A 576716-nucleotide genomic window follows, 5' to 3' on the forward strand; every position below is an offset into this window, starting at 1 on the left:
ACATTGACAGCTCAGCGTAATGCAGAGGAAGTGCAGTCCTGTTGGAGCTGCCGGGTGGGAATTTCCGGCCTCAATCCCGCCCGAGGTCGACGGACATTTCTATGGCCCACCCCTCGCCCAAACTGATCCCCATGGCGGGGTGGTGAAATTCCAGCTGTTGTTTCTTGGACCAGAAATCAAAGCCTGAGTGCCCTCATAATTGGATGTAAACTCTCCCATGACACTCTAACAATGAAGAGTGACACAGTTCTCCCCCTGTGTCTTGGCCAACATCTATCCCTCAACAACTATCGTTACCAAATGCGTGAACTGACTATCGTCACATTACTGACACACTTTACACCCAAGATCTTTCTGTGCATGAAATGGTTCCCACTTTTCCCAACGTTGCAACAGCATTTGCACTACAAAAATACTTCACTGAAAGTAAAGTACTTTGAGATATCCTGTCTTTGTGAAAGACACTGAATAAATTTCTCCTTTTCTTACTACCATCTGGGCTGAAATTCGTTTTCACGTGTGCACGAGGTACTCGGTACTGCAGGGTGACTGGTGGGCATGTGGTCCTGTGACACCTCAATTCAAAAATTCTCATCCTCATTTTCAAATCACCCCCATTGCCTCACTTCTTCTTATCACTGTGAGCTCCTCCAGTCTTGAAATCTCCTGCGATCTCTACACTCCTCAAATTCTGGCCACAATTTCCGATTTTCACCAAATGATCATCGGTGGTTCTGTCTTAAGCTCCCTGAATCTAAGCTTCAGTATTTCCTCCTGAATCTTTGAGGTCTGTCTGTCTGCCTGCTCAAAACCCGCGGATGGAATTTTCCATCTGTGGGATTTTCCATTCCTGCCAAAATCAATGGACTTTTGAAGGGCTCTCCACATTTTCCAGCCCCACCCCTTCCATGATGGGGCTGTAAAATGCAGTCCGAACCTCTTTGCCCAGGTTTTTGATCCAAACTGTCCTGAAAACCCCTTGTGTAACTCAGTTTATTTATGAGCGTCAGAAGTAGGCTTACATTAGCATTGCAATGAAGTGACTGTGAAAATGCCTTAGTGGCCACACTTTAGCACCTGTTCGGGAACACTGAGGGGGAATTCAGCATGCTGATACACCAAACCAGCACGTCCTTGGAAAGGAATCGGAACACCCGGAGGAAACCCATGCAAACATGAGGAGAACGTGCAGACTCTGCAGAGATAGGGACCCAAGCATGGGAATCGAACCCGGGTCCCTGACGTTCAGAGGCAGTAGTGTTAACCACTGTGCCACCGTGCCGTCTTCTCTGTGTTATCTGTGTCAGTGATGAAGAGAAAACATGAATCACATCATATTCTGGGCGCCTGGTTCCGAATGCAAATCCTGTGCAGCAGCTCCGCTGGTGACTAAACTAGAAGGCTGTTGAAGGTGTCGCTGGTGGTATCTGCCGGTAGAAAAAAATTGGTTTTAGACATTTTGTCGCGTTGCGTGTCACTCAAAGGGTTAGGCGAGGCCAGCCATGAGCAGTCAGTTATCTTTGTGTCCCAGAGGTGATCGTTTGCGAGTTTCAGTGATAGAAACGTATGCGTACAAAACAGCTGGCCCCATTCGCCAGCAGAGTACTCTGACTGGCATAAAGAGCTGTGCAAAATAAAGTGCTACATAATAGAGACTGGTGGGCGATTCCCAGCAGTCTCCGTATATTAATGACATTATAAACGCAGTGGCAAGATTCCCTCTGCTTGCTACGTGCAGCTAGTGACACTAAATACAGCAGAAAGGGCTCCCCGTGGTTTCTGTATGTTAATGACATTATAAACACAGTAACAAGATTCCCTTTGCTCTCTGGGGAGATTCCCTCTGGTCTCTGTGTATGTCTGTCAATGACATTGTAAAAACATTGGGAAGCTTTCTCCGGTGTCTTTGTGTGTGTTTGTATGTGTGCGTGTTGATGACACTTGACACTGTAAACAGTGCAGAAGGTTTCCTTCTCACCTGTGTCTGATCAGTTAAGGAGCGATTGAATGGTTCCCCCCTTTTCTTTATTCTTGTTTGACCTCAATAGTTTTCTTTTATGCGGATATGATTGCTAGATTTTGAGTGATTAACTGTTGAGGTGCTGTGACCATAAAAAAAAGACACGATCAGACATATTTTCTTGAGTTCTTAAAAAAAAGAGAGCAATTTTTACTGTGCTTAAGCTGGTCTTAGAAACATAATAAAAATGCTCTGACTATTGCACACACACACTCACACATAGTTGCGCGCACACACAAACACAGACACACACATTCACACACAAACACACACACACTGACACACACTAACATACACTCATATACAAACAGACACACACTGACACACACACGCACTCGTACATTCACAAACACAGTCATACACACTGACACATACACAGAAACACACACTCACACACACACACGCACACACATACTCATGCACATACACACAGACACACACACACATGCACACACACAGATAATCACACACACACATACAGACACACACACGGACATGCACATACAAATATGCACACGCACACAGACACACACAGACACGCACTCACACACACATGCACATGCACACACACTCACACACACATTCACACACACACACGCATTCACACACACATGCACACACACACATATGCACATACACACACATGCAAACACACATACACATACACAATGGACACACACACACATGCATACATAGAAACACACACTCACACACACATATTGATTACTGAGTGAGGAGGATAGATTGAGCCATTTTGAGTCCAATGAAAGTTTCGGTATGTAATGGCTTTTGAAAATTGATGACTCGAACTTCAGGTTGAATTTTGCAGTGTATCTGCTTCCAGTGCCAGTGCGGTTTAAAGCTATAGATGAACAATTTATCTGTTCTTCTGTAGACAACAGCTCTGGATTGAATTATTTTAAAAACATCATTCTGCAGCGCCTATATTCACTGTGTTTCAGTTGCATGCCCAGTTCTGCAGAGAAAACCAATGCTTAAAACACACAAAGAGTTGAATTGCTGTATGACATTCTCACTCCAACTGCCCAGTGATCCAAATATGGACATGGCTAATGTATTCCAATTGTAACTTGAGTAGATGATAGCTGAGAATCCTTCTCTCAGCCATAGTCTCATTGTCCAAGAAATTATGTCTAATAGTTTGTCTTCACCCTGTTAAGTGCCAAGATGATTGTCTGGAAGCCTTGTTAATGGAATAAAAGATTTGATTTGATTTATTATTGTCACATGTATTAGCATGCAGTGAAAAGTATTGTTTCTTGCACACTATACAGTCAAAGCATACTGTTCAAAGAGAAGGCATGGAGAGGATACAGAATGTAATGTTACTGGAGGGAGTGCAGAGGAGGTTCACTAGGCTGATACCAGAGATGAGGGGTTGGACTATGAAGAGAGACTAAATAGACTGGGTCTGTACTCGTTGGAGTTTAGAAGGATGAGGGGGGATCTTATAGAGACTTATAAGATAATGAAGGGGATGGATAGGGTAGAGGTAGGGAGATTCTTCCCACTTAGAAAGGATAGCAGGACTCGAGGGCACAGCCTCAAGAAAAGGGGGGGGGGTTGCAGTTGAGATTGGAGTTGAGGAGGAACTTCTCTATTCAAAGGGTGGTGAATCTCTGGAATTCTCTGCCCGTTGAAGTGGTGGAGGCTACCTCACTAAATATATTTGAGTCATGGGTAGGTAGGCTTTTGATAGACAAGGGAATTAAGGGTTATGGGGAGAAAGCGGGAAAGTGGAACTGATCCACTTCAGATCAGCCATGATCTTATTGAATGGCGGGGCAGGCTCGAAGGGCTAGATGGCCTACTCCTGCTCCTATTTCTTATGTTCTTATGTCATTAAAGCATTGTTAGAGAATTTAAAAATGTTAAAGTAGAGTTCTGAAAGCATAGAACAAGAGTAAAAGGTTGAGCACGGCTCGCAAGTATGCACCATATTTCAGCACCATCTTGAAGTTACCAGCCATTCATCTCTTTTAAGACTATTGTTTCTGCTGGGGCTTTGTGTTTAGGTTTAATAGTTTTGGAATGGTGAAGGTACAGTGATTAAAATGTAAAGCCATCTTTAACAATGACCCCCATGTCATTGGAATGTGGATTTTTTTTTAATCAATTCGAAGTTTCTAGCCAATAGATTCATTTTTTTTTATCTGTAGCAAGTTTCCAACAGCATATCGGTGACATTATGCAAAGTGGGCGATGGTGAACTTTTTTTTCATTGTTGGAATGTGGGCATCGCCGGTGAGGCCAGCATTTATTGCCTATCCCTAATTGGGCCATTTCAGAGCCAACCACATTGCTGTGGCTCTGGAGGCATATGTAGGCCAGACCAAGTGAGGGCAGCAGATTTCCTTCTCTAAAGGACATTAATGAACCAGAGGGGCTTGTACAACAATCGACAATGATTTCATAGTAATAATTTAACTGAATTTAAATTTCACTATCTGCCATGATGGAACTTGAACCCGGGTCCCCAGAGCATTACCCTGGGTCTCTGGATTACTAGTCCAGTGAAAATAACACTATGCCACTGCCTCCTCTGCTTTGTATCTTATTCAATTCTCATTTCAGTTGAGCGTTCAAATGGACTGCCAATTCGTCATTTCTCTTTTTATCTCTGTGGCAAAGACAAATATCTCCTCTGAAAAAAACCAAACTCTGAACAGCTGCAGTCAGGTAGCTGAGTTTAATACAACCTCAGACAGGTTTACTTAACAGCACTTACATCTTTAGCCTTAAGAGAACAACCACCCACAGCCAGCAATTGAATAATATGTTCTGCTTTTCATATTATACAAAGACTCGTTCCTTGAAATGCAACAAATCTTCGTACCTTTGTACAAAATCAATCCTTCTGCGCAGTTTATGATCTCTCATTTCTATTTGAGGTGGAACGCAGTTAATGGGGAGGATATCAATAAATGAGGGAATAGAATAACAATATGGAACCATTCTCTGGGACTATATAATCGGACACACTGATAATGATTCTTAGAATCATGGAGGAGTTTTCTCAGCTAGACGTAGAGAAGCTGATTCCGTCGGAAGGAGACCAATCACAAACAAATCCAATGGGGGCGCGGTGGGGGAGGTTCTTTCGGGTCAAACCAAGTAAACAAACTCAAATTACATTAGGACAAAGAAAAAGGGGGCAGCTCCCCAAAAGGAGGGGGAACGGCCCGAATGGAAACAAAAAGTACAAAGGAAACTTAAGACGCGTCAAATCAATATGTGATTGCCGGGGTCTGTAACGCACCTCAGACCCTGCGGTGCCCAGCGGGCGCGGAAGGCATCGTGTGCTCCCTCTCCAGGGACACCCGGCCATGAACGTAGCCGCGGTAGAGGGGCAGACAGTCGGGATGGATGGCCCCCTGCAAACCCAATGGGGAATTCAGGAGAAACATCAGCTCCCAGAAAGTAATGAGAACATAGAGCTCTCTGTCGCTTGGGGTGGTGCAAGCGACGCTGTTGTTAGTGCTGCCACCTCACAGCTCCAGGGACCAGGATCAATTCTGGTTTTGGATCACTGTCTGTGTGGAGTTGGTACATTCTCCCTGTGTCTGTGTGTGTTTCCTTTGGGTGCACCATTTTCCTCCCACAGTCCAAAGCTATTCAGGTCAGGTGGAATGGCCGTGCTAAATTGCCCATTACTGTCAGGGGGATTAACAAGGTAAATACATGGGGTTACGGGGATAGGGTCTGGGTGGGATTGTTGTTGGTGCAGATTCAATGGGTCAAATTGCCTCCTTCTGCACTGTGGGGATTCTGTGATTCTGGGGGTGGCATAGAATCCTTTAAGGGAAAGTGGGGTTTAAATAAGAGGGAAAAAAAGAATACATATCAGAAACCTCTGACCTTGTCCACACTGGGATATCCTGGTATCGCAATAGTGAATGGAGTGTTGGCTGAGCTCCAAATTCTCCATCTGGCTGGCAGCGGGGTCGGGGTGATTGAGATTGGAGAATTCCATCCATAGCTTCCTATTGAGGTGACTGAGGGTAGGGCTGAGACTTGTGTGGAGCACGAATCCAGTGAGGACAGAATGGCCTCCAGTGTGTTATAACAATCTATGCAATTCCATGTAACAATGTCTACACTTCAAAAAGGACTTTATTGAGTGTAAAGAGCTCTGGAGAGTCCAGAGGTTATGAAAGGAGTTCCAAACAAGCAAGTCCTCCTTTCTCTCCTCCTTTCAATCAAAAACACCAGGAATGTTGTGGACTTGGCCAACGTTAATCTTTAACCTGCCTCCCCGCGTGCAAGGACTGCGAACAGACAAAAAATTCACTGGTAGCTCCCTGATGAATAGTAAACTAAGCTCGTCCATAGCAGAACCAAAGACTTTTAATCTTATATCAGTGTAGTCATTGTCACAGAGAACTGTGGAGGCCAAGTCCTTGAGTGTCTTTAAGACAAAGATAGATAGGTTCTTGATCAATAAGGGGATCGGGGTTATGGGGAAAAGGCAGGAGAACAAAAGAACAAAGAAAATGACAACTTCAGGGATGGTCGGTGGAGGCTTGGTGGACTGAAGGGCCTGTTCCTGGGCTGTAATTTTCTTTGTTCTTTTGTGGGGATGGGGATGGAAATAAGAATCATATCAGCCATGATTGAATGGCGGAGCAGACTCGATGGGCCGAATGGCGCCTGTATCTTGTGGTCTTGTGAATCCAACTCATGATCCCCACAAGAGAGACAAACAAGATCCAAGCCGAGTAGGCCACTCGATTTCAAGGACAACTCGGGATGAGCAATAAGTGTTAACCAGCCAGCAATGCCCATGTCTCATGAATGAATAAAAACAAAGCTTTGTGTCAAGTTCTAACCCTCCCTAATAGCTCCTTCTTTAGATTAATGTTAATTTCCATCTCGTTATGCTCCTTTAAAACATCCTGGGCCATGGAGAAACTGTAGAAATGGACGTTAGTGTTCTTTCCACTCTCAATTAATCCAATGCAAATTAAAATAGGGCAGCTGTATGATGGACAGCAGTGTCAAATTTACTCCTGATTGAGAAGTTAAAAATTTATCCTGAGGGCTGAATTCCTGCTCTCCTTTATGTGGCGTCTGATGAATCTTTTAAACACAAGGAAAATTAATTTTAATATTACAAGCTGGAAAGACACATGGAAAATATTTGAGCTGAAATTCTGAATTGTATTGCATCTCCATAGCTCTGGGACTATTATGTGCGACAATAATAATAGTTCAGCATCCGCAAACATTGAAATGATTTTAAAACTGCTTTCTGTTCTTTTTTTCTCAGGTCAGAGTATTGGTTATTGTGTTCCTTCAAAAGTAATGTGTCACATCGAATGCATGTCAGCACACAATAAAACCAGCAGCCGAAGTAAAAATATTTTCATTTTAAACCATGTGAGTGTGTGTGGTTTCTTCAAGCATAGGAGTAAAATCCCACTCAACGTACAAGACTAACGCACAGCGGCATTGCCTGAGAATGCAAATAGAATGATTATTCACCTTTCTGGGAAGGAGCTAGATCACAACAGAAGCAAAGTAAGATTTTGGGCAGTAAACACTTTGGCCTCAGTAGCCACACGGAGGCAGTGAGAGATTATGGGTGGCGGAAGTGGGGTGGAAAAAACTGGGAGATCAGTGCCCCACCAGGCTGCTTCTCAACCCACTGCTATGGTCCTTACACACTTGTGACTGTGTGGCCAAATTCCCCTCCAACTCGGTTTTCAAGTTTGCTGATGACACCACCGTAGTGGGTGGGATCTCAAACAATGGTGAGACAGAGTACAAGAATGAGATAGAGAATCTGGTGAACTGGTGTGATGACAATAATCTCTCTCTCAATGTCAACAAAATGAAGGAGATTGTCACTGACTTCAGGAAACGTAGAGGCGAACATATCCCGTCTGCATCAATGGGGACAAAGTAGAAAGCACTGAGAGCTTTAAAATTTTAGGTGTCCGGATCATCAACAACCTGTCCTGGTTGCCCATGCCGTAACTATAGTAAAGAAAGCCCATCAACACCTCTACTTTCTCAGAAGACTAAGGAAATTTGGCATGTCAGCTACATCTCTCATCAACTTTTACAGATGCACTATAGAAAGCATTCTTTCTGCTTGTATCACAGCTTGGTATGGCCCCTGCTCTGCACAAGACTGCAAGAAGCTACAAAAGGTCATGAACGTAGCCCAATCAATCACACAAACCAGCCTCTCATCAACTGACTCTGTTTACGCTTTGCACTGCCTTGGCAAAGCAGCCAACATAATGAAGGAGTCCACACATCCCAGACATTCTCTCTGCCACCTAAGGTACAGAAGTCTGAGGTCACATTCCAAACAACAGAAGAACCGTTTCTTCCCTGTTGCCATCAGATTTTTGAAGGGACCTACCTTGCATTAAGTTGATCTTTCTCTATACCCTAGCTATGACTGTAACACTACATTCTGCACTCTCTCATTTCCTTCTCTATGAACGATATGCTTTGTCTGTCTAGTGCCGAAGAAACAATACTTTTCACTCGAGGTTAACACATATCTCAATAATAAGTCAAATCAGAATCAAATCAAAACTCAGAAATGCAAGTTTCCCAGTGGTCCTGCCCAATTTTGTGGCAGGACCTCATTTAAGAGCGACATGGTAGCAGTGATTAGCACTGCAGCCTCACAGCTCCAGGGGCCTTGGGTCACTGTCTGTGTGGAGTTTGCATGTTCTCCCTGTGTCTGTGTGGGTTTCCTCTGGGTGCTCTGGTTTCCTCCCAGAGTCCAAAGATGCACGTGTTAGTTGCATTGGCCATGATAAATAGTTCCCTAGTGTCCTGGGATGCATAGGTTAGTGGGGTAAATATGTGAGGTTATAGGGGTAGGGCCGAGATGGGATTGTTGTCGGTGTAGACTCGATGGGCCAGTTGGCCTCCTTCTGCGCTGCAGGAATTCTATGATTCTAATAGTGTCGCTTCCTTTTCTTGCTGGGAAACAGATTGAGAGACTCGCTGGATCTCAGAAGGGAAAAGCTGCAGCACCATTCAGGGGTCAGAGAGGAAAGAGGGAGGGAGGGAAGCAAATTACTGCAGATGCTGGAATCTGAATCCGAATGGTGGAGCAGGCTTGATATTCGGGGCAGTGATCAGCGGAGCGGGGAGGGGGATGGGTGCAATGTCCACTGGTGGGAGGAAGTAACAGGAAATGTCCCAGTATGCTGTGAACACTGCACAGTGCACTGGGAGATCGCGGCGCAGGTGCAATGGCGCCACTAGACTTCAGCAGTCGACTTCCCGGTGAAAATAGGCTGTGTCCCACCTCCTACTGGTGAGAATAACATCTGGGCTCTTTTTCTGCTATGTGCTGTTCAATTGTGACTGGGAGCTCACCCAAAATATCTGGGCAACTCTCTCCTGTTTTTGCTCTCATTTGGCACTTTAATTAATTTTGGTGAGATCGCCCCTTGGGTATCTTGTTTTAAATGCATTGACTTACCCAGTATCTACTTGCTCTACACTGTAACCCTGGTGGAGAACAAAAGCACCTCCTTCTAATCTGAATCAGGTCCCCGTGTTGCATCTCGACAATCACTTCAGAAGTTGGCTAAGTGAACAACTGGTGGCGCAACACTTGACATGAATTTTTTTTTTAAGATGAGCACTCAAGGCAAAGGTTTTGATTTGATTGTCTCCATCAGTGCATTTCACCTTCGTGTAATAATATAAAAATAATGAAAGTGCTACATTACCCGAACCTCAATAGTCTAGCTGCCTCAACTGAAAGCTAACTCTGCTGCCCTATATTCCGCTGTCTGACTGTCTTTGCCAATGTCTTGGCTTTCCAGAACTCATTGTATCTTCTTTTGAAAAACTTTGTGGCAGTGATAGCTTTTACTTCAATCTGAATGTTCCTCTCCCTAAAGTAGAGTCCACCAGCTTAGTTTGCTGAGCTGCCGTGAATAGAGTTGGTGCTGCAACATTAAGTGGGGATGAACACTGGAATACCAAGTGTTCTTTCTTTATCTTGGGACACTATCTGAAATCTAATCAATAACTAACAACCATGAGGTGCGATCGCAACGAAATTCAGTTCCTTTTCAACATTTTGTCCATATTATATCAAGATTCTGCAATAAAATAACAATAAATTATTTCATGGAAAGTATGGCATGGTATACACAGCATAGAATTATATCGCACAGATGACCCATTTGGTCTATTGTGATTATGCCAGTGCTTTAGGTAGCTATCCATTCATCCCATTCCCCTGTGCTTGCCATGTAATGCTGCATTCCACTCCTCTCCAAGTATTTATTGAACTTGTTTTGTTTTAAGTTGCTGTTGAATCTGTTTCCACCACCCATTTTAGACAATACATTCCAGGTCGAAGCCACTTAAGTTTAAATTTATTTATTAGTGTCACAAGTCGGCTTACATTAACACTGCGCTGAATTTACTGTGAAAATCCCCTCTTCACCATACTCCAGCGCCTGTTCAGGTACACTGAGGCAGAATTTAGCATGGCCAGTGCACCTAACCAGCACGTCTTTCAGACTATGGGGGGAAACCGGAGCACCCGGAGCAAACCCATATCGTCACAGCAGAACGTGCAAACTCCACAGAGACAGTGACACAAGCCAGGAATTGAACCCGGTTCCCCGGCGCTGTGCTAAGCACTGTGCCATATTAAAAATAAAATCCTCATCTACCCTTTGGTCAACGCACCAGAATTTTTTTTTTAATTTGTGTCCTCTGTTTAATGATGCTTCTGCCATTAAAAGGTTCAACTTATTTACTATTGAAAAATCCTATGTAATTTTGAACACTTCTATCAAATCTCCCTCTCCTCCTCCTCTGCTCTAAGGAGAACAATCCTAACCTTTCAAGTCTATATAAAATACTGAAGTCCTTTATCTCTGTGGTAATTCCAGTAAATCTACTCTGTATCTAAGGCATTGGTATCCTTTCTAAAGGTTAGTCTTGCATTTTTCATTTTATCACTGACTTGATGTTTATGACTGGAATTTAGATCCATCAGCAGAAGCACTTAGTATCAAAAATTTTCAACCTGCGTCCCATGCCATATTGTTGATGGGGTGGCCTCTGATTTGCCTGCCCCACTAGTGTATGGAGTTAATGTCACTCATTGCAGTCATTGTCAGTATGTGCCCTCAGCATCTTTGAGGTACAGTTGCACCATCCCATCTGCCTCAGCCTCCAGTGTCACTCAGCCTCAAGCGTGCAGCTCATGAAGGATGCAGTAAGATCAGGAGAAGTGAAACATTCCCCGCTGTATCTCCATGATCTGACCCTGATCACTGAGATCAAGCGAGCTACCGTAGACAGTCACAGAAGCTGTGTGAGGATCGGTGCACTTTCCCCACTGCAAGTCATCATCTTCCTCCTGAATGGAGAGATGATGGGTAACTTCAGAAGCTGCTGACTGCGGCAAGCTTCTCGCCGACATAAAACGCGATTTTGGCCTTTTCCGCTCCTGTTGTTGAACCCACCTGACACTCACGGAAACGGAAAATCCCAGTTTGTGCCTCACTAAAAGATAAAATTACAAAGTTTATTAGTTACAAGTAGGTTCACATCAATACTGCAACAAAGTTACTGTGAAATTCCTCTGGTTGCCACAGTCCCTCGCCTGTTCGAGTCAATGTACCAAACACGCCTTTCAGAATGTGGGAGGAAACCGGAGCACCCAGAGAAAACCCACAGACACTGGGAGAACATACAAATGCCACACAGACAGTGACCCAATCCTGGAATCGAACACAGATCGCTGGCGCTGTGAAGCAGCAGTGCCAACCACCGTGCTACGTGCCGCCCTTTTATTTTTAAGAGAGAATGGAACAAAAATAAGTCACACAGAGAGAAAAAAAAAACTGATATATAACTCCCAGCATGGTTCGTCAAAGTTACTTCAACACTTTGGGCACATTTGCCTCAGGGATGTTACAGTCTTTGCCTGTTTAATAATGAATTTTTTGTCTCCACAGGCATTTAAGTCCACCTTGTTGACCAGCAAGGGGCATGCATGCGGCAGGTTGTAGTGGGCTGCTCTTGGATGTTGCTTCGGGAGTTGCCTATTGCTTCATGTCGTTAGTGTGCTTAAACTGGACCATCTCGAGGGCAACATGACAGCTCAGAGACTATCTCTGTTGCTGTGCGGACACATGGATTTGGGCCTGTGTCTGTGGGAGTTTGAGCGTTCTCCCCGTGGTTGCGTGGGTTTCCTCCGGGTGCTCCGGTTTCCTCCTACATCCCAAAGATGCGCTTTTAGGCTGATTGATTGGGTAACAAATTGTCCCTATATTGGACCTCCCTGATCCTCGCACATTAGGCGTAGACTAAAATCATGAATAGGTCACTGAGACAATGGGACGGCGGTGCGGGCTCGTTGGGCCGAAGGGCCTGTTTCCCGTGCTGTGTTGTTCTTTATTGTAAAAGCCACAGAAATTTTAGTCAGTTGGTGACAGCTGGAACGGGCTTCTTAGACGTTCCTTGATCAATGATTTCTATGGGCACACATCCAGGAACCAGCCAGAGTTGGTGCTGCCGTGGTTGGCTGGGCATTCCTTGTAGTTCTCAATGAAAAATGTGCCAGAGACTGAGCCGGTGGTGACTTCCCTCTTTCCTTTTTGATTGGCTATTAAAATGGCAGTTGCAACCAATCAAACGCCCACTTTCCAAGCTGGAGAGTCAGAGGAGGAAGGAAGGGAATAAAAGCAATTGAGACCATTGGGAACGGCAGAATAAAGCAAAACAAAAATAGTGTAAAACAGAAATAGCGCAGATGAAAAAACAGGGGGGATGAGGACAATGGGGAAGAGAATGACAGCTCTTGCAGAGTTTGTGCATTCGAAAACATTTTTTTACTTCAACCGAAATGACGATGTTGTCTCTGTAGAGAGCAGAAAGTAAGCAATCAGGCAATGGTACAATGTGACTTTGAAAATTAATAATCGTTAACCAAAGGCACCCCACCGAGAAGTTGTCATTTAATTGTACAGAGGGGCAATTTTTTCACCCAGAGGGTGGTGAGTGTCTGGAGCAAGCTGCCAGAGGTAGCAGTAGAGGCGGGTACAATTTTGTCTTTTAAGAAGCATTTAGACAGTTACATGGGATATGGGCCATATGCAGGCAATTGGGACAAGCTTAGGGGTTTAAAAAAAAGGGCAGCATGGACAAGTTGGGCCAAAGGACCTGTTTCCATAAAACTCTATCGCTCTATGACTAATTAGCGCTAATAGTGGGTCCCGTACAAGTAAATGCTGAGAGTAGTCACAAGAGGGCATAAACTGGAATTCTGTGGCCCATATCGGCAGAATGGACATCAAATCGGCCTTAGAAGCTGACTGATGTCCGGATGTTCACATGCTGCATATTTTCAGCGCATACATGGGCAGCACGGCAGAACACTGGTTAACATTGTTACCTCACAACACCAGGGGCCTGAGTTGAATTCCAGACTTAATTGACGGTGTGGAGTTTGCACGTTCTCCCCGTGTCTGTGTGGGTTTCCTCCGAGTGCTCTGGTTTCCTCTCACAGTCCAAAGATGTGCAGGTTAGGTGGATTAGCCGTGCTAAATTGCCCCTTCGTGTTCAAAGGTGTGTCAGTTAAATGTGTGAGTCTACAGGGATAATTTGGAGGGGTGGGCAGTTCTTTCAGAGAGTCAGTGCAGACTCGATGGGCTGAATGGCCTCTTTCTGCACTGTAAGGGTTCTATGATGCAGCCTTGCGACTGCCCTTCCAAGAGTGTGCCTCGAAGCAGTGCTCCTGATATTTTCAAACACTCTGCTCTGTAGCACAGACTCCAGCAGCTCTGGAGAGCTGACTTTTGCAGCCACAGAGTCTTAATCGAGGGGAGAACCATGGAGTTGTTTGGGGATAGACATAAGCACAACTGAAAAGAGGAAGAAATTGTCTTGCTCCTCAATTCTGATCCTTCTGCACACTGTCCTATCTACCCATCCCCGCCAGCATCATCAGCAGAATAGTAAATATCTATGTATCCACAGAGAATATTGTTTAATGGAAGAAAACATTCCAAGGCTCTAAAAATAACCCCCATTTTATCATCAGAAGCTAAAGGACTTCTCATCTGTACAACCCACACCAAACGATATTTCATCCTTGTAGCATCACAAGAACCATAGAATCCAGACAATCCTTACAGCACAGAAGGAGGCCATTCAGCCCATCAAATTTGTACAGGTTCTCCAAAATCTTACCCAATCCCTCCCCTGCACCCTATTTCTCCAACCTCAAGCATTTACCATTGTCAACCCATCTAAGTTGCACATTTTATGACACTAAGGGGTAAATTAGCATGGTCAAGCCACCGAACCTACACATCTTGAAACCATGGGAAGAAACCGGAGCACCCAGAGGAAATGCACAAAGACACGGGGAGAACGTGCAAACTCCACACAGTCACCAGAGGCCGGCGTGGAATCTGACTGCCTGGCGTTGTGAGGTAGCCATGCTCACTACTGTGCCACCATGCTGCCCATTTGGGTCGAAATTGGTGTGATAGAAACAAAAACTAGGGCAACAATGTCTGATTTGCCATTTTGGTCCATGCCTGAGGAGCAATTTCACTCCTAGTGTGTGACTGCGCCTCATGAAGTTGTTGATACAGCTGATAAAAATCTTCCATTTCATGACTCCCGACCTATGTTGTCCTCCATATTTACATGGCATCACATACCAACACGCATCACCCAGCTCACTATACACACAACTGTGTTGCTGTCACACGCATTGTGCTGCTCTCTGAGTTTGAACCATCTATTCCATTCTCTTCAATGTATTCCATGACAGATGATGAGAAGTAGGGTGAATATATATAAAAAAGTGTGGGAGCAGTAAGGACGTAATTAAATGAGATGGGATTACAGACAAGTGTGTCAGGTATTTTAAGCAGATGCCTTCGATGTTCTTTATACAATCCAGCATCAAGTTTCTTACTTTAAATGTCTTACTCCTTCTCCTGATGCAACTTTCACTCCAATGCCTGACTTCACTGATCGGTCATCTATTTTTTAATTTGATTTGATTTGTTATTGTCACATGTATTAACATGCAGTGAAAAGCACTGTTTCTTGGGCGCTGTACAGACAAAGCATACCATTCATAGAGAAGGAGATGAGAGAGTGCAGAATGTAGTGTGCTGCAGTCATAGCTGGGGTGTAGAGAAAGTAGGTCCATTCAAAAATCTGACGGCAGCAGGGAAGAAGCTGTTCTTGAGTCGGTTGATACGTAACCCTCAGACTTTTGTATCTTTTTCCCGGCGCAAGTAGGTGGAAGAGAGCAAACTATAAAAGACCAAACACTCTTCACTCAAGATGTGAAATGCGTTCCTATTGTAACAACTGGTTAATCAATCAACATTCTGCACTGCATTGCAAAGAATTGTGTGTCATTGCCGATTGATTAATACACTGAAAGAACACAAATACAGGCATCATCGAATTCATAGATTAGATACATGTGCAAAAGACGTGCCATTGCTTTATTGTTTTACTATTCATGGTTATTCAGGGTTATAAAGCAGAATCTAAACATGATCTTTCTTACGAGACTTTCAGGAGCAATTAACCACAATTTGAAATCTTACAGCACAGCCATAAGACAAAAAGTCACTTTAGCAGCTTTTAAATTTGTGAAAAGGGAATTCTATTGCAGGACCAAAAACTTTATGGCACTTGGTGTTATCATTTTATTTTCCAAACATTACCCTCTGCATTCCAATCTCCGCCACTGCAGCCCATGTATTTTTTAAATCGGTGCTATTCTGGCCATTGAGTGCTGGTTAGTTCAGTCAGTGTGAGTGCGATGAACAATAACATCACCAGTCTTAGTTCAATGCTTGAGATTGTTCTTGGAGCTCAAGTCCTCCCCTGGATACAGAGATCGGAACTCTACCACCACACCTGCCACGGTACCAGAGCAGGTGAGGGTCCGACAATGGAAATCTCTGTCGACCTTGGGCGGGAATTTGTAATCTCACCAGAGAAAGGCCATAAGATCCCTTTCATAGTGATGACTAACAGACCTCACAATGAACATGTTACATTGGCAGGGAAATTGTGGACAGTGGTCCTGTGAACTTTATTCTCTTCTAAGAATTGTAGAATCCCTACAGTGCAGAATGAGGCCATTGGCATCGAGGTTGCACCGAACACAATCCCACCCAGGCACTATCCCCTCCACTCCACTTATTTACTCTGCTAATCCCACTGACATTAAGAGTCAATTTAGCATGGCCAATCAGCCTAACCTGCACATCTTTGCACAGTGGGAGGAAACCGGAGCATGCAGACGAAACACACCAGAAGATGGGGAGAATGGGCAGACTCTGCACATGCGGTGACCCGAGCTGGGAATCGAACCCAGGTCCCTGGTGCTGTGAGGCAGCAGTGCTAACCACTGTGCCACTGTGCTGTCCTTGTTCCTTTTAATCTTCAAACCACTAGATCGTCACCCACTCCCTCCCAGTTTGGATGACTGACAGTGCAGAGACTGTATGTTCCCCTCATGCCTGCATGAGTTTCCTCTGGGTGCTCCCATTTCCTCCTACAGTCCGAAAGATGTACTAGTTAGGTGCATTGACCATGCTAAATTCTCTGTCAGTGTATCAGGACCAGCGTGGCGACAAGTGGATTTTCACAGTAACTTCACTGAAGTGTAAATGTGAGCCTATTTGTGACTAATAAATAAACTTTGAACTTTAAGCTTTCTGTATTAAATCAACACTTCTACCAGAACTGGAAGTATCAACACTTAGCCCCGAACTCAGAATTGTGGAATTTCTTTCCTCAATCTAACTCTTGATCTATCTCATTTCCTCTCCTGCTCTTGAAAGCATGTCTTTTTCTCCAGGTGTTTCAATAATTATGTTCCAGGAAGAATTTGAATTCAAACTTTTAATTTCACATCACCAACCTCGATAACACTTCTGACCATAAAGGAGTACTGCTAAAGGGCATCAAAAAGCATCAAACATATGTTCTCACCTGGAGAGCAATACATTCCCAAGACAACACTCCATCAATTCCAGCAATCAAGCGAATTAAATATTCTCAAGCTAATGAGTTTATTCAATTAAAGAATCTCAAGCCAATTGCGGAAATCTCAATAATTTCTAAAGCTGTAATCGCAGCACCTGGGGTTACCTTCGTGCTGAGTGTCTTTTCTCTTGAAAACATCCTTTCTGGTTAACACTAGACAACGGGGCAGAAAGGCACAGGAGGGCACTTTCACTGTGGATGTAAACACCTGCAGACGTTTTGTAAAATTAGTATCAATTCCAATGCTGCACATGTAAAACAGATTCATATCATAGAATCCCTTCAGTGCAGAAGGAAGCCAGTTGACCTGTTGAGCCTGCACGAATAACAATCCCACTCAGATCCCCTCCTCATAACCCCACATATTGACCCAGCTAATCTCCTGACACTAGGGTCAATTTAGCATGGCCAATCCACTTAACCCACACACGTTTGGACTGTGGGAGGAAACCGGAGCACCCGGAGGAAACCCACACAGACACGGGGAGAATGTGCATACTCCACACAGATAGTGACCCAAGGCCAGAATCGAACCCGGACCTTTGGCATTGTGAGGCAGCAGCGCTAACCATTGTGCCGCCTCATCATCTGCCCTGATGGGGTTTGAACCTGAGTCCCCACAGCATTACCCTGGGTCACTGGATTACAAATCCACTGCCAATACCATTATTCCACCGCCTCCCGTATTGCGGCCACAGAATTAATCTCTGATCCACATTAAGTTAGCCGACAGATCTCAGCCAGGCTGATAGAAGGAAGGCTCACTACGATTGATGCCAAAACCTCTTATCAAGGTGTTAGGAGTGAAGGAATTAGTAGCCAATGAAAGACCATGATCCATCAGGTTTGCTACCCAGCACTGTAGGTCCACATCCACTGGAATTGAGAAGAATGAGGAGGGACCTTATTGAAAGATAAATAATTCTGGCAGGATTGGACAGACTATGTTCAGAGGTGTTGTTTCCCCTGGCTGGGAGTTCAAGAACAAGAGAGGGGTTCACAGTCTCAAGCCATTTAGGACTGAGATGAGGAAAAACGTCTTCACTTAGAAGGTAACGAACATGTGGAATTCTCTATCACAGAAAGTCTGTGGAGGCCAAGTCACTGAATATATTTGGGAAGGAGATGGTTCGATTTCTTGACTCTAAAGGTGTCAAACGGTATGGAGAATGGTGTTGAGTTAGAGGATCAGTTATGATCAAATTGAATGGTGGGAGCAGGCTCGATGGGCCGAATGGTCAACTTCTGTTCTTATTTTATGTTTCATGCTGGTAATTGCATGATACAATAATGATGGAGGAAAACCAAATCATTGTAATCCATCTCAACTTTATGATGTACCCAGAAATGAGATGAGGGAAAAGCCTAGAGGTGGGCGGCTTTGAGAAACAAAAAAATTTTGTTTCTTCTAAACACTCATTAAATGGCAGGATTTAAAAGCTCCGATCTTGGATTCCAAACTTGCTTTTCTCTGAAATAAATCTGTCTGATCTTCAGCCTGTCCCACAGATTAGTCATTCATTCACTGACATATATTTCGAAAAAGCAGTTTTGAATTTACTTCCCTTTCAGACACCAACTTTGACCTCAAGATTCTACAGTCCCAGAGAGGATGAAACATCTCAACATGATCTACATAATTTGAAGAAAAGAGGTGGAATCATAGTTAGAATCATAGAATCCCTACAGTGCAGAATGAGGCCATCCGGTCCACTAACTGCAATCCCACACAGGTCCTATTTCCATAACACATCCATTTAACCTAGTTAGTCCCCCTGACTTTAAGGGGCAAGTTAGCATGGGCAATCCACCTAACCCCCACATCTTTGGAGTGTGGGGGGAAACTGGAGCACCTGGGGGAAACCCACGCAGGCATGGGAAGAATGTGCAAACTCAACACAGACAGTGACCCAAGCCGGGAATCAAACCCAGGACCCTGACGTTGTGAGGCAGCAGTGCTAACCCCTATGGGATTAGACTGTGTAACTCTACTTTGGCTGTTATGCTGACAATGGATTTAATGGCTTCCTGTGCTGTATATCTTTTCATGTCTCTACACCTCAGGGTTTCCCAAAGCAATGTGCAGCAAATGAAGCACTTTTGAAATCTAGCCACCTCCGCAATGCAGTAAGCCCCAGAATCTCAAAAACAGCAATGATATCACCTGTGAACCTTTGCTTCCCCAGTAAGAATATGAAATAGCTCCACAAGTGACCAGCTTCAGAAAGTTCACATTAATGGATGCCATGTGAAGGCTAGCGTTTGGTTGGTTGGTGATGAATGGTTCATGTGAAAGAGTTGGTGCTTTCAACAAAGAGCAAAAAACGGAAATAGGAGAAGAGAATAAATGCTGAGGCACCCCGCATTGCGCTGTTTGCGACAGTAGATATGCTACCCAATTACTTAACTGCAATCAAGGGCAGCACAGTAGCACAGTGGTTAACACTGCTGCCTCACAGCACAGAGACCTGGGTTCAATTCCGGCCCCGGCTGACTGTCTGTGTGGAGTTTGCACATTCTTCCTGTGTCTGCGTGGGTTTCCTCCGGGTGCACCGGTTTCCTCCCACAGTCCAAAGGTGTGCAGGTTAAGTTGATTGGCCGTGCTAAAATTGGCCCTTAGTGTCTCAAGATGTGTGGGCTAGGGAGTAAATACTTGGTGTTACGGAGGTAGGGTCCGTGAAGTTCAAGCACAGAATCAGTGAAGACTCAATGGGTCAGATGACTGTATGGTTTCTATGATTCTTCAGTTATTTACCATAAACCAGGTTTATCTATGACTATGCATCTCCATGCAAATGCAATGCTGCCAAAGGCTTCAATGTACTTACTCAGTTGACTCAGATCAAACTATTCCATATGGCTGGATCAAAGTACTTCATATACAATCCTCATGGCTTCATGATTAGCCCCATGGCACCCACCTTTCCATTGGTAATTGGAAAACAAATTATTATCACCCAATTACATTTGACATGAGATCATTATTTCTATTATTTGATGGGATGTGGACATCACTGGTCATATTCCAACATTCATTGCCCATCCTTATATTAGTAAGCCAACTAGTCTCTAACAATGTTTCTATTTTATCATAAGTGCGAAGATAGGATGCTTCACTCCAAACTATAGTAAAACAAACTTTATTTAATGACAGTTTAAGTATAACTTGAACAAAATGAAGAAGCTTAACCTTAAATGGATGAACAGTAGTTAAAAAAAGAAAGGAAATTATTTTAATTTCTAACTTATCACTGTTTCAGTTCCAAATAAGCAAATAAGCAACCTTCACTTACAGACCTAAAATTCCACTTTAAATACAGTTAGCAACCATAAATATACTTGTTATAAGAGGTATAGAAAGTTTTGAAGCAGTGAGACAGAGCTTTTGAATTTCAGAGCAGGTTGTAGATCTCTGTCTTTAAACAAGCACTAGCCAGCACTGAAAGTTGTTTCTCTGCTGTAAACCTAGCTCCTCCCATTAACTACATGATCCTGCCAATTAACCTAATCAAAAACTCCAGGGGAAAGCTTCATCTATAAATAAAACTCCTTTTGCTGAAGAGCTGTGTTTGTCTTATTTCTCCTTGAACTAAGTTTGTGAAAGTGCCACACTGCTGTCACTGGAGAGCATAGAACTTCATTATTGTTGAAAAGAGACATGTGTCGCCAAAGCTTTTCATCTTGTAACGCATCAGGACAAATGCAAGAATGCCAAACAATCCTAACAAGTTATACTACAGGGCAAGGTGGTGTTGATTGGTTGGCAGATTGACCCTAATTGGCTGAGGCAATGTCATGGAGAGAGGAAAAGGGAATGATAGGCTCTCCAGGCTATGTGGTAATTAAAAAAGATACAAAACTTGGACATATTCCTTCTGTTTATAGAGAATGGGTCCCCATGTATGAATATATGTTACTTCTAGCAAGGGCAAATGAGCCATATTGCAACTAAACTGATTATCTTAAATTGGTTGGGGCTGGCAGGGTAGCATAGTTAGCACTGCTGCCTCACAGCGCTAGGGATCTGGGTTCGATCCCCAGCTTGGGTCACTGTCTGTGTGGAGTCTGCACACTCTCCGCGTGCCTGTGTGGGTTTCCTCTGGGTGCTCCAGTTTCCTCATACAGTCTAAACGATGTGCTGGTCAGTTGCATTGACCATGCTAAATTCTCCCTCAGTGGACTCAAACAGGTGCCAGACTGTAGCAACAAGTGGAATTTCACAGTAACATCATTGCAGTGTTAGTGTTAGCCTTACTTGTGACTAATAAATAAATAAACTTAAAGGTTGTTAGTGTAGCTATTGGCGTGCACATAGAAACTAGAAGAGGGAGTGAACTATTCGGCCCTTCGAGCCTGCTCGGCCATCCATTTTGATCATAGCTGATCATCAAATTCAATATCCTGATCCCCCTTCCCCCCATATCTCTTGATCCCTTTAGCCCTGAGAGCTATATCTAATTTTGTTTTGGCCTCGGCTACATTCTACAGTAGTGAATTCCACCCATTCCCTCTCACACATTGAAACTCCAGTGGAAAAAATCCTTACCAATTTCATCTCTCCTCATACGCAAACCTGCTATCCAGGAAACAGTCTGGTAAACCTCACTGCACTCTCTCTATAGCAAAGGCATCTTTCCTCAGATAAGGACACCAAAACTGCACACAATACTGCAGGTGTGGCTTCATCAACGCCCTATACAATTGCAGAAAATATCCTTATCCCCATACTCAAATGCTCTCACTATGAAGGCCAAACAACCATTTGCCTTCTTTACTGCCTGCTGTACTTGTATGCTTACTTTCAGCGACTGATACACAAGGACACCAATGTCCTTGAATGTCCACCTCTCTCAAATTACACCCATTCAAATTCTTATTATTATTACCAAAGTGGATAACTTCACATTTATCCACATTATACTGCATCTGCTGTTCATATGTCCACACACTCAGCCTGTCCGAATCATGCTGAAGCACCTCTGCATCATCCTTCCAGGTAACCCTCCCACCCAACTTTGTAAATTGGGAGATGAGGGGGTTGGACTATGAAGAGAGACTAAATAGGCTGGGTCTGTACTCGTTGGAGTTTAGAAGGATGAGGGGGGATCTTATAGAGACGTATAAGATAATGAAGGGGATGGATAGGGTAGAGGTAGAGAGATTCTTCCCGCTCAGAAAGGATAGCAGGACTAGAGGGCACAGCCTCAAGATAAGGGGGGTGGCAGTTTAGAACGGAGTTGAGGAGGAACTTCTTCACTCAAAGGGTGGTGAATCTCTGGAATTCTCTGCCCGTTGAAGTGGTGGAGGCTATCTCGCTAAATATATTTAAGTCACGGATTGATAGGTTTTTGGTAGGCTAGGGAATTAAGGGTTATGGGGAGAAAGTGGGAAAGTGGAACTGAGCCACTTCAGATCAGCCATGATCTTTTTGAATGGTGGGACAGGCTCAAAGGGCTAGATGGCCTACTCCTGCTCCTACTACTTATGTTCTTACGTTCTTATGTTTATGTTTGAGTTATAAGGAAAGCTTGGATAGACTGGGACTTTTTTCCCTGGAGCGTAGGAGGCTTAGGGATGATCTTACGGAGGTTGATAAAGTAATGACGGGCACAGATCAGCAAGTTGGCTAACATCTTTTCCCAAAGGTAGGGGAGTCTAAAACTAGAGGGCATAGGTTTAAATGAGAGGAGGGAAATACAAAGGGGTTCAGAGGGACAATTTTTTTCATGCAGAGGGTGGTGAGTGTCTGGAGCAAGCTGCCAGAGGTAGTCGTAGAGGCAGGTATAATTTTATCTTTTAAAAAACATTTAGATAGTTACATGGGTAAGATGGGTATAGAGGGATATGGGCCAAATGTGGACAATTGGGACTAGCTAAGAGGTTTAAAAAAGGGGTGGCATGGACAAGTTGGGCTGAAGGGCCTGTTTCCATGCTGTAAACCTCAATGACTCCATGATACTGTTCCAACACAATTAATTAATTCAGCTTTTGGGGCCCCACAAAAGCAGGGGGAGTCGAACGGAGGCCTTACTGCGGTCTCTCTGTTGGGTGCCAGGGCCTCTGCACGTCTCCTGCATCTGGGTATCAGGCACGGAGCTGTATAATTTGTTTAAATGAGAATTTGAATACAATTTTAATTTCATCTGGGGGCCCATGACTAAAGTCTCTGAGCTGCTAGCCTCTTTCCACCTCGCCAGGAGTGTTTCACTCCAGTGGGGTTTAGTGTAGGTCCCCAGTGGTGGGGAACTGGAGGCCCGAGCCTGCTGGATTGAAGTGTGGGGGTGGGGGGCAATGGAGCCCCCCAGAAGTCGGGTGCTGGATGGTGTGCACACTTGGCATTTCCACCTTGGCAGTGCCAACCAGGGTCCCCCAGCACTGCCCAATGGGCAAAGTAGCAACGTCCAGCGGGGCACCTTGGCACTGTCCACAGGCACAGACTGTGCCAAGAGGTGGGGTCTCCAGGGGCAGGGCCTAATGTAGGCAGGGGCTCTGGGGGAGTGGATCAGTGGGTATGGGGAGTCCCGCTGCCACTCTGCATTTGGGCTGAGTGACAGAGGGAGGGAGGGCACCGATCGGGGCTGGCCATCGGGGTGCGAGGGTCCTGCCTGTTGGGGAGCAAGGCTGTGTGTGAGGGGAGGTTTTGTGCTGCGAAGGAGGAAGGGATTGCTGGTGAGGGGTGTGGGATTGGGGGTGAAATGATCGAGGCAGGCTCGGGCATGTTTGGGAGGGCCAACAATCGGGCCACGGGGGGGAGGGGGCGCTTGGCTGGTGATGCAGGGGTCAGGGGGCTGGCCAGTGATCGACTTGACCAGCGATTGGGAGGCTGGCAGTGTGAGGCCACTGCACACGCACTATCTCAGCGCTGACAGATCAGCACTTCCGCAGTGGCCTGCTCAGTGCTGTGCTGCTGGCCTCTCCAGCAAGGGTAGGCCTCGCCCTCTGATTGTTAGCATGGTACAGGATAGCGCACTCTGTAGTGCGCAGAGTGTGGGAGGTTCATTTTGGAAACCCTGCTGAAAGAAATAGTGTTTACCCGAGTTCGACACTTAGAATTTTTTTTGGTAGAATCCCCCAGTCGTCTCTGATGTTGTTTGCACTACTGCCCACTGTGTCGAGAAAGGTACTGACCTGTTCCTTGCTAGTTTTTTCTGTGAGTGCCAAATCTGTCAATTCTAAGTTTGATGTTCAAAGCACCCTAGAAAGCCTAAGATTTTCTTCACAGCTTTTCTTTACTCAAGCCTTCCTTTGGGTTCTTTTGGCATTTTTCCTCCAGAGGTGTCCTTTCTTTGCAATTGTTTCGCTTGCTGCTTTTTCAGCTAATGGGCTATTTATTCATAGAACCATAGAACTCAGTACTCTGTGACACAACCATCTGTTATCATCATTTTGGGTCTCTGCTCAGGTTGTTCTGGGTTGGGATGGGTAGGGACGAGGAGAGGCAAGCTGTTGGTGACCTTTAACTTCCATTAAACATTCTTCTAACTACGCACAGAGTAAGAATCAACATTGAACCTTCCCTCAGTGTCCTCTGTTGTCATGTGATCTTACATCACTGGGGATATGGTGGTGTGGTAATATCACTGGATTCATAATTCAGATGCCTAGTTAATGCTCTGGTGATATGGGTTCAAATCCTACCACTGTAACTGGTAACTTGGTCACTGTAAACTGGTGGAATTTTGGAGTGGCATGATGGCAAGTGGTTAGCACTGCTGCCTCACAGTGCCAGGGACCTGCATTCAAATCTGGTCTTGGTTGACAGTCTATGTGGAGTCTGCACATTCTCCACGTGCCTGCGTGGATTTCCTCCAGGTGCTCTGGTTTCCTTCCACAGTTCAAAGATGCGCAAGTTAGATTGATTGGCCATGCTACTTTGACCCCTAGTGTCAGGGGATTAGCAGGGTAAATATGTGGGGTCATTGGGATAGGGTCTGGGTGGGATGCAGGCTCGATGGGCTGAATGGCCTCCTTCTTCACTGGCAGGATTCTATGGTGATGCAGTTAGTCTATTTATATGAATCTTTCACACAGTGTTGAAGAGCAGCCCCCTATAAATCAGTATAGCTTCTCTTGAAGGTGGGCAGGCTGACTTTAAGAGCTGGAGGCTGCCTGGAACAGATGCTGGCCTTGCATGCTGTTGGGACCCCGTTGTGCATACAGACAGACAGTAGCATGGGTTGTGCTGGGCTGTCGCCGATAACATTCAATTAGGAGGCAGCACTAAGCTTGCTTTCCACAGCAAGAGTGAGAATATGTGCAAGTTGGTTGCAGATCACAGCGCTCATCCCGAAAATAGGTAGAACAATCTTTGTCGCCAGAGCTCTGATTTTTCCAATTATTTAACTGGAAATAACTTCTCTTCATCTGGTTCTTCATGTTAGTCAAACAGAGTGACATAATAAATGCAGAATAAGAGTTGAGAGAGACGCAGATTTGGGTAATGACAGTGTATGTAAGGAATTTGAAGTGCTGTCAGAAAAGGGGTGTCAAGTATGTGAGAGACGAGGTGCCATGGTACCAATCAACTCTTAGCATGTGATGGTCATTGGCCATTGGACCAATGGATTGCCAATATGTGGTGGCTGGTTGGTCATTATACTTTTTTTATTAAGCTTATTTATTGGTGTCACAAGTAGGCTTACATTAACATTGCAATGAGCTGACTGTGAAAATACCTCACTCCAGTGCCTGTTTGGGTATACTGATGGAGAATTTGGCATGGCCAATGCGCCTCATAGTGTCATGGAGTCATTGAGTCATAGAGGTTTATAGCATGAAAACAAGCCCTTCGGCCCAACTTGTCCATGCCACCTTTTTTTTAAACCCCTAACCTAATCCCAATTGCTTGCATTTGGCCCATATCCCTCTATACCCATCTTACCCATGTAACTGTCTAAACAATTTTTAAAAGACAAAATAGTACCCGCCTGTACTACTACATCTGGCAGCTTGTTCCAGTCACTCACCACCCTCTGTGTGAAAACATTGCCCCTCTGGACCCTTTTGTATCTCTTTTGGACTGTGGGAGGAAACCAGGGCACCTGGAGGAAACCCAGACAGACATGGGGATAATGTGCAGACCCACCACAGACAGACAGCCAAACCGGGAATCGAAGCCGGATCCCTGGCAGCGGCACTAATCACAGTGCCACCGTGCAGCCAACGGTCTGCCATTGTGTGATAATCACCAGTTATTGTACAAATGGGGTTGCCAACATGTAATGGCCAGTTGGCCATTATATCAATGGTCTGCCAGTCTGTAATGGTCAGCTGGTCATTAAGCCAGTTGGTTGCCTCGTACGAAGAAAAGCCTTGAGGACAAGTATGATGTTTTTTTTTTCTCTCTGAGACAGGATAATGATCGCACAGGGCAAAAAATTATTTCCATTGTTAAGAGCTTCAATGTCAGGTAATATTCTGCTGAAAAAAAAATTAAACACTTAAAAATTCAACCGGAATTTTTTTTTTGGAAAATGTAATGAGGCATAAATTAATACTGTGAGAAACCTAATGTTCAATCAGTATGTATTCTCTCATGCGTGTCCCCCTAGTATTGTGTTGGTACTGACAGCATTGTACTGCTTCAATTGCTGTGCTCACTTATAATAAAAGATTAATGTGGGAAGTATATTTTAGTTGGCCGAGATTAATTGCATCCCTTACTTTCTAACTGTAAAGATATTTGCAAAGAGTAATCCTGACGGCCGTTCCGTCAACAAGTACAGGGGAAAATTAATAGACATTCTTTTCCAGGGATCCTTGGAGGGTTTGCCAAAACAGTCCAAACATCTGGGGAACAACTGCCTGCGAGATACATGGTGGAGGAAAGGCTTTGACTGAGCTTCTGTTTTAATATAGTCTGATGACTCTTTAATTGCTATGTTTTTTTTTATTTTATCGACTGAGATAATAATCCAGCCCTAAAAATGTTCTCATTTTGTCAGTCAGCCCAGGCTGGTACATTTCTATTTTTTTATTCATTAGTGTCACAAGTAGGCTTATATTAACACTGCAATGAAGTTACTGTGAAAATTCCCCAGTTGCCACACTCCGGCGCCTGTTCGGGTACACTGAGGGAGAATTTAGCACGGCCAGTGCACCCTAACCAGCACGTCTTTCGGACTGTGGGAGGAAATTGGAGCACCCGGAGGAAACCCATACAGGCACGAGGAAAACGTGTAGACTTCGCACAGACAGTGACCCAAGCTGAGAATTGAACCCAGGTCCCTGGTGCTATGAGGCAGCAGCGCTAACCACTGTGCCACTGTGCTGCTCTGCTGTTGCCCTTGACACCTCTCATAGATCCATCTTTTGTCCATTTCCTTTTGCTTTGTCACATTATCCATTTTATGATTTAATCTCTCTCACTCTTCATCCCATCACAGATCTTCCTCCTTTGGCCCTCTTGGTTTGATTTATTATTGTCACTTGTAGTAACATACAGTGAAAAGTATTGTTTCTTGTGTACTGTACAGTTAAAGCATACTGTACACAGAGAAGGAAAGGGGAGAGTGCAGAATTTAGTGTTACAGTCCGAGCTAGGGTTTGGATAAAGATCAACTTAATGTGAAGTAGGCCCTTTCAAAAGTCTGATGGCAGCACAGAAGAAGCTGACCTTGAGTCAGTTGGTTTGCATTCCCTAGCCACTGCACTTCCTTAAAAGCTGTTGTATCTCCAATTTCTTGTGGTTGTGAAGAGAGGTCACTGAATTGAAAAACTGGACTGAAGTTTCCCTTGGCAGCAGAAACCCAACATTGGGACCATTCGCAAATCCTGATTCCGCATCTAGGTTAATACGAGCGGCAGTCGAACAGTGCACTTAAGTGACCACTAATTGCATACGTAAGGGCCTCTATTGGTGCTGAGGTGGAAAGGTCTGTCCATGGACCTTCTCATCAAATGTATCCACCCACCACGGTCCGAGCAAGTCAAATGTCTCCACCACAAAACATGCTGTGGGTGAGGGCACAGGATTCTGGCCTCTGAGAGGGAGACGTGAAGTGGGTAAAACTATAATCAAAACTGGAATGCATAAGGATGATTCATGCTGAAAATTGGTCAAACTGTACCATTGTTGATCAGTTCAAATTTAGTCCACTGCATCAGTCAATTGTCTGAGCACAAATCCAGCCTTCACATCGAGCTGATGTTACATATCTCCACATTAGAAACATAGAAATAGAGGAAGAGGAGGCCATTCAGCCCTTCAGGTCTATTCTGCCGTTCAGTTGGGTCATAATGATCTGCTTTAACTCTCCGTACCCTCTTGATTGCTTGATCTTTAATACCACTAGCTATCAAAAATCTACTGCCCTCACATGCAAATTTTTACCTGACCCCCAGACTGAGCATCTTATTGAAAGTTCCAGCTGAATGGGGGACATGAATGTAGCTGAGGAGAACATTGGGTTGCAGGGGTGTAAACTAGACAGTATTGCAGTTGATAAGGGGGATGTGCTGGATATTCTTGAGGGTTTGAAAATAGATAAGTCCCCTGGTCCAGACAGGATTTACCCTAGGATTCTCTGGGAGGCAAGAGAGGTGATTGCAGAGCCTCTGGCTCTGATCTTCAGGTCGTCGTTGGTCTCAGGTGTAGTACCGGAAGATTGGAGGATAGCGAATGTTGTCCCATTGTTTAAGAAGGGGAACAGAGACTTCCCCGGGAATTATAGACCGGTGAGTCTTACTTCTGTTGTGGGCAAGGTTTTAGAAAAAATTATTAGGGATAGGATTTATAGATATTTGGAGAGTAATGAATTGATTGGAGATAGTCAGCATGGTTTTGTAGCGGGTAGGTCGTGCCTTACTAACCTTATTGAGTGTTTTGAGAAAGTGACCAAAGAGGTGGATGGGGGTAAGGCAGTTGACGTGGTATATATGGATTTTAGTAAGGCGTTTGATAAGGTTCACCATGGTAGGCTTCTGCAGAAAATGCAGATGTATGGGATTGAGGGTAATCTAGGAAATTGGATCAGGAATTGGCTAGCAGATAGGAGACAGAGGGTGGTGGTTGATGGTAAATATTCGTCATGGAGTTCAGTTACGAGTGGTGTGCCTCAGGGATCTGTTTTGCGGCCACTGCTGTTTGTAATTTTTATTAATGATCTGGATGAGGGTATAGTTGGGTGGATTAGTAAATTTGCTGATGACACCAAAGTCGGAGTTGTGGTAGATTGTGAGGAAGGGTGTCATAGTTTGCAGGGAGACTTAGACACATTGCAGAGCTGGGCCGAGAGGTGGCGGATGGAGTTTAATGCGGAGAAGTGTGAGGTAATTCACTTTGGCAGGAATAACAGATGTGTCGAGTATAGGGCTAACGGGAGGACTCTGAATAGTGTGGATGAACAGAGGGATCTAGGTGTATGTGTACATAGATCCCTGAAAGTTGGGAATCAAGTAGATAAGGTTGTTAAGAAGGCATACGGTGTCTTGGCGTTTATTGGTAGGGGGATTGAATTTAGGAGTCGCAGCGTCATGTTGCAACTGTACACGACTCTGGTGCGGCCGCACTTGGAGTATTGTGTGCAGTTCTGGTCCCCACATTATAGGAAGGATGTGGAGGCTTTGGAGAGGGTGCAGAGGAGGTTTACTAGGATGTTGCCTGGTATGGAGGGGAGGTCCTATGAGGAGAGACTGAGGGATTTGGTGTTGTTTTCGCTAGAAAGAAGGCGGCTAAGAGGGGATCTTATTGAAACATATAAGATGATTAGAGTTTTAGATAGGGTGGATAATGATAGCCTTTTTCCTCGGATGGAGAAAGCTAGCACGCGGGGGCATGGCTTTAAATTAAGGGGGGGTAGTTATAGGACGGATGTCAGGGGTAGGTTCTTTACCCAGAGGGTGGTGAGGGATTGGAATGCCCTGCCTGCTGCAGTTGTAAATGCGCCTAGTTTGGGGGTGTTTAAGAGATCTGTGGATAGGTTTATGGACGAAAAGGGATTGGTTTAGGTTAGACGGTCATTGTTTTTTAACTGGTCGGTGCAACATCGTGGGCCGAAGGGCCTGTTCTACGCTGTAATGTTCTATGTTCTATGTTCTATATGTTTATGTTGAGAGAAACTGGAATGAATACAGCAAATCTAAAAATCTCAGTATGTGGTTTTAATATTTGCAAGAAATCCACTCCAGTTCAATGCTGGCATCTCCACATCTTTAATATTTGTGCCAGGAAGCATGTTGAGCACACATGCTGGACAACATCCTTTGGCTTAGTCAACATCCTTCATTTTAGCCAACATCCTCCAAGCAAACAGGATGGTGGTCACTTTCTTGCTGCACTCAGTTTCTAAGATTTGGTTGACAAGCAATTTTGGAGCATCCTCAAGGTGTTTGATTGTGGTATCTTAACATTTTTCCAAAACGTTGCTAACGTGATGCAGAGGCCAGTTCCTGCTTTTAAAAGTCTAACAGTTCCTACCTTGTTTTGGAGGATAGGTCATAATCTGTGCCACATGATGTTCATGTCCTTGGGCATACAATTCTGCCCCGGCCTGTTTATCACCTTCTGAACATTTGTCCAGCAGGCGATCTGTTTTCAATTTTTAATGCCTTGATTCATAGGAGACTCACGCTTTTTGAATGTATAAATGCCATATTTAAAGCTGGATTCTCTCATTACTCTGCATTAAAACTGTATTCCTTCATTGCATGTTTTTCAACTTCGCCCTTGAATGATTTTGCTCTAATATTTAATGATACATCTTGGAGGGAATGTTGTGGGTGGAAGAGAGATTCTGTAGAGTCCAAGTCAGTTGTGAATAACTAAAAATGAGGCAGACATGGATAGTGACAAAAAGGTCATTGAAGAGCCACAAGAACAAGCGACAAGAATATGACAAGTTGAACATTTACTAAACATTGAGACAACAACACGACAGAGCCTGCAGCAATGTTTTGAGAAAATATACAGTATCACAGAACTCACAAGTTCCCTTTGCTGGTTAGCTGAACTATCTTTCTAAAAAGAACATTCTGCTCTGCAAAATGGGCAGCACGGTGGCACAGTGGTTAGCGCTGCTGCCTCACAGTGCCAGGGGACCAGGTTCGATTCCGGCCTTGGGTGACTGTCTGGGTGAAGCTTGCACATTCTCCCCGTGTCTGTGTGGGTTTTCTCAGGGTGCTCTGGTTTTCTCCCACAATTCAAAGATGTGTGAGTTAGGTCCCCAGTCTCCAGCTAATTCGATTCACCCCACTTAATACCAAGAAACGGTTGGAGGCACTGGATACTGCAAAGGCAATGGGCCCTGATAACATTCCAGCAATTGTACTGGAGACTTGTGCTCCAGAACCTGCCAATCCCTAGCCAAGCTCTTCCAGTACAGTTACAACACTGGCTTCTACCTGACAATGTGAAATATTGCCCAGGTATGTCCTGCACACAAAAAGCAGGAAAATCCAACCCAGCCAATTACCACCCAATCAGTCTACTCTCGATCATCAGTAAAGTGATGGAAGGGGGTCATCAACAGTGCTATTAGGCAGCACCTGCTCAGCGATAACCTGCTCAGTGACGCCCAGTTTAGGTTCCACCAAGGTCACTCAGCTCCTGACCTCATTACAGCCTTGGTTCAAACATGGACATAAGAGCTGAATTGCAGAGGTGAGGTGAGAGTGACAGCCCTTGACATCAAAGCTGCGTTCGACCGAGTGTGGCACCAAGGAGCCCCAGCAGAACTAAAATCAATGAATATCGGGGGCAAACTCTCCACTGGTTGGAGTCATGCCTGGTACATAGGAAGAGGTTGTGGTTGTGGAGGGTCAGTCATCTCAGCTCCAGGGCATCGCTGAGGGAGTCCCTCAGTGTAGTGTCCTAGGCTCAACCATATTCAACTGCATCATCAATGACTTTTCCTCCCTCATAATGTCAGAAGTGGAGGTGTTCATCGATGATTGCACAATGTTCAGCACCATTTATAGCTCCTCAGATACTGAAGCAGTCCATGTTCAAATGCAACAAGATCTGGACAATATCCAGGCTTGGGCTAAAATGTAGCAAGTAACATTCACACCACACAAATGCCAGACAATGGCCATCACCAACAAGAGACACTCTAACCATCGTCGCCTGACAGTCAGTGGTGTTATCATCACTGAATCCCTCAACATTCTTGGGGTTACCATTGACCAGAAAATCAACTGGACTCACCACATAAACAGAGGCTATAAGGGCAGGTCAGAGACTTGGAATACTGTGGCGAGTAACTCACCTTCTAACTCCCCAAAGCCTTTCCACCATCTACAAAGCACAAGTCAGGAGTGTGATGGAACAGTCTCCACTTGCTTGGATGAGTGCAGCTCCAACAATACTCATGAAGCTTGAACCATCCAAGAACAAAGCAGCCCACTTGATTGGCACCACATCTACAAACAACCACTCCCACTACCATCAACACTCAGTAGCAGCAGTATGTACTATCTACAAGATGCACTGCAGCAATTCATCAAAGATCCTTAGGCAGCAACTTCCAAACCCACAACCACTTCCATCTCAAAGGACAAGGGCAGCAGATACATGGAATACCGCCGCCTGCAAGTTCCCTTTCAAGCCACACACATCCTATCTTGGGAATATATCGCCGTTCCTATGCAGTCGCTGGGTCAAAATCCTGGAATTCCCTCCCTAACAACTTAGTGGGTCAACCCACAGCACGTGGACTGCTACAATTCAAGAAGGCAGCTTATCACCACCTTCCCAAGGGCAACTAGGGATGGGCAATATATCCTGGGCAGCCAACAATGCCCATGTCCCACAAATGAATAAAGAAAAAAGCTAAGTTGATTGATCATGCTAAATTACCTCTTAGTATTAGGAGATTGGTAGGGTAAATACGTGGGGTTATGGAGATAGGGCTTGGGTGGGATTGTTGTGGTTCTAAAAAAGTTCCCAATTGAACTTACATCAGTAAAGCAAATTGTAAACTAGTGGTTATAAGATCCAAATAAAACAGCTGTTAGCATTTCCATTTTGCCCTCTGGTCCCCACAATTTATTTTCATAGTTCTGCTCTCTGCTCTTGAAAGAACTCCCTTCACTCGTGTCTGGTCCCATCATAGAATCGTAGAGTTGTGCAACACAGTAAGAGGCCCTTCAGCCCATTGTGTCTGTGCCAGCCACAGTCTATTCTAATCCTTTTTTGCAGCACTTGGTCTGTAGTCTTGCATGCCATAGAGTGTCAAGTGCATTCACAAGTGCCAACACTCCATCTTGTTCAACTTCAATGGTCAATCTTCAGGTGGGAGCCTAGACATTGAGGGTGGGATTTTATAGCCTCACTTGTCCCAAAACTATTCTGCTCAAGGTCAACAGACCTTCCCATGCTCTGCCCCTTGCCCGCTCCAACTCCCGTGGCACGCGGGCCGGTAAAATTCCGGCCTGAATATCAACATCATTTAATGAATCACTAAGGATCACACACAGTTGAGGGAAATTCTGAACTGTTTTGTTGTGTCCAAGTGCAAAGCCATCTATTTTGATCTAAAGAAGGGTAAGCCAAGCTATTTTTAAATGGTGAAAAGTTAAAGACAGTGATCCAAGGTTTAAACAGATCACACAAATTGTAATGGTCAGATACAAAAAATAACCCGAGAAGCCAACAGAACGCTTACCTTTACTTTTATTTAATTCTTCCATGATGGAATGTGAGCATCGCGACTAGATCAGCATATCTTGCCCAACATTAGCTATCCTTGAGAAGATGATGGTGAGCTGCCTTCTTGAAGCGCTGCAGCCCTGTGGCGTAGGCACACCCACCATGCAGTTAGGGAGAAGGTTCCAGGATTTTGACCTAGCAACAGTAAGGAACGGCGATATATTTTTAAGACAGGATTGTGTGTGTCTTGGATGGAAACCTGCAGGTGGTGGTGTTTACATATCAGACAGCTGGATTATAAAGGACAGGATATTTTATTGTATCTGTACAGTGTCTTCATCAGACAACATCTGAAACACTGTGTACAGTTCTGGGCACTCTACATTAGAAAGGATACATTGACTCTGGAGGAGTTGCAGCAAAGAGTGTCACCAAGGATCAAAGGCTTAAATAATCGGACGAGATTATAAAAAATTGGCTTGATTTCCTGGAATTTGACCACTAAGGGTAATGGGTGGTATGGTGGCACAATGGTTAGCACTATTGCCTCTCAGTGCCAGGGAGCTGGTTCAATTCCGGCCTCGGGTGACTGTCTGTGTGGAACTGCACGTTCTTCCCATGTCAAAGAAAGAACAAAGAACAAAGAAAGCTATAGGACAGGAACAGGTCCTTTGGCCCTCCAAGCCTGCACCGACCATGCTGCCCAACTTAACGAAAACCCCCTGCCCTTCAGGGGATCATATCCTTCTCTTTATGTATTTGCTTCCACTACCTCCTCCGGCAATGAGTTCCAGGCACCTACCACCCTCTGAGTAAAAAACTTGCCTTGTACATCTCCTTTAAACCTTGCCTGTCACACTTTAAACCTATGCCCCCTAGTAAATGACTCTTCCACCCTTGGAAAACGCTTGTGACTATCCACTCTGTCCATGCGCCTCATAATCTTGTAGACTTCTATCAGGTCTCTCCAGGTCTGTCGCTCCTATTAGAACAAACCAAGTTTCTCCAACCTCACCTCATAGCTATCGCTCTCCATACCAGGCAACATCCTGGTAAATCTTATCTGTACCTTCTCCAAAGCCTCCACATCCTTCTGGTAGTGTGGTGAGCAGAACTGAACACTATTTTTCAAGTGCAGCCTAACTTAGGTTCTATAAAGCTGCAACATGACATGCCAATTTTTAAACTCAATGCCCACTTCCATGAAGGCAATCCACCAATCCTTGTGTCTTCCTCAAACTTACTAATCAAACCAGTTTCATTTTCCTCCAAATTATTTTTATATATTACAAACAGCCAAGGTCCTAGCACTGATCCCTGAGGAACATCACTTGTCAAAGCCCTCCATTCAGAAATGTACCTTTCCACTGCTACCCTCTGTCTTCTATGACCGAGCCAGTTCTGTATGTACCTTGCCAGTTCACATCTGTTCCCAAGCAACTTCACCTTCTGCACCAGTCTGCCATGAGGGATTTTGTCAAAGGCCTTAATGAGGTCCATGTAGACATCGTCCACTGCCCTACCCTCATCAATCATCTTTGAAAAACTCAATAACGTTAGTGAGCACAACCACCTCTTCACAAAACCATGTTGCCTCTTGTTAATACATCCAGTTATTTCCAAGTGGAAGTAAATCCTCAAAGAATCTTCTCCAGCAATTTCCCTACCACTGACGTCAGGCTCACTGGCTTGTAATTAGCTGGATTATTCCTGCTTTCTTTCTTAAACAAAGGAACAACATTGGCTATTCTCCAATCCTCTGAGACCTCCCTTTAGTCAGTGAAGATGCACAGATTTCTCTCAAGGCCCCAGTAATTTCCTTGCGTGCTTTCAGTATTCTGTGGTGCATCTCATTAGGCTCTGGGGACTTGTCTACCTTAATGTTTCTCACGAAACCCAATACCTCCTCCTTTTTGATCTGCTTGGCATGTCTGCATGCGCTTCCTCTGGGTGCTCCAGTTTCCTCCCACAGTTCAAAGATGTGAGGGTTAAGCTGACTGGTCATGCTAAATAGACACTTAGTATCAGGGTAATAGGGTAAATACATGTCATGGTGGGGGAAGGGTTTGGGTGGGATTGTTATTGGTGCAGGGCCTATGGGCTGAATGGCCTCCTGCACTGTAGGGATTCTATGATTCTATTTGATCGATGTTTTTAGTATTTTGAAAATAATTGCTAAAGTAGATGGAGCCAATTATCTTCTGTGGGAGTCGGCAAGTCTAGGACAAGGGAACATGACCTTCAAGTCAGATTAAAACAGTTCAGGAAAGAAGTTACATTTCTCCATGAAAAACGTTGTAGATTTCCAGCAAGTTCACTGGATTGTTTCCAGAGATGAGGGGTTTGTCATATAAAGAAAGATTGAACAGTTTAGGCCGATACTCTCTGGAATTTAGAAGAATGAGGGGAGATCAAATTGAGGTAAATAAGATGATAAAAGATATGGAGAAAGTAGACGTGGGGCGGATGCTTCCTCTTGTGGGGCATTGTAAGACGAGAGGTCATAGATAAGGAGCAGCAAATTTAAAACAGAGTTGAGGAGAAACTGCTTCCCCCAAAGGGTTGTGAATCTGTGGACTTCACTACCCCAAAGTGTGCTGGATGCTGGGACAGAGTAAATTAAAGGAGGAGTTAGACAGATTTTTAATTAGTAATGGGTTGAAGGGTTATGGGGAGAAGGCAGGAAAATGGGATGAGGAGAATATCAGCCATGATCGATTGGCAGAGCGGATTTGATGGACTGAATGGCCTAATTCTGCTCCTATATCATATGAACTTATAAATGTGGCAGAAGTATAGTAATTACTAAAAAAAGCTTCCTATGAATCATTCAAAATGGTGTCCACTCATCCATCAAGCTGCCTCAAGATTTGAGTCCCAATATTTAAAGGATGAGGCAGAGTGGTGGTAGAGAAGGAAAGGGAAGGAAGCAGACCCTGTACTCTGGATCTCATTATCTTATTGACGTCCTACACCAGGTGACCAAACCTTTGCTGTTCGAGAATTGGAATGTTCAGACTCAGAGCAGAAACTCAGGACCTGGAGTAGATGTCACCTTAAATCAATGGACAGCTGATGGTGAGAGTAGAAATGTGGAACTCCCATCCATGACCGTGCTAAATTCTCCCTCAGCGTACCCGAACAGGCACCAGAATGTGGCAACTAGGGCATGGCAGCATGGACACGTTGGGCCGAAGGGCCTGTTTCCATGCTGTAAACATCTATGACTCTATTTCCACAGTCACTTCATTGCAATGTTAACGTAGGCTTACTTGTGACATTGACAAATAAACTTTAAAACTTGTTTTAACAAAAAGCAGTAAAAGTTAGTTCGATTAATAATTCTAAATCTGCGATTGATAGATCTCTGTCAATGAAAGTATATATTCAAGCCAGGGCAAATGGATGGTGTTAGGATTCACATCAGCCACGATTTCATTGAAAGGCAATGTGATGGTACTGTGCTATTAACATATTTTATGTCTGAGGAGGACTGTTTTAGGATTCATTGCTTTGTTACAAGCAGTCAGTTTGTCTGACAGGAATGCAGCAGATGCTGGAAAACAGGATAATTACTCATTTTAGCCATGCGAGTGTTTATTTAGCAGAAAGGCTTCAACTTACCAAAGAAGAGGATCTTTGGGCTGTTTCTTGATTAAAGTAGTGAAAAGGTGAGTTAGCTATATCATGTCAATAGTCATGTGATACTAGAAATGGGAGAAACTAGGTTTGCAGCTCAGAAAAACATCTTTCTGAGTTCAGTTGCTGGAGACGGCTGGATGGGATGCTCTTTTGGAGGGTAGGTGTAGTCTCAGTGGGCTGAATGGCCTCCTTGTTCAGCGTATGGAATTTAAAGTTCCGTGGACATGTACTCCATGGTGCAAGTGGGCATCCGCAAGTGCCAACATCAGAGGATGGCACCTCTTCTCAAGCCCACTCCAGCTGCCCCTCTCTCCCAAGGAGGAAGACAGGGGTCTTTGGACACCCATAGGAAGGAGGATCAGCTGGTGAAAAGCCGGGTCCATCACACGATTCCAGGGGAGTCTCATCCATCTTAATCTCCATGTCCTGTGACCACTTATGTTCCAGCTCCACAGGCCAAGAATGGTGGCATTGCCACAGGGTAGGACCCCAAAAGCAGGCCAGGGCCCTCTGACCCTACAGAGGACGCCCATCATCACAGACAACAGGGCATGGCAGGCAGCCTCCACCTCCACTGTGGGTGATGGGGATGCGCCAAGGTGTACTGGCAGGGTTAGGAAGACTAAGAATGTCTTGTTGCACAGAATAGGCACAGATGTTAGGCACCTGTAGATCGTGTCCACCTCAATAAGTAAACTCTCACTTATTGGACCCTCTATATGGCTCCTTGTTCTGAAGAGATGTCTTCCTATAATTGCTGCTTGGATTTCTGTACTAGAGAAAGGCTCGGTTCTCAGTGCAGAACCTCCTCCTCGTGCTCTCTGAAAGGTTGTCAGCGCATTGGTACTGACCCCTCATAGTGACTGAACACATCAGACATGTCTCTTTCTTATAGGGAATGAGAATATCTCCTTAATGGTGTTTAGAGCTAGCACCACTCATCCCAATCATTGTCAGTGTGAGTTCCCTGCACATATTGTCTTGCTGCTCATGCTCACAAAACCATCATCTCAGCCTCCTGTCACACTGAACCTCAAAGTCACAGATCACTAAGAAGCTTAGATGAAGAGAGGTGAAACTCTCTGCGTGACAGTGCCACTGATAGCAGGCGAGCTGCCATTAGTCAGACAGGAGTCAGGCAAGTGGAATGTCATGGAATCTCTGAGAATCTATGCGTTGTCCCCATAGAAAGTCATCATTGTCTTCCAAGTCACTCACCGTCCTATCTTGGAAATATATCGCCATTCCTTTACTATCATTGGATCCTGCAAATCCCTCCCGAACAGCACTGTGGGTGTAACTACACTACATGGACGGCAGCAGTTGAAGAAGGCAGCTCACAACCACCTTCTGAACGGCAGTTCAGGCTGTTCAATTGGTCGAGCCAGCAATGACCACAACCCAATAATAAATTTTAAAATTGTCTCACCATTGGATCTGCACTTGTCAGTGATTGGTTTGCAGAAACCCCATCACCTCTCTCCTTCAGTCCCTGTGCTTCAGTTCCTGTATCTTCAGCCCCTGTAACTGGGCAGCACAGTGGCACGTCATTAGCATATCTGCCTCATAGCATCAAGAACCCAAGTTCAATCCCTGGCTTGAGTCACTGTCTATGTAGAGTCTGCACGTTCTCCCCGTGTCTGTGTGGGTTTCCTCCGGGTGCTCGGGTTTCCTCCAACAGTCTGAAAGACGTGCTGGTTAGAAGCATTGGTCATGGTAAATTCTCTTGCAGTGTGCCCGAACAGGCGCTGGAGTGTGGCAACTAAGGGATTTTTAAAGGAAGGTCATTGCAGTGTTAATGTAAGGCTACTTGTGACAATAATAAATAGATTTTTAAAGAAACTTTAAATACCCATCCCTGTATCTTTAGCCCCAGTACCTTCAATCCCTGTACCTACAGCCCCTGTACCTTCAATCCCTGTACCTACAGCCTCTTTATCTTCAATCCCTGTACCTACAGCCCGTTTACCTTCAATCTCTGTACCTTCTGCCCCTGTGTCTTCACCCTTCAGCTCCGGTGCATTGGCCCATTCTGGCACCAGTGCCTTTGCCAGTCACCCCCCCTCACCTTTGCCAGTTGCCCAGGATTTTGAAAGTGGGGAATTCGGCTATGGCAATGCCATTGAATGTCAGGGGGGTGTGGAAATGGGTAGATTCTCTTTTATTTGGAGATGGTCATTGTCTGGCACGGGTAAGCCATGATTTTTACTTGTCATGCATTTGCCCAGACCTGAATGTTTTCCAGTTCTTACTGCAAGTAGGCAAGGACCACCTCATTCGCTAAAGAGTTGTGAATGGAACTGAACACTGTAGGGCAATCACATCTTAACTTCTGACCTTATGATGAAACAACTGATGATGGTTGGGCTGGGGACGTTACACCGAGCGGTGTTCTGGGATGATGAGCGTCCAATAATCACAACCATTTTCCTCTGTGGTCAGCCAGCAGAGATCGTTTCCCCTTGGGTCCAATTGGTTTGATTTTTGCCAGGGCTCCTTAAGGCTGAACTCAGGCAAATACTGCCTTGATGTCAAGGACAGTCACTCCCACATCATCTCTGGAACTGAGCTCTTTGTCTTCTTCCTGTAACATTGAGATAGAACATTATTAAAAGGTAACCTAATGTCGGCAAGAGCTATCCATTCTGATATCTCAATTGATATTGAGCCATGATTATTTCAATACTCACAGGAACACACTGCAGGTAATGCAATTAAATTTTCTAGTAAGAACTCTCACGGCATTGAATATTCATTCCCTTAGGACGCTTGTCTGCTCTCTTCCTGCTTTCTGCAGTGACAGAACAACATATTTTCTAATGAGTCTTTTAATAAACTTATAGGGTGTCAACAGTAGACACCAATTATTAATTAGGGAGAGACGGACTTACAAAGTTCTAGATTAGTAATAATTTGACAAAATGCCAGACTGTGATTCTGCTTACAGATAACAGATTGCAGCCCATTAGATTCACAGAACCGAACACAATGCACAGAAATATACACAGAGCGTGCTCCTTCATCACTTCAGTTCAAATTATAAATGCTTTGATTTACATAGTGCCTCTCATGTAATATTCCAGTCTGTTCCCCAGAGGGCCGAAGGAGCAAATCACCAACAATTGTTATCTTGATCTCACTGGGCAACATGGTAGCGCAGTGGTTAGCGCTACTGCTTCACAGCACCAGGGACCTGGGTTCGATTCCTGGCTTGGGTGACCGTCCATGTGGAGTCTGTACATCCTCCCCATGTCTGCGTGGGTTTCCTCTGGTGCTCCGGTTTCCCCCCACAGAGCTGGTTAGATGCATTGACAGTGCTAAATTCTCCCTCAGTATACCAAAACAGACGCCGGAGTGTGGTGACTCGGGGATTTTCACTGTAACTTCACTGCGGTGTTAATGTAAACTGACTTGTGACACTGATAAATAAACTTAAAAAAAACACCTTAAAACACTTTCAATCAGTATCAGTCCCAGAGGGGACGGAGAATCCAACAGGAGTCCCTAAAATGACATTGACGGGATTGAAGAGTTAGTCCCCACTTCCCCATCATGGGGTTCCTGCCATGAGAGGTCACCATGCCTGTCATTAGCGGGCTTCCACACTGCATCATCTCTCTTTCCCCAGGCCAATGTGATGTCACATTGACGGGTTCACAACAGGTCTGGAAAAACTGGGTCCTGGCAAAGAGAGCCCACTGGGGACGCACAGGTAAGTGCAGATGCCGGGACGGGACAGGACAGGGTTGGAGGGTGAGGTGGGGAGGTGCGCGGGCAGAACAGGGGGCAGTGGGGGGTGAGGGGGGGAGGTGGGGGGTGAGGGGGTGAGGGGGAGGGGGGATGGGGGTGAGGGGGAGGGGGGTGGGGGATTGGGGGGATGGAGGAGGGGGATAGGGGGGGTGAGGGGGGAGGGGGGGTGAGGGGGGAGGGGGGGTGGGGGGATGGGGGAGGGGGTGGGGGGGGCTTGGGGGGGTGTGGGATTAGGGGGGGTGTGGGATTGTGGGGGGGTGGGGGTGGGTTGGGGGAGGGGGGTGGGGGGGTTTGGGGCGGTGTGGGATTGGGGGGGGTGGGGGAGTGTGGGATTTGGGGGTGGGGGGGTTGGGGGGGTGTGGGATTGGGGGGTGGGGGGGTGTGGGATTGGGGGAGGGGGGTGGGGGGGTTGCGGGATGGGGGGAGGGCAAACAGCTTCCTTCTGCACTGTAGGGATTCTATGGCTCTAATAGAAAAAATGCTGAAAGTTCACGGACTCTGAAGTTAATGATGGACAATCATTAGGAGAGGCCTCACTCAGCACAATAACCATTACTTCAATTGCTGTTTGGCACTGCTCTGAACTTCCAATGTTCCTGCTTTCAGGCAAAGAAAATTAGTTGGTCCAAAGTTCCACATAAGCAAAGAAAAATGGATGCAAGCAATTGAAAGAGACAGCTTACTGCAAGTTATTAACTGGATATTGCCAATTCATAGAATCCCTTTAGTGCAGAAGAAGGCCATTCAGCCCATCAAGTTGGTACTGATCACAATTCCACCCAGGTCCCATTCACTTAACCCCACATACTAACCCAGTTTAATCCCCTTATACCAGGGTCAATTTAGCATGGCCAAACAATCTAACACACAATCTTTGGACAGTGGGGGTGAAACCAGCGCATCCACAGGAAACCCACACACATATGGGGAGAATGCGCAAACTCCTCACAGTGACCCGAGGCCGGAATTGAACTCAGGTCCCTGGCGCTGTGAGGCAGCAGTGCTAACCACTGTGCCACGTGCCGCCCAATTGTGAATAGGTTCGTTTCAAATTTCTTTCCACCCTTACATTAATGGAAAAATTAACCTATTTAAAATAAGACAGAGACCAGAGCAATATAATACAAATCCATCAAGCAACCTAATGTCACACATTTATAATAAAAGCAGAACTGTGTGGATGCTGGAAATCTGAAATAAAAAAACAGAAAATGCTGGAAATACCCAGCAGGTTTGCAGCATCTGGGGAGAGAATAACAGAGTTTACCCGGAATTCTCTGACCAAATCCGCAGCTGGGATTCCCGTTCAACTGCAGCGAATGGAGTTTTGACGGAGTTCCAGATTTTTGGTTCTCGCTGGCAGCAGTGGCAGGGTGTATGACATCGGAAACTTCCAGCTTTAATGTTTTGAATCTGTATGTCTCTTTGGAATTATCACACGTCACAATTTTAAGACGAGTATTTATTTTATCAATTTAGAAGCATCATAGAGGTTTACAGCATGGAAACGGGCCCTTTGGCCCAGCTCGTCCATACTGCCCTCTTTTTTTTAAAAATTCCCTAAACTTGTCCCAATTGCCCTCATTTGGCCGATATCCCTCTATACCCATCTTACCCATGCTTCTTCATGGAATAGAATCATAGAAACCCTGCAGTGCAGAAGGAGGCCATCCGGCCCATCAAGTCTGCACTGACCACAATCCCACCCAGGCCCTACTTCTACATCCTTACAGATTTACCCGCTAATCCCTCTAATTTACGCATCTCATGACACAAAGGATAGCATAGCCAATCAACCTAACCCGCACATCTTTTGACTGTGGGAGGAAACAGGGGCACCGGGAGGAAGCCCACGCAGACACAAGGAGAATGTGCAAACTCCACACAGACAATGACCCGAGCTGGGAATCAAACCCAGGTCCCTGGGGCTGTGAAGCAGCAGTGCTAACCACTGTGCTTCTTAAAAGACAAAAATGTATCTGTCTCTACTTCCACCTCTGGCAGCTTGTTCATGACACTCACCACCTTCCGTGTGAAAAAATTGCCCCTCTGGACCCTTTTGTATTTCTCCCCTCTCACCTTAAACCTATGCCCTCTAGTTTTAGACTCCCCTACCTTTGGGAGTACTTTTTACAAGGCGCACAATGATCCTCTTCTTTGCAACATGGGTGAAGGAGTTATCCTTTAATACCCAAGCAGTTATTTTCTCCTCTGTTGGAACCAGCCTCCATTCCTCAGCTATGCCTGTTAATGAACTCAGTGTACTCCACTGCTCTAATGTGCAACGGAAGAGTTTTACATCTGGGGCACATCTGTTGGAAGCAGGACTACATCTGGCTTAGCTCAAACTCTGTTCCTAATGTCTTTCCAGCGAGTAGGACAGCTGTCAAATCAGGAGAAAGCAAAATCTTACACGTGTACAGTTGAATTCATCCGGAGATCTCAGAGAACATTACACAATTGCTGGAGAAATTAGCTGAGAATAACTTGTTGGTCCTTGGTTTGCATTTTAAGTTCTAAAACCGCCCAGTATAATAGCGGATAATGTTCTAAGTGTCAAAATCACGGAATCGTACAGCTCAGATGCAGATCATTTGGCTCATTGAGCAGAATTTAATTGGAGAGAGGTGAGGGCCCCGCAACATCACTTTGTGGAGCATCGGCAGCATTAAGTTTCAACCAGGTAATTAATTGGGCAGTGGCGACCTTCCCTGGGATCAGGGACACGCCAGGGTGGAAGTCTCAGCAATCAGCGGCCAGTATCTCTTCAATCTCTCAGCAGCTCCAACAGGGAGGTGGTGGCTATTGCTGGCACTGCACCCAGCTGTCGGCCAGGATTGCCAAGGGGTCCAGGGCCACCAGTGAATGAGTGATGGGAATGGTATGGCAGACTGGGAGTCGCAGGAGAGGGGGGGAAGTCAGCAGAAAGGGCAAGGGCTGGTTCAAGGAGGGGGGGGGGGGTGGTAAGAGTGGGGGAGGGGGTGGCAGTGAAGGGGGGGAAGGGGGAAGAGGGTGGTGTGCTACCTTCCTGATGCCAGGTCCTTCAATCAGGCACAGAATGCCTTTGAATGAAGGGCTATCCCACCTCCCCTCCAACCCCACCAGCCACAAGAGACCAGGGTTCACTTATCAGATTTCGTATGTGGTGAGCTACTCCATCCACCGCTGGGTGAAAAACTACAGCAATAGGGTGAGGTATTTGAATGGACATTAATTGTCCACTTATGGGGCCTCAATTAGTAGCAGGATGAGATGGCCACCAGCAAGCCACTGACCTATTTGGGACAGAGGTGTGAATGGAACAATGTGCCACCCTCCCACCCAACCAAATGCCCATTCCGCCACAAGGTCCACCATTGAGGTGGGCAGTAAATTTTATCTGTGGCCATTAAATGTATGTCTGTGCCAGCTTTATGAAAGAAATACATAGTTAGTTCCACTATCGTGCTCTTTTCCTGTAGGAGAGGTGATGGATGGCCTAGTGGTGTTATCACTAGACTATTAATCTGGAAACTCAGTTAATGTTCTGGGGACCCGGGTTCCACCATGGCAGATGGTGGAATTTGAATTTAATTTAAAAATCTGGAATTAAGAATCTACTGATGACAATGAAACCATTGCTGATTGTCAGAAAACCTATCTTGTTCATTGATGTCCTTTAGGGAAGGAAATCTGCTGTGTTTACCTGGCCTAGGCCTATTTGTGACTCCAGCACTGTAGCAAATTTAATTGACTCTAAACTACCTCCAAGGACGGAATAAATACTGACAAGCCAGTGACACCCTTGCCCCACCGAATGAATAAAAAAAAGTCCTGCAAAATTTTCTACTTTTGCCATTGACCTTTGAAAGCTATTATTGAATCTGCTTCCACCAGCCAATAAGGCTATCCATTTCAGAGCACATCAATTCATTGCAAGAATCTCACCTTTGGCTCTTTTGCCAATGACCTTACGTTTGTGTCCTGTGATTACCAATCTTCCTGCCAGTAGGCATTATTTCTTCTTATTTACTCGATGAAAATCCTTTATGAGTTTGAACCCCGCTAATAAATTTCTGCCTAATTTTCTCTGTAAGAAAAAAATAAACATCATATTTTCTGTAATCTTTCCCCATACCGAATTTTTCATCCCAGGTAGCAGTCTAGAAAATCTCACCTGTACCTGAAGCAGATGTCACCTGCACCTACACCCCATTATAAAATGTTGAAATCATTTTTTCAGTGGTGGTTCCCAAAATTGGATATAAAAGTCCAGCTGGGATCTAAGTAGTGTTCTATTTAGTGTGATGATACTGTGCTATTTTGATATATTTTATGTTTAAGGTGGGGCTGCTTTAAGAGACAGTGTTTTGTTCCAAGAGTAGCAAAGAGCAGTTTCATTTTCATTTTGAAATGAAGAGTAGTCACTGCCTGTGCTGACAGAAGAAAAAAGTCTCTTCCCCTCTTGTTCTTCTGAGGCTTTCTGAAAGCTCCAAGATTTTTAACAAGTCACAAGCAAATATGCCTGTGCTTTGCGAACTAATTGTAAAAAGGACGTTAGATTCATAAGAGTAATATTGCTTGGTTGGAATTCATGGATATAGATTAGGAAGTAAGAATTGTATCTCGTCATGTTGATGTATTGTTCAGTTGTTAAACGTTAAGCTAATTCATTTGTTAAAGTTAAACTGAGTTATTAAGTAAAATTTATTTAGAAGTAAGCTCCCTGCTGTGTCAATATAATCGCGTCTGGAGTGAAACACCTTGGGGGCGATTCTCCCAGCCCACTGCACTGCTCTAGAAGTCCAATGGGCCGGGAGACATTAGCAGGGGCCATTTTGTGGGCTTCTTGCTGGGTGCCATAGCCACCGCCCATCTCCCAGCCCAGGATTTTCAGAGGAATCAGCTCCGCGCCGAAAATCGGCATTGAGCCAATTTTAATATGCTAATCAGCATTTCAATATCATTAGTGAGTCTGAGACTGAAATCTTTGGGCCCACTAGTGTCTACCCATACTCCCCTCTATCCTCCCCCCTCACTCCCCTCCCCCCAACACCAGGAGTGGTTCACTCCAGCAGGCTTTACTATTGCTCCCCACTAAAAGAGAATAGGTCGCCAATCCCGCTGAATTAAACGGGGGACTTTGAGGCCCCTGCAGGTGGTTGGAGGTAAGAAAGTTGCCCTTGGGCAGTGCCGGTCAGTCCCCCTGGCATTACCCAAATGGGCAAATGGGCAATGCCCAAGGGTTACCATGTCACTGCCTACTGGGTATTGAGTAGTGCCAAGGAGGCAGGGCCCCAGGGAGGAGTGGCCAATTGGGATGTGGCCTTTTGGGGTCATGATCAGTTGGGCTGGGGGAGTCCTACTGTCAATTTGTATTTGGGATCTTGGGCAGAGAGAGGGAGGATGGTGATCGGGCTGGCAATTGGGATGGCTGGGGTGGTTGGGACTGTTGGGGGGGGGGTGGGGGAGGGGCGGTCGGGGCTGCCAAGGGAGGAGTGATGTCGGTGGCGGGGGGGGAGGCGGTGGTGGAGAGGGGGTTGGAGCTACTGGAGGAGGGGATTGGGAGACCAGGGCTGGCCTGGGAATGGGGGGGACACTGGGGCTTGCCCAGTGAGGTTTGGCAAGCAGCAATCGGAGTGTGGGGATTGTCGGATTTGCAGTGATGGGGAGTTGCGGGGCTGGTCAGCGGTCAGGAGGCCAGCAATACACGGCCACTGTGCGTACACCAATCTCAGCGCTGACAGATTGGCGCGTGCGCAGTGGCCCTTGCAGCGCTATGCTGCCAGTCTCTCAGCTGGGAATCGGATCTGCCCACTGATTTTCAGAAGGAATCCCACTACAACACTCTGTGCTGCACAGAATGCGGGAGATTCAATCTGAAAATCACACTGAAAAAATCGACATATGTTAATCCAGTTTTTATGTGAATTAGGGACTTTGAATTTTTTTGGGAGAATCGCAGCTCACACTAATGCCCAAATAGAAAACATGTTGTGGTCTAGTCCGGCTTCGTAATATACCTTGGGGTTTCTAACCTGGTATTCTAACATTAGCATAACTTCTTTGTGTACTATATCCCTTTGAATCAGTTGGGAAGAAGAGTTTTCTTTAGCTTGGCCAGACTAAAGTGACATTTATTGCAAGTGTGGTCACTGATGTTTTATTAAGTTACAAAGTATTTCTAATGCAAAAGCTAGACTTTTTTACCTCAAAAAGAGAGAAATAAGTTGCATCCTGTTCAATCTTTCTTGACAGGTATAATCTCCTCAGTTTTGATTTAATTCTAGAAAGCCTGCTCCAAAGCATCTGTACGCTTTTCAGCTGGGACCAGTTTTGGTCCCACTATTTAAGGAAAGATATTATTTCATAGGAGGCAGTTCAGAGAAGGATCACTCAGGTGGTCACCAGTGTGGAGAGATTGTCCAATGAGGAAATGTTAAACAGGTCGGGGCTCTACTCTTTGGAATTTAGAAGAATGAGAGATGACCTCATTGAAAAATATAGGATTCCTCATGGGCTTGACAGAGTAAGTGCTGAGAGGATGTTTTCCCTCATGAGAGTGCCTAAGACCAGAGGGCACAGTCTCAGAATAAAGGGACATGTATTTAAAACAGATATGAGAAGGAAATTCCTCTCTCGGAGAGATGTGAGTCTTTGGAACTTGCCACAGAGCATTGTGGAGGCAGAATTCCTTGTGTCTACTTAAAGTTGATGGAGGTAGATTTTTGATCAGTAAGGGAATCAAGGGTTATGGAGCAAGGGCAGGAAAGTTGCGACGTTGGTGTACCTTTCAGAAATTTTTTTTACAATCATGCTCTCTGCAGTCGTAAGCAGACCTTTTCAGTTGCCAGGCCGTCTGCTAGAAATCATCTTATTGCCACTTCAATGGCTGAAATGGGTCTTGTTTATTTTAATTCTGGGACCTGTTATGACCTCGCATTGTGAAGGGGAAGACTGATTAACCAGTCAAAGTCAGGTGATTACTCCCCAGGAAAAAGGTCGAAGGATTCATTTTCAGTTTTAGTTTAGAACGGGATGGTCACTAAGCTGGAAAGCGATGTTCCTCTCTCTCTCTCCCTGGTTTAGGTAATTCTGCTGTTAGCTGGAAGCAATGTCCCTGGCTTATCTGTAGTAGAAAATCTGCTATTGATAGTTGGCTTGCTTAGAGCCTCTCTCTCTGATGTTTTGGGAAGCTGTTCTGACTCCAAGCTGGCTTGTATATATACCCAGAGGATTGCTAGAAGTGAACAAGGCTGGGAAGTCAGAGTTTCAATTCTCCACCCAAAGGAAAAACTTCCAGCATAACGTGAGCATTCATAACTTGCTTGTGTTAAATCTGTGGCAAGGGTTTTGTTAATGGGATTTGTTTGGTCGGAATGGTGGTTAGCTGTTAACATTTATACAACACTGTGATTTTTTTTCTTGTTTGTAAATTGGTAAAGGTTATCACTAATTTCCTTTTTATACATGTTAACTGTATTCTTAAATAAATCTTGTTTGATCAAAGTTCCTTAGTGGGTCACTGGAATCATACCTGAAACATCTCATGCTCACCCTAACCAAATTCAGATTGCAAAACTTATGATCCAGGTGGACTTTGGATTTTCTGACCTGAATTATAACAAAGTTATAGAGGTTTATAAAATGTTAAGAGGAATAGATAGGGTGGATTCTTAGAGGCTATTTCCCCGGGTTGAAATGGTCGCGACGAGAGGACACAGGTTTAAGGTGCGGGGAGGAAAGTACAGAAGTGATGTTAGGGGTAAGTTTTTCACTCAGAGGGTGGTGAGTGAATGGAATCGGCTGCCATCAGTGGTGATGGAGGCGAACTCGCTGGGGTCTTTTAAAAGACTTCTGGATGAGTATATGGGGTTTTATGGGATTGGGGGTTATAGATAGGTGTTGATGTGATCGGCGCAACTCGTGGGCCGAAGGGCCTGTTTGTGCTGTAGTGTTCTATGTTCTAAAGTGGGTGCAAGGAACATCAGATCAGCCATGATCCTATTGAATAGTGGAGCAGGCTCGAGGGGCTGAATGGCCCACTCCTGTTCCTATTTTGTATGGTCTTATGGTCTTAAAACACTGAGGGTGGGATTTTCTGGCTGCGCTCTCCTCAAGGATGGAAATTCCCACCTGAGGTCAATGGATCTTTGCGTGGTCTGGCCCCACCCATCCACTACAATTCCTATGGCAAGCGGGATGGGAAAAGTCTGCCCTGAGACAAGAATTGTGCAGTTTCCCATAAGTGTGTAACCAAAGTTCTTCTTCAGTTCTGAACTGGATCCAATCCAGTGGGAACAGGGATCAAACTCCATGCTGTTTGCATCAACATTATCCTCATAAGCTGTCCAGCCAACTAACTTTCCAAAGGAATAGACTTAATTGGCAGTAAAGTTATATTAAACATGTATAAAACTTTAGAAGTCTTTTGGCACAATGGATAGTGCTCCTACCTCTGAGCCCAATGCTCTGGGTTCAAGTCCCACTTTACAGTTACAGAAAACAATACAAATGTAATATAACTTTTCTGCTAATCAAGTCCATCAAGTTTTAAAAATGAACTTCAGCGCTTGGGCAATTTTTATAACCTTATTAAACCACATTATTATTTTTAGTGATTTATGTATCTGGGCAAATGCCCCAGTTAGCTAGGGAATTGAGTATTCATGTTGTGATAGAATTGAGGGTTAGTATAATAATGTTATTGCAGGCTTTTTTTTCAAAGGCTGATCCTGGGATCAGGGAGGTCACTGCAGGTCATAGTTTTACCAACAGTGAATCAAGAATCAAACAGTGAGAAAATGATTAATTCTACAAACTATTCAGCCATCCTTAATCGGTAAATATAAACTTGAGAGTAATATTAATAAAAGAGCGTTAATGCAGTGATGAATTTCATTTTTCATTCCTGCTGTGGGAAGCAAAGACAGACCCACAGCCCAATAACCAAAGGCAGAGATAGCAGCAAATAGCACACACTCAGGAAGATCCCAAAGTGTTTCAAGAGTCAATAAAATTACTTTTGAAGTATGTTCACTATCGTCATAAATTGTGCAAAGCCAGATCATTCATTTTTTCTGTGATATGGGTCGAGGAATAGATTTTGCAAGAACACTGGGGACAATGCTCCTGTTCTTTTTATTTCCTTTCATTGAAGATGGGCATTGCTGGTAAAGCCAGCATTTGCTACAGTCTCCAATTGTCTTTCAACTGAGTGGTCATTTCAAAGAGACAACCTGAAATGACCACTCTGTGGAACTCTTTGCCGCAAAAGGCTGTGGAGACCAGGTTATTGAGTGCCTTTAAGACAGAGATAGATAGGTTCTTGATTAATAAGGGGATCAGGGGTTATGGGGAAAAGGCAGGAGAATGGGGATGAGAAAAATATCAGCCGTGATTGAATGACAGAGTAGCCTTGATGGGCCGAGTGGCCTAATGCTGCTCCTTTGTCTGATAGTCTTATGTTCTTAACAATGTTGATGCCGATCTGGAGTCACATGTAGGTCAGACAAGAGAAGGGCAACAGATTTCCTGCCCTAAAGAAGTATGAGTGAACCAGATGGGCTTTTACAACATTTGCCAACAATTTCATGGTCACCATTACTAAGACCAGCTTTATAACGCAGACTGATTAATTGAATTTAAATTCCTCCAATTGCCATGGTGAGATCTGAACCCATGTCCTCAAAGTATTAGCCTGGGCCACTAGATTATTCACCTCATGCACTACGCCCTCCCCAGAAGTTTCATTTGAAATAATGTCATGGCATATTTTATAAAAGCAGGGTAAAGGGCTGTGGGGAAAAGGCAGGGAAGTGGCATTAGGATGGGATGGAAATTAGCCATGATCATATGGAATGGTGGTGCCTTCTCTTGCTCCTAATTCCTTTGTTCCAATGTTCCGATATCCACCCAATTGGACAGACATAACCCTGGTTCATAACGATGACACTTCCAACAGCACAGCACTCATCCTATACTGAGCTGGGATCCTCAATCCAGATTAGATGCTCAAATCTCATGAAATTAGACTCAATCCCAGAATCTTCTGATTTTGAGGTGAGAATACTACCCACTGAACGAAGGCTGTCACTGATCGGGTAGTATGATGGTACTGTTGCTACGTTTATCGTAGTGGGGACACATTTTCAATGAACAGTAAAGAATTATTGTGACAGCTCAAGGAAACATATGCAATATTCTACCCAGCATGGCCTGCAGCAGCCCAGAACATTTTGTGAAGTCATAACCTTTGTTTCAAATGTAAAAGGAGTTCAGATGGTGAACCTGAGTACTATTGACATTAACTTTACATTTTAAAATTTCAACTCTTGTGAACCCAGTGCAACAGGAAGGCAATGAGCCAACACAGTCCTTTAGCTTCATTCGGTATGGAGCGAAGACTATTACAAATCTGAACCCGCTTCCTAGTGGCATGAACATGCGCTCAAACTGGTTCATGGTTACGAATCAGAGTGTGCATTGCAGGAATAAGAACAAAGCTGAACTCCCAAGTCTATCATTTTCTTTTCCCAGTTCTCCCTCCTGTCCTGAGGGTGCTGGCCTGCAATTTCACGGTAACTTCATGACGCATTGGCACCTTGACCATTTATCATGCTCGGACCAAGGCTTGTGGGCACTTGGACCTTGGAAGGTATTGCAGCTGGGAGCCCAAATCCTGCTTTTGCCTCTCATCCATGCATGCATGCAATTTTTAAGCAAGGTCAGCAGATTCCTTCCTACCTGAGGGTGGGGGGAGCTTGCCCAATGATTCCTCCTAACCCAGTACAGAGCTGCAAAACATTATTGAGCTATTTAATGGATGCAGATATCCCCGTGCGGAGACTGAGAATTAAAGGCAAATCATAGAAACCTACAGTGTAGAAGAGGCCATTCAGACCATCAGATCTGCACCAAATCTTGACAGAATACATTACCCAAGCCCCCTCCTCATCTTATTCTCATAACCCCACACATTTCCCATGGCTAATCCATTTAGCCTACACATCTTGGGACACCGACAGGCAATTTAGAATCATAGAATCATACGGTGCAGCAGAGGCCCTTGGTCCATCCAATCTGCCCAACATGCGAGAAACACCTGAAATCCCACCTAATCCCCTCGACCAGCACTTGGCCCATAGCCTTGTTTTAACACGTAATTTAGCATGGCCAGTGCACCTGACCTGCACATCGTTGGACTGTGGGAGGAAACCGGAGCACCCAGAGGAAACCAGCCTCCCATCCGTTGATGCTCTCTACACTTCCCACTGCCTCAGCAAAACAGCCAGCATAATTAAGGACCCCACGTACCCTGGACATTCTCTCTTCCATCGGGAAAAAGATACAGAAGTCTGAGGTCATGTACCAACTGACTCAAGAGCAGCTTCTTCCCTGCCGCAGTCAGACTTTTGAAGACTTACCTTGCATTAAGTTGATCTTTCTCTACACCCTAGCTATGACTGTAATACTACATTCTGCACTCTCTCGTTTCCTTGTCTATGAATGGTATGCTTTGTCTCGCAAGGAACAATATTTTTCACTGTGTGTTAATACATGTGACAATAATAAATCAAATCAAAAACCTATGCACGGGGTGAAGGTGCGGACTCCACACAGATTGTGACTCAAGCCGGGATTCAAACCTGGGTCCCTGGTACTAACCACTGTGCCACCGTGCCACCCTCACCAATCTGTTTCAGTCACCAGTGTTTGTGGAGTTCCTTTACCCTCCAACTCAGCCAGGGGTGATCAATTCTCAGCTTAAATATATTCATGAGTCTCACTTGTTTCAATTCAGCAGTGGTATTTCCCTCAAGAACCATATTGTAATTTTCCACACCTCCTGACTGAATTCACAGTATCTAATATTGCATCCCCCAATCCACTCTTACTGATTTTAAATTCTCCCTGAATGCTAATTGTGTTTATAAATGGCCTATTAGAGCGAAATGGATCATTAGTGAAAAGTTCCCTCCCTCAGATATGAAATGATGCCTATTTGGATGATGACAGTGTATTTGGAAATAAACAAATAGCAATTGACTAACTCACTGGGAATATATATAATTTGCTTAGGCCTGAGGTTATACCCCAGACTCTGCTAATTGCCTTCCACTGACAAGAATTCAAATTAAAGTGGTGCGTTCTACATGACAAATGGTGTCAAGCAGTCTGTTTGTCTTTTGTCCGTTCCTGCAAGTTTATGTTATTAATCTAGCCAAGTTGCTGTTGGGTATATTTAGTTGTATTGGTAACGATTTGCATTCACGGAACACCAAGTTACATAGAGCCATCGATGTAGTGAATTGTCCCAAGGTGCTTCACAGGAGTGTTACCAGACAAAGAAAGCAACAGGGAACCTTGTAAGGAGATATTATGGCAGGTGATTGGATGTTTGGTCAGAGAGATGGGATTGAAAGAGCATAGCCAATGTTAATAGCGTCCAATCTGATTGGTGAAACCAAAACCAAAACCAAAACACAGAGCTTCCTTCATTGAGAAATTGATGTGTTCAGTCTCACAATTCTAATCTCGCTCCATCCAGTGACCCATATTTTCCCTATTTATATGTGTTTAAAGGCAATTAATATCCATTTCTTTTAACTTTAACAACATAATTGACTTCTCCATCATTAAGAGCATTTAAATCGTCATTGGGTAAACATATGGATGATACTGGAATAAAGTAGGTTAGATGGGTTTAGTAGGGCCGAAGGGCCAGTACTGCGCTGTAATGTTCTACGTTCTATGACGTTAACAAGCCTTAAAAATGTAATTGACAAGACATGGGCAGTATAATGGCACAGTGTTTAGCACTGTTGCCTCACATTGCCAGGGACCCAATTCGATTCCGGCCCTGGGTCATTGTCTGTGTGGAGTTTGCACGTTCTCCCTGCTTCTGCATGAGTTTCCTCCAGTGCTCCGTTTTCCTCCCACAGTCCAAAGATGTGCGAGTTAGATTGGTTGGCCATGCTAAATTGCCCCTTCGTGTCAGGGGGATTAGCAGAGTAGGGCCTGGGTGGGAATGTTGTTGGTGTTGACTTGATGGGCCGAATGGCCTTTTTCTGCATTGTAGGAATTCTATGACATTAAAAACCTATTTTGCAGCTACCTTCGGCTCATTGGAGGTGAGATGCCTGGAAAAACTCCAACCTGAGAGTTTCCTGTGGTCCTTTATCTCTTTTTTCCTATGAGCATCACACTGAGCAGGCACACTGTGTGGTCCTGAGAGACTGACAGGGTGGGTGTGGAGAGGATGTTTTCTCTTGTGGGAGAACTTAGTACTAGGGGCCACTGCTTAAAAATAAGGGGCCACCCACTTAGGACAGAAACAAGGAGATTTTTTTCTCTAAGAGGGTTGTGTGTCTTTGGAACTCCCCTCTTCAAAAGGCGATGGAAGCAAGGTCTTTGAGTATTTTTAAGACAGAGCTAGATAGATTCCTGGTAAGTAAAAGGGAGAGATGAAAGTTTATTAGGGGTGATCAGGAATGTGAAATTGAGATTACAAACAGATCAGCCATGATCTTATTGAATGGTGGAGCAGGAGCTGAGTAGCCTACTCCTGCTCCTAATTTGCATGTTCATTGGCCATCGGAGAGAGTCGGAGTGATTTTATGGGAAGTGTATATTAGTGAGTGGGCTAGCAGAGCAATAATATTATTCTAGCTCCACAGGGTACTTGGATAACTGTGTGGAGTTTGTACACCTTCCCTGTTTCCTCCAGGTGCTCCAGTTTCCTCCCACAGCCCAAAAATGTGCAGGTTACGTAGATTGGCCATGCTAAATTACCTCTAAATTCCCCAAGATATGTAGGTTAGGTGGATTGGCCATGGTTAGAGTGTGGGGTTACAGGGTTAGAGCGGGGGAGAGGACCTGGAGAAGGTATTCTGTCAAAGTCGGCACAGATTCGATGGGTCGACTGGTCTCCATTTACACTGTAGGAATTCTATGATGCTATGATGGTTGTATATTCTTATATTTACTATATCCAGCCATCTTCTGATTACCAGCAACCCCTCCAGTCCCACACCCACGCTCACCTGAACCCCTCCCCCCACCATTCCCATGGTCTAAGCATTTCTTATTTTATTTTCATTTTGGTCACCCTGTTGCCAAGTTTCCTGTTTTGGAGCACTTCCCAAATATTTCAAAGTGAAGAATTTAGGGGCGGCCTGTGATGTGGAAGGAACTCTTCCAACGCAAGATCTTCCTTTTAATTGGAGCTATTGAATTTCCTCCAGTACAGAAGGAGGCCATTCAGCCCATCGAGTCTACACTGATAACAAACCCTCCCAGGCCCTATCCCCATAACCCCACATATTTACCCTGCTAATGCCCCTGGCATTGAGGGGCAATTTAACATGGCCAATCAACTGACCTGCACATCCTTGGAACGTAGGAGGGGACTGGATACCCGGAGGAAACTCTCGCAGGCATGGGGAGAATGTACAAACTCCACATAGGCAGTGACCCGAGGGAACTGAACCCGGGTGCCTGGCGCTGTGGGGCAGCAGTGTCTCACTGTGCCGCCCTGAGATGGAGGGAATGGTTTGAAAATATCTGACGCAAACCACAAATATATATGTATTTTTTTAAATGTGGGTTGCAGGGGTGGTTAGCATTGCTGCCTCACAGTACCTGGGAGCTGGGTTTGATTCCTGGCTCGGGTCACTGTGTGGAGTTTGCACGTTCCCCCTGTGCCTGCAAGGGTTTCCTCCGATTACTCCAGTTTCCTCCCATCGTTCAAAGATGTGCGGGTTAGGTGGATTGGCCATGCTAAAATTGCCCCTTAGTGTCAGAGGGACTAGCTCGGGTAAATGTATGCGGTTGTGGGGTGAGGGTGGGATTGTTAATCGGTGCAGGCTCGATGAGCCGAATGGCCTCCTTCTGTACTGTGTGGGGTTCTATGAAATGCCATGAGTAGGTGTTGGGTGTTGTGAGAGTGTAGATCACAAAGGATGATCTGTCCGGGTGTATATAGGCCTGTACTGCGCTGTAATGGTCTATATGTTGGGGGGAAGTGGGTGCGGGGGGGGGGGGGGGAGAGATATGGATAAGAATAAGTGAAATAAATCGATGAGCTGGATGGCTGAAATAGGGCAGCGGTGACACCTCCTCCTCTGCAAAGCTCCACGTTTGGAAGAAGCAGGATTTTACTGGAGGTGAGGTCTGGGAGACAAAAGCCTGTGGAAGTCAGGGGGCGCCGTTGGATCATGTTTCCGCAGAGCTGCAACAGATTGCTGTCACAGTGCAGAGAATCCGCGTCTCACTGCCTTCCGTGCTGGTATCTGCGATCGGGATTTCTGCTTAAACAGAGACAGAGAGAGACAGAGATCACCTGCCATAAGCGACCCTGTTCAGTTCCATTCTCGATTCCAGCCAGTGGATTATTTCTCCCAAAGCCCTGACTATCTCCCTGTGAGAGGCTGGGGAGGATCTGGAGCGTCCAGGGTGCGATTTGTGAATGTTAAAAAAAACAATCATTGCGTTGTCGAAGCAAGCTGAAAATCCGATTGCTGCACTCGGGCACATTCTAAAATACTCACCCGCTCTTGTCCAATTATTAATTGCACTTAAAGAGGTGCTGGTGCCCTGAAATGTTGTTTCGGAGCTTGCTTCATAATTGTATTCAATTTTTCGTCGCAGAATCACTATAATGTAGAAGAGGCCATTCAGCCCATCGAGTTTGCACCCGCTCTGCCACTGAACATTTCACCCAAATCCACCACCCCAGCCTATCACCATGACCTTGCACAATTACCGTGCTAATCCCACTAACTAACATAACTTTGCGCACTAAGGAGCAATTTAGCACAGCCAATTCCCCTAACCTACAACCTCTGGGCACTAAGGGGCAATTTTAGCATGACCAATCCCTCTAACCTATCCTTGGGCACTAAGGGGTCATTTAGCATGGCCGATCCCCCTAACCCGTCCATCTTTGGAGTGTGGGAAGAAACCGGAGTAAACACAGTGAGAAGTCTCACAACACCAGGTTAAAGTCCAACCAGTTTATTTGATAGTAACCCCACAAGCTTCCGTCAGGCGTGACAAAGGAACACCGTTTCCGAAAGCTTGTGGGGTTACTATCAAATAAACCTGTTGGACTTTAACCTGGTGTTGTGAGACTTCTTACTGTGTTTACCCCAGTCCAACACCGGCATCTCCACATCATGGAAACAGGAGTGCCCAGAGGAAACCCATATAGACCCAGGGAAAATGTGCAAACTCCACACTGTCTGTGCTTTATATGCTCTGTCTGAGGCCAGAACTCTCCATTCACCTGACGAAGGGACTAACCCCGAAAGCTTGTGAGTATATTATCAAATAAATAGGTTGGACTAAAACCTGGTGTTGTCAGACTTTTTACTGTGTTTACGCCAGTCCAACGCCGGCATACCCACATCAAAACTCCACACAGACAGTGATCCAAGCTGGGAATCAAATCCCTGGTGCCATGAGGCAGCAGTGCTAACCACTGTGCCACCGTACCGCCTAGTAATTGGCACAGTTTTGTTTGAGTTGTACCTTCAGTAAACCCTTAGTCCTCCCTACCATTTCACATCCCTGCCATTGGTAACCTGTTTGATTGGTTTGACCACCTTTCCAAGTGGCAGTCCTTAAAATATTTCGAGGCTGGCAGGCAGGCAGGGGAGATTGGTGCGGAACCTGTTTTTAGTGTGAACATGTTGGGATTGAAAACAAGACAATTATCACTGGTGTACATAAGCAAACAGTCTTAATCAGAATGCACAGGGGTAGCCAGCCGCAAATGTTACACACGCACACACACACGTACCAAACACTGGCAACAATATACAAATCTACACAGGCATCCATGCGCTCACGCACACAGGAATGCAGATGACAAACTGCCAAGGTCCATCTCATCTGCCTTCAACCAATCCTGGTTATCACCCAATTATAATAGAATTGTCAACTAATGATTGCAGTCAATTTCCATCAATTAATCTCCAGACACGAGATGTGGAAAAACCCCCAGTGCTAGACGGCTTTGGGAACTGGAGTCATCTGTTCCTCACAACTCACTGTACGTAGCATATGCCACATCATAATTTATTCATATACAGATATAATCATCCTCACACAAGCAAAACACACATCACTGGCAGATAACCATGTACATCACACACACACACACACACATCTCACAAAAACAGTTGAGGGCATTCAACAATCCCATGCCAAACAGACACACAAAAATAGTCAATCTCCCCAACATTCAAACAGCAGATAGACAAACACTAGCTGGCAGTCATTCTTTAATAGTTGCAAATACTCACTCATTGATTTTGAAAATTGATATACATGCATTCATACACATGCACATTTAGAAAGATACAGACGGAGGAGTGAAGTCCCAGGAATTAATTTCAGCAGTATTGGTCAATGCATGTGTCATATTGATAAAGTTATACCAACAATTTCATATCAATTAGATTCATTCCAGAAGAAAAAGAAAGATTTGCATTTCTGCAGCAGGATCTCAGGATGTTCCAAAGCGCTTTCCAGCTGTAGGGAAGGCTTTTGAAGAGTAGTCGTCATTGCAATTTGAGGAACACTTCACCCAATTTGTACAGAGTAAGCTCTCACCAAGAGCATGATGGCACAATGGTTAGCACTGCTGTGTCACAGCACAAGAGTCCCAGGCTCAACTGTGGCCGCAGGTCAATGTCTGTGTGGAGTTTGCATGTTCTCCCTGTGTCTGCGTGGGTTTCCTTCGGGTGCTCCAGTTTCCTCCCAAAGTCCAAAGATGTGCGGGTTAGGTTGATTGGCCATGTTAAATTGATCCTAGTGTCAGGGGGATTAGCAAGGTAAATGTGTGGGGTTACGGAAGTAGGGCCTAGTTAGGAACTAGGGCAATTTGGGTGGGATTATGGTCAGTGCAGACTCATTGGGTTGAATGGCCTCCTTCTGTCCTGTAGGAATTTTATGTTTCTATGAGGTAATGACTAGATCATTGTTTTATAAACCTGTGATTTCATTGCCTGTCAATTTGTGTTATGGTCCTTGTGCTGCAGGATCTGTAGGAGCTCATGAGAATTTATCACCAGATGTCCAGCTGCACCTCAAACCATCTTATTCCCACTCCATTCATTTATCATTGAAGTTTCAGCTGCTTTTCACATTTTCACATTTTCTTACACCCACATAAGTGTGTAACCGCTCTGGAAAGCTAAAAACAAAACAGTCAACCTCCTTAACCTGCTTGCCTGCAGTTTTCCCCAATCCCCTTCACTCCACCACTAATTGTGATCCGCCTCTCTGGATCCCATTACTCAGTTCCCTCCTGCCTTGCCACATCTCTTCCTTTTCTTCAATAATGTTCTCAATTTCTCAATGGGAAATATCTTCACAGGAGCTATCCTGTCAAGCTCCTCAAGAATGATCCCCAATAAGAGATCCCCAATAAGAGGGGATCTCATTGGATCTCATCATTGATCTAATGAGATCCCCTCTTATTCTCCTCAACTCTCGGGGAACATGAGCCTCATCTTCTCAATCTCTCCTCACAGAACAATCCATTCATTCCAGGAACCAGTTCAGCAAACCACTTTGGATTGCCTCCAGAACAGTAACTGTCTGCAATATGCTAGGTGTGATCGCACCAAGGCCCTCTAATTGCAATAATACATCTTAATTCTTCCATTCCAACTTCTTCCTCATAAAACCTAACATACAATTTTCTTTCCAAATTGTTTTCTATAGCTGCATGTTAACTTTCTACATATCATGTACAAGGACACCCAGATCCCACTGAACACCAACAGTTTTCAGTCTCTCACCTTTTAAGAATTATTCTTACTAAAGTGGATAACTTCGCACTTTGTCACATTGTATTCCATCTGCCACATTCGTGCCCATTCATTGAATTTTCCTACATCAATTTGCAGCCTCTTTGCAGTGCTTCCCCAGCTAGCTTTGTGTCTTCGGCAAATTGGATACAAATTTTCATCCAGAATTGTTGGAATGGACTATGTTGCAGCAAGTGCCATGAGTTGGAATTTCTTTCTTTTCAATTCCAGTTGATTTTTTTTTGTGTTACAAATGACTGAAAATGAGAATCAATAATGAATAATGCAGTGAGGTGAACGCGTGACCTGGACAAATTTAGTTTGAGGGTAATTTACTTGGTCCCTTCACCTACGTCATTGATGAAGGCTATACACAGCTTAGGCCCAATTTGGTTTGATTTGATTTATTATTGTCACATGTATTAGCATACAGTGAAAAGTATTGTTTCTTGCGCGCTATAAGACAAAGCATATCATTCATAGAGAAGGAAATGAGAGAGTGCAGAATGCAGTGTTACAGTCATTGCTAGAGAAAGATCAACTTAATGTAAGGTAAGTCCATTCAAAATTCTGACAGCAGCGGGGAAGAAGATGTTCTTGAGTCAGTTGGTACATGACTTTTGCATCTTTTTCCCATTGGAAGAAGGTGGAAGAGAGAATGTCCGAGGAGTCTTCAATTGTGAGGTGCTTTGCCAAGGCAGTGGGAAGTGTAGACAGAGTCAAGGGATGGAAGGTTTGCGTGATGGATTGGGCTATAGTCATGACTTTTTGTAGTTCCTTGCAGTCTTGGGCACAGCAGGAGCCCATACCAAGTTGTGATACAACCAGGAAGAATATTTTTTATGGTGCATCTGTAAAAGTTGGTGAGAGTTGTAGCTGACATGCTAAATTTTCTTAGTCTTGTGTGAAAGTAGAGGTGTTGATGGGCTTTCTTAACTATAGTGTCGGCATGGGGGGGGACCAGGACATTGTTGATGATCTGGACACCTAGAAATTTGAAACTTTTGATCATTTGGTGCCCAAGCACTAATCCATGGTACCCCACTGGGCACAGAGTGTCAACCTGAAAATGGTGTGTTTCTTCCTAATCTCCAGTTTGTATCCATTAATCAGATTTCTATCCATGCTAATATATTATCCCCAAGCATCTTTCTGAATGCTTTTTGAAAATCCAAATGTACTGGTTGAACCACCCCCCACACCCCCAACCTACTCCTTCTCTAAACAACTAGTTACAACCTTTAAAAACTCATTACAGCTTTTTCAAACATGGTTTCCCTTTCATAAATCCATGCTTTTCCCTGCCATGCTCGGATTTTCCCACTATCCTGATACCACGTTATTTGAACTAAATCATAGTATTTTCCCTGCTATTAATTTCAGGTTAACTTGTCAACAGTTTACTGTTTTCTCCCCCTCTCTTTTACTGAACAGCAATGTTACATTTTCTACCTTCAAATCCAAAACGATTCTTTTAGAATCTAGGGAACTCTGGATGATTTTACTTGACAATACTTGTGTGAAACATCTTGTGCTTTTTAAATAGATTAACAGCGTTACATAATGCAAGTTACACAGAATTACATTGAACACACAGCAGAGAAACAGAGCATTTGGATCAATTATCTACACTACAGCTCCATGAGTTTATCCAGCTGCAGGTTGAACCAAATCTGGATGCCCCTCGTTCACGACCTAGTTAGCTGGCCTGAATTCTTCCTTCTCTGATGTGGATTCAATGGGCTGAATGGTTTTCTTCTGTGCAGTAATGGTGAGCTGATCTGCCTCAGTTGGTGTTGATATTGCATAACAAATCTCCTCCCATTCGCAAACAAAATCAGAAAATGCTTGAAAATCTCAGTAGGTCTGACAGCATCTGTCAGACAAAGGGTTCTGATGAAGGTCATCTAAACTTGAAACATTGGCTCTATTCTCTCCGTAAGAAGCCTCACCACACCAGGTTAAAGTCTATTCACTCCCCACAGGTGCTGTCAGACCTGCTGAGATTTTCCAGCATTTTCTGTTTTTGTTTCAGATTCCAGCATCCGCAGTGTTTTGCTTTTTTTTCTCCTCCCATTCTGTGTACCTCATCTCAGCCTTTCAGTCTATCTGTCTATTCCCTTTTCTTTCAAGTACTTATCTTTTGAAAGCACCTAAGCTATTTGCCTCAAACACTCCCTGTGACAGCATATTCCATATTCCAATGACTCTGTGCATGAAGAAATTGAGCTGTTGTGGCTGCTTCTCTGCTCTGTAGCAAATGACTTGTTTTGTTATATAAGGCTGCTCCATAAGTTCATTTGGTCTTGACAATTTGTGAACTGGATTGAACTGAGTTATGATAGTTTGTGAATGCTGCTGAAAGAGATACTGGCGCCAGATAATGGGGTGAATCTTACCAAAAAATGACTGTCTTATTTGTCTCCAGATTCTACCACAACTTCCCCAAAAATTCAATAATGTATGTTTCACACCATCTTGCAGTGTGTGTGTGTGTGTGTGTGTGTGTGGAGGTGGGGGGAGGCAGGCAGGGAGGGGGGCTCAATGCAGTGGCAAGGCCCAGTTGGGCAGAGATCAAGGCAGCATCTTAAAAAAGTGCCCCAATCATAACATACAGTGACCTCCCCCCATCCCACTACACAGGGATCTCAGAGGCTCCCCACCCTCCATTGAAGTTGCCATTGCTGGCATCCCCTGCTCCTCTGTCCTCCCCTGGCCCACAGACAAATGGAAGTGAATCCCCCACCTTTCCCATGTGGCTCCCGCTGGCGTCCACCCTTTGACACATGTTGACACTGCTAGCTTGAAATGGTGCCAACAGCGATTGCAATTCAATTCAACGCCAGATTAGGGCTGGTGCCAGTGATAATCTGGCAGTGCCAACTTGTACCAAAGGGTGGTGCCACTGTCTGGCCATATTCCTCTCCCTTGGGGCTATGCTTACCGTCAGGCCCTCAGGGGGAATCCCTATGACAGGTTCTTGTTGAAGTGAAGCGATTGTAAACCATTCCAACCTGACATCACACCTGTGCGCTGTCAGTATACGGTGAGATTGGGTGGGTGGAGGGTGGTGGCGGAATACGATGGGGAATGGATTAAGCATCTTCAAACCTATTAAAATGTATTGAAACCAGGTTCACACCATTTGTGGGCATAAACCTATTTACACAGCCTGAGAGGGGCAGCGAAAATCGGAAGTCATGATTTGTGACTTCCGGCATCCTCCAGATATTGACCTCCTGCCACCGATCCCACAGATGGTGAACACGAGCTCAAGATCTCTCCTGGTGAAGGTAACTCAGAAAGAAATCCCACAACACCAGCTTAAAGTTCAACAAGTTTATTTGTAGCAAATGCCGCAAGCTTTCGGAACAGGCTGACCCTTCGTCAGGTGGCTGGGAGTTCCTGACGATGGGACAACCTGTCCCGAAAGATTGTGGCATTTGCTACAAATAAACTTGTTGGACTTTAAGCTGATGTTGTGAGATTTCTTTCTGTTTTACCCCAGACCAATGCCGGCATCTCCACATCATGACTACCATTGAAGGTAACTTATTCATGTAACTTCTTCCGTTAAATGGGGAAGCTTGAATAGAAGTTGAATGTCAATAAATTAAAGTATTGATTATCTCCATGAATCAAGACTCCTGTCTCATAAAGAAAAAGAAATAACTTGCATTTACATAGTGCCTTCCCTGACTGCAAGATATCCCACAGCATGATTGAATATTTTTGAATTGTAATCGCTGTTGCTATAAAGGGAATGGTGTAGCCAATCTGCGTACAGCAAAGGCTCCACAAAGAACAATGTGATTGTGACCCGCTGTTTGTTTTTAATGAATGTACCCCATTAATCTTCTTCAAAATACATTGATTGTCATGGGAACTGCCTGCAAAGGCAGGTAGAGCCTTAGTTTACCATCGGATCTGAAGACCAGCCCCTCCAACATTGCAGCATTCCCTCAGTGGTGTTGCCATCCATGATGTTTCACTCAAGTATTCTAACAAGTGTTCAAAACCATTGTGTTGGGTGTGAGCTGTCAATCATACATAGTTCTAGGTATGCTTGTGTAAGCCCCCTGAGTAATACTGCAAGGTTTATGCTGGCATGTACTGAATGATCTGATTTTGAATTGATTTATTATTGTCACCTGTATTAGCACACAGTGAAAAATATTGTTTCCTGCGTGCTATACAAAAAAAGCATACCGTTCATAAAGATGGAGAGGAGATGGTGCAGAAAGTAGTGTTACAGTCATAGCTAGGATGTAAAGAAAGATCAACTTAATGCAAGGCAGGTCCATTTGAAAGTTTGATGGCATCAGGGAAGAAGCTGTTTTTAAGCCAGTTGGCATATGACCTCAGACTTCTGCATCTTTTTCTAAGGGAAGACGGTGGAAGAGAGTATGTCTGGGATGTGTGGGATCCTTGATTATGCTGGCTACTTTTCCAAGACAGTGAAAAATGTAGACAGAGTCAATGGATGGGAGGCTGGTTTACGTGATGGACTGGGCTTTGTTTATGATCCTTTGCAGTTTCTTATGGCATTGGTCAGAGCAGGAGCCATACCAAGCTGTGATCCATTCTGAAAGAATGCTTTCAATGATACATTGGTAAAGATTGGTAAGAATCGTAGCAGACATGCCAAAATTCCTTAGCCTCTTGAGAAATTAGAGGCATTGGTGGGCTTGCTTAAATAAGGTGTCAGCAAAGAGGGACCAGGACAAGTTGTTGGTGATCTGGACACCTAAAAACTTGAAGCTCTCGACCATTTCCACTTCATCCCCAATGATGTAGACAGAGGTATGTCCGCAACTGATTTTGCATCAGTATAAAAATAGCAGCATTGTTTACGCCAAAGGGGGCAAGAAGTCTAAAGTTATGGTGTGGTAGCCCCAGTGCCCCTGAATATCAGTCTGAGAATTGGAATAAGAAGTTGTTATCAGTGAAAATTATCTTGAATCTGTTGGAAACCAGCCATCTCTGAACCAAGGTCTTCCTACCTTGCTTATGTGTGACCCCAGTCACACACCAGCATGTTGGCTAACTATTCTTCACTATCAAAAGTGACCTAGCAATACACTCAGCCTGCCAGCGATTGAACACTAAAACCCATCACCTTCATCAACAGCCAACTACCGATGGGCAATAAATGCCATTCTTGCCAACAATACTCATGTCCCCAGATTGAATGAATTCAGAAAAAGAATAAAAGGAGTAGCTGTAGCTGGGGTTGCAGTTCATGATTGTGAGTCAGTGAGTCGGACTGATAAGTATGTGTAGGCTGTGCATTCCAGATCACAACAATATCAGTGAGGACAAAATTATTCTCGGTCTTAATGACAAGCCTCCTCCCCGTCAAAGTTAAATAGAATGTCAACTCCCACCACCTAGCCTCATACGTTAATCCCAGTTACCCAGGAAAGACCTCAAAAAAAAAGAGGGAAGGTTGGAAAAGGAAGAAATGGCCAAAATCAAATTGATGGGGAATGTTACCCCAGTACCCAGTGTCAACAATGCAAAGCTCCAAAACAAAGATCAGCTCTTGACAACTCAACAGGAAACTAAAATGTATCAATGTAAGTAAAACGTCAGCAAAACAAATGTAGAAGAAAGTGAAGGAGACTTTGTTAATACACAGCTTAGAGCAGCAAAGGTTAAGAGGAGATTAAATCATGAAAATCATGACTGGATTTGATAAAGTAAATAAAGACAAGCTACGTCCTGTAGCAGCGGTATCAGTAACTAAAGGACACAGATTTAAGGTGGTTGGAAGAACAAGACGGGAAATGAAGACAAAATGCTTATGCGGCAAGTTGTTGTGATTTGAGATGCAGTGTCTGGAAGAGCAGTGGAAGCAGATTCAGTAAACACTTTCTGATATAGTGCTTGCATGAAGAACATTTACAGAGCTATAAAGAAAAAGATAAGCAAGGGAATGGGGTTAATTAGATAGTTGGGCCAAAGAGTAAATACAGACACACTGAGCGGAACTCGCCCGCCACAGAATCGGAGTGGGCAAGGGTCCGACAATGGAAATCTCTGTTGTCCTCAGGCGTGAATTTCTGGTCTCGCCCAAGCAATGCTGTAAAATCCTGCCCAATGAACCAAATGATCTTCTTCTGTATTTAACGTCTCAGACAGTGTGATAAACAGCATGGGTTTTTTGTGATTTTTGAAAATCTTTGATTTGATTTATTATTGCCACATGTGTTAGCATACAGGGAAAAGTATTGTTTCATGCATGCTATACAGACAAAATATAGACAAGGAAAGGAGACAGTGCAGTATTACAGACATGGTTAGGGTGCAGAGAAAGATCAATTTGATGCGAGATAGATCCATACATGAGCTGCATGAGCTGAACAGTGAGGTTGTGATATTTGTTAGGATTCTGACGCACTTGGTGCTTTTTATTTCTTGAGAGTCTCTGTCAAGCTTCACTGTCTGCACTGTAGTGCCTGCAGCCTTTCCATCCTTGGTGATCTGTGGTTCCACAGGTCACTCTTTTACCTCTCAGTCAGCACCTTGTGGTGTCAAGCTCCCGGGGCCTGAGCACAAATGCTGCCCTGATGCTCCGCAGCAGTACCAAGGGGTCGCTGCACTGGTGGAGCTGCCATCTTCCAAATGAAATATCAAAGTGAGGCCACATCAGGCCTGTCAGCTGGAGTTAAAGATCCACTGTTTCGGAGAAGGGTGGGTGGGTTCTTTCTCATGTCCAAACCCAATATTTTCCCTCAGCCAACACCAGCAAAGGGAGACTGTGGTTGAGGGATCTTGCTGTGTAAATTGACTTCTGCCTTTCCTACATTTTAGTAGTGATTATACTTCAAAAGTATTTCATTGGCTTCAAAGCGATCTGGGATGCCCTGATGCCTATATAGTATATAAATGCAAAACCTTCTCCTTTTTTCCCTCCTAAGAGGTTCTACCAGAGTGAATGTTTGATTCGTTGGCCTCTGAGGAATTAACTAATCAATATTTAATCTGGGAAACCTCACTGATTGCCCCATTGTTAAATGGTTCAGCAGTGGTTGATTTCAATCGCACTCCCCTCTTAACTTTGAGAGAGCATTTTCTTCATTAGTTTTAGCTCAATTTTATGTATATAAAGTTTATTTCTAGGCTTATATTAACACTGCAATGAAGCTATTGCCAAAACCCCCTAGTAGCCACACTCCGGCGCCTGTTCGGGTACACCAAGGGAGAATTTAGCAAGGACAATACGCCTAACTGCCACGTCTTTCAGACTGTGGGAGGAAACCGGAACACCCGGAGGAAACCCAAGCAGACACAGAGAAAACATACAAACTTCCCATGGATAGTGACCCAAGCCAGGAATCAAACCTGGGCCCCTGGTGCTGTGAGGCAGCACTGTGCCACCGTGCCGCCATATATACCAGTGCTTCCTTCTTTCCAATTTGTTCCATTGCTGAACGTTTCGATTCTTTCTGGCAGAGTGATATGCATTGGGAAGCAGGAATTTTACTAGTGGGGGAGTTCAGATGTTAATTCCATTTCTAATTACATCTGGGGTCGGATTGGTTTGCAGTCTGTGGCAGGCACCTGGTCCCGAAGATGAACGTCATTGTAGCCACGAAGCGTAGAAATTTCATCTTTGTTCTTCAACCCTGAGAATTCCCAATTGTTTACTGTCTGCGCTACCGACCATGCATGTGCACTTGTGTGTGTGTGTGTTAGCGTGTTTGAAACAGTGCTTGTGCCTTCCCGCGTGTCTAGCCTCACGTCTCTTGACTGTGTAACACTGAGTGCGTTCACAAGTAAATTATATCTGTTACCATGTGTATGACTATGCTTCCATTGTACGTGTGTGTGTGTGTGCGTGTGAGATTGTGGGATTATACGGATAACCATCTGGGTGATTACACTTCTGTGTCGGTATGTTTGTGATTCCTTTTACTGTCACACAGATTGCATGTTTGTGTGACTGTTGTGTGTGTGTTCTTAAGCTTCTGTGTGACACACGTGTGAGTGACAGACTGTTGTGTGTCTGTGAGTTTGCTCGCTTATTACCTGTGGATATGAATAAATAAGTGGCTTTGTTTGTGTGTGTGTGAGAGAGAGAGAGAGAGAGAGAGCCTTTCGTTACACGGGTTGATGTGGATAAGCACTCTCTGTAAATGGTGCATATTAATCTTGACTTACTGCATCGAAGATGAGATCCTAGTCAACTTCGCACCAGAGTCTGCAATGACTAAACACAGCAAATGTTATTCTTTTACAAAAAAAAAATCGGTGTGGTTTTAAAACCCCACGCACGAATTATTATTACTAATCTGATCTGTCCTCCACCTTTTTTTAAGTGCTAGTGAATTCACTACTGACACGCCAAGGTAAATCGGCAGAGTGGTGAGACGGGAGCACCTGCTTTCAGAAGCGATTAATTTCATTGACAATTCCAAGGAATAACACAGCCGGCTGCGAAATTCCAGCCCCGGCTCCCTTGTATTAACTTTAATTACACTCACATCAGTGCCACGGAAATGCATCGAAATTGTTGTACCATCCTGAAAGCCTGCTCCCATAAAACATCGAGCCAGTCAAATGTGACTGCGGTATGTTAAAAAAACAGTTCGGAATTCGCTGCGAACAGTAAACTGTGAGTTTAAGGCAGTATTAGTCGGCAGGAGGGTGTTGCACAGAGCGGATTATTGTCCTTTAGCTAGAATGCTGTCCGCTGCCAGGATTGTAAAGTTGTTTCTGTGTGTGTGTGTGTGTGTGTGTCTCTCTCTCTCCCTCTTACACACTTCATGATAGAGCTCGCATTAATTACGGAGCCCTAGACCTTCCTACCAATAAGAGCTGTCAGGGGAGGCTCCTAGCTATGGAGCCTATACCAGCAGTTCAGGAGAGTCAGCCAGGCACACACTGTACGGCTGATACATTTTTATAACTGGAGTTATTTCGAGGATTCCTTCGACCAGACAGGAGAGGGGGGGAAAAAAAAACACTGAACATTTCTTTTTTTAAAAAAAAACACAAGAGGAGGAGGGAGGCAGTGCTAGAGCGAAAGGGGGAGGCGATGAATTGTGAAGATCTCCCCTCTGTATGTCTCACCTACCGGGAGATCGAGGCGAACACTTGGGAACGAGATGGTTGCGTTCTGTGTGTGAATGATGAGCGATAGAGAGAGGGGGGGAAAAAAAAACTGGACGTTGCATTGTGGCTGGGAGGAATCACATCAAGTCCACGCTGAGCCATAACAAGTAGGTGAACGGATCACCTTCGGCTGTGACTGCTGCATTCTTCCCACCAGCGAAATTTTGCTCCGATTTGCTCGGATGAGGTTGAAGACGCTCAGAGAGGGGGGAGAGAGAGAGACATTCTGAGGGACTCTGTGGAATCAGGTAAAGTCTAGTGTCTATGTGTGTGTGTGTGTGTGTGTGTGTATGGCGTTTTATTTTGGAATGTATGTAGAGTTTGCGTGCTGCGAATGTGAATTCTGATCTTGGCTTCTCTCTCTCTCTCAGTCAGGGTAGAATTGAAAGGGGGAGGAAGGGGCTGGCTGAAGAAGGGGGTTTAGGGGTTTTCGGATGGGGGTGGAGGGGCAAAGTTAAAGTCATGTTCCCCGGCTGTGATAATTGCACCCCCGCCCCCCCACACCCCGCAACCCCCCACCCTGCACAATAGACTTTCCATCAATGTATGGCAGACAGGTCTTGGGGACTGAACGTGTTCGCTGGTCAGGAACCCAAGGTTGTTCCAAAATCCCACTGGAATGTCTTCCCCACTCACTGATGCGGACACCGGGATTTTTCTTTTATTTTTTTGACATACCCGCTTTGCTGTCAATGTTCTGGCTTTTTTTATTCTGTTTAACGCGGGACCAGAGCTAGGGAACCGGGCCAACTTTCCAGTACCATTTTCACTCTCTCCAAACAGGCGCTTTGCTCTCTCGCAATCTTCCTCTTTTTTTTTCTCCCAATGTAAGAATATCTCCATCTTCCTCCTGTCCATCTGCCTTTGCAAGAGCGGCACTTCCTAATTTCTGAGGTCAGGCCGGACTGTGAGAAAGGAGGGGTGGTGTCCCGATGGCCGAATCCCCTCCCCAGTTCACAGGCTGGCCAGTTAGTGTCATTTCAGACAACCCAACTTGTGTCAAACCCAATCTGTGCAGAGCGATAGGAACACACTGATCTGGGCTCAGTGTAAATCACCCCAAACGTTTAAATATTGGCCACTCAAATGGCGCCATCAAGGGTTACAGGCAATCTGATAATAAATTACAACGATCATATTGTCTCAGGTTTATATATCTATAGAAATGAGAAGAGCAGAAAGTGTGGCTTCAGGGGGTCCCCCTTGTACATCGCTCAAGGAGCCGGCTTTTAATCATCCCCGCCAATGTGTTTATAAAAGGATATTGCATCGATTTTGTAAGAACTTGGAACGCTTTACTTCTGTAATAAAAAAAAACAGGTTTTAGATTTTAACAGCGTCAGATCTTCATAAAATCTCACACCGACACGCTGAGGGCGGCTAGTCCCGGAATCCCAGACCCGCATTCATCTACTCTCAAGAGCTTCTGCGGAACCCTTTTAATTAATAACATTTAGTCGCAATTAATACATGAGCATGGGACAGGAAAATGGTTTTAATCTCAGCCGGTTTAAGGATGGCGAATATCAACGTGCTCTCAGCAAGGGAAGGCAAGGGATTAAAATCACACCCAGCATTAGTATAACGGTGTGGTTTTTTATTTTGTAAATCTTCATTTCCTCGCACCAGCGCATCACCAAATTTAGTGGGACTATCTAGAACATGGGGTCCAAATCTTTTCTAATGTCCCAGCTTCACAGGTAGAAGCGTTCGGGTTCTCGGTAGCTGCAAAGTTGATAAACTCACCTTTTTAAGCTGGCGTGGGCAACTGCCCTAATATTCCCCTCGAAATTACTCAGCCAGCAACCCTTCACCCCCCTTCCCCACTCCCCCCCAAAAATACAAATGTCCCAGTGCCGAGGGGAGCAGAACAGCACCGCCGATGGTCAATAGTGTTGGTCTGTCCCTCCCTGCCTTCATCCACAAGACATTGGGGAAAGTGCACCTCATTCTCCGACTCACACTCACTCACCTCACATTTGTTCACTCACCGGCTCACACTCACTCACATTTACCGATTCACACTCACTCACTCACCGGCTCACACTTACTCATCCACCAACACACACTCACCACCTCGCACTCATTCAGCCACCAACTCACTCACCCATCGACTCACCCTCACACCAACTCACCCTCACTCACCCACCAACTCACACTCACTCATCCACTGACTCACCCTCACTCCCACCAACTCACACTCACTCACCTACCAACTCACACTCACACCCACCAACGCACATTCATTTACCCACCGACTCACCCTCACTCACCCACCAACTCACACTCACTCATCCACTGACTCACCCTCACTCACCCACCAATTCACACTCACACCCACCAATGTACACTCACTAATCCACTGACTCACCCTCACTCACCCGCCAACTCACACTCACTCATCCACAGACACCCTCACTCACCCACCAACTCACCTTCACTCACCCACCAATTCACTCACTCACCAACCAACTCACACTCACTCACCCACCGACTCACCTTCACTCACCTACCAACTCACTCACTCACCAACCAACTCACACTCACTAATCCACCGACTCACCCTCACTCACCCACCGACTCACCCTCACTCACCCACCAACTCATTCACTCACCCACCGACTCACCCTCACTCACCCACCAACTCACCCTCACTCACCCACCAACTCATTCACTCACCAGCCAACTCAGACTCACACCCACCTACTCACCGTCACTCACTCACTGACCCTCACCCCCTGGCCCACACTCTCACTCACTGAGCCTTGCCTTGTGTGTTGACTGTCCTACTCCTTGAGCTTTGCTCTCCAATGTTCCCAGGTCTGATTCCCCCCCCCCCCCCCCCCTTTAGCGGGTGCGAGAATGTCTGTGGCATTTTGACTTGTTCTGCGAGATGTTAAAACTTGCAGTCTTCAGTTTTCCCGAGAACCGTAGTGCTGCCATCCAAAACAAAATTCATTAAAAAAAAATCCCCCCATGATAAAAACAGGAAGTCTAAATGAAACTTAAAATAACAACCGTTCCCAAGAAGTCTGACAAGTAAAGGTTGTGTTGCTGGAATTCGCCGCGACATTCAGAGACATCAGTGAAAAGTTGTTCAATGTGTTTCCTTTCCCTTCGCTGATCATTAACAGGGAATACATTGAACGCTTGGCCCGGGGAAAGTTGAGTTGGGGCAAATGTTGTGAAAACAGCGCCCGGCAGTGACAAGTCACACGTTCAAATTCCTCTTGCCTCCTGCAGGAAAGCGTCCGAAAGCTTTTAAAAAAAAATAACGAGGACTCGGGGGGTCCCCTTCCAAAGCAAGCGTGATTAATTCCTCACCCTCATCCGAGGACCGTGAGCGAGGCAGTGAGCGGGTGCGTGAGACGAACAAGAGAAAAATGATGGATCAGGAGCCATCTATTAGGATCCCCGCAAGAAATAACTGTTGACAATGCGACGGGGATTTCAGAAATAGATATATAGTGAATGTACTTTATATATGTTAGCTTTATCGTGCTCTGTTCTGAAGCAAAAATACCAGTGACAGACAGAGAAACAAGGTCAGACATAACCAAAGAACGATTCCATTCCAATTGATTCAAAAAATGATCTTATCAGGGTTTTCCCCCTGTCTAAAAATGTTGGCTTCAAAAAATCATGAAGTGTGCTAAAACCCATTTAGTAGTGAATGCATTTGAATCTATTAAACCCCACTTTAATTAAGTATGTAGGAGTAAGAGTTACACAGTGTATAGCTGTCACGAATGAAAGGCTTCAGAATCCAACAATCAGCTTTGCCACTGGAAATTTAAATATTAGATCTGAACGGTGGGCAAACATAATAGAGTGCACAGAATGTAGTTTTAATCCCTGTTTTTTTTTCAATTATGCTTTTATTCCAGGGTAAGTATTACGGTGAAAACGCAGACAGTAAATAGTACTTCCTTTTAAACCTCGAGGCTGTATCTCAAGCAAATCGGTTGCATAGGGTCGGTCGTGGGTGGGTGGAATATGGGGGAGGAGGACAGGGCAAGTCTAACCTTTTTTCCGTGGGGTCCTCAAATATATCTGACAAGTCGGAAATCATTTCACTCCTGCATTCTTTGTGAACAGCAAGGGCAATATTGTGTCCTGAAATGCAAGCAAATTACTGTGGATGCTGGAAATTTGGAATTAAAAATAAACAGGAAAATGCTGGAAAAAATAAACTCAGTAGGAGTGGCAGCTTGTGTGGAGAGAGACACTCAGTTACCATTTCGAGTCCGTGTGACTCTTCAGTTGTGCACTTGGCTGGACGTTGCAATTTCCCCAACTCTTTCTGTTGCCTTGTCCCTTGTTGGGCCATGGCTTCCACTGCTACCTGCACTGAGTGAACACCCTTCCGGTGTGAGCCCACACAGTGGCTGATGGCAGGCTGTGTTTGATCAGCACGGGGTATACTGGGGGCATGGTGGGGGGGGGGGGAGAAAGGTGGATGGGTGATGGGATTGGTAGAATGGAGACAATCACAATGAAAATCGAATCCTGTCCTTGCCCACCGCCTAGGCAGGTTGGTTGGAGTTTTTGGGATTGAAATCAATGGCAGGAGTTGTGAAGGCTTTTACCCTCACTGAATCTGATTCCAGGCATGTGCTGAATCTCGCTGGGGGAAGGGCGTGCTGGAGAGGACACTGAAGGACACCAGTGACACGTGCAATTTTGCTGCATGTTTACCTCTTTTGCATGCCCACTGGGAGGGCTACACCCATGAAAATTGGGATAACTTTCTCATATGCCCTAATTAATTGTGCCCATCAGAAACAAACAGTTTCAAAGTCCAAAATGTCTTATCGCTTCTTAGGCTGTGTTTCATACATTTGTGACAATTACAGCTTATCTAGAACATTCCTTGCGCTTTCAATGTTGGAAGCTGGTGGTTGCAAGCATGCTGTTATAAGCAAATGCAAGTTTGTCAATGATATGACTGGTAGAAGGAAATTGCTAAGGACCAGAGTTAGAGGGTCGCAGCGAGTGATGAGATTTCCAGCCTAGGTTCTGACTGTTTGCCTGATGGATAAACTGTCTATACAGATTTGCAGGGGAATAACACAGACTTAGGCACCCGGAACAGTATCATCCCACTTCCCGTTCCTCCAAAAGCAAAATCCCAACCTTACTTCCTTCAAAAGTCTTTTGTTGTATTTGAGAAATTCTGCCTGATTTGGCTCAATCTTCAGAAAATTGAGATACAGACTAAAAGATGGATAATTTACATGTAGTAGGCTGATGAATATTTGTAGGCCACTAAATTGAGGCTAATGATTGAGGATTCTTACTGAAAAGTAATGCAATGGCTTACACTGTATGGTATATGTAATACTAGGATTTAACCTTCTTGAGTATATTACAATACACGATGCGTTGTGTGTTTGTAATAGCCCTGTTTGTGTTATTCAGTGCAGTTGTTGTTGCGAGACACATACATTTTGCATATACTTAATTTAAAATTATGCTTTATTATGCATTTGGAAGTATGAGTTAATAAGGTTTTAACTTGCCCACATGTAATGAATATACATTATGTCTTACATGGGTTTGATATTTACTGCATTTATTGTACATATTCAGTGGACCATAACAATACTCTAAGAGCAATATGAAGAAATATAAATAGAATGAGAGCGAGTAGGTATAACTGAGGAAGATAAATCACAAGAGCAAAGTTCAAGCAGTTTACCCAGCTTTATCTGCACCCCAAAATGAGAATGCAGCTTTTAAAGTGTTTCCATCATCTACTCTTTGCTACAATCTCTACTGAGCAATCAGGAAGGGTGGGGATTGGAGTATGTTCTCTCTGTTTTAACAGGCTGCAGCAATTCTCGATGGCTATTGTGTGATGTGGTCATCTCTGAGGGATTAATAATTACAATATGCTCACTACCACTGATAATTAATGGTTGATTACTGGGGATAAAACAGTCAATATATGCATCGAGTCATCTCACAAATGTTACAATTGCTGGCTAAAGCTCATTTTCAGCCAGATTACAACAATTATATCTGTGACATTTTGTGAAAATTTAGTTGGAAGGGTAAAGGATATAGTTCAAATTTTAAAAGAAGGCTTATGTGCAACAATATTTGTATTTAATAGCATTCTATCACCTCAAGATGTTGTAAAGCACAGTATCAGTGATATGAATGATGAGCTAATTATTACTGAGCATTTTTGTTGAGGCAAGAATGTTGCACAGGATGTTACTTGGATTGCCTGTACTTATTAGAATAGTTCTATTTATTTAGAACAGTTCGATATTTAACATCCACAAAAATCACCATGCAGGACAATGATCTAGCACTTTAACTGAAGGACGTGAGTCTCTGATAATGCAGCACTCCCTTACCACAGTTTTGGATTGTTAGCCTAGATTTGTATATTTATTGATACTGGCTTTGAATCCCCAGATTTCTAACACAGGGCACAAGGCAATCAGCTATAATCAGATTAATGGAGAGGATGTTCACCAATCCCTCCACCCCCTGGCCCCCACCACACCCCCCACCCCCAATAACCAGCGCCCCCCCCGCCCCACCCACCCCACCATTTTAAATTCAATACTTTGGTCAACTCATTATAGCAATGATGCCATTGATCCTTGAGAGGATGCAGAAGGGAAAGAGGTAATGGGTGCAGATTTAAGAAGTTGGGAATGTTTTGCTCCAACTGCTGGAAATTTCTGAGCAGCTTACTGAAATTTTCAGGATGAAGGAAATTTAAGGAATTATTGAAAGAAGCAGAGTTAGATTGTTTTTTTTTATGGAGTTACTTTTTTACAATCTGGAATACATCACCTGTAGGGATGACACAAGTAGGTTGAGTAGAACTTTCAAAATGAAATTGTATACATATTGAAAAAGGGAACAATCGCATTGAGGGAGAGAAAAGGGACGTGGAATGAATTGGATTGTCCTTTTTCAAATGCTGGCACAGAGGTAGTGGTTTTTATGATTCAATTATATTATAATTATCATGAAAAGAAATGATCTGAGAGAATTGTTTATGGTAGGAAACTTCCAGGTACCACACAAGACACACTGAAAAAGCAATTGTGATGTTTGACATCAGAAGGGACCGGGGAAGCAGAGACAAACCATTTGAATGGAGTAAAGGCATCAAAGTAACTTGACAACATTTATTGGAAAATTTCACCTGATGGTTGGGTTATTTAATAAAATTACACTTCCCTTCATATGTTACTGAAGAAAATAAGGGTTGAGACAAATGGTAAGAAAGTAGGTAAGTGAAGATAGGTGAGATCTGTCGAAGATAGGTGAGATTGTTGGATTGTATGCCTTTTTTTTCAGTTGGCAGAAGGGAATCCTATTTTGCGAGCTGCAATTCTGCAATTATGTTTTATTCAATTAGATACTTTTTTAACATTGCAAATATCATGAATGCGGTGGGGGGAGAAAATTGCCTGTTAGAAGTGCAGATAATTGTCAAGAACCACAGAGAACCTGCCAGTCACTGCTTCAGGTGCTACATTAACCTCCTGTATTATTCCCAACCAAACTATACTGTTGGACAAAATGTGCAAAAATGGAACTGCCAATTTGCTTTTGCAATTTTCTTTCTGCTAACACCTGACAAATGTTTACTCATTGATTTCACCACTTGGAGAGATATCAGTCACAGCTCCGTACCTCTCTGCAACTGAAGGCAGTTATGAAGCCATAGATTTTTATGTTCTTGCAAATACCCACCCCAGCCCAAACCTGGTGCTCCAACTCAGAACCTCATCCTCAGTTATGTAATGGAGACCTATATTCAATAATACCCACAGCGTGTATTTATGCAATAGCTTCAATGCAGTAAAATGTCCAATGTTATCAGAAATAATTTGACACTGAGCCATGTTGAGAAGATATTAGGTGACCAAAAAGGTTAGTCAAAGAGATCATTTTCAAAGAGCATCTATCGGGCAAGAGATCATGCAGATGACACCAAGGTTTGTGGTGTAGTGGACAGTAAAGAAGATTATCTAGGATTGTAACGGGGTTTTGATCAATTGGGCCAGTGGGCCGATGAACAGCAGATGGAGTTTCATTTAGATAAATATGAGGTGATGCATTTTGGTAGATCGAACTATGGCAGGACCTACCCAGTTAATGATGAGGTGTTGGGGAGAGTTATAGAACAAAGAGATCAAGGAGTACAGATTCATAGCTGCTTGAAAGTGGAATCACAGGTGGACAGGATGGTGAAGAGGCATTCGGCATGTGTAATTTCATTGGTCAGAACATCCAAGAGTTGGGACGTCTTGTTTAAGTTGTACAGGACATTGATAAGACCACAATCGGAATACTGTGTACAGTTCTGGTTAGCTTATTATAAAAAGGATATTATTAAACTAGAAAGAGTGCAAAAAAGATTTACTAGGATGCTTTTGGGACTTGATGGTTTGAGTTATAAGGAGAGGATGAATAGACTAGGACTTTTTTCTCTGGAGTGTAAGGGGCTTAGGGACGATCTTATAAAGGTCTGTATAATAATGAGGGGCATAGTTCAGCTAGATAGTCACCATCTTTTCCCAAAGGTAGGGGAGTCTAAAACTAGAGGGCGTAGGTTTAAGGGGCAACTTTTTCACTTAGAGGGTGATGAATGTCTGGAACAAGCTGCCAGAGGTAGTAGTAGAAACAGGTACAATGTTGTCTTTTAAAAAGCATTTAGACAATTACATAGGTAAGGTGGGTATGGAGGGATATGGGCCAAATGCTGGCAACTGGGCCTAGCTTTGTGGTAAAAGCTGGGCGGCATGGAAACATTAGGCTGGAGGTTGTGTTTCTATGCTGTAAATATCTACGATTATATGCTGAAGGAGTGGAACCTAACAGCTGAATGCACCAATGATGGAGCATGGAAATTAGGCATGCATGAGAGACTAGAATTGGAGAAAAGCTGAGACCTCATAGAATCATAGGCCTGGAGGAGTTTCCAGAAAGAGAAAAAGAGAGAGAAAGAGGCAATTGAAATTATGGAAAAAATCATATACAGGGATGAGAATTCCAAATTTTAAGTGTTTTTGTGTGATTTTGATTTGATTTGATTTATTATTATCACATGTATTTGTTTATAGGAAAAAGTATTGTCTCTTCTCACAGGCAAAACATACCATTCATAGAGTACATAAGGGAGAAGAAAAGGAAAGGATGCAGAATACAGTGTCAAACATTATCAGAGAATTTAAAAGAGTGTTAAAAAGCATAGAATGAGAGTAAAGGGTAGAATTTGAGGATATACTGGGGCAGATCACAAGAAGTCACCACTCCCCTGACTCCATTTGGACTGGGAGACGTGTAAGTGCTGTGTGCACACAGATAATTGGTGAATGGGACCTTGTGTGTGATGAAACAGCTGAAACAGCTTGCGCCATGCCAACAGTTCACTGTCCAGATCCAGTGATGCACATGCTAGCTTGTCACTAGCTGCTGAATCAAGGACCTCTTTGAGGGACCTTGGACAAGAGCTGTGCCCAGATTTCCCTCTCCAAGTGGGACTTAAGGATGGGCCACTGTCAGTTACAGCTGCCCTTGCCTTCAGTCGCTTCCTCTCCTCAACCACAGAGAGAATTATCAGTCGCCCCCGACGACTAAAATATTGATTAGACTATCACATTTGACATCTTGATGAATTATTGCAGGAAAAGGATACACTTAGAAAGTTTATGGGTCGGTGCAGCTAGTTGGAAAAGAACAAACCTGAATTTCAGGTAACGTTTAACCATATTCTTGCTGAGAGCCCACGGTGCCGGAATTATGAGCCTATCCTCCAAGCGCTAACATCATTATTAAAAAAAAATCATATGTGGCCAGCTTTTATCAATAATCACTTTGACTTTCACACGCTGCAATCACATTAATAGAGGAAGATTTCAACGTTCAGAACCAGAATTCTGCACCAGCCGTGACATAAATCTGTGGCAATTAATCTTCTGAGGAATATGGCCAGCAATTAATTGGAAATAAATGGAACTTGCCTTTCCCTGCTTAACATATTATTTGGGGTAAAAAAAAACTATCGCCCCTTCAATTAGTAATGAGTGCAAGGAATTAGTTCAAGGATGGAATTTGTGATCACAATTCCAACTCGCTCCTGAAACAGACTCAAATCTCGTTAAGTTTTGAGGTTTTTTTCATTCAGTTAAACTACACAAGCAAGTATTTCTTTAGGGTGGAATAGGGGGTTAAATTCAGCAAGACCCCTGGAACAGGCATGTGAGCAGCCAGTGACAATTTCAGAGCTGTCACTGCTATGAGTTTGTAACTATTCGGGGGTAAATAAGCTCCTGCCTGAAAATGTCCATGTGTTATCTGGTTAAGCGGTCAGCTCAGGAATCCTGAAAATTGATTCTCCCAGACCAGGTTATAGCAGAAACTCCTATTCCCAGTGTCTAAACCTGAATAGAAATAAGAGACTGTCCCTTTTTTCTCTCTTTGGTACTGCGGGACAATTCTCAGTATAGAGATATAGCCATTGAGTCACAGAGGTTTACAGCAAAGAAACAGGCCCTTCAGCCCAACTTGTCCATGCTATCCTTTTTTTTGACCATTGAGCTAGTCCCAATTGCCCACGTTTGGCCCATATCCCTCTATATCCATCTTACCCATGTAACTATCTAAATGCTTTTTAAAAGATAAAATTGTACCTGCCTCTACTACTAGCTCTGGCAGCTCGTTCCAGACACACAGCTTGTTCCAGACATCTGCCAAACTCTTCACTTTCATTCCCTTGAATCCTTCACTCCCAACATGAAGGCTCATTGGATAGGGGAAGCACATAGGCCGGAGATGGAGCTGCATTGTGCAATGCCAGTTCTCCCAGCCGCTAGTATTGGGTTCTGCATGGGGGAGTGCCAGATCACTGATTAAACCCTCATAATGTGATCCTGGGCAGTGGACAGTTGATCATGGAGGGGTGGGGGTATCGCAGCCAAACCCTCAGGTCAACATACACACACACACACACACACACACACACACATTTTATACATTGGAAGCAGGAAGAATTACACTGATATAGTGCCTTTCCCAACTTCAGCCAGCATCCAAAACACTTTACAAAGTAAGTTGGGGGGTGTATTCATTGTTGTAGGAAAATATGGCAGTCAATTTGTGCACAGCAAGCTCCCACAAACAGAAAAGTGGCGAATAGCCAGCTGATCAATTTCCATTCCCATCATTCATGGGAAATGGAGATTGCTGGTCAGCATTTATTACCCATTTCTCCCTGCCCTTGAGAAGGTGGTGGTGAGCTGCCTTCTTGAGCCGTTGTGGACCATGTGGTGTAGGCACACCCACAGTGCTGTCAGGAAATGAGATGGATTCTGGTGTTACAGGAAGATAGCAACACGTTGGATTTCAGCTTAACTGGGAAGAGCTCCCCAGCTCTTCTTTGAAGTAGTCCTCTGGGATCTTTATTGCTGCTTGAGAGGCCAGTTGAGAACTTGGAAGTTATGGTGAACGTTCATAAAACACTGGCTTGGTCTCAGCTGAGGTACCGAAATATATTCCGGGCGCCACATTTCAAGAAAAAATTGTGAAGGCAGGATATATGACAAAAGTTTTGGAAGTCAGAGATTTCAGTTACATGGATAGTCAAGTGAAAGGGACACTCAGCAAGCCAAGTATTGCCATCCCACAGTGTTAATGCACTGTTTTACAGCTCTGCAGCTCTCGCTGGAGCCTTTTCCATGCTTGGCTGATGCTCTGTAACTACAAACCTGAAAAAATAAATCCTTAGTAAGAACTTCCATCTTACCAAGGAGACATCAGGCAAATTGGCGTTCAACAACCTGCTCTGAAAACTCTGCTCATATTTTGACAGAGAACAAATTTCACTGTGTCAGCTGAGATGATCCAAGTAACACAACCCATGACATTTGTAAACACAGAGGTCAAATTGCCCTACCTCCTAATGATAACAGACTCTTAAAAGAATTCCAGGATCTGGATCCGAATCCATGACTGGAATTTCCCGGGCCGTTCACGCCAGCGGGATTCTCTGGTCCCACAGCAGAAGGACGGCACGATGGCACAGTGATTAACACTGCTCCCTCACAGCACCAGGGACCCAGGTTCGATTCCAGCCTCGGGTCACTGTTTATGTGGAGTTTGCATATTCTCCCCGTGTCTGCATAGGTTTCCTCTGGTGCTCCGGTTTCCTCCCCCAATCTGAAGATGTGTGGCTTTGATTGATTGGCTATGCTAAATTGAACCTATTGCCGGAGGATTAGTAGAGTAAATGTTTGGTGTTATGGGAACAGCGCCTGGGTGGGATTGTGGCTAGTACAGACTTGATAGGCTGAATGGCCTCCTTCTGTACTACAGGGATTCTATGAATTCCAGCCAATATCATTACCAAAAATGAATCGCTATTCCCTTTGGCCATGCTCTTTCTGTGTACTAAGCTTTCACTGAAAACCATTCCTTATATTCTGAGACATATTGTTTGGGATTCTTTGGCTGCGCTTGCCCCAAAACCGGAGCATCCATCCCACCCGAGGTCTATGGACCTTTGTATGGCCTGCTCCCCACCCACTACAATTCTCGTGGCAGGCAGGATGGGAGAATTTACAGACTGTTTACAGACAAACAGGCAAATAACAAGGACAAAATCACTACATCCTTCCTTCAGTGGCAGAGGTAATTAGCCAAGCTGAGTTTGTTCTCTTTAGAGAAGAGACGTGTGAGAGGATATTTAAAAAAAAGTGTGTGCAATCATGAACAAAAATACACACAGAAAGTGCTGGAGAAACTCAGCAGGTCTGGCAGCATCTGTGGAAAGAAAAACAGAGTTAACATTTTGAGTCCAATGTGACTCTTCTCCAGAAGGAATTGAAATGTTAACTCTGTTTCTTTCTGCATAGATCATCCCAGGCCTGTTGAATTTTTCCGTCACCTTCTAGCTTTTGTTCCAGATTTCCAGCATCCACATTATTTAGACTTTTTTGTTAAGGGTACGGGCAGGATAGATAAAGAGAAACTATTCCCATTAGCAGACGGATCGAGAACCAGCGGACACCAATTTAAGATGATTGACGAAGGGACCAGAGACGACAGGAGGAAAATCTTTTTTAAATGCAATTAATGATTTGGGTGTGGAATGCCCAGCCTGGGAGCGTGGCGGTGGCAGGTTCAATCATGGCTTTCAAAAGAAAATAGAATAATTATCTGAAGAGAGAGAAAAAAAATGCTGTAGGGCAACAGGGAGAACATGAAGGAATGGAACGAGCTGAGCTGTTCTCGTAGAGAGCCAGAAAGGGCTGGCCTCTGGCTGTACTGAAACCAGCCCATGGCTGGAATTTTACCACCCTGCCCACCATGGGGATCAGAGCAGGCGATGGTGGACAATGGGAAGGTGTGTTGACCTTTGGGTGGGATTTTTCGGTTTTGGGACAAGTGAGGCCGTAAAATCCCGCTGTATGATTCGATTTCTTTGGAGGGGTAGCAAGACTTTGGTTCTGCCATTGCAAGATGGCCACAGATTGGAATCAGCCGTGTAAGATGCCCTATTTTAAACTCTCTGATCGTTCAGTGTTCCCTCAATGCTGCAATATGTCAGCCTAGATTTTGTGCTCAAGTCTTTGGCCCGGAACATGAACCTGCAGCCAATCCAAGAACCGGAAAGCAAAAATGAAGCCTGTTTGGCCCATTATCATGTGGTGACACAGTGACACAGTGGTTAGCACTGCTGCCAGAGTCCTGGGTTCGATTCCCGGCTTGGGTCACTGTCTGTATGGAGTTTGCACATTCTCCCTGTGTCTGCATAGGTTTCTCTGGGTGTTCCAGTTTCCTCCCACAGTCTGAAACATGTGCTGGTTAGGTAAATTGACCCGAACAGGCTCCGGAGTATGGTGAATTTCACAGTAACCTCATTGCAGCATTAATGTAAGCCTTACTTGTGACTAATAAATGAACTTTAAACTTTATTATGATGCTGATTCTCTGAAGAAATGAGTCAATTAATTCCACTGCTTTTATACCTCATGGATCTTCAAATATTCCCTTCTCAAATATATATCAAGCTGAGAACTTTCATTGCATATAAACCATTTAATTTAGCGGGGGAGGTGGAACATTGGTAATGCCATCAGGCCATTAATCCCAAGGCCCAGGGTGTAGTTTTGGAGACAGTGTTTCAAATCTGATCACCACAGCTGATGGACTTCAAATTCAATTTAAAAAAATCTGGAATTGAAAACTCATCTGAGTGACCATGAAGCTAACATTGAATGTTGTAAAAAAGCCCATCTGATTCAGTAGCATCCATTAGGAAAGGAAATCTACCATATTTTGTTGGTCTGGCCTACATGTGACTCACTGCAATGGTTAACTGTCATAGAACATAGAACATTACATAGCAGTACAGGCCCTTCAGCCCTCAATGTTGTGCCGACCAGTGGAACCAATCTAATGACCCTCTAACCTAAACTATTCCAATGTTATCCAAATGCCTATCCACTGACCATTTGAATGCCCTTAAAGTTGGCAAGTCCACTACTGCTGCCGTCAGGGCGTTCCACGCCCTTACTACCCTAAGTCATGGAAATGGTTTAGCAACTCATTCTTCAAGGACGATTAGCGATATAAAAAAAATCATTCATGGGATATGTGCATTCCTGGCTCAATCTGCATTCATTTGTCCCTCCCTAATTGTCATTGCAAAAGTGGTGGTATGCCGTCTTCTTGAACCGTTGCAGTCCATGACGTGTAGTTAGTGCTGTTAGGGATGGACTTTAATCCAGCAGCAATGAAAAGAACAGTGCTTTATTTCCAAATCAGCACGGTGAGTGACTTGGAGGGGAACATCCAGGTAATGGTGATCCCATGTTTCTGCTGCTCTTGTCATTCTAGGTGGTATCAGTTGTGGTTTGCAAAGTGCTGTCTAAGGAGCCCTGGTGAGTTCCTGCAGTGCATGTTGCAGATAGTACACACTGCTGACACTGTGTGTCAGAAGTGGAGCTAGTGAATGTTTTGTGGAAGGGGTGCCAATCAGTGGGCTGCTTTGTCTTGGATGGTATCAACTTTCTTGAGTGTTGTTGGAGCTGCACTCATCCAGGCAAGTGGAGACCATTCCATCACACTCCCGGCTTGTGCCTTGTAAATGGTGGACAAGCTTTGAGGAGTCAGTGAGTTACTCACTGCAGGATTCCTAGCCTCTGGCCGGCTCTTGTAGCCACAGTATTTGTATGGCCAGTCCGGTTCTGTTCAGTTTCTGGACAACCACGAATCCCCCACACCCCTCAAATAATCATCAGCAAACATCCCCGCTTCTGACCTTAGAAAAGAAGGAATGTCATTGATAAAGGTAGCTAAAGATGAGCAACAAATGTTGGTCTTATCAGCAATCCCCATACCCCATGCAAGAATAAATATTTAACATGTTCATTGTGTTTGGTATATCGCTACTCAACACTTGATTTCATGTTAGGGGCTGGCATTATTGCTATAATCCAGTGATGGAGTTTGACAAGCCAGCCTCCCAGTACTACTGACATAACTCCAGTGTCCCTGTGTCTTGTGCTATCATGCCAACAGTTGCCCGATTAGATGTGAGGTGGAGGTCATTAAATTAAGCATGTGTTTTGCACAATCTCACTTCTGTGCTGCAATGATAAATTAAATGAATTATTGAATCAGGCTGAAGTCATTGCCCGTAGCAAAAAAAAAATGGCTTTAAGTAGATTTCATTGAGATAGTTAATGGATACTTGGAAATGCAAGAGCACTCTGTGCATGAGTACAGATGGTTCCAATGAGATAAGTATCCTCTGTGAATGATAGAATTATGAAGGCCTTGGAAAATTTCTTAGGAAAGTGTCGTTGTAGATTTTGTTCATTATTTCAGTTGAAGTGGCGAGCAGAGGAAAACATTGTCAGGTTATTTACCACGTTGTTGCACATAGAAGAGGGATTCTTATTTAGCATTTGCAGAGGTGGCTTCCAATTAAACAGGCAAAATACTGCAGATTTTTGCTTTGCTTTGATTTATTATTGTCGCATGTATTAACATACAGAGAAAAGTATTGTTTCTTGCGTGCTATACAGACAAAACATACCGTTCATAGAGAAGGAAGCAAGAGAGTGCAGAATGTAGTGTTACAGTCACAGCTAGGGTGTAGAGAAAGATCAAATTAATGCAAGTTAATCCATTCAAAAGTCTGACAGCAGTAGGGAAGAAGCTGTTTTTGACTCAGTTGGTATGTTACCTCAGAGCTTTTGTACCTTTTTTCCGAAGGAAGAAAGTGGAAGAGAGAATGTCCAGGTTGCGTGGGGTTCTTAATTATGCTGACTGCTTTGCCAAGGCAGTGGGAAGTGTAGACAGAGTCAGTGGATGGGAGGCTGGTTTGCGTGATGGATTGGGCTACATTCACTACCTTTTGTCGTTCTTTGCAGTCTTAGACAGAGCAGGAGCCCATACCAAGCTGTGATGTGACCAGAAAGAATGCTTCCTATGGTGCACCTGTAAAATATACTGGAAACCTGATATAAAAACAAAAAACAGTGGATATACTCAGTAGAGCAGGCATCATCTGTGGAGAGAGATAAACAAGAGGGTGAAATTTTATCTGGGAACAGGGATGCCCATATAATCGCCAGGGAGGTCTGTTGGGATGCCCCCCCCCCCCCCCACCCCCCCTCGCCCCCCCCCCCCCCCCCCAGTGCAATCAAGTTCCCAGGAGGAGCAGCGGAGGATAGCGACAGCCGGCAGGCTAAAGGCAGACAGCTAATTTAAATAATCAGCAAACCCGTAAAGGCCATTTTGAAGAGCTGTCAACTTTTGACCGGCTGCAGAGCATCTTCCAGCCAGCTGAGGGCACCATACAGAGGAGGTTCACAAGAATTATCCCAGCAATGAAGGGTTTGTCAGATGAGGAACAGTTGAAGACTCTGGGTCTGTACTTGATGGAGTTTAGAAGGATGAGGGGCGATCTAATTGAAACTTACAGAATACTGAGAGGCCTACACAGAATGGACGTGAACAGAATGTTTCCTTCAGTGGGAGAGACTAGAACTTGAGGACACAACTTCAGACTGAAAGATCGCTTCTTTAAAACTGAGATGTGGAGAATTTTCTTCAGTCAGAGGGTGGTGAATCTGTGGAACTCACTGCCACAGAGAGCTGTGGAGGCCAGATCATTGTGTGTCTTTAAGACAGAGATGGATAATGGTACAATATAAATCCCAGTTGCTGCTCTTGGGACTTGTGTATTCAGGGACATAGAGTAATCTGAATGTTTTGGGCTGAATTTCACAGGCGTTGGAGGCACTCTGTGGGAGTGGAAGCTAATGTGAAACCCATTACCACCCAACATTCTCAAAAAAAAAGCAACCTCATGCTGGAGGGCCAGTTAAGGGCCGTGTAGCATGGAGCGTTGGTTGGGTCAGCTCTGCAGGAGAGTTTGTTGGTCATCAGATCTGACTGTATCCTCCCCAGGACTTTGGTAACATCAGTCAAACTTCCAATGGAAAAACAGATAGGTCCCACAACACGGAAACAAAACAATACTGTGACCTTTCAGCTATGGACTGATCCTGAGTAAAACCTTCACTGATCCAATGGCTGGAATTCTCTGGCTGTTCACAGTGAGAATGAAAAATTTGATGTTCAGCCAAATCTCCGTTCACCGCAGCGGAACTGGCGAATCCCAGCTGCGAGCGAGGTCGGAGAGTCCGCCCCAACATATTTATAAGAAGATAAGAACATAAGAAATAGGAGCAGGAGTCGGCCATCTAGCCCTTCGAGCCTGCCCCGCCATTCAATAAGATCATGGCTGATCTGAAAGTGGTTCAGTTCCACTTACCGGCCTGCTCCCCACAACCCTTAATTCCCTTATTGGTCAGAAATCTATCTACCTGTGCCTTAACATATTCAACGAGGTAGCTTCCACCGCTTCAATGGGCAGAGAATTCCAGAGATTCACTACCCTCTGAGAGAAGAAGTTCTTCCTCAACTCTGTTCTAAACTGACCCCCCCCCGCCTTATTTTGAGGCTGTGTCCTTGAGTTCTTGTTTCCTTTCTAAGTGGAAAGAATCTCTCTGCCTCGACCCTATCTAGCCCCTTCATTATCTTATATGTCTCTGTAAGATCACCCCTGAGCCTTCTAAACTCCAATGTGTACAGGCCCGATCTACTCAATCTCTCCTCATAAGCTAACCCCTTCATCTCCAATATCAGCCTGGTGAACCTTCTCTGTACTCCCTCCAAGGCCAATATATCCTTTCACAAATAAGGGAACCAAAATTGCACACAGTACTCTTGTTGTGGCCTCACCAGTACCTTGTACAATTGCAGCAAGACCTCCCTGCTTTTATATTCCGTCCCCCTTGCGATAAAGGCCAACATTCTTGATTACCTGCTGCACATACAGACTGAGTTTTTGCGATTCATGCACAAGGACCCCCAGGTCCCTCTGCACAGTAGCATGTTGTAATTTTTCACCGTTTAAATAATATTCCATTTTATTATTATTCCTTCCAAAGTGGATAAACTCACACTTTGAGTGGATTTATATCTAAGCACTTATATCTAGTGGCTCTGAAATACGTCTTGACAATCTACAAGCACTGCACAGCATCATCCACTGATCCAAATGCATTTTGTGGCTGCGGTGAGGAGGCTGTGAATGGGGGTGGTGGGGGTGGTGTTTCCTTCATCGATTTACGTCTGTGAAGAAAGAAAGACTGGTCAATAAGCATTTTTCCCACAGCTTTCAGGATTTCAGGATGTCCCAGCATGCCTGGCTGTGTGGCCACCGCTATTATGTGGAAGAAATGGTGGCTGGCCAATTGACACACAGCAAGCTCCCTTGGACTGCAATGTTAGATCTTTTGCATTCACCTGAGAGGGAAGGTGTGGTCTCAGATTAACATCCCACCTGAACACTGGCACCACAGGCAATGCAGCACTCTCTCACTGTGACTATAAACCGACATGTTCAACTCTCTGGGGTGGGATTTGAATCTGTAATCTTAACTGAACTCCAGAGAGTAGAATGCTCCATTGGTCGGCACCAGTGCCATCATTGGTGAAGAGGTGGCGTGGTGGCATAGTGGTTAGCATTGCTGCCTCACAGCACCAGGGATCAGGGTTCAATTCCCAGCTTGGGTCACTGTCTGTGAGGAGTTTGCATGTTCTCCCCATGTCTGCATGGGTTTCCTCCGGGTGCTCTCCCACAGTCCAAAGATATGCGGGTTAGGTGGATTGGGCATGCTAAGTTGCCCCTCAGCATCAGGAGACTAGCTAGGTTGGATGCATAGGGTTATAGGAATAGGGCCTGGATGAGATTGTGGTCAGTGCAGACTGGATGGGCTGAATGGCCTCCTTCTGCTTCGTACGATTCTTTAATGCAACTATTCTATGGACTATTACGGCAGGTTTGGACTGCCTGCCTGAGGTGGTGCAGCTCGGGCTTGTGGCTGTTGTGGGGGCAAAATGAGGGAGGGGTTGCTAGGGTCTACGAACAAAGTATGGCTTTGCAGGGGAGTCACCTTTTATAGGGGGGTCATTTAAACAAAAGACTGCTTTTAATGATGCTGGAATCTGGTCTTACTCCATATCTCCTGCTGAGTCAGTTGGGACGAACCTGCAGGGTGGGATTTTTCAGTTGTGCACACTCCAAAATTAGAAATTCGCACCTGAGGTCAATGGGCTTTTAAGTGGTCCACTGAAATTTCTATCCTGTTCACTAGATTCCCATGGCAGGCGCTGCAGGAGAACTCCACCCGCAGTATCTGTGCCCTGGACACTGACAAAGACCTGGGTGACAGGGAGTATGATGTTCAGAGAGCCCCTTCCTCATCTCAAAACACCCCCCCCCAATCCACCCCCTCTCCCACCCCGCATCCCCCACCTCCCCATACACCAAAATGGCCATGGATTTTCAAGGCCATTTTACAAACGCCAATGCTTTCCATGGTTTGTACAGACAAATGGATTTTGTTCAAGCTTTGGCTCAGATGTGTAGGCGATGCAGCAAGCCTTAGGAAGCCAGCACAATGAGAAGGAAATCCGGCAAAACTCAGAAATAAGGCACCAGCAAAATCATAAACAAAAAGGGACGTGTTTGTGCTCCCTTGGGTGACAAATCGATAAAAATGAAACGCCTGCCTGCCCTTTTTTCTTCCCATGCAACAGTCGCAAAATTGCATGGACAGTATAAAATCTCAGCCAACGGACTTTTTAATGGCCTTAATTGGCCCTTTAATTGTCGCCAGGTGAGACTCTGACTCCGGCACCCTCTGACCTCGGTATTGCACGCACAGACTTTGCAATTGGGCGCACACCCGGTTTCATCTCACTCGGTTTGATGCGCGTTCAGGTCAGACATGTGCCCGGCAGAGCTTCGTAAAATTCTGGCCCTTTTGTCTCAAATAATGAACCGTTCAGTCAGAAGAGTGAACACTAAGCAGTACTGTTTTCATTCACTAGGTGCAGAATTACTGTTTGTTCAGCAGTGAAGGTTTTAATGGAACACCCACCTGCTTGCACTCTCCCCTCCACCCCCGCTCACCTCTATTATTCTGTAGCAGATCAGAAACAGGCGGACTGTACTTCAAATCATGAGGTGTAAAGATTTCCTCAAAGCTTCACTCAGTCCTCTTTAACCTTCATCAGAATATATCAAAACTCAAGCAAAATTACAATGAGATCTATCGCGTCATGTATTTTTCACACAGACGGATTGTCAACCATAAGGATTTAGAAACTAACCGGTGTTTTACTCTGGGCAAAATTAGGAGGTAAGAGGTCACCTTTGTCAGTTAGTTTCTGAATATGTTCTCATGCTAGGTTGTGTATGAGGTCTAATCATTGCTTACCCAGTTCCATTTCATAGTGCAATATAGTTCAGCAAAAAGCACGGAACCAAACATAACCTTATTAGGGTATTCTCAGAATTCTTCCTTGTTTAAGTACAAGTCCAATGGGAAACAGAGAGGGTGGTTTCGTTTTTACAGCGGAATTTTACAGCCTCGCTTGTCCCGAAACCATAAAATTCCACCAGTGATCAACAGACCTTTCCATGTTCCTCCTCTCGCCCGCTCCAATTCTCGTGGTGGGTGGGGTGTAAAATTTCAGTCTATGATTCTACACATGCAAAGATACTAATTGGGAGGGTAGGTCACTTGGCCCCACACGTCTGTGCCGCCATTTGGTAAGATCTTAGCTAACTTGATTGTAACTTCAACCCAACATTCCCACCTAGCCCCTATCACCTTTCATTCCCTTGCTTATCAAGAACTCATCCTTAAAAATATTCAAAGGCAGGATTTTCTGACTACGCTTGTCCCAAGACTGGAAAATCCTGCCCGAGGTCAATGGGCTTTTGCATGTTCTGCCCCCGCCTGCTATGATTCCTGTGGCGAGCGGGATGGGAAAATTCACCCCTCTGTTTCCATTGCCTTTTGGGGAAGAATTACAAAGACTTTCAACCCTCTGAGAAAAATAAATCACCTCATTTCCACCTGAAATGAGCGACCTCTTATTAATAAACAGTGATTTCTTCTCCCCCCCCACCGTTACAAATTATCCCACAAGAGGAAATATCCTCTCTACACAGACTCAATTAGAACCCTCAGAATCTTATGTTTCAGCCAAGTTGCCTCTTACTCTCCTAAATTCCAACAAGCCTGGTCAGTCCATCCTTTCCTCAAAGGACAACCTGGCCTTTCCAGGTATAAATCCAGTAAACCTTCACTGAATCACTTCCAATGCATTTACATCTTTCCTCATATAAGTTAAAGTTTTGAAGTTTATTTATTAGTGTCACAAGGGTGGCACAGTGGTCATCACTGCTACCTCATCGTGCCAGAGACCCAGGTTCACTTCCTGGTTTTGGTCCCTGTGTGGAGTCTGCATGTTCTCCCTATGCTGGTTAGGTGCATTGGCCATGCTAAATTCTCCCTCCGTGTACCCAAACAGGTACCGGTGTGTGGTGACTCGGGGATTTTCACAGTGATTTCATTGCAGTGTTAATGTAAGCCTACTTGTCACATGAATAAATCAACTTAACCTTAAACACTTTGTTAACTTTTCCTTTTTAAATATCCAGATAAACTCTATTCATCATCACAGAGGTGTCATCTGTTGCACGTGGGTTCCTTCCGATTTCTTCTCACAGTCCGAAAGATGTGCTGGTTCAGTGCATTGGCTGTGCTAAATTCTCCCTCAATGTACCCAAACAGATGCCAGAGTTTGGCACCTAGGGGATTTTCACAGTAACTTCACTGCAGTGTTAATATAAATCTACTTGTGACACTAAGAAACAAATGTTAAAATTTTAAATAAGGAGACCAACACATTACTCCAGATGAGATCTTTCCAATGCCCTACATAACTGAAGCATAGCCTCCCCACTTTTGTATCCAATTCCATTCACAATATATGATAACATTCTATTAGATTTCTGAATTACCTGCCTTACTTGCATACTAACCCTTTGCGATTTATGCATTAGGATACTTAGAATCTTCTGTATTTCAGAAATGAGCAATTTTTCACATTTAGGTGATATGTTATTATCCCTGCCAAAATGGGCAATTTCACACTTGCCCACATTATACACCACTTGCTAGATCATTGCCCACTCACGTAACCTATCCATATCCCCTTTTAGTCTTTTTATGTGCTCTTCATGCCTTTACTTTCATACCTATCTTTGTGTCACCAACAAATTTAACAAGCATATCTTTTCCAATTTAATGGAACCTTTCCCGAAGCTGGGGAGTGTTGGAAGACTGAAACCAATGCATCAACTATCTCATGAGACACTTCTTTGAAAAAGTAGACAGAAATCCATCAGGACCCAAGGACTTGTCAACTTCCAATTTTTGAAGCTCCACTTCTCTGTTAATTTTCTTGAGTTCGTCCCTCCTTTTCATTTCCCAATTTACAGAAATTCTTGGGATGTTATTTGTATCATATATAGTGAAGAGCCTGTTGAACTAATCAGTCATCTCCTTGTTTTCCATTACTAATTCCCTAGTCTCACTTTCTATTGGACCAACATTCGTTCATGAGTGGCACGGTGGCACAGTGGTTAACTTTGCTGCCTCCCAGTGCCAGGGACTCAGGTTTGATTCCTTGCTTGGGGTCATTGTCTGTGTGGAGTCTGTACATTTTTTCCATGTCTGCGTGGGTTCCTCTGGGTGCTCCGGTTTCCTCCCATAGTCCGAAAGATGTGCTGGTTAGGTGCATTGGCCGTACTAAATTTTCCTTCCATGTACCCAAACAGGTACCAGAGTGTGGCGACTCGGGGATTTTCACAGTGATTTCATTGCAGTGTTAATGTAAGCCTACTGATCACATGAATAAATCAACTTAAACTTAAACACTTTGTTAACTTTTCCTTTTTAAATATCCAGATAAACTCTATTTGTCATCATAGGGGTGTCATCTGTTGGATAATCTTGTAGAGGTCTATAAAATAATGAGAGTCTCAGATCAGCAAGATTGTCAGTATCTTTTCCCAGAAGTTGGGGAGTTTAAAACTATCATTTCAAATCAGTCCTTTCTGTCCACATTTACAGAAAATAAATCAGCCTGTTTCAGTCTAGTTTAAGGTGAAAGGGGAGAGATACAGAAGTGTCCAGAATGCCAGATGGTGTTGAGTGCCTCGAACAAGCTACCAGAGGTAGTAGTAGAGGCAGGTACAGTGTTGTCTTTTAAAAAGCATTTAGACTGTTACACGGGTAAGATGGGTATAGAGGGATATGGGCCAAATGCAGGCAATTGGGATTAGCTTAGAGGTTTCAAACAAAAGAGTGGCATGGGCAAGTTGGCCCTGTTTCCATGCTGTAAACCTCTACAACTCTGGCTAACACTCTCGTATTCTATTTTTCCTTTCCTTACCAACCTTTTAGTCATTCTTTGTTGTGTTTTTTATATTCTATCCAATCTTCTGACCTGCCATGCATCCATGCGCAATTATTTCCTTCTCCATCATCCAGCATGTTTTTATTCTTTTTCAATGTATCTCCCAATTCCCTTTCAAAAGTTAATATTGAATCTGCTTCCACCACCCTTTAAGGCAATGCATTCCAGATTGCTATGTGAAAAACAATTCCTCTCAACTGCCCCCAGTTCTTTTTGCCACTTATCTTTTTTAAAAAATGTGATCCCTCATTGCTGACCTGCAGTTTCCCCCTTTTTTCAGCCTGGTCTGACACAATTCATTGCTTTAGGCAGAAGACTATCACACCCCAGGATCCAAACCACAATGTAGTCGGAAACTCCAGGGTTGCATAGTCCTCTTGGTGAGTGAGGCATTAGCCCAAGTTGCCGGCTGCCTGTTCCAGTGCTGCAGAATAAGTGTAAAATTCCCTTGTACTTCTGCTGAGAACAGTAAGTTCACCTCGTAAGCAAGCAAGATCGATCCATTGAACAACATCCTCCAAAAATGATTGATTGGCTGTCCATCTCAACACTGTTCTTGCAGCTTCTGCTCAAAAATGGCTGCAAAGGAATCAATTCCTTAATATATGGTAGGTCCATTCAAAAGTCTGATGGCAGCAGGGAGGAAGCTGTAACTGAGTCAGTTGGTCTCTTCTCATCATCTCTTTTTTCATTCATTTGTAGGCTGTGGGTATTGCTGGCTGGCCAGCATTTATTGCCCGTCCCTAGTTGTCCCTGTTTCGGGAGCAGTTGAGAGTCAACCACGTTGCTGTGGCTCTGGGGTCATGTGTAGGCCAGACCAGGTAAGGACGGGAGATTTCCTACCCTCAAGCACATTAGTGAACTAAATGTTTTCTCTCCAACAATCAACCATGACTTCATGGTCATCAGTAGATTGCTAATTCCACATTTTCTCTGCCGTGATGGGATTCGAGCCTAGATCCCCAGAACATTAGCTAAGTTTCTGGGTTAATAGTCTGGTGATTATACCAATAGGCCATTACCTCCCAACCACTTCCTGACCATGCCCAATTTAGCTCTCATATTTTGGCTGGTGGGAAAGGCAGCAGGCAGCTTGTCCACCCTTGATCCTATTGAAGCCCTTCAGTGGTCAATTCATGGCTGAGACCAGACAGCTTGCTCAACTGCCTTCACTTCACAGGATACTGTCAAGCAAGAAGGAAATGTACCATCTTTGGTGGGTCCCCTGGAACTATTGTTATATGAGAACAAAAAGGTATCAGAAGTAGAAGCAGGAGTTGTCCATATAACCCCTCGAACCCGCTCCGCCTTTCAGTTAGATCACAGCCAATCTTTGGCCTCAACGATTTCCAGCCTGACATATGTCTCTTCGAATGAAGAACATCTACGGTATCGGGTCCATTCATTCTCCAGAATAGGCGTAGGCAGCACTTGGTATGATTTTTTAAAAAATGTTTTCTTCATAGAATAAAACGGAAAATTAACATTACAGAAAAAGAAAGAAAGAGAAAAATTAACTTGGAGAATCCGACTTTTTCACTACCAGCCCCCGTGCTAATCTTGAATACTCAATGAAGTCAAAAACAAGACTGAACACCGAAAACACGCACTGAAATGCACAATATATGTTAATTGTAATCTGTGTCATTGAAATTGCTGGTACAATCTTTGTCCCTAACAAGAATTGGCAGCAGTGTGGCTGTGAAAGCTTCTGTTTTGGCTTATGAGAAAACCTGTTTACCTTGCATTGTACTTTCAAAGAATGCTGTCAATTTCTAAACTAATGCCAGAATGTCTACTGAGTTTAAAATGCCGCCAAGTTAGCTTTGAAGCTTAGCATAGTCAGTTACATAGGCAGAAATATTTTTAAACTGAGTCTTTTAACTGAAGCAAACCAGACAAGGAATCCTAGACATGGATTTGAGCCTTGAGTTTACTCAACTCTTCTTGGGCCAGAATTTTACACTTGCACGCTGGTGGGTTCTGAGGTGCATTGGGATCCCACCTGCCCTGACCGAGTGGGCAAGCAGGAGCTCAGAGGGGAAGCTCACCGTTGCCCCAGTTATGGGGAGGCTATGGCCTAGTGGTATTGTCACTAAATTATTAATCCAAAAACTTACTAATGTTCTGGGGACCCGGGATCGAATCCAGTCACGGCAGATGGTGGAATTTGAGTTCAATAAAAAAAAATCTAGAATTAAGAATCCACTGACGACTATGAAACCATTGTCGATTGTCAAAAAAAAAACTAATGTCCTTTAGGGAAAGAAATCTGTCTTCCTTACCTGGTCTGACCTGCATGCAACATCAGAGCCACAGCAATGTGGTTGACTCTCAACTGCCCTCTGAACAAGGGCAACTAGGCAAGGGCAATAAATGCTGGCTAGCCAGTGATGTCCATGTCCCACAACTGAATAAGAAAAATGTTAAGGCCCCTAAGTGACCTTTCTCCCCACCCTCAATTTCTAGGCTGGTGGGCAGTTGATAGATCAGGGCTGGAAAGCTGAAATTGAACTAAGAATAAATAAATTTTAAACTTGAAACTTTAAATACTTTGAACGATCCATCCTCTACTTTCCTTTGGGGCACAGAAGTCTGCAGATTCACCACCCTCTGCGAGAACAAATTCCTACGCACCTCAGTTTTAAATGACTGGCCATTTATCTTGTAACCTTGTTTCAGAGTCTCCCACTTGTGAAAACATCTCACCATTGACTCTCTCAATCCCCCTCAGGATATAGAAATTGCAGAACCAGTTCAAAAGACAGTGAAATTTCCAAATGTCAGTGAGTTACAACCAAAGCTGTATAAATCGATGTTTCCTGTGATCTTGGGTGCTAGTTCAAGACTCAGCTTACCCACCTCAGGTGCACCACGCGAAACTGGCCAGAATCCCAGCTGGAAACTGGGAGAGATCCTGCCAATGAGGGGAAAGTCTTCAACTTGTGTCTGTTTTTGTAGATGCGCAGGGAATAGTCGACACAACTTAAATGCTTTTCATATTAAAAAAATGATTCAACTTATTAAGAAAGTGACTCGTGCGCACTCGTGAAACTATTAAATTGTTCGTAAGGTTTCTTTGAGTAATTTTCCATGATTTCACTTCAGCTTGCTCAGGGATGGAGAAGTCAAATACCGTTATTAGAAATGCTTATGTTTGGTGATAAATCACTTTCATCTTCCTTAATGAAGCTGCATTTGGTTCCCTTTCTTAAATACATCAAGGAATACTTTTTAATAGGAAAAATGGACATTATTGCATCTTATTACGTGACCTGAATCTATTGGTTCACAGAAGACTTTCTGTTTGCAATCATGCAAATTATTTTTACAGTTTAAAGTTTATTTATTTATTAGACACAAGTAAGCTTACATTCACACTGCAGTGAAGTTACTGTGAAAATCATTGTTTGGAAAATTCCTAGTCGCCACACTCTGGCGCCTGTTCGGGTACACTGAGGGAGAATTTAACAATGGCCACTGCACCTAACCTGCATGTCTTTGGTCTGTGGGAAGAAACTGGAGCATCCGGAGGAAACCCATGCAGACACGGGGAGAACTTTCAAATTCCACACAGACAGTGACCCAAGCCAGGATTCAAATCCAGGTCCCTGGCGCTTTATGGGAGCAGTTCTGATACCTGGCCAAATCTGCAACAGTCTCTGGCAGAAACTCTATTCCGTTATCTTTCTGGAAGTCCTTCAGGTCTTGCATCTTGATGAAACGAAACTCCTGATATGCCCGGGAAATATTAATGCACAGGTAATTCTGCACAGAGGTTTTCAAATAACTGTTTCAGGTCTTACAGCTGGAGAGTAGATTTCAAAATCAATGCTACTGTCTTGGAAAGAGATGAAATATCTGACCTGAAGTGTTGTTTGGGGGGGTGTCTAGAATCTATACTTAAATTGATTGCCTATACCCTTGGAATGAAGAAAGATTTTTTTAAATCCTTTTAATGAAAGCATACAATTAATCACTTTACGTGCGAGGAGTTGTTTGCAGAAATGTTGTTTTTTATGGAATGGGTACAACAGCAAACCATATCGCACCCTCACAATCATTGAATCATTGACATCCGACAGTACAGAGGAGGTCATTCGGCCCATCAAGCCTGCACCGACAACAGTCCCTTTCTCCAACACTAACCCCTCCTATTTACCCTCCTAATACCCCCGACACTCAGGGGCAATTTATCATGGCCAATCAACCTCGCCCGTGCATCTTTGGACTGTAGGAGGAAACCCATGCAGACAGGGGAGAACGTGCAAACTCTGCACAGACAGCGACCCAAACTGAGAACCGAACTCAGTTCCCTGGCACTGTGAGGCAGCAGTGCTAACCACTGTGCCACTGTGTCACCCCATCATTTAACAGCAATCCTCAGGAGCATTAATGGCTTCGGGTCTAGCAACACCTTGATAGTTCAAATTCCTTTCCTTGTTTTCAAATCCCTCCATAACGTGACATTTCCCTATCTCTGTAACCTCCTCCAGTTCGACAACCCACCAACACATCTACACTCCTCCGATTCTGGATTTTTGCAAAATCCAATTTTGCACATTCCCGATTTCTATCGCTCCATCACTGTTTTTGCCTGCAGCTGCTTGGGTCCTATGTTCTAGAAATCCTTTTGATTTCAATACCTCTATCTACATTTTTGGTTTCCTTCATGGCTCTCCTTAAGCACACTAGAATTGACCAAGCTTTTAGTTACAAAATAACTTTTCTTTGGCTCAGTGTCAAATTGCTTCAATAACATGTTTCAGAACCAAATTAGATGTGTCGACTTCTTTCAATACATTATGGGCTTCCTGTCTCAATGGCTAGCTGGGTGGGTGAGTGTGGTATTGAGTCATACAGACCAGAAACAGGTTTCTGTTGACTTAATGATGTCTTTCAGGCTCCATGTAGAAATTAACTACAATTGGTGAACTTGGGAGTGGCAAATACTCATCCAGTTTCCCTGCGTCTGACTATCAGCTAGCGGTCCTCCAAAATAATATCCTGTGTGAAACATCAGAAGAGGAGACAGATTGTTAAAGTTAAAAGTTTACTTATTAGTCGCAAGTAAGGCTTAACACTGCAATTAAGCTACTGTAAAATTCCCCTAGTTGCCACACGCCAGCGCCTGCTCGGGTCAATGCACCTGACCGGCACACTTTTCAGACTGTGGAAGGAAACTGGAACACCCAGAGGAAACCCACACAGACATGGGGAGAGTGTGCGAACTCCACACAGACAGTCACCCAAACCAAGAATTGAACCAGAGTCCCTGGCAGCAGTGCCAACCACTGTGCTACCGTGCCACCCACCAGATTGGGTATAGGAATGATGACGTTGATTATATTGCTAGGACTATGATTTGGGAAAATATGTTCAAATCCCAACATAGCAACTGGGGAATTTAATAACAGTTAAATAAATCTGGATTTTAAAAAAAACTGCTAGTATCAGTCATGGTCACCACATAGATGCTGACGTTGGACTGGGGTAAGCACAGTAAGAAGTCTCACAACCTGGTGTTGTGTGAGACTTCTTACATCACATAAATAGCAGATTGTTGTAAAAAAAAATCTACCTGGCTCATTAATGTCCTTTTGGGAAGGAGATCTGTCTGTATCTGTGAGTATGGACCCACATCACTATGGTGAATTCTGACTGGAAAGGAGATGAAGGAGATGGACTACTGAATATTCCACGTATCCCACAAAATCCAGGCATAACTGGGATCCATTCAGGTACCCACAGCAACACCTTTTCCTTCCTCCAAATAAAATGGATATCCACAAGAGCCTAAGGCTTTTTGTGGGAATATGTAGAATATTCATTATTCCAGTCCTAATAAGACCCCCTCCCTCATCTCTTTTTCCAGTACCTTTTCTCTGCTGGTGATATCTACCTTGAAGAAGAGCTGGTGAATTTCAAACAGACAAGCTGTAGCCAACTACCATGACAAAGTAACCTTCACAGCACAGACTGCAGTAATCAATGAAAGTGGCTCCAACCAACTTCTGAAGGGTAATTACATAGGAACATACAATTTCGGAGCAGGAGTAGCCCACTCAGCTCCTCGAGCCTGCTTCACCATTCAATAAGATCACGACTGATCTGATTGTAACCTCAACCCCACATTCCTACCCACTGCCGATAATCTCTCACCCTCTTGTTAATCAAGAATCAATCCAATCCACCTTAAAATATTCAATGACTCTGCTTCCACTGCCTTTTGAGGACGAATTCCGGAGACTCACTACATTTTGAGAGAAAAAATGCCTCTGTATCTCTGGGTTAAAAGAAAGAGCCCTTATTTTTAAACCGTGACCACTCGTTCCAGATTCCCCCACAAAGGAAACAACCTCTTCATGTCCACCCTGTCAATACCTCTCAGGAACACAGAAGGCCAACAGTGCAGAAGGAGGCCTTTGTCCCATCGGGTCTGTGCTGATCACAATCCCACCCAGGCCCTATTTCCGTAACCCCACTAATCCTCCTGACACTCGGGTCAATTTAGCATAGCCAATCAACCTGACTCACACATCTTTGGACGGTGGAAGGAAACCGGAGCACCTGGAGGAAACCCATGCAGACATGGGGAGAATGTGCAAACTCCACACAGTAAGAAGTCTGACAACACCAGGTTAATGTCCAGTGGGTTTATTTGGTAGCACAAGCTTTCAGAGCACTGCTCCTTCATCAGGTGAAGGAGCAGCACTCCGGAAGCTTGTGCTACCAAATAAACCTATTGGACTTTAACCTGGTGTTGTCAGACTTCTTACTGTGCCTACCCCAGTCCACTGCCGGCATTTTGACATCAAACTTCACACAGGTAGGAACTTGAGGCTGGAATTGAACCCATGTCCCTGGCACTGTGAGGCAGCAGTGATAATCATTGTGCCACTGTGCCGCCCCCAAAGGATCATTTAAAGATTTTAATCAAGTCGCTTCCTACTCTTCTAAACTCTGGTGGATTCAAACCTAAATGCTCCAACCTCTCCTTATAAGACAACCTTCCTATTCCTGATGTCCATCTGGTAAACCTCCTCTGAACTGCTTTCAAAATATTTACATTATTCCTCAAATAAGGAGACCAATGCTGTACACAATATTGCAGGAGTGGGATTGACAATAATTGCTGGTGTTGCCAGTGACACCCACATCCTAGGAATTTAAAAAAAATTGTGAAATGATTGGTGCTAATGATCCCCACGGGAATATAGCTGCCACTACTTACTGTCTTTTTCACATTGTAACACTTGACCACATCGTCAAGATATTGTGGATTGTGGAACCATGGCTCAGTATGAATTAGAATGAGATTGGTTAAAATGCTGTCTTCCTATATGGCTAAGTGTTATGTTGTATCGAATTTACAACACTGCATCAGGTCGTTCGACCCTTCTAGATGATCACTGACAAATAATTATCTTCCAATCCATTCCAGATTATCTATTAGGTTACCTACATTGGTATATGTTTATAAACATGGAGAAAAGTAGATTTTCCAATCACCTTTTTTGCTTGCAGAAGGTTGTCTTTGAAATGGAAGGTGCTGCATGAAAGGGTGATTGAAGCAGATTCAACTTTTGGAAGGGGATGTGATAATACTTGAAAATGGAATAAAAATTGCAGGGTCCGCGGAAAGAACAGCGGGTGTGCGTCTAATTGGAAAGCTCTTTCAAAGAGCCGGCACACACATGATAGGCCGAGTAGCCTCCTTCTGTAATCAGAGTGATTCTTAGAGATGTGAAATGGTAAAGGTTATGTTGCAGTGACTGAGAAGAACACTAATGACTCTCTCTTATGTTTCCAGACCATTCTCATGAAGAGAGCAAGCCATGAACTCCACTGATAGATTAAAGGCATTTCTATCCTTTACACTCAGTGTCCTATAAAGGCAGCAAAGGAGCTGTGCGGGAAGGCTGACTTATCACGTGACAAACTTTCAACCACAGAGGACCACAGTAATAAGGAAACATTTTCTGAGAAGGGCTTCAGTTTTTTTTTGTCATCCGACACCCCCGCCCACCCTCGCGTCCCCCAACCCCTCGAAAAAGCTCGGTGGAAAGTGACGGGATAGTGCCCGAGAGACCGGGAACAATGCTGCCGGATATCTGGATGCGATTGATACTGGCATGGATTAGTGTGCTTCCCTTCGTGCAGTCCATCACGTTGGATCCTCCACAGAACTCACAGGATGGAACTGTCTTATCGCTCGATGGGCTGAATGGCGATCCCGAGGCTCTCAGTCGCGCCAAGCGCGGCTGGGTCTGGAACCAAATGTTTGTGCTGGAAGAATTCTCGGGCCCCGAACCCATCCTCGTTGGCCGGGTATGTTATAACTTTTTATTTCAATTAATCTCTAAGCTCAGGAAATCACAGGGAAATATAATCCTCTGGTGGAGGAGGCCATCTTGTGATAGTTCTTTATTTTTTAACTCATCCTTTCGCTTCAGAAAACTTTGGGCTTGCATGTTGCTGGAGATGTAGGCTGATAACAGGGTACCTGGGGCCTTAGTGAATGATGGGACTTAAGAGCAGGATTGTTCAGACTCGCTGAAAGGCACTGGACTTCTGTCAGGCCCACTGCACCCCCTGGATCGCCCCCTCCCCAACAGACAGGAAAAGATGAAGAATGAAAGAGAAAAGGTGAAAGAAAAGCAAAAAAAAATCTTACAATCTCCAAGAAGTCTTCTTTAGATGACAAAGGGGTCGGCTAGACTCGAAACATTGGCCCTATTCCCTCCCCACAGATGCTGTCAGATCTGTTGAGATTTTCAAGCATTTTCTGAATTTAGCTGGCAAAAATAAAAATTAATGCCCTTTGTCACATTGTGTGGGCAATGAAACTGATGTAGTTAGCTGAGGGCTATAGCTTTCTGACAATAGGTGGAGAGGGTCAGTTCTATTTGTGGTGTTACCATATTATGCAATGGATGTATTTACGTGAAATTAACAAAGAATGTTTTCTCCCAATGGGCTGATAATAACAGTTCCTATATCTATCTTGTAGGTGAGAATGAATATTTTAATGAATATTTATCACCTCAAAGCTTATTCCCATACTTGTGATATAAATGATGTTTCTTTGCAGTTTAGTTTTCCCTGAAGCAATAGACTTACTCGCTATGATATGAAGTGTTCAAGGGCCACCATTTTAGAACAATACCCCAAACACTCGGTTGACAAGGTGCAATGCTCAATGTCAAACTGAGTTATATGGACCAGGGAGGTCCCAGGTTTTGTTAGCTTGTTTTCCTCAGTTAAGTATGGATTCACTGATGAGGTAACAGAGTGTTGAGTGATCCACCCCAATGGGGAATTCAGGAGAAGCTCCTTTACGCAGAGAGCAGCGAGAAATGTGCAATTCAGTACCGCCAATCGAAGGAAATAATGGGTGGGATCCTCGTTCATCCCCGCCAGTTGCCAGCGAGAACAAAGAATTTGGTGCTCAGCCAAAACCCCATTCATTGCAGCGGCACCAGAGAACCCCTGCCACGGCTGAGGTTGGAGGTTCCTGGTGAATGCAAGTACAATTAAAGAGAAGTGAGACTGGCAGGTAGAAAGGAATAGAAAAATATGTTTAGAGGTGAGATTAGGGGAGATGGGAGCAGATTCATTGGACCATAAATGCTACCAAGGACCTACTGGACTTAACAGCTTTTTGTTTGCCATGGCATGGTGGCCCAGTGGTTATCCATTGCTGCCTCACAGCACCAGGGACCCAGGTTCGATTCCCAGCTTGGATCACAGTCTGTGTGGAGGTTGCATGTCCCCCCGTGTCTGTGTGGGTTTCCTCCAAATACTCTGGTTTCCCCCCAAAGTTGGAAAGGCATGCCGGTTAGGTGGATTGGCCGTGCTAAATTCTCCCTCAGTGTACCTGAACAGGTGCTGGAGTGTGGTGACTCGGGGATTTTCATAGTAACTCCACTGCAGTGTTAATGTAAGCCAACTTGTGACACTAATAGATACACTTTAAACAAACACTTTAATTGGAAAAGAAACAGAAAATGCTGGAAAATCTCAGCAGGCCAACAAAGGGTCATCCAGACTTGAAACGTTGGCTCTATTTTCTCCCAACAGATGCTGTCAGACCTGTTAAGATTTTCCAGCATTTTCTGATTATGTTTCAGGTTCCAGCATCTGTAGCATTTTGCTTTTTATGTTAATTGTAAGGTTTTGTAATGCCAGGCTGAAATGACAGAGAGGGGAATGATAAAACAAGGGAATTATACATAATACATAAACACAACCAGCTGTTTAAGGAAAGGAGGAAACTTTATTGAAGAGACAAAAGAGAAATGTTTCTCTGCTGTGCAACTACTGAGAGACTAAAATGATGGATGAAGGCAGAGTGATTTCCAAGCAATGTTAAACACAAACTAATACTTGATTTGGCAAGGTTATTACAGCTCAGGTAACACATGTAACGGTGCAAAATGGTAACAAAAGTCATCCTGAATCATATTGGTCAAGATATGTCCCCATGGCTGCCCAACTATATTGAGAAAGGTGACAGATATTCTGGCCAACTGCACTGGAGATCAGGAAGGATCACTCTCCACTATAAACATAGGAAACAAAGAAAAAGGAACAACACAACTATTAATAAGTAGGTTATTTGAATCAAGAACGCAAAGCTGATTTGCAGTTGAACTATTGATAGCAATGAGTGGGAAAAATAGCAACAACACTAGAAATTCCTCCTTCAGCGTGACATCTGTCAAATTTACATGTTGGAGAAGTTTGATGCAGAGATGATCATGTGCCTAGCATTACATAGAAGATACATCACAGAGTCAGACCATTCAGCCCTGCCAGAGATGCTAGCATTTAGGCTCCACTCAACCTGTTTCATCTCACCCCATTACATATTCTTTCATTTCTTTCTCCCTTATCTGTTTACCTAGCTGCTCTGTGAATTCATCTATGTTATTTGTGTCAACTACTCCCTGAGGAAATAACTTCCATGTCCTTGACACGCCCTGGGTAAAGATGCTTTCGTGAATTCCCGGTTTGATTTCTTGGTGATTATCTCACGTTGATAGCTTCAGGTTTTGCTTGTCTTATTATTATTCTGACTGCTTGCAAATTGTGAAAGGATGGAGAATTATTATCCCTCACTTCACAGAATAGAAACACATATGCGAGTCCCGCAGAGATGCAGGGATCATAATATAGGAATGTCTCTTACGAATAGGAGTGAGGCTGGTTAAGCTCAGTGAGGCCTGGGGCCAGAGAGAATTCTCCCAAAATAATTTTACGGGTGGCACAGTGAGACAGTGGTTAGCACTGCTTCCTCACAGCGCCCAGGGACCTGGGCTCGATTCTCGCCTTGGGTCACCATCTGTGTGAGTTTGCACATTGTCCCCCTGTCTGCAAAGGTTTCCCCAGGTGCTCCGATTTCCTCCCACAGTCCAAAGATCTGTGGGTTAGCTGGACTTGCCATGCTAAATTGCCCCTTGTATCGGGGGTGGGGGGTGGGGTGCTAGCTCGGGTATGGGGTCATGGGGATAGGGCCTAAGTGAGATTGTAGTTGGTGCAGACTCAAGGGGCTGAATGGCCTCCTTCTGCACCTTAGGATTCTCTGATTCTATGAGTCCAGTCTTAAGAGAGAAAAGAAAATAATTTTGTATGGCCTGGTTTCATCAGCTTATCAATTTCAAGCCTGTACTTGCCATGATTAACCTCATAACAGTAGTCACAATGTGGAGATGCTGGTGTAACCTCACACTTGCTGGCAAGTGTGAGGTTATCCACTTTGGCAGGAATAATGATCGGAAGGACTACTACTTACAGGGCGAAAAGCTGCAGCATGCTACGGTGCAGAGGGACCTGGGGGTCCTTGTGCATGAGTCGCAAAAACCCAGCCTGCAGGTGCAGCAGGTGGTCAGGAAGGCGAATGGGATGCTGGCCTTCATAGCGAGGGGGATTGAATATAAAAGTAGGGAGGTCTTGTTGCAACTGTACAGGGCACTGGTGAGGCCGCAACTGGAGTACTGTGTGCAGTTTTGGTCGCCGCACTTGCGCAAGGATATTTTGGCCTTGGAGGGAGTGCAGAGGAGGTTCACTAGGCTGATACCGGAGTTGAGGGGGTTGAGCTATGAAGCGAGGCTGAATAGACTGGGCTTGTACTCGTTAGAGTTTAAAAGGATGAGGGGGGATCTTATTGAGATGTATAAGATGATGAAAGGGATGGATAAGGTAGAGGTGGAGAGGTTCTTCCCGCTCAGAAAGGACATAAGAACATAAGAAATAGGAGCAGGAGTAGGCCATCCAGCCCTTCGAGCCTGCCCCGCCATTCAATAAGATCATGGCTGATCTGTCGCTGCTCAGTTCCACTTTCCCGCCCTCTCCCCATAACCCTTAATCCCCTCTCCTATCAAAAACCCATCAACCCGCGTCTTAAAAATATTTAGCGAGGCAGCCTCCACCACTTCAACGGGCAGAGAATTCCAGAGATTCACCACCCTTTGAGTGAAGAAGTTCCTCCTCAACTCCGTTCTAAACCGCCCCCCTTTTATCTTGAGGCTGTGCCCCCTAGTCCTACTGTCTTTTTTGAGCGGGAAGAGTCTCTCCACCTCTATCCTATCCATCCCATTCATCATCTTATACGTCTCAATGAGATCTCCCCTCATTCTTCTAAACTCTAACGAGTACAAGCCCAGTTTATTCAGCCTCTCCTCATAGCTCAACCCCCTCAACTCCGGTATCAGCCTAGTAAACCTCCTCTGCACTCCCTCCAAGGCCAAAATATCTTTGCGCAGGTGCGGCGCCCAAGAGGGCATGGCCTCAAGATAAGGGGGGTGCAGATTAGAACAGAGTTGAGGAGGAACTTCTTCACTCAAAGGGTGGTGAATCTCTGGAATTCTCTGCCCGTTGAAGTGGTGGAGGCTGCCTTGCTAAATATATTTAAGACGCGGGTAGATAGGTTTTTGGTAGGCAAGGGTGTTAAGGTTTATGGGGAGAAAGCAGGAAAGTGGAACTGAGCCACTCCAGATCAGCCATGATCTTATTGAATGGTGGGGCAGGCTTGAAGGGCTAGATGGCCTACTTCTTATGTTCTATTTCTCCTATTTCTTATGTTCTTATGTTATGTGTTGGACTGGGGTAAACACAGGATGGACGAACACCGCTCGACAATTACCAGACAAGAGTGTTCTCTTTCTGTCGGGGGACACTTAAGCAGTCACGGTATTCGGCCTCTGATCTACGGGTCAGCGTTCTCCAAGGCAGCCTTCACTACACATGATAACACAGAGTCAATGAGCAGAGACTGATAGCCAAGTTCTGCACACATGAGGACGGCCTCAACTGGGATCTTTGGTTCATGTCACACTATCTGTAACACCTATGACTTGTCTGGGCTTGCAAAATCTCACTGACTGTCCTGGCTGCAGACAATACACATCTCTTTAACCTGTGCTTAACCCTCTCTCCACTCACATTGTCTATACCTTTAAGACTTGATTACCTGCAAAGACTCACATTCCAACCATTATTTTGTAAATTGAGTTTGTGTCTTTATACATCCTGCTTGTGAACAGAAATCCCACTCACCTAACAAAGAAGCAGTGCTCCGAAAGTGAGTGACTTTTGCTACCAAATAAACCTGTCGGACTTTAACCTGGTGTTGTGAGACTTCTTACTGTAATCTCACAAGTCCAGCCATTGTAGTTTGTCGTCTCTGCTATTCTTGTGACACCACTGTCTGGTATCAATAGCTGCCGTCTGCTTCTGAGTGAAGGATGCAAGACATTCTCAGGTCAGCCAAGGCATCATTTCACTAAAGGTATTCATAACCATCACCAAGGAAGGCAAAGGCAGCAGGGAGCAGCACTGCAAAAACAAAATAGACCTTTTCTTGATTGACGATCTCGTTCATGTGTGACTGGAGTGATATTTTCCATGACACAATTAGGTCTCTCCAAGGAGGAGATTAGTCAGATAGGATTGTTACATTTGGTGATACTCTATAGCCTGATGTTCCTCATGTGTGAGCAGAATTCAGCAGTGTTACGTAGGATCTCTGTAGCTTTCCAAATGTCACTGTGGAGAGGTCCGCAGTAAAGCAAGATGAAAACTAAACTGTTGAACCCAACCTTTCACAATAATTTTCACAGAGGCTAAGTTCTGAACTGACATTTTCTTTTGACATATGCATATGGAACAGCAGACTCAGATAGTTCTTACCTCTAGTGTTTCGGAGCTTACTTCGATAAGTCATTCACAATGGCTTACAGATAAATCTTCTTTTTTCATTTGAATCAGATTAATTACTTCTGGCAGGATTAAAACACTTCTCCATCTTTTTCTTTCTCAAGAATTCCTGAAGTAATTTCACCATGAAGATTGTATTATTCACACGCTTTCGTTATTTATAGATTGACAATTTAGAACTGACCGTTGGAGATTGAGCATAATACTTCAATAATTTGCCTCCTAGGCTCCAGTGCACTTTGCCACCCTCTTCCCCTCTCTGTATCCTCATGACTCTATCACCCATGTCAATTGTGGCTTTGCTGATTTTCATTCTTGCCTCTGAATCCAAAGGTTATTAGTTCAAGCCTCACTCTGGGAACATGATTGCAGGATTTCGGCTGACGTTCATGTATAGTACTGATGAAGTGCTGCGTGGTCAGAGGTGCTATCTTTCAGATGAGGTCAAAAATGGATATTCTAGAGATGCTATGGCACTGTTCTAAAGAGCAGGCAAATCTCCAAAGTATACTGGCTAACTTTAATCCATCAATTAACATGACTGAAACTGCTAATCTGGTCATTATCACAATATTATCTATAGGAATTGTTGGTTGGTTGTCACATCTGCATATCCTTTTGTGGACTCTTTCTATCTTCCAACTCTCTTTACTACCTTTCTTTGTATGATCACCAAATTTGGCAACAATAAATTCAGTCTCATTATTCAAGACATTCATATAAACCATCAATTGTTGAAACCTCAATCCTAGCCCCTCTGAACCTTTACAAATTTAAAATAACCATCTATCCCTACTCTCTGTTTTCTGTTAACGAGCCAATCCTCTACCCATGCTAATGTATCAGCCCAAAACTGTGACCTTTTATTTGGCATTTCCTATAGTGTCTTTTGGAAATTTAAGTATGCAACATCTAATGGTCCCCTTTTATTCATACTGCTTGTTACATCTTCAAAGACTTTTAATAAATTTGTCAAATATGATTTCTCTTCCACAGAACCATGTTGAGTCTGCCGGGGGTGTCCTTTTCTGAATGTTCTGCTCCTATCTCCTTAACAATGGTTTTCAGCATTTTCATGATTAACAAATCTTAGACTAATGGACCTATAGTTTACTGATTCCTATCTCACTCTGTCCCTGAATAGTGGAATGATATTTGTGATTTTCCAATCCACTGGAAGCTTTCCAGGATCTTGGGAATATTGCAAGATTACAACTGTTTCATTGACTATCCCTATAGCCACCTCCTTTGGGACACAAGGATGCAGATAGTCAGGTCCAGGGGAATTGTCAACCTTTGGTCCCATTTGTCTTCCCAGTATTTTTTCCCGGTGATAGCGATTGTTTTTAGTTCCTTCCTCCCTTTTGCCTCCTGCTTTTCTATTATTTGCAGGATGCTTTTTGTCTTTGACCGCAAAATACTTGTTCATAGTCTCTACCATTTGTTTGTTTTCCATTGTTAATTCCCGAGTCTCATGCTCTGAGCAACCTAGTTGTGAGATTTGTGATTTCCAGTGTTTACTGGATTTTGAGCTCCCTCCGACGATTTCCTGCATGTAGAGTGCAGACTCAAGTACTCGCCAAACATCTCACAATTATTTATCTCAACTTATGCTGTCAGTGTATCCATCTTGTATGAATGCTGAGTGCATTTCAGCCTTTAACTCTGTCTTTACACCAATTTACCTGCTTTGATTTTATTTGCTGGTGCCCCCTTATGTTCATATGTGCCATCTCCTCGTATTACACTCTGGTTGTATCACAATTGTCTTGTCCTTCCTCTTTAACTTTTCAAATGTCCCCTCATGTGAACATCCCCTCCCTCAAAATATAGTTCAAAGCTCTCCCTTCAGCCCCAGTTATATGATTCTCTGGGACTCTGATCCCAGCACAGTTGAGACCAAAGCTGTTCCTATTGTACAATTCCCTTTCCCCAATATTGGATCCAGTATCCCATGAATCAAAACTCATTTCTCCCACACCAGCCTTTGAGCCAACGCATTCAACATCCTAATCTTATTTACCTTCTGCAAATTTGCTCTTGGCTCAGACAGAGATCCAGAGATTATTACCTTTGAGGTTCTGATTTTTAATTTAGTCATTAATATCTCCTCAGCAGAGACTCTTCCTTGTCCTACTTGTACTGCTGTTACATATGTGGACCATGGCAACTGGATTTTTCTCTCCCATTCTCTCCAGCCTTGAGTAAGTGCACTTGACCCTGGAAACAGACAGACAATACGGCATTTAGGACTCACGCTCTGTGGCAGTAGAGGAGAACGTCCATTCCCCCAATCTCTACTGTTCCCTGCTATGAGTAGCGTGTTTCAAACTGGCAGCCTCGGATCGAGTCCAGGCAGATTTTGGATCCTCCCAACTTCCAGAAAATAAATCGGACCCTAATTCAATGATTAGAATTCACGTGAATGCAAGAGAATAAATTCCTTTAGAAGATTATTGAAATATTTTCTATCCAGCTGAGAGTTTTGAGCCTTTCCAGAACATCTTCCTGCCAAGTTGTCTGACTTGTAATTTTCCACTGATGCTCACAATGTTGAATCTGGCATATTGTATACCTGGGTGTCCACTAGCATTTTTAAAATTGCTTTCAATTTATTTCCCCGCACAGTGTACCCCTATGACTACCTGTATTTTACTTAACATACACAATTTGGAACCATCAGGACTTCTGCTTTTTGTAGGCTGCAGAGTTGTCCATTTTATTAGCTGATGGAGTTGGGGTGGGTGATCCCCCTTGGTTCAGGTGGTTGGGTTGGACGGATCAGGCCAGGCAGGGTTGGTGAGGTCAAGGTGGCTTTGACCATTTGGAATGTGGGAGATGTCAGTGTTCCCTCAGAAGAAACTCTTCAAAAATGCAGATACGAAAATACAACAAAACTTACTCCAACTTATAAATCAAAGAAAGGGTTTAATAAAAAAGCACCATTACTCCAAACTTGCAGCCTCACCCTGGGCCACTCCAAGCTCCTTACAATTCTACATGAGTTTTTATTTATAGTGCATCAGCTGGTCAGCTGATTACTACATCACTCTGCAATTGGTTCCATGGTTGGCTGGGTCAGCTGATCCTTTCATCTTGTTCCCATTGGTCACATTACAACCAATCTAAAGTTATCACCACTTACGCTATAACAATCAGGTGTACGAAACCATAGAGTCATACAACAGAGAAAGGATTCTTCTGATCTACTCTATCTATGTCTCTCATAATTTTGTGTACCTCTATCAGATCCTCCCTCAGCTCCAGGGAAAACAAGTCCAGCTTATCCAATCTCTCCTCACATCTGATTCCTGTCCCAGGCAACATCCTGGTCAATCTCCTTTGCACCCTCTCCCAGTGCAATCACACCTTCTGACGGTGTAGCAACCTGAATTACACGCACCATTCCATCTGTAACCTAACCAATGTCCTCACTGCAGTCCCTGCTCTCAAGCTGCAAGAACCTTGAATCCTTCGGACAGTTGCAATGGCTATGGCTCTTCCATGGTTACCTTCTGGACCCCCAAACTTGCCTCTTTTATGGACACACTGACCATGATCAAAATCTGAAGTGGCTAGCTTAAGGAGTATGACAGCCTCCTGGAGCAAAGTCATAGAATCATAGAACCCCTACAGTACACAAGGAGGCCATTTGGCCCATTGAGTCAGTACCGACCACAAGCTCTATTCCCATAACCCCACACATTTATCTGCTAATTGTCCTAACACTCGGATCAATTTAGCATGGCCAATCAATCTAACCAGCACATCTTTGAGACTGTGGGAGGAAACCCACGCAGAGAAAAGTGTGAACTCCGCACAGACAGTGACCTGAGGCTGGAATTGAACCCGGGTTCCTAGTGCTGTGAGGCAGCAGCGCTAACCACTGTGCCATTGTGCTGCCCTAAGTGTTGAGGTAACGTTCCTCCTTGTTGATGCATTGCTCAAACCCCGGCTCATCAATTTGGAGCCCAAGTTCCTTGAGCTGCAGACACTTACTGTAGGTATGGTTGCCATGTATCACACAGGAATCCATTAGATCCACATACTGCAGCTGCAACACATCACCAGCTCTGCCATATTTATGAACTCATTCAGCACAAATTTATAAATATCGTTCATTTATTCTTTGCTTTATTATTTCATGGGATATGCACAAAGCCACATTTGTTGTGCATCCCTAGTTGCCCTTGATTTGAGTGGTTTGCCACAGTTTTTTCAGGGGGGCAGTTAAGAGTCAATCACATTGCTGTGGGCCTGAAGTCAAATGTAGGTCAAGTTGGGTCAGGACAGCAGATTCCCTTCCCGAGAGGACATTAGCGAACCAGATGGTTTTTACAACAATCAGTGATAGTTTCTTTGTCACCATTAATATATATTCCAGATTTGTGATTTGAATTTAAATTGCAGTTGCTTTGTTTGGATTTGAACCCAAGTCCCCAGAATATTAACCTGGGCATTTGAATTACCACAGCATCACCATCTCCCCTAAAAATTATATTAATTCATAGTTATATTGTGGAGTTTAACTGCTTACGTTATCATTTTAAGACAACACTTGTATCTCCCTTGTACCAGTTTAAACTACTGCCCAAGGTTATGAGGAGAAAAATAACCTTAACTAACCAAATATTTACCTGCAAACCAAATTGATGCCTCTGGACCTAAGCTTTCAGGTTTAGTTTTTAACTCTCCCTTTTGGGCCATCCTTTTAATGAAGAACAGAATAACATCTCCTCCCTGAACATATTCATAGATTTAAGTATTCAGCCCCACTGCTCTTAACCGTCAGTTGCCACTTTTGTGTAACTTAAATTTTCCACAAGAAGAAAAAAAAATGATGTCAATGTAGATGTTGACAAAATATGGCAGTCACAAGAAAGGATAGAGGAATAGAAGTTGGAGACCTGGGGCGACAGATGGATCGTGTCTGTCACTACACTGGTGTCTTCTTGCTTTTTGCCTGGGAGTGTGTGTGAGAGCTGGATAAACTTCCCCAAATTAGGATGTGGAATTCGTCTCTCTGTCCTTTCCTTCTCCTTTAATCTGGATGATGTTATTGTAGGAAGTGCTTTGAAAAGTGCCAGTGATGAAAGGGAGCTGAGTTAACACATGCAGTTGAAATAATAAGACATCTGAACACTAATGAATACACATCCATTGATGTTGATTCAGCTCCCACACCCACTCAAAGCCCTTGCTGCCAGTCCTACCAATGTGCATTCAGCACTCACTGTTTAAGCGGCAGTATTCCAACAGGAAGATAGAATAAAGGTCAAGAGATGGGAAGGGAGACATGGTAGAAGGGCACTGTCTTTAGTGAATAAAAAGTGGATTGGGACACTGCTCTTTTTCCCTCTTGCTCCTATATTTTGTCTAGTCTGAACAGGTAGGAATTAATTTCTCGTCAATCTAATGGATAATAAGACACAAAATGCCATGTTAGCCACTGCTCAGTTTGCAGCACTCTTGCTGCTGGGTTAGCAAGTTGAGGGTTGAGGCCCCGTACCAGGTACTTGAGCACAAGATCTTACCTTTGAGTCATGTGACATGGTGGTGCAGTGGTTAGCACTTCTGCCTTGTAACACCAGAGACCCGGGTTCAATTCCAGCCTCAGGTCACTGTCTGTGTGGAGTTTGCACATTCTGCCTATGTCTGTGTGGGTTTCCTCCTGCACTCCAAAGATGAACAGGACATCAGATGAATCAAATGGCCTTCATCATCTAGTTATCAAGTGACACTGTTTCCCTGTTTTGGATGCTGCCGGTTTGCTTTGCATTTCAATTATATTTTGCTGCTATTTCAATAACTGTTGGAATAATATGGTGGAATCACTCTAAAGAATTAAGACTAAGCTCTTGGTTCTTGTGTTATTGCAGCTTCGTTATCTATCAGGCCCTTTGCAATCACCACTCCTTAAAACATGCACCTGGAGACTACTTTTCAACACTATTTAGAAAATGAAACAGGAAAAATATTGCCTCTCTTTATGCACCATCTCTATTCCCCGCTTAATATAAGTTTGCTCCAGAGATTTGGAATGGAGTCAATGTATTACCTGCACACAATCAAATCTTTGAAGCACAAGCATATTTTTCTTCATCACACTGGGACAAAAACCTTCCAGCATAACTGCAAGGGAAACAAAGATATAGACAGCTCTCACTTGGCAAAAAAACTCTCCGTGGGTTTCCATTTGTCAATAGCCACGAGAAGAACATGGCTCCCGAACTTTAGCAAGCTCCACCAGTTTAGTAAGATTGCTGACTCTGGGTATATTTCTGGGGGTTTCATCACATGGTCTCGTCCCTTCCCACATTTTTGCCATTGGTGACACTGTGTGCCATCTATTTGCGTACCTCGTGAATTAAAGTGTTGAAAGCAAATTTGAAAGAAACAACAAGTTTTATTTCCTCAATGACCTATTATTCCCCAGCCGTGTCCTGAAGGTTTTTAACTTCTGGAGAATCCAGAGTAATGTTGAAGACTTGGCATCTCTGACATATTAAGTTGAAACAATTGGGGGGGGGGGGGGTGGGGAAGGAATTTTCCCTTCCCGCCTGCCGTGAGAATTGTAGCAGGCAAAAGACAGACCAAGCAAAGGAATGTTGACCTCTGATGGGAATTTCTGGTTTTGAGGTGAAGCGTGGCCAGGAAATCCTGGAGCGTTTCGGCACAGGGGAGAAATGTATTTGTGCTGCAGTGTTTATAGCAGTACCATAAAAACCTGTCAATTCTCTGTGATCAGGAAGTGATGGGGACTGCGAACATAATTTCCCCCATAAAACCTTTTGGAGGACATGCTCTACCTCTGTGTGGGCACAGCTGACTTTGTCTTATTCATGAGGACCCTCGCCTTCGAGCCTTGATGGTCATGAGTTCAGATCTTCCTTCATTTAACTAAAACGCATAATTAACGCTGACACTCCCAGTTCAGCACCGAGAGGGTGCAGCACCATCAGGGGTGCTGTCTTTTAGCTCAGACAGTAAACCAAGGTTTAATATCGACTCACTTTTAATAGCTACCGAAATGAAACAGATCATTCAAAGAAGAACAGGAACATTCTCCTGACCAATATTTACTCATAAACCAACATCACAAAAACAGGTCTCGCAGCTAATTATGAGGATTTCGCTGTGCACAAATTGTTATTTACCTGCCTGACGGAAATGAATCCTGTGCTGTGCTGTAAGACATTTAGTTATGTGAAAATGCACCATATAAATGCAAATTTATTTATTAATAATTGGGACAGAGGCATCTATCCTTCCATCAGTACTCTCTCAGATCTCTGAATGCAACAGTGAATTTGTAAACATTTGAAATTATACCCTGCTGGTTATTTTTCATGAGAGTGGAGGCAAAATATGAAATCCCAAATTTAGATCCCCCCGGAATGCAGCCAAGTGGAGCATGTCAGTGGTTTCAGGAAGACTTGGATTGAAAATCCCATCCAACACATTTCTAACTTGTCTGCCCCACTGCCGTTCTGTTTGGCCTCCCACCACACTCATGGTAAAGACTTGCTGCCTGCCAGCGCTCACCAAGGCCTATCCATCCATCACCCCTCTGCTCAGTTTAGAGTTTATTTATCCGTGTCACAAGTAGGCTTACATTAACACTGCATTGAAGTTACTGTGAAAATTCTCTGATTGCCACACTCCGGCGCCTGTTCGGGTACACTGAGGGAGAATTTGACATGGCCCACATCTTTGGGATTGAGGGAGGAAATCGGAACAGCTGGAGGAAATCCACACAGAAGTGGGGAAAACATGCAAACTCTTGCGCAGGCAGTGACCCAAGCCAGGAATCGAACCCGGGTTCCTGGCATTGTGAGGCAGCAGTGCTAACCACTGTGCCACTGTGCCTCAGTGACCTCCATCAACACTGGCTCTGGCAAAGCCCCTCACCCTTTGTTTTCAAATCCCTCCATTGTTCCGGGCCCGTAAATCCTTCAACTCTTTAACCCTCTGAGATCTCTGAGCTTCTCATGTTTTGGCCTCCTTCACATTCCCGATTTTAATCACTCTACCAATGGTCACACTATGGATGGGATTTTCCAGCTGTTCCCACTGGCAACATTGTCCCATTCCAGCGGTGGTGACCCCTGTTGGTGACCCCCTACCATGGGTTCCTTGATGGGAGACCATGCAAACAGTGGGAAACACCATTGACAGTGGTGGGACTGAAAGATCCCACCACCAGCCTTTGGCAAGATGCCACCACAATACGTGTCGTGCAACCAAATAAACCTGTTGGACTTTAACCTGGTGTTGTGAGACTACTTACTATGCCATCATTAAGATTCTTAATGATGGGTGGGTGAGTTGGAAAATCCCACCCTATTTCTTCATCTGCCTAGACTTTTAAGTTCTGAAAAATCCTTGCTAAATCTCCCCTCCTCTCTAATTCTCTCCTGCTGCTGAAGATCGCTTTTTGTCACCTCTCCGAAGACTTTTTTTTAAAAAGTTCGGGGTCCAATTTTGTTTGGTATTTGTTGCTGTGAAGTACCTTAAGGGACACTTTCTTATGTTATGGTGCAATGGAAGATACTGGCCTTGATTCTAATTCCTGCACCCAACACCGCCCCCCCCCCCCCCCCCCCCACTCGTCCCCACCTCCCGTCCCCCCCAATACCTGTAGTGGGTTGTCTGTTTTTCTGGCACCAGTGACATCTCACCCAAGATGGTCTTCCAGTCCCGCTGAAGTCAATGACCATTTGTGTTGCCCGCAAGCCGCGCCATTGGGAAACGTACGGAGGAGATGGGAAAATCCTGCTGGTAGGAAAGGCTGGAAAATCCCGACCTTGGAATAGGATGGCCGATGAAAGCTAAGCTTCCCTCACTCTTCTTTTGAAAAGATGTGGATGAAGTATTGATTTACTGAACTGGCAAATATATCTCCATCCCTGATGTTTCTGTTTTCCCTGGCTCAGTTGGCTGGATGGCTGTTTCATGATGCAGAGCAAAACCAACAGCATGAGTTTAATTCCCATATCGGCTGAGGTTATCCATGAAAGCTCTGCCTTCTTAACCTTGCCCCATGCCTGAGGTGTGGTGACCCTCAGGTTAAATCACCACCAGTCATCCTGTGATCCTCTGGGACGTTGATGTTAATTTCGCAGTTTTCTGTACAATTCAACGCAAAGTGTACATTCATATTGTACTTCTTGTATTGGTCTCCTCAAAGCACTGTGCAGCTGATGAATTATTTTTTGAAGTGTAGTCACTGTTGTAACGGGTAGCCAATTTGCACATAGCAATTCCCACAAACAGCAATGCCATAATGACAAGCTCATGTTGATTAAGGAATAAATATTTGCCATGACATCAAAGATAGCTGCCAAGCTCTTCTTCAAAATAGCACCATGGGTTATTTCATGTCCACCTTTGCAAATAGATGGGGCCTTTGTTTCACTGAAATATGGCACCTCCAACAGTTCATCACTCCCTTGGTACTAGGCTGCAGTGTTTAGCCTTGATTTTGTGCTCTGGAGTGGGACTTGAAGATGGAACCTTGTGGCTTAAGAGTCTTAATGATGGCATTGTCAGTAGTCTCACAACACCAGGTTAAAGTCCAACAGGCTTATTTGGTTGCACGAATGCTATCAAGTAAACACCAGTCCAACACCAGCAACTCCACATTAACAATGGCGAATTGTGCAGTGGCATAAGAGAGATGTTTACATTGAGGGAAAATATAGCATACAAGGTGACTAAGGAATTACTTGCATTTCTACATCTCTTAACAATATCCAGTGATTCTTATGTGCGAAGAATTGCTGTAATATGCAATTACTGTTGTTACATAGATGAGTGTGGCAATAACTTTGAGTTATCAATGCCCCACCGGACACCTGAACACTAGCAGAACTAGGGGGCACAGCCTCAAAATAAGGCGGGGGGCAGTTTAGATCAGAGTTGAGGAGGAACTTCTTCACTCAAAGGGTGGTGAGTCTCTGGAATTCTCTGCCCATTCGTTGAATATATTTAAGTCACGGGTAGATAGGTTTCTGATAGACAAAGGAATTAAGGGTTATGGGGAGAAAGCGGGAAAGTGGAACTGATCCACTTCAGATCAGCCATAATCTTGTTCAATGGAGGGGCAGGCTCGAAGGGTTAGATGGCCTACTCCTGCTCCTATTTCTTATATTCTTATGTTCTTAGGTTATCCTGCACTTCTCCATGCAGTGCCTTGAGGTTTCTAACATCCTGCAGGCCAGACTTTGATTTAATGTCCATCCAAAAACAAAATGAATTCAGAAGGTAAAAGCAAAATACTGTACAGATACTGAAATCTGAAACAAAACCAGATCTGACTAAGGGTCATCCAGACTCGAAACGTTGGCTCTATTCAATCCCACAGATGCTGCCAGACTTGCTGAGATTTTCCAGCATTTTCCGCCTTTGTTATAAATTCAGAAGGACTGTCTCAGTAAACCACACAAATTAAAGTGTGAACGTAAATCCTGGGGCACGACTTGAATCCAAAGCTAACTCCCCGGGGGGGACTGAATTGCTGCAAACTCGTTTGTCAGAAACTATAATAGCTGATGTGTGTATTTGTAGTGTGTCAGGGACTTCTCGCGAAACCGCGTGATGATTTAGAAACTTTTTATTTTTGGGAATGTGCTGTGGCAGTGTGTTAAAATGAGTGGGTGGTGTGTATTGAAGAATGTTATATAGTAGCGGGTGAGAGTTCAGATTCCATTCAAGTGAGGAGAGATTTACCACGCTACTGTACAGTAGCATGCAAAAGTGTTGCAGCAAGCAGTGAGAGACCAATGGTAAGTAGGGGTATCTGTTACAATGCAAAAGGCTATTATAGAATGTTACCTGTAGAACACAATCTTACAGGCTTATTACTGGGTGTTCCGCTCTGCATTTCATTGCAGGGTTCATCGAATAATACTGCACAAAAGGAGTCTATTCAGCACACTGTGGAGATGCCGATTCTTTGAAAGAGATATCCAATTATTTCACTTCCACGCTATTCTTCAGAGCTCAGTAATTCTTTTAGTATCAATGATTTGTCCAGTTGCCTTTTGAATGTCACTATTGAATCGCTTCTCTCCGACCCTTTCAGGCTGCACACTGCACATAATAGCAACTCGCTACAGAAAGGTTTTTCTCCTCATTCCGTGCCGGCTCTTTTAGATCAGTGCCCTCTGTATCTGACCCTTCTGCCCCTGGGAATAGTCTCTGCCAATCCACGTTATCAAAAAACGCCCATTGTTGCGAACAATGTTGTGGCATGGTGGCACAGTGGTTAGTGCTTCTGCCTCACAGCGCCAGGGACACGGGTGCAATTCCAGCCTCAGGTGCCGGTTTGTGCAGAGTTTGCACATTATCCCCGTGCCTGCGTGGGTTTCCTCCAGGTGCTCCGGTTTCCTCCAAAGGTGTGCAGGTTAGGTTAATTGGCCATTCTAAATTGCCCTTTAGTGTCAGGGGACCTAGCAGGGTAAATATGTGGGGTTAGAGGGATAGGGCCTGGGTGGATTGCCGTAGGTGCAGACACGATGGACCAAATGGCCTCCTTCAGCACTGCAGGGATTCTATGATTCTGTGATATGTAACGTAGATGTTATAATGAGAACAATCACAGGCTGTGGAATATTAGAGAATGATATAGTGAAGGAGCAGCATGTGACTGTGAAGTTTAGAGGATGTAACCTGTAGAGTTGATGAGGAAAAGCCAGTGGATATGGTTTGTTTGGACTTACAGAAGGCTTTCCACAAAGTCCCTCATAAGAGATTAGCAGGTGAAATTAAAGTGCATGGGATGGGGTAATATGTTGAGATGGATAGAAAACTAATTGGCAGACAGGAAACAAAGATTAGGAATAAACCAGTATTTTTCCATATGGCAAGCAGTGATGAGTGGATTACTGCAGGAATCAGTGCTGGGACCCCAGCTATTCACTATATATAAAATATATATTAATAATTTAGATGAGGGAATCAGATGTAATATCTCCAAATCGCAGAAGACACGAAGCTGGGTGTGAGGGTGAGCTGTGAGGAAGATGAAGAGATCCTTCAGTGTGATTTGGACAAACTGAGTGTATCAGCAAATAATTGGCACGTGTAGTATAATTTGGATAAAAGTGAGGTTATCCACTTTGGGGGCAAAAATCGGAAGGCTGATCGCTATCTGAATGGGGATAAATTAGGAGAGGGGAATGTGCAATAAGACCTGGATGTCCTCTTGTACCAGTCACTGAAGGTAAGTGTGCAGGTGCAGTAGGCGGTAAAAAAGGCAAATGGTATGTTGGTCTTCATAACGAGAAGATTCAAGTAAAGTTGCTCCATTTATACAGACCATTGGTGAGGCCACAGAGGAGAGGCTGAATAAACTAGGCTTGTACTCGTTAGAGTTTAGAAGAATGAGGGGAGATCTCATTGAGACGTATAAGATGATGAATGGGATGGATAGGATAGAGGTGGAGAGACTCTTCCCGCTCAAAAAAGACAGTAGGACTAGGGGGCACAGCCTCAAGATAAAGGGGAGGCGGTTTAGAACGGAGTTGAGGAGGAACTTCTTCACTCAAAGGGTGGTGAATCTCTGGAATTCTCTGCCCGTTGAAGTGGTGGAGGCTGCCTCGCTAAATATTTTTAAGAAGCGGGTTGATGGGTTTTTGATAAGAGAAGGGATTAAGGGTTATGGGGAGAGGGCGGGAAAGTGGAACTGAGCCACGACAGATCAGCCATGATCTTATTGAATGGCGGGGCAGGCTCGAAGGGCTAGATGGCCTACTCCTGCTCCTATTTCTTATGTTCTTATGTTCTTATCTGGAACAATGTACGCTGTTTTGATCTTATTATCTGAGGAAGGATATTCATGCTCGAGGGGAGTACAGCAAAGGTTTACCAGACTAGTTATTGGGGTGGTAGAACTGATGTATGAGGAGATATTAAGTCCATGAGGATTGTATTCGCTGGAGTTCAGAAGAATCAGTGGGGATTTCATAGAAATCTATAAAATTCTAACAGGACTGTTCAGGGTAGAGACAGGAAGGATGTTCCTGATAGTGGGGTGTCCAGAACCAGGGGTCACAGTCTGAGAATACACAATAGGTGGTTTAGGGGAGAGATGAGGAGAAATTTCTTCACCCAGAGAGTCGTCAGCCTGTGGAATTTGCTACCACAGAAAGTAGTTGAGGCCAAAACATTACATGTTTTCAAGAGGCAGTGAGATATTACACTTGTGGTGAAGGGGATCAAGGGATATGGGGAAAAGTCAGGATCAGGCTATTGAGTTGGATGATCAGCCTTGATCGTAATGAATGGCACAGCAGGCTCAAAGGGCCAAATGGCCTCCTCCTGCCCCTATTTTCTATGATTCAATGGTATATTGCGTTCATGGGGCTGTCTATTTGAGAATGATAAAATGAAACCTTGCTACTAATACTGTGTGGGAAGCTTAAAGCCTTAGCAAGGACTGTGATATTTTCTGACTGATTTCTGAGGCTGTCACTGTGTGATTAATACCAAAGGTTATTAGCAGTTGAGCCATTCCATTTCACCCAAGGTTCATATCAATAGACATTAATAACATTTAATCATTTTTCACCAACAGCCAGCATTACTTCAGTCAACATGGATGATTGAATATTTCCGAGGAGGCTTTCCATAAAATCAAACCGTGATAATTTACCTTTTTTCTTTCCCCTTTGGTTTATGCGTGCATGTGTTTTCACCATGAAGTTAAGATGATAATAATGAATAAATAAGAATGGCTACATCACAAGGGGTGACTCTATGCTTGGAGTATGCCAGAGAAGGTAGAACAGGCTGATTATGCTGCTGTGCCCTACCTCTCGGACTAAAAAGAAAGATGAAAAAAGATTTGCATTTATGCAGCGCCTTAAATGCACAACCTCAAAATAAGGAGGGGGGGGTTGCAGTTTAGAACAGAGTTGAGGAGAAACTTCTTCACTCAAAGGGCGGTGAATCTCTGGAATTCCCTGCCCATTGAAGTGGTGGAGGCTACCTCGCTGAATATGTTTAAGTCACGGGTAGCTATGTTTCTGATAGACAAGGGAATTAAGGGTTATGGGGAGCAGGCAGGAAAGTGGAACTGATCCACTTCAGATCAGCCATGATCTTGTTGAATGGCGGGGCAGGCTCAAAGGCCGAGATGGCCTACTTCTGCTCCTATTTCTTACGTTCTTAAGTTATCCTGCACTTCCCCACGCAATGCCTTGAGGTTTCTAACATCCTGCAGGCCAGACTTTGATTTAATGTCCATCCAAAAACAAAATGAATTCAGAAGGTAAAAATTAAATACTGCACGGATATTGAAATCTGAAACAAAATCTGATCCGCTTCAGATCAGCCATGATCTTATTGAATGGCGGGGCAGGCTCGAAGGGCTAGATGGCCGACTCCTGCTCCTATTTCTTATGTTCTTTCAAGAGCTTCGGATGTCCTGAAGCAGTTCATAGCCAATCAAGTGTTTTTAAGGGCAATCGCTTTGGTAACGTAAGAAATTGAATTGTGGAAAGCAAGATTCCAGAAACAGCATTGTGATATTGTCCAAACTGCCCACCTCCACGATATTGGTGATGAACAAATTAATCTTAGGGTGATGCTGGCATAATGGATATATTGCTGGACTAGTAATCCAAAGGCCAGACTCATCATCGGGAGAGAAGAATTCAATTTTTGCCGTGACAGCTGGGAAATGTAAATTTTGTTATTATTTTGTTCATTGGGCATGGGTGTCACGGGCCTGGCCAACATTTATTGCCTGTCCCCTAGTTGCCCTTGAAACTAGTGGCTTGCGAGGCCATTCCAAAGGACAGTTGAGAGTCAACCACATTGCTGGGGCTCTGGAGTCACATGTAGACCAGACTGGGTAAGGACGGCAGATTTCCTTCCTTAAAGGACGTTAGTGAACCAGATGGGTTTTTCTGACAATCGACAATGGTTTCATGGTCATCAGTAGATTCATAATTCCAGGTATTTTTTATTGAATTCCACCAGCTGCCATGGCAGGATTCGAACCCAGATCCCCAGGATATTTTCTGAGTTTCTGGATTAATGAGTTGAATGAACAAGAAAATAAACACAGTTCATAAGAATAATCCCTGGAATGAAGAGCTTGTCGTATGAGGAACAGTTGAGGACTCTGGTCTGTACTCATTGGAGTTTAGAAGGAGGTTAGAAGGATGATTGAAACTGTGAGGCCTGGGTAGAATGAACTTGGAGACGATGTTTCCACTAGTAGAAAAAAAACTAGAACAAGAGAGCATAACCTCAGAGTTAAGGGACGACCCTTTAAAACGGAGATGAGAAGGAATTTCTTCAGCCAGAGAGTGATGAATCTGTGGAACTGTTTGCCGCAGAAGGCTGTAGAGGCCAGGTCAATGAGTGTTTTTAAGATAGAGATAGATAGGTCCTTGATTAATAAGGGGATCAGAGATTATGGGGAAAAGGCAGGAGAATGGGGATGAGAAAAATATTAGCCATGATTGAATGGCGAAGCAGACTCAGTGGGCCGAATGGCCTAATTCTACTCCAATGTCTTATGGCCTTATGGTCTAAACCTGAAACCATGAAACATTCAGATTGTCCTCACAACGCATTTAGTTCCCCACTGGGAAGGAAATCTACTGGCCTTATCTGTCCTGGCCTATATGGGATTCGCGAACCTATAGAGAAATGTTTGACTCTCAGCTGCCCTCTGAAATGGCCTCAAAAAAAAATTCAATTTTATTAAATTCTTTGCAAAAATTTATAAAAAGAATAAAACAGGAATAAAAAAGAATAAAACCTGGCATCACCCATAGACACTGGTCACAAAAAAGGCACACCCAATCCAATTAACTGTGTAAGGTCCTCCTCACGAACAAAGAGGTCTCGTGCAAGGATTGGGAGTGTGCTGTGCAGATTACAGATGCACCACAGAAAGCATTCTTTCTGGTTGTATAACAGCTTGTCATGGCTCTTGCTCTGTCCAAGAGTGCAAAAAATTACAAGGGGTTGTGGATGCAGCTCAGTCTATCATGCAAACCAGCCTCCCAGCCACTGACTCTGCGCAATCCTCTTGTATCCAGTCGTGAATAATGTGGACAATTAAATAATAAATGGGAGTTAGAGGCTCTATGAGTGTTTTTGTCCTCAATAATTGTCGAGCCCAGTGCAGCATTGGACAAGACAAAGCTTTGCAAACCTCTTCAGCCGGAAGTGTTGAGTCAGCCTCCTCCTGAGATGCCTAGCATCACAGAGACCAGTCTTCAGCTTACTTGATTCAATCCTCAGGATATCAAATAATGGGGGAAGGCACGAAAAATTCATGAGTATGAAAGTTTTTGTTCATGTTGCGATTGCTTCTTTTGTCAGTCACCTCAAACTCATGCAGCCTGTTTTGCAATCTTTTCACCAATGGGAACAGCTTCCAAAAAACAAAGAACAACACAGCACGGGAAACAGGCCCTTCGGCCCAACGAGCCTGCACCGCCATTTTAACATTGTGCTTTTCCTCTTCCACCCTTGACCCATGTCTATGCTTATGACACCCACATTGGAAACCAGATTGAGGGGAGAATAATTCAGGAACAATTTGTTACACCAATCAGCCTAAGAGCACATCTTTGGGGTGTGGGAGGAAACTGGAGCACCCGGAGGAAACCCACGCAACCACGGGGAGAATGCGCAAACTCCCACAGATACTGGCCCAAATCCATGTATCTGCACAACAAACAGTGATAGTCACTGAGCTGTCGTGTTGCCCAGCATCTGGTCCAGTTTAAGCGCACACAAACGATGCAAAGTACTGGGCTACTCTCGAAACATCCAAGAGCAGCCCATGCACGACCCACCGCGTGTATGCCCCTCGTTAGACAACAAGGTGGACTGACGCACCTGTGGAGTAGAAGAGAAAAACATCAACACATGTAACAGTTGATTTCCAGGAATGATCCTTATTTAAAACAGTCTCCGATAACCCTCCATCCCTATTTCGCTCATGTGTCTATCTAAGTAAACCTTAAACAAGTCCAGTGTGCCTGCCTCCACCACCTTACTTGGCAGTGCATTCCATACCCCCCACAACCATGATAAAAGCTGTCGAGTTCCCTTGTGGTTTTGGAAACGTTCTATCCAATTTCCCCGTAATCTTCTTTTGTTCAAGGAGAAACATCCTCAACTTCTTTCATTCTGTTATTTTAACTGGAGTTCCTGCCTCCGGAACCATTCTTGTGGATCTCTTCTGCATCCTCACTAACGCCTTCCCACCTTTCCCAAGTTGTCGTGCCCAGGATTGGACACAATGGGCAGGATTTTGCAGCCTCACTCAAGCAAGGCCAGAAAGTCCCACCCAGGGTCAACAGGCACTTCCATTGTCTGCCCCTCACCCACTCTGATTCCGTGATGACAAGGAGATAGAATTCCGATGAATATTCCAGCTGAGACTGAACCCTTGATTTATACAGATTTATTTTAACTTACCAGTTTTTGTATTCCATGGCACTATTTACAGAGCACAGGATCTGATATGCTTTATTAATCACTTCCTCAACATGTCCTCCTGCCTTCAACAATTAGTGCACATATAACCCCAGATCCCTCTGCTCCTGAACCCCCGTTAGAATTGTATTCTTTATATTGCCCCCCTTTGTTCTTCCTACCAAAATGAGTCATTTTTGATTTTATTTGTATTATTATTGTCACATGTATTAGTATACAGTGAAAAGTATTGTTTCTTGCGCACTACACAGACAAAGCATACCACTCATAGAGAACGAAAGGAGAGAGTGCACAATGTAGCGTTACAGTCATAGCTAGGGCGTAGAGAAAGATCAACTTAATACGAGGTCGGTCCATTCAAAAGTCCAATGGCAGCAGGGACAAAAACTGTTCTTGAGTCGGTTGGTACATGACCTCAGGCTTTTGTATATTTTTCCTGATGGAAGAAGGTGGAGAAGAATATGTCCAAGGTGTGTGGGGTCCTTACTTATGCTGGCTGCTTTTCTGAGGCAGCGGGAAGTGTAGGCAGTGAGTGGGAGGCTGATTTGAGTGACGGACTGGGCTTCGTTCATGACCCTTTGAAGTCTTGGACAGAGCAGGAGCCATACCAAGTAGTGATACAACCAGAATGGTGGGCACCTGTAAAAGTTGGTGAGAGTTATTTTGGACATACCAAATTCCCTTAGTCTTTATAACTCCATGCATTAAATTCTGCTATCATTAATATTCTGCCCATTATGCACTCTGCCTGAAATTCAGTTCCATCGCAGTCAGTTGGAACCCATTAGCAGACTAGGCAGAATGGGTGAGCGATTTGATACTACCTGTCACCGGTCAAGCCAAATTTCTACTCCAAGCTGCTTCAATGATGCCAGTGATGACTAACTTTATATATTTTTTTATTCATTCGTGGAACATGGGCATTGCTGACCGACCAGCATTTATTGCCCATCCCTAGTTGCCTGAGGGCAACTGAGAGTCAACCACACATTGCTGTAACTCTAGAGTCACACTTATGCTAGACTGAGTAAGGGTGACAGATTTCCTTCCCGAAAAGACATTGGTGAACCAGATGGGTTTTTCCGACAATCAACAATAGTTTCATGGTCATCAGCAGATTCTTAATTCCAGATATTTTTAATTGAAATCAAATTCCACTATCTGCCGTGGCAGGATTCGAACCTGGGTCCCCAGGACATTAACTGAGTTCCTGGGCAATAGCCTGGCGATAATACCACCAGTCCATCGCCTACCTGCTTGGACTATTGAGCAGGAACAAATGGATTTCAAGGTCCTTTTAAGTTTATGCCAAAAGCAGCAAGGTCTCAATCTGGGAGAAGCTAAGGAGATAGGAAGAGTGTGTCCAAACTGTTTCAAAACATGGGAAAGAACAGTGTCCAAGAAAACTCACTTGATGTTGGATGATTGAAACCACATTGACACCCTGCTTCAGACTCAGTAATCCAAAATACTTGAAGCAAATAGCTCCACATGACTCCAGAAAAATAATTGGTTGACCAGCCTTCCAGCTTCAGAGTAACCTCTGGAGCAGTTGAACTTCCAGTGAGAGCTGACATACTTTTCCCTCAGCTTAAGTCATTTCTAGAGCCCCATTGAAGAAGTGTTCCTAGCTGGAGATGCAGGGTAGAACTCTCTGGCCACGCTAGTTTAAAAGTTGGAAATTCCTGCATGACTGTCAATGGTGTTTCACATTCTCCGCAACCTGCCCGCTAAAATTTCAACAGTTGACGGGATGGGAGAATTCTGGACGCAGTGTTGATTTACTTGTGCTCTGCATTGTTTTGAGGATTAAACTCCTCCAGCACTCACATGCATTCTTTGTAGTACCAAAACAGTGATTCAAGCAACGTGTGTGTCAACACTGTAGATGCCTCATGCATACTCCACATTACACAAAGAAAACATTATGTTATATGGATATATCAGTAGTTTATCTGGATTCATTTTGTGATTGCTGTTAGGTTTCCATTTATTTCAGTCAGACATATAACCTTGTGTAAGATCTCAAAGCTACAGAACTTGATCGCTCTTCATCTTTCCTTCTTTTTCATTTTCATAGAATCCCTACAGTGCAGAAGGAGGCCACTTGGCCCATCGAGCCTGCGCTGACAACAATCCCACCCAGGCCCTATCCCATAACCCCAGGTATTTATCCTGCTTGTCCCCTGACACTAAGGGGCAATTTAGCATGGCCAATCCACCGAACCTGCACATTTTGGGCATGTGGGAGGAAACTGGAGCACCCAGTGGAAACTCACACAGCCTCGGGGAGAGCGGCAAGATTGGAAAACGGCGAATGTTACGCCATTGTTTAAGAAGGGTGGCAGGCAAAGGGCAGGGAATTATAGGCCGGTTAGTTTAATGTCTGTTGTAGGTAAAATGTTAGAATCCGTCATCAAGGAGGAAATAGCGAGGCATCTTGAGGGGAATTGCTTGATAGAGCAGACGCAGCACTGTTTCGTTAAGGGGAAGTCGTGTCTGACAAATTTATTGGAGTTCCATGAGGATGTGTCTAGGGCGGTGGATAGAGGAGAGCCGGTGGATGTGGTCTTTCTTGATTTTCAGAAGGCGTTTGACAAAGTGCCTCACAAGAGGTTATTGCAGAAGGTCGAGGGACATGGAGTTGGGGGTAGGGTGTTAGCGTGGATAGAGGATTGGTTGTCAAATAGGAGGCAGAGAGTGGGGGTCAATGGGTGCTATTCAGATTGGCGGTTGGTGACTAGTGGAGTGCCCCAGGGGTCGGTGCTGGGGCCTCAGCTATTTACCATTTATATAGATGATCTGGAGGAGGGAACCGAGTGTATGGTGTCGAAATTTGCTGATGACACCAAGATTGGTGGAACGGCAAATTGCGCGGAGGGTGTGGAGAGTCTGCAGAAGGATCTAGATAGGCTGGGCGAATGGGCCAGGAAATGGCAAATGGAATTTAATGTTGGCAAGTGTGAGGTGGTCCACTTTGGTAGGAAGAATGGTAGGAAGGACTATTACTTACGTGGCGAAAAACTGCAGCAGGCGACGGTGCAGAGGGACCTTGAGGTCCTTGTGCATGAGTCGCTAAAACCCAGCCTGCAGGTGCAGCAGGTGGTCAGGAAGGCTAATGGGATGCTGGCCTTCATAGCGAGGGGGATTGAATATAAAAGTAGGGAGGTCTTGCTGCAGCTGTATAGGGCATTGGTGAGACCGCAGCTGGAGTACTGTGTGCAGTTTTGGTCGCCGCACTTACACAAGGATATTTTGGCCTTGGAGGGAGTGCAGAGGGGGTTTACTAGGCTGATACCGGAGTTGAGGGGGTTGAGCTATGAGGAGAGGCTGAATAAATTAGGGTTGTACTCGTTAGAGTTTAGAAGAATGAGGGGAGATCTCATTGAGACGTATAAGATGATGAATGGGATGGATAGGATAGAGGTGGAGAGACTCTTCCCTCTCAGAAAGGATAGTAGGACTAGGAGGCACAGCCTTAAGATAAAGGGGGTGCGGTTTAGAACGGAGTTGAGGAGGAACTTCTTCACTCAAAGGGTGGTGAATCTCTGGAATTCTCTGCCCGTTGAGGTGGTGGAGGCTGCCTCGCTAAATATTTTTAAGACGCGGGTTGATGGGTTTTTGATAAGCGAGGGGATTAAGGGTTATGGGAAGAGGGCGGGAATGTGGAACTGAGCCACCACAGATCAGCCATGATCTTATTGAATGGCGGGGCAGGCTCGAAGGGCTGGATGGCCTACTCCTGCTGCTATTTCTTATGTTCCTATGTGGACTCTGCACAGCCACCCGAGGCTGGAATTGAACTTGGATCCTTGGTGCTGAGGCAGCAGTGCTAACCACTGTGCCGCCCTTTTACAGGCATTGAAAATGTGTCACTTTATCACTTTTCCTTGATCTTGTCTCTCTTCTGCCCTTTCCAATCTTTACTATGAGCCTGAATTGTTGACGCGCCTTCTCAGAAAATAATTCTGAAGGTTCCACTGAAAGAGACCCCTTCCTGTTGACCCTCAGTCGATACCATTGCAACATCGAAAGCGCGTTCATTCTCATCTGATACAATTCCAGTGCACCAAACCACAATGTAGGACGGGATGTGGAAAATGAAATGTTGGGAACCTGTGATAAAGGAATGGCTATAATCATTGGTGATTTTTATCGACACGCACACTGGAAAAATCAGACTAGCAATTGTCGCCAGGAGGAGGAGTTAATCAAATGATTTTAAGAAGGGTTCTGAGTGCAGCACATTCTGAAACCAACAAGAATATTAGACTTGGTATTATGTAATGTGACAGGGTTAATTTGTGACCTCAGAGTTAAGATATACCTAAGTCGCAGCAACCACAATATGATTAATATTGACCATAATATGACTTTGATGAGGGGATCAAAGAACTTAAAACTAAATTTACAGATGACGCAAATACAGCTACAAAAGTATGTTATGCAGAGGACATATGGGTCGGGATTTTCCCCAAAAAATTCTGTCTCCAATTCGCATAAAAACGGGAAAGTAACTCCCCCTGGTTTTTCCAAAGGGGAATTTTCAGAATGAATCTCCCACACTCTGAGCACTGCAGAGTGCCCAAGCAGAGCTCTCTCTGAAAATCAAGGGCCTATTCCCGCTGGAGAGGCTGGGAACATCACGCTGAGTGGGCCACTGCGCATGTGCTGATCTGTTAGCGCCGAGATAGCACATGCACAGTGGCCCTGCACTGCCAGCCTCCCGATCACTGGTCAGGCTGGCCAGCCCTGCAAACCTCCCATCACTGCCCCTCCAACCCCCTGATCCCTGGCTTCCCAGACCTGATGTGGGTATGCCGGCGTTGGACTGGTGTAAACACAGTAAAAAGTCTGACAACACCAGGTTTTAGTCCAACCTATTTATTTGATAATATACTCTGTGCTTTATATGCTCTGTCTGAGGCCAGAACTCTCCATTCACCTGACGAAGGGGCTAACCCGAAAGCTTGTGAGTATATTATCAAATAAATAGGTTGGACTAAAACCTGGTGTTGTCAGACTTTTTACTGTGTTCCCAGCCCTGGCCAACCCATATGTCCCCACTCCCCGACAGGGTTACCACCTGCTAGCGAGTGACTACCTGTCCTTCTCGAAAGCTCTGACTCAATATATGCCCTCCTAAGAGGAAACAACCAAGGGTATGCTGGAGGTACTTGCCGAGCTCAGGTTTTTGAGGGTGTGCACGGTTGACTGTAGTATTAGCATTTGATGAGCATGTTCTCTTACTCTAACTATTATCAAATCTCTTCATTTCCCCTGTGGTTCAAATTTCACCATAGCAGTCGGTGGAATGTAAATTCGATTCACAAAATCTGGCGTATAAAACTAACCTCAGTAACGGTGACCATACATTTAGTTTGTTAATACCCTTTATGGAGGAAAGTCTGGCCTGGCCTACATGAGACTCCAAACTCTACTGCAATATTGTTGGCTCTTAACCATCCTCCGAAATTACCTAGCCAGCCATTGGGCTGGAGGGCAATAAGTGATCCAAGGGCACAGCCTCAGAGTAAAGGGATGACCTTTTAGAACAGAGATGAGGAGGAATCTCTTCAGCCAGAGGGTGGTGAATCTTGTGGAGGCCAGGTCACTGAGTGTATAGGAGACAGAGCTGGATACGATCTCGATTGATAAAGGAATCAAAGATCAAAGGTACAGGGAAAAAGTGGGAGAATGGGGTTGAGAAAATTACCAGCCGTGATTGAATGGAGGAGCAAACCTGATGGGCCGAATGGCCTAATTCTGCTCCTATATCTTATATGATCTTATGGATGGGAAAGCAATGCTGGCCTTGCCAGAAATGTCCACATTCCACAAAAAAAATTAAGAAGAAAAAAGATGTGGCGACATTTCAAAATTACTTTGTTGATTAGGAAGTGTTTTGGAACATCCCGAGGTGGTAAAATGAACTCCAAAAAAGGGTAGCCTTTCTTTCCCCCTCTGAGAGCTCAGTAGATAAACACAGGTCGGAAAGTATTAAAATATCAGGGTAAGAAGAATTGATTTGAAAACAAGGCCCATAGTCTCTGATCATAGTTTTGAGCCTGGAATAATGTGAACTGAAATCCTCTCCATATCGCCGCATAACAAATAGGTTCTCAAAATTGACATAATTGGCTATAATCTCACTCTTAAATGAAGGACAGGTGAATTGGAGGCTGGAGTTGTTATAATCATGCAACAGAACATGTCCTTTGGAGTCTAAATTGAGGTGAATTACCTGTGTGAAGTAAGAGACAGTTCTGGATTAAAATGGTCCAGCATTACTTAACGTGGAAGTCTCAGAGGCTGTTGTGAAATCCCGGACTGTAAAAATCATCTCTCTTTCCTACATTGTTTTACCACAAAGGATTTGCCGATCACAGTTCACTGGCTGAGTGGGCAGCGCTCTCGCCTCTGAGTTAGAAGGTTGCAGGTTCCAGTCCTGCTCCTGGAAGCTCGGCTGACATTCCCGGGCTGCACAAAACAAGTGCCGCACTGTCAAGGATTCACAATAAATACTGTCCTTGTCAGTAACTCGGTCAATAACGTGCAGCTCAGTGCCTTAAACAATCTTACACCTTCTCGCTGCTCTTGTAATGAGAGCAGTCTGTGTCAGAAATGCAGCTCGTTTGTCTGCATAGAAGCCTGGTGCTTACATTATGGGACTAATAACATGGAGGTCATGGGTTCAAATCTCACCAAGGCCACTTGTTGAAGCTGCTTTCAGTGAATTGGTAATTTATGAGTTGCCAGCAGGAGAAAAACAACTGAGCACAGAAACTGATGAATTTCTGTAAAAATCCAACTCTCTCAATTGACTATCTTGCAGGGAATGGTACCTACCTAGATCAAGAGGCACAACTCATGCCATATACTTGTTCACTCTGAGATCTGACATGGTCCTGCACATTACTCAATTGGAGAGACAAAAGGCCATAAGAAATAGGCCACCAGGCCTATCAAGTCTGACCCCAGCATTTGATAAGATCCGGTTGAATTATTGCACAAAGTTCACTTTTCTGTCTGATCCACCATTTCCCTTGATTCCCTTTGTGTCCAAGAACCTATTAAGCTCAGTCTTGAATATCTTGCTCAAAGTTGACCAGGTTAATCACATGGAGCGTTTGGTCGGGTTCCAGTGGGTAGGTGAGTGAGTCCGAAGGCTGGCTTACACTCAGATGGTTCTGCTACAAACGAGGCAGGATACTGCACACAACTGATTTTTTGGATGAATTGCTGACTTGGGCTTCCGAGGGCAGCATTTTCCTATCTCGCCCACTATGGGTATCACACATGTCAAGGGGCGGACCTTGCAAAGGTCCATTGACCTTGGGTGGGATTTTCCAGTCTTGGGTGTGCATGACCAGAGACTCAGGCTGTATGTAAAAGATTTGGTCTAGTAAACAAATGTCAGGCATCATTTAGGTGCTTTTAGAAAATATATTTATATCATGTTACTTGCAAGTGGTATGTTTAGAATTGAGATCTATTTTGCAGGGTGCCAATTTGTCTAGGAAAATCTTTAAATTGATAGCTGGGCACATTTTAAAAACAGAGTGCTTGTTTAAGCAGAACTAATGCACTTGTGTTTACTTGGACTCCCCCTAGGGTTTCATAGTTGATTTTTGATTGGATTGATTGACAGGGACAGAATCATGTGCCTAATCGGACGAACTAAACTTGCAGGAAAAAAAACACTGGGGGTGATTCTCCCAAAAGTGCTGAATTGGCAAGAAAACTGTTCTAAACCCCAACTGCTTTCTCAGTTCAGATTCTCACCCGAATCTTCATATTCTGTGCACTGCAGAGGTCCCAGTTGTGAATATCATTAAAAACCCGGGGGGGGGGGGGGGGGGGGGGGGGGGGCTATTCACGCCAGAGTCTGACAGTTCTGGAACTCTGTGCATGCGCAGTGGTCCCAATCTGTCAGACTCACCATTTGCTGGCCAGCTCAATCACTGGGAACCACCCCCCCCCCAAGTGCTGCCCCTCTAGCACCCCCAATGGCACAATCGTGGGCCCCACAGCAATTCTTGGACCAGACCTGACCCCGCCCTCCCCCCCCGTCCTGGAGCGCCCCGATGTACAACCCACATCCCCAGCAGTGATGATCCCCCCAACCCATCTCACCCCAGCAAACTCCCCCCTTGCTGACCCCTCTCCAGGATGTAGGCCCCACCCTGACAGATCACCCTCCCCCCCTCTAGCCCGCCCCAATTGCTGCCCTCCCTCCATCATGTCTGCAGAGTGGCAGCAGGAGCCCCACCCCCACCGATTGCACCCCTCCCCATCATTCCGGTAGGGTCTCCCACTAGTTCCCCAAATGCGGGGAACTAGTGTAAATCCTGCCAGAATGAAATACTCCTGGCGGGGCTGGAAGATTTGATTGGGATCTGAAAGTCCCTGATAATGACCTGCTAAACATATTTAAAATATATTTTAAAAAGATTCAAATGACTTACCTGCTTTCCCATTGGTTTCCAGCGTGGTCTGACCAGCGACTGCTTGCCGGCTCTGGGAGATGTGCATGTATTCCCGGCACACGCGCAATCCCAGTACAAGACCGGCGGCGCGCTATCTCCCATCTCGACCTGCCAGAAAAGTTGTGGGTCGTGATGGGAGAATCACAGCCACTATTTCAGTTTAATTTCAAAATCATGGAGTTTGCTTGGACTGCCAGAAGAAAACAATGGCTCTTTCTCTCTCCCTCTCTGTAAAGGTCTTTCTGAGAGCTCCAGTGCTGTTAACCTAAGTCACAACAAGTATGCCTGTGTTTTGCCGCCTAGTTTTAAAGATGGGGCTTAAAGTCAGTGAGAGGAATATTGCTTGAATTGGAGCTCAAAGTGATGGGTCAACAGTTAAGACATGTATCTTGTTTAAGTTTGGTTCAATTGTTAGAAGTTAAGCTAATTCATTTGTTATAGTTGAACTGTGTTGTGAAATAAGGTTTGTGTTGATAAAGCTCCCCAATTTAGCAGTAAATGCGTCCCTGGATTAAAATATCCTATCACTACATTAATGCCAAAATAGAAAAAATGTTGTGATCTAGTCTGGCTCCACAGTATACCTTGGGGGTTTCTGATCTGGTACCCTAACAGGCTACATGACCAGCTCAACTCAGTTGTAACTGTCTCAGTGTGCCGTGAATGCTTGGCAATGACAGCTCAGCTGAACACCTTAGTGTCTGGTATTTGTTTCCTGCCTCCCAAACTTCAGAAACAACCAAAGACAACTCGCGTGAAAGCAATTGTGTTCCTTGGCATGACTTTGGTACACAGTCCAAATGTCACATGCAATGGCCATTCGATTCTTTCTTCTTGCATCCAAGACTGATGTACAAAGTCTCCCTTGGATACTGATGACTTGTCACCGAGATGCAGCCCTGTGGGGGCAATGTGTCCCCTTCAGTCATTTTTAGATTGTATCATTGTTTTCACTGAACCAATTTTGTTGATCATGAGAAGATGGGTTGAGACTATTTCCAGAAAAACAGTATGCTATATCCGCAGAGGTCAGCCAGTCTTCGTCAATGCAGTCAGTTTCCAATTTCTCTACACATACTTGAGAGAGATTCATTCATGACAGTCTGTTTGAACGATCAAAGATTGAGTTGTTTCTAGACCTTCAGGCCTGGGGGCACCTCAGAGGATAGATCTTGATGTTTAGTTTTGAAATGATAAGGTGGTGGTCAGTCCAGCAGTCAGTCCCACACATGGTTGGCGATGCACAACTCTCCCTCATTTTAATTCAATCCACAAAGCCTTGAATACGCTATTGGGAAATAGAGATTGTTTTGGTAATTTAAGTAATTTATATTTGTATTCTGTGTATTAGGAAAATGGTATAAGTTGAGGACGAGGTATTGAATGTTTTGAAAAGCATCAAAGTAGACAAGTCCCTGGGACCTGATGAAATCTATCCCGGAATACTGAGGGAGGTGAGGGAGGAAATTGCGAGAGCTTTTTAACCAAAGCTTTATTTCCTCTTTAGTCACAGGAAAAGTCCCAGAGGACTTGAGATTTTCCTTTGTTTCAAAAGGGTAACAGTGATAATTTGGGAAATTACAGGCCAGTGAGCCTTACATCAGGGGTCAGGAAATTAATGGAGAGGATTCTTAGCAACTGGATTTACTCACATTTGGGAAAATGTAGACTTATTGGCCATAGGCCGCATGGCTTTGCGCAGGGGCATCATAGAGGTTTACAGCATGGAGACTGACCCGTAGGTCCAACTTGCCTATGCCACCCAGTTTTTACCATTAAGTCAGTTCCAATTGCCCGTGTTTGGCCCATATCCCTCCAGACCTATCTTACCCATGTAACTGTCCAAACGCTTTTCAAAAGACAACATTGTACCCACTTCTGCAGCTACCTCTGGCAGCTTCTTCCAGGTACTCACCACCCTCTATGTGAAAGAAATGACCCTCTGGACCGTTTTATAACTTTCCCCTCTCATCTTAAACCTATGCCCTGTCGTTTTAGACTCCTCTATGTTTGGGAAAAGATACTTACTATCTAGCTGATCTATGCCCCTTGTTATTTTAGAACCTCTATAAGATCACTCCCAAGTCTCCAATGCTCAAGGGAAAAAAAAATCCCAGTCTCTCCAGCCTCTCCTTATAACTCAAACCATCAAGCCCCTGTAGCATTCTAACAAGTCCTTTCTGCGCACTTTCTAGTTTAATAATATCCTTTCTACAATAGGGTCACCAGAAATGTACACAGTTGCCAAGCGTGGCCTTATGATAGGGTGGCATGTGACACAATGGTTAACAGCGCTACCTCACAGTGCCAGAGCCCTGGGTTCCATTCCAGTTTTGGGTGACTGTGTAGATTTTGCACATTCTTCTTGTGTCTGTATGGGTTTCCTCCAGGTGCTCAGGTTTCCTTTCTCAGTCCAAAGATGTGCGGGTTAGGTTAATTGGCCATGCTAAATTGATCCTTAGTGTTGGGGAATTAGCAGTTTAAATACATGGGGTTACGGGGAGACGGCCTGGTGGGATTGGTGTTAGCACATGCTTGATATATCAAGTGGCCTCCTACTGCACTGTAGGCATTCTACAAATGTACAACTTCAACAAAATGTCCCCAATCTTGTATTCAATGTGCTGACCATTGGAACCAAGCATGCCAAATGATCTCCACCACCCTGACCACCTGTGACTCCACCTTCAAACAGCTATGAACATGTATCTCCGAATCTCTTTGTTCTATAACTGTCCACAATGCCAAACCATTGGCAGAGTGGCTCCTGCCCTGGTTTGATCTACCAAAATGCATCACCTCATATTTATCACCTCATGTCTCATAACATAATTGAGTTTTTGAGGTAGTGACAAAGACGATTGATGAGGCATCTACGGTGATCCTGAGGTTGGTGATATCTTAACTCAACCTGGGAATGTTCTGTTGGAATGGTTGGGTACCTGAGAGCTTGAATGAAGCCAGGGCAGAGGAAGTCCAAAAGGAGAGGTTGAAGTCCTGGAAGTGAATCCTTGATGAAAGCATCCAAAGAGAACATTGTTGAGGGAGGAGGTTGTGAGGCATGCTCTTTGAGAGTAAAGAGATCCTCCTGATGTGAAAGTTAGAGTTCCAATGAGACTACGTGCCTTACAGTGTGACAAGCATCTTGGGAGATTTGATGAGAAATCCAAGAAGTTGTTTTGGGTGTCTCCTGTCACTTGGTTTCAAATTGTGGTGTCTGGCTACAGTTTGTCCAGTTGTACCATAAGCTGGGCTTGTAACAATACAAAATGATTGAAAATCCACAGTCCACTGGGGTAAACAATTCCAAAGGTCCTCTAAGTAAAAACATTTCTCGTCACCTCAGCCCTTAATGGCCATCCGTCAGAATAATCCCTTTTTCTAGCCTCTTAGCATCTACTATATCAAACCATTGGAGAATTCTATCTATGTTTCAATGAGGCCATCTCTCATTCATCCAACCTACAGGGAATATCAGCCAATTCTAATCAATCTTTCCTCATTAGATAGTTGCCTCACGCAGGCAATAAAACCAGAAGACCATGAGATACCAGGGCAGGGTTGGACCATTCAGCCCATCAAGTCTGCTCCAACGTTTGATCAAGGCTGATATAGTTCTCAATCCCATTTTCCCACCTTTTCCCCTAACTTTTCATCCCCTTACCAATCAAGAACCTACCTATTTCTGTCTTAAATATACTCAATGACCTGGCCTTCACATCGTTCTGTGACAATGAATTCCAGAGATTCACCACTCTCTGGCTGAAAATATTCCTCCTCATTTTGCTTCTAAAGGGTTGTCCCTATACTCTGAGGCTGTGCTCTCAGATCCTAGTCTCTCCTACTAATGGAATCATCTTCCCCAAGTCCACTCTATCCAGGCTATTCAGTATTCTGTGAGTTTCAATGAGATCTCCAGCGAACATTTATTGTCTCCTTCCTAATCAGGTATATATCATCTTTAGATAGAGTCATAGAGTCACACAGTCAGAGAGGTTTACAGCATGGAAACAGGCCCTTCGGCCCAACTTGTCCATGCCACCCTTTTTTTTAAACCCCTAAGCTAATCCCAATTGCCCGCATTTGGTCCATATCCCTCTATACCCATTGCACCCATGTAACTATCTAAATGCTTTTTCAAAGATCAAATTGTACCCGTCTCTACTACTACCTCTGGCAGCTTGTTCCAGACACTCACCACCCTCTGTGTGAAAAAATTGCCCCTCTGGACACTTCTGTATCTCTCCCCTCTCACCTTAAACTCTGTAAACTTGAGTTCAATGCAGCTGGAGTACTGTGTGCAGTTTTGGGCACCGTACTTACGCAAGGATATTTTGGCCTTGGAGGGAGTGCAGAGGAGGTTTACTAGGCTGATGCCGGAGTTGAGGGGGTTGAGCTATGAGGAGAGGCTGAATAAACTAGGCTTGTACTCGTTAGAGTTTAGAAGAATGAGGGGAGATCTCATTGAGACGTATAAGATGATGAATGGGATGGATAGGATAGAGGTGGAGAGACTCTTCCCACTCAGAAAGGACAGTAGGACTAGGGGGCACAGCCTCAAGATAAAGGGGGGGCAGTTTAGAACGGAGCTGAGGAGGAACTTCTTCACTCAAAGGGTGGTGAATCTCTGGAATTCTCTGCCCGTTGAAGTGGTGGAGGCTACCTCGCTAAATATTTTTAAGACGCGGGTTGATGGGTTTTTGATAAGACAGGGGGTTAAGGGTTATGGGGAGAGGGCAGGAATGTGGAGCTGAGCCACAACAGATCAGCCATGATCTTATTGAATGGCGGGGCAGGCTCGAGGGGCCAGATGGCCTACTCCTGCTCCTATTTCTTATGTTCTTATGTTCTTAAACCTATGCCCTCTAGTTTTCGACTCTCCTACTTTTGGGAAACGATATTGACTATCTACCTTGTCTATACCCCTCATTATTTTATAGATCTCTGTAAGATCACCCCTCAGCCTCCTACGGTCCAGAGAAAAAAGTCCCAGTCTATTCAGCTTCTCCTTATAACTCAATCCATCAAGTACCAGTAGCATCCGAGTAAATCTTTTCTGCGCTCTTTCTAGTTTAGTAATATCCTTTCTATAATATGGAAGGTAAAATTGTATACAGGTGTGGTTTCATCTGTACAGATTTAGCAAGACTTCCTAGTTCATGTATCTCCCTTGCAATAAAAGCTAAAATACCATTTGCCTTTCTAACTGCTTGCTCACTAGTACTTTAACTCTCTGTGGCACATATATAAGAGACCCAATTCCATTTAATACCAATCAGATAAGATGAATCTTCGTGTCCCTGTTAAGGGAAGCTGTAGATATGCTACAAATCCAATTTCTTCCAGTGACATCTACACCCCAAGAATATGTGTCATTGCCCAAATGCTTTAACCGGAATGGGACTGGAAATTTCAGCGGATTCCTGAATAGTATCAATCATTTTAGTGTCAAAACCAATGTGAGGAAGGGAGGAAGGAAATAACATCAAAATGTTAAGAAAATAATTATCTTTTAACTCTTATTCTCCATTCCCTTTTCTAGTTGCATACAGATCTTGACCTAGCAAATAGAAATGTCAAGTACATCCTGTCGGGAGAGGGGGCTGGTACAATCTTCATGATCAATGACAAGACAGGGGACATTCATGCAATGAAGAGGCTTGATCGTGAGGAGAAAGCTGAGTACACATTGACCGCGCAGGCTATTGACCGGGAAACAGATAAGCCTTTGGAGCCTCCATCAGAGTTCATCATCAAGGTTCAGGACATCAACGACAATGCACCCGAATTTCCAGATGAACCTTATCACGCAACAGTCCCGGAGATGTCCTCTGTGGGTGAGTGTGCATACACATTTCCAATTCATGTTTGGCCAGGTGAAAACACCTCTACTTCCATCACGTGGTATTATTAACTCAGTCTTAAATGATGCTCTCTGTAAACTTGAGTTCATTAAAAAAAACACTGTTGCCCATCCCTAACTCGCACTAACTCCCATTTGTCTACTTCTCATCTTTTTATTAATTACTGCGGATGCTGTCATCTGAAACATAAACAGAAGATTCTGGAAAATCTCAGCAGGTCTGACAGTCTCTGTGGAGAGCCAACATTTTGAGTATGGATGACTCTTCATCAGAGCTTCTTCCTTTTGTGCTCACCTATCTACATGGTCCGATAACAGCTTGGTTTAAAATCATGGAATCATATAATCCCTATAGTATAGAAGGAAGCCATTTAACAACAATCCTACCCAGGCTCTATCGCTGTAACCTCACATATAGAATCGTGGAATCTACAGTGTAGAAGGAGACCATTTGACCCGTTGAACCTGACCCAAAACAATCCTGCCCAGTTCCTATCCCTGACACCCCACATATTTACCCTCCTGGTCCCCCGACAATTTACCATGGCCACTAACCTGCACATTTTTGGAGTGTGGGAGGAGTCTGGAGCCCCCAGTTTCTTCTATATTTTATTGCAAATCCCTGCAATGCCTTCCCCCACCCTCTGTATCCAAAACCTCCTCCAGTCCTGCAACCTCCAAGGAGATGCCTTCAATGTTGACCTTTTATGCATTCCCGATTTCCACTGCTCCGTTGGTATCCTTATCATCAGCTGTTTCAGCCGTTAGCTCTGGATTTCCCTCCCTGAATCTCTCTCTCTCTCTCTCTCTCGTGACCTCTTGCTCTTCTTTAGAACGTTCCTTAAAAATTTATCCCTTTGACCAAGTCTGTTGTCATCTGTTCCAGCATCTCCCCATGTGGCTTGGTGTCACACTTTGTGTGTCGATATTCTTGTCAAGTGTCTTGGGCAGGTTTTGCAACATTATAAAGGCGTCATATAAATGTACACCCTTGTTGTTAGAGGGTGGTGTAACTTCAGTGAGCATGCTCAGTTCCTTTTGCGAGAAAAAAATGTTTTACAAACCAAGTTGCAGAGGATGAGGACATTCACACTGCAGCGAATAATTAATAACACCTCAGTGTGAAGTCTGAGTTCTGATTTCACTGTTTAGTCATCAACAAAATTAAATAGAATGTATAGTAGCAGCCACAATTTTTTTAAAAATCAAGAAAATGATGACATTGGGGGAGGTGCCACTCTTTGAGTGAGGTGGTAACTTGTTTCCCGATGTGTACTATTTGGAAGAAGGCCAGGAGAGTTCTCTCCACTCTCCTGGACCGCAGTTATTGCTGAATCAACATCCTGAAGACAGATTATCGGGTCATTATCTCATTGCTGTTTTTGGATCATTTTAATGTAGAAATTACTTACAATGCAACAATGACTTTGCTTAAAAAAAATAATGCGTCGACTGCGAAATGTTTTCGGGTGTCCTGAGGTTATTTTAGGTATTATATATGAGCAAGCCTATTTTCACTGATGTTGTTAATGGTTCTCTTTCAAGTACTGTCCCTGCACCTTCACGTCTATAACCATCGCCTTTTCTTGAAGAAAAGAACAAACCTTGAACCCTTCACCATGCAAGCTACCATTCCATCTCCAACCATCACCCTCCCCAACTCCAAAATCCTTGAATATGTTGATAGCCCCCAAAAATTGTTCCTATCTTCCTATTTTTGAGTCCCTCTCATCAGGTTTCCACCTCTACTGGAGGCCCAGAACAACTCTTTTTAAAGTCACTAATGTGATTGTGACAAAAGGCAAATGTTTCCATCTCTGTTGCCTCATTGCCCAGAAGCCCCAATAGAAAGAGAGAGATGATGTGGAGATGCCGGCGTTGGACTGGGGTAAACACAGTAAGAAGTCTCACAACACCAGGTTAAAGTCCAACAGGTTTATTTGGTAGCAAACACCATTAGCTTTCGGGCTTTGCCCCTTCGTCAGGTGAGAGAGACCCAGACCCCGGCATGAGGCAAGGACCAATTTCGTCCGAATGCCTCCAGTACCCCCCTCTCAAAGAATACTGAAGTCAAGACAACGTGAGACCAGTGATTAGGGCCTATAGCTGACCTCAGATCTTGAAAACCGGGTATAATATGCCTTTTCAAATTTGAAAAGCTGAGCCTTCAAATTGACACCACAAAAGCCTTTTCTCAAATTTGGCTGGGAAGTTATCCTTAGTTCCTCTAGGAGATCAGGTGCACAGACATTCCTTCTCCGGCCCCATCTCTGCGAATTAGCCAGGATGTCTAAAATGTCATGCAGCAGGATTTCCAAGGACTGAAGGTGACCACCCTCTGAAGATACTGCCCACTTAAGTCATAGAGTCATAGAGGTTTACAGCATGGAAACAGGCCCTTCAGCCCAACTTGTCCATGCCACCCTTTATTTTAAATCTCTAGGCTAGTCCCAATTGCCTGCATTAAGCTCATATCCCTCTATACCTACCTTATCCATGTAACTGTCTAAATGTTTTTTAAAAGACAAATTTGTACCTGCCTCTACTATTACCTCTGGCAATTTGTTCCAGACATTCACCAAACTCTGTGTGAAAAAATTGTCCCTCTGGGCCTTTTTGTATTTCTCCCCTCTCACCTTAAACCTATGCCCTCTAGTTTTAGTCTCCCCTAAACAGATTTTCTTTTTGTTTATATATCCAATTCAATCCATTCAAAGTCCAATTCAAACTCTCAGCAAATGAGATATTCCCGATTCAAGCTGACAAGACAGGCCTCTTCCTACCTTGGGCTTGATCTACATGATCCAAGTTGATTGGAGCAGGCATTGCACCTTCTCCAAGCCTTGATCTCATTTGCATCTTAGCCTAAAAGCTGAGATGCTGCTTTAAAAAATTGCTTCAAATGAAGCCTCAGTGTAACCTCATGACTCCAACCAAGTGCAGGATGCCAAAGTTACTCTTGATCTTAGCCAAAAGGCCGAGAAGTGACTGACAGGATTCTTTCCTCTGGTATCTATTTTCCTTCGGGCATCAGTGTGAGCCAGGTAGCTGATTCCATCATCCACAATGGCAGCGATCATCGTGATGTCTACAACATCGCATGAGCGTGAGCCTGCTCACCAGCTAAACCATCACTGTGAACAAGACCCGACCCCCACTGCCTCTGACCAACTCGATCAACAAGGATTTTATTGATTTTGCCGGGCTCCCTACCAAACTTAACCGGGATCTTCTAGGAAAACAGCACAAAGTGTATACACATTGTGCTACTTACCAGAGTATTAGAGGCGGGTACAATTTTGTCTTCTAAAAAACATTTAGACAGTTACATGGGTAAGATGGGTATAGAGGGATATGGGCCAAACACAGGCAATTGGGACTAGCTTAGTGGTCAAAAACTGGGCAACATGGATAAGTTGGGCCAAAGAGCCTCTTTCCATGCTGTAAACCTCTGTGACTCTTTTGGATAATTATGGGTTGTGCATCAGGATAAGTAAAAGGATTAAAAGATAACTAGCGCCAGAGTAATCACAGCCATTTCTGCCCTATTGTGCATCTTGAAGGAGGTAACAATGGGTTGATTAGGATGGGGGCCTATGAGATTGGAGACCATGAAGGGAAGGTCTCCAGAGGAGATGATGTCAGCGGCCGTCCAGGAAATGATGGTTTGATGTTTGATGGCGAGGTCATGGTTCAGACAGAGGTAGGAAGAAGTGTCAGAGAGTTGATTCATGCCAGGGTAGAGGTCAGCATGCCAGCCAACTACAGGTTGTATGACAATGTTAGGGTTGGTCCTGAGGGAATGGGGTGCAGCGAGTTCAGACCGAGACAGGTTGGAGTCAGCGAGGGCAGCAGAGAAATTGAGACAGCTGATGACTCACAAACAATTCTTGAAGAAAGCATCTAGAAAGGGTACAGAGAGCTGAGGAAGCAAAGGAAAAGGCAATGAAAGAAGAGGCTTCAACAACTTGGGGGAATGGATATGGAGAGTGGTTAAAAAAGAAATGACAGTTTTGAGGTGATAGAAAAAAAATATTAGGGAAGGATGATTCAGGAGAGTGTGATCAGCTTAAACTGGGCGCGGGGAAGAATTCCAATTGGATAGGAGGCATAAAGGAGACAGTAATTAATCAGCCTGGTCAGTTTTCCTATCCATAGTTTTCAAAATTAATTTCATATAAGAGCCATACTACAGCAATCCTTCCTGCATCAGCCTGGGCTGGCTGTGAAAACATCTCACAAACCGAGGAGACAGCCATAGGTTTCCTGAGTAAGCTTTCAGCTCCTTTCCAGCGTACTATCAGAAATATGGTTAATCTAAGAAAAAAAGCGCCCCTCTTTTTGTAAAAATTACCATGAGTTTTGCAGTGATTACATCCGTCCGTCAAATGATTTATTTAATCTGGTGCGTGGCCTTTCCTCAGGATGAGTGTCTTGCTGTAAAAAAAAAATCACGTTTCTGCTGTGGAGTCAAGCATGTAATACTCTGAGGCTCTTCACTGTTTTAATTATCTGCACAAACTCTCTCCTGCCAGCCGTTCCCTGGACTGGAAGTTGTCCCCGAGCTGTAAATATTGACTGTAATTTCGCGATGGTTGTACAAATCACTGCGAGCAGAAATAATGCTTTTTAATCATTTCTAATCTTCCGCCAAAATGATTGCAGGCAGACATTTTAGCCTGTGGATTTCCCTTTTTCGAAGTATTTACTGAAATTGCAACCCACAGCTCCATGGCAAAGATTTCCAACAGTGCAGAAAGAAAATTATCTCAAGCACATACCGCATGAGCTGTAACAAACAACTACTGCAAATCTCATTTCGTTCTCTCGCCCGCTTTTTCCCTCAATTCCTGCCTTTCTTTCCTTCGTTTTTATCTTTTTCTCCTTTCCGCTCTTTCTCACTCCTGTTCTCCTCTCTGTGCTCTCCTTCCAGGTTCCCTTTCGTGTGGTCTCTTATGTTTTCTCTTTATTTGCCCCAATCGCTGTGCCCTCTGTCATCTCTGCCCCAGATTCTGGAATCCTCTCTTTAAACTTCTCTGTCTATCCCCTCTTTTGAGGTACTCTTAAAGCCCATCTCTTCTGAACAAGCTTTCTGTCGCTTGTCAGACTTTTTTCAAATCTAGGATCCCTACATTGCAGAAGAGACCATTCAACCGAATCTCTGACAAAGCAACTCTGAAGAAGACCATCAACCCACCCTGTAGCCCCACACATTTTCAATGGCCAATCCCCCGAACCTACACATCTTGTGACACTGAGGGTCAGCTTAGCATGGTCAATCCACATAACCTGTGCATCTTTTAACTGTGGGAGGAAACGGGAGCACCCGGAGGAAACCCATGCAGACCCGGAGAGAACATGCAAGCTCCACCCAGTGACCCAAGCTGGGAACCGAACCTGGGCCCCTGCCGATGTGAGGCAGCAATGTTAACCACTGTGTCACCGTGCCGTCCCTACTTGGTTTCCTTCTTTTGGTTTGTGTCAATCATTTTGCCTGGAACCCTCCTGTGAAACGCTTTGGAATATTTTGCTATGGTGAAGGTGCAGGGTGAATGCGAGTTGCTGTCGTTTCATGCCCACTCTTCTCCTTCCTTTGCTAATTTCTTTCTCAGTCCACGCTTCCATTTGTTCTTTCTCTCCATCCCTCTCCCCTTTCCCTCCTGCTTCCCGCAACCTCCGTTGAGCCTTTGAAACCATGGCAGTTTTACCAACTGCAATTCAAGCAAAAGTGACCTGAAGCCAGCTGCTGTTGCTTCAGTGCACTTCTGTTATGTAATTAATATGGAATCATCTGCACCCAGAATAACAGAGGGAAGCATCGACAAAGAAAACAGGCGAGAGAATGCTTAGGACCTAACCCTCAGAGAGGGCAAAGCCTGCCAACACATTCTCCGTGACTTTAGTGTCACTAGTGGATGCGAGCAAATTAAAATCATTAAATAGTCAATATTTAATTAAATTTCTATCCTTGCACTGGATATATTGTGTAGTACAAATCTTTATAGGTTTGTGAGTGTATTGCAGACAAAGCCCAGACCAATATTTTCACTGGCTGGGATGGAAAGAACACAATGCTCGCTTGAAAAGCATTTTGCCTCCACTTTTTAATTATATCAAAAACTGTTAGTTCCCAGGAGACCGTGAACACGCTACAGCTTTGAGCCGGGGTTATAGTGACGACACTCCAGTCAATTGATTCTGGTTGACAATCGAATGTCACAGCTTCAAGGGGATAAAGCAACAGCTTTCTCAATAAACGCTTGGGTGTTGAGCTTTCGGTGTCCGTTATTGCAAAGGAATTTGTTTCATTGTCAGCGGCTAGTTTTATCCGCCCTCCCTCGCCATCCCACTTTCTGGTGCCTTTCTCTTCTTTCCTGCTCCTTCTGTGTTCAGTGACTTCATGTCATTAAGGCTGTGATTGGAGGTGATGCATTCACCTCCATGTCTTTGAAAAATGGGATGGAAAATAATTCATGGTGCTACCCTCGAAAAGGACTTGCGCTTTGTCAGCACCAGGCCAGAGTAAAATCGCTCTTTGATAAACACAGGCTGGAAAAGTTTGTAATTGCTGAATAATCCAGCACTGCATATATAGAAACTTAGAAACTAGAAGAAGGAATGGGCCATTTGGCCCTTCGAGCTTGCTCCACATTCATTTTGATCACAACTGATTATCAAATTCAATACCCTGAGCTCGCCTTCCCTCCATATCCCTTGATCCTTTAGCCCCGAGAGCTATATTAATTTTTTCATGAAATCATTCAAAATTTTGCCCTCAAACTACTTTCTGTGGTAGTGAATTCCATACGTTCACTGTGTGGAATTCTTCACTCTCTGGGTGAAGACATTTCTCCTCACCTCCGCCCTAAAACGTTTACTCCTTATCCTCAAATTATGAGCCCTCCCGCCAGGTCTGGACTCTCCCACCATTGGGAACATTCTTTCTGAATCTATCCTGTCAAACTCTGTTAGACTTTTATAAGTTTCTATGAGATTCCTCTCACTTTTCTAAACTCCAGTGAATACAATCCTAGCCATCTGGACCTCATCTCATATGACAGACCTGCCATCCCAGGAATCAGCTTGGTAAACCTTCACTGTGCTCCCTCTATAGCAAGGACATACTTCCTCAGATAAGGACACCAAAAGTGCACACAATACCCCAGGCTCTCTCAAGATAGTTCTGCCATGATGCCTTAAAATTGAGAGACTATAAACATTCCGCCACAAAGGCAGCAAAACATTATAAAGTACCTCACAGTTCAGATTTGGACACAAAAATGGGAACAGGTTTCCCCTCCCACATGTTTTTCCAGCAACAGAGGCATCTCTCCATTGGCCGCTGTCCAGACCTTCAGGTCTTGCTGAAGCCAATGGCCATTTGCTTTGTTGGCTGGCCACTCAGCTAAGGGACCTGCATAGGTTTTAAGTTGACTGTTGAAGCTGGAAAAGGAAAAAAGCAAGAAGGGAAGGCTTGTAGAAAGCCCTGAGACATGGTAGCAAAATATCTGAAAGATCGACTGGCTGTGATACAGCAGAAAGTAGAAGGAGGAGGTCTCTCAGTGCCTCTAGCCTGTTAGCCCATTCAACCAGACCATGGCTGATCTCAAATTAACTTATGTACCTTTGCTTGGTATCATTATCTAACTAAAAATATGTTGAAAATGTAAATTGTCACAGCACTTCAGGGCTAAGGTTTTAGATTTCCTCCACCTGTAATTTATACATTGCGCTCCCTCGATCTGGATTTTCTCAAGAGAGGAAATTATTTCTTTGTGCCTATGCTACTGAATTCCTTCATCATTTTAAACATCTTGTTTAGCTCATCCCTCAGCCATCTAAATTCATGGGAATACAAGTAGAGAGAAATAAAATGGGGAGTGTTAATTAGATCCCAAACCAGATGGTGAGGCATGAAACTAGACACAAATCCTTTTCTTGATAATAGGTTTATTTACAGAATGCAGCATTACATAAGACAGCCGTCTATCCAGCACCCCAGTGTCCCAGCTGTCTGTCTTTACACTCTTTCATTCTAACAAAAGGAAGAGAAAACAATTAGCAAATTAGTTTAGGATGATGGGCCCTTATGGGGACACTGTAGCAAAAGAGCAAAATTCCAAAGGAAACTCAAAGAACAAAGAACAGTACAGTAAGAAGTCTCACAACACCAGGTTAAAGTCCAACAGATTTATTTGGTATCGTGGGCTTTCAGAACACTGTCCCTTCATCAGGTGAGTGACTCAAACTAGTCACTCACCTGATGAAGGAGCAGTACTCCGAAAGCTCATGATACCAAATAAACCTGTTGGACTTTAAACTGGTGTTGTGGGACTTCTTAACGTGCCCACCCTTGTCCAGTGCCGGCGTCCCCACATCAAAAAACAGCACAGCACAGGAACAGGCCCTTCGGCCCACCAAGTATGCGCTAACGCATATGCCTCTTTAATATTTTCTTGCCTCTACATGATCCAAATCCCTCTATTCCCGGTCTATCCATGTATCTATCCAGATGCCTCTTGAAGGTTGTTATAGAATCTGTTTCCACCACCTCCTCTGGCAGCACGTTCCAGGCATTCACCACCCTCGGTGTGAAAAACTTGCCCTTTACATCTCTTTTAAACTTTCCCCCTCTCACTTTCATGCCCCCAAGTAATTGACCCTTCAACCCTGGGAAAAAGACTTTGACTATCCACTCTATCCAAGCCCATCATAATCTTATAAATCTCTAGGACACAGATGTACGGTTACCATTAATCAACACAAAAAACATTTCTGCAGAACTTTCTTTGTTCCGAGGCTGGGTAGAATGTGAAACACATGACCCTGTTGAGCGGTCAGAGTGAATATCGTGGAAAGTTAAATAAGCACATGAAGAAGAAAGGAATGTGAATATTACGGAGAAGAGAGACAAATTGCTAAAACTTTTTTGTCTTGCACTCATCACGACAAACACTCCAAATTTCAACTGATTGCAACAATTTAGATAACAGCAGAGAAAAAATAATGACTGAAGACAAAAAGTCTCAGCAACTAGAATCTCTTTTCAGGAACGCTTGAGTTCTATACAAGAAATAGAAAGATATGCTGATATGGATATATGATGTAGGGTACCTCGTTGATCTCCCTCTACACCCTAAGTATGACTGTAACACCATATTCTGCAACTTCTTTCCTTCTCTATGAACAGCATTTTTTGTCTGTGTTGCACCACAAAACAATATTTTCACTGTATACTAATACATGTGACAATAATAATTCAAAGCAAATCACATCAAAATAGGATAGGAGAGGAGTCACGGGAGGCAGAAACCCCATTATAGCTGGACTAAATGGTTTGTTTTGGTGTTGTAAGCTTGGTGTAATATTACCATAAGTCTTGCGACCTGTTGTTGAATCTCTATTACAAAGTAAACCCATAGGGCATGATCTTACCAGCTGTTTATAGCCTGATGCTGCTGCAAATAGGAATGGAGAATATCGTGGTCAGCCAAATCTTTGTACGTAGGCTGTGAACAGAATGGGCTTGATGGACCCAGTGGCCACTTCCAATTCAATGTCCTTTTTTCTATTATGGAGCCATGGAGGTTTACAGCATGGAAGCAGGCCCTTCAGCCCAACTTGTCCATGCAGCCCCCTTTTTTTGAACCACTAAGCTCGCCCAACTGCCTGTCTTTGATTTATATCCCTATCTTCGCATCTGACCCATGTAACTGTCTAAATGCTTTTAAAAGACAAAATTGTACCTGCCTCTGCTACTGCCTCTGGCAGCTTGTTCCAGACACCCTCTGTGTGATAAAATTGCTTCTCTGGACCCTTTTCTATCTCTCCACTCTCACCTTAAAACTATGCTCTATAGTTTTAGACTCCACTATCTTTGGGAAAAGATACTGACTATCTAACTGATCTATGCCCCTCAATATTTTGTAGACCTCTATAAAATCACCCCTAAGTCTCCTACGCTCCCAGTCTATCCAGCCTCTCCTTATAACTCAAACCATCAAGTCCCAGTAGCATCCTAGCAAATATTTTCTGCACTCTTTCCAGTTTAATAATATCCTTTCTAAAAAAAAAGGGTGGCCAGTTGATTGAATGCCAATTTCTGCCAGCTACTTTTTTTTTTGTTCATTCATGGAATGTGGGTGGCGCTGATTGGCCTGCATTTACTACCTATCCCGAGTTGCCCTTGAACTGAATGGCTTGCTAGGCCATTTCAGAGGGCAGTTGAAAGTCAATTGCACCGTTGTGCCTCTGGAGCCACATGTCCGCGAGAGCAGGTAACGATGGCAGATTTTCCTTCCCTCAAGGACATTAGTGAACCGGGTGGGCTACTCCTCACAATCGACACTGGTTTCATGGTTATCAGTTGATCAAGATATTTTTGTGTTGAATTCAAATTTTGCCATCTACTGTGTTGGGATTCGAACCCAGGTCCTCAGAACATTAGCTGAATTTCTGGATCAGTAGGCGAGCAGTAATACCACTCAGCCACCCCCTCCCGATTTGTTCTCTGTTGAAGTTGCAGGTTTTGCTGGAAGAATTAATTAGGCGTGAAATAGAATTTTCAGCACAGAAACAAGCCATGTGACTCAACGAGTACTTATGCACAGAACCTTCTTCCCCTTCTGCTAACTTCATCTTGTCCTGTGAAATTCCCTTTCTCCCTCAGATTTATACCCAGCTGCCTCTTAAATGCATATTAAGAGGACTTTGTCCATATGTTATTTTTCTAAAAGAATTTGGGTGGCACTAGATGATTTGTTTTTGTAGCATTGATACAGACACGATAGGCTGAATGGCCTCCTGCTGTAATGTATCTACTTGTGTGTATGTGCAGTTTTGAGAGGACTTTGCAGATCTATTGTGTATCTGATGTTTCCTTCTGTCAAGCCCATTTAGATTTCCTCGCATCTAACCATTATTTTTGTGCACCTTTCAATAAATAATCCCAAATAATCGGGATTTCAGAGCCCTCTGCAGTTCTGCCAAATTTAGATGCTCGGGACATCTTGAAAACAAAGGCCCAGATTTTGCAGTTGGAAGCGCAATGCCAATGCTTGTCGTTGACAATGAGTAAATCTCTTCACGATCCTGCCATGATCCGGCTGGCGGGAATTCCAGCGGCTTTGATGGAATATCCCCTTCCAGCACGGGTTGCAATCAAACCCAGTAACAGATCACAATGGCAGGCAGTCGAGGCATTGATTACACTCACCTAACCAGACAAACTGGCAGCAAAAGGCTGCGGCAGTAAAAAAGATCCTGGAAAATGGTGTAACAAAAGGGAAAATCCCATTTTTCAGCATAATTAATTTTACAAAATTAAAAATATAAACTTCTAAAAAAGCTAATACAATATAAGAACATAAGAACATAAGAAATAGGAGCAGGAGTAGGCCATCTAGCCCTTCGAGCCTGCCCCGCCATTCAATAAGATCATGGCTGATCTGTCGTGGCTCAGTTCCACTTTCCCGCCCTCTCCCCATAACCCTTAATCCCCTCTCTTATCAAGAACCCATCAACCCGCGTCTTAAAAATATTTAGCGAGGCAGCCTCCACCACTTCAACGGGCAGAGAATTCCAGAGATTCACCACCCTTTGAGTGAAGAAGTTCCTCCTCAACTCCGTTCTAAACCGCCCCCCCCCTTTATCTTGAGGCTGTGCCCCCTAGTCCTACTGTCTTTTTTGAGTGGGAAGAGTCTCTCCACCTCTATCCTATCCATCCCATTCATCATCTTATACGTCTCAATGAGATCTCCCCTCATTCTTCTAAACTCTAACGAGTACAAGCCTAGTTTATTCAGCCTCTCCTCATAGCTCAAGCCCCTCAACTCCGGCATCAGCCTAGTAAACCTCCTCTGCACTCCCTCCAAGGCCAAAATATCTTTGCGCAGGTGCGGCGCCCGAAACTGCACACAGTACTCCAGCTGCGGCCTCACCAATGCCCTATACAGCTGCAGCAAGACCTCCCTACTTTTATATTCAATCCCCCTCGCTATGAAGGCCAGCACCCCATTCGCCTTCCTGACCACCTGCTGCACCTGCAAACTGGGTTTTTGCGACTCATGCACAAGGACCCCGAGGTCCCTCTGCACCGTCGCCTGCTGCAGTTTTTCGCCACGTAAGTAATAATCCTTCCTACCATTCTTCCTACCAAAGTGGACCACCTCACACTTGCCAACATTAAATTCCATTTGCCATTTCCTGGCCCATTCGCCCAGCCTATCTAGATCCTTCTGCAGACTCTCCACACCCTCCGCACAATTTGCCGTTCCCCCAGTCTTGGTGTCATCAGCAAATTTTTATCGGTCAGGTAAATCACTTTGAAAGTAATATTTAATGCGTTGAATCAATCATGTGAAAGACGGGCGCCAGAAACCTTTGACCTCTCCCCTGGCCGGGACCCTCAGGTGCCGCTGCTGTCAATGAAGTTTTGGCTGAGCGCCAAATTCTCTGTCCCGTCTAGCAGCAGAGATAGGGCAAAAGAAGTCAGAGAATTCGGCCCAGAAGTTTTACTTTTTCACAAAGCTGATCAGATTTATGAAAGGCTTTGTCTTGAGAAATGTTAAAAAAAATAGAAACATAGATCATAGATGCAGGAATAGGCCATTTGGCCCTTCAAGCCTGCACCACCATTCCATATGACCATGATTGATCATCTATTTTCAGTATTCCACTCCTGCTTTCTCTCCTTTCTCCTTTCTCCTTTCAGTCACAAGGGCCACGTCCAGCTCCCTCTTGAACATTTCGAACGACCCATGCCCCCAACAGCTTTTTGTGGTAGAGAATTCCACAGGTTCACAACTCAATTGGGCGACACGGTGGTACAGTGTTTTGCACTGCTGCCTCACAGCGCCGGGGGCTTGTGTTCAATTCTGGCATTGGGTCACTGTCTGTGTGGAGTCTGCACATTCTCCCCGTGTCTGCGTGCTTTTCCTCCTGGTGTTCCGGTTTCTCTCTACAGTCCAAAGATGTGTAGGTTAGGTTGATTGGCCATGCTAAATTGACCCTAGTGTCAGGGGGTTAGCAGGGTAGATATGTGGGATTGCAGGAGTAGGGCCTGGGTGGGATTGTGGTCGGTGCAGACTTGATGGGCCGAGTGGTCTCGTTCTGCGCCGTAGGGATTCTATGATTCTTTGAGTGAAGAAGTTCTTATTTTCCAGACGTCGCTGGATTCCGGGGAAGTGCCGGATGATTGGAAAACGGCTAATGTTACGCCGTTGTTTAAGAAGGGTGCCAGGCAAAAGGCGGGGAATTATAGGCCGGTTAGTTTAACGTCTGTGGTAGGTAAAATGTTAGAATCTGTCATTAAGGAGGAAATTGCGAGGCATCTTGAAGGGAATTGCTTGATAGGGCAGACGCAGCACGGTTTCATTCAAGGGAAGTCGTGTCTGACAAATTTACTGGAGTTCTATGAGGATGTGTCTAGGGCGGTGGATAGAGGAGAGCCGGTGGATGTGGTCTTTCTAGATTTTCAGAAGGCGTTTGACAAAGTACCTCACAAGAGGTTATTGCAGAAGGTCGAGGGTCATGGAGTTGGGGGTAGGGTGTTAGTGTGGATAGAGGATTGGTTGTCAAATAGGAGGCAGAGAGTGGGGGTCAACGGGTGCTATTCGGATTGGCGGATGGTGACTAGTGGAGTGCCCCAGGGGTCGGTGCTGGGGCCTCAGCTTTTTACCATTTATATAGATGATCTGGAGGAGGGAACCGAGTGTAGGGTGTCGAAATTTGCTGATGACACCAAGATAGGGGGAACGGCAAATTGTGCGGAGGGTGTGGAGAGTCTGCAGAAGGATCTAGATAGGCTGGGCGAATGGGCCAGGAAATGGCAAATGGAATTTAATGTTGGCAAGTGTGAGGTGGTCCACTTTGGTAGGAAGAATGGTAGGAAGGACTATTACTTACGGGGCGAAAAACTGCAGCAGGCGACGGTGCAGAGGGACCTCGGGGTCCTTGTGCATGAGTCGCAAAAACCCAGTTTGCAGGTGCAGCAGGTGGTCAGGAAGGCGAATGGGATTCTGGCCTTCATAGCGAGGGGGATTGAATATAAAAGTAGGGAGGTCTTGCTGCAGCTGTATAGGGCATTGGTGAGGCCGCAGCTGGAGTACTGTGTGCAGTTTTGGGCACCGCACCTGCGCAAAGATATTTTGGCCGTGGAGGGAGTGCAGAGGAGGTTTACTAGGCTGATACCGGAGTTGAGGGGCTTGAACTATGAGGAGAGGCTGAATAAACTGGGCTTGTACTCGTTAGAGTTTAGAAGAATGAGGGGAGATCTCATTGAGACTTATAAGATGATGAATGGGATGGATAGGATAGAGGTGGAGAGACTCTTCCCGCTCAAAAAAGACAGTAGGACTAGGGGGCACAGCCTCAAGATAAAAGGGGGGCGGTTTAGAACAGAGTTGAGGAGGAACTTCTTCACTCAAAGGGTGGTGAATCTCTGGAATTCTCTGCCCGTTGAAGTGGTGGAGGCTGCCTCGCTAAATATTTTTAAGACGCGGGTTGATGGGTTTTTGATAAGAGAGGGGATTAAGGGTTATGGGGAGAGGGCGGGAATGTGGAACTGAGCAGCGACAGATCAGCCATGATCTTATTGAATGGCGGGGCAGGCTCGAAGGGCTAGATGGCCTACTCCTGCTCCTATTTCTTATGTTCTTATGTTCTTCCAGTGCGTTTTAATTTTGAAAATGGTGTGGGCTTTCTTATTATCTAATCATGAGTTGAAAGGAGGCCTCTTGAGGCTGAAAATCTAAAATTTAAAAGTGTAATGAATGAATTTGCAATTCGCCCAAATTCACGTTGATTCCTTGCTTGGTGTTGCAAGCGTCAAATCCTTCAGAGCAGCACCATTAGGTTCTCTGCACCTTTACAATATACACAGTCTGGAAGTTGGGTGGTTTCTTCAGTCCCAGCGAAGGCTGACTGCGTCACCACTACTGTAAAATCTGGCCCCGAACGGCATCCAGTCAGATCACCTTGTTTGCTGGGAAACTGTTCTTGAACCTTCCACACACCTGACGAAGGAACACCGTTTCCGAAAGCTTGTGAGATTACTATCAAATAAACTGGTTGGACTCTAACCTGGTGTTGTGAGTCTTCTTACTGTGTTTACCTCAGTCCAACGCTGGCACCTCTACATCAAAACTGTTCTTGAACAGTGACCGAGTATTGTAACTATAAGTCAATATAATGAATAGTATTTCATCTTTCCCTGCCATTTTGTCCCTTCTTTCTATCTGATTTTCTTCAGCAGCTGGTACGACCTGAGCTCAGGGGCAGACTGGGATGGGGGGGTGTATTGTGCGGCTTGAGGAAACCCCCCAGACCAGGCCTAACCAACAGAAAGAAAGTGTTGTTGTGCTGCCCGGTGACCAGGGCAACTTGCCTCAGATGAGGACATGGGCATGAGAGCTCTGAGTTGGAGATGTTGTGTGTGCCAGAAGTCAGTGTGGGTCAGTGAGGGTTAGTAATGCTGGCATCTCAGCATCTGTATGCGCACGTTTGCAGTAGCTCTCGGGGATTAGCAATCAGGAGAGTAACTGTGGACAATCCTGCTGCCTCTGACCTGACTGAGATCAGTTAAGTCAGCACAAACAGGAGACTGAACTTGCGACCTGCCTTTACTTTATGGCTTAGCTACTGGGTTGATTAACTTGCTGAACTATTGGTGTCAGCAGACGTCTGCAGCCTTTAAAAGTGCACTTTTTTGTGCAATTATTTTTTTTCTAGATTTACCTCATCCCCTCTTTGCTTTTCAAACTTGCTTGTGGTTTGCACTGATACCTTTCCCACTCAGTTTCAGTACCTTATTAAAATATGATAACACACCGCAACAAAGTCGAGACAATATCCAAGATTGGGCTGACATGTTCATCCCTGGTACCCAGTTGGAAAACACACGGATTTGCTTCTTTGGCTCACAAGTCTTCTACACGCTTATAAATGAAGTCAGTTACTATAAGTAACTGACATTTACAAAGTCACTTACAGTCAGTCAATGATATTTCTGTAGCAGTGGTCTCGGATGTTTGGGCCTCTGGTGACGTGTTGGTGGTAACTTGATGAAAGGTCATGAATGTCCATCATGCAAACCAGCCTCCCATCCATTGACTCTGTCCACACTTCCCATTGCCTCAGCAAAGCAGACAGCATAATTAAGGACCCCACACAACCCGGGCATTCTCTCTTCCACCTTCTTCCGTTGGGAAAAATATACAAAAGTCTGAGGTTGCATACCAACCGACTCAAGAACAGTTTCTTCCCTGCTGCCGTCAGACTTTTGAATGAACTTACCATGCACTAGGTTGATCTTTCTGTACAGCCTAGCTATGATTATAACACTACATTCTGCATTTTCTCGTTTACTTCTCCATGAACGTTATGTTTTGTCTGTCTAGTGTGCAAGAAACAATACTTTTCACTGCATGTTAATACATGTGACAATAATAAATCAAATCAAATCGAACAAGGGGCAAATAACATTCGTGCCACACCAATGCCAGACAATGACCATCATCAATAAGAGACACCAATAAGGACGGCACAGTTGTTGCTACTGCTGCTCCACAGCACCAGTGACCCGGGTACAATTCCCGGCTTGGGTCACTGTCTGTATGGAGTTTGCATGTTCTCCCTGTGTCTGCGTGGGTTTCTTCCGTGTGCTCTGGTTTCCTCCCACAGTCTGAAAGATGTGCTGCTTAGGTACATTGATCCGAACAGGTGTCGCAGTGTGGCGGCTAAGGGAATTTCACAGTAACTTCAATGTAATGTTAATGTAACCCTTACTTGTGACTGATAAATGAACGTTAACTTTAAACTAACCACCACCCCTGGACATTCAATGATGTAACCATCACTGAATTCTACTGTCGTCATTCTTGGGGTTACCATTGACCAGAAACTCAACTGGACTCACCACATAAACACAGTGGCTACAAGAGCAGGTCAGGGGCTAGGAATACTGCAGTGAGTAACTCACCTTCTGACTACTGAAAGCCTATCCACCACTTACAACGCACAGGTCAGGAGTGTGATGGAATGCTCCCCACTTGCCTGGATGGGTGCAGCTCCAACAACACTCAAGAAGCTCGACACCATCCAGAACAAAGCAGCCCGCTTGATTGACACCACATCCGCTCCCTCCGCCACCAATGCTCAGTAGTAGCCGTGTGTACTATCTACAAGACGCACTGCAGCAATTCACCAAAGATCCTTAGACAGCGCTTTCCAAACCCACGACTACTTCCATCTAGAAGCTCAAGAGCAGCAGACACATGGGGAACACCACCACCTGCAAGTTCCCCTCCAAGCCACTCATCAAGCTGACTTGGAAATATGCCACCGTTCCTTCTCACTGGCTGGGTCAAAGTCCTGGAATTCCCTCCCTACGGCATTGTGGCTCGACCCACAGAACACGGGCTGCAGTGATTCAAGAAGGCAGCTCTCCACCACCTTCTCAAGGGCAACTAGAATTGGGTAATAAATGCTGGCCAGCCAGCGATGCCCATATCCCTTGAATGAATAAAAAAATACTCTGCATGAATCTGTACCTAGTCTCCCACAGAAATGAAACAAAGTTCCCATGTTGGAACATCAGACTTAGGAACAGGACATTCAGCTCCTCGAATCTGCTCTGCCATTTGATAAGATCATGGCTGATCTGATTGTTTTTGCCACGCCATTTTCCTGTCTTCCTCACCCATGAAAAGGTTATCAATTTCAATCTATTCAGTAACCCAGCCTCCACTGCATTCTGGAATAAAGATTTCCACAGTCTAATGAACGCTCTACAAGAAAAGAAAATCCTCATCATCTTTGTTTTAAAAGGGAGCCTTCTTATTTTTAAGTTCTAGTCTCACCCACAAGAGGAAATGTCCTCCCTTACATCCATCTCATCAAGTCCCCTCAGAATCTTACATGTTTCAATCAGACCACCTCTCATTCTTCTAAAGGCCACAGGGTGTCGGCCAAATCTGTTCAAATTTTCTTCATGAAGCAATGGGTGGCATGGTGGAAGAGTGGTTAGCACTGTTGCCTCATTGCGCAAGGGACCAAGGTTCGATTCCTAGCTTGGGTCACTGTCTGTACGGAGTTTGTACATTCTCCCCATGTCTGCGTGTGTTTCCTCAGGGTGCTCCGGTTTCCTCCCACAGTCCAAAGTTGTGCAGGTTAGGTGGATTGGCCATGATGAATTGTCCTTTAGTGTCAGGGGGATGAGCTAGGGTCAATGCATGGGGTTATGGGATAGGACCTGGGTAGAATTGTGATTGATGCAGACTCGATGGGCTGAATGGCCTCCATCGGCACTGTATGGCTGAATGATTCTAAGCGGTCCATCACAGGTCTCAGCGTAGGAACTTTCTCTGCACTGCTTCCAATGCATTTATATCCTTTCTTCAAGTAAGGAGACTAAAACATTACACAACATCCGAGATGTGAGCTCACCAAGGCCCTGAGCAGCTGCAGTAAATCCTCCCTATTTTTATAACACACATAAAAACAAAAAATGCTGGAAATCCTCAGCGGGTTTGACAGCATTGTGGAGACAGCAAACAACTAACATCTTGAGTTAGGATGACTGTTTGTCAGAGTTAAAGATTTAGGATCATAGGGTGATATTTATCCTGTCATGGGGTCAGAGGGGTGGGGAAGGGTGCTGGGTGCTGCTGTGGGGGCAAAAACGATCAAGTTAATTCATTAATTCATGTTGCCTCCCTTTGAAGTCACATTACATAGATGCTTATCCCCCTTTAATGTACCCACTGGTCATTCCTCTTCTTATGGTGGCTAATTACCTCAGAGCTTTACGTCCTGTGTTGTTACTAATCAGCGTACGTGCTTGAACGAGCTTCCACCAAGTTTCTTCTGAAGTTATGGTGATACAACAGGAGAAGCATTGAATTAATTCACTCCGTGTGATGCCACATCTTCCAAAGGCAGCCAATGACCTGATATCACGTGACAGCAATGTTGCTCTCCCATCATCGAGCCTTCAATTCACAATTCCTCAGCTTGTCCACGTGTGCCCAATACTCTACCCAATATTCTGCCCAACACTTTGCTGAGAACTTCTATACTCTGTAATAGGTGTTAAACCAAGAAGTTGTATCCACCTTGCTCATGATACAATCTTTCCAAAAATTGGGCAGTTTCCAAGCCAACATCTGATTTTGATTTGATTTATTATTGTCACTGGGATACAGTGAAAAGTATTTTTCTTGTGCACTATACAAACAAAGTGTACCATTCGTAGAGAAGGAAAGGAAAGGGTGCAGAATGTTGTGTTGTAGTCATAAATAGGGTGAAGATCAACTTTGTAAATGGTAGGTCCATACAAAAGTTTGTTGGCAGCAGGGAAGAAGCTGTTCTTGAGTCGGTTGTTACGTGACTTAGCCTTCTGTATCTTTTTCCCGATGGAAGAAGATGGAAGAGAGTATGTCTGGGGTGCGTAATGTCCTTAAATTATACTGGCTGCTTTTCTGAGCTAGTGTAGACAGTATTAGTAGATGGGAGGCTGGGTTTGAGTGATGGACTGGGCTTCAGTCATGACTCTTTGTAATTCCTTGCGATCTTAGTCAAAGCAGGAGCCAAATCAAGCTGTAATATATCTGGAAAGAATGCTTTCTATGGTGCATCTGTAAAGATGAGAGTTGTAGCAGACATGCCAAATTTCTTTAGCCTAATGAGAAAGTAAAGGCAGTGGTGGCTTTCTTAACTATAGCGTCAGCATGGAGGGCATTCCTCCCTTAAGTGACACCATCAGCAAACAGGGTTATTTATCTCATTATAATTATTTAAATTTAGCTGTGCACAAAATGGTCACCATCTTGTATAAAGAAAATAACAGCAGTGCAAATAATTGTTACATGAACGTAAGGGTGCACTTTCAAAGGTTTCACTAGTGAACAAAAAGGGATTTATTTAGTGGTTTTCAGGAGTAGTGGCTAATTTTAGATTACCTCTGCCACAGAATACACCTCCCCCTGGTGTGATTCTCCACTCTGAATCCTGAGTGGTCACCCAGGCCAGGTGACCCTTACTCTGCTGTGTTGCCCTTAAAGAGACAGTCACCGAACAGAAGCATTTTTAAGAAGTGTGATGCTAAAGGGAATGGTCCAAGGATGCAGTCGAGATTACCTACATGATATTGAGTTAGTTAAGATGTACAAAGGCAATGTCAGCAAAGGCTGTGGCCTCAACGCCCAATGGGAAAGCAACTCACGGACTAGCTCTTGTAACTTCAAGCATATATAGTGCAACCCTCCCCTCCAGTCAGAAACCAGACCAAGAATGCTTCACCACTTAATTTATTTCATTGGTACAGATCCAGCTAAAATCCTACTGCACTGGGAGCTGGTGGTTAAAAATAAAGGCAGACAAGTTAATCAAGAGGCTGCAATGTACACAGATCAATGCAGGAACTACGGCAGCATGTTCAGTCAACAAAGAAGTTAAAGAACAGGGTAAACCATGAATCTTCATGGTGGCAGAAACTTGCATTTATGTGGGCGGCATGGTGGTACAGTGGTTAGCACTGCTGCCTCTCAGTGTCAGGGACTCAGGTTCGATTCTTGGCTTGGGTCACTGTCTGTGTAGAGTCCCCGTGTCTGCGTGGGTTTCCTCCGGATGCTCTGGTCTCCTCCCACAGTCTGAAAGACGCACTGGTCAGGGTGCATTGGCCATGCTAAATTCTCCCTCCCTCGGTATACCCGAACAGGTGCTGGAGTGTGGCAACTAGGAGATTTTCACAGTAATTTCATTGCAGTGTTAATGTAAGCCTTCTTGTGACTATCATAGAATCAAAAAATCTTGCAGTGCAGAAGAAGGCCATTCGGCCCATCGAGTCTGCACTGACCACAGTCCTACCCAGGCCCAATCACCATAACTCCATGTATTTACCCTGCTTGTCCCCCTGACACTAAGGGGCAATTTATCATGAGCAATCCACCTTACACGCACATCTTTGGACCGTGGGAGGAAAACGGAGCACCCGGAGGAAACCCATGCAGACGCGGGGAGAACATGCAAATTCCACACAGACAGTGATCTAAGACCGGGAATCGAACCCAGGTCCCTGCCACTGTGGAGCAGCAGTGCTAACCACTGTGCCACCAATCCACCGCAATAAATAAATAAATAGTAAATAAACTTTATCTTTTACCTTTTAAGCAATGAAATATCTCAAAACATTTCACAGGTATGTTAACAAACAACATTTCACACTCAAACTTCACAAGGAGATAGTTTGGAATACCTGATCAAGGGAGTAACATCAAGGAGGAGGAGCAGAGAGCTTTAGCGAGGGAAATGCAGAGATTAGAGACTGAAGGCAGCTCCAGATTCTTATTAAAGTTTAAAGTTTATTTATTAGTCACAAGTAGGCTTACATTAACATTGCAATGAAGTTACCGTGAAAATCACCTTGTCACAACACTCTGATGCCTGTTTCGTACACTGAGGGAAAATTTAGCATGGCCAATACACCTAATCAGCATGATGTATATGTATATTATAAAACTAGGGAAGATTTACTGCAGCTGTACAGGGCCTTGGTGAGCTCACATCTTGGGCACTGTGTAAAGTTTTAGTTTCCTTATTTGAAGAAAGGATATAAATACATTGGAATCAGTGCGGAGAAAGTTCACTCAGCTCAGACATGTGACGAAGGGCTTTGTATCATAGAGTCCTACAGTGCAGAAGGAGGCCATTTAGTCCGTCAAATCTGCACTGACCATAATCCCAGCCAGGCCCTATCCCCCTAACCCAATGCATTTATTGGCTGGCACTACCTGATACTAAGGGACAATTTAGAATGGCTAATCCACCAAACTCGCACACCTTTGGAGTATGGGTGGAAACCAGAGCGTGCAGAGGAAACCCACGCAAGCACGGGGAGAACATGCAGACTCTGCACAGACAGTGACCCAAGCTGGGAATCAGATCCAGGTCCCGAGCGCTGTGAGGCAGCAGTGCTAACCACTGCGCCTCCCTTTTATGGGTATAGGAATAGGACCATGAAAATCGGGATGTCGGGAAAATCGGAATTGGAGGAGCGCAGAGATGTCATTGGATGGCAGGGCTGGACGAGGTTATGGTGATCGGGCGGGGAAAGGTCATGCAGCAATATGAAAACAGGAGTGAGAATTTTAAAGCTATGCAGACAGCCAATGACATAAGGCAGGATTCTGTCAAGCCGAAGGGTGTCTAGCAGACTGGTTGGAGAATCAATGTGAAGCACCCCCATCTGTACAATGGAGAAGGCTTCGGAATGCAATCCCCATCAAACTCTCTTTCTTTAGAGTACAGAAGTCTGAGGAGGCCCTAATTGAGGTATGCAAGATTACACAACGATGGCACATTGGTTAGTGCTGGGGTTTCACAGCGCCAGGGACCCAGGTTCAGTTCTGGCCCTGTGGGTTACCTCTGGGTGCCCCGGTTTCCTCCCACAGTGCAAGGATGTGTGGGTTAGGTCGATTGTCAAGCTGAGACGTACCTTCCTGTACACGGAATCGACAAGATAATTGGCCATGCTAAAGTGACCCTAGTGTCAGGGGGACTAGCAGGGTAAATACATGGTGTTACAGGGATGGGACCTGGGCGGGATCGTTGTCGGTGCAGGCTCAATGGGCCGAATGGCCTCCTTCTGCACTTTTGGGATTTAATGATTCAATGATTATGAGGGGGTTTGAACATAAGAACATAAGAAATAGGAGCAGGAGTAGGCCATCCAGCCCTTCGAGCCTGCCCCGCCATTCAATAAGATCATGGCTGATCTGAAGTGGATCAGTTCCACTTTCCCGCTTTCTCCCCATAACCCTTAATTCCCTTGTCTATTAGAAACCTACCTACCCGTGACTTAAATATATTCAGCGAGGTAGCCTCCACCACTTCAACGGGCAGAGAATTCCAGAGATTCACCACCCTTTGAGAGAAGAAGTTCCTCCTCAACTCCAATCTAAATTGCACCCCCCCCCCCCGCTCCTTATTTTGAGGCTGTGCCCTCTAGTCCTGCTATCCTTTCTAAGCGGGAAGAATCTCTCTACCTCCACCCTAACCATTCCCTTCGTTATCTTATACGCCCCTATAAGAGCCCCCCCTCATCTTCCTAAACTCCAATGAGTACAGACCCAGTCTATTTAGTCTCTCTTCATAGTCCAACCCCCTCATCTCCAGTATCAGCCTCCTCTGCACTCCCTCCAAGGCCAATATATCCTTCCTTGAACAGGGTGGGTAGGAAACACTGTTCCCTAAAGTTGGAGTGTCAATAACCAGGGGGCATCATTTTAAGGCGTGGAGCAGGAGAGTTAGAGGGAATCTGAGGAAAAATCACCCAGAGGGAAGCCCTGCACTGTGGAGCCCATGCCCTCAGCCACGGAGGTTAAGTGTTGTGAATCTATGAAGTGTCTGGTGGAGACATCAACACGGAGGCGTGAGAGGTGTGTTAAGCAATGCAGCAGAAGACATGAGAGGACAGACTTACCCTGGCCGCACGATGAAGATCATTCATCTTCTTCCTGCCCTTCCTCTCATGGAGCATGTTAGCACTCACCACCACGGCAACAGCCTCCCAGGCAGGGTTGGTGACCTTCCCTGCTGGAAGTCCTGTCGATTCCATGTACAGGAAGCCATGCCTCAGCTTGACATCACCCCGAAGTTTGGTGGCCTCGGTGAAAAATAGTGCTGTCCTCCCGGCAGCCATCTCCCTGACTGGGTTTTAGACAAGTGCAAGGGAGGTGCGCTTGTTCAAAAGGTGCACTTGTCAAAGGAGCGCCCCCACTGATTGCAAAGAACAAAGAACAAGAACAGCCCAGGAAACAGGCCCTTCGGCCCAACGAGCCCGTGCCGCCATTTTAACATATTACCAGCCCCCCCTCCACCCATGACCCTTATCTATGCTTATGGCGTTCCACATTGAGGGAAACTAATTTAGGGACAATTTATTACCTCCAATCAGCCTAATAGCACATCTTTGGGGTGTGGGAGGAAACCGGAGCACCTGGAGAAAACCCACGCAAGCACGGGGAGAATGCGCGAACTCCCACAGACACCGACCCAAATCCATGTGTCTGCACAGCAAACAGTGATAGTCACTGAGCTGTCGTGTTGCCCAGTATCTGGTCCAGTTTAAGCGCACACTAACGACATGAAGCACCAGGCTACTCTCGAACATCCAAGAGCAGCCCTAGTCCGACCCATCGCGTGCAGAGACAAAGTTTTCCTGGGGTGAGTGAATGAGAGGGAAGCCGCCAAGAGCGCGATGTGAATTTGATTTGATTTTTTGATTTTGATTTATTATTGTCACATGTATTCATGTACAGTGAAAAAGTATTGTTTCTTGAACGCTATACAGGGAGAACATACCGTTCATAGAGAAGGGAATGAGAGAGTTCAGATCGTAGTGTTACAGTCATAGCTAGGGTGTAGAGAAAGATCAACATAATGCAAGATAAATCCATTCAGAAGTCTGACGGCAGCAGAAAAAAGCTGTTCTTGAGTTGGTTGGTACGTGGCCTCAGACTTTTGTATCTTTTTCCTGACGGAAGAAGGTGGAAGAGAGAATGTCGGAGGCGCGTGGGGTCCTTAATTATGCTGGTTGCGGGAAGTGTAGACAGAGCCAATGGATGGGAGGCTGATTTGCGCGATGGATTGGGCTACATTCACGACCTTTTGTAGTTCATGTGGAAAAGAAAACTGTTCAGAAAGCTGAACATACGGCAGAGTTTTCCCACCTCCGGTATCAATGGTATTCTGCCCAGTTTTCTTACTGGGACTAACACTGAAAAGGCAGGGAAAATTCCACCCAACATATTGAGTCCGTAGTGTGCAAAGCTGGCTATAAATCTCCAGCGTTCTGAGGAAGCTAGCTCAGAGAATATGGGTTGCACAGTGGCAGAGATATGAATTTTTCCGTGTTTGAATTGGAAGATTCTGCAATCAAGAGGCTGATATTCTCTTTGTGAGTTATTAGTCCATGTCTGCAGGCATGAACTGTGAGATAGTGGGGTCACTTCGATCTACCTAAGTGGGTTAATTTAGTATTTGCAATGTACATTGTAATGTTTGACTCCAGCTATTGTAGCTTCCACTAACGTGAATATTTTTTTATCCAGTCCTGTTGGCATTGAAATTATCCCGTCTATCAGATCATCCCTGTTAAGTAAAACTTGCCAGTGCTGTGTTCGAGACACTGGTATTTAATTGGCACCTGAGGAAAATTTCCCAAATGAAAGAATGTCTCTTCTCACCACACGCTCATTAAATGACATTGGCAGCGTTGAGGTCACCGCACTCGAGTTCCGATCTCTCTCTCTTTCTCCTTCATGCTTCTATTAACATACTCTGAAGTGTTAAGGGGACATTGACAATGGAGCATGCAAATTCTCGGGCTGGTTTTAATTATCCTTCATCGATAATACTTCCTCTTGTAATTGAGGCACTGTGAGTTTGATTTTTATTGGAAACCAAGATGAAGGCGTCAACGCCTGTGTAGGAGGACAGCAAAGGTAAGAAGGTCAGAGGGAAAGAGATGAGGCCAGTGTGCAGTGTTGTTGAAGCTTGGGTTTCAACCCAGGGAGCGTAGAAGGATTGGAGTTGTGAGAGTGGATTGATTCTAGACACGTATACACACACACACACATACACACATACACAGGCACACACACACACACACACACACACACACACACACACACACACACAGGCACGCACACACACACACAGGCACGCACACATACACACGTGCACACACACACACGCACACATACACATGCGCACACACACATGCATGCACACACACACATACACACATACACATGCACACACACACAATACACACGGTCACACACGCACACACACACACACACACTTGCACTCACACACACATACACACTTGCACACACACACACATACATACATGCACACACACACAAACACACATACATACACACACACATACATACACACACACATGCACAAACATACATACACACACACATACATATTCACACACACACACACACAAAATATAAGAGCCATTAATGAAACACATCTGGGGATTCCCAACCTCATTCCTGGTCCATGCTATTTTTGGGAATGCCTTTAATGGATACAGGCTGCTTCCTGTCGGAAGCCCGTGTCTGGCACTGCCGACCTGGCCAACTCCATTACACAGATAGACATGAACTACTGCTGTGCAATTTTAATGGAGCTGTGGGAGTGTATTGATTCTAGACACAGATGCACTATAGAAAGCATTCTTTCTGGTTGTACCACAGCTTGGTATGGCCCCTGCTCTGCTCAAGGCTGCAAAAAACTACAAAAGGCTGTGAATGAAGCCCAGTCCATCACGCAAACCAGCCTCCCATCCATTGACTCTGTCTACACTTCCTCCTGCCTCGGGAAAGCAGCCAGTATAATCAAGGACCCCACTCACCCCGGACATTCTCTCTTCCACTTTCTTCTGTTGGGAAAAAAGATACAAAAACCTGAAGTCACATACCAACTGACTCAAGAACGGATTCTTCCCTGCTGCCATCAAACTTTTGAACGGGCTTACGTTGCATTAAGTTGATCTTTCTCTCCACTCTAGCTATGACTGTAGCACTACATTCTGCACTCTCTCGTTTCCTTCCCTATGAACGGTATGCTCTGTCTGTATAACATGCAAGAAACAAGACTTTTCACTGTTTCCTAATACATGTGACAATAGTAAAACAAAACACACACACACCCACACAAACACATACGTACACGTGGACACACACACACACACACACACACACACACACACAGAGCCAACCTAGCCAACTCCAACTTCATTACAGAGATAGACATGTCCTACTGCTTTGCAATTTTAATGGAGCTGTGGAAGTGTATTGGTTCTAGACACAGATGCACCATAGAAAGCATTATTTCTGGTTGTATCACATGTTGGTATGGATTTGGCCCAGGTTTTTAAGGACTCGCAGTTCACAGTTAGAGGAGGCGTAAATGCTTGTGTGCTTTAAGGACCTTAAAAGGTGTCCTCTTCATGTCCTCCAAGCCTGGCTCTGGCACTTCCATCCCATTGACTCACTGTACACGTTCTTGAACCAATCACACTTATAAAACTGCTTGAAAAAAATTGTGCTCCATTCGTGATTTTTCCCTATTAAATGAAGGGGCTGGATTACAAGCTGGTAAAAATGTCAATTATCCAGACGATTTGTAGTTTCAGAAAGCACAAACCACAAGTGCTTAAATTCACTTGACATATGTCAACAAACATTGTGAAATGATGTTCATTGGTTCTGGAAAATATACAGTGGGTTAATGGCCACGGAAGTAGAGCCTGGCATAGGTGGAGATAAGGGGACTTAGGGTACAGGTGATGGGCATGAGATGGCATGGATAAGACATGGGGAGTGTTTAGAGGATGAGGGGGGTGAGGGGTGAGGGCTGGAGGGCTTTTCTGTTCCTATTTTCAGTCGGACAAAGGTTCATGTCACTGAGTTGGATCTTTTAAACAGCCTGCATTTGAACCCGATAGCTCCTGTCACTGCCTCCGCACTTCCTCCAGGAGACCTTTCTAACCCATAACTAGCCCTCAATAGCAAAGATCCCAGTTTGGTAGAAACTTCCTCCTTAGATGGGTGGTCCAAGCCTGATATTTCCCAGCTCCCCCTCACTGCTGTGAGGGTCAAGGTCTAGGTTGACAGATCATCAAATCATAGAATCCCTACAGTGCACGAGGAGGCCATTTGGCCCATCGAGTCCATTGGCCCTTAGACAGAGCATATAACAGGCCAGAACTCTCCATTCACCTGACAAAGGGGCAAACCCCAAAAGCTTGTGAGTTTACTATCAAATAAATTGGTTGGACTTAAACCTGGTGTTGTTAGACTTCATACTGTGTTTGCCCCAGTCCAACACCGGCATCTCCACACCAACACCACAACTTCACAATCCTCGTCCTTCTTTTCAAATCCCCTCACAGCATAGCCCTTGTCTATTTCTCTAAACTTCTTTGCCCTACCACACTGTGAGGTCCCTGCACTCCTCCAATTATGGTCCCTTGTTTAAATTTAGTCATGGGACATAGTTGGCCAGCATTTATTGCCCATCCCAACGAGCTGTCCTTGAGAAGGTGGTGGTGAGCTGCCTTCTTGAATTGCTGCAGTATACAACTGAATGACTTGCAAGGCCATTTCAGAGGATGATTGAGGGTCAACCACATTGCTGTGGCTCTGGAGTCACATGTAGGCCAGACTTGGTAAGGGCAGCAGATTTCCTTCCCTCAAGAACATCAGCGAACCAGATGGGTTTTTCCAACAATCGACAATGGTAATCAATAGTTTCTTAATTCCGGATATTTTTCATTGAAGTCAAATTCCATCATCTGCTATGGCGGGATTCAAACCCAGATCCCCAAAGTTTCACAATTAGTAGTCTTGCGATGGTACCACTAGCCCAGCTCCTCCCCCTTGGACTTACTTATTCCTAAATTTTAATTTCCCCAGCATTATTAGCTACATCATTAGCTTCCTAACCACTATAGCTCTGAAGCTCCCTCCCTAAATCTCTCCACCTCTCTCTCTTTCTTCTATTCAGATGCCACTTGTGCTAATGTGCGGTTAGACATCTAATTGCATTTAGTATCATTGCACTTTAGGGCGTTTTACACTGTTAGAAATGTAAGTTGTTTTTGTTTTCAGCAAATATATATTCCTTGGACACAAAGAAAGAGGTTGAGAGGCATTGCGACAGTCTCGATTCTGCTTACATTAGTTCAGAACTTCAAGAGCATCATCTGAAGGGCCTGCAACAGAAAATTGGATATAAATGGGATTGAGTTGGTCAGGACTGTTCTGAGGCCTCAGGCCTCAAAAACAATTTGTGCCTTGTGCTTTCGTTTCCCTCAAACTCTCCTGTGACCTCTGGGTAGTTTTGTAAGACAAACAAGTCGTGAGTGATGAATGGCTTCCTTTTATTGGAATGTCCCTTATCTTTGGGCCTGAAGGTTTGTTGTCTGGCAGCAGCCTGAATACCAGAGGCCATGTCTGGTCACACTCCACATTCGGGCCTGGCAGACACCAAGAGGAAAACTGGGTCCGATATTTCTTGCTGCTATTTGCAAGATTTTCTTTTCCTGTTAGGAATTGGTTAGGGGATTGTTTTCATTGGCGATCAGATGAATAAGGAGTGGGGGGGGGACCTCATAGAGACTTATAAAATCCTAACAGGACTAGATGGGGTAGACGCAGGGAGAATATTCCCAATGGTGGGGGACTGCAGAACCAGGGGTCACAGTCTGAGCATTCAGGGTAGACCATTTAAGACGGAGGTGAGGAGACATTTCTTCACCTGGTGAGCCTGTGGAATTCATTACCACAGGAAGTTATCAAGGCTAAAACATTGAATGTATTCAAGAGATGGCTGGATATAGCACTTGAGACAAATGGGATCAAAAGTTATGGGGATAAAACAGGATTAGTCTATTGAGTTGGACGATTAGCCATGATCGTGATGAATGGTGGAGCAGGCTCGAAGGGCCGAATGGCCTCGTCCTGTTCCTATTTCTATGTTTCTATATTAATTGTTCTTGTGTGGCTGAAGCTTAATAAGATTCCCAAACCTACTTGATTGTCCTAGTGTCTCCAGGAATTATAAACTAACCTCTAAGGGACAGTTCCAAGCAACTGAGGGGGGATTACAAAAGAAATGTATCTTTCCAATTCTCCAATGAAGGTGCAAAAAATAAGGCTGCTTGTGTAGGTGGGACTGTTGAAGGCAGGAGGCTCAGTGATGCATCCAACAAGAATTGGCAACCTTTGCAGTGAGCACGAAGGCAATGGCTGAGCTGTGGCTCATTTGGATGCATTCTTGTCTCTAAATCACAAGGTTCTGGGTTCAAGTCCTATTCCAGAGCTTGGCTGCAAAAGAACAGGGTTTATGCTGCTGTGTAGTACTGAGGGAGCACTGCACTGTTGGAGGTTCTATCTCTCTGACAAGATATTAAACAGAAGTCTCACCTTTTATATCTCAGTGACACATAAAAGATCCAATGGCACTGTTTTGAAGAAGAGTAGGGGTGTCCTGGCCAATATTTACCCTTCAGTCAAAATCACAAAAAGAAATTATCAGCTCATTTTCACATGGTTAACCACATTCAGTGAGCGTCACGGTGGCACAGTGGTTAGCATCGCTGCCTCACAATGCCAGGGACCCACGTTCGGCTGACTATCCATTTGGAGTTGCATGCCCTCTCCATGTCTGCGTGGGTTTCCCCAGGTGTTCCAATTTCATCCCATGCTCCAGGGATGTGCAGGTTAGGTTAATTGACCATGGCAAATTACACCTTACTGTCAGGGAGATTAACAGGACAAATATGAGGGATATGGGGATAGGGCCTGGGTGGGATTGTTGTCGGTGTTGGCTCGATGGGCTGAATGGCAGCAGAAATGTCAGCAGAATATGGATGTTAGGCTGACACAACCAAGGCTGAAGCAGGACATTCTCATAGGTTTATACTTCCGCTGATTACTTTGACAAGAGACAAAACTATATCTAGCTGGTGTTACTGAGTAGGATAATCACATTTTCCATGGATAGTGCAGAACTCAAGTATTGCTGAGAAAGGAGATTAGTGAAAACTTTTTTGGGGTAAATTTTCTGATCATCACGGGCAGGACAGACAATTTGCAGAAACTACTGGAAGATCCCTTGACCTTGGGCATGATTTCCAGTTCTCACGCAGGCAGTCGGAACTGGAAGATCCTGGCCTAGGATGACACAGTAGCACAATGATTAGCATTGCTGCTTCACAGCACCAGGGACCTGAGTTTGATTCCCAGCTTGGGTCACTGGCTGTGTAGGGTCTGCACGTTCTCCCCGTGTCTGCATGAGTTTCCTCCCACATTCTAAAAGATGTGCTAGTTTGGTGCATTGCTCTGAACAGGTGATACACTGTGGCAATTAGGGGAATTTCACAGTAACTTCATTGCAGTGTTAATGTAAGCCTTACTAATGAGTAATAAATAAACTTTGTCTGACACTCAACAGGACACTTCCAAGGAATACCAAGGTAAGGGGGAACGCAACAATTTATGAGAAGAGAGTGCTGATTGGTTGGCAAGTGGACTCTGATTGGTAGAGGTGTTGCCATGGACAATGCACCACTTGATGGTAACTGATAGTTAACCGCTGACCATAGGTTGAAATTTAATACCCGGTTGGGCAAGGCATTGCCCTGAGGAATGAGTCAGAAAATGGCTGTCACTTATTTTCCTGAGCTGGAACAGGCACATTTTGTGAGCACATGCTCTTTCTGTCTGGAAAGAACAGGGCCCTGTTTAATTATATATGTAGCTTACAATACACACAAATACACTGTACTGCAAACCTGACTGGCAATCTTAAACTGGTTGTCAGAGTAGTTCTTGGCATACTGAGGATTATTTAGTAAATGTAGCCCAGTTACAGAATCATATCTATTGCACAGTGTGTTTTCAGTTTTGTAAGCCTGGGTTTATTGGTCATGATCTGTAGCTTGCTCGTTGCAATCAGTAGCTGGGACACACTGTTTGATATACCCCGTCAGTCTTTAGGACCTACAGCCAATAATGTCACACTGGCACTGAAATTCCACAGGGATGCAAGGGATATTTAAGGGATGTGGATGTTGTTGGCTCGACCAGCTAGGGGTTGTCCATCCCTAGTTGTCCTTGAGAAAGTGTTGGTGAGATGCCTTCTAGAATCACTGCAGTCCATGTGGTGTAGGTACATCCATAGTGCTGTTAGAGAGGGAGCTCCAGGATGTTGACCCAGTGACAGTGGAGGAGAAATGATATATTTCCAAGTCAGGATGGCGACTGGTTTGGAAGGTAACTTCCAGGTGAGTGTGTTCCCATGTGTCTCTGCCTCTGTTCTTCAAAGATGCAGTCTCAGGAGATGTGGAAACCTCCCCTCCCTTAACATACTATATGAAAAATCTGCCATTGTGTTCTGTACCAATGTCTAACACAAGCCTACCTTAACTAATCAATATACACTTTGGAATTTTTACTGTTCCATGCACTATAAAATTGATCCGATCAACACCCTCCTAAATAGGGCCTGAGCCATTTGCTCACTGTACGAGCTTGATGCTCAACTCAAATGAATCTTGCAGGATAATCGCTATCCTGGTCAGATCATTCCGCACTGTTTATCACACACACTCATGAATGAGCCTAAGTCCATTACTTTTTACCCTGAAAAGTGCCAGTCTGCCTTGGATTTGAGCAACAGAGAAAGCTAGCTGTTTCACACTGTTACAATGCAGTTGCAACACAAGTGGCATTCGTGACCCACAGGATGCTTCATCAAGCCAAAAAGACCACAAATGAGCAATGTGGTACATGAAATTCAGTGCCGGTGTGATGCTATGTATGTGGTCTGTATGTCACAAAGACTGGTGGATCATATCAAACAGCTACTCAGAAAAGGTAAAGCACAGACCATACCCAACCACCATGCGTGCAAAACTGAAAGCACGGAGTCCAACATGAGATGCGATGCTGCAATCGGGCACAATTTTCTCAATAATCCTCAGTGTGCTAAAAATTATGCTGACAACCAATTGAAAATTGCCGGTCAGGCTCACAGTGTAGTGCATTTGCCTGTACTGAAAGTTGAATATTTTAATGTATGGGGCCCAGAAAGAACAGGTACCCACATTGCGTCTGTTTCCACTGAACACAATGACTGAGAGCCATCCACTGACTCATCCCTCAGGGCAATTTCTTGACCAATTATTCTCAAACAATATTTGGCAGTTAACTATTAGTCACCATCAATTGGTGCATTCTCCACGGCAATGCCTCTACTAATCAAAGTCTATCTGCCATCAATCAGCACTCTCTGTTCATGGAGTATAAATTGTTGCTTTCACCTTATACAGGTACTCTTCCAAAATGTCTTGATGAGTGCGAGACAAAAAGCTTTGACATGACCTCTTTTTTCAGAAATTTTTCATAGAAATTAACGACAGCTTTTTCTCCTCCACCTAACCCCTGGTTAGATTGTTGTGTCAAGGGTGTTAAACCCCGATTCTATAACAGAGTCTGCTTCCTGAGAGAAAAGACTAGAGAGTCAGACATAGATTTCAATGAAATGGATTAGCATTGCTCCCCTAACATCATGATGTGGAGTTGGACTGGGGTAAACACAGTAAGAAGTCTCACAACACCAGGTTAAAGTCCAACAGGTTTATTTGGTAGCAAATATATCAAGCATTTGCCCTCAATAAGTGGGTTGCAAGACCATAAGGTGAACTTTGTCTGAGCTTTGCAGAACCAAATCCCTTGAGTTTTGAAACTAATGGAAGGAAGCTCATTGCCTGGGGCTGTGTGATTTCTCCAGATGACCCTTTTCTGGGTGACAGATGTTTGGGACTCGCACTGATCTATTCTTTACAGACACCTAGTCGACAGGGGCTAAACCTACAATAAAAGCTAGAAAGCCTTGTTGCTATTGTTGCTGGTATTGTTGCTCATGATAATAAGTTTAGCCAAATCAAAAAGTAATGGTTAGGTGATACTGAACACTTGTAGATTGTAAGAAGAAAGAAAAATTAATAGATAGATAAGGAATTTCACAGTTTTCAGCTCCTTGGAATGACAAATGCAAAAATTCATCACTTTTTTATTTTCTCTTGTGTACCTCTTTGTGTATGTGTGTATTTGTGCAATCATAGAATCCCTACAATGCTGAAGGAGGCCATTTGGTTCAAAGAGCCTGCACTGACAGACAGAACATCCTACCCATCCCCAAAGTCCCAAATATTTACCCTGCTAATACCCCTAATCTACAAATTTTGGGACACTAAGGGGAATTCAACTTGGCCAATCCATCTAAGCCACATCTTTGAAATGTGGGAGGAAACCAGAGCACAGGAGAAACACAACAAACATGGGGAGAATGTGTAGACTCCACATAGACAATCACCTAAGAGCGGAATTGAACTCAGGACCCTGGAGCTGTGAGGCAGCAGTGCTAAGCACTATGCCACTGAGCCTGCTAAGTGTTGCAGAGAAACTTAAGCCCATCTACTACAATTCTTTGTACAGGGCAGAGCAGTGGCTTGGTGGTTCGCACTGCTGTCTCGCAGTGCCAGGGACCCAGATTCGATTCTGGCCTTAGATGGCAGAGTTTGCACATTCTCCCCATGTCAGCGTGGATTTCCTCCCAAGTCTGAAAGATGTGCTGGTTAGGTGCATTGGCCATATTAAATTCTCCCTCAGTGCACCCGAACAGGTGCCAGAGCGTGGTGACTGGGGGATTTTCACAGTAACATTATTGCAGTGTTAATGTAAGCCCACTTGTGACACCGATAAATAAACAAAAAAAAATTATCCTTAACCAGGCTGGTTTATTATACAGCACTGCAAGAATAGTCTATTTACAATGTAAGAATGCAATTTCAGTGAATTAACCAATTACATGAAAAGTAAATGAATCTGAAGTTCTACCCTACGATTAGTCTGGTTAACAGCCTCACAAGGCCAAGTTCAGTCGCCTCTCCAGAGATCTGCACACATACTGGGGGAGTGCAACACAGTTGGAGATGCTGTAACTCATCTGCCAGATACAACATTGAACCCAGGCCCCATCCACCCTTCTTAGTGGATGCAAAGCACATCATGGCACAATGTCAAACCATGGCAGAAGAGTTCTCCCCAGTGTGCTGGCCAATATTTAACCCTCAGCCAACATCACACAACAGACCATCTGATCATGTCATGCCGCCTGTGGGAACTGGTCATGCACAAAATGACTGTTGCCAACTTCCACAGCAACAACAGTTCAAAGAAACCCAATTAGATGTGCAGATCCTTGGGATATCTTAAGGTTCTGAAATGTGCTATATAAATGCAAGTGTTGAGCCTTCATTTCAACAAAGGGAGAAATGATGTCGTAGGAACAGGTGAAAAGTTCAGTATATTGGACACCAATCATGTTAGTGCATTCATGTGCATGGACTGATCTGTGATTTTCCCTATTGGCAGCAATGCACAATGCACAGGAAGGAGTGCTGGCCAGAAGGATATGAACTCTGATATATTGGATGATCTGGATCTCTTTATTGATGTCAGGTGCTGCACTGAACAGAAGCTGTGTCTTTTCAAAACAAAAATGAAATGTTACAGAGCTGTTAGATAGGAAGCAGCTGGGGTTTCAAATCTGAGTGATAGATGATGGCAGGCGAATCATTATTCGGAACATTGCAACTAAAATTCTAATGCCGCCATTTGATGTGAAATTATTGGGCGTGCGATGGCCAATTGCAGGGCGGACATTGTTTTTCCCCACAAGTTAGCCACTTTAGCCTCTTGTCCTTCCTGTTACAGTAAGAAGCAAAGTGCTGAAGATAATGGGTCTTTCTTATAATATAACCAATGATAACGGGTGACACGGTGGCACAGTGGTTAGCACTGCTGCCTCACAGCGCCAGGGACCTGGGTTCAATTCTCGGCTTGGGTCACTGTCTGTGTGGAGTTTGCACAATCTCCCCGTGTCTGCATGGGTTTCCTCCAGGCACTCCGTTTCCCTCCCACAGTTCAAAAGATGTGCGGGTTAGGTACATTGGCCGTGCTAAATTCTCCCATAGTGTACCGAACAGGCACTGGGGGAGTGTGGCAACTAGGGGATTACAACTTTGTTGCAGTCTTAATGTAAACCTACTTTTGACACTAATAAATAAATAAAAAAAAACTGGGTGGTTAGCACTGTTGCCTCAGGGTGCGATGTTTAATTCCAGCCTCGGGTCACTGTCCGTGTGGAGTTTGCACACTCTCCCAGTTTCTGCGTGGGTTTGCTCTGGATGCTCCGGTTTCCCACCACAGCCCGAAGATGTGTGGGTTAGGTTGATTGGTCATGCCAATCCCCCTAGTGTCAGGGGGATTAGCAGGGTAAATGTGTGGGGTTAGGGGAATAGGGCCTGGATGGGATTGTGGTGGGTACAGACGCGATGGGCCAAATAGCCTCCTTCTGTACAGTAGAGATTTTATAACAGGCTGGCCAGAATATTACCATCCTGCCTGCCACGGAAATCGGACCTGACAAGAGGTGGACCATGGAAAGGTCTGTCGACATAAGAGGGATTTTATGGTTTCAGGACAAACAAGGCTGTAAAATCACACCCGCTGTGAGGGTCAGCTGACTCGGTAGACAATATAACCATTGGTCAAGTGGTGCGATGGTCAGCTGATGAGTTCACTTGAAGTTCCCGACCATTTCTACTTTGACCCCATTGATATAGACAGGGGCTTAATCTCCTTTATATTTCCCAATGTCGATGACTATCTCCTTTGTGAGGCAGAGATTATTGTCTTTGCACCAGTTCATCAGATTCTTTCTCATTCCTGTACTCCGTCTCATCATTGTTTGAGATCTGACCCACTATGGTGGTGTCATCAGCAAACTTGAAAATCCAATTGGAGGGGAATTTGGCCACACAGTCACAATGTATAAGGAGTATAGTAGGGATGTTGAGGACATAGCCTTGTAGGGCACCGATGCTGAGGATGATCACGGAAGAGGTGTTGTTTCCTATCCTTATTGATTGCGGTCTGTGGATCTCCCGAATCCCTGAAGCATTTTGCAGCTATTAATGTATTTCCAAAGGGGCACTCCTATTGAAATGTGGAGCATATGTTGCCATCAATTTGTATACAGCAAGCTCCCACAAACTGCAATCTGTTAATTACCAGAAAAATGTGGTTTTATTCATGTTGATTGGTGGGTGTGGAGGGGGGGATGGAGGTGATCAGTATTTGCCAGGCCACTGAGGAGAACTTTTATACTCTTCTTCGAATAACACCATGGGATGTTTTATGTCTACTGGAGAAGACAAAGAGGAAGAAGGCGTCTTGATTGAGGAGTATATATTACACACTACAATTAAAACAGAGAAGTTGTAATTTTCCAACACTGCTGGGCTAATGGTTTGGCTTCCATAGATTTCCTAATGTAGTGGCGTACTAATTAATGACTCAGTCTGCAGGTACCAGAACACAGTCCAACAATGACAGGCGGCCCAGTAATTGAGCATTTGACTTCAGTTTAATGCTGGACTTGGATTGGTTGCAAGCTTCTGTCCTTGAGTTGCCCGCTGCTTATCCTTTGCTTGTCTCGGTTGGGTGATTTCTGCCAAATTCACAGCTGGTCCCATTGGATTGAGTGCCCTTCATGCAGACCCTGGCATGCCACCTTAAACCCACACTTCCTGAAGACTGGTTCACATGGTGATGTATTCAGCATGCCAGCTGTTGTTCTGAACAAAGGGAAAAAAGAGAAAAGAATAGAGAAAGAAGGGAGCCATGGAAGATAAGGGAGCAAATGTTCCAGTTCCGCCCACCATGGGAATCTTTGTGGGCACAGGGCGGATCATGGATAGGTCAGTTGACCTCAGGCAGGATTTTCTGGATTTCGGATGAGGAAAATCCCACCTGAGGAATTTCTTTACTCACGGAGTTACGAATCTTTGGAATCCACTACTCCATAGGGGTGGGAACGTTCTATTGCTCGGAGAGGCAAATGTTTGGATTCTCAAGGAACCAAGGAATATGGAGTGTGGAGTTGAAGCTAATTATGCGTATGAAATGGTAGAACAGGAGGAGGTGGTGGTGTCATGATAATGCCTTTTATTTGATTTGATTTCTTATTGTCACATGTTTTAACGTACCGTGAAAAGTATTGCTTCTTGCGCATTAAACAGACAAAGCATACTGTTCATAGAGAAGGAAATGAGAGAGTGCAGAATATCGAGTTACAGTCATAGTTAGAGTGTAAAGGAAGATCAACTTAATGCAAGGTACGTCCATTCAAAAATCTGACAGCTACAGCGAAGAAATTGTTCTTGAGTCAGTTGGTACGTGACCTCAGACTTTTGTATTTTTTTCCTAACAGAAGAAGGTGGAAGAGAGAATGTCTAGGGTGCGTGGGGTTCTTAATTATGTTGGCTGCTTTGCCGAGGCAGTGGGAAGTGTAGACAGAGTCAATGGATGGGAGGCTGGTTTGCATGATGGATTGGACTACATTCACAATTTTTTGTAGTTCCTTGCGGCCTTGGGCAGAGCAGGAGCCATACCAAACTGTGATACAACCAGAAATAATGCTTCCTACGTGCATCTGTAAAAGTTGGTGAGAGTTATAGCTGACATGTCGAATTTCCTTAGTCTTCTGAGAAAGTAGAGGCTTTGATGGTCTTCTTTATTATAGTGTTGGCATGGGAGGGACCAGGACGGGTTGTTGGTGATCTGGACATCTAAAAACTTGAAGCTCTCGACCCTTTCTGCTTTTGGACTAGTAATTTAGAGGTCCGTGTTAATGCTCTCAGGACATGGGTTCAAATCCTGAAGAGGCAACTGATGGAATCCAAATTCATCAATCTGGAATTAAAAGCTAGTCTAATGATGATCACAAGACCATTGTCGATTGTCTTAATAATTCGTAATGTCCTTAGAGAAGGAAATCTTACCTGGCCTGGTCGACATATGACTCCAGACTGTGGTTGAAACTTAATTCCTTTCAGATAGAGATTCTCCTGAAGAGGTCGGAAAATCAGGCCCAAATTTCCAGAAGCCATTGTCACCCCTCCCAGGTATGTCCTGTCCCATCAGCAGGGCAGACCCAGCATAGGTGGCAGGCACAGTGGTATGCAGTCATGAGGGAGTTGCTCTGGGAGTTCTCACTAACAGTGCAATTCTCCCAAAAAACGACTACTTGTCATATGGCAAGAAAATAGGAGTGGTCTGCGTCAGTCCCTTTGGCATGTGCCACACCGCAATCATGGCACACTCATGGCTTTTTGGAGAGTCAAGAGCTGTGTGCTGATGCTCAGGGTTACATAGAACATAGAACATATAACATTACAGCGCAGTACAGGCCCTTCGGCCCTCGATGTTGCACCGACCGGTGGAACCAATTTAATGACCCTCTAACCGAAACTATTCCAATGTTATCCATATGCCTATCCACTGACCATTTGAGCGCCCTTAAAGTTGGCGAGTCCACAACTGCTGCAGGCAGGGCATTCCACGACCTTACTACCCTCTGAGAAAAGAACCTACCTCTGACATCCGTCCTATAATTACCACCCCTTAATTTAAAGCTATGTTCCCTTGTGTTAGCCATCACCATCTGAGGTAAAAGGCTGTCACTATCCACCCTATCCAATCCTTTGATCTTCTTGTACGCCTCAATCAGGTCAGTCAGGTTTGGTGGGGGGTGGGGCTAAACACACCAGTGTGCCCAGGCTTCAGAGCATTTGAATGTCATTTTGCAAGGGCAATGGCACAGTGCACAAGGTGAGGACCCCCTCCCCGCCTCTTCAGAGTCGGGACACCCCCATCCTCCCATCACCCCAATCGATGGCATGATTCCTCCAACTTCTCCCTGAAATGGATTGTTGGCATTGGGGCACTGGGGGCCTCTCTCTGTGTCCCCCTGCCTGACCACCAATGTGATCCACCCCTGCATGTCTCCCCAGCATGACCCATCCCCATTATAACCCCATCCCCTTAGCACTGCCCCATGCACACTTGTGGTGCCAAACTGGCACTGTTAGGTTATGTAGTGGCCAGTGCCAGGGTGCCTGGTGGTCACTGCTAGGTGGGTACAGCATGTTGGCCACTGCCCAGCCATATCACATCCACTCCAGGGCTTCCATGGCCTGAGAGCCCCCAGCTTGGACATGATGCTCGGTCTCCGCTGGTAGAGACTAGTAGTGATCGCTCCAGCGTGGTCTACTGCTGGAGAGGTGGGAGTATTCCGGGAGGGGGGATGGCTGCATGCCAAACTCACTAATGAGACTAGTAATTTAGGGGTCCATGTTAATGCTCTCAGGAGATGGGTTCAAATCCTGCAGGGGCAACTGATGGAATCCAAATTCAATTTATCAATCTGGAACTAAAAGCTAGTCTAATGATGATCACAAGACCATTGTTTATTATCTTAATAATTTGTAATGTCCTTAGAGAATGAAATCTTATACAAGCCAACCTCATGCGAATAAACCTCACAGCCTTCCTGGGCAATCAGGTTCATGCCATTGGAAAGGCCGTTTGGTGCCACATGTGAAAACCATTTTTAGGCCCATATGTTATTCTCCAGATGAGTGTGATCTACAGTGAGATTGGAGAATCACCCACATAGCCTCTGGACCCCACAAATTCTCATGGGTTTAGGTCAAACATGAGCAAGGAAACTTCCTCTTGGCTACCAATTACATTCCCCCTGAATTGATGAATGAGTACACCTCCATTTGTACAACACCACTTGGAGGAAACCGGGATGCTGGCAGTGGGGAGGAGGGCAAGGGAGCAAGAATGCACTCTGGGAAGGGAACCAATGGTAACACCACTGTTGAATCTTGAAGGATATAGCAGCAAGATTGGGTCCACCATTCAGGTGATGGTAGTGATGGAACCAACAAAAAGGAAAAAGCTACTTGACTTCATCCTCACCAATTTACCTGTGGCAGGAGCATCTGTCCATGACAGTGTTAGCAGATGTGACCACCGCACAATCCTTGTAAGGGCAAAGTTTCACCTTCACAGTGAGGACATTAAGTTATCTCATAACTACTGGAATATTTGGGAATTGAATTTCGATCTGCCTGGTATGTCTGGACAGTTTACACTGGGTAAAAAATGGTGTTAATTCGCCCGCCACTATTTTGACAGATTTGAGTCTCATTGGAGTAGTGTCTGGGAAGGGGAGGGATGGTATTGATACTTAGTTTTGGACATCCCACCATGTTAACTAGCACATGGAGGCAAGGGGCTCCACAAATATCCCCATCCTCACTGATGGAGGATCACAACACAGCAAGGCTGACGCATCTGCAGCCATTTTTGGCCGCAAATACCAAGCAGATGATCCATCTTGAACTTCTTCTGAGGTCCCCAGGGTCACAGGTGTCAGTCTTCAGCCAAGAAACAGCTGAAGTCACTGAATACTGCACAGACCATAGGCCCTGTGATGTAAGGGGCTGGAACATACAGGGTGAATGAGATACGCCCCACACAATGGTGTAAATAATGGGAAGAGAGCACCCACACCTGCACCCCAGTAAGTTTAGTGTTGGAGAGAGCTGTGTGTACAAAGCTGCACTTATCCAGCAATAACCTGCTCAAGTGCAGCAGATGCATGGGAACAGCAGCACCCGCACAAGGTAAAAGCAAAATACTGTGGATGCAGGAATCTGAAACATAAACAGAAAAATGCTGGAAAATCTCAGCAGGTCTGACAGCATCTGTAGCACAGTAAGAAGTCTCACCACATCAGGTTGAAATCCAACAGGATCATTTGGTAGCACAAGCTTTCGGGGTGTCGCTCCTTCATCAGGTGAGTGGAGCAGCACTCCGAAAGCTCGTGCTAACAAATAAACCTGTTGGATTTTAACCTGGCGTTGTGAGACTTCTTACTGTACCTACCCCAGTCCAGCGCCGGTGTCTCCGCATCTTAGCATCTGTGGAGAGAGAGGAGTGCCAACATTTCGAATCAAGATGACCCTTTGTCAGTGTTTCCTGGTGACAAGGAGTCACATTGAACGGGAAACCCCATTGACAAGGACAGCACCAGAAGATCCCGCTGCCTACTAATAGCAGGCCACCTCCCGCCACTGTGAACCGAGCGGTGGGATGGACAGTAAATCCCGCCCCTAAGGGACAGAACGTGGGAAACTCCTCTCTCTCCACCTTGTATAATAGAAATCTATCTGGGACATTATTCCAATCCTGATTGATGTCATACAGCACTGACCTTTCTGGTTGTACAAGGTAATATCCACTTCAACCAGCAACTCGTGCTTGAAGTAGTTAAGCCAATCAGTGTTCACTATATGTTCACTCTACCCTCAGAGAAGAACCACCTCCTGACATCTAACCTAATTCTCCATAACTTCTCACCTCTCATTCTCGCTAACCTATTTATTTAAAACAAACTGTTCATGTACAAGTGCTTTGTCATCACTTCTTAACTCTAAGCATGCACACAATTGACTGGAAGTAACTGATGTCCTTTTGTGCCATATTCTATCGTTGAGAATGTCGCTGAGATGTCTTCTGATTTGATTTGATTTGATTTATTATTGTCACATGTATTAACACGCAGTGAAAAGTATTGTTTCTCGCGTGTTATACAGACAAAGCATACCGCTCATAAAGAAGGAAAGAGTGCAGAATGTAGTGTTACACTCGTGGCTCGAGTGTAGAGAAAGATCACTAAATGCAAGATAGGTCCATTCAAAAGTCTGACAGCAACAGGTAAGAAACTGTACTTGAGTCAGTTGGTACGTGACCTCAGATTTTTGTATCTTTTCCCCGAAGGAAGAAGGTGAAAGAGAGAATGCCAAAGATGTGTGAGGTCCTTAATTCTGCTGGCTGCTTTGCCGAGGTAGCGGGAAGTGTAGACAGAATCAATGGATGGGAAGCTGGTTTGCGTGATGGATTGGGCTACATTCATGACCTTTGGCAGTTCCTTGCAGAATTGGGCAGAGCAGGAGCCATACTAAGCTGTGATACAACCGGAAAGAATGCTTTCTCTGGAGCATCTGGAAAAGTGCTGAGAGTCACAGAATCATACAGTGCAGAAAGAGGCCCTTTGGCCCATCGAGTCTGCACTGACCACAATCCCACCCAGGCCCCACCCCAATATCCCTACATATTTTACCCACTTTTCCCTCTAACCTACACATCTTAGGACACTAAGGGGCAATTTTAGCATGGCCAATCAACCTAACCTCTACAGCTTTGGACTGTGGGAGGAAACCGGAGCACCCAGAGGAAACCCACATAGACACGAGGAGAATGTGCAAACTCCACACAGACAGTGACCTGAGCCGGGAATCAAACCCAGGGCCCTGGAGCTGTGAAGCAGCAGTGCTAACCACTGTGCTACCGTGCCACCTGTAGCTGACGTGCCAAATTTCCTTCGTCTTCTGAGAAAGTAGAGGCATTGGTGCACTTTCTTAACTATAGTGTTGACATGGGGGGACCAGGACAAATTGTTAGTGATCTGGACACCTAAAAACTTGAAGCTCTTGACCCTTTCTACTTCATCCCCATTGATGTAATCAGGGCCATGTTCCCCTTTACGCTTCCTGAAGTCAGTGACAATCTCTTACGTTTTGCTGACATTGAGGGATAGATTATTGTCACTGCACCAGCTCACCAGATTCTCTACCTTATCCCTGTACTCTGTCTCGTCATTATTCGAGATTCGACCCACTACAGCGGTGTCATTAGCAAACTTGAAAATCGAATTGGAAGGGAATTTGTCATAGGTGTATGAGGAGTACAATAGGGGGCTGAGAACACTGCCTTGTGGGCTCTGGCAATGTAACACACATAGATTACTATCAGCAGAGATACAATGGCCACAACTCTACCATCTCGCTCGTCATGGAATCGGAGGGGGTGAGTGTCCGACAATGGAAATCTCCGTTGAGCTAGGGCAGAAATTTCCAGCCTTGCCCGAGCTAGGCCATAAAATCCCACCCAGTAAGTCTCACAGGGTGCTGTTTGGATAGGTAAATGGGTTGAATAAGTGCACACAATGGGCCACTGATGCAGAACCTCACGCTGGCAAAAGTTGTTTGACCTAACAATGCAAGGAGCTTAATTAATAGATACAGAACTTGAAAATCTAGCTGAAAGTGTTTTGTTTTATTCATCCTTTGGACCTGAGCATTGCTGGCAAGGCCAAAAAAAATTGCCCATCCCGAAATGCCCTTCAATAAGTCAGCCACCAACAACTGAGTGGATTGCTTGATCATTTTAGAGGGCAGTTAACCTATAAAGTAGGAGCAGGAAAGGGCAATCAGCTCTTTGAACCCATCTCTACCCCTAACGTCCAAGATCATAGGACTAACGCCTACCCCTAAGATCATGGCCGATCTGCTTGTAGCCTCAGCTCCATTTTCCAGCTTGTCCTCCTGGTCACTTTGAAGCCCTTTCAAATTAAGAATCTATCAAACTCTGTCTTAAAAATTTTCAATGATACCGCCTCCAGCATGCTCTGGGGAAGAGAATTCCCCACATTCATGACCCTCTGAGAGAGAAAAAAAATCCTCTTCATCCCTATTAAGAGTCAACCACACCATGGTGATCCTAAAGCCACATGCAAACCAGGCTACATAAAAACAGCAGATATTTCTTCGTAAAGAGCATTTGTGAGCCTGATGAGAATCCCATACTTTCCTGACCATTCTTAATGGAACTCACAACTTATAGCAGATGAATTAAACTGAATTTAAGTTCCTCGGGCAGTTGGGATGCGAGCTTATGTCTTGGGACAATTAGTCTGGGTCTCAGGATTATTAGCCCTACTTGTTTGATTTGATTTTGATTTGATTTATTATTGTCACATGTATTAGTATCCACTGAAAAGTATTGTTTCTCGCGCACTGTGCAGACAATGCATACCGTTCATAGAGAAGGAAGCCAGAGAGTGCAGAAGATGGCATTACAGCCATTGTTAGCGCGTAGAGAAAGATCAGCTGAATATAAGGTAGGTCCATTTCAAAAGTCTGATGGCAGCAGGGAATAAGTTTTTGAGTTGCTTGGTACATGACCTCAGACATTTGTATCTTTTTCCAAATGGATGAAGATGGAAGACAGAATGTCCAGTGTGCATGACGTCCTTAATTACTCTGGCTGCTTTTCCAAGATAGCAGGAAATGTAGACAGTGTCAGTGGATGGGAGGCTGGCTTGTGTGATGGACTGGGCTTCATTCACCACCCTTTGTAGCATCTTGCTGTCTTGGTCAGAGCAAGAGCCACACCAAGCTGTGATACATCTGGAAAGGATGCTTTCTATGGTGCATCTGTAAAAGTTGCTGAGAGTCGTAGCTGACATGCCAAATTTCCTTCACCTTCTGAGAAAGTAGAGGTATTGGTGGGCTTTCTTAACCATAGTGTCAGCATGGGGGGGACCAGCATAGGTTGTGGGTGATCTGGATATCTGAAAACTTGAAGCTTTCGACCATTTCAACTTTGTCATACCAATTGCTGTTGGTATGAGGCCCCTTTATTGGGCTTGTCTAATGTAACAGGATGAGGGGAATGTTCTTTCATTCTAATACTACTGGTCGATACCTGCCCCATTAGAGTATATCAAAGGCATCAGCCTTGTTTCACTGGCTACAAACTGCAGCTGAGATTGCTGGTTCCAGGGTTGCAGAGGGCCCACTTTGACCTTTTGAAGGCCTCGAACCGTACGTACCACGGCCAAACCTGAGTCTGAGCTCTTTGCAGCTTCTGGGACGTGGAAAATTCCAGTGTTGAGAGTTCCTGCCCTAACCTCCACCCCATTCCCCTCCCATGGCAGTGAACTCTTTGGCGTAGGTTCCACCTTCAACAGAGGCCTTGGGGACATGTTGACTTAAAGCCACAACTTGAACCAGCCAACTCTTTTGAAGTAAAAACCTACAAACGTAGATTGTGAGCTGGGACGATTTGCAATGAGGGGAGGCGAGAGGGATGAATACTTGAATGTGAGTCAGAACTGATCTATTTTCACAGTTTACTGACACTTTTTCTTCCTTGCTATTGCAGTGCCCTGCACGGAGCCCCTGACACAGTAACATATTCATTAAGTACTTCTGCAGCAGCAAGAGGGCATGGTGGTAGTGGCAGTCAGCCCAGCATCCAAACAATTGACATAATTACCAGTGTTGGATCTGAACAGTTTAGCAATTTTTGTTCTTAGAATTCTGAAAATTGAGCCCCAGTCCCCCTATTCTGGGGAAATATTGCCAATTCCTGGCTGGCCCTATTGGATAGAGTGCCCTTCATGGAATCGTTAGTGTTTCATCTCAGTCTGTAGGCTGGCGGCATTCTCTTCCATTTGGCACCAGGTCCACATGTAGGAGATGTTTCATCCATTTGAGCTGTGGGTGAGCAGAAACATAGGAACAAAGAAGACAGGAGCAGGAGGAGGCAACTTGGCCCTCCGAGCCTCCTTCACCATTTATTGCAAACATGGCTGTTCATTCAACTCAATAGCCTAATACTGCTTTATCCCCAAAACCTTTGATCCCATTCATGCCAAGTGCTAAATCCAGCCGCCTCTTGGATACATTCAATGTTTTGGCAACTACTTCCTGTGGTAATGAATTCCACATTTTTTTTTTGGGGTGAAGAAACGTCTCCTCAGCTCCATCCCACATGGTCTACCCTGAATCCTCAGAATGTGACCCCGGGTTCTGGACTCCCCCACCATCAGGAATATCCTCCCTGCATCTACCCTATCGAGTCCTGTTAGAATTTTATAAATCTCTACGAGACCCCCCCCCCCTCATTTGTCTGAACTCCAGTGAAAACAATCCAAACCTAGTCAATCTCTCCTCATACATCAGTCCTACCATCCCTGGAATCAGCCTGGTAAACTTTTGCTGCACTCCCTCGAGAGCAAGAACATCCTTCCTCAGAAAAGGAAACCAAAATTGCACACACTATTCTGCGTGTGACCTTACCGAGGTCCTGTACAATTGCAACAACACATCCCTGCTCCTGCACCCGAAACCTCTTGCAATGAAGGCCAACATACCACTTGTCTTCTTTATTGCCTGCTGCACCTGCATGCTTACCTTCAGCGAATGGTGCACAAGGACACCCACATTGCATTGCACACTCCCCTCTCCCAATTTATAGCCATTCAGGTAGTAATCTGCCTTCTGGTTTTTGCTTCCAAAGTGAATAACAGAAAGCAAAGGAAAATAAGAGTAGAGGAGGACACGGCAGTTATAAATATAAACATAGACCACAAATTACAGGTGTCTTTCCTCGCAGTTTCCACACAGTTTCCTTGTTTTGTATCTTCACACACACTGTTCACCCCTTTGTGGACTCGTGGGGAAGATTGGGAAGAAATAGCCAGTTATTTAAACTGTGTCATGAATGCTCCTTTTGTGGTCAACAAGTTCTGGAGCGTGTCTTGAAGCTGGAATGTCTGGCTCTCAGGCAGTCTTGCGACATTTTTCTCTATCCATTCGTGGAACGTGGGCATCACTGGCTGGCCAGCATTTATTGCCCATCGCTATTTGCCCTTGAGAAGGTGGTGGTGAGCTGCCTTCTGGAATCGCTGCAGTCCATGTGCTGTGGATTGACCCACAATGTGGATTGACTCCCGTTAGGGAGGGAATTCCAGGATTTTGACCCAGTGACTGCGAAGGAACGGTGATATATTTCCAAGTCAGGATGGTGAGTGGCTTAGAGGGGAACCTTCAGGTGGATGTGTTCCCATGTATCTGCTGCCCTTAGCCTTCTCGACGGAAGTGATCATGGGTTTGGAAGGTTCTGTCTAAGGATCTTTGGTGGATTGCTGCAGTGCTTCCTGCTTTATAGTTACCAAGATTTCAAATGAGTCATTTGACTCAAATGGACCACCCCAGGCTTTCTTGTTGAGTTTGGTCCATCTCAGTGACACCAAGAAACATGGAAAAATGAGCATTGGAGGTCATTTGGCCCTTTAAGCCTGCTCTGCCACTTATTGCGATCAAGGAAGCACAGGCCTTTCAATGAATGGGGATCCAAAAGGTGAGAAGTCATTTTGGCACAGCTCATGATGGAACAACACATCTCAAGCAGCAACTCCAGACTTGCATATTGAACTGTGCACTATGCTCATTTGTAGTTGCTGTCCAATTTGCACATAAATAATCATAAGCACTGCTAGCCTTTCTGTTACATAAGAACATAAGAACATGAGAAATAGGAGCAGGAGTAGGCCATCTAGCCCTTTGACCCTGCCCCGCCATTCAATAAGATCATGGCTGATCTGAAGTGGATCAGTTCCACTTTCCCGCTTTCTCCCCATAACCCTTAATTCCCTTGCCTACCAAAAACCTATCTACCCGTGTCTTAAATAAACTCAGCGAGGTAGCCTCCACCGCTTCAACGGGCAGAAAATTCCAGAGATTCACCACCCTTTGAGTGAAGAAGTTCCTCCTCAACTCCATTCAAAACTGCGCCCCCCCCTATCTTGAGGCTGTGCCCTCTAGTCCTGCTGTCCTTTCTGAGCGGGAAGAACCTCTCCACCTCTACCCTATCCATCCCCTTCATCATCTTATACATCTCAATAAGATCCCCCCTCATCCTTCTAAACTCCAACAAGTACAAGCCCAGTCTATTCAGCCTCTCTTCATAATTCAACTCCCTCAACTCCGGTATCAGCCTAGTGAACCTCCTCTGCACTCCCTCCAAGGCCAAAATATCCTTGCACAAGTGCGGCGACCAAAACTGCACACAGTACTCCAGCTGCGGCCTCACCAGTGCCCTGTACAGTTGCAGCAAGACCTCCCTACTTTTATATTCAATCCCCCTCGCTATGAAGGCCAGCATCCCATTCGCCTTCCTGACCACCTGCTGCACCTGCAAGCTGGGTTTTTGCGACTCATGCACAAGGACCCCCAGGTCCCTCTGCACCGTAGCATGCTGCAGCTTTTCGCCCTTTAAATAGTAATCCCTCCTACTATTATTCCTGCCAAAGTGGATAGCCTCACACTTGCCAACATTGTACTCCATCTGCCAGGTCCTCGCCCACTCGCTCAGCCTATCTAGATCCCTCTGCAGACTTTCCACACCCTCCGCACAATTTGCTTTTCCACTTATCTTTGTGTTGTAGGGCAAAGGATGAACTCATAGAAACACCGAAGCAGGAGGAGGCCATTCAGTCCTTCGAACCTCCTCCATCATTCACTTTGATCATGGCTGGTCATCAAATTCAATATCCTGATCCTGCCTTCCCCCCTTATCCCTTGATCCCTTTAGCCCTAAGAGCTAGATCTAATTCCTTCTTGAAATCAAACAATGTTTTGTCCTCAGCTCCTTTCTGTGTTTGTGAATTCCACGCATTCACCACTCTCTAGGTGAATAAATTTCTCTTCCCATCAATTCTAAAAGATTTACCCCTTATCCTGAAACTATGACCCCTAGTTCTGGACTCCCCCACCATCAGGAACATTCTTTCTGAATCTACCCTGCCTAATCCTGCTAGAATTTTATAAGTTTCTATGAGATTTTCTCTCAATTTTCTAAATTTATCCTTAATAATAGCTGTGGAGCATGTGCGTGAGGTGCTATGTCATGCTGATGTCACTCACCGAAAGAAAAGGACTGAAAAACACCTTAGGGAACAGCTCCAATGATGTCTTGGTCCTGGTTAACCTTAGTAAATATTCTGTGTGCAAATAATTGTGTTTTCAACAAAAGACCCCACTGCCTCTCGCAAGATCTCTTTTGGAGTCAGAAGTGAATGAATCCTGAGATAAAGCCATGATGGTGGCAGCAGTGATTACACCCTCAGTGAAACACCAGAAACTGGTGGGAGAAGCCTCAAGTGAACCAGTGACAATCGACTGGTGAAGGGTCTTGAGGCTGAAACTGCAACCACTTTGGAGACATCAGAATAGTCGTGGCTGATGAGACAAACAGCACGGGAAAAGACAAACCCAAATCAGGGCAAGAAAGGGTTATTATTTTGCCCTGACCAGAATCCTTTCAAAATATAGAGGAACCCAGGCAGGTCCAGCAATGGCAATATCAATTTACCCAGTGCGGCAATGCACCAGGTCAAGAGAGTATAGAGGAAATGATCAAGTTAACAATTTTGTAAACACTAATGTGAGAATAGCAGACAATAGCCCAAATTTCCCACCTACTGCAGGAATTATAATGGGCGAGACGGAAAATTATACAGACCGTTTAAAAGTCCGTTGACCTTGGGCAGCATTTCCGGTCTTGGAGCACTTATGGCCAGAAAATCCATCCAATGTGGACAAAGGACAAAGGGCAAAGTAAATTAGAGCACAGGAACAGGCCCTTTGGCCCTCCAAGTCTGCACCGACCATGCTGCCCGACTGAACTAAAACCCCCTACCCTTCCAGGGACCATATCCCTCTATTCCCATCCTATTCATGTATTTGTCCAGATGCCTCTTAAAACTCACTGTTGTGTCCGCTTCCATTACCTCCCCTGGCAGCAAGTTCCAGGCGCCCACCACCTCTGTGTAAAAAAACTTGCCTCCTACGTCTACATGTGCTGCCAGAAAGTGGGGTGAATGGGGGTGGTGTTGAAAGAAATGTAGCAAGGCAGCAGTCAGGGAAATACATAAACCACCATCCTCTGATTTCCCCGGTGAGGCGGGCAGGATGAATGCCTTGTGCAAATTGTGCAGTGCCAAGACTGTGACAAGTTAAGCCACGTTAAAGTGAGCCCAGCGATGGCAGATGTCAACAACCGCAAGCAGCCAGCAAAAAAGCTATCCAGTGAGAATGAGGCACTTAATTCCAAATTTGATCAAACCGATCGTTCAGGGGCCATACCAGCGTTAACTGGATCCCACACCTGGGTGTCATCAGCAGGGCATGAAAGAAGGGGAACTTTCTCTCAGTAAAGAACAGTTGCCCAAGTTACAAGGATTCTAAAGCTGAAGAGTGCCAAAGCCAAACTTAAAATTGAGCATCGAACGCAGCTTGATAACATTGAAATTAAACATATATTCAAGTCTAACTATCAAAAACAGAACTACAAACCCAGCTATTATAGAGTCATAGAGGTTTACAGCATGGAAACAGGCTCTTTGGCCCAACTTATCCATGCTGCCCTTTTTATTTAATCCCTAAACTAATCCCAATTGCCCGCATTTGGAACTAGCACTATTAGTAAATATATAGCGCGACATCCCTGGTCTTTGTAGTTATTATGATTTAATAATGGGTATTTTGACCGGAATGGCCCATCCCTAATTTTAAGTGCTGAGTTAAGTCCTTAGTCATGCAGTATAAATGATAAAGGAGTACAGGAGTGTGTCAGTGATGTACTGCTTCTAACAACCACTGCACCAGATGAAAGAGCTGGCCCCGGAACAACTATCTGAAGAAGTACTGAGACTAGCTATCTTGCCCATTAATGCTGAGACACTTGCAGTACAAAGGCCTGAAACTGATGCTGAACATTAAAACAAGCCTGCCGACCAGATCAATCAAACAGAAACTTCATATAGATCCCTGTTCTTAAATTTATTCCCTTGTTGCTGGTGGTGCAATCCTACTTCCTAAATCTGACCCTGAGATATGGTTGCCTGCAGTGCAGCAACCTCACACTGAAGCTAGCATGGAAGTGATAGCACTTCCCACAGAAAGATAATTCCCTCCCCAAAGAGTGGTAGGCTGGTTCTCCTTTGCTCATCTCCAACAGTATCTTCCGCACGTTCTTTGTTCTTCATTTTGTCCATCAGGTTCATTCCTCGCTCCGGTATTGAATGCTTCTCTTGTCAGCACAACAGTAGTAAGCTGCAACGTTTTGTATGAGGAGTGAAAGCTGGCAAGCTGGCCCTTTCGCTTTCCTCCAGTTGGCATTACAGAAGGTGTGAATTTCAATTTGCTCTATACTCTTTCAAGAGGTTGTGATTGTTTGAGTTCTGGAAGATTCTCTTTTGAATTTGTTTATTTCTTGATCCGTCGTCACTGCCTTTATATTCAGGTCATGGTAGGAGTCAAAGCCCCAGAGCCACCCGTCGTGAGAAGCTGCTATCCGGCTCCACCAATGTGTTTGCCTTCCAAGGGGATGATAAAGGCAAACATGCAATTTCCACATCCTCCAAGAGAGCCAAATGGATTGTTGAGGATTAATATCTTAGCTGAATGTGACTTGGGGGTGTGGAGGAGGGGTGGTGTTGGGGGGTGGTAGAAGGGTGGAGTTTTGCATTGTACATAAACTATAAATGGTAAGTGAGTGTAATGGTTTTTTGGAAAGTAGAGTAGATGGTTAACTCTAACAGTATTAACTGAGCAACTGAAATGATTGACCTCCAATAACCCCGTCACCTTCCTTTATGACCGATATGACTCTGTGTGACAATCTGCGGGAATTTTCCCTCCTCATTCCGATTGACTCCCGTTTTGCTGGCGCTCCTTGATGCCACATCCCACTTGATGGAAAGGGCTGTCGGTCTCACTCACCGTGAATAATGCAGTAGAAGAGAACTTGCAATACTGCTCCAGGCAAACCTGTGACAAGGTGTTCAAAGACTGGGGGTGGAGAGGGGGTGTGTGTGGGGGGATCACAGATAATTAAATAAGAACTGTAGAAACAGATTATTTGGCCCAACTAGTCTGTGATGGCATTAATGTTCCAATAAAAATCACCTCCACTTCCCTCCACCTTACCTCAGCTTCACAGCAAATCTTTCTATCCCTTTATCTCCCATGTACTGGTTTGCTTTTGAAAGCATCTAAGCTATTTGCTTCAACCGCTTCATGTGGTAGCAAGTTCCACATTCTAATAATCTCTGATTAAAGAAATTTCCCCTCATTTCCCTACTGGATTTGTCAGTATTTATCTTGCATTTACAGCCTCTAGCTTTGAATCAAAAGTGGATGCATTCCACATCGACCGTGCTCAGACCATTCTTAATTTTAAAGACCACATCCAGTCTCCTTCAGGTATTTTCTTTTTGAAGGAAACATAGCCCCAATCCTGTTTTTGAGTTGATTTTGATTTGATTTATTATTGCCACATGTATTAGTGTGCAGTGAAAAGTATTGTTTCTTGCGTGCTATGCAGATAAAGCATGCTGCTCATAGAGAAGGAAAGGAGAAAGTGCAGAATGTAGTGCTACAGTCATAGCTAGCTGGGGTGTAGAGAAAAATCAACTTAGTTTGAGGTAGGTCTATTCAAAAATCTGATGGCAGCAGGGAAGAAGCTGTCCTTGAACCCAAAAGACAAAATGCTGGAAAATCTCAGCAGGTCTGGCCGCATCTGTAAGGAGAGAAAACAGTTGAGTTTTCAAGTCCAGATGACCCCGTGTCAAAGGGTCTTGACAAACACTCTTGACAAAGGGTCTTGACAAATGGTCATCTGGACTCGAAACATCAGCTTTTCCCTCTCCTTACAGATGCTGCCAGACATACTAAGATTTTTTCTTTTTGTTTCAGATTTGCATCCGCAGTAATTTGTTTTTATTATGGAAGCTGTTCTTGAATTGATTGGTAGGTGATCTCAGGCTTTTGTGCCTTTTTCCTGATGGAAGAAAGTGGAAGAGTATGCCCAGGGTGTGTGGGATTAACCTTTCCTAAATGTTCCACTCTCTTAGTTCTCTCCAGTAGCATGCTTGTAAATATATTTTCCAGGACTTCTATATCCTTCAGAAAGTATGTGACCAGACTGTGTATAGCGCAGGGCTCAAAGCGTTTAATTTTCCTAAAACTGGAAATAAATCTCAGTTGCTTTGTTAGCACTTTAATTGACTTCAGTTTCTGCTCTGAAAAAAACGAGCAAAAGAGTAAGGGAAGTCAAGCAAAACTTTTTAATTCAATATGTAACCAAAGTGTGACATAAATTCTCCAGCAGTCCATTAATTTGGACAAATGGGCTGAGGAGATAATTAGAAGAGCAAAATGCAATGGATGCTAGCAACCTGAAATAAAAGCAGAAAATGCTGCCAGCGCTCAGCAAATCTGGCAGCTTTTGACTCTGATAACCTGAAACATTTACTCCCGTTCAGGTGTCAGCGCTCACAGCTTCATCAAGCTCCTAATCCCTCTGAACCCTTACTTTTTTTAATTCATTCATGGGCCCTGGGCGCCGCTGGCTGGCCAGCACCTATTGCCCATCCCTAGTTGCCCAAGGGCAGTTGAGAGTCAACCACATTGCTGTGGCTCTGAGGTCACATATCAGACAGACCAGGTAAGGATGCCAGATTTCCTTCCATAAAGGACATTAGTGAACCAGATGGGTTTTTCTGACAATCGGCAATGGTTTCATGGTCATCAGTAGATTCTCAATTCCAGATTTTTAAAAAAAATTGAACTCAAATTCCAACATCTGCCATCGTGGGATTCAAATCCATGTCCCAAGAACATTGGCTGAGCTTCTGGATTAATAGTCTAGTGATAATACCACAGGGCCATCACTTTATCGCTCCTCACCACCTTCCTTTGTCGCCATTCCTACTTCCAAATATCACTTTTTGTCTCGTTTTCACTATCCTCTCTGTCCCCTTGAGAGTTGCTGCCTGACTTGCCGAGTATTTCCAGCACCATCCGCTGGAAATCCACTTAGGAAACCAGAACTAGAGGGCACAGCCTCAAAATTGGTGGTGGTGGTGGTGATGGTGGGGTGGCGGCGGTGGGTGGGGGTGGGGGGGGTGGTGGGGGGGGGGGGGGGGCGGGATGCAGTTTAGAACAGAGTTGAGGAGGAACTTCTCTCAGAGGTTGGTGAATCTCTGGAATTCTCTGCCCATTGAAGGGGTGGAGGCTACCTCGTTGAATGTGCTTAAGTCACGGGTAGATAGATTTCTGATCAATAAGGGGATTAAGGGTTATGGGGAGCAGCCGGGTAAGTGGAACTGAACCACTTCAGATCAGCCATGATCTTATTGAATGGCGGGGCAGGCTCGAAGGGCTAGATGGCCTACTCCTGCTCCTAATTCTTATGTTCTTAAAAAAAATATTTTTGCTGCAGGAAAGGGAGTCATGGATATCAAGAATATGGTGGGAAATTCAAAAGGTGCAGTTCATCTATTAAGGAGATACAGGATTCCTGAGACTTTTTTTGTTCCCAGTGGAGCATATTTCTCAATTTTATCACCTCACCCCCCTGAATCTCCTATGATCCCACCCGAGGACAACAGAGAATGGCGTTCTGCAAACCTCTCCCGCCCCAGAATCGTGGCAGATGTGCTGGTAAAATTCTGGAAACAGGCCCTTCAGTCCAACTTGTTTATGCCGCCAAATTTTACAACAAAGCTAGTCCCAGTTGCTCGCATTTGGCACATATCCCCCTATACCCATCTTACACATTTATCTGTCAGAATGCTTTTTAGAAGACAGAATTGTATCCATGTCTACTACTGCCTCTGACGGCTCATGCCAGACATTCACCACCCTCTAAGTGAAAGAATTGCCCCTCTGGACCCTTGTGTGTCTCTCCCCTCTCACCCAAAACCTACACCCTCTAGTTTCACACAAAAACAGAAAATGCTGGAAAACCTCAGCAGGTCTGACAGCATCTCTGGGGAGAGACTAGTGCCAACATTTTGAGTTTAGATGACCCTTCTTCAGAACTAGATGAGGTTCTGACAAAGGGTCATCTAGACACAAAATGTTGGCTCTATGCTCGCCTCATGGATGCTTTCAGACCTGCAGAGATTTTCCAGCATTTTGTGTTTCTGTTTCAGATTCCAGCATTCGCAATATTTTGCTTCCCTCTAATCTTAGACTCCACGACCTTTGGGAAAAGATGTTGACTATTTACCTTATCTGTGCCCCTCACCATTTATAGACTTGTATAAGATCAGCTCTAAACCTTCTACTCTCCAGGGAAAGCAAGTCCCAGTCCATCCAACTTCTCCTTGTAACTCAAACTATCATATCCTGGTAGCATCCTCATAAATGCTTTCTTTCTATTTTAACAATATCCTTTCTGTAATAGGATGACCAGAATTGTACACAGTAAATATTAATCTTGATTTTAATTATTATGTTAATTTTTTTTGGTTTCCATGTTCCTAACAGGCACTTCAGTCATGGGAGTGACGGCAACAGACGCTGATGATCCAGTTTATGGCAACAGTGCAAAATTAGTCTACAGCATCCTAGAAGGACAGCCGTATTTTTCCATTGAGGCACACACTGGTAGGTGGTCATTCCCAAGTCTCCAATTCTCTCTTCCGGACTCCTTGCATGACCAAAAGTCAACCAAGTTGCTTTATGTCTAAGCACATACTACTAGAGGCCTAATTCCATTGAGCTGTTAAAGTTTTCAATCATGTTTTGTCTCAGTAACTGTAGAATTCCTTCTTTCTTCAAAATAGACCATGGACATCTGGTACGATTTTAAAACTTCTTCATTGAGCATCGTTTAAAATTAGCATTTACAGAAACCGAAATAAGGATTACTTGAGAGAGAGAGAGAGAGAGAGAGAGAGGGGAGAGAGTTGGGGGCTGGTTCCGCAGTCAGACCCTGATAAGACCTTGTAGGATTCAACTGAACGACAACAATCATCCCAGTTGTCCACATTTGACCCATATCCCTCCATACCCATCTTACCCATCTAACTGTCTAAATGCTTTTTGAAGACAAATTGCATCCTCCTCTACTACTGCCTTTGAGATCCCCGTCCAGACACTCACCACCCTGTGAATGAAATAATTGCCCCTCTGGACCCTGATATATCTTTCCCCTCTCACCTTAAACCTATACCCCCTCATTTTTCACAAAAACAGAAAATGCTGGAAAACCTCAGCAGGTCTGACAGCATCTATGGGGAGAGATTTACCAGGATGCTGCCTGGTTTGGAGGGTCGGTCTTATGAGGAAAGGTTGAGGGAGCTGGGGCTTTTCTCTTTAGAGCGGAGGAGGATGAGAGGCAATTTATTAGAGGTTTATAAGATGATGAGGGGGATTGATAGAGTGGACATGCAGAGACTATTTCCTCAAGTGGATATAGCTGTTACTAGGGGTATCACTATAAGGTTTACGGTGGGAGATATAGGAGGGATGTCCGCGGTAGATTCTTCACTCAAAGAGTGATTGGGGTGTGGAATGCACTGCCTGCTGTAATAGTGGAGTCGGACACTTTAGGAACTTTCAAGCTGTTATTGGATAGGCACATGGAGCACACCAGAATTATAGGGAGTGGGATAGCTTGATCTTGGGTTCGGACATAGCTCGGCACAACATTGAGGACCGAAGGGCCTGTACTGTGCTGTACTGTTCTACATAATAGAGCAAAGTTTCAATTCTAGATGACCCTTTGTCAGAACTGGATGAAGGTTCTGATGAAGAGTCATTTAGACACAAAACGTTGGCTCTACTCCCTCCCCACTGATGCTATAGGATCTCTTCATTCCTCCAACTGGATCATCAGACTCCACTCTGGGGCAGCAAGGTGGCACAGTGGTCAGCACTGCTGCCTTATAGAGCCAGGGACCTGGGTTCAATCCTCGGCTTAGGTCACCATCTGTGTGGAGTTTGCATGTTCTCTGCATGGCTCTCCGCCGGGTGCTCTGGTTTCCTCCCACAATCTGAAAAATTGGATGTGTTGACCCGAATAAGTGCCAAAGTAGGGGAATTTCACAGTAACTTCATTGCAGTGTTAATGTAAGTCTCACTTGTGACTAATAAATATAGTTTAAACAGAAGAAAAACAGACAGCTGCTACTAACAATATAAGAATTTGGTTATCTTTTGTTATTAAAATATGGGGTCCAAGCAAACTCCAGCTTTCAAAAACAATTCACAATTGTGTGACCTTGAAAGCTTCTGTTTGTGTAAAACTTTGCTTGCCTTGTACTTTCAAATGTAAGCAATTTTGAAGCTAAAGCCAGAATTCCAAACTGAGTTTTCAAATGCGGTCAAATTAGCTTAAATTACCTTTAAAGCACAGCACAGTCAGTTATGTTAGGCACAAATATCTTAACATGAAGCACTTCAACTAATGCGAACCATACAGAGGATCCCACAGAAACTAAGCACAATTAGATCGTGTTTGGCACCTGGGTGAGAGACGCTCAGGGAATTCTGGGTGCTATCTTTGGCCGTAGAATATGGAGGGAGAGTAATGGAGTTTTCTGGGATTGGTGGAGTGCTGGAAAGGGGGCTGTGTGGATGGGAGATGTTTGCGTGGAGGCAGTTAGGCCTAAGCCTGGGACTGGCCAAGGGGGCCATCTACATGTTGGTGAGAAGAGAGTTTGCTGCGGTTGCCAACCTTCTCTTCTGTCATCTTGTCTGCACCGGGGGGGATCCTGGAGAAGAAGCAGGTGGGAGGCAATTTTAACCCAAATGGGAAATGCACGGGATCTGGTGTATCATTGATCTTGCAGTCCACTCAATACTATGTGCTGACTTCAGTGAGAGTTAAATTGGGTGAACTGTAAATCCACCATTGCACCCAATCCCAACTGTATTCCAACTGGCCCGACAGATTAAAATTGTTCCGATAGTGTGCAAGTTTTCTTGAGATTTTCACGACCAGTGGATTCTTCAGGGACTGCAGGGGTACCAAAAAATGACATTTTTTCTTGAGTATCATTAAATAGAATAATAGAAACCCTACAGTACAGAAGGAGGCCATTCAGCCCATCGAGCCTGCAGTGACAACAATCCCACCCAAGCCCTATACCCGTAACCTCACACCTTTACACTGCTAGTCCCTCGACACTGAGGGGCGATTTAGTATGAACTGCCCACCTAACCAGCACATCATTTGGACTGTGGTAGGAAACCCGAGCACCCCGAGGAAACCCATGCGGACATGGGGAGAACATGCAGACTCCGCACAGTCACCCGAGGCCACAATTGAACACAGGTCTCTGGTGCTGTGAGACAGCACCGTGCTACCATGCTGCCCAATCTTCTTGTTAAATATTTAATTCCTTATGAGTTGTAACCCCCTGCCCTGCTTCTGCTTGTTTTTGTCTTGTTTACTGACACAGGGGCATCCAATCTTCCCTTATTGATTTATTTAGGTAGGGCCATCCCACATCGAGAAAGAGTCATGGGACAATTTATCAGGTCAGCCAACATTCTGTGCGTACGTCTCACAGAACATAATTCATTTTGTCCTCTTTAGATGACTTTTCTCTATATGGTTGGAGAGTAACGGTTCTGGCAGCTGGTCGGGAGAGATTATTACAAAGGCAAAGCAAACCATTCATTCCAATTTGTTGACTCATTTTCCCCCATCCTCTTTCTTTCCCATTCTCAAAAGGTGATATGTGTCGCTGTTCAGATTGAGGCAATTATTTTCTTTTTATGGAGGGCTGATGTGATTTACAAGCACGCCATAGTTCCCTTCTTTGCCTGTGCAAGTCTACAACCATGATATTTCTTGATAATACTGCCTCCACACTGGTGGAATTGAGCTATTAGGCAGTGGTTGACAAATAATAGCTTCAACTGCAATGTCAAAACGTATTCTGCCAGGCTGCAAATTGCCAGTCAGCCCCTCTGTGAGGACAACCTTGACATAGCTGAGAATTTGTGGGGCTGAGAGGAGAGAATGCCAGAGTAGCGTGTACTCGTCAACATGGGTTTATGCTGATGGTCCCTTGAAAAGCCGTAACCTTGTGATAATTTGACCTCGCAATGTGAACTTGACAGCAGACTTAATTTAAACTGCCTTGCATATCCAATCGTTGTTGGCACAACTCGGACAGAGAAAAAAATGATGGATTAAATGGTTAAGCGTCCTGTAAAATGTTCACCTCCACAACCTGTCAGAGGGTAAGCCAAAGGAGATCTCTCATAGCGTTGCAGAGCACACCCGATTGAGGCAGGAAAACCAGGCTCACTCATGTCAACTGCAACAACATATACAGCATCTTTGATATAGAAAAGAATCCCAAAATGCTTCACATGTGTGTAATCAAGCTAAATTTGACACTGACCCAGAGGAAAGGGATACTAAGGCAGATAACGCAAAGCTTGGTCAAAGGGTTTTAGGTCGTAAATGAACAACTATAGGTAGAAATGTGGAGAGGTTGAGCGCTCCCAGAAATGGGGATGTAGCCAACTGGAAATACGGCAGCCAATAGTGAAACAATTAAAACATCCTTTAAACTTCGCCAGGAGTGTATGGTGAAGCTGAGATCTGACTTACTTGTTATTCAGTCCATTATTAAGCAACTTGTTAACATTGATTAACAAGGTCCACACATGAAGAGTGTCTTCTTGAGTGAGGCACTGTTGGGCCATAGTGCTGATCTCCCAGAAAGCCATCAGTGTGTATAGGGGAGGTGATGGCTCGTGGCATTATCGCTAGACTATTAATACCCAAAACTCAGCTAAAGTTCTGGGGACTTGGGTTTGAATCCCGCCACGGCAGATGGTGGAATTAGGTTTAGGTTTATGTACTAGCGGCACAAGTAAGCGTACATTAACACCACAACAAAGTTACTGTGAAAAGCCCCCAGTTGCCACACTCTGGTGGGTACACTGAAGGAGAATTTATCATGGACAATGCACCAAACAAGCATGTCTTTTGGACTGTGGGAGGAAACCAGAACACCCAGAGGAAACCTGCACCAACACAGGGAGAACATGCAGACTCCACGTAGGCAGTGACCAGGAATTGAACCTGGGTCTCTAGTGCTGTGAGGCAGCCCTGCTAACCACTGTACCACCGTGTCGCCCAGGGATCTGAATTCAATAAAAAAGTCTGGAATTAAGAATCTACCAATGATCGTTAAGCTATTGTTGATTGTCAGGAAAAGCCATCTGGTTCACTAATGACCTTGAGGGAAGGAAATCTGCCATCTTTACCCAGTCTGGCCTACATGTGATTCCAGAGCCACAGCAATATGGCTGACTATCAAATATCCTCCAACAACTAGGGATGGGTAATAAATGCTGGCCAACCAGTGACAACCATGTCCCATGAACGAATAAAAAGATAGGAATTTGCAAATGAAATTCATGGCATTTATTCTTTGGAAAGGGGCAACATCCACATTTACATTATTTGTGTGATAAACTTAAATGGATTGTCAATTTTCTGATTCATAGACCATGCACCCGACTATGTTAAGAGCTGCATTTATACCATATTTCTGCTGTCACTGTGCAAACAGTTTCCGACCAGAATTTATCCTTTGAATGTTCAAGTAGTCTGATGTGAAGCATTGAGCTGAGAATCAGAAAGTCAAAGCTCTGATCTGCTTTCTTCCCATCTGAAAGTTAGGTTTTTTGTAATAGTTCCTATTTAAAGGTTTAGCAAAGTTAGAGGTTGTTTCAGATGAATATTAATGGGCAACAAAGATACAAGGAGGAGTCAAAAGAGTTTATAAGGTTATTATTTTATTGATCGTGGGATTCACTCCATGTTGAAGTTAGTAATGCAGACAAAATACAATATTTCTGTTGGATGGCAGAATGCAACAACATAGATAAGTTGGAAGAAAGTCTGGCTTGGGCCTTTATATCTTCCAGTTGGTGTGGAGATCTATCCTTCTGAGGGAAAATAAATTGGAAAGAATTATAAAGCATTCAGCAATTGACCCTGCATATTAATAGCAACATAGAAACACTGGGAATCTTCCATCATCCATCCCAGCTTCCCATCGAATGCCTCTGTGAATTAATACATTAGTGCTTCCTACATTAATGGGTTACTATTAGCTTGATGAGGCTAAGGAATGCAAGGCTAAAACACTCTTCACATGAGCTGTACTAATGCTGGGAAAAGACATTGCAATGAATTAACCAATGGAAACTTTACCCTTCTTTAGTACACAATTATTGCGTGAAAAATTAGACTCAGTAGCATCTGTTGCAATGGTGTCTGCTGATGCTATCTGGGGACCAAAATGGCATCAGCGTTGCACTGTGGTTAGCACTGCTGCCGCACAGTGCCAGGGGCCCAGGTTCGATTCCCGGCTTGGGTCACTGTCTGTGTAGAGTTTGCACGTTCTCCCCGTCTCTGCATGGGTTCCCTCCGAGTACTCCAGTTTCATTCCACAGTCTGAAAGCCGTGTTGGTTAGGTGCATCGACTTAAAAGATGCCAGAGTGTGGCAACTACGGAAATTTCACAGTAACTTCATTGCAGTGTGAATGTAAGCCTTAGTTGGGACTAATAAATTTACTTAACTTTAAGGCTTTTGATGTTTTTATTTGATGTGATGCACACATCTCAACTTCATAGAATCCCTGCAGTGTAAAAGGAGACCATTAGACCCATCGAGTCTACACCAATAACAATCCATTCAGGCCCTATTGCTATAATGCCATGTATTTACCCCACTAATCCCTCTGATACGAAGGGGCATCTGCCACAAATTAAGCCAGGCATATTGGTTGGATGGTAGCTGTGTGCACTGCCGTGCGTTGGAAGCATGTAGAGCAGACAGATCTTGATGTCAATCTGTGTACAATGCTAATATATGATGGCAGTGCTGCCATTTTGGAGCTTAATTCCCCATCTGATGGCCTCACTTCACCCCATAGAGCTGGACATGCATTAAACATCAGGAAACACCCACTCCCACCAGCACGATAAAGGATCATCAGTTACTCGCTGGTTAGTTGCTGAATGATTTCTTCTGGCAATCAACAAGCATTTGTTACTTTCTGCAGTTGCTTCAAGATGCAGGTGAATACAGGGATAGGTGTGGCAAACCCTGAAGGAACTTAATCTGACTTAAAAAGTGTTTACGCAAACCAGGCAGACATGTACACAAGTGTAAAATCATAGAATCCCTACAATGCAGAAGGAAGCCATTCAACCCATTGAGTCTGCACCAATTACAATCCCACCCAGGCCCCATTCCCTCAATCCCACATGTTTACCCTGCTAATCCCCTGACACTAGGGTCAATTGACCTAACCCACACATCTTTGGAGTGGTGGGAGGAAACAGGAAAAAACACACGCAGACACAGGGAGAACGTGCAAATTCCACACTGACAGTGACCCAAGCCAGGATTTGAACCTGGCCCCATGGCACTGTGAGGCAGCAGTGCTAACCACTGTGCCACCATGCGGCTTGTAGGCTTTCCCCTTGCATTAGAGCTTGAAAGGGAGAATGAGTACATGCAAAGAATGATTGGTGATAGAGCGATGAGGAGTAGGAAGACTGGTGGCAATCTATTTAAGCCCTTTCCACCCAGACTGTACAGGAAAAGAACAACTTGAATTGAGCTATCAGCAAGTCAACTCCAAGTCACCATTCTGGCCCTCATTTTACTTTCCCTCTATCACTATCACATCAGCATCTCAGCATCAATCGGAAAGTAAAAGGCAAATTGTCAGCATTATCTCAGCTGCCACACCAAATACATAGGCTGAACAAAACTGATTGCAATTAGCTTTCAATTTACCCTTTGCTTCTTGGCTGTTCATCCCATGGCAACCTCAGATCTCATGGAGTTTTCATGTCACCTAATGATGGCAAAGTTAGACAACCAATTAATTCTCTTTCTGTACATTTCTAACTCCTTTGCCACTAACCACTCCTTCTAGCCTGATAATTCTCATCCTGGTAAGTTTTACAAAAATAAACACCCAGTTATCATTTTCCATGCAAGTTAAGATCAGACAGCCTCCACAGTTTATGCACAATGCCAGTTTGTGGCAAGTTGGGATAATCCGTCCTTCCTCATTGGATCTCAGTTGGATATTTTGAGCTTGTTGGGAATGAACCCTATGGTATAGTTTATTTGTTTCCTTGCCGGTACACCCAGAGGTAGAGACAATGTGGGGAAACCACAAAATTGGCAAAAATAACTCAGAGTATGACTTGTGCTATAATGTTTGGGTATTAAACTCTCTGTGTTGTTTAAGATCAGCATCCTGAAAGACACAAGAAGTAGGATTTTATATTCTCGCTCGTGCAAGACTGGAAGTTTCTGCCCAAGGGCAATGGGCATTCTACTAAATAAATCTGTTTGATCAGAAAGAATTGTGGGTGGTAGAACTCCGGTGAATATTTCTGGCATATTTGTGAATGGCACTGGCCTCTTATGGACCATGTAATTGTGTTGTCCTGTTCTCCCCTTGACCTCATTAGTAAGTGGAATGACTTCAACCAGGCCATTGAGATTGACCTATTGGAATATGAACTCCCTGATTAAGGATCCAATTGATAGATCAATCAGGGAATCTTTTCCTTGTACTTATCTGGGAGTGCCAGTTCCTCTGACACCCCCCAGAAGTAGGATGCTTATTGCTAGCACTCTGTGTACTGCTGTTAGAGTTAGTAAATGAAGAGATTTTGGTGAGGGGACTTCTGCCCCCAAAGATTTATTACAGAAAGTAGAAAAGGAAGCCCTTTTTTTTTGGTCTTCATGCCCCGAACCAAACCTCCTGCGTTCAACAGGCAGGAAGCTCACCAAAGCATCCTACTCTGGCCACCAAAACAGCAATAGCATCCCCATCGTTAGATGAGTAAGTAACCTAAATGATTATGGCGTGGTTTTCTTCAGGAGAGTTGAGTTAGAAACTTCATTTTGCTCTTGAGACAACTCGGGCTCGAAGCCAATGAGAAAATCCAAGTCCTTTACGATATGTGTCAGTTTCACACCAAAAGAGAGAATGCTCCAAAATCTCAGCAGGTCTGGCATCATCTGTAAAGAGAGAAAGAACAGACATTTCGAGTCCAGATGACCCTTTGTCAGAGGGTCGTGATAAATGGGCAGCTGGACTCAAAACGTCAGCTCTTTTTTCTCCTTACAGATGCTTCCAGACCTGCTGAGATTTTCCAGCATTTCCTCTTTTGGTTCCAGATTCCGGCATCCGCAATAATTTGCTTTTATCCAGTGTGTCAGTTTCACGCCCTGTGTATTAAAAGGTGAGAGGCAAATTTCTTCATTTCTCACTTGGCCACAAATAAGTGCCCTGGGATACTTCAAATATCTGTCCAAGTTGGTGAGTCCTGCTTTCACCCTCACCTTCAAGCCGTGTGTCTCAGATTACAACTGTAAAATCATGCAACCCTGCAAATACATGAAAGTTTTAGGTCAGGTGAGGGAGGAGGAAAATTGAATCAAATAGCGTGTGACGAGCAGAGCTCACTCAAACCTTGCAGTTGACTCTGACATTTAGATTAATGTGTGGGAACTTCTCATATTATTTCTACTTTGCTCGTGCCTTGGCGTCAAAAGCATAGTATAATCTCTGTTAAATCTACTCACTGTCAAGCCTACTCCATGTTCAGTTGAGAATTGCTTGAATGGTTCAGATGGAGAACAGTCGAAATAAACAAGTTAACAGAGAGTAGGTGGACCTTTTCAATGGACTGTGTGTCTTGCTTCCTTAGCCAATAATACTTACAACATCAATGCTTTTTTTTTGTTGTTCTCGTCCAATTTGCTTCCTGCCTTGCTGAAAGTGCTGGAATCAATTCCATACAAACTACAGTCAACCAGGGGATTTTCTGAAGTGTGAACCAATATTTATCCTTCAACTAACAGCTTAAAACAGATTACCTGGTCATTCGCTATATTGTAGTTTGCGTGACCTTGCTGGTCAAATTAGATGCCACATTTCCTGCGTTACAGCAGTGAGTAAACTCAATTTCAATAGCCGTGAAGTGCTCTGGGGCAGGCTGAGGTCATTAAACACATTATATAAATGCAAGTTCTTTCTTCCCAAATTGCCATCTTTTTGTAAGCCAAGCTTGGCGGGTGAAGGTTGATGAGGTCACGTCAATTTGAAGCCTTCACTCAATATTCAGTATCCACCTTGGCTTTCGTGAATCTTTTTTTTATTATTCTTTCACGAGATGAGAGGGTCCAGTAGAGGGCAGTAGAGCGGCGATGCTGATTGGCTGTCGGGGGTGGGGGGGGGGGGGAAGATGTGCGTCAGAGCTGTCGTTGCTTCTGGAAGGAGCACCTCAACGAGACACCCTCCGTGTTCAAGTGAAGGCAAGCGTCCAACAGAGGGCAGCAAAGGGGTGACGCGGATTGGCTGTTCTGGGGAAGATTTGCATTGGCGCAGTAACTGCTTCCGGAAGGTGGTTTGTGGAGAAGTTGTTGTCAAGGGACATTATACTGCTGTCTATTGACTACAGGAAGAACTTCCCAGCTTACCAGCGTCACGGCAAAGCAACCTTTTGAAGTAGAGCATCCCACTTCCTGAACGCTCAACAATCGATTTATGGTTCGATGCCTTAATTGAGCAGAGTGTGAGCGGCCGGAGAATTCTTTTTCCTTTGTTCTTTTTAGTTCAATCGGGCGACATGTTCGGTGCAGGCTTGGAGGGCTGAAGGCCCTGTTACTGTGCTGTAATTTTCTTTGTTCTCTTTGTTCACATTTGGAAAATTCCAGCTGTTCTTATGTAGTCTGGTGTATTTTTTTCTCTCTGGTGTGCACTGGTGCGTGTGCTGATCTGCCATCAGTGTGACTGACAGCCTGACACTTTGCCAATTTCCAGAGGGGCTATGAGTTGCAGATGGCATTTAACCCCTCAGGCGCAAGTCCCAAGAAGTGCAGCATGGTGCGGAGACTGTGTCACCATGTTCTGAAAGGGCTAAGCGGCATCGAGTATTCAAGATAAATAGCAAGCGTCAGAGATGGACAGTGGTCAGCCAGTTGCTGAAGGAAGGCTTGCTGTTTACGGAGAGGTCCCTCGTCAGAAATGGACTCCATGGCATACCCTACAAATCAAACTCACATAGCTGCTATTGAGATAGAAAACTTAGAAAGAAACTTGCCAGTGAGGTATCTTCAAAATTTCTTCACTGTAAGTTGAGGTAAATGTGACTATCAGCTTGTGTACAGCAAGCTCCCACAAGCAACAGTCTGATAAGCAACCACATTATCTGCTTTAGCAATACCTTTGAAGTGTAATTATTATCCAGAACGCGAGGGAGAGAACTTCCCAGCTCTTCTACAAACAGCGTCACCATTGAGGGTAAACTGGGCCTCAGTTTAATAATGCATTCAAAAGCTAATACCACTGAGCATTTAGCACTGAGCAGAGTGAACACCTTTCACTTTCTGGGCCTTTGCCATCCATCTATCACTCTCTCCACCTTTTGTCCGATATAGGATGTTCCTTGAATCAGATGACAGTCCTGGTTCTGAAGAAAATGTTACTCTCTCTTTTTCTTTAAAGATTTCAATGTTGTCCATGACACAGCATTTTTAAAGAAGTCATATTTGTTGCATTCATGTCGTTTTGTTCTAATTTTAAACATTGGCAAAATAGGAGGGCAACTAGCAGGCAGGAATTTCAGTAGAATGAAGCCTTCACCAGCAAGGGCCAGAGTAAATCCTGAATCATTGCACATGATATTGGTTCAGGTTGGTTCTCAGGACCCTGAGAACAAATTCTCAGCTTGCATTCTGGTGCGTTACTGAGGGAGTTCAGCACTGTCAGCGAGGCTGTTGTTCATTCGTAATGTTAAACCGAGGTGCTGCCTGCCATTACAGTTGGACTTAAAGCATCACATCGCACTATTTCAAGGAAGAGTTTCCCTGAGTCTCCAGGCTAATGTTCATCTCTCAACCAACATCGTTGTGTTCACGATCTCGTTATTGTTTGTGGGATCTTGCTTTTTGCTGCCTATCCCCTACTTCACAACATGTTCAAAAGTGGCTGTAAAGCACGTCCTAGTGTCTTGGCATCTTGACAGGTGCTTTATAAATGCAAGTCTGGGATTTACTGACCCCACCCATCATCGGAACCTCTCAGTCGCAACCAAAGTCAATCGTCGGAATTCTACTGCCCGTCTTCCACAGGAATCGAAGCAGGCAAGTGGTGGATGGACAATGGGAAGGTCCATTGACCTCAGGTGGGATTTTCCAGTCTCGGGTCGAGCGAGGCTGTAAAATGTGTCACAGTGGGACAGGAAAATCTAGCCCTAAGTTTCTTTTAACAAGGCGTACACCTTGTCAAAAAGGTTGATATTGCAGCCATGTCATTGCACAGTCATGTCTTCCACATCCGAGAGGTGAATTTCTTCGGAGTTTCTCCCGTTCTGCCACTTCAGCATTCAGTGGGAATTTGGAAGGGAGCTCTGCAGAAGCGGAGTTCCCGACAGTCGCCTGAGGGAGGTACAGCAGTGGAGCCCGAGAAACTCCGAGCAAACGCAGCCATGATGCTGAGGAACGCAACTCCATTCAGTTCCCGGCTTGAGGGAAACTCTGTGGAAGCCTTTGCACCAGAGGGATTGTTATCGACAACATGGTTTCACTGTGGGCGTCTGCTAAGTGAAACTCAAGCCTTTCCCACCAGTGAGGGGAGGAACCAAACCTGCATGAAGTTGTGGACACTGCACCGCTATCCATTTTTTGATGTAAATCGAAGGAAAGAGTGGGAGCAACAATAAACCCCCGTGAGGCCAAAATGGCATCGGTTGGAGGCAATGAGCTGAGGCGAAGGAGGTTCCTCACTGGAATATAAGAAAGATGAATTTGAGCACTTTCTATATGGTGAAAAGTGCAGGACTACGGAAGGACGGAGTGATATTTGTGGGTCCAAGGACAGAATCAATGGAAGCTGGACGTGTAAAAATATAACTGAGAGGACCAATGGAATGTTGTTCTCTTATCGCACATTAACTGGTGCAAGTTATGTTATGGGTTGTATTAATGTCTGGTTCAGTCCCATTTGGAGGATTGCATGTCATGGGTAGGATATAGGAATTCTCTGCCCATTGAAGTGGTGGAGGCTACCTTGCTAAATATTTTTAAGACGCGGGTTGATGGGTTTTTGATAAGAGAGGGGATTAAGGGTTATGGGGAGAGGGCGGGAATGTGGAACTGAGCCACGACAGATCAGCCATGATCTTATTGAATGGCGGGGCAGGCTCGAGGGGCTTGATGGCCTACTCCTGCTCCTATTTCTTATGTTCTTATGTTCTTATCTTATGTTCTTATATCTGCCTCGGAGGAAGTTGAGCACAGTTTCACCAGAATGATGCCGGGGCTAAGAGAGAGAATTTGTGGATTAGGCTTTTTTTTTTAGATTCAGAGCAATGTAAATAGAAACCTAGAAACATAGAAATCCCCCAGAAGGAAGCCATTCGGACCTTTGAGCCTGCACTGACAACAATCCCACCCAGGCCTTGTCCTCGTAACTCACATATTTACCCTGTTAGTCTCCCTAACATGAAGGGGTAATTTATCATGGCAAATCCACCTAACCTGCACATCTTTGGACTATGGGAGGAAACCCACACAGACATGGGGAGAATGTGCAAACTCTACACAGACAGGCACCCAAGGCAGCAGTGCTAATCACTGTGTCACCGTTCTCCAATGTTGTAAGCCAAGTGTCCACTGGCAGAGAGAATGGAGAATTTGGTGCTCAACCAAAATCACCATTCACTGCAGCGGGACTGGAAAATCCCATCTGCGGGCGGGAGGTCGGAGAATTCTGAACCAGGTGATTATGATAATTAAAAGAATTTTGAAGGACGGAGAAAGAGAGAGAAACTATTTCCTGCAGTGGGGATAGTCCTGAGCAAAAGGAATAGCCATAAACTTGGAGCCAAATCATTCAGAGGTGATGTCGAGAAACACTTCTTCACACAAATTGCAGTGGAAATCTGGAACTCTGCCAAAAAGTTGCTGAGACTGAAGAGCAAATTTGAAAATTGAGATTTTTCTTGGGCAAGGTTACTGAATTTTAATGGGTAGGTGAAGTTAAAACAAAGATCAACCATAACATAATAGAATGATGAAAGAGGCTGTAGGAATTAAATTGACTTTTCCCATTTCTCTGCCAAACAAACCTGCTTAGCCAGTTGAGGGAAGATGAATCTCAAGTTATCTTCACACCTTTCTGGAAGGAAATCTGCTACCCTTACCCGGTCTGGCCTACAAGTGACTCCAGAGCCACAAGCAATGTGGTCGACTCTCAACTGCCCCAGGGCAACTAGGGATGAGCAATAAATGCTGGCCAGCCAGTGACCCCCATGTTCCACAAATGAATTTAAAAAAATAAAATCCACGGGCAGGATTTTTCTGTGGATTTCAGGACCCGACATTGGAGCAGAATGGGGTTCCGAAGATTGTACTCACCAGCGGCGGAACTGGTTTGGCAATATCCCCAGATTCAATCTCCCAGTTGATTTCCTCCATGCTTGTCCTTTTAAAGATGGCAACCAAATTAGGGCTGGCAGATCCAGAGTCTCAACAGCCCCACTGGGTTCAACGGCATCTCAACATGGAAGCCACCTTGAAGCAGTGAAAGCAGTGGATCACTCAGAAAGAGAAACCCTCATCCATGGACTTCTCTTTCTGGTATGGAATCAGCAGCTCAAATGATCCCCATGAAAGTGGTGATCACTGTATATATCAGGTGTCAACACTCACAATCTTCATCAATCTCTCTTATTCCTTGTCTTTTTATCCATTCGTGGGACATGGGCTTCACTGGCTGGCCAGCATTTATTGCCCATCCCTAGTTGACCTGGGGTAGTTGAGGGTCAACCATATTGCAGTGGCTCTGGAATCACATGTAGGTCAGGCCAGTTAAGGATGGCAGATTTCCTTCCCTAAAGGACATGAGTGAATCAGATGGATTTTTTCAACAATCAACAATGGTTTCATGGTTATCAGTAGATTCTTAATTCCAATATATGGCAGGAATGCTGCTATAACCACCAACAAAATGCTGGTGAACCCTCCGAACCTGCTCTAACTTACATGTGTAAGTTGGTTGTCCACCTCTGTAGTATGGGCAGCCAATCTGGGTCAGGGAGGAATAAGCCTTCTTGATGAAACTTCTCACTTTTCTTCCCCAGCCCAGCCCCTCACCATTTCCAAGCTTGCCACCAGAGCTTGACCATTTTTAGCATTCTGGTTTTGCTGTGGTGATGAACAAACCCAATTTACAGTACACGTGAGCAAGGCCGGGGACTGTGAGCTACGAAGCCAAGCCATAACAGATGGAAACCTATCAGGTCACTGTCTGTGTAGAGTTTGCACGTTCTCCCTGTGTTTGCATGGGTTTCCTCCAAGTGCTCCGGTTTCCTCCCACAGTACAAAGATGTGCGGGTTTGGTTAATTGGCCATACTAAATTATCCCTGGGGGATTAATGGGGTAAATATGTGGGGTCATGGGAATAGGCCTGGATGAGATTGTGGTCTGTGCAGACTCAATGGGCCAAATGACCTCCTTCTACACTGTAGAGATTGTATGATCTCCTGATTTTGAGTGTTGATTGAAAGCTGATTGCCTGGACAAGATTATCTGGGGAGAAGGCACAGCCCCTGAAATATTACCCCAGCAACAGCGAAGTTGCAACAATGGACAAGAATAGACATCTGAGAGAAAAAAATACTTTCATTTCATCCCTCAGGACCTCAGAATGTCCCAAGGTGCTTTGCAGCCAGTGAAGTTTTTTTGAAGTGTGGTCACTTAGTCAATATGAATGTCTTTAAGGCAGAGACAGATCGGTTTGTGATTAATAAGGGGAAAAGGCAGGAGAATGGGGATAAGAAAGATATCAGCCATGATTGAATGGCGGAACAAACTCGATGGGCTGAGGGCCCTAATTCTGCTCTTATGTCTGATGGAATTATCATCTAGAAAATCACTTAATCTTCCTGGGACCCAGGTTCAAATCTCGCCATGGCAATTGGTGAATTTAAATTCTATTTAAAAAATCTGGAATTAAGAATCTACTGATGACCATGAAACCATTGTCGATTGTTGGAAAAACCCATTTGGTTCATTAATGTCCTTTAGGGAAGGAAATCTGCCTTCCTTACCTGGCCCAGCCTACATGTGACTCCAGATCCACAGCAATGTAGTTGACTCTCAACTGTCCTCTGAAAGGGGTTGGGACATCTTGTTGAAGTTTTACAAGATATTGGTAAGGCCACACTTGGAATACTGTGTACAATTCTGGTCACCCTATTACAGAAAGGATATTATGACACTAGAAAGAGTGCAGAAAAGATTTACTCGGACACTACCGGGACTTGATGGGTTGAGTTATAAGGAGAGGCTGAATAGATTGGGACTTTTTCCTCTGGAGCGTAGGAGGCTGAGGGATGACCTTATAGAGGTCTATAAGATAATGAGGGGCATAGACAAGGTAGATAGTCAATATCTTTTCCCAAAAGTAGGGGAGTCTAAAGCTAGAGGGCATAGGTTTAAGGCGAGAGGGGAGAGATACAAAAGTGTCCAGAGGGGCAATTATTTCACACAGAGAGTGGTAAGTGTCCGGAACAAACTGCCAGAGATAGAAGTAGAGGCGGGTCCAATTTTATCTTTTAAAAAGCATTTAGACAGTTACATGGGTATGATGGGTATGGAGGGATATGGGCCAAATGCGGGCAACTGGGATTATCTTAGAGGTTTTAGCAAAAAGGGTGGCATGGACAAGTTGGGCCGAAGGGCCTGTTTCTACGCTGTAAACCTCTATGACTCTATGAAATGGCCGAGCAAACCATTCAATTTAAGGGCGACTAGGGATGGATCATAAATTCTGGCCAGCCAGCGGTGCCCCTGTCCCATGAATAAATAAAAAAAAAATGCCTGCAGGTGGGGGATAGATGCAAGAAATTTCTGTACAAATTTTGGCAGATTGCAGACTGAAAAAGAAAGGGTGAACACCAGGGCTAATCAAGTCTAAAACTGATACTACTGCCTGCATTATCTAACACCGACCTAACCAACCCTGCTTGCAAAGCACCCGTGCTACACCCTCAATGAGATTTAAGTAAACTTACGCATTACTTGGCGCAGATGCATCAGAACTAAATAATCAAACCTTCTTGATTTCTGTGGGGAGATTAGAGAGACCAGGATTGTTCTCCTTTGAGCAGAGGAGGTTAAGATGAGATTTGAGAGGGATTACGAGTGGTTTTGATATGAAGGAACTGTTTCCAATGGAGAGTGGGTGGGTAACTAGACTACATAGATTCAAGGTAACTGGCGAGATAATCAAACAGGAGATGAGGCCAGATATTCAATACGGCAAGTTGTGATAATCTGGCTACAAACCAGATTCAGCGGTGATTTTCTGAAGGTAAGTGGATACTGGGACAAGATAAACAGGAGACCGATGGGAAAAGAACAGAGGAAAGGGGTGAATTTAATGGGCGTGATCTTACTGGCCGTTCATGGCACGCTCCCGCTGCAGCAAAGTTGGAGCATTTGGCACCCAGCCAAATCTCCGTTCACTACAGTAGGATGGGAAAGTCCTGCTGGCATGAACGGCCGTAACATTCTGGCCAATCACTTTTCCAAATAGCCTGCACAGACATAGTGGGCTGAATGGCCTCCTCCTATACCACAGTGGTTAGCACTGCTGCCTCACAGCAGCAGGGACCTGGGTTCGATTCCTGGCTTGGGTGACTGTCTGCGCGGAGTCTGCATGTTCTCCCTGTGTCTGCATGGGTTTCCTCCGGGTGCTCCAGTTTCCTCCAAAAGACGTGCTGGTTAGGTGTATTGCCCGTGCTAAATTCTCCCACAGTGTACCCGAACAGGTGCCGGAGTGTGGCGACTAGGAGATTTTCACAGTAACTTCATTGCAGTGTTAATGCAAGCCAACTTGTGGCACTCATAAATCAACTTGAGCTTAAACTAAAGACCCTGAGCAGAATCATCTAATCTCCCTCGTTCACAAATAATCAGGCCCTTGGGTAAATTCCAGCAACTTTTGAATGTTTTACGGAGGGGGCTTTGTTTCCCTCTGGTCCCACCTGTCAGGTGAAGTCTTTCTCACGTCTGCCCAGCCATGATGGAGAGATCCAGGATCTGACATCACACGCTCAAGATCCGTTAGCTTGTGAAATTGCTTTCAGCTTCGAAAGTCAGATGAAATTTGCAGTGAAGGAAATGAATTACAAAACTCAACAGGGGTGGCGGGAGACTGGGGAAGGAAGGAGAGGGGGATGTGCTGGGTGGTGGTGGTGGAGGCGGGGGTGGGCGGTGGGGTAGTGGGGGGGATGTGCCATCGGCTGATTCCGCAGGCAGGGACGGAGATGAAACCTGTCGGAGTGTGGACGTAATCAATGAAGGGGAGTTAAATGGGCAAAGGAGCTTCTTCTCATTTCGTAGTTTTTTTTATCTACTTCAGTTACGTCTTCATGGCAAACAAATATCAGGAATGGTTCCGCTGATGAAACATCTGCAGGAAAAAAGAAAATGCCTATGAAAAGGAATGAGTTTTTTTGTTCAATAAATAAAGATATAAAGTGAAGTTATCTGCATGTTATGAACCATTTCCTAGGAAATTAGTGCTTGTGTTTACTACATCAGTGGACAAGATTGTTCGAGCATAGGTGCCATCAGTCTTTGATTTTTCTTTTCCGTGGTCATGCCTTGTGTATAAGATTAGAGATTGAACATTACCCAACCCAAGGGGGCATCTGACACCCATCCCTGTCCTCACTTCAGGGTAAATTCACTAATCGCACGCCCAGCACAGAACGAGGCATGGAAAGGGATATGGATCAGAGAATTGGTTCCACAAGGTTTTTAAGTTTATTTGTTAGTATCATAAGCAGGCTTACATTAACACTGCAATGGAGTTACTGTGAAAATCCCCACACTCACCACACTCAGGAGCCAGTTTGGGTACATTGAAGGAGAATTTATAGAATCTCACAGAATCCCTACAATGCAGAAGGAGTCCATTCAGCCCATTGAGTCTGCACTGACCATAATCCCAGCTGGGCCCTATTCACATAATCCCACATATTTACCCTGCTAATCCCCCCACCCCCCCCGACACTACGGTCAATTTAGCATGACCAATCAACCTCATGTGCTCACGTTTGGATTGTGGGAAGAAACTGGAGCACCCGGAGGAAACCCACACAGACACAGGGAGAACATGTAGACTCCACACAAACGGTGACCCAAGACAGGAATCGAACCCGGGTACTGTGAGGCAGCAGTGATAATCACTGTGCCACCATGCCGCCACTGTGCAGTCCATTTCCATCCAATTTCCCACTGTTAGGTGAGCCTAACTGAGTGACGTACAGAGATTTTCCAGCCACAGGGCTGTTCGGAGGAATTGGGATTGGAAACCGTGGCTGGTTTCAACCATCCCCAACGCCAACCCCCCTGTCCCCTCCCACGCCCCTCTAGCTTTACTCAGCTGAGATCAGCTAACCTGACGGTGGAATCTGGGAACTTGAAGTCTGCATGATTCAGCTAACCCACTAAACTGTGGCAGCTGCACTAGCAACTGCTACATACACCCGCGTCATTGTAATAAGAATTTATTGCATTCTGTATTATATATCGTTATAAATAAACCATTTTTGTAGATACACTGAAAAAAATACTTTGCAAAAAATAACTCTCCAGATGAAAACCTGTTATGTGATAGCACTGAATGAATTGCAGGCTCATTCTCACTAATAGATGTACAATTTGGTGTCATCAAAAATCCTCTGAGTTGCATAATTCCAGTGCTAAGAAATTTCGGAAGAGGTCAAGATTTGCATTCCATTCCCCGAAGAAATGTATCGCTTAAATTAAATAGAATCACCTTTGCAGCAGACAGTACAAAATGTATGTACCACAATCTACTTCACTTAATGTACCCCTGCTTAAGCGTATAAATAATTTAACTGTTAAGGTGCACCGTTTCTTCACACACCGCCTTCTGAAAGGTCAGCTTCTTCTCCAGTTCGAATCCAAGGAGGAAATGTGCTGAGGATCTGCGGCGTACCCATAGTTTGTTAACATGATACGGAACGATTGCTAAAAGTTGCGCTGATAGAAAAGCAATACTGCTGCAATTAAACAACCCAGAGGGCAGATGCAGAGGGCACGCGCCCCCCCCAGTTGCCAATTTGTTCCTCGATTCAGCCCTTGCTGTAATCAACTTGATCATTACTGGAAAGGTAACCAGTAGCAGTCTGTCAGCACTGATGCTGGAGTTCAAGTCCATTAACCTTTAAGACGTTGATTGTCTTGCTTATGAAAGGTTACACTAATGAGATTATGGGATGTTCTTCATTACCCTCTGCTGGGTCTCGGCAGCGACAGTCTTACTTTGTGCCATCCAATAACTATGCACATGCACACACATACACACACTCGCGCACACATGCGCACGCACACCCACACACATACACAAACCCACCCTCACATATGCTCACGCACACATCTACGCACAAACACTCTACATGTGCACACTCACGCACACACATACATACAAACACACACGCATGTTGTGAGACACAAGTCCATCAATGAATTGTACTCACCTAAGCTTCAAGGGCAGAGCATGATGGTCAGGATCTCTCCGTCACACCTCCCCCGAGGCAGGAAATTCCTGTCCAAGATCAATGGACTTTCGATTCCTGTGGCAATTGGAACAGGAACATTTACCTGATTGGCAAGAAGTAAGTGAGAAAACCCCAAAATCTCACTGGCCTTGCAGCAATTGATAAACTGAAAGGTGAGACATGAATTTTATGTTGGGATTCTGGTCTCTGCGTATTTTTGCCTTTGATAGAAAAAGAGAAAATGCTGGAAAATCTCAGCAGGTCTGACAGCATCTGTGGGGAGGGAACAGTGCTGGATTTTCCAGCATTCTGTTTTTGTTTTGGATTCCAACATCAGCAGTGTTTTGCTTTTATCTTTGCCTTAGATGCTTGGCTTAGTGGTAGCACTTCCCAACTCTGTTGTACTTTGGGTAAGATATTATTAACCTGAGGGTCCTTTTCTCTCCAAGGGATGTCACACAATTTGCCATATGGACCGTGGCAAGGGCTGTGAGAAACACCCAAATCCCACGAAAGAATAACATTTTGTTTTTTAAATCCACCCTTCAGAAATCATCAGTAAAATTACCTTAAGCATGGGGGAACCGTTACAATTGCTTGAAAATTATTAGACTTATAAGATCCTACAGTGCAGACGGAGGCCATTCGGCCCATCACATTGGTGAATCCTATGGCTATAATTGGCCCATTATCAAGAAAACAATGTTTGCCTATGATTTCACGACTGGCTGGCGTGAGTTGGGTGGAGAGTCATATTGGGCCGAAACAAACTCCCATTGGCTCACAAGTAAAAAATGGCCACTTGGCCAAGATATCTTGCCATTGGGTAGCACAGTGGTACAGTGGTTAGCACTGGTTTCATCCTACAGTCTGAAAGATGTGCTGGTAAGGTGCATTGGCCATGCTAAATTTTCCCTCAGTGTGCCCGAACAGGCATCGGAGTGCGGCAACGACTAGGTGATTCTCACAGTAACTTCATTGCAGTGTTAATGTAAGTCTACTTGTGACACTAATGAATAAGCTTAGAGACTTAGAAGTGAATTAGTCTCCGTCAAAAGTCACAGCCGTCAAGAAGGGAGAGAAGTTTATTTTTAAATGGCTTTCTTTTAGTAAGTATTGATTTATTTATGTAGCACTTTTTACAACCTCAAGCTATCCCAAAGCACTTTACAGACAAGGAATTAGTTTTTCTTTTAAAGCTCAATTGCTTATTGTAATGAAGGAAAGTTAGCAACCCATTTGGGCACAGCAAGATTCCATGAACAGACTTTATTTTGCGGGATGGGGATGTTGAAAGGTAGACATAAGTGAAAAGATAAAGCTACGAAATCCCAGGAGACATGAGGCAAAAATCTAGCATGTGGGTGTTGGGGAACATTTTGGGCAGATACTTTTTGACTGAAGGATAAATATGTGCAAAAACTCCAGACAGGACCCTTGCTTTGTGGGTAGTGCCATGAGATCTTTCATATCTGTCTGGGAAGGCAGGCAGGGGCCTCAGTTCAACATCCCATCTTTCAGATCCACCTCCCAGCACTGCAATTCCCCTTCGATGTGCACTTGGAGTGATTTCTCCGAGTGCTCCGGTTTCCTCCCACAGTCCAAAAGACGTGCTGGCTAGGGTGCATTGTCCGTGCTAAATTCTCCCTCAGTGTAGCTGGACAGTGTAGCAACTAAGGGATTTTCACAGTAACTTCATTGCAGTGTTAATGTGACACTCATAAATAAACTTACAAAAAACTTAAAAAACATCAAATGTTAGCCTCAAGCTGATGAAATGAGAGTTCTGACTCATGGGCAGCACAGTAGCACAGTGGTTAGCACTGCTGCTTCATAGCGCCAGGGTCCTGGGTTCAATTCCCAGCTTGGGTCACTGTCTGTGTGGAGTTTGCATGTTCTCCTCGTGTCTGCGTGGGTTTCCTCCAGGTACTCTGGTTTCCTCCCACAGTCCAAAGATGTGCGGATTAGGTTGATTGGCCGTGCTAAGAAATTGCCCCTTAGTGTCTAGGGATGCATAGGTTAGAGGGATTAGTGGGTAGAATATATGGTCCTTGTGCATGAGTCGCAAAAACCCAGCTTGCAGGTGCAGCAGGTGGTCAGGAAGGCGAATGGGATGCTGGCCTTCATAGCGAGGGGGATTGAATATAAAAGTAGGGAGGTCTTGCTGCAGCTGTATAGGGCATTGGTGAGGCCGCAGCTGGAGTACTGTGTGCAGTTTTGGGCGCCGCACCTGCGCAAGGATATTTTGGCCCTGGAGGGAGTGCAGAGGAGGTTTACTAGGCTGATACCGGAGTTGAGGGGATTGAGCTATGAGGAGAGGCTGAATAAACTAGGCTTGTACTCGTTAGAGTTTAGAAGAATGAGGGGAGATCTCATTGAGACGTATAAGATGATGAATGGGATGGATAGGATAGAGGTGGAGAGACTCTTCCCGCTCAAAAAAGACAGTAGGACTAGGGGGCACAGCCTCAAGATAAAGGGGAGGCGGTTTAGAACGGAGTTGAGGAGGAACTTCTTCACTCAAAGGGTGGTGAATCTCTGGAATTCTCTGCCCGTTGAAGTGGTGGAGGCTGCCTCGCTAAATATTTTTAAGAAGCGGGTTGATGGGTTCTTGATAAGAGAGGGGATTAAGGGTTATGGGGAGAGGGCGGGAAAGTGGAACTGAGCCACAACAGATCAGCCATGATCTTATTGAATGGCGGGGCAGGCTCGAAGGGCTAGATGGCCTACTCCTGCTCCTATTTCTTATGTTCTTATGTTCTTATATGGGGGTAGGGCTTGGGTGGGATTGTGTTTGGTGCAGACTCCATGGGCTAAAGGCCCTCTTTCTGCACTGTAGGGTTCTATGACTCAGGCAAGAATGCTTCCTACTAAGCTATAGCTGACAATCCTATTGGAATTATCCCCTGTTTAAAACAGTGCTCAGAAATGAATTTGTTGTCCAATTTGAAGTCCAGGTTGGATTACAAGGAGGGTCAAGTACTCCCTTACCTTATCTCAGTGCAACGCCTTGATGGAACCCCTCTGTCTCCTGCAGTCACCACCCAATTTGACCTTTTTCTGTATTTGCTCAGAAGGCAGCAAGTGCCATGCGACACACTGGAAAGTGAGCTGACACGGGGCTCAAATTCATTTCACACCAAACCTTGTGCAATCAGCAGTGAAAAGGACTCTCATTCCATCAATCTGGGCTGGAATGGAACTCTGAAACAGCAGGGGCAGAAGGCACAGAGTTGCCTCTCTCTCAGGTAGACATTTAATTAACTTAGCCGAGAATGTACTTAGCTGCTGCGATTAAACATGTACAAGGTAAAAGGAGGATAAAGAGAATTGCTGGCTCTTCAATTATTGAACTGTTTTCCAAAGAAGTAGTGTCCTCAAGGAAAGGACAATAAAAATCAAGATCAGGCGAAGTCAACCCTGAACATATTAAAGATCCCTTGAGTGTCATGGTTTTAGAAGACTAGACAGCAATGCTGGTAGATTAAATTTCCCCTGGCACTCTCAGTTGAATGGCAATGCACATGAGTGAATCCATATTCCTGTTCCAAAAATACATTTTCACAGAAAGAGATTTTAATAAAAATAGGATTCATCTAGCGAATTTTGGGTTTCTCCTTCCAAGGTTCGTGTTTCTTTTCAAACACTGTCTCTTTCTCTGCGCCAGGAATTATAAGGACCGCCCTCCCCAACATGGACCGGGAAGCCCGGGAGGAATATCTTGTGGTGATACAGGCAAAGGATATGGGCGGCCACATGGGAGGTCTCTCCGGAACGACAACCGTCACAGTCACACTGACCGACGTTAATGACAACCCACCCAAGTTCACGCAGAGTAAGTGTTATCAATCTCAGCCGTGCAATCGTAACGCTAACGTAAGAGTTTTCTGGTTATACATTGAAGGAGCGCAGGTTGTCAGAGAGACCAAAAAAAAACCTGTGGAACAGGTTTACGTTATATAAGCATCACTTGAGCAGCCACCCATACAGCCTCCATCTGCACATCCTGACATGGCTCACTGCCTCTTCTCCAAAGGCAAACTGTGCTCCTCGATCCTCCAATGAATAGGACTGCGATTGTTACACGCCCCGTGTAGCTTCTCTCTGAGCCGACTCTCTTACACTCCTATCATCTCCTGTCTCTCCGCGTCCCCTGCAGTTTTCACATAGTCGATATGGCCTGAGGCGTCAGCTCGCTGCATGGGCTCTCTCACCATTTGCATTCCTAATTGCTCATTCCACATTCTGTTTTCTCCACTTTTGGGTGAGGTGATAGACCCGAGTCTCCTCTCGATGTACGTGACCAATTCCACGACATGTTTGCGAAGGAAGGGTTTGTGGGGCTTTGGGGAGAGCAGTTGATTGAGATTAATTTGATGGCTCTTTCAGAGACAGTGCTGGCACACTCATCATGGCTTCTTCTGTGCCATGTAGAACATGATGTGGAGATGCCGGCGTTGGATTGGGGTAAAGACAGTGAGAAGTCTCACAACACCAGGTTAAAGTCCAACCCATTTATTTGATAGTAAACCCACAAGCTTTTGGGGTTTGCCCCTTTGTCAGGTGAATATAGAGGTCTGGCCTCAGACAGAGCATATAACAGTACACACAGTTTATAGATTACTGATTAGAATGCGAGTCTTTACAACTAAGCTGCTATTCAAGTCTTAAAGATGCAGACAATGTGAGTGGAAAGAGCATTAGGCGCAGGTTAAAGAGATGTGTATTGTCTCCAAACAGTACAGTAAGTGAGAGTTTGCAAACCCAGGCAAGTCATGGGGGTTACAGATAGCATGACATGAACCCAAGATCCTGGTTGAGACCGTCCTCATGTGTGCGGAACTTGGCTATCAGTCTCTGCTCAGCGACTGTGCACTGATCTTGAGTTCATGTCGCATGATCTATAACCCCCATGACTTGCCTGGGTTTGCAAAACCTCAGTTATTGTACTGTCTGGAGACAATACACATTTCTTTAACCTATGCCTAATGCTCTTTCCACACACACATTGTCTGCATCTTGAAGACTTGAATACCAGGTTAGTTGTAAAGACTCGCATTCTAATCAGTAATCTGTAAACTGTGTGTGCTGTTACATGCTCTGTCTGAGGCCAGAACTCTCCATTCACCTGACGAAGGGGCAAACCCCGAAAGCTTGTGAGTTTACTATTAAATAAATTGGTTGGACTTTAACCTGGTGTTGTGAGACTTCTTACCATATAGAACATGCAGGGCAAAAGGTGGCCATTCGGTCCATCAGGCCCACACTGACCTCCTGACAGAGCATCTTACTCAGACCCGATCTCCAAGTCCCCATGTATTTAAATAACTAACCCCCCCAACTTACGCATTGTGGGTGGCACGGTTTCACAGTGATTAACACTGCTGCCTCACAGCGCCAGGAACCTGGGTTCAATTCCTTGCTTGAGTCACTGTCTGTATAGAGTTTGCACATTCTCTGTGTCTGTGTGGGTTTCCTCCGAGTGCTCCGGTTTCCTCCCACAGTCTGAAAGAACATAAGAACATAAGAAATAGGAGCAGGAGTAGGCCATCCAGCCCTTCGAGCCTGCCCCGCCATTCAATAAGATCATGGCTGATCTGTCGCGGCTCAGTTCCACCTTCCCGCCCTCTCCCCATAACCCTTAATCCCCTCTCTTATCAAAAACCCATCAACCCGCGTCTTAAAAATATTTAGCGAGGCAGCCTCCACCACTTCAACGGGCAGAGAATTCCAGAGATTCGCCACCCTTTGAGTGAAGAAGTTCCTCCTCAACTCCGTTCTAAACCGCCCCCCCCTTTATCTTGAGGCTGGTTAAGTGCATTGGCCGTGCTAAATTCTCCCTCAGTGTACCCGAACAGGCACCAGAGTGTGGTGACTAGGGGATCTTTACAGTAACTTCATTGCAGTGTTAATGTAAGTCTACTTGTGACTAATAAATAAAGTTAAAATTAAACTTATCTTTGGATCCTAAGAGTTAATTTATTATGGCCAATCCATTGAATCTACATATCTTTGGAATGTGGGAGGAAACCGAGGCACCCGGAGGAAAGCCACGCGGACACGGGGAGAATGTGCAAACTCCACACAGACCCGAGGCTGGAATCGAACCTGGGCCCTAGGAGCTGTGAGGCAGTAGTGCTAACCACTGACCGCAATGACCTTATGGGCTGAAATGCAAATGAGATAATTTAGGACGCCGTGCCTTCGATCCTCCTAACCCCAACAGATTAATGGTCAGCCAGGGAGGCTTCAGGAGGGTCACCCCTGCTGTGGCTGAGTTAAAGTTTTGAAGTGGCTTCTCCTCCCAGTCTAACTGAATGTGAACTTCTAACGTGCTACAATTGCTGTCATCTTGAGACTCCTTTATCATGACAGTATAGATTAATCCTATCTCAGCGCATGTTACCAGGTCTGAAACAGCCTGCTCCCTCTGTGGCTTGGGAAGGTACTGCTCTGTGAAATTGCCCCAAATATAGCCTGTGATCATATTCATAGAGTCATAGAGGTATACAGTGCAGAAAAGGCACTTCAGCCCATTGATTCTGCACTGACAATAACTACCACTGAAGTTGCGCTAATCTCATTTTCCTGTACTTGTCCCATATCCTTGAATGTTATACTCTTTCAAGTGCTCATTCAACTTATTTTTAAATTTTGTGAGGCTTCTAGCCTGCACTACCTTCCCAGGCAGAGTGTTCCAGATTCCCATCACCCTCTGTGTGAAAAAATGTTTTCTAAACGGTTTTCTGAATCTCCTGCTCCTTACCTTCAAACTATGCCCCCTCATGGCTGACCCTTCCACATAGAGGAACTACTCCTTCATATTCATCCTGTCCATATCCCTCATAAGTCAAAACTCATTGCTTCCACCACCTCCTCTGGCAGCACACTCCAGGTATCCACCGCTCAGTGGGAAAAACTTCCCCGCACATCTCCCTTAAACTTTCCTCCTCTCACCTTGAACCCGTTTGTAATTGATTCCCCCATCCTGGGGAAAAATCCTCCTGTCTCTGCCTTTCATAATTTTGGAGACCTGTATCAGGTCACCCCACAGCCTCCATCCTTCCAGTGAAAACAATCCCAGCTTACTCAATCTCTTCTCAAAGCCAACATCCTCAAAACCAGGCAACATCCTGGTGAACCTTCTTTGTACTCTCTCCAAAGCTTCCAAATCCTTCTGGTATTGTGGTAACTAGAACTGCATGCAATACTCCAAATGTGGCCTAGCCAAGGTTTTGTATAGCAGTAACTTGATTTCCCAACTCCTGTACTCAATGCCACATTGATGAAGACAAGCAAGCCTTATGCCTTCTTAATCACTTTGGTCACCTGTGTTGCCACTTTGAGGGAACTGTGGATCTGCATGCCCAGATCTCTCTGTATGTTAATATTCTGAAGGGTTCTGTCATTTACAGTATAATTGACACCTATGTTTCATCCTTCAAAATGCACCACCTCGCATATATCCAGATTAAATTCCATCTGCCATTCCGTGCCCAAGTCTTCACACTATCTCTATCCTGTTGTATCCTCTGACAATCCCTAGCATTAAAAAACCCCACAACACCAGTTTGTGGGATTTCTTTGTATTTTACCCCAGTCCAACGCCAGCATCTCCACATCAATCCTTAGCATTATCAGCAACTCCACCAATTTTCATGTCATTTACAGACTTACTGATCAGATCACCCATGTTTTTCTCCAGATCATTTATCTATCCTACAAGTAACAGAGGTCCCAGCACTGATCCCTGCAGAACACTACTAGCTACACATTTCCATTCTAGAAAACTTGTTTCTGATGGACGGGGGAATTAAGGGTTATGGGAAGAAAGCGGGAAAGTGAAACTGATCCACTTCAGATCAGCCATGATCTTATTGAATGGCGGGGCAGGCTCGAAGGGCTGGATGGCCTACTCCTGCTCCTATTTCTTATGTTTTTATGTTCTTAGAAAACAGTCATCCACTTCTATCTTTTATAACCAAGCCTGTTCTGCATCCATCTCCCCAGCCCACCCTAAATCCCATGTGATGTTAGGTTTGTACCAGTCTGCTATGTGGGACCTTGTCAAGTGCCTTATAAAAGTCCACATAAACTACATCCACAGCCCTTCCCTCATCAACTATTTTGGTCATGTCTTCAAAAAACTGAATCAAGTTGGTGAGACATGACCTTCCCCATGCAAAACCATGCTGCCTGTCACTAACTAGTCCATTTTCTTCCAGATGTGCACATATCCTGTCCCTCAGTATCTTCTCCAAAAGCTTCCCCACCACTGATGTCAGGCTCACTGGCCTACAATTTGCTGGATTATTCCTGCTTCCTTTCTTAAACAACAGAACAACATTAGCTGGTATCCAGGCTTCTGGAACCTCACATGTGTTCAAAGAAGATGTGAAGATATCTGTTAAGTCCCTGGAATCGATCCCATTCAGCCCTGCGGACTTGACTACCTTAATGCAATTTAGTATATTCAGAGCTTCCTCCTTAACTGTGAAAGATAATTGTGGCTTTTGGAGGCCAATTATCTCAGTTCCGGGACATCACTGTGATCATTCTTCAGAGTAGTGTCCTTGGACCAAACACCTTAAGCTGCTTCATCAATGGCCCTCCCTCCATCATAAGGTCTGAAATTGAGATGTTCATTGATGACTGTGGTGTTGAGTTCCATTGTCAACTCTTCAGATAATGAGGTAGTCTGTACCTGCACACAAGTACTGGTCAGCATTCAGGCTTAAACTGATAAATGACAAGTGATATTTGTGTCAAACAAGTGCTAGTAATAAGCATCTCCAACAAGAGCCAATCCAATCACCTGCCTTTGATTTCAACAGCATGACTATCATTGAACCCCTCACCATTAATCTGAAATTGACCCATTCAGACACATAATATTGTGGTTACAGAATGGACCAGAGGCTAGGAATTCTGCAGTGAGTAACTCATCACCCCTGATTCTTCAAAAGCTGCCAGTCAAGGTGCCAGTTAGGATTCTGATATATATTAACGTAAGCAATAGGAACAAGCATAGGCCATTCAGCCCCTCAAGCCTGCTCCACCATTCAATAGGATTTTGGCTGACCCAACATTCCTCACATCCATTTTCCTGCCTTTCCCGGTAATCCTTACTGCTCAAAAATTGACCTACTTCAGCCTTAAATATACACATGGACTCTGCTCCCACAGCTCTCTGTGGCAGGGGGTTCCAAAGTCTCACAACCCTCTGAGAGAAGAAATTCCTCCTAATCTCAGTCCTAAATTGGCGCCCCTTTATTCTGAGACTATGCCTGCTGGTCCTAGACTTTCCTATAAGGTGATGCTTCAATGAGTGCAGCTCCACAAGACTGAAGAAACTGAAGACTCGGACAAAGTAGTCCACTTGACAGAGACCTGTTCACAACCTTAACATTCATTGGGTCAATGTGGCAGCTGTATCATTGGCAAAATGCCCTGCTTTTTGCACCGCGGACAAGGTTCCTTTCATAAAACCATCTAAATCTCCCACCCCTACCATCTGGAAGAACAGGACATCAGAGACATGGATAAACCACCATCTGAAATTTTCCCTCCAAGTTACACACATTCTGGTTGTGAATAAATCACCATGCTTTCAGTAAGGGCAAATCCTCAAATTCCCTGTCTAACAGCACTGTGACACACAAACAGCAAGCAGCAAAGTGGTTCACGATTGCATTGTTGTCTACAATGTTCGACCAATTTATATTGAAACCCATTTACCCAGTGCTCTCACTCATGAGACAAACAAAAGTCGAGTCCATTCGCAGTTCAACCTAATTTTATTAAAATAAGTTAAAGTTTAAAGTTTATTTATTAGTCACAAGTAAGGCTTACATTAACACTGCAATGAAGTTACTGTGAAATTCCCCTAGTCGCCACACTCCGGTGCATGTTCGCATCAATGCACCTAACCAGCAAGTCTTTCAGATGATGGGAGGAAATTGGAGCACCTGGAGGAAACCCATGCAGACATGGGGAGGATGTGCAAACTCCATTCATTCTGTGACCCAAGCCAGGAATTGAACCCAGGTCCCTGGCGCTGTGAGGCAGCAGTGCTAACCATGGTGCCATTGTGCCACCCCAAAAGAAACCTATTACCAAAACTATGTTAAAAACAACTCTTCTCTTAACCCTTAATAGAATAGTTCATTCCATATATGGAGGATGCCAGGAGTGTGTCTGGCCTAGCTGTTCAGGCGTTGGACCACTTGGCCATATCCTTCTTGAGGACAATTGTAAATATATGTTGGCCTTGCCAACATTATTTAAATTCTGTGAAAGAACTTGTAAAAAAATTACATTTCCAACTTAGGTTACCTTGGGGAGGCGATGGCCGAGTAATATTATTGCTGGACTATTAATCCATAAACTCAACAAATGTTCTGGGGGCCATGGTTCGAATCCCACCAAGACAAATGGTGGAATTTGAATTCCATTTAAAAAAGTATATGGAATTGAGAATCTACTGATGACCGTGAAGCAATTGTCAAAGTTGGAAAAATCCCATCTGGTTCACTGCTGTCCCTTAGGGAAGGAAATCTGCCATCCTTACCTGGTCCGGCTTATATGTGACTCCAGAGCCACAGAAATGTGGATGACTCTCAACTGCCCTCTGAAAAGGCCTTACAAGCTAATCAGTTTTCAAGAAGGCAGCTCACTTCTACCTTCCCAGGGTAACTGGGGAATAAATGCTGGCCAGCCAGAAGCACTCATGTCCCATGAATGTGTAAAAAAAAAAGCAGTGAACTGGTCAACTTTTTTTCCCCTTGTCCAATCAACGGAAATCAACATTGGATACCATATCCGTAAGTTCACATAGTTGAGATTGTCTGGCTGGGAATGAGTTTCTGGGTCTTTGCTGGTTTATCTGGAATCAATCACTGACTTTATGAACTCATGGAGATATTTACAAAGTTACTTCTAATCACCGTTTAATCAGAGAAAGAGGTATTTTACACAAGGTGCATCTGTTTGCTGATCACATGACAAAATAGAACAAATAATTCCCAGAGCCTAAAGTAAATACTTAAACATTCTGAGGCCACATACTCATGTCAAATATCTGATTAAAAAAATGATTGACCAGGGATTTCTGGGAATTCAATGTTTATTGGAAAGGCTATTTTGCAAATAGAACTCAAACCATCAAACTAAAACTGATGTGTCAGTGCAAATGACATGTATTTTCCAATTGGGGGAATTCAGGGCTAAATTTTATCATCGTCTAGTGAGTTCTGTTGGGTGTTATTTTTCAGTGTTGTTGACTTATTTAAAACTACCAGATCCAGAGCTTACCTGAAAGGAGGCAACTGAAGAATATTTCGCAGCTGTGCTAAGGCTTTGGGTGAGAACTTGGGTGGCACGGTGGTTAGCGCTGCTACCTCACAGCACCAGGGACCCGAGTGCGATTCCCGGCTTGGGTCACTTTGTACGTGGAGTTTGCAACTTCTCCCTATGTGGGCATGGGTTTCCTTTGGATGCTCTAATTTCCTCCCACAGTCCAAATGTTGTGCGGGTTAGGTGAATTGGCCATGGTAAATTGCTCTTTGGTGCCAGCAGGACTAGCGAGGCTAAATGCATGGGATTATGGGGTTAGGGCCTGGGTGGGATTTTGTTCTTGATGGCCTGAATGGCCTCCTTCTGCACTGCGGGATTCTGTGATCTCAAACTTTGTCAGTTGACAAATAAACCTTTAAGAATGATCACAACACCCAGTTCGAGTTTTCTAAAGATTGGCCTATTTGTTTTTGGGTCATGGACGTCACTGGTTGGTGAGCAGAGAACATACAAAACCATAGCTGGAGTTGGCTGTTTAAGCCTGCCCCATCATTGAATAGTGTCATAGTGGATCTTTTACCTCAGCTATACCTTCCTGCACTAGCCCCATATCCCTGAATTCCCTGAGCCCCCAATAGTATATCAACATCTCTCTTCAATTTGTTCAGTGACAGAGCAGCCACTGTTCTCTGGAGTAGAGAATTCCAACTTTCACAACCATTTGTGTGGGGAAATTTCTCCTCACCTGATTCCTAAATGGCTGATCCCTCACTCCTAGAACTTGTAACCCCCAATCTTACGCTATCTCATCGGGGGGGGGGAAACATCTTTCCAACAACTATTCCATCAAGCCTTTTCAAAATATCGCATATTTTAGTGGGATCAAATTCTCCCCAGAAAAGTTCTAAATGTTGAATTCAGGGGGAAAACTGGAGTGATTCACGCTGGTTTTTTCAGTGGGAGTTCACACTAAATGCACCGCAGAGGTCACTGGCATGAATGCCATTATAAATCAGTAGACGGGGCCCTGTACCCTCCCAGGAGGCTGAAACCAGCTCGCCTCCACGCTTGTGCAGTGACCCTGAACTGTCAGCCTCCCGTTTGCTGGCCAGGTCGATCGCTGGCCAGCCCGGGGACCCCCACAATGCTGCACCCCAACCCCTCTACACCACAATTCTAGGCCCTTCTGATCATTCTTCCCACTTAGAAAGGATAGCAGAACTAGAGGGCGCAGCCTCAAAATAAAGTTGGCGGGGGGGCGCAGTTTAGATCAGAGTTGAGGAGGAACTTCTTCACTCAAAGGGTGGTGAATCGCTGGAATTCTCTGCCCGTTGACGTGGTGGGGGCTACCTTGCTGAATCTATTTAAGACACAGGTGGATAGATTTCTGATAGACAGGGGAATTAAGGGTTATGGGGAGAAAGTGGGAAAGTGGAACTGATCCACTTCAGATCAGCCATGATCTTATTGAATGGCGGGGCAGGCTCGAAGGGCTAGATGGCCAACACCTGCTCCTATTTCTTATGTTCTTATTCCTGGCCTCACCCCGCATCCCAATCTCCAACCACCAACTCCCCCCTCCCGCAGTCCCAATCCCCCCCCCCCCATTCCCCCCTCCTCCACCAGCAACGCAGACATCCCTGTAGGCAGACCCTCCCCTGGCAGACATCCCCAGCAAAACCCCGTTCCAGCCCGCCAGATTGCTAGCTTCCCTGCTGCCCCCTTAAATCCCAATGCAGGGTGGCAACGGGACAGCCATCCCCCGCTGATAGGACTCTTGGCCCCATTCCCATCAGTCTCCACCCCTAGACATGTTCCCCAATGGGTCCCACCCCCTGGACACTACTCTATGCCCTGTGGGCAGTGCCAGGATGCTCCCGGAGCATGGGCACTTCGCTCCTTGGGAGGTGCCAGTGGGCGCAGGCTGGCACTGCCAGGGTGCCCATGTCCAGGGACACCACCCCTCTTCACTCGACCCCCCCTGGGGAATCCCCAATTACCCCCCCCCTTCACTCCAGCATGGGTCAGGCTGCTAGCTCCCCGAAAGTGAGGAATCCCCTCTTGGCGTATAACACTCCAGCAGGGTGGGAGAGGCTAGCAGGCCCAGAGAATTCAGTCCCACGCCTGCAATTCACATTTAAATGATGTTTAAATGATCATTTAAATGCTAGCTCCACCTCCCTGGTGCTGGGAGATGCTAGCGGAGCGCGCATGCTCGTGGAAACCCCATGAATGGCACCCCCCCTCTGCACAATTCCCACAATCAGCGAGATGGGAGGATCGCCCCCATCTTGTCTGCTCATTCTGTTCATAGGACATTCACTGATCACAGGAATCAGCCAAATGGACCATTGCTCTTAAGGTTAGTTCAGGTGTGGTCTCACCAAGGCCCTGTACAATTGCAGTGAGATTCCTTCACTTGACGATTCCTTCAGTCCTGCACTCCCTTTGTGATAAAGGTTAAGAGATCATTTGCTCTCCTAGCTGTTTGCTGTACCTGAATGTGAACTCCCTGTGATTTGTACACAAGTACATACACGTCCCTCTAAATATTTCTCAGCTTCTCACCATCAACTATTCTAGTTGTTTCCTTCCAAATTGAATCGCTTCACACTTCCCCCATATTATATTCCATCTTTCATGCCTTGCCCACTCACTCAATCTGTCTGTATCACTTTGCAGTCTCTGTCTCCTCCTCACAGCCTACTTTCCCACTTATCTTTGTATCATCAGCAAATTTAGATAGATTTCAGTCGGTCTCCTCCTATGTCATTGGTGTAGATTGTAAATAGTTGGGGCCTGTCATGTTGCTTGTGAGTCATGCTGATTGTTGGAAACTGGACATAAATATTCTACTCAAATGTGGGTGGCACTAGCCTGCATCTAAGCTAGTGAACACAACAAAACCCAAACTCTAATCCTTGTGGTACTCCCACCACTGTCCGACCCATTTATTCCTCGTCTGTTGCCAGGGTCCATTCTCAATTGGTGTTACAATATGACATTAAATCCCATGAGCGCTCCTTCTGTGTAATAGTCTCCTAATGACACTTGTGTCAAATTTCTTTCTGTTTCCTTCTGTTCTGAAATCCAAATACACAGTGGGCAGTGGTGGGATCTTCCAATCCTGCCAAATGCCATGGCGGAGGTGGTGGTCACCATCAGCTAGACGAGAGAAATCGCCCCTCGGGAAAGGCTAGAAAATTTCAGCCTCTATCTTCCAGCACGCAGACAGCAGTTGTTTAATATCTTGGTCATTTCTGTATTATCCCAATTATAATTTCTCCTGCTTTGGTCCATAAGAGGTTGCCTGTGAAGGTACCTATAGAAAATTGAGTCCATTTTTTATGTATCTTGCTAATTTGCTCTCATTTTCTTTTCTGTCTTTTTACAAACTTCTCGACCATCCCTTGTTAAATTGTGAAACCGTCGCAATATGTGTTAATGACCATTAATTTAACCCTCAGGTCAATGTCTGGACTGATCAACAAAATCCACTCTTACTGCAGTGGAATTGAGGTTAAACCTTAGCTTCATGTTTGACCTGTATTACAATAGCCTGTTCCCATCACTTTCTGGGCATGACTCCATTGTTGCTTAATTAAATATTTTCGAACGTCAAACATGCTTTGGCGATCTTGCACTCTTGTAGTGCAGTGGGAATAATACAAAACCACCATAATTCCACACGGAGCTTATCTTGTCGGGAATACAAAACATATTTCCACTCCTGAATTTTTAATTAATAATAGCACATAATTGCAACTAATTGTGAGCTTGAACATCCTTCTTCTTTATTTCTGTTAGTCCTCAAAATACAATTGTTTCCCTACTGACATCGTCAACACAACAACAGAAGCAGGTTCAAGAACCTGACCTTCATTAAATTAATAACTATTCAATTAATAACTATTCAATAACTATTCAATGTCAAAATTTGCTGCTTTATGTCAAACATCTCTTCGACTTGCCTCTTTTCTACTTTTAGCCCCTCTGCTGTGCCCTCCTCCATCTTTTTTCTCTCATTTCATCTCCTCCCTTCTCCTCTTGCCATGTCTTCTTTCCTCGCCATTGTCTCCTTCTCTCCCATCCCTTCCTCCTTCTCATCTACTCACATCCCCTCTTTGCTCCTTCCTATCCTCTACCCTCTTCTTCATCCGGTCCCCCTCCTCTTCTGCACTGCTCATCTCCTTTATTCCTCTCTGCTTCTCCCCTTGCCTCTCCGACCTCTCCCTTACCTGCTCCGACTCCTCCTTTACTTCTTGCCTCCCCTGCTTTTCTCCAATCACCTCAATTGACTTCTCAACTGCTCTTCTCCAATCCTGTCCTGTCTGCACCATTCTAGACATTGGGAAGGCCACATCTGGAATGCTGTACACAGTTCTGGTCACCCTATTAAAGAAAGGATATTACTTAAACTAGAAAGAATACAGAAATGATTTATTAGGATGCTGTCGGGACTTGATTGCTTGAGTTATAAGGAGAGGTTGGTTGGACCGGGACTTTTTTTTCTGAAGCGTTGCAGGCTTAACAGGTGATCATATAGATGTCTACGAAATAATGAGGGGCACAGATCAGCCACATCGTCAACATCTTTTCCCGAAGGTAGGGGAGTCTAAAACTAGACGGCATAGGTTTAAGGTGAGAGGGGAGAGATATAGAAGGGAGAGCCTTGGTGATTATTTTCCAAACGTTGCTGGATTCCGGGGAAGTGCCGGAAGATTGGAAAACGGCTAATGTTACGCCGTTGTTTAAGAAGGGTGCCAGGCAAAAGGCAGGGAATTATAGGCCGGTTAGTTTAACGTCTGTTGTAGGAAAAATCTTAGAATCTGTGATCAAGGAGAAAATAGCGAGGCATCTTGAGGGGAATTGCTTGGTAGAGCAGACGCAGCACGGTTTCGTTAAGGGGAAGTCGTGTCTGACGAATTTATTGGAGTTCTATGAGGATGTGTCTAGGGCGGTGGATAGAGGAGAGCCGGTGGATGTGGTGTTTCTTGATTTTCAGAAGGCTTTTGACAAGGTGCCTCACAAGAGGTTATTACAGAAGGTCAGGGGGCATGGAGTTAGGGGTAGGGTGTTAGTGTGGATAGAGAATTGGCTGTCAAATAGGAGGCAGAGAGTGGGGGTCAATGGGTGCTATTCGGATTGGCAGTTGGTGACTAGTGGAGTGCCCCAGGGGTCGGTGCTGGGGCCTCAGCTATTTAGCATTTATATAGATGATCTGGAGGAGGGAACCGAATGTAGGGTGTCGAAATTTGCTGATGACACCAAGATTGGTGGAACGGCAAATTGTGCGGAGGGTGTGGAGAGTCTGCAGAGGGATCTAGATAGGCTGGGCGAATGGGCCAGGAACTGGCAAATAGAATTTAATATTGGCAAATGTGAGGTCGTCCACTTTGGTAGGAATAATGGTAGGAAGGATTATCACTTACGTGGAGAAAAACTGCAGCATGCGACGGTGCAGAGGGACCTCGGGGTCCTTGTGCATGAGTAGCAAAAACCCAGCCTGCAGGTGCAGCAGGTGGTCAGGAAGGCTAATGGGATGCTGGCCTTCATAGCGAGGGGGATTGAATATAAAAGTAAGGAGGTCTTGCTGAAGCTGTATAGGGCACTGGTGAGGCTGCAGCTGGAGTACTGTGTGCAGTTTTGGTTGCCGCACTTACGCAAGGATATTTTGGCCTTGGAGGGAGTGCAGAGGAGGTTTACTAGGCTGATTCCGGAGTTGAGCGGGTTGAACTATGAGGAGAGGCTGAATAAACTAGGCTTGTACTCGTTAGAGTTTAGAAGAATGAGGGGAGATCTTATTGAGACATGTAAGATGTTGAATGGGATGGATAGGATAGAGGTGGAGAGCCTCTTCCTGCTCAGAAAGGACAGTAGGACTAGGGGCACAGCCTCAAGATAACGGGGGGGGGGGGGGGGGGGGGGGGGTTTAGAACGGAGTTGAGGAGGAACTTCTTCACTCAAAGGGTGGTGAATCTCTGGAATTCTCTGCCTGTTGAAGTGGTGGAGGCTGCCTCGCTCAATATTTTTAAGACGCGGGTTGATGGGTTTTTGATAAGAGAGGGGATTAAGGGTTATGGGGAGAGGGCAGGAATGTGGAACTGAGCCACGACAGATCAGCCATGATCTTATTGAATGGCGGGGCAGGCTCGAAGGGCGAGATGGCCTACTCCTGCTCCTACTTCTTATGTTCTTATAAAAGGGCCACAGAGGGTGGTGAGTGTCGGGAACGAGCTGCCAGAGGCAGTAGTAGAGGTGGGTACAATTTTATCTTTTAAAAAGCATTTAGATAGTTACTTGGGTAAGATGGGTATAGAGGGATATGGGCCAAATGTGGGCAATTGGGATTAGCTTAGGAGTTAAAAAAAATGGGCTGCATGGACAAGTTGGGCCAAAGGGCCTGTTTCCATGCTGTAAACCTCTCTGACTCTATTCTGCTTATTTTTCCTTCCCTCTCCTGTTTAAAGTAGAATTAGATAAATACTTGAAAGCGCCATCAATTCCATGTTGCTTTTGTTCTGCCTCGCTTATATTTCCCAGTCGGCGTCCCTCTTATTCGCTCTTGGAACATCCTTAGCACATACCTGACCCATTTTATCTGGCGTTTCTTGATTTTAAGGTTAATGCTGGAGCAGCCATCACTTTGTATAGGCTCTATCTCCTGCCCTACCCCTGTGACCCCACACATTTATCACGGCGAATCCTTCTCATCTATATGTCTTGCGACACTAATGGGCTTTTTAGCATGGCCTATCCACCTAACCTACACATCTTTGGACTGTGGGAGGAAACCAGAGCATCTGGAGGAAACACATGCAGACATGGCAAGAATGTGCAAACTCCACACAGACAGTCTCTCGAGGCTGGAATTGAACACATGTCCCTGGCAGTGTGAAGCAGCAGTGTTCAGCATTCTAACTAGTGCACATTCTCTGTTCTCAGTTCTATGTTCTGTTTCTCCAGTTTCTGCACATAATTGAAGTCTCTCATCCCTAGTATGATCCTCAATGTACTTTGGACTCTCTCTGAGCTCTTGCATCCTTATTAAAATCTCGTGAACTAAATTGGGCACAATACTCCAGTTGAGGCCTAGCCAGCCATCTTATAAAGATTTTGCACAATACTCTTGCTTTTAGAACACTACAGCACAGTACAGGCCCTTCGGCCCTCGATGTTGCGCCTACCAGTGGAATGAATCTAATGACCCTCTAACCTAAACTATTCCTATATTATCCATATGCCTACCCACTGACCATTTGAACGCCCTTAAAGTTGGTGAGTCCACAACTGCTGCAGGCAGGGCATTCCACGCCCTTACTACCCTCTGAGTAAAGAACCTACCTCTGACATCCGTCAGTTTGTATTCCATATCTCTGTGTGTTTTTTTTTCCATAACAGCTTTCTCAACTTACCCGCCTCCTCCAATTTATTGCAGAAACGATTAAGTCAGGGGTCACAACTGCCAAATTCAGTGCAATAGAACATTAACACACCTCATTACCATGCCTTACAGATTGGTAGAACATAGAATGAGGGCATTTGACCCCACATGACTATTGTAGGTCATTAATAAAGTTCTCCATTCACCAATACTCTTCGCTTCCTGACTTTGCCAATTTCATATCCATGCTGCTACTCGGAAAAGCTGCCTCATAAAAGCAGCCAGCATAAATAAGGACCCCATGCACCCCGGACATACTTTCTTCCACCTTCTTCCATCGCGAGAAAGATACAAAAGTCTGAGATCACATACTAACCAACTCAAGATCAGCTTCTTCCCTGCTGCCGTCAAACTTTTGAATGGTACTACCTCATATTAAATTGATCTTTCTCTACATTCTAGCTATGACTGTAACACTACATTCTGCACTCACTCCTTTCCTTCTCTATGAACAGTATGCTTTTTCCTGTATAGAGCAAGAAACAATACTTTTCACTGTATACATGTGACAATAATAAATCAAATCAAATCAAAATCAAATACTCTTCCATAATCCTACAAGAATCCTAATTTTTTTCAATTTATCCAACCTTACTCACTGTGCTGGACTCCGCAAACCATCTCCAGCTGGTAACCCAGGATCACAACATTCCAACCTCTCCCAGACTCCCCTTTTTCCTATACTCCACAAGCTTTTAAACTTCAAAACTGTGGTCCTGATTCACCTCATCTCCTCAGATCCTTTTCCAGGTTCAATGTGATATCAACCTTGAGACTTCAATAAATTATCCCAGTTTCAACACAAATATTTTGTTTTGGTCCAGCTATCTGCCGGTCGATGGCTTATTCAACCATGTGTCACCTGAACTTAAGGAGCCTACTTCAACTTTTAGACTAAGTGTTTGCGGTCAGATAGCAAGAAATAACTTTTTTGTTTCTGTCTTCACGGAGGAGGACGTGAATAATTTGCCGGGTGTTAGCGATGGAAAGGTGGTAGGACTGGAGGGTCTTAATGACATTACTGTTACTAGAGAGGCGGTGCTCGACAGACTGGAGGGGCTGATTGTGGACAAGTCCCCAGGACCGGATGGAATGCATCCGAGGGTTCTGAAAGAAATGGCGGAGGTGATAGTGGATGCCTTGGTGGTTATTTTCCAGACGTCGCTGGATTCCGGGGAAGTGCCGGATGATTGGAAAACGGCTAATGTTGCGTCGTTGTTTAAGAAGGGTGCCAGGCAAAAGGCGGGGAATTATAGGCCGGTTAGTTTAACGTCTGTGGTAGGTAAAATGTTAGAATCTGTCATTAAGGAGGAAATTGCGAGGCATCTTGAAGGGAAATGCTTGATAGAGCAGACGCAGCACGGTTTCCTTAAAGGGAAGTCGTGTCTGACAAATTTACTGGAGTTCTATGAGGATGTGTCTAGGGCGGTGGATAGAGGAGAGCCGGTGGATGTGGTCTTTCTAGATTTTCAGAAGGCGTTTGACAAGGTACCTCACAAGAGGTTATTGCAGAAGGCCGAGGGACATGGAGTTGGGGGTAGGGTGTTAGCGTGGATAGAGGATTGGTTGTCAAATAGGAGGCAGAGAGTGGGGGTCAATGGGTGCTATTCAGATTGGCGGATGGTGACTAGTGGAGTGCCCCAGGGGTCGGTGCTGGGGCCTCAGCTTTTTACCATTTATATAGATGATCTGGAGGAGGGAACCGAGTGTAGGGTGTCGAAATTTGCTGATGACACCAAGACTGGGGGAATGGCAAATTGTGCGGAGGGTGTGGAGAGTCTGCAGAAGGATCTAGATAGGCTGGGCGAATGGGCCAGGAAATGGCAAATGGAATTTAATGTTGGCAAGTGTGAGGTGGTCCACTTTGGTAGGAAGAATGGTAGGAAGGACTATTACTTATGGGGCGAAAAACTGCAGCAGGCGACGGTGCAGAGGGACCTCGGGGTCCTTGTGCATGAGTCGCAAAAACCCAGCTTGCAGGTGCAGCAGGTGGTCAGGAAGGCGAATGGGATGCTGGCCTTCATAGCGAGGGGGATTGAATATAAAAGTAGGGAGGACTTGCTGCAGCTGTATAGGGCATTAGTGAGGCCGCAGCTGGAGTACTGTGTGCAGTTTTGGGCGCCGCACCTGCGCAAAGATATTTTGGCCTTGGAGGGAGTGCAGAGGAGGTTTACTAGGCTGATACCAGAGTTGAGGGGGTTGAGCTATGAGGAGAGGCTGAATAAACTGGGCTTGTACTCGTTGGAGTTTAGAAGAATGAGGGGAGATCTCATTGAGGCATATAAGATGATGAATGGGATGGATAGGATAGAGGTGGAGAGACTCTTCCCGCTCAAAAAAGACAGTAGGACTAGGGGGCACAGCCTCAAGATAAAAGGGGGGCGGTTTAGAACGGAGTTGAGGAGGAACTTCTTCACTCAAAGGGTGGTGAATCTCTGGAATTCTCTGCCCGTTGAAGTGGTGGAGGCTGCCTCGCTAAATATTTTTAAGACGCGGGTTGATGGGTTTTTGATAAGAGAGGGGATTAAGGGTTATGGGGAGAGGGCGGGAAAGTGGAACTGAGCCACGGCAGATCAGCCATGATCTTATTGAATGGCGGGGCAGGCTTGAAGGGCTAGATGGCCTACTCCTGCTCCTATTTCTTATGTTCTTATGTTCTTATGTTCTTATGTTCACCCAAAGTAACAGAGGTTCAATTTTAGACCCAGCTTTACGTGCAGAAATATTTCTATTATAAAAATATTTCATTATAAAATGAAGTTTATTCTCAGAAAAGATAATGGATCCATGAAGCTTTTTTTTGTCTCAGAATGATTATGACCACTCAATTAAAGACCAGTGAGGAATAGAACATAGAACAAAGAACATAGAACATAGAACATTTCAGCGCAGAACAGGCCCTTCAGCCCACGATGTTGCGCCAACCAGTTACAAAAACAATGACCCACTAACCTAAACCAATCCCTTTTCGTCCATAAACCTATCCACGGATCTCTTAAACGCCCCCAAACTAGGCGCATTTACAACTGCAGCAGGCAGGGCATTCCAATCCCTCACCACCCGCTGAGTAAAGAACCTACCCCTGACATCCGTCCTGTAGCTACCCCCCCTTAATTTAAAGCCATGCCCCCTTGTGCTAGCTTCAAATGGGCAACAAATGCTTGCTTTGCCAATGAAGGAACATCCTATGAAAGAATTAAAAAAAATGAGATCTCAAACAGATGACTAAAATTTCTGAAAACCTTATTTAACAATATTGGCCAATTTTATCTTCAGTCAACATGAACAAAATGGCTACAAGAGTTGGTCAGAGGCTAGGAATAATGCGGCAAGTAACTCACCTCCTGATTCTCTAAAGCCCATCCACCATCTACAAGGCACAAGTCAGGAGTGTGATGGAATATTCCCCACTTGCCTGGATGGGTGCAGCTCCAATAACACTCAAAAAGTTTGACACTATCCAGGACAAAGCATCCCCACTTGATTGGCACCACAGCCACAAAGGTCCACTCGCATCACCACCGATGCTCAGTAGCAGCAGTGTGTACTATCTACAAACTGCACTGCAGATGTTCACCAAGATCCTTAGTCAGCACCTTCCAAGCCCACAACCACTTTCATCGAGAAGGACAAGGGCTGCAGATACTTGGGAACACCACCACCTGCAAGTTCCCCTCCAAGTCACTCACCACCCTGACTTGGAAATATATTGTTATTCCGATGCAATCACTCAGTCAAAACCCCAGTATTCCTTCCCTGGCGGTGTTGTGGATCAACCCACAGCACGTGGACTGTAACATTTTGAGAAGGCAGCTCACCACCACCTTCTCAAGGGCAACTAGAGACGGGCAATAAATGCTGGCCAACCAGCAGTGCCCATGTCCTATGAATGAATAAAAAAACCCCACAAAAATAGATCATCTGGCCCTTGTTGTCGTTTGTGAGATTGTGTTGTGGACAAATTGACTGCTGGAATTTCCTACATTACAACAGTGACTGCACTTCAGACGTACTTGCTTGGCTGCAAAGCATGTTCAGACGTCTAGTGTTCCTGAGTATGTTGATAGAAATGCAAATCTTTCTTTTTTTCCTACACGATCAATTAAAATCAGACTTCAATCTGGCTCTACTCCTGACTCCAGGGGAATATCTTGCTCTGTATTGTCATGGTTACAGCTTGCATTTCTTCTCTGTGAAAACCGCATCCAAATGGATCAAATTTTCTTCCCAGTTTGAGATTTCTTTCCCAAGGACAAAAAACTCACGATTGTCCTGAATCTTCTAGTGCCTTGATCAATCGGCTATCCTTTGTACATGAGCTTAGAGAGATGCGTGTCTATCTCACTGGAGAAGCATCACAGCCAAAAAGAAAGATACGAGTCATTCAAAATGCATTTTATGATCTCTGGGGTAATGTCACTGGCCTAACAATCCTGACCAATGCTCTGGGGCTATGGAAAGGGGAGGCATTGACATAGTGATCGTGGCAAAATACTGCGGATGCCAGAATCTGACCCAAAAACAGAAAATGCTGGAAGATGTCAGCTAGTCTGACTGCACCTGTGGAGAGAGAATAGAGCCAATGTTTCAAGTCAGGGTGAGCCTTTGTCAATGGCATAGTGGCATTGTCACTGGACTAGTAGTCTAGAGACCCATGGTAATCGTCTGGATTCGAATCCCACCAAGGCAGATGGTGAAATTTGAATTCAATAAAAATCTTGAATTAAAAGTCTAATGACAACCATGAAACAATTGTCGATTGTTGTGAAAACCCATCTGGTTCACTCGTGTTCTTTAGGGATGGAAATTTGCTGTCCCTACCTGGCCTGAACTACATGTGACTCCAGACCCACAGCAATGTGGATGAGTTTGAAGTGTCCTCTGAAATGTCCGAGTGGACACTCAGTTCGAGGGCACTAGGGGATGGGCAATAAATGCTGGACCAGTCAGTGACACCCACATCCCTGAATAAATAATAAAAAGCAGGCTAACGTAACTTTGACAAAGGGTCATCTGGACTCAAAACGTCAGCTCTTTTCTCTCCATACAGCTGCTGCCAGACCTGCTGAGATTTTCCAGCATTTTCTCTTTTTCTTTAATAAAAAGCAGGAGCTGGTAAAATTTAAAATCAATCAATAAAAACAAATCTGGAACGTAAAGCTAATCTCTGCAGTTGTGACCATGACAACTATCATCATTTGTTGCAAATGCATCCAGTTCACTGATGCACTTTGGGGAAGGAAATCTGCCTGCTCTGCCTTACACGTAACTCCAGACTCACTGCCCTCCGAAAGGGTCACTCAGTTCAAGGACAGTTGTGAATGGGCAAAAGACACTGACCTTGCCAGAGATGTGCATATCCCATGAAAAAAATTTTAAGAAGACAAGCCAATATACTTTGCAGTCAATGAAACTCCTCTTGGGTGTAATCAATGTTGGGATTTAGGAACCTGGCTTTCAAGTAGGAGGTTAGTGGATTGCAGCCAGGTGTTTAACCATTTCTTCTCTTCTTGGTTCAGGGTCAGATCCTGGAATAATAATTGCACGTGGGGATTTCTGAACAGTGTCAGTCAGTAACACTGTGGGGATGGAGTTGTGATAACTCCATGGAGGTGAAAGACCCAACTTACTTTATTTACACCATAGATCTGTACACAGCCAACTCTCCAGTTGCTCCCTGCTGAATGCAGGCTGGGAGTCTGACACACCTGCTTTAAATAAGGAGCATGAGGCTCCCTGATTTAACCATCAATGAGGACTCATCAGGTACTTCTTTTTGATCCAACTAAATAAACTAAATCAGATTAACAAAGGGACAAATTAAAAGGAGAGGGAACAGCCAGAACCAAAAATCAAAATAGAAAGGAAACTTAAACCATTAAATCAAAACGTGGTTATCGGGGTCTACAATACACCCCAAGATTCATCAGGTAATTCATTCTCCAGCAAGCCAACTTCATTAGCCTGGCTGAAGTCATCACAGGTGTACTCTTAAGACGTTGGAGGGAGACTACCTTTTTCTTTCTTCAAAGCCAAATTCTTTGGGAGCTTCCACCATTGACACCATTGACAAATGAATTCCTTCCTGGAGCAAGCGTCAGCTTTCCTGGGCTTGCCAATGTTCATTGATTTCCAGTAAGTGCACAACACTGAAGTCATCTGGCATCATTCCTGAATCGCTGCTTCACCTCCACTTTGACATTGATCTTTTTTAACTTTTTACTCAGGTCAGCCTACTTTTTTCCACTGTGCGATTCACAGGATAACTTTTTTTTAAATTCATTCATGGGACATGGGTGTCGCTGGCTGGGCCAGCATTTATTGCCCGTCCTTAATTGCCCTTGAGAAGGTGGTGGTGAGCTGCCTTCTCGAATCGCTGCAGCCCATGTGCTGGGGATTGGCCCACAATGTCATAAGGGAGGGAATTTCAGGATTTGACTCAGCGACTGCAAAGAAACGGCAATATATTCCCAAGTCAGGATGGTGAGTAACTTGGGCGGGAACTTGCAGATGGTGGTGTTTCCATACATCTGCTGCCCTTGTCCTTCTGGAAGGAAGTGCTCATGGGTTTGGAAGGTGCTGTCCAAGGGTCTTTGTCCTGGATTGTGTCGAGCTTCTCGAGTGTTGTTGGAGCTGCACCCATCCAGGCAAGTGGGGATTATTCCATCACACTCCTGACTTGTGCCTTGTAGATGGTGGATAGGCTTTAAGGGGGTCAGGAGTTACTCGCCACAGTATTCCTAGCCTCTGACCTGCTCTTGTAGCCACTGTGTACATGTTGTGAGTCTAGTTGAGTTTCTGGTCAATGCTAACCACAAGGATGTTGACAGTGCGGGATTCAGTGATGGATCACCATTGAATGTCAAGGAGCGGTGGTTAGAGTGTCCCTTATTGGTGATGGTCATTGCCAGGCATTTATGAATGTTACTTGCCACATGTCAGTCTAGGCCTGGGTATTGTCCAGATCTTGTTACCTCTGTACATCCTCCTGATATCCAACCTGAGCAAATCCCCTCAGGATCCTAAGTTGTTTAATCAGGTCACCTCTCAGTTATTTGAACTCCAATGTGCACAGGTCCAAACTCTCCAAGCTTTCTTCACAAGCTAAACCCTTCATCCCAGGAATGGGTTGAGTGAACCTTCTCTAAATTGCTTCTGATAAAGTTATTCAAATAAATAGACAAAAGCTGCACCCGATGCTCCAGATGTGGTCTCACCAAGGGCCTGTAAAGCTGCAATAAAACTTTCCTACTTGTATATTCCATTTCCCTTGCAATAAATGCCAATCTCCCATTTATCTTCTTGATACCGGGACACGGTGTGGTGGCACAGTGGTTGGCACTGTTGCCTCACGGCACCAGATACCCAGATTCAATTCCAGCCTTGAGTGACTGTCTTTATGGAATTTGCATGTTCCACTGGATACCCTGGTTTCCTCCTGGTCCAAAAACAGGTTAGTCGAATTGGCTATGCTGAAATCCGTGCGGACACGGGAGAACCTGCCTAAACTCCACACAGACAGTCAGCCAAGTCCGGGTCCCTGGCACTGTGAGGTAACAGTGCTAACCTCTGTGCCACTGTGCTGCCCTAAGGGTCAGGATACTGAGGAGTTTGAAGTGGTTCTAATCCTTCTGACTTTTCCTGGATAAATATTCTCCTTAAACAATTTGAAAGCCTTCGGTTTTGGATGGTTCCAGGCACAGGATAATTGCTTAACAGAAGTTTGAACTTCCTGGGATACTCCCGTGCTATTTTGCATAGGAACGTTTGAGGAGGGCCCTCTGCGCATATGCCGGCGTACAACATCCCCGGGAATGAAAGATCTGACCTCCATCTGACCTTTATGTCTTGGCGCTTTGCAGTTACTTGACTGGGATCGATGGAATCTGGGAAATAGCAGTTTTATCAGATGTTGGATGTGATTCTGCTTTGAGAATTTTCTGAAAAAAAAATATTGGTTATGATGAGAAAAAGAAATTGACGGCTGAATTCCTGGCAATGTTAATCAGCTGGCTATTTCGTGCTGTTAACCTATGGCCCATGTGAATTACTCCCAGTGGCATAGCCTGATAGATCTGGAGAGCTGTTGTTTAGATTTTGTAATGGGAGAGAAAGCTCAAAGCTTTAAGAAGTCTCACAACACCAGGTTAAATTGCAACAGGTTTATTTGGTGGCACGAGATTTCGGAGTGCTGCCCCTTTCATCAGGTGAGATCACCTGATGAAAGTGGCATTCACCTGAGGAAGGAGCAGCACTCTGAAAGCTCGTGCAATCTGTTGGATTTTAGCCTGGTATTGTCAGACTTCTTACTGTGTCCACTCCAGTCTAATGCCAGCATCTCCTCATCAAATCTTTAAATTCAGGCAGTAAATCCAAATGAAAATTGAGCAAGAAATCGAGGCTGCCGCTTCCTGGGTGTGTGGATGGTCATTAAATTCATCAGCTGGGACATCCTTTGCTTCCAACTACGGAAATCGCTGAAATCAATTATCAACAAACTCAAGTTGCTGGATCCTGGGCACACACTAGACAAAAGAGATGAGCCAAGGCCAATAACACTCAATATCAGTATGTCTCAGGGTAGTGTTGTGGACAATGTCTGTGGTTTGTTTTATTTACGTGATGACTTCATTTCAAGATATGTTTGCCTATGCAATTACATTTAAATACGACAGGGATGGTGGGTTTGGTTGAGAAATTGACGCATTCTTTGAAATAATCAGTGCGAGCAGAAACAGGCCTTTTTTCATTTGCCAAAACAAAGCTTTCATGGCCACAGCTGCAAATTGTTTATGAAAGTTGGAGACGGTCTGTACCAAGCAATTTCATAACACAGATAATGGAAAATTTATAATTCTATGTAAAGCCATATGGGTTGAGTGAGGTTTGGGTCATGCCTGCAACAGGAGTGGCTTTTGCAAGCACCTCTCTCTCTCTCTCCCCCAGTTTTTTTTGCCCTTCGTAATGTGTTTATGTTAAATTCTGCTCAATAAAAGAAAATCAAAGTATTAGTGTTGTCTCCGTCTATTCTGAGGAATGAATGGATCTGACAGGTAGGTAGAGCTCCCCAGTGTCCTGTTCCCCTGAGCCCAAAAATCTAAAGTGGGGGCATCGCTCACCAGCCATGATCTTGGCTGATTTCCCACCACAATCCACAGGAAAACTGTGGCAAGCCGGTTACAACTGTTTTTTGTTGTCGTCATCAGGTAGAACTCCTGTTCACCCATGAGTGATGGTGTCGGGATCTGGGCCAGGACATCTCTAAGATCCCAAGCGAGAAAGGGAATTGGCGCTGAGGTGCCAATCAGTATTTTCAGTGAGATTAGGACTCCCATCTTACACAATGGCCAATTATTCTGCCCTGCAAACCACACCCCACCTCCATTCCCACTGGTGAGGTTTGGGCCAGACAAGTGGGCTCCTGAAAAAAAAACTGCAGTCAGCTTGGCTTGCTCACTAATTTAGAGAATCGATCACTTGTGTATTGAGATCGAGGAAAATATTCTGCTGTGGAAGTTAGGTTACAACAATTGTGAAAATTAATGTTCCATTATTGCCAAAAAACTCTGCCCAAGTAACGCAAAATGCTTATCAGCATGCAAAACCTTCAATGAGGCCAACGCTTACATACACAGGGATAAGTGACTAAATCTAAACCTTGTGTTAATTCCATAAACACTGCCTCCAGCCTTGACCACAGGATGGAAAACAAAACAGTTCCATAACAAAATACCAAAGAGCATGATATGGGGGCATATTATGCTAATAAAGGATTAGCAGGGAATAGTTTTCTATTGGATAAGAAAGGGCAAAAAAGCTATGCTATGATTGGTGTATGTATCAACAAAATTGTTTGTATGTATCAACAGAGCACCCTGCAATGCATTGTACTGCACCATGTTCACACTTATACACAATTTATTAAAGCTTGGAAATTGAGTACTCTGGGTTGAAGGTGCTGTTTGTACCCAAAACAATGACACTGTCCTTTAGAACAGCAACAATTTTAATTGCTGACTCCAGATCATGGGTGGCAAACATATGTGATGAGGAACTGGTTGCTGAGGTGACCTTCTGACAAGCCCAATTGATTGGAGGTGGTGATCAAAACTACAGTATGGCTTTGTTGCATTAATTCTCTGTAGAAACTGCACTGACTTCATTTTCATAGGGTTACACAAAAATTACTGCACAGAACCAGCCCTTTCAGCCCAAATGGCCTGTGCTGGTATCCTCAAAACATTTAAGAAATATTTGCATGTGCCTTTGCAATGTCAAGGCATACAAGGCTACGGGCAAATGCTGGAAAATGGGATTGGTATAGTTGGGTTGGTTGTTTCTGATGGGCGCAGAAACAATGGGCCAAAAGGCCTTTTCTGTGTTGTAATCCTGTATGCTTGAGAACAAGAGGGCATAGATTTAAAAAGAATCAAAAGTAATATGAGAAAAGTGCATTTCCACACAGACAGTGGTGAGAGCGTTGAATTCACTGCCTGAGACTGTGGTGACGGTAGGTTCAATCGAGCATTCCAGATGGAAGATGGTTATTTGAAAAGAAACAACTTGCAGGGTATGGGAAGAATGCAAGAGAGTAATACTTGGTGAACTGCTCATCTGGAGACCAGTCCCACACACGATGGGCCGAATGACCTTTTTCTGTACTGCAAAGATTCTGAGATTCTGTGTTTCTGTAGCCCTTAAATCTTTGTTGGATTTTTTTGTAAGAAGTCTCACAACACCAGGTTAAAGTCCAACTGGTTTATTTGGAATCACAAGTCTTTGCAGCACTGCTACTTCATCAGATGTCTGAACACAAGGTGAATCCACTCACCTGATGAAGGAGGAGTGCTCCAAAAGTTCCAAATAAACCCATTGGACGTTAACCTGGTGTTGTGAGATTTCTTACTGTGCCCACCCTAGTCCAACGCCGGCATTTCCACATCATGGACTTTTTTGTGACTATCTTATGTTCATGCCCCTCACTTTGGATGCTCCCATAGTGGAGCTATCTTCTCTACATCTACCTTATTGAAATGCTTCAACATGTAAAATAGTGACGCTCAGGGAAAGACCCCTTTTCAAATGAATTAGCAACCACGGACAGCCCATTTACAGTATAATGCTCGATAGTACGTCCTGTAGGTCATGTGGCACAGTGGGTTGCGTCCCTGCCTCTGAGTCAGAAGCTCCAGTTTTGAGTCCCAGCCTAGGACTTGATGGCCAAGTAAGGTGTGTTCATAGTGTAACCAAACAGGTTGAGAATCAACCTGCAAATCCTTCCAACATGCCAAAGGCTGGTGATAAACCATAGAACCTCGACAGTGCAGAAAGAAGCAATTCAGCCCAATGAGCTGGAGAGGTTTCTGGTCAGCTACGTTGAATGCCTATGGCAACAGTCTAGTTATTTGTTCCAGGAATAACTAGCTATGGATACAGATAAAAGTGTACATTCGTACACCGCTAGGTGTGGGAAGACTATTGGAATTGAAATAGTACTTCTTAAAAGTGCTGCATTTAAAGTGTGTTTTAATAATACTTTTAAGAAAACAGGTATTCACTTGCAGGCATCAATGAGATGGATGTGTCTGTTTCTCACTGCACAGGATGCATTACCAAAATATTTTCAAAGCTCCCCCGTTCAACAAGGGTGAACTCAGTGGACCCATCACCAGCCTTGGTGACTGTGGCCTACTTTGTGCCACTCTCAATGCTCCTCCGTGAGTGTTTCTCTCTCTAGGGTAAGTTAGCTTCCACATTCTGCGCTGCACATTGTAGGCTGCACTTGATTTCTATTTGGAAGCTCACACCAAACCTGTCTCTGCCAACCACTCTGCTATTTTGCAAACCTCCTGGAAAGTCTTGAATGTCCTCCAGGGCCCATTTTAAACCAATGATGTAAAAGACCTCTATTATTGTCACCCCCTCTGGCTTCCCTTCCAGAAAAGAGATAATTATGGATATTTAGACATGCTAATGTGTAAATTTGATTGAAATAGAAGCGAACAAACGTATTTGCTCATGGGAGATCAGGAAGACAACAATTACTTGCGAACATTGTGACATCGGTTTCAGTGCACACTATCCCCCTTATCTCCTCCCCTTTCTGTCTGACTTTGGAACTCTCTGTCTCAGAAGGTTGTGGAAGCGAGGATTTATTTTTAAGGCAGCGATAGATAGACTCTTCTTAGGCAAGGGAATGAAAGATAGATGGGAATGTGGGACTCAAAGCACAAACAGATCAGCCGTGATCTTATTGTATGGCGGAGCAGGCTCGAGGGGCCCAGTTGCCTACTCTTGTTCCTAATTTTTGTGCTTGGAAAGGTTGACGTGTGATCGCTGATTGTCCTGGTTCCCTTCAAGGTCTCTACCATCTGTCTGTGCTTGAGGATATGGCAGTCGGTGAAGTTGCAGGAAGGGTGAAAGCCAATGACCGGGACGTGGGACAGAACGCAAGATCGCTGTATGAAATTATTGACGGAGACGGGATGGGTATGTTTGAGATCACAACTGACTCCCAAACCCAGGAGGGAGTCGTCACTCTGAAAAAAGTAAGCACAGTATTCTCTAATTCTTCAATACATTGTTTCTCCACGTGTTATTGAGCAGTTGGATATGAAATCAAAATCCTTTTCTGATAACTTCCCACTTTCTGAAAATTTTACTTCATAATTTTACAATAAAGGCCTCAATCATCCAGACCCTTAAAGTATCAATAGCTGAAACTGAAAGCATTTGAAACACTTTTATCTTATGTAAACAAATGTGAAATTAGCAGCACAGGTTAGATAGCCAAGGCTGTCAGTCAACCAACATTTTGTTTGGGTCAGGTGTTCTAGTACTCTGATGGATAGCTAGGCTCTTAGCTATGATTACATAGAAAGACTTGGCTGTGAGCCCAGAAATCCATTCGCCTATTGAAACATCATGGCTCCAGGGGCAACATTGCTTGCCTGACAACTCTGGCTCTCTGATCTCGGCTGTCCATTCCACAATGTTAACTTTCAGAACCTTTAAGGGGTTTCAAGTGCTTGCAGTTTCAGCTGTAGAAACCTCACAGGATCTGGCTAATTGACATTTTTACTGCCCTGTTGTAAAAAAGATCTATCTTTAAGAAAGTTGGCCATAACCAGCCCACGTCCCTTAAAAGCCCATGTAAAGATTGGAAACTCAGGCACTGGCATTAATAATTGGGTCACGGCCGCCATTTTTGTAGGGTTCCCAAGTCAGCTTGAGTCAGTAAAAACCAAAGCCACTATGGTCTTTCTGCAATGGCAGAAGTATCTTGATGGCAAAGGAAACATCACTGCAACTAATTCTGATTTATGCCATGCACCTCTAGTTCTGTTGGAGATTCTGACAACAACACTACTTATAATCTCTCAATTTGCATGTGATTCTTTGGGCTCATGAGCTGATGGCACAGTCAACTGTGCTGTGGGGGGAATTCTTTTCCCCAAAGGATTTTATGAGAACATGAAGCTTCAGGGAGAAGATTTGAGCATTAATCATAGTAATGGCCTCATCAACATTAATAAAATTAAACATTCCTCAGACCTGAATGTGTGGCGACGCGCTTATATTTTTGCGAAATCTCTACACAGCTGTGTAGATTTCAGTCGATGACTTTAGTTTTTGTAAAGCTCAGTTGAAGGTAAAACATGATGAAAGGAGTTACCAAAAACTAGTCTCCCCATTAGAGCTCCCTTTGAAGATGCAAGTTCACCATCGGGACCCCTTTCAAGAGACCTTGACATCCAGACTGTTTCTTTTGAATTAGAGATCGCATTTTTGGGACTAGTTTTAAAAGTAGAAGAAACAACATCAGATTCCTTTTTCCAAAGGAATTGGTATATTTCGGACCCTTTATATTTTCCTGCCAACTTGTTAGCCTGCTTTGAATATTTTAGTTTGCTTTAAGTACCAAAGGCATCAACAGGAAGAGACAGCTTGGAAGGATTGCTGATTCTGATACTGTGAGGAAGTTGGATTAACACCAGTAGTTATCCTGTCATTAGCACAGCAGTAAGTTGCTTCCAGCTGTGCCTGTTTGTCAATCCAGTTCTCTCACACTATCTAATCTCCCTAACTCTCTCAGTCAGTGCTCTGCGCAGACTGTGTTCCTATTGATGCTCAGCCAACTCCTCCTCATGTTATAGTTCTCCACGGTGCTCTCAATGTCGAACAGACTGTAAGGGCTCATTTAAGCTCACTCTGCCCAGTGTAAGTGGGATGGCCACGATTTAAAAGTAGCACTGTGGTTACTTATCACTCGTGGTTATGATGGTCCTTAATGGATGGGGATCTTGAGGCAGGGGATTGGAGTGATGCTCCAGGTAGAAGTAAACTAACTAGTGAACAGGCCATCCTAGAATGGGTGTTGAGAGAATCCAGCGAATGTTCACCAGGCTGATTCCTGGGATAGCAGGACCAACACGTGGAGAGAGATTGGATCGACTGGGCATGTACTCACTGGAATTTAGAAGAATTGTGCAGCGAGAGAGGATTAATTAGTAACCTTGTGGTGCAAGGTCGTTTGGGGAAGATTGACCATAGTATGGTACAATTCTTCATTAAGAGGGAGAGTGACACAGTTAAGTCTGAGACGAGGGTCCTGAACTTGAGGAAAGCTAACTTTGATGGAATGAGATGTGCACTGGCTGGGATAAACTGGCAAAGGATACTTGAGGGGTTGACAGTGGATGGACAATGGCAGGCATTTAAAGATGAACTTCAACAGCTGTACATCCCTGTCTGGCGTAAGAGTAAAATGGGCGAGGTGGCTCATCCATGGTTAACAAGGGAAATCAGTGATAGCATTAAAGCCAAAGAGGAGGCATATAAATTGGCACAAAAAAAGCAGCAAGCCTGAGGACTGAGAGGAATTTAAAATCCAACAAAGAAGGACAAAGTGTTTAATTTGGAAGGGGGAAACAGAATGCAAGAGTAGGCTTGAAGAAAACATAAAAACTGACTAAAAAAAGCTTCCAGAGATATATGAAGAGAAAAGGACAGGTGAAGACAAACGTAGGTCCCTTACAGTTGGAGTCGGGTGAATTCATAATGGGCGATAAAGAGATAGCAGACAAGCTGAACAAATACTTTGGACCTATCTTCACTAAGGAGGACACAAATAATCTTCCAGAAGTACTCAGGGGCAGAGGGTCTAGCATGAAAGAGGAACTAAAATAAATCCTTATTAGTCAGGAAATTGTGTTGGAGAAATTGCTGGGATTCAAACCCGATAAGTCCCCAGGACCTGATGCTCTGCATTCCAGAGTACTCGAGGAAGTGGCCCTAGAAATAGTGAATACATTGGTGATCATTTTCCAGTGAACATCATAGACTCTGGAAGATTTCCTGTCGATTGGGATGTTGCTAATGTAACCCTGCTTTTTGAAAAAAGGGAGAGAAAAATAGGGAATTATAGACCAGTTAGCCTGACATTGGAGGTGGGAAAAACACTGGAGTCAATTATTAAGGATGTAATAACTGAGCATTTGGAAAGTGTTGTCAGGATCGGTCCAACTCAGCGTGGATTCACTAAAGGGAAATTGTGCTTGACAAAATTTGTTTGGAGATGTGACCAATAGAATAGACAAGGGTGAACCAGTGAGTATTATGTATCTGGACTTTCAAAAAGGTTTTGACAGGCCCCACACAAGAGATCAGTGAAGAAAATTAAAGCTCATGGTACTGGAGGTAATGTATTGATGTGGATAAGAGCTGTTTGGCAGATAGGAAGCAGAGAGTAGGAATAAATGGGTCCTTTGCAGAATGACAGGCAGTGACGAGTCGGGTACTGCAGGGTTCAGTGCAGGGGCTCCGGCTGTTCACAATATACATTAATGATTTGGACGAAGCAATTGAATGCAATATTGCCAAATTTGCAGATGACACTAAGCTGGATGGCAGTGTGTGCTGTGAAGAGGATGTTAAGAGGCTGCAGGGTGACTTGGACAGTCTGGCTGAGTGGGCAAATACTTGGAAAATGCAATGTAAAGTGGATAAATCTGAGGTTATCCACTTTGGTCGCAAAAACAGGAAGGGAGATTATTTTCTGAATGGTGACAGTTTAGAAAAAGGGGAAGTGCAGTGTGACTTGAGTGTCATTTTGGAACAGTCGCTGAAGGTTGGCATGCAGGTACAGCAGGCAGCAAGGAAAGTTGGTGGCATGCTGGCCTTCATAGCACAAGGATTTGAGTTTTGGAATAAAGGTGTCTTGCTGCAGTTATACAGGGCCTTGGTGAGGCCACACCTTGAGTATTGTGTGCAGTCTTGGTCTTCCCATCTGAGGAAAGAATTCTTGCTAATGAGGGAGTCCAGCAAAGATTCACCAGACTGATTCCTGGAATGGCAGGACTGACATATGAAGAGAGACTGGATCAGCTGGGCTTGTACTCACTGGAATTTAGAAGACTGAGAGAGGATCTCAAAGAGACATAGAAAATTCTGATGGGATTGAACAGGCTAGATGTGGGAAAAAATGTTCCCGATGTTGGGGAAGTGCAGAACTAGGGGTCACAGTCTCAGAATAAGGGTTGAGCCATTCAGGACTAAGTTGAGGGAGAACTTCTTCACTCAGAGAGTTGTGAACCTGTGGAATTCTCTACCATTGAAAGCTGTCAGGGTCAGTTCATTAAATATGTTCAAGAGGGAGCTGGACGTAGCCCTTGTGGCTAAAGGAATCAAGGGGTATGGAGAGAAAGCAGAGGGCGATATTGGAAGTGCATGATCAACCATGATCATATTGAGTGGTGGTGCAGGCCCGAAGAGCTGAATGGCCTACTCCTGCATTTATTTTCTGTTTACTTCTGATATACAATTCCAGCTTAGACCATAAGATATAGGAGCAGAATTAGGCCACTCGGCCCATCGAGTCTGCTCCGCCATTCAATCGTGGCTGATAAGTTTCTCAATCCCATTCTCCGGCCTTCTTGCTTCAACCTTACCAACCAAGGACCTACCTGCACCTCAAATACGCTCAATGGCCTGGCCTCCACAGCCTTCTGTGGCAATGAATTCCATAGATTCACCACCCTCCGACTGAAGAAATTCCTCCGTGGGCAGCACGGTAGCACAATGGTTAGCACTGCTGCTTCACAGCTCCAGGGTCCTGGGTTCGATTCCTGGCTCAGGTCACTGTAGAGTTCGCATGTTCTCCTCGTGTCTGTGTGGGTTCCCTCTGGTGCTCCGGTCTCCTCCCACAGTCCAAAGATGTGCGGGTTAGGTTGATTGGCCATGCTAAGAAATTGCCCCTTAGTGTCTAGGGATGCGTAGGTTAGAGGGATTAGTGGGTAGAATATATATAGGGATATGGGGGTAGGGCCTGGGTGGGATTGTGGTCGGTGCAGACTCGATGAGCCGAAGGGCCTCTTTCTGCACTGTAGGATTCTATGATTCTCCTCATCTCGCTTCTCTTTACTCTGAGGCTGTGCCCTCAGATCCTTGTCTTGCCTACTAATGGAAAACAAGTTGCGGTAATTAGGTGAGGTGTGTTGCCCATCAGGGGGAAGGCTGGGAGCTTGTGAAACATGCAACCTTTAATATGGACAAACATGGCAGGAGTGCAGGCCTTAAATTAATCCCTCTGCCAGTGACCTCCTCAACACCACATCCAGGCTTTGCCTTGGCCATGTAACAGCCTCAGAAGATCTGCTGAGAAAGAAAGGAGCTCTCAACTCATGTAGATCTTTAATAATGAAGAAATAGCCAGGCCGGCTCCCTGTCTGTGTAATGACTGTTAAATTTTTAATGCCTTTGTCTTGATGAGTGAATGAGTGGAAAAAGAAAAAAGACCTGATGTGTTCTAATGTTGGAAAGAATTAATAGCATTCCCCCCCTCCCTCCCCCTCTGAATGAAATATTCTTAATAAACAGTCAGCTATGATTATTGTAGAGGGCTAATACTCATTGTCTAGGATGGCTCTGGTGAACTTACGGCAGATGTACTAATCCCACATAATGTCCATCCATCAGTGTTAAATTCATTTGTTCTCCTGCTGTTTGAAGCCATTAGTGAAAATCATTCATCTCTGTCACTTTCAACAGCCCCTGGACTTTGAAACCAAGAGATCCTATACCCTGAAAGTGGAGGCAGGTAATGCACATATTGATCCTCGCTACATCAGCAAGGGACCGTTCAAAGATACGGCAGCCGTGAAGATCACAGTGGAAGATGCTGATGAACCGCCAGTGTTCTCATCGCCTGCCTATTTCCTGGAAGTGAGGGAGAGTGTGGTTGTTGGCTCTGTCATTGGACAAATAATGGCTCGCGACCCTGACATTGTGCTGAGCCCTGTTAGGTATGGAAGCTCTCATTTTCTTTCGTTCTTCTTTTTAATCCTATTTCTTCTGTCTCAAGATCTTCAATCCCTAGCTCAGGGCACATCTTTCATCAAGTCCCAGTTTTCCTCCCTTATCATGCGTGACTGTGGAGCATGATCGTTAGAATCATATAATCCCTACAGTGCAGAAAGAGGCCACTCAGCCTATCGAGCCTGCACTGCCAACGATCCCACCCAGGCCCTGTGCCCACAACCCCACACATCCACTCTGCCGATCTCCTGGACACCATGGTGCAATCCGGCTTGGTCCGGCTTGGCCAATCAACACATCTTTGGTCCGTGGGAGGAAATCGGAGTACCCAGAAAAAAACCCAAGCAGACACGAGGATAATGTGTAAAATCCCCACAGGCAGTCACCCAAGGCCAGAATTGAACCCCTGCCTATGGCTCTGTGAGGCAGCAAAGTTGAACACTGTGCCGTCGTAATGCCCAATCTGTGAGGAAATTGGCCTCCCCTGGAATGGAACCATGTAACAATTACCTTCATGGAGTGAGACATGGTGGAGATGTAGTGGGAGTAGGCAGGATAAGGGAACATTGTGGTTAGGTCATTGAGCTAGTCACCAAGAATTCTGGGCTACTAATCTGGAGATATACTGTACCGTAACAGCTGAATCATTTCAATGAAATTAAATAGAATCTGAAATAATAAGCTGGTATCAGTATAGGTGACCAGATTTCCATAACTAACCAATTAGTTCTCAAATGCCCTTAAGAGGTGGCGGTCTGTCATCATTTTCCCTTTTGAGCTAGAATATCGTGACTGTATCTGAATGATCCCAGCTTTGAAGGTAATGAAAGTTCAGCTACACTTTTTCCCGTCAAATTTTGGATCCAGTTTATTCAGTCCAGATCTCATCTTTACCCCACTGAAGTTGTCTTCCCTTACCGAAATGTTATGATACAGTGGTCACAATCCCCTAAATGTTTCCTTATTTACACTTGATCCATTCGGCCCACTTCATTCCCAAGAGCCACGTCTCATAGTGTCTTCCTTCTCATTGGACTAGAGACATACTGCTGCAGCATATTTTCCTGAACACACTCCAAGTGCTCTTGACCCTCACTGCCCTTTACACAAGGACTATCTCACTCTATATTCAGGTCATTGAAGTCCCCCATTGTAACTACTCCAGAATGCTTGTACCTCTTTGTAAGTTCCTTGCAAAGTTGTTCTACATCCTTCCCATTGGTCGATGATCTGTAGACTACTCCAATCTAATCGCACCTTGTTTATCCTTTAGCTCTAGTCAAATAGATTCCATCCTTCACCACCTCTGGGACATCTTCTTTCTCCAGCACCGCAGTGCTCTTTTTAAACAGTATCACCACACCTCCCGCTTTCATTCCTTCCCCTCTTTCTGAAATGCAGTGGGGACAATTCTCCTAAAGTGTCGAATTTGTGTAGAAACTAAAGTAAATCACGCTGGTTGTCTTCAGTGGACGTTTCAGAATGAATGTCCCACACTCTGTGAACTGCAGAGTGCGCTAGTGTGAATCATGTTAAAAAGCTGGGGGCGGGACCCATTCCTGCTGGAGAGGTCAGCAGCATAGCGCTGAGAGGGCCATTGCGCGTGGACCGATCTGTCAGTGTGGAGATCAGCGCATGCGCAGTGACCCCTGTTGACCCCTGATTTGCTAAAATAACCATTACGACAATTTATACTTCTCCGCACCAATTTCCGGCACGGAGCTGAGAGCGCCGGAAATCTGGCATTGGGAGACACACAGAGGCCCGAGCGCCCGGGGGAAGCCCGCAAAATGGCCCCTGCTAGAGTCACCCGCTCCACTGTGCTAAAAAAACAGCACAGTGGGATGGGAGAATCGCCCCGAATGTGTCCAGGAATATTTAACACCCAGTCCTGCTCTCCCTTGGGAAAGGCCTTTGTTGCAGCCGCAACATCACATTCCCACATGTCGGTCTGTAATTCACCAATCTTATTAACCGTACTCCTTGCACCTTAACACTGATTTAGACTGTGATACTTTCTCACTTAGCCTGACCCAATCTAATAACTTACTATTCCCGGCTCTCATGATGTCCATCTCTCTCAGTATTCTGTGCACCTTAGTATCCCTCTCTTTCCAGTTCCCACCTCCCTGCCAAGTTAACCCTGCCAACGGGCTCCAGTCAAGATCACGAGGGACTGTGTGAGAGACAGTCATCCACCTCCGATTCTCTCAGGTGACCTGAGGCTATGTTCACTTTCCACAAGGAGCTGTTGAAGCTGGAGGGTCACTACTGGGGCTGGGGGGGATGCAGAGGAGATGGGCCACCAATCTGCACAGCACTGCCTGTAGCTATTAAACACAGTCAGGCAGAGAGAGCCTGTAAGCTGGCCTGGAGCATTCGACTGCCTCTGGGAGACACTCACCAGCTACCTAGAGACCAACTGGGAAATTTCAATCAAACTTCTTTCAAAGGCTTGAGTAGAACTGCACTTATCATCTTGAGGCAGATAATCCTGTGTGCCCCCAACAATCCACCCCACCCACCGCTGCCCCCCCCCCACTCGCCCCACCCACTCTCAACCCACCATTGGGAATTGTGCTGGGTGTGGGATGTAGTTCATAGAATCGTAGAATCCCTAAAGTGCAGGGGGAGGCCATTTGGCCCATCAAGCCTGCACCAACAACGATCCCACCCAAACTCTATCACTGTAACCCCAAATATTTTACCCACTAATCTCGCTGACACTGAGGGGCTATTTAGCATGGATAATCAACCTAACCCACACATCCTTGGACTGTGGGAGGAAACCAAAGACCCAGAGGAAATCCACACAGACATGGGGAGAATATGCAAACTCCACTCAGACAGTCACCCTAGGCCAGAATTGAACCCGGGTCCATGGTGCTTAGAGGCAGCAGTGCTAACCACTGTGCCACCGTGCTGCCCACAGTAGTGTTATCCTTTGCCACCACCTGCCTTCATTCCCAGCCCTGAAAGGTCCAAAAATCCTGTTCATTGTGTCCAGGATGGAACTCAGTGTACCCAGCTGGGAATCTAACTGGAAGATCTAAAGATGCATCAATTTTACGTTCCCAGATCCTTGCGAACTCTAAGCTGAGACACATAGGGCAGGATTTTCCAGCCGCGCTCACCCCAAGACTGGAAAATCCTACTTGAGGTCAATGGACCTTTGCATGGTCCGCCCCAGTCCACTACAATTCCCGTGGCGAGCAAGACAGGAAAATTCCATAAGATTGAAGTTAACGGCCGATGTTGCCCTATCAATTGTTTAGTGTTTAAGTACAGCCAACACTGTCACTGTCACAATGGGCCAAATGGCCTCTTTCTTTCTTGCATTATTCTACACTGCTCCTGGCCTGAATTGCCCCTTTCCAAACTCTCAGATGAGTGACAAGTGGTGGAAATCTCTGACCTCGCCCGGAGATGGGATTCTCCAGTCTCGCTGCAGTGAAAGCCGTTTTGGCTAAGCAGCAAATTTTCCAGTCTCTCTGGAATGAACGCAGTTGGAGAATTCTGTCCAAGTAATTCTGAAGGGAAATTGAATGGTGCCCTTTATTGCGTGGACTGTGGAGTATTAAAGAAATCATTCTACCACTGTACTGGACTTTGCAGGTGAAATCGCACCTTCAACATTGTATACGGTTTTGGTCTTGTTGTTTAAGAAGGGATATGATTGCACTGGAGGCAGTTTAGAAAACCTTCACTGGGCTGATTTCCAGGATGAAAGCTTTCTTCTATCAGGAAAGGGTCAGCAGGTTCGATCAATATTCAATGGATCTCAGAAGAGTGAACATTCCAGTTGCTTGCCATTTTAACGCATGATTCCGCTCCCATGCCCACATGTCTGCTCTTGGCCTGCTGCGATGTTCCAATGAAGCTCAACACAAACTGGAGGAACAGCATCTCATCTTCCAGCTAGGCACGTTACAGCCTTCCCGTCTCAAAATCAAATTCAACAACTTCAGATGATTCACTCTGCCCCACCTCGACCCCTTTGTTTTCATTTCATTTCATTTTTAGCTGTTCTCTGTCTTTTATTTGTTTATTGTCTTTGTTTTTCTTCCTGCCCCACTCTTTCCCCATATTTTATCCCCCATTTCCTTACCTTTTCCCCCTTTTTCTCAATTTCACCTCTCTCCCATCCATCTCCCCCGTTTCCCCAATATCTTCATCTGTCACAGCTTACCCTGATTTCAGCTCCTCTGCCGTTTGGCCATTCACACCTTCTATTCTCTCCTGGGACTGCCATAAGCAGCCTTATCTTTTGTTTCTGTGGCTTTGACTCATCCCTCACGCTGCAGTATAAATATCTCCCACTTTCTATGCCTTTTAGCTTTGACAAAGGGTCATCTGGATTCGAAACGTCAGCTCTTTTCTCTCCTTAGAGATGCTGCCAGACCTGCTGAGGTTTTCCAGTGTTTTCTCTTTTGCTATCAGGTGGTGATCTGTCTGCTTGCTTTAGAGGTCCTACGTGACTTTACTAACAAAATACTTAATTAGCTGTAAAATACTTTGGGCTGCCCTCAGTGTATGAATGATGCTATATAAATGCAAGTCTCTCTTTGTTTTAATGCAGAGGCATGTGCCCTTTATATAACCTGCGCTGCACAGAGCCTGGGAGTATTTGATTTATCTATTTATTCAATTGATTTATCCGTAGCTCAGCAAATAGCTTCACATAATAGGAGAGAGTAAAATGCTATATTGCTCTGACAGTGTGATACAGCTATGCAATTTACGGCAGAGTGATGCTCAAGTGGTCATTTTAAGATTTGAGTTGAGAAAGCCAATCAAACTTTAAAACCCAATTAAAATTTAAAACCCATTTCAAGATGGGATAGTGACAGATGTAACAAGACTTGTTAAAGTGATATTCAAACAGTGATAATGAACAGTCCATTTCATATTGATGTAACTTGCAGGGGTAAAAAATAAATTCATGTTAATTTTTCTGTTAGTGTCTCCTGAAGGTGATGGCCCCTTGGTGGCTGACAATTCTATCCTGCAGCAACTTCCAAAATAGTCATTACTTCTCTCTGAATCCAAGCAAATATTTTACCAATGGGGAATTACAGACAATTCTATCTTTACTGAATCACCACAACGTCAGTCTGTGCACTTGATTCACAACTACAGACATAAACGCACGTATACATAAATGTGCACATAGATGCAGATATACTACATACACACACACACATTCATAGATGTGCACGTGCAAAAACACATCAATGTCCACACACACACATATAAACTCACACATGTATGTGCACACATATACTTCTACAGATGCACCATAGAAAGCATTATTTCTGGTTGTATCACAGCTTGGTACGGCTCCTGCTCTGCCCAAGACTGCAAGAAACTACAAAAGTTTGTGAATGTAGCCCAATCCATCACGCAGACCAGCCTCCCATCCATTGACTCTGTCTACACTTCCCTCTGCCTCGGCAAAGCAGCCAGCACAATTAAGGACCCCAGCACACTGGACATTCTCCCTTCCGCTTTCTCCCGTCGGGAAAGAGACACAAAAATCTGAGGTCACGAAACATCCGACTCGAGAACAGCTTCTTCCCTGCTGCTGTCAGACTTTTGAATGGGCTTACCTTGCATTGAGTCGATCTTTCTCTACACCCTAGCAATGCCTGTAACACTACATTCTTCACTCTCTCATTTCCTTCTCTATGAAAGCATGCTTTGTCTGTATAGCATGCAAGAAACGATACTTTCCGTGTGTACCAATACATGTGGGCTGAGAAAACAGCCTTGTGGGACACTGGTGTTGAGGATGATCGTGGAGGAGGTGTTGTTGCCTATTCTTACTGATTGTGGTCTCTGAGTTAGGAAGTTCAGAATCCAGTCACAGAGAGAGGTACTGAGGCCGAGGCCACAGAGTTTGGAGATGAGTTTTGTGAGAATAATGGTGCTGAAGGCTGAGCTGTAGTCAATAAATAGGAGTCTGACATAGGTGCCTTTGTTATCAGGGTTGAGTGCAGGGCCAGTGAGATGGCTTCTGCTGTGGACCTGTTGTGACAGCAGGCAAACTGTAGTGGATCCAGGTACTTGGGGAGGCTGGAATTGATTCGTGCCATGCATAACCTTTCGAAGCGTTTCATAATGATGGATGTCAGAGCCACTGGCCGATAGTCAGTAAGGCATGCTACTTGACTTTTTTCTAGATATTGGGATGATAGTTGTCTTTTTGAAGCAGGTAAGGACCTCAGATTGTTGTAAAGAGAGGTTGAAGATGTCTATGAATACCCCACACCAGCTGATTCACGCAGGATCTGAGTGCCCGTCTGGGTACCCGATCCAGGCCAGTCACTTTCCTTGGGTTGACTTTGAGAAAACTGCTTTGACATCTTCAATGGTGACCCCAGATACAGGTTCACCCATGGTTTCCAGGGTAAAGGGCATGCTCTTGCTGACCTCTTGCTCAAAACGGGCGTTGAACCCATTGAGCTCATCAGGGAGGGGTGCGTTGGAGCCGGTGATTTTACATGTCTTCGTTTTGTAGCCTGTTATGTCTTGCAGACCTTGCCATTGTCGGTGGGGACATTTAAAGATATTGGGTCAGATTTTACAGCCCCGCTCATCCCAAAACTGTAAAATCCTGCCCATGTTAACAGACATTTCCATTGTCTGCCCCTCGCCCACTCCGATTTCTGTGGCAGGCGGTGCAGTAAAATTCCGGCAATTAATGAATGCAAGTTGTTCTTGTAGAGTTGGCAGAGGCAGTGGTGCTAAGCGTGAAACAATGTTTTATTAATATAATTTCCTTTGAGCAATTGGGTGGCACGGCGGCACAGTGGTTAGCACAGCTGCTTCACGGCTCCAGGGACCTGGGTTTGATTCCCGGTTCGGGTCACTGTCTGTGTAGAGTTTGCACATTCTCCTCGTGTCTGCATGGGTTTCCTCCGGGTACTCCGGTTTCCTCCCACTGTCCAAAGATGTGCAGGTTAGGTCAATTGGCCACGCTTAAAAAAATATTGTTCCTTAGTGTCCTGAGATGCGTAGGTTAGTGGGTAAAATATGTAGGGATATGGGGTAGGGCCTGGGTGGGATTGTGTTTGGTGCAGACTCGATGGGCCGAAGGGTCTCTTTCTGCACTGTAGGGTTTGATGATTCTATGATTCTAGTATCTCACTCTCAAGAATCATCTAATCAATTCATGAAAAGGCTGTTCACTTTTCAATTGACTATGGCCAAGTTAAGTGAAAATGGGACTCACAAGGAGCCAAGCACAGGGAGGCAGTGGCTAGGGGTATTGTCACTGGACGAGTAATCTCTGGGGACCAGAGATTGAACCCCACCACAGCAGATTTTTTTATTCATTCATGGGACATGGGTGTCGCTGGCTGGCCAGAACTTATTGCCCATCCCTTGGAGGACGGTTGGGAGTCAACCACATTGCTGTGCCTCTGGAGTCACATGTAGGCCAGGCCAGGTAAGAATGGCAGATTTCCTTCCTTAAAGGACAAGATGATGAAATTTGAATTCAATAAAAATCTGGTCTTAAAAGTCTAATGATAAAGTCCATTGCTGATTGTTGTAAAAACCCACCTGGTTCACTAATGTCCTTTAGGGAAGGAAATTTGTTGCTCTTTCGAAGTCTGGTCTACATGTGACTCCAGACCCACAGCGATGTAGTTGACTCTCAAATGCCGTCAGGGAGGGGCACTAACGCTCGCTCAACCAGTGATTACCACATCCCATGAAGAAATAAGGAAAAGTGGATCAAGACAGAGAAAGGCGATTTTTATTCCTTTAACAGTAACATTGCAATATTCAGGTCAATGCACCCAACTAGAATGTCTTCCAGACTGTGGGAGGAAATTGGAGCACCCAGAGGAATCCCACACAGACACGATGTGAATGTCCATTGACTATTGGAAAGAAAGGTTGAAGATGTCTGTGAATACCTCCGCCAGCTGATCCGCGCAGGATCTGAGTGCTCATTCGGGTGCCCCATCCGGGCCTGTTGCTTTACGTGGCTTGACCTTCAAGAAAGCTGCACTGACATCTGCAATGGTGACCCGAGACACAGGTTCATCCAGGGCTTTCAGAGTGGAAGGCATGCTCTCGCTGACCTCTTGCTCAAAACGAGCATAGAATGCATTGAGCTCATCAAGGAGGAGTGTGTTGGAGCCAGTTTGCAAGGTGCAAACTCCACACAGACAGTGACCCAAGCTGGGAATTGTATCTGGATCCCTGGCACCGTGAGATAGCAGTACTAACCATTGCGCCTCCCGGTGTAAGCTCATAACAGCTGTATGTCCCTCAAGGGATGAAGAGGATAAGTGGGTAACTAATGGCAGAGTTCTACTAGAATGGCCAATGACAAGAATACAAGGATTCGGCAGTTGTCAGTCAAAGGTTATTTAATACAACTTCCAGTTAATATGTCCAATTAGAGCTTGAAACCTTACAAATGCAAAAAGAAACTGCTAAAAAAGCCTCATGAAATTAAATTGATGTGAGGATTGGTAAAACATGTGTTCCTACATGTCTTCCATGATTGTTTTTATCCAAGTCAGTGAGTTGTATACCAGAATACATGTCGATGTGAAAAAATTGTCACTTATGTGCGGAGAGTATCTCCTCTGTAAGTAGACAGCTGAAGAATTGCTGAATTGTGTAAATGGGACTGACAATCCTTCTTGTTTCTACAGATGACTTACTGGATTTATTTCAAAGCGTTTGCCAATTTTTTCTGCTCCATGATAATATTTATACTTTGCACTAAACGAACACAGCCTAATATAAAACAAAATTATTCTTACAGCACGCTGAGCTTTGAAGGAGATTTGAAAGGTGCTAACTGCAGGTATCGAACTGGCTGTCACTCTAGTAGGAGGCACTTGAGTAACAATGAACATTTATTTAGCCATTTGTTGGCACGTGCATCTCTCCATAGCCCACTGTCAATCTGTTATCCCTGCACTCGTGGAGCTCCGTAAACTTCTCGCACTGAATTCAAATCTACCATCAGGTTTTAAAGGATTTTAACCTTTGAGTACGATGTTTGAAATGGTTTAGTAAGGAGAACGCTTACCTTTGTGTCAGAAAGTAATAGGTTCACTTCTGAGGTTTGATTACATGCTTTAGGTTGATGCCCCCCACCAGTGCAATACTGTGGGGGTACTGCATTGTCAGCGATGCTGTAGGAGAGATGTTAAAACATAGGTGCAAACGATCACGTGACACTATTTCAAAGAATGTCTGGTGATCTCACCCTGGCCAATACTGGCCTCTCATTCACCATCCCCAAAATCAGATTACTTTGATCAGTATCTTAATGTTCTCTGTGGGATTGTACATAAATTTACTCCTCTGCTTTCTCCATTACAACAGGGAATACAATTTAAAAAGGATTCAATCGAGTGTGAAGCTGTTTGTGAGACCATTAGTGCATGCCTATCTTGTCGAAAATGAATAATCTAGGATCACACTTTACCTGATTCCCTTTTCTAATGACCTTGATGGAAAGGAAGATTGAACAAAGTTTTAGGGCGGATGGTGAATCAAATATTGCCTGCTTTACAATATTTCCCAAGGTCAAAGTTAACCCCCAGTCTTGACCTTCTTTTGTTGTGAGTTTGTGTCTTCAACACGGGATGGTTATTGAACCAATCTCTTTTGCAGGTATTCAATTGACCGGCACACCGACCTTGAGAGATTGTTCAACGTTAATGCTGATGATGGAAAAATAACCCTGGCTAAACCTCTGGACAGAGAGACTGACATTTGGCACAACATCACTGTCATCGCCACGGAAACCAGTAAGTATCAGGGTGGCCAGTTGCATTGTTAGAAACGTCAGGGTGAGTGTTGTAGATGATTGTTGACGGGGGTTATCTCTTGCAGCTCTGCATTGCTAAACTTAAGCTAAATACAGAGACTCGTGAAATTCAGTGTACTGATTTTAAGATGTGACTTTATTGGTCAAACAATTGAATGGGAGAATGATAGCCCAGCACTCCAGGTAGAGAATGCAGACAGCCCAATATCGCTGTGAAATACAATGCCTCCGTGAGGACAACTTTACATTTTCAAAATCATATTTCCCATCCTTCTGGGGGCATAATCCAGCAAACATTAGTACAAAACAGTCAATATCATCACTGCCACTAACTCCATCCAATAACAATACACATCCTGACCTCATGGGATCTCATTTGTCATTAATTTCGGACATTACCTCCCTTCTGTTGCCCAGCTTCACGGGACGCTGGACAGTGAGATGGGAGAACGATTCCTACCGACTCAAACCCGCGTGACATTTGTCTGACCCTGAAAAAATCCTTATGTCTGCCTTGTATCTATGTCATCATCTAGGAGCTATTCATCAAATTAGCATCAGTAGCCACCTTGTTCCCAACAACTGCTGATAAAGTAGCCACATTCAGTAGAACCATTGTCCTCTGGAATGCAGGCACTGTCTCCTACCTCATCAAGACCTGCTGTTTCTTGCCATTGACTGAAGTTTCACAAAATGTATTCTAAAAGCAAACTGTGTCCATTTTATGAATTCAACATACATGTTATAAATGAGAAAGACTCGTTATTCATACAGAGCTGTCTTCTACAGCAACAACTCTTGTCAGCGCTCTCTGTAGTCTAAGATCATTCACTCTTGTTTTGTTAATGTTCTCAAACCCACGATTATGTGTTTTATTAGCTTATTCTAGCCCCTCTGTATCAGTGACTGTCTTTAATGTTATCCAAAATGGATAGGAATAGAATTGATACGGAACATGAGATGGGCCATGAAACAACTTAATTACACCTATCTGAAATATGTATAAAATATAAACTTATCTCAGCATAAACTTCCGATCAACCTGACAGATTTATGATGGAAATTCCCACGTACATTTGTCACATGGCAGCAGCTCCACTGGCCAGATTAATGTACAGTCTGATCAGTATACATTGGAATTTTCCATTATAAATATGGAGACCCAAAGTCATGGTGGGAAAATAATTCAAGACAGAGCACGACTTTTAAATGGTTATTGAAATATTCATTCATGGGACGTGGCTGTCACTGGCTGACCAGCATTTATTGCCCATCCTTAGTTGCCCGAGGCTATGGCGCTGGAGTCACATGTAGGCCAGACCAGGTAAAGAACAGCAGATTTCCTTCCCTAAAGTGAACCAGATGTGTTTTTCCCGACGATCGACGATGGTTTCATTGTCATCAGTAGATTCTTAATTCCACATTTTTTTTAAACTGAATTCAAATTCCACCATCATTGTGGTGGGAAACAGAAAACACTGGAAAAAACTTAGCAGGTCTGGCAGCATTTATGGAGAGAGAAGCAGAGTTAACGTTTCAAATCTGGCTGATTTTTCTTCAGAATGTAGAAGATCATCCAGACTCGAAACGTTGGTGCACTATTCCCTCTCCACAGATGCTGCCTAACCTGCTGAGCTTTTCCATCATTTTCCAATTTTATCTCAGGTTTCCAGCATCTGCAGCATTTTGCTTTTACTTTATTGAAATATATTTGTCCACTCCAATGAAATTAACTCCTGAGCTTTTGACTCTTAGACCAGGAGACATCCTTTGGCCCAGTAATGATATTCTTGCCTCAGGAGTTAGCAGGTTCATGGCTCAAATCCCATGCAGTAACAGGACAATGATGTGGAGATGTCAGCGTTGGACTGAGGTGGCCACAATATGAAGTCTGACAACACCAGATTAAAGTCCAACAGGTTTATTGGGAATCACGAGCTTTCGGAATGCTGTTCCTTCAGCTGGTGAGTCTCCACTCAGCAACTGAAAAGGGCAGTGCTCTGAAAGCTCGCGATTCCAAATAAACATGTTGGACTCTAACCTGGTGTTGTCAGACTTCTTACTGTAATAGGACTAGCAAGGAGAGATTGAAGCTCTACCTGTGTTCTCAAGGTTGATGCCCAATATGATACCTATGTCCAAATGATGGCCTCTGGTTTGTGTTGTGCAGGCTTAAATAATCCTCCCGCCATTAACCCCAACTATCTGCCATGAAGATGCAAGGATCATTCACACCTACTGCATTGTTAAACAGCCTGTGGACCTTTCCACCACTTCAGACTATTGTCCAGTGAAAGAGTTTGAAGATGTGAAAATACATCCTGGTGACTCTTTTGCAATCCCCAAGTGCAACACGAAGGGAGATTGACCAGTCAATAATTAATGTATTCATGTCATGAACATTTTGGATATATAAAGCCTTCTCTCTTCCTGCAAATCTTATGAACAGTGACAGCTCTCTCCCAGCTTATTCCCTTGGTTTCCAATTCTTGTGGTTTCAGCCTACTCCCTGCATCTCGGCGGGTTCAGTTATTGGCAGTCAGCTTTGTACAAACAACTCCCCCCTCTCTCAATTCTCTGAGCTCAGCCCTTGTAGCTCAGGTGTTTGTCAGCGTATTGGCTATGAGACAGGACAAGAAATTCAGAGGCCTGAGTTAAGGGGATAATGGGGGAAAGTCCAAAGATGTGTGGGTTAGGTTGATTGGCCATTCTAAATTGCTCCTTAATTGTCTGGGGGATTTGCAGGGAAAGTAGAAGTGGTTACTGGGTGGGAATGTTGTTGGTGCAGGCTTAATGGGCCAAATGGCCTATTTGATTTGATTTGATTTGCTTTATTACTGTCACATGTGTTAATATATAGTGAAAAGCATTGTTTCTTCTGTGCTATGCAAAGCATACCATTCATAGAGAAGGAAAAGAAGGAGTGCAGAATGTAATATTACAGTCATAGCTAGGGTGTAGCGAAAGATCAATGTAATACAAGGTAGGTCCATTCAAAAACCTGCTGGTAGCAGGGCATAACCTGACCTTGAGTCAGCTGTACATGTTTTCAGACTTTTTTCATATTTTTCCAATGGAAGAAGGTAGAAGAGAGTATGTCCTGGATGTGTGGGGTCCTTGAGAATGCTGGCTGCTTTCCTGAGGCAGTGGGAAGTGTAGATGGAGTCAGTGGGCGGGAAGCCAGTTCGTGTGATGGGACAGCACTATGTTCACAACCTTTTGTAGCTTCTTGCAGTCTTGGTCCAAGCAGGAGCCATATCAAGCTGTGATACATCCACTTCTACGCTGTAGGGATTCTGTATTTCTATGTATCAAAAGAGCATGAAGTCTACGAAAGTAGAATGAGAATTTTAATTCAACATTTTGTATTCAAAAATGAAACCGGGAATAAGAAGCTCGTACCTTCAAGTTTATTTATTAGTCACAAGTAAGGCTTACATTAAGAAACTGTGCAATGAAGTTACTGTGAAATTCCCCTAGTCCCCACAGTCCAGCACCTGTTTGAGTCGATGCACCTAACCAGCACGTCTTTCAGAATGTGGGAGGAAACCGGAGCACCCGGAGGAAACCCGCACCGACACAGGGAGAACGTGCAAGCTCCAATCAGATAGTGACCCAAACCGAGAATCGAACCCAGGTCCCTGGCACTGTGAAGCAGCAGTGCTAACCATTGCGTCACCCATACCTGTAGAAGGACCCATGAAATTATTGGATTGTTATAAAAACTCACCCTGTTCACTAATGCCTTTTAAGGAAGGAAATCATCCGTTCTTACTCAGTCTGCCCTAAGGTAACTGATTAAAGCAGCCATAGTGACATTGGGTGGGGGGATCATTCCGCTGTGTGTGGTTATGACGTGCAATGAACTGACAGAGGGTTTGGTGGAAAAAGTCTCAATTGTGGTTTCCAAAGGAGAGTTGGATAATTCTCTGAAGTAAGGAATAAGTGCAGGGCTACAGGGGAAAGACAGCATGATTGGGACTGGGTCGGTTGCTCATGTAGAGATCTGGCTTGGAAGCAATGAGCATTTGTGCTGTAACCATTTTCTAATTTGACATGTGGCTTTAGACTCACAGCAATGTGGTTGACTCTTAAATATCCTCTGAAGTGGCTTGGCAAGCCACCAGTTGTATCAAACTATCTATATGTGCACACTTCAAAATAAGTTAGGGGCAACGTTGTCAGGGATGCACACTGCCTGTGGATATTGTTTTTAATTCTATTAACTTAAAGAAAATTTTCTGTTAAATCGTTCCTTCACCAATCATCTCTGGAGACAAATGTTCTGTTCATTCCATTTGCCACACTCACACTAGGGTGGCATGATGGCACAGTGGTTAGCACTGATGCCTCACAGTGCCAGGGAACCGGATTTGATTCCCGGCTTGGGTCATTGTCTGTGTGAAGTCTGCACATTCTCCCCATGTCTGCGTGGGTTTCCTCCAGGTACTCCGGTTTCCTCTCACAGTCCGAAAGGCGTGCTGGTTAGATGCTAAATTCTTCCTCAGTGTACCCGAACAGACGCCAGAGTGTGGCGACTAGGGGGTTTTCACAGTAACTTCATTGCAGTGTTAGTGTAAGCTGACTTGTGACTAGTAAATAAATAAACTTCTTTAAAATTTTAAAAAGAAACACATTCCTATCAACTTCACTCTTTGTCCTTTCCCCTCAGTTGCTGAGTTCAACTGGCCAATTTGATTGGGTCTGATTTGAATATTTGTGCATTGCATTTCCCCACTTGCTACTGGTCAGTAATGAAAACCCTGAGAGCATATCTTACCCCTCAGCATAGAGCAAGTAACATGCATTAGAATGCTACCAACTTCTGGTCTACTTGAGTCCAAGTTCCTTAGCAGCGAAGAGACCACAAACTTGGCTTGCTATAATACAATGAAACACGCTCGCAGCTTGAGTATTCAAGCCGGCTAAAAATAATTCCCTTTTCTTCAACCTGTTTCAATGAACAATTAGAAGCTGCCTCAAATTAATGTTTGCATTTCAGATTGAAGTGAAATATTTGCCAGTTCATTTGGAGGAATTTACATCGATTTCTCTCGGTGCTTTCTCCCTGGGACTAAATGTAGCTATTGTTTGCTATTTGCTTTGTTCAACATTGATTTAAACATCCTGTATTTATGAAGTGACAGGTTTGCATTTTAATGAGTTGGGAAAATATTTGTGAAGGAAAATTTCACCTGCTAGAGTGAAAAAATATACCTTGAGCACAACCTGCTGTGCTTAATCTTTTGTAACAGAGTCATAGGGTGGATGAGATTGTAAAAGCCCACCCAAAGCCAATGGAGATTTCTGTTCTATGAACCTCGCATGCTCTGATTCTGTGGTGGTGAGGTGGTAGCGTTCCGGCCATAGAGTCATAGAGGTTTACAGCATGGATACAGGCCCTTCAGCCCAACTTGTCCATGCTGCTCAGTTTTTCCACTAAACTAACTCCAATTGCCCATGTTTGGCCCATACCGCTCTGTACCCATCTTACCCATGTAACTGTCTAAATGCTTATTAAAAGACAAAATTGTACCTGCTTCTACTACTACCTCTGGCAGCTTGTTCCAGACACTCACCACACTCTGTGTGAAAAAATTGCCCCTCTGGATCCTTTCATATGTCTCCTGTCTCACCTTAAACCTATGCCCTCTTGTTTTAGACCTTTGGGTTTAGACTCTCCTGTCTTTGGGTTTAGACTCTCTACCTTTGGGTTCAGACTCCGCTACCTTTTGGTTCAGACTTCCCTACCTTTGGGTTCAGACTTCCCTACCTTTGGGTTCAGACTTCCCTACCTTTGGGTTCAGACTTCCCTACCTTTGGGTTCAGACTCCCCTACCTTTGGGTTCAGACTCCGCTACCTTTGGGTTCAGACTCCCCTACCTTTGGGTTCAGACTCCGCTACCTTTGGGTTTAGACTCCCCTACCTTTGGGTTCAGACTCCCCTACCTTTGGGTTCAGACTCCCCTACCTTTGGGTTCAGACTCCCCTACCTTTGGGTTTAGGCTCTCCTACCTTTGGGTTTAGGCTCTCCTACCTTTGGGTTCAGACTCCCCTACCTTTGTGTTTAGACTCCCCTTCCTTTTAGTTCAGACTTCCCTACCTTTGGGTTTAGACTCCCCTACCTATGGCCTTATGTTTGGCCAATGTTTTTTTAGTTGGAGAATCCCAGTGACATCTATTAGCCTCAATGACAATACATCACAGGTTGACCAGAATGATACCAGGGATTAAAGAGTTAATTTGTATTCCTTTGCATTTAGAAAGTTGAGGAATAAACTCACTGAAGTGAGTGAGTTAATTATGCCATTGCTGAGTTTCTCTGTCCCAGTTATCCTCATTTGCTTCGTATCCCATTGACATGTTTGCCCAAAAATTACTGTCAGCCTGAGTCTTAAAAGTTTCAATTTTCTCAGTATCCCCTCACTTGCTTTGGGGGAAGAGGGTCCGAGATTCAGATTCAATACAGAAGGACAATTCCTGCTGGCAGCAGAATCCATGAAATAGGAGTATAATCTTCAAATTAGACCTGGACCATTCAGGAGCAAAATTAGGATGGACTGTTTTACCCAAAGGGCAGTGGGAATCTGGAATTCTCCTTTCCAAAAAGGCTGTGCATTCTTGGGAGTCAGTTGAAGCCTGCGAATGGCACGGTGGCATAGTGGGTAGCACTGCTGCCTCACAGCGCCAGATCACAGGTTTAATTCCAATCTTCAGTGTCTGTAAACATGTTCTTCCCGAGTCTGTGTGGGTTTCCTTCGGGTGCTCCAGTTTACTCCCACACTCCAAAGATGTGCAGCTTAGGTGGATTAGCCATGCTAAATGTGTAAGTTAGGGGGATGGTTACGGGGCTAGCCCTGGGTGGGATGCCCTGTCGGAGAGTTGGTGCAAACTCAATGGGCCAATAGGCCTGCTTCTGCACTATTGGCATTCTATGCGACTGAGATCAGCAATTTTTTGAAAACAAATTTATCAAGGGATTACGTAACAAAGACAGACAAATGGAGAAGAGATACTGATCGATCATGACCTAGTTGAATATATAAAAAGCTCAAGGGACTGAATGACCTACTGCTGTTCCATTATAATGGTGAAACACTGAGGCTGAGGGTGCAGGACAATGTCAAGGTTAAAAAGAAGAGGAGGGGAGACAAATTAAATCAAGAAGCAATGTTTAGGTAATGCAAGGTTTGGATTTTAAAGACCTGCAGATCTAAAAAACAAACTTCAGGGATGCAGGAACATTCATAACTCTGAACTCATTTCTGCTCTCACTTTTCCCTCCCAACCAAAGGATGAACTGAGTTGCAAATATTTGTGCTACTCAATATCACTGGGTAGCCCACAGCAGCAGCAGAGCAAAAACTCATAGGAAATGGAGATTGTCTGTTGACAACTGAATATTCTTTAACCAAAAGAGAAAACACTGAGATATCTCAGCAGGTCTGGCGGCATCTGTAAGGAGAGAAAAGAGCTGATGTTTCAAGTCCAGATGATAAAGGGTCATCTATACTCAAAACGTCAGCTCTTTCCTCTCCTTACACTTGCTGCCAAACCTGCTGAGATTTCCCAATGTTTTCTCTTTTGGTTTCAGATTCCAGCATCCTGAGTATTCTTTAACCCTCTCCACTTGTCTCCAGCTGTTGACACAGTTGATCATTCTGTCCACCAGCAAAGCCTCTCTGCTGTCATCCAACTGATTGGGATTGCTCTCACCATACACTATTCATGGCTATTTAATCTCAACCAGCGAGTCACCTGCAGTGGCTTATTTTCCAGCTCTCACATTCTTAATTCTCGTCTTGAGGGCAGCATAGTAACACAGTGGTTAGCACTGCTGCCTCACAGTGCCAGGGACCCGAGTTTGATTTCCGGCTTGGGTCACCGTCCTGTGTAAAGTTTGCACATTCTCCCCGTGTCTGCGTGGGTTTCCTCCGGGTGCTCCGTTTTCCTCCCATGCTCCAAAGATGTACGGGTTAGATGGATTGGCCATACTAAATTGTTCCTTAGGATCGGGGTACTAACTGGGGTAAATGTATGTGGATACCATGACGTGGAGTTGGACTAGGGTAGGCAGAGTAACTAGTCTCACAACACCAGGTTAAAGTCCAGGTTTACAGCTCACTCACCTGATGAAGGAGCAACACTCCGAAAGCTCATGCTACCAAATAAACCTGTTGGATTTTAACCTGGTGTTGTGAGACTACCTACTGTATGTGGATACGTCCTGAGTGGGATCGTGGTCAGTGCAGACTCAATGGACCAAATGGCCTCCTTCCACACTGTAGGATTCTATATTTCTGTAATATGCTGTGTACCTCTCAAAGATCTATCCAAGTCCCTCATTTCCTACCTACCTGCTGCCCACATTGACAACTTCCACATCTGTAGGTGACACCCAGTTTTATTTCTACCTTCAACTCCCCCGCTATCTGTAAACTGTTTGTCTGACACACCCAATACTGGCCGAGTGGAAACTTTGTCCAACCAAATCTTGGGGAGATATACCACCAATTCCATTCCTTAGCCTCCAACATCATCCCTCTCCCTGCCAGCTGTTTGAGGCTGAACTAGATGCTTCACAATCTTGGTGTCATATTTGACTCTGAACTGAATTTTCGACCACATGTACATTGGCACAGCCGTCAACACTGCTGCCTCACAGCGCCAGAGACCCAGGTTCAATTCTGGCCTTGGGTCTCTGTCTGTGTGGAGTCTGCACATTCTCCCCTTGTTTGCGTGGGTTTCTTCCAGATGCTCCGGTTTCATCCCATTGTCCAAAGATGTGCAAATTAGGTTGACTGACCATGTTAAATTAGTTTTGGGGGATTAGCAGGGTAAATATGAGGGGTTATGGGAAGCAGGCCTGGGTGGAATTGTGATCAGTGCAGACTCAATGGGCTGAATGGACTCCTTCTGCACTGGAGGGATTCTATAATATCAATGAAATCACAAAGCCTGCCCACCCCAATAGTGAGAAAATTATCTGATTCTGCCCCTCCTTTATCTTTGTTTACTGAAATCCATATCCATGCTGTTTATATCTTGAAATTTGGTTATTCTATCAGGTGCCAGGCTGATCTTCTACATTTGACCTTCCGTAAGCTTGCGGTCATTCAAAACTCAGCTGCCTACCTTCTTACTCGCACCAAATCCTTTTTCCTCCATGGCCTCTGTGCTTCCTCACCAAGGTCACCTCTTCATTAAGGAGAGTCTCAACTTTAAATTCCTCATCCCTTTTCTCAAAGCCTTCTATTGCCTCACTCTTCTCTAACTCTGCAATTGCCTTCAACCTTTTACCTTCGGAGATATATCCTCTCCTCCAGTTCTGACCTATTGAGAATCCAATTTTCAGTAACATCCATAGCCATGCCTTAAGCTGACTAGGCCTCAAGCTCTCACTAAACATCTCTGCCTCTCTAATTCTCTGTTCTCCTCTTCAGACCCTCCTTCTCTTTATATGGCTTAGAGTCAAATTTTGTTTGACAATATTCCGAAGAAAGAACCTTGCAGCACTTGACCAGGTTAAAGGCACTAAATAGATACAAGTTGTTGCTGTTCTTTTGAAGTGTTAACTCATTATACCTTGTTTTTTTTTTCTGTCTTCAGGGAATCATAGCCAGGTGTCCCGTGTGCTTGTGGCTGTTAAGGTGCTGGATGTCAATGACAATGCTCCGGAACTTGCCTCACAGCCTGAGGCCTACCTATGCGAAAATGGAAAATCAGGGCAGGTGGGTACATCAATGCGGATGTTTAACAGGTTTGATGCCTGCGAATGGCCCCCAAGGCACACAGTCTCCGAAGAAAACCCGATTTGAGGAATTTGCCCATTGGACAGGAAACTGATGGGAGATTGGGTGCAGGCCCCTTCCCCCGCCCCTTCCCATCAAGGCAATGGGGAAATGAAGTTGGGAGAGGTGGAAAGCCCCTATCCCACCCAATCCAGTGGTTTTCCCACTCAGTGAATTAGGTCAAATTTACCACCATGCTGTAGGCCATTAGTTACATAAGATGATGCCATCAATGCTTTTGTAAACACCACTGTTATATTGCCTGGACACCACACCAAGTACAGTACTGAATAGTCAGGCTCAGGTTTGCTCTGTGGCTTAGAATCCCTGTAGTGCAGATGTGGCCATTTGGCCCATCAAGTCTACATTGACTCTCTGACAGTGTACCTTACCCAGGCTCCCTCCCCCTCTTTATCCCTGTAACCGTACATATACCCCATTGCTAACCCATCTAACCTACACATCTTGGGACACTAAGGGGCAATTTAGAATGATTAATCTGCCTAACCTGCACATCCTTGGTGTGTGGGAGGAAACCCACTCAGATAAGGGGAGAACATGCAAACTCCAGACAGATAGCTGCCCAAGGCCAGACTTGAACCTGGGTCCCTGGAGTTGTGAGGTAGCAGTGCTAACGTTGTGCCACTGTGCCTGTGTTGGTTCGCTGAGGGCAGCAACAGCTATGGTACAACTGTCAACAATTCATGCATAGGAGAGGGAACCAGGCAAACCTGTTGTTAGGTCATTGCTCCTGACTGTTCTATATTTGGAGAAGTCATCCCTCAAGGATCAAATAGCCTGATGAGTACAAATGTTGGGCGTTGAATACTCAGTACAAGGATGTACTGAGAGAGTGCTGCACTGCCATAATCACTGTCTTTCAGGTCAGACCGTAAACCAAAGTCCCGCTTGCCATCTCAAGTAGATGCATAGCATCCAATGTGATTTCAAGGACTGGGCAGTCCTGCCAAGATCACTGAGCAATTTTTACCCCTCAACTAAAATCGTAAGGGAAATAAAAGATTATCCAGCCATTTGTTTAATTGCTACTTGTGGGAGCTTGCTGTGTGCAAATCAGCTGCCCTCTTCCTCCACCTTAGAACAGTGCAGACACTTCAAAATCCCTCACCTGGTCTCGCGCCACCCTGAAACAGATCCAACTGGCACCTCCTGTGTGTGGAAGGTCTGTTATAACATTCCCGAAAAGACAGCAGCCATTAAAACAGGAGCTCATCTGCGCCAGTGTGTCTGTCACACGGACAAAAAACGTGGCAAAGTTCTTCCTTACTCGCTCCCAGGAGGTGACATTGATTACCCACCTCTGTTTCCCCAGAGAAACCGGCTGCTTGTTGAAGTAGCTTGTTAGCCAGCTATCCTGGTGTGGGAAGGAGGTCACATGTCAGATGAGATTTTACCAGCAGGTCCCAGTGGTGGCACCAAATGCCAGCATCTTTGCTGCCTTGGCAACACCGCCACTTGTGGACTTCCACTGAGGTAGCAGGGAGCCCGAAAGGGAACCTCCATTTTGAGGCTGGAGGCGAAGGCAGTTAATTGTCCCGCTGGGTGCCAGGCAAGGAGGCCCCGGCATCCCTGCCTGGGAGGGAGGTGGTAGCCCCTCCAATAATGGCCACTTTGGCGAAGGTGATGTGGGCCACCAACCAAAGCAATCTTTATGTTTAAGTGTTTTGACTTTCCCGGCAGCCGGCTTTGCTCTCCTGAAGGCTGATTATGCCGGGCTATCATTCACACTGGCGGGATCTTTCTGTTCTGCAGACAACAGCCCCAACCCGTGTTGGAGGGCGTTAACAGTGAGAAAACACATTGACGAGGGTGGGACTAGAAGGTCCCACCACCAGCCGTTGGCAAACTGCTTCTGCCACTGCAAAACGTGCTGTAGGAGAGGGGCTCCCGTAGTCTCGACTGGGCTCAATTTTGATGACCACAGTTCAAAAGTAACTTGCTGTCACTGCCTGTCAAGCCAGGCATGTGATTGACAAATACGTACTTGGCATGAGGGACAAGGGGTGGCATGGTGGCACAGTGGTTAGCACTGGTGCCAAGGACCCAGGTTCAATTCCAGCCTTGGGTCACTGTCTGTGCGGAGTCTGCACGTTCTCCCCGTGTCTGTGTGGGTTTCCTCCCACACTCCAAAGATGTATGGGTTCGGTTGATTGACCATGCTAAATTGCCCCTTATTGTCAGGAGGATTAGTGGGTGAAATATTTGGGGTTACAGGGACAGGGTTTGGGTGGGATTGTGGTCAGGTCAGACTTGATGGGCTCCTTCTGCAGTGTAGGGATTCATCCCTGTGGAATGATAGCCCAGATAATCAGCCTTCAGGAGACCAAAACTGGCTGCTGAGAAAGTCAAAACGCTGAAGCATAAAAATTGCTTTGGTTGGTGTCTCTATAAGCAACATCATGAAAGCTCTCCTGTTAGAGAATTCCTCTGGCTCGTAGTTCATTTGAACTTACCCGCTCGGGCCAAAACTATGTTTGCATTTCGGCTGGAAAAACACTACCCTTGACCGAGTCCCGCACCTTTCTGTTGTGTTTAGATTCTATTGTCAATGCTTTACTGCTCATTTAATCATTAACAGGTCATTCAGACAGTGAGTGCCACAGACAAGGATGACCCAAAGGCTGGACAGTACTTCTTCTACAGCCTGGCACCGGAGATTTCCAGGAACCCTAACTTTACGATCAAGAACAACGCAGGTAAACATGTTTTGACAGCTAAGCGCTGAGAGCCGAGTCTCTATGTCAAATCGTCCCGCCAAACAGCAGTGACACAGCCAGCAAGCAATCAGGACTGCTCAGGTTCTGTGGCAGTGCCTTTCAATCTTAATTACAGCTCAGAGTAATTAGCTGAAGGACTGTTCTTTCAGAGGATAATTGTCACCCTGGCAGCACTTGAGGGATAAACCAACCCACCACATCTGAGCACTTTTCCTTTGGTCTTATTACCCCTTCTCTACATAGTGGGAAAAGTTGCATACGGGAGCATTGACATCAGCAAGGATAATGTACTTTGAAAGAATAAATATGACACCTCACATATTTTTAGTCTATGTTAACAAAGACCAAATAACAGTACAGTACAGGAACAGGCCCCCCGGCCCTCCAAGCCCTCGCCAATCACCGATCGAAACCAACTGCTTATATCCCTCTATCCTCTGTTTGTTCATATACCTATCAAGATAAGTCTTAAATGAGGCTAATGTATCTACCTCAACCACCTCACTTGGCAGCGCATTCCAGGCACCCACTACCCTCTCCCCCCATCCCCCCTCCACACCCTCTCCCCCCCATCCGTCCTCCACACCTCTCCCCCCATCCCCCCTCCTCTCCCCCCATCCGCCCTCCACACCCTCTCCCCCCATCCCCCTCCACACCCAGTCCCCCACACTCACCTTGACAACCTCTCCCCCAACCCCCCCGTCCACACCCTCTTCCGCCTCCACTCCCCATCCACACCCTCTCTGCCCATCCCCCCCCCCACACCCTCTCCCCCCCATCCGCCCTCCACACCTCTCCCCCCATCCCCCCTCCACACCCTCTCCCCCCATCCACCCTCTACACCCTCTACCCCCATCCCCCTCCACACCCTCTCTGCCCATCCCCCCCCCACACCCTCTCCCCCCCATCCGCCCTCCACACCCTCTCCCCCCATCCACCCTCCACACCCTCTACCCCCATCCCCCTCCACACCCTCTCCCCCCATCCCCCTCCACACCCAGTCCCCCCATCCCCCTCCACACCCTCTCCCCCCATCCCCCTCCACACCCAGTCCCCCACACTCCCCTTGACAACCTCTCCCCCAACCCCCCCGTCCACACCCTCTTCTGCCTCCACTCCCCATCCACACCCTCTTCTGCCTCCACTCCCCATCCACACCCTCTTCCGCACCCACTCCCCATCCACACCCTCTCTGCCCATCCCCCCCCCCACACCCTCTACCCCCCATTCCCCCTCCACATCCTCTCCCCATCCCCCCCTCCACATCGTCCCCCAGCCCCAACTCCTCCACAACCTCTGCTGTCCCCAACACCCCTCCACACCCTCGACCGCAGCGCCCTGCACACCTTGTCCTGCCGCCAAGCCCCTCCACACCCTTTCCCCCCACCTCCTCTCCACACCCTCTTCCCCCCAACCCCCACTCCACACCCTCTCCCACCCCCACACCCCTCAACACCCTCTCCCGCCCCCCAGATCCCTTCCCACACCCTCTCCTGCCCCCCACCTCCCTCTCCACACCCTCTCTTGCCCCCACCTCCCTCTCCACACCCTTTCCCGCCCCCACCCCCCCTTCCACATCATCTCCTGCTCCCCCTCCCAAACCCCCCCATTAAGGGGTGCCACATTCCTACACTGCGCACCTTTATTGTGCCATTTACACATTCCCATTTCTCAATGGCACTATTAGCACCTGACTGAAACCCGGCTCAGGATTGATATTGCGACAGAGAACTAACCACGGAGGCCGGTGACGTGGAGTTGGCAGCTGCCCACCTACAATAACCGTGACGGAGTGAAAATCCGGCCTGAAGCTTTGGTTTCAACTGCTTAAGGATTTTTAGTAAAGAAAGACTGGCAGAAGTGCAAAGGCCATCCCCATGGACCAAAGCGACAGCTCAACATTTTGAACTGGAATAAGAATTGTAAAGTCGGCTTTGGGAGTTGAGAGGTAGTGGAGTTGCCAACAAACTTTGCAAAATGTAGATAAATTGACAGTTTTCTAAAATCATGGGGGAAAAACTTTGCAATCCATTCCACCAAGTGACTCCCAACAAAATTGGCAGCAAAGGTCATTCATCCCCGCACATCAATCTACGATGGCAGTCTGATAATAATAACAGCTAATGAATTACTTTCAATTCCCCCCAGCAGTAACCTGCACTCCTCCACAGGATATTGGAGCCAGCATCAAACCTGGCCATCGATTGCCATCTGAGCGTGTGTAAGGGACCTGTGCAACAGGGTGTGGCATGGGTAGCAAAAAGACATCATGTAGAGTTGTGATTGCATCAGCAGCGCCATATTTGATCCTGGCAGCTGCCTACTCTGGCACTCGCTGCAAAACACTCGTGGGGTGATCTTACCAGCTCCTCCCACCAGTTGATTGTTGTGGTGTGCTGGTAAGATCACGAAAGAAGCAAAAAACTGGGTTTGTGACGGGCTTTTTTGCCTCTCACCATGATACTGGCACTGGATAGCCAGCATAATTAGCCTCACTAGGGAGGAACACAAGACTGATTTACATATTTATTTTCTAATTTTAATATTATTAGTGAGCCTGGGACACAATCATCCAGGATCACTTGCCTTAAGGGCCTCACCGGTGGAGATCTTTATCCACGAGAATCAAGTATGGTCCCCACCAATGGGAACCTGATGTGATGGCATCATCAGTGGGACTGGAGGCCATTCAACCCCTTCAGGTGGTTGGGGAAGGAGAGGTCATTGCCCATAGGGCATTTGGCAGCACCCAGCAGGTACCCTGGCACTGCCCACCAGGCACCAGGCCGTGCCAAGTTGTGGGACCGATAGGGAGGCCTGAAGGAGAGGCACAGCATGGGAGCTACACACTCTGCATCGGGGTTTGTCGGGGTAGCGAATGAACGGCGGGGGGTGTTAACGGGGGCGGCGATTGATAGGCGGGTGAGGAATGAAGTAAGAGTCTTCTTCAGAATTGAATATTAACAATGTTCCACACCCCCTCTCCCACATCCCCTCATACCACCCCCTTCCCCCAACGCACCTCCCCACCGCAGCATGTTGTTAAGGTGGCAGAGGTGGCCCCACCATTGGCCGGCAGTAGTATTGTCCAGTCCCACCACTGTCAGTGGGGTTTCTATCTGCTCACAGCATCCACTGCTGGAGTATCCATGGTGGCGGGTCACCGTCGGCAGGACTGGAAGATCCCTTTGGTGGGAGCAAGCTGGAAAATCCCACTCATTATCTCTGTTTCTCTTGCCACCGATGCCAGACCTGCTGAGCATTTCCCACAGTTTCTGTCTTTATTTCAGATCTCCAGCATCAGGGCTGTGCTTTTAATGCTGGGTGGATGTGGAGGCTTTGGAGAGAGTATAGGTTGGTTAGGCCATATTTGAATATTATGTCCAATTCTGGTCACCATATTATCAGAAGGATATGGAGGCTTTGGAAGGAGTACAGAAAAGGCTTACTAGAATGTTGCATGTTATGGAGGGTATTAGCTATGAGAAGAGATTGAATAAACTGGGATTGTTCTCCCTGGAAAGACGGAGGCTAAGGGGCGACCTGATAGAAGTTTATAAAATTATAAGGGGTATAGATAGATAGGATGAACACATGTAAGCTTTTCCCCAAGGCAGAAATGACAATTACAAGGGCCCTAGTTCAAGGTAAGATGGGATGGGTACAGAGGAGATGTGAACATAAGAACATAAGAACATAAGAAATAGGAGCAGGAGTAGGCCATCTGGCCCTTCGAGCCTGCCCCGCCATTCAATAAGATCATGGCTGATCTGTCGTGGCTCAGTTCCACTTTCCCGCCCTCTCCCCATAACCCTTAATCCCCTCTCTTATCAAAAACCCATCAACCCGCTTCTTAAAAATATTTAGCGAGGCAGCCTCCACCACTTCAACGGGCAGAGAATTCCAGAGAATCACCACCCTTTGAGTGAAGAAGTTCCTCCTCAACTCCGTTCTAAACCGCCCCCCCTTTATCTTGAGGCTGTGCCCCCTAGTCCTACTGTCTTTTTTGAGCGGGAAGAGTCTCTCCACCTCTATCCTATCCATCCCATTCATCATCTTATACGTCTCAATGAGATCTCCCCTCATTCTTCTAAACTTTAACGAGTACAAGCCTAGTTTATTCAGCCTCTCCTCATAGCTCAACCCCCTCAACTCCGGTATCAGCCTAGTAAACCTCCTCTGCACTCCCTCCAAGGCCAAAATATCCTTGCGCAGGTGCGGCGCCCAAAACTGCACACAGTACTCCATGTGCAGGGGTATGTGCAGGGGTAGTTTTTATACAGAGGGTGGTGGGAGCATGGGGTGCACTGCCAAGTGAGATGGTTGAAACAGGAAGTTAGCCGCATTTAATCTGGATAAACATATGAAGAGATGGGGAATAGAGGGATACAGACAGTTGGTCTAGATAGGACAATGCAATCGGCACAGGTTTGGAGGGCCGAAGGGCCTGTTCCTGTGCTATATTGTTCTTTGTTAGTTCTTGGGTTCCAAGCATTTCAAACTGCTATGGAAAACCACGTCACTCGTTGAAATAACTTGTTAAGCTGAAGTGATTTAAAACTGCAAGCTATTCAAATATATTTTGAAGAAAAAGAAAAGCACAATTAAACTGAAAATACTATGGCAAGATTCTTCTGCCGGATTGTACAATGGTCCCAACAGACCACTTCTTACCAGTTCCTATAAATAGGACTGTGAAGATGACTAATTATTAAACAAGTCAACCCAAAAATTATGTATTCAGTGAGTCCCTTCTATGCTGAAAGTCAAAGAATAAATTAAAGAGGATGGAAAGAGATACGGAATTGGAAAGAGAAAGTGGATGAGCAGAGATAGAAAGTGCACAAAAGGGCAAATGGGTGATCCAGAAGGATGGATTTTAGCTGCAAAGTCAGCAACAGTAATAACAAGGCAAGTGAAAGGAAGAGAGTGAGCAAATTAAAATTTTCAGGAAGAAGGAATTAAAGAGCCAGAAAATCAAAATTGACATGGAACTGAAGAGAGGAATCTGTGAAATGGAGCAGAAATGTCAAGTCAAGCAGGCAAATATCTAGAAATAAGAAAGATAATTCGACAGAGTTATACTCCCAGTGAGGATCCATGCACACGTCGCAATGTTCAGTTTGCACTGAAGTGTTGTGTATAAGAGAATCACAGGGAAGTGTTGAATTAAAACAGTTGAGTGAAATGCTAGTTATTAACTCTGGAACCTGAATCTAAATACAGTTCAGACTGAAGGGGGCATGGCCTCAAAATAAGGGGGGAGCAGATTTAAGACTGAGTTGAGAAGGAACTTCTTCACCCAAAGGGTTGTGAGCGGGTGGGTAGGTGGAGCTGAGTCCACGAAAAGATCAGCTGGCCTAACTCCTGCTCCTAGTTCTTATATTCTTATGACTGCAATGGAAGGAGGATGTAAGAAGAATGAGTGAGGGTCTAACATATGAATGCAACACCCACCAGGCCTAACAGACTATGCAAGAGTGTATTTTTCTTTATTATTCAATCCTGGGATGTGGGTGTCACTGGCTGGGCAGCATTTATTGCCCAGACCAGAGGGTATTTAAGAGTCAACCACATTGCTGTGGATCTGGAGTCACGTGTCAGCCAGACCGGATAAGAGTAAATTTCCTTCCCTAGTGAACCAGATTTTTTTTTACGACAATCGACAATGATTTCATGGTCATTGCAGACTGTTAATCCCATCTGGGATTTGAACCTGGGTCCCCAGAACATTTATTTGCAAGAACAGGCAGTTCCCCTGCTATTTCGGCTAACATTCCACAATTAACCTGGGTCTCTGGATTACTAGTCCAATGACTATGCTACTGAGCTACGGCCTCCCCTGTGGGCTCTAAGTCAAGTTTGTGAAAGCATGAGGGGCCTAATGTGAGCACATTGCACAGTCAGGCACGCCTAAGGACTTGCCATAGCCATTTTTCAACCATCCCTGCGCCCTCCCTGCCCCCCTCCACCCGAGTTGGACACCTCATTGTTGGGTAGGAGTTCTGCCAAGAGACCCCCTAAAGATCCTGAGCTCCAGAAAATCAGCCAGGAGTCACAATCGTCACTTTTTTTTTTAAAGAGAACAAGCTTCTTTCTGTAACCAATCTTCATAAATTTGAGTCATAACTTTCTTGGTTTGCTTCATTGAGTGAATACTTGCATTCCAGCTTCAGGTTAACACAGTTAATAGCTTTGGAGCCATCGAGTCCACAAATGTGAGTATTTTTTTTTAATTCATTCGTGGGACATGGGCGTCGCTGGCTGGCCAGCATGTATTACCCATCCCTAGTTGCTCTTGAGAAGCTGCCTTCTTGCAACTGAATGGTTGCTAGGCCATTTCAGAGGGCAGTTGAAAGTCAGCCACATTGCTCTGGAGTCACATGTAGGTCAGACCAGATAAGAACAGCAGAATTCCTTCCTTGATGGACATTAGTGAACCAGATGGGTTTTTCTGACAATCGACAATGCTTTCATGGGTCATCAGTAGATTCTTAATTCCAGATAATTTTATTGAATTCAAATTCTACCACCTGCCGTAGCGGAAATCGAAACCTGGTCCCCAGAACATTAACTGATTTGATTTGATTTGATTTATTATTGTCACATGTATTAACATACAGTGAAAAGTATTGTTTCTTGCATGCTATACAGACAAAACATACTATTCATAGAGAAGGAAACGAGAGGGTGAAAATGTAGTGTTACAGTCATAGCTAGGGTGGAGAGAAAAATTAACTTAATGCAAGGTAAGTCCATTCAAAAGTCTGACAGCAGCAGGGAAGAAGCTGTTCTTGAGTTGGTCGGTACATGACCTCAGACTTTTGTACCTTGTTCCTGATGGAAAAAGATGAAAGAGAGAATGTCAGGATTGCATGGGATCCTTAATTATGTTGGCTGCTTTGCCGAGGCAGTGGGAAGCGTAGACAGAATCAATGGATGGGAGGTTAGTTTGTGTGATGGATTGGGCTGCATTCACAACCTTTTGTAGTTCCTTGCTGTCTTGGGCAGAGCAGGAGCCATACCAAGCTGTGATACAACCAGAAAGAATGCTTTCTATTTTGCATCTATAACAGTTGGTGAGAGTCGCAGCTGTCATGCCAAATGTCCTTAGCCATCTGAGAAAGTAAAGGTGTTGGTGGGCTTTCTTAACTATAGTGTTGGCATGGGCGGACCAGGACAGGTTATTGGTGATCTGGATCCCTAAAAACTTGAAGCTCTTGACCCTTTGTACTCTGTCCCCGTTGATATAGACATGTGAATGTTCTTCATTATGCTTCCTGAAATTGATGACAATCTCCTTTGTTTTGTTGACACTGAGGGAGATGTTATTGTTGCCACACCATTTCACCAGATTCTCCAGTTTCTGGATTGATAGTCAAATGAAAGTACCATTAGGCCACCATTACCCTGCTCTTGGTCTCAGGTTTGAGTTTAAAGCAGTACTGAGTGAGTTCAGCATTCATTTGCAAGAACAGAAAATTCCTCTGCTAGTTTGGCTAACATTTAACAATTAACCAAAACCGCAAACTTGGCTTAGCCATTATATTTACTCTCAATTGGACTTAGCTTGGCACAAATTGTTTTTTTTATATGTTTCCCTACATAACAGCAGTTAATGCACTTCAATACTAATTTAGTTGGAGATGAAGAGTTTTGGAAATTTTAAGTCACTGAAAATTACTTTGTAAATACAGATTCTTTCCCTTCTTACTGCAATTGAAGAGGAGGCGATGGCCGAGTGGTATTATCGTGAGACTATTAATCCAGAAACTCAGCTAATGTTCTGGGGACCCAGGTTGGAGTCCCGCCCTGGTAGGTGGTAGAATTTGAATTCAATAATAAGTATCTACATTTAAGAATCTGATGATGACCATGAAACCATTGTCGATTGTCGGAAAAACCCATCTGGTTCACTAATGCCCTTTAGGGAAGGAAATATGCCATCCTCATCTACTCTGGCCTGCATGTGATGCCAGAGCCATTGCAATGTGGTTGACTCTCAACTGCCCTCCAAGGGTAACTAGGGATGGGCAATAAATGTTGGCTAGCCTCTGACATCCATGTCCTGGAAGTGAATTTAAAAAAAAACTCACCTTTCCCCAATTTTTTGTCATGGCCTCTGCTCCTGGGATGACTTCCCAATGTTGTGTATCCTTTCATCAGAACATAGAACATAGAAAAACTACAGCCCATCAGGCATTCATTAAATTCCATCCTCAAATTTTCTGCCATTAACTTCCCATCCTGAAAATTCCCGATCGCTACCTCTTATCCGCAAATATCCTGTGGATGTCTCCATCCCCAAATTTCCCGTCACTACCACCCATCTTGAGTGTCCCGTCCAAGATGCTGCAAGTTTCCCACGGCTATCCACAAGGCTCACATTTCTTTGTTGCAACTTCCCAATGGACAGCACGGTGGCACGGTGGTTAGCACTGTTAGGTGGGTGTAGGTTAGGTGGATTGGCCATGCTCAACTGCTTCATAGTGTGAGGGGGACTAGCTAGGGTAAATGCATGGCAATGTGGCCTGGGTGGGATTGTGGTCGGTGTAGACTTGATGGGCCGAATGGCCTCTTTCTGCACTGAAAGGATTCTGTGAACTTCCCAATCTCTATCAAGAAGTAAGAAAGTCCTTCAAACCCTCAGACATACCTTTAATGATCTTGGCATCCCGAACCAGATCAGTCTAGTCTCAGTGGAGCCTGAATGTATATGCCTGAGCTATGAGGGGCTCCGAGGTTTAATTCCTGCAGGAGCTTCAGATTCTGTTTGTGTACATCTCACTGAAAGAACAATGAAAATGGATGAGTTAGCTTGGAAAATTACAGAATTATGAACATCATGTTTTTAATTAATGGCTATTAGCAATCACCATCCTAAGCTTACACATGTAATTACACAGCGATTTGAAGGGAAAGAGATGGCATTTTTGTTCTCTCTGCATTAGTGAGTCCCTCCCTCCCAATGTTCTCACTGGAGAAATTACTAATTCATCATTTTTAATGATACATGGGTGGGTTCCCAATTAGTCAGAACGTAAGAAACACAGCCCCTTGGTAGCACGATTTCTAACAATGAGGTTATTTTTTTTTCCCTCATCCGTAGCTTCCCTGTGGGAGTCGCAGAGAAGAAAAATACTTGCCTGAGTGAATTCAAATCTGGAAGGAAACCCCAGGTTAATTCCAGACTTAGATACAAGTCCTGCATCCGAGGAGGAAGCACTTTACTTCAAGTGTTGGCCAAGGGCACACGTGTCACTGAATCAGAAGTCTGTGGGGTGGAGTCTCACCCCATAAAACCTGAGCTAAGAGGCTAGGCTGACACTGAGTGGGTGATGCATTGTCAGAGGTGCTTCCCTCCAATGAGGTGTTAAATCCAGCCTTCATTTGCCCTCTTAGGTGGAGGTAATCAATCACATGGCGCCATACCTCAGCTTCTCCCCCCACAGAAACCCAACGCAATGCCCAATCAACCACTGATACTGCTTTAATTTCGTTCTCTGGTAACATGTGCCACACCTTTCCAACCCTCTTGGCAATTAGAATCATAGAATCATAGAATCTCTACAGTACAGAAGAAGGCCATTTGGTCCAGCGAGCCTGTACTAACCACAATCCCACACAGGTCCTATTCTCCTAACCCCACACATTTAACCTGCTAATCCCCCTGACACTAAGGGGCAATTTAGCATGGCCAATCAACCTAACCCCCACATCTTTGGACTGTAGGAGGAAACCGGAGCACCAGGGGGAAACCCACGCAGACACGGGGAGAATGTGCAAACCCCTCACAGACAGTGACCTGAGGCCGGAATCAAACCCGAGTCCCTGGCACTGTGAGGCAGCAGTATTAACCACTGTGCCACCATGCCACCCAGTTAAAACTATGTTAACTGTTCTTTATTGTTCTTAACTTACCAATGTTGAATATGATTGCCGTCAAATTGTGGAGATGCCGACGTTGGACTGGGGTAAACACAGTAAGAAGTCTGCCAACACCAGGTTTAAGTCCAACCGTTTTGTTTGATGGTAAACTCACAAGCTTTTGGGGTTTGCCCCTTCGTCAGGTGAACGTAGAGGGGATTTACCAGGAAGCTGCCTGGGGTGGAGTGTCTGAGCGATGAGGAAAGATTGGATAGGTTAGGTCTGTTTTCCTTGGAGCACCAAATGTTGAGGGGGAGGAAGGGGCAGATAGAGGCGTGTAAGATTATCAAGGGCTTAGATGGGGTGGAGAGGAAGGCACTTTTTTCCATTAGTAGAGGGGTCAGTTATCAGGGGGTACAGACTTAAGATAAGAAATAGAAGGTTAAGAGGGGAGTTGAAGAGCAACATTTCACTTTGAGAATGGTGGGAGTCTGGGACTCACTGCCTTCAAGGGTGGTTGAGTCAGAAACTCATGTAACATTTAATCAGCATTTAGATATTCATTTGTGCTACCTTAATCTCCAGAGTCACAGACTGGCAAACGGTATTAGTGTGGTCAATTTTTGTTGACTGGCATGGATGCAATGGACTGAACGGCTGCCTTTTGTGCTGTAAACACCCATGAGTCTATAAACCTTTATTTGTGCCTGTTAGACTTCTATCATCAACATAGAATAACAGATGGGAGGGAAGGTTTGACAAGGCATTGCAGAAAGAAATGATAGGAATCAGATGTCATAACCTGCTGGGGCAGAACACAAATGTTTTGTCTGTGTTATCCCTTAACTTGCATGATGTTTTCTGCCTTGTATTCCCCACCCAGCCAGCTGCCTGTGCGCTAAATACACCGGCGCTGGTTAAATTATTGTCATCGCTGTGAGTTAAATAATCATCAAATAGCACAGTCTGGGTATTTTAGCACAGTTCAAATGGCTACACAGCTCCACAAATTGCTTCTTAATCCAAAAATGCTCCTTTCAAAAAAAAAACCTCCACTTTCTGATTGCGGAGAATGTAATTTTGATTTTGTAAAAGGCTTTGTAAAGACAGTGTCATTAAAGGGAGGAAAGGCGATGGCAAATTAATGCTGTGTTAAACAAGAAGTGAAAACCAACCTTCGAGCAATAACCGGACTGTTAATAAAAGTGGAAGAATTCATTCCTCCCTCGTCCGGAGTCAATTGCTGCTGATTGCTTTGAGCCGTTTAATTTCTCTGTCTCAATTGTTGACTCCAGTCTGACAAGTGCCGGGCTTGTTGAAGATCTACCCCACTTAGAAACATAGAAGCTGGAAGCAGGAGTAGGCTATTGGGCTCTTCGAGCCTGCCACTCCGCCATTCATTTTGATTACGGCTGGTCATCAAATTCAGTATCCTGATCCCCTCCTTCCGCCCATATCCCTTGAGTCCAAAGAGCCAGATCTAATTTATTCTTGAAATCAGAGAACATTTTGGCCTCAACTACTTTCTGTGGTAGTGAATTCCACACATTCACCACTCTCTGGGTAAAGAAATTTCTCCTCACCTCAGTTCTAAAAGGTTTACCCCTTAGCCTCAAACTATGACCCCTAGTTCTTAGGCAGCACGGTAGCACAGTGGTTAGCACTGCTGCTTCACAGCTCCAGGGACATGGGTTCAATTCCCGGCTTGGGTCGCTGTCTGTGTGGAGTTTGTAAATTCCCCTCGTGTCTGCGTGGGTTTCCTCTGGGTGCTCCAGTTTCCTCCCACAGTCCAAAGATGTGTGGGTTAGGTTGTTTGGCCATGGTAAAATTACCCCTTAGTGTTCTGAGGTGCTTAAGTTAGAGGGATTAGTGGGTAAAATATGTGGGGGTAGGGCCTGGGTGGGATTGTGGTTGGTGCAGACTCGATGGACCGAAGGGCCTCTTTCTGCACTGCAGGGTTTCTATGAGTTCTGGGTGCCCCCACTGCTTGATTTTTGCCAGGGCGAGATCTACAGACCTCAGCATTGTTAGACACAATCCTCAACGGGTTGCTCATGAGAGTCCAGACAGTGCGAGAGAGGAAGCAGTAGAGGGTTCGCTGGAGTGGGAATGGGTAGCATCACAGCCCAATCAGGTCTTCACCTGGTATACAGCTGGAGTTGTGATCAGGAGCATGAAGCCTTGCTGAGCACACACTGACTAAGTAAAAACTGAAAATGCTGGAAAGAACCAGCAGGCCAGAGAGTGAGCACTAAGTAAGGTTAATGGCTAGAATTTTACACAGCATTTGGAGGTGGGCTCTGAGGCAGGATGGCTGTCAGAAAGGTGTGTTAATGTCTCAGGTTGCAGTCCAACATGTTCCTGTGCCACAGCTTGTATCCAGCAGTAGGAAAGGTAGCAGATGGCCCATCTACCCAGAGTCTAATTGAACATAGAACATAGAACATTACAGCGCAGAACAGGCCCTTCGGCCCACGATGTTGCGCTGACCAGTTACAAAAACAATGACCCACTAGCCTATACCAATCCCTTTTCGTCCATAAACCTATCCAGAGATCTCTTAAACGCCCCCAAACTAGACGCATTTACAACTGCAGCAGGCAGGGCATTCCAATCCCTCACCACCCGCTGGGTAAAGAACCTACCCCTGACATCCGTCCTGTAGCTACCCCCCCTTAATTTAAAGCCATGCCCCCTCGTGCTAGCTTTCTCCACCCGAGGAAAAAGGCTATCACTATCCACCCTATCTAAACCTCTAATCATCTTATATGTTTCAATAAGATCCCCTCTTAGCCGCCTTCTTTCCAACGAAAACAACCCTAAATCCCTCAGTCTCTCCTCATAGGACCTCCCCACCATACCAGGCAACATCCTAGTAAACCTCCTCTGCACCCTCTCCAACGCCTCCACATCCTTCTTGTAATGCGGGGACCAGAACTGCACACAGTACTCCAAGTGCGGCCGCACTAGAATAGTGTACAGTTGCAACATTACACTGCGACTCCTAAATTCAATCCCCCTACCAATAAACGCCAAGACACCGTACGCCTTCTTAACAACCTTATCTACTTGATTCCCAACTTTCAGGGATCTATGTACACACACACCTAGATCCCTCTGTTCATCCACACTATTCAAAGTCCTCCCGTTAGCCCTATACTCGACACATCTGTTGCTCCTACCAAAGTGAATTACCTCACACTTCTCCGCATTAAATTCCATCCACCACCTCTCGGCCCAGCTCTGCAACCTATCTAAGTCTCCCTGCAGACTATGACACCCTTCCTCACAATCTACCACACCTCCAACTTTGGTGTCATCAGCAAATTTACTAATCCACCCAACTATACCCTCATCCAGATCATTAATAAAAATTACAAACAATTGAGTGTATTACAAAGAGCCTCCTGGCTCTGTTGATACTTTGAGTGCCGGGGTCCCTCTGCCTCATGTAAATCTTCCAGATCATCCTTGATGACCTCCCAACAGGCTCTGGAAGGGTGTCTCCTTTGTTAGTACTTTCTACCCTCAAAGAGGTCTCCGGGCAGCAATGGCCACTCCCGTGCCATTGGCATTGCCCACCCTTGATAGCCCTGCACCAGCTGACTGAGACTTGCCTCAGTGTTTCAGCCTCTATTTCTATTTTGCTTTTCTGCAGGGCACACATCATCCAGGGGCAGTCCCAGCAATGGCCACTGATAGTGGGGGCACCGCTGAGGCAGCTGAGCTCTCAGTCCTTTGATTGGACCAACAGCAATTAGGAATGGAATGGCATCCTTAACAGGCTCAGCAGTCCACATGGCAGCCATTTAATTGCCTACAACGGTAAAATGCGACCCACTGCCCATAGAATTAGCATCCCCTTGCATTTCTGGGCAGGACCTGCTGCCTCAGAAGAATTCTGGCCAATATTTCAGGTGTAAAGTCTTCCATCAGAACTGGGAGAAGTTTGAGCTGTAACTGGGTTTAACAAGCACAGAGAACCGGAAAGGGGAGGGAGCAATAAACAAAAGGAAAAGTCTGTGATGGAGTAATCGGCAGGAGTGATTAAATGACAAAATGGACGATGGTGCAAAGTAAAAAAGGGTGGGTGCAATAGTTTAGTTGATTTATTAGCGTCACAAGTTTTTTTACATTAACACTGCAATGAAGCTACTGTGAAAATTCCCTGGTTGCTAAACTCCAGCACCTGTTTGGGTACACTGAGGGAGAATTTAATATGGCCGATGCACCTAACCAGCACATCTTTCAGACTGGACTGTGGGAAGAGACCAAAGCACCCGGAGGGAACCCACACAGACACAAGGAGAAACTGCGGATTCCGCAGAAATGGTGACCCCAGCCAGGAATCAAACCAGGGTCCCTGGTTCTCTGAGTCTGTGGTGCTAACCACTGTGCCACCATGCCATGTTAGAAGTCTCACAACACCAGGTTAAAGTCCAAAAGGTTTGTTTGGAATCACGAGCTTTCGGAGTGCTGCTCCTTCATCGGGTGAATGAATGTTAAAATAAGTTCACCTGATCAAGGAGCTCATGATTCCAAATAAACTTGTTGGACTTTAACCCGGTGTTGTGAGACTTCTCACTGTGCCCACCCCAGCCCAACACCGGTTTCTCCACATAGAGGGTGATAATGGGACAAGTAAATGAATAAAAGATGGGTCCAGAGGGAAAGCAGCATCATTATCTCTAATTGCCGTAAAACAGTAAAAATACAAGGCAGCAATAGTTAGGATCCAAAATTGTTGAACTCAGTGTTGTACCTTGAAGGCTTTGAAGTGTCCGATCAAAAGATGAGGAGCTATTCCTTGAGCTTGCGTTGAACTCCATTGGAACGCTGCAACAAGCCAAGGATGGAGAGGTCAGTGTGAGAGTGGGGTGGAAAATTTAAATGAAGAAGGATAACTGGAGTTATGCTTACAAACTGGCTGCAAAGCTGCCACCATACCTGCGTTCAGTCTCCCAGATGTGGAGCAGACTGCATCGTAAACAGCAAATTTGATCTATTAAATTGAAAACGCAACTAAATCATTGACCTGAGGTTTTGTTTTAAGAACATAAGAACACAAGAAATAAGAGCAGGAGTAGGCCATCTAGCCCTTCGAGCCTGCCCCGCCATTCAATAAGATCATGGCTGATCTGTCGTGGCTCAGTTCCACTTTCCCGCCCTCTCCCCATAACCCTAAATCCCCTTGCCTATCAAAAACCTATCAACCCACGTCTTAAAAATATTGAGCGAGGCAGCCTCCACCACTTCAACGGGCAGAGAATTCCAGAGATTCACCACCCTTTGAGTGAAGAAGTTCCTCCTCAACTCCGTTCTAAACTGCCCCCCCCTTTGTCTTGAGGCTGTGCCCCCTAGTCCTACTGTCCTTTCTGAGCGGGAAGAGCCTCTCCATCTCTATCCTATCCATCCCATTCATCATCTTATATGTCTCAATGAGATCTCCCCTTATTCTTCTAAACTCTAACGAGTACAAGCCTAGTTCATTCAGCCTCTCCTCATAGCTCAACCCCCTCAACACCGGTATCAGCCTAGTAAACCTCCTCTTCACTCCCTCCAAGGCCAAAATATCCTTGCGTAAGTGCGGCGACCAAAACTGCACACAGTACTCCAGCTGCGGCCTCACCAGTGCCTTGTTTTCCATGTCAGGAGCAGAGAGGTGGGATAGTTCCCCTCTCCACAAACAGAAAGTGTGATAAAGAGCACCTCCCCCCTCACAAATGGATTTTTTTTGCCTGGAGGCTGGAGTGCAATAAGAGTTCAACCTGGAAAGAGTTTGGAATAGACAAAGGGGCTATCAGGTGTGGAGGCAGATGAGACTTGTCTCATCTCAGTGCACTGGCACCCTGAAACAAGGAATCAAACCAAGGTCTGCCCTTCAGCCATCGACTCTCACAGCCCCTTACACCTCACCACACATTCAAGGAAAGGCAATGGCTTTATGGTGTTATCTATTAATCCAGAAACTCTACTAATGTTCTGGGGATCCAGGTTTGAATTCTGCCACAGCAGATGGTGGAATTTGAATTCAATAAAAAAAATCTGGAATTAAGCATCTACTGATGACCATGAAACCATTGTTGATTGTCAGCAAAAACCCATCTGGTTCACTAATGTCCTTTAGGAAATCTGTGTCCTTACCTGACCTGGCCTAAATGTGACTCCAGGACCACAGCAATGTGTGGTTGATTCACAACTACCCTCCGACAACTAACAATGTGCGGTAAATTTTGGCCAAGCTCAGTAATGCTCATGTCCTATGAATGAATAAAATAAACCATGCCCCATGGCCCAGCCATGCCAACCTGTGCTATGTCATGACCCTACCTACCCCCTAGCTGCTCATAACATCCATGCTTATCTATGTCTTTCTATCCATCACCCATGTCTTTTTATAGCCTCTGCACTAGCTTTGAGCCAACCCATGCACCCACCCATTCTCCTTTGTCCTTACACCCTCCATGCCAATTTATCTAATACCCACTATGGACAGACCTCAAGGTCCACGTTGAGAATAAATAAACGTCTGAAGTGTCAATTGATTAATTCACTATTTAAAATAAACTCTCTTTAATAAACACTAATTCGCCACGTTTAAACTCCTTTAAATCCTTTTAAGAATAAGCAATTGTATTCATAGTCTCACTTAAAGGACTTTATAAGCATTAAGAGCTATTTGTCAAACTGTGAACTGATAAAAACCCCACTGTGATAATGATAGGTTGTGAAATCAGTCATGCAACACTAATCCAGTGATGGTAGCTCTCAGAATTAAGTGAGTACACAGGGTGAAGCTGATTTCTTTCAGCAAAGCAGAAAGCCTCTTTTCAAATATTTAATGGTCAAGAGATTTAAATGTCTTGATAGCTTGACAGATCCTTTTAACAGCCCTCTTTTATAGTTCCAATGTGTTTGTCCACTTTTTATGCATATTCACATCCAATTTTAACAATAAGAAGTCTCACAGTACCAGATTGAATTCTAACAGGTTTATTTGAAATCACGAGCTTTTGGAGCACTGCCCCTTCATTGGGTAGGTGGAGGTAGGTTCACAAACACAGCACATACTGATAAAGACACAATTACAAGATAATTACAGATTAGAGTGTGAAGAATGTTTCAAATGCAAGTCCAGGTAATCGAGTCTTTGCAGGTACAAACAATTGGAGAGAATGGTAATAACAGATTAAAGAGGTGTGAATTGCCTCAAGCTAGGAGAGTTAGGAGAAATTTGCAAACCCAGGAAATATGGTGCGGTCACAAGTAGTGTGACATGAACACAAGATCCAGTTGAAGCCATCCTCATGTGTGCAGAACTTGGCTATCAGTTTCTGCTCTGTGATCCTGTATTGTCGTGTGTCTTGAAGGCCACCTTGGAGAACGCTTACCCAAAGATCAGAGACTGAATGCCCTTGATTGCTGAAGTGTTCCCCGACAGGAAGGGAACACTCCTGCCTGGACAATTTTAACAATGTCAAAGGGCACCTTAACTCTCACAAAGTTGAAACTGGACCATATGCAAAAGAGTACTGAATCTCTCCAAAGAACTCTAACAAGTTTAGTCTTTCTCCTGCCCCCTCCTTGGGGAACTGAGATCAGACTGAGTGCAACTGAGTTTGAATATGTATTGCTGACTCACTGAACGAGAGATATGTTTGACTGTCCCCCACTCCCCCATCCCTTACAGAAATGATGGGATTAGATTTGGGAACTCGATTTGGGCCTCTTGTGCCATTTTTGCAAAGTCAGAGAGCATGTCCATCTGAACAAGATGTTACTAGGAGATTTTCACAGTAACTTCACTGCAGTGTTAATGTAAGCCTACTTGTGACAAATAAATAAACTTTACACTAAACCTAAAAGAGAGGTGAAATAGCTCCTCAGAGGCTAGTGTCCCTTCACCAGATTCCCTTTATTTATAAACTCAATTCCACTTTAAAGAGTGCTTCAAGTACAAAGTCAGAACCCAGAGCACCAGTAGTCCTGACACTCCTCAATATTTATACATAGGTGAGGCTCCTGATTGGACAGGCAATCATAAGAACATAAGAAATAGGAGCAGGAGTAGGCCATCTAGCCCTTCGAGCCTGCCCCGCCATTCAATAAGATCATGGCTGATCTGAAATGGATCAGTTCCACTTTCCCGCTTTCTCCCCATAACCCTTAATTCCCTTGTCTATCAAAAACCTATTTACCCGTGACTTAAATATATTCAGCGAGGTAGCCTCCACCACTTCAATGAGCAGAGAATTCCAGAGATTCACCACCCTTTGAGTGAAGAAGTTACTCCTCAATTCTAATCTAAACTACCCCCCCCCCCCCCCCCCCACCACCCCCCCCCCCCCCCCCCATCGTATCTTGAGGCTGTGCCCTCTGGTCCTGCTATCCTTTCTAAGCAGGAAGAATCTCTCTACCTCTACCCTATCCATCCCTTTCATTATTTTATACGTTTCTATAAGATCCCCCCTCAGCCTTCTAATCCCTAACGAGTAACGAATCATTACCTCAATCAGGGAGCTCATACTCCAAGAGGCTAGCCTTATGGACCTTGTTGAGGTCATTACTGGAAGACAGATTGTGCAGAGTGGACGCAGATGCTCTTACAAATTGACAACCAAGAAATAGAATTCTGGTCATTGCTTCCCCAAAAACCTTGTGCAGGCTGCGGTCAGTCACAGATTTCAAGTCTGAGATTGGTCAATCCTTGTAGATTTCTGTTGATGTATCAGATAGGTACATGGATTTATAAGCAGCATATCAACCATGATCTAATTGCAGAGCAGAACAGGCTGGAGGCTGAATGGTCTACTCCTGTTCTGATATTCCTATTGCCTGATCAAGGTCAAATAGACTCCCAACACCCTCTGTCTAGTTTAATGTATGAAAAATGGCCACATGGGAGAGACAGAAACTCTGTAAAATTACACTGGAAGAATCACTCCACAGCCAAAATGTTTCAATGTTTTAACTACTCAAATTAACCAACTATCATCACCATTGGGAGAGTTTTTTTGCTTTAAAAATGCAGCCATTGATTGTCAAAATGATGTGAAAATGCAAATCACAAAGTGTTGGACTGTGGAGATGTGTAGCACAAAGAGAGAGGGAGCAAGAATGAGTGAGTGAAAGGGAGAGAGAGAGACCAAGTGACTGAGAGAGAGAGAGAGAATTGGACTTAGCGAGCAGGTGAAGAGACACAGATAGATACAAGGGATAGACTCAGAGAGCATCAGACAAAGTGAGACAGAGAGAGAGCAACATGTAGACAGAAAACAGGATTGAGGGCAAAAAAAACAGTGACAAATTTGCAATACAGATAACATAATATTTGAAACGGAATGGTGGCATGGTGGTTAGCACTGTTGCTTCACCACGCCAGGGTCCCGGGTTCAATTCTGGACTTGGGCCATTGTCTGTGTGGAGTTTGCACATTCTGCCCATGTCTGTGTGGGTTTCCTCTAGGTTCTCCAGTTTCCTCCCACAGTCCAAAGATGTGTGGGTTAGGTGGATTGACCATGTTACATTGCCCCTTGCTGACAGGAGGATTAGCCAGATAAATGTGAGGGGTTACGGGAATGGGGACTGGGTGGGATTGCGGTTGGTGCAGACTCGATGGGCCACATGGCCTCCTTCTGTACTGTAGGGATTCTATGATTCTAATTTTGTTGCAGATGTTAATCTTTACTTAGTTAGTGGCACTATTGCCTCTGAGTCAGAAGGTTTCAATCTTGTTCCAGAGACTTGGGCTAGGAGTTTTTGGATGACAGAATTTTGCTTCACTGCCTGGGAAGGTACAGACTCGATGGGTTGAAGGACCTTTTCTGCGCTGTATGATTCTATGATTACGACTAGGTATGAATAGAAGAATGGAAAGGCAGGAGGAAGATGTCATGGTCAGCCAATGTTATCAAACCCTGCAGATAAGACAAGGAGCATAGGCAGGGACAAGGCAAAGGATGAGCCGAATGACCTCCTTCTGCACTGTAGGGATTCTATGATAACTAAGTGAAGCTTTGATGCTATGAGAAAGTAGTGTTTGAGAAGATTGACGTTGAGGTGCCTAATATCAACATGTGTGAGGACCATCAGAAGGAAAGGTAAGTTTGGAGATGTGTGGTTGGGGGCCGATTAATGCATTGAAAGTTTGATGAAAGTCAATGGAAAAGGAAACTAGACATGGTGTAAGATGAATTGTCAATTTGCCATCACCCATTAATGTGCTATTGTCAAAGACTAATTTCGCCTGCTATTAAGTTTGATATAGGCCAATAGTGATGTTTTTTCAAACAGCTGAGGTAACCAACCGTACCAGGGAAGTGTACACATTGGACAGAACCTTGTGGAGCTGATGGAGGTTAGGGGAGAGCAAAAAAGATGACCAGATGTCAAGCATTTATGATACGAACAAAAGTTAAGCGATCCTTCTTTGTACACAAATGTCAAGGTTGCAGAATGAAAATAAATCCAAATTGATGAGTTGATGCAGAGGAGTTGTTCCTTGTGGTTAAACATTTCAAATTCCAGAGGAGCAGGAGATTTTCTTTGAAAAATTAAGTACATACGAAGAATGAAAGGAAGTCAGAGAAATTTTTTTCGTCAAAAGGCTAATAGAGTTATCGAAGAATTTACCAGGAAAGCGTAATGAAGCAGACGGTATAAGTGGGTCAAGAGATAATTAGATGTAATCCAGAGAGGAAAGGCAGTGAGAGATACGGTGAGGATGGGAATTGGTAGGACTGATTTCTCAGTTGGGAATCGAGTTGGAGGTGAAAGTTACCTTGGGCATAGAGCAGAATCTGGCAATTGCAAAACAAATGCCTGATTAAGAACATAAGAACATAAGAAATAGGAGCAGGAGTAGGCCATCTAGCCCTTCGAGCCTGCCCCGCCATTCAATAAGATCATGGCTGAGGCTGATTGGAACTAAAAAAATGAACAAAGTGTCAAAGAAGGTTGTCAGTTTGCTGATGTCCATTTTTTGCACTACGATTCAGGATGAATTTACCTCTAAATCCTTCTTGGGAAATCCCTGTGTCTTTTCTTTCATTCATTCGTGGGACATGGGCGTCACTGGTTGGCCAGTATTTATTGCCCATCCTTTATTGCCTTTGGAGGGCAATTGAGAGTCAGCCACATAGCTGTGGCTTTGTAGTCGCATGTAGGCCAGACCAGGTAAGGCCAGCAGATTTCCTTCCCTAAAGGCCATTAGTGAATCACATGAGCTTTTCCGACAATGGTTTCATGGTCATCGGTAGATTCCACACACCTGACGAAGGAACACCGTTTCCGAAAGCTTGTGGATTTACTATCAGATAAACTGGTTGAGCTTAGAACATAAGAACATAAGAAATAGGAGTAGGAGTAGGCCATCTAGCCCCTCGAGCCTGCCCTGCCATTCAATAAGATCATGGCTGATCTGTCGTGGCTCAGTTCCACATTCCTGCCCTCTCCCCATAACCCTTAATCCCCTCTCTCATCAAAAACCCATCAACCCGCGTCTTAAAAATATTTAGCGAGGCAGCCTCCACCACTTCAACGGGCAGAGAATTCCAGAGATTCACCACCCTTTGAGTGAAGAAGTTCGTCCTCAACTCTGTTCTAAACCACCCCCCCCTTTATCCTGAGGCTGTGCCCTCTAGTCCTACTGTCCTTTCTGAGCGAGAAGAGCCTCTCCACCTCTATCCTATCCATCCCATTCAACATCTTATACGTCTCAATGAGATCTCCCCTCATTCTTCTAAACTCTAACGAGTGCAAGCCTAGTTTATTCAGCTTCTCCTCATAGTTCAACCTCCTCAACTCCGGAATCAGCCTAGTAAACCTCCTCTGCACTCCCTCCAAGGCCAAAATATCCTTGCGTAAGTGCGGCGACCAAATGACTTGAACCTGGTGTTGTGAGACTTCTTACTGTGTTTACCCCAGTCCAACGCCAGCATCTCCACATCTGTGGGAGGAAACCAGAGTACATGGAGGAAGCCCACACAGACACGGGAAAATATGCAAACTCTCCACAGACAGTGACCCGAGGCCAGAATTGAACCTGGGCCCCTGGCACCTTGAGGCAGCAGTGCTAACCACAGTGCCACTGTGCCACCTCACGACAATCTCTAGCCGTTTTCCCCCACTAAGTATATTTTCCTATTAGGAAATGAATGGTCTTGGACTGATTGTAAAGGTGAGTTGCTGGGTGACTTGTTCCACATGCCTGACTTTAAATCGAGTTAAAGGAGAGCTTGTTGGCCGTGTGTTTTAATTTAAAATACTTTACGCTGAGTAAAGCCAGGGTTTTAGAAAATTGTTTTACGGGTGAGTGGGATGTGTTTCAAGGGCACGCTTACATGTTGGAAATCTCCCTGGGGCAGTCTGTCGCTCCTAAAGTGGAGACCGTCCAATCCCCTTCAGGGTAATCACACTCACTGCTGGCAACAAACAAACTCAATTTATTTTTTTGAAAAACCAGCTGAAGGAATTGTTTCATCGGAACAATTTCATTGTTAATTTGATCACCCACTAATCAGATTTAGTCATAGAGGAATCGAATGTTTAACAGAAGGAAATGTGATCAGATTAGATACTCTCCAGCTGTAGGTTCCTGTGAAATGAGACCCAATAAAGAATTGTATGAATTTATTTTCCCGCCCGTTGTGTCTTCTGAAGGGAATGATCTAAGCCACACTTCGCTGGCGAGGTCCTTAACTCTGGAATTTGCTCCGTAAGTTTCTCCATTTCTTAGTCCTCTTTTACGATTTTAAAACCTGTCTTTTGTGTGTTTAAGTTTAAGCCACCCCGGTGACTTGAGCACAGAAATCGAAGCAGTACCGAGGAAATGCAGCCCTGTTGGAGGTGCAGATTTCTGGAATAAAACATTAAACTGAGACTGCAGAAGCCCTTGCAAGTAAATGTAACAGACCCCATGGACACTGCTTTGAAGATGAGCTCAGGAGTTACCTCCGCGTCTTAGCCTACACATATCTACCCATAAAAGCATAGAACCCCAACTGTGCAGAAGGAGGCCATTTGGCCCCTCTGGTCTCTGATAGAGCATCTTATCCAGGCCTATTGTCCCCCATATATTTGTCATAGCTTGGTGCCCCTGCCATGTTAAAGGTGCTATCTAAATACAGTTTGTTGTGAAAGGTTTTCGTCTGTCTCCATAGAAACCTGACGTCATTGGACTGCCTAGAGGAGAACTCACGGTGGCGATGGAAATCAGCGTGCTCTGGATTTTTATTTGTCCTTTTTCTTCTCCCCTCTAGATAACTCGGTCAGTATCTTGGCGAGACACAGTGGATTCAGTCGGCAGAAACAAGATGTTTACCTCCTGCCCATCATCATCTCAGACAGCGGGAACCCACCAATGAGCAGCACCAACACACTCACCATCCGGGTCTGTGGCTGCAGCTCTGATGGCAGCGTCCAGTCCTGCAACGTGGAAGCTTTTGTTTTGCCCATCGGATTAAGCATGGGGGCTTTAATAGCAATATTAGCTTGCATTATCCTCCTCCTGGGTACGTGTGTATTTTCAGCATGCCTGATATAGGTTAACAGCGGTATTGGAGTTCTCATCTGTCAGACAGTGATAGCACACTCACCTCTGACTGTACAGCCCACACTCCAAGGGAGTGCGGAACTGAAGGAATACTGCACTGTCAGAGCCTCGTTCTGAGGCCAGGCACCCCTCCACCACCCCCCCCATCCCATTTTAAGATCCAGTGGCCTCCAGAGCTCCCTCCTCTTTGGCCTCTCCCCCGAAACTCCAAATCCTCCCCTCACAACGGGATTAGCCGGCAGCCCTCTACGTTGGCACCTTTCCCACGGAAGGGCAGAAATCAAACCAGGAGCCAGTCAGCGCTCATTGGAGGGAAAATTGGATGCAGTGCAGTGAGAGTTGGCCCGGGTGTGTTCCCTGTCGACTCTTGGGATGGAGGGAAATAAGACCCTGCCATCTTAGTTGAAAGGTCACTCGGGGGGGGGTCATAGATGAGGGGCAGGAGGTTTAGGGTATTGTCTCGGTTGAACATGTAAGTTATGAAGAGAGGTTGGAAAAGTTGTTTACGTTGGAGCAGGAAAGACTGAAGAACGACCTGATCGAGGTGATCAGGGCATGGGCAGGGTGGATAGGGAGTAGCTGTTCCCCTTAGTTGAAGGTCAGACATGAGGGGACACAAATTCAAGCTGAGATGCAGGAGATTTGGGGAAATGTGAGGAAAAGCTTTAACCAGAGGGTGGTGATGGTCTGGAATGTGCTGCCTGGAAGGATGATAGAGGCAGGTTGCCTCACATCCTTTAGAAAGTAACTGAGGAGCACTTGGCACATCATAACATTCAAGGCTATGGGCCAAGTGCCGGTAAATGGGATTAGGTGGGAAGTCAAGTATTCTTTGCATATCAGTGCAGACCCAATGGGCTGAAGGGCTTCTCTTGCCCTGTAGTATTCAGTGATCCTATGAAGTATTCAGGCCAATGATGACTTGACTTGGGGTTCCAGGTCAATATCAGAACTACAGCCAACACCTATTGTCTCGGTTCCTACATGGAAGAATGGGCACTTGGACAAGGTAGCTGGGGGCTTCGAGCATCTGTGGAACTACCACATGGAAAATTAAATCATCACAGGTCCATTATAAGAACTTGCAAGCCCGACTGGCTTGTTCCATGAGTAATTGCATCTTATTTTGTCCACTCACTCACAATCCACCCAATTGCTTCTTAATCTTATCCGTGCTATCTACCTCCACTGTCTACTTGGGCAGTTCATCATCGAGCATCTCCAGGAGAGGAGGAGGGGAAAGGAAACAGAGGGTGGGATTTTATGTTGTGCTCACCCCCAAGACTGGAAAATCCCAGATAATTAATTAATGGGGGTGGGGTGGTGGGGGGAGCATGGTGGAAATAAAATGGAAACAACAAAGAGATTTAGTATGCACCCACATTCTGAGCATCTGATACTTATAAAATTCTAACAGCTCTAAACAGGGGAGATGCAGGGAGGATATTCCCAATGGCTCGGGGAGTCCAGAACCAGACGTCACAGTCTGAGGATTCAGGATAGACCATTTAGGATGTAAGGGAGGAGACATTTCTTTACCCAAAGAGTGGTGAGCCGATGGAATTCATTCCACTGGAAGAAGTTGCTGCCAAAACATTGAATGTATTCAAGAAGTGGCTGGATATAGCACTTGGGGCAAATGGGATCAAAGCTTATGAGGATTAGACTGTTGAGTTGGATGATCAGCCATGATCGTGATGAATAGTGGAGCAAGCTCGAAGGGCCAAATGGCCTCCTCCTGCTCCTATCTTCTGTTTCTGTGTAGCAAGTGGATTTGTGTGCAACAGTGTTGGATTAATTACTGCGTTCTGTTCTGTTCACAGTTATCGTGGTGCTCTTTGTAACTTTGAGACGGCACAAGAATGAGCCTCTTATCATTAAGGACGACGAAGATGTGCGGGAAAACATCATTCGCTACGACGATGAAGGCGGCGGAGAAGAGGACACCGAAGCATTCGATATCGCCACTTTACAAAACCCTGATGGATTCAACGGATTCCTGCCTCGGAAGGACATCAAACCTGACCTGCAGTACGTCCCCAGGCAAGGCCTCCCGCCCGTCCCTAACGGAGTCGACGTGGACGAATTCATCAACGTCAGGCTCCACGACGCTGACATCGACCCAACGGCACCCCCCTACGATTCCATCCAGATCTACGGCTACGAAGGGAGAGGCTCGATAGCCGGCTCACTGAGCTCACTAGAAACAACATCGACAGATTCGGAGCAGAACTTTGACTACCTCAAGGAGTGGGGCCCACGGTTTAAAAAACTCGGGGATATGTATGCAGTTGGAGAGAGTGACAGAGAAACCTGACTCCAACTTGGAATTAACAATTCCCCGACATTTTAAAGAACAATGGTGTATAATTATATGGTTGCCAATTATTAACAATGGATAAGCTGGGCCATCTTTTAGATGCAGTCAACATTAGCTCCTTTCATCCTTGAAGTCCAGCTTATTGTAATATTGAACTAAAAAAAAATGCAGATTGTATGAGTGTTTTACTCTTGTGGAGTGTGGATTATGTGGATTGTTTAGGCAGGTTTTGGTTTCCTGGTTCTTGTATAGACTAACGTTCAGGCAAAGGACACGTTGGGATCTTACAGTGCTTCCGACATGGTTCCGTAGACTCTGGCTTTTCTCTGATTGCAGACCCAAGATCTTGTGGAGCCAAAGTGAAGCAATATCAATGTCTTTATCACGGAACTAATGAAAGTAACCAAAGGAAATGAAGGGGACAGCTGTGTCAGGACATCATAAAGCTTTGAAACCAATACCAGCTCCTTCCCCCTGCAGTAATATTAGCTGAGGTGTAATCGAGTGTTTCTTTGTGATTGGTGGTCACACAAGTAGACACAGTGTACTCTAACAGAGTGCCCTTAGGCTTCATAATATACTCATGTTCCATGTCCATTCCGGTCAAAAGTGTGCATCGAAACATTGGTGGCAAGTAACGAAGGCAGAAGCTAAACATCAACTCAGGTGGGAGTACATCACAGACACACACACGCACACAAATTCTCATACAAGGACAGACAGACATACACACACACACGCATATATGCACGCACACACACATTCACAAACACACAAGCAATTAATACCCACACAAAGACAGAAAAATACATACACACAAATGCACACTCATACACACACACACACAAACACACACACATTCACAAACACACATGCACACAAATACTTATACAAGGACAGACAAACATACACACACATACGCACACACACAAAAACACATATACACACATTCACAAATACACATGCAATAAATACCCAAAGATAGACAAACACACACATGCACACACATTCACACAAAAACACATACACATTCACAAACACACAAACATACGTGCACACAAACATTCTCACACTCTCTAACATGCTCACATAAACCCAAACGAACACACACGCAAATACACACGCACACATGCACACAAAACACAGACAAAAGCACACGCACACAAATATCACACAAGTGCTCTATGATGCACAAATACACAAACACACACACACAAATGAACACACATGCATATGCAGTCACACAAACACACACACACACAAAACTATCAAATCTTTCTTGCGACTTAAAATAAAAAGCAATCTTCCATGCTATTGTACAAATATTAATTAAATACCTGAGAAACTCTTGATGTGAATTTTCCAGAAGAGCAGATGATTTGAAACGTTTGACAATGATGGTTTTAGGTTGTGTACCGTGCTTGCATGCACAGGTCTACTGGCCCTTTGCCAGTGAGCCAAGGAATAGAGCTGGAATGGAACTGAGATCATGTGAATATTTGAATTCCAAACCTTTAGATACACGCTCATTACACAGTACAGTAGCGGTGTCAAACATGTGCTTATTGTGCTTCACTGTGTAATTTGAACAAAAAAAAAGAAAATGATTTAAAAAATGTTTTTTGTTATGTATATATAGATCTACTGTTTACTTTGGTGGCTTTTTCTTTTTGAAAAATGTACTTTGGCCATGCACGATAGCTCTTGCACACAAATTTGATGATAACAGCACTGAAAGCTACGTGCATTGCCAATTTTTAATGGGAAATATTACATTTCAGAGTAGATATTGTATATTACAATAGTCTTACGCACACAGAAAAGAGCCCTTATTAATTTTATACGTTGCTTTAATGCTATTTACTTGTACGTTTTGATTATTTTACTCCATGTATTGTACATCAGAGGAACCCCTGTATTGTTTCCTACTTTGTGAAATATATTTTTATAAATATTGCAGATTATGTCTCCATTTGTTTTGCCAGTAAAGCCTCTGATTAGTTGTCACCGGCTTCACCGTTGCTTGAGGGGAGGCGATGGCCCAGCAGTGTTAGTGCTAGACTATTAATCTAAAGACTCAGCTAATGTTCTGGGAATCTCAGTTCAAACCTGCCACAGCAGATGGTGGAATTTGAATTCAATAAAAGAAAGCATTTGGAATTAAGAATTCACTGATGACCATGAAACTGTTGTCGGAAAAGCCCATCTGGTTCGCCAATGTTTTTTTTAGGGAAGGAAATCTGCCATCCTTACCTGGTCTCACCTACATGTGACCTCAGAGCAATGTGGTTGACTCCCAACTGCCCTTGGGCAATTAGGGATGGACAATAAATGTTGCGAGCCAGAGACGCCTATGTCATATGAATGAAATTGAAAAAAAATGTCATAGTGAGATGGTCTTTCCTGGATTACAGCCTGTTCTCTGATAGTCTTTTAAAAGCAAAATAGGAAGAGTTCAGGGCCAATGCGTTCCTTAAACAGTGAAGGACAAGGGCAGCACGTCCAGGGAACCCTGGATTTCAAGACAATATCGAGGGTTCGATAACGAATAGATAAGGAAGCGTATGGTCGGTATAAAGCACTAAAAACAAGGGAGACTCTTTAGAAGTATACAGAGTGTTGAGAGTGCTTAAAAAATAAATTAGGAGGATAAAAAGGAGCCACAAAATATCACTGGCAAATGAGATTAAGGAAAACCATAAGGCAATTCATAAGTAGACTAAGAGCAAGAGGGTAACTAGGGAAAGAATGGGGCCCATTAGAGACCCAAGGGAGTGTGTGTGGAGCCAGAGGATGTGGTTAAATAAATATGTTTCATCTGTATTCATGAAGGAGAAAGACATAGTAGCTGGAAATTTCAGTTGGGACAGTGAAGTTCTAGTGCATGTTAAGATTAATGCGGAGAAGTTATTAGAGGTTTTAGTGGGTATAAAGGTGCATAAATCCCCCAGGCCTAATCAAATGTATCCCCGGTTGCTATGGGAGGACTGGAAGGAGATTGCAGGGGCCCTGATGGAAATATTCAGAACTTCGCTGGCCAGTATCAGCTACCAGGCGGATAACTAATGGGGTAGCTTTATTCAAGAAGGGCAGTAGGGAAAACTTGGGTAATTACAGGCCAGTTAGTCTAACATCAATGGAGGGAAATTACTGGAAACATTTTTGAAGGAAAGGATGAATCAACCCTTGAAAAATCAAGGGTTAATCAGGGATAGTCAGCATGGATTTGCAGGTGAGTGATCCTGTCTATATAATTTAGTAGAGTTTTTTGAAAAAGTAATCAAATGTATTGATGAGGATAGCAGAGTTGAACTTTGGTAAGACCTTTGACAAGGTCCCATATGGTAGACCGGACCAGGAGGTTGGAACCCTTGGAACCCTAGGCAAGTTGGTAAATTGGATCCAAAATTAGTTTGTTAATAGGAGGCAGAGTGTGATGTTGAAGGGTTTCCTTGTAATTGGAAGCCTATGACCAGCAGTGTACCACAGTGATCAGTGCTGGGACCCTTGCTGTTTATTATATACATTAATAACTTGGATGTGATTGTAGAAGGTATCATTAGAAAGTTGCAGGTGGCACAAAGATTGGTTGTGATGATAATGAGGAGGATAATCTTAGACTGCAGATTGCTATTGATCAGTGGATGAAATTTAATCCTGATAAGTGTAAGGCAATGCAGTTTGGGAAGTCCAACAAGGGTATCATATAAACAACGAATGGTAGGTCCAGAGGGAGTATTGACAGACAAAGGGTCCTTGCTGTACAAGCCCATAGATCCCTGAACTTGGTAGCACAGCTAGACAGGGTGGTGAAGAAGGCATATGGAATGCTTGCCTTCATTTGCTGGGGCATGGAGTATAGGAGCATAGAGGTCTAGGTACAAGTTTATAAAACATCAGTTCAGTCACAGATGGAATATTTTGTGCAGTTCTGGTCACTACACTATCAGAAGGACGTGATTGCACAGGAAATGGTGAATAGGAGATTTGCCAGGATTTTGCTTGGGATGGAAAGTTTGAGCTATGAATAGAGACTGAATGGGTTGGGTTTATTTTCCCTGGAGCAGAGGAGGTTGAGGGGGTGAAATGATAGAGGTATATAACATTGAGAGGCATAAATAGGGTAGATCGTAAGAATCTTTTCCCAATGGCAGAGGTGTCTAAGACCAGAGGGCATGGGTTTAAAGTGAGGAGTGGTTTGAAGGGAATCTGAGGATAAGTTTTATCACCCAGACAGTGGCTGAAATCTGGAAGGTGCTGTCTGAGAGTGTGGTACTCTTGTAACATTTAAGAAGCATGTGGACGAGTATTTAAATCACCAAAGCTATATAGCAAGTTCTGGTAAATAGGATTAGTATAGATAGTATAGATACAAATTGTCCCTAAATTAGTCTTCCCTCAATCTTCCCCAATAGGCGTAGACAAAGGTCATAGGTAGGGAAGGACACTCACAATGTTAAAATGGCGGCAGGGGCTCGTTGGGCGGAAGGGCCTGTTTCCCATGCTGTGTTGTTCTTTGTTCTTTGTTTGTTCTTTTTAGATAGGCATTTAATGGTCAGCATAGACATGGTGGGCTGAAGGGCCTGTTTCTGTGCTGTATGACTCTGTGACTCAATGAGTTATTTATTACTTCCTCCCCGCCAGGTTTGAAATTCCCTCAGCTTTCTTGTCTCTGTATTATCATAATCAGAAATCTCACAACACCAGGTTAAAGTCCAACAGGTTTATTTGGAATCACGAGCTTTCAGAGCGCTGCCCCTTCCTCGGATGAGTGAAGGTGATCACCTGATGAAAGAGCAGTGCTTTGATTGCTTGTGATTCCAGATAAACCTGTTGGACTTTAACCAAAATTGTTGTGAGACTCCTTGCGGTGCCCACCCCAGCCCAACGCCGGCACCTCCACATCATGTATTGTAATCAGCTGTTCTCTCTATTTTCCTTTCAAAACGAACTTCTTTATAATGTAATATCAACATCATGATGCATCCGCTGCATAGTCACATCATCAAACAAAACTGGACACCCAGACAGGGAAGGAAATATTTGGCCAGGTGACTGAGGTTAGATTCTAAGGATGAAGTGAGGGAAATGCAGGAAGGTGAAGGGAGAGTCTTCCTGCTTTTGGAGCTTCGGTGGTTGAAGGAAACGGTTAGGTGATTAAAATTGAAAATTAATTAGATTCTCATAAAGAAGCGTAGACATCTTGGATGGGTTCCAGGCTGGAGAAGGAGCGAAGCCAGGAAGGGATTTGTCAACAAGGATGGGAATTTGTAAATTGAGATGTTGTCAAACTGGGGGAAACCACTATAAGTCAGAGAAATAGTATTGATGGAACAACAACATTTGATGTGAGCACTCCCATTATTGAATCTTACACACTGTTCCTCCTCTATAAATCCTCACTGTGTGAAAAGGAAGAGACGGCATCATCTTTTATTTCACCTCATTCAAATAAAGGAGTGCTTCTCACCTCCCCCAATTTTCTTTTCCTCCTCACTGTCTCACTCAGTTCCTATATTAAAGGGAAAATGCTGAATCATGCCAACATGGAATTAAAAATAACTGAATTGGATTTTATTGTTTATGACTAAGGTTTCACTTGCAATGCTGTTTACTTCTGGAGTTTACCTATAAAAATCAATTCAGTTCAAGGAATCGCCTCACTCAGTGAATGATGTGCATAAAATACAGGATTAAGAAGATGTGAACATATGGTTTTCACTCTAAGACCATAAAGCGACAGAGCAGAAGTGGTAATTTGGCCAGCAACCTGCTTGTCTTTCTGCTCATCAACTCTCCCGCTCATCAACCCTCCCTCTCTCCTGCTCGCACTTCCTTCCCCAAACCTCACACTTGCCGCCCCTCTCAACCCTTTTCTCCCACTTGCCACCCTTCTCCCAAGCCTTCCTCTCAAAGCAAGGGTTCGGGAGAGGGAAGTGGCAAGCGACAAGGTGTGCCACCAAGTAGGAGGATTGGGGAGGGAGCACATGAGTGAAAAGGAGAGGTGGCAAGCAGAATCTTGTGCTCAGCCCCTTGATGAGTGAGGCTGGGGGGGGTGGGGGGGTTGTAACCGGGGGGAATATTTAATTAGGTGGGATAGTGATGAGTGGGAATCATAAAATAGAATAGAATCAGAGAATTGATACTGTGCAGAAGTAGGCCATTCCGCCCATCGACTCTGCACTGACATCCCAACAGAGGATCTTACCCAGGCTAACTCCACCCTATTTCCACAATCCCATGTATTTACCTCACTTATCCCCTAACCTACACATATTGGGACACCAAGGGCAATTTATCATGACCAATCCACCTAACCCGCAAATCTTTGGACTGTGGAAGGAAACTGGAGCACCCGGGGGAAACCCACGTAGACATGGGGACAACATGCAAAACATCCATACAGACAGGATGATAACTTCTTCATGTTTCCAATCCAATTATATTGGGGATGGGAAGACTCATGGATGTCCTTCCCATCCTGCCACCTACTGAGGCTACAGAGAACCTCATTCTGCACAATTATTAATAGAAGTACGAGTGGGGGACTCCATGCGGAGAGAATGACATGCAAACGCTGTGCTTGTGGGCACCCAGGGATCAGTTCTTTATTCAAAGGTCAAATAACCCATCATCAGGAAGTGGCGAGGGGGTGGGGGAGGGGGGCGTGGTCTGCTTCTATTGATTTCCTGTTTGCTGTGCAGTTACAGGGACCCGGGTCGGATCTCCGGCTTGGGTCAGTGTCTGTGGGAGTTTGTACATTCTCCCCGTGCTTGCGTGGTTTTTTTTCCCGGTGCTCCGATTTCCCCAAAAACGTGCTTTTAGGCTGATTGGTGTTAATAAGTTGTCCCTAAATTGGATCTCCCTTAATCTGGCGCACATATAATTCCCTAAATTTGCACCCCTTTATAGTGGCATCCACGAGATGTAGACAAAAGTCATAGGTAGAAGAAGGATTGGAATGAGGCACTCACTGAGTGTTAAAATGGGTGGCGTGGGCTTGTAGGGCCAAAGGGCCTGTTTCTTATGCTGTGTTGTTCTTTGTTCTATGCTCCCCCTCACCACTCACTACTGACCTGGGATTCAGCGATGAATGATCCTCAGCCTTGGGTGGATATCACACCGGCAGCTGCCATTGACTCCCCAGGGATTCACCAGCAGCTGTTGGTGAATGGGACCTCCTGCTTCCGGGGTCCTTGTTCCTTGGGGAAAGGTCTGTGCAGGCCTGTCAAATAACTGATTGGGCTTTCCTGGAAAGAGAAAGATATGACTTGGGACTTCCCGCTGGCTCTCTGGGCGCTGACCCTGACCTCCAGCAAGGGGTAGGGTCTCCAAGAGGGAAGGGTGGTGAGCAGGCCAATGGGCAAATGGAAGAGTGGGCAAGCGGGAGGGAGGCATGAGTGGGAAGTTCTGTAACAGGTTTACATGCCATTCTTCCTGCATAGAATCACCCCATTCACATTTGGGTTAGGACGAGAGGAATGATATTCTCAAGTACTATCAATAGGCAGTCGGATGGAAAGCACACTCAGGAATCTTCCCATTCCCAGCCTAATTGCATTGGAAACAGGAAGAAGATATGATCCTGTCTGTGTGGGATTTGCATGCTCTCCTCTGTCTGGGTGGGTTTCCTCCCGGTTCTCCAGTTTCCTCCAACAGTTCAAAAATGTGCAGGTAAGGCGGATTGGTCATGGTAAATTGCTCTTGGTGTTCCAAAATGTGTCAGTTAGAGAATTAGTGGGTTAAATACTTGGGGATAGGGTGGGGTTAGACTGGGTAGGATGCTCTGTTGGGATGTCAGTGCAGACTCGATGGGCTGAATGGCCTGCTTCTGCACAGTAGCAATTCTATGATTCTATCCTATTCTATGATCTCCATTCATTACAATCCCACTGAAGTAAGTATCCCCTCCACCCCCCCCCAAACCACTTCATTCACCAAGGGGCTGGGCGCAAGGTTCTGCTTGCTACCTCTCCTTCTCACTCACCTGCTCCCAGCCCAACCCGCCCACTTGACGTCGGAGAGGTGGTGGGCAGAAGTGCCAATGAGTGGGAGGGGCACCAAGCAGGGAGTTTGGTGAGCTGGAGTGGTGACAGATCAGAGGGTCAGTGAGTGAGATGGATGGCGAGTAGGGGCAATGATTATTAGGACAGAAGGCGAGAGGGAGAAGCGGTGAGTGGGATAGAGATGGTGAGCAGGAGATCAGGATTGGAAGAGGTGAGTGGGAGTGTCCTGGAGCAGGACAGGTAGAGAGCGGGTTTAAAAAGTCCATTTATTTGTCAATCACAAGTAGGCTTATATTAACACTGCAAATAACTTACTGTTAAATTCCCCTAGTCATCACATTCCAGTGCCTGTTCGGGTACACGGAGGAAGAATTTAGCATGGTCGATGCACCTAACCAGCACGTCTTTCGGACAGTGGGAGGATATCAGAGCACCTACAGGAAACCCACACAGACACAGTGAGAACTTGCAAACACAGGCAGTGACCCAAGCTGGGAACCAAACCTGGGTCCCTGGCACTGTGAGGCAGCAGCACTGTGTTACTGTGCTGCCGTGGGAGGTAAGTGAAAGAATTAATAAATTATTTAAGAGCTAGTAAGTTGTTGAACCCATCAGTAACTCTACACTTGGTGCCTGTTTATTTCTTATAATCATTTTTGTGTTTTACTTACCAAAATATATTTTGAGAAGAAATAAATCTATAAGTATTTTTAAAGTTCAATTTGTGAGGCCCTATTAAAATTTTCCAAAATTTTAACTGGTCTTTGCTATTTTTGCAGAGAATTTCACTGTTATAAATTTTTAACATACTTTGAAAACTTGAATGACTAATCTAATATTAATTCACTTACTCACAACTAAAGGTTTCAGTTCTGGTTCACTGGTGATATCAACATTTCTGAGTGAAAAGGTTTGGGATCAAATGCCAATCCAGAGATTGGAGCACGAAATCCAAGCTGATGCTCCAATTGCAATGCAGAGGGAGTGCTGCTCTCAGTGCTGCCATCTTCAGATGGGGCATTAAACCAAGGCTTTGTCTGCACTCTCAGGTCAACAATAAATGTCCCCATGGCACTATTTCAAAGCAACAGAGAAATCTCCAGGTGAAATAAACTCTCAGAAAATATCAATAAGAACATATTATCTGGCTACAATTCTGAAGTTTTTTTTCAAAGTTTGTTTGCTGTGCAGATACATGGATTTGGGCCAGCGTCTGCGGGAGTTTGCGCATTCTCCCCGTGCTTGTGTGGGTTTTCTCCGGGTGCTCCGGTTTCCTCCCACACCCCAAAGATGTGCTCTTAGGCTAATTGGTGTAACAAATTGCCCCTAAATTAGTCTTCCCTCAACGTGGAATGCCATAAGCATAGACAGGGGTCATGGGTGGAGAGGGGACTCATAATGTTAAAATGGCGGCGCGGGCTCGTTGGGCCGAAGGGCCTGTTTCCCGGGCTGTTTTGTTCTTTGTTCTTTATTTATTAGTCACAAGTAAGGCTTGCATTAACACTGCAATGAAGTTACAGTCCGGTGCCTGTTCGGGTCAATGGACCCAACCAGCAGGCCTTTCAGAATATAGGGGGGAACCAGAGCACCCGGAGGAAACCCACACAGACAGGGAGAGAATGTGCAAACTCCACACAGACAGTGACCCAAGCCAGGAACCGAAACCTGACGCTGTGAAGCAGCAGTGCTAATCACTGTGCCACATTCATGGCATATTAGCATTACTGGTAAAGCTAGCATGTGTTGCCCATCCCTAATTTCCCTTTAACAGAATGGTTTTCGAGGCCATTTGCAGAGAACATTTAGGAGTCACGCACTTTACTGTTCATCTTGAGTCATGTGTAGTCCAGATCAGGTGAGGACAGCAGATTTCCTTCCCTAAACACAACGGTTAGTAATTGGTTCTCAGTGCCAGTGTACCCAAACAGGAATGGAATGGGGTGACTAGGGGGTTTCCACAGTAACTTCATTGAAGTGCTAATTTAACTCTTTTTGTGACTAATTAATAAACTTTACTTAAACTTAACTTAAAGTAAATAGTGAACGAGATGGGTATTTACCACAATTGACAATAGTTTCACAGGGCATGATCTTACGACCTCATCCCACCCATTATTCAGTGAGGCAGGGCAGTAAGCTTGCATGAGAGGAGAAAAATCAAGTTCGCACCCGTTTTTTCACACCTCATACAGTCTTACCAGCTTTGCGCCCTTTCTGGGTGTGAAGCCAATTTCAATTAACATGATTAACATCTCTCCCAGTTCACTAGGAGAGCAAGGCGCCTGCGCAATGGTGTCCCAAGCAGTCTGCTACCGGCTTCACTGGCGAGCTTAGGCTCTGCACCCCCTCGCCACTTGTGAGAAACACACTGCTGTCCAACGAATCAGCAGAATGTCATAAGATTACATTTTCAAATTTGCCCACATTGCAGGTCTGGTACTCTTCCATTTTCCTCCTCTTTTGGTACTTGGAAATCTTTCCTCAGATTGTGTCCACGTTTACCATTACTGAGGCTAGTTTTTATTCCAGATTTTATTAATTGCATTTAAATTGCACAGCTGTGGGATCCTGATGTGGATAAAAATGGTTGCTGTGACAGCTGTGACGTGTTTCCTTGGCTCATTGGACATCCTGATAATTTGCCAAATAAATACAACAAGTCCTTTCCTTTCTTTAACTCTGCAATACCGTGATTGGACTAATTATAGTTTTGAGTACTTGTGATCACAATAAAGGTAACTGATATTTGTTATTAATGGGCAGAATCTAAATCAATATAAGCGCAGTGATAAATTTGATGATAATAGCTTTGCATTTGGTAGATAAAACCCTTTGTAACAATAACAACATCCAATTATCAAGGTTACAGCATGTTCTTGGCAGGTCTGTTTCTGGTTAAGTCTTTAATGTGGACTTTCAATTACAGAGATACAACCTATTTTGTGTCACAATAGATTCATTGGAGTGTTGAGTGTTTGAGTCAGCTTCAATAATGCATTGATTCCATTGCAGCTTTTCCAATTCCCTTCCATTGTTTTCGATTCTGCCTCGTTCTCCTGGTTCTCTTTCCAGTGCCTTAAAACATTTAATCCCTGCTTATGACCTTCAAGCGCCTTTCGATTTAGATGAACTTTGAGAAACCTAAACTTAAACATGACAGGCAGGATGTTATGGTCTTGCTCAACACGAGACTGGGAAATCCCACCCGCTATCACCTCTGCAATCTGACCGATTGTAAGGAAGAAATGGTCTTTTTTGCAACCAGTGTCCGATCATTGTCCAAAGATGTGCAGATTAGGTTGATTGTTATGTTTGATTTATTCTTATGTTCTTATGTTCTTATGATTGGCCAGGCTGAATTGCCCCATGGTGTCAGGGGGATTAGGAGTATAAATATATGGCGTTATGGGGATAGGGCCAGCGTGGGATTGTTGTTAGTGCAGACACAATGGGCCAAATGGTCTCCTTCTACACTGTAGATCCTATGGTTACAGCAGAGATGATTCAGGTAGGCAAGACAACTAATAATTTATGATGAGCAAGCTCCCTTTATCTATATAAACGTACAAATTTTACTGCATGACATTAACGACCACGAGACCTGGCACTATAAATCCGTCTTGCCTTTTACTGGACTGGAAAATCATTGCCATTACATTCACTTTATCTACATACACTCTTCCAGGCATACAACGAGAGACAAGGTTTTCTGAATTACCATTCACTTAAAATAAACAGGTTTTATATGTGAACGTGACACCATTTCAGTTGAGCTTCCCAATGAGCAGAAATTCACAGCCTGAAAAGGTAGCGAAAGAATAAGATTCAAAAGTACAAATGCCTGAAGGGGAACAACTAATAGGACAGGGCTCTGGCAAAAAAGAAGGCAAAAGAAGAGGGGAGTGAGATTGCTTAACTAAGGGTGGCGCAGTGGCAAAATGGATAACATTGCTGCCTCACAGCACCAGGGACTTGTGTTCGATTCCTGCCTTGGGTCACTGCCTGTGAGGAGTCTGCACATTCTCCCCGTGTCTGCATGAGGGTGATCCGGTTCCCTCCTACAGTCTAAAGGTATGTGGGTTCGGCTTTGTTCACGACACTTTGTAGTTTCTTGCAATCTTGGACAGAGCAGAAGGCATTACAAGCTGTGATACAACCAGAAAGAATGCATCCCAAATTGCTCCATAGTTTCAAGGGAACTTGTGTACACAGGGTATCAGTGAGTCGGGTACGCAGGGTATCAGTGAGTCGGGCACACAGATTATCAGCAAGTCGGGTGCACAGGATAGCAGCGAGTCGGGCATACAGGATATCTGTGAGTCGGGTACACAAGTTGGGTACACGGGATATCAGTGAGTCGGGTACACACTGTATCAGCAAGTCAGGTACACAGGATATCAGTGAGTTGGGTACACAGGATATCAGTGAGTTGGGTACGCAGAGTATCAGCAAGTCGGGTACACAGGATATCAGTGAGTCAGGCACACAGGATATCAGTGAGTCGGGTACACAGGATATCAGTGAGTTGGGTACACAGGATATCAGTGAGTTGGGTACGCAGAGTATCAGCAAGTCGGGTACACAGGACATCAGTGAGTCGGGCACGCAGGATATCAGTGAGTTTGGTACGCAGAGTATCAACGAGTCAGGTACACGGGATATCAGTGAGTTTGGTATGCAGAATATCAGTGAGTCGGGTACACAGGATATCAGTGAGTTGGGTACACAGAGTATCAGCAAGTCGGGTATACGGGATATCAGTGAGTTGGGTATGCAGAGTATCAGTAAGTTGGCTACACGGGATAGCAGTGAGTCGGGCATACAGGATATCTGTGAGTTGGGTACGCAAGTTGAGTACATGGGATATCAGTGAGTCGGGTACACACTGTATCAGCAAGTAAATGTGTGGGGTTAGGGGGATAGGGCAGGGTTGTTGTTGGGCTGAACTGCACTGTAGGGATTCTATTGTTCTAACTGAACAATTCAACCAAAGTGGAACGATAGACTGAATGGCCTCCTTCTGTGCTGAATTAATCTTTTATTGTCTAACTCAGTCATCATTTTTGATGGTACAATTTCCATATTGTCACCACTCTGACATCAATATTAATTGAGGGAATGAAGCCTTCAGTTCAACCTATAATTTGCACCTCTCCTTTCAAATTCAAGTTCCTTTCTGACTTTGGCATGTTGGAAAACAAAATGATCCAAAAGTGGGAAAGCTTCACCATTGTTTTTTTCTGTCATTCTCTCCCATCCATCATTAATATTTTTCTCTATTTCCCTGCTGCCTGGTATTCTTTATCCGGCCTAGCTGTCACTCCATTCTTTGCAATGTCTCCCCCACACTTCATTCTTACTGAGCTTCATTTCCTTTTGTTAAAATACCAAGTGAAATTGTTACAAAACAGGGTGTATCTCTTCAAGTTGAACAGAAACAAAGAAGCTAGAAGCAGCAGTGGGCCATTCAGCTCTTCAAGCCTGCTCCACCATTCATTTTTATCATAGCAGATCATCAAATTCAATATCAGGTGAGGAAGGAGCAGCACTCCAAAAGCTCGTGATTCCAAATAAACGTGTTGGACTTTAACCTGTTGCAGTGAGACTTCTTGCTGTGCCCACCCCAGTCCAACACCGACACCTCACATTCTGGTTGTATCACAGCTTGATATGACTCCTGCTTTGTTCAACAGTGCAAGAAACTACAAAGGGTCATGAACGAAGCCCAGTCCTTCGCGCAAACCAGCCTCCCATCCATTGACTCTGTCTGCACTTCCCGCTATCTCGGCAAAGTAGCCAGCATAGTCAAGGACCCTGCACACCCCGGCCATACTTTCTTCCACCTTCTTCAGCCGGGAAAAGGTACAAAATCCTGAGATCACGCACCAATCGACTCAAGACCCAGAAGGCAGTGGAGTAGCAACATTGTTGCTGGACTAGCAAACCAGAAACCCAGCGTAATGCTCTGGGGACTTGGTTCAAATCCCACCATGGCGGAAGGTGAAATTTGAATTCAATAAAAATCTGGAATTAAAAGTCTAATGATGATCTCGAAACCATTGTCGATTGTTGGAAAAACCCATCTGGTTCACTAATGTCCTTTAGAGAAGGAAATCTGCCATCCTTACCTGGTCTGGCCGAGCTGTGACTCCAAAGTCACAACAATGTTGTTATCTTTCAAATGCTTCAGGGATGGGGAACTAATGCTGGCCCAGCCAGCAATGTCCACATCCCATGAATGAATAAATAAAAAAAAGAACAGCTTCTTCCCTGCTGGCATCAGGCTTTCAAATGGACCTATTAAGTTGACCTTTCTCTACACCCTCACTATTACTGCAATAACTGCATTCTGCACCCTCTCCTTCCACCCACCCCCCCCGTGAATGGTATGCTTTGCCTGTGTGGCACACAAGAAACAATTCTTTTCGTTGCAAACTAATGTGACAGTAATAAATCAAATCAAATTGAAAATCACAGTAATGCCACTTGGTGTCAGATTCACAAACAGAGGCTTTCACCCCCTCTATCTTTCAAAAACAAAATTAATTCAAAGACCGAGGTTCATAAGATTGGATAGCATCAAGATAAAAGATACTTAAGTCAAAAGGTACTGGTTGCATTCTAACTCCCGGATTGCAAGATGCTGTAAATTGCAGGAAGGCAATAAGTAGTTAGATCCTATTGACATACTCTTAAAGTATCAAGATGTCAGATTTAATTCAATGTATAGCGATTTAGGCTTTTGAGTTTGAAAATGCAGCATTTTAACTTCTGACACAACTCCTTTAAAAGTACTTTGCAAGAAACTGTTGAAATGAGATTAGTGCTTGCATGAATTCGGCTACTCGATATCTACCATTGACTCCGTCCTCTGAAGGAACCTGTTTTAATTTAGTGGTCTGTATGCAATAATATTCTCTTGCAAATATATGCATTGATTTTTTCTTGAGACATTTTTCAAATTTTACAGTGAAAATTGAACCATACTTCCAAATCGTATGAGCCTTAAGATTAGTAATGATTTTTTTTTTGCGTAATCTATTACACTGAACCCTTGAGGACTAGTCGCTTTCAGATTTGAAAGCAATCAAAAGCATGTTTAAAGGGATACTACTTTAACCTAAAAAAAATCGGTCGAGATGTATTCATTTGTTGCTGTAACTTGGCATGATGATATAAGCAGCATCGCAACTTGGCCATGGTTTTGTTTTGGTTTGACTTTAAATCCAATGCAAAATAACAGCACATACCTTCTTCCCCTCTGGAGATAGACAGGGTTACTTTTATAAGCATTCCACTCCCCACAGTCCTTACTAATTTAGAGAGGTGAGTTTTGAGTCATAGAGGTTTACAGCATGGAAACAGGCCCTTCGGCCCAACTTGTCCATGACACCTTTTTTTTAAACTCCTAAGCTTGTCCCAATTGCCCGCATTTGGCCCACATCCCTCCAAACCCATCTTACCCATGTAACTGTCTAAATGCTTTTTAAAGGACAAAATTGTATCCGCCTCTACCACTACCTCTGGCAGCTTGTTCCAGACACTCACCACCTTCTGAGCGAAACATTTGTGTCTCTGGATGCTTACATATCACTCCCCTCTCACCCAATTACGAGTTACCCAATCACTTACGAACAATTGCTGCCTTGTGTTTTGTTACAGTAAATAAGCCCAAAGTATTAAATCTTTATAATCACACAACAAAGTTCATGTATCATTCTGATGACAACAACAACTTACATTCAGATTGTGCCTTTAATGGAATAAAACATCCCAGTGGTCTTCACTGGAGCGTTATACAACAAAAGTTGCCACTGAACAACATAACAGGTATTGGGTGAGATTCTCCAGCCTCCCAGCTATGTGTTTCCCACCCATGGGAGGTGGTGTGTTGTTTGCTATCGGTGGGATTCTTTGGTCCCAACACTGTCAATGAGAATTTCCAGTGACATCACCCTTCGCCAGCGGGAAACCTACGAGTGGGGCAGGGGGCTGGCTGGGCTGGAGAATCCAGCTGGCGTGAACGGCCAGAGACTTCCGACCATGAGGTCAAATGGCCAATAGCTTGGTCAAGAAGAAACATTTTAAGGACCATCTTAAATGAATAGTCAAGGGGCAGAGAGGTATAGAGAGGAAACTCCGGAATTTAGATCTTGGCTGCTGAGGGCATGACTACTAATAATGAAGAGATTAAAATTGGGAATGTTCAAGGGGCCAGAATTGGAGAAAGAGAGAGAGAGGGATCTTGGGCTGGAAAAAAAAAATAAGGTGAGGTTAGGCCAAGGGCTGATTGGAAAATAAAGATAAGAATTTTAAAATTGATGGGTTGCTAGACTGGGAACTGATGTAGGCTAGTGCACACTGGGGCGATGATGAACTAGACTTGCTGCAAGTGAGGACGTGGTTATCTGTGCTCAGGATAACTTTAATTATACAGTGAGTAGATCTTCGGAAGCTGGACAAGACTGGGTATGAATAGTCAATTCTCGAGGTAATGAAGGCATGAACGAGGGTTTCAGAAACAGATGGGCTGAGGCCGGAATGGAGATGGGTGATGTTACAGCACAGGAAATAGGGGCTCTTACTAAGGGCACAGATATGTGGTTGCTCGCTCACATCAGGTCCAAATATGTCACCAAGGTTATGAACAGGCTGTCTCGATCTCACAGATTTGACAAGGAGAGGGATGTTGGGCTCAGCAATTGAACTTGTAGCCAGACAGTCAACCATGGTTTTGGTCTGCCTCAGGTTTAACTGGGGAAAATTTCTGCCCATCCTGGAACTAGATGTTGGAGAAGCAATCTGATAACAGTCGAGGGGGTTGAGAGAGCTCAAAAGTAATTTTTTAAAATCATTGATGGGAGACAATCATCGCTCTTAGCACTTTCAGTGGGCAGTTAAGTGTTGGTCTGGAGTCGCATGTTGGCCAGACCAGGGAAGGATGACATATTATCCTCAAGGAGAATAATGAGCTAGGTGCATTTTTATAAGACTCAACCATTACTGAGATTACCTTTCAATCATAGAGTCCCTGCAGTGCAACAAGATGCCATTTGGCTCATCGAGTCAGTACCGAGCACCATCCCACTGAGGCCCTATCCCTCTAACCCCACATAAATACCCTGTTAATCCCTCTGACACTAAGGGTCAATTTAGTATGGCTAATCCACCTAACTTGTACATCTTTGGATGTGGGAAGAAACCGGAGCACCCAGAGGAAACCCACGCAGACATGGGGAGAACATGCAAACTCCGCACAGACAGCCACCCAAGGCCGGAATCGAGCCCGGATCCCTGGCGCTGTGAGTCAGCAGTGCTATCCACGTTGCCGTCCTTGTGCATTGAAATTTAAATCATCCAGGTTGGCATTCAAACAAGAGTATTGTCTTGGTTACTAGCAACATTGTCACTGCACCATTGTCTCCCCTTGGTGCCAACACGGAAGCAGAATCTGAGATCTAGTGGCTGAGTGACTCACTGCCTGAAGCCCTGGGGAAAGACGATCATTAGTGTACTTATCAATGGCTATACTATGCGGCCACAGTTTCCACTCACCGACATCTTTCATTGCTGCTGATGGCCCCCACCCCCTCCTAGTTGGCAAACTGACACTTAATTCAGCTGAGGGCCTCATTTAATTACCTCAAAGAGAAAGCTCTTCATTCCAAATGAAAAAAAACTGGCTGCTTAAGGGAGGTGGCTATTCATCAGTGAGACAGGCTTCACTATATTTTATATTAGTCCCAAAATCTACTTCTAAGCAGAGCAGAGACAATGGAGAAATCCATAGGGCAACACTCACTGAAATTAATTTGAAAAATTCTGGCACAAAGTGCAGACAAAGGAAAGGAGGAAATGATATCGCTGGTTCTTTACAAAGCTGTCGGATGGGTATGGGAGATTGAACTTTCAATCAAAATTAAATTTGATTTGATTTAAAATACTACCTCTGACTTAATGGCAAAGAACAAAGCTGGTTCCCCTGTGAAAGATTCTCCGTGTGTGCTGAAGTGAGACTATAGAGAACGACTACGGTCGCAGAGATTTCAAGTTTGCTGATGACACGACCATAATGGGTCGGATCTCAAACAATGACGAGACAGAGTACAGGAAAGAGAAAGGGAATCTGGTGAACTGGTGCGACAGCAATAATCTCTCCCTCAATGTCAACAAAATGAAGGAGATAGTTATCGACTTCAGGAAGCTAGTGGAAAACATGCCTCTGTCTCCATCAGTGGGGACAAAGTAGAAATGGTAAAGAGCTTCAAGCTTTTCGGTGTCCAGATCATCAATAACCTGTCCTGGTCCCTCCATGATGAATCTATAGTTAAGAAAGATCACCAATGCCTTTGCTTTATCAAGAGGCTAAGGGAATTTGGCACGACCGCTACAGCTCTTAGCAATTTTTACAGATGTACCATAGAAAACATTGCTTCTGGCTGTATCACAGTTTGGTTTGGCTCCTGCTCTGTCCAAGACTGCAAGAAACTACAAAGGGTCATGTATGAAGCCCAGTCCATCACTCAAACCAACCTCCCATCCAAAGACACTGTTTACCCTTCCCACTGCCTCAGAAAAGCAGCCAGTATGGTCAATGACCCTATGTACCCCGGACATACTTTCTTCCACCTTCTTTCATCAAGAAAAAGATACAAAAGTCTGAGGGCACGCGCTAACCGACTCAAGAACAGCTTCTTCCCTGTTGTCATCAGACTTTTGAATGGACTTACCTCACACTAAGTTGAACTTTCTCCACACTCTTATTATAACTGTAACACTATATTCACACTCTCTTTTTTGTTTCTTGCATGCTATACAGACAAAACATACCATACATAGAGAAGGAAAGGAGACAGTGCAGAATGTAGTGTTACAGTCATAGTTAGTGTGTAGAAAAAGATAAACTTAGTATGAGGTAGATCCATTCAAAAGTCTGACAGCAGCAGGTTTTTGTATCTATTTTCCCAATGGAAGAAGGTTGAAAAGAGGGGTGCATAGGGTCCTTAATTATGATAGATGCTTTGCCAAGGCAGCGGGAACTGTAGACAGAGTCAAGGGATGGGAGGCTGATTTGCGTGATGGACTGGGCTACATTCACGACCTTTTGTAGTTTCTTGCCGTTATAACCTGTGGTAGCATGTTAACAGCATCTGTGTCGAATCTTTGCATGTGTGAGATGAGTGAGTGAAATCTTGCATCTTATTTGGGGTAAATTTGTGACAGTCAATAACCTTTTTTGTAAATTCACAAAAATGCTTTCTGCTGGAAATATTGGATTGAGACACTGGCTCTGAGGTAAAAAAAACATACATCTATCACATATCAACAAATGGTCAAGGGCAGAAAGATGCACATATTAATTTTGTCCCTGTCACCTGTCTTTTCCTCATTAAAGCTCCACTAACCTCAGGCCAGATAATTTATCTTGGATAGTGATGGTTTTATTTATTTATTAGGTGTCACAAGTAGGCTTACAATAACATTACAATGAAGTTACTGTGAAAATCCCCGAGTCGCCACACTCAGGTGCCTGTTCAGGTACATTGAGGGAAAATTTAGCATGGCCAATGCACCTAACCAGCACATCTTTTGGACCGTAGGAAGAAACTGGAGCACCCGGAGGAAGCCCGCACAGATATGGGGAAAAGGTGCAGGATCTGCACAGACACTGTCCCAAGCCAGGAATCGAACCTGGTTCCCTGGCATTGTGAAGCAGGAGTGCTAAAGGATTGACATCAGAAGTATACGTGATGCTGACTAGGCAATCCCGCGTCACACAATGAAAGACAAATGTTCGGTGAGACTTCCTCTTCCCTTTCAGAATGCAAGAAGTCAATGATTGAGTGAGACAACATTGTTAATTTCTAACTTTCAAAAATTTTATTTGATATAGAGATACAATACTTCTACAGAAAGAATGTAATAGATTCTGACACAATCCACTCAATAGTAACAACTCGAAACTAAAAGATTGATTAAGCCATTTGCCTTAAGAGAATAAGAAAATCCCTCATTTGTGTCAGGTATTGTATATAATACAGCTGCAGGTTCTTGCAGAATGTGTTGTTTTATATGTTTGCATTCAAATTTGTTGTTTAATTTAGTACCAAATTTGGGTGCTTTCGTTTCCAAAATTGCAGAGTTTTCTGTAAGTTCTTTGGCTTTGTTTGTGATTCCAGGTCTTGTAGATGACCAAAATCTACAATCAGATGTCTGGACACAGGATTTTTCCTTTCCAAACAGCCTGGACAATAAACAAAGGCCAACCATCAGCACTGGTTCTCTTCAAGATGTATGCCTGCGAGGTGTGCATGTGTAAAGTCCAAAATCACTCACTGGTAGAATTCCCTTGTTCGAAAGACAGCAGCTCCTACAATGTAGTACTCTATCAGCATTGTGCTATGGTTTAGTATGATATAGGATCGTGGATTCAAACAGCACAGTATGTTAGGGGTGGGCCTGGGTAAGATGCTCTTCCAAGAGTCAGTGCAGACTCGATGGGTCGAATGGCCTACTTCTGCTACCGAAAGAGAAAATGCTGGAAAATCTCAGCAGGCCTGGCAGCTTCTGTAAGGAGGGAAAAGAGTTGATGTTTCAAGTCCAGATGTCAAAGGATTTTCCAGTATTTTCTTGTTTTGGTTTCAGATTCCAGCATCTGCAGTAATTTGCTGATAAGTGGCCAGAAACATCTGATCCACACAAGCGCAGGGCAATGACCATCCCCAACAAGGCAGAATCTAATCACCTCCCCTTGACATTCGATGGCAATGTCACCATTGAATCCCTCTGCTAACAACATAGAACCATAGAATCCCAACAGCAGTACAGATAGTGCCACCATGCCATTCCCCCAGTGCCAGAATATTTGGTCTAAAACCTTCTGACCAACTAAATGGAAACCAAAGGTGAACAAGAATCTCAAAATGGTGTTACAAATTTCACTGTAGGACCCTTTAAGTGTACTCCCATATACATCACAGCCGATCCACACTGGCTGTCCACTTCATATTTCTATTAAATACTATTCTGTTGTAAATTTGGAAACTTCAAAAAGTGTAATCATGCTTGATATTAATATATCTGTACTACTGTTGGGATTCTATGGTTCTATGTTGTTTGCAGAGGGGTTTAGCTATGACATTGCCATTGAATGTCAAGGGGAGGTGATTAGATTCTCCCTTGTTGGAGATGGTCAGTGCCTGGCACTTGTGTGGATCAGATGTTCCTGGCCACTTATCAGCCCAGACCTAAGTTTTGTCCAGATCTTGTGGCATGCAGGCACAGACTGTTTCAGTGTCCGAGGCTTTTTCAATGGCACTCAACATGGTGGACTCATTAGCGAACACCTCTACTTCTGACCTTGTGTGAGAGGAACAGTCATTGATGAAGTAGCTGAAGGTGGTTGGGCCCAGGACACTACCCTATCCTGTGACAACACCCTGGGAATGAGATAATTGGCTGCCAACCATCTTCCTTTGTGCTCAGCATGAATCCAACCAGTGGAGAGTTTGGCTCTTGATACCTGTTGACTCTAGCCTTGCTTGGGTTCCTTGAAGCCACACTCAAATGCTGCCTTGATGACAAGTCCTGATCAATAGTGACTGCCAAAATATTAATCTATAAACATTCTTCATAGCCCTGAAACTTTTTTCCTTCAACTATTTCCTTCTAGAAGTTATTATTGAATCTGCTTCAAGCACTGTCCTGTCAAGAAGTACATTCCAGATAATAAAAAGTTGCTGAATAATTTTTCTTCTTATGACACTTCTGTTTCTTTTGCTAATTGCTACAGAATGTAACTTTCAGTGGAGGTGATAAATAACAGCCATGACCAACTTTCTAATTTGTCTCTCAATTTCCCCATCAATGCAACAACTTCTTCTGTGTTGTCACCAAAAGAGAAAATGCTGAAAATCTCAGCAGGTCTGGCAGCATCTCTGAGGATAGAAAAGAGCTGATGTTTTGAGTCCAGATGACCCTTTGTCAAAGATTTTTTTCCTTCTGTGTTGTGGCTGGAGGTCCCCTTCTGGGGGGATGTGGGCCAATCAATCAACGACAGCAATGGGTATAGAGCAGGTGTTATAATATTGACTGTGTGTGAAAAACCTCTCCTAATTTTCTTTTCCATTGGACACCAACTGCTCAATGAAATTCGGGACGATGCAAGAGGTGCCACCTACGGGCTGCTGGAAGTAAAGATGATGAATAATTTCAGGAGAATATTGGGTGGACACTTGACTGAATGAGGAGCCTTGAATAGGGCCTAAATTCTGGCATTGGCGGTTCGGGCTGAATGGCCTGTTTTGTATATTCCAGGTAACTCTACATAAATAAATGTGCAGAGTTACTAGGATAGAATGGGGAAAAGGTACTGATTGGATTCAGAGAGCTGGCGTGAACCAACAGGTCAAATGACTTTCTTCCCTCCCATGATGGCTTGTTCACTCGAAATGCCTGTCTTATCAGTGATGTCCATATCGTGAATGAAAAGTAATGAGCTCCAATCTTTGGAGGCTCGAGAGAGTGCTAACAATAATTTAAAGAGCCAAAAACTATACTTAGTATTTTCTCAGCTGTTCTCTTTTGCTTTTCCTTCTCAACATGCTGCCACGATTCATTGGGGGAACTTTCCCACCCAGCCATCATGGGAATCGTAGCAAAGATCCATTGACCTTGGGCGTAATTTTCTACTTTTGGGGCAAGCGCGGTTGAAAATCATGCCCATAGAATGATACAGCAGTGAAAATACAAACACACGAGTTAAGTTCAGGAATAAGCTTCTCAGCCTTTCGAGCCTGCTCTGTCATTCAATAAGTCACCTGATGAAGGAGCAGTGCGCCGAAAGCTAGTGGTACCAAATAAACCTGTTGGAGTGGAACCTGATGGGTGGCATGGTAGCACAGTGGTTAGCACTGCTGCTTCTCAGCTCTAGGGTCCTGGGTTCAATTCCTGGCTCGGGTCACTGAATGTGTGGAGTTTGCACATTCTCCTTGTGTCTGTGTGGGTTTCCTCCTGGTAGATGTAATAGAAGTATATAAGATTATGAAGGGTATAGATGGAGTAAATAGTGGTAAGCTTTTTCCTATGTTAGAAACGCACAGTACGAGGGGCCATGGGCTTAGGGTGAGGGGGGGCGAGGTAGAACACGGATGTTAGAGTGAGGTTTTTCACACAGAGGGTAGTGGGGGTATGGAATGCTCTGCCAAGCAAGGTGGTGGAGGCAGGTACGCTGGAGTTGTTTAAGAGTTACTTAGACAGGCACATGAGTGGGTTGGAGATGGGTGGATATAGGACATTGTTTTAAATAAGGTTCAGTAGCCTTGGGACGTTCCTGGTAATGTAAAAGTATGTGGAATGATACTAATGTTTTTCTCTTTCAATTCACAGGTTTTAAGTTGGTCCGCCTTGTTGTCCAAGGAGGGGCATACACGCGATGGGTCGTACAAGGGCTGCTCTTGGATGTTCGAGAGTAGCCTAGTGCTTCATGTCGTTAGTGTACGCTTAAACTGGACCAGATGCTGGGCAACACGACAGCTCAGTGACTATCACTGTTTGCTGTGCAGATACATGGATTTGGGCCGGTGTCTGTGGGAGTTTGCACATTCTCCCCGTGATTGCATGGGTTTTCTCTGGGTGCTCCAGTTTCCTCCCACACCCCAAAGATGTGCTATTAGGCTGATTGGAGGTAATAAATTGTCCCTAAATTAGTTTTCCCTCAATGTGGAATGCCATAAGCATAGATAAGGGTCACGGGTGGAGGGGGGACTCGTAATGTTAAAATGGCGGCGCGGGCTCGTTGGGCCGAAGGGCCTGTTTCCCGGGCTGTTTTTGTTCTTTGTACTCCAGTTTCCACCCACAGTCCAAAGATATGTAGGTTAGGTTGGTTGGCCATTCTAAGAAATTGTCCCTTAGTGTCCAGGGATGCATAGGTTAGAGGGATTAATGGGTACGATATATCGGGGTAGGGTCTGGGTGGGATTGTGTTCAGTGCAGACTTGATGGGCCGAAGGGCCTCTTTCTGCACTGTAGGGTTCTGTGATGATGTTGTGAGACTTCTTACTATGCCCACCGCAGTCCAACACCAGCATCTCCACATCATTCAATAAGATCATGGCTGATCTGACTGGAACCTCCCTCCCTGCCACTGATAATCTTTCACCTTCTTGTTTATCAAGAACCTTTCCACCTCTGCCTTGAAAATATTTGAAGACTCTTTTAAGTGTCCCAAATGCCTTTTTATCACCCTACTAGCATGCCCTTCCACCTTCAGAGATTGGTGGACAAACACAGCAAGGTCCCTTTGCTTCCTCTTGTCAACATAAGAACATAAGAAGTAGGAGCAGGAGTAGGCCATCTAGCCCTTCGAGCCTGCCCTGCCATTCAACAAGATCATGGCTGATCTGAAGTGGATCAGCTCCACTTTCCCGCTTTCTCCCCATAACCCTTAATTCCCTTGTCTGTCGGAAATCTATCTACCCGTGACTTAAATATATTCAGCGAGGTAGCCTCCAACACTTCAATGGGCAGAGAATTCCTGGGAAGAATCTCTCTACCTCTATCCTATCTAGCTGTTCATTGAATTCTTCCTTGACAAATTATTTTTTCCAAAGGATATCACCTCACTTTGTTCAGGTTTAATTCCATCTGCAACTTATCTGTCCATTTGACCATTCCGTCTGTATCTTCTTGGAGTCCAAGACACTCAGCCTCACTGTTAACCACCCATGCAACCATTGTGTCATTTGCAAACTTACTAATCCTGCCCGCACACAGTCATCTGTTATTTTAGTTTTATTTTGCACGTTTTCATGTGGATAGGATGTTGCTGACAAGACCAGTTTTTGTTGTCTGTCACTCACTGTCCTTGCAGATGATCAATGGTGCAGATCAACAATATTATAAATGGGGCAATTTTTACTCAGCTATTATACAGCATCCCTTAAACAGTCACCATTAATGATTACAGAGCATCAACTCTGGTAGTTTGTGGTTGGCAGAGCAAATTTTGATCATTAAATAAAGTCTGATCATTATGAACAGTGACTAGCATCATAGAATCCCTACAGTACAGAAGGAGGCCATTCTGCCCATCAAGTCGCAATCCCATTCAGGCCCTATTCCTGTATCCCCACATATTTACCCTACTAATCCCCTGACACTAGGGTCAATTTAGCACAATCAATCAACCTAAGCCGCACATCTATGGACTGTGGAAAGAAATCGGACCATCCAGAAGAAACCCGTGCAGATATGGGGAGAATGTGCAAACTCCACACAGGCAGTGACCCGAGGCCGGAATTGAACCCAGTGCTGTGAGGCAACAGTGTTAACTGCCGCTGTATAGCAGTTTTCCACTGGGTTATTGCAACCAAAGATTGCCAACGGTTCAGAAGGAGGCCATCCCACCCTTCGAGTCTGCACCGACTCTCTGAAAGAGAGTCCGACCCAAGCCCTCCTCTCCATCCTATCCCCATAACCCTGCACATTTTACCATGGCTAATTCATCTAACTTGCACATCTTTGGATACTAATGGCCAATCCACCTAACCTATAGATCAATAAAATTTAGTAGTATGTCTTCTCTGATCTCATTATGTAGCACATCTCTTTCAGTAATAAAACAAAAATAAAATCATACTTAGAGAGCACTTTTTAATGCCCCAAATCACTTTAGAGGCAATGGCCAAAATTTTCAGAGCCATTATGCCAACAGGATCTTCTGATTCCACTGATGGTGACTACCCACCCCACCCCCGCCACCCCACTCCCACCCCACCACACCCCATCCCCAATAGATTCCCCGGCAGCAGTGGGTGCGAGACATGGGTGAAGCCATTGATATCACAGGACTGGAGGTTCCCTCTGCCAGCCAATGGTGTGCCACCCTGGCTGCCGCAAAGCACACCGCGGGGTGGGTGGGAAATCCCACCCGACATGATCCGCTTGACATAGAAAATATGGGAAAAACTCTGGTTTTCACTCTTCGACATGGTGAGAATGTTTCTGAGGGGTTCTGTCAGTGCTCTTGGGAAGTCAAATAGGTTCCAAGTCCAGAAAGGTTTGGGAAATCTTGAGTTTAGCTAGTCTTAAGTATCTAACGTATGCTCTCAATGGCTCAGGGCAGCACAGTGGCACAATGTTAGCACTGCTGCTTCACAACGCTCAGGGACCCAGGTTTAATTCCAGCCTTGGGTCACCGTCTGTGTGAAGTTTGCACTTTCCCACTGTCTTTGCGTGGTTTTCCTCTGGGTGCTCCGGCTTCCTCCCACAGTCCAAAGATGTGCAGGTTAGGTTGATTGGCCATTCTAAATTGACCTGAGTGTCAGGTGGATTAGCAGGGTAAACGTGTTGTGTTACAGGAATAGGAGCTGGGTGGGATTGTGGTTGGTACAGCCTCAATGGGCCAAATGGCCTCCTTCTGTACTTAAGTATTCTGTTATTCTAATGTATGAATTTTTATAATGCCTTTTACAGTTGCATAACTAATTCCTTTCATTTAAAGATGTCAATTAATTATAATTAGGTTTAGTCCCGTTATGTTCCAAATAAGATTTGGAACACTGTTAACTCCTAAGTAGGTCTGGTTGTCTTTGATATCTAAGGGAGTTAATATAACTGTTAATATCGAATTAAGTTCTGGTCCTCATCAATTCTAGGGAAGTCAAGCTTTGAGGAGTTGTGATGGCCAACTAATGGCTCTGATCTTTTGTTCCCTGGGGCTGTTTTGGGAGACCACCTAAAGGTTCCCATGCATGAAGTGCTTGGGAATTGCCCAGGAAGTTACACCCTACACCAGAGATCATCGGATACCCTGCTTTACGTTGGAGACTTTGGAAGGCTACAAGTGCCTTAGCAGAACAGTTACTCAGGGAGATTAGAAAGATTAAGAACATAAGAACATAAGAAATAGGAGCAGGAGTAGGCCATCTAGCCCTTCGAGCCTGCCCCGCCATTCAATAAGATCATGGCTGATCTGTCGTGGCTCAGTTCCACTTTCCCGCCCTCTCCCCATAACCCTTAACCCCCTCTCTTATCAAGAACCCATCAACCCGCTTCTTAAAAATATTTAGCGAGGCAGCCTCCACCACTTCAACGGGCAGAGAATTCCAGAGATTCACCACCCTTTGAGTGAAGAAGTTCCTCCTCAACTCCGTTCTAAACCGCCTCCCCTTTATCTTGAGGCTGTGCCCCCTAGTCCTACTGTCTTTTTTGAGCGGGAAGAGTCTCTCCACCTCTATCCTATCCATCCCATTCATCATCTTATACGTCTCAATGAGATCTCCCCTCATTCTTCTAAACTCTAACGAGTACAAGCCTAGTTTATTCAGCCTCTCCTCATAGCTCAATCCCCTCAACTCCGGTATCAGCCTAGTAAACCTCCTCTGCACTCCCTCCAGGGCCAAAATATCCATTAAATCCACTTTTAATGCTTGGGTAGCTATACAGCACTGCTGCCTCACTGCGTCAGGGATCTGGGTTCGATTCCAACCTAGGTGACTGCTTATCTAGAGTTTGCGTGTTCTCCCCATGTCTGCGTGAATTTCCTCTGGTTGCTTTTGTTTCCTCCCACAATCCAAAGATGTGCAGGTTAGGTGCATGCTAAAAATGGTCCTTAGTATCAGGATTAGCAGGGTAAATATGTAGGATTAGGGAGTTAGGACCTGGATTCGATTGTTGCCAGTGTGCAGGCACAATGGACAGAATGGCCTCCTTCTGTACTGTGGGTATTTTGTGATTCTATAAACTCCAGTAATATCGGCACAATCTATCCTATCATGGAAATCCTAGGAATTAGGAAAGGGATGGAAAATCCACATTTTTTTTTCTAACGACTCTGAAACCAGCAGCAATTTAACAATCAAATAATAATTTAGCTTTAAATTATATTAGGCAAGGTGCAGGCATTCCCCCTTCTCAATGGTCTCTTGCTTCTGGGCCACCAAACTCTCCTGAGGTTTGAATCTGTTTCTTCAAATGCTGATGTTCAAACACTTGTTGATGGAATCTAAACTAATTCAACGCAGAGATGTGTGCGCCTTGGGAAGAGTCCAAATCCAGGGGTCTTAAATAGAACATAGTCATTAACAAATGGAATATGGAATTGAGGAGAAAAAAATATTTACTCAGCGAGCCCTTAGAATGTAGAACTCACTGTGACAAGAAACACAACTTTTATGTAACACCTTTCATGTCATAAAACCCACCAAGACGCTGTCATTGTGCTGTAGAAGTTTTTTTGTTATTAACCAAATTACACTTCAGGACTTACTGTAACAATTTTTCTTTCATCTTGAGATGTGGGCAATGCTAATAAAACCCTGTGTGCATTCCATCTCTGGTTACACTGAGAGGGTGGTGATAGTCCTTCTTCTTGAACTGTTGCAGTTCTTGGGCTAATGGCTCTGTGGTTAGGATATCAGATAGTACACTCTAGGACCTTGATTCAGTGATGAGGAAGGAACTGTGACAATTGTCCCAATGAGTGTTGTGTGAGACTTGGGATAGAAACCTTGAGGTGATGGTGTAGATATGGAAAATGAGGGTCACAGGGGAGAGAGGTGATTTGCTGCAGTGCATCTTGTAGCACGAAAATGTTCAAAGTTGCAAAGAGTCTAATGATGTGATGTGAGCAGGAATGGATAGATACCCTTGGATGGGGTAAGTCAAGACTAAACTGTTGATGTACTGAAGGAGCTACATTGATGGCTGAGGTGTTCTTTTATTCATTAATAAATGTGGATGTTGCTGACTGGGCCAGCATTTATTGTCCATCCCTAAATGACCTCCATTTGAGTTAGAGTCAACCACATTGCTGTGGGCCTGGAGTCACATGTAGGCCAGAACAGGTAAGGACACCAGATTTCCTTCCCTAAAGGGCATTTGTGAACCAGATGGGCTTTTAGAATAATTGACAGAGGTTTCAAAATCATCGTTGGATTTCTTAATTCTAGATTTTTATTGGATTCGAATATCACTATCTGTCGTTGTGGGATTTGAACCCGGTCCCATGGGTCTTGCCCGGGGGGGGGGGGGGGTGGTTTCTGCATTACTAATCCAGTGACAATACCAATACGCTACTGCCTCCCCTCAACTGTGCCAAGATGCTTGGGGAGGAGTGGGGAGAGTAGCAGGAGGACTGGCAGTGGGGGGAGGGAATGCGTTGTGTGGGGACAGGAGCAATGGGTCTCTTCTGTTTTATTTCAAACGATTTAAAGAGTTAACTATTCCTGAAGATCCTTGCACCAGGTTGCATTCGCAAAAGACATCTGAAATATTGATTGCTCCATTTCCTCCCTGAGTAACTGATTCAGGACAGATAAATGAAGTCTTTGGCAAGGAATTTTTAAAAATGCTTCCAACAAAAAGAAAAACGTATTAATATAAATGTGATTCTGTGGAAGCCGCAGTGCTTATTATGATGAAACATAATGTCAGCGAGCTGCCCCGCAGAATGGATAACTGCGATTGTCCCACTGCATGGAGTAGAAATCCGTGACCTCTAAGAGTCACGTTGTATCTGATAATAAATGGCAAGCAGCGAGTTACAAGGCCGTAATTCAATCAAGGAGATGTGGTGACGTCTTAAACCGCAAGAATGAAAGCTCCGTAGATTCTGTTTGTCAGCAGAAGTTAGTGATTGAATTACAGGCTTAAACCTCATCACCAGTCCACTGCTGTTATCAGGTAGAACAATAATGCAGAGTTATTGTCTATTTATGCTTAAATGTGCTGTTACATTACAGCGACCAGTCAAGGGATCAATAATTGCTTATAGCAACATGGTGCTAGCAGATTCAAGTTATACAAATGGGCCCTCATAGTCCTCTAACATGATAGAATGATGTGCCAGGATTACGTTTACAGAACGGAAACAGGCCATTTGTCCCACCTGCTCTATCTGGCATTTATTCTCCACCCAAGCCTCGTCCCACCCAATGTTGAGGCCACCTTGATGGATAGCCTGATCTTCTGCTGCCTGTCAAAGTTATATTTTCGTATACATGTCCACACTTAATTTTACACTATCAGCCTACCTTTCACACAGGTGGCACTGTGGTTAGCACTGCTGCCTCACAGCGCCAGGGACCAGGGCTCGAGTCCCGGCTTAGGTTGCTAACTGTGTGGAGTTTGCACGTTCTCCCCGTGTCTGCGTTACTTTCATCCAGATTCTCTGGTTTCCTCCCATTGTCCAAAAGATGCGCTGGTTAGGTGCATTGGCCATGCTAAATTGGGATGGGAATAGAAGGATGCAGACTCTGTAAGTGCATAAGGTTTTAGTTCAGGGAGGCACCATGTTTGGCGCAGGCTTGGAGGCCCTAAAGACCTTTCCTTGTGCTGTACTTTTCTTTGTTCTTAAATTCTTCCTCAGTGTACCTAGTATAATAACTGGAAATGAAAAAACATGGGTAAGGCATTGAACATGTATTTTGTGTTGGTCTTCACAGTGGAAGACACAAATAACGTGCCAAAAATTGATGACTGGAAGGCTATGAGAGGTGAGAACCTAGAAACTATCATTATCACGAAAGGCGTAATGTTGGGCAAGTTTAGTGGGGCTAAAGTAGACAAGTGTTCTGGTCCTGATGGAACGCATCCCAGGATACTAAAAGAACTGGCGGGAGAAATAGCATATGCACTAGTGGTAATTTACCAAAATTCGCTGGACTCTGGGGTGTCCCCGCAGATTGGAAAACAGCAAATGTGACGCCACTGTTTAAAAGAGGAGGTTGACTAAAGGTAGGTAACTATAGGTCAGTTAGATTAACTTCTGTAGTAGGGAAGATGCTTGAACCTATCTTCAAGGAGGAAATAGCGAGACATCTGGACATAAGTTGTCCCATTGGTAAAACACAGCAAGGGTTCATGAAGGACAGATCATGCTTCACTAATTTTATGGACTTCTTTGAGAACATTACATTGGCAGTGAACAATGGGGAACCTGTGAATGTAGTGCATCTCGATTTCCAGAAGGCATTTGACAAGGTGCTGCTCCAAAGACTGCTACATAAGATAAAGGGGCACAGTGTTACTGGTAATGTATTAGCGTGGATAGAGGATTGGTTCACTAACAGAAAGCAGAGAGTGTGTTTTTCTGGTTGGCGATCAGTGACTAGTGGTGTGCCTCAGGGATCAGTGTTTGGACCGCAATTGTTTACGATTTACATCGATGATTTGGAGTTGAGGACCAAGTGTAGTGTGTCAAAATTCGCAGATGACACTAACATGGGTAGAAGAGCAAAGTGTGCAGAGGGCGCTGAAAGTCTGCAAAGGGATATAGCTATTCTAAATGAGTGGGTGAGGGTCTGGCAGATGGAGCCCAATGTTGGTAAATGTGAGGTCATCCACTTTGGTAGAAATAACAGCAAAATGGGCTATTATTTAAATGATAAAATATTGCAGCATGCTGCTGTGCAGAGAAACCAGGGTGTCCTTGTGCAGGAATCTCAAGGAGTTGGTTTACAGGTGCAGCAGGTAATTAAAAAGGCAAATTGAATTTTGTCCTTTATTGTGAGAGAGATGGAGTTTAAAAACAGTGAGGTTATGTTGCAGCTGGAAATGGTGCTGGTAAGGCCACAGCTGGAGTACTGTGGACAATTTTGGTCTCCTTACATGAGAAAGGATATGCTGGCACTGGAGGGGGTACAGAGGAGAGTCACTAGGTTGATTCTGGAGTTGAGGGAGTTGTCTTGTGAAGAGGCACTGAATAGATTGGGGTTATACTCATTGGAATTCAGAAGAATGAGGGAGACCTTACAGAAACATATAAGAATATGAAGGGATTGGATAGATAGAAGCAGGGAAGTTGTTTCCACTGCTGGGCAAAACTAGAACTAGGGGGCATAGCCTCAAAATAAGGGGAAGCAGATTTAGACTGACTTGAGGAGGAGCCTCTTCACACAAAGGGTTGTGAATCTGTGGAATTTCCTGCCCAGTGAAGCAGTTGAGGCTGCCTCATTGAATGCTTTTAAGGAAAGGATGGATACATTTTTGAACAGGAAAGGAATTAAGGGTCATGGTGAGTGGCTGGGTAAGTGGAGCTGAGTCCACAAAAATATTAACCATGATCTTATTGAATGATGGAGCAAGCTTGAGGGGCCAGATGGCCTACTCCTGCTCCTAGTTCGTATGTTCTTATGTACCTGAACAGGTGCCAGAGTGAGGCGACAAGGGTGTTTTCACAGTAACTTAATTGAAGTGTTAATGTATGCCTTACTTGTGATACTAATAAATAAAATTAAACTCATTCACCTGAACCCCGCGGTGGCAAATTCCACTTTCCCCGCCATTCTCTGGGTAACGAAATCCCTCCTGAATTCCCCAACAGATGCTGTCAGTGATTTTGTGCTTTATTTTGCCATATTGCTCAGTGAGCAATTGAAGGATTTGGTGAAAAGCATTGACAGATTGTCTACACCATTTGAAAATAAAATTGTTGGCAGGAACCTTTGAGAAATAGAGCTTATGGTTCAGATTAAATAAAGTTGTTTGTGTACTATAGATTAAGAAGGGGTTACATAGCAGCTTCCATGACCTCAGGACATTTCAAAGTGTTTTGCAATTCATTTTGAGGCACAGGCATTATTGTAATGTAGGGAAACATGGAAGCCAGTGGAATTGATTGAATTGCTTTATTATTGTCACATGTATCAGGATGCAGTGAAAAGTGTTGTTTCTTGTGAGCACGTTCACAGAGTACATGAGGAGAAGGAAAGGATGGGGTGCAGAATATAGTTCTGCCTTTCTGGACAGGGTGCAAAGATCAGCTGACAGTTCCATTCAAATGTCTGATGCCAACAGGGAAGAAGCTGTTCTTGAGTTGGTTGGTATGTGATCTCAGACTTTTGTATCTTTTTCTCAACAAAAGAAGGTGGAAGAGAGTATGTCTGGGCTGTGCGAGGTCCTTGATTATACTGGCTGCCTTTTCAAGGCAGCAGGAAGTGTAGACAGAGTCAAAGGATGCGGGGCTGGTTTGTGTGATGGACTGGGCCACATTCACAATCCTTTGTAGTTTCTTGCGGTCTTGGGCACGGCTGGAGCCATGCCAAGCTGTGGTACATCCAGAAAGGATGCTTTCTCTGGTGCATGGCGCAATTTGCACACAGCAAGCTTACACAAGTAGCAGCGACTGGATATGTGCTTTTAAGTAATGTTGCGTGACGGATAAACATTGGCCAGAACCCTGGGGAGAACTTTCCTGATCCCCTTCAAAAAAGCGCCATGAGATCTTTTACATCTGACTAAGAAGGCTGAAGGAAAAACCTGGTTTAACACCTAAAGATGGCATTTTTGACAGTGCAGTGCAGTACCATTCCGGAGTTTCAGACTTGATTTGGTACGTAGAATGGAACTTGAACCCTCTAGCCTTAGAATCATAGAATCATAGAAAAACTACAACAGAAACAGGCCCTTCAGCCCACAAGTTGCACCAATCTTATGTCTACCTACTAGGCTTATCTATAACCTTCAATCCTATTAAGTCCCATGTACTCATCCAGAAGTCTATTAAAAGACCCTAACGATTTTGCCTCCACCACCACCGATGGCAGCCGATTCCACTCACCCACCACCCTCTGAGTGCAAACTTACCCCTGACATCTCCTCTGTACCTACTCCCCAGCACCTTAAACCTGTGTCCTCTTGTGGCAGCCATTTCAGCCCTGGGGAAAAGCCTCTGAGAGTCCACCCGATCAATACCTCTCATCATCTTATGCACCTCTATCAGGTCCCCTCTCATCCTTTGTCTCTCTAAGAAGAAAAGATTGGGCTCTCTCAACCTACCTTCTGACGGCTATTAAATACTGAACCATAGTCATCCTGTTCACTGGTGTTAAGAGTTACAGTACAGCAGGATGAGGGGGTGGGGGGGGGGGGGGCGGGTGCGGGGTGTGGTGGGGGGGGGAGGGAGGGGGGGGGGCGAGGCATGTCAACTCGGTCAGCTTTCACGTTGCTGACTAGCCAGAGGAATCAACTTTAATACTCACAGAGAGATGGCAAAGCAATCAGCTGACAGCATGAAGGCAGTTTCAAAATAATCCCAAGTCGGCCAATATAATTACAAGCACAGCCAAGCCAAGCTGCGTGCAACTATTTCCTCAGTGAGCCTTCACTTTTATTCAGGTGATTGCATACCTGAGTTACTCAACATGTAGCCTAAAAATTACGTTCGCTAACATTGGCAGGAGACCACCTAATATGCTGTCATCACAACCCTTGGACTGCAACTAAGCTGAGTGGAGGTGTTGACCCGTAGCGAATAGCTTACCGGGAGTGTGACAAGAGTATTTGAAAGGTTTATCCTGCAAAATTTTAATTTCCCAGTTAAGTGAGAGGGATGGTAAGTTGGAGAAGGGAATATTAAGGGGGGGGAATGTTCAGTGGAGATGTGAGGGCCAAGTTTTTTTTACATAGAGGCTGATGGGGGCCTGGAATGCACTGCCAAGTGAGGTAGTTGAGGCAGATACGTGAGGTGCAAAATGAAGACTTATCTTGATAGGCATATGATAGGGGAATGGAGGAGAGTAGAGGGAGAGAAGCAGTTGGTTAGATAGGTAAACATGATTGGCGCAGGCTTGGAGGGCTGAAGGGCCTGTTCCTGTGCTGTACTGTTCTTTGTTCTTTGTACTCTGGAAGATAGCGACATTCAAAGGTATTAAATTGTGAGCACAGAGTCCAGGAACTTGACTGGTGTCCCCACGACTTTAGGATGAACTAATTAATTTGAAATGATAAAGGGGCTTCAAATCAGAGTGGGGCCATTCAAGAGTAAAATCTAGAAACAGACTTTCAGGCAGAATGCAGTGAGAATGTGGAATTAGACTGTGAGTGATGTTGTAAAGTTTCATGGTGGAATTTCATGAGGTCTGGGTGCTGGTGTCTACAGATGAAAGGTGGGCGAATGGAGATAAGATCATCTAGTGTTCAGTTAAATTGAGATTTGAGAGGCTGGCCTCTCTTCCACTTGCCACATTACCTGTAAAAGTGTGCAGTGTAACTCACAAAATGTCTGTTTGCCAGGGATTCAGCAGCTCAGGGGTGGAGGGAAGTGGTAATCACCAGCTGTTGTCCTTGGCCATTGTTGATACCAAGAGAATTTATGTCAATGGTGAGGGCTCATAGGGCCAATTCCCTTCCAGAATGGCTAGAACTCTCCAACCGTACCAACGACTGGGATTCGCCGGTTCCACGGCAATGAATGGAGTTTTGGCTAAGCATCAGATTCTCCATTCTCACTGGAAGCAGTGAGGCGAAGGTGAGGGGGAGGGGGCGGGGTGGGCACGAATGAAATCGGAGAACCCCCGACCCACATCACTGTGTCACCAGCGGGACAGACACTTCAGGAATGTGGGACCGGCAGCATGGATGTGATGGTCTGAGTGTCTCCCTCCGTGCTGTAGTTTTTGTGATTTTTGTTATTCGTTCATGGGACATGGGCATCGCTGGCTGGCCAGCATTTATTGCCTGTCCCTAGCTAAGAGTCAAACACATTGCTGTGGCTCTGGAGTCATTTGCAGCCCCGACCACGTAAGGATGACAGGTTCCCTTCCGCAAAGGACAGATGGGTTTTTGGAGTCATAGTCATAGAGGTTTACAGCATGGAAATAGGCCCATTTTGTCCATGCTGCCCAGTTTTTAACCACTAAGCTATTCCCAATTTCCCAAATTTGGCTTGTATCTCTCTTTATCCATCTTACCCAAGCAACAGTCTAAATGCTTTTTAAAAGACAAAAATGTACCTGCCTCCACTACCACCTCCGGCAGCTTGTTCCAGACACGCACCACCTTCAGTGTGAAAGAATTGCCCCTCTGGGAAAAAAGTCCCAGTCTATCCAGCCTCTCCTTATAGCTCAAACCATCAAGTCCTGGGAGATCCTAGTAAATCTTTTCTGCACCCTTTCCAGTTTGTTAAATCTTTTCTATAATAGGGTGACCAGAACAGAACATAGTATTCAAAGTGGGGCTTTACCAATGTCTTGTACTACTTCAACAAGAAGTCGCAACTTTGCTCTATAACACTCGCCAACTCCCCACCATTAACTGAATAAAGTCTGCCCTGGTTCGATCTATCAAAATGCATTGCCTCAGTTTAAGTAAATTAAACTCTATCTGCCATTCCTCAGCCTACTGGCCCAATTGATCAAGACCCCATTGCAAAAACTCTGCCAGACCTAACATTCTCCATAGCTATCTTAAAACTAATGGAATTAATGTCACTAGTCCCAAAGTGATTCCTCACTAACACTTCTGGCACCTGCGCTTGCTTATTTCCCAAGAGGAGGTCAAGTTTTGCCCCCTCTCTAGTCAGGCCATCCACATACTGAATGAGAAATTCCTCCTGAATACACTCAACAAATTTCTCTCCATCCAAGCCCCTAACACTATGGCTGTCTCAGTCAATGTCAGGGAAGTTAAAATCTCAAACTGTTACCACCCTATTTTTTCTTGGAACTATCTGTATTCTCCTTACATATTTGCTCCTCAATTTCCCGCTGACTATTTAGGGGCCTGTAGTACAATCCAGAAAAGTGATCTTCCTCTTCTTATTTCTCAGTTCTATCCATATGGACTCTGGCAATTGACAACAGTTTCATGGTCATCAGTAGGTTCTTAATTCCAGATTTTTTTTATTGAATTCAGTTTCCACCATCGGCTGTGGCAGGATTCGAAACCCGGTCCCCAGAACAATAGTTGAGTTCCTTGACTAATAGTCCAGCGATAATATCACTTGGCCTCCCCAATAAACTATTGTTCCAGGAGTGTATGCCAGGCAACATGGAGAGAGGAGAGAGGAGGAAAAGTTAAGTACCTTTACAACTACATGTGTTCATCGCTAGGTCACAGTTCAGCCATGATTTCATTGCATGGTGGAATAGGCTCGAGGGGCTGTAAGTGACCTACTTGTTATCTTCCTAAGTAAATGATTTTATCTACATTAATTGACATCATTTTGTACTTTCTGAATTATTGCAATGTAAGTATTAAAAACAAGGCAAAGCAAGGTCTTCGTGCTTGAGTAATGGGACAGTTATTTGACATTTACCTCTCCATATTGAGAGTTGAAAGCTATACAAGGCCCTGAGCAAGCCTCCGGGTGAATTTTCAAAAAAAGAAATCATTTGATTTTCTTTTTTTTCATTCCCCTCAAAGCCTAATCCTCAGGAAGATCAATACCGATTCCCATTTAATTATTCTGCCTCTTCAGAATACGCGGTGATAATGGGTTTGACAGTCTATCTTCCTGTCATACAGATCTCTCCGAAATTACTGATGCTATCTACAAAAAAATTCCACCTTTCAGTTTGGCTTTTAGAAAACAAAATGATCAGATATGCATTTTATTCCAAAGAGCTGTCTCAGCCTCAGGATACATATTATATTTGCACCCTGGCTCCGCAGAATTTAATCGTACAGCCGCTTGCTTCTTTGCACAATCCCTAAATACTGTCTGCTCTCCTCCCTCCCTGTGTATTTGTGAAGATGAAGAATGGTAAGGAACCCTACTGCTGCAAAGCAAGTCTGTTTTGTTTTGGCTGAACTCAAATCGAGCGCTCTTCGGGGCTTGGAGGTAAAAGCAGAGGAAAAAAATGATTGCTCTGACACCACGCCTGTATTTTTTCGATTCGTTCGTGGGCTATGAGCACCCCTGCCTCATTCGGCACTCATTGTCTGTCCCTACTTTCTCTTGCAAAGGTAGTGGTACACTGCCTTCTTATTACTGTTCTTCTGGTATAGCTACACAGACAATGGTGTTAGGGAGGGTACTCCACAATTTTAACCCAGTGACAATGAAGGAGTGATGATATATCAGGATGGTGTGTGGTTTGAAGGGAAACCTGAAAATGGTGGTGTTCCTTGGCATCTGCTGCCCTTGTTCTTCTAGGAGGTAGAGTTCTTTTTTATTCATTCATGGGACATGGGCATCGTTGGCTGACCAACATTTATTGCCCAACCCTAGTTGCCCTTGGAGGGTATTTGAGAGTCAACGACATTGCTGGGATCTGGAGTCGCACGTAGGCCAGGTAAGGACAGCAGATTTCCTTAAAGGACATTCAGGTGTTTTTTTTTCCTAATAACTGGTAACGGTTACATGGTCATCAGTAGATTCTTAATGCTAGATATCGTTTTATTGAATTCAAATTCCACCATCTGCCATGGTGTGATTTGAACCCTGGTCCCCAGAACATTAGTTGAGTTTCTGGATTCATAGTCCAGCTATTCCAGCCTCGGGTGACTGTCTGTGGAATTTGCACGTTCTCCCTGTTTCTGCTTGGGTTTCATCAGGGTGTTTGGGTTTCATCTCCCACAGTCCAAAGATGTGTGAGTTTGGTTGATTAGCCATGCTAAATTGCCACATTGTGTCAGGGGGACTAACTAGAGTAAAAGCAAGGGGTTAGGAGGATGCAATTGTGGTCAGTGCAGAGTCAGTGGGCCAAACATCCACCTTCTGCACTGTAGGGATTCTATGATTCTATAATTCTAATACCTCTAGGCCATTGACTCCCCACAGGTCTTGACGGTGCTATCAAAGGGGTATTGGTGAGTTGCTGATACGCATGATACTGATACGCATAACCACTACACTGCACTACTATGCTATCTTACCCCTTATATGTGGGCACCACCTCTGACCACAGCAATGTATCATTTCTCTATCCCCAGTTGAAAGGGCAAAAATTGAAGGACTGCAAAAAAGAATGCATGCAATCATCTTCATGATTTTGCACAATGGTTAGTCAAATCTTTTATTACCATTCTTCTTTTTCAACTGAATAAAGTGAAGCCACGAACCAGCTTTGCTTTATGTGAGGAAACTCACTTCAGTTAAATGGATATGCACTCAAAGTGCTGGGTGCTGATTAAAAAGCAGTGTTGCAAGTACTTAAGAAATTGATCCCCAATAACACAACAGTTTGTGTGGCGTGCAGAACAGGATTGGTTAGATGTTAAATAGTGCTTAGTTAAAATTGCAGAGATTGGCTTTAATGGGCAATGCCTCAGCATTCACTACAGCAAGAACATTTAAACTGACACTACACACCCCACTGGCGTCAACGACTGGAAAAATTCTGGCCATGTGTTCATAAATTTATATAGGCGATAGAGATATAGGAGCAGAATAAGGCCATTCAGCCCATGGAGTCCGCTCCACCATTCAATCATGGCTGATTTGGGCAGTAAGAAGTCTGACAACACCAGGTTCTTTCCACATCAAGATTTGGGCAGCACGGTAGCACAGTGGTTAGCACAGCTCCAGGGGCCTGGGTTCAAATCCCAACTCGGATCACTGTCTGTGTGGTGAGGGGCACATTTGATCCCGATTCACTGTCTGTGTGGAGTTTGTACATTCTTCCTGTGTCCGAGTGGGTTTGCTCTGGTTTCCTCCCGCAGTACAAAGGTACGCGGGCTAGGCTGATTGGCCATTCTAAATTGCCCTTAGTGTCTCGGGTACATAGGTTAGAGGAATTACTGGGTAAGTATGTGGGGATAGGGCCTGGGTGGGATTGTGATTGGTGTAGACTTTGATGGGCCAAATGGCCTCTTTCTGCACTGTAAGATTCTATGACTTCTAAGTAGGGAGGTCTTGCTGCGGCTGTATAGGGCATTGGTGAGGCCGCAGCTGGAGTACTGTGTGCAGTTTTGGGCGCCGTACTTACGCAAGGATATTTTGGCCTTGGAGGGAGTGCAGAGGAGGTTTACTAGGATGATGCCGGAGTTGAGGGGGTTGAGCTATGAGGAGAGGCTGAATAAACTAGGCTTGTACTCGTTAGAGTTTAGAAGAATGAGGAGAGATCTCATTGAGACGTATAAGATGATGAATGGGATGGATAGGATAGAGGTGGAGAGACTCTTCCCGCTCAGAAAGGATAGTAGGACTAGAGGGCACAGCCTCAAGATAAAAGGGGGGCGGTTTAGAACGGAGTTGAGGAGGAACTTCTTCACTCAAAGGGTGGTGAATCTCTGGAATTCTCTGCCCGTTGAAGTGGTGGAGGCTACCTTGCTAAATATTTTTAAGACGCGGGTTGATGGGTTTTTGATGAGAGAGGGGATTAAGGGTTATGGGGAGAGGGCGGGAAAGTGGAACTGAGCCACGACAGATCAGCCATGATTTTAATGAATGGCGGGGCAGGCTCGAAGGGCTAGTTGGCCTACTCCTGCTCCTATTTCTTATGTTCTTATGTTCTTATGTTCTTATGTATCCCCATTTTCCTTCCTTCTCTCCATAACCCTCCAACTCATTAAAAATCTGTCTAACTCCTCCTTAAATTTACTCACTGTCCCAGCATCCACCGCACTTTGGGGTAGCAAATTCCTTCAGAAGCCTGTATCGGGATCAAATGTACCCCTCAGCACCTGCGCATGGCAGCAGACGTATGCACCAACTTCAAAATCCAGAAGCTAATCAGCTATCAGTTTACCTTCACTGTCGCTGTGAAAAGTCTGCTGGGTGTGCCCACACCAGGTGGACAGCAGCAGTTCAAGACCGGGGGGGGGGTTCGCCACTGCCTTCTCAAGGGGCAATTAGGGATGGGCACCACATGCTGGCCCAGCCAGTGGCACCCAAATCCCAAGTATGAATTAATGACCTAGGTACTGTATTACATATCAAATACATATCTCCAGAAATATTATATCTAGGGAATGAATTAGGGTGTCAACCAATGAGTCGGAGGCAGAGAAGGAACTGTCGTTTGAAAAACGTTATCCCTGAACCACAGCAAACAGAAGCTCCCAAGTAAAGCAGAATTATTTTTTCTTGCAATATGCAGTGGGTGGGGAATAGTTACATAATACAAATTATGTACGTCCATCAGTCACTTGTCACCTTACAGCAGTGCAGTGCCTGGTTGTGATTGATTGGCAAATTAGCCAATCGTCTCCATCCTGATCAGGAGTTGTGGTGTCACTGGATGTAGCCATGTAGATTTAAAACACTTATAAATATCTTTGAAGACGTATTTCTCCAAACAGCCACTAAAGCAAAAATGCGGCGTACATTTGTCAAAGCTGAGTTAACGTTTCCCATGGCTGTGCTATAAAATTCCACTTACTTTTTGTTTTCGTGAAGCTGTGGTGAACAAGAATGGATTGGTGGTGGCAGGCGGAGGAGGGGCACGGGAGGGAATAAATTTATTTGTTGTGTTCCTTCCCATGTTTTGTACTGCCTGGAACATTCCCTCTCACAGGTGCGTGAGCCCGGATTAGCATGCAGGTGATATTCACAAAGCTCCGTGAGGCAGTAAAATGACAATTAGGGGAAAATCGGATTACAGGAGCCCCTAGCACCTGAAGGGAATCTGTAAACATGGCAAAAACTGTTGACACTGATTATGTTTTTTTCCTTTATTTTGACAACGTGGCCCAGCATCAGCTAACACAGACAGAGCAACAGAGAAGCTCCAGGAATTCTTCGCCAAAGGGGCTTCACTCCACAGATGAGGGGCTTGTCACATGTCAACACCCCACGTCGACACTATAATTAGGAAAGCTCACCAACGCCTCGGTTTTCTCAGAAGACAAAGGAAATTTGGCATGTCAGCTACGACTCTCACCAACCTTTACAGAGGCACCATAGAAAGCATTCTTTTTGTTTGTATCACAGATTGATACCGCTCCTGCTCTGCCCAAGACCGCAAGAAACTACAAAAGGATTGTGAATGTAGGTCCATTCAAAAGTCTGATGGTGGCAGGGAAGGAGCTGCTCTTGAGTCGGTTGGTACCTGACCTCAGATTTTTGTATCCTTTGACCGATGGAAGAAGGTGGAAGAGGGAATGTTAATGATGCTGGCTGCTTTGCGGAGGCAGTGGGAAGTGTAGACAGAGTCAATGGATGGGAGGCTGGTTTGCCTGATGGATTGGGTTTTGTTCATGAATTTTTGTGGTTACTTGCAGTCTTGGGCAGAGCAGGAGCTCATACCAAGCTGTGATACAGCCAGAAAGAACACTTTCTATAGTGCATCTGTAAAAGTTGGTCAGAGTCGTAGCGTACAAATTTCCTTAGCCTCCTGAGAAAGGAACGGCGTTGGTGGGTATTTTTAACTATTGCATTGGCTCCAGTTGCACTGACTTCAGCAGATGAATGGTGTGTTTGGAGATCCCAACGTTCTGCAGTTTGGCGGAGAAACTTCCCTGTTGTGGTTTTGTGAAACCTGGTGTATTTCAACAGTCAGAGAGATGGAGATAGGTTACTGCCAGCTGGGTTTTTCTTTTGCATCACACATACTCTGACACCCCTATGCACATCCACATAAACACCCGCACATAACCCCCTTTCCCGGCAACAAAACTACTGTGTTTTTCTTTAACCTTATGACATTCCGCCAAAGAAAATCAAAAGAAATTGTGTTTCGCACAATCACATAGCGGAACGGTTCCGAAACATGCCCAGTTGCTCTGAGATCGTAGCGCCATCTTTAAAGGGTACCTGTTCATACCAGGAATAAATAAGCCTCCCCCCACACTCCCCTGCAGCCCAGCATGGAGGTCTCAGAGATTCTGCTCCCCAACCCTGAACAGAACCAGCACTTATCAGCACCCCCACCCTCAATCATCAGTTTCTTCTCCCCATTCTCCCCACTGATCATTGGCCCTCTTTCCCCCCCCCCACCCACTGATCATGGGCACCTCACCCCCACCCTCCCATAGTGAGCTGTCACCCAGCTCCACCAGCCACCCCCCCACCACCCTAATGACCATCGGCAGCATCAGCAGCATCCCCTGCTCCTCTGTCAGTTACCAGCCACCAAAACATCCAAATAAATCCAGCCCGCTCACTCCCCATGAGGCTTCCACTGGGGTCTGCCCTTTGACACAGGTTGGCACTGCCAGGTTGGTGCCATGCCCATGCCAAATTGGCAGTGCCAATCTGCACCAAGGATCATTGACAGGGTTCATTTCCAAGGCATTGCCTGGCCAAGGCCCTGTCCCGCGGGGGCTATACTTACATTTACGCCCCCGAGAAGACCCCCCCACAACAAATTCACACTTGGTGAGCTTGTAAACCATGCCGACGTCAGGCTGAAGCTATGGCAGAGACGTGGGGTTGGGGGGGTAGTGTTTAATAATGAGTTAATGAATGCAAGTGGATTTAAATCAGATTCCCGCCTGTCATGGGTGGGAAACAGAAGAAGTCACCAGTGAGGGTGGGAAAGATACAAGATTGTGTCCTCGCTGCCAAGAACTGCGACTTTTGGATCCTGTGCCCCCGCCAGCAAACTGGCAGACAGCAGATATGGGTCAAGATACCACCCAATGTTTCGAGTCAGTATGACCCTTCATCAGAGGTTGAAAAGGTTGGTCATTGGACATCGGTAATGATCTACTAGTGAGGTTTCTTGACTCCAGTCCAATTCTAGCACCATCAGAGAAGGGAGTCAAGTTTCTCCTGCAACCAAAAGAAAAAGTGCTGGAAAATCTCAGCAGGCCCAGAAGCATCTGTAAGGAGAGAAAAGAGCTGGCATTTCGAACCCAGATGACCCTTTGTCAAGGCATCCCCTGCTCTTCCGGCCGCCACCACCACACCCAAATAAATCTTGGAAAATCCTGGAAATGTTACCTGGCAAAGACTCTTGGCACAGGTTGGCACTGCCAGGCTCTGTCAAATGGTCACCTGGATTCGAAACGTCAGCTCTTTTCTCTCCCTGCAGATACTGCCAGACCTGCTGAGATTTTCCAATGTTTTCTCTTTTGGTTTCAGATTCCAGCATCCGCAGTCATTTGCTTTTATCCAAATTTCCCAGGTATTGCACACCAACAGCAATGCAGCAAACAAAACTTTAGGAAATTAAAATAAAGCTGATTCTCATATTGCAGGCCAGTTTATTGGAAATGTCTCAATCTCAGACATCAGAGTTCCTTCCTTACTGAACAACCGGTTTATTCATACACAGAATACAAAAGGAAGGAATCGAACGCAAGTCAATGCAAGACATTGACTGGACTGCAGCTGAGGTGTGGTGTGCGATTTTGGGTGCCCAACAATGGAAAAGAATACTAGAGTTGTGCAAAAGTTCCAATACAGATTTAATAGGTTGATACCTAGGAGAAAAGGTAGGGTTAGATGAGAGACTTAATAAACTAGGACTGCACTCAATGGAGCAAGGAAGGTTAAGGGGAATCTAATAGACGCATTCAACATTAGAAGAGTAAATAGGGAAAGATTATTTCCATCGGTGGATGAATCAGCGACAAGGGACATAAACTTGGAATTAGTACCAGCTGGGGGAGGTTAGGAGGAACCTTTTCGTGCGAACCCGTTTCTAAGATTTGCAACACATTTCCATAAGTGGCTATTGAAGACAAGTCAGTCGTGACATATAAGTGAAATACTCCAAGAAGAAAGATATTAAAGGGTATGGAGAGCGAGCGGGGTAATGGAATTAGAGCAGACAGTTCCACTGGGAGAGCCAGTATTCGCACAGGTACAATGGCCGAGTGATTTCCTTCCCTGCAAAATCTCTTATGATTATGAGGAATAGATTTTCATCAAAAATATTTCATAAGATCGAGCAAATTCAGTCAGGTTACACTTCTAGCCTGCAATCGTATATATTGGAGGAGCAGATTGAAAAATCGGTCATTTATTTCAATGGTGAGGACCAACAAGATGAGAAGATTTGCTCTTTTTTCAAAAGAGCATCCCTGAATCTTTTATATCCACCTGAGAAGACAGGCAAGGTCTTAGGTTTAGTGTCACCCAAAAGGTAGAAACATATGGTGACACAGTGGCACAATGATTAGCGCTGCTGCCTCACAGCGTCAGGGACCCGGGTTCGATTCCCAGCTTGGGTCACTGTCTGTGCGGAGTTTGCATATTCTCCCTGTGCCTGCGTGGGTTTCCTTCAGGTGCTCCGATTCCCTCCCACGCTCCAACGATGTGCGGATTAGGTGGATTGGCCATGATAAATTGTCCCTTAGTGTCAGGGGGACTAGCTAGGGTAATATGCATGGGGTTATGGGGATAGGTGGGATTGTGGTTGGTGCGGACTCGATGGGCCAAATGGCCTCATTCTGCACTTCCTCAGTACCGCATTGGGAGTGTCAGCCTGGCTTATTCCCTCAGGTCTATGGAGTGAAACATAAACCACAACCTCCCTCTCAAAGGCAAGACCCAACCATTTTAGGGCCCTTAGCAATTGTACAGAGTGCGCTGACAAAGTTCCACAACGCTCAGAGACAGCATGTCCTTCATTAGAGGGTAAACTTTCAAAATATATGAAATCTGACATCTGCAGCAGAATGTAATGTGTATGTCTATGTGTCTCCTTTTAAAAGGTTAAACTTTCAAGATGTAGATGTGCATCCAAATAAAACATGATTCCAGTATTTAACACTGGAAAAAAAAGTCTTAAATTATTTATCATTTGCCAAACTCTTAATTATTAATAATGGATGTGCCACTTTTTAGAGTTGGCTGCTTTTTCGGAGGGTGCAGGGACAGATGTTGTCTCAGCCTCTTTGAAGGTTTCCTGGCTTTATTTATTTGGCATGTAGGAGCTGTTGAGTCTGGCACCTGCAGACGTGTGATGTTTATTTGTCTCGCTCCCTGTTTTTGTGGTTGCTCTTCCCTTTTCCAGACGGCACTGCGGTTTTGCCGATTTTGATTTTGCCTCACTCCAGCAACCTAAGTACGTAACGCAGGCTGATACTTTGTTAGAGAGTGCCCAGCTGGCAAAGGTGGTGTTTTGGAGATGCGAAACTGAGGTCCTGTCCGCCACCTCAAGTTTATGGAACAGGTTCTAATGAAGAGCAGGGGAGATCCTTTCTATGTCCTGAGCAATATTTATTGCACAAAAGACTTCAAAACAGATTATCTGGTCATTCTGACAGTGTGGGAACTTACTGTGCGTAATTGACTGTCACAGTTGTAACAATTGCAACACTGCAACAATGACTTAATCGACTATTGAGCATTGAGGTTGTGATAGATATTCAATATGCAATAAAATGTTCTTGATTGGAACTCATAAATGATAGGTTTACAGTTAAAAATTGCATCTTGTCATGTTTATGTGTTCTTCAACAAGTTAAGCCATTTCATTTGTTATTTGTTATGGTTAAACTATGTTTTTAAATTAAATCTGTTTTGATAAATTTTTTATCAGTAGAATCGCACCTGGGGTGAAGCATCTTATCATCACATTAATACCAAGGTAGAAAAATTGTTGGGGTCTAGTCCGATTTCATAATATACCTTGGGGATTTTTATCTGGTACCCTAACATAACTCTCCTAATACTAGTGTGCTTTGATATTTCATTGAGAGCGTTGACAGTTCCTTAACAGCTTTGACAGTTCATTGCCAGTTGTTTGATAGCTGGACAATTCTTCGACATATACTGGATAGCTGGACAGTGCTTTGATGGTTGGACAGTTGTTTGACAGCTTGACAGTTTCAATAAGTTTATGTGAAGAAAGTACATTACTATAGTCTTTTTTTCTTTAACCTCGAAAGGCGTCGTCATATTTCTCAAAGGTGTCCCAGGACTATATCCAAAGGGGTACCTTATCTCTCCAAAGGCTGGCTGTCCAATGAATCTACCAAGTTCAGACATCTACTTCCCTGTTCTAATTAGCACATTCCAGTTTTCACATTCTTGGGCCGACCAGCATCCCATTTCAGTGGAGGTAGCTGGTGATTTAATTGGGCTGACTCTGGTCGCCCCTCCATGAAGATGGGAAATGCCAGGGTTTGGGGGCACGACTTAGAATTTTCAAGCAATTCCAGAAAATCTGGGCCTTTGTATACCAGACAACGCCAGTGAGGTGAGGCAATCACATGTGGAAAGTTTCTCTTCCAACGTGGAATCAATGTGAGCCGGAGATAGGTGAGAAATAAACTATACATGTCGATCAAGTTCTTTCACTGCTTATTATCTGGGATACTTTAGCAACAAAGGGAAGATGATTCCCAGTTTTGAACAATTCAGTCTTATCTAATTTAATTAACGGTGATAGTTCTGGATAATAACGAGATCACTCAATTATGTACACTTTCTACTTGTGGTTTCTTGGCTAACAGCGTTTAATTAAGATATAAAACATCATTGCAACCACTTTTTTTAAAGGAAATGGGCTGGGATTGGCTTTTGTAATTGCTTTTCACTTATTGTCCCTATCCTTAGTTTGAACATAGAACATAGAACATAGAACATTACAGCGCGGAACAGGCCCTTCGGCCCACAATGTTGCGCCGACCAGTCTTATTTTTAAAAAAAACATTGACCCTCTAATCTAAACCAATCCCTTTTCGTCCATAAACCTATCCACCAATCTCTTAAACGCCCCCAAACTAGGCGCATTTACAACTGCAGCAGGCAGGGCATTCCAGTCCCTCACCACCCTCTGGGTAAAGAACCTGCCCCTGACATCCGTCCTATAACTACCCCCCCTTAATTTAAAGCCATGCCCCCTCGTGCTAGATTTCTCCATCCGAGGAAACAGGCTATCACCATCCACCCTATCTAAACCTCTAATCATCTTATATGCTTCTATAAGATCCCCTCTTAGCCGCCTTCTTTCCAGTGAAAACAACCCCAAATCCCTCAGTCTCTCCTCATAGGACCTCCCCTGCATACCAGGCAACATCCTGGTAAACCTCCTCTGCACCCTCTCCAAAGCCTCCACATCCTTCCTGTAATGTGGGGACCAGAACTGCACACAGTACTCCAAGTGCGGCCGCACCAGAGTTGTGTACAGTTGCAACATGACGCTGCGACTCCTAAATTCAATCCCCCTACCAGTAAACGCCAAGACACCGTACGCCTTCTTAACAACCTTATCTACTTGATTCCCAACTTTCAGGGATCTATGTACACATACACCTAGATCCCTCTGCTCCTCCACTCTATTCAAAGTCCTCCCGTTAGCCCTATACTCAACACATCTGTTATTCCTACCGAAATGGATTACCTCACACTTCTCCGCATTAAACTCCATCCGCCACCTCGCGGCCCAGCTCTGCAACCTATCCAAGTCACCCTGCAAACTTCGACACCCTTCCTCACAATCTACCACACCTCCGACTTTGGTGTCATCAGCAAACTTACTAATCCACCCAACTATACCCTCATCCAGATCATTAATAAAGATTACAAACAGCAGTGGCCCCAAAACAGATCCCTGAGGCACACCACTTGTAACCGAACTCCATGACGAATAATTACCATCAACCACCACCCTCTGTCTCCTATCTGCTAACCAATTCCTGATCCAAGTACCTAAATTACCACCAATCCCATACATCTGCATTTTCTGCAGAAGCATACCATGGTGAACCTTATCAAATGCCTTACTAAAATCCATATATACCACATCTACTGCTTTACCCCTATCCACCTCTTTGGTCACCTTCTCAAAGAACTCAATAAGGTTAGTAAGGCACGACCTTCCCGCTACAAAACCATGCTGACTATCTCTAATCAATTCATTACTCTCCAAATAACTATAAATCCTATCCCTAATAATTCTTTCTAAAACCTTACCCACTACAGAAGTAAGACTCACTGGTCTGTAATTCCCAGGGAAGTCTCTGCTCCCCTTCTTAAACAATGGGACAACATTCGCTGTCCTCCAATCTTCCGGTACTATACCAGAGACCAACGACGACCTGAAGATCAGAGCCAGTGGCTCTGCAATCACCTCTCTTGCCTCCCATAGAATCCTAGGGTAAATCCCGTCCGGACCAGGGGACTTATCTATTTTCAACCCATCTAGAATATCCAACACATCCTCTGTATCAACTACAATACTTTCTATTTTACACCCCTTCACCCCAGTGACCTCCTCAGCTACATTCATATCATCCTGCGTGAACACCGAAGAGAAATAATGGTTCAATGCCTCTCCAATCTCTTCCGGTTCCACACACAACTTCCCCCTACTGTCTGTAACTGGCCCTAATCTTGCCCTAACCAACCTTCTGTTCTTGACATACCTATAGAACGCCTTAGGATTCTCCTTAATCCTATCAGCCAAAGTCATCTCATGCCCTCTTCTAGCCCTTCTTAACTCCCTCTTCAACTCCCTCCTAGCCAACCTAAAGCTTTCTACTGCACTACCCGAGCCCTCAAGCCTCATCCGAACATAAGCCTCCTTCTTCTTCCTAACCAACAAATCAACTTTTTTTGTGCACCACGGTTCCCTAGCCCTACCAATTCCTCCTTGCCTGACAGGGACATACCTATCACAGACCCACAGTAGCTGCTCCTTGAAAAAACTCCACATTTCAGACGTTCCTAGTCCCTGCAATCTCCTAGTCCAATCAATGCTTCCTAATTCTCTCCTAATGGCCTCATAATTACCCTTCCCCCAGCTAAAACTACTGACCCGAGGTTCATGCCTATCCCTTTCCATCACTAAGGTGAACGTAACCGAATTGTGGTCACTATCACCAAAAAGCACACCAACTTCCAAGTCTAGCACCTGGTCTGGCTCATTTCCCAGCACCAAGTCCAATATAGCCTCACCTCTAGTTGGCCTATCTACATATTGAGTCAAAAAACCATCCTGCACACTTTGAACAAAAACTGACCCCTCTAACGAGTTTGTGATCAGTTTTTAGGAGAAATTCAATGGGAACATTCAAAAGAAAACTAAAAGGAAAATAATACGCATGTCCATGGGGTGAAAAGGTCTATCAAAGAGCTATCACAGTCATGATGAGCTGAATGGCCTCACTCCATGCTGCATGACTTTAATGATTCAAACTTTAATGCATGTTGACTCTGATACAATGTGCTCAAGTGTACAAGGAGGTCTTGTGATGCAATGGGTCATATACTTACCTAGGGACCAGAAGCTTGTTTTCAAGTCCCCATCCAGAATTTGATGACCAAGGAAGGTGCATTCATATGGCAGCCAAGCAGGTTGAATATTAGCCTGAAAATCCTTCCAATGCATGCCAACATCCAGTCGTAAGAGGCATTGCCAGTCTTGTAGTAGGGGCGGCATGGTGGCACAATGGGGAGCACTGCAGCCTCACAGGACCAGGGACCTGGGTTCAATTCCCAGCTTGGGTCACAGTCTGTGCGAAGTCTGCATGCTCTCCCTGTGTCTGCTTGGGTTTCTTCCAGGTGTTCCAATTCCTTCTACACCCCGAAAGACATGCTGATTAGACACATTGCCCATGCTAAATTCTTCCTCAGTGTACCCAACAAGCACTGGAGTGTGGCGACGAGGGGAATTTCACAGTAAGTTCATTGCAGTGTTAGTGTAAGCCTACTTGTGACACAAATAAATAAACTTTACTTTACTTACATAGAGAAATTGGAGTGGAGACCACCATTGCCCACAGCTACAACATGAGTGTACAAGTGTACATTGACATAGTAGCTCAGACTCTTTGAGGACCAGTTGGTTGGATGGTGACTGTGGATCAGCAAAGGATTTGACCCCATGATTGTGGCTGGGATGGATTCAGGACCTGCCCCTTTGTCCTACCCAAGGTGGAGGTCATGACCGTGAGTTAAATCTGCCTTTGGGAAAAGGAGAAAGGAAGAAAGTGTATCAATTAAACATTGCCTGTTGATTCAACAGAGAAGATCTGGAATATTAATGCGAGCCTTGCAGTGGAATAGTAATACTTTTAAAGGTTTTGACGGAATTGATAAATTCCATTTCTGGGGCTCTTTCAAATAGCACTCTCCTTATTGCAACTCCAGCAGCCTTTGTACACCAAACTGAATGGGAGCCTTCTGAACTCAATCATCTTATGACTCCAGGAGATATTTCCTTTGTCTGCATATTGATGGCAATTCCACATAAACTGAATCTATTAACCATCTCATCATCACTGACAGGAGCACAGATCATAAAACTACTCACAGTTCAATAAAGTTTTAGTTTAAAGTTCAGGTTTATTTACTTGTGTCACAGGTAGGTTTACATTAACACCACAATGAAATTACTGTGAGAACCCTCCAGTCGCCCCCTCCAACACCTTTTCGGGTACACTGAGGGAGAATTTAGCACGGCCAATGCACCTCACCAGCACGTCTTTCGAACTGTGGGAGGAAACTGGAGTACCAGGAGGAAACCCACACAGACACAGGGAGAACGTGCAGACTCTGCACAGACAGTGGCCCAAGCCAGGAATCGAACCCAGGTCCATGGCACAGTGAGGCAGCAGTGCTAACTGCACCACAGTATAGCCCCAATGCTATCTACTGTAAACGATTGCCCATCTCTAATGCTTCCTTACCCCCTCCTTTCTTCACTGAAGTCCCTGGACGTGATGTGGTCTCCCAGATCCATGCCCATGTTTCTTGGAATTTTATATTTGAAACTCTCCAATCAGGTTTTGGCCTGTGCCGCAATGGCCAGAACTCTCCAGCTGTTCACACCCCCGCTGCTGCTGCCAGCAAGGATGAAATATCTGATGCACAGCCATTGCATGGTAGCCAACTCGGTTCCCTGGTGCTGTGAGGTAGCTGGAATCAATGGCTAACAACAAAAGCTTGAATCTTTCTTGATTGTTCCCCTTCAAGGTGTGGTTGTGCTGGTGCTAGATCCTGATTGCTCCCCCTAAGATCATCAACTAAGAACAGAGTGGGGACAATGTGCCCTGATGGCTATTAGTCAGTATTGGCAATAATGTTGGCCTAGTCAGCAACGCCCATACCCATTATAAAGAGGAGTGTATTTATTAGTCACAAGTAAAGCTTACATTAACACTGCAATGCAGCTACTGTGAAAATCTCCAAGTCGCCAGTCTCTGGCACCTGTCTGAGTCAATGCATCTAACCAGCATAGCTTTCAGTCTGTGGGAGGAAATTGGAGCATCTAGAGGAAACCCACACAGACACAAGGAGAACATGCAAACTCCACTCAGACAGTAACCTGAGCCAGGGATTGAACCCGGGTCCCTGGCGCTGTGGGGCAGCAGCGCTAACCGCTGTGCTACTGTACTGCACAGTGGAAGTGTGAAAGAAAACAATAACTCACCTGGTCAAAGGGGAGAATCTCAGGCAGCTTGATCATGTACCATGAAGAGGAGATGGTCTGTGAACAGATGATTGCAAAGAATCTAAGAATAGATTGACAATGAAAAATTTTAATTCCATGTTCAGTAATTGGTAACAGTCTTAGTTCATGGATTCCTGCATTTTCAGATTCATTTTTGGGGCACGGATATCACTGACTGGCCAGCATTTATTGTAAAAAGCCTGACAACACCAGGTTTTAGTCCAACCGATTTATTTGATGATACTCACAAGCTTTCGAGGTTTCCCTCTTCGTCAGGTGAATGGAGAGTTCTGGCCTCAGACAGAGCATATAAAGCACAGACAGTTTAGAGATTACTGATTAGAATGCGAATCCTTACACCTAACCTGCTGTTCAAGACCTGAAGTGGCTGACAATGTGAGTGGAAGGATCACTGATCACAGGTTACAGGCAAGACTGTTCCCTTCCTGTTGGCGAACACTTCAGTGGTCACGGGCATTCAGCCTCTGACCTTCGGGTAAGCATTCTCCAAGGCGGCCTTCACGACACACAACAGCGCAGAGTCGCTGAACAGAGACTGGTAGCCAAGTTCCGCACACATGAGGACGGTCTCAACAGGGATCTTGGGTTCATGTCGCACTATCTGTAACGCCCGTGACTTGCCTGGGTTTGCAAAACCTCACTTACTGTACTGTCTGGAGACAATACACGTCTCTGTAACCTGTGATCAGTGCTCCTTCCACTCACAGTGTCAGCCACTTCAGGTCTTGAACAGCAGGTTAGGTGTAAGGATTCGCATTCTAGTCAGTAATCTCTAAACTGTCTGTGCTTTATATGCTCTGTCTGAGGCCAGAACTCTCCATTCACCTGACGAAGAGGGAAACCTCGAAAGCTTGTGAGTACTATCAAATAAATCGGTTGGACTAAAACCTGGTGTTGTCAGGCTTTTTACTGTGTTTACGCCAGTCCAACGCCGGCATACCCACATCAGCATTTATTGTCCATCCCTAGTTGGCCTTGAGAAGGTGGTGGTGAACTGCCTTCTTGAGCAGCTGAGTGGCCATTTCAGAGGGCAGTTGAGAGTCAACCACATTGCTGTGGCTCTGGATACACATGTAGGCCAGACTAGGTAAGGACAGCAGATTTCCTTCCCTAATGGACATAAGTGAACAGGATGGGTTTTTCCAACAATCAACAATGATTTCATAGTCATCCATAGATTCTTAATTCCAGATTTTTTAATTGAATTCAAATTCCACCATCTGCTGTGGCGGGATTCAAACCCTGATCCCCGGAACATTAGTTGATTTTCCAGGTTAATAGTGGAGTGAATAATACCACTGGGCCATTGCTTGGCTTGGCTCACGAGTATTCAAATACACCCATTCAAACCATGGGCTACCTTGATGATTGCTTCAGCAGGAAATCTTTTAAAAGGTCGTGGGAAACCTCTAGATAAGGGTAAAGTAGACATGGAGTGGATGCTTCTGCTGGGTGGGCTTTCTCATATGAGAGGTCATTGTCTTTAGGATAAAGTTTATAGTCTTTAGGGTAATGTAAACCAACCTGTGACACTAGTAAACAAACCTGGACTTTAGGAGAGCAAATTTAAATCAGAGTTGAGGAGAAATTGCTTCTCCCGAAGGGTTGTGAATCTGTGGAATTCCCTACCGCAAAGTGCAGTGGATACTGGGACAGTGAGTAAATTTACAGAGGAGTTAGATTTTTAATGGGTAATGGGTTGAAGGGTTATGGGGAGAAGGCAGGAAAATGGGAATGAGGAGCATATCAGCCATGATCAAGTGGTGGAGCAGACTCGATGGGCTGAATGGCCTAACTCTGTTCCTGTATCTTATGAATTTATCAACTTCTGGCTGTATTTAAAAAAAAAATTCAAATCAGTGATTTAAACTGAATAAATGATGAAATCCCTGAATATACTCTCTGGAATTTAGAAGAGCGGAGATCAAATTGAGGTATACAAGACGATAGAAGGGATGAATGAAGTGGATATGGAGCAGATTAGGACAAGAGTTCATAGTCTTAGGATAAGGAGCAGCAAATTTAAAACAGAGTTGAGGAGAAACTATTTCTCTCAAAGGGTTGTGAATCTGTGGAATTCGCTACCCCACAGTATGGTAGATGCAGGGACAGTGAATAAATTTACGGAGGAGTTAGACAGATTTTTAATTGGTAAGGGGTTGAAGGATTATGGGGAGAAGGCAGGAAACTGGGGATGAGGAGCATATCAGGTATGGTCGAATGGCCGAGTGAATGTGATCGGCAGAAAGGTCTAATTCTTCTCCTATATCTTATGAACTTATAAACGGCAATACTTCAAGACTTTGGAGCCACAAGCAATAAAAAGTAATGTGATGAATAAACAGAGATTTTGAGTTAAACATGGCAAGGTCTCTGTAATTTGCAGAACATAGGTGATGGTGTGATTTTGCTTGTCTCTTGGAAGCAATGATTACTCCCGTCAAGCCACAGAAATGATTCATTAAGATAATGACTCAGCTAAGTGCAATATTATAATAATTGCAATATAAGAATCCGAAAGCACTGCTTAAAAGGTGGTGGAAGCAGATTCATCAGCAACTTTCAAAACAGAATTAGACACGCTGCATGCTTGAAAAGGAGAAATTTGTAGGGCTCAATGTCAGCGCAGTTAACTGAACAGTTCCTTCAAAGAGATGGCACAGAAATTAATGGGCCAAATGGCCTCTGTCTCTATTATACTCTTCCATAATTCTTTAAATGCCGGAAGGTTTTATCAAATCTGTAGGGTTGCTTTAGACATCCAAATATTGTAAGTTGTCATAAGCCTTTGAATCATTTATTCATTTTAATGCAAAAGGCAGTATAAGTCAAGGAAATGTGATACGAGTGTGTCATAAAGGTACTCGGAGATGCTCTGAAATGAGGGTGTCACTCAAAATGAGGGTAAAATTGGAAGTTCTGAGTCCCCTATCACTGTGACGAGTTTTGTGCAGATTTCTATTAGATTCTGTGATGGAAAATAGACATTTTATTTGAAGATTGTTGTGCTGTTTCCAGGCTGGAGCTCTCACCTTGAAAATTAAACCTGTACTTGAAAGGGTACAAAGAACATGATGGTGATACAGCAATGGACATGGTGATGAGGCTGCCATGGATATGGTGATCATGGAATCCCCACAGTGCAGAAGGAGGCCATTTGGCCCATCGAGCCTGCACCAACTCTCCGAAAGGGCATCCCAGCCAGGCTCTATCCCCTAACCCTGTGTATTTACCCCACCCAACCTAGACACCTTGAGATGCCAAGGGGTAGTTTAACATGGCCAATTCACCTCACCTGCACATCTTTGGGTTGTGGGAGGAAACTGGAGCACTCAGATGAAACTCACATGGACAGGGGGAGAGCATACAGACTCTGCACAGCCACCCAAGTTCAGAATTGAACCCGAGTCCCTGGTGCTGTGAGGCAGCAGTGCTAACCACTGTGCCACCGTGTCGGTCCTGTGACGGAGTTCCGCCCCTGATGAGGCTGCGTTATGCAATGTATCGGAAATGGTAATGATTCTGGAGTGAAGAAGCTGGAGCCTTCGAATAGTGAGCTGCAGCATGGTAGGAGCAAAAGCACGTACAGAGCAGCCAAATGGTGCCTGCAGAAGCAATCCGGGGAGTTAGGACAGGCATACACCACGTGGACTGCATCCCTGAATCCAAGAAGCCCTGAAGTGAGGAAGATACCAGCCATGATTTGCATGCATTTAAATTAAATGAATGAGCTCCCACCCAACTTTACCAGCATTTCCCTCTTTACCATCGCGTTCACCCGTCCAGATTGGGTGAGAAACAGACGTGCTTGGCAAAGGTCTGTTTCGACCGCTCCAGATTTTGAAGAGGTTAAGTTCAGGGCTTCTGGTGGTTCTCTGACTCAGGTTGGTGGTGGTGGGAGGAGGGTGGGTGGAGGTGGGGGGGTGGGGGGGTGGGGGGGCAGTGGCAAGGCGGGTCGGAGGGACCTCTGCTGTTCTGCGGGCGATTGGTTGGGGCCAAGGGGGGATCCACTACCACTCTACGGGTGGTCGACGGGGGGGGGGGGGGGGGGGGGTGGGGGGGGGCATCCGCTGCCACTCTGCGGGCGATCAGTGGAAGGGGAGGGGGCAGAACTTCACGATCGGTCTGGGTGGTGGGGGTGGGTGGGTGGATAAGTGGGGCAGTTATGTTGTGGGGATGGGGCGATGTCCGTGCGGGCTTTATTTGCTTTTTGTGGCTGGGGAGCGATGTGACAGAGGCGCATTTTTCAAACTTTTTCACCGCACGTACGCAGTTCAAAGCTCCGATTGGAGCTGCAGCGTTTCGAGTGCAATAAGCCCCGCCCATAGCGCGATTCAGGCTCAGGCGAAGTGCGAATGGGGGCGCCTGAGAACAGTTCTCCAAGTCGGATCTAAATTGCGCCCAGATTAGAATGCACTTCGAATGAAAATGTTAAAATCGGACCCATAGTGTCTCCACCAAGAGTGATTACTGGTACAATCCCAGAGCCTAACTCTCTCTCTGAAGCTCTGTATCTATCTCGCCTTCAGATATTTACCCATTTTTTTCCTTCAAAGCTACAATAATCTATCTCAGTGTCAGCTATGGCTCATTTGTTGACACTATTTAAGTCTTAAGTTTCTGGGTTCAAGTCACATCTCAGGGCTTGAGTACAAATATTAAGGCTGATGCTCCAAGTGCAGTGCTAAAGGAGTGCTGCACTTCTGCGAAAACTGTCTTTCAGACGAGGTTTAAAATTGAAGGCCCATCTTGGGTGAATGCAAAAGGTCCCATGATGCTAATTAGTAAAAGAGAAGGGGAGTTTAGCCCACTGTCCTTGTCAATATCCATCCTGCAATCAACAGAAACCGAAAATCACTCCATTGTCATATAGACGTTAAAGTTTATTTATTTGTCACAAGTAAGGCTCACATTAACACCACAATGAAATTACTGTGAAATTCCCCAAGTAACCACATTCCAGTGCCTGTTTGAGTCATTGCACCTTATCAGCACGTCTTTCAGTCCACGGGAGGAAACCGGAGGACCTGGAGGAAACCCATGCAGACACGGGGAGAATGTGCAAACTCCACACTGGGCAGTGACTCAAGCCAGGAATTGAACCCATGCCCCTGGCACTGTGAGGCAGCAGTACTGACCACTGCGCACGTTGAGGTTTGTGGGAGTTTGCTGCCTCATTTCCAACATTACAACACTGACTCAAGATCAAAAGGATTTGAAGAAACAAATGGTCTTGAAACATTAGCTCTAGGCGAGATTTCTCCGATCTCGGCCGCAGCTGGGATCCTCCGGTCCTGCTGCAGTGAACCGAGTTTTGGCTGACTGCCAAATTCCCCGTTTTCACTGGCAGCAGCAGCAGGGCATGAATGGCCAGAGAATTGTGGCCTCTGTTTCTTCGTTTGGGCAGCACAGTGGCACGGTGGCGAGCGTTGCTGTCTCACAGGGACCAGGGGTTCGATTCCCGGCTTGGGTCACTATCTGTGTGGAATCTGCACATTCTTCCCATGTCTGCGTGGGTTTCCTCTGGGTGCCCTGATTCCCTCCCACAGTCTGAAACATGTGCTGGATAGGTGCTTAGGCCATGCTAAATTCTCCCTCACTGTACACGAGCGGGTGCTGGAATGCAGCAACTAAGGGATTTTCACAGTAACTTCATTGCAGTGTTAATGTAAGCTTAGTTGTGACACTAACTCTCTCCACACATGCTGACAGACCTGCCGAGTCTTCTCTGCATTTTCTGTTTTCGTTTCAGATTCCCAGATCTGCAGAATTTTGCTTTTACTCGGAAGGGTTTCGTTGGCTGCAAAGTACTTTGAGATATGCGGACGTTGTGTAAAATGACTATAAATTCAAGTCTTTTTTCTGATCTATTCTCTTTGGCGAAACAGTTTATGCTCCAAACCCTCGTTGATAAAGTTTCCCCCTGACCACAGATTCTTAAAATGACTGCTTTAAATAAATGGCAGCTTGAGACTGTCTCCCTGATTGGTCCTAATCGGAAGTCAAGCACAGAGGCTTCATAGCCATTGGGCACCTTAATGATCACCAATTAACAGTGCCGGTTGTATTAGAGTAAGACAGTGGGACCCAAAACTTCATTAACAGTCAACCGTCCAAGTCAGCTGTTAATGGTTTCCAAAGATGGGAGCTACAGTGGAACTGGCAAATCACATTATCCAAAAGCTTTCAGGACTTAATCAAAATTTTCCTCAGGTGACGCAACAACAAAACCATTTTTATCATTTCATTCTACTTTGCCACTGCCGTGATTACAGAGCAAATGGATAATAATTACACCCTGCTATTTATTTGGGAAAAAAAAACAGACATCATTTTAAGTCGACAGTTCCACATGTACAGTCAGAATTAGCAGACTAATAATACTGATTTTCTTCCTGATATGCTAATTCATTACTACAAAAAGGAACTTGAGATCCTGCTCATTACTTTTTAAAGTACTTGTGAGGCAATCACAATAGGGTAATGAGGCATCGAATTCACGGTATGTTGTGCGTGCATTTTAAGACAATCATTCCTTGTCGCTGTGTTAATGATATATAATCAGAACTGAGATGAGGTGCTTATTGCCGGAGTTTTTTTTTTAATCTTCTTATCTTCTTGCTCCTGCTCAAATTTTACCTGCGCCACTTGAGGACGGAATCACTTCCAGCTGGTTAGTTTCCGTGGATGGAGACTCACCTGGCCACCCTTCACTCTTCATGATGTGGAGAAGCCAGCGTTGGACCGGGCTAGGCCTGTTAAGAAGTCTCACGACACCAGGTTAAAGTCCAACAGGTTTATTTGGAAACACGAGCTTTCAGAGCGCTGTTCCTTCATCACTAGCGTGATGCCACACTTCATTCTTTATGCCCTGTCACCTGAAGGATCATCTCACACACAGGCTAGAATTTCTAGTCAGATTTATTTTATGGGTTAAAAATTATACAGAAGCTGCAAACTGTGGCGCAAACGTGCCGACACTATAGTTAAGAAAGTCCGCCAAAGCCTCTACTTTCTTAAGAGACTATAGAAATTTAGCATGTCAGCTAGACTCTCACCAACTTTTACAGATGCACCATAGAAAGCATATTTTCTAGGTGTATCACACTTGGTATGTCTTTTGCTCTTCCAAGACGGCGAGGGACTACAAAAGGTGGTGAATGTAGCCCAATCCATCACACGAAACAGCCTCCCATCCATTGACTCTGTTTACACTTCCCGCTGCCTCGGCAAAGTAGTCAGCATTATTCAGGATCCCACGCACCCCGGACTTTCTCTCTTCCACTTTTTTTCCATCAGGAAAAGGGTACAAAAGTCTGAGATGCAGCAAAACTATTAGATTAAACAATCAGTTTTAATCTTTGGTAGTGTAGTGGGTGGCACAGCGGTTAGCATTGCTGCCTCACAGCGCCAGAGACCTGGATTTGATTCTGATGATGCCACTTTCCAAAATAGCACTGCCGATATCTCTTCCTTCTCCCTCAATCATGATTTTCCACCCACTGTGGTTGACAGGTCTCAACCACGTCCAATCCGTCTCCCAAGCCACTGCTCTCACCCCTTCCGCTCCCTCCCAGAACAAGGATAGGGAGCTCCTTGTCCTCGCTTTTCACCCCACCAGTCTCTACATTCAAAGGAACATCCTCCACCATTTCCACCCATTCCAGCATGGTGCCACTACTCAACACAACTTCCCCTCAACCGCCCCCCCTGCCAGCATTCCACAGGGACTGTTGTCTCCGGGACACCCTGGTCCTCTCCTCCATCACACCCTACATCTCACCCCCTGAACCTTCCCATGCAACTATAGAAGGGGCAAAACCTACTCCTTTACCTCCTCCCCACTCAACATCCCAGGCCCTAAGCACCCCTTTCAGGTGAACCAGCGCTTCACATGCACCTCCTTTCAAAGAACCATAAAATTATAAAACATAGGGGCAGAATGAGGCCACTCAGCCCCATCGAGTCTGTTCCACCATTCAATCGGAGCTGATATTTTTCTCATCTCCATTCTCCTGTCTTTTCTCCATAACCCCAGATCCTGGCTTGGGTCCCTGTCTGTGCAGAGTCTGCACGTTCTCCCCATGTCTGCATGAGTTTCCTCCGGGTGCTCCAGTTTCCTCCCACAGTCCGAAAGGCGTGCTGGTTAGGTGTACCGGCCATGCTAAATTCTCCCTCAGTGTACCCGAACAGGCACCGGAGTATGGTTATAAGGGGATTGTCACAGTAACTTTATTGTAGTGTTAATGAAAACTGACTTGTGACTAATAAATAAACTTCAGATAAATTAACCTTAAAGAGGACGATCCCTGAGGCTCATGTGGATCGGGCCAGACCGAATGGAGCGTCAAGGCAGAAAGCCAAGCCAATCGGGAGCAAGGGTGTGTATCCCGGTTTGGGGAGGATCCTCAGTTGAAGCCAGGGAGGGGTAGAGGATAAAGAACAAAGAACAAAGGAATGTACAGCATAGGGACAGGCCCTTCGGTCCTCCAAGCCCGTGGCGACCATGAAGCTAAAACTGTATGCGTATACGGAGCCTGTATCCTTCCATTCCCAACTTGTATACTTGACTTTACTACCCAAGGAAAGAGCATCTGACTACCCACTTTGTCCATGCCATTCATAATCTTGTAAACCTCTATCGGGTCGCCCCGCAACCCCTGTCATTCCAGTGAGATCAAACTAAGTTTATCCAACCTCTCCTCATATCTAATACCCTTCAGACCAGGCAACATCCTGATAAACCGCTTCTGTGCCCTCTCCAAAGCCTTCATATCCTTCTCGTACTGTGGTGATCAGAATTGTGTACAATATTCTAGATGAGGTCTAACTGAGGTTCTGTACAGCTGCAGCACGACCTGCCAATTTTTATACTCAGTGCCCCGACTGATGAGAGTAAGATTGCCATATGTTTTCCTGACTACCTTATCCGATTTGACTATTACCTTAATAGTCACATATTTAGTTCAATCGGATCCTTGCTTGTAAATAATTATTTCTCGTAGGTAATGAGTCAATTTATGCTTTGAGCCACAACAAGAGTCTTTCCAATTATTACATGCTCCTTTATGGTGTGGATTTTCTATTCATTAATTGGTTCATAAAACCATAAGGTATTAGGAGCAGGATTTAGTCGTAGAGTTCCTCAGGCTTACACCATTTAGTAAGATAACGGCTAACCTTCTCCTTCAATTCCTCTTCCATGTCATACCCCTTGATTCCCCAGCACCCAAATATCTATCGATCTCAGCCTTGAGTACACTAAATGGCTAAACATGCACTGTAATCTAGGCTAGCAAATTTCAAAGGTTATTAATCATCTGAATGAAGAAACCTCTCTTCATCTAACCCATTAGAATAGAATAGAATGGAATAGTATAGAATAGAATAGAATAGGATCCTTACAGTGCTGAAGGAGGCTAATTGATCCAATGCCCACACTGAAAACAACCCCACACAGGCCCTATCCCTGCAACCCCTGCTAATCCTCCTGACAGGGACAATTTACATGGCCAATCAACCTGAACCGCACACTTATGGGGCATAAGGGCAACACAATGGCACAATGGTTAGCACTGCTGCCTCACAACACCAGGGACCAGGGTTTGATGCCCGGCTTGGGTCACTGCCTGTATGGAGTTTGTACACTCTCCTCTTGTTTGCGTGGGTTTAAGAACATAAGAACATAAGACCATAAGAAATAGGAGCAGGAGTAGGCCATCTGGCTCTTCGAGCCTGCCCCGCCATTCAATAAGATCATGGCTGATCTGTCGTGGCTCAGTTCCACATTCCCGCCCTCTCCCCATATCCCTTAATCCCCTCTCTTATCAAAAACACATCAACCCGCGTCTTAAAAATATTTAGCGAGGTAGCCTCCACCACTTCAACGGGCAGAGAATTCCAGAGATTCACCACCCTTTGAGTGAAGAAGTTCTTCCTCAACTCCGTTCTAAACCGCCCCCCCTTTATCTTGAGGCTGTGCCCTCTAGTCCTACTGTCCTTCCTGAGCGGGAAGAGTCTCTCCACCTCTATCCTATCCATCCCATTCATCATCTTATACGTCTCAATGAGATCTCCCCTCATTCTTCTAAACTCTAACGAGTACAAGCCTAGTTTATTCAGCCTCTCCTCATAGCTCAACCCCCTCAACTCCGGCATCAGCCTAGTAAACCTCCTCTGCACTCCGTCCGAGGCCAAAATACCCTTGTGTAAGTACGGCGCCCAAAACTGCACACAGTACTCCAGCTGCGGCCTCACCAATGCCCTATACAGCTGCAGCAAGACCTCCCTACTTTTATATTCAATCCCCCTCGCTATGAAGGCCAGCATCCCATTCGCCTTCCTGACCACCTGCTGCACCTGCAGGCTGGGTTTTTGCGACTCATGCACAAGGACCCCGAGGTCCCTCTGCACCGTCGCCTGCTGCAGTTTTTCTCCACGTAAGTAATAATCCTTCCTACCATTATTCCTACTAAAGTGGACCACCTCACACTTACCAACATTAAATTCCATTTGCCAGTTCCTGGCCCATTCGCCCAGCCTATCTAGATCCTTCTGCAGACTCTCCACACCCTCGGCACAATTTGCCTTTCCACCAATCTTGGTGTCATCAGCAAATTTCGACACTCTACACTCGGCTCCCTCCTCCAGATCATCTATATAAATGGTAAATAGCTGAGGCCCCAGCACCGACCCTTGAGGCACTCCACTAGTTACCAACTGCCAATCCGAATAGCACCCATTGACCCCGCTCTCTGCCTCCTATTTGACAACCAGTCCTCTATCCACGCTAACACCCTACCCCCAACTCCATGTCCCCTGACCTTCTGCAATAACCTCTTGTGAGGTACCTTGTCAAACGCTTTCTGAAAATCAAGAAAGACCACATCCACCGGCTCTCCCCTATCCACCGCCCTAGACACATCCTCAAAGAACTCCAGTAAATTTGTCAGACACGACTTCCCCTTAACGAAACCATGCTGCGTCTGCTCTATCAAGCAATTCCCCTCAAGATGCCTCACTATTTCCTCCTTGATGACGGATTCTAACATTTTACCTACAACAGACGTTAAACTAACCGGCCTATAATTCCTTGCCTTTTGCCTGCCACCCTTCTTAAACAACGGCGTAACATTAGCCGCTTTCCAATCTTCCGGCACTTCCCCGGAATCCAGCGACGTCTGGAAAATAACCACCAAGGCATCCACTATCACCTCCGCCATTTCTTTCAGAACCCTCGGATGCATTCCATCCGGTCCTGGGGACTTGTCCACAATCAGCCCCTCCAGTCTGTCGAGCACCACCTCTCTAGTAACAGTAATGTCATCGAGACCCTCCAGTCCTACCACCTTTCCATCCCTAACACCCAGCAAATTATTCACGTCCTCCTCCATGAAGACCGAAACAAAAAAGTTATTCAAGACCTCAGCCATTTCCCCATCCCCTACCACTAAGTCCCCCTTCTCATCCTCTAAGGGTCCAACGTTCACCCTAGCCAGCCTCTTCCTTTTTATACACTTATAAAAACTCTTGCTATCCTTTTTTATATTAAGCGCTAGTCCAGCTTCATAGTTTATCCTACCCTTCTTTATCAATTTCTTTGTCAATCTTTGTTGACATTTAAACCTCTCCCAATCCTCTTCTCGCCCACTACTCTTAGCTACTCTAAACGCCTCCGCTTTTAATTTAACACTTTCCTTCACCTCCTTCGTTATCCACGGCTGATTACTTCTCCTCCTACGGTCCTTTTTGACCATCGGAATAAATTTCTGCTGAGCACCAAGAAAGATCTCCTTAAAGATCCTCCACTGTTCCTCAGCAGACCTACCTTCCAACGCGCTCCCCCAGTCCACATTCACCAATTCCTCTCTCATCCTACCGTACTCCCCTCTGTTCAAACAAAGGACGCGTGTCCGGGAGCCCACTTTGTCGTCCTCCATCTGCACCAGAAACTCCACCATACAATGATCACTCTCCCCAAGAGGATCCTTCACCGCAAGTTCCCTAATTCTACCCGCTTCATTACATAGCACCAGATCCAAGATAGCTCGCTCCCTCGTCGGCTCCAACACACACTGTTCAAGGAAACTATCCCGGCAGCATTCCAAGAACTCCTCCTTGAGCCCATCGCGTCCAACATGGGTCGACCAATCAATATGCAGATTGAAATCCCCCACAATTACGGCCGTCCCATTCCTGCACGCCGCACTTATTTGCGCGTTAACAGCCCACCCCACCTCCAGATCATTACTCGGGGGCCTATAGACGACACCCACCAGCGTCTTCCTCCCTTTGCTGTTCCTAATCTCCACCCACAACGATTCCACTTTCTGCTCTTTTTTCCAATATCATCCCTTGCTACCACCCTGATGCTATCCTTAATCAGCAGAGCTACGCCCCCCCCTTTTTCCTCCCGCCTATCCTTCCTAAACACTTGATACCCTTGGACATTCAGCTCCCAATCCCTGTCACCTTGCAGCCACGTCTCTGTAATGGCCACCAGATCATATCCATTTGTGTCGATCTGCGCCACCAGCTCATCCACTTTATTCCAAATGCTTCGTGCATTCAGATAAAGTGCCTTCATCCCAGCCTTCCCCTGGACCCTATTCATCCTCCGGGTGCTCCGGTTTCCCCCCACCATCCAAGGATGTGCTGGTTAGATTGATTGGCCATGCATAATTGCCCCTTCGTGCCTGGGATGTATAGGTTAGAGGAATTAGTGGAATGAATTTGTGGGGATATACTCAATGGGCTGAATGGCCTTCTGCCACTATAGGGTTTCTATGATTCTATGATTTTTGGACTGTGGGAGGAAACTGGAGTACACCCACGCAGACACGGGGAGAACATGCAGACTCCACACTGACAATCACCTGAGGGCGGAATTGAACCCGGGTCCCTAGTGCTGTGAAGAAGCAGTGCCAACCATTGTGCCACCCTGCTGACCCCATCCTGACACTATCCTGGGGTCTTCAATCAGGAGGAACAATCTCCCTGTATTTACCTCTAACAACGTAACACATTTCGATCAGACCACCTTCCAGCTTTCTAAACTGCATTGAATAAAGGCCATGGCTGGAATTTTCCAGCCTTATCAATTGGCCAGATCTTCCAGTCCTGCCAAAGTCAATGGACCTCCAGCTGGCTCATCAAGGCTTTGACTAAGACTGAAGCTGAGCAAGTATTGTTGTGATTTGCGCCACGAGATTTCTTTTAATTTTATTACAAGCAGCCCCTTCATAAAAACTGAGGCTGAGAATGTGACAGACTTCACATCTTGTGAATGAGATGTTAATGTCTCAGTGCACTTCCCTTTCCTTTTCTATTTCTATCAATGATTGAGCAATCAGAGATCATAAGCATCTGTTCCATTATCTGTCAAGCTGTATAGGTTAACATTTGACATACGTCTTTAAAACAATCGAGTAACTTTTTTTTCTGGTTTAATTTATTTCTGAACAAGGAAAACGAGACAAAGAGAACTCATTAAAGGCAGGCATCACCCCTGAAAATATTCTTCAAGCCTTGCAAACACTGACGTGTATTGACTTCAATTGGCACAGATCCTCCTTGATATTTAGCCAGATAAAGTCAGTTTTTAGAACATATTTACCCTAACTATCAGGCTTTACATAAAACTCAGAACTAGACCTATTTTTCCCAAGGCCAGGAAGATGACAAAAAAAAGGACTGGTGCTGACATAACTCCATTCACAACCTCAGAGTGTTCCAATATGTTTTATAACAAATTAAGTATTTTTAAAGGGGTGAAACGTCAAAGATTTGGCAGATAATTGGCAGACAACAAGGTCCCACAAATAGCAATGTGTTAAAAGATCAGATCATCTGTTTTAACACTTTTAGTTGAAAGATAAATATTGATCAAGGCACCGGGATGAACCTGACTCCTTTCCTTTGAAATAGTAGAAGTGTTAAAAGACAGCACTGCTGCCTATGCAGCACTCCCTCAGTGGGGTCTCAACATAAATTTTGTGTTCAAATCCCTGGAGTTCCAAATAAAACAGAGACACACACATCAACAAACCTGAATAAAAGAGGTTGAGGAATAGAGAGGTTGAGGAAAGGATTGCGGAGACAATCCTGGTTAGGAGTGAAAGTAATAGGGTAATTGTTATGGGGGACTTTAACTTTACGAATATTGATTGGAGTTGCTATAGTTCTAGCTCGCTAGAGGGGTCAGTGTTTGTACAAAGCGTGCAGGAAGGTTTTTTGTCTCAGTATGTAGACAGGCCAACTAGAGGTGAGGCTATATTGGATTTGGTGCTGGGAAATGAGCCAGACCAGGTGCTAGACTTGGAAGTTGGTGTGCATTTTGGTGATAGTGACCACAATTCGGTTACGTTCACCTTAGTGATGGGAAGAGATAGGCGTGAACCTCGGGTCAGCAATTTTAGCTGGGGTAAGGGCGATTATGAGGCTATCAGGAGTGAATTAGGAAGCATGGATTGGATTAGGGGATTACAGGGACTGGGAACGTCTGAAATGTGGAGTTTTTTCAAGGAGCAGCTACTGCGAGTCCTTGATAGGTATGTCCCTGTCAGGCATGGTGGATTTGGTAGATCTAGGGAACCGTGGTGCACTAAAAGAGTTGAGTCGATGGTTAAAAAGAAAAAGGAGGCTTATGTTCGGATGAGATTGGAGGGCTCAGATAGTGCACTAGAAAGCTTTAGATTGGCTAGGAGGGAGTTGAAGAGTGAGTTGAGAAGGGCTAAAAGAGGACATGAGAAGACTTTGGCTGATAGGATTAAGGAGAATCCTAAGGCGTTCTATAGGTATGTCAAGAACAGAAGGTTGGTCAGGGCAAGATTAGGGCCAGTTACAGACAGCAGGGGGAAGTTGTGTGTGGAACCGGAGGAGATTGGAGAAGTATTGAACCAATATTTCTCTTCGGTGTTCACGCAGGGGGACATGAATATAGCTGAGGAGGACATTGGGTTGCAGGGGTGTAAAATAGACAGTATTACGGTTGATAAAGAGGATGTGCTGGAAATTCTTGAGGGGCTGAAAATAGATAAGTCCCCTGGTCCGGATGGGATCTACCCTAGGATTCTCTGGGAGGCTAGAGAGGTGATTGCAGAGCCTCTGGCTCAGATCTTCAGGTCGTCATTGGTCTCTGGTGTAGTCCCGGAGGATTGGAGGATAGCGAATGTTGTTCCATTGTTTAAGAAGGGGAACAGAGACTTTGCCGGGAATTATAGACCGGTGAGTCTTACTTCTGTTGTGGGCAAGGTTTTAGAAAAAATTATTAGGGATAGGATTTATAGTTATTTGGAGTGTAATGAATTGATTAGAAATAGTCAGCATGGTTTTGTAGCGGGTAGGTCGTGCCTTACTAACCTTATTGAGTTTTTTGAGAAGGTGACCAAAGAGGTGGATGGGGGTAAGGCAGTTGACGTGGTATACATGGATTTTAGTAAGGCGTTCGATAAGGTTCACCATGGTAGGCTTCTGCAGAAAATGCAGATGTATGGGATTGTGGGTAATCTAGGAAGTTGGATCAGGAATTGGCTATCAGATAGGAGACAGAGGGTGGTGGTGGATGGTAAATATTCATCATGGAGTGCAGTTACGAGTGGTGTGCCTCAGGGATCTGTTTTGGGGCCACTGTTGTTTGTAATTTTTATTAGTGATCTGGATGAGGGTATAGTTGGGTGGATTAGTAAATTTGCTGATGACACCAAAATTGGAGGTGTGGTAGATTGTGAGGAAGGGTGTCATAGTCTGCAGGGAGACTTAGATAGGTTGCAGAGCTGGGCCGAGAGGTGGCGGATGGAATTTAATGCGGAGAAGTGTGAGGTAATTCACTTTGGTAGGAGCAACAGATGTGTCGAGTATAGGGCTAACGGGAGGACTTTGAATAGTGTGGATGAACAGAGGGATCTAGGTGTGTGTGTACATAGATCCCTGAAAGTTGGGAATCAAGTAGATAAGGTTGTCAAGAAGGCGTACGGTGTCTTGGCGTTTATTGGTAGGGGGATTGAATTTAGGAGTCGCAGTGTAATGTTGCAACTGTACACTACTCTAGTGCGGCCGCACTTGGAGTACTGTGTGCAGTTCTGGTCCCCGCATTACAAGAAGGATGTGGAGGCGTTGGAGAGGGTGCAGAGGAGGTTTACTAGGATGTTGCCTGGTATGGAGGGGAGGTCCTATGAGGAGAGACTGAGGGATCTAGGGTTGTTTTCGTTGGAAAGAAGGCGGCTAAGAGGGGATCTTATTGAAACATATAAGATGATTAGAGGTTTAGATAGGGTGGATAGTGATAGCCTTTTTCCTCGGATGGAGAAAGCTAGCACGAGGGGGCATGGCTTTAAATTAAGGGGGGGTAGCTACAGGACGGATGTCAGGGGTAGGTTCTTTACCCAGCGGGTGGTGAGGGATTGGAATGCCCTGCCTGCTGCAGTTGTAAATGCGTCTAGTTTGGGGGCGTTTAAGAGATCTCTGGATAGGTTTATGGACGAAATGGGATTGGTATAGGCTAGTGGGTCATTGTTTTTGTAACTGGTCGGCGCAACATCGTGGGCCGAAGGGCCTGTTCTGCGCTGTAATGTTCTATTCTATTCTATGAAAAAACATAATCCTTGTATGCATGAGAGTTTTTGTGACCTAATTATCTGTACTGCGAAGAATGTGGATGTGGATATAGAACTGAGCCAGGGAACACCCTCCATTATCAAATAGGCCACCAACACTCATAATCTGCATTGGAAGGAAGTTAAGAATGAAGCCATGTCTCTGTCAGACACAAAAGAGCATTGGCGATGCTAAATTGTCCCCGGGATGCGTAGGTTAGAGGGATTAGCAGGGTAAATATGTGGGGTCATGGCGGATAGGGCCTAGGTGGGATTGTTGTCAGTACAGACTCAATGGGCTGAATGGCCTCCTTCTGCACTGTAAGTTTTCTATGATTCTATTCCATGAAAGGAGAGTTGCAGACACAAAGCACAGTTACAAAGAGGCACTGTGCAAGCTGGTTAAAATGGTCTAAAGCCTGGGATAGCTGTGTGAATGGCTCGGAGATGCGAAAGAGCTGTGCGTTTTTCCAGGAGTGAACAATCGTGAATTGGGGTGTTGTTGGTTGAAAATGTGCCTGAAGATCCACATCAGTTGGGCGGTGAGGGAAGTAAGAGAGATCATAGAAGTGTGCCTGGATGATAATCATATCTGTGAAACTTGAAGGTGAAAGCTGGCCTAACCTGCATGAATAAACAATAGCGCATTGTGGAATAATGTAGCTACCCAATATAATACATTGAAATGGGGAATGATGTAAGACCTCACTTTATTGCACCGACTTTTAAAGTAAAACTTGCCTCTTTATTTGGAGTATTATTGACCTGCTGATTCATATGTAATTTGCATTGGTTCTGATTCATGTTAAAGTAAAAGCTTACAAAGACTGAGATTGTGATAGCAATTTCTTCATTTGGAGGTCACCCTGTAATTTTTTTCTTTCAGTTTCCCAAGGGGAAAATTTGAATTGGGTTGTTGAAATCTCCCACAGTAGAAATCAGACAAGATGAAGGGGAGCGGCGGGGGGCAGAATTGGAGGGAAAATACAATAAACAAAACCCATCTTAAAAACAGTGAAGGTCTTGTTTCCCATCTGCGAGTCACCTGGAGCTTGGTTACTGAGGGCTGTAAATATGGCACTGTTGGTTAATAAACCCAGGCGGTATGTGACTCTCTTGCACTTAGCTTGGAGCGAAAGCCAACACACAAACAGCGGCATTATTAACAGTCAGCTGACAAGCGGATCTGGCTATTTCCTTGTTTTATTGTGTGTCATCTTACTTTATTTGCCCATTTTTATCGTGTGTCTTATCCAGCGGAGTAGATAAATGAGTGTGTTCTTTATATCCAATGTGTTTTATTTTGCATCTAAGGACAGTTTTGTATTGATCTATGCAATCAAGCTCCTTGCTGGATACCGATCAAGGCTCCTTTATTTCTTTCTCACCTGCACAATGTTCTCCAAGTGGTCTTGTCTTTCCATAGCACTCCGTAATTCTGTGGATATTTTGCGCCACTTAAAGCATGAAAGCATTGATCTGCTGCAGCTCTGCCTGGATGGGAAGCACGTCAGCATTATAATTAATAATAATGCACAACGGTTATAGTATTGCCCTGTTATCAGTCAATGAAGCTAAGCCCCGTGTCAGTGCCTGTCAAATATCATTGATTTGATCATGCTAATGGAAGTTTCCATTTTCTCATAGTCCTGAGTAGCACACAACAGTCCACAGCAGCCCAGCATCTTGCTTCAAATGAAGAAAGTAACTTCAGCCCATCCATCTCTTAGGTACTTAATCTTTTCCCTCCTTGCAGGAGAGGGTGAGCACTCAAGGGAATGAGTTGGAGGCGAGCCTGTCTCAGCGCTGACAGCTCATGTGAATGAACAATATCATTTTAAAAGAGCATTTTCATTAGGATCTTACAACACAGAAGGAGACCATTTGGAAGATTGTGTCTGTGCCAGCTCTTTGAATGAGCTATCTGACTTTCCCTGCTCTCTCCATAGATCTGCAAATTATTCCATCTCAAGCATTTATCCAATTCCATTTTGAAATTGGCAATTGAATTTGTTTCCATCACCTTTTCAGGCATCCCACACAATACATATCCCTTGTGTAAAAAGAAACAATTCTTATCATCCCACTGGTTCTTTTGCCAAGTATTTCTAACATGAGTTCTCTGGAACTATGCCAGTACAATGAATTTCTTGTTACTTGCTCCAACACAAGTCCTTCATGATTCTGAACAACTCCATCAGATGTTCCCTATCGTTCTGTAATTCAAGATGAACAATCCAAGCTTCTCTCATCTCCCATTCCGCGAATACAGCAAGATATAAACAGATTGTAGATTTGGGCAGAGAAATAGCAGATGGAATTTAATCCGGACAAATGTGAGGTAATGCATTTTGGAAGGCCCATTTTATGTAGGCATTATACAGTAAATGGTAGCAATATTGACATGCAGAGAGATTTGGGCGTAACTGTCCACCTATCATTTAAAGTGGCAATGCAGTGGCAACATCTGGCATGTGGGAGGCTTCCAAGTCTAAGTTGATAGGGATTCAGGACCGGCACATTCCTGTAAAGATGAAGGATAAGCATGGCGAGTTTTGGGAACCTTGGATAATGAGAGATTCTGAGCCTAATCAAAGAGAAAAAGAAAGCATTTGTCAAGGCTAGCAGATTGGGAACACGAAAAAACAAGTGTGGAATACAAGGAAAGTAGAAAGAAACTTAAGAAAGGAGTAAGAAGAACTAAAAGGGGTCATGACAATCATTGGCCAGCAGGATTAAAGAAAATCTGAAGGTTTTTATACATTTATAAAGAGCGAGAGGATAGCCAGGGAGAGGGTTGGCCCACCCAAGGACAAGGGATAAAATCTATGTGTGGAGCCAGGTGAAATGGGCACGGTATTAAGTTAATACTTTGAGTTGGTATTCACAAAAGAGAAGGACTTGGTGAATGATGAATTTGGGAAAGAGTGTGTAGATAGTTTGAGTCATACTGAGATCAAAAAGGAGGAGGTATTGGGGCTCTTGAGAAACATTAAGGCAGTCAAGTCCTCAAGGTCTGATGGGATATTCCCCAGAATACTGAGAGAGGCAAGGGAGGAAATTGATGGGGCTCTGAGAGAAACCTTTATATCCTTATTGGGTTCAGGGGAGATCCCAGAGGATTGGAGAATAGCCAATGTTGTTCCATTGTTCAAGAAGGGTAGCAAGAATAATCCAGGTAATTATAGGCTGGTGAGCCTTACATTAGTGGTAGGGAAATTATTGGAGAAGATTCTTTGAGACAGGGTTTACTTCCACTTGGAAATAAGTGGATGTCTTAGCGAGAGGCAACATGGTTTCACTGAATTGATTGAGTTTTTTGAGGAAGTGATGAAGATGACTGATGAGGGTAGGGCAGTGAATGTTGTCTACATGGACTTCTATAAGGCCTTTGATAAAGTCCCTCATGGCAGACTGGTGCAGAAGGTAAAGTCGCATGGGATCAGAGGTGAGCTGGCAAGGTGGATACAAAACTGGCTCGGTCAAAGAGGACAGAGGAGAACAGTGGAAGGTTGTGTTTCTGAAGGGAGGGCTCTGCCAAGTGGTATTCCTCAGGGATCAGTGCTGGGACCTTTGCTGTTTGTAATATATATAAATGATTTGGAGGAAAATGTAACTGGTTTGATGAGCAAGTTTGCGGATGACACAAAGGTTGGTGGAATTGCAGATAGCGATGAGGACCATTAAAGGATACAGCAGGATATAGATCAGTTGGAGACGAGGACGGAGAGATGGCAGATGGAGTGAAATCTGGACAAGTATTGGGTAATACATTTTGGAAGGTCTAATACCGATAGGAAATATTCAGTAAATGACAGAACCCTTAAGAGTATTGATAGGCAGAGGGATCTGGGTGTACAGGTACATAGGTCACTGAAAGTGACAAAGCAGGTAGAGAAAGCAGTCAAGAAGGAATAAGGCATGTTTGCCTTCATCGGCTGAGGGACATTGAGGTTAAAAATTGGCAAGTCATTTTGCAGCTGTATAGAACCTTAGTTAGGCCACACGAGGAAGATAGTGTTCAATTCTGGCAGCCACACTACCAGAAGGATGGAGAGGGTACAAGTTTATGAGGGGATGGACAGAGTGGACAGTCAGAACTTATTCCCAGCGCAGAAGAAGGCATAGATTTAAAGTGCAAGGGGCAAGGTTTAAAGGAGATTTACAAGACAAGATTTTTACACAGAGGATGGTAGGTTCCTGGAACTCGCTGCCGGGAGAGGTAGTGGAAGCAGATACGATAGTGACATTTAAGGGCCGTCTTGACAAAGACACGAATAGGATGGGAATAGAGGGGTATAATCCCTGGTAAGGTAGGGAGTTTTAGTTCAGTGGGGCAGCGTGGTCGGTGCAGGGTTGGAGGGCCAAAGGGCTTGTTCCTGTGCTGTAATTTTCTTTGTTCTTTGCTTTTTGTTCTTTGCAGGTGGATAACATAGACAAGAAAGCATGTGGCATGATTGCCTTCGTCATTTGGATTATTGAGTATAAGAATTGGCAGGTCATGCTGCAGCTGTACGGAACCTTAGTTAGGCCTCATTTGTGTACAATCCTTCTACCAGAAGGATGTGGATGCTTTGGAGAGGGCACAGAGGAGGTTTATCAGGATGTTGCCTGGTCTGCAGGGTATTAGTTATGATAAGAGGTTGGATAAAGTCAATTTGTTCCCACTGGAATGATGGAGGTTGAGGGGTTGACCTGATTGAGGTTTACAAGATTATGAGTGGCGTGGACAGAATGGATAGTCAGATGCTCTTTCCTAGGGTAGAAAAGTCAAGTACTAGGGGACGTAGGTTTAAGGCGCATGGGGAAAAGTTTAGAGGAGATGTACGAGGCAAGTTTTTTACACAGAGAATGCTGAATGTCTGGAATGCACTGCCCAGGGAGGTGGTGGGAACAGGTACGATAGAGGTATTTAAGGGGCAATTAGACGAATACATGAATAGTTTGGGAATGGAAGGATGCTGACTCCATAAGTGCATGTGGTTTTAGTTTAGGCAGGCATCGCAATCGGCTCAGGCCTGGAGGGCTGAAGGGCCTGTTCCTGGACTGTACTTTTCTTTGCTTGTTCTTTGTTCTAATTGTGCTGTGGCGAGGATAGAGGATGAACCTTGTCACCTAATATTTAAGTCAGACAGCATCAAGCATTCCCTGATTGCAATTTGGCTGTCTGTAAGTCTTGCTAAAGGAAACACAAACACTGACAAAGATCTGATGTGAGGGATTTTTTTTTCATTAAGGTACCTGGTGATATTAAACTGTTTGAATCGTTGGGTTTAGAATAAATCATGTCGCCATTCCAGCAAAGGCAGCTGAGCAAATTACTGATTGCAGTCCTGATGTGATTGGCACAGATTTACATCCTATATTGCGGAAAAATATTGGATTCAACAAAGAATTTAATCTGACTGTGCTGCAACTAACCCTTGCTGGTTTGCATGTCCTGCGCTGAATATACGGGTGTCAGTTCTTTAAGCTTATTTTTCTTTGTTTTTATGCAATGTTTTTGTGTTTCATCTCTGTCAGTTGGAATATGTTTCCTGATCAAAAGAGATGCCAAACATCTTCATCTTCAAAAGCTTTCCCTGCCACAGTGAGTTTTTTTTTTAATACTAATATGTGCTTAGAAATGTTTCAGTCCTTGTTATTTTGAAAGCCCTCCCAGCATTCACACCCTCTCCTCCTTCGAGTAAGGGCAATGCTGCCACTGTTAACCATTGGATGCCAAGGACATAATAAAGCATTACCCTCCAGATAGGTAGATCCGGGAGTGACACATGAGGGGTGTGTGATAGACACATGAGCAGACAGGGAATAGAGGGATACCGGCAGTCGGTCTAGGTAGGACAATGTGATTGGCAGGGGCTTGGAGGGCTGAAGGGCCTTTTCCTGTGCTGTAATGTTATTTGTTCTTTTTGTTTGTTCATTCATTTGTGGAACATGGGCATCGCTGGCTGGGCCAGCATTTATTACCCATCGCGAATTGCCCTTGAGAAGGTGGTGGTGAGTCGCTTTCTTGAATCGCTGCAGTCCAAGTGCTGTGGGTTGACCCACAATGCCGTTTGGGAGGGAATTCCAGGATTTTGACCCAGCGACTGCGAAGGAACGGTGATATATTTCCAAGTCAGGATGGTGAGTAGCTTGGAGGGAAACTTGCAGGTGGTGGTGTCCCCGTGTATCTCTCTTTGTGAGCTCATGTTGCTCATTTGTGACTGTCACCCAAAGTCAGTTCATCCCTTAGAGTCTCACGGGGGAACTTTCCCATTCTACCCGCCATGGGAACTGGAGCAAGTGAGGGGCGGACCATGGGAAGTTCCGTTGATCTTGGGCAGGACTTTCCGGTTTTGGGTTTGAGCGCAGCCGAAAAATCCTGCCCTTAAGTGCCAGCAGCCATTTGGGCTCCAGCACTTTGCACTAGCTTTATGGTGCTATGCAAAGGTTAGTCGTTGTTGTAGTGTAGTACATCGATATTGCACCGAGGAAGTGCTGCGCTGTTGGAGACGTAGTCTGTCAGCTGAGATACAAAACCAAGGCCCTGTTTGGCAATTAAAGAGGCATGGAAGATCCCATGGATCCAAGAAAAGCAGCTGAGTTCTCTCAGATCCCTTAGCCAATATTCACCCCGTAATCTACATCACAAAGATCGGGAATCCGGTCATTGTTGTTTATGGAAGCTTGCAGGGTGCAAAATGGCTCCCGTGCTGCCTTCATTACAACAATGGTTCCTTCAGAAGGGCTTAAAGGGCTGTAAAGTGCTTTGACAGGCACTACATAAATGCAACTCTTTTCCCATTTTCACAAACTCTGAAAAAGAGGAGCACAGAATGGTGAGGGTCAGAGAGAGAGTGAGTAGGCAGTTTTTATTTAACTAGCTTTTTTTTATTCATTCATGGGATGTGGGCATCGCTGGCTGGGCTAGTATTTATTGACCATCCCTGAGGGCAATTAAGGGACAACCACATTGCTTGGCTCTGGAGTCACATGTAGGCCAGACTGGGTAAGGTCGGCAGATTTCCTTCTGTAAAAAATATGAGTGAACCAGATGGGATTTTATGATAATGTTTCATGGTCATCATTCAACAGTTAATTCCAGATTTCTATTGACTTCAAATTTTGCCATGGTGGGATTCGAATCCTGGTCACTAGAGCATTACCCTGGGTCTTTGTATTACTAGTCCAGTGACAATACCACTACACTATCTACTTTTCTAAACCTAGAGGTTGCTATTAAATCTTACAGAAAATGCAAGAGAAACTTCTTTACCCAGAGAGTGGTTAGAATGTGGAGGAGCAGATGAATCGTAGAATTCTTACAGTACATCAGGAGGCCATTTGGCCCATCAAGTCTGCACCGACCCCAGTCTCACCCAGCCTTATTCCCGTAACCCCAAGTATTTAGTCTGCTAATCCCCTTATTTTAGGGTCAATTTAACACGGCCACTCAACATAATCTGCACATCTTTGGAGGAAACCAGAGCACCCAGAAGAAACCCACTCAGAGAATGTATAAACTCCACACAGACAATCCCCCAAGGGCGGAACTGAACCCGGGTCCCTGGCGCTGTGAGGCAGCAGTGCTAACCATTGTGCCACCGTGACGTGAATAACATTGAAACTTTCAAAGGGGAGCTAGTTAAGGGCATGAGGGAAAAAAGAAATAGGAAGTTGATAGCGGTAGATATTGTAGGGTGGGAGGAGGATGCGTGGAGCATAAACACAGGCATGGATCAGCTGGGCCAAGTTACCTGGGTCTGTGCTGTTGACTTGATGTAATTCTATCTAATTACTTTGTACAGAGGGTGTGAGCATGCAGAGCTCAGGGAGGCTGGTTGCACCAGCAAATTAATGAATGTGTTGGGTATTTTCTTTTTAATAAGAGCATTTAAGGGGAGCGGAGTTCTTTTAAAATTTGGGGATGGGGGTTAATAAAATGTACACTGGATTCTAGTTGTATATGTTACTATTCTCACACATCAGGAGATTAAATAAATGCCTTCTAATACTTGCTTAATCAAGCAACTTTGTTTTTTTTGCAATAGAAGTTTTTTTTTGTTCTGGTGCCATGTGGTTTGTGAATTATTAATCATGGTACAGCAGGTGTTTACATATTGGTTGGGCTCCAGTTTTTTTTGTAAGACCTGCTCCCCACTCACTGCCGCGTTGCATTGTGCTGCATCTATTTTTTGATTGCATTTTGTCATGCTCTCAATGTTGAACTTGTTGTGTTGGATGAAAACTGTCTGATCTCATCTGTCACTGTTTTCAATTTTTCTGCATCTTTCCTTGACAGTCAAATAGATGACTGTCATCGCAAGATGTACAGGGCCATTGTGGGCCGGAGATTACATGTGTTGAGCTGTACACTGCATAAGAAATTCATAAAGCATTGTGCTGTTTTCATTTGTTTGTTTAAAGTGGCTCCTGTATTTGTCTTTCGCCATTTGGCTTTAGGGCATGGATTTTGGCATGCAAACCATAATGGAATGAAGCTCCTGCCTTCATCAGTTTTTGGGTGCCACGGTGGCACAGTGGTTAGCACTGCTGCCTCACAGCACCAGGGACCCGGGTTCAATTCTGGCCTCAGGTCACTGTCTATGTGGAGTTTCCAGGTTCTCCCCATGTCTGCATGGGTTTCCTCCAACTGCTCCAGTTCCATCCCACATTACAAAGATGTGTGAGTTAGGTTGATTGGCCATGACATGTTGCCCTTTAGTGTTGGGGGGATTAGGAGGGTAAATATGTGGTGTTGTGAGAATAGGACCTGGATGGGTTTGTTCTAGGAGTCATAGAATCGCTCATCGAAATTCCACTGACAACAATCCCACCCAGCCCCTGTCCCCATAACCCCAGGTATTTATCCTGCTACTCTCCCTGACACAAAGGTGCAATTTTGCATGGCCAATCCACCTAACACTTTGGGCTGTGGCAGGAAACCAGCTGACCTGAAGGAAACCCACGCAGACACAGGGAGAACGTGCAAACTCCATACAGAGTCGCCCAAGGCTGGAATTGGACCTGGCTCCCTGGCGCTGTGAGGCAACAGCGCTAACCAATGTGCCACCATGCCGTTCAGTTGTAATGAAGGCTGTGATCAGAGGGACAGGCACCAAGTTGGCAAAGTTACATCAAAAGATCAACAAGAATAGCAGGTGTGAGAAAGAAGAAGACTCGCGCAAGTGAAGCTCCCGTCAATATTAAGGCAAAATATTGAAGGTGCAGTAAATAGAGCTTGGCACTGCAATAGGCAGGTCTATACGCAGCATTGGTGGGTGGGGTGGAGGGGGGAGAGGGGGCTGGGGTGGGGGCTGTATGGTGGTTGTTGTTGCAGGGGGCGTGGGAAGGCTGGAGAATTCCACCCATTAAACCTGTTTCACTCGCTCCACAGATGCCGCCACTGCTGTTTCTTTTTTCTCCCAGAACTTTCAATTTTCAGAATTGGACTGTCAAGCTTCTAATGCAGATCATTTGGTTTGGAAAAATGTCATTTAGTTTGGTCAAATCAGCTCGTGACACCAGATTCATAACATTTACGGATCAGTTGGTACCACAGATACGGTGGAGACATAATTTAGTCACAAATCAATTGTCAGACTAGCGGCGGAGCACAATGAGAATCAATTCTTTTATCATTAAGATGCAAAAATATTTCATATTTCAATTTTGCACCATATTCATAAATATAAAATGTGTATTACTCATAAAATATATATGTATATATAAAATCACTTTGCCGTATGAGTTTTATCACTCTACATTTAGAAAAGACTAAATAAAATTTGGCCAAATATTAAAGCTCCTGGAAATGAATAATCCCCTTGTCGTAGTAACACAGGAGTTCACTTTCCCTTCATTAAGATGATGATGGGAGCTGAAACGATCCCCAGTTCAGTTCAGCGGAATTGAATTGCAACAGCTTTCAGACATAAGAAAATTCCACCCACTTTCATCCGATAACTCCATCAAAGGGAACAAACAGGTAGGAACTGAAATGTATGTGTATTCTACAGAAAAGTCTCGGTATCAATCACGCAGGGATTCATCTTGCTTCTGAAAGGTTTGTGAAGAGACAAAGCCAAGAGTCTATAGACTCGGGGGGGAAATATGCTGATCCTATAAACTGAGCACATTTTAATGGTTTTGGAAACAGAGTATATTTTTTCTTCCCCTTTTCATGAGAGGGAGGGGTTGGAAAGGCAAATGAGTCAAACCTTTGAAAATCCTTCAAAGTCAGTATTTTTTTCCTTCAGAGCTCTTTAGTGCAATATATTTTTTGAATTTTCTCACCGTTCCCCCATGATGGCACAGTAGCACAGCGGTTAGCACTGCTGCCTCACAGCACCAGGGTCACGGGTTCGATTCCCGTCTTGGGTGACTGTCTGTGTGGAGTCTGCACATTCTCCCTGTGTCTGCATGGGTTTCCTCCGGGTACTCCGGCTTCCTCCCACATTCTGAATAACGTGCTGGCGAGAGTGCATTGACCCAAACAGGCGATGGACGGTGGTGACTTGGGGAATTGCACAGTAACTTCATTGCAGTATTAATATAAACCTTACTTGCAATTAATGAATAAACTTGTAAACTTGACCGTTCCCTTAATCCCAGCCCATGCCTTCATCCTTTACCGAATTCTACAGGTGGACTCACAACTAAGTGGTGATCCTGCCTGCCCATTGGCAGTTGTCAGTAGCGCTGCCTCACTGCTGCAGGGACCCTGGTTCAATTCTGGCCTTGGGTCACTGCCTGTGTGGAGTTTGCACATTCTCCTCATGTCTGTGTGTACCTCCTCTGATTTCCTTCCATAGTCCAAAAGATCGGCAGGTTAGGTGGATTGGCCATGATAAATTGTCATTGGTGTACCAAAATGTGTGGGTAAGGTGGATGAGCATGGGGGAGAGCCTGAGTAAGATGCTCTGTTGGAGGGTCAGTGCTGACTCAATGGGCCAAATGGCCTCCTTCTACACTGTAGGGATTCTAAGTTGTTGACCATGGAGATCATCAGAAAAGAGTTGATATCCAACTCCCCCACCTCACTCAGCACTCTCTCATGCACCCACATATCTTCATACACCCTGAACCAGCTACGATCCAGCCTAATAGAACACAGAAACATAGAAGATAGGGGCAGGAGGAGGCCATTTGGCCCTTCGAGCCTGCTCCGCCATTCATCGCAATCATGGCTGATTGTCCAACTCAATAGCCTAATCTTGCCTTCCCCCAATAACCTTTGATCCTTCATGACCATTGACACAAAGGTTTTTCTTTCCAATTCTAAAAAACAGAAGGACTTAATAAGAGGGGGTATGTAGTTGCTGCACAGTTTGTTAATGGTAGGTAACAGATTGTGTCCTCACTGTCACCACTTTTTATCCCAGGCTCTGATGAGTTAATTTTCCTTCTTGTTACTGAGTTAAGTGCATTGTATTTTGTGATGCTCATAGAAGGAAAATCAAACCTGAATAATTAATCTCATTCATAGTTAATAACTGACTAATCCTGGAGGTGTCCCACCCTGAATTTCTGTATATGAACTCATCTAACATTCTGCTGCCTGTATCCTATCTCGTAACATGCCAGTGCTGGTCTGGCTGTCCTACTCGATCAGACAATGCCTCAATTTCAAAATCTGTGCTCCTGTTTCCAAATCAGTTCACGGCCATATCCCTTTGTATCTCAATAACCTCCTTCTGCCCTACAACTCTCTGAGATCTTTGCACCCAAACCCTCAACAATTCTGGCCCCTTAAACAAATGTGATTTTCATCACTCTGAAAGTGTCCCAATCTCTGAAATTTCATCCCCAAACCTCTGTTTCTCCCGACCTTTCTCATCTCCTTGAAACCCAAGTCATAGAGTCATAGAATCCCTACAGTGCAGAAGGAAGCCATTCGGCCCATCGAGTTTTCGCTGACCACAATCCCACCGAGGACCTATTTGTGTAACTCCACATATTTACCCTGCTAATCCCCTGACACAAGTTGCCATGGCCAATCAACCTAATCCGCAGATCTTTGGACCGTGGGAGGAAATCAGAGCACCCGGAGGAAACCCACGCAGACACGGGGAGAATGTGCAAACTCCACACAGACAGTGACCTGAAGCCAGAATTGAACCTGTGTTCCTGGCAGCATGCTAACTACTGTGCCACAGTGCCACCCCTCTTGGAATAAGCCCTGATGAAGGGTCATCCTGACTTGAAACATTGGCTCTATTCTCTCTCCATGGATGCTGTCAGACCTGCTGAGATTTTCCAGCACTTTCTGTTTTTGTATCAGATTCCACCACCCTCAGTATTTTGCCTTTGTCTTTGAAAAAGCTTTGGAGCTTCTGCCTATTTGTTCCTTTTATTTCCTCAGTCTCAAATCTTGTTTGATAGACATTCAATAGTACAAGGCAGGCTATGCAGCCCATTGAGTTTATGATGACCCTTGGCTCTTTTTCCATATCCGTGTAAATCTGCATCCAGTAAATATTTATCCAATTCTCCTTTCAAAGTCACTATTGAGTTTATGTCCACCACCCAAACAGGCAGCGATTCCAAATCCTAAGCAGTGACTGAATTTATAACAGAGAGAAGGAGATTGCTGGGCCCATAATTTCTCTGCATTACAAAGCTTCATTTCCACTCTTATTGCCCTGTAGAGTACAACCTGGAAATTGCAAAACCAAGTATTTCTGTTTAAATCCCAAGGGGTTTTCTGCCTTTGCACCCCTTTGAGTTAGTGAGTTCTAGTCCCCATCACTTTACTTGTTGGGAAGACAGTTGGCATTGTAGCAATATCACTGGACTCACAATCCAAGTGCTTAGACTAATGCTCAAAGGACATGAATCCAAATCTGCAACATGAAAATAGACACATTAATGGTGACCACAGCAACTATCATTGATTGTTACTCTGGATTCTCAGAGGCTATTTCCCCGGGTTGAAATGGTCGCTACGAGAGGACACAGATTTAAGGTGCAGGGAGGAAAGTACAGAAGTGATGTTAGGGGTAAGTTTTTCACTCAGAGGGTGGTGAGTGAATGGAATTGGCTGCCGTCAGTGGTGGTGGAGGCGAACTCGCTGGGGTCTTTTAAAAGACTTCTGGATGAGTATATGGGGTTTTATGGGATTGGGGGTTATAGATAGGTCTATAGATTGGTAGGTGTTGATGTGATCGGCGCAACTCGTGGGCCGAAGGGCCTGTTTGTGCTGTAGTGTTCTATGTTCTATGTTCTATGTTCTATGTTACAAACCCCCATCTGGTTCACTGATGTACTTCAGGGAAGGAAATCTGCCATCCTTACCGGGTCTGGCCCACACGAAATTCCAGACACACAGCAATGTGGTTGACCCTTCATTTTTTAAAATTTATTCCCTCATAGGATTTTGGCATCGCTGGCAAGGCCAGCTTTCATTGCCCAGCCCAAATTGTCCTTCATATGAAGGCAGGCTAGAAATGTTGCCCTTGCCAGCAATGTCTGCATCCCATGAAAGAATAAAGTAAAAAAAAGAGCCCCTCTGGCAGAAAATATTTCTCCTCATAACTATAGGTGCTTTGCTCTATTTGGTAGGAGTGTTTTCATAGAATCATAGAATCCCAACAGTGCAGAAAGAGGCCATTTGGCCCATCGAGCCTGTACTGACAACAATCCCATCCAGGCCCTGTCACCGAATTTCAAGTATTGACTCTGCTAATTCCCCTGACACTAAGGGGCAATTTAGCATGGCCAATCCACATAACCTGTACATCTTTGGACTGTGGGAGGAAACCAGAGCACACGGAGGAAACCCACACAGTCTTAGAAAGAGCGTGCAAGCTCCACACAGACAGGGGGAAGCAGTAGCCTAGTGGTATTATCGCTGGGCTATTTATCCAGAAACTCACCCATTGTTCAGGGAATCCAGGTTCGAATCCCACCACGGCAGATGGTAGAATTTGAATTCAATAAAAAATATCTGGAATTAAGAATCTACTGATGACTACAAGACTGTTGTTGATTGTCGGAAGAACCCATTTTGTTCACTAATGTCCTTTAGAGAAGGAAATCTACCGTCCTTACCTGGTCTGGCCTACATGTGACTCCAGAGCCACAGCAATGTGGTTGACTCTCAACTGCCCTCTGGCAGCAAGGGATGGGCACTAAGTGCTGGCCCAACCCGTGACGCCTATGTCCCATGAATGAATAAAGAAAATAGCCACCTAAGCTGGGAATCGAACCCGGGTCCCTGGCAGTGTGAGGCAGCAGTGCTAACAACTGCGCCACCATAACGCCATCTCCCTGAGCCGAGGAAGATACACCCACCTCATGGGGCTTGCGTTCCCTGCTGAATGTTCACCCAGAATTTAAAACTGGAACTCCAGTTACCCCTCAGACTGACTGGAGCAGAGAATTGGACCTTCCACCTACTGGTACAGAAGAGCAAGTGCTCACAGTAAGCCCAAGGCTGTGTCGTGGATGAGTTGAGTTACCTTGAACTGATCTCATTGAGACACCTTTTACACATAGGAATAAAAATTAGAGAGGATGATTACATTTGGATAATAGGCTACTTTGCAGCGAAATATGTAAAGATGCTGAGTAATTGCACTGGAGCAGAACAGTTTCCTGCTACACTGATTATATGTTCCCTCGTCGAGAAAAGGCTAAAAAAGAGTTTGCTCCTTCTAAATGATATTCTGCCAATGAATTTTAAATTCAAATGGTGGATTTAAATCGAGACCGCAGCTCAGGATGACTGACACAGCCGTGTGGGCTGGTGTATATCAAAAGAAATTATCACAAGTAATTTTAAAATTATTCTGACATTATTGCAGAGGATTTCTTGAAGTGCTTTTAAACAGGAGTGGCTATGCATTCTAACACTTTGCTCAGGGTGTCCTGGGGGTTTGCGGATCTCTGCTATTACCGTGCTATAAAGGGCCGGCATTCTTACACATTGCTCAAGAAGGAGGAATCAATTAACTCCAGCGGTATTGTGCACTGCGGAAAGACCTGCATTGTGCTTCAATGTGTCCAGTTCATGCAAACAAGCACGAAAACTCACTCATAAAATACTGCAGCTTTTAAAAAATCTTTAATAGGATTATCGATTTCATCTGTGAAGCTGCCCTTGCCTGCCACATTCTTTAGCCGGAGACGATTGGTTTGGACACACGGAATTGCTTTGAAGAGCTGCATGTTTCATGCAGTGTGTCTTTCATAAGCTGCGCTGGCTGCATTTATCTCACAACAAGGAGAGCGGGTGCCAATTTGGAGTCAAGTCCGCCTTCCTGTCCCCCACTCCCCCAAGGTTCTTTTGACCGCACCTTGCAAACCTGTGACACACGCCGTCCAGGTGGACAAAATACACCTGGGAGCGCCACCTCCTGCGCATTCCCTCCAAGCACCAAGCCATACCCAATCCTGATAGGGGGTGGGGGCGGGGAAGGTCAGGATCAGGGGTTGGGTGGGGGGGTGGGCGGATGTGAGGCGTGAACAGCCAAAGAATTCCATCCAGATTGATTTTACAAGAATGCATGCATTATCCACTGGGACTGGATGCTGTTCTTCCGACATTAAATTTAAGGTCTTTTGCTGGGGTTGAGGCAAGTTTTTTTTATTATCTAACCTGAATGATCAGAAATCGAGAGTGACAATGCTCGTAAAGAGTGCTCCTTTTTGCGCCTGTAGTACGGTGGCACAGTGGTTAGCGTTGCTGCCTCACGGCACCAGGGACCTGGGTTCGATTCCTGCCCTGCATCACTGTTTATGTGGAGTCTGCACATTCTCCCCATCTCTGCATGGGTTGCCTCTGGGTACTCCGGTTTCCTCCCACAGTCCGAAAGATGTGCTGGTTAGGTGCATTTGCTGTGCTGAATTCTCTCTCAGCGTATCTGAGGTGCTGGATTGCATTTATATGGAATTTTTAATAGCTAGGTATTAAAGTCTGCAAGTTCCATCTTCTCCAAGAGGGCTGGGAACCTGAGGGAGGACCATGCCTACAGGTTGTTTGCAGCACCGAATGTTGGGTTACAGAGCACAGAAGTGTGGCATGTGGGCTCTTTTGAATTCTTTTGCATGGGGGAGCTGGGAGGCTTCAGGACCTGGTGGGAAATTAAAGATATTTAAAGGAATGTCATAATTTACACAGAATTATATAGAAATTACAACCTAGAAACTGACCATTCAGTGCAACTAGCTTCACGAGTACTCTTCCTGATCTATCCATCCACATTGTTCTTAGACTGAGAAATTTCCTGCGTCCAGTGGCACATGAGACAGGCAGTGCAGGTGCTCATGTCTGTTTCCATTGTTCGTGCTCCTTGAAGCGAGTTGCTAGATTGCCTCCTACTCTTACCATCTGCCAGAGGTATATTGGAAGTATTTACAGGTTGAGAATCAACCTGTTTGGCCACATTGTGAGCACATCTTCCATGCTCTTCAAGTCCTGCAGTGAGATTGAAACACAGTAAGAAGTCTCACAACACCAGGTTAAAGTCTAACAGGTTTATTTGTTAGCAAACGCCACTAGCTTTTGGGGCCCTGCTCGTCCCCACTCACCTGACAAAGGGGCAGAGCCCCGAAAGCTCGTGGCTTGCGTTACCAAATAAACCTGTTGGACTTTAACCTTGTGTTGTGAGACTTTTTACTGTGTCTATCGCAGTCCAACAACAGCATCTCCACATCGTGAGATTGAAACCCAGGGTTCTGCCTCAGGAGTTGGGAGTGACACCACAAGATCGTCTCCCGTCTTTTACCCAAATACCCTTAATCCACCTTTCCTTTAGCCATCTATCTAATCAAATTTTAGGGGAGGCGATAGCCTCATGGCATTATCACTGGACTACTAATCCAGATATTCAGCTAATGTTCTGGGGACACGGGTTTAAATTCTGCACCGGCAGATGGTGGCATTTGAATTCCATTTAAAAAAAATCTGGAATTAAGAACCTACTGATAACCATGAAACCATAGTCAATTGTCAGAAAAAGCCAACTTGTTCACTAATGTCCTTTAGGGAAGGAAATCTGCCGTCCTGACCTGTTCTGGCCTATACATGACCCCAGAACCACAGCAATATGTTTGACTGAACTGCCCTCGGGAAACGAGGGATGGACAATAAATGCTGGGCCAACTAATGACGCCCATGTCCCACAAATGGATTTAAAAAATCTTAAAAATTGACACGGTCTTTGCTTGTGTTACTAACTCAAGTTGTGCTTTCCATTTCCTCCCAATTCCCTGGGCAAAAACAATTTTGTCTGTTCTCTACCAATTACATTTAACCTTACATCTGTGTCCACCCATGTCAAATCTTCCAAACACTGGAAACAAGGTGTCACTCTCTGCTGTGCTCCATAATGTCACGAGTTCCTCCATGTTAATCAGAGCAAGCTCAATTGTCAAAGTCTTCCTTTTTATAAGTATTTCCAGATACCAGGTAGAGATTCTAGGTGCATATTGCCTTAATACCCTTCCCACAATGTGGAACCCAATGCTGTATGCAGTACTCCAACTGTGATTTACTAAAGTTTTATATAAGTTCACCATTACATCTTGACCTTCTTGTTCTATGCTTCATGTCATTAAACCAAGCATTCCATTAGCTTTTTTATGGCTTTATCCACTTGAGATGCTGCTTGCAATGCCTTTTGATCTTATAATCCCCAAATTATTGTACTCTTTCACAGTAACTAACCTTTCCCCCACTCAACTTATAATTATTACGTTTAATTCTTTTTAACCGAAGTATTCCTGCCATACAGTTACTGACATTGAATACTATCTACAACTTTGTTGTCCATTCCACGATCAGATCAATATCCCCTTGTAGGCTCCTTAGGGCTTCAGAGTTATTCACACAGCAATTAGGTTGATTAAAGTGAAAGCTGATTATCTTGGATTTATTTTATGGAGAGCTTTAAGGCTTAACAATGGATTTACCATCCCAGGTTAATGGCCCAATTTTGAACAGAGGCGTAAAGAACAGGAAGATCCCAGGTTCAACTCTTAACCTGTGCTGAGCCAAGATCAATATGATTTCAACTGAAGTGCAGATGGCATGGTGGTTAGCACTGCTGCCTCACAGTGTCAGAGACCCGTGTTCAATTTCTAGCTTTGGGCACTGTCAGTGTGGAGTTTGCATGTTCTTCCGGTGTCTGCATGGGTTTCCTCCGGGTGCTCTGATTTCCTCCCATGGTCCAAAAGATGTGCTGGTTAGGTGCATTGGCCATGCTAAATTCTCCCTCAGTGTACCCGAAGAGGCGTGGAGTGTGGCAGCTTGGGGATTTTCACAGTAACTTCATTACAGTGTTAATGTAAGCCCACTTGTGACTAATAAACAAACTTGAAAAAGTTGCAGTGATGTTAGCTATCACTGCACAGTCAGAGATAAATCAGCCATCATACACACTGTTAGAGTGAGAACCTTCAGTCATTCTGGTGCAATATTGAATATTTTTTAGTGTATTTATTGGGAAAAAAATTAAATCATTTACTGAGTTACAAAGAGCAAAAGAAGAAAAAATCTTCCCTTTATCATTTTTCACAACACCAGAATGTACTAAGTGCTTTATGAAAAAAAAGTGGCAACATTTTCCAAGTGTAGTTGCTCTTGGAATAGAAGAAATGTGACAACCAATTTGCACACAATAAGTTCTCATAAGCAACAATGTGATAAGTGACTGAAGAATTTGTTTTAGTGATTTAGGCATTTTCCAGCATTTTCTGTTTTCGTTTCAGATTCCAGCATCCGTAGTATGTTGCTTTTATCCCAGAACATTAGCTGAGTTCCTGGATTAATAGTCTAGTGATAATACCACTCGTCCCTCGTCAGGGCAACTGCCTCCTTGACAAAGTACAGCCCATAATGTCTACCTCTGTCAATAGGAGCTTATAAGTACATAAAGATTAGACTCTAGTTCCATCCTTCTTGGCCTGGCTATCTGAGTTCCAGCAAGGACTTGGTTGAAAATGGGAGCGAAAAGAATGACGATTTGGGCCTAATATTCACGCTTTATAGAAACTCTGATGAAATAGTAAGAAGTAAGAACAGTAAAAGACAGGTTTTAGTTTATGTTCGCGACAAAAACAAAGAACAAAGATAATTACAGAACAGGAACAGGCTCTTCGGCCCTCCAAGCCTGCACCAGCCACGCTGCCCATCTGAACTAAAATCCCCTACCCTTCCCGGGGCCATATCCCTCTATTCCCATCCTATTCATGTACTTGTCAAGACGCCCCTTAAAAGCCACTACTGCATTTACTTCCACCACATCCCCCAGCAATAAGCTCCAGGCACTCACCAATCTCTGCGCAAAAGATCTGCCTCGTATATCTCATTTAAACCTTGCCCTTCACACCCTAAATCCATGTCCCCCACCTCCCCACTAATCGACTCAATGCAGATGCACTGCAGCAAACCACGAAAGTTAACGGGACAACACCTCTCTCCCCTGTGATCCTCATTACCATATTTACACCATCACCTCAATGTTTCTATCCCAAGTCTCAGACAACGCTCACTGGGACAATTGTCACAGTCCCTTTATCGTCACTGAATCAAGGTCCTAGAGTGTACTATCTGATATCCTAACCACAGAGCCATTAGCCCAAGAACTGCAACAGTTCAGGAAGAAGGACTATCACCACCCCCTCAGTGTAACCAGAGGTGGAATGCACACAGGGTTTTATTAACATTACCCACATCTCAAGATGAAAGAAAAATTGTTACAGTAAGTCCTGAAGTGTAATTTGGTTAATAACATAGAAACTTCCACAGCACAATAACAGCGTCTTGGTGGGTTTTATGACATGAAAAGTGTTATGTAAAAGTTGTGTTTCTTGTCACAGTGAGTTCTACATTCTAAGGGCTCTCTGAGTAAATATTTTTTTTCTCCTTAATTCCATATTCCATTTGTTAATGACTATGTTCTATTTAAGGCCCCTGGATTTGGACTCTTCCCAAGGCGCACACATCTCTGCGTTGAATTAGTTTAGATTCCATAGACAAGTGTTTGAACATCAGCATTTGAAGAAACAGATTCAAACCTCAGGAGAGTTTGGTGACCCAGAAGCAAGAGACCATTGAGAAGGGGGAATGCCTGCACCTTGCCTAATATAATTTAAAGCTAAATTATTATTTGATTATTAAATTGCTGCTAGTTTCAGAGTAGTTAGAAAAAATATGTGGACCTTCCATCCCTTTTCTAATTCCTAGGACTTCCATGACAGGACAATGGCTTATGCCATTAGCCGTACACTTTCTTGTCTACCTTATCCACCTGCAGGGAAGAAAGAATAAAGAACAAAGAAAATTACAACTCAGGAGCAGGCCCTTTGGCCCTCCAAGCCTGCATCAACCAAGCTGCCCCACTGAACTAAAACCCCCTACCCTTCCAGGGATCATATCCCTTTATTCCCATTCTATTCATCTATCTGTCAGTACGGCCCCTTAAAGTCATTATTGCATCTGCTTCCATTACCTCCTCTGGCAGCGAGTTCCAGGCACCCATCACCCTCGGCGTAAAAAAGCCTGCCTCATACATCTCCTTTAAACGTTGCCCTTCAGACCTTAATCTTATGCCCCCGAGTAATTGACTCTTCCACCCTGGGAAAAAGCTTCTGGCTATCCACTCCATGTCTCTCATAATCTTGAAGACTTCTATCAAATCGCCCCCTCAACTTCTGTCATTCCAGTGAGAACAAACCAAGCTTCTCCAACCTCTCCTCATTGCTGATCCCCTCCATACCAGGCAACATCCTGTTAGATCGTTTCTGTACCCTCTCCAAAGCCTCCACATCCTTCTGGTAGTGTGGCAATCAGAATTGAACACTATACAGTGAAAATAAATCTGAGCCAATTCTTCAGCAGACAGGTTATTTCAACATCACTATTTCAGCTATATGGACAGCCTCTGAGGCATAGGATAGGATCACACCTTTTCAAGCCTCATTAAAATAACAACACTTTGTATTGTGAGAAAGAGAATCGCAGTGGAGAATTCAGACAGCAGAGTGACAGGGAGACTCTGTAAAATAGAAAATTACTTAATAAACATTGCTCCACTTGAGACTGTTTCATTTGTACTCAAAGAGACTACAGATCTGACAGAATCACTGTGAAATAGCAGTATTGTACTTCTTGAGATCTAAATGCACTTCAGAAACAAAATCATTCATTTCATTTGCTACAGGACAGATTGGCAAGGCTGCAGAGTGCAGCACAGGAGTAGTTGCGAGAGCGAGCCAGAGAGTAGCGTAATTAAAGAATGCAAGTTTCTGATCATCTCCAGTTCAACAGATGCAGCGGGAGTGAGGAGATTTGGTTTTCTGTTCAGACAGTTGCCAGCAAATGGAATATATCAACATCAACACTGATGGCAGCACATCCAGCACAGCGTTTAAAAGTAAAAGGGGTAAATATCTGATAAAGAAAACAAACACATAAAAGCACCTGGGGAATATGAAGCAACACATGTTGGGGCGACATAGTGGCACAGTGGTTAGCACTGCTGTCTCACAGTACCAGGGACCCGGGTTCAAGTTCAGTCTCGGGTCACTGTCCGTGTGGAGTTTGCACGTTCTCCCCTTATCTGCACGGTTTTCCTCCGGGTGCTCCGGTTTCCTCCCACGGTCCAAAGATATGCAGGTAAAGTTGATTGGCCGTGCTAAATTCACCCTAGTGCCAGGAGGCTAAGAAGGGTAAATACTTGGGGCTATGGGGATAGGGCCTGAGTGGGATTGTTGTGGATGCAGACTTGATGGGCCAAATGGCTTCCTTCTGCACTGCAGGGATTCTATAAAAAAGGTAATCCAAGAACCACAAAAATGTCAAGACGTTCATGTTTGTTTATCTTTGTCCAGGCCAAGTTCAATCTACAAATCCTGATCACAATTCAATCGATGTCTGAGGCCATTTTCAATGGGCCCAGTAGAATCACAGGATTCCTGCAGTGCAGAAGGAGGTCTTTTGGTCCATCGGGTCCACACTGACCACAATCCCACCCAGATCCTATCCCCATAAGACCATGCATTTACCCAAGTAGACCCCCTGACACTAAGGGGCAATTTATCATGGCCAATCCACCTAACCCGCACACCTTTGGAGTGTGGGAGGAAACTGGAGCACCCGGAGGAAATGCGCGTAGACACAGGGAGAACGTGCAGACTCCACCCAGACAGTGACCCAGGCCAGGAATCGAACCCAAGCCCCTGGCACTGTGGGGCAGCAGTGCTAACCACTGTACCACCGTGCAGCCTGTAACTCTTGAAGGCATTCCAATCCCCCCTCGCCAACACCACCACCCCATTAGCAGGCCACTGCTGAACATTTCCATGACAAGAGGGCACTAGGGCATTGACCATCATTTTCATGGCACTACTGTACTATTTTCACTGTAAGAAGTCTCACAACACCAGATTAAAGTCCAGCAGGTTTATTTGGTCGTAAACACCACGAGCTTTCGGAACATTGTTCCTTCATCAGGTGAGTGGGGAGTGAGGAACTTTTTCGCTGGGCAGAAGAGCTGGAAATCCATGCCCGATTTCTTCGCGTAGAGAGGAAATCAATATTCAAATCCTTTGTGCTGAATCCAATCCCAGCCAAGTCAATATTACCCTACCATCAGACCTCTAACTTTAACTCTGGACTCTATCCTATTTGTGTGGAGTTAGTCCGTTCTCCCTTTGTCTGTGTGGGTTTCCTTCGGGTGCTCCGGTTTCCTCCCACAGTCAAAACATGTCCAAGTTAAGTGAATTGGCCATGCCAAGTTGTCTCTTAATATTCCAAGATGTGTAGGCAAGGGAAGTTAGTGGGATAAATGCATGGTGTTACAGGGTGAGGGTGGGGGAGGGCTGGGTGTGGGGTCTGTGTTGGTTTGTGTCCAATGCCCTGTCAGAGAGTCAGTGCAGACTCAATGGGCCAAATGTCAGATTTTTATCATCTTCCTTTTTATGTAACCACGTAACATGAGTTTCCTCTGAGGTCATTTGCAAACTCATTTTGAGTCCCACTGTGGGCCTGCTTTTTCCCACTCCCTCAGTCTCATTCATCTGATGGATGTAAGTTCTGCATCCTGCAATTCACACTGACCAACCCTGCTGTAAAAGGAGGAAATGAAACCACTTAACCCCTTTGAAGAAACCACAGCTGTCAATCAGGCTTAGAGTCTTTATAAACATTATGGTTAGGAACAATGGGGATAATTATTATGCATTCAAGCCTGAAAGGAAAAGATAAAGAAATAGAGGAGACAATAGTGGTATTATCATTGGACTATTAATCCAGAAATTTAGCTAATTTTCAGGGGACCTGGGTTCAAATCCGGACACGACAAATTTGAATTCAATAAAAAAAAGCTGGAATTAAGAATTTATTGATGACCATGAAATTATTGTCAATTGTCAGAAAAACCCATCTGGTTCACTAATGTCCTATAGGGAAGGAAATCTGGCATCCTTACCTGGTCTGGCCTGCATGTGACCCCAGGGCACATAGCAATGTGGTTAATTCTTAACTGCACTTCAAGGACAATTAGGGATGGGCAATAAATGCTGGCCAGGCATCGATGCCCATGCTTCAGAAATGAATAATAAAAAAGAAACAGAGCTGACTGGAGGCTGAGGAGAAAACCATTGAACTCTCAATCAAAGCCCATTCGAAAGCACTGTGCTATGAAATTGAAAGAGAACAAAGGTTTCAATGCAATAAAGAGTTCCAACTTTCTTGGAAGGCTCAGAAATTTCAAATCAAAGCTGTGTGGACCATGTGAACACTTGTGGAGAAGGGAACCCCCCCCCCACAAGTAAAATTGACATCTCCTCTCTGTCAGAGGATTTAAAAGGGGCCTGTTCACCCCTGCAGCTCCTGACTGAAAGGAAGGGAAACCCCTACAGCTGAATGGAGTGCTGTTGGGATTTAAAAGTCCGCCAGTTGTTCAGTGGGCCTAAGAGGTTAAATTGATGGTTCTACAATTATATATCGTTTCTTTCCCTTCGATTTGATCACTCTGCTGAATCAGCTTTTGGCAGATAAGCTACAATTTCGTTATATCTCCATCTTGAAGTTGCCTCTACGAAAGCCCCACTCTTCTCTCTAGTCACATTTGAAAAGTACTTGCTTTCCACTGACAGGCTAATTTATACCTCATCATTTCTCCAGCCGTCTGCCTCTAATCAACTCCCAGCATTTTTTTTTATCTTAATTTTCTCCAATTCTGAACAAAGTGACCCTTGCTTGGTATAGACAACGATGGTGTGAGAGTTAACTTCTGGACCCCTCTGAATTCCGAGGGAGATCAGGGTGAGACAGACAGCTTGTTCTTGTAACCATTGAGCTGAACCTGAGGACAATTTGATGCTGACACTTGGGTTGAGAAGAGGAATGATGTTGTCTTCTGTGGCAAGCATGTTTCTCACCTGGGTATGTGACTAAGAAAGACAGCAACACCATGATTGCTTTTTGATAAGTAAATCACTTCAGAACAAAAATAGTTTCATTCCACGAGACCTCTTGATGAATAGAGATGTTAGTATGCTCAGACTTTAGAAGATATTGCCTTATTTACTTCAGCAGTATGAGATTTATTGTGGTAATATGCTATTTTAACATTGTGCTTATTGCTATGGAGAAGAAAATAATTTTTACATTACAAAACCACGGAAAATTGTCCTATCCCGTTAAACATCAAGGTAAAATTCAGGAGCATAGAATCAAAAAAAACCCTCAGTTCTCGTGAACTGATCTCTTCATGGAACTGCAAATTGACGTATGAAAGGCTGTGAGAATATTTCACTGTGCTTGTATTTGTATAGCACTTTTAATAACCAAGATTTCTCACAAGAGTGTTTTCAACTGATTAAAGGAGCATCTTAAAGGACAGTGAATAGGTAAAGGGGCAGGGAGGTTTGAAGAGGATAGGACCTGTGGCCGCAAGGTAATTATTCACTGGAGTTAGCTCACAGAATCCCCACAGTGCAGTTGAAAGCCTTTTGGCCCATCGAGTCTGCACCGACAAATATCCCACTCCGGCCCCATCCCCACAACCCCATGTATTTACCCCAGCTAGTCCCCCTGACACTAAGGGGCAATTTCATGTGGCCAATCCACATAACCCGCACGCACATCTTTGGACTGAGGGGGGAAACCGGAGCTCCCAGAGGAAACCCACACAGACACGAAGTCTCATTCATCTGATGGATGCAAATTCTGCACCCTGCAATTCACACTGACCAACCCTGCTGTAAAAAGAGGAAAGGAAACCACTTAAACCCTTTGAAGAAACCACAACCGTCAGTCAGGCTTAGAGTCTTTATAAACATTATGGTTAGGAACAAAGGGGATAATTATTATGCATTCAAGCCTGAAAGAAAAAGGTAAAGAAACAGAGGAGACAATAGTGGTAGTATCATTGGACTATTAATCCAGAAATTTAGTTAATGTTCTGTGCAAACTCCACACAGGCCAAAATTGATGCCAGGAAGCAAAAGAGAAAATTCTGAAAATTCTCAGCGGGCCTGGCAGCATCTGTAAGGGGAGAAAAGAGCTGAGGTTTCGAGTCCAGATTATCTTCTTCAAAGCTCAGGAATCTGGTGCTGTGAGGCAGCAGTGCTAACCACTGTGCCACTGTGCCACCAGCAATACTTAATATTGGATGTTGTTTAGGAAAAGGGGTATCTCAGAGTTCAGGTGAAACATCTGGAGTTCTGGTGACCCAGGGATAGTTTCATTTTTTCTTCTTCATTCATAGGCTGTGGGAGTCACTGGCTGGGACAGCATCTATTGCCCATCCCTGAGGGCATTTAAGAGACAACTACATTGCAGTGGCTCTGGAATCACCTGTAGGCCAGACCAGGTAAAGACGGCAGATTTCCTTCCCTAAAGAATATTAGCGAACCAGATGAATTTTTACAACAGTAACAATGGTTTCATGGTCATCATTAGACTGCCGTGATGCGATTTGAACCCAGGTACCCAGAGCCTAACCTGGGTCTCTGGATTACTCGAGCAGCAACAATGCCACTTAGCCACCATCTCCCCAAATTTCATGTAAAATTATGTGTATAAAGTGATCAATATCATTTGGTGTCATCTAGTATTATCGTCTTTCTTGCTGTGTGTTTTTGTTTTTAAGTTAATAAATATTCTTTATTAATTGTCCACACAATTACTGGGCTATCTCCTAGCTGGGTTGTAGACCGTTACTAACATAATATATAGAAAAAAACACATTGGACAACTGGCAACATAGCCTCTAACGACAGAGCGATTAAAATTGGGGAAGTATAACTGAAAAAATGTCGAGATAGCACAGACATCTTGGAGATTTGCAGGGGTGGAGGAAATTATGAATGAAGGGCAGCAAGACATGGTCCATATTGAGATGGTGTGTGCCTTGGAGGGTGATCTGTTGGCCTATTGAGATGGTGACCTATTGGCCATGGTGTTCCCATGCTCCCACTGCTGTTGCCCATCTACAACAATAACTTACATTTAGGTAACAGCTTTGACATATCAAAAGATCCCGAGTTGTTCTATTCAGTGAAACATTCCAAGACGAAACTGGATGCCAAGTCATAGCTGCTGACATGAGGACAAATAACCAAAAAGCTTGGTTCAAAGAGGTAGGTGTTAATGGCCATGTTAAAGGTTGGAAGCGAGTTAGAGAGGAGAAGAGGTTTGAGAAGGAAAATACAGAGCTTATGGTCCAGACAGCTGTTAGCAACCACCAATAGTGGAATAATTAAAATCAGTGATGTCCAAGAGGCTAGGAGTAAATGAGCCCAGATCTTTTGGAGAGTTGAGAGGGTGGAGGAGAATCCTGGCCTTGGTCTCCAGAGTGAGAATTGAACCCCTGAGCTCTGCATTCAGAGGTGAGTGGGGGATCCAATAACTTATAGCTTGAGAAAACAATTTGAGATATGGCCTCCAGCAAAATTTATTATGTGGAATGTACTCCGCCGAGCTTTCCTCAATATAACTGTGTTTACACCCTAATGAATTGATCCCTGATGTAACCAATCCAAGTGGGATTATTATCCTTTACAGGTGTTCTGTTATGGACTTTAAAACAGTGTGAGCTTCATGGGTTTTTTTTTTGTTTGACATTTCTTCCTTGGGAGAAAGAACTTCTCAAATTTTCACTTTTCCCTTCCGAGTAAGTTAACAAAAAGCTATAATCATCTAATTATACAGTGCAGAAAAGGTCCTTTGGCCCTTCAAGTCTGCACTGACATGTAAAAAAACACCTAAACTCCCACCTAATCCCATTTATCGGCACTTGTCCCACAGCCTTGAATATTATGACGTGCCCAGCGCACGTCACTTTTTAAAGGATGTGAGGCAACGTGTCTCCAGCACCCTCCCAGGCAGCACATTCCAGACCATCACCACCTCCTGGGCAAAAAGGTTTGTCCTCACAATCCCCCCTAAAGTAGTTAAAGTTGATTCCCATCAGTAACAATTGGCATGAACTGTCATTAGTCAGAGCTGGAAAGATAGTGAAAGAAGTTGGAAAGGTTATTTTCTTGCGGAATGTTATTAAAGTGTGGAATGCATTTTCACAAGTGGACGCTGTGACAGTCAGGACATTAAACAAAGACTTGCAGATACATAATTCAGTCTAGCAATGATTCTGCTTTCTCCTCTCTCCTGGAAGGAAAATAAAACACAAAGCTCCTGTTCTTCCAAGCCTTTAAGAAATTACAAAGGGTCGTGAATGTAGCCTAGTCTATCACACAAACCAATCTCCCATCCGTCTATACTTCCCGCTGCCTCAGAAAAGCAGCCAGCATGATCAAAGACCCCACACACCCTGAATGTACTCTCTTCCACCATCTTCCATCTGGAAAAAGGTACAACAGTATAAGGGCACATACCAACAGACTCAAGAACAGCTTCTCCCTGTTGCAATCAGACTTGTGAATGAACCTATCATGTATTAAGCAAATCTTTATCTACACCCCAGCTATGTGTGCAACTTTATAGTCTGCACTCTCTCCTTTACTTCTCCCCTCTCTCATAAAAACATTGAACCCTACAGTGCAGAAGGAGGCCATTCTGCCCATTGTGCCTGCATCGGCAACAACCTCATTCAGGCCCTATCCTTGTAATCTCATGTATATACCCTACTAATCCCCCTGACACTAAGAAGCAATTTAGCACAGCTAATCAACCTGACCTGTACATCTTTGGACTGTGGTAGGAATCTGGAGCACCCAGATAAAACCCACGCAGACATGGGGAGAACGTACAGACTCTACACATTCACCTGAGGCCGGAATTGAACCCGGGTCCTTGGAGCTGGAAGGCAGCAGTGCTAACTACTGTGCCACCGTGCCGCCCCAAATATACTCGATGAATGGTATGTGTTTTCTGCATAGTACACAAGAAACAATACTTTTCACTGTATACCGATACATGTAACAATAATAAATCAAATCAAACAATAATTACGCTTACTCCTTTGACTATCCTGTGTAATTCTTTGCTCAAGATGCTGGGAGATTGAACTGTCAATGTAATGAAGGCAGCAAGTGAGCCAATGCTATTTTTAGCCTAAGTGTGGGGTACCTTAAAATTAATTTTCCAGCGTTTTATGGTTGCCAACGCTCCAGAATTGTCCTGAATCTTCAGAGATTGGATGTCAATTTCCTGGATGCTGTCAAGGGGACGAAACACACTGTGGTCCGAAAGTAATCCTCTGTGTTTTGATTTAATTCTTTGAATGCGTTTATATGCTCGCGCTTAAAGTGTTGGACAAAAGGCTGCTGGACTATTCGGGGCTGGGATGTTCTCTGTGAAAACTTCAGGAATACGTCCAAGCAGAATTGGCAACACTCGAGCATTCGCTGGCATGATTCAAGTGCCTCTAATCGACAACTTTGTTAAGCTGGGACACGTGATGGATATAACTTTAAATTTTAAATTTTGGCCTACAAAGTGCAGCTTGCTTGGCAGCCAGTTTGAGATATGGCCTCCAGCAAAATTTATTATGCGGAATGTACTCTGCCGAGCTTTCCTCAATATAACTGGGTTTACACCCTAAGGAATTGTATGCATTGTGAGTCTCTCTCTCTCTGTTGAGTGCTTGTGGTATGGGGAAGAGGGAAGGGCGTGTCCCAGGAGGTTCGGGGGACGTTCCAAAGTTCAGCACTGATCACCACTCTGCTAATAAGAAGCACATTTGCAGTGGGTTAATATGTTCCCTCGGATTCAGTTCCTACTGAAAAGGACTAACATAATCCCTGCCTCTATATAAACGTTTAGTGATGGAAAGTCAGGGCACAATTTTCCAGTCTCGCCCACCGACAGGGTTGTCCAGTCCCGCCAGCAGTCATTATGAAATTTTGACCAGCCTCCTGCATCCGCAACCACCTCCCCCGCCCGCAACAGGTCAGCACTGGAAAATTCCGAGCTCAGGTTTTTCCATCTGAATCCATGCAACTTTATGCCATCAGTTCCCGCGGCTGATCGTCATGAAGCATCTTTAGCAGAGTTAAAGCATCCTCAAGCTTTTACTGGCCACATCGTCGAACAAGATTTGAACTACCTAGAGGGGTTTTAGGGCAGGAGATCAAAAACGGTGTCAAAGTAGCAGGCTTTAAGGAGGAGAGTGAGAGAGGCCAACAGGTTTAGAGAGCAAATCCCAGCGATCAGAGTCTCAGGGCTACAGGAAAGGAATCTCTGTTATTGTTGCATTGTCTCGCAAAACATTGGGTATCTTACTCCATTGAGAGAGCCGGCTGGGTGTAAAGACCTTTCCTTAAAAGTGTTTTTATTTCCATAACTAACCATACACGATATTAGAGAACACCAGAACAGTGACATCATGGTGGTGTAGTTCCTAATGCACACACTCAGGAGCTATGATTAGAGTCATGTTAGAGTTAACCCTTTATCCTACACCTTCCTCTCCGTCTTTGCCCCTGCAAAATGACATACTCAGCCTCAGATAGTTCCCGCTATAGTCTCCATTTTTAAAGGGATAACTTCCCTGGTGGTTTCACCGACCTCCACAAACGGATGCCAAGTTCATTATAAGGCAATTGCTCCAAACTCGTTTCCTGGGAGTTCTCACTCATTCTTTCCTTTATTTGTGGTTTTGTGGATGTGATGTCCTCCTTAGGATCAGGGTTCATAGCCCATCCTGCTAATGCTTTCCTGTTTATCAAAATCAGGGCTCTCCTGTCTTTTCATATGACATCTGTTTCTGTCTGGATCATGTACGATCTTGGATGTTGTAACTTTTTCGATATGGTGCCTTCAAGTTGCTAGCCTCCAACCCACACCACCTTTCCCTTTTCGATATTGGGGAGATTGTGAGCCCACTGTCATTCATTGAAAGTGCGGACGTAACCTTGCTCTCTTAACTTTCTTCCCGTTTTGTTGCTTGGTCCTCCACTGTGACGTTTGGTATCAGTGTGTGGAGGAGGGAAGGAAGCTTGGTTCTTAATCTGCAGCTTAATCTGACATGGGGTCAAACCGTTCTGTAATGGTGTAGAGTGATACCTGCGCAGGGTTGGCTCAAAGGCTGCATGTTTGCTATTGCATGTTTGAGAGGTGGCGAGTTGTTTGCTCATGGCGGGATTCTCTGGTCCCGCCACCATCAATGGGAATCCCCATTGATGTCACCCCATGCCACCGGGCATTTCACAGGAGGGGTTGCGCTGCTGGCAAGACCAGAGAATCCCACATTGATTGGTTTCTGAGTAGATCTTTAGGGACCTACGCCTCTCTCTCAACTTCTCTGCTGGCCTGAGGGCAGCTCAAGAAACATGGATAAATCTGTATGATGCTACAAATGGATTGGAAACACTCATTGATGAATCGTAGAGGCACGCATGTCAGAGCAGTTCTAATTGTTATGGGTGTCCCTGTGGACCAAGGGTGCATAAAGAATCACAAGGAAGGCTTGATAACTGGAACACTGAGAGCTCGTTGTTGAAGGTGCACACTCATTTACAGTCAGGTCTAAAACTGCCCAAAAGGATCCCAAACTCTGAAGCCCTGGGGTTGGTCACTTGACCCAAATTCTTAAAAGAACAGCCCACACCCAAACCTCAACGTGCTTTCTATATACATACACCTATACGCACATCACAATAATGGTTTCAGAGGTGAAGCCATGTAACTTTTGCATTTTTATCCAGCGGAAATAATTATCCACAACAATGAAAAACACTTTTGCTTTGAATTCAAATAGATCCATATGAAGGAATTCCCTGGTCTGGATGGGAATAAGGGGTTAATGGAATAGTTATGGTGATAAGTGATGTAAATTGTGGTGTGACAGTCTTATCAACAATGCTAGACATTCGAGATGGAACAGCCTGCACTCATGAGAGACACACTCGAAAAACAATCACATGTATTTCTAGCTAATAAATCGGTGAGAGTGCAGAGGAGGTCATTTGGACCATTGAGCCTGCACCAACTCTGTGAAAGACCTGGTGTTGTGAGACTTGTTACCATGCAAACTCCGCCTTCCCATTTTGTGGCTTGGTCCTCTACTGTGACGTTTGGTATCAGTGTGTAGAGGAGGGAAGGAAGCTTGGTTCTTAATCTGCATCTTAACCTGACATGGGGTGAAACCATTCTGTAATGGTGTGGAGTGATATCTGCACAGGGTTGGCTCAGAGGCTTGGGGTGAGATTCCCTGGCCTCCTGGCTGCATGTTTGCTGTCGGTGAGAGGTGGCGAGTTGTTTGCTCATGGCGGGATTCCCTGGTCCCGCCACTATCAGTGGGAATCCCCATTGATGTCACCCCCATGCCACCGGGCATTTCACAGGAGGGGTTGCCTATTCCCTCCTTATTCTGCCCTATCCCTGTAACCCCATGCATTTACCATGGCCAATCTACCCAACCTACACATCTTTGGACTCTATGGGACAATAGAGCATGGCCAATCCATTTAACTTGCACATCTTTGGAGCGTGGAAGGAAACCGGATCACCCAGCGGAAACCCACAGACATGGGGAGAATGTGCAAACTCCACACAGACAGTCACTCAAGCCTGTAATCAAATCAAGGTCCTGCTGTGAGGCAGCAGTGCTAACCACTGTGCTATCAAGCGCTACCCTTGTGTGTTGGAAGGATTTGCAGGTTTATACTCAGCCTGTCTCATTGAGTTATAAACATATCTTCCTTGGCCCTCAAAGCCTGAGGTGGAGAACAACCCTAGAGCTTCTGGTTCTGAAAGGCAGGGATGCTACCTGTTATGTGAAAACACTTCTCCTATTTAACTGTAGAGATGGCTTAATGGGGCAGCTTGTCACTTAATGCCTGCCAGAACTCACAAAAGTCCACAGCTCATCATGTCTCATTCCTCATCATCACGGCTTTAATACAATATATCACCATGACAACTTAAATTGTGTGTGTCTGGCACATGGACATTTCTGTGCTCATCAGAAGAGTCGAATAGGTAACGATAAAATTGTCATTCAGAAACCTCAATGGAGGACTAAATGTTACAGAACGATACACCGGTTCATAGAATCATAGGACCCTACAGTGCAGAAAGAGGCCATTCCCACTCAGGCCCTATCCCCATATCCCTACATATTTTACCATTAATCCCTCTAACCTACGCATCTCAGGACACTAAGGGGCAATTTTAGCATGGCCAATCAATGTAACCCGCACATCTTTGGACTGTGGGAGGAAACCGGATCACCCGGGGGAAACCCACGCAGACACGAGGAGAACGTGCAGACTCCACACAGTCAACGACCCGAACCGGGAACCGAACCCAGGTCCCTGGAGCTGTGAGGCAGCATTGCTAACCCACTGTGCTATCGTGCTGCCCATTTATAGAGTCATATGCTGGAATTTTGCCGCTGTGCCCATTCTGGAATTGGGGCGGGTGCGGCTTGCAGAACGGAATTCTCCACTGGCCTCGGGCTGGATTTCACGAGCCTCGCCTGAGCAAAGTCATAAAATATCAGCCATGGTGCCATAGGGTGGAATTTTACCTGTACGTCTGTCCGAGGTTCATATGATACCGCCCCCCCCCCCCCCCCGAGGCCAATGGAGAATGCCATTCGCTGAACCTCGCCCGCCCCCGGAATCGGGGAGGGCGTGCCTACAGCACAGAGACAGACCCTTCGGCCCAAACTGGTCCATGGTGACCAAAATGTCCATCCTCACTCACTCCACTTTCCTGCATTTGGCCTATACACTTTCCTATCTATGTATTTGCCCAAAGACCTTTTGAATATTGTTACCCACTTCTGCTGGCACCTTATTCCACATGCGTACCACACTCTGTGTAAAAAAAAGCCCCTCATATGGAAAGAAACAGTTAGGACCTTGAAGGAGAGTCTATGAAGGAATATGGTTATAAATACGAAGTTATTAAATAATCCAAGAGTTTTCAAATAATTCAGCTTTTAACACTGAGTTATTAGATTAACAGAGTGTTTCTCCTTTGAATTCAGGATTAAAAATTAAAATTAAGATTTATCTGCAAAGCGAAGGTTTTGAAATTTATAAAATTGCCTGGGCATGAATGTGTGCCCAAGGGCATCAACAACCTATGGCATAGATTATGGTATATTCTCCAACACAAGGCAGTTCCTAAAAAAAAACTAAGAACTGAACATTACATCACCTCAGCAAGACATTGATAAACTGTATGATACCACAATCTAACAATGGATAACCTTATATTAGTTGTCAATTGAATCCTGAAGTCTAAATACAGCGACCACCATGTGCACCTCACAGTCTCCTGTTTGTTTGAAGGGGGTTGACCAAAGTGAAGGATGTCTACATCAATGGGGACGATGTAGAAAGGGTTGAGAGCTTCAAGTTTTTAGGTGTCCAGATCACCAACAATCTGTCCTTGTCCACCTCCCCCCCGCACCATGCTGACACTATCATTAAGAAAGTTTGCCAATGCTTCAACTTTCTCAGAAGACTAAAGAAATTTGGCATGTCAGCTCCAACTCTCACCAACTTTTACAAATGCACCATAGAAAACATTCTGTCTGGTTGTATGGCTCCTGCTCTGCCCAACACCGCAAGGAACTACAAAAGATTGTGAATGTCACCCAATCCATCATGCAAACCGGCCTCCCATCCATTGACTCTGTCTTCAGTTCCTGCCTGCCTCGGAAAAGCAGCCAGCATAATTAAGGACTCCACACACCCCGGACATTCTCTCTTCCACCTTCATCCATGGAAAAAGGTACAAAACTCTGAGTTCACATACCAACCAACTTAAGAACAGCTTCTTCCCTGCTGCTGTCAGATTTTTGAATGGACATACCTTGCATTAAGTTGATCTTTCTCTACACCCTAACTATGACTGTAACACTACATTCTACCTCCCTTGTTTCCTTCTCTATGAATGTTATGTTTGGTCTGTATCGCGTACAAGAAACAACACTTTTCACTGTACGTTAATACATGTAATGTTACTAAATCAAATCAAATCAACTCAAATCAAGGACATTGACTGAAACAAAGAATGTTGTCCAGCTTGTGTGCTCAAGATGCTTCCAGCTGGTACAGATCTTTTATGGTTCAAATATTGGAACCACACAGTCAAATTTTTGGATTCATTGGATTCACTTCAGTCTCTCTTACATTAAAGGTATCAGAGTGATAGTTCTCCCCTTAATTTGGATGGTGGTGTCTCACTCGACTTCATAGCTTTCTACCCAGGATCTACAGTAAATACTACTTTCAATATTGATGGATATCTTAAATATAATCTATTAATTAAACCTGGATTCTCTGGCAGAGACAGGATTATACTTACTTTTACTAGAACTGTCAATGTTACAATTGGTTTCCCATCAAAAGTGAATTACATATTTGGTTCTCTAACAACTTTTAGATCATTTAGAACATACATCAACTCATATAGTCCTCTGCACCCAAACATGAAAAACAATCTCCGGTTACTCATCGGTGAAGGAATACTTTGTTGAGAAGAAATGCCTGAATACTTATAATATCCAGATTGTTATAATTTGGCTAAAACTTGTGTAAGATACTGCCTGGAGAATGGTACCTTTCCATAACACAGCTGAAGGAGTGCCCATCCTTACTGGTGGCTGGCCAGAATGTGGGAGGGCTTGGAAACAAGAGGCTCCACTTGTTTGGGGGAGAGAGATGGTGGGGTGGGGGGGAACTATGCACTACCCAAGTTGGGTCCCATGAGAGCCTGGGTGTCAGGACAGTGTAGGGGAATCAGGAATGGGCTGCATCCTGGAACGGGGGTGAGAATGCATCCCGCCTCTGCTCCACTCCACCCAGCATCCTCGTGAGGGCCCGATCGGTAAAGCACAGTGCTGCCACCTCCTGCAGTCTCTGTGGCACAAGTGCCAGTGAGCCGTTTACATGGCTTGCAGCTGTTAGGTTGTTTCCGGGTGGGTGCACCACAGGAGTGGTGTGCTTCTGGTGGGCATAACAATTATGACTAATGAGGTATAAGATTGAGCCAGTGCTAACAATGGGAATCACTCCTGTTCTGACACTGGAACCAACGCTGACATTTTTTTGGTAAGATTTCACCCATTGTGCAGGACTGAAGATTCAATGCTTGGGCCAAGGGAGATAACTTTACAGAAACAATGATTGAAGCATAAGTTAACGTTTGTGATGGTAAGAAAAATTTCAAGACTAATGAGAGAATACATTTTCCCTTTTGATATTGCACTGTTTGTCGGAGCAGATTTTGACTGGTGTCGATGTGATATCCAAGTACTTGATGGACCTCAACTTTATTGAACATTAAGAGTTCCAGAGGAGAAATTAATTGTTTGACAAAGAAGATGTACTGGGAGATCCCTCACTCAATCCCTCAGTAGATTTGTATTGATTTACCTTTTCAACAATTTGACAGTTCTTTTTTTCCGAAAAAAACATTGGACTCTTTGTTTTGTCCCAACACAATAAAGAGCTCAGATTGCAGGTTTAATGCTGGAATCTGAGGATTCTAATGCCAGCCATCATTCTGGTACAAAGATACAAAGAACATCCCAGCACGGGAAACAGGCCCTTCGGCCCAACGAGCCCGTGCCGCCGCATCATCCCGCACCTACCATGCCCTGTGTGTATGTGAGTGGAACCCCTAATGTAGCCAGATTCAGGGGAGAATAGTGTCAATTTGGTACACCAATCAGCCTAAGAGCACATCTTTGGGGTGTGGGAGGAAACCGGAGTGCCCGGAGGAAACCCACACAACCACAGGGAGAATGCACAAACTCCCACAGACACAGGCCCAAATCCATGTATCTGCACAGCTAGCAGTGATAGTCACTGAGCTGTTGTGGTGCCCATCTGCTGGTCCAGGATTAAGCACACACAATGACACGAAGTACGAGGCCACTCCCGGAACCTCCAAGAGCAGCCCACGCACGACCCACCGTGTGCATGCCCCTTGTTTGACAACAAGGTGGACCGACCCTGTGGAATAAAAAGACAACACGTTAACATATAAAACTACATTTCCGGTGTCGTCCCGAGGCTCTGACCCTATTTAATACCCTCTACTATAACCCTCCATCCTTGCTTCGCTCATGTGTCTATCTAAGTAAACCTTAAACAAGTCCAACGTGCCTGCCTCCACCACCCTTCTCGGTAGCGCGTTCCATACCCCCAAGACCCTCTGCGTGAAAAACCTTCCTCTCATATCCAAATTATACTTCTCCCCCCTCATCCTTAGATCGTGACCTCTCGTAATTGTCCCCAATCTAGGGAAAAGCCTACCACTGTTGACTCTATCTATTCCCTTCAGTATTTTATATACCTCTATCATATCCCCCCTTAATCTCTGTCTTTCTAAGGAGAAGAGCCCCAGTTTCTCCAACCTTTCCTCGTAACTCAGTCCTTCCATGCCAGGCAACATCCTGGTAAACCTCCTCTGCACACTGCAAAATGTCACCAGGTGATTGAAGGAGTTAAGAACCAGTAGACGCAATCTTAGAGTAAAAGGTAGGCCACTTGGAGATGAGGAAAGGTTTCTTAACTCAAAGGGTGACAGATCTCTGGAACTCTCTGCCTCCGAGGGCAGTGGAAGTTCAGTAATTGAGCATATCTGAAGACATACAAAATAGGAGCAGGAGGTGGACCTTTGGCCCTTTGAGTCTGCCCCGCCATTCAAGGAACAAAGAACAAAGACAATTAGAGCGCAGGAACGAGAAAGATTTTTGCTTCCAGCCAGCTCTCTGATTGGAATAAGAGACCCATTGGACAGAACTCTTATCACCTTGCCCAACACCGAATCGGAACAGGTGAGGATCCGATGATGGAAACCTCTGTTGACCTCAGGGGAGAATTTCTGGTCTTGCTCGAGCAGGGTCGCAAAGCCCTGCTCATTGTCTTCTGAGGCAACCTAATGATAACCGATTAGGCACCGATGATGGAGGGAGTGAAGGTTTAAATTTATGGTCAGGATGCTCCAGAACCCGATCTATTTTAGGCCAGGGAATCCTCAACATTCATCTGAGTAGGCAGAATCACACCCTGTACATATCGCCGATGACAAAACTCTTTCACAACATACTAAAGGACTCATTCAGTTCTGGAGTGGTTCTTTAACCTCCAATCGTCAGAGCTAAAGGAGTGGCTTTTACAACAGAGTCAAAATATCCACGCACAAATGATTCTCAATCTGTAAAGTAGAATCCTATAGTGCAGAAGGAGGCCATTCAGCCCATCGAGTCTGCACTGACCACAATCTCACCCATCCCCTATCCCCATAATCCCATGCATTTACCCTAGCTTGTTCCTCTGGTACTTACTCAGAAATTTAGCATGGCCAACCTACCTAACCTGCACATCTTTGGATTGTGGGGGGAAACCAGAGCACCTGAGGAAACCCATGCAGACACGGGGAGAATGTGCAAACTCCACACAGACAGTGACCCAAGCCGGGGATCAAACCGGGTTCCACTGTGCCACCGTGCCACCCTCTACTGGCTTGCATGGTGGGCCAGGAGAGGTGTGGGGAGGGTACGGAGCTGGTGAAGACACTCCAGAATTGTTTTAAATGAATCTATAAATTTCAGTGGGATTGAATTTCAATGAAGATTAGTAGGTGGATCTGGTGAGGATGTTGTATGTCAATCAGGACATATATTGCTTTAGCCCTGTCAGGTATAAATTTGTCATTAACCACTTCAAGATTTTACATTTACAGCTGTGTCACGCAATGTTCAGATTTAAAAAAAAGACCTAAATGTGCTGTTGCCTGCCTAGACTGTGACAAAATAATCACTCCTAACACTATAGGTGGGTATTTAATGGGATTTCTCTCTGTTAATCTTCTGCTTCCAGTATAACCTCCTCATCATGTCTGTCCTTGTTTACACAGTCTCTAACATTAGCGAAAATGATCCCCTGCCAGCTCTTGTTAATCTGGTGTGAATTATGACAGCGTCCTGATCAATATTTACTCCTTCATCAAGATCGTTAAAAGTATCAGCTCATTTATTTCACGAATGATTGTGGGACACCGTCTGCAAAATGGCTGCCATAAGCTCTGCCATGACCGTGGTGACATTTTCTGACTCCCTCCTCGCTCGTCATCCCACGGTATGTTTCCCACAATAGCCCCTGGCAGGATTCTCTGCCCCTGCCACAGTCGATGGGATTTCCCATTGAATCCACCCTCCATGACTGGATGATGCCTGGCAGGGGTGCACCGTCAGTATGATTAGAGGATTCTGCTGGTGTGAGCACCGAAAAATCTCACCTGATGCTTCAATGTGCTTTGGGCCATCTTGATGTTTTTTGTATGAACTTTCCTTCTTCCTTGACTTCTCTCTTTCTCTCTCTCTCTTTCCCTCTCTTTCTTCCATCCTTTCTTTCTATCTTTTTTTCTTTTGTGCTTTCTTTCTCTTTCTTTCTCTCTTTCATTCTCTCTTCCGTTCTCTCTTTCCTTCTTGTTTTTTCTTGCTTTCTTTCTCTCTTTTTTCTTTCTTTTTTTTCTTTCTCTCTCTTTCTTTCCTTCTTTCTTTCTTTCTTTCTTTCTTTCTTTCTTTCTTTCTTTCTTTCTTTCTTTCTTTCTTTCTTTCTTTCTTTCTTTCTCGCTTTCTTTCTTCATTTCTTTCTTTCTTTCCTTCTCGCTTTCTTTCTCTCTTTCTTTCTCTCTGTTTTTTCTTTGTCTCTCACTTTCTCTCTCCCTTTCTTTTTTTCTTTCTTTCTTTCCCTCTTTCTCTCTCTCTTCCCTTCTCTTTTCCCTTCTCTGTCATCTGTCCTTGCCTATATTATGGAAATTGTTTGATTATGTATAGGCCTTGGTGAATTTTGTGCAGCCTGATATTTCTGCTCTTTGTTAATCTTTTTTTCCCTGGCCTGCCCAGATCTCAGGTGTTCACCAATTTGTCATAAACTGATGATAATGCTCTTCATGTTATCCAACAAGGAAGATAAGGAAATGTTATTAACAGCACACATTTCTGTTGATACTCTGCAACTATAACTTATGTTCATATTGCACCATTGACATGGCAAGTTTTATCAAAATCTCGTCACATTAGTGCTGGGTTTCCCTGGAGTTCCTTATGTTAACCTCTCCATCTCTCTATTTCTCATTCTCTCCTCCATTAAGATACACCTTAAAACCAAACTCTTTGAGCAAGCTATATGAAAGCAAATTACTGCAGATACTGGAATCTGAAAACAAAAGAGAAAATGCTAGAAAATCTCACAAGGTCTGGCATCATCTGTAAGGAGAGAAAAGAGCTGACGTTTTGAGTTCAGATGACCCTTTATAGATGCTGCCAGACCTGCTGAGATTTTCCAGCATTTTCTTTTTTGGTCTTTGAGCAAGTTATGGCCTCTTTTCATAATATAATTTTACATTGCTTGATGATGCATTTACCCAGGCCAAATGGTGCACTGAACTTCCAATCGGAGACTGATTACTCTGCATTTGCTGATAGGCTCAACAAATGCAAATGAACCTATCAGCAGGCAATGCAGAGTGAAATCAGACTCTGATTGGTGAGTCCATAACAGCAGAAAAATACTTGTCTGAACCATAAGAATGGTTAACTTGAGGCATGTGTGTGCGAGAAATGAAGAGAGGTGGAGAGGTGAGGAAGGAGAGGCAGGGGTTGTCGAGATTTTACGATATTTGTGAAAGATGCACAGATTTTCGAATCAGCCCAGAGCAGGCCAGCAACAATGAGGCTCGAGGCGCTGAAAACCACAGCAAGGTGAGGTCAGCTGCCAAGTGAGGGGAGCAGGTTGGGCGAGCAGGCAACTTGACCCAGGGCTGAGGGCAGACCAGCAACAGCGAGGTGAGAGGCACTGAAAGCAGTGTTCTTTTTGGAGGAAAGTGCTGAGATGCGTAGTTTCCACAGTTAGACTGCTGTTTTCCTTGAGACTACCTCTAAGAGGTCATGACAATCATCATTGCCAACTCTTATAGCCTACCTTCAATATCTTTGTCAATTTGATGAGTTTCACAAAGATCATTTGAAAAGTTCTCAATATTGTGGCTCCAGATGCCTCGGGCTATACTCGCCTGAAAATGCCTAAAACCAGGGAGGACCAGTTTATTAACACACAGAATCTACGATGGATGGCATGGTGGCACAGTGGTTAGCACTGCTGCCTTGCAGCACCAGGGACCTGAGTTCAATTCTAGCCTCAAGTGACTGTCTATGAGGAATTTGTACATTCTCTCCATGCCTGCTTGTGCTTCCTTGGGTGCTTTGGTTTTCTCCCATGATCCAAAGACATGTGCATTAGGCTGGTTGGCCATACTGAATTGCTCCTCAGTGGAAACAGATGCACTAACATTTACAAAAAACTCATAGGTCATTCTGGTGCTGAGAAGTGTACAAGATGGAGGAAGTTATTGTTTGATGAAACTAGACACAATTAAATTACTTTTAAAAGGGCAAGAGAAGATCATCATTGAGACTGTCAATGTTATTTGAGACACAATAATGGTGAGAGTGCAGAGTAGAGGTGAATCTCTGAAGAAAATTGTTTCTTTATTTTGCATTTTTTTTGACAAGTTTGGATGAAAATGCTAAAAACCAGCGCAGTAAAATTTAAATGAATTCTACTGAGAGGTCATGGAAACAAATCGTTACGAAAATGAAGCAAAACAATTCATTAATTTCATTGATAATGATGGGCTCCATGCTTTGAGATCACCAATTGATTTGTATATGATGGTTTGCAGTCAACTTTTCCAAATATAAAAACCATTCTGAAAATATTTTTAACAATACCTGTCAGTAGTGCTTGCAGTGAACATTCTTTCTCTGCTTTGAAAAGAGTTAAAAGACATTTGTGAAGTATGTTGAGTCGGGAACATTTAACAAATTCAACAATATTGATGATTGAAGGTGTATCATTACAAGATTTTACCAACAATGATGTAGTTGATGATGCTGTACAGAAAAAGTGCAAGAAGAAAGCATTCTAAGTTGCCATGCCAACAAGGGATGAAGCAAGAAAATCTTAAAAATCTGTCCCTTTTTCAAGTTGTCTTGTTTAAATTCTGTTCCTCAAAATGGACCATTGTTGGTCTGACATAATGGTTGATAGTTCTAACCACTATCGCTCTCGGGACTGGCCTTCAGAAAGTCTCTAGGGCAAAGAATGGAATCATGCCAGACAGAGCCACTGATATTGGACTTGGTCTCACTGCACAATCCACTCACGTGAACTTATGCCCATAACTTATTTGATTTTCTGAGAGGAAGTTAACTTCAATTTTTCAAATTGAATGAGACTTTGTAAAATATACTGAATTGCAGCAGATGCGTCTTGTTGATTGGACGACAGGGTGGCACAATGGTTAGCACTGCTGCCTCACAGCGCCAGGAACCTGGGTTCAATTCCCAGCTTGGGTCACTGTCTGTGTGGAGTCTGCACCTTCTCCCCGTGTCTGCATGGGTTTCCTCCGGGTGCTCTGGTTTCCTTCCACAGTCTCAAAGATGTGCTGGTTAGGTGCGTTGGCCATGCTAAATTCTCTCTCAGTGTACCCGAACAGACGCCGGAGTGTGGCAACAAGGGGATTTTCACAATAACCTCATTGCAGTACTGAGGTAAGCTAACTTATGACACAGATGATAAACTTTTTATTTAGACCTACACTGAGTGGCCTGTGCTACAGTGATGTCGTGAGCTGATTTTTCCACCTTGTTGCGCATTGGAAAAGTTCCATGTTTGTTAGCCTCAGGACTCACAGATCACAAAGCTGACCACCTTTCCCGTCACCCTGACAAGAGGTAAGCTTGGATTTCAATTCAGCAATTACTCATATGGGCGTTTTTCAGCAAGTTAAAGAGCAGTGATCAATTGGTAGCCACGAAGGGGGAAAATCAATCAGGGCCCTGGTTCCTGTAACCTCAGTAAGAAGTCTCACAACACCAGGTTAAAGTCCAACAGGTTTGTTTGGTAGTAAACACCACTAGCTTTTCGGAACAGTGTTTGCTAGTGGCGTTCGCTACCAAATAAACCGGTTGGACTTTAACCTGGAGTTGTGAGATTTCTTACTGTGTTTACCCCAGTCTAACGCAGGCATCTCCACATCCTGTAACATCTGCTAGATTGTGTGTGCAGAGGAGTCCACTGGGTTGGAAAACCCTAGCAAGAGTCTGATGCAATGGATTAAAATGCCTTTCCACTGCGTTCTCCATTATTTATTCAGAAGCAAATCCTCGATATTATTCTCACTGTACCAGGCTAGTTGGTCTTTTTTTTTGATGTTGTATATTCCCATTTGATACGGAAATGAATGTCAGATAGAGGTTGAATTGCTACAGATGGTGCTAACACTTTCAGTCCTGATTGTCCCCAGTGGGACTCTTTATCCTGTCCACTGCAGTTCAGATGCTCTTGGCTAGATTTGGAAGCCCTCCATACGTCTGGAGATTGACAGTTACTGACGGGGCTAGTGGTATGGATAAAGCCATTATTTGCTTGCAGCGTTCCCACTGGGAATGCCTGGAGCTTAACATCAAGTGAAAATTGCATCTTCACATTAGGCGAACCATTCACACTAACTACAAAGGACTACTGAATGTCATAATGCAAGCGTAGCTGCCTCAAACTATACTGTGATTGCACCATTCTCCAGACATAAAAGTCTTCCGGAAACCAGTCACTTTATTCCTTGGCTTGACTTGAATCTAAAGACCGATATAAACTGTGCCTGCTTCCATTAAAAGAATATTCACATTCCCTGAACTTAAAAAGAGGGCAGGTGTTTTTTTTTTCCCTTTGTACTTGTACTTGTAACAAGGAGAAAAACAGGGACTGCCAGGAGACAGAAAATTGACTCTGTTGTATGTATTGCCTGGGGCATTTCTGGAAAGACATTGTTTCCGTTTCCTGAAGGTATGAGTTTTTCGTTTGGCTTGTCTAGAAGAAGCATTGCAAAGACGGGAAGCCAAAGATGAAGCTACAGCTCAGTTATACTTGGGAACCACTGTTCGGCAATGGAAGCTACTGAACTATCAACTTCCTTTCGTAGAATTCTGGCAGTTCAGAAGGAGGTGATTCGGCCCATCGAATCTGCACTGACTCTCTAACAGAATATCTCATCCATGGTCCTTTCCTCCACCCTATCCCCGTAACACCACACATTTCCCATGGCTAATCCATCTGACCTACACATCTTGGGACACCAAGGGACAATTCAGCATGGCCAATCCACCCAACCTGCACAACTTTAGGCTGTGGGAGGAAACCGGAGTACCCGAAGGAAACCCATGCAGAGATGGGAAGAATGTGCAAACTCCACACAGGCAGCCACCCAAGACCAGAATTGAACCAGGGTCCCTAGCACTGTGAGGCAGCAGTGCTAAGAATTGTGCCACTGTGTAAGCCTTGGGCGCAATACTTCATTTTGCAAGAATCATGTTGCTTTGTGTTTAATTCACCAATATCTGCCCAGGTTGAGAGGCCGGTGGAAGAAAGAGGGAATAGCTCTGAGGAAGAGGTCGAGAGCAGGGCACGGGGGAAGGGCAATAGGACAAAAAGAAAATCAACAGGGGCATTTTCTCGTAATTAAAAAATAAAGAACAAGTGCATTTAGAAATCACCTTTTGTGAGTGGGCAGTGTAGATGCAGGAATGATGTTCCCTTTGGCTGGGGTGTCCAAAACCAAGGGCCACAGTCTGAGGATACAGGATAGACCTTTTAGGATAGAGTTGAGGAGAGCTTCCTTCACCCAGAAATAGTCAGTCTGTGAAATTCATCACCACAGAAAGTAGTTGAGGCCAAAACATTGAATGTTTTCAAGAAGCGGTTAGAGATAGCATTTGGGGAGAAGGGGATCAAAAAATATGGGGGAGGGGGTAAGGAAGGACCAGATTACAAAGAACAAAGAACAAAGAACAACCCAGCACGGGAAACAGGCCCTTCGGCCCAACAAGCCCATGCCGCCGCATCCTCCTACACCTTCCCCGCCCTATGTGTATGTGAATGGAACCCCTAATGTAGCCAGATTCAGGGAAGAATAGTGTCAATTTGTTACACCAATCAGCCTAAGAGCACATCTTTGGGGTGTGGGAGGAAACCGGAGCGCCCGGAGGAAACCTACGCAACCACAGGGAGAATGCACAAACTCCCACAGACACCGGCCCAAATCCATGTATCTGCACAGCCAGCAGTGCTAGTCACTGAGCTGTCGTGATGCCCATCTGCTGGTCCAGGATCAAGCACACACACCGACAGGAAGTACTAGGCCACTCTTGGAACCTCCAAGAGCAGCCCACGCACGACCCACTGTGTGCATGCCCCTCATTTGACAACAAGGTGGACCTTGTTGGGTTGGATAATCAGCCATGATCATAATGATTGGGGAAGCAGGCTCAAAAGGGCCGAATGGCCTCCTCCTGCCCCTATCTTTTATGTTTCAATGAGATATAAAATACACTTTACAGATATTTAAATTTATTTTAGTGTAGACACCTCTGTGATGTGGGAAACACGACAGCCAATTTGCATTCGGCAAGGTGCCAAAAGCAGTAACAATACGATTGGATTAGCTGCTTTAGTGATCAAAAGTGGCTCAGGGTGCCAGAAAGAACTCCCCTCTCCTGCTTTGAAATAGTAGCACTGGAATCTTTTCATCCACCTGAGACTGAAGCCGGAGCTTCAGTTTAACATCTCGTCCAAAAGACTCTAATACAGCGGCACGGTGACACCGCAGTTGGTACTGCTGCCTCGCAACGCCAGGGACCTGGGTTCAATTCCGACCTTGGCCGACTGTCTGTGTGGAGTTTGCACATTCTCTTTGTGTCTGTGTGGGTTTCCTCTGAGTGCTCCAGTTTCCTCCAGTACTCCAAAGGTTATGTTGATTGACCATACTAAACTGCTCATTGGCATCAGGTAGACTAGCAGCGTAAACACATGGAATAAGGGGGTTTACAGCATAGAAACAGGCCCTTCGGCCCAACTTGTCCCTGACACCCCTTCTTTTAACCACTAAGCTAGTCCCAGTTGCCCGCTTTTAGCCCATATCCCCCTACGCTCATCCTACCCATGTAGCTGTCTACATGCTTTTTAAAAGATAAAATGATAGGCCTGGATGGGATTGTTGTTGATGCAGGCTCGATGGGCTGAATAGCCTCCTTCTGCCCTGTCGGGACTGTACGAATAGACGCATTCCCTCAGTACTGCATCGGGAGTGACAGCCCAGATCTTGGAGCTGAGGGTCTCGGGAGTGGGACTGGAACTCACAACCTTCTGACTCAGGGGGTTAGAGTGCCACATGCTGAGCTGCAGCCGGCATTGGAAAGTGGTTCCCAGTGCCTGCCGTGCTCCAGGAAGTCAGGTGCCGACAGCATTGGGCTTTCTACTCATTAACTCACTGTCTAATATTCTCGGTGTCCTGGGACGGTTGGTGTGCTCCCCATTGATGAACATTTGCCCACGTTAAAGGGTGGCAACCTGTTGGTGGGCTTGTTGGCATTTGTGAAACCAATTACCAGCATGAGCTGGGTCCTCAGGGAAAAGCGGAAATAAATGGAGTGAAAATAGACTCAAATATGGAGAGGAGAAGGCAAGACACGTTCCTTTAAAAAAAAAGAAAAAGATATTTTTTCAATTCCTTACTTGCTACCAGTGCATGAAATAATATTTATCCCTGAAGGACTTATCATCAATAATCAGGAAAATAATAATGACATGGATCACCTTCTCTCCTTTCTGCAGTTTAGATTTTAATCTGATAAGCCATGCTGCATTACTGGTGACTCTTAATAGGAGTTGCATCTTAATAGGTGCTCACCTTTTATTTGACAGCCCAAAGGTCTGAAACCATATCAAGAACTGAACTGAAGTCAGAGGCCTTGCTCCGATGAATATAGAACAGTTCGCACAGTTTGATTTCTTGCACTTGTGTTTAATACAGTGTGTTCATTAATGTTTTCTTTGTGATCAATTTTAATTTGAAATTGTTATTGCGGACTGAGCTGCGGGACAGTTACTTAAAGCAATAGCTCATTGACTTGGTGCGGGGAATTCATATGTGAGGTGTGTCGTCCTCATTGAGTTCCTGTAATCAGTCTGCGGAGGGGCTGGGCAATCATCGAACAAAGAGCAAAGAAAATTACAGCACAGGAACAGGCCCTTCGGCCCTCCAAGCCTGCACCAACCATGCTGCCCGACTTAACTAAAACCCCCTCCCTACCCTTACGGGGACCGTTACCCCTCGATCCCCATTATGTTCAGGTATTTGTCCAGACGCCCCTTAAAAGTCACTATCGTAACTTAGAGTCTTATAGTGGCCCTTTGGCCCATCGAGTCTGCACCGACAATTACTACCGCTAAAGTCACAGTAATCCCATTTTCCTTGTCCCATGTCCTTGAATATTGTGATATTTCAAGTGCTCATCCAAAATGAGCATGTGTGCTCTTGGGCTTGGGGGGGCATGCTTTCATGTTTAAAGATATCCATCATCTGTTCGAGGGAGCCAATATTGCTGGGTGGAAGGCCTGCTGAAAGCCATTCTCCTGCCCCCTTGACCCAAGCCCTCAGGTGGGTGTCATGCCAGCAATTGGCACCACATGCCCAGTGGCATTGCTGAGCATGGAATGGCAGCGATTGGCTTGCTGGGCAGGATTCCCACTCCCAAGGTCTTTGATCCCGGGGGAAGGACTGCACTGTCCGGCTAAATGCTCAAGGGGCATTAGTCTGGTGGGCTTTCCCAAATTGAAGCAAGTCGGATTTCATCATGGGTTCATAGAATTCCTATAGTGCAGAAGAGGCCATTCGGCCCATTCAATCTGCACCAACTCTCTGACAGAGTGTCTTACCCAGGGCCACTAACTCGTCTTATTCCTGTTAACCCACACAAGTACCATGGTTAATCCACCTAACTTTGGGACACTAAAGGATGATTTAGCATGTCCAATCCACCTAACTTGCACATCTTTGGACTGTGGGAAGAAATCAGAGCACCCAGAGGAAACCCACGCAGGCACAGGAAGAATGTACAACCTCCACACAGAAAGCCCCACGAGGCAGGAATCGAACCCGAGTCCCTGGCACTGTGAGGCAGCAGTGCTAACCACTATGCCACCATATTGCCATAATTTGCCAGCTCTCCAGCCAGTGACCAAGATGCCATCGCCCTCCATAAAGTTTTGCACAGAATCTCCCTATTTGCACTATCAAAACACTTCATAATTTTGGATACCTTGATTAAATCTCCCTGCTGAAAAGAAAATAGCAAGCCCCATTTTCTTTCATATCTCTCTGTAAGAGGTTCCCCATACCAGATACCATTCTAGTTCATCTCCTCCACACTCACATCAAGATCTTGACAATCTTCCTGAAAAGAGATGCCCAGAATAGTCCACTGAAGCTTAATCAGTGATCTATAGAGGTTTAACATTTCATGTGGATTGAACTCTGCCGCTGTTTATTAGCTTAAAGATACACACATTTCCTGAAACCTTTATCAACTTATCCGTTATCTTCAAGAATTTATGTGCAATAATCTCCAGGACCCTTTAAGATTGTACCATTTTGCCTATACCACTTTCCCTCACTCTTTCTCCCAAAGCGAGTCACTTCACATCATCCATTTTGTGGTAACATTCCTTAACTTTGACAAAATAGGCAACATGGCATCGCAGTGGTAAGCACTGCTGCCTCATAGCTCTAGGACCTGGGTTCATATTCCGAGCTTAGGTCACTGTCTGTGCAGAGTCTGCACGTTCTTCCCGTGTCTGCGTGGGTTTCCTCCGGGCGCTCCGGTTTCCTCCCGCAGACCAAAAGACATGCTGGTTAGGTGCATTGGCTATGTTAAATTCTCCCTCAGTGTACCCGAACAGGCACCAGAGTGTGGCGACTAGGAGATTTTCATAGTAACTTGATTGCAGTGTGAATGTAATGTACTTGTGATTCTAATAAATAAAATTCAACTTAGGAGTTCTGCACCACTGAATAGTGCTGGAATATTGAGAGCTTTTGTGTGAGGTGGATTTGTAGTGAGTTTATATGGCAGTGGTCCACACTTGGAATCTGCATGAGAGCTTTGGCACACCAGTCTATCAGTGCAAATGGTATTCATGCAGAAAAAAGATGTTGAAACCTCCTTCTCTCAGTCTGCTCATATCAGCAGGTATTAAACTGTTATAACACTCCAGAATTAGCAGAGACACAGTGATCTGAGAGAATGTTTCTTTTTATTATAAATACAGAATCCATTCTTGCTTCCTGCTTCAAAGGCTCAATTGACAAGTAATTGGTGTTCAAAACTGAGGGTTGTTTGAACAGATTTTCTTCTCCAACTGCTTTAAACAATTTTCAGATGGTTGATGGAAACGCCTTCGATGTTCTCTGCACCCTACACTCCCACCTACAGAAAGAAATCCACAGGATTTGGAAGAGATTTAAACTCAGATGTTTAAGATTGTGTGTGTGTGGATTTTCCTTAATGATGTTTTGCAATCAAGGCCTCTTCTGTAGTTGTCAAGTTCCAGGTGAAAGAGCGCAACATGTCATTGGATCCTGGACAAAGAGGGCAATTCTATTGTTATGATCTTTTAGAAAAGATGTGCGGATCAGGTTGATTAACCAGGCTACATTGATCCTTAGTATCAGGGAAATTTGCAAGGCAAATGTGCGAGGTTACAGGGATAGGACCTGGGTGGAATTGTGGTTGGTGCAGACTCAATGAGCCAAATGGGCTCCTGCACTGTAAGGATTCTATGATTCTATTAAAAATAAACCCATATAAATTGGATCAAATCCATTTGCTGCATTAATGCATTTTTGAGATGTACAAAACAACTTGCATTGATATAACATTTGAAATAACCCCTCAGAGGCTGGTGTCCTTTCACCAGATTCCTTTATTTACAAACTCATCTCCACTCCTAAGGTATAAAGTCAGGATCCGGAATCTCAGCAGACCTGACACAGGTAAGACTCCCTGATAGAGCAGGTAATCATTACTCGGTCAGGGAGCTCATGTTCTCAAGAGGTCAACCTCATGGGCTCCATTGAGGTAATTATAACATTGTTCAATGTTTTATATCTCAGATCTATGCAGAGTTAAAGTGCCAGCTTACACATGTGTGGGAACATTATTTATTGTGCAATAAACTGTCTACTCCATGATTCTGACTCCAGCTTCCAGGTCTTTCTACAGCTTTGTTTACTTTTTCCAAGCCCACATCCAGGCTTAACTAATCAAAAAGAGTGAGGATCAATAGTAAACAGACTTGCATAATCAAACACAAAACAATTGAATACTATTTTAAAAATTAGCATAGTTAAAACATACAAGGCACGCTATCAAACAAAATAAGACACCAAGCTTGGTCAAAAAAATAGTTTTATGATGGGAATCATAAAGGAGAAGGGTGAGACACAATGGTTTAGAGACAATATTCCAGAGATTAGGGCTGAGATAAGTGAAGGCACAGCTGCCACTGGTGGGGAAGAAATAAGGGGATATATGAGAGAAAATGACAGTTCTAGCTGAGGGTTGAAGCAGCAGCCTGGGTTGAATTGTTCATTTATTTATTAGGGTCACAAGTAGGCTTACATTAACACTGCAATGAAGCTGCTGAGAAAATCCCCTGGTCACTGCTCTCCAGTGCCTGTTTGGGTACACTGAGGGAGAATTTAGTGTGGCCAATGCACCTAACCAGCACGCCTTTTGGACTATGGGAGGAGTATCCAGTGGAAATCCATGCAGACGCAGGGAGAACGTGCAGACTCCACACGGACAGTATCCAAAGCTGGGAATTGAACTGGGGATCCTGACACTGTGAGTCAGCAATGTTAACCACTGTACCACTGTGGCATCGGTCAGCAGGTCAGCATTTAAACAAAAGTGCTTACTTAGCTTATTTGTAATGTTGCAGCAGGAAGCCAGTGAGATACATCTCCTTGAATGTTTCTTGTAGTCCAATCTGGGATACCCTGCAGTGTCTTTTCTCCTCCGTAATGATAACAGGAAGGTCCAGAGGTGATACTTCTGAGAAACTCTCTTTGTGGGTCGAGGTAAATAAAAATTTCCCTATCCTGTCATTAACCTGGTGACCTCAGTGAGAAAAAAACACTTTCCAGAACACAGCTGAGAGAAACCAGGGAGAAAAGTCAGAGTAATTCAGAGCATTTCACTTTTTTTAAAATTATTTTCTTTGAACACTCTTGTTTACTAGTTACAAAAAGGAGGAGGGGGGAAAAAGATTGTCAATTGATATTCTATCAATTAGTTTGTGATGAGCCTGTTGGATTTCTTATATGCCTAAGAGGGTAGTTGCCATGGGAATGGATGTGTTGACCGACTAATGACTGGAATGTGAGGGCGGGGAATTTCGCTAAGGTAGGCACGTGATGGAACATCCAGGAATATGTCCAAGCAGAATTGGCAACTGTCGTATTTCATGACCTCATGGATATCCCAAAATGCTTTACAGCCAATGAAATACTTGTGGAGAATAGCCCCTATTGGACGGTATGACAGTGGTCCACACACTATTTCGGTTGAAAGGTCCTTTTTTAAATGTATTACTAATCATAAACTCCCTCCCTAAACGACAATACCATTGTCTGAATTTAATGGCTCCTGCTGCGACCCCATCCGCCTTCCAGCAACCCAAGCATGGCAACTTCCAGGAGCCCTGATGGGATTAGATCCCAACCAGGCACATGTCTCTCTGCCATCAGGGTTCCTGGGATCTTCATGAAGAGAATCCCACCTCTGATAGCTGCCAGCCAATCTAAGTCTAGAGGCCATTCACATCCAGTAGAACCATGCGGACTTGGACTGGGAATGAATTGAGTTAAGAGGGTAGGGGCATTGTGGGGGAGTGGGGAGGTGGGGGGGGGGCAGGGGACGGATTGTTCTCTGCAAGTTTGCTCTTAAATACATTTTGCTGAAGAAATAAGGTCATCATAATGCAGTGAATCATTTCCAGTCCATGTTTGCAATTGCCTTCATTGCTGGGGCATCGAATATAAAAGTTGGAAAATTAAATTACAGTTATATTAAACTTTGGTGAGGCCACATTTGGAATACTGTGTCCAATTCTGGCTGCCACACTATCAAAAGGACGTGGTCACTTTGGAGAGAGTGCAGAAAGGTTCACCAGGATGTTGCCTGGTACGGAGGGTATTAGCTACGAGGAGAGACTGAATAAACTGAGATTGTTCTCCCTGGAAAGAGGGAGGCTGAGGGGCGACCTGATAGAAGTTTATAAAATTATGAGGGGCATAAATGATGTGAACAGTTGGAAGCTTTTTCCCAGGGCAGAAAGGTCAATCACAAGGGGACACAAGTTCAAGGTAAGGTGGGGTGGGGAGGTTTAGTAGAAATATACGGGACAAGTTTTTTACACAGAGAGTGAGGGGGTGTGCCTAAAATGCACTGCCAAGTGAGGTGGATGAGGCAGACACATTAACAACATTTAAGACTTACCTGGACAGTCACATGAACAGGTGGTGTATACAGGGATGCAGGCAGTTGGTCTAGATAGGACAACGTGATCAGCGCAGGCTTGGTGGGCTGAAGAGACTGTTCCTGTGCTGCATTGTTCTTTGTTCTTCACCTTACACCTGTGATTAACTGGGTGCGAGAGTCCTGGTATAACTTTATGGGCAAATTCAGGGCCTTTAGCCGAAGCCTCCAATGTTCAGATCAAATGCAGTGTCGGAGGCATGCGTAAGATAGTCACATCAGCCTTTCTCTGCCCATTATAAGTTCAAGATTTCTATGGAAATGTGCATGTGGGGACTTCCATTTTCTTGATGCTCTTGATGCGGTGAATATCTGAATGTCACCCTGATTTCATTCTGAATTTCTGAGCTAATATTTCACTAATATTTCTTGTTGGGGAAGGCAGCAATTTTTCTTTTTCTAATCAATTCTGTGTTCATCACAACTACAAATGTTCAAAGCTGGGCAGGCATTTGTTCCTGAAACATCCAGTGAGTGTTCACAACACAGTTCCACCAGCTAGTGGCCTGTTTTTTTCACTCAAGCAACGAGCTGACATGGTAAATGCTGAAAATGAATCCAAACCCGAACTCAAAATAAATACTAAAGTATTCTGGCAATGTTGCAAGATGAACAATAATCCTTTCTTTCATACACTCAGCTGTCGCTGTGTGTACATCCAAGAACTCAGTCAGTAGCGGGAACAGATCTGAAACTCCATTGTGCGGCCAAATCTCTTCTTCCTAATTGTTTCAGTGTTGTCACTCAGTTTGTAAATGGTTACATTGCTTCCTTGTATTCACATGTATTTGAACAGTTTAAGAATGTCAGCAAGTTATGCAACTTTCATTATATATGATTGGACAGGGGCAATTTCAGCAGATACAGAATTGCATGCTAAAACGTAAGCTGTGTCTGCCATTAAGAACATCTGTGTGTGGAGATGCCAGCGTTGGACTGGGGTAAACACAGTAAGAAGTCTCACAACACCAGGTTAAAGTCCAGCAGGTTTATTTGGTAGCAAATGCCACTAGCTTTCGGAGCGCTGCTCCTTCGTCAGGTGAGTGGGAGTTCTGTTCACAAACAGGGCATATAAAGACACAGACTCAATTCACAAGATAATGATTGAAATGCGAGTCTTTACAGCTAATCAAGTCTTAAAGGTACAGACAATGTGAGTGGAGAGAGCATTAAGCACAGGTTAAAGAGATGTGTATTGTCTCCAGACAGGACAGTTAGTGAGATTTTGCAAGTCCAAGCAAGTCATGGGGGTTACAGATAGCGTGACATGAACCCAAGACCCCGGTTGAAGCCGTCCTCACACGTGCGGAACTTGGCTATCAGTCTCTGCTCAGCGACTCTGCACTATTGTGTGTCGTGAAGGCAGCCTTGGAGAACGCTTACCCGAAGATCGGTCACGGGCATTCAGCCTGTCTGGCCTGTCTATGTACTCTATCCTGTGTATGTACTCTGTCCTATGTGTGTACTCTATCCTATGTGTGTACTAAGTCCTGTGTGTGTACTCTGGCCTGTGTATATACTCTGGCCTGTGTATGTACCCTGGCCTGTGTATATACTCTGGCCTGTGTGTGTACGCTGGCCTGTGTGTATACTCTGGCCCGTGTGTGTACTCTGGCCTGTGTGTGTGTACTCTACTGATCTTGTGATTAAGACAGCATCGCTGAATTGCCAGAAATGTGTACAAACATTGTATGTGAGACACTAGAATGAAGTGTGATTCAATCAGTAGAGACCTGCTGTTGGTATGGTCCCTGCTGATTGTCAAGCACTGCTCCTGTTATATTTTTTAATAATTAATAATGGATGAGTAGAGTTACGGTAAATTGCGAGTGAAGACAGACAGGAAGGTTCAGCAAGGTTGAGCTCTTCAATCAAGTTATCGGACCTCAAATTATTTGCTGATTATCCGCGAGTTTAATGTTGCAGATTAAATAGTACTTCAAAATTAGAGATTGTTGATTTTTCGGAGTGTCTAAAAATAGAACTCATCTGCTGATATTCAGTGGGTGCAAGAGAAGTTGAAATAGGTTAGATCAGTGTGATCTGAAGGAGCTTGACAGGGTAGCAACTTGGAGTGGGGGTCACAAGGACGTTGGCAAGTCTGGGGGGGTTCACAAAACGCTGCCCGATTTCCTTTGGATTTTGAATTTTCTCCCTCTTCTCTCTCAATATCGTGTGCAGTAGGAGTCAGCAGTCGCACTCACTCTGAATTAACCTGGCCTCCCACAACCATAACCCACCATTGAACTTCTAGCCGGGTGGCAAGCTAGCACAGTGCTTAGCATTGGTGCCTCACAGCATCAGGGACCCGGGTTCAATTCCTGGCTTGGGTCACTGTCTGTGTGGAGTTTGCACATTCCCCCCACGTCAGCGTGGGTTTCCTCCAGGTGTTCCGGTTTCCTCCCACACTCCAAAGATAAGAATAAAGGACAAAGAAAATTACAGCACAGGAACAGACCCTTCAGCCCTCCAAGCCTGCACCGACCATGCTGCCTGTTTGAACTAAAACCCCCTACCCTTCTGGGGACCATATCCCTCTGTTCCCATCTTATTCATGCATTTGTCCAGATGCCACTTAAAACTCACTATCGTATCTGCTTCCACTACCTCACCCGGCAGCGAGTTCCAGGCACCCACCACCCTCTGTGTAAAAAACTTGACGTACTTGTTAGGTTTATTGGCCATACTAAATTGCCTCTTTGTGTCAAGGGGATTAGCAGGGTAAACACCTGGGGTTTTGGGAAGAGGGCAAGGGTTGGCTAGTTATTGGTGCAGATTCGATGGGCCAAATGGCCTCCTTCTGCACTGTAGGGATTCTTTGAGTGCTTTGATAGGAGGGATTCATGGGCTCCCACAATCCCATATCATTCTGAATGGGAAAGTTGGGCGGGGGGGGGATTTGAGAGATTGGTGGGGGGGGTGCAGCTATCACTACATTTATCTGGACTATTATAATTGGGTGTTGGTCAGAACTCAGAACACGGAACTCCAGTTAATAGTTAAAAGTAAGCTCAGTGGTATAATCAGATGTCCACTGTATTCTAAGACTGCATAAACCTGCCGCAAAACACTTAGCAAGGCTGGAGCATTACATAGAAAGTCTGTTGCATGTCATGGTGTAAAATCACATGAAAATAGTGTAAAACAGAACTTGTATTACTCTTGCCTTAACACTGGGAGAAGCAGAACTAAGTATTTAAGCTTTTTTTAAATTTTTATTAGTGTCACAAGTCGGCTTACATTAACACTGCAATGAAGTTACTGTGAAAATCCCCGAGTCGCCACACTCCAGCACCCATTCTGGTACACTGAGGGCAAGTTTATCTTGGTCAGTGCACCTAACCAGCACGTCTTTCAGGCTGTGGGAGGATTCCGGAGCACCCGGAGGAAACCCACACAAATATGGGGAGAACATGCAGACTCCACACAGTCACCAAGCCGGGAATCAAACTCAGGTCCCTGGCGCTGTGAGACAGCAGTGCCAACCATTCTTCCCAACTGTGCCCAAAACAATTTTTAGTGGTGATGATGGCATGATTTGATTTGATTCATTATTGTCACATGTATTAGCATACAGTGAAAAGTATTTTTCCTTGCGCGCTATAAAGACAAAGCACACTGTACGCAGAGAAGGAAAGGAGAAAGTGCAGAATGTAGTGATACAGTCATAGCTAGGGTGTAGAGAAAGATCAATTTAATACGAGATAGATCCATTCAAAAGTCTGACGGCAGCAGGGAAGAAGCTGTTCTTGAGTTGGTTGGCACATGTCCTCAGACTTTTGAATTCTTTTCCCAAAGGAGGAAGGTGAAAGAGAGTGTGTCCAAGATGCATGGGTTCCTTGATTATTTTAGCTGCTTTTCTGAGGCAGCGGGAAGTGTAGGCAGAACCAGTGGGTGGGAGGCTGATTTGTGTGTTGGACTGAACTTTGTTCGTGACCCCTTTTAATTTCTTGCGGTCTTGTGCAGAGCAGGAGGCATTTCAAACTGTGATACAACTGGAACAAATGCTTTCTGTGGTGCATCTGTAAAAGTTAGTGAGAGTCGTAGCAGACACGTCAAATTTCCTTAGCCTCCTGAAAACTTAGAGGTGTTGGTGGGATTTCTTAATTAGAATGTCTGTGGAGGGATCGGTACCAGTTGTTGGTGACCTGGCACCAAGAAACATGGAGCATTCGACCCTTTGGTTGTTGTAAAAGCCCATCTGTTTCAAGCATTCCCTTTTGGGAAGAAAATCTGCCACCTTTACCTGGTCTGGTCTGACATCTGGATCCAGACTCTCTGCAATGTGGCTGACACTTAACTGCCCCCTGTAATGGGGTGGCATGGTGGCACAGTGGTTAGCATTGCTGCCTTGTAGCACCAGGGATCCAGGTTCAATTCTGGCCTTGGGTAATTGACATTGGTGGAGTTTGCACATTCTCCACATGTCTGTGTGGATCTCCTTTGGGTGCTCGGGTTTCCTCCCACAGTCCAAAGATGTGTGGGTTAGGTTGATTGGCCAGTATAAAGTACCCCTTAGTGTCAGAAGAGTAAATATGTGGGGTTGCAGGCATAGGAACTGGGCGGGATTTTTGTCAGTGCAGGCTCGATGGGCCAAATGGTCTCCTTCTGCATTCTATGAATTTTATGAAATGGCCTAGCAGTGGCTTAGCTCAAGGGTGATAGGATGGGCAGCAAATACTGGCCTTGCCAATGATGCCTACGTTCTGAGAAATAATAAAAATCAATAAGTAATGGTTATATAGAGTTATATTGATGTGCGGTGAATCAATCGAGTTTTTACTCTTATGAAAGTATTTGCTTGAGTGGACATTGAGGAGGTTTTTCCACTTGTGGGCAAGATCGGAACTCAGCTTTATAAATATAAGATGGTCACTAATAAATCCACCAGCGAATTCAGAAGAAATGTCTTTCCCAAGAGAGTGATTAGAATGTTAAACATGTTATCGTAGGGAGATTTTTAAAAGTTTTTTAATAAGTTTATTTGTTAGTAGGGAGAATTTAGCATGGCCAATGCACCTAAGCAGCACACCTCGTGGATTGTGGGGGGGAAGCCGGGGCTCCCGGAGGAAACCCACTCAGACACAGGAAGAATGTGCAAACTCCACACAGTGACCCAAGCCGGGAATCGAACTTGGGTTCCTGGCATTGCGAAGCAACAATGCTAACCACTGTGCCACCGTGCCACCTTCCAGGTGGGGTGAAGAGCATCAATGCATTTAATGGGAGGCAAGATGAATTCACGAAGGAGAAATGAATGTTAGGATATGTTGATGGGGTTAAGATGACAAAGAGTGGGAGGCTCATGGGGAACATAAGTACTGCATAGATCTCTTAACCATGGAACCATTGAAATCCTGCAGTGCAGAAGTAGACCATTCAGCCCCTCGAGTCTGCACTGTTTCTCCAAAAGAGCATCTTACCCTCACTCACTTCCCTGCACTATCCCTGTGCATTTACAATGGCTAATCCACCTAATGTTCACATCTTTGGATAGTAATGGACAATTTAGCATGGTCAGTACTGGTGAGGGAACTTCAACTTTTTGACATCGTAATATTTTAATTAACGGCGACAGACAGATAACTCAAGTTAGCGACCAGGTTGGATCGACACTGCAAGATTCTTGGAAAAAAAATGATGGCCCAAGAAAAATTGGTGCAGGGCAAGGATCGGTTCACTGATATTTGGAAAAGTCGGACTCCCTGGAGGACAGAGATTGAGAGACCGTTGATAAGAACATAAGAAATAGGAGCAGGAGTAGGCCATCCAGCCCTTCGAGCCTGCCCTGCCATTCAATAAGATCATGGCTGATCTGTTGTGGCTCAGTTCCACATTCCCGCCCTCTCCCCATAACCCTAAATCCCCTCGCTTATCAAAAACCCATCAGCCCGCGTCTTAAAAATATTTAGCGAGGCAGCCTCCACCACTTCAACGGGCAGAGAATTCCAGAGATTCACCACCCTTTGAGTGAAGAAGTTCCTCCTCAACTCCATTCTAAACCGCCCCCACTTTATCTTGAGGCTGTGCCCCCTAGTCCTACTGTCCTTTCTGAGCGGGAAGAGTCTCTCCACCTCTATCCTATCCATCCCATTCATCATCTTATATGTCTCAATGAGATCTCCCCTCATTCTTCTAAACTCTAACGAGTACAAGCCTAGTTTATTCAACCTCTCCTCATAGCTCAACCCCCTCAACTCCGGCATCAGCCTAGTAAACCTCCTCTGCACTCCCTCCAAGGCGGAGCAAGATGGTAGATTCATGACTGGAGGCACCATGGCTCATAACCCTTCTGACAGAATTAGTCTTTGCCTCGGCAGCGATATTTCTGTATTCTGCTTTGAATTACTTCGGAATGAAATATGTTTGAAATGAACTTCAGATGACTGTATCTTTCAGAGAATTCTTTCGCCTTTTTGGGGTAGAGAGAAAAAAAAAGGTACACAAATCTCCCTAAGGGCCATCAAGATTCATTAGCTCCATGCTGAAAAATCTGTGTTCCACAAGCTATTCACGTTGGAAATTATCCGATGTCCTTGAAGTGTTGTAGTCCTTGAAGGTTACCAACTGAAGCAAACAGTTATCGTTATCTTTGATTGATGAACTATCAAAGGAGTTTCAAACCAGTCGAAATTCCAATTTGCCTTGTTTTGCTTCTTGGCTACGTGTCATGAGTAAGTGATTCTACAGCCAACTGAATGATGGAATTGATCATTATAATCAGTATTTGTCAATTTAAAAAGAACATTTTTGATCTTTCATGCTGCAGTCAGCCTTTGAACTTCCGGAGGAGAGTCACAATTCTCCCTCTATCTCTGGACGTTGGATTTAATTGCCTATTTCCATATCAAAGTAGAAAGAGGTGGCGATGCTGGCTTTGGACTGAAGTGGGCACAGTAAGTAGTCTCACAGCTCCGGGTTAAAGTCCAAAAAAGGCTTATTTGGAATCATGAGCTTTCGGAGTGCCGCCCCTTCATTACGTGACTCCCTCCATTGAAAGCTGAGTGATTCCAAATAAAGCTGTTGGACTTTAACCTGGTGTTGTGAGTTTTTTTTTTAACTGCGCCCACCTCAGTACAACACTTCATGGTTACCATCAACACCACAAAATGTTGGCTCAAAGTGGAGAGAATCTCCAAGAAGATCACACATGACGACACTTACCAGATGAAAGAACAGAGCTCCGAAGGTTCGTGATTCCAAATAAACCTGTTGGATTTTAACCTGGTGTTGTGAGACTTCTTAAAGAAGGAAATATGCAATTCCTTGACGGCTAGTGGACAGGTACAAGAACGATTAACAAGGTAAGCGTATGTTTGCCTTTATCTCAAGGGGGATGGAATACAATGTTATTATCATTGTTGCATGAAGTTCTGATTGAACTATATCATTGGTACTGCATTTAGTTCCAGGCCTCATACCTCATAAAGGAGATATTGATATGAAGGATTAAGGACTGAGCTATCTGAGGTGTTTATGATGGTGAAAAGAGTTTGTCAGACAACTAGAAAAAACTATTTGCTCTGATGGAGAAATCCAGAACCATGGGGATATCTGAACCTTAAACATAGAGCTCAGCCATTTCAGGGTACTATCAGGAAACACATCTCCACACAACGGGGAGCAGCGGTTTGGATCTCTCTCTCTGATGAAGGGAACACTGACTCGAAACACTGGCTCTATTCTCTCTCCCCAGATGCTGTCAGACCTGTTAAGTTTCTCCAGCAATTTCTGTTTTTGTTTCAGATTCCAGCATCTGCAGTATTTTGCATTTATCTCGGTGTGGAAATCTTTCTGCCCCTCCAAAAAAAACAGTCAATCGAAAGTTTCTGAACTAGGATGGGTAGATGTTTCTTCTTTCTCCTCCATTTGGACCTTTATTTTATACCCCAAACATATTTTTGTCACAATGCTTCCCCCTCCCTCACTGGGCCACCTTCACTTGTTCCTAAATTTCCCTTTCACCTCAGACTGATCTTTGACCTCCCGTTCTGATATCTTTGTTGCAATCTCTCCTAGTTTCCGTCAACCACTGACCTTCTACTCTGCTCCATCTGTTCCGCCCTCACTTATGCCGTATATCATCTAACACATTTCCCCCTTGCTTAAGCTCTGAGAAATAGTTATATGGAATCTGGAATAAGAATCAACTGATGAGGGAAAACCCATCTGGTTCACTAATGTCCTTTAGGAAAGGAAATCTGCTGTCCTTACCTCATCGGGCCTACATTTGACTCCAGAGCCACAGCAACATGGTTGATTATCAACTGCCCTCTGAAATGGCCCAGCGAGCCACTCAGTTCAAGGGCAAATAGGCAACAGGCAGTAAATGCTGGCCAGCCAGCAATGCCCATCCCCCACGAATGGAAAAGAATTATGAACTCAAAACATGAACTCTGTTTCTCTTCCTTCAGATGCTGCCAGAATGCTGAATTTTTCCAGCATTTTTTTTTTCAGATTCCAACATCTACAGTATCTTGCTTTTATTTGTGGATTTTTGTTAGCTAAGAGATATGGAACAAAGGCAGGTAACGAGAGTTGGACTTGGGTTGCAAACTTAGAGTCTGAAATTATTTAACTCAATTTTCAGTCCAACGGGCTGTAAAGTGCTGAATTGAATGAAGAAAGGTGACAACCCAAAACATTGGGCGGTATTTACCAGCCGTTCACGCCCCGTTTCACACCCCAACTTTGACAGACGCACCATAAAATGCATTCTTTCTGGTTGTATCGCAGCTTGGTATGGCTCCTCCTCTGCCCAAGACTGCAAGGAACAACAAAATTTCATGAATGTAGCCCAATCCATCACACAAACCAGCCTCCCATCCATTGACTTTGTCTATACTTGCTGCTGCCTCGGAAAAGCAGCCAACATGATTAAAGATCATAATTCACCCAGACATTCTCTCTTCCACCTTCTTCCATTGGGAATAAAATACAAAAGTCTAAGGCCACGTACCAATCGATTCAAGAGCAGCTTCTTCCCTGCTGCTGTCAGACTTTTGAATGGACCTACCCTCACACTAAGTTGATCTTTCTCTACGCCCTAGCTATAACGGTAACGTTACATTCTGCACGCTCTCGTCTCCTTCTCTGTGAATGGCATGCTTTGCTTGTACAGTGCGCAAGAAACAATACTTTTCACTGTATATTAATACATGTAATAATAATAAATCAAGTCAAATCAAATCAAATCATTGTCACTGCAGATGAGGACGGAAAACTTGGTGCTCAGCCATTCACAGCAGCGGGACTGGAGAATCCAATCCATGCGAATAGCTGGGACATACCACCCATTGAGCCTGCTTCTCTCTCCACTCATGTTGCTTATTTCCAGAACTTTCTGTTTTTACTTGAGATTTCCATTGTCTGCAGTACTTTAATTTTGCATGGCTATGTATATATATTATGCACATTTTCCTTCTGTGTAATCATAATGTCAATAAATCTGACGCTTTGTTCAGCCAGGATACTCTGGTTTAACATTGTAGTTTCTACATAGAGCTACAAGCTGCGCCAATGTTTCATGTTTTAATTAAAAGGAAACCATTAATCTGTGGCACGTTGTCCCGTTCACATTATAGCACATGTTTGATTTGGGACAGCCTACGCAATGTGCCTTTTGGGCCATAGACATGAGTAAAAAATAAAATGTAATATACTTGTGAGAAATTATTCAGCTTTTTTTTTCTGAGCTGTTCCCTCTCCTATCTTTTCACAATGTTGAAAATGTGACTTATCAGAATGTCTCTTATAGCCACTCATTCTGTTCCACAATTCAAACCTTCTGTCTCCTGTCAGTCTTTCCTCTTTCTTACTCAATTGTTATGAACAGCTCAATAGAAAGTGAAGTTAACTGGCCTTGCAGGTTCTTCATATCAATAGCACAAAGATGCAAGGTGTTTTGTATCCGTTGGAAATAGTTTCAATATGCAAGGACACAACATTGGTGGCACAGGGACAGTTTTACCAGTCCTTGCTTGCTGGAAATATAGACTGGGAATTTGGGTGTCAAAATTAGGTATCTTCAATGGATGGAAATTCCTGTGCAAAGTTTAAAGTTTATTTACTAGTGTCACAATAGGCTTAAATTAACACTGCAGTGAAGTTACTATGAAAATCTCCTAGTTGCCACAATCTGGTACCTGTACACTGGGGGAGAATTTAGCATGCACCTAGCCAGCATATCTTTTGGACCATGGGAGGAAACATAGAAACATAGCAGATAGGAGCAGGCGAAGGCCATTTCACTCTTCAAGCCTGCCCCGCCATTCATTATGATCATTGCTGATCATCCAACTCAATAATCTAACATAGGAGGAAAACCCATGCAAACAATTGGGTTTTAGTAAATCATAGAGTAGAATCATAGAACCTCTGCACTGCAGAAGGAGGCTGTTCAGCCCATCGAATCTGCACCAGCTAGGCCCTATCCCCATAATCTCACATATTTCCCCTAGCACAAAGGGGCATGGCCAATCAACCTAGCCCAAACCTCTCTGGAGTGTTAGAGGAAACCAAAGGATCCAGAGGGAACCCAAAAGATCATGGGAAAGAAAAGGTCAGCATGGTGGCAGTGGTTAGCATTGCTGCCTCACAGCTCCAGGGACCTGGATTTGATTCCCATTTTTTGTCACTGTCTGTGTGGAACAAAGAACAAAGAATAATCCAGCACGGGAAACAGGCCCTTCGGCCCAACGAGCCCACGCCGCCGTCTTAACAAAGCATTTTCCTACATCTACCTTGACCCATCTGTATGCGTATGGTACCCCCATTGGAAACCAGATTCAGGGGAGAATAGTTTAGCGACAATTTGTTACACCAATCAGCCTAAGAGCACATCTTTGGGGTGTGGGAGGAAACCGGAGCACCCGGAGGAAATCCAAGCAACCACAGGGAGAATGCGCAAACTCCCGCAGACACTGGCCCAAATCCATGTTTCTGCACAGCTAGCAGTGATAGTCACTGAGCTGCTGTGGTGCCCGTCTGCTGGTCCAGTTTTAAGCACACACAACGATGTGAAGTATTAGGCCACTCTCGAAACATCCAAGAGCAGCCTGCGTACGACCCACCATGTGGAGTTTGCACATTCTCCCTGTGTCTGCATGGGTTTCCTCTGGGTGCTCCGGTTTCCTTCACAGCTCAGGGATGCGCAGGTCAGATTGGTTGGCCATGTTAAATTGCCTGTAAGTGTCCCGGGATGCATACGTTAGAAGGATTAGTGGAGCAAATATGTGGAGTTATGGAGATAGGGCCGGGGTGGGACTGTTGTTGGTGCAAACTCAAGGAACCAAGTGACCTTCTTCTGCACTGTAGGGGTTCTATAAAATGTGCGAACTCCATACAGGCAGTCACCCGAGGCTGGAATTGAAGCTGAGTCTCTGGCGCTGTGAGGCAGCATTGCTAACACTGCACCACTATGCCGGTGGGAAGGAATGTGAAAGTTTTCGGGAGAATGTTGATAAGCCAGTGGAATGAAAAGAAAGTTGCCATGCTCTGAGGTCGTGTATTTTGAGAAGGATAAAGCAAGAAACTGGATTGACTGTTGAATCAAAAGCCATTGAAGACTCAAAGTGAACAAGGTGATTTTGAGGGCCCCAAAATCTTGATTGGCATGTAGATAGGCCTGAAGGATTTTGTGGTTTATAAATGGGGCTTAACATCCAAAGGAGAAAAAAGAGGCTTCTATTCATGTCGCATCTTTCCTGATCGCACAGCATCCCAAAGCGCTTTGCAACCAGTGAAATGCTTTTGAAGAGTAGTCACTGAGATATTCTTGGAGCCGTGGTGGGCAGTTTGCTCACAAGTCCCCACAAACAGCAACGCGATTGTGCCCACATAATGGGCGGGATTTTCCGGCCTCATTCATCCCGAAACCATAAAATCCCGCCTGAGGTCAAAGGACTTTTCCATTACCCATCTCTCGCCCATTCCGATTCCCATGGCAGGGGCGGTGGGGGGGTACACAGTAAAATTCCAGCCCAGCGTTCCTTTGGTTGATCGAGGAATGACAATGAGCCAAGATACCAGGGACAAATCCATTGCTCCTCTTTGGAATAGTACCACAGGATCTTGTAAACAAATCTGAGGGAGCAGCAGGGACCTCAATTTCACATCACATCCTTCTGTATTGCACTCAAGTATTGGCCTGGACGTCTGTGCTCAGTCTCTGGCGTGGGACTTCAATCCACAGCCCACAACCTCTGACTCAGATGTTGCTCACCGAATTACAGTTGACATGCAAGTCTAAAGGTAATAATAGATTCATGCAAAGCATTAGTTAGAGAATTTGATGTGCTGTTTAGAACCCCATTGTTATATTCTCTTCAAAGTAAACATGGCAATTACATGACAAGGATGAGTGAAATAATACTGTGGGATTTTTATTTGAAGATGAAACTATGTACAGCTAGAGTTATTTTGGAGGCTAAGTGTTTGCATTTGACTCCCACTGCTGCTGCTTGTAAACTGAACAAATATCATGGAATGACTAGGGTGACATGATGGTTAGCACTGCTGCATCAGGGTGTCAGGTTCAATTCCAGTCTCGGGTCACTGTCTATATGGAGTTTGCACATTCCTGTGTCTGCGTGGGTTCCCTCCAGATGCTCCTGTTTCCCCCCTACACTCTAAAGATGTTGGGGTTAGGATGATTGGCTGCGCTAAATTGTTCTTTAGTGTCAGAGGGACTTATAAGGTAAATACGTGGGATTGTGGGGAAAGGGCCTGGGTGCAATTGTTACAGATGCAGACTCAATGGGCTGAATGGCCTCCATCTGAGCTGTAAGGATTCCTGTTGAGATGGTCATGATTGACAGCAGTTTGAGACAAGCTCCCATAAAGGTACATGTCATCAAATCACAGCACCCATTCCAGAATAAATATTAAAGCCATTAAGAGTGTACAGCTCTCACTTATCAGGGTGGTATCAGAGTGAGAAACCATAATTCCGGGGACACACTTGAGATGCTGAACAGCTGGGATAAAAGAAGTAAAAGCAGAAAGTGTTGGAAAATGTTCAAAGGTCTGGCAGCACCTGCGGAGAGAGAAGCAGTTATTGGACAGGATTCTTTCTATTAGATTCTTTCTGATAGATTTCTGATAGACAAGGGAATTAAGGGTTATGGGGAGAAAGCGGGAAAGTGGAACTGATCCACTTCAGATCAGCCATGATCTTATTGAATGGCAGGGCAGGCTCGAAGGGCTAGATGACCTACTCCTGCTCCTGTTTCTCATGTTCTTATGTTCTTTGCATAACCCGCCTTGTGTTTGTCAGCAATATCCGCTGCCTTCTGATCCCGCTGTCATAACAGGATTTCCTGGTAAATGCACCCCTCACCGTAGGGAAACTTACGGTAGGGGTACACCATTGGCGGGAGCAGAAGATCCTGCTGGTGTGAATGGTCAGAAAATTCCAGCCAATGTTTTGAGTCCAATGTGATGCTTATTTGGAACTTGAAGGACAAAACAAGGTTTAATAGAGGCTTTTCAAGGATGACATATTTCAATAGGATGAATAAGGAAAGATGATTTCCTCTCGAGATGGAGTGACTACCGAGGAGTCAGGTCTTGCTACGGCTGTATAGGGCATTGGTGAGGCCGCAGCTGGAGTACTGTGTGCAGTTTTGGGCGCTGTACTTACGCAGAGATATTTTGGCCTTGGAGGGAGTGCAAAGGAGGTTTACTAGGCTGATGCCGGAATTGACGGGGTTGAGCTATGAGGAGAGGCTGAATAAACTAGGCTTGTACTCGTTAGAGTTTAGAAGAATGAGGGGAGATCTCATTGAGACGTATAAGATGATGAATGGGATGGATAGGATAGAAGTGGAGAGACTCTTCCCGCTCAAAAAGGACAATAGGTCTAGGGGGCACAGCCTCAAGATAAAGGGGAGGCGGTTTAGAACGGAGTTGAGGAGGAACTTCTTCACTCAAAGGGTGGTGAATCTCTGGAATTCTCTGCCCGTTGAAGTGGTGGAGGCTGCCTCGCTAAATATTTTTAAGACGCGGGTTGATGGGTTTTTGATAAGAGAGAGGATTAAGGGTTATGGGGAGAGGGCGGGAAAGTGGAACTGAGCCACGACAGATCAGCCATGATCTTATTGAATGGCGGGGAAGGCTCGAAGGGCTAGATGGCCTACTCCTGCTCCTATTTCTTATGTTCTTATGTTCTTAATTCAAAACTGTGGAGAAGGTAGTCAAGAAGATATATGGCATGCTTACCTTCATCGCATCGAGTTTAAAAATTAACAAATCATGTTGTAGCTTTATAGAATCTTAGGCCACCCTTGGAATATAGTGTTCAATTCTGGTCACTACACTACCAGAAGGATGTGGAGGCTTTGGACAGGGTACAGAAAAGAGTTACCAGGATGTTGCCTGGTATGGAGGGCATTAGCTATGAGGAGAGGTTGGAGAAACTCGGTTTGTTCCCATTGGAACGAGGGATGTTGAGGGGGTGACCTGTTAGGAATCTGCAAGATTATGAGAGGCATGGACAGCGTGGATAGTCAGAAGCATTTTCCCACATGGAAGAGTCAATTACTAGGGGGCATAGGTTTAGGTGCGAGGGGCAAGGTTTAAAGGAGATGTATGAGGCAGGCCTTTTACGCATAGGGTGGTGGGTGTCTGGAACTCGCTGCCGGGAGAGGTAGTGGAAGCAGATATGATAGTGAGTTTTAAGGGGCATCTGGACAAATGCATGAATAGGATGGGAGTAGAGGGATATGGCTGCCAGAAGGGTAAGGGATTACAGTTCAGTCGGGCAGCATGGTCGGTGCAGGCTTAGAGGGCCGAAGGCTTGTTCCTGTAGTGTAATTTTCTTTGTTCTTTGTTTTTTTTTTGTTGATGATGAAGTGTGAGGAGCGTGTTCTGGCGATGCTTCTTCTTAACGGAAGGCTGCTATTGCATGGAAAATGTTTCCAGTGTGGGGGGAGTCGAGGCAGAGGCCATTGTTTCTAGAAACTTCTGGGACTGCATAGCTCAGCAACTTGAAGACTGGCATGTCTATGGGGGAGGGGGGAATCTGCCTTCCCTCTAATGGCACTCCAGATACAGGCTACTTTATTCAACTAATTATCGTCGCCTTATTCTTAGTGGGTTTTTTGCGTACTGTCATTGAAATGCTATTAAGAAAAGGTTATAGAGTTAAGGTATTCCGCCAGTAATTGCTCAGATTTGTATAATCAAACACTTTAAAAGCCATGTGCTGTTTGCAGAATGGTTTCTTTTTTTTAATGTGATTAAGTGTGGCTCGTCCATTTTAATTAATCACACAGCACCCCTCACTGCTGTTGATTTTAATTTAAGTGAACTTGCAGTTAGGTCAAACTCCGCAAATGAGCCATTAATTTTCTAATCCATGTTATATTAACAACAGGTTACTGTTATCTGACAAACCTCTCCACCATGCGATTGCCTGCCTGATCGGTACTTCTTCGCTGTTTCTTTGTGGTTCTATTTAATGCAATGCTGTTTGTTTGAGGGAGTTATCGCTGCCTTAATTGCCTCCTACTGTGCTGTCACTAAATGTGCGACTCTATCACCAACTATCTGTCAACTTAAAAAATCTCAGCTCTATAAAGAAATAAATCATTTGCATTTATATAAATTCCTTCGTGTCACAGGACAATAAAGTACTCGTAAAGTTGCTGGGTTGTGTAAGAGTGATGACAGGAGAATGTCAGTGGTTTACAGGGAGATCTTCAGCAGTACCTCCACACCGTGCCTGCAGTCACACTGGTGAGAACTCCTGCCCTCTGGCACCTCACAGCCTGTGTACAGATCATGGCAATATACACAAGAATATACACCCTACATCTTCCCCATTTTTAAAGTTTTACAGTTTATTTATTAGAGTCACAAGTAGGTTTGCATTAACATTACAATGAAGTTACTGTGAAAATCCCTAGCCGCTATACCCGGCTCTTGTTCGGGTATGGACTTACCTTGAATGGACTTACCTTGCATTAAGTTGATCTTTCTCTACACCCTAGCTATGACTGTAACACTACATTCTGCACTCTCTCCTTTCCTTCTCTATGAATGGTATGCTTTGTCTGCATTGCACGCAAGAAGCAATACTTTTCACTCCATGTTAATACATGGGACAATAATAAATCAAATCAAATCTGAAGGAGAATTGAGCATGGCCAATGCACCTAACCAATCTCATCTTTGGGACTATGGGAGCACGCGGAGGAAACCTGCATAGACATGGGGAGAACGCGCAAACTCCACACAATCACCCAAGCCGGGAATCAAACCCAGATGCTGTGAGGCAGCAGTGCTAACCAATGTGCCAGTGTGTCAATCTATACTCACATGCCTGTTGAACATCGTAACAGAATATTGAATATTTAAATTGCACTGAGCATGAACTGGGGCCACAAAATGAGGTGCAAAGCCTAAGTGTTCCCTTTCCCTCTGCTTTTCTTAAAAAAAAGCACACCGAAGTCAGAACACAGTCATTGAGCTTCTTCTGCTCAACTGCCCTGAGTGGACTCCACATCGTTGGATTTTGGGAGGAATTTGGAGCAGCCAGAGGAAGCCAACGCAGATATTGGGAGAACGTGCAAACTCCACACGGACACTCACCCGAGGCCGGAATCAAACCCTGGTCCATGGCATTCTGAGGCAGCAATGCTAACACTGTGACACCCTGCCACCAGTGACCCGGAGAGCCAGCAGTGGTTTGATGACCTGGATCCCTACATGGGACTGGAGCTTGCCCTGAGTGCAGTGCAGGGTGACTGTGCTTTCTGTGCATGTGGTTAGTTTACCATGTGCAATGAGTTTTACTTTGTTAGCGGAATCTAGTGAACAAACATAATACATATTTTTTGGCCTGAATTTTCGAAGTTGAAGCATATGATTGTACTTACCAACTTTCTGGTGAGTGAGGTTGAATGGGACACGGGGAACAAGTAGGGAGGTGGATTTGAGACCAGGGAGAGATCTGTCATGATCTGATTGGATGGTGGAGCAGGCTTGAAGGGCTGAATGGCCTACTTCTACTTCAATTCCTATGTTCCCATGTTCCTGAAATGTATCTGTCCATGATGACATTTTTTACAGACACATGCATCCAAAGATGTGCAATTCGGTGCACTGACCATGTTAAATTTCCCCTTGGTGTCCCAGGATGCATAGGGTAGAGGGATTAAGCGGGGTAAATATGAGGGGTGATGGGGATATGGCCTCGGTAGGATTGTTGTTGGTGTAGACTCAATGGGCCGAATAGCCTCTTTCTGCACTGTAAGGATTCTATGATTCTACATCTGTTCAAATTTTTGAAAGGTTCCTCTGGGTCCTCTTGGTCTTTTTCCCCTTGGAAGGCAAAAAGGTTCAGAATTTTCAACTGCCTTGAGGATTGCTAAATTCAACAGTACGGACACTTGAACTTCCTTTGAGAGGCTGGCATGGCAATAGATGCTCCATTTCTGTTTGAATTTCTTCCGATTATCAACAATGTTATCATCAACGATCAGTGAGTTGAGGTGCCAAAGTCCTGATGCCACTTTGGCCAGCTTCTGACACCATGCAAAGTTGCCAGGTTGTGTAGGAATAATGACAAAAAGCTACAACTTGAATGGTTTACTGTGAGATCTTCAGCAAATTTTACACACCACATGTGTAGCCACACTGGTGAAGGCTCCTATGCTGCTGACACATCATGTACTGGTCAGGGAACATGTGCATGAATATACATTAGAAAGTACTGTACCACTCCAGAGACTTGAGCAGATGACATTTCCAGTGCAGTGCTGAGGGAATGCTGCATTGTCAAAGGTGCCATTCACTTGATGAGAACAAAGAACAAAGAAGAAAGAAAATTACAGCATAGGAACAGACCCTTCGGCCCTCCAAACCAAGGAGCCATCTTCCTCTCAAGTGAAAATGCCATTTGAGGAAAGGAGTCGATGGTTCTCCCTTTTGTGTGGACCATTACTTAACCTGCATCCAACGTCACTAAATACAGATTATTCAATCATTATCTCACTGCCATTTGTGGATAGCTGTTGTGCACAAATTGCAGTTGTGTTTCCCTGCTGCAGTTTCCCTGTACTTGCAAAATGAGGTGCGAACCCAACCTGAGGCATGATGATCTGCTGCGTTAGGTCAGTGTAAGCAAGAGACCAATCAAGGTTTCACTTTTGAACATTAGTGGCACTGGCACATTGATAAGCACGCCAAATCCCTCCTAACTTTGAGGTGAAAAGAAGCCCACACCCCCTCCACAAACCCACCGCCCCCTCCCTTAGCCAGCCCCAGCACCCCCGGCATCTCCCTCCCTTTGGAGATGGGGCCAGTGTGCCTGGTGGTATTGTCACTGGAATAGGAATCCATAGAGCCAAGGTAATGCTCTAGGGACCTAGGTTTGAACCTCACCATCATGGGTGAGTAAATTTGAACATAAGAACTAGGAGTAGGCGTAGGCCATTTGGCCCATGGAGCCTGCTCTGCCATTCAATATGATCATGGCTGATCTATTCGTGGACTCAACTCCACTTATCTGCCCGCTCGCCATAACCCTTAATTCCTTTACTGTTCAAAAGTGTATCCATCCTTGCCTTGAAGACATTCAATGAGGTAGCCTCAACTGTTTCACTGGGCACAGAATTCCACAGACTGACAACACTTTAGGTGAAGAAGTTTCTCTTCAACTCAGCCCCAAATCTGTTCTCCTTATTTTGAGGCCATGACCCCTAGTTCTAATTTCTTCTGCCAGTGAAAACAACCTCCGTGCTTCTATCTTATCTATTCTCTTCATAATCTTATGTCTTAATATTTGAATTCAATGAAGAATCTGGACTTAAAAGTTAAATAGTAACCATGAATCCATTGTCATAAAAACCCCACCTAGTTTACTAATGTCTTTTAAGGAAGGAAATTTGCTGTCCTTACCCGGTCTGGCCTACATGAGACTCCAAACCCACGGCAATGTGGTTGACTTTTAAATGCCTTCTGAAATGGCCTAGCAAGCCAGTCAGTTCAAGGGTGACTAAGAATGGGCAATAAATGCTTGTCCAACCAGCGAGGTCCTCATCGCATATAAATAAAATTAAAACAATCTGATGGCCATTGCTATCAGATCAATAATCATAGAATCATAGAATCCCTACAGTGCAGAAGGACGCCATTTGGCTCATCGAGGTTGCACTGACCACAATCCCTATTCCCATAACCCTGCATATTTATCCTGCTAATCCCCTGATACTCAGCTCCATTTATCATGGCCAATCCACCTAACCTGCACATCTTTGGAGTGTGGGAGGAAACCGGAGAGCCTGGAGGAAACTCACACAGACATGAGGAGAACGTGCAAACTCCACATAGACAGTCACCCAAGGCCAAAATTGAACCCAGGTCACTGTTGCTGTGAGGCAACGGTGCTAACCACTGTATCATCGTGTCGCCGCAGTAGTTGGAACTGTGGTAACCTAAATTTCAACAGAGCGACTTGTGTGAATTCCACTTGTGCACACAAGTGTTCAAATTCCAACAGTTTCCTCATCATACAATGCCACGTGATTGTCCACTCTTTAATAATGTTACAGGAAGTGGAATGAAAGATCCATTCAGTAACTTTGACCAGCGTGATAATCAGAATTGCGGTGATTCCGCATGAGACAGTGAACATTTTTTGTCACAGCGCGATAAGCATTAAACATCAGAGACACAGGCAAGAGGGCCCGGTATTAATCCTCGTCCACTGGTCTCTCTGTGCTAAAAGAGGGAAATCATCACACTGTCCCAGAGTGTGGCGATGTAACCGTGTACCTGCCATAGCTGTGAGAGGACAAAGCAATGCCCTCAAGCCCAGCTCTTGTGCAGCCGCATAAAGGTGGTCTATTACTGACTGATACAATCAATTCAATTAAAACTGTGAAGAGTGAGAAATGCAGCGCTCACTCATGGAAACCTAAATAGATCTGAAATTCCATGTAGCCAAAAAGCCATGAAATTAGTCAGAAATACAACAACTTCCCTGTAAGGTTTTCAAGGTTGACATTGGAGAGGTTCAGCAGTGTCTTCATTCTTTTAGGAGTGCTTTTATACCATTACAACCTGAGCATTCTCTTTCCCTGACCCTATCATCCCCGCACCCAGATCAGGCATGGAAGACACACAATAAACGCATGGATTTTTATAAAATTCGCGCACGCTGCCTGTGAAATGTTCTTGGTTTTCCTTTGCTTATTTTTGGCCCGTGGGATTCCTGTCACGATCGGCATTTATTTCACATTCTCGGTTGGCTCTTTGCAAAGGTGGTCAGTGTGGTGAAGGTGCTGTTGCAGTGCTGTTAGTTGTGAGGGTGAGGGGGCGGGATTCAGGACGGCAACCCAGCTTTGATGGAGGAGCAGCCAATATATATCCAAGTCAGTTTGATGCTTGACTTCAAGGAACGTGGAGGGGGTGTTGTTCCCATTTCCTCCCTGCCCTTAGATAAAGGCTGAATGCTGCAGGTGCAGCTCTGGTGAGTCATAGAATCATTGAATCCCTACAGAGCAGAAGGAAGCTATTTGGCCCATTGAGTCTGCACCAAAAACAAACCCACCCAGGCCCTATCCCACGTAGTTACCCTGCTGATCCCCCGAATATTAAAGGGTCAATTTAGCAATGGCCAATCAACCTGACCTACACATGTTTGGACTGTAGAAGGAAACTGGAGCACCCGGAGAAAACCTACGCAGACACGGGGAGAATGTATAACCTCCACACTGACAGTCACCCGAGGCCAGAATTGAACTTGGGTCCCTGGCGCTGCGAGGCAGCAGTGCTAACCACTCGTGCCACAGGTTATCCAGACTCAAAATGTCAGCTTTATTCTCCATCCACAGAAGCTGCCAGAGCTGCTGAGATTTCCCAGTATTACCTGTTCTTGTTTCTCCTTGTCCATATCCTTTTTCGGCAAGGGGAAAATGCCAATGTAAAAATTTCCCAAAGACGTCTACTGGAAAATGCCCAACCCAAATGATAAACAGGAGTGCCCTCTGTTCTCAAATATCCAGCAACAAGCACTGTCTTTTTCTCACAGATAAAGGTTTTCCAGCCTCCCATCCATTGACTGTGTCTACACTTCCCACTGCCTCAGCAAAGCAGCCAGTAGAACTAAGGACCACACGCACCTTGGACATTCTCTCTTTCACCTTTTTCCATCGGGGAAAAGATACAAAAGTCTGAGGTCACATACCAACTGACTCAAGAACAGCTTCTTCCCTGCTGCTGTCAGCCTTTTGAATGGACCTACCTTGCATTAAGTTGACCTTTCTCTACACCCTAGCAATGACTGTAACACTACATTCTGCACTCTCTCCTTTCCTCCTCTGTGAACGGTATGCTTTGTCTGTAGAGCGCGCAAGAAACAATACTTTTCACTGTATGTTAATGCATGTGGCAATAATAAATCAGATCAAATCAAATTTTCAGACATAAATGGTGAGAGATCAAATATTTAGGGCAGGAAAGGTGACAGTATGCAACTCTTTATTTGAAACCTCAGGTTTGAAAATCAAGCAATCTGAAAACAGAGTTCATTAAAACATCTTCACATTTTAATCGATTTTAGTTTCAGAGCTGAGATGACATCAGGAGGAACATGCAACTAGTTTTCCGTGATGTGTGAAATGGACAAAAGTGGGTGGAAAATCCATTTAATGCTGGTGTCGAGAACTAACCAGACAATGTACAATGAGTACTCAAAAACTACACCTTTATACCTTGTGCACAAGTAGAACAAACACAGTGGGTCTCCATACGTTGCTCTGACCAGGTTCTGTAAAACAGTTTCAATTATAGCATTTTACACCCAATATATGCCAGTTAAAACATTACAGTTTGGTGTGGGCCTTCAAACAATACAATTCAATGTCTTTTCAATTCTTAGTTTGCATATTTATTGCTATACACACAGATATACAGAGTCCTTGATATTTTAGCGCACAATGTTCAGTAAACATCCTCACACCTTAACAACAAAACACACCCAGGAGTGGGTCTCGATGCTTACTTTTGCTTGATCAAGCAGACCCACACCTTTTACCTGCTAACAACTGACTCCAACTCTCACACTAGACCAATTTCATAAGTTCATAAGATATCAGAGCAGAATTAGGCCACTCGGCCCATTGAGTCTGTTCCACCATTCGATCATGGCTGATATGCTCCTTATCCCCATTTTTGTGCCTTCTCCCCATAACCCTTCAACCCATTACCAATTAGAAATCTGACTAACTCCTCCTTAAGTGTACTCACTGTCCCAGCATCCACCGCACTTGGGGATGGCAAATTCCACAGATTCACAATCTATTGGGAGAAATAGTTTCTCCTCGACTCTGTTTTAAATTTCTACCCCTCTTCCTAAAACTATGACCTCTTGTCCTAGAATGTCCCACAAGAGGAAGCATCTGCTTCACGTCGACTTTATCGATACCTTTTATCATCTTGTACACCTCAATTTGATCTCCCCTCATTCTTCTAATTTTCATTCCTGTTGACTTCAATGGGACAAAATTAGAAGTTTCCTTACCCGAAAACTTTAACATATTTTTGTTTTTAAGTGCATTCAACGCTTTCAATTTTACATCAATGGTTCGAACCTGGGATGAATTTGATATCAGATTTTATAATGTGCTCTAAGATATCTCGTGCACTCACAGCTCAATACATGTACACTCAAAGCTCTCCAGAACGCTCAAATCTATCATATATGCTCAGCAACTTGCATTGTACAATACATGGAAATGATTTAATTGCATAACATTTGATTTATTCAGTTTTTCATTTAGACAGAAAAAGTTTTGCTGTACAGTACTATATGGACTTCAGCAAGGCGTTTGATAAGGTCCGCCATGCAAGACTTCTTGAGAAGGTGAGAGGGCATGAGATCCAAGGGGCTTTGGCCTTGTGGATCCAGAACTGGCTTGCCTGCAGAAGGCAGAGAGTGGTTGTGGATGGGTCTTTTTCTGCATGGAGGTCGGTCACCAGTGGAATGCCCCAGGGATCTGTTCTAGGACGCTTGCTGTTTGTCATTTTCATAAATGACCTGGATGAGGAAGTGGAGGGATGGGTTAGTAAGTTTGCCGATGATACTAAGGTTGGTGGTGTTGTGGATGGTCTGGAGGGATGTCAGAAGTTGCAGCGGGACATGGATAGGATGCAAGACTGGGCAGAGAAGTGGCAGATGGACTTCAAAGCAGATAAATGTGTAGTGGTCCATTTTAGCAGGACCAATGGGATGAAGGAATACAATATCAAGGTCTTAGCAGTGTTGAAGAGCAGAAGGATCTTGGGGTCCGGGTCCACAGGACTCTTAAATCGGCCTCGCAGGTGGAGGATGTGGTCAAGAAGGTGTAAGGTGCACTGGCCTTCATTAATCGAGGGATTGAGTTTAGGAGTCGGGAAGTAATGCTGCAACTTTATAAGACCCTTGTCAGACCCCACTTGGAGTACTGTGCGCAGCTCTGGCCGCCTCATTATAGGAAGGACGTGGAAGCTATTGAAAGGGTGCAGAGGAGATTTACAAGGATGTTGCCTGGATTGGGAGGCATGTCTTATGAAGATAGGTTGAGGGAGCTGGGACTCTTCTCCCTGGAGAGACGAAGGTTGAGAGGCGACCTGATAGAGGTTTATAAAATGTTGAGAGGAACAGATAGTGTGGATTCTCAGAGGCTATTTCCCAGGGCTGAAATGGTTGCTACGAAAGGACACAGATTTAAGGTGCAGGGAAGCAAGTACAGAGGAGGTGTTAGGGGTAAGTTTTTCACTCAGAGGGTGGTGGTGGAGGCGAACTTGCTGGGGTCTTTTAAAAGACTTCTGGATGAGTATATGGGATCTAATGGGATTGGGGGTTATAGATAGGTCTATGGCTTAGTAGGTATAGATGTGATCGGCACAACTTGTGGGCCGAAGGGCCTGTTTGTGCTGTAGTGTTCTATGTTCTATGTTCTATGTTCTATGTACATTCTTGAAAGCACTGCCTGATCCATATCAATTCATAATTTATTTTACTGTCAGAGTCTTTCCTTCCACTCACCCTGAAAGTCTCAGACTCTGCAGATTGAGTGGTAGGGAAGAACGCACAAGAGTCCCCAGTTATTATGGTTCAGGTTAGAAACTCCAAAGTGCTTTATGAAGCCCGCTTGAATCATAAGTTTTGCATCTTAAATTTGGCTAAGATAAGCATGATAGGTTTCACTTCAAGTATGATTCAAAAGACCCACTGGGGAGCTTTTATCAAACAAAGTTTATTAAAAATATATTTGACATGGAAAATAAGAAAATTAGCAAGAACTTTTATTGCAAGCAACAAACAAAACAACCATTATACTGTATAATGTATCTACAGAGTTGATAAGAGGCAGACTGATAATGCAGTATATTTGGACTTTCAGAAAACATTTGACAATATCCCTCACAAGAGATTATCTTGCAAGATTAAAGCATATGAGATTGCGGAAAGTGTATTGAGATGGATAGAAAACTGGTTGCCAGAGAAGAAGCAAAGAGTAGGAATTAATGGGAGTTTTCTAAATTGGCAGGCAGCAACTAGTGCGGTGCCACAGGGATCAGTTATTCACAGTATATATTAATGTATTGGATGAGGGAACAAAACATAGCATCTCAAAGACTGCAGATGATACCAAGTTGGGTGAGAGGTGAACTGTGACAAGAATGCAGATATCCTTCCGCATGATCTGGACAGATTGGGTAAGTGGGCGAATCAGTGGCAGATGCAGTGTAATTTGATAAATGTGAAGATCTTCATTTTGGAAGCTAAACCAAGAAGGTAAGTTACTACCTGAATGGCTGTAAATTGGGAAAGGGGAGTGTCCAGCGGGACCTGGGTGTCCTTGTGCACCACTCACTGAAGGTAAGCATGCAGGTGCAGCAGGTGGTAAAGAGGGCAAATGGTATGTTGGCCTTCATCGCGAGAGGTTTTGAGTAAAGGAGCAGTGACGAGTTGTTGCAATTACAGTAAAAAGTGTCACAACACCAGGTTAAGGTCTAATGTTCATCAGGGCCAGCACTCTGAAAGCTTGTGCTGCCAAATAAACCCGTTGGGCTCTAACCTGCTGTTGTGAGACTTCTTACTGTGCCCACTCCAGTCCAATGCCAGCATCTCCACATCATTGTTGCAATTGTACAGGGCCTTAGTAAGGCCACACCTGAGTATTGTGTGCAGTTTTGGCCTTCTTTTCTGAGGAGGAATGTTCTTGCTCTCTCTTGAGTGCAGCAAAGGTTTACCAGGCTGATTCTGGGGATGGCGGGACTGATGTATGACGGGAGATTGACTAAGTTAGGATTGTTTTCGCTGGAGTTTAGATAAATGTAGGGGGATCTCATAGAGACTTATAAAACCCAAACAGGAGTGAACAGAGTAGATGCAGGGAGGATGTTCCCGATGGTGGGGGAGTTCAGAACCAGGGGTCACAGTTTGAGGATTCGGGGTAGACCGTTTAGGACAGAGGTTAGGGGACATTTCTTCACCCAAAGAGTGGTGAGCCTGTGGAATTCAAGGTGAGCCTGTGAAACAGGAAACAGTTGATGCCAAAACATTGAATGTATTCAAGAGGCAGCTAGACATAGCACTTGGGGTGAATGGGATCAGAGGTTATGGGGAAAAAGCAGGATTAGGCTATTGAGTTGGACAATCAGCCATGATCATAATGAATGGCAAAGCAGGCTTGAAAGGCCAAATAGCCTCCTCTTGCTCCGATCTTCTATGTTTCTACAGCCCAGAACAAAGCTATCTGATGTGTTCCAATCAAACTTAAATCCTTGTCATGGACAAAACCCTTTAAACAGGTTCAATACAGCCTGCTGCTCATGTGATAATGAAAATTGAGTTCTTTGATTTAAGTCTGCAATTCTCTGGATTCACTCCAACAGCTTGAAGACAGGACAGCTTCCCAAAACCCCGAGAGATTCTGGTCCAGCCCCCAACAACAGCAGATTTTTACTCTTCAGAAAAACAAGATCTTGTTTTCAACGAACGAACAAAAATTTCAAAACAACAGGGAGAGAGGGAAAACACTTTGTTTTAGCTTGCTGACCCTTCTAAAACTAAAAACTCCAACCTGCAGCTTCAAGCTGGAACCGAAAATTAACCCCTATCTCCTGACCTGTCCACAATTTTTCTCTCCTCCCAACAATGACACCGCCTAAAACTGGAGCATGAATAAAAAAAAAACTCTTAAAGGTACACTAACATAGCAATAAAGTTACTGCGACAATCCCTTAGTTGCCACACTCTATTATGTGTTCAGGCACACTGAGGGAGAATTTAGCATGGCCAATTCACCTAACCAGCACATCTTTTGGGCTGTGGAAGGAAACTGGAGCACCCGGAGGAAACTCACGTGGACACGGGGAGAACATGCAGACTCCGCACAGACACTGACCCAAGCTGGAAATCGAACCCAGGTCCCTGGCACTGTGAGACAGCAGTGTGCTAACCACTGTACCACTGTCCCATCCTATACAGGACCTTTAAGGAAGAGCAGGGCTAATAAGATTATTTTAATTTGTTTGGCGAGTCAGCATGGACACAATGGACTGAAAGGCCTCCACTGTGTTCTAAGATTCTATGATTGCACTTTTTACTAGCCCATTCATGGATTATACCTTTCTGAAATTAGCAAGGCAATTTCATATGATAGAATGTCAATGAATCTCATGTTTCTCTTTCTTGAGAGTGGGATCCCTCCTTGGAATTAAAGGAGATAGCCATCCTCTTTAAAACTATCTCCACCGGGTTCAGCTTGTTAGAGAGAACCTTGCTTTCACTGCTGAGATCTAATCTACAGGCAGTGGTGATGTTTTTAAACAGGTTTTGTTTCTGTTGCAGGGGATTACGATGATATCTGAGCTCCTTCATTCGATTATCCCCCTGTAATCTGCTCTCCTTTTCCAATCATTTTGCGAGTAAATGTACTGCAGGAAAATACCAGAATTCTGTGATCCTATCTCAAGAAAATCACCAATCAAAAGCCATTAAAAATATATGTGTATGTTACAATCAGATGCTAAATAAAACATGAGGAATTAATACCATCAAATAATGGAAAAGCTTTTTCCGTTATTACTTAAAATATTGAGGTGAAATTCATCTATTTTCACATTTAGTGTTGGGAAATTATGTGAATCTTTTATTAAGCTTGTTATTCCATAATATGTGACAGAAATGCATTTTTAAAATAACAAGTGAGTGAAATCCTGTATTGATTATCATTATCAGTAGGTCAGATAGACAGTAGAGCAGGTAGGATTGCTTTGTGTGTTGATATCTGGCAACATTTTACAGGGAAAGTGCTGTTTGATAATGAAACTGCATATAACAAGAGGTAATGGGCTTTTTAAATGCCAGGATAATTTTAACTGGTGTGAGATCAATACTCATTCTTCTGCAGGTAAAATACTCCCTCATGTATTATTAAAAAGGCTTCTCTTTTTTAAAAAAATCTAGAATAATACCTGATGGCAATTCATAAAAACATATTTTTTTTCCCTTTCGTGTGTAACTACTTAGCAGCTCTGCTGGCATGGGTACACTTTATGTGTGCATTGATTCAGTAAAGGTTGTAAAATATTTCCATTTTTACCTCCAATGAGCTTAGATGCTGCCCTGACTGTGATATGGGGAGGAAAGGAGGTGTATCCACCAATCACACATGCATGCTTTGGTCTAAATTGGCCCTCCTCAGTCCAACAACGGGGCAATATGGAGGCATGGTCGTTAGCATTGCTGGCTCACAGTGCCAGGGGCCCCAGGTTTGATTCCTGCTTGGGTCACTGTCTGCGTGGGGTTTGCACATTCTCCCTGTGTCTGTGTGGATTTCCTCCGGGTGCTCCCACAGTCTGAAAGACGTGCTGGTTAGGTGCATTGGCCATGCTAAATTCTCCCTCAGTGTACCCAAACCGGTGCTAGAGTGTGGCAACTCGGGGATTTTCACAATAACTTCATTGCAGTGTTAATGTAAGCCGACTTGTGACACTAATAAATAAATTTAAACAATGCATTGATTTAAAATTATCATCCTCGTGTTCAAGTCATGATGCTCATCCTTTCTCTATCTCTGTAACATCCAGTAGGATACAGAGCAATGTAACGCTCAGCTAGAAGTTAGCGGGAAACAAAAACTGCCAACAACTTGCATTCATAAAGTCTCTTTTATGTCCTAAGATGATTCACAGGAACATAATCAAACTGACGGGTACATAAGTAGGTATCAGGAGGAGTGACCAAGAGCTTCATCAAAGAGATAGGTTTTCAGGAACACCTTAAATGTGGAGGTTGTGGTAGAGATGTGACAAAGCTTAAAGAAGGAATCCCACTGCTTAGCGCCTCAACATTAGAAGGAAATTGGGGATGCACAAAATGCCAGGAGTGTAGAGAGTTTGGAGGGTTGAAGGGCTAGAGAAGTTTTGATACAAAGGGAGGCTTGAGACATTGAAGGCTTTGTAAATTTTTAAACTGAGACGTTGCTTAACTGGAAGCCAGTGTAGGTCAGTGAGCACAGGAATGATAGGCTGTTAAGGGAGCCAATGGCCGAGTGGTATTATTACTGGACTATTAATCCAGAAACTCAGCTAATGTTCTGAGGACACAGGTTTGTACGTGAGATGGTGGAATTTGAATTCAATTAACATGCCTGAAGAACTACAAAACCATTGCCGGTTGTTGGAATAACCCATCTCATTCACTAATGTCCTTTAGGGATGGAAATCTGCTGTCCTTACCTGATCTGACCTGCATGTGACCTCTAGATCCACAGCAATGTGGTTGACTTTCAACTGTCCTCTGAGAGAACTAGGGATGGGCAATAAATGCTGGGGATCCAGCAATCTCCACATCCCATAAGTGAATGGAGAAAAAAACTGAGGGTGAGTTAGAATAAATGGCAGCAGCATTTTCAGCTTGCTGAAATATAAAGAGGCTGAGAGGATCAGAAAAAGATAAAAGTAAAGGGAAAAGGAACACTGTCAGCATCAACATAAGGCACTTCCACTGAAAAGAATGACAATCCTCTGATCCTTACCAATCATTTCTTTGTTTACTGATTGATCTGATTTGCTTTGATTTATTATTGTCACATGTATTAGTATGTAGTGAAAAATATTGTTTCTTGCGGGCTATACAGACAAAGCATACTGTTCATAGAGAAAGAAACGAGCGAGTGCAGAATGTTGTGTTACAGCCATAGCTGGAGTGTGAAGAAAAATCAACTTAATGCAAAGTAAGAACATTCAAAAGTCTGACAGCAGCAGGGAAGAAGCTGTCCTTCAGTCGGTTGGTACGTGACCTCAGATTTTTGTATTTTTTTCCTGAAGGAAGAAGGTAGAAGTGAGAATGTCCGGGCTGCGTGGTGTCCTTAATTGTGCTGGCTGCTTTGCTGGGGCAGCGGGAACTGTAGACAGAGTCAATGGATGGGAGGCTGGTTTGCACGATGGATTGGGCTGCATTCATGACCTTTTGTCATTTCTTGCGATCTTTGTCAGAGCAGGAGCCATACCAAGCTGTGATACGACTAAAAAGAATGCTTTCTATCGTGCATCTGTAAAAGTTGGTGAGCGTTGTAGCTGACATGCCAAACTTCCTTTGTCTTCTGAGGAAGTAGAGGCATTGGTGGCCTTTCTTAACTGTAGTGCTGGCATGTTGAGGGGGGGAGGGGGAGGTGGGGTGGCAGGGGAGACTGGGGGGGACCAGGACAGGTTGTTGGTGATCTGGACACCTAAAAACTTGAAGCTTTCTACATTGGTTTCTGGCATATCACGACCTTAATTTTAAAAGTCTGATCCTTGTTTTCAAATTCCTACATGGCTTTGCCCTTCCTTAATTAGTAACCTTCTCCAGATCTATAACTCCCTGAGATCTTAGCATTCCTCTAAACCTAAACCCGTGCACTTCCCCTTTTCCCTTTGTTCCACAATTGATAGCTGCACCTTCAACTAGCTCAGCCCTAAGCCCTGGAATTCCTGACCTAAACCTTTCCATCTCTCTCTCCATCTTTATGACACTCTACCTCAAGCTTTTATGTCCAAACATTTCCCTTCTGAGGTTGAGAGTTAAGTTTGTAATCTCTCCTGTTTTATTATGTCAATGATGCCAAGTTGTTGTTGAGAGTCATAGAGGTTTACAGCATAGAAACTAGCCCTTCTTGTCTATGCTGTCCAGTTTTTCCCACTAAGTTAATGTTACCCACAGTTTGCCCACATCCCTCCATATCCATCTTACTCATGTAACTGTTTAAATGCCTTTTAAAAGACAAAATTGTACCCACCCCTACTACTATCTCTGGCAGCTTGCTCCAGATACTCATCATCCTCTGTGTGAAAAAATTGCCCCTCTGGATGTTTTTGTATCTCTCCACTCCCACTTTAAACCTAAGTTCTCTCGTTTAAGACTCCCCTACCATTGAGAAAAAGATGTTAACTATCTAGCTGATCTATGCCCCTCATAGAAAAAAAAATAAGAAAAAGAGAAGAGTTGCAACTGGAAATGTTGAAGAAAAACATGGACATGGAAGTTACATTTTGAATTTTCAAAAATAACAAAGGCATAATGACCTTAGAAAGTCAACAGGGAAGTGAAATAGGGCCAGACTAATGTTAGGCCTCCTGTGTAAGTTCTAACTATATTGTAATGACTTTAAACAGCAATAAATAATGAAAGCAGGATATAATTGCTGCATTACTTTATTTGCTGTTTGCTGTCATCTCCTCAGTTACACAATACATCATAAAGTGATTAGGAACAGTGCATTTAACATTTAACAGGCAGCAAGAAATAAGGTTCTCTGATCATCATTTTGCATTATTTGATTTTATTTATTGCCATTCATAATTCCCAATGCCGAGCTGTCCATAATCAACAAATTTACATATGAGCTTTTAGGGACAGGAAGAAGCCATTCAGTGCAATAAAACTGTCTTGTGTTTGCAAACATACAGCCACACTCTTCTTGCTGGGCAGATTCCATTAAAATTGGACCTCACATCACCAAACTGAAGGCTACCAAACTTATTGCGTTGAAACTTTTTTCTGTCTATCTCATTGACACAGTGCTCTATTGAATGATCATATGAACTATCCTTTAATGTTATTTCTAAGTGACAATTACTCATTCTCTCTTTCACGGACCCTAGTGCAGCATGGTGGCACAGTGGTTAGCATTGCTGCCTCACAGTGCCAGGGACCCAATTTCAATTGAATTTCAATTGAATCAGTGGAACTGATTCACTTCAGATCAGCCATGATCTTATTGAATGGCGGGGCAGGCTCGAAGGGCTAGATGGCCTACTCCTGCTCCTATTTCTTATGTTCTTATGTTTATGTTCAATTCCGGATCTGGGTCACTGTCTGTGTAGAGTTTGCAAATTCTTCCCATGTTTGCGTGGGTTTCATTTGGGTGCTCTGGTTTCTTCCCACAGTTCAAAGATATGCGGGGCAGGTTGATTGGCTGTGCTAAATTGACCCTAATGTCAGGGGGATTAACAGAGCAAATATGTAGCATTACAAGAATAGGACCCAGGTGGGACTGTGGTCAGCACAGGCTCAAAGGACCGAATGGCCTCCTTCAGCTGTGTAGGGATTCTATGATTGTATGATAATGCCTTGAAAGCTTGACTAATTGCATCCCAGATTATGAGGCTGCATGAGATTTAGAAGTGCTGGGGATCAAAACCCGTCGGCCAAGAGTTTATAACAATCAATGGTTTATTCAAAGTCTGAGCAGTTCTTACGTACTTCTACTCTACCTGCGCTCTGGGGAGAACTCCCCAGACCACACGTGACCTCTTATCTAATTGCATCATCACGTCAGCACATGACCACCCGGTCCACATCTTCCCGGTTAAGTTGGGATGACTGGAGGTACTGAGATGTAACAGTATCCGTGAACAGTAACTGTGTATAAACCATTTTATGACACAGAGATTGAACCGGCCCACGATACATAACCATTTACATCGGGTGAAATACAGATTAAAGTGTAGCAGCTGGTGCACAGTCCATCGCGTCTCTCCACCACCCCCCCACCCCCCATCTTCCTAACCCCCGAGGTTTTATTTTGTAAAGAAGAAAGACAAGGGCCAGTTGTAAAGCAGTTTGTTACGTAGCCCAGGAGCCTGTATGTTTGGTCATACGTCCTGTGTTATTGTGCTAGTGATACTCTTGGGATGGTTTCTTCAGTATGAAAGACCGAGGGCATTTCATCAGTGTGCCCAGTGAGAGCAGGGCTTGTTGTGTAGGCCCCTGAAGTGCCTGCAATTCCATCAATGTAGGGGGCCTGTATTATAGGCTGAGTGGTTCAGGTGCTGTGACATCTGCAGATGCATCTGATACCTGCAGCGGGTGAAGCTGTTTTCTTACATAGTGAGTACTGTCCGAGGCTGTCGCATAACTGTCTGGCTGAGGGGCATGGTTGAGTACCACTTGTCAAGGCCACGTATGTTCTGGATCCTGACTATTTGACCAGGTTTTAGAGGTGAGAGTCTGTAAGCATTTTCCCTCTTAATCGAAGTTCCATGAGGGCACAGTCACAATGGCTTTGGGTTGGGGCTACAAAAATCCCTTGCCAGTTGGAATTGTGGTCCTGGTACGGTATTTCTCTACAGGAGGTTATGGAGGCCTGGCCATTGAGTGTCTTTAAGACAGAGTTAGATAGGTTCTTGATTAATAAGGGGATCAGGGGTTATGAGAAAAAGGCAGGAGAATGGGGATAAGAAAAGTACCAGCCATGATTAAATGGCATCGCAGGCTGTATGGCTGAATGAACTAATTCTGATCCTATGTCTGTTGGAGATTGTAGTGTTGCAGCTTTACATCATGCATTGCAGACACAGTGTGGACAGGCTGCCTTAAGATAGTTACAAGTGGCAGCTGCAGGATGACCATATAAGGAGGCATTAAATTTCTGACAGGCGAAGGCTAGGGCGAGGAGTTGATTTCTGATCTGAGCATAATGCATGTCTTAGTGTTGGTGAAGGCTCTTGAGGCAAAGTCTATTGGTCTGCCATTCTGAATGCAGAGTGCTCCAAGCTCACACTGGGAGGCATCTGCTGCTATAACGAGAAGAAGTCAAGGAGATGGTGGCGCAGTGGTATTGTCATTGGACTAGTAATCCAGAGACCCGAGATACTGCTTCGGGGACCTGGGTTCAAATCCCACCATGGTAGGTGGTGGAATTTGAATTCTATTAAAAACGTCTAATTAATAGTCTGATAATGAAATGATTGCTGTAAAAACCCATGTGTTTCACTAATGTCCTTTAGGGAACAAAGACTGCCAGCCTTACCAGGTTTGGCCTACTGGACAGCCTCAACTGGGATCTTGGGATCATGTCATATTATCTGTAACCCCTGCAACTTGCCTGGGCTTGCAAAAGCTCACTAACTGTCCTGTCTGGAGACAATACACATCTCTTTAACCTGTGCTTAACGCTCTCTCCACTCACACTGTCTGTATCTTTAAGACTTGATTACCTATAAAGATTCGCATTCCAACCATTACTTTGTAAATTGAGTTAGTGTCTTTATATGCCCTGTTTGTGAACAGAACACCCACTTACCTGACAATGGGGCAGCGCTCCGAAAGCTGGCGGATTTTGCTACCAAATAAACCTGTTGGACTTTAACCTGGTGCTGTGAGACTTCTTACTGTGTTTACCCAACGCCGGCATCTCCACATCATGACGACATGTGACTCCAAAGCCACAGCGATATGGTTGATTTTGAAATCACCCAGCAAGCCACTTTCCAAACATTGATTTCAGTCTACTTTGCTTTCCAAATGCAGATTTCAGGTCTAAAGGGCTGAATGGCCTAGGCCAGCTTTTAGTTTCTGTATCAATGTCTGTGTTTTGTGAAAAAAAAAGCCAAGATATTTGGCAATAGTGCTCTCTCCAACTGAGATAAATTGATTTAAATTTTCAATTTACCTGTTAGTCCTTGCAGTGGTGTTGCAGATTGGAAAATTCAACTCCAATTCCCTAACTTGCGATCTACAGAGGTCATGTTAAATGATCGGACCAAATTGCAGACAGTGTTTTTAAACAAATCCATTATTTTATTTCAAATGATAAGATAATTAAAAGGTTTAAAGACTCTGAAGCTAACCATAGACTATTACTGAACGGCGCAGCATGGTATTATCTTGGCAGGCTTTTCATTCTGTGAGTCTGTGATTTGCCTCTGAAAGTAGCTTGATCGCTGCATTGCCCTGCATTCTGCCAACAAATCCAATAGAGAACTGGGGATGGAAAAGGGCTCACACAATAGGGGTCCTTAAAACCGGGGCCAGATCCAAGAAGGAATGAATTAACACAGCTCCGAGCAGTTTTAGGTCAACAGAGTCAGAAGTATTCCAGAACTAAGGGTCACTGTTTGAAAAAATAAGGGGTCGTCCTTTTAAGACAGATACGAGGAAAAATAATTAAAACTGAAGTTTATTTGTCACAAGTAGGCTTACATTAACACTGCAATGAAATTACTCTGAAAACCCTCGAGTCGCCACACTCCGGTGCTGGTTTGGGGACACTGAGGGAGAATTTAGCATGGCCAATGCATCTAACCAGCACATTTTCTAGATTGTGGGAGGAAACCGGAGCCCCCGGGGGGAAACGCACGCAGACACGGGGAGAATGTGCGAACTCCGCACAGACAGTGATCCGAGCCGGGAATCGAAACTGGATCTCTGGCGCTGTGAGGCAGCAGCGCTAACCAGTGTGCTAGCAGTGCCAACCACCTCTCTCACAAGACTCTCTCAGGGGGCTGAGGCAGAGGGTGGGAGTTTCTGGTCGCGCTCACCCCAAAACTAAAAAATCCCATCCGAGGTCAACGGAGGCAGATAGATTATTGATAAGCAATGTGGGAAGGGTGGGTGAAAGGTTATCGAAGGTAGGCAGGAATGTGGGGTTAAGGTTGTAATTAGATCAGCCATGATCTTACTGAATGACAGAGCAGGCTTGAAGAGCCAAGTGGCTTGCTCCTGCTCCTAATTCCAGATGCTTGTACTTAAGTCACTTGGTTGAAAACCTGCCCTCCTCTGACTAAAGAGGTTGTAGCATGCAAGCCACAATCCAGATGTTGGAACACAAAAGCAAAACTGATGCTTCAGTGCATTACTGAGGAGTGCTACACTGTTGGTGGCCCAATCGTATCAAACTACCTCTCAAGTGGATTTTATAGGTCCTGTGCTGTTATTTTGAATAAGTATCCAAGGCCGACCTTTATCACTCAGGCAACATGTGAAAGGTGTTGCAGAAATCCTGGCTCTTAATTCAGCACAAAATTGCTTTTCACTTCACATTAATTGACAATCCCATTCCGAACTGCTACAATGATGACCTGATGCATCAGTTGTCAAGAGGAATTGTTTTCTGTGGTTAAGGTTCCAGAGCACAGGGATCTTTACTCTACATTAAATCTTTGCTGTGTCCCACCTGAAAACCTTTGACCAGAAATGTGGCGGGACCTTGCTCTGTCTCGATCCCATGATTTGACCATGGCCCACATGATGGGAAGAACAGAGGGAGCATTAATCTATATATCACATACCATAGCTGGCAGTGCTTGTTGATGACGCTGGAAGCTGAAATGAAAAACATTCTATATGTGTCCTTTTAAAAAAAAATGTATTTGGGTCATGTTTCTTGGGTAGGATTTGTTTTAGCTTTCTTTTATTATTGGTGCCATTTTTATCTGCATTCAGTAACCATATTGTTATTGCAGCAGCATAATTAGTCCCAATTGTTAGATTGTTTGTTTTAATCTAGACTAATGTGGCTCTGTTATTTTAATGTTTATCCTGGGGTTTTGCAGAACAGAATTTGGTTGACTGAACAGTCCTGTGACTGGGTGGAGCAAGGCTTACACGAAGAAATCAATCTCAGTTGCTGTTTGGCACCTTTAGAGAGTGGTCACTTTCTCTGCATCTTTTTCTCTCTCTAGATTTTGAGATTGAGATCTGCCAGGAAATGAGTCTCTTTCTTTGAGATTCTGCTGTTTGGCAGTAGGTTTTTCTCTGGAGTTTGTTGTTTGTAAGTTAGAAGACAGGTGTTTTTTTTTCTGTATCCATCCAAAAATGTTAAATGGATGGAAACATAGTGTCCAAATGAGTATATCTGTTTTGTGCTGATTCTGAAGAGGGATTTATGTCTATGAGGGAACTGCTTACATTGGAGCTGTAGAGGTCAACAACTATTAAGAATTATACTTTGCCATGTTTAATTATTTTAATTGGTAAAAAAAAACAATTCTTTCTGTTATTCCAACTCTGTTCTTAAATAATGTTAGTTTTAATAAAAAAGCTTCCTAGTGGGTCAATTGAATCATACCCGGAATGAAACACCTTCTGCTCACCCAAATGCCAAAATCAAAACATGTTGTGGCCTAGACTAACTTCATAATATAATAGCTTCCAGAACATCTCTGGAGAGACAGAAACTTATTTTCAAAGAACAAAGAACATTACAGCATAGGAGCAGACCCTTCGGCCCTCCAAGCCTTGACCAATCATATGTTTCTAACTAGACCATCCATTTGTATCCCTCTTATTGCCAGTCTACCAAAATGCATCATTTCACATTTATCTGGATGAAATCCCATCTGCCATTTCTCTGCCCAATTTTCCAGCCTATAAATGTCCTGCTCTATTCTCTGACAATGTTCATCATTATCTGCAACTCCAACCATGTTTATGTCGTCCACAAGCTTACTAATCAGACCAGCTAAGTCTTCTTCCAAATCAGCAGAGATCCCAGTACAGAGCCCGATAGAACATCATGAGTCACAGTTCCTAGCAGGTCCCAAACAGCAGACTCCAGAGAAAGAGGGAGATTTCTTGATTCTTTCAGAATCAAGCCAACAACTCACTTCTTCTCCCTGTAAGCCCAATTCCATCTATTAGCACATGACTCTGCCTTTTGTCAATCATGCCAATTGAAATTCTGTAATCTGAGCTGCCTGGTGTAGACAAATAGGCACCCTATAAACAGAGCTCAATTCTAAACATACCCCTTACAAGAAAAAATACCAAAAATGTCATAAAGGCACAGTATTGTCACAGAAATTGGTACCAAGATGGTATTTCCTGTCGCTATCAAGGCCTTTGTGACATCATTAAGGTTTGGTACATCTGAGTGGCTTGCTCAGCCATTTTGGAAGGCAGTCAAACACATTGTGTTGGGGGACTGAAGTCACATATTGGCCAGGTTATGCAAGGATTTCCCACACAAAGGAACATACATGAACCATATGGATTTTGATGACAATGATATTTGCAAGGCTATCGTATTAAGATAAGCTTTCAAATCCAAATGTGTTAATTAAATGAATTTATATTTGACCGGCTGCTGTGGTGGGATTTGAATCTTATCAGCAGAGAATCAGCCTGGGCATCTAGATTATTAGTCCACTGATATCGCCACTATACCATCAGTTCTAGCAGCTAAACACCATCCAGGGTAAAAGAGCCCCGTTGATTGATGCCCCCATTCACCACCTTAACATTCACTTACTTGACTACCAATGCACAGAGGCAGCAGTGTGAACCACTTATAAGATGTCCTGCTGTGATTTTCCAAGCCTTGCTTCACAGTTTTTTTGAAGAAAAGTCATATTTGAACTGAAAAGCTGCCACACCTGCTGAGCTTTTCTAGAACTTTCTGTTTTAACTCCTTTGACTTCACCTTCCAAGACTGCATCCTTTACCAGCAGGAAAATGAAAGACAGCCTTCTCAGGGGAACACCACCACTTGTAAATTCCTCTCAAACCCATACACTATTCTCACTTGGAAATATATCACCGTTCTTTCACTGTTTCTGGGTCAAGTTTCTAGAACTTGTTTCCTAACAACACTGTAGATGTACCTACACTGTATGGACTGAAGTGGTTCAAGGTGGTGGCTCACAAATGCTGATCCTGTTATTGGCACCCATTCCCTGAAAGCATGAGGTGTCACTCTTTACACATGCTTCTTGAGATTTGACTGTCAGAGAGCTGTTGGATTATGGAGGAACTTGCTCTCAACTAGGATCCAAGCTCCTTCCCCAACTCTATGCACATGTGCTTTGTATAAGGACATTTAAGTAAAAATCCATTGCTGGAATCCAGATTGATTTTCCTCTCCTTAACTCAGAGCGAGAGAGACCAATGGTATCAAACTCGATTTTCACTCTGTCAGGGTTTATTGTGGAGCAGCAAATCCAATGCCAATCTTTTCTTGATGTGGAGATGCCGGTGTTAGCCTGGGGTGGGCACAGTAAAAAGTCTCTCAACACCAGGTTAAAGTCCAACAGGTTTATTTGGTAACACAAGCTTTCAGAGCACTGCCCCTTCATCAAGTGAATAGAAAATTGGGTTCACAAAGAGGGCATGTATAGACGCAAATTCCATAACAAACAATGTAAGTGGAGAGATGGTTAAACACAGATTAAAGACATGTGAATTATCTCAAGCCAGGACAGTTAGTAAGATTTTGCAAGCCCAGGCAAGTCACGGGGGTTACAGGTAATGTGACATGAACCCAAGATCCCGGTTGAGGCCGTCCTCGTGTGTGGAACTTGGCTATCAGTTTCTGTTAGGTGACTCTGCGTTGCCCTGTGTCGTGGAGGCCGCCTTGGAGAACGCTTATCCTAAGATCAAAGGCTGAATGCCCATGACCGCTGAAATGTTCCCTGAAGGGAGCAGTCCTGCTTGGTGATTGTCGAGCAGTGTCCGTTCATCCGTTGTCGTAGCGCCTGCATGGTCTCCCCAATGTACCATGCCTTGGGACATCCTTTCCTGCAGCATATCAGGTAGACAACGTTGGCAACTCACAAGAGTCATAGAGTCATAGAGGTCTACATCATGGAAACAGGCCTTTTTTTGTAATCCCTAAGCTAATCCCAAGTGCCTATATTTGGCCCATATCCCTCTATACCCACCGTACCCATGTAATTATCTAAATGCTTTTTAAAAGATAAAATTATACCCGTCTCTACTACTACCTCTGGCAGTATGTTCCAGACACTCATCACCATCTGTGAGAAAAAATTGCCCCTCTGGACACTTTTATCTCTCTTCCCTCTCATCTTAGACCTATGCCCTCTTGTTTTAGGCTCTCTTACCTTTGGGAAAAGATATTGGCTATCTAGCTGATCTAAGCCCCTCATTATTTCATAAACCTATGTATCATGTACCTGGTGAATGGCATCCATGCCAATGATCCTGCACGTCTTGCAGAGGTTGCTGTGGCAGGGTTGTGTGGTGTCGTGGTCACTGTTCTCCTGAAGGCTGGGTAGTTTGCTATGAACAATGATCTGTTTGAGGTTGTGCAAGTTTGAGGTTGAAGGCAAGTAGTGGGGGTGCGGGGATGGCCTTGGAGGTGCTCATCTTCATCGATGACATGTTGAAGGCTCTGAAGAAGGTGTCGTAGGTTCTCCGCTCCGGGGAAGTACTGAACAATGCAGGGTACTCTGTCCTCGTGTCCCGTGTTTATCTTCTGAGGATATTGGCGTGCTTTTTAGCTGTGGTGTGTTGGAACTGTTATTACGAGGGCATCTTTCAGCGTCTGTAGGTGTAATTTTTTCTTGGTATAATCCAAGTGCTGGATGCTTCAGTTACAGGGTTGTGCCAGAGAAACTTGGGATGCTGTCCTGAGATTCAGGTGTGAGCTAATTGGCAAAGGAACCTGATAGAAGATGAGGAAAATTTCATTTTGTGCAGTGAGTTATAATAATCTGGTATGTGCTTTTGGAAAGTGTGGTGGAAGCAGATTCAATATTAAGATCATAGAATCCTTGAAAACCTATAGTGCAGAAGGAGGCCATTCGGCCCACTGTGTCAGCACTGACAACAATCTCTTCCAGACCATATCCTGCACATTTACCCTGCTAATCCCACTTCCGGGGACACTAAGGGACAATTTAGCACAGCCAATCAATCTAACCGTATATGTTTTCTTCTATTACTTTCAAAAAAATTGAATATATGATTCGAAAGGATAGTTTGCTGCCATATGGATAAAGAGCGGGGATATGGGAGTAATTGGATAACTCAACAAACAAGCATGGATATCATAGGCTGAATGGCCTCCTTCTTTGCTACAACATTCTTTACTTTGTGGTGGAACTTTCCGGCTGTTCATCCGGCCAGGATCTTCTGGCCCTGTCGATGGCGTACCCCCGGCACTCGTTTCGCAGTGGCGATGGGTGCATTCAGTAAGGAATCCCATTGACAACGGCAGAAGCAGAAGATCAGCCAATGTCGGAGCTACCTCCACCGCTGCGAATCACACCACAGGTTGCGTGGAAAATCCCACCCATCTCAACTCACTAAGACCAAAAAGTTCCCAATTGCCCACTGCAAAAACCTCACGTCAAATTATTTATTCCAGAGGAGGAATTAAGGTCTCCCACATTCTCGGTGCTATTTATTAAATCATTTTGAGACTTGCGCAGTAGAGTCAGGGTTCTCAGATTATAATGTTTCAGATAGAAATCCAGTAGACTAAACACTATCTATCAAAGCCTAAATCAATTATTGATGACTGGTGACAAAGATCTGTTACAGCAGAGAGACAGAGACGGCGATACAAGTAATATAGTAGTCCGAAAATAAGGACTGTTCACATTATACATTTTAGATTTGAAAGAGAAACTAAATGTGTTACCTCCAAATTTCATAGAATCGTAGAAACCCTACAGTGTAGGAAGAATCCATTCGGCCCATTGAGTCCACACCGACCACAATCCAACCCAAGCCCTATCCTCAAAACCCGACATATTTACCCCACTAATCCCTCTAACCTACACATCCCAGGAAACTAAGAGACAATTTTAGCATGGCAAATCAACCGAACTGCACATCTTTGGACTGTGGGAGGAAACCTGAGAACCCGAAGGAAACTCACGCGGGGAGAGTGTGCAAATTCCACACAGACAGTGATCCACGCCAGGAATCAAACCCAGGTCCCTGGAGTTGTGAGGCAGCAGTGCTAAGAACCGTGCCAATCCTCAAATTTGTAGATGATTCAAAGTTGAGTGGGAGGGTAAGCTGTGAGGAGGATGCAAAGATGCTTCAGTGTAATTTGGACAGGTTGAGTGTCTGGGCATATGCATGGCAGATGCAATACAATGTGGATAAACGTGAGGTTATCCATTTTGGTAGCAATAGTAGGAAGATGGATTGTTATTTGAATAGGTGCAAATTGAAAGAGGTGGGTAATCAGTGAGGCCTTGGTGTCCTCATGCATCAGTTACTGAAAGTAAGCACAGAAGTGTTGCAGGCAGTAAAGAAGGCAAATGGTATGTTGGCCTTCATAGCAAGAGGATTTGAGTATTGGGATAGGGATAGGGATGTTTAACTGCAATTGTATAGGGAGTTGGTGGGGCCACACCTGGAGTATTGTGTGCAGTTTTGGTTCCTTATCTGAAGAAATATGGTCTTGCTACAGAAGGGGATAAATTGAAGGTTTACCAGGCTGATTCCTGGTTGGCAGGTTTGTCATGAGGGGAGACTAAATCTGCTGGGACTGTATTCATAGGAGTTTAGAAGAATGGGAGGGGACCTCACCAAAACTTTAAAAATTCAAACATGATTAGAAGGGTACGTTCAGAAAGAATGTTCCTGATGGTGGGAGAGTCCAGAACTAGGGGGCCATAGTTTGAGGATAATCTTTCAGGACTGAGGTGAGGAGAAATTTCTTCACCCAGAGGGGGGTGAATGTATGGAATTCATTACCAAAGAATGTAGTTGAGGCCAAAACATTGTGTGGTTTCAAGAAGAAATTAGATATAGTTCTTGGGGGTAAAGGGATTGAGGGGGGAAGACGGGATCAGGATATTGAATTTGATGATCAGCCATGATCATGATGAATGGCGGAGCAGGTTTGAAGAACTGAATGGCCTATTCCTGTTTCTTGTTTCTATGTTTCCATGACAACGTAATCCTTTTGATATTCTGTCAAATTTATATCATGTTACATAATATATATATAAAGTATATACACACACACATACTTTACATATAATTACACATACTCATATATTGTCCGGAATTCTACCACCCCACCTGCCATGGAATTGGAGCGGATGATGGGTGGACAATAAAAATGTCCGTTGACCTCAGGCAGGAATTTCTAGTCTTGCTCAATTGAGGCGTAAAATTCCGTCCATAGTGAGAGTCTGCAGGATTGGCCTCAGAATATGTAAATAGTTAAACTGAAAAACAGTGAAACAATTACTGGTTGCTTTATTAACAGAGCATACAAGACAAATAATTACATTTAATTGAAAACAAAGCTTTGCAGACCCAGGAAATCTGAAATGAAACAAAAAAAATGTCAAGCGAGATGATCTGATCGACTCAGTTGAACACCACACAAAGGTCAAGGAGGCGAAGGAGAGATAGCACACTGGATGCATGGTCACACATAGTGATACTGCTAACTTTGACCCAGTAATGGCAATGAGAAGGTTAGAAGCCAAGGAGTTTGAAAATGACAGGGCAGCTGAGAGTGTGAATGGGTGTTGACAGCACATTCAAGCACCCTAGATGGGAAAAAGTAGTGGTTGGGTAACAGAGAAGGTGGTAAAGATATAACTTTTCAACATGGGTGATGATTGTCATTTCCTAGGGCAAGGTCTTTGAGCCCAAAGGAAGGAAGCTATCGAGGAGACTCTCAAATATTGGATGGTTAAAGGCCAGAGGAGAAAAAAATTGCATAGACATAAAAAAAGAGCATTCGAGTGTACCAAGGTATGGTGGCATAGTGGTTAGCACTGCTGGCTCACAGCGGCAGGGACCCGGGTTCAATTCCTGCCTCGGTTCACTCTCTGTGTGGCAATTGCACATTCTCCCCATGTCTGTGTGGATTTCCTCTAGGTACTCTGGTTTCCTCTCCCAGTCCAAAGACGTGCAGGTTAGGTTGATTGGCCATGATAAATTGACCCTTATGTCAGAGAGATTAGCAGTGTAAACATGTGGGGTTATGGAAATAGGTTTATTTGGTAGCAAACACCACTAGCTATTCTGTAAGCTGAGTTTAGGGAGGTCTTGCTGCAGCTGTATAGGGCATTGGTGAGGCCGCAGCTGGAGTACTGTGTGCAGTTTTGGGCGCCGCATCTGCGCAAGGATATTTTGGCCCTGGAGGGAGTGGTTTACTAGGCTGATACCGGAGTTGAGGGGATTGAGCTATGAGGAGAGGCTGAATAAACTAGGCTTGTACTCGTTAGAGTTTAGAAGAATGAGGGGAGATCTCATTGAGACGTATAAGATGATGAATGGGATGGATAGGATAGAGGTGGAGAGACTCTTCCCGCTCAAAAAAGACAGTAGGACTAGGGGGCACAGCCTCAAGATAAAGGGGAGGCGGTTTAGAACGGAGTTGAGGAGGAACTTCTTCACTCAAAGGGTGGTGAATCTCTGGAATTCTCTGCCCGTTGAAGTGGTGGAGGCTGCCTCGCTAAATATTTTTAAGAAGCGGGTTGATGGCTTCTTGATAAGAGAGGGGATTAAGGGTTATGGGGAGAGGGCGGGAAAGTGGAACTGAGCCACGACAGATCAGCCATGATCTTATTGAATGGCGGGGCAGGCTCGAAGGGCTAGATGGCCTACTCCTGCTCCTATTTCTTATGTTCTTATGTTCTTATATATGCCCTGTTTGTGATCAGAACTCCCCACTCACCTGACGAAGGGGCAAAGCCCTGAAAGGTAGTGGTGTTTGTTACCAAATAAACTTGTTGGACTTTAACCTGGTGTTGTGAGACCTTTTACTGTGTTTACCTCAGTCCAACGCCGGCATCTCCACATTATGGGAATAGGGCCAGGATGGGATTGTGTTGGTGCAGATTCTTTAGACCAAATGTCTTCCTTCTGCATTGTCAGGAATTTACGGATTCAATGGAGTGGATCTAACCAAATTGATCTTCAGAGGAGCCAGTACAGACTCAATGGGTTAAATGGCCTCTGATGTACACCATTCTTTCATGATTCTACTCAGGAGGCTAGGCAGCATCTGTGGAGATTCAGGCCAGTCAGACTGAGATGATTATCTTCCACGTTTGTTGCAAATGCCATATTATAATTGAAGAAAAAAGTCAGTGATGCTTTGTCTGTTTTTTTTAATGTAAAAATGCCACAGAAGCTGGCAATTTGCAGAAAAATAGGAAACACTGGGATTACATCACGGATCAATCATCATTTGTGGATTCTGAACAAGAGTCCTCAGCAAAAATATCAACTCACCTGCTCGCTCTTCAAACACTGACAGATCTGTGGATCATTCCAATACCTTCTTTTTTTTTGATTTGATTTGATTTGATTTATTATTGTCACATGTATTAACATACAGTGAAAAGTATTGCTTCTTGCGTGCTGTATAGACAAAGCATACTGTTCATGCAGAAGGAAATGAGAGAGTGCAGAATGTAGTTTTACAGTCATTGCTAGGGTGTAGATAAAGATCAACTTAATGCGAGGTAAGTCCATTCAAAAGTCTGATGGCAGCAGAGAAGAAGCTGTACTTGGTATGTTATCTCAGACTTTTGTACTTTTTTCCCGAAGGAAGAAGGTGGAAGGCAGAATGTCTGGGTGCGTGGGGTCCTTAATTATACTGACTGCTTTGGCGAGGCAACAGGAAATATAGACAGAGTCAATGGATGGGAGGCTGGTTTGTTTGATGGATTGGGCTACATTCACAAACTTTTGTAGTTTTTTGCGGTCTTGGGCAGAGCAGGAGCAATACCAATTTGTGATACAACCAGGAAGAATGCTTTCTATGGTGCATCTGTAAAAGTTGGTGAGAGTCGTAGCTGACATGCCAAATTTCCTTAGTCTTCTGAGAAAGTTGAGGTGTTGATGGGCTTGCTTAAGTATAGTCAGGTTCTTAACTAGTTTGGGGCTTCCTTTTTAATTTATTTCAGTTCAGCTCTGAGCCATAGCTTTCTGGTCTCTTATGGAGAAAGTTTGGGACGTGAAGTGCCTGGGGCCTGTGATCCCACTGTGGAACTGATCACCATGTGTGCCCTGAGTCTTGATTCCTTTCTATTCCTGACATAATGGAGCCAAAGGGAGTTGGAAAGGAAAGAAGGAGGAAACAAATGAATGAGAGATATTTAAGTATATATCAAACATTTTTTATAATAAGTATTGTTGAAAATACACATATGCTATTGAAGCTTTCTGCCTTGCAGCCATCAGGAAAATTCACAAGACTTTCGAATGTAAAGGGAGCAGCAATTTGTACTTCATGATAAGATGCTGCTGATTGATTGTCAGCTGGACTCTGATAGGCATTTCCATCAAGAATGCACCAGTAAATTGATGGCTTACAGTTAACTGCCAAGATTTGTTTAAATTCAAACTAGGCCAGTTGGCCCTGATTGGTCAAGAAGTCTGACAACACCAGGTTAAAGTCCAACAGGTTTATTTGGTATCACGAGCTTTCACAACACTGCTCCTTCATCAGTTGAGTGGAGAGTTGGGTTCACAAACAGACCATATATAGATGCAAACCCAATTGGTTTGTGATTGTTGGAATGTGAGTCTTAATAGTAATCAAGTTTTTACAGGTACAGGTGAGTGGAGGGACGGTTAAGTAAACACAGGTTAAAGAGATGTGTATTGTCTCCAGCCAGGACAGTTAGTGAGATTTTGCAATCCCAGGCAAGTCATGGGGGTTACAGGTAGTGTGATATGAACCCAGGATCCCGGTTGAGGCCGTCCTCATGTGTGTGGAACTTGGCTATCAGTCTCTGCTCAGTGATTCCGCGTTGTCATGTGTCTTGAAGGTTGCCTTGGAGAATACATATCCCTGTGCCTGGTAGAGGGTGTTCTCACGTGAGATGATGGCATCCAAGTCAATGATCTGACACGTCTTGCAGAGGTTGCCGTGGCAGAGTTGTGCGATTTTTTGCTGTAGTGAGGATATCCTCGTCAGAACAGAATATGGCACTCGACACGTTGATCAACAGGTCCAACATGCCACAGCGAAAAACCGCAATGACCTCCTTAGAAGACAAACATGAGTCACAGCCAACAGAGCGCCCTTCATTGTCCAGTACTTCCCCGGAGCAGAGAATCTACGGCATCTCCTCCAGAGCTTTCAACATTGATGAAGATGAAGATCTCCAAGGCCATCCCCACACCCGTACTACTTGTTTTAACAAACCGTTGTTCATAGCAAACTACCCAGACTTCAGGAGAACAGTGACAGTGACAACCCTGAAACAGCAACAGTTGCAAGATGTGCTAGATCATCGACACAGCTGCCATCATCTTACATGAGAACACCATCCACCAGGTACACGGTACATACTCTTGCGACTCAGCCAACATTGTCCACCTGATATGCTGCAGGAAAGTATGTCCCAAGGCATGTTACATCAGCGAGACCATGCAGGCGCTACAACAATGGATGAACAGATTCCGCTCGACAATCACCAGGCAAGAGTGTTCCCTTCCTGTGGGGGAACACTTCATGATGTGGAGATGCAGGCGTTGGTCTGGGGTAAACACAGTAAGAAGTCTCATAACACCAGGTTAAAGCCCAACAGGTTTATTTGGCAGCACAAGCCACTAGCTTTCGGAGGACTGCCCCTTCCTCAGGTGAGTGGCAGTTCTATTCACAAGTAAGGCATATAAAGCACAAACTCAATTCGGAGTGCTGCCTCTTCCTCAGGTGAGTGGCAGTTCTATTCACAAATAGGGCATATAAAGCCACAAACTCAATTCAGAGCACCGCCCCTTCCTCAGGTGAGTGGCAGCTCTATTCAATTGAGTTTGTGTCTTTGTATGCTCTGTTTGTGAATAGGACTCCCATTCAACTGAAGAAAAGGCAGCATTCCGAAAGCTCGTGGATTGTGCTACCAAATAAACCTGTTGGACTTGAACCTGGTGTTGTGAGACTTCTTACGGGAAACACTTCATCAGTCAAAGGCATTCAGCCTGCGATCTTCGTGTAAGCGTTCTCCAAGGTGGCCTTCAAGACACCCGACAAAGCAGAGTCACTGAGCAGAAACTGATAGCCAAGTTCTGCACACATGAGGGTGGTCTCACCTGGGATCTTGGGTTCATGCCACACTACTTGTAACCCCTACAATTTGCCTGCGCTTGCAAAATCTTACTAATTGTCCTGACTGGAGACAGTTCACACCTCTTTAACCTGTGCTTAACCCTCTCTCCACTTGCATTATCCACTTGTAAAGACTTGATTACCTGTTAAAACTCACGTTCCAGCCATTATCTTGTAATTGAGTTTGTGTCTGTATATGCCCTGTCTGTGAACCCAACTCTCAACTCACTTGATGAAGCAGCAGCTCTCCAAGAGCTTGGGCTACCAAATAAATTTGTTGGATTATAACCTGGTGTTGTGAGACGTCTTACTGTACCCACCCCAGTCCAACGTCGGCGTCTCCACATCCTGCTTGGTCAAGGCATTGCCGTGGGGAATGAACCAGAGAATGACTGCCACCTATTTTGTCACCAATTCTGTCACCTATTTTTGCAAGTTGTCCTGATGAGGGCAAATTGAAAAGTTCAACAAAACGTGTCTTCTTTTGAGAACTCCTGTACGGCCAAATTACTATTCATCTTACGGATTTGATTACCTTGCAAAATTCTAAGGCATTTTACAACCAAAAGGTTACTTTTTAAATGGAATTATTTCTTCAATGTATGAAATGCTGCTGTTAATTTGTGCACACCAAGCTCTCCAAAAAAACAAATAAATTAATTGACCAACCAATCAATAACTTGTTTTAACTGTTGGTTAAGAGAAAAATGATGGCCAGTGAACTGTGGAGAACTCATTTGTTCTTTGGAATCGTTGTGTGGGATCTTGTACATTCATCTGAGAGGGCAGGCTTGGTTTAATATCAGAGATTCATAGAATCCTCCGGTGCAGAATGAGGCCATTTGGCCCATCGAGTCTGTCCCAACCACAATCCCATCCTATCCCCATAATTCCATACATTTACCCTAGCTAGCTCCAATGACACTGAGGGGCAATTTAGCATGGTTGGTCAAGCTGACTCACACATCTTTGCACTGTGGGAGGAAACCCAGACAGACACGGGGAGAACATGCAAACTCCAGACAGAAAGTGACCCAAGCTGGGAATCGAACCCGGGTCCCTTGTGTTGTGAGGCAGCAATGCTAACAACCGCATCACCATGCCACCCTATAGAGATATGCAGCATGGAAATATGGTCTTTGGCCTAAATCATCCATGCCGAGCAGGTTTCCTGAACTGAACTAGTCCCACTTGCCTGTGTTTCGCCTATATCCCTCCAACAAGTTTCCTTGTTGCTCCAGCTGGGACCAGGCAGCTTTCCCACAATGAGTCCACAAACATTTTTAAGGATTCTATTTTAGAATTGCCTCTTTGCCAACATCAATTGATTACTCTGTGATCAATAGTTGCTGGGAAACTGGCATCTACAGCTATTTTAGGCGCTGTCTTTGTCAGTAACTGATTCTGGCACGTCACACAGCGGGGACACTTCCGACTGGGATGTCCAGTGCATGGTCTCATCCTGCCAGGTGGGGAGGTTTGGGGGGTGTGGAAATTGGGTGGGAAGGGTTGGAATCTGGGCAGGATTCTGTTCCACTGCAGCATCCGCCTTTCTCTCCTTATGTTGGGAAATTCTGCTGAACTAGAGCTGGGCATTTCTTGCCCCTTTCGCCGTTACCCCCATCCTGCTCTCGCTCACCTGTGGGCTGGGTCCCTCAGTTGACCCAAGACCACTGGTGGGTGCATTACCAGCAACAGCCACCACTCCCAGTGGCACTAATGAGCAATAGGAAACTGTGATCCTCTGATTGACTGGCAGCTCTTAAGGAATGGCTTTATGATTCGTAGACTAATAGGATCCTACAGCACAGAAGGAGGCTGTTTGGCCCATCAACAACAATCCCATCCAGGCCCTATTCCTAGAACCCCATGCATTTATCCTATCTAGTTCCCCTGACACTAAGGGACAATTTAGCACGGCCAGTCCACCTAACTTGCACATCTATAGGTTGTGGGAGGAAACCGGAGCACCCAGAGGAAACCCACACAGAGACGGGGAGAATGTGCAAACTCCACACGGACAATGACTCAATCTGAGAATTGAAGCCTGCCCCTGATGCTGATGCTGTGAGGCAGTAATGCTAAACGCTGTGCCAACGTACAGCCCTTCCCTGATCATGAATCCCAAGGAAAGCCCAAAGTTGGCCAACCAATTGCTTGATGAACATTTAATTCCAATGGACCTTTAATTCCAACTGACCCTTGTCGAGGCGACAAGGGTCTCCCACTGAGTCTCCAGCCACTGAGTGAGACCACCGCCCCCCCCCCCAACATAAAATTCTGCTTCATGTTTCAGAACTGCGACATTTCAGGATGCAGGCAGGTCCCTGACTCTTAGCTTTGTTTATCTCTCTATAGATGCTGCCTGACTTCCTGAGTATTTACAGCATTTTCTGTTCTTACTTCAGATTTCCAGCTTCCAGCAACAGTAAAAAGAGGGGAAAAAAAGTTTATCTATTCGTCACAAATAGGCTTACATTAACACTGCAATGAAATTCCTGTGAAAATCCCCTAGTCACCACACTCCAGTGTCTGTTCGGACACACTGAGGGGGAATTTAGCATGGTGAATGCATCTAGTCAGCATATCTTTTGGACTGTGGGAGAAAAACGAAACACTTGGAGGAAATCCACTCAGACACGGGGAGAACATGCAAACTCCACACAAACAGTGACCCAGACCAGGAACTGAATCCAGGTCCCTGGTGCTGTAAAGCAGCAGTGCTAACCACTGTGCCACCATGCTCTCCCAGTAGCAGTATTTTGCATCTATGCCAGTCAGGCTTTGTCCTGCGTGGTGTCTTGTTGGAGCTGGGCCTATCCAGGCAAGTGGAGGTATTCCAGCACGCTCCTGGCATATACCTTGCAGGTAGTGGACGGGCTTTGGGGAATTAGGAGGTGATTTACACAGGATCCATAGGATTCCCCGCCTCTGACCTGCTCTTGTAAACACAGTTCAAACCAGTTTCCATTTGATGTTAATTCTCAGGATGTCAATAGTGGGGAATTCAGTGATGATAATGCCATTGAATGCCCAGAGGGATTAGTTAGCTTCTCTCTTGTTGGGGATGATATACATATGGCATTCATATGGTGTGAATGTTACTAAGAATTCCAAGCCTGAATCTTGCCCAGGTCTTTCCACATATGCACATACACTACTTCAGAGGAACTGCAAATAGTGCTGAACATTGTGCAATCATCAACAAACATTCCAATTTCTGATCTTCTGATGGAGGGAAGGTCATTGATGAAGCTGCTGAAAATCATTGTTCCCAGGAAACTATCCTAAAGAACTGAAAAATTGATGCCCTGGAACTTAAGATTTTTTAGTTATTCACAAGATGTGGATGTTGCTGGCTCAGCCAATACTCATTGTCCATCCCTAATTGCCGTTGACAATGTGGTGGTAAGCTGCTTTCTTGCAGTTCATATATTGTGGAAACACCCTACAGAGTTATTAAGAAGGGAGTTTCAGGATTTTGACCCAGCGACAATGAAAGGAAGGTGATTTAGCTCCAAGTCAGGATGGTGCGTGGCTTGGAGGGGAACTTGCAGAAGGTGGCATTCCCAAGCATTGGCTTCTCCTGTCCTTCTAGTGGTAGAGACATCAATTTCGGAAAGTGCTGTTGAAGGAGCCTGTGTGAATTGCTGCAGTGCATGTTATAGAGGGTACACACTGCTGTCTCAGTGTGTCAGTGGTGGAGGGAGTGAATCTTTAAGGTGAGGGATGGTGTGTCAATCAAGTGGGCTGCTTTGTCCTGAATAATACTGATCTTCTTGAGTGTTGTTAGAGTTTAACTCAACCAGGAAAGTAGAGAGTATTCCATCACATTCCTGACTTGTGCCTTGAGGATGATTGGCCTCCAACTACCATAACTATTTTCCTTTGCGCTGGATGTAACTCCAATCAGCAGTGCATTTTACCCTTGGTTCTCATTGATTTCAATTTAAATGGTGCTCTTGGATTCTACGCTTGGTAAAATGCTGTCTTGATGTCAAGGGCAGTCAATTTCTATATTGAGAATTCAACTTTTTTTTCACGTTTGGATCGAGGTTGGAGAAGAGTGACTCAGACAGGAAGTATCAGTGAGCAGGTTATTGCTGTGTAACTGCTACTTGATAGCACAGTTGCTGATATCTTCCATCAATTTGAGAATGGTTGAGAGTAGACCGATTGGGTGGTTTTGTGTAGTTTTTTTATGGGCAGGACATAATTGGGCATTTTTTTATGTTCGTAAGTTCATCAGATATAGGAGCAGAATTAGGCCATTCAGCCCAGCGAGACTGCTTTGCCATTTGATCATGGTTGATATGCTCCTCATTTCCATTTTCCTGCCTTCATCCATAACCTTTCAACCCATTAGAACATAGAACATAGAACACTATAGCACAAACAGGCCCTTCGGCCCACAAGTTGCGCCGATCACATCCGTACCTACCAAGCCATAGAACTGTCTGTAACTCCCAATGCCAATTAAAAAACTGTCTAACTCCTCCTCAAATTCACTGTCCCAGCATCCACCACACTTTGGGGTAGCGAATTCCACAGATTCACAACCTATTTGGGAGAAGTAGTTTCTCCTCAACTCTGTTTTAAATTTGCTGCCCCTTATCCTAAGACTATGAACTCTCGTCCTAGAATGCCCCAGCAGTGGAAGCAACAGCTGTATGTCTACTTTATCCGTAGGTTTTATCATCTTGAATACCTCGATTTGATCTCCCCTCATTCTTCCAAATTCCAGAGAGTATCGGCCTAAACTGTTCAATCTCTCTTCATACAACAAACCCCTCAGCTCTGGAATCAATTTAGTGAACCCCCTCTGAACTGCCTCCAATGCCACTACATCTTTCCTCAAATATAGGGACCAAAACTGTGCACAATACTCCAGGTGCGGCCTCACCAACGCCTTGTATAGTTTAGAATATTGTGGTATGGATGGCTGTATTGGAACAGATTAACTAGGGTGTGATTAGTTCTGGAACACAAGTCTTCAGCAGCTCTGTTGGGCACCCATGAACTTGGCTGCCATCAGTGTGCTCCACACACAGGATTAAACTTGAGTGAGCAAACTACAGGAAAGAAGGAAACAAACATTTTTCTCGCTTGGACATATCCAGGAGGGGTGGTTGGAACAAATTCAGGTGAGATGATGCACAGCTGAGCCTGAATAACTTCAGCAAATGAGTGAAAATTCAGGGACTGTAAGGGGAACGTGTAAAGAATGAGAAGTGATCTCTTTGAAACATTCAAAATTCTGAAGGGACCTAACAAAATAAACAGTGTGAGGTTCTTTCCACTGGCTGGGGAATCTAAGAGGCACACATTCAGGATAAAGAGACACTTCCTTCGGACTGTGATAAATAAAGGCAAAGAACAAAGAAAATTACAGCACAGGAACAGGCCCTTGGGCCCTCCAAGCCTGCACCGACCATGCTACCCGGCTTAATTAAAACCCCCTACCCTTCCCGTATCCCTCTCTTCCCATCCTATTCATTTATTTGTCAAGGCGCCCTTTAAAACTCACTATCGTATCTGCTTCCACATCCTCCCCTGGCAATAAGTTCCACCAGCCTCTGTGTAAAAGACTCGCCTCGTTCATCCCCTTTCAACATTGCCCCTCGCATCTTAAACCTACGCTCCCTAGTAATTGACTCTTCCGCCCTGGGAAAAAGCTTCTGACTATCGATTCTGCCTCTCATAATCTTGTAGATGCGGAAACATTTCCTCCCTCAAAGGGTTATGAATCTTTGGAATTCGCTACCCCAGAGGGCTGTGGATGCCGGATTATTGACTCTCCTTAAACAGGTTTTACTCACTCAGGGAATCAAGGAATATGGGGAGTGCGTGGGAAAATGCAGTCAAAGCAAGATTTCAGGCTTGATTGTATTGAATGGCGGGGCAGGCTCGAGGGGCCAAATGGTCTACTCCTGCTCCTTGTTCATATGTCCTTATTTTGAGTGAGAATGATCCCAGAAATGTAAAGCTTGATGTATCCAGAGAAATTGAGGACTCTGGAGCTGCACTTGATGGTGTTTAGAAGGAAGAGAGGGGATTTCATTGAAACGTAGAGACTACTGAAAGGCCTGGATAGACTGGATGTGGGGAAGATGTTTCCATTAGTTAGAGAGAATCATAGAATCCTACAGTGTAGAAAGAGGCCATTCAGCCCATCACGTCTGCACTGCCCACAATTCCACCCAGACTCTACCCTCATAACCCTGTGCATTTACCCTAGTTAGTCTCCCCGATACCAAGGGGCAATTTAGCATGGCCAATCCACCGAACCCACACATCTTTGGACTGTGGGAAGAAACTGGAGCACCCGGAGGAAACCTACGCAGACATGGGAGGATATGCAAAATCCACACAGACTGTGACCCAAGCCGGGAATGGAAGCCAGGTCCTTGGCGCTGTGTGGCAGCAAATCATTGTGCCACCGAAACGAGGATCCAAGGGCACTGCCTCAGAGTAAAGGGATGACCCCTTAGAACCGAGATGAGGAGAAATTTCTTCAGCCAGAGGGTGGTCAATCTGAGGAATCCATTGCCATCAAAGGCTGTGGAGGCCAGGTCATTGAGTGTATTTAAGAAAAAGAGATAGGTTCTTGATTGGTAAGAGGATCAATGGTTGTGGAGAAAAGCTGGGAGAATGGGGTTGAGAAACTTATCAATCTTAATTGAATGACAGAGCAGACTCGATGGGCCGAATGGCCTAATTCTGCTCCAATGCCTTTTGATCTTATGAATGAACAAGGAGCTTATAATAATGTTGTTTTTCTTTAAGTGCAACAGTTACAGTCTACGGAGAACCATAGCACCGAGTTCAAAGGACCCGACAGCTCTCCCTCTGCATTCCTTGGGAAACAAGAATGCTGGCAGGTAGTAAAAGTGATAAAACATCATTTTATTCAGCTCCAGTGGCTGTTATCAGCCCTAAGGGCCTCATTACCATTCCTCATATGAGCGCCTCAGGGCCACTAACTACTGTGATGCCTGAATCAGAATGATGTTATTGCTTTGTTACCTTATGAAACGAATTGTTGCAAGTGAGAGATAATCAAAAAAAACGGGGGGCTCAGCTGTAAATCTGGGAATTGTCTGCTCCGTGGTTCTGCGTTAATATTGAGATAGTTTTGCCAAAGAGGAAGATGATTTGAACAGCGATCTGGACAGCACCGTGTTTCAACGTAAATTGGATGAGCTCTTTGTACTCAAGACATCGTCCAATTTGAACGATGTTGGATTCGCAGCAAAAAATCAGGCCATTCAGCCCGACTGGTGTGTGCTCCATATGGACCTACGCCCACCTTTAATCATAATATCCATACAGTGCAGAAGGGGGCCATTTGGCCCACCGAGCCTTCACTGAACAATCCCAACCAAACCCTATCCCTGTAAACCCCACCCAGTTACTCTGCGAATCCCCCTGACACTAAGGGACAATTTAGCATAGTCAATCAATCTAACCCACACATCTTCGGACTGAGGAAACCCATGCAGACACAGGGAGGACATGCAAACTCCACACAGACAGTGACCCCAAGTTGGAATCGGGCCCAGGTCCCTGGCGTTGTGAGGCAGCAGTACTAAACCACGCAATGTTGCACATTCATCAAGCCCTCTTAGAATGTGCTTCTATTTCTTTTCCACTCACGTACGTAGCTGGCTTTCTCTTCAGACTGTATTATAATGCTCTTAATATATGTTTTGCTTTATAAAATCTATCCTCGTTTCCTCTCCCTTCTCATTTTCTTTGCCACCATTCCTCTGGGAAGGCATTAGTCTCTGGTTGGCATGCAGTTTCAAAGATGCCAACAGCGTTTCACTCAATTAGCAATTTCTTACAAGTGGATGGGTCAATTGTTAATATTAAATCTGAGGCTGATGGATTACGGTTAACCAAAGGTATTAAGGGATATGCGACTAATGCATCTTTGAGAGAGTCGGCAAAGTCACAATGAGCCTAATGGTCTCCTTCTGTGCCTCATAATTGTTATGAATACTGTTGATGTCTTGTCCACTATATCATGTCTCAGTCACTGTCACCCAGTCCATATCAACTCTGCTGTTCACAGGATCTCGTTGTTAAGAGATTGATTGCTGGCTTTGCCAACATAACTCCGATGCATTTGTGCTCTAAAGGGAAGGAAATTGTGTTTTGTTTCCCCTTTAATGAGACTTGGACACTGCATGCAAAAATTAACATTGGTCACCTCTGTGTAAGTGATAAGAACATAAGAACATAAGAAATAGGAGCAGGAGTAGGCCATCTAGCCCTTCGAGCCTGCCCCGCCATTCAATAAGATCATGGCTGATCTGTCGCAGCTCAGTTCCACATTCCCGCCCTCCCCCCATAACCCTTAATCCCCTCTCTTATCAAAAACCCATCAACCCGCGTCTTAAGAATATTTAGCGAGGCAGCCTCCACCACTTCAACGGGCAGAGAATTCCAGAGATTCACCACCCTTTGAGTGAAGAAGTTCCTCCTCAACTCCGTTCTAAACCGCCCCCCTTTTATCTTGAGGCGATGGTGAATCAATGACTGATTTGCAGGGGCACTTCACTGGGCAGTTAAGAGTTCACAACATTACTCTATGTCTGAATCAAATATATGCCAGACAAGGCAATGGCAGCAGGTTCCCTTCCTCAAAAGGACATTAGTGAACCAAATGGCTTTTCACAAGAGCCTGGCCATCTCAAAGAAAAAAGATCAAAGAACAAAACAGCACGGGAAACAGGCCCTTCGGCCCAACAAGCCCGCGCCGCCATTTCAACATTGTGAGCGCCCTCTTCCACCTATGACCCTATTTCATAGTCACCATCACTAAGACACACTTTGTGATAACAGATTTATTTATTTAAGGGGAGGTGGTGGTGGCAAAGTGGTTCCAGGGAGCCAGGGTTCAAAGCCCACCTCAGCAGATGATGAAATTTGAATGGTTCGCACTGCTACCTCACAATGCCAGGGTTCAATTCCGACCTCGGGTCACTGCCTGTGTGAAGTTTGCACGTTCTCCCTGTGTCTGTGTGGGTTTCTTCCGGGTGCTCCGGTTTCTTCCCAAATTCCAAAGGTGTGTGGGTTATGTTGATTGGCCATGATAAATTGACCCTTAGTGTCAGGAAGATTAGTAGGGTCAATATCTGAGGTTAAGGGGATAGGGTCTGGGTGGGGTAGGGTAGGGTCTGTACTATAGGGATTCGCTGAGTCATCAGAGTTGCATCTGCAGTATTTTGCCTTTATCTAAGGACAGGAAGGACATGGGAACAACACACCCACCATGTTCCCTGAAGTCAAGCATCAAAGTGGCTTGGATATATATTGCCTGCTCCTTCATCAAAGCTGACTACACTATGGGAATTCTATGATTCTATAAAGTCTAATGATGACCATGAGCCAATTGTTGTGAAAACCCACCTGGTTCACTAATGTCCTTTAGGGAAGGAAATCTGCCGTCTTTACCTGGTTTGGCCGACATGCAACTCCAGAACCATAGCAAATTCCTCTGAGTGGCCGAGCAAACAACCCAGTTAAGGACAATTCGAGATAGGCAGTGACACCCACCCGCCATGAACTAATGAAAATAAAAATAATTTTACACTTCTGTAATGGCTTTGGGGGAATTTGAAGTCAAAACCCTCAATTATTAATCAAGCAACATCATCACTATCTTACTGTACCCTCTGAAATGTTTGGAGAAACACTTGTAGATGTTTGTAGGTAGGTTTCTGACAGACAGGGGAATTAAGGGTTATGGGGAGCAGGCCGGAAAGTGGAACTGATCCACTTCAGATCAGCCATAATCTTATTGAATGGCGGGGCAGGCTCGAAGGGGCTAGATGGCCTACTCCTGTTCCTATTTCTTAAGTTCTTATGAGAATCTTCCCATCAAGCTGATTATGTGATATCTAAATTTACTTTTATCCCCTTGGCCCTTATTTTTGTGTTTCTTCTTGACCAGGATCCCTTAGTGAGTCAGTGCTGTGTTGGAGAACAGTCTCGCTGGCCAATGATGCTCCCAAAGAGGTTTTAAAATGATATGTGTTGTATTTCTTGCTGGGGATTGTGCACTCAGGAAGTGTTATTATCATGGGAATGAAATATTATTATTGTGGGAATGAAAAGGGAACTTCACCAGTTTCAGCAAGCAAACTAAACTTCCACTAATGGTGCGTTAGTGGAAGAGCCATTCTCATTCCCCCAACCATAAGCACCAGCTATACATTCATTCTGTAAAAGTGTTTTCTCTCCTGTTGCTTCCAATTTTCTTCCCAGACTCTGCATGCTGTTCAGGGATTCTCCAACTATTACACCAACTATTACAAACACTTTCACTGTATTTACTCCATCGAAATCTGTGAATTTGAACACCTGAATCTTGGAGCCTTTAAGAACACAAAGAACAAAGAACAAAAAAAATTACAGCTCAAGGACAGGCCCTTCGACCCTCCAAGCCTGCACCGACCATGCTGCCCAACTTAACTAAAACCCCCTACCCTTCCGGGGTCCATATTCTTCTGTTCCCATCCTGTTCGTGTACTTGTCAAGATGCCCCTTAAAAGTCACGACCGTATCTGCTTCACTACCTCCCCTGGCAGCGAGTTCCAAGCACCCACCACCCTCTGTGTAAAAGATCTGCCTCGTACATCTTCTTTAAACCTTGCCCCTCGCACCTTAAACCTGTGCCCACTAGTAATTGACTCTTCCACCCTGGGAAAAAGCTTCTGACTATCCATTCTGTCCATGCCTCTCATAATCTTGTAGACTTCTATCAGGTCTCCCCTCAACCTCTGTCGTTCCAGTGAGAACAAACCAAGTTTCTCCAACCTCTCCGTGTAGCTAATGCCCTCCATACCAGGCAACATCCTGGTAAATCTTTTCTGTACCCTCTCCAAAGCCTCCACACCTTCTGGTAGTGTGGCGACCAGAATTGAACACTATATTCCAAGTGTGGCCTAAGTAAGGTTCTATAAAGCTTCAATATGACTTGCCAATTTTTAAACTCAATACCCCAGCCGATGAAGGCAAGCATGCCGTATGCCTTATTGATTACCTTCTCCACCTGCATTGCCACTTTCAGTGACTTGTGTACCCATACACCCAGATCCCTTTGCTTGTCAATAATCTTAAGGGTTCTGTCATTTACTGTATATTTCCTATCTGTATTAGGCCTTCCAAAATGCATTACCTCACATTTGTCCGGATTAAACTCCATCTGCCATCTCTCCGCCCAAGTCTCCAACTGATCTATATCCTGCTGTATCCTCTGATGGTCCTCATCACTGTCACAAATCCACCAACCTTTGTGTCGTCCGCAAACTGACTATTCAATCCAGTTACATTTTCCTCCAAATCGTTTCTATGTATTACAACCAACAAAGGTCCCAGCACTGATCCCTGAGGAACACCACTTGTCACAGCCCTCCATTCAGAAATGCACCCTTCCACTTCCACCCTCTGTCTCCTTTGACCGAGCCAGTTCTGTGTCCACCTTGCCAGCTCTGTGCCCGACAACCCGGGGGGGGGCTTCAACATCCTCTGGTCCTACCAGGGCTTCATCGATCGGGTCCCTGTTGGTGAAAACCATACATGATCCTCGCCAGTGAGGACCCTAGCCAACAAGAAGGTGAGCTCAAGTGAGCCCGGACCACAAGACGATCCAGGGGCTGAAGAAATTCCTCCTTATCTCGGTTCAAAAGGGTTGTCTCTTTACTTTAAGGTTGTGTCCTCGAATCCTAGTCTCTCTCACTACTGGAAATATCTTCCTCATGTCCACTCTATCCAGGCCTTTTAGTAAATGTGATAGTGTCTTGCGACTCATTAATTACATGTAAATTACCTGATGAATATTGAAATTGGCTTCAAGGGGCTGGCAGAATGAGGCTGGTAGCAGCACAAGAGGTGAAAACTTTGGGTGCGAACGTAACTTTTCATCCCTCGCCCGATCTTACCGGCTCGCCACGTCGATTGGCCAGTGTGACGAGCCGATATGATCAATCACCCCTCCCCCCGATTTTAATTTGTTTGTCGCAGTGAAAGTGTTAAAATGTGAAAGCTTGGCGTGTAATTCTTTGTGTTAGTCACTGGGAAATTAACAATTTAGAAGCTGATTAACAATGAGCAGTTTCTATGGGAATTGAAAGAAGAAACAGAGAAACTGGGGGAGTGCGGAAGAGAGTCAGTGCAGGATATGGAATGGCAAACAGCATTCTGCAGTTAGTTATAGGAATAGGCAAGCTTGTTGTAAGTGTCAGTGGAAAGTTCAGTGATGGAGAAAGCGAATGAAAACACAAGAAGAAAGCCAGAGATGGATCAAGTGAAGATGAAGTCTTCTCAAGCTCAGGCCTTTCTGTTGTAAACATAACTTTGTCTCTCCCTCTATCTATCCTTGACATCCCTGTATTTCCACAATGATGACAATCCTCAGCAGTAAAAAATAAATATATATCCATGGAAGTTCAAGTGATATACTGTAAGCCTGCACAGAGATATCATTAACATTATCATAAGCCTCCAAAGCAGTGCCTTCCATTTAACACATTGCACGATCGTAAAATTTCAAGAGTTGTTCAATAAATTGCATAGATGGCTGACAGTAATGCTGAAGGGAATGACGGCTGTATTTCAATCTGGTCTTAGAAAAGCTAATTTGTGTCGTCCACACGATAGATCGATGATTCTTTTCCACATCACAGATCTGCAACAGCTTAAAGGGAGATTGCCGAATGCTGCTGCCTCTCAAACCGTGCAATTTTTTTTCCCCCTTTTAGATTTCATAGTGGATTTCACAGGGCAGGCTGCCGCGGAGAAATGAGCTGGAGGTATGCAGGCCCTCGTTCTCTCACCACACTGCTCCCCTCAGTGGCTAAGGGAACTAGTGTTGGTTTGAAAGTCACTCAGGTGACTGCTGAATGGGGGAGGCTGTGATGGGTATTTACAGGTGGGCTGCCTGCAGGCTGGGCCGAGACAGATGGGCTCCTTGCTCGGCCTGTAGAGGTGTACTGTCGGCTGGGCCTGTACAGATGGGCTCCTTGCTCGGCCTGTAGAGGTGTACTGTCGGCTGGGCCTGTACAGATGGGCTCCTAGCTCGGCCTATAGATGTGTACTGTTGGCTGGACCTGTACAGATGGGCTCCTAGCTCGGCCTGTAGCGGTGTACTGTCAGCTGAGCCCATGCAGATGGGCTCCTTGCTCAGCTTGTCAAGGTGGGATGCTAGCTGGGCCTGTACAGGTAGGCTCCTTGCTCAGCCTACAGAAGTGGGCTGCCAGTTGGGCCTATACAGATGGCTCCTTGCTCAGCCTATGGAGGTGGGCTGCGGTTGGGCCTATACAGATGGCTCCTTGCTCAGCCTATGGAGGTGGGCTGCGGTTGGGCCTATACAGATGGGTTCTTGCTCAGCCTGTAGAGCTGTGCTGCCAGCTGGGCCTGTACGAGTGGGCTCCCTACTCAGCGTGCAGAGGTGTGCTGTTGGCTAAGGGCTTCCACGGATGAGCTCCTTGCTCAGCCTGTGGAAGTGGGCTGCTGGCTGGGCCTGTACACTTGGGTCTCCTGTTGGGTTTGTGGCAAAAGTTCAGACTGTTAAGGTGGTCTGTAGGTTCTTTCTGTTAAGGTGGGCCACACCTTGGGCCTGAAAGGCTGGACTGTGTGCTGGACTTCCAGGCATATATTTATTCAGCCTGCACAAGTGGACCATGAGCTTGACCTGTTCAAGTGTGCTGAGGACACTGAATTAAATTAGAAATAAACACCCTTTCTTCATCCTTTGATGGGCTTTGGACATTGCTAGCAAGGCCATGATTTGTTGCCTGTCCCTAACAGCCCTTGAACCGAATGGTTTGCTCAGCCGTTTCAGATTCCTAGCCCAGTAAGATTGCCACTATGCCATCATCTCCCCTGCATTATTAAGCATTCCATCAAAATAATATTTGCAGGGCTATGGGGAAAGAGCAGAGAAATGGGTCTAATTGAATCATTCTTTCAAAGTATTAACAAAGACATGGAATAGCCTCTATGTTGAATGATTCCATGCATTACTTGTTGGAATGTATTGACCATTGTAATGTAGGTAATTATACTGCGCTTACAATGTACCATGAACAGTTATGATCAGCTCATCTATTTTGGGGATGTCCTGAATTTAGCCACCTTGGCTAAGGAAAAAAGAAATTCCTTTGTTTTTAAACAGTGCCGTGGTATCTTTACCAACCATCTGAATAGGGATCTTGTGCTGCAAAGCTCCATCACGTCTTACACTGAACCTTCAATAGTCAGCTTCTAACTTTCAGACAAGTTGATGCTATTGATGGAGTCAGAGGTCGTGTTGTACCATCAGGTAAGAGTTTGCATCAGGACATAACAACATACCTTACAAGCATGTCATTACTTTTGAAGTGCAGATGCTGTTGTTATGTAGGTAAATATGTCTGTCAAACTACATGTAACCCCCACCATTTGGCATGGGCTTGCATAATCCTATTAATTGTCCTCGTTTGAGACAATTCACACCTCTTTAATCTGTGATTATCCCTCTCTCCACTTGCACTGTCTGTTCCTGTAAAGACGTGATGACCTATAAAAACTCGCATTCCAACCATTATCTTGCAATTGTGTCTTTGTCTATATACGCCGTGTTTGTGAAACCTACCTCTTAACTTGCTTCATGAAGGAACTGCGCTCCGTAAGCTTGTGATACCAAATAAACCTGTAGCACTTTAACCTGGTTTTGTGAGACTTCTTACTGTGTCCACCCCAGTTCAACACCATCAACTCCACATCCTAGGTAAATATGGCAGGTAATTTGCACACAGCAATATCCCACAAACAGCAGATGACTTAATAACCATATCAACCACTTTTGGTTAAGGAATGGATGTTTCTCAGAACATCATTGGAACATTTCTTCAACCAGTGCCCTGTTATATGTTACATGCCAAGGCAGGGGTTTCAGTACAGAAAGACAATCATCTTCAACATTGCAGTACATTCTCAGTGGTGCACTGGAATGTCAGCCTAAATATACATTTCTTGGATTGTAACAATAACTTACATTTCTTGCAAGCCTTGTTCATAATAAAACATCCCATGGGGCTTAACACGAACACTACAACAGCAACAACACTTCAAAAATGCTTCATTGGCCGCAAAATACTTTGGAACACCCAGAGGACGTGCAAAATTCTGTATAAATACAACTCTCCCTTTCTTTCTTCCTCCCTCCCTCCCTCTCATCCACCCAGATGCCAAGCCTACCATTTGAGTGAAGCTTCACAAGAATAATCCTTCTCTTCAGTTGGGGGAAGTAATTGAATGCCAAGGAGGTAGTGTACAAAGAATTTGGAGCGGTGTAAATTTGCTGAGCTTCCTGTACCTGTGCAGTGCTAAGCAGTGGTGCCTATTTGATGTGTCTGGCAGGAATGTCAAAGCAAGTCAGAATGAAGGCAAGGTGCCCTATGTCCACCCAGTTGTACCCACAAAGCTGCATCTGCAAAAGTGTCAAGGTTGCTCAAGGCATATTCCAGGAGAGAGAGAGACAGAGGAGTGATCCACATGGGATTTATAAGATTATGAAAGAAACATAGACTGGAACCACCTTGCCCACCCAGAATTAGGCCCAACAATAGAAATCTCCACTGATCTCGGGAAAGAACTTTCGGTCTCGCCTGAGTGAGGCCCTAAAATCCCACCCATAGAAACATAGGAACTAAAAGTAGGAGTAGGTCATCTAATCCATCCAATTCAATATCCCCCCATATTCCTTGATCCCTTTAGCCCCAAGGGCTATATCTAAATTCTTCTTGAAATCAGACAACATTTTGAACTTAGCTAAATCCTGTGGTAGTGAATTCCACAAATTCACCACCCTCTGGGTGAAGAGATTTCCCCTCACCTCAGTTCTGAAAAGTTTTCAAACTATGACACCTAGTTCCGGACTTACTACACTACCCAACAATTGGGAACATTAGGTACTAATAAATCCAATAGGAAATTCAGGAAAAACTTTATTTTTCTTAGACAATGGTTAGAATGTGGAATTTGTTGCTACAATGGGATAGCTGTGGCAAACAGCATAAATTCAGTTAAGAGAAAGCTATGGAATCACAAGAGAAAAAGGAATGGTGGGATAATACGATGGAGAGGGAAGAAGGTCTGTGTGGAGCACAAATATCAGCATGAACCAAAAGGGCAGAATGGACCGTTTCAGGTCTGTTTCAGGTCTGTGACTATCACATTATGCTATGGAACCCCAAACACTTGTGCTGGAACCTTTGCTGTTTGTAATACACATTAGCAACTTGGATGTGAATGTAGAAGGTGCAATTAGTAAGTTGCAGATGACACAAAAATTGGTGGTTTTGTTGAATTTCCAGTTCAACTGAAACCATTCAAAAGAGAATTAGACCGTTATCAGAAAGAGAGGAAAGTTTAGAGGTTATTTATTTGTCAAATTGGACTTACATTAACACTGCAATGCAGTTACTGTGAAAATCCCCGGTCGCCACATTCCAGTGCCTGTTTGGGTACACTGAGGGACAATTGAGCATGGACAATGCACCTCACCAGCACATCTTTCAGATTGTGGGAGGAAATCCAAAGATGTGCGGGTTAGGTTGATTGGCCATGCTAAAATTGCCCCTGAGTGTTCTGAGATGTGTAGGTTAAAGGGATTAACGGGTAAATGTGTAGGGATATGGGGATAGGACCTGGATGGGATTGTGGTTGGTTCAGACTTGATGGGCCAGGTGGCCTCTTTCTGCACTGTAAGGTTTCTATTACTATAACAGAAACCGGAGCTCCTGGAGGAAACCCGTGCAGACGCAAGGAGAATATGCGGACTCCGCACAGACAGTTACCCGAGCCAGGAATCAAACCTGAGTCCCTGGAGCTGTGAATATGCAGAAGGAGAAGGAGGAAGGGAGAAGGTACAAGGTGAATTGCTCTTTCAGAATCCCGGGTGCCGACACAGTGGGCCAAATGGCCTCCTTCTGCGCTGTGACAATTCTGTGATTGTGATTATTTGCAAAGTGTCTCACTGAGCTCTATCCTTCTTTCGAGCAACAGCGTGAATGACTTTCATTTGAAGTGGTTCTACTGGGGCATGAGCTAATTAATTGATATTAGAGACGTGATACTTCCTTTAAAGTTGTAGTGTGGGAAATTTACAGTATTGATAGCTGATCCCTCCAGCTTCAGTCTAATATCAGCTAGCGTCAGTTGGGACAACTTGGTAGTTATTGCTTCATTTAAGTAAAAGGCAAAAACTGCAGGATTGAAGCAACTGACATCACCTTTGCATCTTGATTCAATTTCAATTTTCCCCCACTTTTCTGCGGAAATATGTTTTGTATTTTGTAGTGCACATGGAAGGAATGTAGTTAGAAATTCTCCTGCACTGAATGATTTATAATTGAAACTGAACTACATAAATAACATTAGAAAGAATGAATTAGGTGTAAAAAATTTAATTAATAGGTCATTTGAGTGAAGTGACTGAACTAAAGAGAAAGACATATTTGTACAATAAATTTCACAACAATATTTAAACAGAATCTTCAATGTAATGAAACTTCAAAGGTATTCAGAGGCTCAAGAGCAATTTTTGTGCTCAACTTGCATTGTCTTGCGCTGTTCATTTCAATGTCTTGAATTTTTTTCCACGCATCAGTGCTCATCTGCAAGGAACCAGCATGGGAAAAGCCTGTGTGGCACTGTCCAGGTTGCTGCATATCTGTGTGTCTATGTGCACAGAATAAATGGAAGAGTGCTCATGATCTCAAGACTTCCCGAAAAACAGTCGCTGCTGTAATAGCAGCTTACAGAAACATAGAAGATAGGAGCAGGAAGAGGCCATTTGGCCCTTTGAGCCTACTCTGCCATTCATTACGATCGTGGCTACAGTGCACAGCAACTCCCATAGATAGGAATAGGGTGATGTTCAGCATATTGGATTTTTGTTGACATACAGTTGAGCCAATTTAACTGAGATTTTTGAAAAAGTAAGTATATATACTGATGAGGGTAACACAGTTGATGTGGTTTGCATGGATTTCAGTAAGACCTTCAGTGATATCCCACATAGAAGACTGGTCCAAAATGTTGGAGCCCTTGGGATCCAAGGCAAGTGGGCAACTTGGATTCAAAATTGGCTTATTAATAGGAGGCGAAGGGTAATGATAGAGAGCTGCTTTTGTGATTGGAAGCCTGTAAGCAGTGGTGTATCACAAGGATCAGTGCTAGAACCTTTGCTGTTTGTAATATGCATTAACAACGTGGATGTGAATATAGAAAGTGCAGTTTGTAAGTTGCAGATGACATGAAAATTGGTGGTGTTGTTGACAGTGAGGAGGATAGTCTTAAACTACAGGCTGATATTGATCAGCTGCTAAGTTTGGCGGAGCAATGGCAGATGGAATTTAATCCTGATAAGTGTAAGGTGAAGCATTTTGGGATGTCTAATAATGGTAGATTATGAATGGTGAGTCGCTTGGGAGCATTGAGGAAAAAAGAGACCTTGGTGTACAAGTCCATAGACCCCTGAAGGTGGCGACACTGGTAGATAGGGTGACGTAGAAGGCATACAGAATGCTTGCCTTCAATAGCCAGGACTTAGAATATAGGAACAGGGAGGCCTTGGTACAGCTTCATAAAACAATGGTTAGGTGACAGATGGAATACTGTGTGCAGCTTTGGTCGCCAAACTATAGGAAGGACATGATTGCACTGGAGAGGGTACAAAGGACATTCACCAGAATGTTGCCTGGGTGCAAAGTTTCAGCCAAGAAGAGAGACATGACAAATTGATCAGCTATCAGATGACCATAACCTAGTATAGCAGTGGATCATGGAGCATGTAATTGTTCACAGAATTGCATTAACAGAATCTTTAAAACATAGGTGACACAGCGATTAGCATTGCTGCCTCACAGTGCTGAGACTCGGGTTCAATTCCAGCCTTGGATGACTGTCTGTGTGGAGTTCTTGCCATGTTTGTGTAGGTTTCCTTCCACCAAAGTAGTGCTGGTTAGATGCATTGGCCATGCAAAATTACCCTGTAGTGCCTCAAGATGTATAGGTTAGGCGAATTAGCCATGGTAAATGCGCGGGGTTATGGAAATAGGGCCAGAGGGTCAGATTGCAATGCTCTTTCAGAGTGTTGGTATAGACACAATGGGTTGAATACCCTCCTTCTGCACTGTATGGATTCTATAGTTCTAGAATTCAACCAAAGTTAACAGGCTGGAATATTTAAAATATCTCAAAGAGATAAATAGGCATTTTATGAGAAAAAGTTTTGTTTTTAATTGTTACTGTATCCTTAAAGTTACAAAGACAATGCTCAGAATGGATCTAAATCCATTCCTTGCTTGCTCAAAAACAGCAAATCCAAAATCCAATTGAATCCAATGAATGGTCCCCACAAGAGAGACAGAGAACTTTCAATCTGACAAGATAAGGCATTGCACCCCCATCTTGGGCTTGATATGATGCTTGATCTTGGTAAAAAGACTGAGAAGTACCGCTGACAATGTAGCACTTTCTCAGCGCTGTGCATGTGTGTCAGCTTAAATTATGAGCTGAAAAAAAACTCAAATCCACAACCTCCTGACTGAGAGTTGTGGATGTTAGTTTGAGAGCAATTGTGAGCTGGTGGATTTTTTGGTGAAAAGTTTAGAAGTAAGCTTTGTCTGGAGGCCAGTCAGACTGCAAAGACAGAGAAGATGGGTGTGTGGGACTTGGTAGCAATGACAGTACAGGCAGCAGAGTTTTGGGTGTGTTCAATCTGGATGGTGGAAGATAGGAAGCTGTAGAGTTAAGAGTTAGAATAATTGAGTGAGGTAATTAAGCCACTGATGATGATTTGAATTTGATTTGATTTTGATTTACTGTTGTCACATGAATCGGGATACAGTGAAAAGTATTGTTTCTTGCATGCTAAACAAACAAAGCATACCAGACATAGAATACATAGGAAGGAAAGGAGAGGGTGCAGAATACCGTCATAGCTAGTGAATAGAGGAAGATTGACTTAATATAAAGTAAGTCTACTCAAAAGTCTGATGGCAGCAAGTAAGAAGCTGTTCTTGAGTCGGTTGATACGTGACCTCAGACCTTTGTACTTCTTTCATGATAGAAGAAGGTGGAAGGGTTTATATCCGAGATGTGTGGGGTCCTTGATTATACTGGCTGCTTTTTCAAAGCAACGAGAAGTGTAAACAGAGTCAATGGATGGGAGGCTGGTTTGCGTGTTGGACTGGGCTACTTTCATAACCCTTTGTAGTTCCTTGCGGTCTTGGGCAGAGCAGGAGCCATACCAAGCTGTGATACAACCAGAAAGAATGCTTTCTATGGTGCATCTGTAAAAATTGGTGGGAGCGAACATGTTAAATTTCCTTAGACTCCTGAGAACGTAGAGGTGTTGGTGGATCAAGGATGAGTTGAGTTATCTTGATTTGATTTAAGAACATAAGAACATAAGAAATAGGAGCAGGAGTAGGCCATCTAGCCCTTCGAGCCTGCCCCACCATTCAATAAGATCATGGCTGATCTGAAGTGGATCAGTTCCACTTTCCTGCTCTCTCCCCATAACCCTTAATTCCCTTGTCTATCAAAAACCTATCTACCCGTGACTTAAATATATTTAGCGAGGTAGCCTCCACCACTTCAACGGGCAGAGAATTCCAGAGATTCACCACCCTTTGAGTGAAGAAGTTCCTCCTCAACTCTGATCTAAACTGCACCCCCCACTTCTCTTGAGGCTGTGCCCTCTAGTCCTGCTATCCTTTCTAAGCAGGAAGAATCTCTCTATCTCTACCCTATCCATCCCTTTCATTATCTTATACGTCTCTACAAGATCCCCCCTCATCCTTCTAAACTCCAACGAATACAGACCTAGTCTATTTAGTCTCTCTTCATAGTCCAATCCCCTCATCTCCTGTATCAGCCTAGTGAACCTCCTCTGCACTCCCTCCAAGGCCAAAATATCCTTCTGCAAGTGCAGCAACCAAAATTGCACACAGTACTCCAGCTGCGGCCTCACCAGTACCCTGTACAGTTGCAACAAGACCTCCCTGCTTTTATATTCAATCCCCCTCGCTATAAAGGCCAACATTCCATTCGCCTTCTTGATCACCTGCTGCACCTGCAAGCTGGGTTTTTGCGATTCATGCACAAGGACCCCCAGGTCCCTCAGCACGGTAGCATGCTGCAGCTTTTCGCCTTTTAAATAATAATCCCTCCTACTATTATTTCTGCCAAAGTGGATAACCTCACACTTGCTAACATTATACTCCATCTGCCAGGTCCTCGCCCACTCACTCAGCCTATCCAGATCCCTCTGCAGACTTTCCACACCCTCCACGCAATTTGCTTTACCACTCATCTTCGTGTCATCAGCAAATTTCATCACCTCCTCCTCAGCCCCCTCCTCCAGATCATCTACATAAATGGTAAATAGTTGAGGCCCCAGCACCAATCCCTGCGGCACTCCACTAGTCACCATCTGCCAATCAGAATAGTACCCATTGATACCAACCGTTTCATTTTGTTTGGTTTACCATTTCGTTTGGCTTGATTTGATTTATTATTGTCACATGTATTAACATACAGTGAAAAGTATTATTTTTTGTGTGCTACACAGACAAAACATACCGTTCATAGCAAAGGAAATGAGAGAGTGCAGAATGTAGTGTTACAGTCATAGCTAGGGTGCAGAGAAAGATCAATTAATGCAAGGTAAGTCCAATCAAAAGTCTGACAGCAGCAGGGAAAAAGTTGTTCTTGAGTCAGGTGGTACAAGATCTCATACTTTTGTATCTTTTTCCAGATGAAAGAAGATGGAAGAGAGAATGTCCGGAGTGTGTGGGGTTCTTAATTATGCTGCCTGCTTTGCTGAGGCAGTGGGAAGTGTGGACAGAGCCAATGGATGGGAGGCTGGTTTGTGTGATGTATTGGCTACATTCATGACCTTTTGTAGTTCCTTGCGGTCTTGGGCAGAGCAGGAGCCCATACCAAACTGTGATACAACCAGAAAGAATGCTGTCTGTGGTGCATCTGTAAAACTAGTTACAGATGTATCTACTGTACTACAAATGTGGAAATATGCATTTTCAGTGATGGAGTCTCTATGCAGTCAAAAGCTCATCTTGAGGTCAAACACAAGACGAAAGTTAATTCAGTCTCTGACAGTTGCCAGGGAGAGAAATGGAACCGAAAGCACGAATGAGGGATTTGACCTGAGATATTCTAATCTATTTCCTTCGCATTGCAGCAGATGCTGCCTCTTCTGACCCATCTAAACCTCTAACTGTATTTCATCCTAAGTACAGGACTAACCTCTATATCTCGTCCTCACTTCTGTTCGTCACACAGCCAAGATCACAGAGGGCAGGGAGTGAATGTACACAATTAAAGCATGCACGCAAGCTGCATTATTGGCCCTCTCAATCACTACACCAAAAAAGATGAAGTGGCCTCATTAAGTAAACCTCTTCGCGAGGGATTGCGATATAAATTAAATTATGCCTTTCATCTTTAACCAACTCGGAAAATGGCACATCATTATTGGGTGATTATTGATCTGTTTACCTGCTCTTTTCAAGCCTAAAAATACTAGGAATGACACTGGAATGCATTTTTGTATTGTCAAGGAAGGTTCCCAGGAGGGAAATATCTTTCTGTGTGCTTGCAGTAATTGGGAAATGAGCACTTGCTCTCTGATAGATTGTGTACTTCTCAGGAAACGAATTGAAAATGAAAGATGATCAGCTTAACATTGCAATGCTGTGTGTGTGTATGTCGCTGTGGTGAAGTATTGGCTAGGCTCATCACCACATTCTTAGGAGCAAGGTATTTAACTACGCCAGATTCATCTACATCCTGAGGATAAGTCTAAAATTACTGGATTAAAGCAAATTACTGCGGATGCTGGAATCGGAAACCAAAAGGGAAGCTTTGACAAAGGGTCGCCTGGACTCGAAACACCAGCTCTTTTCTCTCCTTACAGGTGCTTCCAGACCTGCTGAGATTGTCCAGCATTTTCTCTTTTGGAGTCTAAAATTACTTGCAGCCCAGATTTATGAGAACCGCCTGGTTCATCTGTGAGAGCCCGTGTGAAGACTGAGAAAGGTCAGAGGCCAACAGAGGGCTGCGGCTCTCCATTGATTGGCAGTGTCACCAGGAAGTACTACGCCCATCTGAACCTCAAGAGGTTGAGAGATCCAGGCAGTACTAAGAAATGGCGGAGTGGGAGTCATAGGATGAGGGAATGATTGTGGGTTGTGAGCGGAAGGGGGGCGGGGGAGGCGAGGGAATCAGCATGGATCTGGCTCACAGTGGATCTCCTTGTAAAACAATAATGTGGCTTCTGTATTGGAAGATAGGATTATTGGAATGCAGTGTTAACTGGGAAGATGTGAGGCACATCTGACCTCAGGTGCATTGCATCCTCCATCTGTGGTCACGATTGACAGCAGTTTCCACCACCTTAAAGGTACATGTTGTACATCATCTCACAACATTTCCCGATGCCAGGTGCCTGGGTTAGGCACTGTGTCTTTGAGTGAGGGTTTTGCCCTCCCCATGAAAGCCTGCAAGCAAACTTATCAGGGTTTGTCATTTGGACTTCCGCATTCTTTCTTTTATCGGTGGGACATGGGAGCCGATGGCTGACCAGCATTTATTGCCCACCCCTGGTTTCCATTGAGAAGGCGGTGGTGAGCTGCCTTCTTAAACAATTAATGCAAGTGTTGTGGCTTGCTAGGCCATCTCAGAGAACAGTTGAGTCACATGTAGGCTAGAACAGCTAAGGACAGCAGATTACCTTCCCTAAGGGACATTAGTGAACCTGAAGGTTTTTCAGACAATCGACAATGGTTTTATGGACATCAGTAGATTCTTAATTCCAGATTTTTTTTACTGAATTCCAATTCCACCAGCTGCCGTACTGGAACTCGAACCTGGGTCCCCAGAATATTAGCTGAGTTTCTGGATTAATAGTCTAGTGATAATACCACTAGGTCATTGCCTAGTGAGTCCCTTTGGGTGAATACCAGCAGCAGTGGGATGAAAGCAGCAGGGGGTGAGGTATTAAGTAGGCAATAATTGTCCACTCAAGGTCCTCAATTGGTGCTGGGGCTGGAAGACCATCTGTGTGCCTTGCTGCCACAGACTTAATTGGACCCCCCTCTCCCTCACAGGAGGAGGGCATTAAATGTCACCCACTGTTTCATAGAACATAGAACATAGAACATAGAACATTACAGCGCAGGACAGGCCCTTCGGCCCACGATGTTGCGCCGACCAGTTACAAAAACAATGACCCACTAGCCTATACCAATCCCTATACCAATTTCAGATCTATTAACCCTCCATCAGAACTCATGAAAGAATTATAGACCTGAAATGGTAACACTGTTTTGTTCTCTGCACAGATGCTGCCTTTTTAGTTATTTCCAGCATTTTCTGTTTTTACTTCAGGGGTACTTAGCCATGGGAGGTTTGACTTACTTTGATTTATTATTGTCTCATGTATTGGGGTACAGTGAAAAATATTGTTTCTTGAGCACTATACAGACAAGGCATACTGTTCATAAAGAAGGAGAGGATGTAGAATGCAGTGTTACAGTCATAGCTAGGGTGTAGAGAAAGATCAACTTAATGTGAGGTAGGTCCATTCACAAGTCTGATGGCAGCAGGGAAGAAACAATTCTTGGGCGGGACTTTACGGTCTTACTGATCCTGAAACTGCAAAATCCTACCCGAGGTCAAAGGACCTTTCCATTTTGGCCCTTTGCCCCCTCCGATTCCCGTGGTGGGTGGGGCAGTAAAATTCCAGCCTTTGAGTCAGTTGGTACATGACCTCAGACTTTTGTACCTTTTTCCTGGCAGAAGAAGGTAGAAGAGAGAATGTCTCCTTAGTTCCCGAGGAAATGGGAATTGTAGATGGAGTCAATGGATGGGAGGTTGGTTTGCGTAGTGGACTGGGCACTTGAAAAATCTAGTTCATGAAAGTTGCAATCAAAATGCAAGTCTTCATTTACTTTCATTTAGAAAGTGCCTTGTTCTAAACTTTATTGCTCCAAGGTAAATGACCTCACAGCGACTTATATTAAAATTTGTTATCCACAGCTTTGCTCATTCACTCAACCTGTTAATATCTCTTAGTAATTTTACCCTTTCATCTACACTGCTTATACTGCTATCTATCTTTGTGTCATGAGCAAACTTGGATATATGGCTCTCAAATTTGTCTTCTAAATCATTAATATATTCAGTGAGTAGTTGGGTTCCCAGTATTGATCCTTATGGGGAGCATACTCTTCTCTGGAAGACATTTAAGGACAGACACTACATTGTTTCCGATTTTCAAACAAACTCTTGTTATTGTCCCTTCAGGGACAGATAACTTTTAAAAAGAGTAGTTTCCCTGCAACCAACAGAAGGAACCAAAGGACAGGATTCCACATTTTTAAGACTTTTTCTATACCTACCTAAACTAAACATAAATCAAATATTAATGAATTGGTGACCATTGCAGCAAAATAAACAGGAAGGTAAGTTTCACATTCACTAACACGAAATCTATTTTGACAACACCACACTTCTGGCCAATATATAGAATCAAAGGAATAGTCCCATTGTCACTTTGAGCTCTCTTCTGCCACACTAGATCGAAACTTTCAGTGTCCTTCAACAATCGTTCTACTTAGCCTGATTTTTCCTGGATACAGTTACCATCTAAAGACATTCCTTAGAGACCCTCCAGTGCAAAAATCCGTTTTTTTTTCCCTTTCTTTTGAACAGAAACCAAACTCCCCCCAGCAACCTGCTTGGCCATTAAAACAAAAAAAAAACAGTCCACTTGTTCCTTCACATCTATAGCTTCTCTGCCCTGTCTCTCAAAGTACAGTGGTTATTTTTCTGTAAGAGAATGCAAAGAGGTTGTAAAACAGCTGGTCCTACCCACCTCAGTGAGCTTCGATTTGATTTGATTTGATTTATTAGCGTCACATATATTAGCATACAGTGAAAAATATTGTTTCTTGTGCGCTATACAGACAAAGCGTACCATTCACAGAGGAGGAAGCCATAGTGTTATAGTCATAGCTGGGTTCTGGTTTTGAGTTTCTCTTCCCATGTCAACCAGGTGTCACGGGCATGTCTCCAAGCAGAAGTATTTATCTGGAAATCCCTGTTTTACTTTGAGTCAAAGCTACATTTTAAAACATAACCATCTGGTAAAGTTCAGCATTTGAACAAGTACGCCACTACAGTAACTAACTTCATTAGTAAGTGTGCAGGAAACTGTGTGCCAGAGAAGCAATTCCATGTGTGCAATCGATTCAAAGGCAGCTTCTTCCCTGCTGCCATCAGACTTTTGAATGGACCGACCTCGCATGAAGTTGACCTTTCCCTATACCCTAGCTGTGACTGTAATACTACATTTTGCACTCTCTCGTTTCCTTCTCCATGCTTCTTTCTGTATGATGTGCATGAAGCAATAATTTCCATTGTACACTAAAACATATGACAACAATAACTAAAATCAAATCAAAATAATTTTGGATGTTCTGAATTCATAGTTACTGAGGTCATAGAGGTTTTACAGCATAGAAACAAGCCCTTCGGCTCAACTTGTCCATGCTGTCCTTTTTTAACTAGGCTAGCCCCAATTATATGATTTGGCCCTCTTTTGGCCCATATCCCTCTGTACTCATCTTACACATGTAACTGTTTAAATGTGTTTAAAAGAAAAAATTGTGCCTGCCTCTACAACTGGCACCTTGTTCTAGACACTTACTACCCTCTGTGTGAAAAAATAGCCCCTCCGGATCCTTTTGCAGCTCTTTCCACTCACCTTGAACTTATGCCTCTAGTTTTAGACTCCCTAATATTTGGGAAAAGATGTCGGCTTTCTAACTGTTCTCTGCCCCTCATTATTTTATAGACCTCTATAAAATCATCCTGAAGCCTCCTACGCTCCAGGTAAAAAAGTCCCAGTCTATCCAGCTTCTCCTTGTAATTCAAACCGTCCAGTCCTGGTAGCATCCCCAGTAAATGTTTTCCGCACTCTTTCTGGTTTAATAACATCCTTTCTATGATAGGGTGACCAGATTCTCAACTTCTTGGCTCACGCATAAAGAATATGCATTTGAATGAGACTCCATTGGATTGCCATTACTTGTGAGGCTGCCTGCCTCAATTGTTATGATCTTCTGAACAAGTGGGAAGACAAATAGAAAGAGAAAAAAAATCATTATATTGAAAGCAAATTAAGAGAACAAACACTTGTAAAGAAAGGGAAAAGTGAAACTCATTCTGGCACATGTACAAATGATGTCAATGATTTATTCCTTGCTTATTATTGATTGTTCAATGCCATATATTCTCATCATCTTAAAATTGGTAGATGATTTTGTATTGGCTGCAAGGTTGAGAATTTAAACTTTAACGCCTTTTTGATTAAGCAAGTAAAAAGAAATTAAAATATTCCCTGTTTTTTAAATCTTTTTAATTAGATCCCAGCTCAAGAAATCTAATTAAAATATTAATAAAAACAGCCAATGAAAAACAGTCTCATTTATCAATTCCTAAGTAGGAAAACGTAGACATGGAAGAAATTGGAGACCATCACAACCAATAAACGGCAATTAAATCTTTTTTTTTCCCTTTTCATTTCCTTCCTCTCCTGAATGCAATGACCTCAGTGATGGGGCGTGGTTGGATTTATTAAACAGCGCAGTGCAGAAGGAGGCCATTTGGCCATCTAAGCTGTGCCAGCTCTTTGGAAGAAATATCTGGTTACTCCCACTTCTGCTGTCTCCACGCGCTGCTGATCTTTTTCCCCCTTTTCAATATTTATCCAGTTTCCTTTTCATAGAATAGAATCTTCATAGAACTCCTACAGTGCTGAAGGAGGCCATTTGGCCCATCGAGCCTGCACCAACACATCTTTTATTGAAATTAATCTTACACAGTCCCTCTCCCCATAACCCCACAACTCCTTTTGTAAAGGCTCTAATTGAATCTGCATCCAAATTCTAACCATTTGTTCAATTAAAAAAGGATTTCATTCATGTCAGTTGAGGGTGTTTTTTTTGTCAACGACCTCCAATCTGGTTGTCAACTCCTCAGCCACTCCAAACCATTTCTATTTATTTACTTGATAAACATCAAAGAATAAAGAAAGTTACGGCACAGGATCAGGCTCTCCAAACTTACACCAACCATGCTGCTCATCTGAAGTAAAGCCCCCGACCCTTCCTGGCACCATATCCCTCTATTCCCATCCTATTCATGTATTTGTCCAGATGCCTCTTAAAAGTCACTATCGTATCTACTTCCATCACCTCCCCTGGCAATGAGTTCCAGGCACCCAACAAATTCTGTGTAAAAAACTTGCCTCATACATCTCCTTTAAACCTTGCCCCTCGCACCTTAAACCTATGCCCCCAAGTAATTGAAACTTCCATCTGGGAAAAAGTTTCTGTCCATGCCCCTCATAATCTTGTAGACTGCTATCAGGTCATCCCTCACCCTTTGTCACTCCAGTGAGAACAAACTAGGTTTCTCCAACCTCTCCTCATAGCTAATGCCCTCCATACCAGTTAATATCCAGGTAATTTTTTTTCTGTACCCGGTCCGAAGCCTCCACATCCTCTGGGTAGTGTAGCGAACAGAATTGAACACTATATTCCAAATGTGACCTAAGTAAGATTCTATACAGCTGCAACGTGACTTGTCAATTTTTATACGCAATGTCCCAGCTGATGAAGGCAAGCATGCCGTATGCTTTCTTGGCTACCATCTCCGCCTGCATTGCCACTTTCAGTACCTGTATATTTGCACATCCAGATCCCTCTGCCTATCAGCAGTCTTAAGAGTTCTGCCCTTTACTGTATATTTCCCATCTCTATTAGACCTTTCAAAATGCATTACCCTCTCCAAAGCCTCCACATCTTTCTGGTAGTGTGGCTATCAATACTGAACACTATATTCCAAGTGCGGCCTAAGTAAAGTTCTACAAATTTGCAACATGTCTGGGCAATTTTTAAACTCAACGCCCTGGCCAATGAAGGCAAGCATGGGGTATAGGGCAGTGCCAAGGGAGCAGGGCACATGGGGGGCTAGGAAGCAGAGTCTGATGGCGGGGAGGCAAAGCCTGGGGGGAAATTGGTGGGGAGGTGAGGTGGTGGGGGGGGGGGGGTGCCCAGCGCCAATCTGCACTGGGATCAGTGGGGGAAGGAGGGTGGTCAGCGATCAGGTCGAGCTGGGAGTGAGGTGGGTGGGACTCAACCAGGGGGGTGCTGGTCAGCCTGCTGGGGGGGGAGTCGGCACTGTGGGGGAGGGGGTCAGGACTGCAAGGAATGTGGTAACTGTCAGTGGGGGGAATTGGCGGGGGAGGTGGGGGGTGGGGGGGGTGGGGTTGGGGCTGGACATGGGAATGGCCGGGGGTGGGGGGGATGTGGTGGCCAGGGATTGGGGCATGAGAGGGGGTTGAGAGCAGGTGTTGTGGGTGTCACAGGGCTGGCCAGTGAATCAAGCTGGCTAGCAATTGGGAGGTCATCAGTGTGGGGTCGCTGCGCATGTGCTAATCTCAGTGTTGACAGAACAGCACATGCGCAATGGCCCACTCAATGCACTGATTCCGGCCTCTCCAGCGAGGATAGGCTCTGTCCCACTCCCCCCAACCCCTGCAATATTAATGCTAGTGACCTCTGCAGTACACAGAGTGTGGGAGGTTCCTCTCCGAACTCCCACTGAAAAAAATCAGCGTGAATTACTTTAGTTTTCACGCACGTTCGGCACTCAAAGTTTTTTTGGGAGAGTTCCCAGCAGCGTTGGAGGAATTGAGTTCCCATGAGCAATAAAGTTTGTTTATCTCTCTTAAATCTTCAGCCTGCGAAGCGTCGGGGAGATCCTTTCTGGAGTGACACCTGAATATCTATTTGACTCTTTGGGCCCGATTTTTCCATTTTGATTCTAAATGCTAAATCTGGGCGTGATTCAGATCCGGCTTGGAAACCTGTTCTCAGGCTCCCTCACACACACACTCAGCCTGAAAAAAAGTCATGAGCCTGAATCACGCCCAAAACGCGATAGCTCCGATCGATGTCTTCCACTGCACATGCGCAGTAAAAAAAAGTGACAAATGCTCACCTGTCACATCGTTCTGCAGGAAGCAGGAGTGACGGCCTCCACAGACATCACCCCAGCTCGCAACATAACTGACCCCCTGATCCACCCATCCCCCCGCTACCCAGACCAATCACAGCCCCCTGCCCAACTTTTCCCTCATCGATCATCCACAGAGTGGCAGCAGATCCCTCCTGTTCCCCACCCCCCCAAACCCCAGCCCCCACCCCCGTTCCCCCACCAGAGATCCATCTGCCCCCACCACCACCTCCACCACTGAATGATCTGGCCTCCCTCCTCTTCCCCCCCCCCCCCAACCACCAGAGATATATCCGGCCCCCCTCCTTACCCCCCCCCCCCACCCAACCAGAGATTGATCTGGCCTCCCTCCTCTTCCTCCCCCACCACAGAATGATCGGGTCTTCCTCCTCCTCCGACCCCCCCCCCCCCTCCCCAACAGGCAATGGTCTGTCCTGCTTCCCCACCTCCACCCCCACCACCAATGACCTGAGTCAGGGAGCCGCCGGAGGCTCTGAACTTACCTCTTCAGAAGCTGGAACGCCCGAAACAGGCTTTTGCCGAGCATATCTGTTTCGTGCCAAAGCTAGACGGGTGAACGCGATGGCGAAGGGGGAGGTGCCGGTAAGTTTGGGCGTCCAACCCATTAAGTCAATTTAAATGCATGGAAATGTATTTAAGTTGACGTTGCACCCGTTTCGGGTGCGGTCCCAATCGCGTCCGTTTTTGGGCCTTGGTATTGGGGGAATCTGCAAGGATGCGGGCATAAATCGCGCTATTTGCCTCACGCCCAACTTTACCTAGTTTCCGCACCTGAAAATGGGCGCAACGCAATGGTAAAATCGGACACTTTTTCTCTGAGTGAGGGATGAGATCACTAACTGGGTGACATGTCGAGTCTATCTCAAAAAGGCCAGCAGAAGTCCTCGCCACATTTATCATGTTCATTGCGACCAGGTAGACAAGACCTTGATTTAATTCCTCATCTGAAGAATAGATCACTCAGCAGTTAATTATTAACCTATTCTAAGCACTCAGTAAGTAGAACCAAATGTAAATTAGATGTTCAAACCTCTACAAAGATTTACAATTTGAGCAGACAAGCGAGGACATGGGAAGAGATGAGATAATTGAAAAGTTGAGCCAAGGCTCATGTAAATTTAATTTAGCTCATTACAGAACTCAAAATTAGTTACTTTCTCCGAAACCTGCGACTCACTCTTCTAATTGACGCGCCTCAACTCGCCACACACACACAGAGAGGTTGTTTAAAGAGATAAAAATCACGTCCCCATCACACCGTTTCTGCCAGATTGCACAAATTTGCTGTCCAAAAGATTAATTTAAGCTTCTCATTCTCACGTTTAACTCTTCCTTTCTTTGTGCTCTCCTCCACTTTGATAGCTTTGCATTCGCTCTCAGTCCATTTCTTAATTCCCCACCTTATAAGATGGTCAGAGGGTTAGATAGGGTGGACAGTGAGGGCCTTTTTCCTCAGAGGGTGATGGCTAACATGAGGGGACATAGCTCTAAACTAAGGGGTGGTAATTATAGGACGGATGTCAGAGGTAGGTTCTTTACTCAGAGGGTAGTAAGGGCGTGGAATGCCCTACCTGCAGCAGTTGGGAATTCGCCAACTTTAAGGGCGTTCAAATGGTCAGTGGATAGGCATATGGATAACATTGGAATAGTTTAGGTTAGAGGGTCATTAGATTGGTTCCACTGGTCGGCGCAACATCGAGGGCCGAAGGGCCTGTGCTGCGATGTAATGTTCTATGTTCTATTACCTTCAAGGTTGAAAAAAAGATAGCACCAGAATGTGGTGTCTTTTTACGAGCTGTCCCCACCTGTCCCTCTAATTCCAGCTTTTATTCTCGTCCAAAGCTCTTAAAATTCAACTCAGATTTTTTTTCTTCACCTTATCTGTAACTGCAACACTACATTCTGCACCCTATCCCTTCCTTCTCTTCTATGTACTCTAAGAACGGTATGCTTTGTCTGTGTAGTGTGCAAGGATTTTCACTGTATACTGATACCTGTGACAATAATAAATTAAATCAAATCAATCAAATCAAGTCATATCAAGGTAGAGGTAAGATGGCACTATTATGAAGAAAAATGGGAATTTTCCCTGGGTAACATTTAATCTTCAGCTAACATCCCTTAAAAAATGATTATCTGGCCATTATCACATTGCTGTTTCTACTTTAGCAACAGTGACCAAGTCTTAAAAGTACTGCATTGGCCTGGATTTTCACCCAGTCAGGGTGACCCTTTAAAAATGGCTATAAGGAGCCAACTCTGGAGATCTCGACCTCTGTTCCCAGGCTCTCTGATTGTGGGGAATACCTTTCAAGGGTGCAGGCTGTTTTCTGCCACAAATGAGAATCCAGCACTCCTGACCTGTCCAGCTGTATGACAGCGATAAGGGTGACCTATTCCCATGCAATTTTCACAGAGTTAGATCAGGGTTTTAAAGAGCCATCATTGATGGCCCTACAGAGGAATCGTGATCCTGAGGTTGGATGAGAGGACCTTTTAAAAGACAAGTTGAAGAGCTCGTCCTTCTGCCCCTCCACCCATTCCCTATGGTTCCCTTGCCCCGTCAAATATTGACACACTACCTCAAACCAATGGATTCCATAGTGACAGTAGGGTATGTTTTAAAAAAGGCTTTAAAAAAGTAATTCATTCATAACTTCCCCGATTTAAAAAAAAGTAATTTCACTACGAGCTAATAAAATGTAAATCATCTGGACCCTTTAAAGTTTTTCAAACTGGGAGGGGGGGATCGTGACCTGCACGTGAGTCATGGGGATGTTGAAAATGAATCGCTGGGTTTCGTGTTTAGAGAATAGTGGGATGTTCTGTGGTTCTGTTCAACACATCGTGAGATGTGTTCACCATCAAAAGTCACCTGACCTATCTTCTTTCATGTCGCTGCTTTGTCACTGCTCTCTCCTTCTTCAAGCAGTCTCTTTGTGGGCAATGATTTTTGACTTCTGATATCCATAGAATCATAAAATCCCAACAGTACTGATGGACGCCATTCAGCCCACCGAGTATGAACTGACCATAATCATAAGAACATAAGAACATAAGAAATAGGAGCAGGAGTAGGCCATCTAGCCCTTCGAGCCTGCCCCGCCATTCAATAAGATCATGGCTGACCTGAAGTGGATCAGTTCCACTTTCCCGCCTTCTCCCCATAACCCTTAATCCCCTTAATCCACCCAGGCCTATCCCCACAACTCCACATATTTACCCTGCTAATTCCTCCGCTATTTAGGTCAATTTAACCTGGCCAATCAACCTAACCCACTCATCTTTTGACTATAGGAAGAGACCAGAGCACTCAGAGGAAATCCACGCTGATACGGCGAGAATGTGCAAACTCCAAACAGACAGTCACCTGAGGCCAGAATCGAACCCGGGTCCTTGGCGCTGTGCTAACCACTGTGCTACTGTACTGCCTTCTTCATTTCTTTATCACTATGCCTGACTCAGTAGTCAGTCACCATCCATTGCCCTCTAAAGCTGCTCTCTGCACTTAAATATAGCCAAAAGAATAACTTCATTTATCTTATGAATATATCTTATCTTCTAAGCATTTGTGTCTGCAATATTTAGGTTCAAGGGCTTGTAACTATGCCTGAGATTTTGAACCCACATTTTCTGTGGACGCAAATTGTGACATGAGAGCAAAATCTCACAAGAGACCAAAAGCACAGTTCTCGCTGGTGTGATCTTGTGGTGTGATCATCTCTGAGGTTTTAGTTCAGATAGGTAGCATGGTCGGGGCAGGCCTGGAGGGCCAAAGGGCCTGTTCCTAACCTGGACATTTTTTTTGTTCTTTGTTCTATTCCATAGTGCGGGAATAAAGTGATGGGCTAAAAATTCATCTGAAGGCCATGATGAATATTCTTGTCAAGGTATTGATCTCATTGTTCTTACAGGAATGAAGCTCCCTTTCTGTCATCCCATAAGGTATCCCCACTTCTCTCAGGGTAATTAGCAACAAAAACAGGGTAGATGATGAGAACAATATTTGTATCCGGCCCATTATTGTGATGCTTTGATTGGTGATGTGGTGAGAGCAGATTCGAAAGATGTGTGGGTCAGGTTGATTGGCCATGATAAATTGCCCCTTCATGTCGGGGGATTAGCAGGGTAAATATATGGAGTTACAGGGATTAGGCCTGAGTGGGATTGTTGTCGGTGCAGACTGATGAGCCAAATTCTTCTGAACTGTAACGACATTTTGCATGGTCGGTGCAGGCTTGGAGGGCCAAAGGACCTGTTCCTGTGCTGTAATATTTCTTTGTTCTTTGATTCAATGGATCCTATCATAGTAACTTTAGAAGGAAATTGGATGAATAGTTGTAAAAGAAACAGCAGGTGAGTGGGACTATTTTCAAAGAAATTGGAGGGATTGATTTATTTGATTTATTATTGTCACGTGTATTGGGAGACAGCGAAAAGTATTATTTTGTGCGCGCTATACAGATAAAGCATACTGTTCACAGAGTACATCAGGGAGAAGGAAAGGAGAGGGTGCAGAATGCAGAGAATCTTACTTTTGGCCTCTTGTGAGATTTTGCTCCCATGTCACCATTTTCACCCACAGAAAATGTAGGTGCAAAATCCCAGGCGTCGTTACACTATCGTGCTGCAGTCCATAGCCAGGATGTACAGAGAGATCTAAATAATATAAAGTAGGTCCATTCAAAAGTCTGATGGCAGCAGGGTAGAGGCTGTTCTTGACGCTTGTGATCTCAGACTTCAGTATCCTTTTCCTGACATAAGAAGGTGGAAAAGAGAATTTTCAGTGTGTGTGGGGTCCTTGATTTTTCTGGCTGCTTTTCTGAGGCAGCAGGATTTGTAGAGGGAGTCAATGGGTGGGAGGCCGGTTTGCGTGATGGACTGGGCTACGTTCACAACCTTTTGTAGTTTTTTGTGGTCTTGGACAGAGCAGTAGCCATACCAAGCTGTGATACAACCAGAAAGAATGCTTTCTGTGGTGAATCTGTAATGGTCTCTGTAACTCGTTGAGTGAATGAGGAGGGGAAAATTGGCCATCGATGCCTCTGACCTGGATGATGCAGAAATAATCGGGCAAAGCCACTATTTCAGGCTGAAAGTCTTCTGCACTTTTGGAATTGGACATTTAAATCCCACACTGTGTTGTGAATGCATAACGGTGGCACGGTGGCACGGTGGCACAGTTGTTAGCACTGCTGCCTCACAGCATGAGGGACTCAGTTAACTTCTGATCTTGAGTGACCGTCATGTGAAGTTTGCACATTTTCCACATATCTGCATGGGTTTTCTCTGGGTGCTCCAGTTTCCTCCTGCTATCCCAAAGATGCGCTGGTTAAGTCGATTGGCCATGCTAAATTGTCACCTATTGTCAGGGAGACTAGCAAGGTAAATACATGGGATTTACGGGAATAGGGACTGAGTGGGATTGTAGTTGATGCAGGCTTGATGGGCTAAATGGCCTCCTTCTGCACTGTAGGGATTCTAAGTGAAGAGAAAAGCAGGCATCTATCACTAGGTTCGACATGGAGAAGCTCAGTGACCTCTGTATCCTTGGTTGCAGTTGGGATTTTAACTTCCTCTCCTAATGGTTCAACTCACAATGGAATTTGGTTCCACAAGCTATGACCGTGGTTCAATGTCTCTTCAAAGTGGACATGCATTATCTATGAACCTAGACATTGAGAGTCAGTAGGTGAGATAACTGAGTGCTGTATCATTACCGTGCCAAACTCAAGCTTGTAGATTAAGCTAAGATACAGACTAACCTTAATCTTACTGAATGGCAGAATGATAATGAAGAACTAAATGACCTATTCTTGTTCCTATGCTCCTCAGTCTGGTCTGCAGTGCAAATCTGGACAATTTACTTTCTTTCCTCATCTGGGGATATTGGGGATGAATTGTAATGAAGGTATACACATCCTGAGTGGACAGGTAACTCAGCACAGGCCTTGTCTATATAGTGTGCAAAAAACAATACTTTTCTCTGTCTCCCAATGCATGTGACAATAATAAATCAAATCAATGTCTCCAATTTCTTTGAAAGTAGTCCCACTCACCTGCTGTTTACAATTATTGATCCACTTTCTTTCTAAAGATACAATCATAGAATCCCTTTGTGACTTACTAGACTAATGAACGTACCAATTGTGGCCCTTAATTGAGCAGAAGGAATTGTAGGACTTAATGCAGTACATGTAGAAAATAAGGAAAGGTTTCATTTTGAGTACCTGTCATACCTTTAGGTCATAGCAAAATGCTTTGCATTCAATGCCGTACCTTTGAAGGGTAATCATTGTAATAAGACAGGAAACAGCTGCTAATTTGTACACAGCAAGATCCAACAATCAGAATTACCTGAAAAACCAGATTCACACATTGTTTAGTGGATTAATATTGACCAGATCACCAAAGAGAACCTGATAAGGTAAAAAGATACAATTTTTTTTGTCACTTTGTTGCTTGTTTTTCAGTTCATTTATTAGTGTCACGAGTAGACTTACATTAACACTGCAATGAAGTTACTGTGAAAATCCCCTACTCGCCACACTCCAGTGGGGAGAAATTTCTTCATCCAGTAGGCGGTGAATGTGTGGAATTCACTACCGCAGACTGTAGTTGAGGCCAGGATGTTGCGTGATTTGAAGAAAAAATTATGACATGGTGTTGGACTGAGGTAGACACAGTAAGAGGTTTCACAACACCAGGTTAAAATCCAACAGGTTTATTTGGAATCACAAGCTTTTGGAGCACCGTTTGAAAATACTGGGTATAGCTCTTGAGGCTAAAGGGATGGAAGGATATGGGGAGAAGGGGGGAATCAGGATATTGAATTTGATGATCAGCCATGATGAAAATGAATGGCAGAGCAGGCTCAAAGGGCCAAATGGCCTACACCTGTTTCTAGGTTCTATATCTGACTGAATTTCCAACTGGATGTCTCTTTGTATAGCTCTAGGTCAAGATGTGTCCACTAACATGCCTGCGAAGCACTTTGGGATGTCTCACTGCATCGAAGGTGCCATAACTGCTGGTTTAATGTGGAGAGTTTTGAGATCATTTCTCATAGAAGTGATCATGTGCTGTATAAATAAAAGCCTTTCTTTCCTGTCTCTGCTATTTCTGTGCACTCCCGTCTATGCTGATGTGTGAGGCCAGCTGGTGGTATCATAACAGTGATGTTTTAGTGAATGTAGCGTTAATAATTGTGGTGCAGGTGGTGAAGGCTATTAGCATATTAAATTACTGGTTGGATATTAAGAATAATTAGCTTGGCCTTGTCCTCTCTGTCCCTCCAATAAGTGTTCATAATGGCAGTTCAGAATGATTTGTGCTGTGTCTTTGACATGTGTTGGCTTACCCTGCATATCAGAATAACACAGATACTGATGTATAACATCCAGGAGGCTGTTTCTTACTGATGACTGCAGAGAAGACATGGGATTCATAGGAAGGTGGATGCCTGCAAAGACTGCCTGTGGAATCAATCCCAAGGGAATTTTATTTCTTTCATCCCAGAACTCCCTAGGCATTTAATCACTGTTCCTCTGCTGTCAAATGTCCCCTTATCTCACCTTGTAGGAATGTGCTGATGCGTATTGGCATTGTAGCTGCTCGGCACTGACTGAAGGAGCTCAACAGCAATAACAGTTTTGTACCGTGATTTCAGCAATTTGCACCAGACCTAGGGTGGCACGGTGGCACAGTGGTTAGCACTGCTGCCTCGCAGTGCCAGGGAGCCGGGTTCAATTCTGGCCTCGGGTCACTGTCCGTGTGGAGTTTGCACATTCTCCTCGTGTCTGCGCGGGTTTCCTCCAGGTGCTCCGGTTTTCTCCCACAGTCCGAAGATGTGTGGGTTAGGTTGGCTGGTCATGATAATTGACCCTAGTGTCAGGAGAAGAGCAAAGGCAAAGAAGGAGGGTTCTGGAGATAGGGCCTGGGAGGGATTGTGGTCGGTGTAGACTCGATGGGCCGAATGGCCTCCTTCTGCAGTGTAGGGATTCTATAGTTCTAAGTCTATAAATGTTCAGTCTGTCTCTGCCAAATAGATGATGTGGAGATGCCAGCGTTGGACTGGGGTAGACACAGTAAGAAGTCTCACAACACCAGGTTAAAGTCCAACCAATTTATTTGATAGTAAACCCACAAGCTTTCGGGGTTTGCCCCTTCGTCAGGTGAATGGAGATTTCTGGCCTCAGACAGACCATGTAACAGCACACACAGTTTACAGATTATTGATTAGAATGTGAGTCTTTACAACTAACCTGCTATTCAAGTCTTTAAGATGGAGACAATGTGCTAATGCTCTTTCCACTCACATTGTCAGCATCTTTAAGACTTGAATAGCAGGTTGGTTGTAAAGACTTGCATTCTAATCAATAATCTGTAAACTGTGTGTGCTGTTATATGCTCTGTCTGAGGCCAGAACTCTCCATTCACCTGACAAAGGGGCAAACCCCAAAAGCTTGTGAGTTTACTATCAAATAAATTGGTTGGACTTTAACCGGGTGTTGTCAGACTTCTTACTCTGCCAAAGAGCACAGAAGGACATCCCACTCTGAGGTGAAGGTTCTGTGCGTGGATTAATTATGAGCGGAGCCCTACACTGAATAACACCATGACTCTTACTCTTCTCGATCTGCATGAACGCAGGTTTCAAAGATAAATTGGCTATCAGGGCAAAGCAGGGGATTTAGACTAAATGGACAGAAGAACGCAGGTGATCCCGAATTTGGTCAGACATTTGGATGAGTTGTGCAGATCACAATCAGATCCTGATGTTATGGGAGAATTTTGATAAATGCATTTTTTCTCATTCATTTGCAGGACGTGGGTGTCGCTGGTTGGCCAGCATTTATTGCCCATCCCTAATTGCCCTTGAGAAGGGGGTGGTGAGCTGCCTTCTTGAATCACTGCTGTCCATGTGCTGTGGGTTGGCCCACAATGACATTAGGGAGGGAATTCCAGGATTTTGACCCAGCGACTGAATGAGCGGCGATATGTTTCCAAATCAGGATGGTGATTGGCTTGGAGGGGAACCTCATAGAATCCCGATAGTGCAGAAGGAAGCCATTTGGCCCATTGAGTTTGCACTGACCACAATCCCACCCAGTCGCGATACCCACAGCCCCACATATTTACCCTGCTAATCCCCCTGACACTAAGGGGCAACTTAGCACGGGCAATCCATCTAACTGGCATATCTTTGTGAGAGGAAGCTGGAGTACCCCAGAGGAAACCCATGCAGACATGGGGAGAATGCGCAAATGCCACGCAGACAGTGACCCAAACCGGGAATCGAACCCGGGTCCCTGGCACTGTGAGGCAGCAGTGCTAAACAGTGTGCCACCGTGCTGCCCCAACTTCTGGTGATGTTCCCACCTATCTCCTGCAACGTTATCTATGTGTCCAGATGTTTTCAGGACAGATTCAGGAGTCAGTATTACGCATTGGAGCAAAACATTAAAGTGTTTTGCAGCAGCGTTCTAGAAGCCAAAGAATCAAACGCCACAGAAGGAGGTGACTCAGTGTGTTGTGCTTCTGCTGGTTCTCTGGTCAACCTATCCATTTAGTCCCAATCCCCTGCTTTGCCCCTATAGCCAATTTATCTTTGGAAGTTAAACTGAATTTGCTTCCACTGTCTGTTCACTCGCGATGTTACAAATTCTCCTCATCACACGTTGGGGAATTTTGGCAATTATCTTAAAATCTGTGTATTCTGGTTAACCAAACCTCCTGTCCCTGTAAGCAACTTCTGTAAGGATGATCATTCACCTGTTGAGGGAAAACACAACTCGTTTACTTACAGGTTAAAATTATACAGAGGCCGACAGCCTCGTGGCTGCAATCAGCTCCTGAGACAATACTGAGCACAGAAGCCTGCACTTACCAGAATAACCCTGTTTCCCGATTAACTCCCCCCTCACGTGGAGAAAAACTGCAGCAGGCGACGGTGCAAAGGGACCTCGGGGTCCTTGTGCATGAGTCGCAAAAACCCAGCCTGCAGGTGCAGCAGGTGGTCAGGAAGGCGAATGGGATGCTGGCCTTCATAGCGAGGGGGATTGAATATAAAAGTAGGGAGGTCTTGCTGCAGCTGTATAGGGCATTGGTGAGGCCACAGCTGGAGTACTGTGTGCAGTTTTGGGCGCCGTACTTACGCAAGGATGTTTTGGCCTTGGAGGGAGTGCAGAGGAGGTTTACTAGGCTGATGCCGGAGTTGAGGGGGTTGAGCTATGAGGAGAGGCTGAATAAACTAGGCTTGTACTCGTTAGAGTTTAGAAGAATGAGGGGAGATCTCATTGAGACGTATAAGATGATGAATGGGATGGATAGGATAGAGGTGGAGAGGCTCTTCCCGCTTAGAAAGGACAGTAGGACTAGGGGGCACAGCCTCAAGATAAAGGGGGGGGCGGTTTAGAACGGAGTTGAGGAGGAACTTCTTCACTCAAAGGGTGGTGAATCTCTGGACTTCTCTGCCCGTTGAAATGGTGGAGGCTGCCTCGCTAAATATTTTTAAGACGCGGGTTGATGGGTTTTTGATAAGAGAGGGGATTAAGGGTTATGGGGAGAGGGCAGGAATGTGGAGCTGAGCCACAACAAATCAGCCATGATCTTATTGAATGGCGGGGCAGACTCGAAGGGCTAGATGGCCTACTCCTGCTCCTATTTCTTATGTTCTTATGTTCTCTGCAGATTGATCCTTAAAAGAACACTCACCACAGTTCCCCTCATTTATTTTGTTAAAACCCTCCTGCACTTTATGACATTCTGCTATCACCCCTTAATATTCTCAGCTGGAGGAGAACACAACTCCAGCTATTTTAGTCTCTCCAGAAAATTGACGTCTCTTGCCCCTGGTTTCATTTTTGCCGTATTCACTCCCAAGTCTTGTCATCCTCCCTGAAATGTGTTGTCCAGCATTTACTCCACAATACTCCAGCTTAGGCCTAATCTTGTGAATGACCGTGCTGTTTAAGTGCAGGATTCTCTGAAGGCAGTGCGATGAAACTGCAGCAAAAGCCAGTGGGGTGTAGATCCTCATACAGGATGCCTTCTGCAGAAGAGTCAGACTGGACTTGAAATGTTAACTCTGTTTTTGCCTCTGCACAGACTCTGCCAGACCAATTGTTCCAGCACTTTCTATTTTTGTTTCAGATCTCCTGCACCCACATTAATTTGTGTTCATGTCCGAGTATTAGATTGTGTTGTTCAGAGAATGGATGGCAGAAAGAGAATGCTGCCTCTGGAAGACCTTGGTTAGGCTTCATCCAGAGCGGTGTACTCTATTTCTGTCTGGTCACTGATGGAAAGCACGAGGAAAGTTTACAAAAGGCCCATTAAATTGGTACCAATTTCACAAACCCAGAATAAATCAGTACAATTATACAAATAGGTCTTAATTCTCTGATTGCGTCTATGGATCGTAGAAATCATACAGTGTGGAGGGAGGCCATTCAGCCCATCGAGTCTGCAATTTTTATCTTATCCAGGCCCTACCCTAATAACCCCACATATTTACCCTGTTAATTCCCTTAATATTGCCCTCCACATCATGGGAAACTTTAGACAGGATTTTACAGCCTCTCTCAGGCGAGATTGTAAAATCTCACCCGAGATCAATGGAGATTTCCATTCCCACTCTTACCCACTCCGAAATTGGTACAATTTTGGCCCTTTGGGCAGGATTTTCCAGCCGCGCTCTCCCCAAGACCGGAAAATCCTGCTTGAGACTAACAGACCTTTGCATGTCCATTTCCCATCCGCTACGATTCCCGTGACAGACGAGATGGGAAAATTCTGCCCTGAGGGTCAATTTGACATGGCCAATCCACCTAACCAGCACGTCTTTCAGACTGTGGGAGGAAACTGGAGCACCTGGAGGAAACCCACACAGACACAGGGAGAAATTCCACACAGACAGGGGATGGTTAATAATATTGCTTGGCCAGTATTTCCCACTTCCCAAGAGGTTCATGTGTATAATTTAAAAATATATTGTGTAAGTCTGAAAATTTAATAGAATACTACAGGAAATAAATGTAAATAAATATCTAAAAATGTGTCAGGTTTTAAAAGCAGTGACTTAGCTGGTGGAACGACAACTGGAACGTGATCAATGGACTGCACAGAAACCTTTGATACCAAAATTTAACTTATGACTTCTGAATCTCTGAGGAAAGGTTGAAGAACCTAGATTGTTTACTCCAGGGACAAGAAGTCTCAGGGGAAAGATTACTCCAAAATCTGATGGGAATGGATAAGTTGAATGCTGGAGAAAGAAATATACTCAGACTCGTGGTTGAACCATGTGTGGGGAGTACTACCTTCCCCTTCACCTGTTTAGAGCCTTTGTTAGTCTCGAGAGTGCACCATGTGTTTGCTCTCACAAAGCCCTGCTCCCGACTGGTTGTTTCTTGAACGATTTAGTTTGTGTGGTGTTCAGGCCACATCACAGTTAAGTCTTTTAAGAGACTTCTGGATGAGTACATGGGATTTAATGGGATTGAGGGTTATAGATAGGCCTAGTAGGTAGGGATATGGCCGGTGCAACTTGTGAGCCGAAGGGACTGTTTGTGCTGTGGTTTTCTATGTTCTACGTTAACATAAGAACACAAGAAATAGGAGCAGGAGTAGGCTATCTAGCCCCTCAAGCCTGCCCCGCCATTCAGTAAGATCATGGCTGATCTGTTAGTGGATCAGTTCCACTTTCCCGCCTGGTCCCCATAACCCTTAATTCCCTTATTGATCAGAAATCTATCTACCTGTGACTTAAACACATTTAACGAGGTAACCTCCACTGCTTTAATGGGCAGAGAATTCCAAAGATTCACTACCCTCTGAGAGAAGAAGTTCCTCCTCAACTCTTCTCTAAATTGACACCCCCTCATTTTGGGGTTGTGCCCTCTAGTTCTTGTTTCCTTTGACTTAGAATTGACTTAGAATCCCTACAGTACAGAAATAGGCCATTCAGCCTATCGAGCACCGACCACAACCCACCCAGGCCCTACGCACATACCCCAACATATTTACCCACTAATCTCTCTAACCTACACATCTTAGGACACTAAGGGCAATTTTAGCATGGCCAATCAACTTAACCCGCACATCTTTGGACTGTGGGAGGAAGCCGGTACATCCGGAGAACACCCACACAGACACGAGGAGAATGTGCAAACTCCATACAGACAGTGACCCAAGCCGGAAATCGAACCCAGGTCCCTGGAGCTGTGAAGCAGTAGTGCTAACCACTATTTCTAAGTGGAAATAATCTCTCTGCCTCTACCCTGTCTAAACCCTTCATTATCTTATATGTCTCTATAAGATCCCCCCTCGGCCTTCTAAACTCCAACGAGTACAGGCCCAATCTACTTAATCTCCAGAACTCTCCATTCACCTGAAGAAGGGAGAAACCCCGAAAGCTTGTGAGTTTACTATCAAATAATTTGGTTGGACTTAAACCTGGTGTTGTCAGGCTTCTTACTGTGTCTACCCCAGTCCAATGCCGGCATCTCATATCATGACTCCTATTAGATAGCCAATCCTCAATCCACGCTAACACTTTACCCCCAATTCCGTTACCTTAATCTTTTGCAGTAAACTTTTGTGAGGCACCTTATCGAACGCCTACTGTTAAGAACAATAGATGGTGACCATTTGGTCCATTGAGACTGTACCAACTCTCCAATAAAGCATTTTATCCAAGGCTCTATCCCGGTAACCCCACATATTTACCCCACTAATTCCCCCAAAAGCACAATTTGGCATGGCCAATCCACCTACCCTGCACATCTTTGGACAGTGAGAGGAAACCAGAGCACCTAGAGGAAACCCACGCAGAAACAGGGAGAACATGCAAACTCCATATAGACGTCACCCAAGGTGGGAATTGAACTCGGATCCCTGCCACTATGGTGCAGCAGAGCTAGCCACTGTGCCATCCTGCCGACCTTGTTGGTGTTGGGTTGGAGCCATATAAGGATGAACTTGGGTAAGAACTGCCAAATTTCTTTTGCTAAATGTTCCCCTGTGAACAGCTTCATCTTTGTGACAGCTTCATGACCACTTTTACTGCAAAGCAAATCTTACAAAATGGTATTTTTTTTCAATGGCTAATTTGAAGTTCTCAAATTGTCCTCTTGGGATTTGACTTCATGTTCCCGGGATTTCTATTCCAGGTAAGACTGCACCAGGAAAAGTAAGGGAATTCTCCTTCAATGATTCCTTGTGTTTCAAGTCTGTTGTCCAAATGCAAGTTTGTTCCCGAGTAATCATTACGCACTATCAACACGTACAACCTGCTCTCCTGAAGATTTGAGGTAATCAGACTTGGTTTGTCCAGACTGGACTTGCAGTTGTGCTGATATCATAGAATCATAGAATCCCTACAGTGCAGAAGGAGGCCATTTGGCCCATTGAGTATGCACTAGCCACAATCCCACCCAAGCCCCATTCCTGCATTCCCATTACCCGCAGATGTTGAGGGCATGTCACCATCAGTGCAGGAAAAGTTGTTTAATGAGGTGCTTGATCGGGTTGGACAGAAAGAATTAGAGGAAAAATCCTCCATTACAAACTGGTCCTTGGAGTTCGGAAGCTGCTTGGGTGATCAACTTTATGCTCTCTGGAACCGCACAGCAGGTGCCTGCCTGTTTGACCCTGTGCTACAAGCAACATGAGGTATTTATGACAAAGACTCTGCTCTGTGTAAAGCTCTTCTTGAAGCTTGCATGACTGTTCACATTGGTTTCATACACGCCAGAAAGAATGGGAATCTTGGTACTCTCAGATTTTTGGGTTATATTTCTCACTGCGAGAGGAGCATTTGCAGGAGGATTTAACTTGCTAATCCCTCTGACACAAGGGCCAATTTAGCACGACCAATCAATCTTATCCCCAAATACCTTTGGAGTGAGGGAGGAAACGGGAGCACCTGGAGGAAATCCACGCAGACACGGGGAAAATGTGCAAACTCCACACAGTGAGTGACCCAAGGCCGAATTGAACCTGGGTCCCTGGCGCTGTGAGGCAGCAGTGCCACTCTGCCACACCTTCTCCCAAAAGACTTAGTATTCAATATGATGCCTCTCCCCTGATGCCCAACATGTATAGTGAAGTGAGATTCCTTCGCACCATTTTTTACACAGCCCTTTGGTATCAGTGTTGACTTGTTTCCATTGCGGTTGGAAAGATTCTGAGTTGACTGATAATGCGTGTTCTGTAGACTCTACCAGATGTGGTGGGTGGTGCTTGAAGGAGGATTTGGTAGAAGGATTGGATAAGAAGATGGCACAGTGGTTAGCACTGCAGCCTCTCAGTGCCACGGAACCAGGTTTGATTCCCGGCTTGGGTCACTATCTGTGTGGAGCCTGCACGTTCTCCCTGTGTCTGCTTGGGTTTTCTTCAGATGCTCTGGTTTCCTCCCAAGATGTGCTGGTTAGGTGAGCTGGCCATGCTAAATTCTCCCTCAACAGGCACCGAAGTGTGACAACCAGGAGATTTTCACAGTAACTTCATTGCAGTGTTAATGTAAGCCCACCTGCGACTAATAAATTAACTTTAGAAGAGATGTCTAGAAGTTTGTGAGCTCTTTCTCCGATGCCTCGACTTTGTTTTTGCATGTTCTGTGTGAAATCTCTTGATCTGCTCAGTGTCCTCTGGAATGAATGTCCTCCATGTTGGCTGATCACAAGGCCAGGGACTCCCATCAGGCAGCAAAGATGCCTCGAGGAAATGCCTGATGCATTACTGACGTCCTCCATAATATTTCCCGAGGGAACTGAGTTCCGAGTGAAACTGTTGCTGGAGGGATCCGAATGTGGATGACATGTCCTGCCCAGTGGAGCTAATATTGATTGACAAGATCCTCTGTGGCGGGTATGTTGGCTTGGGAGAAAATGGTCACCTTTCTCACCACAGAATTTTGTGAAAGGACCCTTGGTGGAATTTCTCCACTGCTCTAAGATGTAGGTTGTCTCAGTCTCTGATGCATCGCCAGCCCAGAGGGTGATGATGGGATGACTAACTAGCTGTCGGAAGGCTCCATTGTGGCATCTAACCTCTAATATTAACACAGATCCTTATCTGGTAATCATATCGAGAGAGACCTGAATGACTACTGGGACACAGGAAATTCAACAGCCTATCCTGAGTTTATCTAATTTTTAGATTAAGCTACTCTAAATGGGTTTCCAAGTCAAGACGAAAACCACACAGGTCTTTGTATTCAGTGGAGCTGTTTGAAGTGTCTCTCCCCCTCGTCACCAACAATATTCAAATGGTTCAGTTACATGGAGGAACACTATGGCAGCTACTCAATCCACCAAATCTCAACATTTGGATTTTTTCTTGGTGGCCAGTGCGGGAGTCGCAAGGGCAAAATTACCGCCACTTGATTTCCCTTCTCTTATCAAAAAATAGGATAAGGGAGGGGAGGCAGTGGTTTAGTGGTATTATCACTGGACTAGTAATCCAAAGAACCAGGGTAAATCCCAAGGGACATGGGTTTGAATCCCACCATGGCAGATGGTGAAATTTGAATTCAATAAAAATCTGGAATTAAAAGTTTGATGGTGACCATGAAACCATTGTCAATTGTTATCAAAACTCATCTGGGTCACTCATGTCCTTTAGGGAAGGGAATCTTCCATCCTTACCCAGTCTGGCGTACATGTGACTCCAGAGCCACAGCAATGTGGTTGACTCTCAAAAATCCTCTGAAATGGAGGGAAGTTAGGGAAAGGCAATAAATGCTGGCCTAGCTAGCAATGTTCACGTTCTATAAATGAATGAAAAAAGGGCCATAGAATCCCTACAGTCCAGAAGGAGGCCATTCGGTCCATTGAGCCTGTACTGACCAGATCCCCACCCATGCCCTATTCCCCTAACCCCACACATTTACCCTGCCAATCCTTTGACGCTATGGTCAATTTTAGCACGGTCAATCAACTTGACCTGCGCAACTTTGGACTCTTCTGAGCACGAAATGTGGCAGGTGCAAGTCGTGTAGGAAGGAGCAAACTTAGCTGGGATTTGGCTGCAGAGCACCAGCTGCAATCAATCTCACGTCACAGTCACCCATGGAGCTGGCAAGATGCCCACGCTGTCGCTGGTATGAAGCTGCCTGGGCAGAACGTGCCAAAGTGCGAGTTGGCACCGTATCAGCCTCTTAGTTTTCAGCACATCTATAAAAGATGTCAAAGTCTGCAGTGAGAGAACTCTGTCAGGGGAAGTGCCAGGAGTACGCAAAGAAATGTGCCAAGAAGTGTGACAGAAAGTACATGGCAATTCCTTCAATATATATGGACTCATAAATGGCACTTGACACTGTCACACAGAGCAGGTTTATCAAGGAGATGGAAGCCCATGGAAGTGAGGGGAAAGTGTTTGTGTATACGTAAATTTACTTAGTGACAGCGGATGTCATTTTTCAGGCTGAGAGGTGGTTGGCAACGGTTTTCCCCAAGGGTTAGTCCTAAGTTGTCTGTGCTGCAGGATGCACAGCTGGAACTCAACAAAACTCCTCAGACAGTACCTGCCAAACTCACAAATGCTACATAAGAACATAAGAACGAAGAACAGGAGTAGACCATCTGACCATTCAAGCCTGCTCCATCATTCAATAAGATCAAGGCTGATCTTTTTGTGGACTCAGCTGCAGTTATCCGCTCATTCACCCTTAATTCCTTTACTGTTCAAAAATGTATCTACCCTTACCTCAAAAACATTCAATGAGGTAGCCTCAACTGCTTCACTGGGCAGAGAATTCCACAGATTCATATTCATTTCTGTGAAGAAATTCCTCGTCAACTCAGTCCTAAATCTGCTTCCCCTTATTTTGAGGCCATGCCCCTTGTTCTAGTTCCAGCTGCCAGTGGAAACAACCTCTCTGCTTCTATCTTGTCTATTCCCTTCATAATCTTATATGTTTCTATAAGATCTCCCCTCATTCTTCTGAATTCTAATGAGTATAGTCCCAGTCTACTCAGTCTCCCCTCATAAGCCAACCCGCTCAACTCTGGAATCAACCTAGTGAGTCTCCTCTGCACCCCCTCCAGTGCCAGTATATCCTTTCTCAAGTAAGGAGACCAAAACTGTACACAGTACTCCAGGTGTGGCCTCAGCAGCACCTTATACAGCTGCAACAAAATCTTGTTGTTTTTAAACTCTATCCCTCTAGCAATGAAGGACAACATTCTATTTGCCTTCTTAATTATCTGCTGCATCTGCAAACCAACCCCTTGAGATTCCTGCAGAAGGACACCCAGGTCCCTCTGCACAGCAGCATGCTGCAATTTTTTACCATTTAAATAATAGTCCATTTTGCTGTTATTCCTACCAAACTGGCTGATCACACATTTACCAACATTGTATTCCATCTGCCAGACCCTCGCCCACTCACTTATGCTATCTATACCCCTTTGCAGACTTTCAACATCCTCTGCACACTTTGCACTGCCACTCATCTTCGTGTCATCTGTGAATTTTGACACTCTTGGTCTCTAACTCCAAATCAGCTATGTAAATCGTAAACAATTGCAGTCCCAACACTAATCCCTGAGGCACACCAAAAGTCACTGATCGCCAACCAGAAAAACACCCATTTACCCCCACTCTTTGCTTTCTGTTAGTTAACCAATACTCTATCTATGCTAATACATGACCCGTAACATTGTGTGCCTTTATCTTATGTAGCAGTCTTTGGTACGGCACCTTGTCAAATGCCTTCTGGAAACACAGATACACCACATCCACAGTTTCCCCTGCATATGTACTGCTCTCAAAGAACCATCGAGAAGGACAAGGGTGGGAGACAACACCACCTGGAAATACCCCCCCCAAGGCACTCATTATCCCAACTTGCAACTATCTCATCATTCCTCCACTGTCACTGGGTCAAAATCCAGAAACTCTTCTCTAACAGCACCCTGGGTGTACCCACACACAGCAAGAAGCCTGATAATTATGGACTTCAGCATGACAAAGACGTGAAATAGCAAAATAGCTGAGGGAGTTCAATGCCAGGAATTGTGAAGTGCTAGATTTTGGGACAATGAATAAGGAGAGAGAATATGCAGCAAATGACAAAGTGTAGATTAAGAAAAAAGTTTCGACCATACATCCAATCCTTCGAGCAACATTTAATGAATCAGTATATCAAAAAAAAATTGATTACTTGGATTTAGAAATAGAATATAAAAGAATATAAATATGGAATATAACTGGGTGGCACGGTGGCACGACTGATTAGCACTGCTGTCTCACAACACCAGGGACCCAAGTTCAACTCCAACACTGGATGATTGGCTGTATGGAGTTACAGAATAAATACATGCGATAATGTGGATAGTGCCTGGGTGGGATTGTTGTTGGTGCAGGTTTGATGGGCCGGATGTCCCCCTTTGCACTGTAGGCTTTCTAAGATTCTATAAAAGTACATCAATGGAGATTATGGCCAGAATTCTCTGGTCTCGCATGCCCTGCTACCATTGCCAAAGTGAATGGAGAATTTGACACTCAGCCGAGTCTCCATCCACAGCAGTGGGACTGGAGAAGTCCAGCCATTGGCAAGATCAGAGAACGCACAGTTATAAGTCTGACAACACCAGGTTAAAGTCTCGGACTTTAACTTGATGTTGTGAGACTTCTTACTGCGCTTACCCCAGTCCAATGCCAGCATCTCCACATCAAAGATCGGAGAATTCCAGCCCATACCCTGAATGTAAGAAATATAAATAGAGAAGTTAAATCTGAAAGCACAGAGATGGTTCTGAAACCTTATAGGTCACAGGTCAGGACTCTGCTGCAATATCGCAGACATATTTGGGCACCACACTTCAAGAATAATGTAATGCCTTTGGTGAAGGGACAGAAGAGATTTACCAGCATGTTAACAGGGGTAAGGGCCTTCAGTTTTCTTTGGGACAGTGAAAGTTAAGAGGTGAACTCATAGAGGTTTTCAAGATGGCAAGAGGGTTTGATACAGCAAATAGTGGGGGTTGGGAGACTCGAGGGGAGGGGAACTATTCCCTCTGGCCTGTGGTTCAATAACCGGAGGTCATGGATTTAAAATCATTGTCACAAGTTCCAGAAGAGACACGAAGGGAAATATTTTCACTCAGGGAGCTGTCAGGGTCTGGAGCACATGACCTGAAGTAAGTGACAAAAGTCGCTTCTGGAAATAACTTGAGAAAAGGAGCTTAGCGTTACTTGCGAATGAGGAATTTACAAGATAAGGACAACAAGCAAAGGTGGGTGATTAAGGTTCTGTCAACAAACCAGCAGAGGCACAATGGGCTGAATGGCTGCCTCCTGTGCTGAAAGTCTTAATGACTCCCGCAATACGGATTTGAAGAATTCTGCAATGATGTGGGCACTGAACTTATTTCACTACACGAGTGTCGGCGGCAAGTACTTAGCAACGAAACTAAGTTCACCCGTGTCAGTGGAGCATGTACTGCTCCCAGTAACATGCAAATTAACATTAGTCAACTGTGAACTGACAGCTCTTACAGTGGCTTCAGCACTGATCATCTTAGGTTGAGGTTGTTTGTCTTTGCCTCGGGTGCTGGGGCACAATGGTCACTGTCTCCTTCAGCAAGAGGATTCAATTATGCTCAGAACTGTGAAGAACAGACAGCGCCATCCTTCAATGGAATATTAACAACCTTGCATTTAGATAAAACCATCACAGTCTCTCACAGGGCTCCCAATGGTGATTTTCTTTTGAATGATCATCATCTGGCTCCCGGTTGACAGCCTTCTCTCCTGGTGTATCTGCTTATCGATGACTAAGAACATGGTGCTCATACTATAAAGGGGTTTGGATGGAATGAATGGCGAGGAAAGGTTTGATTTTTATTTGATCCAATTTATTATTGCCACATGTATTGACACACAGTGAAAATTATTGTTTCTTGCACATGATGCAGACTAGGCATACCATTCATAGAGAAAGTAATGAGAGACCGCAGAGTGTAGTGTTGTAACCGCCGTGTTCACCCTTCAGCGCGCAACAGACATGCTCTACAGAAGTCCGATTCGGGTGCTCCAGCGAGTGAGGAGGTAAGTACTGAGCATCGATCGGCTCTCTGCTTGAGATTGGTGAGAGAGAAGGTGGGATCCACTGCCACTCTGCTTGAGGTCAGTGAGGGGAATGGGGGCAGGGACCCGCGATCAGTCTGGGTGGCAGGGGGATTGGGGGTGGGGGAATAAGGGGGCCAGTAATGGTGTGTCTGTTGAGGGCCAGGAGGAGGCTTTATCCAGCCCGGGAGCGATGTGGAAGGGGACCACATTCGATCACTTTTTTTTCTGCTCATGCGCAGTTGGGGAAGCCGATCGGAGCTGCAGGGTTTTGGGTGCGTTAATCTCCACCCATCGGTTTCCGCAGCATGATTCGGAATCGTTGATTTTTTTTACACAGAGTGCGTATGGGGGAGCCTGAGAACTGGTCTCAAAGTCGGATCTGAAACACTCCCAGTTTCAAGTCCACCCAGCACTGAGAATCAAGATGGTAAAATAGGGCCCTATGATTCTGTGGGGGTGGGACACTGTTGTATCGATTGTTAATCAACTAGAACTATGTCAAAATTACACCAAGGGAGCACACCACCAACTCAACCAATCCGTGTTGGTGTCTAATCTCCACATGATAAGTCATTCTAATACTTTGCCCCGTCTCTGCTCTCTTATTAATCACTGAAAGCAATATCTTGGACTTTCAGTTAGTCTGTATGATTTATTAATGAGATCTCTTACACTTAGGAGTGTTATGCTCAGAAGTTCCATTGGGAGATGCATTGCCACCCTCTAACATATGCATCAGTTCCTTCTGAAGTACAGAGTGCTCCTAAAAGGCTAAACACTGTTTTCCATTAAGTTTTCAATTAAAATGAAAGCTTTAAATGCTGGTCAGTGAAAAGGGCCTTTTTATCTTTCCAAATGCACTGTTCTGAGGCACAAGGTTTCATGTCTTCTCCTGGAAATGATTGCATTGTCATAGCGGAGCCTGGTGGAGATAGAACTACATGTCACACCATCAATACCTCATCTGCCCCAGCGCCTCTCACCCAGCGTATAAATTTACACAAAAACATACATACAAAATAGAAGCAGGAGTAGGCCATTTGGCCCTTTGAGCCTGCTCTGCCATTCATAATGATCATGGCTGATCATCAAATTCAATGCCCTGTTCCTACCTTCCCCCCTTACCCCTTGATCACTATATCCCCAAGAGATACAGCTAATTCCTTCTTGAAATCAGATGATGTTTTGCCTCAACTATTTTCTGTGGTAGTAAATTCTACAGATTCACCACCCTCTGAACAAAGAACAAAGAACAAAAACAGCCTGGGAAACAGGCCCTTCGGCCCAACGAGCCCGCGCCGCCATTTTAATATTACCGGTCACCCCCTCAACCCATGACTCTTATCTATTGTTTTTATGGCAATCCACATTGAGGAAAACTAATTTACGGACAATTTATTACTTCCAATCAGCCTCATAGCACATCTTTGGGGTGTGGGAGGAAACCGGAGCACCCGGAGAAAACCCACATGAGCACGGGGAGAATGCGCGAACTCCCGCAGACACCGGCCCAAATCTATGCATCTGCACAGCAAACAGTGACAGTCGTGTGGCCCAGCATCTGGTCCCAGTTTAAGCGCACACTAACGACATGAAGCACTAGGCCAATCTCGAACATTCAAGAGCAGCCCAAGTACGACCCATCGCGTGTATGCCCCTCGTTGGACATTTCTGGGTGAAGAAACTCCCCCTCACCTCAATCCTAAAAAGTTTACCCCTTATCCTCAAACTACAACCCTGAATATTTTGTACCATCTGCAAACTTGGTGATAATACATTTAATTCTCTCATCCAAATTGTTAATATGTAATATGAAAGGTAGGGCTCTGAGCAGGTTCCTGAGGTATTCCAATAGTCCCTGTCGACACACGACAGCACACAGTCACTGAGCAGAGACTGATAGCCAAGTTCCACACACATGAGGACGGCCTTAACCGGGATTCATGTCGCACTATCTGTAACCCCCATGACTTGCCTAGGCTTGTAAAATCTCACTTACTGTCCTGTCTGGAGACAGTACACATCTCTCTAACCTATGCTAATGCTATCTCCACTCACACTGTCTACATCTTTAAGACTTGAATAGCAGGTTAGCTGCAAAGACTCGCATTCTGATCTGTAAACTGTGTGTGTTTTTATATGCCTTCCTCTGATCAGAACCTTCCACATACCTGACGAAGGAACACCGTTTCCGAAAGCTTGCGGAGTTACTGTCAAATAAACTGGTTGGACTTTAACCTGGTGTTGTGAGACTTCTTACTGTGTTTACCCCAGTCCAACACCGGCATCTCCACATCAGAAAAAGACCCATTTATTCCAACACAAGAATAGAAAATGTTGAAAATCTCAGCAAGCCTGACAGCCTCTGTGGGGCGAGAATAGAGCCAGCGTTTTGAGTCTTGATAACTCTTTGTCAGAGCTGAGAGCGAAAAGAATCAGCAGAGGCTTATCCAACAAGGGTGGGCGTCAGGGGAATGGGGGGGGTTTGGAATGGGAATAAGGGAATGTAAATGAAGGTACAGAAGGCAGGGAAGGTCCTAAAAGTGTCCGGCAAGTGATCAGAATGCATGACTGGCAGAACAGGGGTGCAGATTGTTAAAGGACTGGCGAAGGATTGTGTTAAAGGACCAATTGAAGAGATTCCACATTCCACATTGCCTCCAGCGGCTCAGCAAGTAATTGTATTCGTGTCACAGTAGGCTTACATTAACACTGCAATGAAATTACTGTGAAAATCCCCAAGTCACCAGTCTTCGGCACCTGCTCACCTGCTGAGGGAGAATTTAGCATGGCCAATGCACCTAACCAGCACATGGGAGGAAACCAGAGCACCCGGGGGAAACCCACACAGAAATGGGGAGAACGTGCAGACTGCTCAGTGATCCAAGCCGGGAATCAAATCCAGGTCCCTGGCGCTGTGAGGCAGCAGTGCAAACAACTGTGACACTGATTAAGAAATGGATTGTGCATAAGAATCAATTCTTCAACACTGAAGGAGGAGATTGCCCTTATAGAACCACAGAACATTCTGACAAACTAAGCGGCCATTTTTACAATCATGCTGGTGGCCGCTTTTTATCAGGGCAACCTGACAAAAGCTCTGTGTCTCTCGTCTCTGTCTGAACAGCTCTCTGTATAGACCTGCTTTTCTTCCGTTTATTATTGTTGTAATCTCAGCTGCAGTAGATGATCTGCTGTACAGAGATAAATCGATAGAGAGATTAATAAATGGATCAATAAATGGATCAGTCAGTAAATCGAAAGGTGACTTAATAAATAGATAGATAGATAGACAGACCAACTGAACGCACCTTTAGACAGTACCTTTAAGACATCAGCAACTCTTCAGAACAACCTCTGAAGTTCATCACTGTTTTATTTTTGGAAATGTGCTAAACAATTTGCACACAGCACGCATCTCACAAACAGCAAGAATATAAATAACCAATTATCCCTTTTCTTTGGCTCTGAGGTTTGAAGTTGGTAAATGGTGACCAGAACTGCAGGAGGCCAGTCCTGTTTCCCTTCATGTATCTACCTTAGAGGATAAAACTGTGGTGAGCAAACTGCAGCCTGTGGGGCCATCAAGGTTCTGAGTGTGACCCACGAGACATCTTGTTGACTGCTACCCACGTGCAGAGTTGCCATACTCAGTTGGTTTCCATCCACGCAGCTATTTTCCTGCTGCTATAACTGAAGGTGAACACACAATGACATGTGGCGTGAGGTGTGCTCCGACTGCGCACAACATTAACTGTGAGCTATGACGTGGAGATGCCTGTGTTGGACTGGGGTGGGCACAGTAAGAAACCTATTGGCTGAAGTCCAATAGGTTTATCTGGAATCACGAGCTTTCAGAGCACTGCTCCTTCATCAGGTGAGTCATTAGTTGTGAGAGCCTTGCACTCCTTCTGCAACCAATCGAATATGGATATTTATTTTGTTTTTTCCACTTGAAATCTTTATCACTTGGGGCAGCAAGGTGGTCAGCACTGCTGCCTCACAGCGCCAAGGACTCGGGTTCAATTCCAGCCTTGGGTGACCGTCCATGTGGCGTTTGCGCATTGTCCCAGTGGGTTTCCTCCAGGTGCTCCGGTTTCCTCCCATAGTCCAAAAATATGCAGATTAGGTGAATTGCCCAATTTAGTCCCTTAATGTCTAGATAAGGTAATTAGCAGGTTACGATGAAAGGGGTTACAGGGGTAGGGGACAGGGTGAGAACAGAGGGTAGGTTAGAGGGATTAGTGGGTATAATATGTAGGGATATGGGGGTAGGGCCTGGGTGGGATTGTGTTCGGTACAGACTCGATGGGCTGAAGGGCTTCTTCTTGCACTGTAGGGTTCTATGATTAGAGCATCAGTGCATACCTGATGGGTGAATGGCCTCCTTCTGCTCTATCGGGATTTTTCTATGAAGTTGATGGCAGTTCTATTAATATATGAAAGATTAAGATTTTCTGTAACTTGCTATGAAATATTATTTTTTTATTCATTCATGAGACATGAGCGTCGCTGGCTGCCTGAGAGCAGTTGAGAGTCAGTGACACTGCTGTGGTTCTGGAGTCACACGTAGACCAAACCAGGTAAGGCAGGCAGATTTCCTTTCTTAAAGGACATTATTGAACCAAGTGGGTTTTCCGACAATCGACAATGGTTTCATGGTCATCAGTAGGTTCTTAATTCCGGATTTTTAAAATTGAATTCCACTTCAACCAGCTGCCTTGGCGGATTCGAACCCTGGTCCCCAGAACATTAAACATTCAGTGTAAATGACATGTATTCAATCTCACTCAAGAGTCACACTTGGCGAAGAAGCCCGGTTACAATCTTGTGGCCCACTGAGATGAAGGAGGGCCGCTCTTGAGACTCTCACACCAGCCTAGATTGTCCATCACCTGGATAGACTGAACCTCAGTTTAACATCTCATTCTGAAGATGGCAGCTACAACAGTGCAGTGATTCCCCAGTGCGGTATGACTGCTTTAGCCTGGACGATGTCTGCAGGTCCATGTGGAATGGAAAAATGAACCTGCGAGCACGGTTACCGCTGAGCCATGGCAGACGCGAGTTGAAATTTTGAACCAGGCAGCTGTAAAACATCAGATGGCAACGAGTAAAGGAAGAGGATTCATTCCTGTGTTCTGGCCAACGTTTAAACCACAATCAACGCCAGATTAATTGGACATTTAATTCATTTCTTTTTGCCATGCCTGCTGTTTTTGCTTATTTCTCACAATGACTGTGGCTTTGGAACAAAATAAATTGGCAATGAAGTGGTTTGGAATGTGCTGAGAATGTGAAAGGTGTTACATCAACGCAACCTCTTTCCTTCAAAGACTAATGAAATCCAAACAAAGGAGCAATTCTTTTTAAGATGTAATACCACAGTCATTAGAATATCATTAATAATCCAGATTTTCATTAAAATTAAATAGCCAGTTCAATTTTGCTCATGTTCCATGTCTTTATAGAGAAATCAATGGTTATTTCAAGATGACAAGAACATCGGAAGGTTAAAAAAAGGGCTAGATAAGCAAGAAATCCTCTGGAGCAAATACAAAACAAGGGAAATGTTCTGGTATTTTGGCGGTGATACGTCAGTGGCAGAGATGTGGGGGACCGTGTATTAATGGGGCGCGCCAATGCTTCACTTTGCAGATAACCTGCTCAATATGGTATTGAAACTAGAAAGGCTTCAAATTCAGTTCTCTGGGCTATCAAATCAAGTCAAACTGCAGGAGCCCCCACAATTATCCACTACCTTTGATTTGATTTATTATTGTCACGTGTATTCGTATACAGTGAAAAGTATTGTTTCTTGTGTGCAATACAGACAAAGCACACCATTCATAGAAAAGGGAACGAGAGAGTACAAAATGTAGTGTTACAGTCATCGCTAGGGTGTAGAGAAAGATCAACCTAATGCGAAGTAGGTCCATTCAAAAGTCTGGTGGCAGCAGGGAAGAAGCTGTTCAGTTGGTACGTGACCTCAGTATCTTTTTCCTGACAGAAGACGGTGGAAGACAGAATGTCCGGGGTGCATTGGGGGGTCCTTGATTATGCTGGCTGCTTTGCCGAGGCAGCGGGAAGTATAGACAGAGTCAATGGATGGGAGGCTGGCTTGCATGATGGACTGGGCTACATTCACGACCTTTTATACTTTCTAAACCTCCCCCGCACCCCCCACCCCGAGTCCAAAAGCCTCCTCTGAGATCACTGCGCTCTTCCAATTCTGGCCTCTTGAGCATTCCAAATTTGAATTGCTCCACCATTGGTACCCAAGGGGCAGCACACAGTGGCACAGTGGTTAGCACTGCTGCCTCACAGCACCACGAACCCAGCTTGGGTCACTGTCTGTGTGGAGTCTGCGCAATCACCTTTGTCTGCGTGGATTTCCTCCGGCTGCTCTGGTTTCCTCCCACAGTCCAAATAGGTGCATTGCCATGCTAATTTTTCCCTCAGTGTACCAAAACAGGTGCCAGAGTGTGGTGGCTAGGGGGTTTTCGCAGTAACTTCATTACAGTGTTAACGTAAATCAACTTGTGACATTAGTAAATAAACTTTAAAACTGCCTCCCAGCCACCGAGAGATTGAATAAACTGAGATTGTTCCCCCTGGAAGTATAAAGACTGAGGGGCCACCTAATAGAAATTTATAAAATTTTGAGAGGTATCGATAAGGTAAACAGTTGGAAGCTCTCTCCCAGGGCAGAAATGACAATGACAAATCAGCACAAGTTCAGGGTAAGAGGGGAAAGGTTTAGTCGATACGTGTGGGCCTGGGATGCAGTTATGTTAGAGACATTTAAGACTTACCTGGATTGACACATGAATAGGCAGGGAATTGGGTGATACAGGCGATTGGTATAGCAAGGACAACATGATCAGTGCAGTCTTGGTGGGCTGAAGGGCCTGTTCTTGTGGTGTATTGTTCTTTGTCCCTTGTTCTCTGGAATTGCCACCCTAACTCTATCCACTTTTCTTCTTTTCATCAATGCGCTCCTAGACAAACTACCTTCTCGCCCAACAGCTCTTCATGTGAATTTCTTCCACATTTTAATCGGATCATGCTCCCACGACAAGCCTTGGAATATTTCAATGCATTAAAGGTACAACTTAAGCATATCGCTGCAAGTCAGACCTGAGGCATGGTCATTAGGATGAAATATTTGAGGCTACCTCTGAATGAATCAATAAGTTCAAGAGAGAATGGGAAAGTATTGATTTCCATCACTTCCCCCTTGGGGCCTCTACATTTTACAGTTTGGCCCTGAAGCTTTGGGATTCGCTCCCTGAACTTTTCCACCTCACTATTTCTCTCTCCTCCTTTGTGCTGCCCCATTTAAAACTGCCCCTATTGATCACCTGCCACAGTAACTCTGAATAATTTCCTCCCATTGCGCTCCTGATGAGCACCTTGGGCCTAAATATAAATGTGGTACACTTAAAGTCCAGTTATAAAGTGCAACATTTTTATAGGTTTTTACAGCGAGACTCGGAGTGGAAGCGTGTAACTTTTCATCAGTTCAGTAATTTCACATCACTTGAAATCGGGAAGAGCACCTCCCTCAGAATCATAGTCAGAATGACCTTTACTCCAAACCGCCCACAGAACAGATTCACCAACCTTCTGCTGCCTGCTTCGACTGCCATGGCTTCTCCTGAGGCTTCTCCACTTGATGTCTGCCAACTGCAGCCCTGTGTCTGCTTATAGCCTCTTTTTCTGCTCTTTTCTTTTGTAACTGGGCCACCTATCCTCTCTCCCCATCCCTTGTTTCTATCCCCTCTAATTATTGTTCTCTGCTCCCAGTCTCATGGCCAAGTTTTGGTGCCGTTTTCATTTTGCACAGGTGCTTTGAGCCTTTCCTAATCCCAAAGAACAACAAAAATGTTGGACTCTGCATGTGCTGCCCATTTCTGGGTGGGAGTTGTAGTTCCCAGCACCCAATTACCAATGGGGATCAGCTGGATCTTGTAACACTTCCCTTATGCTTTGTGTATGCCTCAGTTATATATTTTGTACTTAAAAAAAATTAAGAGTAAAGAGTTTTTAAATTTCCTGCTTTGCTGTCTATGAGAATACTTCAATGTGATTGGCACCTTAACCTGTTTGATGACATCAATGTTGCTGGCTACCTGGTGGTTCTGGTGACCCTTGGAAAAGGAAATCTCTGCACAACAGGGATTGTTAGACCTTTGCAGGCAGTTTTTTTCCAAGGTCAGCATTGAGGCAACATTACTTTGCCATTCACTGCAAAGTCTGGTTGGATATATGATTGTAAATTAATGTTGACAATGAAAGATTATGCAAATGATTGTGTTGATAATGGTTAGAGAGAGCAGGTTGTTTGCAGAGTAAGGACTGCGAAAAAAACACATTTTATGTTTTTCCTGAAATTGATTGAAATGTTTGAATCTGAAATGCCAAGTCAAGGAGAAAAACAAATAAAATGTGAAGTTTATTTATTAGTGTCACAAGTAGCCTCACATTAACACTGCAATGAAGTTATTGTGAAAATCCCTTAGTCGTCACACTCTGGCGCCTGTCCGGGTACACTGAGGGGGGGAGTTTAGCATGGCCAATGCTCTTAACCAGCACGTCTTTCGGACTGTGGGAGAAAACTGGAGCATGCGGAGGAAACCCATGTAGGCACAGGCAGAACGTGTAGACTCCGCACGGACAGTGACTCAAATTGGGAATCTAACTCCCACCCCTGGTGCTGCAAGGCGGCTGTGCTAACCACCGTGCCACCCTAAGTAAGTTCAAATGTAATGTAATGTTAGTAATGTAAGGTCGAGATGCCAGTAAATTCTGACCTCCCTCACACCTGTAGAGGGAAATAGACACAGGTAAAATTTAAGGTTGTACAACTAAAACAAAGTATTTTCACTGAGAATCATTAAAGTGTTTTCTTTTTTTGATTTCAAATTACAATTTAAAGCCATGCCGTTGGAGTATAAAGCATTTCCATCCTCTGTATCACTTCAAGAATCAATAAAAGCTATCAGCGAGCATATAATACACCATCCTTTTAGTTATGGGTTTTCCTTGTCTGTAGGATTCATGGTTTGAATTTACTCTTGTAACATTGCCTGTCTCTGTCCCTGCCTCAGCTCCTCTGCACTGAACGCTAATCCCCAAAGCCTTTGTTACTTCTCGGCTCAGCGATTCCACTGCTGTCTTCTACCTTACACTCTCCTAAAACCTGAGCTCATCCAAATCTCTCATGTCCATATCATAACTTTCACACTCATCAACCCCCCCCTTCCCCCCGCCCCACCCCCGTCCGCAGTGCTTGCTGACCTACATCATATCCCAGTCCAACAATACTTCAGCTTTAAGATGACCATCCTCACTCAAGCCACTCGCTCAAAGATCAAAGAAAATTACAGCCCAGGAACAGGTCCTTCAGCCCTCCAAGCCTGCACCGACCATCTGAACTAAAACCCCCTACCATTCCAAGGACCACATCCCTCTATTCTCATCCTATTCTGTCAAGGAGCTCCTTAGAAGTTACTAAAGTCACTATCGTATCTTCTTCCACTACCTCCCCTGGTAGCGGGTTCCAGGCACCCACCATCCTCTGTGAAAAAACCTTGCCCCTCGCACCCTAAAGCTATGCTCTGTAGTAATTAACTCTTCCGTATCTCTTTAACATCCCCCTGTTTACAACCCTCTGTGGTCTCTACCTTCCCTCCAATTTTAGTCTCTTGTGCATTCGTTATTTTAAATACTCCATTATTAATGGCTGTGCCCTTGGTGTTAAGATTCAGAGCATCGCAATTCCTTCCCTGAACTTCTTCACCTCTCTATCTCTCTTCCCTTTCAGACATTCCTTAAAATCATTCTCCTGAATCAAGCTTTTGATCGCCTTTCCGAATAACTCCTGAAGTGACTTGGTGTTACATCGCATTTAGATTTTTTTTTGATTCATTCATGGGGCATGGGACATCTCTGGCTGTCCGGCATTTATTGCCCATCCATACTTGCCCTTGGACAGTCAATCACATTGCTGTGGTTCTGGAATCAATTGTGGTTCAGACCAGGTAAAGGTGGCAGATTTCCTTCTCTAAAGGACATCAGCGAACCAGTTGGGTTTTTTCCTGATAATTGACAATGGTTTCATGGTCATTAGTTCCAGATTTTTTTTATTGAATTCAGTTTCTACAATCTGCCATGGCAAGATTTGAACCCATGTCCCCAGAATATTAGCAGAGTATCTGGATTAATAGTCTAATGAAAATATCACTTGGCCATTGCTCTTGTGAAGCAGATTGGGATGTTTTATTACATTAAAAGCTGTTAGGTTAATGAAACTTGCTGATGCCATGCCAGGCCATTCCATGAGGTTGTGTCAATCCCAGATTATAGATGGTTCCAGCATAAAAACATCGACAATATTTCTTGCCAAACTTCAGGTTAGTGCCCTTCCCCAGAATGGACTTTCTTCTTAAAAACTGAGCTCAGCTTAAGTCCCCAAGTGAAATAGCCAATTCTGAGGAAGGATATTCAGTTGAAGCATTGACTCGCTGGCCTCATTCACAATGGCTGCGGTCACTTGCGACTTCATTGCCTCTGCTGCCTTTCATTTATTTTGTATTCTGCTTTCGCAGCATCTGTGGTGTTTTGCTTTTTGTTCACCTCGTTCATGTGAGCTTCGTTCTTATGTAAATCAGGCTCGGTTAAGGCACTATTGTGGCTGTGGGCTAACCCAGGTACATGGAGTGTAGGTCTGTGCTTTGGGGGATGGCGTGAAAGACAACAGGCCATTTTACATTGAATCAAAGAATTGTTTAGTTTCGTCAGTTCATAAGTTCAAAAGATATAGGAGCAGGATTAGGCCGTTCGGCCCATTGAGTCTGCTCTGCCATTCGATCATGGCTGATGTGCTCATTGGGCGATAAATGCTGGCCAGCCAGCGACACCCACGTCCCATGAATGAATAAAAAAAAATTCTGTCATTCATCAAGGATCTTCCGTGGGCGGCACGATAGCACAGTGGTTAGCACCGCTGCTCCACAGCTCCAGGGTCTTGGGTTCGATTCCTGGCTCGGGTCACTGTCTGTGTGGAGTTTGCACATTCTCCCTGTGTCTGCGTGGGTTTCCTCCGGGTACTCCGGTTTCCTCCCACAGTCCAAAGATGTGCGGGTTAGGTTGATTGGCCAGGCTAAGAAATTGCCACTTAGTGTCCAGGGATGTGTAGGTTAGAGGGATTAGTGGGTATAATATGTAGGGATATGGGGGCAGGGCGTGGGTGGGATTGTGTTCAGTGCAGACTCAATGGGCCAAAGGTCCATCTCTTTCTGCACTGTAGGGTTCTATGATTCAACGATGAAATGAAACCCTCCCTCAATTTTGGATAAGTTAATACTCTCTGTGTGAACTCTGAGTGTTTTATCTTGGTTTCAAAACAAAGTTGTCAATCCCATGGAGACTATTGCTCCCATTTTGTACACATTAAAATTTGCTGGGAGTGTACCCATTCTAAAAGGATAGAATAAAGACCTTTATATTTCTGGTGCCATCATTAAATATGCATATATTTCCTCATTTTCAATATGGATTATTTTTGCGAAGATTCCTTAAGGTTATGTATGGAAAATTACTTAATATAATGCAGGCGTTCTATCATTCAGGTTGTGCCTTTAAGCGAAATGTATGCCAACTGATAGTTCTTCTTCATGTCTTATTCATAACCTGTAAAGGGTGGGTGTGCAGAGGGGAAGGGACAGCCTCACCACCAGTGTTCTCTAATGCATTCGGAGTTATTAGTGTAATGTAGCCTCTTTGCCAAATGTACTTGATTTCAATGTGTCTGCAGTTAGCGAGGAATATGGAGACGATTGATTGATTTGTGTGTGTTAGCCCTAATTGCATCTCCTGGCAAGTGGCATGCAAAGCACGATCACCCCGATGCTCTCAGGAAAGTCAATTGCAGACACCTTGGCACCACACACGGACACACCACAGGAATGTGGGGATTTGCAGCCTGACCAGTTCAACCTCGCAGTCATTAGGATAGCACTCCGTGGAGTGTAATAATCCTTTCCTTAGTTAATGCTCCGTTTGGTTAGTGACACATTTTAATGCCTCCTCTCATCAGTTTTACAGGAGGATTTTAACCAGAGCTCCAAGTCCTTTGGAGACATTACCCAGCCCCCACTATCCTTGTCCCCTCTTTGCATAGTTCATCGGAGCTTGCTGGTGTTGAAGATCACAGATCTTTTCCCACTGGGGGTTAATCGTTTGGCACAGTCAAATGTAATTGCAGACGCATACACGCAGGCATTTTAAAATTCTCATCCTTGTAGGCAGCTCCCGACATATCTTAATCCCTCCCAATCCCTGTGATCCACTTTCTGCCTTAAAGCTCTCTGAAAACTCCGGGGAAATAGAGCCTGATGATTTGTGAGTTGGAGAAAAAGGCTCCTGGGAAGGCGGTATGGATCCTGGGGAAGGGGGTATGGATCCTGGGGAAGGGGGTATGGATCCTGGGGAAGGGAGTTGGGTTCTGGGGAAGGAGTTTGGGTGCTGCAAGGTTTGTGCCCTCGGAAGGTACTGAGGAAGGGGCTTGATGTATGGGCATTGCTGGCTGGGTCAGCATTTGTTGCTCACCCCTAATTACCCCTGAATTGACTGGCTTGCTAAAACGTTTGAGAGGGCATCCAAGAGTCACATATAGGACTGGCCAGGTAAGTACGGCAGATTTTCTTTCCTAAAGGACATTAATGAACTAGGTGTTTTTTTACAACAATCAATTAGTTTAGTTTAGTTTCTTCATTAATGTTACAAGTATACTAACATTAACACTGCAATGAAGTTCCTGTGAACATCTCCAAGTCGTCACCGTTCAGATACAGTGAAGGAGAATTTAGCACGGCCAATGCACCTATCTGGAACATCTTCCAGACTGTGGGAGGAAACCAGAGCACCCAGAGGAAAGCCATGCAGACATGGGGAGAATGTGCAAACTCCGGACAGACAGCTACCCAAGGCTGGAATTGAACCTGGGTCCCTGGTGTTGTGAGGCAGCAGTGCTAACTACTTTGCTCCCGTTTCACTCATGTGTCACTGTGCTGCCCACTTAAGATTTTGTGACTTTTAATTCCAAATTTTTATTTATTGAAGGCAAATTTCATTATCCTGAGGACGTGAAGAGCAGTGCTTACATGAATGCTCTTTCTTGGTTCTGTTCCTCCACTCCTGACTTCATGTCAACTCCTACAACTCCCTCACCCCACATGGGTTGACCCATCTTCAGCCAACTAGACCCCAAACTCTGGGATTTTTTCTCGACAGTCTCTGGCTCGCTTGCTTCTTTAAATCATTGCTCAGATTTAGACCAAGTCTTCGGTTGGTCGTCCAAACATCTTTTTCTTTGGTTCAGTTTCATTTTTGTTTGTTTAATTACAACCCAGGGATTCGCCCAAGGGTACTTCATTATGCTGAAGGTGCTTGTAGAATCATAGAGTGACAGCACGGCATGCAGGAAGAGGCCATTCTGCCCATCATATCTTTACCAGATAGCAATCCAAGCTTTTCTTGTTGTGGCCTAAACAAGATGTCTCCCAGTGCTGCTGGTTATGGTTATCTCTGCCTCCATTTGAGTTAAAGTCTCCGCCAGATTTCATTGGGAGCATTAGCTCTTGATGCATATATTTAAGACGACAGAATTCGCGTCGGATTTCTCTGCTCATGAACTGTCTTGTTTAAGTCCTTCCTCAATTTGCAATCAGGAAAAACCTTTCTAATATGTGTCGCAAAGTTTGGAGAATTTTCCTGATTGTATGAATAGAGATTACTAACATCAACCGAGGATAAAGGCCAAGTAATTGCTTTGTGGTTTCATTGGAAATGTGGATAAAGAGAGGAGCGTATCGGGGGAGCCCAGATGATTTAGTAAGTTTGCTGGCTTTTGTCCCTCAGAATATGTCTTCAAATCTAGGCCAGGCTGGATGTCTTATAAATCTCTTTGGGCAGTTTCAAATCAACCCTAAGTATGCTATGTTCCCGATAGTTCATAGGGACATAAAAGAATTATGTTGAGTTTAAAGTTTATTTATTAGTGTCACAAGTAAGGCTTACATTATCACTGCAATGAAGTTACGGTGAAAATTCCGAGTCACCACACTCTGGCACCTGTTCTGGTACGCTGAGGGAGAATTTAGCATGGCCAACTCACCTAACCAGCACGTCTTTTGAAGGAACCTGGAGCACCCAGAGGAAACCCACGCAGACACGGGGAGAACGTGCAGACACTGCACAGACAGTGACCCAAACCGCGAATTCAACCTGAGTCCCCGATGTTGTGAGACTGCAATGACAAACGCTGTGCCCACTTCACCATTTGGGACATTAAATCTAGTAGGGTTTTCTATCCAAGTGTAGCAACTTGTATATATGTAGTGCCTTTAACAACATAAAATATCCCAAGCGACCTGAGCAGTAGCTTTGACAGACAAAATTTGACATTGCCTGAAAAGATATTAGGACAGGTGGCCAGACTTCTGGCCAAAAAGTAAATTTTAATAAGTGGATTAATGAATGACAGAGGAATGAATGGTTTTAAGAAAACAGTTACAGAGTTTAGTACTTAAGTCAGCTAAAGGTGTAACTAACTAAAGATGTGATTGGTGGTGGCACGGCGCCAGGGACCTGGGTTTGGTTGCAGCCTTGGGTGACTGTGTGGAGTCTGCAATTTCTCCCAGTATCTGCGTGGGTTTCCTCCAGGTGCTCCGTTTTCCTCCCGCAGTCTGAAAACATGCAGATTTGGTGGATTGGCCATGATAAGTTGACCCTTAGTGTCCCAAGATACAATTCAGTCAAAGTGATCAGCGAGGGCAAATATGGGGATAGGGGTTACGGGAACAGGGCCTGGGTAAGAGTCAGTGCAGACAATGGGCTGAATGGCCTCCTTCTGCACTGTAAGGATTCTATGATCCTACGAACACTGAAGCAAAGAAAGATGAGAAACCACCCAGGGCCCGATATTACCATTGCGTCGCACCAACGTGATAAAGTTGGGTGTGAGGCCATTAACGTGATCTGCTCCCGCATCCGTGCAGATGGCCACTTTACCGAGATCCGGGAATGGCCGCAATCCTATTCGCACCCAAAATGGGCGCAACAGTGATTTGTATATGTTTCAATTGTATTAATGAACTACCCACCCAACTTTATCAGCATTTCCCCCTTTACCACCTCGTTCGCCAATCTGGAATCGGGCCGAAATGGACCTGCTAAATAAAAGTCTGAATTGGGTGCTCCGGCTGCTGAAGAGGCGAATTCGGAGCTTCCCAACGGCTCCCTGACTCAGATCGGTCATGGGGGGTGGTTGGGAAGGGAGGCAGGTCAGATTGTTCTCTGGGGAGGGCGAAAAGAGAGAAGGGTATGATATATCTCTGGCGGGGGGGGTAACGGAGCAGGAGGGTTCGCTACCACTCTGCGGGCGATCGGTGGGGGGTAAAGGGAGATAGGGGGTTGCAATCAGTCTGCAGGGGGGTGGGTGGATAAGAAGGACAGTGATGTTTGGGGGCCATTACTCCCTCTTTTCGCTCCCAGGCCACTTTCTTCGCTTTCTGTGGCCAGGGAGCGATCTGACAAGGGCGCACTTTTTCAAATTTTTTTACTAACTGCGCATGCGCAGTTCAGGGCTCCAATTCAGACCCACGATTTTTTTTCAGGCTAAGTATGTGTGGGGGCACCTGAGAGCAGATTTCCAAGTTGGATCTGAATTGTGCCCAGATTCAGCATTTAGAATGAAAATGCTATAAGTAGCCACCAAATGTCAGAAACTGGAAGAGCGCAAAGGAGGTTTGTGAGGCTGGAAGAGAAAGAGAGGTGCCGATATTCTCTCCCCTTAAAAATGTCACATTGACTGAAGATTGGAGTGCATGTCCAAATGTCGGGGAAAATTACTTCGCCCAGCGGGCCAGGGGAATATTGCAGCAGGCAATGTATGGAATTCGCGTAGGCGTTCCTGCTACGGTGGCATCACCCAGCACTGGATTTCCATATAATTTAAACAAGATTAACAAGCCGGGACTGAAGTTTCCAATCGAGCTGGCCAGTGAGGCTGTCAGTACGGTGTGCTACTGCGCGTGCGCCAATCTCGGTGCTGATAAACTGGCACATGTGCAGTGGCCTGCTCAGCGCACTGATTTCAGCCTCTCCAGCGGGCCTTCTGAAATGTAATGATATTTATGCTGGTGGCCTCTGCAGTGCACAGAATGAGGGAGATTCTTCTCTGAACTCCCTCTGAAAAGAACAACACAAATTACTCCAGTTTTCCCACAAATTTGACACTTAGAATGTTTTTTGGGAGAATTCCACCCTTTTTTCTTCAACTCATAAGAACATAAGAAATGGGGGCAGGAGTAGGCCATCTAGCCCTTCGAGCCTACCCCGCCATTCAATAAGATCATGGCTGACCTGAAGTGGATCAGTTCCACTTTCCCGCTTTCTCCTCATAACCCTTAATTCCCTTGTCTATCAGAAACCTATCTACCCATTACTTAAACATATTCAGCGAGGTAGACTCCACCACTTCAGTGGGCAGAGAATTCCAGAGGCTCACCACCCTTTGAGTGAAGAAGTTCCGCCTCAACTCTGATCTAAACTGCCCCCCCCCCCCGCCTTATTTTGAGGCTGTGGCCTCTAGTTCTGCTATCCTTTCTAAGTGGGAAGATCCTCTCTACCTCTACCCTATCTAGCCCCTTCACTATCTTATATGTCTCTATAAGATCCCCTATCTTATAACTAACTCATGTCAGTCTAGAAGAGGGCATGAGATGACTTTGGCTGATAGGATTAAGGAGAATCCTAAGGCGTTCTATAGGTATGTCAAGAACAGAAGGTTGGTTAGGGCAAGATTAGGGCCAGTTACAGACAGTAGGGGGAAGTTGTATGTGGAACCGGAAGAGATTGGAGAGGCATTGAACCATTATTTCTCTTCGGTGTTCACACAGGACGATATGAATGTAGCTGAGGAGGTCACTGGGGTGAAGGGGTGTAAAATAGAAAGTATTGCACTTGATACAGAGGATGTGTTGGATATTCTAGAAGGGTTGAAAATAGATAAGTCCCCTGGTCCAGACGGGATTTACCCTAGGATTCTATGGGAGGCAAGAGAGGTGATTGCAGTGCCACTGGCTCTGATCTTCAGGTCGTCGTTGGTCTCTGGTATAGTACCGGAAGATTGGAGGACAGCGAATGTTGTCCCATTGTATAAGAAGGGGAACAGAGACTTCCCTGGGAATTATAGACCAGTGAGTCTTACTTCTGTAGTGGGCAAGGTTTTAGAAAGAATTATTAGGGATAGGATTTATAGTTATTTGGAGAGTAATGAATTGATTAGAGATAGTCAGCATGGTTTTGTAGAGGGAAGGTCGTGCCTTACTAACCTTATTGAGTTCTTTGAGAAGGTGACCAAAGAGGTGGATAGGGGTAAGGCAGTAGACGTGGTATATATGGATTTTAGTAAGGCGTTTGATAAGGTTCACCATGGTATGCTTCTGCAGAAAATGCAGATGTATGGGATTGGTGGTAATTTAGGTACTTGGATCAGGAATTGGTTAGCAGATAGGAGACAGAGGGTGGTGGTTGATGGTAATTATTCATCATGGAGTTCAGTTACGAGTGGTGTGCCTCAGGGATCTGTTTTGGGGCCACTGCTGTTTGTAATCTTTATTAATGATCTGGATGAGGGTATAGTTGGGTGGATTAGTAAGTTTGCTGATGACACCAAAGTCGGAGGTGTGGTAGATTGTGAGGAAGGGTGTCGAAGTTTGCAGGGTGACTTGGACAGGTTGCAGAGCTGGGCCGCGAGGTGGCGGATGGAGTTTAATGCGGAGAAGTGTGAGGTAATCCATTTCGGTAGGAATAACAGATGTGTTGAGTATAGGGCTAACGGGAGGACTTTGAATAGAGTGGAGGAGCAGAGGGATCTAGGTGTATGTGTACATAGATCCCTGAAAGTTGGGAATCAAGTAGATAAGGTTGTTAAGAAGGCGTACGGTGTCTTGGCGTTTATTGGTAGGGGGATTGAATTTAGGAGTCGCAGCGTCATGTTGCAACTGTACACAACTCTGGTGCGGCCGCACTTGGAGTACTGTGTGCAGTTCTGGTCCCCACATTACAGGAAGGATGTGGGGGCTTTGGAGAGGGTGCAGAGGAGGTTTACCAGGATGTTGCCTGGTATGCAGGGGAGGTCCTATGAGGAGAGACTGAGGGATTTGGGGTTGTTTTCACTGGAAAGAAGGCGGCTAAGAGGGGATCTAATAGAAACATATAAGATGATTAGAGGTTTAGATAGGGTGGATGGTGATAGCCTGTTTCCTCGGATGGAGAAAGCTAGCACGAGGGGGCATGGCTTTAAATTAAGGGGGGGTAGTTATAGGACGGATGTCAGGGGCAGGTTCTTTACCCAGAGGGTGGTGAGGGACTGGAATGCCCTGCCTGCTGCAGTTGTAAATGCGCCTAGTTTGGGGGCATTTAAGAGATTGGTGGATAGGTTTATGGACGAAAAGGGATTGGTTTAGATTAGTGGGTCAATGTTTTTTTTTAAAAATAAGACTGGTCGGCGCAACATTGTGGGCCGAAGGGCCTGTTCCGCGCTGTAATGTTCTATGTTCTATGTTCTATGTTTTGGGCTGATTATGCTATGAAGCATCGTAGGGCATTTTACTGTGTTAAAGATCTATAAATGCAAGTAGTTGCTGCAATCTTTGGTGGTTTGTCTCAGATAGTAATCTATCATTAGATGATCACTAGCATTGCACATACAACACAGATTTCTGATTCTCAAAGTGTTAAATATTTGAATGATATCCTTGTTCCTGAATGTGTGGTTTGATAATCAGACAAGTGCAGAACATTATGAAGTACCCTGTGCCATCAGGAAAATGATACGGTGAATGAATATTCTGACCTCCACATATTCTAAATGGTTGATAATTAATTTGATAAATTAATACTTGTAATTTTAAGATCTTCTCTATCATGAGACATCAAAACAATATTGAAATGTAATTAATGATGCATTTAAGATTTTTTTTTACTACTAAAATTATCCAAAGTCAGAGTCTTAATGTCTTTGAAATGTTTGTGTAAAATTTTGGCAATTGGTTTGTGTGGATGTTCTTAACGGGAGGAAGGGTTGAGGTTTATAATTCATGGTAACATTATCATTTTATTTTAATAGCGACAAGGGTACTCCCACTGGACCCATTCCCAGAGCTCGTAGTCCCCACTTAAGTACGATCCTTTCCACCTTGCGAATCAAAGGACGTTATAGAGCTTAATTACCAAATGCCTTCTAATTATCACCAGCATCTGGGACAGTGCCACAGAGAGAGTTGCTTTGTTTCATAGTCTCACATAACAAAGAGCTGATATAGTTGCTGACACCAGCTCTGGCTCGTGAGGCTGAGGGGGGCAAAGGGGAACAGGACATGAGTGGGTGCGGAGAAAGGCAACACGGGCCTCCAAAGCTCTTTCCTCGATTTTTCTCCGCACAGCCATCTGTCAGTTAGTAAAGGGTAAAATACTGCAGATGTTGCAAATCTGAAATAAAAATCAATGTGGTTGGCAGTATCTGGGGGGAAAGTAACACTGAATGGTATGGTGGCACAATAATTAGTACTGCCACCTCACAGCGCCAGCGAGATGCGTTTGATTCCTGACTTGAGTGACTATCTGTGTGGAGCCTGCACGTTCTCCCCATGTCTGCATGGGTTTCCTCCAGGTGCTCTGGTTTCTTACCATAGTCTGAAAGACGTACTGATTAGGTGCATTGGCCATGTTAAATTCTCCCTCAGTGTACCCAAACAGGTGCCGGAGTGTGACGACTAAGCAATTTTCACAGTAACTTCATTGCAGTGTTAATGCAAGCCTACTAGTGACACTAATAAATAAAAAGTTAATATTTCAGGACCTGTAATCAAAACTGGGGCTAAAGTCATAGAGTCATAGAGGTTTACAGCATGGAAACGGCCCTTTGGCCCAATTTGTTCATGCTACCCTTTTTTAAACCCTTAAGCTAGTCCCAGTCGCCCACATTTGGCCTACATCCCTCTATATCCATCTTACTCATGTAACTATCTAAATGCTTTTTAAAAGACAAAATTATACCCCCTTCTACCACTACCTCTGGCAGCTTGTTCAAACACTCACTACCCTCTGTGTGGAAAAATTGTCCCGCTGGACACTTTTGTGTCTCTCCACTCTCACCTTATTCCTATGCCCCCTAGTTTCAGACTCCCCTACCTTTGGGAAAAGATGTTGATTATCTGGCTGATCTATGCCCCTCAAAATTTTGTAGACTTTTATCAGATTATCCCTCAATCTTCTGTGCTCTGGAGAAAAAAGTCCCAGTCTATCCAGCCTCTCTTTATAACCCAGACTATCAAGTCCCGGTAGCATCCCAGTAAATCTTTTCTGCACTCTTTCTAGTTTAGTAATATCCTTTTTATAATAGGGTGACCAGAACAGTATGCAGACTAATTAGTGACGTTCTAGATCTTGAGGAATTGTAAGGGGACACAGTGAAAGCACGAGTTACTGATCATTCTTTGCATTCCGTCCTTCGCTGAGGTTACAGGATGTAAGGGACCAGGATTAGTGTCTGAGTGAATCTGAGAGTGACACTGAGGTAGAGGAAACCGAGAAAAGCACTGACTTTCACTCGCTAACATGGACGATCCCCTAAAAATATGCAAAGTGTGAACAGTTGGCAATGCTATCAGACACAATCCTGCATTTCATCGCTCTTTGTGGTACATTACTGGTAGCCAATTATTTCAATAAATCATCACTGATTATCATTAGATGTTAGATTAATGCAAGTCCGTTCCAATCAATGAACAGAAAATTATAAGCCCTAACTCTGCTGTTGATTGGCCAGGGATCCTCTTAATGAGTGTAATAACAATTTGGAACACTTAAGGCAAATTTACAACTTCAGAGGTGGAACAGATCCCAGGAAATAATTGGCCAATTGTTCCCTCCTTTGTTTCAGATATTCAAATGTTCCTCCCTCTTTCTGTGAGATAATCTACTTTATCCATCGTTGTTCCCCGTATTACTCAGGGAATGGCAATCTCTCCCCCTTGTCTTATCTTGACCTTCAAATTCTTCTCCATCCCTCCAGCCTGCAACCCAGTGATGCTAGCATTCATTTTGTAAGATCATCACCGTTGACTCCTCTTCTCCTCACCCTAGATTTTCAATGTTCCCCAAAACTGACTTCCTACTCTTGAGATCAAACACTGATCTCCTGCTGTCCCATGCCCTGCATGGTGCAATCACCTTAGCTCTATATCTGGCCTCCATGGAGTGAATGAGTGACACATAGGCAGGAAATTACACTTGTGCTCAACCTGGACAAGAAGCCGTGTTGAATTCTTTATCTCTAGTTGGGGCGGTGTCATGATGCTTGTTGATTGAGATTTTTACCCCAAAATAACAGTTAACTAGTAAGCTACTGCAAACAATTCCTGACTTTCTAATTTTCTGAAAAGCTATGATTAAATTAAGACATATTAATTCCAATATAATTAGGATTTAGGTCACAAAACGGTAATAAATTATTTCCATTCCAAGTGGTTTAATAACCAGGGGAAATGAAATAGCTCCCCAGAGGTGGGAGTTCCTTCACCACATTCCTTTTTTTTGGAAGCATGTCTCCATCCCTAAGAGTGCTTCTGCTACAAAGTCAGAATCTGGAGGGTCCGTAACCTGGAAAGTCCTCATTGTATAAACAGGTGAGACTCACTGATAGGGCAAGGTTGTGGGGAAATTTCAAGAATTGGCCAATTGTGTCTTGCACTAAGACAATTCAAAACTCACAAGGCAAACATCTCTGTGTAAAAGATGTAACAAATTTATTAAACATAAAACATAAGACAATACAATACAAACGTACAGCCAACCGAAGTCTCACAAAGGATTTAATAGCTCTAAGGACAGAGCGACAGAACCTCTCCGAAAGAACTAGATTACAAAGTCAAATACAGATCAATTATACTTTTTCATAATCAATAATCCCACCTTTCATTAGCTTAAAATCAATCCCATTTAACAGTTATACATCAATACAAATCTCTGTCAAATGCCTCAGCCAATCCTAAGACACTGAATAGCATAGTGATATCTTATCCATCCAACTGATTGCAGACATCATCTCCCCTTTGGCCCTACCAACTCTCTGTTTCTTGGTAACTGCAGACGCTACCGCTATGGATGTTCCCACTAGCTCACTGCCAAGTTGCATAGACATGCATTCCTGAGTCCAGGTTCATATCTATTTCATGTCTGGTCAATGAATTCATCTATTCATAATGTTACTTAATGCGTCCACTCTTTGGAATGCCACCCAATAAGACTTGCTGACTAACCTGTTCCCAGACCTTTGGCTTTAAACTATTGACTCCAACCACCATGCCTTTCTGTAACTTTCATAATACATAATATTGAAATACATTTAAACAGAATATTGAAATACATTTAAAATATCAGCATATATGTTTTAAAATCTTGTTCTGATTCACTTACTGCATTCACATATGTGTAAGCTGTTTGTGGTAGCTTGCCCAATAATCATTTAACTCTTTACTGATTCCTTGTCCTCTGAAAGATTGCATTCTGCCTATAAATCCTATTCGCTGGTTAGAAATCCCCTTCCACAGACAGGAAATCATTAGTCCAATCAGGAAGCTCATACTCCAAGAGACCAACCCCATGGGCCTCGTTGAAGTCATTACAGGGAACAGGTTGAAGAAAATTGAGCTGGTGTGATTGGGACTGCACTGCATGAAAGTACAGTGGATGTAGCTTCAGTTACAACTCACAATTAAAATGTAGAAGACTTTGAGAAAAAACAAGTGAGGGAGGCTAATTGGACACTTCTTTTACAGAGTTGGCATGGACTCTATGTCTAGAATGACTGCCTTCTTTGCCATATGTTTCTAAATAATCTAAGACAAGATGAAAAAAACGTTTTTAAACATCATTTTGCCAGTCCAAATTTCTTGAGTCCACAGCTTTGAAATGTGTTAAAGGTCCACAAACCTACTGAGAACTCTCTTTCCTTGCCCAGAGTAGGAATTTGAGCCAAAGTTAAATTGTGTTCTTACCCAATGTCCACGGACACGCCTCTTTTGGAAACTGGAATGATTGGATTGTAATTAACCACCAGCAGTCATTCCCAGCTGTTGTTCCGTTGTGAAATTACCAGTTTGCTAATTCAGTACTTTCCATTTTTTTTCCATTATAATCATCTAAATTCTATTACAGTCAGACCAATGTCACAAGATTATCATCTTGATTAATCCGTGACATGTCTGGCTGTTTGATCCTTTTCCTTCACTACCCCAAGATGTTGCTACTGCTTTACAGCCAATTAAATACTTTTTGAAGCATAGTTATTGCCACAAAGTAGGAAACATGGCCATCAACTTGCACATGGCAATCTCCCACAAACAGCAATGCGACAATGACCTGATGATCGTGTTTGGAAATAAATTTTCATTTGCATTCTAATTTGCATTTGAATGAATGAACCTTAACTGCTTCCATCTTCTCTCTAGAGAGCCAATTCTACAGGTAGACGAAAATGTTGGCCCCAATATTTACTGGGAAGGAGGATTTGTGATCAGAAGAACAGAGATTAAGACTTTCCAAGATGCCATGGAGTTTAATTGGGTCTTTTTTTTTAACAAGTTCCCAATCCAGAAACCAAACTGACAGGCACAGTAGGAAATCTCACAGTACCAGTTTATAGTCCAACAGATTTATTTGGTATCACTCACTTGATGGAGGAGCAGTGCTCTGAAAGCTCGTGATACCAAATAAATCTGTTGGACTTTAACCTGGTGTTGTGAGACTTCTTCCTGTGACCACCTTTGCCCAATGCTAGCATCTCCACGTCAAATTGACAAGGGCAGTGAAGACTCCAAAGAAGAGGTCTCTCCACAGGCAACTATGTTGAATGCATGGTTGGGATGCAGGTATCAGGGAGTGGACGGTGTGGAGGATTGCAGGGTGGCCATGTACAAGAGGTTATGGGGAGAATTGGGGAGAAGTCAGAAGGGGTTCAGAGACCTAGGATGGAAATCTGATAGGAGATTGAGAGCTCACAGGGAAAAAAACTGGAGGCGAGGGTTAGAGATTTGTGAAAGAGATTGGGGGTTAGGGAGAGTAGAATATTGGGAAGGTCTGGGGAGAAGTCAGATGTCAAGTGGGTAGGGAAGTTATCTGATTTTTATTTGATTTGACTTATTATTGTCACATGTATTAGTATACAGTGAAAATTATTGTTTCTTGCACGCTATACAGACATAGCAGACTGTTCATAGAGAAGGAAAAAAACAGATTGCCAAATGTAGTGTTACAGTCATAGTTGGGGTGTAGAGCAAGACCAACTTAATGTGAAATTGGTCCATTCAAAAATCTGATGGCAACAGGGAAGAAGCTGTTCTTGAGTCGGTTGGTATGTGATTTCAGACTTTTGTATCTTTGTTCCCGATGGAAGAGACTATGTCGGGGGTGCGTGGGGTCCTTAAGTACGCTGGCTGTTTTTCTGAGGCAGCGGGAAATGTAGACAGAGCCAATGAATGGGAGGCTGGTTTATGTAATGGACCAGCTTCATTCACAACCTTTTATAGTTTCTTGCGATCTTGAGCAGAGCAAGAGCCATGCGGAATAACTAGGGATCAGGCAAATTGATGGAGGTTTGGGAGGAAGAGCTGCAGGTCAAGATGGTTCAAAGAGAAGTCACAGCAAGGGTTGGAGATTGATGGGGTGAGCGGGAATAGGAGGGTGAACAGAGGCCAAGGAAGCTGCTGTGTGGTGGTGGGGGGTGGGAGGGCGGTGGAATGATGTGTTATGGTTGGGAAAAATTCATAGGAGTTCAGAAGTGGGTGGGCATGGATGGGTCATGCGAGGTTTTGCTGTTGGAATGACTGGAAGGGGGAGATTTTGGAGATGGGGGCCTTGGATTTATAAATTTACAGGAAACATTCCTGCTTCTCCGGGTCCACACGCAGTACTAATGGCACTCATCTGACTGACCTAACCCTCCACACCTTTTACTTGAGAGAAACCCAATCATGTTCAGGAACAGAAAAGCTGTTAAATTAGACGCACCCAACTTCTTTAGAAATGAGTCAGCCATCCACTCTCATCCTAAGAGTCGGTTAATTGCCCATCCATCATCCCACATTTGTTAAAATTGTTCATCATTTTAACTTTTAACTCATCCACGTTTGGGTTAAAATGATGCGTGAAAGAGGAGGCAGTGTCTTAGTGGTATTGTTGCTGGAGTAGTAATCCAGAGACCTGGGGTAGTGTCCGCGGATCCAGATTCATACCCCACCATGGCAGATGGTGACATTTGAATTAAATAAAGAATTTAAAAGTCGACTGATGACCATGAAACCATTGTCAGAAAAGCCCAGCTGGTTCACTAATGTCCTTTAGGGAAGGAAATCTATCACACTTACCTGGTCTGGCCTGCATGTGACTCCAACCCACAGCAATGTAGCTGAGTCTTAAATGCCCTCAGGGACGGGCAATAAATGTTGACCCAGCCAACGACATCCATGAATGAACAGAAAAAAACATGCTTGACAAATTTGCTCAATTTCCTTGAGGATGTAACAGAGAGAGTTGACAGAGGGGAACATGTAGATGTAATATATTTAGATTTCCAAACGGCATCTGACAAATTGCTGCATAAAAGGCTGGCACATAAATTAAAGGCATTTGGAATTAAAGGAAATATGTTGGCATGAATTGAAGCTTGGCTGTCACATAGAAAAGAAAGAGTTGGTATAAATGGGTCCATTTCAGAGTAGAAAGATGTAACTAGTGGAGCACCGCAATTGGCCCGAAATTGTTCACTATTTACATTAATGAACTGGAGGAAGGAACAGAATGTAAGGTTTCAAATTTGCTGATGATATGAAGGGCAGGTTGTGATGAGAATATTGTGATTCTGCAGCAGGAGATAGATAGGTTAGGTGACTGAGTTAAAACCTGGCAAATGGAGTTTAATGTGGGGAAGTGTGAGATCACACAATTTAGTAAGAGTAATCAAAAGACAGATTACTATCTAAATGGAGAGAGACTGTAGGTGAGTGAAGTACAGAGAGATCCAACTGTTTTAGTGCATGAATCACAAAAAGCTAGCAGGAAAGCCCAACAAGAAGGACAACAGCATTTTGGCCTTTATTGCAAAAGGGTTGGAATTTAAAAATAAAGATGTTTTCTTGCGATTGTACAGGGTGTTGATGAGGCCATACCTGGAATGCTGCATACAGCTTTGTTTCCCCTTATCTGAAACATGAAATAGTCATATTGAAGGTAGTCCAAAGGAGATTCACCAGGTTAATTCCTAGGATGAGAGGGTTGTCCTATCAAGAGAGATTAAATAGCCTTGGTCTGTATTCCTTGAAGTTTAGATGAATGAGGGGATGACCTTATTCAAACATATAAGATACTGAGTGGGTTTGACAAAGGAGATGGTCAGATGTTTTCATTAGTGGGAATGTCTCAAACAAGATTGTATGAGGAACGGCTGAGGACTCTGGATTTGTTCTCGTTAGGAGTTTAGAAGGATGAGGTGGGATCTTATTGAAGCTTACAGGATACTGTGAGGCCTGGATAGAGTGGACGTGGAGAGGATGTTTTCACTAGTAGGAAAAACTAGAACCAGAGGACACAACCTCAGGCTAAAGGGAAGATCCTTTAGACTAGAGATCATAGATCATAGAACCCTACAGTGCAGAAAGAGGCCTTTCGGCCCATTGAGTCTGCACTGAACACAATCCCACCCAGGCCCTACTCCCCTAGCCCTACACATTATACCCACTAATCCCTCTAACCTACACATCCCTGGACACTAAGGGGCAATTTCATAGCATGGCCAATCAACCTAATGCGCACATCTTTGGACTGTGGAAGGAAACTGGAGTACCCACGCAGACACGGGGAGAATGTGCAAGGGATGAGGAGGATTTTTTTTTTCAGCCAGAGAGTGGTGAATCTATGGAACATTTTGCCACAGAAGGCTGTGGAGGTCAGCTCATTGAGTGTCTTTAAGACAGAGATAGATAGCTTCTTAATTAATAAGGGGATCAGGGGACATGGGAAAAAGGCAGGAGAATGGGGATGAGAAAAATAACAGCCGTGATTGAATGGCGGAACAGACTCAATGGGCCGAGTGGCCTAATTCTGCTCCGATGGCTTTTGGTCTTATAGCTAGAAGACAAAGGGCTGGTCATTTAAAATTGAGGTGCGGGGAAATTTCTTCTCCCAGGGGGTGCTGGAATTCTCTGACCCCAAGGGTGGCGGAGGCTGCATCATGAGAAGTATTTAAAGTGGAGGTGGGTAAATATTTAATAGACCGAGGAACAGAGGGCAATGGGGAAATGGTGCGGAAAAGCAGTTGAGTCCAGCGTAGATCAGTCAAGTTGGTCTTGAATGGCGGGGCAGACTAGAAGAGTCTGATGGCCTCCTCCCGCTTCTTTTGTGTGTTCTTGTGTTTCAATCCAGATTAGTGCTGAATGTCTCCCCCTCTTCAAACCCGATTGCAAACCTTCCCGTTTGCCCCCCTTCCCCCCTCTCCACCCTCCCGCAATCCAGTGATTGCCTTACAAAAGAAAAGCTAATGATTCAATGACAAGTTATGCTGCCAAGGAGGCCTACGGATCATTAGATACAAAGAGAAACATAATTTTACATAAGTAAACACTTTTTAAGGCAGTCAAAAGAATTGTGAAGAAAGGATAATTACGCTAAGTAGTAAAGTAAACTGAGGATCACAAGACAAATATTACAAAGAGAAGAATAAATGTTGAATGTAAATTGATATGGAGCGCACACAAACACAAATATCTCTGGGATAGCGCGACAGCATATTTTTAAATTTGTGTTCAATATTTTGTAAAACCAAAGTGTATGAACAGTGCCACATGGGTCAACTAGTTTTTAAAATATTTTGTACACAAAGGTCATTATCTTAAACTGATCCTATTTCAGTGCACCGTGAGGTGAAAATAATAATCAATGCAAGTCAAGGAATAACCTTCATCTGTTCCTTTGGAAGACTCAGCAGCCTGATTTTCGCATGTACCACCACCCCAAAATAGTTAATTCTCTGACAAGGAACATTTATTTCAGTGTGAGTGGGGAATCCTGGCCCAGTCATGGTACTTGCTGTTACCTGTGCAAATCCTGGCATTTCCCTCATTCAGAAAGAAAGAAAGGAGAGCCGGGGTGAGATGAGGGGAGAAAGGAGACAAGGAAACACCAAAAGGAACCCTCAACATGAAAAGAAAGCACTAAATGGATGAAACTGCAGGACTCCACAGTCTCTCTTCTAGTTCGAGTCCGCGGGGCAGAGAGAAAACATTAATATCGCTGTCACATCAATGATTGGAGGACAACTTCCATTAACCGCTATGTTCTTACACCTGGTTGAACTTGTTCTGTCACTAACGTGCTGGTTAGATGGACTGACAAAGCTAAATTCTCCCTCAGTGTACTCGAACAGGCACCAGAGAGTGACGACTGGGGGATTTTCACAGTAACTTCATCGCAATATTAATATAAGCCTACTTATGACAGTTAGAAATAATAATGAAATGGAGGCCATTCAGCCCATCGAGTCTGACAGTGAATCCTACCCAGGCTCTTTCCTGTAACTCCCACGCATTTATCCTGCTAATCCCCCTATCCAACACATCTTGAAACACTGAGGGGCAATTTACTGTGGCCTATCCAACTAACCTGCTCATCCTTGGACTGTGGGAGGAAACCGGAGAACTCAGAGGAAACCCACACAGACACAGGGAGAGTGTGCAAACTCCACACAGACAGTTACCTAAGGCTGGAATCGAACCCGGATCCCCGGACTTGTGAGGCAGCAGTGCTAACTACTGTGCCACGCTTCTGCTTTTCAATTTATGTTTGCCCTGTCTTGTCTTGGGGGGGCAAGTAGATACAGTAAATAGATGTCACAGTAGATACTAAAAAATATAAATGACATTATGGTTTAACATATTATGGAACCCCTTACTCCCAAATTGGTTTCCAATAGTTTATATTAATAGTAATCTGCGATCAAATAAAAGCTCATACAATGTGTTGGCCATTCTCTATAGGACAATTTGTGAGTATATACATATATAAAATATTACATGTCTACGCTGAGAAATGCTACAAAATGTATCACATTAGGTGTCATTGAATAGAATTTCAGAGGAGTGAACCTTTTCCAGTTACCCTTAGAAAATTGACTTGTCAACTTTCTTGAAGCATTGTTCATTATTTGCAATTTTTCTCCTTTGGCATTTTGCAGACTCTTAACCAAGGTTACAAAGTGAAGCGTAGCTACAAAAAGCAAGAAGAGAAGGGATAAATGAAGACCTGCTACATCCACCTGAAGAACTTCCACAAATACCCGGGAAAATTAGAAGACCAAAGGAAGCTTCTTGGATGTGATGTGTGTTGAGCAGCCCTCTACGTTTTATTTACTTTCTGTGAAATATAATGATGCCTGCTCCAGCAATCTTTCTGTTTTAATGGGCTGAGCCTTTTCCGGAGAATATATCTCATCCCTGCAATCATGGCGAGAATGAAGCTTTTACATGAATCTGTTTTCATTGCAAATGTCAACTGCAGTCCGTAAGTGCAAAGAGTTGAAACATTGAATAAAGCAATAAAACCTACTGACAAAGAGTGAATATGCTTAGAGGTGACACAAAGGGAAGATTTAACTCTTGTAGTGATGACACATGTTGCAAAAACATTCTCTATGAATTCGTATCACTGTGTAACAATGAGGACGCTGGTCTTTAGCAAGACTACATTCTATTTATAATAAGGGTAACTTTTGTTCTTTTTAATAAAATTCCTTTAATGTTTTAAGGTATAAATAGTCCTTGCATTAAGCCCAATACATAATATATGAAGGGATTGAATGGTTTGGGTTTCCTAAAAAAAAGATTAAAATTGAATCCATTTGCTCCCAGATATTTGCTGGTTTTCTGGTGGGAATTCTGGATCAGCCTCAACCTCATTTATGCAGAAAAGGTTAATGAGTTGTATTCATTAACTGTGTCCTTTTAATTGAATGTGTTTCACTTTGTTAATGAGATGCATCTGATAAGGAAAAAGAGATGAAGACCTTGTTAAAATAATTCACTTACCCTCCCCTCAGAAGAATTGTTTGATTGAACCACACCGAGTACAAGGTCCCAGGATTGATTCCCAGTCTGCACTGAGTTAGCAGAACAACTGCAACTTGAGCTGTAGCTCCCTTAAAGTGATAAAACATCCTGAGGCACATCAGCCCGGAGCATTGCGAAACACTGGAGGAACTATTAGGAGGGGCGGCCAACCAAGTAGATTTTAAGCAGCATCTCAAGGGAGCGGAGAAAGGCAGAATAAGTGAGAGTGGAATCGAACGAGGGGAGCCACACTCAGCTGAATAATGGAGAACAGGGTGTTGTAGGAAGATGATGTGGTCGAAGAAAGAATCAAAGAAAGATCTGCATTCATACAACGCCTTTCATGACCACCAGATGTCCCACGGTGCTTCACAGCTGGTGAAGTCCTTTTTGAAGAGTTGTCACTGTTTTAATGCAGGAACCCTGCCAGCTACAGATGCACAAGCAGCTCCCACAAACAGCAATGTGATATAGACCAAATACTCTCTTTTGGTAATGTTAGCTGAGGGATAAATATTGTTTGCATGCAGAGATAACATAACAGGAATAAGCTTTGAAATAATGTCATGTGGGATTTGTTATGTCCACCAAGGAAATTCGGCACGTCCACTACGACTCTTACCAATTTTTTTACAAATGTACCATAGAAAGCATCCTTTCTGGATGCATCACAACTTGGTATGGCTCCTGCTCTGTCTCTCCGGGATTGCAAGAAAACACAAAGGGCTGTGAACGTAGCCCCGTCCAAACCAGCCTCCCGTCCATTGACTCTGTCGACATTTTCCACTGGTGCAGGAAAGCAGCCAGCATAATCAAGGACCCCCATGCACCCCAGACATACTCACACCCACCTTCTTCCATTGGGAAAAAGATACATGAGTCTGAGAACACATACCAACAGGTTCAAGACCAGCTTCATCCCTGCTGTCTTTAAGCTTTTGGATGGTCCTGTCATGTATTAAGTTGACCTTTCTCTTCACTCTATCTGTAATTGCAACACTATATTCTGCACCCAATCCTTTTCCACTATATACTCTGTGAACGATATGTTTTGTCTATAGCGCACAAGAAACAATACTTTTCATTGTATGTTGATACATGTGACAATAATGAATCAAATCAAATCAAACTTTGGAAGGCGAGATAGGGCCTTGATTTAATGTCTCATCCGAAATTTGGCTGGGAGGCTAAAATGGGATAGTTCCCCACTGTCACAGTACCATAGCCTGCTGTTAAATCATTGCAGAGGGTTGATGCAGGCCTTTTGGCCCACCGAGTGTGTGCAAGCACTTTCCAATTGCAATTCAGATCAGTCTACTCTACCCACTCTTCCCCATAACTCTGTATTCTCTTCTCTTTCAAATATTTTTTCCAATTCCATTTTGACAGCTCCTGTTAATTCAGTATCCGTTGCCCGAGAAGGCAGCAAACTGCAAATCCGAAACACTCACTGCAGATAAATATTTCTCCTCGTGTCTCATCAGGTCCTTTTGTTTCTCTCTATTGGTTATCGATCTTTCAGCCATTAAAAGGTTTCCCTCTATTTACTCTATCTAAACCTTTTTGAATTTAAGCACTCTATCAAATATCTTCTTCCAGCCTTCTCTGCTCCAAGGAAAATGACCATATTGTGGAGATGCTGGCGTTGGACTGGGGTAAGATCAGTAAGCAGCCTCACAATACCAGGTTAAAGTGCAAGGTTTGTTTGGACCTGTTGGTCTTTAACCTGGTCCCACCAAAGGCAACCTCCATGATGAATTCCGGGGCAAGAGATAAAGAACAGGGCAAGAGCATTCAAATGACAAAGATGTCATGGATCAAAAGGCAAAGGAAAATAACCCCAGCTTCTTCAGCACAGAGCTGTAACCCCTCATCCCTGCGATCATCCCACTCATGTTATTTGTGTGTCTGATTCAGGCTAGTTCAGGAAAATGATAGAGGCGTTACACTGCACCTCAACGGCCCAGTAAGTGTTAAAATCAGAAAGGGACTTTACTCCCAGTTGCTGTGTTTCAGATTTTGGGTCTTCTGTAGCTGTTCATTCTGGTCTTGTTACCTTCTCTACGAATGGTATGCTTTGTCTGTATAGTGCACAAAAAAAAAATTATTTTCATTGTATACTGATACATGTGACAATAATAAATCAAATCAAAAGTCATTCTTGTGAGTTGACTGTACAGGGTAAAAATTTGTAAAGCCTTATATTCAGATCTCAGGGATGAAATAGACACAGCACTGATAGGTTCAGTAGAAATGTGCGGGGAAGGCTTTTTACACAAGAGGGTGGTGGGGGACTGGAATGCACTGCCAAGTGAGGTGGTTGAGGCAGACACAATAGTAACATTTATGACTCATTTGGATGGACACATGAACTGGTGGGAAATAGAGGGATGCAGACAGATGGTCTAGATAGGACAATGTGATCGGCGCAGGATTGGTGAGCCTGTCCCTGTGCTGCTCTGTTCTTTGTTCTTTGACACTCTGCACTGGCATTTGGCCTTTTGCTGGATTTGTCAGGCCTATTTCCTTCAAGCTCTTCCTCTTGTAAGCTATAATTAGGGGCCTAATGCCAGCTTAAGGAACCCTTTGAAACTTTACTCCCACTGAGCTTGGTGGCTGCAAAACTCAGGATTCTTCAGTCAGTGCCAGGAGTAACAAAATCACAGGATTGTGGGGAATGGTCGCATAATGGTAATATCATTGGACTAGTAATCGAGAAGCCTACGCTAGCGCTTTGAGGACCTAGGTTCAAATGGAAGTTGGTGGAATCTTGTTTTTTTTTTAATTAAAAACATATGAATTGCTGAACAGTCATGAGATTATGAAACCATCATTGATTATCATAAACCCATCCAGCTCATTGATGTCCTGTAGGGAAGGAAATCTGCTGTCCTTACCTGGTCAGGCCTACATGTGACTCCAGAGTCACAGCAATCTGGTTGACGTTCAACCGTCCCTTGAAATCTTCGGAGCAAAACACTGACTCACTTCTTTTTTAAATATTGTTCAACTGTTAATGGGTTAAGCTGCTTCATTTGCTAGAGTGATGTTTAAACGATTATTAAATAAAGTTTGTTTCACTCTCAAAGATCTCTAATTTGTCCAAGAAATTATTACTGGAGTGAAACAACCTATTGATCCTCACACCTACACCAAAATAGAAAGATTTTTGGTGTTTAGTCAGGCTTCATAATATACCTTGGGGTTCTGGTCCAAGGCTCCAACACATCTCTACTCAGTCAGTAAGCATGACCCCAAGCCATTTTAATTCACCACATTTGTTCTCACTTCTGTTCTCAGTCTGCTGCAATGTTCCAGTGAAGCCTAACGTAAACAGATGGAACTTCACCCCAGGCCTTCTGATTAGGAACTTTGCAGCCTTCTGGACTTGATACAGTTCAACAACTTTAGAGCACGATACCTGACCTTTTTTGGCACTGTTTGTTTTTGCCCTTTGCCAGTCTGAATCTTGTATTTCGTGGTTTTTATTTTCAGACAGAGCTGATTATTATTGTCCTGTTTGCAGTCTTAACAGAAGCTTTGGGCGTGATTTTCCAGCTCACCGGCGGTGCGTTTTCCAGCAGTGAAGGTGGCTCACCATTGGCCGCAGGCAAGATCTTCCAGGCCCACCGATTTGGTGTGGCTTGCCTGTCCGGTTGCCCCGGAATTCATCATGGAGGTTGCCTGGTGAGACCAGAAGATCCAGATAATAGAAGGGCCAAAAAATTCTGCCCTTTGTTTCTTTATTACAATCATTAACGTTTCCTTTGCCTTTTGATCCATGACATCTTTGTCATTTGAATGCTCTTGCCCTGTTCCTTATCTCTGCCCTTCCCTTTTGCTCTTCCTTTCCCTCCTCCCTTAGAATCATAGGATCCTACAGTGCAGAAGGAGGCCATTCAGCCCATCGAGTCTGCACCAACCACAATCCCACCCAGGCCCCATCCCCATAACCCCGTGCACTTAACCTTCCTAGCCCCCCTGACACAAAGGGGCAATTTAGCATGGCCAATCCACCTAACCCGCACATCTTTGGGCTTCAATCATTTCTACTTTTCTTCAGTTCTGAAGAGTAGTCACGTTCAACTCAAGACATTGGATGGGATTTTACAGCCTCACTCGGAAAATCCTGCCCGAAATCAATGGAGATTTCTGCTGTCATTCCTTGCCCGCGCTGATTCCGAGATGGTCATGCTCCAGCCATAGAATCATAGAACCCTACAGTGCAGAAAGAGGCCCTTCGGCCCATTGAGTCTGTACTGAACACAATCCCACCCAGGCCCTATCTCCATATTCCTACATATTATACCCATTAATCCCTCTAACCTACTCATCCCTGGACACTAAGGGGCAATTTCTTAGCATGGCCAATCAACCTAACCCGCACATCTTTGGACTGTGGGAGGAAACCAGAGAACTCGGAGGAAACCCATGCAGGCACGGGGAGAATGTGCAAACTCCACACAGACAGTGACCCGAGCCGGGAATCGAACACAGGACCCTGGAGCTGTGAAGCAGCCGTGCTAACCCACTGTGCCACCGCGCCGCCCAAAATCATTAACTCTGTTTCTCTCTCCACAGATGCTGCCAAACCTGCTGTTCATTTTTTTCAGTATATTCTGTGTTTCTTTTAATGAAAAATGGAGTGTGGGGTTGAGGAAAGAATAAAGCGATGGTCTGGGATAAGACAAAAGACAGAAATGTTTAAATAACAAAAAAGAATGCTGGTGCAAAGCAAAGATGGATGGTAACGGATGCAGAAAGGAATTAAAAATATTTCTAAGGAATTTATATGGATACAGCAAAACTATTAACAGCACATTTTCTTTGTCTAGGGAAAGCTCGCCAATCCAAAACATTAACTCTGTTTTTCTCTCTGTGCAAACGCTGCAGGTCTGATGGATATAAAGCATTTGCTGCTCTAATTGCAGATCTCCAGCACCGCAATTGTACGGCCTTTATTATTCAACCTCTTCAACCTTAAATAAAATCAGACCATAAGACCATAAGATATGGGAGCAGAATTGGACCATTCGGCCCATCGAATCTGCTCCGCTATCCAATCATGACTGATATGATTCTCATCCCCATTCTCCTGCTCCCCCCCTCCCCCGTAACCCCGATCCCCTTATTGATCAAGAACCTATCTATCTCTGTCTCAAAGACACTCAAATGACTTGGCCTCCACAGCCCTCAGTGGCAATGAGTTCATCTGAAGAAATTCCCCCTCATCTCAATTTTAAAGGAGTGTCCCTTCACTCTGATCTTGTGCCCTTGAATTCTCGTCTCTCCCATTAGTAGAAACACTCTCTCCACATCCACTCTACCTGGGCCTCTCAGTGTTCAGTAAGTTTCCAATGCTGGAAAAGACCCAGCAGATCTGAGAGCATCAGTAGAGAGAGATACAGAGCTAATGTTTAGAGTTTGTGTTTCTCTTCTTGAGACCTAGAAGATTAGTCTCTCTTGCATTGTTCATCTTCATTGCTTCACATTTCATTTCTCTCACTTTCCTCACATTGTCATAATCCCTTCTTTTTAATTTTTTAAATTTATTTCATTTCTTTTTGTCCCCTCTCCTCTTTGATCTCTTTCTCTGCCTCCGCACTACACTTGCTTAAAACCTGCCACAGGGGAGGCAATGACCTTGTGGTATTATCACTGGGCAACTGAGCCAGAGTCTCAGCAAACGTTCTGGGGACCCGGTTTCAGATCTCACCCCCGCAGATGGTGAAACTTAAATTCAATTTTTAAAAAATCTGGAATTAAGAATCTACTGATGACCATGAAACCATTGTCGAGAAAACCCATCAGTTTCACTCATGTCCTTTAGGGAAGGAAATCTGCCGTCCTTACCTGGTCTGGCCTACATGTGACTCCATGGCCACAGCAATGTGGTTGACTCTCGCTTGCCCTCTGAAATGGCCTAGCAAGCCACTCAGTTTGAGGGCAATTAGGGATGGGCAACAAATGCTGGCCCAGCCAGTGACATTCAGGTCCCACAAATGAAGAAAAAAAAAACACATTTTCCAATTCTAAGGAATGGTTGCCAACCTCATTTCTCACCCTCCAGACGTTGTCTGACTTGCTGAGCACTTCCGCCCAGTTCTTTTGGGGTTTCATTAGCAGCACCAGGCATCTGAAGAGCAGGGGGGTGATGGCTACCATTTGAAATTGTTGTACTGAGTGTTGAGGTCGGAAGGATTGTTGGACTGAAAGCGACTGAGCTTCGTAATGGCTGGTGCATTTAAGGATTAAACCGACTGCGGATCCTGTCGGAAACCATAATGGGCATCTGGTTGTGATGGCATTCTCACACTGGCAGGAGCCTGCTGCTAATTTGCAGCCTGTTATCTGTGCTGTTTGCTTGTTTGAGCTCAACTGCAAGGCGATTTATTTTGCTGTGACGCTGAATACAAGAGAAGAATATGCGAAGGATGCAGAAATGATTGGAAAGCATACGCGAGGATTAACTGGTTACTTCAGCGCTGGTAAGCGTTCGCTGCTAGTCTGACTGCCCTCCAGGGTGGCATTGGCACATAGGCTAAAGTGGCATGAAGAGAGGGACTTTCCACTCTGGAGTTTCTAACTTAACAGCAACTATTCAATAATTCACACCACAAGGATGGTGGCATTAGTGGGAACGGCCAGCAATGTTTAATATTCACCCTGACGCACACTTTGTGATGCTTGAAATTATATCAGGTAATAATCGGAAAACTCCAATGCAAATATTGATGAGGCAATTCTGTAGTCTCCTGTCCCTGGATGGGAGTGGGGAGGGAATCCCTGGATGTGTGGGCACACAGCCTGTGATTTTTCAGCCAGTAAATCTGTAGATGGAAAGATGAAAACCGTCTAATTTTCCAAGATGCACTCAATGTCAGTATCGCTGTGATTTTAATCTCAGAATTGCCTCTGAAGGTTTCTCTGCCTGCTCATTGACAACAGTAATAACAACTCATTTTTATATCACCCTTAAACATCCCAAGACACCTCACCAGAGCATTATAAATAATGCATGAGAACGAGTCACATATGAGCGAGGTCGGATGACAAAAGAAGCTTGATCAAATTGGTAGATCTTAAAGAGTTTCTTACAGGAGGAAAGCAGGCAGAAAAGTGTCAGGAGGAAATCTAAAGCTCGGGAGCTGGGCAAGGTACGGCCACCAGTAGTGGAGAAATTAAAATCAGGGATAGGCAAGAGGCCAGAATCAGAGGAGTGCAAAGATCTCAGAGGGCTGTGGGACTGGTGGGGATCACAAAGGGAGCAATACATAGATAGGAAAGGGATATGGGCCAAATGTCAGCAAATGGGTTTAGCTTAGATGGGCATTTCAGGTGGCATGGACCAGTTGGGCCAAAGGTCCTGTCTCTGTGCTGTAGACACTGTGATTCCATGAGGTGTCATTCCCTGCAAGGAAGTTAAGATAGGGTAAAAATTTCTCAAATCAAGGTATTTCTCGACTTAGAGCCAATGTAGGTCTGAAAGGGCAGTGATGATTGGGGAGTTAATAGCTGTGAGCTTTTAAAAATTCATTTACAGGATGTGCGCATTTGTTGGCTGGGCTCGCATTTACCGTCTATCCATTTCAGAAAGTATTTAAGAGTCAACCATATTGCCATGCGTCTGGAGTTACATGTAGGCCAAACCAGGTAAGTACAGCAGATTTCCTTCCCCAAAGGACATTAGTGAACCAGATGAGTTTTTTCACACATTCAAATTTACTGTTTAGTGTCACTGGTAGGGACTTACATGTGTGGAGTTTGCACATTCTCCTCGTGTCTGTGACGATTTCCTCCAGGTGCTCTGGTTTCCTCCCACAGTCCAAAGATGTGCGGGTTAGGTTGATTGGCCATGCTAAAATTGCCCCTTCGTGTCCTGAGATGCTTAGGTTAGAAGGATTAGCAGGCAAAATACGTAGGGATATGGGAGTAGGGCCTGGGTAGGATTGTGGTCAGTGCAGACTCAATGGGCCGAAGGGCCTTTCTCTGCACTGTAGGGTTCTATGCTTCTATACATTAGTATTGCAATGAAGTTACTGTGAAAATCCCCTAGTTGCCACACTCAAGTGCCTGTTCAGGTACACTGAGGGAGCATTTCACAGCCAATGCAACTAACCAGCATGTCTTTCTGACTGGAAGGAAATCGGGGCATCCGGGGGAAACTCATGTAGACACAGGGAGAGCGTGCAGATTCCGCATAGACAGTCTCCCAATCCGAGAATTGAACCTGGGTCTCTGCGTGCCACCCAATATACCACCATTATGGTTTCATGGTCATCAATAGATTCTTAACTCCAGATTTTTTAAAACTAAACTCAGATTTCACCATCTGCCTTGTGGGATTTGAATCCAGGTCCCCAGATCTTGTTCTGGTGTCTCTGGATTGTTAGTCCAGTGACAATACCTCTACACCATTACCTCCCCAAGACATGGGCAGCAAAGTTTTGGATGACCTCAAGTTTTTGGAGGATAGAATGCAGCAAAACAGCCATGGATGGATTGGAATAATGTAATCTCAAAGAATAAAGATATGATTGAGGGTTTCAGCAGGAGATGGGCTGAGGCAAAGTCAGTTCATGTTACTGTGGTGAAAAAAGGGAATCTTTTGTCAGTTGAGTAGCTTGATCTTGGGATCGAATGTGACATCAAGGTTTCAAACAGACTGATTCAAACTCAGACTATTGCTAGACTGAGGAATGGAATCATAGAATCACAGAATCCTACAGTGCAGAAGTAGGCCAATCAGCCCATCAAGTTTGTACGTACTTTAATCCTATACAAGCCCTATCTCCTCAACCCCATGCATTAACCCTAGCTACTCCCGTCAACATTAAGGGACAATTTAACATGGCCAATCCACCTAACCTGCACATCTTTGGAATGTGGGAGGAGACCAGAGCACCCAGAGGAAACCTACACAGACATGGGGAGAATGTGAAAACTCAACATAGACAGTGACCCAAGCAAGGAATCAAACCTGGGTCCCTGGCACCGCGAAGCAGCAATGCTAACCAGTTAAGGAATGGAGTTTTGAATAGATATCAAAAACATTGCCCTCTGTCTGATAATTCAGCAAAGTGGAGGAGGTAGTGGTGATAAACAATTGGGTATCACTAATGTACATATAAAAACTAACATTGTGTCTTTGGATTATGACCCAAATGTCAGCAGGTGGATGAGAAGTAGCAGGAGGCCAAAGGTAGATCTTGGGGTTGGGGAGGGAGTGGGGGCGGGAGAAGTAGGGGTGGAGCAGAGGAAGAGGAACCATTGCGAGTGATTCACTGCCTCTGGCTAGATAGGTAAGAGTGGAACCAGGTAAAAGCAGTCCCACCCAGTGGACAGCAGGGGAATGGTGTTGGAAGATGATGGTGCGGCTAACCATGTCAAAAGCTGTGGATAGGTTGAGAAGGACAAGGAGGGAAAATTGACCTTTGTCTCAGCCATGCAGAAAGTCCCTTGTGACTTTGCTTCGAGCAGCTTTGGTGTAATGGGAGGGATTCAAGCACTGAGTCCGGGGAAGATGGGATTGAAGTTAGAAGACAACAACTCATTCAAAGATTTTGGTGAAGAAAGGGAGGTTGGCGATGGGACGTGGTTTTCAAGGACAGTGAGATTTTGAGGAGAGCTTTGATGATGGCAGATTTAAGGGAAAGAGGGACAAAACCATGAAGAGAAAGAATCATTTCCAATATTAGTTAAGATAGGAACCAGGAGGGCAAGTTGGGTGATTGCCCATTTGGCAGGAATGGGATTACAGGAACAAGAGGTAGATCACACAGACTAGATGAACTCAGAGACAGTATGAGGGGAGTTGGGAGAGAAACTTGAGAAAAAGTCATAGAATCCCACACTGCAGATGGAGGCCATTCGGTCCATCAAGTCTGCACTGACCACAATCCCACCTGTGTCCTATCCCCAAAACACTCTAGAGTTATTTAGCTAGTCTCCATGACACTAAGGAGCAACTTAGCATGGTCAATCCACCTAACCCGCAGAACTTTGGACTGTGGGAGGAAACTGGAGCACCCAGGGGAAATCCACGCATACGCAGGGAGAATGTGCAAACTCCACATAGACAGTGACCTAAGCTGGGAATTGAACCTGGGTCCCTGGTGCTGTGAGGCAGCAATGCTAACCACTGTGCCACCCAAATGCAAGTTCAGGGCGAGCACAAGGGGGAATACATTAAATGAAGCTTGGCCAGGTGGGCTGGAGGAAGTGACTGAGATAACTGTTTGGATTGTCTCAATCTTCGTGACAAGGAAGTCCATGAGCTCCTTGACAGGAAGTGAGGTTTGAGGAAATGGGGTTTAAGAGGGTGGTTTGATGGAGGGAAAAGAAGCCAGGATTTATCATTGTGTCCCAGGATAATTCTGGGATAGCGAACAGGTAAAGCAGATGCGATCAGAACCTGACAGCATTTTTAATGTTCTAGCTAGATGCAACATGAGGAAATATCTTTTATGCAATGAGCATTTAGAATTTGGATTGTTCTGCCTGTTAAAACCAGTCGGGATAGATAGAGATCTGACTGTAAGCTTCAGAAGAGAATTTGGTAAATACCTGAAGAGGAAAAAATTACAGGGATGTGGAGACTGATTGGGTTGCTTTTTGAAAGGGTGTGACAGACTGGGTTGAAGTTCTTCCTTCCGTTCCACACTATTCTATGATTCTATAACCATGGTCTCTTCCACCCTCAGCCAATCAGTGACACTGTAGCCTATAAATGGGCGTTCCTTCTTTCTGTTCCCCCTTGAGTTTCTTGGGTGACATAGTGGCACGGTGGTTAGCACTGCTGCCTCACAGCGCCAGGGACCCAGGTTCAATTCCCAGCTTGGGTCACTGTCTGTGTGGAGTTTGCAAGTCCTTCCCACGTATGCGTGGGTTTCCTCCAGGTGCTCTGGTTTCCTCCTGTGCTGGTTAGGTGGATTGGCCGTGCTAAATGATCCATTAGTGCTTAAAGATGTGTAGGTTAGGAGGATTAGTGAGGTAAGTATGTGGGGTTACTGGGATAGGACCTGGGTGGGATCGTTATCCGTGCAAACTTAATGGGCCGAATGGCCTCCTTCTGCAGTATAGGGATTCTATCAATTTTATGATGGGTACTTCACACTGCAATAAGTCAGTTAAAGATTAACACAGCTACATCTAACTAACATTACAATACTCCACTAGGGCCACATTAAGAGCCTGAAACTTGTGGAAGAATCTCAAACATCAAATTCATTTTTAAAAACTATTAATAGTTGCTGTGTTGTGTTTTTTGTTAGTCCTTTCATGGGATGTGGCCATCACTGGCAAGGCCAGCATTTGTTGCCCATCCCTAATTGCCCTTTGAGAAGACGGTAGTGAGCCATCTGCTCGAACGGTGACTTTCTATCAGGTAAAAGTTTTGTGCAGGCGAGTGGCTTGCTGGGCTATTTCAGAGAGCAGTTCAGAGAAAACAATATTGCTGTGAATCTGGAGATGTCCTTCGAAAGTGATTGACAGCAACGAGCCAGGAGTGGGTGGAAAACCATGTGAATCGCATGGAATTTATTTCTCTGCTAAATGTGAATGTCTATCTTTTTTTCCAAAACTCAGCTCCTCTGATGGGTGTCAGAGTAACTTTCCAAATGTTTTCACAACTCGGATTGCACCCTTGCCTTGGAAGAGGTGCAAGGGGAAGTGATTATTTCCGTGGTGGGAGACTCCTTCTGCTTCAGTTGGCATGTCAGAAAGGTTTGTTTATTGGGTGAGATTTAGGAACTTTGGCTTCAAGATCACACTGTATGGCAAATGATGCTAGCAAGGAAGCTCAGTAGCAGCAGTGTGTACCATCTATAAGATGTATTGCAGCAATTCACCAAAGTCCCTAGGGCAGCACCTTCCAAACCCCCGACCACACCCATTTAGAAGGACAAGGGCATCAGACACATGGAAACGCCAAGTTCTCCTCCAAACACTTTTGCACTTTGGAAGGAGGAATGGAGGCAAAGGCTATTTTCTAAATGGGAAAATGCTTTGCAAATCAGAAACACAAAGGGCCTTGGGAGTCATTGTTGAAGATTTTCATAAGGTTACTTGCATGTTCAGTCAGCAGTTAGGTGAATGCGATGTTAGCATTCACGTCAAGAGGGCTACAGTACAAGGGCAGGGATGTACTTCTGAGGCTGTATAAGGCTCTGGTCAGACCTCATTTGGAGTATTGTGAGCAGTTTTAGGCCTTATATCTAAGGGAAGAAGTGCTGGCCTTGGAAAGGGTCCAGAGGTGGTTCACAAGAATGATCCCTGGAATGAAGAGCTTGTTGTACGAGGGACGGTTAAGGACTCTGGGTCTGTACTCATTGGAGTTTGGACGGATGAGGGGGGATCTTATTGAAACTTGCAGGATACTGTGAGGCCTGGATAGAATGGACATGGAGAGGATGTTTCCACTGGTAGGAAAAACTAGAACCAGAGGGCACAACCTCAGGCTAAAGGGGCGATCCTTTAAAACAGAGATGAGATGGAATTTTTTTCAGCCAGGCAGTGGTGAATCTGTGGAACTCTTTGCTGCAGAAGACAGTGGAGGCCAGGTCATTGAGTGTCTTTAAGACAGGAATAGATAGGTTCTTGATTATTAAGGGGATCAGGGTTATGGGAAAAAGGTAAAAGAATGGGGATGAGAAAATATCAGCCATGATTGAATGGCAGATCAGACTCGATCGGCCAAATGGCCTAATTCTGCTCCTGTGTGTTAAGGTCTTACGGTCTTATGGTAAGCCACTCACCATCCTGATCTGGAAATATATTGCCGTTCCTTCACAGTTGCTGGGTCAATGTCCTGGAATTCCCTTCCTAACAGCATCTTCTCAAAGGCAACTAGGGATGGACAATAAATGGTGGCCAGCCAGCGACACCCATATCCCAAAAGTGAATTTAAAAAAGGAAGTTAAGTTGAGAGAAGAGGCTGGAAAAATTTGGGACTGTTCTCTTTGGAATGGAAAAGATTTAGTGGTGACTGACTCAAGGTTTTCAAGATGAAAGATTTTGGTGGAATAGAGGAGGGTTATTCTCTCTGGCAGGTGGGTCAATTACCAGAAATCAGAGAACAAAGATCCTTGACAAAAGATGTAGAGGTGAGCAGAGGACAACTTCTCCTTTCGTTCACTGGATTTGACAAACTGGTGGAAGCTGATTCCACAAATAATTTTAGAAGGGAGTTGGATATATGCTTGAGGGTGAAGAACTTATCCGGTTATGGTCCAAAAACAGGTGGTGGGGGTGGGGGAGGAGGGGTGTGGATGGGGTGGTGGGGGGGTAACATTACTGTTTTTTAAACCAACTAGCATCAGAATAACGTTCTGGCAGCAGACTAGTGACTAATTCCAGGAATAACTAACCATGGAAACAGACAAAAACCTGGCTAAAAACATCACCATGTGTGAGAAGAGAAGTGGAACAGGCACACCTTGCAACTCTTTCTGTGCTGGAGTTTCTGTAACTCTATGAAGACAGCTGAGACCCCATTTGAGGCCCACATTATCTTCATGTTTGGTCTTCACCAAGTTGCGCTACGCTTTTTTACACAGCAAAGTGTCCTGGGGCAATGCTTATACCAAGTATATTCCTACCTCGCCACTGTGCCTGTTACACGACTTATTTGCCTCTCTGCTATTTTCCTCCTCATGATGTGGAGATGCCAGCATTGGACTGGGGTAAAACAGAAAGAAACCTCACAACACCAGCTTAAAGTCCAACAAGTTTATTTTTAGCAAATGTCCCAAGCTTTCGGAACACGTTGTTCCTTTGTCAGAGTTCTGATCACAAACAGGGCACAAAGACACAAACTCAATTTACATGCATAATGATTGGAATGCGAGTCTTTACAGCTGATCAATTCTTAAAGGTACAGACAATGTGAGTGGAGAGAGCTTTATGCACAGGTTAAAGAGATGTGTATTGTTTCCAGACAGGAAAGTTAGTGAGATATTGCAAGTCCAGGCAAGTTGTGGGGGTTACAGATAGCGTGACATGAACCCAAGATCCCGGTTGAGGCTGTCCTCATGTGCGTGGAACTTGGCTATCAGTTTCTGCTCAGCGCCTCTGCGTTGTTGTGAAGGCCGCCTTGGTAGCCTGGTCAGGATAGATGCAAGAATTCAAAATTTCAAAGACAGCAGCAAATGATACTGAATAAGAAATGTGGGGGCAGGAGGGGAAGTATGACATGATGCTGTCTGTGAAATTTGGCATTCTCGTATTTGTCCTGCTGGGTGCAAGATTGAAAAGCTTTGATCACATGTCTTTTCTTTTTTGATTGACTCATGTTCTGTTTTATTCCTAATGGTCATAATGGCGTCCTGAAGGCCTCAAGCCTTCACCTTGGTGAGTCAGTAAAACAAAATAGAAAACACTAGTGGGCACTCATCTTGAATGTTCATCGAGTATTCTGCACTGTTTACACACAACATTAACAAGATGAGATTCCCTCATACCATGGACACATTGTCGAGGCTGGCAGAGGATGTCCTGAACTGGCTGGAATTCAATACATTTTTAATGCTGAGTTGTGCCTTTTGAAAGACTGGTGCACCTCTTTAAAGGAGATGTCATGGAAATATGCAAATTCCATGCCATCTAGGTGTTAAAAGCCTCGGAAAGCATTGCATGGTCATGCCCTTGCTGACTCTCCAGCTTATCCAACCTGGGCTGAAATTCTCCCATTGCGCCCACCACAGGGATTGGAGTGGGCGAGTGGTGGATCAGACAAAGGGTCCATGGACCTCAGATGGGATTCTCTGGTTTTGAGGCAAGCACGGCCTGAGAATCCCACCTGACATATTTATAAATTTGCACATGATCTCAAAGTAAAGGAGTGTTAGAGACTTGTCTCAGAAATTAGAACAACTGCAAAACACATCTCAGCAAATAATAGCTGGCTGGTACATAAGAACATAAGAACTAGGAGCAGGAGTAGGCCATCTAGCCCTTCGAGCCTGCCCCGCCATTCAATAAGATCATGGCTGATCTGTCGTGGCTCAGTTCCACATTCCCGTCCTCTCCCCATAACCCTTAATCCCCTCGCTTATCAAAAACCCATCAACCCGCGTCTTACAAATATTTAGCGAGGCAGCCTCCACCACTTCAACGGGCAGAGAATTCCAGAGATTCACCACCCTTTGAGTGAAGAAGTTCCTCCTCAATTCCGTTCTAAACCGCCCCCCCTTTATCTTGAGGCTGTGCCCCCTAGTCCTACTGTCCTTTCTGAGCGGGAAGAGTCTCTCCACCTCTATCCTATCCATCCCATTCATCATCTTATATGTCTCAATGAGATCTCCCCTCATTCTTCTAAACTCTAACGAGTACAAGCCTAGTTTATTCAGCCTCTCCTCATAGCTCAACCCCCTCAACTCCGGTATCAGCCTAGCCTCCTATGCACTCCCTCCAAGGCCAAAATATCCTTGCGTAAGTGTGGCAACCACGCCGTGATATGGATAGGGGTGAGTGTGTGTGTGTGTGTGTGTGTGTGTGTGTGTGTGTGTGTGTGTGTGTGTGTGTGTGTGTGTGTGTGTGTGTGTGTGTGTGTACTATATATAATTTCACTTTGATATGTGTGTGTACATATATATATGCGTACACACATGTCAAAGTAAAATAATAAGCTTTTGTATTTGTTCTTGTGGAATTGTATGGTAATCATATGCAAGACCTGAAGGCTGAGGATAGTTTGTAACTGTGCACTTTGATCTTGTAGATTCAGGGTTTGTTACCCAGAAGTGTTTACACCTCGTTATAAATCACCAAGAACTCTATAGCAACCTCAGAAAAGGTTTGTGTTTCTCCAATGTTTCATTGTGAATTTCCTTTTTGCTGTCAGGGAAAAACCTATATCTTGTGTATTTTACATTTGAAACAGTTGAATCACCTGGTGTGATGAAATCATAATTGTGCAGTAGTTATTTTTTTTTCTCTTCTTCAGGTCAGTTACCTTGTCGTATTACTGTAACTTATTAAAAGGCTACAGAAAAATCAAAGGCCACATTCTCTCCCTCTCGTTGTCTCTCGTTCTCTCTTCATCAAACATTTTTTTGATTTTATTTCTGTCTATCTTTGGGCTGGCGGAAATTCTTCCAAAATGTTTGCATTAATTGACTTAAAACCTTCTTCATCTTTTTTTTTGCTGGGTCTCAATAAAGTTGCTGTAATACGGTGCCTTTTAAATAATCTGCCTACATTCAATTAGTTTCCCGTTGCAATGTGTTGCTGTTACCAAGTGAGAGACTTGTTAAAAAAACCATCTGAATCCACAGCTTTCACAGAGGTCTCAGCGAGAAGCGAAAAGTAAAGCAAAAGCAGCACATCAGAAAAAAAAATTTCAGAAGAATTCTCCCCACTGCGATAATGACAAAGATAAGAGGAAATGCGATTCATTGTGAAGTTTCTCAATGCCAACAAAAATATAGCAACTTTAATAAAGTAAAATATTCTAAGGTGCTTCACAGGAGCGTGATTCAGCGCCGAACTGGGAGGGGATTCTGAAACGGTCGTACTAAGATGCGTAGGGCGGAGGTTTCCGGCTGACCTCACCCCAAATCCTGCCCGAGGACAATGGATCTTTGCATGGTCCACAGCCCTCTTCCCCCGCACCCACTTCCCCTCCCCGCCCCCTACGATTTCCATGATAGGCAGAGCAGGAAAACTTCCCCCACAGAACTTTACAGCGAAGAGAAATTTGGGGAAGTCATTTTGGAGCTGATGGGGTGGGGATGACATTTTTGGTGGGGGCTTGGAAGCTGAAGGGATGCTTTAAATGGTGAAATCTTGGAACGTTCAAAACTCTAGAATTGGTGGATCGTAGACAGCTTGGAGGTTTTGGAGCTGAAGGACGTTAAGGAGACAAGGAGGAACGAGATACCGCATGGTAGATTGTTCCATAAGGTTAAATCTTACGGGATCCAAGGTGAGGTATCTACATGACACAAGCCAGAGGATGGTTGTAGAGAGTTGCCTTTTGAACTGGAGGCCCGTGACCAGCGGTGTGCCTCAGGGAACTGTGCCGGGTCCACTGTTATTTGTCATTTATATAAATGATTTGGATAAGAATATAAGAGGCATGGTTAGTAAGTTTGCAGATGATACTAAGATTGGTGGCATAGTGGATAGCGAAGAAAGTTATCTCCAGTTGCAGTGGGATCTTGATCAATTGAGCCAGTGAGCTGATGAATGGCAGATGGAGTTTAATTTAGACATATGTGAAGTGATGCATTTTGGTAGACTGAACCATGGCAGGACTTACTCAGTTAATAGTAGGGTGTTGGGGAGAGTTACAATACAAAGAGATCTGGTGGTACATGTTCATAGCTCCTTGAAAGTGGAACAGATGGACAGAGTGATGAACAAGGCATTTGGCATGCTTGGTTTCATCAGTTAGAACACTGAATACAGGAATTGGAATGTCTTGTTGAAGTTGTACAAGACATTGGTAAGGCCACGCTTGGAGTGCAATTCTACTGTGTGCAATTCTGATCACCCTATTATAGAAAGGATCTTATTAAACTAGAAAGAGTGCAGAAAAGATTTACAAGGGTGCTACCAGGACTTCATGGATTGAGTTGTAAGGAGACGCTGTATAGACTGGGACTTTTTTCCTCTGGAGCGTAAGAGGCTGAGAGGTGGTCTTACTGAGGTACATAAAGGGGCACAGATCAGCTAGATTGTCAATATCTTTTCCCAAAGATAGGGGAGTCTAAAACTAGAGGGCATAGGTTTAAGGTGAGAGGGGAGAGATACAGAAGTGTCCAGAGGGGCAATTTTTTCACACAGAGGGTGGTTAGTGCCTGCAACAAGCTGCCAGAGGTAGCAGTAGCGGCGGGTACAATTTTGTCTTTTAAAAAGCATTTAGACAGTTACATGGGTATGATGGGTATAGAGGGACATGGGCCAAATGTGAGGAATTGGGATTATCTTAGGGGTTTCTAAAATAAATGGATGGCATGGACAAGTTGGGCTGAAGGGCCTGTTTCCATGCTGTAAACCTCTCTCTAAACATCTATGAGGTGATGGAGTAGTTTCAAGGCAGAGGGTGAAAATTTCAAATTGAGACACCACCAGGTTGGGGGTCAGTGTAGGTCTGATACACAGGGATGATCACAGTGCCTTGGCTATCTGACTCTAGGCTCTGAGTACTGAATTACCACTCTCTCACACCCACAGGTCCATTTCCCAACTCCATGAACATCTTTGTCTTGTTCCCTCTCACATTGTTTCTTTAAGACTCCTCAAAAATGCATCCTTTGACACAACATTTGGTCACCTGTTTTAACATCTCACTCAATTTTTCTCTGATAAAACTCCTGAGCAGCACCTTGAGATGTTTTGTCATGTTAAAGATGTTATATATTTCTGTTATATACTATATATATATATATGTGCACCCATGTCTTTCATAACTTCCAGACTTAGGGAGACTGTTATGTAGTGGTAATGTCCCTGGATCCCTGGATTAATAATCCAGAGGCTCAGGCTCCAATCTCATCATGGCAGCTGGTGGAACTTAAATTCAGTTTTTGAATCTAGAATTTGTCTTAGTAATTTTGACCATGACAAATATCATGGATTGTTGGAAAAACCCTTTTGGTTCACTCATGTCCTTTCGGGAAGGAAATCTGCTGTCCTTACCCGGCCTATCCAACGTATAATTCTAGTCTACAGTAATGTGATTCAGTCTTCCATGCGCCTCAGAAATGACTGACGATGACACTCATTCAAGGGCAATTAGAAATGTCATTGCCAGCGATGCCTACACCTCATGAAAGAATTAAGACAACTAAAAAAATGGCATCTTCCCATACTATCTATACATTGCAGAATGAGGCCATTTGGCCCATTGATTCAACTTCGACTCTCTGAAACATTGGCTGGAACTCGGTCACCTCATCCATCACGGAATCGCCATGGGTGAGAACATAAGAACATAAGAAATAGGAGCAGGAGTAGGCCATCCAGCCCTTCGAGCCTGCCCCGCCATTCAATAAGATCATGGCTGATCTGTCGCTGCTCAGTTCCACTTTCCCGCCCTCTCCCCATAACCCTTAATCCCCTCTCTTATCAAAAACCCATCAACCCGCGTCTTAAAAATATTTAGCGAGGCAGCCTCCACCACTTCAACGGGCAGAGAATTCCAGAGATTCACCACCCTTTGAGTGAAGAAGTTCCTCCTCAACTCCGTTCTAAACCGCCCCCCTTTTATCTTGAGGCTGTGCCCTCTAGTCCTACTGTCTTTTTTGAGCGGGAAGAGTCTCTCCACCTCTATCCTATCCATCCCATTCATCATCTTATACGTCTCAATGAGATCTCCCCTCATTCTTCTAAACTCTAACGAGTACAAGCCCAGTTTATTCAGCCTCTCCTCATAGCTCAACCCCCTCAACTCTGGTATCAGCCTAGTAAACCTCCTCTGCACTCCCTCCAAGGCCAAAATATCTTTGCACAGGTGCGGCGCCCAAAACTGCACACAGTACTCCAGCTGCGGCCTCACCAATGCCCTATACAGCTGCAGCAAGACCTCCCTACTTTTATATTCAATCCCCCTCGCTATGAAGGCCAGCATCCCATTCGCCTTCCTGACCACCTGCTGCACCTGCAAGCTGGGTTTTTGCGACTCATGCACAAGGACCCCGAGGTCCCTCTGCACCGTTGCCTGCTGCAGTTTTTCGCCCCGTAAGTAATAGTCCTTCCTACCATTCTTCCTACCAAAGTGGACCACCTCACACTTGCCAACATTAAATTCCATTTGCCATTTCCTGGCCCATTCGCCCAGCCTATCTAGATCCTTCTGCAGACTCTCCACACCCTCCGCACAATTTGCCGTTCCCCCAATCTTGGGGTCCAACAAATCTCCATTGACCTCCATTTTACAGCCTTGCTGGGGCAAGACCGGAAATTCCTATCCAGCATCTTACCCCAGACCCCTCCTGAACCCCCCGTCATTGTAACCACACGCATTTACCATGGCTAATCCACCTAGCCATCTTGGACACTAAGGGTTGATTCAGCATGGCCAATCCGCCTAACCTGCACATCTTTGGACTGTGGGAGAAAACCGGAGCACCCAGAGGAAACCCAGGCAGACACGGGCAGAATGTGCAAACTCCACACAGTCAGCCAAGACCGGAATTGAACCCAGGGTCCCTGGCGTGGCAGCAGTGCCACCGTGATTCCCAATCAACATTCTGGAAATCAGTCCCTGATTGAGTTTTGCCACATGCAGTGTACACTTTCTCCTGCTGTGAATATTTTATTCTAAGTTTCCTTATGCTGAATTCTTTTCATTGCAAGCATCTCAAAAAATATTTGGCTGAAAAACCAGAATGCAAATGAATGTAAAAGTAAAAGGCCATGGTTGTGTTCAAAATCTGTTTGACAAACCTTTCTATTTAATGATGAGTTGCCAAGCATGTACCCAGGTCAAGCAATTAAACTCTTGACTTTTTATGGATTTCTCACTGGAGATTTTGTGGACTTTTTAACACGGTAATGTACCTCCTCACATTTAGCGAAGTAAAACAGAAGCATGTTAAAAGAAATATTTGCAAATTTCAGTTACCTTTTGCAACCTGACGATATCCCAAAGTACTTTACAGTGAATGAAATATCTGTCATAGTTGCAATGTTGGAAATACAGGTCAAGTATCCTTTCTTTGTAAATCAGAAAACCAAACACATCGAAAACCTGCACTTGTTTTTGAACTTCATCAATGTCTCACTTTGGAAGTCTGGTCATTTTTTGTAATGTTTCCCTAGTGGTTTTCATGGTGAACATGTCAAAAAGAATCTTATTCCAGGGACTCTGTATTTATTATTTAGAGAAACACCTCATTTTTCTAGCCGTCTTTTAACTTTGGATCAAAGTTAGTCTCGGCTTACTCTGTTGGAATGTTCATGAATTCCTAAGACATGGAGCAAACTTAGGCCATTTGGCCCTTTGAGTCTGTTCCGCCATTCAATCATGGCTGAGATGCTCCTCAACCCCATTTTCCTGCCTTCTCCCCATTAACCCTTCAAACCATTACCAATTAAAAATCTGTCTAACTCACCTTTAAATTTAATCACTGTCCTAGCATGTACCACACTTTAGAGTAGCGACTTCAACAAATTCATAACCTTTGGGAGAAGTTGTTTCTCCTGAACTCTGTCTTAAATTTAATATCCCTTATCACAATACTATGACCTCTTGTTCTAGAATGCCCCACAAGAGGAAGCATCCACTCCAAGTCTACCTTATCCATGTCTTTTATCATCTTGTGTACCTCAATTTGATGTCCTCTCATTTTCCTAATTTCCAGATAGTATATGCTTAAATTTAAATGAGATATTCAAAAGCCAAATTTATTTGGAATGCAACTTTTTTTATTAGTTTCACAAGTAGGCTTACATTCACACTGCAATGAAGTTTCTGTGAAATTCCTCAGTTATCACATTCTGTCGCCTGTTCAGGTACATTGAGGGAGAATTTAGCGTGGCCAATGCACCTATCCAGGACGTCTTTCAGACTGTGGGAGGAAACCGGAGCAGCTGGAGGAAACCCATGCAGACATGGGGAGAACGTACAAACTCCATTCAGGCAGTGACCCAAGCCAGGAATTGAACCTGTGTCTCTAGTGCTATGAGGCAGCAGAGTTAACCATTCTGTCACTGTGCTGACCAAATGCAGTCAGCCGTGAGGTTTATCGACAATCTATCGGAGAATATTTACACAAGATCTCCCATAATCAGAATTTTACAGGGAGCGAGTGGGTAGCCTGGCAAAAGTGGAAGTGGGGTGTATCACCAACTTCCACCCAGTTCCCTGGTTCCGCAGCAATCTAATATCTGTCATGGCATTAAATACCTAGCAGTAAGATTTGTGCCCCCATGTGGGGCACAGATTTGGACCCCAAAACATCAGACTCAGGAGAGAAAACTCTATTCAGTGAGCCACAGCATATCACAGAATCATAGAACCCTACAGTGCAGAAAGAGGCCCTTCGGCCCATCGAGTCTGCACCGACCACAATCCCACCCAGGCCCTACCCCCATATCCCTACACATTTACCCACTAATCCCTCTAACCTGCGCATCCCAGGACACTAAGGGGCAATTTTAGCATGGCCAATCAACCTAACCCGCACATCTTTGGACTTTGATATATTAAATTTCTGGGTGGACAATTAATAGCAGACAGAATGAGACAGGAATTATGTTGTAGAGATACTTGTTCACCAGTTAAGGGAAAACAAAGGTCATTTATTTACAGCTTAAGACGATACAGGGGCTTGCAGCCTCATGGCTGCAATCAGCTCCTGAGATGGCTCTGAGTACAGAGGCTTGCATTTACCAGAGTAATTCCCCACCCATCTCCCCAGTTGGTTCCCTGGGTGATGATGTGATCCTTACTCTTTCGATTGCTCCTTAAAGGGGCTATCATCACATCCCTCCCCCACTAAGTCCCTTTATAATGTCAATACTCAATTTACACAGTCCAATACAATTAAGTACTTCGTACTTGTGAGTTAATCAATTATAAATTAAGGCCAGAATTCTCCCATCCCATCCGCCACTTGAATTTTAGCGGGAGGGTTCCTTCAATGTGGATCTCCATTGACAGTCGGACGGGAACTTCTAGCTTTTAGACCAGCGTGCTTGGAGAATTGCGTCCTAAGTCTTTGAGGGATTTCCGAATCCTTATGGAGCGGTGTAAGTCCTCTCCCTGGGGACTTCCACATGATTGCTATCAGCCAAAACCACAATGACAGATGCCTCTTTATGCACAGACAATTCAGTTCTATCTGTTTCCATGGAGATGTTGGTTGTGCCTGCCATAAGAAAACCAGATACTTCAGTGCTAGAACAGCCGACAGTATTTCCTGATAGCACTTCCTAATGGTCTCTGTGTTATCAGCTGATCTTTCCCTCTATCTGTACCTGCTAAGATCAGTGTCCAGTTGTAGGAACAACGATTCCAGGGACAAAACTCAACCCAAATTCCTCACGTACACAGCATCATCCATCAGGAATGACCATGTTGATGGACTTCTTTGACCGACCTCTACAGCCCCCCAGCAAATTTGGAAACACAAGGCACAATCTCGATCTGAGACAATGATTCATTAACAACTCTGCTGGAAGGGCTCCTGTTGTTGCATGGGGAAATGATCCAGGAGCCAAGAAGGAAGCATGAAATTCGGGTCTCCGGGCTTCCCTCTGACTGCTCCTTTAGGCCAGACTGAGGAGTTTGGATGGTTCATTCATCTAGTCCATTGGATGCTGGACAGTAAGGCGTAGTCCCAGTGTGCTTTATATCATTGAGTGTGGTGAAGTTCTGAAACTCAGCATTTGCGAACACTATTCCATTGTCAGACAATTTTGGCCGGAATTTTGAAACCTTGCTTGGGCGAGGCTTGTAAAATCTCACGCAAGGCCAATGGGGAATTCTGTTCCATAAGCCGCACCCGCCTCGATTCCAGGGTGGTAAAATTCTGGCAAATGACTTCAAGTATTCCATGGGTGGAAAAATATTGGTGTAATTTTTCAATGTTAACATACAATGTTATAGATGCACCTTAGAAAGCATTCTTTCTGGTTGTATCACAGCTTGGTATGGCTCCTGCTCTGCCCAAGAGTGCAAGGAATTACAGAAGATCGTGAACGTGGCCCAGTTCATCACGCAAACCAGCCTCCCATCCATTGATTCTGTCTATACTTACTGCTGCCTTGGCAAAGCAGCCAGCAGAATTAGGACCTCACACGCCTTTGACATTCTCTCTTTCGCCTTCTTCCATTGGGAAAAAGATACAAAAGACTGAGGTCACGTACCAACCGACTCAAGAACAGTTTCTTCCCTGCTGCTGTCAGATTTTTGAATGGACTTACCTTGCATTATGTTGATTTTTCTCCACACCCTAGCTATGATTGTAACACTACTTTCTGCACTCTCTCCTTTCCTTCTCTGTGAATAGCGTGCTTTGTCGGTCTACGGTGCAAGAAACAATATTTTTCCCTGTATGTTGATAAATGTGACAATAATAAGTCAACTCAAATCAAATCAAATCAATGTAGGAGACTTCACCTTCAAAAAGTCCACTCACTTTGGGTGTGCATCAACAAAGAGCAGACACGTTTGGTCCACATAATCAATATGCACTCATACCCATGGCTGGCCAAACCATTCCCAAGAGTGCAGTGAGGCTGCAGTGGGCAACCTTTGTTGAAACTGGCACTGTTCACAGTGTTGACTTGATGTTTGATGTTGGCATCAATGCCAGCCCATCATTGGTAATTTCTGTGTGTCAGGATGAGCATTGTGTAATTCCTTTAGAAGCAGCTCTCTGCCCAGGTTACTTTTACTCCCCAGAATATGATGCCATCCTGGTAACTTAATTCACCCTTATGGGTAACAAATGGTTTCATTTCTTCACAAACTGGCTCATTGCCCCAAGCAGTGAATATCTTGCATTTACTTCGGACAAAAGTGGATGCTGACTGGTCCAGTAACTGATTTGCTTTATTGCAAATGGCAATATGTCCAAAAAAAATTCAACATCATGACAATTTCCTGGTACTGGAGCAGCTGTAATACTTGTTAAGGTGGCTAAGTGCATCTGGATTCGTTATGTTTGTTCCAGTTTGATGCTTGAATATATTTTTGTAGGCGGACAGTATTTATGCCCAATGACAAATTCCTGCCAATGTGATTGATGGAATAGCCATGAATTCTTCAAAAAGACCTAAGAGCAGCTTGTGGTCAGGAATAATGATAAAGTGTCTATCATATCATTATTGGTGGAGCAAGAGTAGTCATCCAAAATTATTGATAAACATTCTTTCTCAATTTATGGGTAACCTTTTTCAGCTTCTGTTAGGAGTCTGGAGATGATCTATTGACCTTTCAGATTCATTGTCCATCTCATGGGACAACATTGTGAGACTCTTCCGCATTGTATACTGATGACGCAATAAAGTTTACTCATTAGTCATAAGTAGGCTTACATTAACACTGCAATGAAGTTACTGTGAAAATGCTCTAGCCACCACACTCTGGTGCCTGTGCAGGTACACAGAGGGAGAATTTAGCATGGCCCATGTACCTAACCAGCATGTCTTGTGGACTGTGGGAGGAAGCCAGAGCACCTGGTAGAAACCCACGCAGGCAGGGGGAGAACAGGCACACTCCACACAGGCAGCGACCCAAGCCAGGAATCAAATCTGGGTCCCTGGCACTGTGTGGCATCAGTGTGAGCTATTATGCCCCTGTGCTGCCCAGTAGTTAATCCGCTACTTGGTAGACTTGACTTGGCTCTGCACCTATGTCTTAAATGGCCTTCTCTGTGACAAAAAGACACTCAGCCTCCCTATAGCTGCAGGATTCAGGGGAGTGGGTACTCGGTAACATTCTACTTCAAACTTTGCTGATGGTTACCCCTTCTAAACCTTCCTGTCTGTTTTTGTGGTTGAACTCATTTCCTGTCTTGTGGCTACTTCTTTGGTTTTGGTGCTACTGCTGCCCACAGGTTTTTCTGCCCTTGTTGGTAAACAAAGCTATTTTGCATGCTCTGTAACCTGTTGGTATCTTTTCCATCACTTTCCATTGCCTGCCTATTCCCACTGCTCATTTTAAATTTATATTAACCTCTGCAAGTAATCTTCATTGAATCACCTCATTAGTCACCCCACAGACTAATCTCTCCCTTAAATTTCATTTAAGGTGGCTCCAAAATCATAATACTCCAATATCTGTTTTAATTTACTGATGCAAGTCATAACTATGTCATCTGGAGTCCTCCCTCTTGTGTTAAATTTGAATCTCTGGTATAACACTAATGATTTAGGTTTGTGTAGAGGGAGTGATGGTCTATGGAATTATCACTAGACTCAGCTAATGTTCTGGGGACCTGGGTTCAAATCCCAGCATAGCAGATGGTGGAATTTGAATTCAATAAAAAATATCTGGAGTTAACAATCTACTGATAACCATGAAACTTTTGTCAATTGTCGGAAAAACCTATCTGGTTCACTAATGTCCCTTAGGGAAGGAAATCTGCCGCCCTTACCTGGCCTGGCCTACATTACACTCCAGAACCCATGACACTGCAATTGGCTCTCAACTTCCCTATGAACAAGGTCAACAAGCAATGGGCAACAAAACGCTGGCTAGACAGCAACACCCATGTCCCATGGTGAATAAAAAATAAGTGACTTCACTAATTCCTTGGCTTATGGAATGATTTAGAGTTGGGTGTGTTTGGGGCTGTGAGTTTGTGAATCTGATTAGAGATTTGAGTTCCACGTGCGCTCAGGAGAATTGCCTCACACTTCATATTCTCCCCGATTTGATTCGCTGGGTAGTAATACCCAGGGTGCTGTGTCCAGTCCACCATGGAGGAGTCAAATGTATCTCTCCATCCACAAAGGGCATCTTGGTGAGTACTCTTTCCTTTTCTCAACTTCCCTCAACTTCAATGTAACTTGGATACTCACAGTCTGAGAATTGTTTCTTTTTTATCTTTCTTGTTCACCCATTTTGGGAAAATACAACTCATTTATTTGCAGATTAAACTTCACAGAAGCTTCCAGCCTTGTGGCTGCAATCAACTCCCAAGGTGACTCTGAGCACAGAAGCCCACACTTACCAAAGTAACTCCCCCATCCTGCTCCCCGGTGATTTCCTTTGGGTCATGAGCATAGAAACATAGAAACCAGAAGCAGGAGTAGGCTGTTTGGCCCTTTCAGCCTCTTCCACCATTCATTTTAATCATGGCTGGTCATCGAATTCAGTATCCTGATTCAATACCCCGCCCACTTCCCCCATATCCCTTGATCGCTTTAGCTGCAAGAGCAATATCTAATTTCTTCTTGAAATCAGACAATGTTTTGACCTCAACTACATTATGTGGTAGTGAATTTTACACACTCGCCACTCTGGGTGAAGCAATTTGTCCTCACCTCAGTTCTAAAAGGTTTATCCCTTATCCTCAAACTATGACCCCTAGTTTTGGACTCTCCAATCATCAGGAACATTCATTTTGACTCTACCCTGTTATGGAGTCACAGATGTGGATATGCTGGCGTTGGACTGTGATAAACACAGTAAAAAGTCTGACAACACCAGGTTTAAGTCCAACCGATTTATTTGATAGTAAACTCACAAGCTTTCGGGGTTTGTCCCTTCGTCAGGTGAATAGAGAGTTCTGGCCTCAGACAGAGCATATAAAGCACAGAAAGTTTACAGATTACGAATCTTTACACCTAACCTGCTGTTCAAGTCCTAAAGTGGCCAACAATGTGAGTGGAAGGAGCACTGATCACAGGCTAAAGAGATGTGTATTGTCTCCAGACAGTACAGTAAGTGAGGTTTTGCAAACCCAGGTAAATCACTGGGGTTACAGATAGTGCGACATGAACCCAAGATCCCTGTTGAGACCGTCCTCAAGTGAGCGGAACTTGGCTATCAGTCTCTGCTTAGCGACTCTGCGCTGTCGTGTGTCGTGAAGGCCGCCTTGGAGAACGCTTACCCGTAGGTCAGAGGCTGAATGCCCGTGACCACTGAAGTGTTCACCAACAGGAAGGGAACAGTCTTGCCTGGTGATTGTCGAACGATGTTCATTCATCCGTTGTCGTAGCATCTGCATGGTCTCCCCAATGTACCATGCTTCGGGACTAAAGTCACAGAGTCATAGAGGTTTATTTTATGCAAACAGGCCCTTTGACCCAACTGGTCCATGTCGCCCTTTTTATTTAACCACTAAGCTACTCCCAATTGCCCACATTTAGTCCGTATCCCTCTATCCCCATCCTACCCATGTAGCTGTCTAAATGCTTTTTAAAAGATAAAATTGTACCCACCTCTACTACTGCCTCTGACAGCTTGTTCTAGACACTCACCACCCTTTGTGTGAAAACATTGCCCCTCTGGACCCTTTTGTATCTCTCCCCTCTCACCTTAAACCTATGCTCTCTCGTTTTCGACTCCCCTTCCTTAGGCCTAAGC

The 576716-nt window shown here is 44.5% G+C and overlaps 1 protein-coding gene across 1 annotated transcript; it reads left to right on the plus strand.

Moving 5' to 3' along the window:
* Positions 1 to 68831: 68831 nt before the first annotated feature.
* Positions 68832 to 301632, plus strand: LOC145341771 (cadherin-8-like). The gene is made up of 12 exons (XM_080186694.1): positions 68832 to 69231; positions 100695 to 101212; positions 138605 to 138899; positions 194466 to 194585; positions 218266 to 218433; positions 245698 to 245885; positions 251386 to 251639; positions 261301 to 261437; positions 271067 to 271188; positions 273848 to 273965; positions 297113 to 297364; positions 299229 to 301632. The coding sequence occupies exons 2-12, from the start codon at positions 100982 to 100984 to the stop codon at positions 299720 to 299722; spliced, it is 2379 nt and encodes a 792-aa protein (XP_080042820.1). The 5' UTR covers positions 68832 to 69231; positions 100695 to 100981; the 3' UTR covers positions 299723 to 301632.
* Positions 301633 to 576716: the final 275084 nt, after the last annotated feature.

Source organism: Carcharhinus amblyrhynchos, chromosome 4, assembly GCF_965287045.1.
Source record: "Carcharhinus amblyrhynchos chromosome 4, sCarAmb.v2.hapA, whole genome shotgun sequence".
NCBI classification, from domain to species: Eukaryota; Metazoa; Chordata; class Chondrichthyes; order Carcharhiniformes; family Carcharhinidae; genus Carcharhinus; species Carcharhinus amblyrhynchos.

What these genes read in the sequence shown, in the direction of transcription:
- LOC145341771 (XM_080186694.1), top strand. Translation starts at nt 100,982, where the DNA reads ATGCTGCCGGATATCTGGATGCGATTGATACTGGCATGGATTAGTGTG. An exon ending in AAAATGGAAAATCAGGGCAG is followed by an intron (nt 271,189 to 273,847) that starts GTGGGTACATCA and finishes AATCATTAACAG; the next exon opens with GTCATTCAGACAGTGAGTGC. An exon ending in TACGATCAAGAACAACGCAG is followed by an intron (nt 273,966 to 297,112) that starts GTAAACATGTTT and finishes TCTCCCCTCTAG; the next exon opens with ATAACTCGGTCAGTATCTTG.